This window comes from Spermophilus citellus, assembly GCF_964194105.1.
Source record: "Spermophilus citellus genome assembly, chromosome: 3".
Classification (NCBI taxonomy): Eukaryota; Metazoa; Chordata; class Mammalia; order Rodentia; family Sciuridae; genus Spermophilus; species Spermophilus citellus.
The window spans coordinates 87288264-87862636 of NC_138184.1; the positions used below are offsets into that span (position 1 = coordinate 87288264).

A 574373-nucleotide genomic window follows, 5' to 3' on the forward strand; every position below is an offset into this window, starting at 1 on the left:
GGGGGATATTATAAGGTAGAATTCATTTGGCAGGTGCAAAGTAGTGCTGTGTCTACTTGCAAACATGTTGCAAGAATTTTTTCAATATAACAAGTCAAATCATACTATGATATGATTTAACACCAATTTCGTGTTACATCACATACTTCACTGATTTCCATTTATCCTATTTACAGTGATACATTCTGAAATATTATAAGAAATAGTACAAAATATTTTGGTTTTATGTTTTGATTTTTTGTTTTTTTTTTAGTTGAAGTTACTTATGACGTTTTTATTTTTGAGATATAATTTACAATAACATGCAGGGTTTATTGTTTTGTTTTGTTTTTTTTACTAATGGAGATTGAACCCAAGGGCACTTAACCACTGAGCCACATCCCAGCCCCCTCTTTTAAAATTTTGAGACCAGGTCTCACTAAATTGCTGAGGCTGGCCTCAAACTTGCAATCTCCTGCCTCAGCCTCATGGTTGCTAGGATTATAGGTGTATGCCACAGCACCCAGTCAGTTTGATGAGTTGCTTTTTTTAAAAAGCTTTTTTTTTTTCAGTTGTAGATGGACATAATACCTTTATTTTATTTGTTTATTTTTATGTAGTACTGAGGATCAAACACAGTGCCCCCCATGTGCTAGACAAGTGCTGTATCATTGAACTACAATTCCAGCCCTGAGTTTGATTAATTTTGACCTTTGAATATACCTGTGTAATCACTACCCAGACACCAAGTCTCCCAGAGTCTTGATCTTGGATTTGCCAGATATTTGAACATACTGTCTCCTGATTTTTTTTTCACCTTATATTACATCACATTTTTTCCCTATTGCATTAAAAATTACTTGTAAGCATGTGTCCCCATTCGGATATAACTTATTTAGCCTTTTTCTTTCTTTTTTCTTTTTTTTTAATATTTATTTTTTAGTTCTCCGCGGACACAACATCTTTGTTGGTATGTGGTGCTGAGGATCGAACCCGGGCCGCACACATGCCAGGCGAGCGCGCTACCGCTTGAGCCACATCTCCAGCCCCTTTTTTCTTTTTTTGATACCATGGATTGAACCTAGGAGCCTTAACCATTGAGCCCCATCCGTTTTTTATATTTTATTTAGAGAAGGTCTCACTGAGTTGCTTAAGATCTCGCTAAGTTGCTGAGGCTGGCTCTGAACTTGTGATCCTCCTGTCTTGGCCTCCCAAACTGCTGGGATTACTGGCATGAGCTACTGTACCAAGCCCTTTTGAAAGTGGAGTTGGCAAACTTTTTATCTTTTGTGTGTGTGTGTTTGTTAAGGTAAGGTCAGAGTTTCTTGTGAATTGGAAGTTCAACTTAAAGCAAATCTTTCAAAGGATGTAAAAGGATTGGAAAAGATTGTAAGAATTGTGACACCACAGTCTGGGGTTGGTGGAAACATCCAGGTTGTTTCTTGACTTTTTTTTTTTAAATATTTATATTTGGGGCTGGGGATGTGGCTCAAGCGTTAGCGCGCTCGCCTGGCATGCGTGCGGCCCGGGTTCGATCCTCAGCACCACATACCAACAAAGATGTTGTGTCCGCCGAAAACTAAAAAATAAATATTAAAAATCTCTCTCTCTCTCTCTCTCTCTCTCTCCTCTCTCACTCTCTCTTTAAAAAAAAAAAAATAAATAAATAAATAAATATTTATATTTTAGTTGTAGTTGGATATAATATCTTTATTTTTTAAATTTATTTTTATGTGGTGCTGGAGAATGAATCCAGGGCCTCCTTGCACATGCTAGGCGAGTGCTCTACCACTGAGCCACAACCCCAGCCCTTGTTTTTGTTTATAGCTTGATGACTTATCTGTTATTTTTTTCTATTTATTGAGATAAAACACATAAAATTTACTATCTTAACCTTTTGAAGTGTATAGTTCAGAGACATTAAGTACATTCTCGTGCTTCTGTCTCTAGCACATTCTCAACATTCCATACTGAAAAATTCAGTCCCAATTAAACAATAACCCTCCATCCTTTTCTCCATGCAGCAGCAAATATTTTGTTAAAGGTTGCTATGGTCTGGATGTTTGTGCCCTCACAGAACTCAAATGTTGAAACCTAGCCCTCAGAGTGATTGTATCAGGAGATGGGGCCTTGGGGAGGAGACTGGTCATGAGTGGAGCCCTCAGGAACTGATTTGTGCCCTTATGAAAGAGACCCCAGAAAACAGCCTTGCTTCTTCCACTACATCAGGACAAAGAAGGTGCCATCTATGAACTAGGCAGTACCAAATATTGGACTTCCCAGCCTCCAGAACTCTGAACAATACATCTGTTGTTTATAAACTCCCCAATTTGGGATGGAGATTTTATATATATATATATATATATATATATATATATATATATATATATATATATGGAGAGAGAGAGAGAGAGAGAGAGAGTTGTTGTTGTAGATGGACAGAATGCCTTTATTTTATTTGTTTATTTTTATGTGGTGCTCATGCATGCTAGTCAAGCACTCTACCACTGAGCTAAATCCCCAGCCCCCAATTTGGGGTATTTTATGATAGCAGTCTGAACAAAAAACTAAGACAAAGGTCCAGAATAATTATTTTAGGCTTTGCAGGCCATATGGTCTCAGCCATTGTAGCACAAAAGCAATCACAGACAATATGCAAACAAATAGGCATGGCTGGGTGCCAATAAAACTTTATTTACATAAACAATCTGCCAGCAAGCAGGCTGCAGTTTTGCAACACGTTTCAAGGTTCCTTACAAATAATTTCTTCCATTTTCAAGCACAATTCTTTGTTCTGGTCCAGTTTTGCCCTGTTGCTCACTGAATAAAGCCCAGGTTCTTGTTCTAGAATTCACATGGACGTGTCCAGTGACACAAACTAAGGTAGCATTTCTTTTCTTCTTTTTGTTTGTTGTTGTACTGGGGAATGAACCCACGGACACTCTAACACTGAGCTATATCCCCAGCCCTTTTAAATTGTTTATTTAGAGACAAGATCTAAGAGCCTGAGGCTAGTCTTGAACTTGGAATCCTCCTGCCTCAACCTCCTGAGTCTCTGGGATTACAGATACTTACCACTGCACCTGGTTTAAGATGTCATTTCTTTCTTTCTTTCTTTTTTTTTAAATCTTTATTTATGTATTTTCATGTGGTGCTGAGGATCAAACCCAGGGCCTCACATGTGCAAGGCAGGCCCTCTACCACTGAGCCCCAGCCCTAGCCCCAGCCCCTTAAGATGTCATTTCTAAGAAACCAATATTCCAAGGCTCGGTGAACATAGATGCTCTCAGTGTAGAACTGGAAGTGACTTTGAAGGTCACTCCCCATGAGCCCTCTCCTGTCTATTGTCCCCTTGACTAGGCTTCAACCTCCCCAGCCTTGTGCACTTTCATGGAGTACAGACTTCATCTTCCTTCGCTCTGGATATGCTGGGTTGAACCATCCCATTGATATCCTTCCCAGAACTTCAGAATGGGACCTTATTTGGAAATAGGGTTGTTGCAGTTATAATTGTTGGAGGCCATACTGGAGTAGGGAGGACCCTTCATCCATTATGGCATCCTTTTGAGAATAGAAGTCAAACATAGGGAGAACCTGTGGTGCCAGAGGCAAAACTGGAGTGATGCATCTATACACCAAGTACAACAAGGATTGCTAGCACCACAAGGACCTTGCTTGGGGCTTTGGAACTATGAGCAAATAAATTTCTATCCTTTGAGGCCATCCAGTTGGCAGTTCATTGTTATGGAGCCCATGGAAACTAATCTTGTGATCTTCATGCTTCTGTTCCTTCTGACAGACGCTCTCTTCCCCTGGTCAACTCCTATTCATCCACTAAACCTGCTTCCTCCTCAGGCACGCCTTCCCAGGTTCCTGGACTAGTCTGGCTCACTGGCCTCATTTTTCCTCATCTACTAGTGATCATGCATCATTCTCAGCTCCACAGGCCCAGGATAGGAGATTCTCTGGCCCAGTCGGGGCCTCCTCTCCCAGGTGAATCACTAATTCCTGTGGAAATGAAAGTCTAGTTTGCAGCTGCCAGGTCTCCAGGTTCCTCTCTTAGCCGAGGCCCTCCTCTGAGCTCCAGATGCGCAGGTCTGCCCATCTGCTCACTTGAGGTTTCTGATGGGATGTATCACGTACTTCCCAAACTTCACATGATGGAAAGGAATTGTTTCATCTTTCCCCACAAAACCCCCTCCCCCAGCTCTGGTATTCTGCCTCAGAATAAGAACCATCCTTATCTGTCCAGTTGCTCAATCTATCTTCTCCCCCTCCACTGGTGCCACCTAACCCAAGCCACCATCTCGTCTCACCTGGACCACTGCCTTGGTGTCCTTGGTGGTCCTTCTGTTACTTCTTCCCATCTCCAGATCATTCTGTACATGGGATCTCGACCCAGCTTACCAAAGCTATAAAATCAATCAACAGTTTTCCAAGACCTTGAAAGTAAAATCCATAGTCTTGCTTCAGCCTGTAAGGTCATATGTGAACTGGCCCTGACCCTCTCTCTAACCCCATCCTCCACTCCCTCCCTCTCTCCTGGTGTATCAGTTTGCTCAGGCTGCTGTAACAAAGTAGCATAACCTGGGTAGCTCAGACAACAGAAATGAATTGCCTTTCAGTTCTGGAGACTAGAAGTGTGAGATTAAGGTTGGTAGGGTTAGCTCCTGCTGAGGACTATGAATGAGAATCTGTTCCAGGCATTTCTTCCCTTCTGGTGTTTGCCACCACTCTCTGGTGGTGTTTGGTTTGTGGCCACATTGCCCTGATTTCTGTCTCAATGTTCACATGGTGTCCCTTTGGGTGTGTATGTCTGTTTCCCCTTTTTATAAGGATACCAGTCACTTTGGGTTAGGGCCCATCCTAAGAACCTCATTTTAGCCGGGTACAGTGGCGCATGCCTGTGATCCCAGCATCTGGGGACGCTGAGACAGGAGGATCCCAAGTTCAAAGCCAGCTTCAGAAATGGTGAGGCACTAAGCAACTCAGTAAGACCCTCTCTCTAAATAAAATACAAATAAAATACAAAATAGGGTTCCCCCGCCCTATTTTGGCTCAGTAGCCGAGTGCCCTTGAATTCAATCCCTGGTACAAAAAACAAAACAAAAAAAGGAACCTCATTTTAACTCAATAGCCACTGTGAAAACCCTATCTCCAGTCACATCACATTTTGAGGTACTGTGGGATAGGATGATAACATATGAATTTTGTGGAAGTTCAAATGGTAACATCGGGTTTTGACTTTCCAAGCTCTTTCCTGTCTCAAGACCTTGCTGCATGTTCTTTTCTGCCTGGATAACCCTCCTGGCTCCTTTGGATGAACAGGGCCTTATCCTTATTTAGGTCTCAGCTTATATGTCATTTGAAAGTCAATAAGTCTTCATTGCTGGGTTTCTACAATGTATAGAACATTAGACTATAAATTCCTCCCCCCCACCTTTTTTTTATCCCCAAGATATAGGATCTTGCTGAGTTGCTCAGGCTGGCCAAGAACTTCTGGGTTCAAGCGATCCTTGTGTCTCAGCCTTCAAGTAGCTGGGACTGCAGCACACACCACTGAGCTAGGGATTGAACCTAGAGTGTTTAACCACTGAGCCATATCCGCAGCCTCTTTTGTATTTTATTTTGAGACAGGGTCTTGCTATGTTGCTAAGGCTGGCTTTGAACTTACGTTCCTCCTGCCTCAGTCTCCGGAGTCGCTGTGACTACAGAAGCATGCCCCATGCCTGGCTTCTACTATACATTCTTTTCTTTTCTTATTTTTGGTACCAGGGATTGAACTCAGGGGTACTTGACCACTGAGCCACATCCCCAGCCCTAGTGCCTCCCTTTAGCTGAGGCTGGCTTTGAACTCATCATCCTTCTGTCTCAGCCTCTACCATACATTCTTTTTTTTTTTTTTAATATTTAATATTTATTTATTTATTTTTAGTTCTCGGCGGACACAACATCTTTGTTGCTATGTGGTGCTGAGGATCGAACCCGGGCCGCACGCATGCCAGGCGAGCGCGCTACCGCTTGAGCCACATCCCCAGCTCTACCATACATTCTTAAAAAGTTAAAACCTGTATTAGTCAAGACTCATTCAGGTATGAGCAGAAATCCAACCTCAACTGGCAGAAGAGGAAGGGTGTCACTCGGCTCTCATAAAGGGATGTCCAGGGTGGAGCTGACTTCAGGGACAGTTGTCCTATATCTGCCTAACTCACTAACCCCCAGAGCTCCATGATTTTCCCTCTGTGGCCTTACTCTCCCCTTGGCAGGCAGGCCTTCTGCAGGTGGTCAGTGCAGAGAAGGGACATGTCTCCTCAACCCAGCTCACTGCCACCTTCTCCCTCTAGCCTCCACGTTCAATCCCAGGATAGTTGTGCTTAACCCAGTCTGACAAACCCATTTCTTCATCTGGGACAATCACTCTGGCCCTGACTGGCCAGATCTATGTCATGAATCAGAGCCAGTGTTATGGCCTTTAGGGCAACTGTGATGGGGCTGCGGGGCTCTCCAGAGAAGGAAGGCAGCTGCTCTCCAAACAAGGTATAATGGATGCTGGGCCAGGCAGAGGAAACAACTGACATCCCCAATAAACCCATCCCACTACAAACTGGATCTTTTTTTTTAAAGAATTTTTTTTTTTTTTTTTTTTTTTTTTTTTTTTTTAGAGAGAGTGAGAGAGGAGAGAGAGAGAGAGAGAGAGAGATTTTTTAATATTTATTTTTTAGTTCTCGGCGGACACAACATCTTTGTTGGTATGTGGTGCTGAGGATCGAACCCGGGCCGCACGCATGCCAGGCGAGCGCGCTTACCGCTTGAGCCACATCCCCAGCCCTTAAAGAATTTTTTAATATTTATTTTTTAGTTCTCGGCGGACACAACATCTTTGTTTGTATGTGGTGCTGAGGATCAAACCTGGGCCGCACGCATGCCAGGCGAGCGCGCTACCGCTTGAGCCACATCCCCAGCCCCTACAAACTGGATCTTAAAAGAGTCTTAGTAAGGGGTAGGGGTATAGCTCAGAGGTGGGGCACTTGCCTGGTAAGCACGAGGTCCTGGGTTCTGATCCCCAGCACAGGGGGGAAAAAAAGGTGAATGACAAGAACTTAGATTTCATTAACTGCTGTTGGATTCAGGAAATATTTTATGTACCCTACCAAATCCCTACTCCCAAAACTTCACAATGCAAACCAGTCACTAGAATTCAATATCACGAAGCTCCCTGCTCTAGGGACCCAAGAAAGGGTGCATTGAATCCTACCCTGTTGTAGAGGTCAAGGAAAAATATAAAAGAAAAAGGCGATTTATGCTGTTTTTAAGTTAGAGTAAAAAGACTGGCTGGCTGAAAGGAGTGGGGTGGGTCATCTGGCAGAGGGAACCACAAAAGCAAAGGCAGAGAGGAGGAAGTTCTTGGAGCACCCAAGAATGACCAGGGATTCCCGAATGTAGGTGCCATGTGTTGGAGTAGAGTGGTAATGCATTCATGTGGATTTAATCCACCGGCTTCATGACAATTAGTTACAATAGTCACAGGAAACTCATACAGGTAAGGTAGGGTGTGAGAAGGAAATAGGGTCGGGTTATGAAGATTGTGTTCCTCACCCCATATGTCCCATCCCATGCAGGGTAGGGAAGTGAGACACCTGTATGGGTGGCACAATTTGATGGGTGTCTTAGAGAACCCTGGTACAGCTGGGCACAGTAGCACACACTTGTAATTCCAGCAGCTCCAGAGGCTGAGGCAGGAAGAACCAAAGTTCAAAGCCAGCCTCAGCAATGATGAAACACTAAGCAACTCAGTGAGACCCTATCTCTAAATAAAATACAAAAAAAGGCTAGAATCGTGGCTCAGTGGTTAAGTTCAATCCCTGGTTTCAAAAAAAAAAAAAAAAAAAAAGCAAGAGAGAGAACCCTGGTGCAGTCAGGAGTAGGGAAGGTGGAGATAGGGTAAATGGGAACCAAAGGCCAGATGACCAGTGAGGCTTTGTTGAAGTAACTTGCCCATGGTCAGCTCGCTAGCAACGAGTAGGACTGGCATTCAACCCAGGGCAGTCTTACCTTGGGATGTCGTACTGGCCAAGAAGAGGATAAGGGATGAAATTCTGGACACTCAGGGTCTAAAGGTTCTGCAGGATGTCCAGGTGGGAGTGAACAGCAGGCAGGTGGGTCCAGGAGCTAAGACCAGAAAAGATATGGGGATTTATCACTGTAAAGTGTGGTCAAGGCAACATGTATCCAGGAACAGAGTGTAAGATGTTAGACGACAGGAGGGCTCAGGTGGGAGCTGGGGTGGGAGTAAAAGAGACAAAAGGCCACCTGAGATGTGGCTAGTATGTCATGAGATCAGTCTCATCTAGGTGACCTCAGGGACAGTTGTCCTGTGTGGCCTTATTCTCCCCTTGGCAGGCAGGCCTTCTCCAGGTGGTCAGTGGTTCAACATGGGGCAGAGAGACTAACCAGGATCGCAACAGAAGAAAGGCCCCTGCCTTAGGTCATTGGTGACCACTGCCAGAGCACTCCGAGTGAAGTGACAGGGCTGGACACCTTGTTACCTAGGACAAAAGAAGGCAAAAAAGTTGGGCAGCAGGGGCAGCAGTTGTAGACCAAGAGATTGGCAGCAGGAGGAAGGAGAATGGTTTGCAGGGGCTCAAGGGAGGCACAGCAGGTTTGGGCTTATTAATTGGTTGGGGGACACTTGACCATGTTCATAGGGACACAGAAATCCAGCAGAGATCAGTGCTGATTGCTTTCTCCTCCTTTCTCCTAAGTGCAGTTTTCCTTTGGGGAACTGCCTTTCCCTGTTTCTTGGTTTGCAGGGCCTCCTGCTCTGGAAATAATCATGGGTCACAGTCTTACCCAGTGACCATTAGCCTAGAACTTTTTTCCCTCTATTTTTTACTGGTGCATTGTAGTTACACATAATGGTGGGATTTGTTATTACATATTCATACATGCACACAATACAACAGATAATCTAGCCAGTATCATTCCCTAGTATGTCCCCTCTCCCCACCTCCCATCCCTTTCCTCTACTTTATTGATATCCCTTAGATTTTTATGAGATACCCCTCAACACACACCTTGCTTTTCCTTTTTTCTCTCTAGCTTTCATATATGAAAGAAAACAGGCAGCTTTTGACCTTATGAGTTTGCCTTATTTTTCTTAACATGATGTTCTCAAGTTCCATCCATTTTCCTGCCAATGATATAATTTCATTGTTTATTGCTGAATAAAACTCCATGATGTATATACATCACATTTTCTTTATCCATTCATCCACTGATGGACACCTAGGCTGGTTCCATAGTTTTAACCCTAGAACTCTGGCTCAAGCTCTGTCTCCTGGGATTGCCAAAGCAGTCAGAATGAAGGCCTGAAGCCATCTTCAGGACCTGTCTGTAGTGATGTCAATCCAGATGATAACAGAGCCAAGAGATAGAGAGAGACATTGTTTGAGCCCCACAGCATTCCTCAGCTTGTTTGTCCTTGGCTTTTGTTCCATTTGGGAAAAAAAAAAAAAAAAGAGCCCTGCCTCATGACATTTGTTACCTGGATTGCCAAATTGGTCAGGATGGAAGCCAGGGGTTACTGAGGGACATCTTTTTTGAAATGAGCCTTCCCCTCAATTCATCAGATTTGGAGCATGTAGCTGCTCCAGAACCAAGAATTAATAGAGAGAGTGGATTATCCTAGGATCAGCCTCTGCTGGGGCTGGGACTGGGCTTGGCTTCTCCTGAGGCTCAGGGCTGCGTGGGAGAAAGGGATGTCTGAATAAAGTGGGAGTTCCTGGAGAAAAGAAAACCGGATGCTGGCAAGGAACCCACAGTGAGGTGAACACTGGAGCAGCAACAGGCAGGGAAGAGGCTTCAAAGGAAGAGGAGCTAAATTTAACCCTTAATTAAATCCCAGATTTTTAGTAGTATATATAAAGAAGAAGAAGAAGAAGGAAAAGGAGGAGGAGGAGAATAATAATAATAATAATGGAGTTTCATTTCTGACTTCGAATGTTGTTTTGTCCCCTCTGCCCTAGAAATTTTTTTTTTTTTTTAAGAGAGAGGAGAGGGGGGGAGAGAGAGAGAGAGGGAGAGAGAGAATTTATTTATTTATTTTAGTTTTTTTCGGTGGACACAACATCTCTGTTTGTACGTGGTGGCCGCACGCATGCCAGGCGAGCGCTCTACCGCTTGAGCCACATCCCCAGCCCCTGCCCTAGAAATTTTGTAACTTGTGTCCTCCATAGAGGCACAATAATCCTTTTCATCATTGAGCCTTTGCAAAAGTGCCATTTCATAATGAAAGTCAAGGTCATAATAATTAAAGAAGGCTCTAACATGAAGCCAACATACAGGGTTTTTTAAAAATATTTTTATTTTTTAGTTGTAGTTGGACACAATACCTTTATATTATTATTTTTTTGTGGTGCTGAGGATCGAACCCACGGTCTCACACATGCTAGGCGAGCGCTCTACTGCTGAGCCACAACCTCAGCCCCAGTTGTTGTTTTAACTGAAATAAAATGCATATAACATACATAAAATTAACCACTTGTAAGTGAAAAATTCCACCACACTTAGTGCATTCACCATGTGGTGTAGCTGCCTCTATCTACTCTCTAAATATCTCATCATCTGAAAGGAAATGATGAGATGTACTACACTCCCTATCCTCCCCTCCTCCTGAGCCCCTGGCAACCATCAATCTGCTTTCTGGCTTTATGAATTTGCTGGTTCTAGATATTGTATATAAATGGAATCACACAAGATAAAACTTTTGGTGTTAGGCTTCTTTTACTTGGCATTATGTATGTGATGTTCATCCATGGTAGTATGTTATCAGTAATTTCTTCTATGGCTAAATAATAATCTTTTGCATGGGTAGACCATATTTTGTTTATCCATTCATCCATTAATGTCTATTATTTGGCTTATTTAACCTTTTGGCTATTGTGAATAGGGTTGCTATGAACATGTACTTACAGGTATTATTTTGAATGCCTGTTTTAAATTTGGGGGTTATATAACTAGGAGTTAAATTGTTGGATCACAAGGTAATTCTAGATTTAACATTTTTTTTTTGTACTAGGGACTGAACCCAGCCTTTTTTTTTTTTTTTTTTTTTTTTTTTTTTAATTTTGAGAAGGCCTTGCTAAATTGCATAGGGCCTCCCTAAATTGCTGAGGCTGGCTTTCAACTTAGGATCCTCTGGCTTCAGCCTCCTGAGCTGCTGGGATTACAGGCATGAGCCACCGCACCCAGCCCATCCCAGTCCTTTTTATTTTTTGTTGTGAGATTTATTTTGAGTCTGAGTTGCCTAGGGCCTTGCTAAATTGCTGAGGCTGGCTTTCAACTTGTTATCCTCCTGCCTCAGTCTCCTGAGTTGCTGGAATTATAGGTATGTGCCATGTATCTAGCTAATTCTGTATGTGTATAGTGCAGGACATCAAGCCAGGGCCTCCCACTTGCTAGGGAAGCACTCTACCACTGAGCTACACTCCCAGCCCTACATTTATTTTATTTTATTTTATTGTAGTTGTAGATGGACAACATGCCTTTATTTTATTTATTTTTATGTGGTGCTAAGGATAGAATCCAGTGCCTCACACATGCTAGGCAAGTGCTCTGCTACTTAGCTATAGCCCCAGCCACCTACATTTAACTTTTTGAGGAAATGCCAAACTATTTTCCACAAGGGCTACACCATTTTATATTTCCACCAGCAATGAAGGAAAGTTCCAATTTCTCCATATACTGGTAGACAGTGGAAATCCTTACTGACAATGTTGAGCCAGGTACCTAAATCGCTATCAGGAAGTAAAAAGAACTGTGATCTCACCAGGCATGGTGGCCTATGCCTGCAATCCCAATGATTCAGGTGGCTGAGGCAGGAGGGTCATGAGTTCAAGGCTAGCCTCAGACTTAGGGAAGCCCTAAGTAACTTAGTAAGACCCTATCTCAAAATTAAAAATAAAAAGGGCTGGGGATGTGGTAAAGTGGTAAAGTGCCCCTGGATTCAATCCTGGTACAAAAAGAAAAAAGAAAAAAAAGATTTATTATCTCCTTGTTTCAACTGAATAAAATAGAAAAAAAGGAAAATAGGCAAAGGCCAGCCTATTACATGTATTCATATTAATTTGAACATGATCAGAAGATTTTCATGGCAATGGACCTATACTTATCTCCATCTGTATTTATCTGCCTATCTCTAAATAATATGGGTATAAATAGACATCTATCTATAGGCATAAAGATAGATAGATATCAATACATTGATATATATTTCTGGGTCCATTGCCATTAAACTCTTTGTGCTATCTATATTTATAAAGGCAGGTAGACACAGATTTGACCTTGTCAGTCACTCCCCCTGTTCACCAGGAGTGCATTTAAAACACACACAAACTCACACACCCACACCCACACACCTCACATACACATCATGTAAAATTTGCTAATTTAAATATTCATTAATTTACTTAAAACATTTCTAAGTAAAAAGTAGCTGAGTATCAGACACTGTTATAGGCTTTGCAACTACAAACAATAAAGTTCCTGCCCTTGTGGTTCTTACAGGCAATAAACAAAGAAACTACCAAATACATACCTCATAGTGATAAATAGTATCAAGAAGATTGATGCAGCTGGGGGGTGGCTTAGTGGTAGAATGTGTGTTTAGCATGTATAAGGCTCTGAGATCAATCCCCAGCCTGAAGAGGAGGAGGAGGAGGAGGCAGAAGAAGAAAGAGGTTATGGGATATGGAGTGGTGAGGAGGATGCTATTGTATATAGTAGGGTACTCAGGGATGGCTGCCCAGTAAGAGGCATCTAAAATGAGGCCAAAGACCTGGCAGAAGTGAAGTAGTAAGTATGTGAATACCTGGGGAAAGGGCATTGTAGACAGAGGGAGAAGCAAGTGCAAAGGCCCCGAGTTCGAATTGTTCTAGGTATGTTGGAAAAGGGAATTGAGAAAACCAGGGTGTCTGAGGTGAAAGAAGCAAGGAGAAGAGTGGAGTAGGGAAGGGCCTGATATTCAGTTATGCATGGTAAGATGTGTGACATTTATTCTGACATGAGAGCCATTCAAAGGTTTTCAGGAGAGGAACCTGAAATGCTGACTTGTATTGAAAAGGATTGCTCTGCACACTGTTTAAAAAATAGACTTACTGGGGGGTAAGACTGGAAGCAGGGAGAGGTGTTAGGAGACAGTGGTGGCTTGGATTGGGCTGATGGTCATGGAGGTGAGCAGTAGCTCATTCTGGATATAGTTGAAGGTCAAGCCAATTGTACTTGCTGATAGTGTAGGTGGGAAGTGAGAGAGAGACCAGTGCAAGTCTAGGTGTTGTTTGATTGAGCAAATGGAAGACTGGGGAGGTTGAATGTTCTGAAGTAGGGGAAGCTGGAAAGACTATAGAGTTGAGCTCTGGTCACACAGTAATTTTGAGAGATCTGTTATCAATTTCAATGGAAGATGCCAACTAGGCAGCTGAGAGTCCACCAGGAGTCAGAGCTGGAGGAAATGATGGGGAGTTTTCAGGGAATGTGTGGTTCTGGAGGCCATGGGATTGAGAGGGAGACTATCCAGGGAATGTAGATGGAGTGCACACGAGGAGGGTGCTCACGCCAAGAGGTCAGGGAGAGGAGAAACTAGTAAGGGGACTAAGAAAGGAGATATGGCCAGGGAACCAGGTGCTGAAAGTATCTCTGGAGGAAGCAATGATCAACATGCACAGAGGCTGCTGATAAATCCAGCAAGATGACAACTGAGAATTGGCCACTGGATTTTTCAGTGGGGCAGCCACTACATGAAGTCATTTCCTTGAAGTGGTGGGGATCCAGGCGAGAATGGGCTTGGAGGAAGGGGAGATGGGGCAGAAAAGTTTCTGCTCTATGGAGGACATCATGGGAAAGGAAGTGGTGGTACAGAAGGTGGGGTGAACAGGAGACGGGATGATACCTGTAACAATGAGAGGTATATAGCATGTTGCTTGGCTAGAGAGAGTGACCCATTAGAGAAGAGGGGCACTAGGGGTGTCCTTTGGTAGAAGAGACACAATAGGATGTAGATAGTAAATAGGTCCTGTGAGCATAGTGAACATGTGTACAAACATCAACAACTTTCCGGCTGGGGATATGGCTCAAGGGGTAGTGCGCTCGCCTGGCATGCGTGCGGCCCAGGTTCGATCCTCAGCACCACATACAAACAAAACTGTTGTGTCCGCCAAAAACTAAAAAATTAAAAAAAAAAAAACACATCAACAACTTTCATATGAAGTCCATTTCTGTGAATCTGAACCCCTTAGGGCTTGATAAATAATCTAATCTAATCTCCTAATCTTTTGTTTGGCAGTGCTAGTGACTGAATGCAGGGTCTTGCACAGGATAAGCACATACTCTATCACCACCACTGAGATACAGCCCAGCCATCTTCTTTCCAAGGGCATCTGTTAGGAGTTTATTATTGATTGCTACCTTCCTATTGTGGTATTCAGAAAATTGATCATTTTAAACTTATTGTGGTTCTGGGGATTGAACCCAGACATTCTGCATGCTGGGGAAGTGCTCCACCATCTAAGCTTCCTCATCAGCCCAGACATAGTTAAATGTACAGTTCAGTGACAAGCACAATGTTGTGCAACTCATAATGGGTTGCATTATGACTATTTCCAAAACTCTGACATCACCCTAAACAGAAATTGTACCCATTAAACTCTATTTCCCCACTCTCCCCTTTCTCTGACCCCAGTAACCATCATTAAACTTTATGGCTATGGATTCAACTACTCTAAGGACCTCATATGAACAGAATCAGAATATTTGTCCTTTTGTGTCTGGCTTATTTCACTTAGCATGATGTCTGAAAGGCAAATCCATGATGTAGCATGTGTCAAAATTTTCTTCTTTTAAGGCTGTATAATATTGTATTATATCTATTCAATAATTCACACAATAGATAAACACAATGTGATTTTAATTGTTGTTTTTTAAAAAATTGTGCTTCTGGAGCTGGGGAGTTGGTAGAGTGCTTCCCTTGCATTCACAAGGCCATAGGTTCAAACCCCAGCACCACACACACACACACACACACAAAAAAAAAAAAAAAAAAAAAAAAAAAAAACAGAAAGAAAGAAAGAAAAAGAAAAAAAAAATGTGCTTCTGTGACCAAGGGCCCCATTCAGGCTACCCAAATGCTCTACTACTGAGCCACACCCAAGTCCTATTGCTAGCTTTTTTACTTAAAAAAAAAAAAAATTTAGTTAGCTGGGTGTGATGTGTGTGTCTGTAATCCCAGCAACTCCAGGGGCTGAGGCTGGAGGCTGGAGGATCACAAGTTCAAGGCCAGTCCATGCAACTTTTTTTTTTTTTTTTTTTTTGGTGGTGCTGGAGATTGAGCCCAGGACCTTCTGCATGCAAGGCAAGCACCCTACCAACTGTGCTATATCCCCAGCCCAGTCTGTGCAACTTTTGAAACCTGGTTTCAAAACAAAAAAATAAAAAGGTCCGGGGATGTAGTTCAGTGGTAGAGTACTTACTTAATATGAGCAAAGAAAGCTCCAAAAAAAAAGAAAGAAAAAGAAAAAAAGTCATACTTAGGAAATATCTTCTTTTCATTCATTTGCCTTATTTTCTCTCCTTCCTCTCTTCTAGACCTTCATTTTTTTTTTTTTTTTTTAAAGTTCAGGAGACTAAGCATTCTTTTTTTTTTTTTTTTTTTTTTTTTTTTTTTTTTTTTAAAGAGAGAGTGACAGAGGGGAGAGAGAGAGAGAGAGAGAGAGAGAGAGAATTTTTTTAATATTTATTTTTTAGTTCTCGGCGGACACAACATCTTTGTTGGTATGTGGTGCTGAGTGAGGATCGAACCCGGGCCGCACGCATCCCAGGCGAGCGCGCTACCGCTTGAGCCACATCCCCAGCCCTAGACCTTCATTTATTTGAATATTTTCAAGCACCTTATAAGATTCCCTCCCTCTTCAAATCTAGTATTGCTGAGCATTCTGCTAACCATTAATGCCCTTCAAGGAGTTGGGGAAAGGAAAGATTTAAGGTCAGCCTGAAATCAATGGTGTATTTGTAAAGTGGTGTAATAATATTGCCCCATAAAACGAGATCAAAGGGTATGCTCAGGACTCTGAGGAACAAAAGTGAAAACCATAGATTCACAGACCAGGCCAAAATCTGGATGAAAGTTCTCTATACCTTTTCATCTCTGTTTCCTAATCTTTTGTTTGGCAGTGCTAGTGACTGAACACAGGGTCTTGCACAGGATAAGCACATACTCTACCACCACCACTAAGATACAGCCCAGCCATCTTTTTTATCTTACCTTTACAAGCAGGGCATGGGCCATCCAGCATTTGCCCAGTTCTTTCATGTTCCTATAACCTCTGCAAGGTCCCTTGAGAATATCCAACAGTATGAAGAACAATGAGGAACAACTTTCCCAGGGTCATGCATTTGCATTTCTTTCGTTCTTTTTTTTTTTCTTTTTTTTTTAGTTGTAGATGGAAACAATAGCTTCATTTTATTTATCTATTTTCATGTGGTGCTGAGGATGGAACCCAGTGCCTCACATGTGCTAGGCAAGCACTCCACCAAGCTACAACTGCCGCCCCATGTATTTGCATTTCTGAACAACTAGCTCTGCAGAAACTTTTGCTCATACCATTTTCACCAGATGATTCTAGTAGCCTTGAATGAAATGACCAAAAGTTTTGAAGTCATCATATAGCTAAAAGGAGATTTCTCAGCTTTCTTCAGGATTTTGCAAGGCATCTTATTAAAAACTTTTTTTTTTTTGTACTGATATTCAACTTCTCCATCTCTAATTGTGATGATTATAGAAAAAGATGACTAATTCTTTACTCCCCGCACCCCGCTTTTTTTTTTTTTTTTGGTACCAGGAATTGAACCCAGAGTGCTTAAACTCTGAGCCACATCCCCAGCCTCTTTATATATTTTATTTAGAGACAGGGTCTTGCTGAGTTGCTTATGATCTTGCTAAAAGGCTGAGGCTGGCCTTGAACTCTTAATCCTCCTGCCCCAGGCTCCTGAGCCGCTGGGATTACAGATGTATTCCACCATGCCTGGCTCTTTACTCCCTTTAAAAAGTGATTTTGCAACTGTGACCCATCAAGGAGTAGAATCCTATTTTTCCTACTCCACAGTTCTGGGCTTGGTCATGTGTTTTGTTTTGGTTAATGTGACATTAGAAAAATTGACACAAGAAAAGACCTGTAATGTGCCTGTGCATGGGGCTTGCCTTTTCTTGCTGCTTTTGGGAACTGGCGGCCCACCATCATGTAAATAAGCCCAGGCTAGTCCACTGGATATTAGAGAACTATGTCTAGTCCTATGACCCCAGCTGACACAAGGCAAGTCTTCGAGGCCATAGCCTATTTGGACTATGAAAGAGACCAGAACAGGGGATTTGATCAGTTCATTCATTTGCAGAAAAAAGTCACTAATCACTTTGGAGATTCCAAGGATTTCAGGATTTGCATGCCAGGAAATCATGAAAAAGACTATATATATTTCATACTTATTACAAGCAGCATACCTGGCTGCTAACCATAATATGACATTTGCATTCCTTTCCTCTTGAAACAATGATTCTCCAGTGAGAATCAGCAGGTTGTTTTGAGGGTTAAACAACCAAGTTATTGTGTAGAAAGCACTCAGAATATAGTTGGCACATAGTGGATGCTTTATAAGAGGCTGCAGTTCTTATTATCATTCTCTATCCCTGGTCTTCCTTAGGGGAAAAGATATATTTTTGGTAATTGGGGTAAGACAGTGAATATTGTTACATCTGTATCTGATTCAGCTCCATAAAAAGAAGCCAGGTCCCTACTCTAGGATCACCATGTCACTATTAATTATATCGGTCTCCTCTGCGGTTCCATTGTAAGGCTCATGGTATTCTATAGCAAACAAACAAGATCCCTTGCTCATGGCCAGTTCAGCTGTCACTGGTGCTGCACACATCCATTTTAAATTGCTTCTTGCGTTCTCCAAATGGTACAAACTTCAAATCTTCATCTTTCCATAAATCTGTGGCCCTCAAACAACAGGATGTCCACAAAATTCACCCAGAAAAGGGAGTGAATAAAAACAAAAAGGGGAGAAGGAGAAAAAAACAAAAGGCTGATTTTCTTTAAATTTCTGGCTCTGCACAGCACAAGCATTTCCAATGAAAAATAAAGAATTCTTTCTTCTATGTCTATTTCAGCTGGCATCCAGCTTATGCCTTGTGAATAATTTCACTGCATCATTATTCCATCCCACAAGGTAAAACAAAACGAGCAACTTAACAACCAGAAGTGTGCTTATTTGGGGGGAATGGTTCATTTAAAGGCTTTTCAAATACTGTTGCTGTATTCTATTTTGCCATACCCCCTAAGATTTTTCAAAGCTATGAGAAACTTGTTACTTTGCACACAAGGTATATAAATAATGCCTCCCTGGAAGCCCCCACCCCATATACTTTCTTTTTATTGCTTTCAGCCTTTTGGGATTCCTGGAGTGTCTACAAATAGATTAGCCTCTAAGAATTCTGAAAAACCATGGTTAGAAAAATCCATTTGTTTAATTGGCCATGGTCCCATTTTGAAAATTCCATCTGCTCTTTTTTTTTTTTAATGAGGATTGGTCTTTACAAAAACTTGAAGAGGATGGAATTTTAGGGGTGCAAGTTAGTTTTGACTTGAATTAATTTTCATGCTTTTTGAAAGTGAAATCAAGAGCATTGACTGAATAATGTATCATCATACATTAAACACGATGGAATGAAGCAAGCTGAAAAGAAATGATTGCAGAAAAATGAATTGCTGGGAATATCAGGTCATGTGACATGTGCTATTGTAGTTAGTGACAGCAAATCACTCTTTGCATTTTGCCATGCATGTGACTCCATCCATTTAACATCTCAAAATCTAGAGACTTGATTAATCATTAAAGTGAAGAAAATTAACAGGCTAACAGAAAGAAAGGATGGAAAAGAGAAAGAAAATAAAATAACAGGCTAATAAAAGGGTCAGTGGCTTATTGAAGGGTCACTGAAAATCACATATCAAGTAAAGAATTCACAGTACTAAATTCCAACTCTGAAAGTCTTTCTCTATATGCTTTCTCACTTGAGACTTTTTTCCAATTTCTGAAATATTGATTGGTCATAGTTGTTATTAAGGTTTAAATGCCAGCAATACTTCTTAGTATCAGAACTCTTTTAGGACATTATTCCTCATTTTTTGATGATAACTCTTCAAAGACACTTGTTAGTTGTTTGTTTGTTTGTTTTTAAAGAGAGAGAGAGGGGCTGGGGATGTGGCTCAAGCAGTAGCGTGCTCACCTGGCATGCGTGCGGCCCGGGTTCGATCCTCAGCACCACATACCAACAAAGATGTTGTGTCCGCCGAGAACTAAAAAATAAATATTAAAAATTCTCTCTCTCTCTCTCTCACTCTCTCTCTTTAAAAAAAAGTATTAAAAGAGAGAGAGAGAGAGAGAATGAATTTTTTAGTATTTATTTTTCAGTTTTCTGTGGACACAACATCTTTATTTTTATTTTTATGTAGTGCTGAGGATCGAACCCAGTGCCCCGAGCATGCCAGGCCAGTGCATTACCGCTTGAGCCACATCCCCAGCCCTACTTGTTAGTTTTAATAGTTGCCTGAAAACCCATTTTAACTCTATGATATTAATTCCTGACTCCAGCATTTGTCCTTAAAGAACTATAAATGCAGTCAGCTACAATAGCTCTTGCCTGTACTCCCGGTGACTCAGGAGGATGAGACAGGAAGATTGCAAGTTTGAGGCTAGCCTTGGCAAATTAGCAAGACCCTGTCTCAAAATAAGAAATAAAAAGGGTCCGGTGCAGTGGCATGCCTATAATCCCAGTGGCTTGGGAGGCTGAGGCAGGAGGATTGCCAGTTCAAAGCCAGCCTCAGCAAAATGTGAGGCAATAAGCAACTCAGTAAGACCTGTCTCTAAATAAAATACAAAATAGGGCTGGGGATATGGCTCAGTGGTTGAATGGTCCTTAGTTCAATACCAGGTACCCCCCAAAATAAAAAAAAAAATCAAAAATACATGAAAACAGCTGGCAGTATAGCTCAGTGATAAAGCACCCCCATGTGGGTTCAATCCCTAATGTCCCCCCCCAACCCAACCCCAACCCAAACCTCTCTAAATATACTTAGAAATCAAAGGAAAAACACTTTTTATCGGTCACTGATTAGTAATCTATTGCTGCAAAATAAATTGCCCCACAATTTAGCAGCATAAAACAATATGAGGGTTATTGGCTTAACTGAGTGTCTGTAGCTCAAGGTCTCTAAGAAAGCTGAATAAAATGTCGGCCGGGGGGGTTGGGGTTGTAGCTCAGTGGTAGAGTGCTTGCCTAGCATGTGTGAGGCCCTGGGTTCGATCCCCAGCACCATGTAAAACTAAATAAACAAAATAAAGGTATTGTGTCCATCTACAACTAAAAGTCTTAAGGGAAAACAAAATGTAGGCCAGAGCTGTAATCAGATGGAGGCTTGAGTGGGGATGCTTGGTTTCTAGGCTCACTCACATGGCTGTTGGTAGTCAGCAGGTCCTCACTCTTGGTTGGAGACCTCAGTTCCCTGTGGGCCTTTCCATGGGTGAGCTCACAACTTGGCAGTTTGCTTTCCCTAAAGCAGGTGAGTTAAGGAAGGACAGTTGCCATAGTCTTTTTGTGCCTGAATTTTAGAAATGAAAGTCATAATTTCCCCAAGTTTTAGTTAGAAAGGAGTCATAATGTGTAGCTCTTATTTGAGTGGCAATTATTTCACAGGGTCTAAACACCAGCAGGCAAGGAGCATTTGGGACTATCTTAGATGATTGCCTCGACATTATTTATTTTAAGCTGCGTTACTCTGGCATTTTCCTCTCTCTTTTTTCTCCCTTTCTAAAAAACTTAACCTTTATTTATTTATTTTTTTTATGCAGTGCTGAGAATCAAACCCGGACCCTGACCTATGCTAAGCAAGCAGCCCTCTACCACTGAGCTATAATGTGAGCCTGACATTTTCTCTCTTTTTCCCTTGGTGTTGGGAATGAACCCAGGGCCTGTGTATGCTAATCAGAAGCTCTATCATTGAGCTACATACACCTCAGCCCACTCTGATATTTTAATGTAAAGCTAAAGTTGCCCCCCCCCCTTTTTTTTTAAGAGAGAGAATTTTTAAATATTTATTCTCTAGTTTTTGGTGGACACAACATTTTTATTTTATTTGTATGTGGTGCTGAGGATCGAACCCAGCGCTCCGCGCATGCCAGGCAAGCAGGTTACTGCTTGAGCCACCTCCCCAGCCCAAGCTAAAGCCCCTTGATACAAAGTTGCTGTTAAATAACTCTCAGCTATCTGGATTTGAGGTGAAGAGTTTGCAATAAAAGATATTCATTGGGGCTGGGATGGCTCAATGGTAGAGCACTTGCCTCACATGTGTAAGGTACAGGGTTCAATTCTCAGCACTGCGAGTATAAATAATAAAATACTATTATAAAATAAAGGTCTGTCAACAACAACAACATCAACAACAAAAAGATATTCATTGTTTTTAGTTGATGATCCTCTCTCCATGAAGAAGAAGGGAGTGTTTAAAATAGAGTTAACTGGGAGCTGGGCACTGTGGTGCATGCCTATAATCCCAGTGACCTGGGAGGATGAGGCAGGAGGATTACAAATTCAAAGCTAGTCTCAGCAACTTAGTGAGGCCCTGTCTCAAAATAAAAAATAAAAGGCCGGGGATGTGGTTCAGTGGTTAAGCACTTCAGTGTTCACTCCCCAATTAAAAGAAAAAAAAAAAAAAAGGTAAAAATAAGTAGTTTGCTCCAGCACTCAGTAATTCCATCTGTAGGAACCTATCCAAGAGAAATGAAAACGTCCACATGAAGACAGATATTCACAGCAGCTTTGAATAAATGCCCCAAAACTGAAACCATCAAAATGTCTGTCAACTGGGAAGCAGAGACACAAAATGAGTTGAATATATGCAGTAATAGAATACTATTCAGCAATGATAGGAATGACACATAAGACACGTTGTTATTAAAACTCAAAAACATGATGCTAAGTGAAAGGCAGCAGACACCAAAGACCATTTGTTGTAAGATTCCATTTTCATGAAATGTCTAGAATACGCAAATGTATATACATAGAGAAAGCAGATTAGTGGTTGCCTTGGGCTGAAGATGAAATCCAGGAGAAACTGCACATGGGTATGAAGGGTCTTTGGGGGTGATGATATGTTTTGAGATTAGTGGCAATGGTAGTAAGACTACAAATTTACTGAGCATCATTGAGTCATACACAAAATAGGTGAATTTCATGATATGTAAATCATGTCTCAATAAAACTTCAATTTTTTGCAATGATACTGGATTAAAACTTGAGCTTTCTCAGCCTTAAATGAAACCAAATTCAGCCATGTCAGCTTCAGGCCTTCATATTCAACTCTTTTTTTCTTCCCATCTACCTGGAATTTGGGCCTATGATTGAATTCTGGGAGTTTGGTTAAAGATATAACTGTTGGGGTTGTGGCTCAGAGGAAAGAGCACTTGTCTAGCATGCATGAGGCACTGGGTTCCATCATCAGTGTCACATAAAAATAATTGTATTGTTTCCATCTACAACAACAACAAAAATTTTTTTTTTAAAAAGATATGTTAAATCATCAAAAGTCAAAGAAGAGTGGTTGTATTTCTATTATGGCCCTTCTTTCCTTCGAGTTAAGGTGTGTGGGGGTGGGGGGGTTGTCTGTTGAATCCAGGGATGCTCTACCACCAAGCTATATCCCCAATCCTTTTTAAAAATTTGAGATAGGGCCTTACTAAATTGCTGAGGCTGACCTAGAACTTGCAATCCTCCTGCCTCAGACTCCCTTTGGGACAGGCATGTGCCACAGTACCTAGCTATTCCTTTGGCTTAATTTTTATTTTTTTCGCAGTACTGAGGACTGAACCCAGGGTCCTCTACCACTAAGCTACAATCCCCAGCCTTTTTTTCCAATTTTATTTTCAGACAGGGTCTTGCTAAGTTGCTCAGGCTGGCCTAGAACTTTCCATCCTCCTGCTTCAGCCCTGCAAGTTGTTGGGATTATAGATAGGCATTTGCTATGGTGCAGCCAACTCCTTTGAGTTAATTTTTAAAGGGACTTACAACTGTGGATTTAAAAGAATATCACATTTCCTCAATCTCTTTAACTGATCTTGGATTTCTTAATTTCCAAGTGTTTGCTAAGTACAAGGGCCATTTTTGCCTAGACTAGTAAATTAATGTAGTGTAATTTCAATTAGGCTATTGGAGACTCCTGGTTTAATCATTCTCCAAGTTTTCCTAGGTGTTTACCCTTCATGTGAACAATTTGAGCAGATTATGGGTAATTTCGGTGTTTATTTCTCCTATAATTTCCTTAAAAACTAATTGTAATGCTGGCCCAGCATCTTGGGAAGTTGAGGTGAAAGAATCACAAATTCAAAGCTCCCCTCAGCAATTAAGGGAAGCCCTAAGCAATTTGTTTCTTTTTTAAACAAGAACCACCACCAAAAAAAAGGGGGGGGGGCTGGGGATGTGGCTCGGTGGATAAGCCCCTCTGGGTTCAATCCATGGTGCCCAAACCAAACCAAATCAAACCAAAAACCCCAACCAGATGCACTGCTAACAAAACAACAAAAAAAGGTATTGATTGACTTGCTTCCAGTTTAATTGCAACATATTAAAAAAAAAAAAAAAGGACTACTGTGCTGGCTACTTTAGTTAAAATAAAACTTCTAAAGGGGTCAAGGTTTGAAGTTCACATTCTTGTGATGTCTGTTTTATTTCCACAAAAGGAAACCCCCATTATCCATAGCAAGACCCCATTATCCACAGTTCTATCAATCATGTACATTTCCTTTTGAGTCTCGTAAATAAGGAAAAAAGTTCAAGTGAGGGAAAACAGGTTCAAATCAAGGTCAGATATCCAAGAGTTTTCTGGTTATTGTGTTGCTGGGGTGGAAAAAGTGGGGAAAAGTTAATCGGATGGGGGTGTCAGCAGGAGGTGGCTTGATTCCAATTTTGGCAGCGAAAGAAAGTACGCGTGCTTCAAGACACTCGGTGACACAGGTGGGCCTACTGTGTGCCCGGCGCTGGGGGGTACAAAGAAAACTACAGGATGCCAAATTCCTTGAGTCTGGTAAAGTTCTAGGCGCTTTATGCATAGCAAGACATCGTCTCTGCCCGAAGACACTGGAAGTTCATTTGCTAGGTTGCATCAGGTGGGGGCAGACAAGGTCCTCTCCTAGAAGTCTGCGGACGCAGAAGGCACCTCATGCAGGAAGAAAGGCTCCCCTCACGTCCTCTAGGTTAGGTCGGCCCCGCAGGCGAAGACTGACACGCCCTCTCCAAAGGGCAGACCCGCCTCGACTAGGGCAGGGCCGGGCGCTGAGCCCTCACCCGGCCCCCGCGAGCGCAGCGCAGCGCCAGCTCCTCACGTGTCCCGCCTGGCCTGGGGCCTTCTCAAGTTCTGCTTCCGCTCGACCCTTCCGACTTCCGGTAAAGAGTCCCTAGCCCACACCTTCGTGCCCACCCGGCCCCAACACCTGGCGTCTCAGCGAGCCCGGCCCACAATGCGCTCCACGGCCGCATCTCCTCTGGGCCTCGCGGCGGCTACCGAGCCTCGCCGCCTCGCCGCAGCCAAGCGGCCCAGGTGGCGCGCGCTCCCGCGGGCGGCGCGGCACGGCGGGCGGGGCGGCGGCGCGAACCCGGACGCGTATCCCTCCGCCGCCCCTCCTCCGCGCGGCCCCGGCCCCCCTACCTACGCGCCCCGCTCGCCTCCCTCCGCCTCAGACTGTTTTGGTAGCAACGGCAACCGCGGCGGCGCGTCCCGGCCCGGCTCCTCTTCGGTCTCGGCGGGCTTCCCCGCCCCTTCGTCGTCCTCCTTTTCCCCTTCGCCAGTCCTGCCGCCCTCTCGGCCGCGCCACCCCGCGCCTCCTCGCTCGGCGCCCGCGCGTCCCCGCTGCGCTCCGGCGTCTCCTCGGCGCGCCCGGCTCCAGGTTGTCCCCGCCCGGCGTGCGAGCCGGTGTATGGGCCCCTCACCATGTCGCTGAAGCCCCAGCAACAGCAACAGCAGCCGCCCGCGGCCGCCAGTGCCCGCAAGCCCGGAGGCGGCGGCCTTCTCACGTCGCCCGCTGCTGCGCCGCCGTCCTCGTCCTCAGTCTCGGCGTCCTCGGCCGCGGCTTCCTCCTCCTCTTCCTCGGCTGCCGCGGCCGGCGCAGGCGGCGGGCGGCCTGGCCTGGGCAGGTGGGTGTCGGCGCCCCAGCCCCCTCTGCTCCGGGCCTGTAGGAGCCGGGGCCTTGCGTCCCCTCCCCCGCGGCCCACACCGCTGTCCCCGCCCCGTGACCGGCCGGCTTGGGGGATGGGCTGGGGACCCGCAGTCGGGGTGGGGTCCCCGCTCGGGTCTGCAGCCACGGGGCTGGGGTTGGGGAGCGCCGCGGGATTCTGCTGAGATTGTCAGGCCGCGTCCAGCCTTCTGCAGCATCCCCTCCCCCTCCCCGAACGGTCAAGATGGAGGGACGGGACCCCCTCCCTTCCCATTTAAGTGTTAGGAAGGGGTTCGCGGGTCTGGGCAATTGTCAGCGTCTGTTCCACCTCCCTGAAACCTTTCCTGCCCCGAATAGCGGGGGGATGCACGGGCAGCGACCCACCCCCATTTTAAAAATTAGCATCGGAGGGGTCTTTAGGTTTTGTTTCGTCTGCTGAAACATGCCTCCTCCCGGGTTAGGGAACATCGAGGGAGGGGGGAGTTAGGGCAGTGACTCCTGTCCCCGCTGAAGGGGCATCCCCGGGCTCCTCCGGAATCTTTGGGGCTGGTCTCTTGTCCTCAACCTTCCCCTTCCCTGTTCTGGAGAAAATGGAAGGACGGGGTGAGGTAGGTAAGCAGTGGCTTCCTGCATCCTCCTCCCTTTAAACCTAAGGTGGCGGCAGCTGGGGTCCAGAACTCTGCAACCGTGGGGCCCGGTGCAATCTCCCGCAGCGTTGCGCCCTCCCGCACCTGAGGAAGGGGTGGGGAGTGCCGGCCTCCCGCCTTCCCCCGCAAGGTCTCCGGCGCGCGCGGGCGGTGGCCGATCCGCATTGCTGTTCCGTGGCCGCGGAGGGGAAGGCGCCTTTGGGTAGTGGTGGGCGAGGGCCGAACTCGGGTGTTGGGGCTGGGACTGGTGGTGGTGACGGCAGCCTGGAGGCTACAAGCCGGGGACCCCGTGTTTATAATTTCTTGGGGGGAGGATTTGCAGCCTGGGACGTGATGGGGGTTCCTGAAGGTAGAAATGGGGAGTTTCTTTGGATTTTTGTCCCCTCTTCCCTACCCATGCTCCAGGTTTGTGATAGAAGCTGGAGGCTTGGTGTTGTCCCAGCTAACTGGATTTGACTCTTAAGGGTGTGTTTGTGCCGGTAGGCCTGTTGGTGGGGGGTGGTTGTCAGTTCGTATTTCACGAACTAAGAAAATGCTTAGTGTTCAAATGAAGCAAATGCCAATAGACTCTATTCCTTTGTGGCTGGTGTCCTTAACTTGGTGAGTGCCGCCAGAGCTCACCAAGGGCACACAAGTCCATTTCCTCTGTGCCCTGAGAGTCCATCCGTGTTGCAGGCACTACTGTGCCTCCCTCAGGCCTAGGCCTGGTTGGCAGGGCCACTGACCAGTGACCCTTCGCCAGGGCTTTCCAAGGTAGGATAAGGGGATTCTTCATTCACTGATTTTCTTTTTTTTAAAAAACACATTTTCAGCAGTGCCTTTCCAAAGAAGTTTCATTTACAGCAGAAGTTACCTATCAAGATGAATTGTAGCTGTTTTTTTAAGGAACTTTGCTGCTGAGGATAGTTTTTGACTTGTAACCCTCAACCTCCCAGTTTCCCCTGTCCCAAGCACTGCAAACACTACTTAGCCCAACTACTTAAATCAAGCGGCCATTTCACTAATTAGTCCATTCAGGGTTCTGTAATTTCAGTTTTCCCTTTTCAGTGTCATTTGGTAAAAAATTTTCATATGATTTTGATAGAAAAGTATGCATTCTGGTTTTTTTCTTCTTAGGTGTCAGGAAGAAATCTCTGGGGATCTAGTCAACCTAGTCCCGTAATTAAAAATTAAAAGGATAATTTTTTAAGTTTGATTGACTGTTTTGCTTAAATTTAGGTTATAACAAAAATCCAGACCCAGAGTAGATTGAGTGATCAAAGATATTTGGAATGTTTTAGTATCATTGATCTTTTTTTTTTTTTTGTTACTTGAATCTTCACAAAAATTAAAGGTTAATTTAGATTCTTGTTTTTAATTATTTTATGTCATTATTTTGATGAATGAAGTTTTGTCTAATGTATAGGATTCATAGAATCCACAGGAAGTTTTTTCTGTATAGTTCTTCAATGTAGAATTGTTTTAGATTTTTACCCACTTTATTGGGTTATTTGTAAATCAGTTACAACTTCTGATATCCTTACGTTAGTGTATATCAGTAATTATAAGATTCTGGGAGCAGGGGTGAAAAAAGAAAAAGTAACATTGGGTTTGATTTGAGATGGCAAAATATTCTTGAAAGTCCAAATTCACATCTGCCTTTTTTTTTTTTTGAGAGTTTTTAATATTTATTTTTCAGTTTTCGGTGGACACAACATCTTTATTTTATTTTTATGTGGTGCTGAGGATCGAACCCAGCACCCTGAGCGTGCCAGTTGAGCGCGTTACCACTTGAGCCACATCCCCAGCCCCCATCTGCCTTAATTAACATTTCATATCTGACTTTGTGAATAGATTTTTTATGACTTTGAAAATGATTTATTGTGTCTTTATCAAATACATTTGAAGGTAGCTATTTTTTCTTAGAAAAGAATAATGCAGCTAGACTCAAGTTTGAGCATGATTTTACTTTAATCCAATTCTTTTGCTTTTTTACCTTTTGTTTTTATGTAGTTGTAGTGATTATGTATACCTTGTGGTCAGCTTTTTTCCCTTTAGTGTTGTATTATAAAATATTTAAAGGTTTTTAGTCGAACAGAACAATCTGTTAAATGAAATTTCTACTTAACTATTTTTGGTTTTGGGTTTCCACTTTTTTTGCTTTTATAGATAGTGGTGCAATGAACATCTTTTTTTTTAAATTTATGTATTTTTTTCATTTTAGTAGATTTTTTTTTAAGAAAGAGTGAGAGAGAGAATTTTAATATTTATTTTTCAGTATTTGGCAGACACAACATCTTTGTATGTGGTGCTGAGGATCGAACCTGGGCCGCACGCATGCCAGGAGAGCGCTACCGCTTGAGCCACATCCCCAGCCCCCCAATGAACATCTTTATACTAATAGTTTTTTGCTTCAGTGTAATTATTTCCCTGGAGAAAGTTCCCAGGAGTGGTTTAACTAGGTCAAAGGGCTTCAAGATTTTTTATGGCTCTTGTTAGCTGTGCTGTATTATTCTTCAGAAGACTCACCAGTTTCTGAGGCCAAGAAGGTGGCTCTTCTATAGAATAGTTTTCTGTGTAGTTTGTCAAATACTGAGAGGGTTTTCAAGGGAGTAGTTGTGTGTACTGTTAAGTGTATACATTACATAAATTAAAAGCTTTTGTTAGTTACTTGGCTATTTGTTAGCTTTTTTAAAAATATTTTTTAGTTGGGCACTTGTCTTTATTTTTTATGTGGTGCTGAGGATGTACTAGGCGAGTGCTCTATTGAGCCACAACCCCAGCCCCTTATATTTAATTTTGAATTTTGTTCCTCTGATGACTTAATGAGATAATATATGTGAATATAATTTTGAAGAACTGTGCTTTATCTATTGTGATTTTTACTTAGTAATGAAATTGCTGAGGGGAATTGTTCTAAAGCCTTTTTGTTGTTGTTGTTAACCCCCTCTTTGATCCAAAAGGTTATTAGCTGCTAGTCTGTGACTCAGTTATTTTGGTGAATTTTATGTAATTTCATGGCACATTAGGAATTATCACTAGTTAATCCATCTCTCTTCCCGTTCTACATTTCCTTCCCTTCTTCCCTGTTTTTTAGATTAATAGGTTTACAATACAGTTACTCTAAATAATACATTCGAATTTCTTTGGGTACAGGATTCAGTGTGAATAAAAACTGTTTTGTGATGCTGGGGGATAGAACTAGGGCCGCCTCCCCAGATCCCTTTTTAAAAAAATGATTTTCTGCTTTGTGCTTTTGCTGCTGCTTTCTCTTCAAGCTTTCCAACTTAGAATTTGTGCTGCAATTGTTCATCATGCTTCCATTTAAATTGTTCATCATGCTTTGTCAGTGAGATATTCGTCTCAAATGTCTTTTAGAAGGGCCTAAAACTTCTATGTTAAACATAAACTTTTATACATCTGTGTACAAGGCAGGTTGTAGGTTATTTGGAAATATCCATGAATACAGCAAAGATAGTTGCTTTCCTGAAGTTTACATTCTAATAAGAGAAAAGACATTAAATTAGCAACCTATGTGTAGTATTAGAGAAGACTGAGATTAGAGGAAAGCAGATTAAGGGCAAAGGGAGTTTGGGAATGGTAATGGGTTGCAATTTTAAATGGATTAGTGGAAGCTTCATTGAAGCGAGTAACATTTGAACAAAGATTTGAAGATTTAACCATTTGTTTTTTGTGTAGATTAATGAGTCTTGGCTTCATTTGTAATTTATAAGGCTTAAACTGAATCATCCTTCAACTCATTTGATACTCATTTGGTTAGTACCAAATCTGGAGTTAGACCAAAAAAGTTAATTGACATAGGTCATTAGGAGTAAAGTGTAAATGGCTATTAATAAAAGAGTCTTTTTCTTTTGGGCTTTATCTAATTAGTTTTGTTTTCATTCCAAGTACCTGGAGAAAAATATACTTTTTTTTTTTTTTTTTAAGAGAGTGCAAGAGGAGAGAGAGAGAGAGAGAGAGAGAGAATTTTTTAATATTTATTATTTTTTTTTTTAGTTCTCGGCGGACACAACATCTTTGTTGGTATGTGGTGCTGAGGATCGAACCCGGGCCGCACGCATGCCAGGCGAGCGCGCTACCACTTGAGCCACATCCCCAGCCCGAAAAATATACTTTTTAACATAAGCTATCTGATGTAAGCTTTTGTCCTATGTGTCTCAAAAGAAAAAAAGTAATCCTGTAGTTGCATTCTGAAACATAGTGAAAACATTTATGGGATCTGTCACGGTGTTCTTATTTTGTTTGAATGTAAACTTGTATTTTCTGTGTTTCTCTAATTGGAGAGACAGTTTTAATCTTACACAGGGGATGTTAACTCATATCATAGCTATTTAATAGCCATATGTTTCGACTTAAAGGAAGATCTGATTTTTTTTGTCCTAAATAGTTACAGCTGTGTTAGAACTTTCTTTTTTTTTTTAATTTTTTTATTTATTTATTTTTTAATATTTTATTTTTTAGTTCTCGGCGGACACAACATCTTTGTTGGCATGTGGTGCAGAGGATCGAACCCGGGCCGCACGCATGCCAGGCGAGCGCGCTACCTCCTGAGCCACATTCCCAGCCCTGTGTTAGAACTTTCTTTCATTATAGTATAGAGAGGGGGTGTTTTACTTTGAAAAGAATTTTAAAGTTTTAGAAGATTTTTTTCCCTTGAATTATAATTTTCTATTTTGGCTAGTTAGTAAACGTATTTTCATATTATATAGAATTGAGCTTGAGTGAAATTGTTTTTGTAGCTATTTCAAATGATTGTGACAGTTTCATTGGAGATGTAAATGGAGTTTACTAGCAGGCCTACTTGCTGCTGCTCTTTTTAATTGAGAACACTTGGGCTTTTTTGAAGCATATCTGGGTCATCTATGCCTGTTACCATTCTAAGGTTTTTAAGAAGTCTCTACAGTTGTCTAAAGGTAGATCACTAAAGGTAGAATGCTATTCTTTTTTTTTTTTAGTTGGACACAATACCTTTATTTTATTATTTTTTTTTTTATGTGGTGCTGAGGATCGAACCCAGGGCCTCGAGTGTGCTAGGCGAGTGCTCTTCCGTTGAGCTACAACCCCAGCCCCAGAAAGCTATTCTTTTTTTTTTTCGGTTTGTTTCTGGGGATTGAACCTAGGGGCACTTTACCACTGAGTTATATATCCAGCACTGTATTTTTTAAAAATTTATTTTAAAAAATATTGTTTTAGTTGTAGATGAACACGGTACCTTTTTTAAAAAATATTTTTAGTTGTAGATGGACACGATACCTATGATACCTTTGTTCTTTTTATTTAGTTTCACATGGGGCTGGGGATCGAACAGAGGGCCTCACACATGCTAGGCAAGCACTCTACCACTGAGCTAAAACCCCAGCCCCGACATAATACCTTTGTTTATTTATTTATTTTTAATGTAGTGCTGAGGATCAATCCTACTGCCTCACACATGCTAAGCAGGCACTGTACCACTGAGCTACAGCCCCAGCCCCTGCCACTTTTTAAACAGGGTATCACGAAGTTACCAAGGCTTGCCTGGAACTTTAGGTTCTCCTGCTTTAGCTTTCTGAGTTGCTGGGATTAGATGTGGGCCACTGTGCCTGGCTTGAGTCTTTTTTAAGGAATTTTTTTTGTGGCTTAGGTGTTTAAGACTTCAAAAGTAGGGAATGTTTCTTAGAAAATTTACTCCCCAGTGAATATGAAGCTGGTATCCATCCAGTCTTTAGATTGTAGCATTTAGATCTAGAATTTATAATGTAGACACTTGAATCCATACCATTACTTATGATTGGAAATAGATTGAGCTTTAGATGTGGGAGTTTTTTTGTTGATTTGTTTTTGTTTTTTATTGGTGTGATGCTGGGGATTGAACACAGGGCCTCACCAGGCCAGGCAAGTGTTTACCACTGAGCCATATCAGTGGTAGAGGTATAGCTCAGGTCAGCTATGGTTGAGCTATATCTTTTTTTTTTTTTTTTTTTTTAAGTTGTTTGTAGACCTTTATTTTATTATATGTGGTGCTAAGAATCAAACCCAGTACCTCACAGTTGCTAGGCAAGTGTGCTACCACTAAGCCCCAGCCCCAGCCCTGGTTGAGCTATATCTTAGTGTGCTTTTTTTTTTGAGTTTGTCTTTTGATCCCAGGTCCTGGCACATACTAGCCAAGCCCTCTACCACTGAGGTACATACCCAGCCCTTCATAATGTGTTTTTGTTTTTGGTACCAGGGATTGAACCCAGGAGCGTGAAGCCACATCCTCAGCCCTTTATTATATTTTATTTTGAGACAGGGTCTTGCTAAGTTGCTTATGCTCTCTTTAAGTTGCTGAGGCTGGCTTTGAACTCAATCCTCCTACGTCAGCCTCCCGAGCTGCTGGTATTACAGGTGTCTCACTGCACCTGGCTTGTAATGTGTTTTGATATTCATAAAAAAGTTTTTTTCTATTAAAAAATAATTTTTTTCTGCTTTTTAAAGTAATATTCTACATAGAACATATTTTTACATGTGTATATATATATGTATATCTATATATATAAATTTGCTTTTTTGGGCACATAGACACATTTGTTTTTTGTGGGGATTGAATCCAGGGCACTTTACCATGGAGTCATATCCCCAGATATGACTTTATTATTTATTTATTTATTTTGAGATAGGGTCTTGCTAATTTGCCCAGCCTGGCCTTGAACTTGTGATCTTCCTGCCTCAGTCTCCCAAGTAGCTGGAATTACAGGCCTACATCACCATGCCTGGCTACTGTGTTCTTTTAACAATAGTTTTCTTATTCCTTTTTGACTCCGGTAGGATGTTCTCATCATTATTGCTCTATGCAAATAATTTAAAGTGGTAAGATTTTTATTCGTTCAGCAAACACTGATTGAATACTATTTATATTCCCAGTACTGTTCTGGTCACTTGGGAATACATGGTAAAGAAAGCAGACACAAATTCCTGCCCTTATGGATCTGGGATTATAACCTGTGCCATCATGCCTGGCAAAATGAGAATATTTGAGCAGGTGTGCAGAACAGATTTATTCTTGAAATTAAATGGAAAAACAGTCTTTGTGTGAGTACTGCCTCATTTATATTTGAAATTCTTTTATAATTTGAACGGGATTAGAAGTTTTAATCCTCCCTCTCAGGAATTTAGCTCAGGGTCTTTGCAACATGCTAGGCAGGTGCTTGAAGTATTCTTTGTAGAAAAAAAGTAAGTTACTACAGAGAAACAAAATCCTTGGAAAATAAAGTGACACATAATCATCTTCATCATCGTTTTTTTGGTACTTGGGGTTGAACCCAGGGTTGCTCATCCACTAAATATTTCCAGGCATTTTTTATAAAAGTTATTTTAAAAATTTTATATAGAAACCAGGGTCTTGCTCAGTTGCTTAGGACCCCACTAAGTTGCTGAGGCTGGCTTTGAACTTGCAGTCTTTCTCCTCAGCCTCCCAAGCTTCTGGAATTATAGGTATGGGTCCCCGTGCCTGGCCCTTTTGTTTCCCCTTGAGATAACCACTCTTAAAAATTTTGCATACGTGATTTCAGAATCTTTGTGGTCTTTGTGAACATACACATATACATTGAACAAAGTGAGATATGTACTAGATATCTTTAAAAAATTATTTTAGTTGTAGGTGGACAAAATACCTTTATTTTATTTATTTTTCTGTAGTACTAAGGATCCACTCCAGTGCCTCACACTTGCCAGGCAAAGCGCTCTACCACTGAGCCACAATCCCAGCCCATGTTTAAAATATTTTTAAAGTGATAGGATATTAGAGCATGAAGTGATAACAGAAACTCAAAATAAAAACAAATATCTCAACATTAAGAGATTAGGAAAACTTTTTTTTCCCCCAGTGGCAGAGCAGTAAGGGTTGTATTCAAAGAATAAAATGGACCACTGTTACATTTCCCCACTGTCAATTTCTATATTCCATTACCATGGAAAAATGGGTGATGACATCTCTAAGCTGTTTTCTGCTCAAAGAGGGTGAAGTAACCCAAAGTTCTTGTTTTCTATCATGTGGGGCGTGAACAGTTAAGGGTATGCAGCATTAGAGCAGTTCAGAGGTCCAAGAAATTAGGAAAACATGACTAAAGCACACTTTGTAGAACTTTATTAGATCCTCCACTTAACAAGCCATTCTGGGCATGGTGGCACACACCTGTAATCCCAGTGGCTGGGAAGGCTGAGGCTGAGGATCTCAAGCTTAAAGCCAGCCTTAGCAGCCTAGTGAGACCTTGTCTCCAAAAAAAAAGAAATGGGCTGCGGATGTGGCTCATTGATTGTGTGTGTCCCTGGGTTCAATCCCTGGAACAAAAAAAAAAAAAAGAAAAACACATACATTAAATAGGATCATATTTTTTATTTCAAAGAGTACACAGTTACAGGCAGCCCATGCCCTTTAGGATTGCTTTTGTAACTTTTTGAGTTTGATTTGCTAATGTAGGAGATCTAGTTCCTTATCTTTGTTAGTTTTTTAAAATGTTTTTATTAGTTATTGATGGACCTTTATTTATTTGTTTTATATGGGGTGCTTTAGTCGAATTTTCCTAATCTCTTGGACCTCTGAATTGCTCTGATGCAGCCCATTTGTTCTTTTTTTTAATTTTATTTAGAGACCTCTTCTCCCAGAATTGCCTAGGGCTTCACTAAGTTGCTGAGGCTGGCTTTGAGTTCATGATCTCCTGCCTCAGCTTCCTGAGCTGCTGGGATTTTAGGCTTGTGCAACCACATGGGCCTTATCTTTGTTCTTATATGTAATTCTGTACACATGTAGCATGAAATCAAATTTTAAAGTTCCTTGGTTTTATTATTTTTAATGACTTAGAATTGTTACAAATCTGGGTTATGAAAACTTATTACAAGTGTTTAAACCACAGTCTTTTATTGGCTGATAATTATTTGTGATTATACTTGTGAAAATTTTAAATTCCCTTTAAAGATTTTTACGTAGATTGCCTATAACTTAAGCCTTAAAGTTGAGTCACGTGGTTATAAAATAACAATTTTATGCTATGATTAATATCAAGCTGCATCTTGGGAATTAAATAATGTCATTCTATAATGGACTTTTTGTAGTAGTATGACCCTTGTCTGATATAATTTTATTTATTTATTTATTTTTGTGGTGCTGGGGATTGAACCCAGGGATTTGTGCATGCATGGCAAGCACTCTACCAACTGAGCTATATCCCTAAACCTTGATGTAATTTTAAATGAATGTGGCTTATTTGTGTTAAGTATACCAAAGGTTTAGAATGTTGTCCTGTTGAAGATATTCCTTGAGAGCTTTAACAGTGTTGCCAATGTTCAAATAATTTTTATTCCACTTCTCATATTGCCTTTTTAAAAAAGTATATTTATTGGGCTGGGGATGTGGCTCAAGCAGTAACGCGCTTGCCTGGCATGCTCGGGGCGCTGGGTTCAATCCTCAGCATACATAAAAATAAAATAAAGATGTTGTGTCCACTGAAAACTAAAAAATATTAAAAAAGTTCTCTCTTTTTATATATATGTAAAAAATATATATATATATTTTTTTAGTTGTAGTTGGACACAATATCTTTATTTTTATGTGGTGCCAAGGATAGAATCCAGGATCACTCATGTTCTAGGTGAATGCTCTACTGCTGAGCGGACAACCCCAGGTCCCTCATATTGCTTTTATAAATCATTTGTTAAAAAAATTTTTTGGGGGGGGGGCTGGGGATGTGGCTCAAGCGGTATCGCGCTCGCCTGGCATGCGTGCGGCCCAGGTTTGATCCTCAGCACCACATACAAACAAAGATGTTGTGTCCGCCGATAACTAAAAAATAAATATTAAAAATTCTCTCTCTCTCTCCTCTCTCACTCTCTCTTTAAAAAAAAAAATTTGGGGGGCTGGGGTTGTGGCTCAGCAGTAGAGTGCTCGCCTAGCACGTGCAAGGCCTTGGGTTCGATCCTCAACACCACATAAAAATAAATAATTAAAGATATTGTATTTAACTACAACTAAAAGAAAACTATTGCCAAGAATTTTTTTTATCTTCTTAATTTTTTTATTTTTTTAAAAATATTTATTTTTTAGTTTTCGGCAGACCCAACATCTTTGTATGTGGTGCTGAGGATCGAACCCGGGCCGCACACATGCGAGCGCACTACCACTTGAGCCACATCCCCAGCCCAAAGTTTTTAATTTTTGAGCTGGGGTTGTGGCTAGTGATGGAGCATTTGCCTAGCATGTGTGAGGCACTGGGTTTGATTCTCAGCACCACATATAAATAAAAAAAAGTCCATCAACAATTAATAAAATATTTAAAAAATAAATAAATAAAATAAAGATATTGTGTTCATCTACAACTAAAAAATTTAAAAAGCTTTAATTTAAAAGTTTAATAGTTTTTATCTTGATTATAATTTTAATTTTCTTTAAAGACTTTAAACCAAGTAGTACATTTTATTTGGGAGCTTGTAAGTGTTTATTGTGAACTTTGTGCAGTTAACTGTTTTCATCCCTAAAAACATTTGGAAATCAGGAATTAAATACCTAAGGTTTTCTGTGCTGAAATGTGCAGATTACAGAAAGGGGAATTCTTCAGGGTCTCTTTCAGAGCTTATTTGCTTTAACTTTATACATTCTTTTTTATGATTTGTAGATTGCTAATAAGTAAAAATGTAAAATTGTTGAAGTCAGACATTGGCAGCAATGAAAAATAACAGTGTGATAGAAAGCTAAGAGACCATAGAGTTACAGAAAACATTCAAGACAGGTACAGTGGTGTATGCCTGTAATAAGGAGGCTGAGAAAGGAGGATAACAAGTTCAGGGCCAGCCTTAGCAAGTTAGTGGGACCCTGTCTCAAAAAATGAAAAGGTGTGGTGATGTATCTTAGTGATAAAGCAACCCTGGGTTCAAGCCTCAGCTTAAAACAGAACAACCAGATACCAGAGCTTAAAAAGTTATAGTATCCTGAAAGACTTGACTGTGTCTAGGTTTATAGTTCTAGGCCTTAGACCCCAGAGGTATTACTGTTGTACAGCATAGTATAGTTAAATAATGTGTTCATAATGGTGATTTATAAATACAAGTTTAAATTGTTTTTCATATCTAAAGTATTTTTCAAACTGCAGGTCATGACCCTTGAGTAGGTTGTGAAATCACTTTAGTGGGTCATGACAAAGCATTTTTAGAAAAATTTAAAAATAGTAGAATGTATTATTAATGTATTAATAGTATATTATTAAGGGTAAGAATTGTTTTAAGAAAAATGCAGTGTAGTACATATGCATTTCTATTTTGAGAAGTGCATATGTACTACATTGCATTTTTTTGTTTGTTTATTATGGTACTGGGGATTGAACCCAGGGGTGTTAATCACTGAGCCACATTCCCAGACTTTTTTAAAACTTTTTTTTTTTTTTTTAAAGAGAGAGTGAGAGAGGAGAGAGAGTGAGAGAATTTTTTTTTTTTAATATTTATTTTCTAGTTCTCGGCAGACACAACATCTTTGTTTGTATGTGGTGCTGAGGATCGAACCCGGGCCGCACGCATACCAGGCGAGCGCGCTACCGCTTGAGCCACATCCCCAGCCCCTAAAAACTTTTTTGAGTCATGATCTCCTTAAGTTGCTTAGGTCCTTGCTAAGAGCGTTGGAGAAATGTTTTGAAGTTATGCCTAGGCTAGGATTATCATATTTAAAACATTTTTTTTTTGCAGTTGTGTATGGACAGAATATCTTTATTTTATTTATTTTTATGTGGTGCTGAGGATCAAACCTCACACATACGAGGCAAGTATTCTGCCACTGAGCTACAGCTCCAGCCCTAGGGTTATCATATTTAGCAAATAAAAATATAGGATGCTCAGTTAAATATGAAATTTCTAGGGGTCAGAGCTCTGTGGTAGAGTGCTTGCTTTGTGTGAGTGAGGGTCTGAGTATAATCTTTAACCTCAAAAGAAAAAAAAAATTGGGTGTGGTGACACAAACTTGTGATACCCAGGGATTTGAGAGGCTGAGGCAGAAGGATTTTAAGTTTGGAGACAGCCTTGACTATTTACTAAGAGCTTGTGTCAGGATTTTTAAAAAGGGCTGGGAATGTAGCTTAGTGGTATAGCACACTGCCTCAATACCCATTACCACCAAAAAAAAAAAAAAATATATATATATATATATGTGTGTGTGTATGTGTATGTATATATGCGTGTATATATTTGTGTATATATGTATATTTGTGTATATATATACACACATGTATATATGTCCATGTACAGATATATACCGTTTGTATATGTATGTATATGTTTCTGATAAACAGTGACTAATTTTTTTCTCAGTACTGGGGAATGAACACTGAGCTTTGCACATGCTAGGCAAGCAGTCTATACCAATGAGCTACATCTTAAACCTGTTATAGTTTTATTTTTTTGGTACTGGGAATTGAACCCAGAGGTACTTAACCACTGAGCCACATCCTCAACCCTTTTTTAATATTTTATTAGAGACAGGGTCTCGCTCAGTTGCTAAGTGCCTTGCTGAATTGCTGAGATAAGCTTTGAATTTGTGTTGCCAGTTTCCTAAACCGCTAATATTAGAGGTGTGGACCACTGCTTCTGGCTGGTCTCAGAATTTTTAATCCTTCTGTTTTAGCCTCCTGAATTGCTGAGATTATAGACTTGTGCCACTGCGTCTGGCCATTTTATTTTGAGACATGGTTTTGCTAAGTTGCTCAGGTTGGCCTCAAACTTGGAATTCTTATGCTTTAGCCTCTCTAGTAGCTGTGTGTGCTATCACACCTGGCTTTTATTTTCTCTCTCAAATGTTTTTAAAGATTTGGCCCCAAACTTCTTTGCAAAGTGTCTTTAACATAGAAAATTCTCATTTTTCTTCTGTTCTTAAAAACTTACGGATTGTATTATGGATGGCATTCAATATATAGTTTCTTGTGTTTATGTGCAGCAGCTCTTCTGCTTGGAAACTTTAAGATTAGGATTAATTGAGAAAGGAGCAAAGTTACACTCCAAAACATAGCCACCAACAGATGATTTTTTTGTTGTTAATGGTCAAATTCACAACCATTCCTGTTATCTTTAAAATGTGTGTTTACTGTGCTTGAATTTAGGTTATTGTTAAGCCTATCATATTCAAGAGCTGCAGTAGTGAGTACTGATAGTGAATCAGAAGACAACATTTAATTATGGTAGAAATCATAGATTTTTAAAAGTTTGTAAATGGGGGCCAGGGATATGGCTCAGTTAGTAGAGTGCTTGCCTTGCAGGCACAAGGCCCTGGCCAGGGTTCAATCCCCAGCAACACACACACACACTCACACACATGCAAAAGTTTGTAAACAGTAGTACAGTGGTGGCTTGGGACAGGACAAATTATTCTGAATAACAGGGACCAAAACTACCATGTTTGTTTAGTTAGTGATCAGTGGAAGATAGAACTGGTGGATGAAAAATGGGAAAAAACTTGGAAGTTTCTAGCTAAAGGTTTTAATTTGAAAGAACTGTAGTTAAAATACTATTGCTGAAGTTTGTCAATACCTACACACAAGCTGGGCATGGTGACGAATGCCTATAATCCTAGCAGCTCTGGAGGCTGAAGCAGGCAGGGGAATAGTGAGTCCAAAGCCAGCCAGTGACAAAGATGAGGTGTGTGGTGGCATGTGCCTATAATTCCAGTGACTTGGGAGACTGTGGCAGGAGGATCACAAATTTGAAGCCAGCCCATAGCAACTTAGCAAGGCCCTAAGCAACTTAGACCCTATCTCAAAATAAAACAATATAAAACTGACGAGTTGTGGAAAAATCCCTAGTACCAAAAAAAAAAAAAAAAAGAGAGAGAGAAGCAGCAGCGCTGGGATGTGGCTTAGTGATAAAACACCCCTGGGTTCCATCCCTAGATAAAAAAAAAAAGATTGGGCTGGGGATGTGGCTCAAGCAGCAGCGCACTCGCCTGGAATGCGTGCGACCTGGGTTCGATCCTCAGCACCACATACAAACAAAGATGTTGTGTCCGCCGAAAACTAAAAAATAAATATTAAAAAAATTTAAAAAAAAAGATTGTTAGATTGAATTTTGGAGAATGATATCTAATAGCATATTCATTTATTGGGTCTGTAGGCTTAAAAACCTGTCCATCTTGGGCCTAGGAACAAATGAATATGCAGAGGAGACTTTGTTTATGCACTATGATGTAGCTCAAATTGTTAAAGACACTTATTTTTTTCTCTGGAATGTTATATTTTATTTATTTATTTTTAAAAATATTTTGAGAGAGAGAATATTTCAATATTTATTTTTCAGTTTTTGGCAGACACAACATCTTTGTTTGTATGTGGTGCTAAGGATCAAACCCGGGCCGCACGCATGCCAGGTGAGCGCGCTACCACTTGAGCCACATCCCCAGCCCGGAATGTTATATTTTAGATGTACTGAATTCCAATTTAAATAAAGGAAAATTATCCCTTTTAAGTGCAATGTTCTTCTTTTTTTTTTTTAATGAGAGAGGAGGGGGGGGGGAGAGAATTTTTAATATTTTTTAGTTCGGCGGACACAACATCTTTGTTGGTATGTGGTGCTGAGGATCGAACCCAGGCCGCACGCATGCGAGGCGAGCGCGCTACCGCTTGAGCCACATCCCCAGCCCTTTTCTTTCTTTTTTTTTTGTACTAGGGATTTAACCCCTGGGTGCTTAACTGTTGAGCTATATCTTTAGCCCATTTTATTTTTTGAGACGGGCCTCACTGAGTTGCTAAGTCTGGCTTTGAATTTTCATTTCTCTTGCTTCAGCCTCCTGAGCTGCTGGGATTACAGGTGTGTGCCACCACAGCCAGCATGCATTTTTTTTTTTTTTTTAGTTGTAGATGGACATATAATATCTACTATATTTATTTTTATGTGGTGCTGAGGATTGAACCTAGTGCCTCACATATGTGAGGTAAGCACTTTACCTCTGAGCTCCAGCTCCAGCATGTGTTATTTATTTATCATTTTAGTAGATGGGCACAATATATAACTAGAAAATATTTTTTAGTTATACATGGATGCAGTATCTTTATTTTTTAGTTTTATGTGGTGCTGAGGATCGAACCCAGTACCTCACACTTGGGAGGCAAGCGCTCTACCGCTGAGCCACACCCCAGCTGCCAATACCTTTGTTTTATTTATTATGTGGTGCTGAGGATCAAACCCAGTGCCTCACATGGGCTGGGCGAGAACTGTGCCACTGAGTTATACCCCAGCCCCCCCAGTATGTTCTTGAGTTTTAACAAACATACATATTTATGTAATGACCATTGCAATTATCCTTCTCCTTTGTTTGTTTCCTCAATGAGTCTCCTTTCCTCAACCCTGGCATTTATTGATTTATTTCCCATTTCTTATACTGTAGTTTTGTCTTTTCTGGAATGTCATAGAATCCTACAGCCTACAGCCTTTTATGCTTGACTTCTCTTACAAGGCATACTGCTTATAGATTCATTTGTGTTATTGCATGTAACAGTAGTTTCTCCCCCCCCCCTTTTTTTTTTTAACTCACAGCCACATCCCCAGCCCTATTTTGTATTTATTTAGAAATGGGGTTTCACTGAGTTGCTTGGTGCCTCCCCATTGCTTTGAACTTGCAGATCTCCTGTCTCAGCCTCCCAATCCGCCAGGATTACAGGCGTGTGCCACTGTGCCCGGCCTCTCCTTTTTTGAGTAGTATTTCATTATAGGTATGTACCAGTTTGTTCATTAAGTGATAGACACTTGAGTTGTGAGTAGTTTTGCATTATTAGCAGATTTTGGCTCTTTTATAAATAAAGCTGCTGTGGATGTTTATGTACAGGTTTTGTGAGCTGTTTTATTTATTTTGACTAAGTATGTAGAAATGGGAATGCTAGGGTGTGTGGCAAGTGTTTAATTTTTGTTTAAGTGTTTAATTAAAGTAATTTCAGGGCGGGGCTGGGGTTGTTGCTCAGTGGTTGAGCCCTTGCCTCCTGTGCATGAGGCGCTGGGTTTGATCATCAGCATCACATAAAAAAATAAAGATTTTTTTTTTTAAAAAAGGAATGCTGGAATATTGCTCAGTAGTAGAGTGGTTGCTTAGCATGCAGAGGTCCTAGGTGTGATCCCCAGTATTGCCAAGAAAAAAATAGAGTGTACTATATTTGTATTCTCTTTAGCAGTATATGAGATTCTGTTTGTTCCAATTCCTTGTCAGCAATTTGTATGTTAGTCTTTAATTTTAGACATGCTAGTGGGAATGTAGTGGTATTGTGGTTTAATGTGCATTATCCTGATGTCTAATATTGATCAATCTTTTTATGTGCTTATTTGCCATTAAGGTCATAATTGAAATTGAGGGAAACATGGAGTTGATTCCTTTATGAATTCATGCTTCTAGGGCATATATATATATATATATAATAAATGTGATTATTACACAACTCTTGGATAATCTGCCCAAAGAGGTTAAATGATCTGTTAAAATTCATGTAGCTAGAAAGTGGTAGAGATGGAATGACATACTATTATTGTATTACGATGTCTAGAAAAGTATATGTGAGAAGAAAACAGGTGATGGAATTAAGGAATATTAGGATTATTCCCCCACCCTCCACCCTATTGAGGATTGAACCTAGGGCCTAGTGGCACGTGTTAGGCGTGTACTTTACCAATGAACTACATTCCCAGTGACCCCCTTCCTTTTATGAGGCAGTCTCTTGCTAAATTGCCCAGGCTGATCTCCAGCTTGGGATCCTCCTGCCTCATCCTCCCTAGTAGCTAGGATTACAGGTTTGGGTGACCATGTCCAGCAGGATCTGTTTCTTTAATTGAACAGAAACTTGAGGCATTAGATTCATTGGGTGAAAGAATGTACAAATCAGAGTGATGGAGATACTCACCGTTTTTTATTTTTATGTGGTGCTGAGGCTCGAATCCAGTGCCTTGCTTGCACGTGCTAGGTGAGTGCTCTACTGCTGAGCCACAACCCCAGCCCCCAAATCAGACTCTTAAGGATAAAAAGTGGAGAAAAAAATAGGGAATGTGTATTTGTGACATGTAGTGAATTTGAAGTCTGAAATGCTATAGGAAGTCTGCATCTGCATGTTTGTTTTTTTGGGAGTAGGGATTGAACTCAGGGATACTTTACCTCTGAGCCACATACTCAGCCCTTTTTATTTTTTATTTTATTTAATTTTTAATTTTTTGGGTACCAGGGATTGAACTCGGGAGCACTTAGCCACTGAGCCACATACTCAGCCCTATTTTGTATTAGAGACAGGGTCTCACTGAGTTGCTTAGCCCCTTGCTTTTGCTGAGGCTGGCTTTGAACTTGGCGATCCTCCTGTCTCAGCCTTCAGCCTCCCCAGCTGCTGGGATTACAGGAGTGAGCCACCATATCTGGCTCATCTGCATGTTTTTCAAACTCAGTCTTAATGGTCTAGTTCTTGAGGATTGAACCCAGGGCCTCACACACATACTTCTACGCAAGTGTTCTACCACCCAGCTCTTTTTTTTTTTAATGTATTATTTTTGAGTCGGGGTCTCTTAAGTTACCCATATTGGTTTCAAACTTGGTGATGCTCTAGCCTTAGCCTTCCAAGTAGCTGGAATTATAGGCATCCATAACAGTGACTGGCATATACAGCTTTATTTTCCTATACAAAACATGCATACATAGTATTTCTGAGCCACGTGATATTTGTAGCATTTTTTTAGAGAGAAAGTTTAGATATCTTGTATGAAAACAGTCTATGGAGAACTTTCTATTTAGGTGATGATTGTTACCATTTATTGTGTGTCTGTTAGGTTTCAGGAACTGTGCCAGGTAAATTAATTATATACATATCTTTTAATCCTTAGAATAGCTCAGCTTGTCAGGTTGGTCATGTCATATTCATTTTACAGATGAGGAAGTGGTGGTTCAGAGAAATTAAGGAACCTGCCCCTAAGGTCAAAGAGCTAGGAATAATGGAGCTGAGATTCAAAGGCTTTATTTTTTATTTGTAATAACTACTCCATGGCCTGTAATACAGGTCTGTGCAAAACGAAGTCAATATAAATCTCTGAAGAAAACAAGTCAGTTGTTATTGTTAAGTATAAAATGGCTTCATCGGCCTGGGGTTGTAGCTCAGTGATAGAGCGCTTGCCTATGAGCCACTGGGTTCCACTAGTTCGATCCTCAGCACCACATAAAAGTAAATGAAGCAAAGGTATTGTGTCCATCTACAACAAAACAAAACAAAGGCCTCATGACCCATGCCTGCCTTAGCCCTGGCAGGTTTGTTTGTTTGTTTGTTTGTTTTTGGTGGTGCTGGGGATTGAACCCAGGGCCTTGTGCATGCAAGGCAAGCACTCTACCAACTGAGCTATGTCCCCAGCCTGGCAGTTCTTATTGAGTTTGGATCAAAAGTTGTTTTATAATTCTTATTTTTTATTTTAAAAATTGGAAACTTAGGGCTAGGGCTATAGCTCTGTGGTAGAGCACTTGCCTCACATGTATAAGGCACTGGGTTCAATCCTCAGCATCACATAAAAAATAAAGAAATTGTGTATTCATCTATAACTGAAAACGTATTTAAAAAAAATTGGGGGGCTGGGGCTTAGCAGTAGTACACTTGCCTGGCATGTGTGAGGCACTGGGTTCGATTCTCAGCACCACATATAAATAAATAAAGGTCTATCAACAATTAAAAATTTTTTAAAAAATTGGAAACTTAGGGCTGGGGCTATAGCTCAGTGTAGAGTGCTTGCCTTACAGCTGTGAGGCCCTGGGTTTGATCCTCAGCACCGCATAAAAATAAAGATATTATGTTCATCTACAACTAAAAAATAATTTAAAATAATTTGGAAACTTATAAAATGATTATTTTTTTCTGCACCTGTCTATTCAGCAGGTCGACCATTGTAACTCTAAGAACCTAAACACTACTTGGAATGTTTCTATAGGAAAATGAGAGTTTAAAACTCACTGCAGGGCTGGGACCATTGCTTAATTGATAGATTGCTTGCTTAGGATATGTGAGGCACAGGGTTTGATCCTCAGCACCACATAAAAATAGAATAAGGTATTGTGTCCATCTTCTATAAAAAATATTAAACAAAAAAAAACAAACAAAACACTTCCCCACTCTTTGCCTGTCTTAGTTGCTTAGAGGCTGTACAACCTCCCTGGGAGGACATATTGAACAAGACTTTAGCAGCACTCCCAGTCTCTCCGGAAGGAGGGGGTAGAATAATTGTGGGAGTAATTCAGGGAAGTTCCTGGTTTTGCTGAAGTTTTTGCTTTGGCCAGACAATGTCAGGGGATCATACATTTTGTTGTTAATTACTACAGTACATTAATTTTGCCCACCAGCTTAGTCATCCCTATCTTTTTTTATTTGCTTTGTGATGTTGGGGTTAGAACTCAGGGCCTTCACATGTTAGGTGAGTGCTCTACTGCCAAGCTACATCCCTAACCTTAGGCTTTTTGCTATTAGACTTAAGCTCTCCATTTTTTTGGCTCACCCCTATCCTCAAAAATCACCTTGTTTGGGTAGTGGTTATGGCTCAGTGACAGAGTGCTTGCCTTGCACATGTGAGGCACTGGGTTCAATCCTCAGCACCATATAAAAATAAGTAAATAAAATAAAGATACTGTGTCCATGTATAATTAAAAAAATTTTTTTTTAAATCACCTTGTTCTCAAGCCTGAGGGTCTCTTCACCTTCAACACTTCTATTATCTAAACCAGGGTTGCCAACTTTTTCTGTAAATATTTTAGGCTTTGCAGCTTCCATGCAGACTTTTTTTTCCCTCCCCATATTCTTATTTGTATTAAAACATCCCTTTTAAATAAGTGTTTTTTTTTTTTTTTTTTTTTAAAGAGCTGGTTTGGTGGCACATACCTGTAATCCCAGCTACTCAGGACTGAGGCAGGAGGATTCCAAGTTAGAGGCCAGCTTGGTTAATTTTGCTACACCCTGTCTCAAAAAAGGGATGGAGATGTAGCACATTCGTAGAGTGCTTGCCTATCGTGGGAGCCATTGTGTTGAGTCCCCAGTATGACCAAAAAACCCCAAAACAAAACAAACATTTTGAACTCTGGACCACACAGGCTCATTGACATTTGCTGGCCCCTGAGAAAACCTCATTTTACCATTCTGGTCATGTTTCCTATTTATTTTTGATGTTGAGAGCTTCCTATGGAGAAATTCAAAGAAAGGAATGATGCTATACATTATTGTGGCTGCTGTCCACATATGGCTATTCAAATTTAAAATCAAGTCCATTGAAAGGTAACAATTTCAATTCCTCACTTCAATCATATTCAAGTGTTTACTGCCTTTTGTGCCTAGAGGCTATCATATTGGGTAGTGCAATATAGGATATATACCATTTTAGAAAGTTCTTGTAGCCTTTGTTGGAGCCTTAAGATCCCTTTTTACATGAGTTATGCAGTTTTTGGTATAATAGAGTTACATATAATTGTGCACAGCTTCATGACCAAGCCCCTTATCCTTTGCTTTGAGGAAAACTTCACATAGTTTTTTCCCCCTGTACTAGTATGTGCAAGGATTTGATGAAAATGATAATATTAGGTGACAATAGTTAAGGACTTAATAATGTGCCACATATTATGGAATATCATTTATGAGAAGATACAGTTTTATTTTATTTTTTTAGTGTTTGATGGACCTTTATTTTACTCATTTAGTTATATATGGTACTGGGAATCGAACCCAGTGCCTTACACATGCTAGGCAAGTGCTCTACCACTGAGCTACAGACCCAGACCTAGAAGGTACTCTTTCTATCCTCATTTTGTAAATGTTGAAGTTGAGAAAGAGCTGAAGTCATGGGGTTAAAGTCACAGAGCTGGGAAGTGATAGGGCCAGAATTTAAAACCAATGGCTTTGTGGATGATAGATTTTTTTGTTTGTTTTGTTTTTGTTTTATTTTGAAGCCATTTTATTTTCTAAATTGTGAGTACTGCTTAGAAAAAATAAGTTAAACATAAAAAAATATTTAACTTTTTTTACATAAATAAATGCCCAATCTTTGTCCTTAAAACAAGAAACTAGAAATTTTTCATGCAGAATAGAAGCTGCCATGAGATACTGTATAAAGATAAGAAATTAAATATTGCTTGTGAATTAGAAATTTTTTTAAAAAGAGTGTGAGAGAGAATTTTTTAATATTTATTTTTTAGTTTTCGGCGACACAATATCTTTGTATGTGGTGCTGAGGATCGAACTTGGGCCGCACACATGCCAGGCAGGCGCACTACCGCTTGAGCCACATCCCCAGCCCGAATTAGAAATTCTTTTTTTTTTTTTTTTTTTTTTTTTTTTTTTTTTTTTTTTAAAGAGAGAGTGAGAGAGGAGAGAGAGAGAGAGAATTTTTAATATTTATTTTTTAGTTCTCGGCGGACACAACATCTTTGTTGGTATGTGGTGCTGAGGATCGAACCCGGGCCGCACGCATGCCAGGCAAGCACGCTACAGCTTGAGTCACATCCCCAGCCCCCGAATTAGAAATTCTTAATGAAATTTAGGCTCACCAATAAAGACTAGATTTCTACGGAGCTCTAACATCATATCTCCATATAAAGTCTGCTGAGAAAGAAGCATTCAGGCATTTCCATTCTTCAGAGAAACCAATGGCCACATCCCTTAATGTCAATGGTTCCTGTGATTCTGTAGTCTTCTGGGCTTGTGGGTATAAGATCACTTGTTCAAAACCAGCCATCCTCAGCAACTTAGTGAGGCCCCTAAGAAACTTAGCAAAATCCTTTTTCTATATAAAATATGTGATAAAGGGCACAGGATGTGTCAACCCAGATTGAATCCTGGGTTCAATCATTTTCTGGCTTTTAGTATGCTTAGTGTTCTTCTATAGTTTTTTTTCAGCTCCTGTGTAGCACAGGAACCTGGGGCTCCAGATCTATGACAGGAAACATAGAAATGGATTCAAAGAATGGCAGGCTCCAGGAAAAAAAAAATGATAGATGTTTTGAAACAGTGATTCTACATGATTATATGACTGTATTAATCTGGCAGTTGTTTTATGAATTTAGAGTTGCCAGCCCACCTCATTTTGCTAAAAAAATAAATTATAGCTTTACTATATTTGGATTGTCATGGCCTACTCCCCAGTGGCCACCCCTCTTGACTCATCAGTGAGGAAATATTCAGTAAGTATTAGTTACAGAATTTTCCTTTCTAATACTACTAATAGTAATAATAATATAATAATAATTCTTCCTGAAATGGGAAGAGCAATGTCACTCACCTAAGTGATTAAATGTAACAGCTGGGATTCAATTTGTTCTTTTTTTTTTTTCTTAAGGCATTTTATTTTATTTTTTATATTTGTAGTTAATGGACCTTTACTTTTTATTCATGTGTGGTGCTGAGGGTTGAACCCAGTGTCTCACACATGCTAGGCAAGCACTCTGCCACTGAGCCACAACCCCAGCCCCTCAATTTGTTCTTAACTTATTTTTCTTTTCTTCCCTTTTCTCTTTTTCCCTCTCTTCTTTCTCCTTTTCCCCTCACTGCCACCTTCTTGAATTGAACCCAGTTTGAATTCAATACCACTGAGCTATATCCCCAGCCCTTTTTATTTTTAGAAATATTTTTCCTTTTAAAAATTTTTTTTTCTTTGTTGTTGATAGATCTTTATTTATACGTAATGCTGAGAATCGAACCCAGTGCCTCACACATGCCAGGCAAGTGCGCTACCAATTCGCCCCAGCCCTTTTTAATTTTTCATTTTAAGACAGGATGCAGGGCTGGGGATGTGGCTCAAGCGGTAGCGTGCTCGCCTGGCATGCGTGCGGCTGGGTTCGATCCTCAGCACCACATACCAACAAAGATGTTGTGTCCGCCGAGAACTAAAAAATAAATATTAAAAATTCTTTCTCTCTCTCTCTCTCTCCCCCTCCCTCCCTCCCTCTCCCCCCTATCTCACTCTCTCTGAAAAAAAAAAAAAAAGACAGGATCCAGATAAGTTGTATTATCTTGCTTTTCTGGATGGCTGTAGTTTTTCTTTAATATACAGAGAAATTGAATTAGCCAATACTTGTCATGATTCATATAAATTATAGAATAATTTAGAACTTAATTGTTCAGTAATTTAGAGTATAGGAAATATTCAGTAAATATTATAGAATTTCCCTTTTTTATAATAATAATCCCTAAAATGGGAAGAAAAATAAATATGACTCATCTAAGTGATTAGATATAACATTGCCAGCTCTGCAGGTTTGTATCCTCATATTCAACTCTCTGTAGATCAAAAATATTTGAAGCAGAATATAGTAGGTATTGTATACTTGTGGTCCCAGCTGTTTGGAAAGCTGAGGCAGGAGTATCATTTGAGACCAGGAGCTTAAGACCAGCCTGGGCAACTACAACAGCAACAACAACAACAACAACAAAATTATTATTTTTTAAGTTGTATTGCTGGGCGGGCAGGATGGCGCATACCTGTAGTCCCAGCGGCTTGGAGGCTGAGGCAGGAGAATTGAGTTCAGAGCCAGCCTCAGCAATTTAGTGAGACCCTGTCTCTAAATAAGATATTTTAAAAGGCTGGATATGTGGCTCAATAGTTAAGTGCCCCTGGGTTCAATTCCCGGTTCCCCCCCTCCCCCAAAAATGCATCTGTATTGAACATTTACAAAGTTTTTTTTTTTTTTTTATTGTTTTTCTTTCATTATTTCCTAAAAAGTACAGTATACAACTAGGTACATAGCATTTACATTGTATTCATTATTAAGTCCTGCACATAGGTGATCATTAAAATAGACTGGAGTGTCTGCCCTATGGAGTTTATATTCTGGAGGTGGATGGTGTTAGTGATAGGCGGGGTGAGGAAAAAGGTGAGCATATAACAACATAATTTCAGATAATAAGTACTGTGTTTTACTAAATATTAGTTCCTTAAGTATTAAAATGGCAATAAAATAGTTGTTAGGAAGCTATTTTATTTTATGTGGTGCTGAGGATCGAACCCAGCGCCCTGCACACGCCAGGCGAGCGCGTTACTGCTTGAGCCACATCCCCAGCCTAGGAAGCTATTTTAAATGTGTAGTCAGGGAAGGCATCTGTGAGCAGATAACTTTTTTTTTTTTTTAATATTTTTTACTTGTTGATGTACCTTTATTTTTTATTTATTTATATGTGGTGCTGAGGATTGAATCTAGTGCCTCATACACGCTAGGCAAGCACTCTGCCACTGAGCCACAACTCCAGCCCCTAGCAGGTAACTTTTAAGTTGAAACCTTAGTAACATGAAAATCAAGCCATGACTATATGGAAGGAAGAGCATTTTAACATCTTTCATGGAAAGAAGTTAGTGGTTTATAGTTCACTTACTATGCCAAAGATAGTTACATCTATACAGCTAGTCTGGTTTTACAACTCTGGATCAATGAAGTATTTTGATTGCATAAATGTATTATCAGGCTTGTTGAAGTAGTGCTAGAAACTATTGAAAGACATGTAGAGGTACAATGTTAAAAATGGTGATGAATGAGCAGAAAGGTGAAAAAAAAAATTCTGTAATTATGTTGTACTTTGTAATTACATTGGCAGTACCAGTAGAAAATTTTATGTCCTCCCAACCTGGCAAGTAAGTACTGGGGATTGAACCCACAGGGCTTTGTGCATGTTAAACAAGAGCTCTACCACTGAGCTGAATCTGCAGTCCTCCCCTTGTCTCTTTATTTTGAGACAGTCTCAAATTGCTAAAGTTGCCTTGAACTTGCTATCCTCTTGTTACAGTGTCCTGAGTAGCTAGGATTACTGTCTGTCTCATTCTTAGAATATTGAAACAGAAATGGAAGGAGATTTTATTCTTAGATTATTCAACATATTTCAGTTGTCAGGATGCCACTGGAGTGCTTGCATATACTTATTAGTTAGGCAGCAGTAGTGAACAAGACAAAATATTCATATGGAAATACTTTCCCTATCTCAACTTCTGAGGTCTAAGCTGTTTGAGGACAAAGCTGTATTCATCTTGCTTGTTCAATAAATATTTGTTAAATGTAAAGTTTAAAGAAGCTACATTTTTTGAGAGCTTCTGTGTGCCCATCTCTTTACATTTTACATAAAGTATAATTGATGAATAGTAATCTCCACATTTTAAAGTTTACAGTTTCATAAGTTTTGACCAAATGATTATATATACATATATTCATATCTCTTATTTTTTTTTTTGTTCTGATTTGATCCTCACAAAAGTGCTGACATTTTCTCCTTTCTGTTTAACAGATAAGCATACTGGAGATCAATGTGGTTAAGTAATCATTTTGAGTACACAGTGAGTCAGAATTTGAAGCAGAGTTGTGAAGTGGTAGAGTAGTTGTTTGTGTTTAGTAAGTTTAGTTTTGTTTTTAAGCATTGCACTCTGGAGAACTATTACATCCTGTGGGTTTTCTATGTTAGGGAAAATCTGAAATCTCATCTATAATTTATCCACAGGACCCTCATATTTATTTATTCTGCTATTGTAATTGATATTATTCTTAGCAAAAAAAAATAATTTTGATCAAACCCCAAATATCCATTTTTCTTTTGTTTGTGATTTGTTATCCATACATAAGACTCCATTGCTAAATCCAAGGTCCTGAAGTTTTACCCATTATTTTTAAGTTTTGTAGTTTTAGCTGTTACATTTAAATGATTGATGCATTTTGAGTTAATTTTCTATATATATGACATGAGGTTGGGATTCACCTTCATTCCTTTGCATGCAGTGATCCAGTTGTCCCAGCATTCTTAAGACTTTTCTTTCTCCATTGAGTTTTTCTGCCACTGTTAATCATTTGGTAGCAAATGCAAGAGTATTTCTGGAATTAATAAATTCGATAAAATCAGTTCTATTTTATCAAACTATATACTCTATTCTAGTATCACACAGTTTTGATTACCTCCCTAGATTTTTTGAAACATTCTGACATCGGGTCATTATTATTATTTTTAAAAATCTTTTCTGTTTGGGAGCTGGGGGTGGGAACCTAGGGCTTCCCACATGCAGTGCAAGCTCTTTACCATTGAGCTATATCCCAGCCCATATCATGTCATTTTTTAAGTAAATATTTCGATGTATCTCTAAAAGAATGAAAGCTAAGAAAAAATAACATTTATACATGTAAAAAAATTAACATTAATTAATTGAACACCTAGTCAGTTCAGATTTTCTTAATTATTTCTTAACTTTCCCCAACCTCCAAATAGAGTCTTGAACCCAGGGGCACTCTACCACTGAATTACATCTCCAGTCCTTTGTACTATTTGAGCTAGGTTATGCCTAGTTGTTGAGGGTGGCCTTGAACTTGTGATCCTCCCGCCTTAGCATCCTGAATCACTAGGATTACAGGTGTGCCCCAATTGCATCCAACTTCTTTTTTTTTCTTTTTTTTTTGTGTGTGTGTGTTTTGGGGGTTGGTAATGAGGATTGAATCCCCAGGGCCTTGTGAATGCTAGGCAAATCCTCTATCACTAGGCTACATCTGTAGCCCAAATGCTCGTTTTATTTACACACACACACACACACACACACACACACACACACACAATAGTTATGTATGGACTCAATGCCTTTATTTGTTTTTATGTGGTGCTAGGATTGAACTCAGTGCCTCACACTCGCGAGGCAAGTGCTATGAGCCATCATATTTTTTTATTTAACATTTTTAATCATTTAAGACTTTTTACATTTAGATCATTGGTCCATTTTGAGTTAGTTTTTGAATAGGATGTGAGGTAATAGTTTAGTTTCATTTATTTGCCATTAGCTGTATTTAATACATTCAGATATTGCACAACCATCACCGCTATCTAGTTTTAGAATGGTTTTTTATCAACTTTAAAGTTAGCATTTTAAAAATGCTATTATAAATGGTGTTATCTTATAGTTCTAATTTTTAGTTGCTTGTTGTTCTGACATAGATATAGAAACTTTTTCCTCATTTAACAGGGTCTAACTGTATTGCCCAGGCTGGCCTTGAACTTGTCATCTTCCTCTCTCATTCTCCTGAGTACTTGGAATTAAAGATGGTTGCCACCATGCCTGGCTTAGTTATAGGATTTTTGTATTATATCTAGGATCTTATATATCATGGTCTTAAAGTTCCATTATCATTTCTAGTAGCTTTTTTTCACTTAAAATTTTCTGCATAATTGATCATCGTATCTTTAAAAAAAGAAAACCTTTTTTTCTTTTACTTGTATACCTTTGTTTTTACTTATTTACTTTTATGTGGTCCTGAGGATCGAACCCAGGGCCTTGGAGGCACTAGGTGAGCCCTCTATTGCTCAGCCAAAAGCCCAGCCCATCATCTTTTTTTAAAAATTTTTTTCTTGGGGGGCTGGAGATGTGGCTCAAGTGGTAGTGCGCTCGCCTGGCATGCGTGCAGCCTGGGTTCGATCCTCAGCACCACATACAAACAAAGATGTTGTGTCCGCCGAAAACTAAAAAATAAATATTAAAAAAAAGTTTTTCTTATAGTTGGACACACTACCTTTGTTTAATTAATTAATTAATTTATTTTTATGTGGTGCTGAGGATCTACCTAGCACCTTGCACATGCTAGGCGAGTGCTCCATCACTGTGCCACAACCCCACATAATATATATATTTTTTTTTTCTAAAGAGAGAGTGAGAGAGGGAGAGACAGAGAGAATTTTAATATTTATTTTTTAATTTTCGGCGGACACAACATCTTTGTTTGTATGTGGTGCTGAGGATCGAACCCGGGCCGCACGCATGCCAGGCGAGCGCGCTACCGCTTGAGCCACATCCCCAGCCCCCATAATATATTTTTTAAAAGTGTTTTTCTTGGGCTGGGGATGTGGCTCAAGCGGTAGCGCGCTTGCCTGGCATGCGTGTGGCCCGGGTTCGATCCTCAGCACCACATACAAAACAAAGATGTTGTGTCCGCCGAAAACTAAAATAAATAAATAAATTTTTTAAAAAAAGTGTTTTTCTTCTTCCTGTCCAATCATTTTACCTTTTTATTTTTCTCAGCCTATTTGCAGTTTTTATTGTTTATTGTAAATGGGATTCAAATGAGGTTTACAAGTTGATATATCTCTTTTTTCCCATTTTCATTTATTTGCTAGGTACTTTCCCCCCCCCCTTTTTTTTTTAATAGTTGTTGATGAACCTTTATTTCTATGTGGTGCTAAGAATTGAACCCAATGTCTCACACATTCTAGGCAGGTGTTCTACCACCGAGCCACAACCCCAGCCCTGCTAGGTACATTTTGATTCATTGATCAGTGTAGAGTTTTGCTCTTGTGGAGCTTGCTCATAGTATTTTTCATCAAATTTACATTAGTGAAATAACTTGTTTTTTTTTTTTTTTTTCTCCAATATGTGGGTCAACCTCAAATTCCAATATAAAAGGTTGGTGGAGTTATTTTTCAAACAGTTTTTAAAATTTGTTCTTTTTAGTTATACATGATGTTAGAATGTATTTTGACTTATTATACATACATGGAGTTTAACTTTCCATTCTTGTGACTGTACATGATATGGAGTTTCTGGTGTGTGTTCATATACAAACACAGGAAAATTATGTCTGATTCATTCTCCTGTCTTTCCTATTCCCATTCCCCTTCAGTCCTCTTTGTCCAATCCAGTGAACTTGTATTCTTCCCTCCCCCCTTATTGTGTGTTAGCATGTTGCATATATTTTAAACAACCCTTTAATAATTTATCAATCCTCTGTACCATGAATAAACATATAACTAAATAACTAAAAATAGAAAATAACCATTCTTAGTCCAGATGTAAGAACAAAACAAGTTATAAGCTATAGAACTGACTCTTAAATTAAGAGCTTAATGACTGACTACTTTGAAAAGATTCTCTTCCAGTTTTTCTTTCCTGATACTTGACTGGGCTCATTAATACGTTAAGTACTTTATTGTGTGTCATTTATGAGGCATGGTTTTTGTGCTATTAGAAAGATAGATAAAATACTGCATGCCCAGCTTACTGGTTTAGGTTTTAATTTGTCTCAGAGCTCCTGGTCAGGGGTGTGAATAAATGTAAGAAGTTGAAGTTTTTGTTTTTCCTGTGGTACTGTGGTACTGGGGATTAAACCCAGTGCCGTGTACCTGCTAGGCAAGTACTTTATTACTGAGCTACACCCCAGTCAGGACTGTATTTCTTTAGTCCTACAGTGTGCCTTTAGATGTGGCTACCTCTACTTGTGGTACTGATCAAAATTTTCACAAAGATACTGCCTGATGTCCACATAGTTTTCTCAAATGTGTGACTATGATTTCTTGGAGGATGAATACACTTTAGCGCCCAGCTGAAGTATATTTGTATTTCTTAATATCAAGGACATTCTCTTTCAAGACCAGAATATAGTTGTCAAAATAAAGTAATTAGCCCTGTGCATAACTACTGTCATATTTCAGACTTTTTTCAAATTTTTTTTGGTGCAAAAAACCCCATATACATTGAATTATAATTTTTTTTGAAGTTGTAGTTGGACACAATACCTTTGTTTTATTTATTTATTTTATTTATTTTTTATTTTATTTTTTTAAAGAGAGAGTGAGGGGGGGGGGAGAGAGAGAGAGAGAATTTTTAATATTTATTTTTAGTTCTCGGCGGACACAACATCTTTGTTGGTATGTGGTGCTGAGGATCGAATCCGGGCCGCACGCATGCCAGACGAGCGCGCTACTGCTTGAGCCACATCCCCAGCCCCTGTTTTATTTATTTTTAATGTGGTGCTGAGGATTGAACCAAGGGCCTCGAGTAGGTGAGTGCTCTACCGCTCAGCCCCAGCCCCTACTTATAGTTCTTAATATAGCAAAATGTAAATGAAAATTGAAACATTGCTTATTATACATACAGTAGCTTTAAAATTATTTAATATGAAATATGAAGTGGAGTTTCTCCAGAAAAAAAATTTGTGTGACATTTGCCTTACCTCAGGGTTTATGTGCTAAAAGTTTTTTAAAAATCAGTAACCAGGCTTTTATGTTTAAATTGAAACGAATATGTAAGTATAAATGAATAACTTTCTCTTATGTAGTAGCAAAAAAGAGTCAATAATCCTCTCAAGCAAAAGACTATTTTATTTCCTCCGAACTTGGATACATCATAAACATAATCCACAAATGATATTGGAACAGGTAATAGGCATATGGGATTCATCATTCATTTCAAAGTGTGGTAGTTGCTGGCTCACCAGCAGTAATTCAGCTGTCTTGCCTGAACAATTATCTCCATCTGGAAGACATACCCTTTAGAAACATATTTTCTGTTAATTTCTGTAGGACTTCCTTTTGGTATAATATGAAAGTTCCTGTTAAGAGATGTTCCTGGTCTCAGCAAAACCTGAGTTATAAAATTGGCCCCAATGCTGAGTAATTTTCTTTTCAAAACCCAGCCATATATACCACCATTTCCTTTGTAGTGAGTTCCAGAGACGATATCAAAATTGCCTTTTTGCTTCATGGTGTGAGAAAGCAGTATCCATATTAATTCTGTAGTGTATAATATGTAATTCTGTAGTTTTCTGTGGCATGTTCCGGTCTATGGATATATGCAGGTTCTATACCAGTTCTTTTCCTCTTTTGATCTTAGAAGAATTTGTTTGGACTGATGATCTTTTTCAACTGTTTAGCAACATACTTTTTTTCTAGTCCAGGAACCAGTCCTCCAAGAGTGGTATAATGCATCTTCAGTTACATTTCTCTTTTGGTTCTATTTAATCTGAAATGATTCCTTAAGGTTTCTGTTTTATGGGTTTACACTTGAAATTCGGGTTTTTTTTTTAGAAGATCCCCCAGGGTTTGTCTGCTGTTTGCTCTCGATTAGTTTCAGGTATGCATTTTTGGCAGGAATAACACAGAAGTGATTGGTATGTTTTTTCTCATTATATCAGGAGGTACATGACGTATATTTATCTTATTGCTGGTGCTGTTAACTTTGATTACTTGGCTAGGGTGTGTCTGCTAGGTTCACTGTAAGATTATTTTTCACTTTGTCATTAGTATCTTGTTGGGGGTTTCTTTGTGTCTATACAAATATCCTGTTTCAGGGCTGGGATTGTGGCTTAGCAGTAATCGCTCACCTAACACTTGTGAAGCCCTGAGTTGGATCCTCAGCACCACATAAAAATAAAGGTCCATCAACTAAAAAGTATTTTTAATAAATAAAATATCCTGTTTCTTCTTTTTCTTACTATTTTAAACATCCACTGAGGATTTTTTGCCTGAAGTAGTTGTAAGAATTGTTGTTTACCAAATGGTGATTTCCCGTTCACCCAATTACATCATTCCTCCTTTTTTTTTAATTTTAATATTTTTTTAGTTGAGTTTTTACTTTATTTATCTGCGGTGCTGAGGATCAAACCCAGGGCCTCACACATGCCAGGCAAGCACTCTACTACTGAGCCATAACCCTAGCTTCCATCTATTTTTAACATTCTATCAATCTGACAACTAAAAATGATAGAGGAATGGGACTTTGGTTGTGGCTCAATGGTAGAGTGCTTGCCTGGCATGTGTGAGGCCCTGGGTTATTAGATCCTCAGCACCGCAGATAGATAAATGAATGAATGAATAATATAGGTAGAATTTGAGGCAAGCTTTGTAGGTCAGGGCTCTTGGTTTAGAATGGCCCAGGTCATTTCTGTGAAGAATTTATCTTCAGTAGCCCCAAAGATATGTGAAAGGGTACAGAGAGTCCAGGAAGACTGCCTTTTTTTTTTTTAAACCCAATGAATTGACATTTATTTCAGATAAAGAGGAACATCTTATAATGAAGAAACATTTTTTTGTTTTAAAGAATTTTGTCTGATATTAAAACGGCTGCTCTAGCTGTTTTGTGCTTGTTTCTGTCTTTCCATCTTTTTATTTTCAGTCTTTCTGTTTTTGAATCTGAAGTGTCTAGGCAGAGTATAGTGGGATCTTTTTAAATCTAGTTTGACAGTCTGCCTTTTGATTGGATTGTTGTTATTAATAGAATTGTATTTGACTGCTGTTTTACTTTTTCTTCCTTTCTTTATTCCTCCTTTGCCAGTTTCTTATGTACCAGTGAGTATTTTTTAATGTGGCATTTTCATTTCTTAAAACAAGATTTTTTAAAAAAAGTCACTTCCTTAATGGTCATTCTTGGGCTTATCGTGTACAGTCTTCCTATTGTATTCAAGGTGGATTGGCTCCAGAATGCCTTTCGGCATTGTTAAAAATCTGAGGATGCTCAAGTTCCTTATATAAAATGGCCTAGTATTTGCATGTAACATGTACACATGGTCCCATTTACTTTATTTTTTTATTTTTATTTTTATTTTTTTTTAAAGAGAGAGGAGAGAGAGAGAGAGAGAGAGAGAGAGAGAGAAAATTTTTAATATTTTTTAGTTCTCGGAGGACACAACATCTTTGTATGTGGTGCTGAGGATCGAACCCGGGTCGCACGCACGCCAGGCGAGCGCGCTACCGCTTGAGCCACATCCCCACCTGGTCCCATTTACTTTAAACTCATGTCTAGATTACTTGTAATACCTCATAAATGCAAAAGTCTGGTAAATGGGTGTTATACTGTATAATTTAATGATAAGAAAAACATTCAACATAGACACATTTTTTTCTTGAATATTTTTGATATACAATTTGTTACATCTGCAGCTTGGGACCCATGGATACAGATGACAAACTGTGTGTCTTAACCCACGTAACTTAAAATTTATACCTATTTCCAGTGAGATAAAGAAAAGTTACTCCTGTGTAACTCGCATTTCCTTTTTCCTGTTTTTGTGGTATCATTGTTGTAAGTATACCTACAAATGTTTGAAACCCAGTGATAAATTGTTATAATCATTGTTTTATATAAATCGGTGTCTTTTAAATAAGCTGAGAAGAAAGGAGAGCAAGTATATATTAATAGCTTTTGCTAAATGTACTCAGTGGCACATACCTGTGATCCCAACTACTCCCCAAAGGCTGAGGCAGGAGGATCACATGAGTTTAGCCTGGGCGACTTAGGGAGATCTTGTCTCAATAAAATTATGAAAAGGATTGGGAATATAACTCAGTGGCAGAGAGCTTGCCTAGCTTGGGTAAGGCCTTGTGCTCAATCCCCAGACCTGTTTTCTTTTTTAAAGAAGCTTTTGTTATGGTAAAAGTCTTATTTATTGTTTCTTGTGCTTTTCATTTGTTCCTATCTAGAGTTATTCATTAGTTATTCATACAACTTTGCTTTTATTCAGTTTTTTTTGTGTGTGTTATTGGCAATATGTTAGCTTTCTATTTTGTATAAACTGAGCAACACTTTGCATAATACTGTTTTATATGGTTGAATTTTAAGTCATTAATAGAAGAAAGAAAAATACATATACTATCTTGTAATTAAACAATTACTTTTCTTGGCTCTTGGGGTTCTTTGTGGATTAAAATTACTGTCTAGTTAATTTTTTTTAGCCTGAAGAACTTTTTTAGTGCTACTTGTAGTAAATACTCTCAAAACTTTTTGTTTATCTGAGAATAATTTTTTTTTCACCTTTACTTTAGAAAGAGCTTTGCAGGATTTAGAATCTTGGTTGACAGTTATTTTCTTTGGATACTTTGGATACATTGATCCCATCTCTGATTTTTATTGTTTCTAATTAGAAGTTGGTTGCTGCATGGTGCACGGGGACATGCCTGTAATCCCAGTGTCTTTGGAGGCTGAGGCAGGAGAATCATGAGTTCAAAGCCAGCCTCAGCAAGTTAGTGAGGCCCTAAGCAACTTAGTGAAACCCTGTATATTTAAAAAAAAAAAAAAAAAAAAAAAAGGCTAGGGTAGGGATGTGGCCCAGTACTTAAGAGCCCCTGGGTTCAATGGACCTTTATTTTATTCATTTATATTTGGTGGCTGAGCACTGAACCCAGTGTCTCCACATGCTAGGCAAGTGCTCTACTCTACAACTGAGCCACAACCCCAGCCCTTAAATATTTTTTTTTTAACTCATCTGCATTTATTACTGTTTAAAGCAGAATGTTGACTTGGGCACTACATATTTCCATTCACAAGCCTCACTGAGTTACTTTTTGAACAGCTTTGTAACACATCTAAGGGAGGTTTAAGCTTTGTTTCTTGAAATCCTTAAATATTTTTTAAAATACTTTTTAGTTGTAGATGGACACAATACCTTTATTTCATTTATTTATTTTTATGGGATCCTGAAGATCAAATCTTAGTGCCTCACACATGCTAGATAACTATAGCCCTAGCCCGGCTTTCACCATTTTTACGATACTGTACTTGATGTTTTTATTTTGGAGACAGAGTCTCAAACTTGAGATGCTTGAGTTGTCCCCAAGTAGCTGGGACTACAGGCATGAGCCACCTTATCGGTGGGTTTTTAAAATTCTACTTGAAGTTCATTGAGTTTTCTGCTGTGTAGGTTTAATGTTTTTCAGTAAATTTGGGATTTCCCATCCATTATTCCTTTTAGCATTCTCCTTTTTATTTTACTTTGCTGGTTTTCCTTTATGTGTGTTTGGACTCAGTGGTATCCCACATTTCTTTGGGGCTGTTCTCTTTTTTTTTTTTTTTTTTTTTTGTAGTACTGGAGCACTGGGGGTTGAACTTAGGGGCACTCCATAACCAACCTGTTTAAAAAAAAAAAAAAATATATATATATATATATATATATATAGTTGATGGACCTTTATTTCGTTCATTTATTTACATGTGGTGCTGAGAATCGAACCCAGTGCCTCACACATGCTTGGCAAGTGCTCTACCACTGAGCCACAACCTCAGATCCCATCCCCAACCCTTTTGGTACTTTATTTTGAGGTAGGGCCTCACTAAGTTGCTCAGGCTGGCCTCAACCTTGCAATCCTCTTGCCTTAGCCTCCCAAGATTACAGGCATGTGCCGCTCTGCCTGACAACTGATTGGGTTTATTTTTATTCACTCTTTTTCTCCCTGTCTTTGAATTTCATAATCTTTCTTTCTTTTCTTTTTTTTTGTACTAGGGATTTAATCCAGGGGTGCTTAACCACTGAGCCACATCCCCAGCCCTATTTTGTATTTTATTTAGAGATAGAGTCTCACTGAGTTGCTTAGCTCCTTGACTTTTTGCTGAGGCTGAATTCATGATTCTCCTGTCTCGGCCTCCCGCGTCACTGGGAGTACAGGCAAGCACTGCATGCCTGGCTCATAATATATCTTGATCTGCAAGTTTATTATCAGTTCAAGTATCTTTTGAGCTCCTCTGGTGAATTTTTTAAGTTGTTGTGCTTTTCAATTGTAGGATTTCCATTTGCTTCTTTTAAATCAATTTTCTTTATCAACAGTCTCTATTTGATGCAGTCTTGTAATTATACCTTTCTTTCCTGGATTTAATCAATATTTTTTTTAGTTTTTTTTTTCTTCTTGTTCGTTTTTCTTTTTTGTACTAGAAATTGAACTCAGGGGGCACTCTATCACTAAATTACATTCCCAGGCCTTTTTATTTTTATTTTGAGACAATTTTGCAAAATTGCTGAAGCTAGCCTCAAATTTGTAGTCTGCCTACCTCAGTCTACTGAGTTGCTGCGATTACAGTTGTATGCAACTTTGGCTGGCTCCTTTAGTTCCCTAACCTGTTGATAGTGACTATTTTTGTTTTTGTGTATTTAGTCTGACATCCAGTCACATAAAAGCAGTTTATATTGGTATTACCTTCTCCCCACCTCACCCCCAAGGGTTCGGGTCATGCTTTTCCATGTCTTGTAATTTTTTTGTTGAAAATAGATTATTACATTCATATATGTTCATGTCCATATGTGTTGTGTGCCCCCACCCCATCTTGCTCCCAGTACTGGGGATTGAACCCAGGGGCACCTTAGCAGAGATAAGTTTCCAGCCCTTTTTTAAAATTTTTAATTTGAAACAATGTCTTGCTAAATTGGTAGGGCCTCCCTGAGTTGCTGAGGCTGACCTTGAATTTGCAATCCTCCTGCTTCAGCCTCCCAAATTGCTGAGATTACAGGCATGGTAAACCTGGCCTGGCTAGTCTTGCCTCTCTTAATGATGGTGTTAATGATAGTGTAATTATACAAACCTAAGATGGAACATTAGTCACTAGGCAGTATAATTTGTGAGTCCACTATCTCTATGATGTCTGTGGTGCATGAATGTATTTATTTATTTTCATGTTTAATGGCTGTGATTGACTTTAGTTAGTCCTATCCCTTTCCTGCCCGCTGTACTGTCAGCCTCTGCTGCCCCTTCTGGGGATCAGCCTTGAATGTGCCCACAATCACTCCAGAATTGGTTTTGGCATGGATTTGTCTCTTCTTGATATCACCTAGCTGTTAAGCTACAGTAATTGTTAACTGATTATTATCTTGATCTTAATGATGACTTGGGCCATAAACTTCTTCACATTGATTTGATCAATTTTGAGCTCCTTTGAAGGGAGAGTTCCTAAAGTCAGTAATAAGATTGTTTTGATCTCTGGAGAAGTCTCAGCTGTCTTTCCTTCATTCTGGCCACAAAACTTAGCCAACTTAGTTGAATTTATCTTCAGTGAGTCTACCAGGCTTCACTTTTTTTGTGTGTGTGGTGAGGTACTGGTGATTGAACTCAGGGGCACTCAATAACTGAGCCATGTCCCCAGCCCTATTTTGTATTTTATTTAGAGACTCACTGGGTTACTTAGTACCTCACTTTTGCTGAGGCTGGCTTTGAATTTGGTGATCCTCCTGCCTCAGCCTTCCGAGGTTTCTCTCAAGTTGCTGGGATTACAGGCCTGTGCCATCATGCCCAGCAGCCTTCACTTTTTTTTTTTAAAAGCTTTATTTATATTCTATTATGTGGTGCTTTGGATTAAACACAGTGCCTCACACCGCTTGAGCCACATCCCCAGCCCAAAGTAGAATCTTATAACATTTCTTTTGTCTGTCCTATCTAATTTAGTCTGTCTTCAAGATTTCTGCATATTGTATGTAGAAGAACTTAATTTTTATGGCTGCATAATATACTGTTGTACATACATATCATATTGTTTATTCACTCATTCATTAGTAGACATTTGAATTGTCTCAAACTTTTTTTTTTGGCTATTGGGAATAATGCTGCTATGAACATGGGTGTATAATTCTATATTTGAGTCTCTGCTTTGAATTCTTTTGGGTGCATACTCAGAAGTAGAATTACTTGATCAAATGATCATTCTGTTTAATCTTTTGAGGAGCCACTGTACTTTGTTCTTATAAATGTATTGTCTTATTTTCTAACAGTACACAAGGATTCTGATTTCTCCACATCTTTGCCAACACTTGTTATTTCTTTCCTTCTTTTTTTTTTTTCTTTTCAAATGGTGGTACTGGGAATTGAACCTCAATTCTAAGCTTGCTAGGCAAATTCTCTATTGCTGAGCTACACCCCCAGGTTATGTTTGATTATTTATCTTTTTATTTTTTAAAGAGAATTTTTTTAATATTTATTTTTTAGTTTTTTGGTGGACACAATATCTTTTTTTATGTGGTGTGGAGGATCGAACCTAGCGCCCCGGGCATGCCAGGCGAGCGCATTACCGCTTGAGCCACCTCCCCAGCCCAATGTTTATTTTTAATAATAGCTATCATAGTGATTGTGAATAGTATTTATTTTTTAGTTCTCGGCGGACACAACATCTTTGTTTGTATGTGGTGCTGAGGATTGAACCCGGGCCGCACGCATGCCAGAAGAGCGTGCTACCGCTTGAGCCACATCTCCAGCCCCTAAGCATCTTTTTGTATGCTTATTGACTATCTGAATGACTTCTTTATAGAAATAGATAATATTGAAATTTTTCATCATTTTGAACTTTTTTATTGTTGAGTTTTAAAGTTTCTTTTTTTATTTTGTTAAAATATATTTTTAGTTGTAGCTGGCCACAATATCTTTATTTGTGTATTTTTACATGGTTTTGAGGATTGAAACCAATGCCTCACACTCGCTAGGCAAGTGCTCTACCACTGAGCTACAACCTCAGCCCAAGTTTTAAGGTTTTTTAAGAGACATGGTCTCAGTATGTTACCCAGGCTGGCACCATATTCCTGTACTTAAATAATCCTCCTGCCTCAGCTTCCTGAATAGCTGGAACTACAGGCGAGCACCACTGTTTCTAGCTTAAAAGTTCGTAATTTTTGTGAAGTACCATGCATCTATTTTTTCCTTATGATTCCAGTGCTTTTTGGTCTTACAGTTAAGAAATAATGTCAAATTTAAGGTCATGAAGATTTTCCCATTTTCTTCCTAAAAAATTGTAGTTTTAATTTTTACATTCAGATCTTTTATCCATTTGGAGTTAATTATTGTGTAATGGTATAAAGTGAGATTCAGCTTAATTCACTGTTTGTTTTGAAAAGACTCCTTTCTTCCACTTCCATTCTTTTTAATCCACTCTGCCATGGTGGGGGGATTGAACCCAGGGCCTTAATGTGTTAGGTGAGCACTAACTACTGGGCCATAGCCCTAATTATGTGTCTTTATAGATATACTTTCCTCTACATGTTTTTTCTTCTCTAAACATTTGTTACAAGAACTGCATCATTTTTTTAATGTGAGATTTACCATGTTGTGGATTCAACTATTGTATAACTTCGTAGTATTAATTGATCTATTCTTTGTTCTCATGTTTCCTGTGAACTGATAAATCAGTAAGCTTGGTGAGATCCAGCCTCATATGCATATTGCATTTCATCAGAGGCATTTCTTTTTTCTTTTTCTTAAGGGAGGTTGTACAAATGTAGAATGGTATGATGATCCCTTGCACACTTATTACCAACTTCAGCATTTACCAAGATGTGGTGATTTTGCTTAATTTATTACCCATCCACTTCCCCCCTTTTGTGTTATTTTCAAGCAAAATAAACTTTTTTATTTGTGTAAATTCCTTTCTCTTTCTGTTTTTAAATTTATTTATTTATTTTTTTTTTTGGTATTGGGGATTGAACCTAGGGGCACTATACAACTGAGTTTTATCCCCAGTTTATTTTTATTTATTTATTTATTTATTTATTTATTTATTTATTGTACTAGGGAATGAACCTAGGAGCAATTAACCACTAAGCCACACACCCTCAGCCCTTTTCTGTATTTTCTTTATAGAGACAGGGTCTTAACTTTGAGTTACTTAGTTGCTGAGGCTAGCTTTGATCTCCCCATCTCAGCCTCCCAAGCTGCTGGGATTACAGATGTGTGCCACCATGCCCAGCTTTTTAATTTTTTTAATATTTATTTTTTTATTTGTAGTTGGACACAATACATCTATTTTATTTTTATGTGGTGCTGAGGTTCGAACCCAGGGCCTCACACGCGATAGGCAAGCGCTCTACCACTGAGCCACAAACCCCCACCCCAGCTTTTTAATTTAATTTTGAGACAGGGTCTTGCTAAGTTGTAAACTTGTGATTGCTCCTACTTCAGCCTTCCAGGTCACTGGGATTATAGATTTGTGCCACTATACCTGGGTTTTCTTGTTTTTCATGCTAGGTATCAAATTTAGGGTCTCATACATGCTAGACAAGTGTTTTACCACTGAGCTACATCCCAGCCCCTAAATTTCTTTATATTTATTTGGTAGGCATTTTGAATCACTTAAATGTTATATTCAATAACTATTGAAAGAATAGACTCCTGGTTAGTGTTGTTTTGTGATACCTGATCTATCCAGTCATTTTTAGGACTAGAATGTGATCTTGACCTTTTTTTTTTTTTTAAGTTGTAGATGAACACAATATCTTTGTTTGTTTATTTTTATGTGGTGCTTGCTAGGCAAGTGCTCTGCCACTGAGCCACAACCCTAGCTCTTGACCTATTTTGAGATTTAGTACTTGTTGCAGGCTGAGCATCCCTATCAGAAAATGTGAAATCCAACATTCTGTAAGATCTGAAACTTTTTAGGTTCTGCCATGGTGTGGATAATTCCATACCTGACTTCATGTGATGGATTGCAGTCAAAATGCAGGTGCACTGAAAATATTATATAAAATTATCTTCAGCCCATGTGGGTAAGTTGTATGGAGCTGGGTGTGATGGACCACAGCTATAATTCCCACTACTTGGGAGTTGGAGTGAGGCAGGAGGATCCAAGTCAGCCTTGCCAACTTGGTGAGACCCTGTCTCAGAGTAAAATTTTAGAAAGGGCTGGAGAGGTATAACTCAGTGGTAGAGTGCTTACCTAGCATAGCATGAGTAAAACCTTGGACTCAATCCCAGTTTAAAAAAAAGAAAAGAAAAGATATATGAAACTGTAAATGAATATCTAAACTTGGGGCCCTTTCTCATTTCCTTAAATATGCAAATATTCCAGTATCTGAAAAAATCTGGAATTGGAAACACTACTGGTCACAGTATTTCAGATAATGGATATTCAACTGGTATGTAAAATAGGAGTTATTTTGGCCAGAAATACTGTTGAAGAAAATCAAAACTAAAAACATCTCAGTGGACCCAAAAACAGACCGTGGGTGGGGGGAACAGTTTCAGGGAACATTGCTTTGATATGGTAACATACCTCCTGGGTGTCTGTCAGACTTTGTGGATCAGTGAAGGTCAGTGGCAATCAGTGGTTTCTGTACCCTGTGCCACTTCATGCCTCTGTAAGTCTCTTATTGTTTTCCTCAGTGAACTATTTGTTCTACTAAGTAAACTGGTTTGTCAAACAATTGCTCTTTATTAGTCAAAGATGTAACTGTGTAATCAATTAAAAAGATAATGTGAGTTCTATAAATAAATATTATGTTTAGCCTCTTTGTAGGGGAGGCTACATGAGTTTAAGGACACTTTGACACTTCATGGCATTTGTTCAGGGTTTTGTAACTGGCTCTCAGCAACTACTGGGATAAGATAATCCTTCTAATAAGCAAAATTTAGCCATTTTAAGCTTTTCGGGTATGTACTACAAGTAAATAGGAGAGAAAACACTCAGTAAATTCAAATGATATTTGAAAAAGTATAGAACTTTAGTTAGGCTTAATGTGAGGTTGAAAGCGTGTAGTCACTTTTAAGTTTATTCCTTATAATGCAATTTCAGGGAGACAGCATAACCTAGAAATGGAAAGCCTGGGTGTAGTAAATGTAATTTAAGTATTAGCTCTACTGCTCAAGAACTGAATGGATTTGGTTGAGATATTTAACTGCTTTATAGTTTACTATAAAACAGGTGGTAAATTAGACATGTGGAATCAAATTTAGATTTAATCAAATTTGATTAGATTTTGATAAAGTTCATATTCTTTCCTCTTTGTGCTCTTCCATGACCCACTGCCTGTTTTGTATCTCTGGACTTCCCATAGTATCTAGTTCATAGGAAGTTCTACAAATGATAAATTATTAGTTATACTCCTTAGGTTTTAAGAATTTCTACGTTTGTACTTGCAAGAGGCAAAGAGTTATCAGAATGTTGTTTTTTTTTTAAAGAGAGAGAATTTTTAATATTTATTTTTTAGTTTTCAGTGGACACAACATCTTTGTTTGTATGTGGTGATGAGGATCGAACCCGGGCCGCACGCATGTCAGGCGAGCGCGCTACCGCTTGAGCCACATCCCCAGCCCGAGTTATCAGAATGTTAGAAGTGAAAGGAATTGGGCTGGGGTTGTGGCTCAGCCGCAGAGTGCTCGCCCAGCATGTATGAGGCCCTGGGTTCCATCCTTAGCACCACATAAAAATTAAATAAGTAAAATAAAGGTATTGTGTCCAATTATAACTAAAAAATAAATATTTAAAAAAAAAAAGGGCTGGGGATGTGGCTCAAGTGGTAGCGGCCTGGCATGCGTGCGGTCCAGGTTCGATCCTCAGCACCACATACAAAGATGTTGTATCCGCTGAAAACTAAAAAAAATATATATATTTAAAAAATTCTCTCTCTCTCTCTCTCTCTCTCTCTCTCTCTCTCAAAACAATAAATAAAATAAAAGGAATCTTAGATCATTTGGTCTTGACTATTATTTTCTAGGTGAAGAAACTGAGCAAGGTAATAAGAGTTGGAGACCAAGTCAGAACTGGTGTCAGAGTTAAGATCTGTGTTACTATACTGGGAAAGGCACCAGTCAGTCATATTGCTAGACTTTTTGGACCTAAATTGTTCTGTTCCCTGAATGTTTTAAATTTTGAGTGTTGATTATTTTATTAAAATGGGATTTCAGTTCTATTTGATCCAGAGTGACTAGAGTTTATAAATTATGTAACATTTCACTTTACTAATTTTTAAAGTAATTTTTAAAAATTATTTCTAAGAATCCTAATCTTTTCCATTAAAATAAGCTAGGTTGTAACAGTCAGTTATATCTGTGTCTTTGGGTTCCACATTTATTGATTCAAATAATGGTGTATCAAAAATATTTTGGGAGAAAAACTGCCACATGTATTTAATATGTAAAAAAGTTTTTTCTTGTCTTAAACAATACAGTATAACTACTATTTACATGACACATTGTATTTGGTATTTTAAGTAATCTAAAGATGTGTAGGTTCTATGCATACTACACCTTTTCACTTAAAGGACTTTAGCATCCTCAGATTTTCTATCTTGGGTCTTAGAACCAATCTCCCAGGGTACAAAGGGACAACAATGTTGTTTTATAATTAAATTTACTTGAAAATAGAGTTAATCTTACTGGAAACCTTGGCAACCAATTTTCCAAGGGAGGAAGTTGGAGGAGATACACTGGTTGCACAGATCACAACATGTTATTTAGAAGTAAAAGTGCTCTGGATGATTTAACTTAATAATATCATCCATTTTCAGAGGTGGGGGAAATTATGGTTACATAGTGTAACATATGTTACATATGTTGGTTAAATCAGGAATGGTACCTGTATTTGCTTCTGAGTAGCTCTTTATAGCAGTGATTGGTTACTTTTGGAGTAAAGATTAGTATTAACTCAGGTTTAATGTTTTTTCTTCCAATAGGCTCTTTATTTCGTTGATTAGATTTGATAAAGTTCACATTCTTTCCTCTTTGTACTCTTTACCTACTGCCTGTTTTGTATCTCTGGGCAAGTAGAGCATAGAGAGCCATCCTTAGGCAGGCTTTTAGACTAAATAGTAGGTGAACTGTCTCCCCAATTAGCTTGTTCTTTGAGTGGAATTTATAAGGTATTTTAAATTTGAGGATATACTTCAGTTTTTTCAGTCTGTTGTTTAATAAAAATATATATTTAATCTTTTCAGAGGTCGAAACAATAGCAAAGGACTGCCTCAGTCTACGGTGAGTAACTTTAATGTTTGCAAAAAATTATTGGCTAAAATATGATTTCTAAATATACATTAAAGGCCAAGGCAAAAAGCTTTTTTTCTTTATTCTTGGAAACCTTCCTAGGTTAATATAGTATAGTACAAAATTATTGGCTATATGTGTTGTGTTTTGCTGATAACTGTGTATAAAGTGTAAAAAATGCGTATAAATGATATTTTTGTTATCATAATAAGAATATTATTATTTTTTAAAAGAATTTAACCTTTATTTATTTTTATGTGGTGCTGAGGATTGAACATAGTGCCTCACATGTGCTAGGCAAGCACTCTGCCACTGAGCTACAGCCCCAGCCCTCATTTGTTCTTTTGTAAGTGACTAAAGGCAAATTGAAGCAATTAATCTCTAAAAGATAAGTAGAACACCAAGGTGAAGTTTGGAAAGTTCTTTGGTGTGTTAGTCTACTTTTTGTCACTGTCACCAAAATACCCAACAAGAACAACTTCGAGAATGAAAAGTCTATTTTGGCTCATAATTTCAGAGGTTTTGTCCTTGGTTGGATAACCAAATTGATATGGGCCTGGGGTGAAACACAGCATCATAGTAGAAGTATGAGGGAGGAAAGTTATTAAATTTCTGGCAACTGAGAAGCAGAGAGAAGAGGGGAAAGGGACTCAGGGAAGAACCACTCTTCCAGGGCATGCCTCCCAGTGACCCACATCCTCCAGCCACAACCCACTTACCTGCAGCTACCACCCAGTTAATCCATTCAAACTGGGATGGGCTGATTAGGCTGTCTTTCATAACAATCATTTCACCTCTGAACATTTTCATTTCCTGCATTGACACAGGTTTGGGAGATACCTCATATCCCCCATTTTAGTTGTAGATGGACACAATACCTTTATTTATTTATCTTTTTTTAAATTTTTAAATATTTATTTTTAGTTGTAGTTAGACACAATACCTTTATTTTATTTATTTATACGTAGCACTGAGGATCGAACCCAGGGCCTCACATGTACTAGGTGAGCGCTCTACTGCTGAGCCACAAACCCCAGCCTTATATATTTATCTTTTTTTTTTAATTTTTTTTTTTAGAGAATTTTAATTTTTTTTTTTTTTTTTAGTTTTCGGCGGACACAACATCTTTGTTTGTATGTGGTGCTGAGGATCGAACCCGGGCCGCTCGCATGGCAGGCGAGCGCGCTACCGCTTGAGCCACATCCCCAGCCCCCTTATATATTTATCTTTATGTGGCACTGAGGATCGAACACAGTGCCTCACCCATGCTAGATGAGTTTTCTACCACTGAACCACAACCCCAGCCCCAACATTCAAGCTTTTTATTTTGAATTAATGAGCTATATATTTTTTAAACTCCTTTCATTTTTCTCCTTTGGAAAGGGCCTTCTGATCTTACCTTTAGGAAGCCAGTGGAATTTACATGGAACTGAAAAGCACAAGTTCCGTTTGATAAATAAGTTATCACTAATTTTGAGTCACCCTGCCTTTATTAGACAGATTGACTTCATAAGGATCAGGAGGGCACAACTTACGTTATTATGTATTATGGGGTGGTGTGGTTGACCAGATGTTTAAACACTTGCATTGATAGATTCAGATGTGAGAGAGAAAGTAACTGGGGGGTTCTCCTCATTCCATTAATTTGTTATTTATTAAGAGTTATTTACCCTTTTTAGGATATAGATAGGAGTGGTTTTGTTTCGTTTTTTTGTTTTTTTTTTTTTTTTTTTTTTTTTTTTGTTGGCTGGTTTGATTTTTGTGGGCCTGTACATGCTAGGCAAGTGCTCTACCACTGAACTATACAAATGCATATAATTCTCTAACTGCCAGTGCAGTTGGACAGTAAAACAGTTCCATCACCCATCAAAATCCTTCATGCCACTTTGTTGAGAACCTTCATTCCCCAATCATTGATTTGCCTTCTGTCCTCATGATTTTATTTTTCCTCTTTTAGAGAGGTTTAGTATTGCTTTTTTTGTATCATGTATAAATCATGTTGTTAATTGCTATGCCTAACTTTACTGTTAAAAACCCTAACTTCTTTAAGGAAGCAGAAGATTGTAGTAAACCAAATATTAATACATGTGAGGAGCTGTGAGGAGTTACCAGCAATCTAAAGAGTTTGTAACAAAATGTTCACTATGATGTATATGGAAGTATAAATACTAATTTATAATATTGTTTTTAAATATTTCAGATTTCTTTTGATGGAATCTATGCAAATATGAGGATGGTTCATATACTTACATCAGTTGTTGTAAGTTATCAGATTGTTGGGAATAGATTGCTTTGGGTGTAGAATAAAGTAATTTCATGAAGTTAAAATGTAGATAAATGATTGTCAAAGTACATTTGTTGGTTCATATTTGATCAAGATGATTTAGGAAAAAAATACATTAGAACTCTTTATGTAGTCTATTGTAACTGTAAACACATTTTTGTTAGCACTGTATAAAATAATATTTGTAGTTAATTATCTGTTGTGTATTATTTTATCTGATATAGGTGGGATCAGATGTATTTAACTTGAATATTTATAAATTTATACTGTAAACTGTGAGTCTCCTGAAGAATTTTGAGATTCCAATGTATTGTTAATGTTCTGAAATTTTTATTGTTAGTGAATAGCTAGTATTGAATGAAGCCTAATGAATTATGAAACAAAATGAAGACACATATCTCTGATGATGGTAGTACTGTTTCTTTGAAAAATTAATTGTCTGTTTTTAGGGATCCAAATGTGAGGTACAAGTGAAAAATGGAGGTATTTATGAAGGAGTTTTTAAAACATACAGTCCTAAGGTAATTATTTCTTTTTTTATTAATGTAAATCAACTATTATGTGTTTGTATTACTTCCTGAGCATTGTCTATTGAATTCTGATTAGCAAATTTGTAGTTACGAAGTGAGCGTATTTATCATGATTAGCTTCATATGGTAGTTCTTAAAAAGAAAAACATTTTCATGCTCAGTGTATTTTGATTTGGCTGTAAAGTTTCAAATACCAATTATTTTAATGACCAGAGTGCTCAAAAGACCAACTTATAGATTTAAGGGTATTTTTTTCTACAGTTCAAAGGATTGAACTAATGGCTTTGTGCATGCTAGGCAAGCGCTGTACCACTGAGCTACGTACCCAGCCCTTTTTATTTTGAGGCAAAGTTTCATTAAATTGTCTAGGGCGACCTCCAACTTGCCATCCTCATCCCTCAGCCTAAGTTGCTGTGATTACAGGTGTGTGCTACCACATCTGACTAGATTTGATGGAAAAGACAATAGACTACATATTTTAAAAAAGGCATGATTCTTTTCTTTTTTAAAAAAATCTATTTTTATCTATCTATCAATCTATCTATTTTTATGTGGATCTGTACATGCTAGGCAAGTGCTCTACCACTGAGCTATACCCACAGCCCTCCAAAATGCATATAATTCTGTAACTGCCAGTGCAGTTGGACAGTAAAACAGTTCCATCACCCAGGATTGAACCCAGGTCCTCAAGCACATGAGACAAGCACTCTACCACTGAGCTACAACCACAGCCAATGATTATTTTCTTAAAGTAATTATTTTTGCCAAAGACATAAAAGAAATAGCACTTTCAAGAATTTAAGGGACTTCTATCAAATTTTTTAAATATTTACTCATGTTTTTCATTTTAGTGCGATTTGGTACTTGATGCTGCACATGAGAAAAGTACAGAATCCAGTTCGGGGCCAAAACGTGAAGAAATAATGGAGAGTATTTTGTTCAAGTGTTCAGACTTTGTTGTGGTACAGTTTAAAGATATGGACTCCAGTTATGCAAGAAGAGGTGGGCTTTGGTTTTCTAAATATGCTTCCCGGTTTATTAGATTTATTCCAACAATGATCTCCATAGTGATCATATAGACATTTTTTTCAAAACAAAATATATGCTGTCTAGTATATGACTAAGATGGGTTGTTTTTTTTTTTTCTTTTAAGAACAATGGAACTTTGAATCCATTTTTGTTGGAAAAATGCTCAAAACTTTGGAGAACAATTATGTGGGTATTTCAGTAGCAAATATTGAGTTTATGTTCTGTAAAAAATTAATTTGGAAAGTATTTTCTGCAGTTTCAAAGTCAAAAATGCTACTGATATTCAGTTGAAAATTCTTATTCCATTTGGCCAATGATGCTTTAATTTATAAGTAGACCTATAAATCTGCAAGGAAATCAAAACATAGGGATATAGAAGAAAGGCAGAGATCTGTGGATAGAAAATAATCATTTAATGAAGATGAAAAAAGGTAAGGTAGAAGATTCCTGTTTTAAAAATTTAAGATATTATGTACTTATTAAAATTTAGTTTATTTCAGCGTTTATTGAGGAGGAACATGCGGGAGTCGCTGCCCTTCATTTGGAGAGCATTCTCTGCAGTGCTGAGTGTTCATTAACATGGTGAATGGCACTTATAAGCAATTTTGGACTTGGTTCTGAAATTCTTTAATTAAAATAGTCAAATGTAAAATTCTTCAGCAGATTGTAATTCATTACAATTTGATTTTCATGATTCAGTCTATACCAAACACTTTTTTTTTGTTGTTGTTGAGCTGATTTTTCTACACTGAAACTATAAAGCACAGGAAGTTAAAACCTTTCTTTTAACAAGGTTCTCACCTATTAGCTTGCTTTTTCAGAGGCTAGCAACAGTAGGCACTTTGTAACTGCTTTGAAATGCTGATGGAAAGTGCAGTGTTCCATTTTTTAATCTTCTCAAATGTTTGTGTCCCTTAGTGGGGGCTGGGGAGGGTTGTGGGGGGCTGGTACTGGGAATTGAACTTGAAGGCACTTAACCACTGAGCCACATCCCCAGCCCTATTTTATATTTGTTTAGAGACAGGGTCTCACTGAGTTGCTTAGTGCCTCCCTGAATTGCTGAGGCTGGCTTTGAACTTTCGATCCTCCTGCCTCAGCCTTCCAAGCTGCTGGTGTTACAGGTGTGTGCCACTGTGCCAACTCCTGGTTCTTTTTCAGTTTAATTTGAGACAGGATGATCAGGCTTGCGCTACTGTGTGTGACTGTAGAGGGACACTTTTGAAAGTGTTCAGTATGCTCTTAAAAAGGTAGATATATTTTGCTATGTGCTAAAATGATTATTTTCTTTATAAAATGATTGTTCAACTGAATATCAGTATTATATTTTCAGGTATTTTATTTCAAAACTGTGGTGGTTTAGTGAATTGTATAGTTGTGTCCATCTAGTACATAGCATCCTGAAATAGTGTTGTTATGTCTTTAAGTTTTCACATCTTTTAAGCCAGGTTCTCAGGACTACTCTGGCAGAAGTTGCTCACTATAAAATAAAATTTCTAATCTGTATACTATCAGCATGTAGACATCCCTTTTAGAGTTATTAATGGGATAGTTCAATAATGGAAAACATGAAGGCACTTAGTTCTACTTTTAGATTTACCTTATTTTATATTAGAGACTTAGATTTCCAGCCTCCTGGAATAAAGCAAGGTAGGATTTAACCAATGCTTGTTAATGCTGTATCACAAAGTTTTTAAGTGTCCAGTTTTCACCTATAAAGATTCTAAGTTAATTATTAACTTGGGTGAGGTGTTGGGCATATGATTATGAAGTGCATTTGGGGATATGAACCATAGGATTATGAGATTATAGTATTAGTCTATTCTGTGGGTCTTGGGGACTTTTGTTCTTTTTTTTAATTGCCTTTCAGTGCCTTTTCTGTCTCAGAAAGGAGGATTATCTTCAGTAGTCTTTGCTGCTATCATGCAATACTACTATTCTACATCTTTTTTTTAATTTTTAAAAAGTTATTTTTAGATATTCATGACAATGGAATGACATTATACATACATGGAAGTATAACTTATTCTAATTAGGACTTTTCTACATCTTAAATGGACAGATGGATTGAATTTTTTAAGGATTAATAGAAATTAGTTGGGCATGGTGGTACATGCCTATATAATTCTAGGTAGTTCGTAGTTTGAGGCAGGAGGACCTCAAGTTACGGTCTCAAAAAAAAAAGTAGGGGGTTTGAGATGTAGCTCAGTGGTTCAGTGCCAATGGGTTCAGTGTTCACTACTACCTCCACCCCCACTCTCACACAAATAATAATAAAAAATAATAGAAGTTAATGAGTGCTAAAACCCCAAAATAGTAAGCTTACCATTATGTACAACTATAATGCATCAATATAAAGTGTGGAAAAATAAATATTTGTAGCTTCCTAAAAGAAGAGGGAAATGTATTTCCTTTCTGTGCTTTGTCTTACAATTCTCTTCTGTAACAATACTGTCAAAATCTTAACGTCAATATTTGTGTGCGTATTCTGTGTGTTAGACCCTGTGTCAAATACTTTATATGTATTTCTTAATTTAATCATCACAACTTATTTCTTAAGTGGATATGATTAGTATCCACAGGTTGTAGGTGAGGAAACAGACATTCTTAAATAATCTAGCCAAGTGAGGATACAAATCCCCCCCCCCCCCTCTCTCTCTCTCTCTCTCTCTCTCTCTCTCTCTCTCTCCTTGGGATTGAACTTGGGCACTCAAAAACATGCTCCCAGCACCCTTGTGCTCTTTTATTCATGTTGTTTTTTATTTAATTATGCTGACTCAGTTATATTGTAGTTCTCTTGCTTCTCCTTTCTTGTTCTTCCTACTGCTTCATTTCCTTGTTAGTGTTCTTAGCCTACATAATAGCAAACAGATCTACTTATCAGTAAATAACGTTTTGTTGTAACACAGCTAAGTTCATTCGATGGCTGCTTTTATACCATGGGGATAGAGTTGGGTCATTGAAAAAGACTATAGGACTTGCAAAGCCAAAAAATTTTTACTTTGTCTTTTACAGAAGATTTTGTCAATCCTTGGCCTAGATCATTTTTCCTGCTGCATTGGGGCTATTAGGGCTGATGAAAATTATATGTTATATGGTATTGGTGAAATAATAAAACATGCTTTTTCCCTAAATTCATGGTTCTAAACTCATATTTATAATATTTATATACTACATGATGTTGATAATACTATATATATTTCTTATACTATGTAGTCTCATTGGATCTTTGGATTCCCTATTTATGACTATCTTAATTGGATTTAGTCCAGAGTGCTTTTTTTTTTTTTTAAGGTGCTGAGGATTGAACCCAGTGCCTCACCCATACTAGATAAGCTCTCCATTGCTGAGTTATATGCTATACCCTTACCCCTAAAAGAATCACTTTTACTTACCAGACTGTCACATTTAGTGAAAAATCAATATAATAAGAAAATTGGTTAATGGAAATTATATATTAACCCATCTACAAATTTGTCTTCCTCCTTGTTTTCATTATTTTCTTTTCTCTGGTTTTAATAACAAGAATGTTTAATCTCAACATTGTCATTATTCCCTTTATTTTGTTCCTTTTTTTACCTTGATTTTTTTTTTTTTTTTGTATGTCCTGTTACTGGATTCTTGAATCTCTTTTTTTCTGCTTACTTCTTCTCTTCAGACTAGAAACCTACTGAAGCCTCTTTCATCCTAAAAAAGGATTCATCTTAATCCTACACGCTGAGGTTTGAGGAACCTCTAAGAGCTAGGTCCTTTAGACTTCTTTTCAGTCTTCACTACTGTGCTTGATACTATGGACTGCAATTTCTTTCTGAGGCTACTTTTTTGTAATTTCTAGTGTTCATTGATCATTCCTTTCCTGCCTCATTCCTGTGCTTCTTTTCCTTCATACTGTTCTTGAATGTGTTTTGTGTTCCCAGTGTTTTCATTCTTTGCCCACATGACACTCATTTATATGTGCTGTCATGATTTTATGCCATATGGAAGATCCTTCCTCAGCATCTCTGTATGATGGCCCATATGCCAGGTATGTTATAATTTTGTTTCTCTCATACTTTGTTTCTTGTGTTTGAATATTTATTTATTTGTTTGTTTGTTTGTTTGGGGCACTGGGGCACTTAACCACTGAGCCATATCCCCATCCCTTTTTATATTTTACTTTGAGGCAGGGTCTTGTTAAGTTGCTTAGGGCCTTGCTAAATTGCTGAAGCTGGCTTTGAAATCGTGAGCCTCCTGTCTCAGCCTCCCGCCTCAGCCTCTCGAGCCCTTGGTATTACAGGTGTGAGCTGCTGCACCTGGCAACCATGTTTACTTTTTAATTCTGATGGCCTCGTATAATATTTTGTCATGTCGTATGGTCTCACTATAAATGTCCTTGAATAAATTAAATTTGGGGTCGTAGGACTGGGGTTGTGGCTCAGTAGTAGAGCAATTACCTAGCATGTGTGAGGCATTGGGTTCAATTGTCAACACCACATATAAATAAATAAATATAATTTTTTAAAAAATTGGGGGTCCTGATTTTTTTATCTCCCCCTTTTGTGGTGCTGAGGTCCAACTCAGGGCCTCAGTCATGACGGGCAAATGCTCTACCATTGAATCTCTCTCAGCCCTCTTAACATGTTTTTTAAAATTTTTATTCTTTTTAGTTGTAGATGGACACAGTGCCTTTATTTATTTATTTATTTTTATATGGTGTTGAGGATCAAACCCAGTGCCTCACACATGCTAGGCAAGTACTCTACCTCTGAGCTACAGCCGCAGCCTCTCTTAACATGTTTTTAAAAAAGAAGCACTATTTTATGTAAGGAATGAGAAAGCTCTAAGCAGTCATAAATATAGCTGTCTAACAAATACTTATTGAATTTTGGAGGATGTTTATTGTTATACAGAAATTTATTTTGGTGTTGGGTACAGTGGCACTTGCCTTTTCATGCCAGTGACTCAGGAGGTGGAGGCAGGAGCATTGCTAGTTCGAGTTCTGCCTCAGCAATTTAGCAAGAACCTGAGCATCTCAGCAAGATTCTTTCTCAAAAAAATAAAATGGTGTATGGGCTGGGGTTGTGGCTCATTGGCAGAGTGCTTGCCTAGCATGTGTGAAGGTTCAATTCTCAGCATCACATATCAATAAATAAAATAAAGGTTCATTGATAATTAAAAAAAATATATATATATATATGTTTTAAGCACCCCTGGGTTCAATCCTCAGTACCAAAAAAACAAAAAAACCCCCAAACACTATATTGGATCTCTTAAGAGAACCTTGTAAGACTGGATAACTTTACCTTTAATAAAACACACACACACCCCTTTAATTTCATAGTGTTCATGGTTCCCTGAGGGAGTCTGTGTACTCCTTGTTAAAAAGCTCTGCTCTAGCATTTTCATAGTTGCAGATACCCAAGTTGAAAGAATTCAAGAAAAATAGAATGCTGGACTTAGTGGCATTGAATTCCAAATACATCCAGAGATGTGAAGAGTTGAATGGATTGTAGCAGTAGTTGGACAAAGTTGAAGGAAATTGAAGTGTGAACGTATAATTTAAAGTGAAAGGGGCTGTGGCTATGGCTCAGTGGTAGAGCGCTTGCCTAGCATGTATGAGGCACTGGGTTTGATCCTCAGCAACATATAAAAAATAAAGGTATTCTGTCCATCTTCAACCGCAAAGGAAAAAAAAAACACATTTTTTTTGTAAGTGAAAAATAAATTTCTACCAATTGTTTTATTCTGGTGCTTTACTTTCTTTCTTTTTTTTTTTTTTTCTTTTTTGGGGTAGTGCTGAAGATTGAACCAAGGGCCTTGCACATGCTATATTCCCAGCCTTAGTGTTTCATTCTTGTATTTTTGTTGTGATTGACTTTTTTTTGGTACTGGGGATTGAGTCCAGGGGCACTTAACTATTGAGTCAAATCCCTAGCCCTTTTTATTTTTTGAGACAGGGACTCACTAAGTTAAGGGCCTTGCTGAGTTGCTAAGGCTGGCTTTGAACTTGGGATCCTCTTGCCTTAGCCTCCTGAACCACCGAAATTAAAGGCCTGCATCACTTTGCCCAGCTACTGTTGTGGTTTTTTTTGACTTGATAAGGCAATAACAGAAGGATCTCTTCTGTAGTGTATGGCATTAGAAATGCCATGTCAGTAATCTAAGGACGAGGCAAATCCCAGAGCAGATTTTAGCCTGGGGAGTTTGGATTCTGAGGAATCCAAACATGTTCTACATTCACTAATGGATGGTGCTCTACTAGGGTGGGCAGGCCATAATGCTACAACTGAGGAGGCACATTATTGAAACTAAAAGTGCCTAGGCCCCACAGAGGGACAGGAAGTACTAAAGTTGGTCAGGCAGTCACCTCTTAAGTTACGCAATGGTCAGGATAGGCATCCTGTCTTTTGAGGTTGTCTGTGGTAGATAGGCCCAAAGGGATGTGATGAATTTATAGGTAGCCTGTGGCAAGGAATGAGAGTTGGCTTGGGAGTTGCCATTCTAGTAAGCAAGCTTTAAATAAATTTCAGTGATAAAATATTCTTCTGTTAAAATTGAATTGTAGGGCTGGGAATATATCTCAGATGGTAGAGTCTTGCCTCACATGCATAAGGCCCTGGATTCAGTCCCCAGCATCATATGTACAATTTTAGAGCATATAGAAATTTTCTGCTGTTTTTCAAATCGGAGCAGTGAATCCAAACAAGACAAAAAGCAAAGAAAAACCTATGTCATACAGTAGAGATTTATTTGGAAACACAGTGTAAAAATACTGCTTAGTATCAGTAAGAGTAAGGTGGCCTGGTCTAAGACATATGGAAGCTACTGATTTTCATAACAGTCATAATCAGCTAAACAACAATAAAGAAAAATATTCACAGTAGGAACAGAATTTAAGGTGGAAAATCTTGAATAGTATAAAATGGGATGTCAGGATGTGACTCAGTGGTGGAGCATTTGTGATACCCTGGGTTTGACCCTTAGCACTGAGAAAATAAAAAGCATTATGTAAGTTGCCCTGCTTAAAGAGAGAAACATGCTATGCTTTGAATGGAAATATTTTATTACTATGAAGTTGTTGGTTCTTCTCAGAATAATCTCTAAAGATAGTAGCTCCATTTTTGTAGAAATTGACAGTGTGATTCTAAAGTTTATGGGGTTATAGGTATTAACAAGAATTTTGGAGGTTTTTTTTTTTCTTACAGGATTCAGGACGAAATACTAATTAGATATGTGCAAAGTAGTATATATTCCATTCATTTTAGAAGACATGCTACAGATTGGCAAAAATAGAATAAAAGCTTTACAAATAACTGGTGATCATGCAGAAAAGTAATATACTGCAGTAGTAAGCAAAGTAGTGTAGTTTCAAAGCAGTGGAATATGATTTTTTAATCTGTCAACTTGATGGATGGTAAAAGTGAGAAAGATTAATCTACCTGGTGATAGTACAGGAATTAGAAAATGCACTTACACCCTGAACTCCTTAGTAGGTGAATAATTCAGATGAGTCCAGTTTTCAGTAGACAGGTTTTATTTATTTATTTTTTTCTCTTTCCTTACACAGTCTCAGTGGAGTCTTAGAAATAGCAAATATATTAGAACTAGTAACAAAACTGAGTAATGAAGGAATGTGGGTTAATTGTCTTAATTTTAATTTTGGTTCTAACTGCGAATGTAATTAATATCCTTTTTATCCAGATTTCAGTTCTGGCAAAGAGTATTAAATGAGCATGTGTACCTGAACAGTTGTGATTTTATGTTAGAAATGAAATGTCTGAATCTTGTTTTCTATATTTGCTAGGGAAATAGAAGTGTATTTGTACAGCTGTAAGAATTGGAACTCATGTCTAATTTTACTTTCCTTAACCTGTTCTGGAACACTTTTTTTCCCCCCAAATATTTTCACTTGTAGATGGACATAGTACCTTTATTTGATTGATTTATATGTGGTGCTAAGGATCGAACCCACTCCCTCACACATACTAGGCAAGCGCTCTACCACTGAGCTATAACCCCAGTCCTGTGGAACACTTTTGACCGAAAGTTTGAGAGTAAATTGTAAAAGAGTAATGTGGTTGGCTAGCACTATTGACATTTTAGGTTCTGTATCCTATTCTTTGACTCCTAAATATTTCTGAATTTACTTTTTTGTCCTATTTCTCCCTCCCCTTAAATTTAAATACCTGGGATTGAACCCAGGGCCCAGGGTACATTCTGCCACTGATCTGCATCCCCAGCCCCCCCCCCCTTTTTTTTTAAGTTTTACTTTTTAGTTGTTGATAGACCTTTATTTTATTTATTTATATTCAGTGCTGAGAATTGAACCCAGTGCCTCACACATGCCAAGCAAGTCCACTATTGGTCAGCCCTAGCCCCAGCCCCATGTTTTATTTATTTATTTATTTATTTATTTATTTATTTATTTTTAGAGAGAGAGAATTTTTTTTTTAATATTTATTTTTTAGTTTTCGGCGGACACAATATCTTTGTTTGTATGTGGTGCTGAGGATCGAACCCGGGCCGCATGCATGCCAGGCGAGCGCGCTACCTGGGGAAAATAGAGCTACTGCTTTTTTATTAGGTAGAATGTTTGTCCCTCAAAGATTTAAAAATTTTTACCTTACTTTATCATAGTATTTTGAAATTTAATCATTTACATAGGAAGACGATTATCTTTCTCTGTTATTCGTGCCTTTTGGTGCAAATTGGTACTTCCTAAAGAGAACTACTGTCTGGAAGCACTTGGATGGAAGGATGCTGGGGATGAAACCCAAGGCCTTGAGCATGTTGTTAGGCAGCCCACTTTACTGTATCCTTAGACCCTAAGCATTTTTTAAGGTTCCAATCAAATATCCTAGCATCTGAAAAGTTAGTTTGGTCCTTTACTTTGGGGATCCTGTGCCTTTTGTTTACTGCATAGTATATTGATCGAGGTTTTTGACCTGTTTCCTAGTCAGATTCTAGGCTTTTCCCTTTGGCTCCATAAGAGAAGCAGAGACACTTTAAAATGGCATATTGTGTTTTTAAAGAGAATAGCATTTTGGGGATGCTTTTCCATATCAATTGATTCTTTCCTGACTTTGGTCAAATGGCTATCTAGGTCAGATCTGAGAAAGGAGTAAAACAGAAAGATTCTGTTGGTTTGGTTTGATTTGATTCTGACTAGAAAACAATAAGTTTTTTTGAAATATATCAGTTGCTTCTTGCGGTGTCAGGAGACTGAGGCAAGAGGATTGCAAGTTCAAGGCCAGCCTCAGCAACTTGGTGAGACCCTGTCTTAGAGTAAAAAATTAAAAGGTCTAGGAGTGTAGCTCAGTGGTAAAGAGTTCCTGGGTTCAATCTCCAGTAACAAAAAAACCCCAAAAACCCGGCAGTTGATATTTAGGCTGGCATAATAACATGATATACTGGCTACCTCCTACAGAGGCTTGTTGCTCAGGAAGGTGCTTTTTCAGGGGACTCTGTTACTTTTCCTTAGCAGGTTACCTTCTCTTTCTGCTTGTTAGAACATGATTTGGGGAATGATGAATGTGGATTTAAAACAACAACAACAACAAAGCACTTTTAATTTTGCTAAACTTTGAGTGAAATTTAGCATTTCTTTCCATTATAAATGTAGGCAACAAACCAATAGTAGTATTGGTGCCTGCAACTGAAAAGCTTCTTATCACTTGATCCTGTGGACATCTCAGATTTATTTATGTTCATCACCTTTAAAAAATTATAGTAGTCATCAGATTATCTCTTGTTAGATCTTATTATTTAGTGCCTTAATAAGGAAGTATACATATTACTGTGCCACAAAATTTGTTTTAGATTTTGATAATTGCATTTTATTATAATTGGTCTCTATTGATTTTCTGTCTCTTATGCATTTAAATACATTCTGAATATGGTTCCATAGGTTTCCCCAAAATGCCAAAGGGATCCCTGGATTTAAAAAAAGGATAAGAATCCCTAATCCAAAAACTCCCTGGGCCCCAGCTCCCTGCAGTCCTCTTGTCATGATAGTTCTACTTCTGCCTCTACTTGTGGTAGTGCTTTTACTTGTGCCTTTTCTGGTTCCTTATCCCCAACTTGTTTCTTTATGCTGTTCTTTAATATTATCTATATAACATAGTTTATGCTCTTACTGTAATAATGTAGTTAGAACAGACGTATATGTAATTAAAAAAAAAAAATCCTCTAACACATAGTCCCTCATCTCTGGGGAAGTCTGTGGACTTGTATACTATGCAGAAAATTTTTGCATACATTTGTTCCGGAATACTGGGCTCAGTTGTCCTCCTGCCTCAGTTTCTCAAGTAGCTGGAATTGGAAAGACGTGTGCCACTGCACTTGGCTTACAGACCCCACTCCCTGTGGTGCTTGCGATCAAACACAGACCCTAATGCATGCTAGGCAAGAACTCTGATGATGTATGATGAGAAAATGTTTTTAAAGGTTGTAGAAAAAAATCCCACAGTAATAATTGATTAAAATAAAATTTAAATGTTTTCTTATCTAGAATTTCAGTGTTTGAGGAAAGCAAATTTAATTGAGATGAAATGGGTAGTAAAGGACTTTGAAGCTCTTTCTGGAATAACATTTGTGATTTCTAATGTTAATGATTGTTTCATCTAATTTATGTCATTTTTATAGTTGTATATATGTAAATTTATATTAAACACTTCAAAATCATTTTACTTATTTGTCTACACTTGAGGAACAGGGGGAGTGGTACAGGGGATTGGGATTGAATTGAGAGGAGCATTACCAGTGAGCTTTATCTCCAGCCCTTAATTTTCTTTTTGAAATAGATTCTCACTAAGTTGCTGAGGCTGGCCTTGAACTTGTGGTCTGCCAGCCGCAACCTTCTGAGTCTCTGGATTCGAGCCCTTTAAAAAATTCTGAGACAAGCTTGAATGATCTTTCAGCAGCATAATTATATGAGCAGTAAAAGAGGAAAGGTTCAAGACATGGAATGGGGGATACCCAAGAAAGGTAGCGTAGTGGTTTAGTCATGTCTTCTTGACTACCACCAGATGGCATCTCTGTCCCAGAATGGCTAGGTTCTGTCTAAAATCAGAGTGGAGCCAGGGTGTTGAGAGCCTGCCCACTGTGGGGGTACCATTGGGGAGGGGGATTGTAATCTTACACCTTTCCTCACCCTCTAGTGTAGAGGCTTTTGGAAATTGGAAGTTTCTAAGTCAGGGAATAAAGTACAGAAAGAACTAAATCCTTGTCTTTTGTCTCATTTGATAATTTTTATTGTTTTTCCTTTTTTTTTTTCTATACCTATAGTTCCTTCAGAAACAGGTAACATTTTTATAACATTCACTTTGTATTTTTGCATCTTGCTCTTATAATGCTTTTGTTTCTTGCCATAGAGAATAATGGAAATTTAATAGACTGACTTATAGCATGGATATAGTTTGCATGCAAATTCCCACAACTTATGATTAGAATATAGCCAATTGGTTTTTTTGAACTTTGCAGTAATCTGGTTTCAACATTGTGTTATTTAATATCATCAGTGTTTTTAAAAAACTAAAGAAAAAGCTGTTAACAAATGTCTAGTATTTTATTTTATAATTGTAAAATAAATCAGAGTTTGCACTAGTGGATATTGGTAACAGTGTAGAATGGAACACCAAGGCCTTTCTTCCTTCTAGCTCATGATACTGTGTTGGCCTTAAATAAGATACTTAACAACCAGAGTTTCTCTAGCAACTGCCACTGTCTCATTTTGTGCTGATGCTCCACTCTGGCCCATTTTTCCCTAAACCTTTCACTTATCTTTTAAAAAGGACCTACTTCGGGGGAAATTTTTAAAACCAAGGAACATATCCTTTATAGAATTATACTTTCATATTTTCCCTTCCCCCATTTCTAAGTTGTAGCATAATAGTAGTTGATTTCTTTATAAGATTGGTATTGTAAACAGAAGATTTTAAGATAAAAATGTAGAATTGAAAAAAACAAGTCACCTAATAATGGCCTCTTTTTTTTTTTTTTTTTTTTGGCAGGGGGTACTGGGGATTGAACCCAGGGTCGCTTAACCACTGAGCCACATCCCCAGCCCTTTTTTTGTTTATTTTTTTTTTTTTTTGTAATTTTTTTGGTAAATTTTTAATTTTTGGACAAGGTCTCACTGAGTTGCCGAGGCTGACTTTGAAGTCAGGGTCCTCTTGCCTCAGCCTCCCGAGCCACTGAAATTACAGGCCTGTGCTATCTCACCTAATGATGGCCTCTTGATACAACCTAAATTGTGGTCAACAGAGTAAAGCCTGGTTCATTAAGGTTTTAGACACTTGCTCCCATCCACATTGGCTCCCATCTGAGGACTGTATCCATGGGGAGCTCTCTACCAATGAGTGTTTTTTATTTTGAGATAAGGTCTTGCCAAGTTGCACAGGCCAGCCTTGAAGTTGCCATTCTCCTGTTCCTTCTGTATTTGTAAGTGTTGCCACCATGCTTGCCTGTCTGGGGATCCTTTCTTGATGTTGTTTAGAATCATATCATAAAAGTAGAATTAAACTATTCATTTTGTTTTGTGTGCTTGGATCTTTTCATTTGAAAACAGCTTTGCTCTGCTCAGTCCACAGTTTTTTTTAAATACTTCCCTCTCTCTTCCTTCCCCACCCCCCACACAGCAATCAGAAAAAGTCTATTTTGGTTTCATAAAACTCTAGCTGCTTTGAGCTTTAATTTCTGGAATTAAAAGCATTATCTTTTTATGCTGTTTCTAACTAAATAAATGCTTTATTCACTCGAACATAAACTTTTAAAAAACTAGTGTGGTTAAAGCATTAACAGGGTCCTATATACATTAATAGTCATGTTAACTGGTTTTACATTTTCCTATAGTCTAGTATTGTTTGTATTCTTGTGAAAATTAAAGAAATTTCAGGGTACTAATGAAGGTTATTATTTGCTGTTTCCTTGAAATATTTAATATTCTTGAAGATACACATGGGCAAATTTATTTTTACAAGGAATTCATACAACTTTAAGATGATGTAGTATAGGGCTTGATTCAGGCTAGTGTCAAATAAGGTTAGGTTTTTAGAGCCATGCCATCTCTGGCTTCCAACTGAAGATGGGGTGTTGGGAAAATAGTGTTTCCAAAGTGTAGTTGTTTTCCAGTGAATGTTTTGTCCAGTCCCCATCTGAGACCGGCTACTCTGGGGATCTCCCTCTGCACATTTTTGGCTTCAGTAATTGCTAGCAGCAATGACAATGCTGCTATGAAGATGGCAGCAAAGCCCATAGGTGCAATGATGATTTTAATCCCTGGTGTGTATGTACACACTCCTTTTCTTACCCATCCTTAGTTTGGAATGAGAGTTAGCTAATCTTGGAATGCCCTGCCTCAGTTGGCTTGCTCAATTTTTTAAATTTTGGCATCACCTTGATCATTAGGAAAAGACTATTATAGAAGCATTACCAAATCAAAAATCACTCTGGAATTGTTTCTTTAGAGGGAAAATTGGGTGCATTAGGCTGTTAAAGCATCCCCTCCTCTTCGGGAGAACTTTTAGTAAGGGTGAGGGCACAATGACTGGGGGCCTATTCTTTCCTGCAGAGCCACATCAGAATTATTACTGGTAGCTTGTGGTAGGTCCCACCTTATAGGTCTAAGTATTTAAATGCAAATGTATGTCTACAAAGCATTTCCTACCACTATTTAGCTTTTTAAGTTGGGCCCACTGTCAACTTTTTAACTTTTGCCAGACTGTAGTATGGTCAGCTGAACATATGGATGACACGCTGCTCTCACAAGGTAGTATTCCTCAGAAACACTAGCAGAGTATAATAGAAGAGGACACAAGTGAGAATACTTTAAAAGGAAGTGCAGGTAGGCCTGTCTGAATTTTCTGGAGACAGGTAACAGTATACAGCCTGAGCTTTATAATAAAGTGGTATCAGGAAAAGTGAATTCTAGGAAAGGAGGAGCCACTTAGAATAGTTAAATTTACTGTTGGCAAGAGTATGTTTGGATACCAACCTCTGCGTATACATGTGGATTTAGAAAATTAAAAAAAAAATGTCTATATGTATTTGACTGCAAGTACTCTGAAGGTATATTAGTTAGTAGCCATTAAACAAGAGATCTTAGTTTAAATAGATGGTGGGAATTTTATGTGTCACTTGAATTATCCTTAATATAATTTAAGGAATTATGTGAGTATATTAAAATGTTTCTTGGTTTAAAATTGAAGAAAATGCCTTTATTAAAAATCATTTGTGGTATTTACTGAATTGTTTGAAAGCACACTGACTGTTTAATGAATGTTATTTCTTTATCAGAAATTCACTTCCAAAATTTTTTTTAAAATCCTACATCTTTGTTCATAATTGATGCATATTAGTGTAGCCTGTTATCCAGTTGTATGATCTTTCAACCCAAACTATTCTTTACAGATGCTTTTACTGACTCTGCTATCAGTGCTAAAGTGAATGGTGAACACAAAGAGAAGGACCTGGAGCCCTGGGATGCAGGTGAACTCTCAACCAGCGAGGAACTGGAGGCTTTGGAAAACGATGTAGTAAGTAATATCTTTATTTGGTTATCAGACTGTGGTCAGTGTGGTATTCATTCATTCATCCTATCACTTATTTTTAATTTACATATGTTTTTATTATTGTAAAGAATATATTTGGAGCAGCTGTTGTTATGTAAATAGAGATTTTGTCCCAGGCAATAAATAAAGAATAAGGAAAAATGTTTATTTACCACCACTACTACTACTGCTACTATTACTACTACTACTTTTTCTTCTTGTACTACTACTATTTCTACTATTACTACTTCTACTTTACAGTGCTGGGGATTGAACCTAGTGACCCACGCATGCAAGGCGAGTGCTTTACCACTGAGCAATATCCTCAGCCTGTTTATTAATTTATTTGTGAGGGCTAAGCAGGGTATAATCTATTCTTGTGTTCATTTATTATTTCCTTATAATTAAAAGATAATAAGCAACTTACAGATTTAAAGTGGAAACCATGAGAAATGCCAGTGTGTTTTGCTTTGAACACCCTGCAGAATAAGGCAACATAAGGAGATGGTATCTTCATTGTCTGTTGACATTACCTAGAGATGAGGTGGAAGCTGAACATTTTAAGCTTCTTGTCTGAGGAAGAGAAAAGGTACTCATTATTAAGATAAATAATTAGGTTACATTATAATTAAAGTATTAAGTAAAATTTTTGGTCTTAAATTGGGATCATTCTCTGGCCATGTACTGAGGTACACTCCTATAATCATGGTTACTTGGCAGATTGAGGCAAGGAAGATTGCTGAATCAAGGCCAGCGTGGACAACATAGTGAGACCCTGTCTCAATATAATAAAAAGGGGCTGGGCTGTACCTCAGTGGTAGAGCACCCCTGGATCCAATCTCCAGTGCCACCACTGCGCGAGCGTGTGCACCCACACACCAAGATCATTCTCCATAAAAAAAGCCTATTTCTAAGATGCTTCTTGCAACATGTTATTTTTGCTTTTCTCTAGTACACCATCTACAAATCAAATGCTTAGCAGACTCTTATCTTTAGGATAAAAAGATTATAGAGATTATAGAGATAGAAAGTGTTGGCGAATGTTTTAAGACATAATAACTTAGTAATTATAACTAGGGCCTTTTAGTTATAAAGCCAGAAATTCACTAATATATTGTTAATTAATTTTCAAACTGGGGTGGGGGGAACACTGCCAATGACCTACATCCCCAGCCCTTTTTCATTTATTTGTTTTTTTTTGAAACAGGGTCTCATAAATTGCTGAAGCTAAATTTAAACTTTGCAATCCTTGCACCTCAGCTTCTTAAGTCTCTGGGATTACAGGCATATGCCACCATGCCCAGCTTAGTTTTCAAACTTTAAAGATTCATATATCTGAATATATCAGTTTTCAAGTAGGCATTACCTGACTTGTGTGGGGAATATGTGATGTGGATAATACATGCAAATAATTATATATGGGGATGTTTTTAGAAGTGTTCATCGAAAGGGTGGAGTATGTGGCTCAGTGGTAGACTGCTAGCTTGTGTGAGGCCCTGGGTTAAATCCCCACCTCCAAAAACAAAAGCAGTATTCATCCATCAGTAGAACAAATGAAATAGATTTATGTTGCTGCCACTCAGTATAAATATTATATATATTTTAAATGGTGTTGTGGTAGCCAAGATTAAAAGATAAAGCAAGTTGCAGAACAGTTAGATCCAATTTGAATTTTAAAGAAGAGCTGATCATATATGTATATAGAAGTCTGGAATTATACTTCAGAAATTGTTAGTAGTAGTTATCTATGCACCCTCGGATTGGAAGATACTTTTCACTGAATGTCTTTCTGTGTGGTGTGGATTTTTTTGTAGAATTTATATTAATTTGTATTTAAATAGTTATAAAGTCTCCATTGGTAATTGTGATTTCTGGATTTCTGGTACATACTTTAAGCCAAAGGAGTTACTTTCATGGTATAGTTACTTTGTTGTCTTATCAGGATTAACGTAGGAGGACCCAGGGTTGATTGGTGGATTTTAAGGCAAGCTTCAGTGTTGAAATTGGGATCAGTGTTCTTTTTCTTTTCTTTTAATTTTGTTTTTGGGTACCAGAACCTGAACTCAAGGGGCACTCGATCACTGAGCCACATCCCTAGCCCTATTTTGTATTTTATTAGAGACAGGGTCTCACTGATTTGCTTAGTGCTTCGATAAATTGCTGAGGCTGGCTTTGAACTTTCGATCCTCCTGCCTCTGCCTCCCAAGCCACTGGGATTATAGGTGTGTGTCACTGCGCCCAGCAGTGTTTCTTGGTTAAAGCTGGGTCTCTGGTTTTGACCAGTCTAGCTTTAAAAGAAGACTTGAAGGATTAAATAGATAAGTGATTAACCAGGCATTAGTATTATCAGTGAGTATTCTTATAGCATTTGCCCCAGTTGGTTGATTCTTACAGTTTAAATAATACAACCTAGCTTCTAAGAATAGTAGTTTCCTGTAGTTCCTTTATGGAACTGAAGAGTTATCTACACAGAAGTTGTAAGTTAGGGCATCTAGACTCAGAATCGCTCTTTTTGAGATCGAACATCTGCTAATGGCAAAACCAGTTCTTAAACCCAGATCTTATGATTTTTGTCTTCTGATGGCCTCATATCACACTTCCTTTGAGCATTCGAATATAGAAGGGGAGGATGGCTGGGGTCTAGTACTGTGGTCCCACTTTAAAGTCATCATGAAGTGGGGAAAACTTTGTCATCTTCCTTCTTTTCCCCCATCACTGGAAATATTTTTGTCTGTCAAAAAGACCTTTTTTCCTTCACATACTTATGATTCATGATCTCAGGAAGTTTCTGGTAAATCTAAGTGTTTCTGTCTTACAGAAAGGTAGCTGTTAAGAGGGTAAGGAAAGGACAGAACCGTGATCAGAAAGCTCTGATTTTATGAAGTAACTAGTATATTCTAAACTTTTTGAATATCATCTCAAATGATTCTATAGTTACTTACCTGTTTGAGGGGCTGATGTGGAAGAAAAATTTTTCCTTAAAATATTTTGAGAGGAAAGTTTTGCTTATTTTTTGATTTGCTAGATTTAACTAGGATAGTATTACTGTAAATGTTTTAAAACTGAATTAAAGAAGATAAATATTTTATTACTGTAAAAAATGAGCTTCATTTTCTTCTAGTCTAATGGATGGGATCCCAATGATATGTTTCGATATAATGAAGAAAATTATGGAGTAGTGTCTACATATGATAGCAGTTTATCTTCATATACGTAAGTTTAAAGAGTTTGCTTTTATTTTAGTACATTTACTTGTCTTTGATGTTCATAAAATTGTGTGGAATAAATGTTGAATTTTAAGTTAAACAAATGTGTCAAAGAATTGTTCTACCTAGATCTATAAATTTCTATTAAAACAGACAATAAATGTAGTTTCCCAATACCTACTTATTTTTATGTTTAAAATAAATTTGTTTTCAAGTTGTAAAATACTGCATTGAAAGGGTAGAGGTTTGATGAATAGTTCTTGAAATACTGAATGTTCTTCCCTATAAAAAGGTAACAGGAAAAAAATTCAGATTTTTGATTTAAAAATTAACAAGCACCATACTTTTACAGTTTTCTAGTATACCAGATTAAACTTTCTGAATAGTTGATTATGACAGGTATATAAACTATTCCTTTAAAATCACTTTGCTTTTCTTTTCCTTATGTTTTAGGGTACCCTTAGAAAGGGATAACTCAGAAGAATTTTTAAAACGGGAAGCAAGGGCAAACCAGTTAGCAGAAGAAATTGAATCAAGTGCTCAGTACAAAGCTCGGGTGGCCCTGGAAAATGATGATAGAAGCGAGGAAGAAAAATATACAGCAGTTCAGAGAAATTCCAGTGAACGTGAGGGGCACAGCATAAACACTAGGTATTTAAAGGAAATCATGATGCAGTATTTTGGATACACAACTCAAGGTCTGTGTGAGAAGGTGTATTATTATATTTCCTTTTTTTTTTTTTTTAATGAGCTTAGGTTGAGAATGCAAGTGGAATTGGTATAACAGATTTTGTTAGAGAAAAGGTTATGGTAATCTCGGAAAATGTATTTTGAGAGTCAGCTCTGTGGAACCAAAGTGTTGAGTATATGATGAAGAGCAAGCCAAGGTCTTAGAGAGCTTGCTAAAGAGTAATTAATAGGACAATATGATTCACTAGATTAAAGGTGTGTTTAGAGTATTAGGAACATCCAAGGTGAAGAGGAGCTAGAATTAATTGTGTTTTAAGAAAGCCTCACTGAGGAGACTTTTTGTGATAGGATAATAGAGTCTGTTTACCACTCAGAGAGGAGTATGAGAAAAGATTTCTCACCTGGTGAAAAGACACATGCACGCAGAAACACAGCCCTGTGAGACAACCAGCCAGCTCAGGAAAGGGCTAGTTGTTTCCTGTGTCAATGATCCATGTTGTGAGTGTAGTGGTGGCGGGTGGTGACAGGAACTGAGATAGTGAAAGGACTTTGTGTACAAGCGAAAGAGCATCTTGAAAGCAGGTGCTGGTGTGAACAAATCCCAAGGAGAACAGCTGTGACAACTTGGTAACCAACTAGACCAAAGTTTGTGATATAAAGCTTAGAAAAATCAAGGGGGATTTATTGAGATTTTATTTGATTAACTAACTGAGTTGATGGTTGTACTGATAATGAAGATAGGAAAGATGAAGCAAGTTTGAAGGGAGAAACAACTTTATTCATGCAGTTTGTTGAATTTGAGGGGCTTGTGTGTCTATTTATTCAGGAGCACCCACTGCATACCTGGTAGATTCCTATTGTCAAGGCACTCACAGCTTAGGTGGTACATTTGGATAAGTTCATTGAGATGTGTGGAGTCTGGAACTGGCACTGTGGATTTGAGATTGATCAGCATTGCTGATACTGAAGGAACACACACACAAAACACACACACACACACACAAAAAAAACACACACAAAGAACAAGCAGACTATGTAGATCTCAGAGAAAGTAAAGTTGAAAAGCCAAGGACCCCCAAAAAAGCTTTAAGTCAGCCACAGAGAGATTAAATAGGGTGAAAATGACCATATGTCTATTAAACTTTGGGCTTGGAGGAGAATCTGAGGGAAGGATGAGGCTAGAAGCTAGACTCAGGGTAAGATGGAAGAACAGGGAATTGAAGTGGTTTGGTTTAGTGTTGAACATTTTTATAACAAATATTCCCTTTACCTAAATTACTTTTTAGACATGTTTCAGGATAAAATGATTTAGAGGATCTCTCATTTTCAGGGAAAATAAATATATTCCTCCTGGACAAAGAAATAGAGAAGTCATATCCTGGGGAAGTGGGAGACAGAATTCACCGCGTATGGGCCAGCCTGGATCGGGCGCCATGCCATCAAGATCCACTTCTCACACTTCAGATTTCAACCCGAATTCTGGTTCAGACCAAAGAGTAGTTAATGGAGGCAAGTATTTTGGCCAAATTTATCAATGTCATTCATCAAATATATAGTTTTCATACAAACTAAAAATGAGTTTACACAATTGATAGGAATGTGCATACTAATAATGATTTTTGTGGAGTAGTTTTTTGCTTCAGAATTACTTAAAACTTGATTTTGTGAATATTAGATTAGAAACATTATATATAAGTCTTTGGCATATATAGTATTCAGTATGACAAAACATTCATCATATACTAAGATAAAGTTCTAAGTTTGCTTCTGACATTCACTTGGGGAAAAAAAAATCCCATATGTAAAGAAATTGGAAACTTTGGGTAGGTTCTCAATTTTAAAAACACTGGATAATAAAATTATTTATAGTTTATATGGAAAATCCTAATATATATTCAATATACTTAGTGGTTAATAAAGAAAGGAGTTGTAATTTGTAATACAAGACATGACTAAGAGTCATGTGAAGAAATTAATGAGAAAAATACAATAAAAACAACTCTTAAGTCCTTAAGGGTAGATGTTACAGTTTAGCATCTTAAATAAAAGAAACCTGAGTCTTTAGCAGGAAGGTATTTTTTTTCACTATTCTAAATCTAGATTGAAGATAGCTCATAGATTATAGATGATTTATAGAATTCTGAGGATTCAGCATACCTGTAAATGGTATGGGAATAAGGTAATTAGTAACAACAGTAGTCTTACTAAGGGAGTAGAGTGGACATTCAATTTTAGGCATTTGAATTTATAAAATTAGATCAAAATTAGAGAACACTAAGTTTCCAATTTCATTTTCTTTTTATTAAGTCTTTTTTCCAGAATTCCTCTCCAGATGAACACAGTCTTGAGTATTTTCTATATTTAGTGTTGGGGATGAAAATTTCTTTGCTCATTGAGTAAAGATTTTTAGTTGTTCATAAACAGAATTTTCAAAGTAAAAAGACCTGAAGGGGGCTGGGAAATGTATAATACTCAAGTGCGTGGAGCCCTCTGGAGAGGAGACCTGGAACTATTTTCTAAGGGTAAGGTAAGTGCTCTGCAATGGTAAATGTCAGTGTATTTTGGCCTGTGCATATCTATCAGGATCAATTTATTTGGTGATGACTGCTTTGTAGTTGCACTATTTATTAAGCAGTCTCTTAGATAAGTATTTTAACGGCATAAGTTATTTGGAAGGTTCCCCCTTTTCTAGTTTAATGAGATATGGAGACTTATTTTGAAAGAGCAAATTTGATACCTTTATTATTCTTGTGATTCTACAAAATAGAATTAATATTTTATTTCTACTTAAATATGGGACTTGATTTCTAATGAGACTTCAAACTGAACGTTAGATTCAGATATAAACTTAATGAAAATCATAGATGATTGTAAGAAACCAGCTCTGTAAATGGGATATAATAGCTGGTGTTTATTTTTACTGTTTCTGAGCTAAAACTAATATAGTAAGCAATCTTATTCCTGACTAAGAATTATTGTGTTTTATTGTGTGAAGTTATCTATTGTATGTATATTCCTTTTAACAGTTGTTTAAAGAGAAACAGTAATAGAAGCAGAATTACTAGACAAAGTCTTAACTGTCTTCTTCAATAGTATGTGTAGATCCTAATTAACCCTTTGGGAACGTGTATTCATTTAAACAGACTTAATTTTAAGGAGGTTAAAATAAAATGTGAATTTATGTCAGTTAAGTTATGCTAAAACTTATCAAAAACAAATAACTGTCCTCAAAGGGTTAAAATGTACAAGAAATCATTTTTGTCATTTTACTTTTTTTTCTGTTTACTTTTTTCCCTCATTTTTTTCTTTAGTTTTTATACTTTCCTTCATATCATTTGTTCTGTCAGGTGTTCCCTGGCCATCGCCTTGCCCATCTCCTTCCTCTCGCCCACCTTCTCGCTACCAGTCAGGTCCCAACTCTCTTCCACCTCGGGCAGCCACCCCTACACGGCCGCCCTCCAGGCCCCCCTCGCGGCCATCCAGACCCCCGTCTCACCCCTCTGCTCATGGTTCTCCAGCTCCTGTCTCTACTATGCCTAAACGCATGTCTTCAGAAGGTACAATACCACAATTTGTTCATGTTTTTGTTTGTCTTTGTTTAACTCCTATGTGAGTTTATAATTACAAAATAGTTTCCTCTTCATTATTTAATAACCTATAATTTCCGTGTTTTAACTTTAGTTTATTAAAACTATTCTATTAACCTTTTGTTCAGTAGAAATTTGATAAATGCTCTGTGAAGCTATGAACAATCCTGCATTGTAAGAAAGGGGGTTTAATCTGCCTAGTAATTATGCTTCTGCACAGCTCCAGAAAGATCTGCCCAGGGCCTCTTTCTCCTGATTGATACTGGATGTAGTGGTTAATAGTGAACAGTGAACTTTCTCCACTTAGTCTTGGACTTAACTGAATAACCTGTCATTTTATAATAGCTCCTTGGCCAAAATGCCAGTGAACCTTCCTATTGGCCATAGGCAGGAATTGTGTTTTAGGGATCCTTTTTTAGCATGACATTCCTTGTAGCTTCCTTTGTCTGTGGACCCTCAGATTATAATACAGACTGTGTTTTTCTTAGAGCACCTGAAGAATTCTAAACTTAACTGAGTAATTTTTAAAATTAGTTTTGCAGTATTATACTGTACAAGGCTATTTTTAAGTGAGAAGAGGCCTTGATATCAATGAAATTATTGATAAAACACAGGTATGAATTGGAATCTTTAGGGATTTTTTTTGTTCTTGTCAAAAATAAGAAAATCCTGTAATTCTTATTTAGTATTCGATGCTAAACCCACTACAGTTACATATCAGATATTTGCATATGTTGTAGAAGGGTAACATTCTAATTTAAAAATCAGTGCATAAATTTAAAGTCCTGCTTTCTAAATGATAATGTCCTTTTGATATTCAGAATATTTGTGTTAAAATTTTAATCAGACTTGTTCATTAAAATCACAAATTGATATTGCTATGTTGGGACTAATAAACTTTTCTATGTAAATTGCTTCTCTGGAGAAACTGTGGTGACTGTTTTTAAATAAATTGTTGTCACCCTAGTAGGGAGATCATTAGACCTTGACCAAAACAGCTCACATTCAACAGCCAGTTTCACAGATTTTCAAGCTGACATGCTTTCTCAAAAGTACTTCTAATAGTGGAGTTAAGTTCTGTTGAAGTATGCATTGCAGTCCATTGTTTTAATAGAAGTTTATATAATGAGAAAGTATTAGATAAAATATTATCATTGATGAGTTGTGAATGTCATTATTACATTAAGATGTAAGAACTGTTTATGGAATAGCTTTTCATATAGAAATGTACCTTCTGCATTTTTCAGGGATGCTGTATAATCTCCAGTGGAAAGTTTATATCATTGGCATTCTTTTAAAGATCATATTCATGTTTTAATACCTATTGGGGACACACATTAATTTGATGTTTTAAAGAGTTTGACAGCTAGGTTTGATTAAGAGGTCTTGACTTTGACCCTAAGAATGTATTTTGTGAATGTTCTCATTGTCAGACTTGTGATGAGAGCAGCTCTACCCATTAGTTTTCACCTGATGGTTTGGTCTAATGTGCATTAGACAGCTTTAGAAAGACAAATCCCTAATGGGGTGGCAGAACCAGTGATGTAGAATTTTAACAATTCACATAGTGAAATTTCTTCCCCAAGTGTCACCTATTCTGGACGTTCAAGTCATGCTTTGTAGAATTTTCAGCTCATATAGCCTGCTAACTGCTTATAGGTAAGGACTTTTTAAAGCCATTAGTTATAAAATTGATGATCATGGCAGAAGAGTTAAGATAAACTAACATTTTTGAGAAATATAAGAAGGGTATATACATGTATTTCAGAGTACAGGGGGATCTGGGGATGGCTAATCTTAAAAAAAAATTTTGGGGGGGGAGGGGACTGGACACAGCTCAATAGTAGAGTGCTTGTTGACATGTATGAGGCCCTGGGTTTGATATATACAGACCACCAAAAAAAAAAATTTAAAATACTTTTTTTCTAATTTTGGAAGTAGTATATGTAAAAATTATTTCATTGTGTAACTGTACCTTCAGTTAACATTTTATTATAGTTCTTTATTTTTATATGCCTCCAACTGATGGACTTAGAGTAAATAGATTGCTAAAATTCTCTTATTAGTTATGACATCTTATTGTTTGATTTCTTACCACCAACTTCATCTCTCTCTTAGAAAATAAAGGGAAATGGCATTTATTTATAAACTCTGGCATTTTACAGAATACTTCTTTAGTAGTATGACCAATAATAAATATGTTATGGGTCTTCCCCCACCCACAACCTTTTATTTTTTAATCAAGGAAGAACTATTGAGTGAGTGAGTGAGGAGAGAGAGAGGTGGGGGGGAGGGAGGGAGGGAGAGTGAGTGTGAGTGTGTGTGTGTGTGTGTGTGTGTGTGTGTGTTTAGCAGAAATGTAGTACTGATGGACATTGCATATGATATTTATGTCATGTTCACTGTTCCTTTCTTAGGGCCTCCAAGGATGTCCCCAAAGGCCCAGCGACACCCTCGAAATCACAGAGTTTCTGCTGGGAGGGGCTCTATATCTAGTGGCCTAGAATTTGTATCCCACAATCCACCAAGTGAAGCAGCTACTCCTCCAGTGGCAAGGACTAGTCCTGCAGGGGGAACATGGTCATCAGTGGTCAGTGGTGGTAGGTATCACTTGGCTTAGGACATTGACAGTGTTCTTTTTGTAATTATGTAAGGTATAAAAAGGGTGGAGGTAAATCTCTGTTTGAGGAAGTGTGTGTGTATGGATGTGAGAGTGTGTGCGTGTGTATATACATATAAAGTATATATAGTATAAATAGTGAACTAGCCAGGATTTGGGAAAACTACATTTTGTTTTTCTGGGATCATTATCATAAAGTTAGAATAAATCATGCAAGCATCCAAATTTTAGTTTTCTCAATGAGTAAAATCATTCTTGTCTAGTATGCTTTATGGGTTTGTGATATAATTCCTATGAGGTTCATAAATATGAACATAGTTGGTAGCTAGCAAGTGCCACTCTAATATAAGGCAAATACAGTTCATAGCACTATTTTGAAGGGACTGTATTTCCCATCTTTTTGGCATATTTGTTTGTTGATTTGTTCTACACACATTTATTGGGGCTTACATAGAGTGTGTTTCTATAGCATCTGTCCATGGCACTAATTCCCAACTTTATTTCCTTTATTAGGAATGTCAAACACAAATGAAAGACCAAACTTTTACCTGTGACTAGCCTGAGGAATATGTTGATAGCAGCCATCTAAGTGTAAAAAAATTAAACTTTTGACAGAAGTTAAAAAGTAGGCTACCTTGTTGATCAATCCTTAATGTTTTGCCCCCATAACGACTATAGAGTTAGAGCATTTAATGATGGCTTTTGGAAGTGGGGGAGGGGTGGTGCTGGGGATTGAACCCAGGGCCTTGTGCATTGGAAGCAAGCACTTTACCAACTAAGCTAAATCCCCAGCCCCGGCTTTTCTTTTTTGTTCTTTATCCTTACAATAAATAGTCTTGAAACTTAAAAACAAAACACCCAGCACTATTAAATATCTATGTTCAGTTGATAATACTCTCTGATCAGTTTCATACAATGTGCACTCATACAGTTGTACTATGAATTCCTTCAATTAATTTAAGATAATAAGAAAACATTTTAAAAATCATCTTCAGCTTAATATTAATACTTTGGCATTACTCAGATGGTTTGGAAATGAATTTTGAGAGGACTATCATTTAGAGGCAAGAGCATAAAAACAGTTGTTAGATATACACCCAGACTGGGGCTGGAGTTGGGGCTGTAGCTCAATGGTACAGCACTTGCCTAGCATGCATGAGGCACTGGGTTCAATCCTCAGCTTCACATAAAAATAAACAAATAAAATAAAGGCATTCTGTCCATCTACAACTACAAAAAATAAAAATAAAAAAAGAAACGATATATACCCAGACTAACATTATAAGTTTGTTTATTTATAAAAATTAGAAAAAATGACAATTGTTGAATGTTTCCTTTCATAATCCTTGTTTCTTCAATAAAAGAAAAATGAAAGTGAGGTAAATTGAAGCATTTTTTTCAAAACCTAGGAAATCATAATGTCAACCCCACATTTGTACTATTTTCTTGTGTTATCTAACCCTTTTGGCTAAATTGGGTCCTGATTTCCTTAGTTATTGCCCAGTGGATTTTGATATTTCAAGAAAGAGCACACGGGATGCGCTACAAAGTGCTGGGTGGTGTTTCAGTGTATCAAAGAGGCAAGAATAGGCCTCTTGGGTATATCCCACATTTTTAAAAGTACAAAATATTGCAATCCATCTTTCTTAGAAAAAAAGAAAAAAACCCCAGCAAGTTGCATTTATCTTGCCATAGGAATCTAATATCTAACTTGACTCAAAAAAGTTAATATGTTTAGTTAGGGAGGAAACCACAGTTGTACTTAGGTATTAGTAATGGCTTTCTTTCTTTAGACATTTGTGTTTTCAGTAGCCACCACTATTCCTGAGACTAGAAAAGAAAACAGGGTGGTTGGGAAAGAGTGGGAACTGAGTGACTGTTCTACCTAGATCTCAAAACAAGCCTTTTTGAGGAAATGTCAGATGAGCTGAGAACATAATGAATAACTTTTTCCTTGTTTCTAGTTCCAAGATTATCTCCCAAAACTCACAGACCCAGGTCTCCCAGACAGAACAGTATTGGAAATACTCCCAGTGGGCCAGTGCTTGCTTCTCCCCAAGCTGGTATCATTCCAGCTGAAGCTGTTGCCATGCCTATTCCAGCTGCATCTCCTACACCTGCCAGTCCTGCATCCAACAGAGCTGTGACCCCATCGATGGAAGGTATGTGGGGTGAGGTGGGGGGGCTTCCAAGGTTAACAGAAAAATTCTGTGTTGTCATAGCTATGTGTCTTGAATACACATTTAAAATTTTAAGTAAATTAAGTTTGTTGTTTACATATTACCACTAGTTTCTTGTATGTTATTCTTTAATATCTAGTGTCCTGAAGGCTAACATTCCTTGGGTGCTGAATACCTATCTAAATATAATTAGTGTTGTTTCACATGATGTCTGCAAGGAACTAAAACCTCTGTTCAGGTGAAACTATTTTTTCCAAAAACATTTCTAATTTCTGAATTCTTTTTGAAAAATTGTTTTCTAGCTAAAGATTCCAGGCTTCAAGATCAGAGGCAGAACTCTCCAGCAGGGAATAAAGAAAATGTTAAGCCCAATGAAACATCACCTAACTTTTCAAAAGCTGAAAACAAAGGTTAGAGTTTTAAGTTTTTAAACATAATTGTGGAAATAGGGAAGAGCATGTCTAATTCATGCCCAGTAGAGTACTTATGTTTGTATACTTCTTGGTATTGCATACACATGAATGCTTACTTTGGTAAATGCCAGAATTAATATTTGAAATTGTTTTTCTTTTGATGACAGATCTTATTTTCATTTCTGACATCACATATGAAAAGAACTTAAAGTTAGAGTTGAAAAATAAATTGTATTTTAATAGTTCTTGATTTTACAGGTATATCACCAGTTGTTTCTGAACATAGAAAACAAATTGATGATTTAAAGAAGTTTAAGAATGATTTTAGGGTAAGTGTCATTGACTAATGAATTATAATTTGAAAAAATAAATAATAAACATTGCCACTTTTATATCATCAGTTTACAAAAAATGCATTGTGTAACCACTCAGAAACATTATACCATGTATATAGGTAAGCAGGCTGGGACTCGGCCATAGAGCATTTGTCTAACACGCGTGGGGCAATAGGTTTGATCCTTCGCACCACATAAAAATAAAATAATGGTTATTGTGTCCATCTACAACTAAAAAACAAATATTGACAACAAAAACAAAAAAAAAGGTAAGCAGTCTTAAAGTTATCTTACTTATCCTTAAGTGGAATAATCTAAAATATGAGATTGGATAATAACAATATAGGCATCAGTGTTTTGAATCCATCAAAACATAGCTTATTATTTGATGTTCATTTGATTATCATGGTTAGTGGGATTAGATTTTAGCAGAGCAAAGGTCAAATTCTTAATGATCTGCTGTGGACAGTGGATCCTGGTGTTCTATGGTAGTTGAAGATTTCTACTTTGTGAACAAATGTATTAATTATGGCGTATGTCTTTTTCTGTTTGTTTACAGTTGTGGAGGTCAGATCTAGTTTCTTATCCATGCTAGGCAGATGCTGTACCACTGAGCTGCATTCCCATCCTGATATCTTTCTATAATACCATTTCTCTATATTGAGACAGGATTTCCTGAACATACCCTGAACTCTTTGATGACTTATTTCATTCTTGTGCACAGTTATAGTGTAGATATCAAGGTAGATTTTTGAGACCAACTCAAGACATCTTGAAACTTTGCTTCCTAGAGGGGGGAAAAATGTAATTGTTAGTCTTTAAAAAAAAAAAAAATTATAGAATTAAAACACAAATGAGTCAGAGGCATGGTGACAGCCTTTTCCCAGCATGAATTCTAACTTTCTAAATTTTTGTGATGTTTTGTTTAGGTTTTATTCGTATTGGCAACATCTAAAGTATTACATATTATTTCATACTTCAGCATATCTTTTCAACTGTTATAACAAGCTATTAATAGTTGTTAATTTAAATTTTGTTAAGCAATGGTTAACACCTATAATACAAATAATAACAAATGGGTGACTATGTGCCAATACTATACTGTCTTGATTATAGTTAATATATTTTAAAGGTAGTGCTTGTTCATTAAATAGACACATTTTGGCCATCAGATTATGAGATATATATGTATGTATATATTTTTGATATTACAGAATATATAAGATATTACAGAAAGTCCAAAACTTTCTATAAACCTTCATTAATGCTTGACTTTTAAATTACTGGTAGGCGTACCATTAAAAGTCTTTCTCTTTTGCACTTTGACTTACTGGGTTTTGGAGTCTGAATAATCATAGGTGTTATTAAATCTCTTAATAACAACTCCCGACCCATAAGTGAATGCTAGAAAGCAATGAAATAGATTTAAAAGAGATTTGAGGGTGAGCTTTATAATTGTTAGAGTAAAATGTTATTAGATTATGCTTATTATTTCCTTTGTACTACACATTGTTTTAAGTTCACATGTAAGAACTTTATTGTCCTAACATCCCTTTGAAGCGAGTTCTTTTTTTTTTTTTTTTATTTTTTTCTCGTACTGGCGAATTGAACCCAGGGGCACTTAACCACTGAGCCACATCCCCAACCTTTTATATATATGAATGAATATAATACCCTTATTTTATTTATATATCTTTATGTGGTGCTGAAGATTGAACCCAGTGCCCCATTTGTGTTAGGCAAGAGCTCTACCACTGAGCCATCACCCCAGCCCTACAGCCCTCTTATTTCTTATTTTGAGACAGGGTCTCATTTGGTTTTCAAGGCTGGCTTTGAACTTATTTTTTTATTATCTACAGTATGAATATTAGGAAATTGAGGCAAAGAAATTAATTTGCCCAGAGTCACGTGTCTAGTATATGACACCAACCGGCCATCTGATGTTTAAGCTTGTAGTAATGCTTAAACAGCTACTAATGCATAGTATATGCTACACTGTTCAATGAATGAATCATCAGAGCCTGCCATCTGATGTTTAAGCTTCTAGTAATGCTTAAACAGCTACTAATGCATAGTATATGCTACACTGTTCAATTAATGAATCATCAGAGCTGTGCCCGTGACAAGCACGTGGCCTTAAACTGAATTTGTTTTAGTCTTTCATTGAAGCAGAAATTAGAATACTCTGATTGCTTGTTTTTAATACCTCTCCCTCTCTTTTTCCTGGAGAGCTCTCTGCAGGATCTAGAATAGCTGTGTATAGGATGCTCATAGTTTTATTTGTGTAAGAGTATTAGTGTATTGGGGCTGGGGTTGTGGCTCAGAGGAAGAGTATAAGCCTAGCATGCGTGAGGCACTGGGTTCTATCCTCAGAATCACATAAAAATAAAACAAAGATATTGTGTCCACCTACAACTAAAAAATAAATGTTAAAAAAAAATGTTACTGTATTGATCTGTTCAGGATCAGTAGCGTGGGCATTTGAGGTAAATAGACCTGGGTTTGAATCTTGACCCCCATATGCCATATGTATAACATTGGGGCATATTATCTAAATGAGATACTGCCAGTGAAGTGTTTAGCATAGAGCCTGGCACATAGTATTCACTTCATGCATGTTAATTCTTATTACCAAAATATAGGTGATATGCTAGCAACATTTTCTTCATCTCTCAGGCCCATACCTGAGGGTAGAATGTTTTGAGTATTCTGATGGTTGTGTTGTGTAGACATTTCTTTTATTGTTGCCTTATAACAACGTTATTCTGAAAATTGGGGGAGAATTTTATTCAAAACAGTTCATGCCCACTTCATTTGTACTTTGGGGGAGAAAATAGGTTACTAGAATTACTTAAAATATTTAAGTATAATTATTTTCTTTTTTTAGTTACAGCCAAGTTCTACTTCTGAATCTATGGATCAACTACTAAACAAAAATAGAGATGGAGAAAAATCAAGAGATGTGATCAAAGACAAAATTGAACCAAGTGCTAAGGATTCTTTCATTGAAAATAGCAGCAGCAACTGCACCAGTGGCAGCAGCAAGCCAAACAGTCCCAGTATCTCCCCTTCAATACTTAGTAACACTGAGCACAAGAGGGGACCTGAGGTTACATCCCAAGGGGTGCAGACTTCTAGCCCAGCATGTAAACAAGAGAAGGATGATAAAGAGGAGAAGAAAGATGCAGCTGAGTGAGTAAACCAGGAATTTGGTACTTCCTGTTAGTCAAATTACTTTATGCGCTAGCCTCAGACTCTAACCACCACTGATTTTGTGTTTTGGGTTCCACACAACCACATTATAAATGAACTTTTGATATACAACTCATTAATTTGGGGGACCGATTATTCTTGAGTTAAAAATTTCTGTTAAAGCCACGATTATTCCCAACATATGTCATGTAAAAGTTACTGAATACTATAGAATTGGTATATTAAACATTATTTTCAAGGATATTTTATAAGGGTTACTATCTTTTCAGCTCCAGTATTTTAATTGTCTTTGAGAAAATCAGTCATAAATTACTTTTAAAAACATAATCTGCCTTTGTAACCAGCCACAACAGCATGTGTGTCTGTAATCCCACTGAGTCAGGAGGCTGAGACAAAAGGATATAAGTTTATGGCCAGTCTCAGCAACTCAGTGAAACCTGGTTTCAAAGTAAAAAATAAAAAGGGTTGAGCATGTAGCTCAGTGTCAAAGCATCCTGGGGTTCAATCCCTATAAAAAATAATAGCAGTAGTAATAATGATAATAACGCTTATGGTCAGTTTGGATAAAGGGATATGTAATGTGTGTGTGTATTTTAACAAAGAAGATTAATAGTCTCCTAGTGAGAATTGTTTAAATCTGATTTATGTTCAGCAGTTTTTTAAAAAAAATATTGTCAGAGACATGTGGAAGATTTAGAGAAACATAAATTCCTTGCAGATTTCATTGGCCTGTATATTTTTTTTGGTTTAGGCAAGTTAGGAAATCAACATTGAATCCCAATGCAAAGGAGTTCAACCCTCGCTCCTTTTCTCAGGTAAGTTTATTAATTTCTTTGAGGTTAACCTAGTCTCAGAAAATAATTAACTTATTATGATTTATTACAATTAATATGATTAGTGGTAGTCTTTCTCCCATAGCAGCCATCTAAGTTCCATATAGCATGCGAAAACAACTTTTTTTCTTCTAATGGTTACTAATATGAATTTTTTTTTTAGTATTAACAAAAGGAAATTTTAAAAAAATTTAAAATCACTTTCTCTGGATTCTTACAAAATTAGTACTGCTATGTATTATGATATTCACAAAAATTTACTTTAGCTTTCTACAAAAGCATTTTTTTTCTTTTGTTTCAAACAGTTGTTTTCTGTGTGTTATGTGTTTTTTTTGCTTTTGCTTTTGTAGTGCTGGTGATAGAACCCAGGGCCTTCCACACAGTAGGCAAGTTTTTTGCCACTGAGTTACATCTCCATCCCCAATTTTGTTTGTTTTGCAGTGTTGGGAGTCAAACAGAGGGCTTTCGTGTATGCTAGACTGGTTTTTATTTTTGTTTTGTTTTTTTTTATCCTCCTGATAAAAATAATAGTTAAGTGTGGATGAAAATTATAGTAATTAGGACAAGCATTCTCAAATTGTGATAATAGTTGAGTTTTCAACTTGAAATAGTTAAATTTTATTTTTGCTTCTATAGCCAAAGCCTTCTACAACCCCAACTTCTCCTCGACCTCAAGCACAACCTAGCCCATCTATGGTGGGTCACCAACAGCCAACTCCAGTTTATACTCAGCCTGTTTGTTTTGCACCAAATATGATGTATCCAGTCCCAGTGAGCCCAGGTGTGCAAGTAAGTCATAGCATTTGATGTTCACGTGGCTATGCTACTTGTTTGTTTTTAACACAAGCAGTCTTTAGATTTGTAGTGACCTGAGGCATGGTGGCATACAGAAGTACTTGAAAGAGGGAGGAAGCATGAGTTGTTTGGTGTGTTGTTAGTGTAAGGACCTGAATCAGAGACTGTTTTCTGGTGAGAAAAATGGTTTAGATTTTCTGGTGAGAAAAATGGCTTAGATTAGTTTGGAATTTATCCTATTAGCTTGTGGATATGTTTTCATTTTTAAATGACTCATAAGAGAATCAGTAAACTTTATCTCTAGCAAGATAAAACCAAGAGTGGTAGAATACATTCTTATCATAGGAGCCTAATGATTTTTTTTTTTAATTCCTCAAGCCTTTATACCCAATACCTATGACGCCCATGCCAGTGAATCAAGCCAAGACATATAGAGCAGGTAAAGGTGAGAATAATTGTGTCTGTGTTTGCTTGTAGTCTGCATGCTGCATGAATTAAGTGATTTAGTTTATAATGAATATTCAGAGTTCAGCTTAGACTTTTGATTGGACTGTGCATTGACCTTTGATGGCCAGTGTTAAAGTATTCAGATGAATTATTATGAAAAAGGAAATGGTAAGTGCAACCTGAAATCTCAAATGTAAATTTGAAAAAGGTTTGCTAGAATTAGACTGCTGACCATATTTTAAATTGACATTTAATTCCCCCAAAGTCCAGAATTTCTTTTGAAGCAAAGTGCACCTCACATCAAAAACCAATATCAGAATCCTATTAGAGGTATGTTTCCTCATCTTTAAAATGAGTGATATAATCTGGTTGTATACACTAGTATTTTAGACTTGTTATTATCTGTTGCAGAATTATCACAATTCTTAGCTGCCTTAAACTACAAACATCATTTCACCCAGTTTCTGAAGATTAGGATTCCAGTAACAGGTTAGCTGGATGGTTCTGCCTTGGGGTCTCGTGGAAGTTACAGAAATGATGGTTAGGTTAAGTAGGTCTGCCGTTGTCTAAAGTAACCCTCAACTGGAGCTAAAGGATCTGCATCCATATTCATAGTTGTTTGCATTAGGTTTCTTGTTACATGTACTTTTCTATAGCATTGGACATGTCAGCTGGCTTCTCCTACAGTGAGTGTTCAGGGAAAAACAGTCCTGAACTGCAACTGAAACAGTTTCTTGACAGTGACAATAACATCAGCTCTGCTATCTGCTGTTGGTCACACACAGCAATCTTGGTGCAGTATATGTAGCAGGAGGAAAGAGAGGGGGGGTGCTGAATACCAAGTCTCAGATCACTGGGAACTGTCCTGGAGTATATATTTTCCTTTATATCTGTTTTACTAAAAAATATTTTTAGACTAAAGATTTGTTATCCCTATTACTTCCAACTACTGTCTTCTAAAGTTGCTAAGTGATCATGTCAACAGCTTGATGGGTAAATAATTAAATCCAATTGAATTTGGTTTTTACTATCTTTGTTTTGGTAGTACTGGGGACATAGGTACCACTGATGTTTATCCCCATCCCTTTATATTTTTTATTTTGGATAGAGTCTGTCTAAACTTGGGAGGTTGGCCTCCAACTTGTAATCTTTCTGCCCCAGTTTCTGGAATAGCTGAGGATACAGTGTATAACCACACACCTGGCTGAGTCTGTTTATTTTACTGAAATATAAATTTGGATGGATCCAAGTCCTTTGTCATATATATTTTTCATTGTATATTCTCACAGTCCAATTTAATGTTTCTTTAAGTATCTTTGAAAGAGCAGTAGTTTTAAATTTTGGAGTCCATCTTATCAGTTTTTTTCTTGTACAGTTATCAGTTTTTTTCTTGTACAGTTAAATTTATTTCCTGTATTCACATAAGCTGAACTTGCAAAAATTTCTTCCTATGAGTTTTTTTTTTTTTTTTTTAAAGTCATCGAAGTGGGGCTGGGGTTGTGGCTCCGTGGTAGAGTGCTCGCCTAGCATGCATGAGGCACTGAGTTTGATCCTCAGCACCACGTAAAAATGAAATAAAAGATATTATGTGTCCACCTACAACTAAAAAATATATGTATATTAAAAAATTTAAAAAGTCATTGAAGTATATTATTAAGCTTGTTCTAAGTGGCTTTCTTTAAAAAAAAAAAAAAAAAAACTTTTAAACCAGTTTGATTCTGTAATTTTTTTTTTTTTTTTTTTTTTTTTTTTTTTTTTGGTAGTGTGGGGGATTGACCCTAGAGGAGCTCTGCCACTGTGCTACATCCCCAGCCCTGATTACTTTTTGAGACAGGATCTCAAGTTGGCCAGGCTGTCCTGGAACTTCCATCCTCTTGCTTCAACCTCTGAAGTAGCTCATGCACCACTGAATCTGGCTTTGTGTTTACATAAATTTTGACAAATGTATTTATTTATGTAATAGTGTCATCAATCAAAATGTTCAAACATTGTTCCTCATGCCCCTTTTCCGTCAAACCATACTTACTTCCCTTGAGCTCTGGGTAACTATTGATCTGCTTGCTTTTACTGTAGATTAGGTTTGTCCCTTCTAGATTGTTTTAAAAAAATGGAGCTATGTCGTGTATAGTTTTGGAGAGTCTGGCTTAAATAGCATAGCAATTTGAGATTATTTCATGTAATCACTTAATGTCTGTCTGTTCCTTTTTGTTCTTGAATAGCATTGCATTTTATGATTATGCCACAATTTACCCATTAGCAATTAGTAGGCATTTGTGTGATTGTCAGCTTTTGCTATTTTGAAGAAAACTGTTATGCACATTTGTGTGCATTTTTGTGTCCACTTCTCTTGGTCAAATACCTAGAATTGAAATTGTCAAGGTATGGTTAAATACCTATTTCAATTAACTAGCAATTAACAAAACAAAACAAAAATTTTTTCCAAAGTAGTTGTATCTTGTTACATTTGAGTGATCAAATTTGTTTTGCTCTACATCTTTGCCAGTACTCAGTATTGTCCATCTCTAATTTTAACCAGCCTGTTGGGTATGTTACAGATTCTCATTGTGATTTTTAACATGCATTTCCCTGATTATGACTGATGATGAGCTTCTTTTCATGTGATTTTTGGATATTTATCAGCTTTTTAAAAAATTAATTGTTAAAATCTTTTATCCTTATAAAATTTTGAGTTTTCTTACGAATTTTAAGTAACTTTTTATTTTTACATTTTTTATTAATATAGTTGTACATCATTATGGGATTTGTTACATATTTGTACACACACACAGTATAACAGTTTGATTTGGTCAATATCACTCCCCAGAACTTCTCCCTTTCCTCTTGCCCCTATTAACATTACTTTTATATTCTAGTTACAGGTCCTTATTGAATATAGGTATTGTGAATATTTTCTCCCAGTCTATGGTTTGCACTTGACTAGTTTTTTTTTTTTTTTTTGAAGAACCAGTCTTACTAATTTTGATGAGGTCCCTTTATCAAGTTTTTTCCTAAAGCTTCTGCTTTTTGTGCAAATGCTCCATCAACTGAGCTCTATACCCAGCCCCATATGGTTGATTTTTGTGTAGGAGATGAAATAAAGGTGGAGTTGTTGTTGTTCTTCTTCTTTATTTTTTTAGTTGTAGATGGACAAATTCCTTTATTTTTATAATTTTTTTTTTTTTTTAAATGTGGTGCTGGAGATCCAACCCAGTGCATGCTAGGCAAACGCTCTACCACTGAGCCACAACCTTAGCCCGAGTTCTCCTTTTCCCTGTATTTAGATCCAGCCTGTTTTTCTTGTCTGATCTCTTTGGCATCTTTCAGTTGACCCATCTGTGTGTGGTTCTCATTTGTGAACTGTTTTGTCACTGTATTTTTTAATTTATTTATTTTAAAAAATATTTCTTAGTTGTCAATGGATCTTTTATTTTATTTATTTATATGCGGTGCTGAGGATCGAACCCAGGGCTTCACACATGCCAGGCAAGTTTTCTACCCCTGAGCCAAAGCTCCAGCCCCCTGTTTTGTCACTTTGATCTTTATATCTACCCTCATGCTATACACACTTTACTGTTATTTTATAATAAATCTAAAAATCAGTTCATGTAAGTTCCTCATATTTATTCTTCTTTGTCAAAATTGTTTTGATAATTTTACATACATTCTTTGCATTTCCATTAAGTTTTTGTGGTCAGTTTGGGATTATGCATTGAATTATTTTAATGTGGATTCTTCACTGATTGTATAATATAATTTTCAATTTATGATAAATAATTATATCTCTCCATTTACTTAGGTCTTCAGTTTGCTACTGTTTGTAGTTTTCATTATATCAATTTTGTACATGCTTTCTTTCTTTTTTTTTTTTAAAGAGAGAGGTGAGAGAGAGAGAGAATTTTTAATATTTATTTTTTAGTTTTTTTTGGCGGACACAACATCTTTGTGGTGCTGAGGATCGAACCCGGGCCGCACGCACGCCAGGCGAGCGCGCTACCGCTTGAGCCACATCCCCATGTACATGCTTTCTTAAATTTACTTTTATATATTTTTATGCCATTTTGAATGATGTTTTTTAAATCTTTGTTTTTTAGACATAGAGAAGCATTTGGCATTTAAATCTTGACTTTATGTCTTGCCACATTGTAATATTAATAATGCTTTTTAGACTTTCACAATTATTCAGTTGCTGTGTCTGTTTCTTATACTGTACTAGAGAGGTTTCTAGGATACTAACAAATACTATCATCTTGCCATGTTCCCATTCTCAGGAGTAAAACATTGTCTTTCATTGTTAAGCAAGGGTTGGATGTGGATCTATTCCTAATTTGCAGTTTTTCAAGTTTTGTTTGTGGGTTTGGGTTTTTTTTTTTTTTTTTTTTAAATACTGGGGTTGTGGCTCAGCAGCAGAGCGTTCGCCTAGCACATGGGAGGCCCTGGGTTCGATTCTCAACACCACATAAAAATAAATAAAATAAAGGTATTGTCAACTACAACTAAAACATAAATATTTAAAAAAAATACTGGGGATTTAATCCAGGGGCATTTAACCACTGAGCCACATCCCCAGCCCTTTTATATTTTCTTTTGAGACAGAGTCTTGCCGAGATGCTTAGGACCTCCCTAAGTTGCCAAGACTGCCTTTGAACTCCTGATCCTCCTGCTTCAGCCTCCTGATCTTTGGGGATTATAAGTGCCTGGCTGGTTTTTTTGTTTGTTTGTTTGTTTGTTTTTTTTTTTTTTGTGGGCGTGTGTATTTTAAAAATTTTTTTGTGGTTGTAAATGGACAGATTGCTTTTATATTATTTATTTTTATATGGTGCTAAGGATCGAACTGAGTGCCTCACATGGGCTAGGTAGGCAAGTGCTGTACCTCTGAGCCACAACCCCAGCCATATATATATATATATATATATATATATATATATATATATTTTTTTTTTTTTTTTTTTTTTTTTAAGAAAATTTTAAGACATTAACAGCTTCTGGGTAGTCATGTCTCATTCATACCCCTGTCATTTGTACCCTGGCTTCACTGGAATATTCTGAAGCAATGCTAGGCATGGTGTCATCTATTAGTATTCTGTAGGAGTTACTAGACTCTCTTCTGTTAAGTCATAGTTAAATCTGGATTGTTTGATGGCTGATGGATGTTCTTTAAGTAGGAGTCATGTAACATTGTCTTTCTTTTTTGTAATAGTAGGAGTAAACAGTGAGTTTTTACAATCCTCATCTATCCAGGATAACATTTTCCATAACTCTTTCCTGTTTGTTTTAGCAGTAATTGGTGATCATTGTGTAGACCTAGATGCATTATTTCATTAATGATTGCAAAATGGTGACATTGTCTTCTTTTAATCCCTTTTTCAATTAGGTGGAATATTTCTATAAAGAAAATCTTTAGCCAGTGTGGTAAGGCCAGCCTTAGCAACTGAGCAAGATCCTGTCTCAAAATAAAAAGGGCTAAGATGATGGGCTGGGGTTGTGGCTCAGTGGTTGAGTGCTTGCCTGGCACATGTGAGGCACTGAGTTTGATCCTCAGCACTACATAGAAATAAATAAAATAAAGGTATTGTGTCCCTCTATAATTAAAAAAAAAAAATTAAAGGGCTGGGATATTGCTCAGTGGTAGAGCACCCTTGGGTTCTATCCCCAGTACCAAAAAAAAAAAAAAAAAAAAAAACCACCAAAATAAAAACTTTACCTCACTAAACTATTTGGTTACCTTGAGGCATAGCTTAAGCTTTTAAGTTTAAGTCAACTTAAAATGCTTATCATTTCTCTTTTTAAGGCCATCTTCAATATAATGAGTTGATTTATTATTATCCTCAGAAGGTGAAAATTAAGTTTTTTATTGTTATTTATTTGGGGTATTATATAGTATCAACTGATGAATTTTAATTTAGGATTTACCATTTTTATTAGAATGACTGTAAAGTTATTAGTTAACTTTGAAGAAAATTGATATCTTCATGCTGTTGAGAATCCAAGAACAAATTGTTATCTTCAGGAGCATTTTAACATTTCTTCTTAAGGTTTTGTGCATTTCTTCAGTTTATGCCTCGGATATAAACTTTTTTGTTAAGATAAACTAAGATATTCTCTACCATTGCATCTTCTAAGTTGTTATGAAAGTCTGTATGTTAATTTTATATCCTGCTAGTTTACTAAATTATAATCATTTGAGGAGTTAGATAGGGTGTTTTTAGTATCTTTGAAATAATAGGCAAAGGCAAGGACTTGGTTCTAAAATATACTATGGATTGTATAAGTGTATCTTTCCTACAGGGTAGTATCGTCTTTATATAAACCATCTCTTTACCCTCTTGCTATAAACTGCAGAGTTGCCTTTTACACCTGTGAGACAGGTTGAGAGGTGTTTGAAAATATACCAAAGTCAAGGACTTAATTAACATAAAGCAGAATTTCTTAGCCCTGACACTGTTAATATTTATTTATATGAGGGGGAGAGAGTATCCTGTGAACTATAGGTTAAAGTGTGTCCACCTGAACCCTGATTTAAGTTAAGAATAACATAAATTCAGTTTAGGAAGGGGAATAAAAACAAAACAAAACCACTGTAACAAAGATTATAGGAGTTTTTAACTTTGAAGACAATAATACGTTTGAATAGCTAGCTTTTTGACTGGAGGCAATAATCAGATAACAAAAGCAGTAGTAAACTGGTTAATTTATTGAGCTTAACTGGACAAACTTCCATTTGATCAAAATAATTGAGTTTGATTGAAGTAATTATTTGTGTTCCTTCTGCCAAAATTAAGGTTTTTTTCTTTTTTTCTATTTTTTTTTTTAAGAGTGAGGAGAGAGAGAGAGAGAGAATTTTTTTTTTTAAAGAAAGAGTGAGAGGAGAGAGAGAGAGAGAGAGAGAGAGAATTTTTTAATATTTATTTTTTTAGTTCTCGGCAGACACAACATCTTTGTTGGTATGTGGCGCTGAGGATCGAACCCGGGCCGCAGGCATCCCAGGCGAGCGCGCCACCACTTGAGCCACATCCCCAGCCCCAAGAGAGAGAGAATTTTTAATATTTATTTTTAGTTCTCGGCGGACACAACATCTCCATCTGTATGTGGTGCTGAGGATTGAACCCGGGCCGCATGCATGCGAGGCGAGCGCGCTACCGCTTGAGCCACATCCCCAGCCCAAGCTTTTTTTCTTTTTTTAAAAAAAAAAAGAAGAAGGTGCCTTTTCAGAATGAACCGTCAAGATTAATTCAGGAAAATATTTTACTCCATTGCTTGCTTCTGCTTTCAAGTTCACTTTCCCAAGTAGATAAAATCTCAGCAACATTCATTAAATGTTTAACCAAAAGTTTTTTAATTGATTTAGTTTTTTTAAATACATGACAGTGGAATGCATTATAATTCTTATTACACATATAGAGCACAATTTTTTATATCCTTGTATATAAAGATCTATCTATATATATATATATACACACACACACACACACACACATATATATATATATATATGTTTATACCAATTCTTCATACATGTACTTTGGTTTTTGTTTTGGGTTTTTTTTTTTTATTACAATTCTTTTTATACATATATACGAAAACTTTTCATACCTCTGTTTATAAAGTAGGTTGACACCCAATTCATGTCTTCATACATGTACTTTGGATAATGATGTCCATCACATTCCACTATCCTTGCTAATCCCCTTCCGCCTCCCTTTCCCTCCCTCCCATGTTCCCCCTCCCTACCCCACTATGAGTCAGCCTCCTTATATCAGAGAAAACATTTGTTTGTTTTGGGTTTGGCTAATTTCACTTAGCATTATCTTCTCCAGCGCCATCCATTTACCTGCAAATGCCATGATTTTATTCTCTTTTATTGCTGAGTAAAATTCCATTGTGTATATATACCACATTTTTTTTTATCCATTCATCCACTGAAAGGCATCTAGGTTGGCTCCACAGTTTAGCTGTTGTAAATTGTGCTGCTATGAACATTGATGTGGCTGTGTCACTGTAGTATGCTGTTTTTAAATCCTTTGGGTATAGTCTGAGGAGAGGGATAGCTGGATCAAATGGTGGTTCCATTCCCAGATTTCCAAGGAATCTCCATATTGCTTTCCATATTGGCTGCACCATTTTGTAGTCCAACCAGCAATGTATGCATGTACCTTTTCCCCCACATCCTTGCCAACACTTATTATGAAGACAAAATTTTTAAATAATCAAAACAAAATTAAAATTTTTTTGGAGAAATTGAAGATACTTGTGTAATTCTGATGATTTTATGAACGTGTTGCATACCTTAAAAGCAGTGGTCATAAAGTTTCTTCCCTTGAATGGCTTGGTTAATGTCATACCAGAACTAGATCTCAGGCAAGCATAGGTGCTATGTAGACATGGAAGGAAAAGGCACACAGGATGCAGCTAGCACTTGTGTGAACTAGAAAGAACTCAACAAAGAGATGCCAGTTGAACTAACTTGTTTGTTTACCTTTATTTTATTTATTTATTATGTGGTTCTGAGGATGCAACCCAGGGCCTTGCACGTGCTAGGCAAGCATTCTACCGCTAAGCAACAACCCCAGCCCTGATCTGAGTTCTTAACTAAAGCTTTACTTGGGCTAAAGGGAAAGGAAATCTGTATGGAACAATATAAGACACAAAGGGATTTTTTTTTAAATAGAGCCGTCATTTAATTGTGCTGCATGATACTGGGTTTGAAAGAGAGGGAGAAATTGAGAATTCAGTGATGGGTGTTGACTCTCTTTTGGCTCTTTTGTCATACTTTTATTTTTAAATGAACCTAGCAAGGTGGCTTAATTTTGGTATGTCAGACAGTATGGGACTCATGAGCAGACACACGCCTCCAGGTCTTGTGGTAGATATAAACACGTTACCTGAGACTTGGTGTGAAGCAAAAGGCATTGATACTGCTGTGTCTGTTATAGGAGGTAGGTCCTGTCTGATGGTGGTCATAGAGGATCTCACTGAGGATGATATTTTCAGACTGACCCCTGAAGGATGAGTCACAGACATTCCCAGCTGCAAGTTAGGGACTGGTGTTTATGAGACTGAGGAATAGCATGTGCAATAGGAAAACAGCCCAGAGTGAGTGAAGTGGTGGTAAGAGTGGTGTGAGATAGTGCTGGAGAGGTGGGCAAGAGAGTCCAATCGTGCTGAGCCCTGTAGACGATGTGAGTATATGTAGTATGTTAATGTAGCCGTTTTACTAAGGAGGAGGTACTGTTTTCCTTTAATGAGGATTTTTTTCCCCCACAGTACCAAATATGCCCCAACAGCGGCAAGACCAGCATCATCAGAGCACCATGATGCACCCAGCCTCTGCAGCAGGTCCACCCATTGTAGCCACCCCACCAGCTTACTCCACTCAGTATGTTGCCTATAGTCCTCAGCAGTTTCCAAATCAGCCACTAGTTCAGCATGTGCCACATTATCAGTCTCAGGTAAGGTTGTATGGCCTCTTAATTTAATTTCTATTTTTAAATTTTAACTTTTAATATGGTCAAGTGATTTTCCTTTATATTGTTTTGCTTTTTGTTATGGTAGAATAGATAAATAAGAACTTGAGGCCTTTTTAATATATGTTCAATCATTACTGATCAGGGTAAGTTCTAAAGGAAATAGCCAAAAAGGCTATAGGATTTTCAGTTGCTTCTGGAAACCTAGGAATCATCGAGTTAAAAATTAACTAAAATCTGCTTGGCTCTTTTGATATTTTAATGTTTTTTGTTTCTTTGTTTGAACACAGCATCCTCATGTTTATAGTCCTGTAATACAGGGTAACGCGAGAATGATGGCACCACCAGCACATGCCCAGCCTAGTTTAGTATCTTCTTCCGCAACCCAGTATGGGGCTCACGAGCAGACACACGCGATGTACGGTAGGAAGCACTTTGTCTTTTTCACTGTGTGTGACTATTCTTAATTTGTTTTAAAGCTCTGTAAAGGCATTCTCTGTTTAAAAATAAACTGGCCTCATGACATTGAAGGTCAAGAAGAAAAAGATTAATCCTTTTCTTCCCCTGTATTAAGTCTTGGCAAAGAGTTTTTACTTCTGTACTTGGCAATTGTTCTGTCTTCCCATGTCTCTCCTCTTTGAACTACAATGTAATGATACTACTAACAGCAAAACAATTTTGAGAAGAAAATTTCTTCTTTATCTTCCTTGTCAGTGTTATCATTTGGTATAGCTTGCCCAAGGCATGCAAGAAAATGTGCATAAAAGCTTAAAAGTACTGCTGAAAACATCCTTCTCTTCTCATTTTTGTGTCACTGGCATTAAATATTTTTATTGCTATTGCTGTAATGGTACTATGTTTCTGCATCATGTTTTATTGTAAGCAGTCAAAATTGTATAGTATTAGATCTCTTTTAGGTTATTGACACTTTACAGTCAGTATAAACTGATAAATGAGAAGTATTTTTATAAAATTAAACAGTATTTATTATATAAGAATAATTTTTTAAAACCAGCTATCTTAGTTTTATGGCCTGAGAACTTTGTCTGTGTCAATTTAGCAACTGTCTAAAGCACTAAAACATTTTTCAGTGTTGAGAATTTTAAATAAAGTTTCCACTTGTATGTATGAGAATTAATGGATTGCCTTATAGTATGTTTTTCAAAATACACCTTGAATTACTGCCACCTTAATTAAGCTGTTAGTTGTGTTCTGAATGTTTAGGAATGTTTCTGAGAATTCCTGTGTTATCATGCCCCCCTTAGCATTTCAAAAAATTTTAAGTACTTAGATTTATTACGTACAACTATGTGAGATTTTATTTTTTATTTTTAAACATATTTAAAATTTGTGAATGCCCAAGAATGTGAACTTTTTTTTTAACTTTGATGTCTTGAATGGATAAGTCTAAGCAAAATTGAATTTAGAGATTTCTGGCAAACACCGTCTTCTTGAGATGGCTTTTCATACCTTCTCTTTCATCCTTTTTTAAAAGAAATGACAGTCATGCTATTGTGTAGGCTAATGAGCCAAGTGTTTGCTTCCTTCTGGAGGCTAGCTCCTTCAACATGGAGTTGGGCATTTACTTCTATCAAACACATAAGTCTGGTCTTAAATTTCCTACAACATCACTGGAAGATTTTTATTGTGGATTAGGAATTTTAAATAAAAAACTATGTAATCATTATATTGTGGAAAACATTTGTTTTAAGAAGCCTGTCTAATTTATTTGAAAGATATAGTGATAGACTGATTTTGTTATTTTGGTTGTGGTCTCCTGTCACTTGACTTGTGTTTGTTTTAACCAGGACTAAATACATGTATGAAAAGTCATTGTTGATTTATCATGCTGGTTTTAATTCACATTTATATACATTTAAGCAATTTTCCAATTTGCTAAAGGCTTAGGTAAAAAGTTCATTATGATTGTACATTTCTGATGAACATACCATAAAAAGTACAGAAAAAAAAATTCTTTCCTGTTATTTTCTGTCATATTCCCCTTGGAATAAGATCTGATTTTTTAAAAAAATATTTATTCTTAAGTTTTAGGTAGACACAATATCTTTATTTTACATTTATGTGGTGCTGAGGATCGAACCCAATGCCTCATTCATGCTAGGTGAGCGCTCTACCACTAAGCCACAACCCCAGCCCCAAGATCTGAAATTTTGAGCCAAAATTCCCCATTGCTTTTAGAGAACAGCTACTTTTGTACCCACATTTTGGTAGTGCTATGATGTTGAACAGAATCTTTCCAATGTGTTGTCTCCCTGCCAAGATAAACTTCATCTTTAGATGGATGTTCACTGGCTTGAAGTAGTCTGTATGGTAAATACTATATTTGAGGCATTAATGATTTTTATAACTACCATCCAAGAACATTTCCCTTGGAAAAGCAATTGACCTTGTACCCAGAAGTTCATTCAAGTATGGTTAAGTAGGAAATATTGCCAAAAACAAAACCACTAGAGGTAACTTCTAGTGGAAGCTGAAATGAAGTAGTTATCAAAGCTAGTTCTTTCAGGGCAGGAGAAGATTGCTCAACCAAATCTGAACTATTTGTTTATAATTTATGCAGGTTGTATTTAATTGATTCATGCTATGAGGAGACAGAGTAGTGGCAAGGCTATGTATTGGTATGATTGTTTCTAGTTAAACAGGTTCTTTGTTGGGTACTTCCAAGTCTTAAAAAGAACACTAGAAAATTAATTACTTTGTTTTTTCATTCAGAAGCCCCATAAGTTAATCTGCTAAAGCAAGTTCTTCGGTACATTGTCAGTAATTTATTTGAATTATTTTAGATCCTTTAAAGCCTAATTTTGCCAAATATGAACAGTTTTAAGTACGTGGCTTTAAACTAAAACAAATATTGTTGCATAGAAAAGCTAATTTTGTACTTCTCTCCCTGAACAGTGTATATTTTATATTTCTGAAGGAACTAAATTATCTGAATTATTTTTATTTTTAAGCTATGTCCTATATAGATTTAAATTTTTTTTTCATTGCAATCATAAGACTGTGCACTCAGATGTTGGTGACAATTTTTTGTTCACTAATGGTTATAGTCGAAGCAAAAGGGTTTGAGAATGTAGCTGATCATGAATTGACTGTAGGATGTTTTTAAATTTTGATATATTATAAATATGCTAACATTACTGAATACTTAAATTCTTAGGAGATGAATACATTCTAAAACATTGACCTTGTGCTTTTGTGTGTGTGTGTGTGTGTGTGTATTTAGTTGTAGATGACACAGTACCTTTATTTATTTTCTTTATATGTGATGCTGAGAATCAAACCCAGGCCTCACACATGCCAGCGAGTGCTATACCACTGAGCCACAACCCCAGCCCAAACTTGTATGCTTTCTAGCTATCTCATTAAGGACTTTTGTTACATCCCTCATCTCTTTGACTTTAGTCTTTGATCATTGCCTCTACCCTCCTCAGGAGTTTCCTCCCATCCAATCTTCTAATTCATCTCAGTTTGGCTCATAAAACCACTGGCTTTACCTTTCAGAAACAGTAACAGTAAAGCTTTAATCTTTTGGATTGTTTTGGTAGTTTTATGCAGATAAGTTAAAAAATACATATATATGCGCACTCGCGCGCACACACACACACACAGTTAACAAAAATAAATAAAAATACTATTATCCTTCTGCCTGACAACTATTTGTTATTTTGGATATGCATCCTTCCAGATGTACTTAGACACATACAGACATAGCACACCCTTTATGTGGACATATTTTAATGAGAAATAATAACAGTTTCATGTTGTGTCATTTCTAAATTTTTGAATCCACCACCAGATGCCTATAATTACATTTCTATTTTACAAAATTGTGTGTCTTTTGAATTTGCCAAATATTGTTTTATTTGGGTATTTTATTTATATCAAGGTTGTTCAGAGAGATGCCATGCTCTTTTCATCAGATAATGGTTTTATATCAGATAATCATTTTATTCCTTTCATTGAAGCAAGTCAGCATTTGGAACTTGACATCTCAGTTCAGAAGAAAAGTGTCTTCCGGTTCAATCCACTTTTAAAATTCTGTAGCAGTGTCAAAAAGTGCTCTCATTTCTTATAAAATAAAAATGAATTGTGCATGAATACAAAAAGATTACTAACTGTGTTAACCTTTCCAGAAATTTAGTAAAATGCACACCTTAAAAGGCTAATTTACCTTTCTATTTCCCAAATTCAGCATGCCCCAAATTACCATACAACAAGGAGACAAGCCCTTCTTTCTACTTTGCCAGTGAGTTGGGTTTTTTATACTAATTTTAATTGTACAGTAAAACACTTTTTAAAGAATACATGTTAAGGGAGCAGACTTGTTGAACATTATTTTCCTTGTGCCAGACAAAATCATTAAAGGTATGATATCTGTAAATAATTCAGAGTTTTGAAAAAGGAAACCAGCTTAAGAGAGCTGGAGTTAATGAAAAATTGAGTCGTTTGAGAAATTTTTGCATACCAAGCAAACATGTTACTGTTTGGGAAATGCCTAATATTTTCCTTGTTCAAGCAAAACTTAAAACCCTTGGTTTTTGTTTGTCATTTCTTAGTATCCTTATGAAGAAATTTATTCTTACCAGGATTTTTTTTTTTTTTTGTATGTTTGTGTTTTGAGATCCTGGAGACTAAACCCAGAGCCTCGAGCCTTATGCATACTAGGCACTAAGTCATGTCCTGTGCCCCTTACCAAAGTTTAGAATTGTATAGGGTTGGTGAAAAACGAGGGGAGAAGCATTTCTGTCCTTTGAATCTTTGTATGATTGGAGGTTTAAAATATTCAGGTAGCAGATACATTCATGTGTGTCTGGAGCTTCACTCAAAAGGAAACCAAGATCTTGCAGCGGGTGCCTCTTGTGCTCAGGTCTCCTCTCCCACAGTGCAAAGGGAAGCAGTGGCTCCTGCGTGAAGAAAGTCTGGCAGGGCTCTCTTTCAGAAATGAACTTGTGAGGTGGGTTTTCCACTATTTGTAGGACAACTTTTTTATAATAAGGCAGGTCATGGACTTGGGTATTTGAATAGGGAGGGTACTAATTAATAAAAATTCTTGAGAAATGTATGCCATTAGAGTATGTCCTTTGAGTGAAATACCATATTCTAGAGGATATAAGGATTAACATTCTTATGTTAGGGAATACATTTTGAATTATTTTGGAATGACTCAATGTCTGACCCTACTAAATGCCCGACTTAGCATTTCAAAAGCATTTTTGACCTTAAATTTTCATTAATTGTGCCATGACTTGGTATCCAAAAATAAGTTGATCAAAGAAGTAATTATTTGGTGCTAGGAAATGTTAACAAATTTAATCCTTTAATAGATGCTCTTTAAAAAGGAGTCTTGCTGTATATATATACTATTAAAAGGAAAATATGTCTGTGATTATAGTGTATAAAAGGTAGTGCCAGTGATTAATTTTATTGCATACTCAAGTTGAGGTCTCAAATGTAGTTATCCTCACCATCTTACTGTCTCTGTTAGTAGTCCGGAGTAATTTTCCTGGTAAGTAGCTAAGAGGTCCTTAATCATCACACCTAAGCATTAATTGCCTTAGTGCAACTTCCCCTAAAAGGGAATGGAAGTTCTTTTTTAAAAAACTAACCATTAAGCTGCTACTTATAATTTAATTTGCTAATTAATCTTCTCCATTCTGAGCCATTTTGTCATAGTTTGGTCAAATTGCCTTTTATTCCCCTCAAGAGTTTTCAGTTTTTGTTCATATCCATTTTTCTGAATTTACATCATTTTAAATTTGGAATCCTTTGTTTTGTTTCATTTTTAAAGTTTTGAAGTGCTGGTGATCTGTCACAACTTGTACATCCAAGGACAAAATGATGAAACCTAGTTACAAATTGAACACACAGTTTGTTTTAAGGATCATGGTTTATTTTGGAATGTGGTTAATATTACAAGAATTAAACCAATAGCATATTTAGAATTTTAAATATTTATGCCAAAGAATATGTTGAATGGAAAAGTTATGAACCAAGTGTAGCCCAAAGAAGCAATAGTTCTTTGACTATCTGGACACAGTCCAGAAAATTCCGTGAAGGCTACTGAAGTTTTTATAAATAGACGTTTAACTAATTAATAGCTAAATTTCAATTTGAAAAAATAATTTTTTTTTTTTAGAGAATTTATTTATTTATTTTTTATTTTAGTTCTCGGCGGACACAACATCTTTGTTTGTATGTGGTGCTGAGGATCGAACCCGGGCCGCACGCATGCCAGGCGAGCGTGCTACCGCTTGAGCCACATCCCCAGCCCCCTGAAAAAATAATTTTTAACTTCCCTGGAATCTTAGTTTAAACAGCAGGTATTGCCTGGTGCAGTGGCACACACCTGTAATTCCACCAGCTCTGGAGGCTAAGGCAGGAAGATCATGAGTTCAAAGCCAGCTTCAGCAATGGCAAGGCACTAAGCAACTCAGTGAGACCCTGTCTCTAAAATAGGGCTGGGGATGTGGCTCCATGGTTGAGTGCCTCTGAATTCAATCCCTGGTAAAACCAACCCCTGTGCCACCCCCATCCAAATTAGCAGGTGTAACAAAAGCAGTTAAATAATACACTGAGCTAGAACCCTTTGTTCTCCATTTCTTCTTTTCCCTAATTCTGCATTTTTTCCTTGTTTATCCTATCTCGGTTTCTTTACCTTATCTATCCCTCTTCTTTTAACTGTGTTTTTCCTATCTCTTAAGTTTATCTCCTTCCCCCCTTGTAACTGGCCTTTTAAATAACCAAACCATAATTTTGTTATTATTATTGAATTAAAATGTAAGTTTCACATTTTTTCCTAGTTACTCATTTTTCTGAAAGAATTCCTGGCTATGGGGTCTTTTGAGCTCAAAGATGAACAAAGGAAAATATTTCTAACAAGACCTCTTTGAAAATGTATTTGTAGTTTATAATGGATATATTTCATCTCCTTAGATAATGCCTGTAGCTTGCTAGTATTTAGGTAGGGAGAGAATGGGTTTTGTTGCTTTAAACAAAGCCCATGTAGATTTACTTGCTTTGGTTCCTTGTAGTATTTGTGCTATGCATGCAAATTAGCTATGGATTAGAATACTCCACTGTACAGCCTGAGAATATTGGTAAATGTATGTATAATTTTAAAAATATGAATAGTAAAAGGGCATGGTTTCAGTATCCTGTAGTCCCAGCTACTTGACAGCCCCAGGCAAGAGGATAGATCACTTGAGCCCAGGAGTTCAGGGATAATCTGGGCAGCATAGCAAACTCCCAACTTCTTCTTCTTTTTTTTTTTTTTTTTTTTTTTTTTTAGTTGAACATGGACACAGTACCTTTGCTTTACATTTTTATTTATTTTACATGGTGCTGAGGATCAAATCCAGTGCCTTACATGTGCAAAGCAAGCGCTGTACCTCTGAGCCCCAACCTCAGCCCCAGCAAACTCCCCACTTCTAAGAAAGTAAATGAGTCTGGGAATGTAGCTCAGTGATAGAAAATGTCCTCATTTAGCATGCATGAGGCCCTGGGCTCAATCCCCACACTACAAAAATAAATGAATGAATGCATAGTAAAAATATTGTATCTTTTTCTTTCCAAATAATTTCAGAATTTTTACATTTTTCCAGTTGATGAATAATTTAATTATGAGAATGGGGAGGCACAATTATTCTCTTTGTGATGACTGTATTTTATGTATAAAAATAATATAGCACTTGGCTGGAATTTGTTTTCTTTTTTTTTGGCAGTACTAGAGATTGAGCCCAGGTCCCTATACCACCGAGCTCTTTACATTTTTTTATTTTGAGACTGAGTGTTGTTAAGTTGCGGTGGCTACCTTGAACTTGTGATCCTCTGCCTTAGCTTCTGAAGCTCCCCTAACTGGGATTGTGGTGTACACCACTGCCTGGTTTAGAGTTTATTTTTGTAGTGCTGGAGATCAAACTCATTGTCTTGCACACTCAGGAGGCCAGAGCAGGAGGATTACAAATTCAAGACCAGCCTCAGCAACTCTGTGAAACTGTCTCAAAAGCGGTGGGGATGTAGCTTAGTGGCAAAGTGCCCCTGAGTTCAATCCCCAGTACCCAAAGCAAACAATGTGTTACCACAGTTTTCTTGTTTAACTGTTCTACTGTACGTTGACTCTTACAGTCTGGAAGTTTTTCCCAGGATCTATACAAAATTGCTTTGTTCAGTCTCAACTGGATATTAAAGAATACCCCCCCAGTGGTGGCATGGCAGGATATGCACAAGTGATCGCAGCAGTGCAGTTTGCCTTTCCCATCCCTCTTCTAAGAGATACATTTGCAGTTGGAAGGGAAACTATTTGGTCTGAAATATTGGTGACCCTCAACTTTAGCCATCAAACATTATAAGACTGCTACATGTACCTAACCCTCTGCATACCATTGACATGGAACACATCCAGAGTTGTCCCTGCTGTGACTCTTGGCAACCTTGGGTGCCTGATCCCTAAAGTGTGCTTGCTTTTCCCCCATCAACCCCACAATGTGTCTGTGTTTGCTAACACATTACATGAAGAACATGTGGAACAACTTTGGCATCATTTCTGTGTGCAGACTTGACTTCTGAGGGATAGAAGGATTCATTTCTTGGGAGAGGGCTGGGAGTTAGGTGCTGCTAGAGCTGTGGCTTGAGAGTATTCTGTTCTCTCTGCACTGCTGCAGGAAGGTTAAATTTGTATTCGGGTACTCTTCAGAGTTAGTAGAAGCAGTGGACATCTTACTGGGCTTTGATTCTCTAGTCGCTAGTTTAGGAAGTCATAGACAATCATTGTACCTGATTTCCCTATTTTGTACCAAGGTAGAGCCCATGCTGAGATTCATGAAGAATTGGTTTGTAGGTTCTTATCTTTAATGATCACATTTTAACATAAATAAGTCTATCATTTTTTACATAGTTTCATCTTGTTTTATAAAGCAGAGGTGGGAAATTCTTAGTAGAACCTTAGGGAACAAACTGAGTGGAGGAGTGACTCCTGTGATTTGGCCTCGATAGTAGAGCCTTGACCTTGCCACATACCTGACACATCTCCTCTCCCAGCCCTACTACACTGTGTGCCCACAGAACATTGTGCCAACTCCAGGGCAGTAGCATGGTGAGGTTAGCCAGATGATGGCCTTTAGCAAGAAAGTGAGTGTGAATCTGTAACTTCACGCCCATGAGTTTAATTGCTTGAATTGTTCCTGCCTAGGCTTTTAAGTCACGTCTCCAGAAAACAAGTGACTATTTTTAGGAGTAAATTCAAACTAGCCAGATTTTAATGTGTACAAATCAGATGCTAGTCTGATTGTTAAGCAAAACTTTAAATTTATTTCAAATGGCTATAGAGATTGTGAACAGCATACGTTAGGCATTATAATATTAAGAAAGCTCAGTTGATAAGTATACGAGGAGCAGTGACGGTCATTGAACATGTCCGTTGGACACGGTCCTTTTTCTTTCACTTTAGTTTCCACGGGCTCCCTTGCTCAGCAGTATGCGCACCCTAACACTACCCTGCACCCACATACTCCACATCCTCAGCCTTCAGCTACCCCCACTGGACAGCAACAAAGCCAACATGGTGGAAGTCATCCTGCACCCAGTCCTGTTCAGGTAAGGAGAAACTTGGGCCTGCATGGAGCTGCCTCCTTGTTGTGGCTACTGAGCACTGTCTTCAGAGTCAGGCAAAGTGCAAGGCACCACAGGCTCAGAACACACAGCACAGCCACCAGCATTCAGCTACTCACCTATGGAGTCGGGGTGGGGGTTAAAAAGGGAGATTTAAGGGCTGGGGTTGTGGCTCAGCAGTAGAGCACTCGCCTAGCACGTGTGAGGCCTTGGGTTTGAGCCTCAGCACCACAAAAATAAATAAAATTAAGGTATTGTGTCCAACTACAACTAAAAGATATTTTTAAAAAATTAAAAAATAAAAAGGAGATTTAAGGTATATGATGAGACTAAGATGATTAGATAAGCTTTGAAAAATCTAACTTCATGTGAAGTTCATAATTTATCATAAATTCATATTTGCTTGGGACTTCAATCCTAAAGTTTATGTGATGAAATTTTTCCCTTATTAGCTTCTTTAGTCATATTTATGAATGCAAGTAGTTAGGAGTCTCTTTGACAGAGACAATCTGTCAGTTCCCTCTGCTTGATGTAACTCCCAATCTGAGAGTCAGGCTTTAAGAATGTCTCTGGGCAGGAGGCACCACACATCCTCACTGTTCTGCCCCTGGATTTTGCTGTGCTCTCATCTCACGTGTGCCTAGGAGAGCCCATTTTCAGGTGCAAAGCACTGTTTGTGTGGTCCTTAATCTCACGTTTTCCCCATTGCTTTGCAGCACCATCAGCACCAGGCCGCCCAGGCTCTCCATCTGGCCAGTCCACAGCAGCAGTCAGCCATTTACCACGCGGGGCTCGCACCAACCCCACCTTCCATGACACCTGCCTCCAATACGCAGTCGCCACAGAATAGTTTCCCAACAGCACAACAGACCGTCTTTACAATCCATCCTTCTCACGTTCAGCCGGCATATACCAATCCACCCCACATGGCCCATGTACCTCAGGTAATCCAGCATTAGCCTACTTCCTGTGAAGATGGAGTAGGGTGTAGAGGTGCTCAAATAAGCAGCAAAGAGCCAGGTGCTCTCAAAGCTAGGAAACCCTGTGTGTGGTGCCATTTGCCTGTCTCCTTTCCCTGCTCAGTACACGTGATCTGGCCCTCAGTTAAATGTCGGTGTGATTTTGTAACGGGATCAGTGAAGTTGCTTACTTACTGGTCAGTCCCTTAACGTTTCCCAGCTGAGACCTTAAAAGTATCTTTCTTTGACTCTGGAATGTACCCAGTCCTTTCCTCCCTGTGTCTGCTTTGCTACGTCTCTTTAGCTTCACTCCTATATATACATGTGTGTGTGTGTGCATATATATACACACCCCTCCACACATACACACAGAAGCCTGGCAGGGTTGGAAGGCCTTCACGGATTCTCAGCTGAGTCAGCTTGAATGCTAATCAGAAGTCTTTCCAGTTGTTTTTCCTGGTTATCCCTCCATCTGTTTCGACCATGTGTTGTACTTCTTGAGAGAACTTGGCCTTGTACTTTGGTGCAGTGTAAGTAGAAGTTGGAAACACCCAGGTGCCCTGGAAGCATTTTGGAGCACCTCCAGTATAAGCTTCCAAAGGTTGAAAGGTGTGGTTGCCGTCTGCATCAGCTGCTGACAGAGGTCCAGTGCAGGCCTGTGCCAAGTTGGATTGTCATGAGGAGAAGGAACTGCACTGAAGTTGGGCTCTAGTGCTGTCCTGGAAGGCCCTCCCTGGAGCTGTTGAGGGTGACCTGGCTGTATTAGGTGTCTTTGCTGTTAGTTTATAACAAAACTCTCTTAGATGGGCTTAGCGAGACCCTATCTCACTGAATTCCATTTCCTGTCAAATAGTGTGCCAGTGAGGCTCTGGCAAGGTGTGGGCTAGAGTTTGGACACAGTTGGAGCTCTCTCAGAATGTACCTTGTAACCAGTGGTCCACAGTGCAGGAGAGTTGACTTCCTCACCCTGTAGAGTTCAGGTTCTGTAGTGTAGTGCACTGCAGTTTATTTGTTCCTGCTAATGGGGAGGGAGCGGTTTGTTCAGTGTGGGTCAGAGTGCTTTGGTGGAATCAGCTTCATGAGAACTGGGATCTTGTAGGTGCCTAGCAGAAGATGGTGGCTAAATAAGTATGTGAATTCAAATATAAGTTGGGGTTCCAGAAAACCTTACTTGTTGCTTTTGTGCAGAAAGAGTAAAAAGGTTAATGCAGTGAAGCCCAAATATGCCATGGGCCTATTTGAATGTGAGTTAAATTGCATTTCATTTGAGGATTATGGTCTAGAACAGTGTGGAGTCTGTGAGACAGGAAACGAGGGCTCTTCCTGGCCCTGCTAACCCCTTGCAGAGCTGGGTTCCGGCTATTTGGGCTTAAAATCTCCTTTCCAACTTGAACTTGCTATCACTTGGTACAGAGACACTGGACTGGCCCAGATAGCTTCAGATGACTCCTTCCCATAGCACTGGAGCCATTACCTGCAGCCGCCGGAGCCACCTCCTCCTCCTCCTCTCGCTCCATCAGCATACCTTTTAGAGAGTAAAGAGAGCCCAAGAATTCCTTCTCCCTGCCTGGTGAACAGGCCACAGCAGAGGGGGGGCCACGTGAAGAGAGGGCTAGGATAACCCCTACGATGGCTTCTGACAATCCTGCTTATCAGGTAGCAATCTGCTTTCCTGTTTGAAAGGAATGCTCTCTGTAAAATGACTTCAGGCCTCACAAGGAAGCCTGATTCTGAAGCACCATTGTGTCTCATGTAATATAGTAAGTTGAGGAAGCTACCCTTGCTCAGGTCAGGCCTGCTCTTTTGTGAAGACCTTGCTCCCCCACACAGATTCAGTGATGAGAAACACTGGCAATCAGGTCGTTGCAGCCCTGGCATTTACTCAGGCTTACATGGTGCCTACTCCCTCGGCCCTGCAGGATATATCAAAAGGTGAACCAGGGATTGTCCCCAGAGGAGGAAAAAGAAAGGGGGCCCTGAGGCCCACCCTTGTCCTTTCCTGAGTGTCCCAGACTAGTGAGAGGAACAGTTGACATGTTGTTTAAGCCGGAGATGTTGCCTGTATGCGTAAAAGAGCTCTCTGTTTCAGGCTCATGTACAGTCAGGAATGGTTCCTTCTCATCCAACTGCCCATGCGCCAATGATGCTAATGACGACACAGCCACCCGGCGGTCCCCAGGCCGCCCTCGCTCAAAGTGCACTACAGCCCATTCCAGTCTCGACAACAGCGCATTTCCCCTATATGACGCACCCTTCAGGTGAGGCGTGTGTGTGCAGGGGCCGCCGGGGCACCCCAAGCATTCTGCTCTCACAGGTTGAATGGCAGGCAGGGCCAGCGCTTCTAGCCCCGTACTCAAGAATAGCAAGACCCGTCTAAGTGTGCACAGGAGGGACTGTGATGATCAGTCAAGGTCAGGGCCTGAGGCTTCCAGGAGCCGAGTCTGTGTGTGTTCTGATGGTATACAGGATTTGGCTTGACGAGAAGCAGCAGCAGCAGCAGCAGCAGCAGCAGCAGCATTCCGGATAGCTGACGCATGCCTAGGACTCAGTTGGCCTTCCTTGTTATGATAGGCTGGACAGGGCAGTGTGTTCCTTCCTGAGTCCCAACAGGCTGACATGTGGGGGGTTATTACCATGGCAGAGTTTGATTGTAGCGTGGAGACCACTGATGAGCAAGTGCTGTGTGCGGAGTGGTTTGAGTGTAGCAGCAGCGCCAGCCTACGCCCCGGCCGGGGAGGATACCCGCGATTGTGCTCTGGTGCTGGATGGCTGCCATGGCGATATTTCAGTCTCACCTGTCACTCTGAAAGCAATACTGTGCTTGGCTAAGATTTGGGGAGGGGTACATTAAGGCCTTTTCTCCTGCCCCTGCACAGCAGGTCTTCTGGGAGTTTTATCTGAAGTGGTTTTACGTCTGACTGGTTTGTTTCTACCCACCCACCACCCACCCCCTATCCCTCCCCACCTTGGTACAGATGGGAGGGGGCAAGTGAATAAATTCTGAGTCCTATTCAGCTAGTACAAGGATAGTTCACAGGAAAGTGCTGCAGAGGCACTAGGCTAATATTCAGTGTTGCCAGTGTTCTGTTTAAATATTCACTTTTCTTTCTTACAGTACAAGCCCACCACCAACAGCAGTTGTAAGGCTGCCCTGGAGGAACCGAAAGGCCAAATTCCCTCCTCCCTTCTTCTGCTTCTACCAACTGGAAGCACAGAAAACTAGAATTTCATTTATTTTGTTTTTAAAAAAATATGTTGATTTCTTGTAACATCCAATAGGAATGCTAACAGTTCACTTGCAGTGGAAGATATTTGGACCGAGTAGAGGCATTTAGGAACTTGTGGGCTGTTCCATAATTCCATATGCTATTTCCAAGTCCCGCAAGTACCCCAGCTCTGCTTGCCAAAACTGGAAGTTATTTATTTTTTAATGGCCCTCAAAAAAGTCATGAACACATCAGCTAGCAAAAGAAGTAACAAGAGTGATTCTTGCTGCTATTACTGCTAAAAAAGGAAAAAAAAAATCAAGACTTGGAACACCCTTTTACTAAACTTGACAAAGGTTCAGTAAACTCTTACCGTCAAACTGACGGATTATTATTTATAAATCAAGTTTGATGAGGTGATCACTGTCTACAGTGGTTCAACTTTTAAGTTAAGGGAAAAACTTTTACTTTGTAGATAATATAAAATAAAAACTTAAAAAAAATTAAAAAATAAAAAAAGTTTTAAAAACTGATACCAAGTTAGTGTGTGTTTGTCTAAGCTACTTCGTGTACTGTAGAAGACTGGCTATCGAGGCAGGTGGGCTGCTTGCTACTTTAACTTCCTGGAAGGTCGTGGCTGTGAATGACTTTTCTTCTTCACCTTTAGTTCTGGTTCAAGGTATCTCTAGAAAATGACAAGACTGAGATATTCTCTTTGGTGGATTAGCAGTTTGCTTCAGAAGGAGGAAGGCTGGCCAGAGTTGGGCAGCACTGAAAGTCCACAGCCTCAAGCTGGCGCCGATTCTGTAAGCTTTCTTTTTCATATCTCCAGAAACAAAATGTATTAGTCAGAAGCTATTCCAATTTAGACATCTGTTTTACCAGTAGAGGGCAGGAGACAAAAAAAAAAACTGCAATAAAATCAAGCATGATAGTGCCCACCTATAGTCCCAGAAACTTGGGAGGCTGAGGCAGGAGAATCAGAAATTTGAAGCCAGCCTGGGCAACTTAGACCGTGTCTGCAAAAATAAAAAAGGCTGGAGTTGTAGTGCAGAAGTATTTGTTAGTTTGTGGGAGGAAAAGGGGAAAAGCAAGTATTAATAGAGAATATAGTCTTAATAGCGTTCTGACATTGTGGCAACAAATGAAGATTCTGAAAAATTTTTAATTCACATATAGCAACTTGTACATTATAGCAAAATTTGCATTATTCAAGAATAAGTTACTTGTACAGTACATAAATAATACATAAAAGATTTTCCAAATTCCTTCTGCTTATAACGATACAAGATGAATCCACTCTGTGTTATCACTATGTGCTGTTTATTCCAACGAAACTCTGGATGTCTGATGTGTGTTCTTGTTAAAAGGCAGTGGATAATATACTTTGAAGATGTTAGTGCTAATATGACATTTGCAATAGACTTAGCCCTGAATAAAAAGCATGAAGGAATCTCAGGGAAGAGAAGTTCAAGGCCTTGATTTAAGTTAAGAAACTGTTATGTAAAAATAGTGTTCTCTGGCCCAAGATTTTAATGATTGCTATTCCTTTTTCCTACACGGTCCAGAAATGATCAAAGGCAGAAGATTTATACCAGATAAAGCCATATGGATTGCTGGTCTAAAATTCAAGGCAGGTTAGTTGACTTAATTCTTTGGTGCTGGTGACTGTTAGTTTGTAAAAATTCAGTAGTCAGAAGGAAGTGGTGGTGTTGGGAGCTGTCGAGTGATACTTACGGTCCATAAGTAGGGCTAACTGGACAAATCCTGCCACTTAGTGTCCAGTTTGGTGCCCAGAGCCTTGCTTTTAGTTGCTGGCACGGCCTCACCTTGCCAGTGAGGATTGGCAGAAGGGAAATGTGGACTGTGGTAGACTAGCTGCAGCCAGCAGGGTGCCTGCCCCTCACTGGTGAGAGTATCTACCCTGGGGACAAACTGTTCCTCTGCTTTAGCAGAAAGGTAACATCTTAGTGTCACTTTTTCCAGGGCCATGGAGGGACTTTTTGTCAGAATGTATGTGAGCCATCCTGGTAACCTTGACACAGGTAGTATTCTGGGGACTTCCAATTGTCTGTCACAAAATTTTGGCAACCTGTAGTTTAGACCTGCTAAGTTTGCAGTACCTGGTGTGCCTTGTGGCACTACTTGAGATGTGTATATTGAGCAACTGCTGAGAAGTGAATGCCTCTAGTTGGAAGATGTTTGAATTTATGCCTGGAAGGAGGGCATTCACTTGGTTCACTATCCACCTGTTCCCTTCCCTATGCACATAGGAGAAAATCTGGATCAGTGACCAATCAGAATTGCCTTTCTTAGAAAAGAAATTCCAGAATGTTGCTTACTTCTTCAGTGCACACTTAGCTTTTTTTTCTTCTTCAAGATAAGCCTGCTTATAGAAAATAAAGACCCACATCCTTAAAAATGGACCATGGGCTGGGTGTGGTGGTGCTTAGCCTGTGATCCCAGTAACTTGGAAGGCTAAGGCAGGAGGATTGCAAATCCAAGACCAGCCTCAGCAACTTAGTGGGGCCCTTTCTCAAAATAAAAGGGCCAGGAATGTAGCTCCATGATGAAGAGCCCCTGGGTTCAATCCCAAATAAACAAGAAAAATGGACCACAGCTCTACTGTATGATCCATGAACACACCAGGAGAGTGAGTGGTACAGAGGTGGCTGCTTCTCCAACCCCCCAAGAATACCCAGAAGTGAAAGTTTCATCTCTTGGAGTAACTAGCAGGAACAGACCAATCCTTTCCACCAGATAAGGAAGGCAGTACTGTTTGTTTGGGGCCGAGGTTTCATGTCACTTCTGAAGCTGGGAATGTTAAGCTGTGCTAAACTCCTGTTTCCTGGAAGCCTCTGTGGTAAGCTTGGTGGCTGTACTGAATGGTCTGCTAGCATGCAGGAGCAGCTGACAGCACTGTCACTGCCCCCTCTGTTTTTGAGCCTACATGTGGAAGGTTCTGGACAGAGCCCGTCCCATATGAATTGTTTCACTTGTGAAGGGCAAGTATAGATGGAGGTCTGACCTCCCTGACAGACTGTGCCCAAGTGTGCTGGGACAGAATGCTGGCTATGAGCTATGGCACCAGATTCCTAGCTTCCATTTTGGCTCAAAAAGGAGCCTAAAGCCTACTTAGGGGATAATTTAGTAAGTCACTGGGGGCCTCTGAGCTAGCCTTTTGGTTGAAGATTGGCTACAAAGGGTTCAGGAGCCCTTCTTGCCTGTCCCTCCCCCAAACACCCTATCCCCAGTTAACTGAAATCTCTGTGAAGCTGCTGTAAACCGGAATCCAGTTTATTTATAAGGCACCAGGGTAGAACTGTTCCCTGCCACCCTACTTCAGGAATGGCCTGAACTTCCCTGAAAGGGTGACACACTGCCCTCTGTACATTTAGGAAGGACAGTAGCTACTCAGCAGCTGTCCTGAGGACACCAGGCTGGCTCTGAACATGAGCACGTCAAGCAGGGCTTGCATAGCTGTCCCTGACTGCAGAAACAGCCTGGGTGCTAGTTGAAACAGTGCAATGAAGTAAGCAATGGTTTAGTTTTGAAACCTGAATCCTTTAACAAAATCTGAGGTAAAATGTTTAAAATCGTTTTTGACTTTTAGCTTGTCTCTCTGACAGAGCTTTTGTCCTAAAGCTGAGAGTAGAAGCAGGAGTAGGAGTGGTCACCTGTGGCGTGGACCTGCCACGGGACTGCTTTTACAATGTGAAAATTCAGGGCTTGTTAGTGTTTTGGGCTTCCTGGTGACAACCCCCTCCCCCCAGTAGAAAGTCTGTCAGCTCTGACAGTGTCAGTGAAAAGGAACAAGGTTCCACTACCAGCTCCAGCCCTCACCCCAGCTCCTCTGAGTGACGGGCCTGGTCTCAGGGACCCAGGGCAAGAGCTAGCAGCATCTGTGGACAAGAACTACACCTGTAAACAATAAGAAGTAAGCCAGGTGATGGACGGAACTCACATGGAGGCCCTTTAACAGGCCTAATAGAAGGGACACGTCCAAACTGGAAAGAGCAGTTGACAGTGTCCCTTAAATCTCTCTCTGGAAGGAAGGAAAGATCATTACATTCACAAGGCCACATTTCTGCTTGTGCTCCTGGGGCAGTTGCGGAGGCCTGGATCCCTCCCTGTCCATCAGAGAAGTGTGTACTGGTTGTCTATGGCCCGCAGGTGGCTCCGTGAGGATGAGTCCATCTCGTAATCTGAGTCCCGGGCTCGACTCACAGGCTCCTGCTCCAGGTGTCGCAGGCTGTTGGCCAGTTCCTCGGGTGAAGGCACCAGGTGGAAGATCTGCTCTGGGGGTGACGATCGGCCTGGGAGACTCTCTGGGCCAGACCCCCTGGGACAACCAGAAGAGCTGAGGTGGGGAAGGCCCAGCTCCGAGTCCCAGCAAGGGAGGGAGAAAGGGAAGAGGACAATGTTGCTGGAACCTAGGATAAGGACCAAGAGACCATGCTGTCAGAACACAGAACCACCTCTCTGCACTGCACGGTGTGCAGCCAGCTTTCACCCCCTCTGTAGCTCCCCACGCCAGCCACCCGCTTCAGCGAGGGTCCTTAGTTGTCACACCTGGTGGCTGGGAGACAACTACCACGTAGCTGGACAGCCGGACGTCGCAGGCAGCACCACATTCCAGTGGGATAGGTGAGCGCTGGAAATGATGCAGCATGTCCACCACTGAGGGAAAGTGCAGGTGTTGCACTCGGCACTGGCCTCGCTCCGTGAGGGACAGGCGCAGGTGCTGCAGGACAGGGAAGGCAGGCTCACACCGGCTCACTCCAGGGACAGCGTTGGCACAGTCCCCACCTGCCCTGTTCCATACCTTGGCTCTGCCCTGGAAGTTGAACGTGAGCACGTACTCCCCACGCCGCGACTCGCTCTGCCGCACCAGGAACACGCCGTGGGCATCAGGACCCTGCCGCTGCACCAGCTGGGCCGCCTGCACTCTGGAGATGGGGCCATGGAACCAGGGGTAGCAGGACAGGAAGTGATCTGTTTTCTGGCAGACTGGGTCCAGCAGTCCCCCAGGAGAAGCACCTGACATAGAAGACGGTTTAGTGGTGACTGAGTGGGTGCCACACGTTCAGCGTACCAAGAGGAGGGAAGCACCTGACCCTACTTACCTTGGCTTAAGGAATCTCTGCTTCCCCTCCGGGAGCTGGACACGCTGCGCTCTGGGACGGTGGGAATGTGCAGTTCTGCATCTGTGCTCTCCAGCCTGCCAGAGAAGAGGCCATGCTTAAGGACCCGGTGGGTCTGGGTGGGCAGGTGGACTGTGCAGGGGCGGGCCTCACCCTCGGCCTGCGCTCTCCCAGAGCTCAGCCATCCACGAGTTCAGCTGTTGCTCGTCTCCCACCTCAAAGATGATGTCTGTCCGGTCCTTCACCTGGCAGAGCAGAAAGGGACAGCTATGTAGGTCTGAGAAGTATCTTATCACCCCCTTGGTGTGGAAGCCCCGTCACTCACCCGCAGCACAAAGGTGTAGAGGTTGTCTGGCATCTCAAGGCGTGTGCATCGCCGGACCTCCTGGATGCTGGAGCAGGCTGTTTGGAGCTTGGGCTTTGAACTCTAGGACAGCAAGAGGGGGCGATCAAGCCTTCTCCCTGAGGTCCCCACTCCCCTACGTCTGTCTGCTGCTCCCTGGAGGGTTTGTGGAGTGCTTACTGCTAGCACCACCTTCCACTGAGATGCTAAGAATGCTGTGCTGAGGCCTCCCTGCCTGGACCTATGGACACCGCAGCTCAGACACTTGACTGAGCTGACACCCTTGTCCTGGTGGTACACAGAGCTCTGCCCACCATCCTCATCACACAACACCTCAGTGGGGAGAACTTAGCATAACCACCCCAGATTAAAATCAGCTGTGGAGCCACACTCTCTCCCAGGACTGTCAGGTGGCCTCTTACACTCAGTGTGGTGGCTCTAGCCAGCCACTTTGGGGGTTTTCTCAGAAGGGAGATCCCCTCCCCACCTCTTGTGATAAGGCTGATCCTGAGGAAGGTCAGAGGTTAGGAGGAGCCAGAGAGGAGGTGGGTAATGGACAAGGCAGCTGACAGGTTTTCCCTCCATCAGTGGCTTGTTCCCTAGGGGCCAAGAGACAACCAGGTGCTCCTGGAAAAGACCACAGCCCCTGCCAAGCAGCAGAGGAGGGTAGGGGTGGCAAGGAGGCAGGCTCAAAAACAACTTCCTGGTGCCAGGGGAGCCACCTCCACCCAAAAGGTGCTGGAAGAATCCACCCGAGTGGGCTGGCCACCTGCCTGCCGCTTTAGGGGGTGCTGATAGAAAGTGGGGAGCAGGGCCACCCAGGTTTAGGTACGGGGGGGGGGGGCGGGAGGAAGAGCAGTGACCCTAGGGCTTACTGCTGTGAGGGAGGGAGAGTGGCTAGAAGCCACACAACTAGCAATCCCAGGCCCACAGGACCACCATCACTGGGGCTTCTTCACCCCATTCCCACAGCAGGCCACTCCCCACACTCCCCTTTTCCTTCCTGCTCCAGCTGTAAGGCATTGATGCACACTTCTGAATTGGCACTGTCTGCACACATCCCTCCTTTCTGCTCCCCCCACCTTCAGGGTCGCTGGAGGAAGTAGGCCAGGTCTTCCTTTCAGTTCCTCAATCTCCTGTAAGCACTGAGACTAAACAGCAGAGCTGCTGGTTTCATTCTGACGGGGCCTCCCTTCCAGCTCCGCCCCAGGGGCTGAGGGACTGCTGAGCAGGCAAGCCAGGGGAAAGAGGTTCCCCCTCCTTGCCTACGGTGGCCCTGCCCGCTGGCTGGTTCTCCCCCAGCTCCCACACAGCTGTGTGTGTGTCTGTCTCTCGTACGTGTGCATGCACACCCCAATGAGAACTCAGGCCAGTGTGCCAGCACCAAGCTGCCTGTTCTATATAGTATGTGACACCACGGGCTGGACCCAGGGCACTGGCCCCTGTGTGTGGACTGGCAGCAGCCCATCTGCGCTACAGAAGTAATGGGCAAGCCCAGGCTACCTATGTTCCATCTGCAGGCAGCACCATTTCAGGCATTTGCGGGGTGAGCAGCAGAGTGGCACCCACCACATCTTGCCTTCTGGGGAGCACTTTTGCTCAGACCCACATCCAGAAAGCTGATCTCTGGCCAATCCAGTGGGAATGACCCATTTCTTTGCTGTGACTGCTGGGAAGCTCAACGTGAAAGACCAGCTCTGGCACTGATCCAACAGTGGAGCTTGCATTTCTGCAGCTACTTTTCTCCTGGACTTCATAGTTATCTTGCCCTCTAGTTTTTAGGGTCCAGCCCTGACCCTGCCACTTCTTGTATAAGGGCAAGAGACTCAGCCTCCTCCAGGCTGTGATTGTGTTAGCTGTGCAGCCATCTATGGAGCTAGGATTGCAGCTCCATGAACACTTTGCAAAGCCCTGGGTTCCATCCCCAGCAACACATGCAAAAAAAAAAGAAAAGAAAAAAGAAAATGGGGGTGGGGGCTGACTCCTCATGAGCGTTGTCAGATTTCCAGGCTGGAGGGTTGAGCCCATGTATAACTAGTGTACAGATAGATATGAGAACGGATTTTACTCAAGCTCTGGGTTTGTCCCAGAGGGATAGTAAGAAAGGCAGGTGCACAGCTATGGACCAAAGGTCCCTCTTCCTCCCACGGTGGCTCTGGGGCCCCCAGCCTGCCTGCAGGAAACACTGACACTGGAGGCAGACCCTTCATCACCTGCTAGGCCTCGAAGCTATCTTGAGAAATGATTCCTGTGCATCGAGGAACAGGGCCGGCACAGAGCTGCCTTGGCACCTTCCAGAAGCTTCTACCACACTAGCTGCATTCTATTCTTCCATGTTCCATAGCCACCACAACTGGGGTCTGTCAAGCACTTGGCAGCCAGCAGGAACTGCTGCCCACATAAGTCATGAGGGGGCTGGCGCAACAAGGTTAGAAGGCTACACAAGCTACAGGTGGCTGAATGTACACAGATGTGGACCTTTTGGAGAAGCAGGTCTGCTAGTCCCCCCTCTACAGGAAGCTAGGAAGAAAGGAATGGGGGGGACGGCACCTATCCATGCCCAAGTGGCCCAGACAACCCTGTGCTGAGCAAGGGCAGGCAGGGCCCTCACAATATTTCACCAGCCTCCGAAGGCCAGGCCCTATATAGCATGTGACATCCAAACTGGCCCACTGGGGTCCCCAGGCCACACCAGTCCTCTGGAAGTCTCATTTCCCCTAGGGCTGCTGAATCCTCCTTTGGGACACGAAGCAGAACAGCCCCAGAATCACTGCACCATCCTTGCTCTCCCACTCACCACCTCTGAGAACCTGGGCATGGAGCCAATCGGTGCCTCAACTTCCTTCAGTAACATGGACAGCAAGCAGGTCCTACTGACCCAGGACTAGAGGCAGGCTCAGTAGTCTTGGATTAAGCCTGAAAAGGCTCAAAGACAATTCCAGATCCAGTGTCATGGATGGCTGATAAATGAGCACTGCCATGTGAAGTCCTTAATCCAGTCTTACTGGTTGGAATAAAAAAGCAACCCATTTTGTATTGAAGTTTTTCTCCGAGCTTCCTAGCAGCTAAGACAACTCCAAGAGTTGGTGGTTAAAGACTGAGAAGTCTTACAGCAGAACTCATGCATTCCCAGGACTTTGTCCTCTTTTTTGTAGACTTTATTTTCACCCATACCAAGATACCAGGGGGTCAAGGTGAAGAAACTTCCTAAACAAGGTTCCTTAGCCAGTCTCTGGTGAATAGCATGGAAATTGAGCCTAAGAGGTAAAGGCCACCCAGAATCCTGCTCAGAAACCCCTAGATCTGCACACCACACAGCATCCTCCTTGCCTCAAGGTCTGAGTCAACCAGTCCTGGGCTTGAGTCCCTGATCTGCCTTCTGGAGGGGACAGACACCCCTCCTTGCCTTGTCCCCAGTTCAGCAATAGGGTAACAATGCCTCTGCCCTCCCATGAGAATCTGGCCATACTGTGTGTGCACAAGAGCCCTAAGGGGACTGGCCTTGGCCAAGAGACACACTGGGCTGCAAGAACGATGCAGAGAGGCTCCGCACAGGAGCAGCTGCATCAGAGCACCTCTGCCCGGCACGCCCAGGTTCAGGAGGCCTCCCTCCACCTTCCACCATTGGGTCAGGCAAAGTAAGTGGCTGTGTTGGCTGAATTTCTACCAAGTGGACAAAGTGGAGGAAAAGCAAGGCCCAGAGGCTGGCAAGCACAGGCCATGGGAGGACGGAGCCATTATGGGACTGCGCGCCAGTGACTTCCAGAACATTTAGAGTCACAGGCCACCAACATGTTTAAAATTTTCTAAGAGGAGGTTAACAGAGGACTAAGGAGCAGGCATGTCCCAGAGGAAAGGAATCCTTGATATCAATTAGCCAGATTCATGAGGGAGAAAACTCCCTGTCCTGGGCCATCTTGTGTCTGGAGATATGTGTGGGAGCTCATGTGATCCTCACTGAGCCTACATCACAAGTGAGACAGAGGCTCAGAGAGCGTGCTGCGACCTGGCCACCTCTGGAAGTGAGAGGAGGCACAGCAGGGAAGCTGGACATGTCCTCCCCAAGCACCAGGGAGCCCCAGGAGACTTGGAGGAGGGGAAGGTCTGGTAGGCTAATCCCTTGACACAGAATGGGTGGGTGTGGACCAGAGACCAAGCAAGGGGGATTCATCCTTGGAATGCCAAAGCATCTTGGGTGCTAGGGATCAGTGGGGCCGGCTCGCCCAGGTGAGGGCTACAGCTGAGTGATGGGGACAACTTCCAGCCACTATGGGCAGGCTGAGGAGAGGGGCAGGATGGGACTTACTGCGCTCCCCCCTAAGGCCAAGGCAGAGGCACTGAGAGGAAAGGCTTAGGTGCCACTGTTGCCCTGTAGCAGTGGACAGCAGGCGGAGACAGGGAGGAGCCAGGACTCTGGCCTCATGTGCCCAGCCCCACAGGACATTACCTGGCCACCTGGTGGTAGAGACTGCTTGTGTGAGGCTCATCTCAGCAGAGAAAACCTCCATCCCACAGGGAGGCCCCCCCACACACACACACCTAGGCATGGCAAGTGCCCTGCTATCAGGCAGGCCAGTTTCCTGATGACACAGCTGCCTTCTGCTGACTGGGAGTCCCTCTAGGTGGGGAAGCCATGTTCCCAGCCAGGCCCCAGGGAGGTGCAGGAAGCTTGCCCGTGCATGTGGGCAGCAGGGGTGAGGTGGGGCTGTGGGGGTAGCTCACCTCTCCTGTTCCCTGCTCCTTTTGGGATGAGCTGAAGGCTGTGAGCCATTCCAGAAGCTGACACAGTATTGGCCAAGGGCCACGGGCTGCTTTGCCTTGTCCCCAGCCAGGACCCCAAGCCTGGTCCCAGCCTCACAGGCTCTTCAGGTGCCTGCTGCAGCCATGTTTTGCTCTAGTGACCTGAGCAAGTCCTTGCTCCTTTCTTTTTTTTTGCAGTACTGGGGATTGGACCCAGGGCCTTACATGCGAGGCGAGCACTCTGCCAACTGAGCTATACAACTTTTCTTGCTCCTTTCTGGATGGCAGCACACCCTCCTGGGCGCCTATTGTGAGTCAGCTGCTCCCTCAGTACAGGCTGCATCCATAGGAGTCCCCAAGGCTACACCTCCAGCCTCCCCTCCCATGTAGGAGCAGGGAACAGCATCTCCTTTCCTAGAAAGGCCCAGTGCCAGACAGAGAGGCCCTATGCAGCCAGAAAGGGCAGAGCCGGATGCCGCAAGATGCTCCTAAATCCCCCTGCTTGTGGGATTCCCCCCTCTCCCTGCAGGTGGCACCCATCTCACACTAAGTGACCAAGTAAAGGGATGGTGGCAGGATACACATCCCACCCCCTCCCCAGTGAGACCTGTGTGGAGTAATTATTAGCTCAAGACACTTGGATCAGGGCACATGGGGGGTGACCCAGATGGGAGCTGCAGGTGTGTCTAAAGCCCCACCCCCTGAGCAAACTCCCCTCAGTCCCATGAGGGTCCCTCCATATCAGAAAGAATCTACACAGTACAGGAACATAAAGCCCCCTCAGGCAAATCACCCCACACAGTAACATGGACAGGGACACAAAGCCCCTCTCAAAAGCTGGAGCAGATTCCTGAGAAAGCCCCCAGACACAGAGCCAGTCTGCGTCCCTCCTAGATGGGGTGTCCTGGCCAATTCCCATGCCACCTGTAGGAAGGGGCACAGCTCCTGTCTCAGGTCAACATAGTGGGACCACTCCTGGAAACCCCATGCTTTCCCTCCCTGGGCAGAAGGAACAGGGGAGCCTGGTGCCTTGGCCTGCTGGTTGTCACACAGGGAGAAGTGGAGGGTGCTCCTCAGGCTAGGCCAAGGACATAGGACCCCTGGAACATGCAAAGGGCTGTGAGCCTTCTTACTATGCCTCAGTCAGTCCCCCACCAGTGTCCCCAGAACGGCAGGACAGTCCTGAGTACAGCCAGTGAAACTCCCGCTGGCCAGCGTTGCCAACCACAAACCATCTGCCATGGGCCCCACCTTGGATGACCACATCCTGTACCCGCTATGGCCAGGCCAAGTAACTGGGCTGCACCTTCGCTCATGAGCAGCTGTAGGCCTCTCCAGGTCCAGGCATTCCGGGCTACCAGCTGCCAAGCAGGGCTTGATCCCACAGCCATATCATGTTTAGGCCCCAGGTGGGTATCAGGGCCCAAGGGAGCCATACTGTCCAACCAGATACAGCATGACCAGCTGAGGGAAGCCCTGCCCCAGGACGCACCTCCACATCTGCTCAGTACCAGCAAGGGTGGAAAAGCTGTGGTTAAGCAACAACAGATGACCCATCACCAGCCTAGGAGGGGAGAGTACCAAGAGGAAGGGACTGTCACCACCAGTATGCCCAGAAGCCCGCGGCCCCTGGTGGCTGCCTTCGAAGAATGATGATTCAGAAAGAGAGGTGAAAGCGAGAGCCCCTGGAGCCAGGGTAGGGGGAAATGGGGGGAAGCTCCGCTGTGCGACTCCCCCAAGCCCTGCAGAGTGGCAGGAAAGCCCACATTCTCTCCCCGCCCTCCAGCTCCAGTTTACTAAGCACTTACTACGGTGTGCAGGCCTTGACACAGCATTCCTGACACCACAAAACTGTGGGAATCACACCAGCCACTATGAATGAAGACCTGTTGGATTAAGAAAGGAAAAAGGAGCTCTGGGTATGGTGGCACATGCCTGTGATCTCAGTGGCTCGGGAGGCTGAGGCAGTAGGATCACAAGTTCAAAGCCAGCCTCAGCAACTTAGCAAGGCCCAAACGAGACCCCATCTCAAAATAAAAAATGGGCTGGGAATGTGTCTCAGTGGCTAGGTACCCCCTGGGTTCGATTCCTGGTAGCAAAAAAGGAAAAAGACTGGAATAAAACTTAAAAGAATTACTCATCTGATCCCTTGGTAGGGAGGGCATTTCCAAGCAGAAAAAGCAGAGAATGAAACCATAAAGATCAATGTCTGCATTTTCACTACCTTAACAAACCTCAATAGGCCAAGGAACTCGGGGACAAAATTGAAAAGTGAAATGAGAAATTAGGAAATGTTTGTAACCATGACAGAACTAGCTAATAATACCCATGACATGTGAAAGAGTACTTGCAAACCAGCAAGAAAAGGGCAGGCTGTGCAGAAGAGCAAGCAAAAGCAAATGACCTGGTAAGGTGTGAAAAGTGCATGTGACCAAGAAGCCCAAGAGAAGCGTCCAAAGTCCACGGGGACAGAAAGTAGATCAGAGGCTACCAGAGACTGTGGGAGAGGGGATTGATTGAACTGACTACTGGCAGGCAAGGGAATTCTTTCTAGGGTCGGGGAAGTGCTCTAGAGGATTAGTGGTGGTGGTTGTATAATTCTATAAATAAAAAGTAAAAAAAAAAAAAATTATACACTTGAAGCAAATACAGTTTATGATATGGGAATTAGAGCTCAATTTTTTTTAAAGGGGAGGGATGATCAGTCACTTATAATCCGAACAAGGTAAGTACTTTTCACTGAGAAGTTGGTCAAGTTATTAAAAATAAAACCCAGTGGCCAGGCACAGTGGCACATGCCTGTAATCCCAGCAGCTCGGGAGGCGGAGGCAGGAGGATCATGAGTTCAAAGCCAGCCTCAACAATCTAGTGAGGCGCTTAAGCTAACTCAGTGAGACCTTGTCTCTAAGAAAATACAAAATAGGGGTGGGGAATGTGGCTCAGTGGTCGAGTGTCCCTGAATTCATCCCTGGTACCCAAAAATAAATATATAAGTAAAACGCAGTGCTGCACAGATGGTGATTAGGTGGGTATGACCTTTCTGGAAACGACTTGAAAAAGACTCATCAGAAGCATTAGAAATGGCTAATGACAGGCTGGGGTGCAGCCTGTACCCACAGGACCCTGGGTTTGATGCTGGCACTACGCGCTGCACACAGAGCCTTCCTAAGCACATGAGGAGGTGCTCAACTTCATCAGCCCCGGGATGCACGTCAAACCACAAGGAAACCTGCACTGCTCTCGCCCATGACCCCTCCAGTACAGGCTGAGGCAGGAGGGTCACCGGTTCCAAGCCAGCTGAAAAAGAATTTTTTTTGTCCAAAAAGAAAATACTGATACCCCCCCCCCTCACACACACACACACACACACACACATACACACGAATCTTGGAAAACACAGTACTTAGTAAACTAGGCCAGATGCAGAAGACCACATATATTGCAATTCCATTTACATGGGACACCTAAAGTAGACAAATCTACAGAGGAAAAGCAGGCAGTGGTTCCAGGGCCTGGGAGAGGGAGGATTGGGGGTGGGGTAAAAGGTTTCTTTCTGAAATGATGAAAATGTTCTAAAATTAGAATACGATGGGGGTTGAACCCCTCTAAATGAGGGATCTTGTGGTGTGTGAATGCTCATAAAGCTGTGACTGGAGAGCATCACACTTGTCCGGGGCCTCCCCTGCCAGGAATGTCACATCAGAGAAGGGATCCAAGATTCCTGTGCAGAATGTTCAGGGCGTCTGCATCCGGCAGAAATGTCTGAAATGGGTCCTGACAACAAGGGAAGGGAGAAACCCCTCCTGGCCCTTCTCTGCCAGCTCATCACTGGGGCAGCCAATGTTTTAAAAAGACCTGGGAATGCAAAAGAGGTTCCTGTGGGGGGAGAGGGGAGCACCAGGTGATGGCAGCAGGAGGGGGCGGGGTGGGGCGGGGCCTGGGCTCCACTGGCCCCAAGGCAGTGCAGCCAGGGGGAGAGTGAGCCCTAAGGAATCACCACTGGGGCAGAGGTGACAATAACAGAGTACAAGGACATCTGCCTAAATGGCAGTGCCGGGTCTCTTGGGCAGTGGGATGGCAGGGTACTTTTATAATTTCATCTGAGTTTTGTTAACTGAAAAACCAGACAGACGTGGAGGCCCGGGTAGGTCAGTTTCCTAAATGACACACAGCTTTTGGAGGGGACAACACAGGCCCCAGTTCTAAAGGGTTCCCTAGAAAAACATCTCTTCTGCCCAGTCCCCACGTGGACTTCAAACACCATCAGGTCTAGCTGGGACACCTGGGCAAGGGCCATGTACACTGTAACAGGGTCCAGGCAGCAGCCCTGTAGGTGAGTCCCCAGGCCAAGTGGCCCCCATCCACGGGTCCCAGGGGCAGACCCAGTGCTCAGCAGCTCCTGTGGCCTCCTTCCCAGCTTGGAGAGGAGGTCAGAAAGAGGGTGCAGGGGCCCCAGAAAGGAAGCTGAGACGGCCCCTCCTGCTTTGGGGGAGGAAGCCCTGCTCCCCGCCCGCAAGGGCCTCAGTGCGGAGACCTTTGGTTTCCTTTTCCATTGACAGGGTGGGCGGGGGATTTCCACAGCGCCTGCCCGGGCTGCCAGCAGTGCCTGGAGGGGAGGACGCCCAGGCCTTCAATGCAGTGAGCCCCTTCTTCCACCCCTCAGGTGGGAGCACATCATGCCACGCCATCCCATAGTCACTCAGCAAGGAAAGCACTGACATCCCATTTTTCCATAATGAGAAACTGAGGTTCAGAGAGGCCAAATTCTCAACCTAGTGCCACACAGCAAGGGCACAAGAGCCAAGATCTGAACTCAGCAATGTCTATTGTCCTCTGCAGCTATCCCACCACCCAGCCCACAGCCTCACCTCCCCAAATACACAGATACAAAACCAACTTCCAGGAAACTGGCAACAGCAAAGCCCACGGAGCTGGGTGGGAGCGGGAACCAGCCAAGGAGGCAGGATGGTGATGATAATCCCCCTGGCTAACACCCTCCCTGTAGACTTGGGCACCTTCTAGTCTGCAGATTCATAGAATTTGAGCTGAAAGGAAGCGCCTCGATACCATCTACCCGCAGTTTCAGTGCGGCTGGGGTTTCTTCTAAACGGCAAAGCACTCTTCCAAAAACGATTTTGCACAGAACCCCAATGGGGGCAGCTGGGCTGCTGTGCGCATCTTAGGCCATGGGAGCCCTGCCCACCTCCTCCCTCCCTCCCTCCCACCAGTCCTGGAAAGCCTGGATCAAGCCCCTGGTCACCCACTTCAGAGTTCTGAGAGGAGCAGGCACCTGCTTGGGTCACACAGCAGCCCAAGGCAGGGAGAGGGTAGGATCCCTTCTTTCCCCTGGGGACCTTCTGCCTCTGGCCTACTCCAGGGAGGTGGGACTGGGGAGCACTGGCCTCTTAAGCCCCCGTCGGTGCAGTGGTGTATGTGGGTGCTATGCAGACTCACCCAGCCCAAAACTGGGGCGAGAGGGGCACTTTCTTCACCTGTATTGGGGGCCTTAACACAAACCCAGCCCTTGGTGCCTTGGTGAGCCCGTGTGGAACCCCTTTTCTGGCTCCTGTGTGGTCTTAAACAAGTCTCCACCTCTCTGGGCCTCAAGTTTCCTGTCTGTGAGATGGTGGGTGGGTCCCTGCTCCCAAGGTCTGTGGTGAGGATTCCGTGGATGTGTCAAATATAGTGTCTGTAACATGGAAAACAAAGAGCTGCTGTGGTCATTGTCACCAAGCCCCGAGGGTGTTGGTGCTCCAGGCCCCCGCAGGGCAGCAGCTTGGCTAATTCTGCAGTGGGGCCTTTCTTCTGATTTTGCTTGGGGACCCAAGCAGAGAGGGCACTGTGTTGTCTTTCCCAAGGGCCGCAGCGTGGACGGGGCAGAAACAGGACTGGAACCCAGGCCTGAGCACCACAGGCAGCCCCTGCCCACAGCTTCCTGCAGCCTGGCCTCCTCGGCCCCCTGTGCTCCCGCCTTGGAGAGGAAATGGCCAGGCCCCTGCGGTGGACCGCCCTTCCTTCTGCTTCCTCTCTCCCACAGGCGACGCAGGGTGGCAGAGGCACCTCCCTGGCTCCACCCAGGCCCTGGCCTGTCTGCTCCTCTGGCCTTGGAGCCTTAGTTTCCTCATCCCTGGGGCAGGTGCGCCAGGAACTGGAGCAGGGGCAAACTGTCTGGAGGCCGACGCTGGCCCTCTGGTGCGTTTTGCTGGCTTTGCTGCACAGGCTTCAGGGTACAAGGGCCATCCCACCTGGCTCTGCCCCTTCTGGCCCAACAGGCCACCAAAGAGCCCAGAATCAGAGAGACCGAGCCCTGGCCCCAAGATAGCAGGCCCAAGCTGCTCAACGCCACCAGGCAGGGCTTTCTCCCCCAGGACAACAAGCCTGCAGGCAGGAACCATGACGGCTCCTTGCTGCAGCCCAGTGAGGCCCCATGTCCTGCCCAAGGAAGCTGGCACACAAGGAGCAGCGGGGGATGGCTCTGAGCCACACTGGCCCCAAGGCTGCCTCCTCTTAGGAGTTCCCCAGGCCCACTGTGCAGGTGAAGGTCTAGGAGCCGCCACCTCCTTCCAGGAGGGACACTAAGAGACACATAGAGTGTGCTGGGCCCACCAGGTCCTGGGCATTCCTGATGAGGGCCCCTCTTCCCATTTGTCAACTGGTGGCCGAGGACATGGCCACAGGAGTTTTTCCTGCTCTGAGAGCCCAAAACAGGGAACCCGGCCAGGAAGGGCCCTTGTGAGGGCCCTCAGCTGCCCAGGTTCCAGCCTCCCTCGGCCACTCACAAGCTGCAGGCCCTCGAGCAGACCCTACTCAGCCAGAGGGTCCCCATCTGTGAATGGGTGCCACAGGGCTGCCAAAAAGACTACCTGAAGCAGGTGAGCAAGGGCCTCGTGGATAAGGCGCCCGCTAACACTGGCTGAGCAGGCATTCCTAAGAGGAGCTGGGCTCTGTCACTGTCCTCCTAGACACATAAGGAAGACTGAGACTCGGCCTCCAGGGCCATCCCGCCTGGCAGGCTCCGAGACCACCATGGCCAACCCAGGCCTGAGCATATGAGGGGACTGAGGCCCAATACACCATTCTGCTCCATCTGAAATGGGCCCCTGGCTCCCAGGGAGGACATGCACCAAGGCCAGCACCCCAGCCCAGTAGCCTGATCTAGCCCAGTGGCCTGATCCAGCCCCTACCCTGCAGTGGCTCAGGCCAGGCCAACAGGGACCCTCCCACAGATGCCAGGTCCACTGCATATAAGAGGAGCCAGACACCTGGATTCCTTTTTTTTTTTTTTTAAATTTTTAACATTTATTTATTAGTCTTCGGCGGTCACAACATCTTTCTTTGTATGTGGTGCTGAGGATCTAACCCGAGCCGCACGCATGCCAGGCGAGCGTGCTACCCCTTGAGCCACATCCCCAGCCCCGGGACACCTGGATTCTTGTGTGGAATCTCTGCGTTTCATCTTCTTAAATACTTGCGCATATATACACCTTAAATATAAGGTGTCCCCCAAAGCTCCTGTCAATGCAGGGATATTCTGGGTGGTAACTGTAGGCAAGTGGGGCGTGGCTGGAGGAGGTGGGTCTCTGGATTGTGCCCTGGAAGGATCCATCTTCCCTGCAGATCCCTCCCCTCTCTGCTTCCTGGCTGCCATGAGCTGAGCAGCTTCCCCATGCTGGGCCCTCCGCCATGAAGTGCTGCCTCACCATGGGCCCAGAGCGATGGAGTCGGCTGTCTATGGACAGAGACCTCTGAAACCATAAGTCCCAAATAACTTGTCATATACTTTGGTCATGGTGAAACCAAACTGACTAAAACACCAACTGACCCAATTCCCTATTTTCCTTTTAATACCAAGTGAGGTGGCACCTTTAGCTGCCCTGGCAGGAGTTGTCCTGCCTCTCTGTCGGTCAGAGCTGGTTCAACAGGGAGCTGGGGATAAGGGTGCCTCAGGGTGCAGATCTCCTTAGCTGCAAGACCTAGAGCTCACTTCTCTTTGTGCCTCTCAGCCTCAGTTTCCTCATCTGTTCGATGGGTCAGTGAGCTCTGCCGCATGGGAGGGTCCTGGTGTCTGGGGCAGTGCTGATGCACACTGGGCACAGTCAAGGTCACAAGCACACACTGCCTGTCCTGGTCCATCCCAGGCCCAGACCTGCCAGAGAAGGAGGGACTGCAGGATCAGGGGGCATGGAAACTCGAGGGTCTTCCAGGAGAAGAATCAGGCCACACTTTCTCTGGCCAGCCTGGTGCCAAGAGGCCACAGGTTACTCTGGAGAGTCCCTCTGGGCCACTGCCACCACTAAGTAGCCCTGGAAAGTGTCTTAGCCCTGGTTGTACCCACACCCTTAGCATAAAACCTAGAATCCTCATCATGACCAAGAAGGCCTACCCTTCTCCAGTGTCATCCTTTCTTGCTCCATATACTCCAACCCCTGGGTGCCCGATTATTCCTGAACTTACCAAGCTCGTGTCCACCCCAGGACCTTTGCATTTGCCATTTCCCCGCCTAGGACTTTATCTGCATCTCTCAGAGAAGGCTTTGCTGACCATCCCTCAGCAGAAGCCACCCCCTGCCCAGAACCTGAACTCAGCAGGAGAAACTGCCCAGCTTTTGCCCACCTACAGGGACACACTGAAACCAGAGGAAGTCTGAGACTTCTCTGCCTGTTTTCTGACTTTGGGAAATAGCCACAACCCTCCTCCAAGCCCCTGAGCAGGGCTGTAGCCCTCCGATGCACATACCCACATACCTCACAGTGACCCTGAGGGGCTGTTGTTGCCACCTCTACTTCAGACTGAGACTCCGAGTGGAGTCAGGGTCAGCTGGCCAGAGGCAGAGCTGGGACCCTCTGGGGGAGGCTGCCTCAGGAGCCTCTGCCAGGCGAAGTCCGAGACACAGGTGGGCAGCACCCTCTCACAGTCCTGGTGCTCCAGGCCCTTCCTGCTCCGAGCAGCAGGGGCCTCCACCAGGGTGGCATCTGTTCCCTCCCCCACAGGACACGGTGTAAATGAGTTCAGGTGCAAATACAAAGGTAAGCACTCAGCCCCCCACCACCACCACCAGCTGGATGCCAACCCCCACCTCCTACACAGTGCTGCTTCCATGGCCAACACTATGGTCAGAGGTCAAGGCTGACCAACTGGCAGGCGCAGGCAAGGCTTGTGGTCTTGGCAACCTTGGCCCAGAGACCAAAGCTCTGAATCCCTGGGGAACACTCGGGAATGTCCGACTGCTCCATACACAGCCGGAAGCTGTGGGAAGCTGCTAACTGGGCAGCTGTGCTAGAGAAGAGCCAGGGAGGCCTCGCCAGGGCTTCTCGCCTCACAGGTGACACCCACCAACCTATCTGGGACACAGGCCCAGGTGGCTTGGGCAAGACGACAACGACCAGTCGACCTCCCATGCCCTGGCTGCTCTAGTGAGGCAGAACCCTGGGTAATGTGACGAGGCCCACCTTCAGCTACTCTGATGGCCCAAAGTAGCTCTGGAAATGAAGCGGTGCTCTCAGCCCCAGGTCATCACCACAACAAACCACAGCACAACACAACGAGGACATAGCCCTGAGCACCGCCCAGTCCAGGGGCTCAGGCTCACTCCCAGCCCTGCGTGGGGACCAGCCTGAGGCCCGGGGCTGGGGAGGAAGTCGATTCATGCAGGCCGGTCCCTCCGACTCAGGCAGCTGGCGTCCAGATGGCTTATGTTAAACCGAAGCTGCTTTCCAGAGGGAAGTGGATGGGGAACGGGACCCCACCACAGACAGACAGGTACAACCAGGTCTGGGGCCCAGTCCTTGCCTTCTGTGGCCTCAAGCTTCATTATGAACAACAAGAAAACAGTTTTTACCCGCCCTGCCTTTTCCTGAAGCCTCCAGTGGTGTCTGGAAGACAATTTTCCACCCACAGAGCTGCCCTGCTCCCCTCTACCACACTGGCTCTTTCCTAGTTCTTCCTTCCAAACACACTCAACACTTTCTTGCCTCAGGGACTTTGCCCAGGTTTTTACTTCTGCCTGGATCTGAGCTCAGTCTACAGTCACATCTCAAGACACCAAACAAGTAGAGCACGGAGGCACATGCCTGTGATCTCAGCGACTCAGGAGGCTGAAGCAGGAGGATCACAAGTCTGAGGCCAGCCTCAGCAAGTTAGTGAGATCCTCTTAAAAAAAAAAAAAGACTCTTGGGCTGGGGATGTGGCTCAAGCGGTAGCACGCTCGCCTGGCATGTGTGCGGCCCGGGTTCGATCCTCAGCACCACATACCAACAAAGATGTTGTGTCCGCCGAGAACTAAAAAATAAAGATTAAAAAATTCTCTCTCTCTGTCTCTCACTCTCTTTAAAAAAAAAAAGACTCTTGATAAAACTTTGGCAATTAAGACAATGTGGTGTTGGCCTAGGACAGACACATAAGCAATGGGACAAAATACAGCCTGGAAGCACATCTCCAGAGATGGACACTGCATTAGGACAGGGGGCACTGCAGTCCAACAGGAGAGGAAACCACAGGAGCACATTTCGCGGGAAGGAGCAGCCAGGTGTTCATAGGTGAGAGAGGACAAGGGTGGCCCCACCACACACAAAACCCAGTCCAGACAGCTCCCAGTCCAATATGGGAGGCCCAAAAACAAGGTCTCCAGAAGAAAAGGCAAGAAAATGTCTTCAGGACCCCAGAGGGCAAAGATTTCTTAAGCAGGACACAAAAAGCACTAACCATAAAGGAAACAGTTGATAAACCAGAGTTCACTAAAATTAAGAACTTCCGCTGGTGAAATGGCAGCCTGCGATGCTTGGGATGCAATCTCCAGCATACACACAATATAGAAATAAAAATGCAAAATCCTTACAAATCAGTAAGTAAAGGAAACACAGACAATGAAAACCAGAGTCCCTTCATAAAAGACTAAATTCAATGGCCCACAAACATGGATGGTCTTCAGGGAATGCAAATTAAATCCACGTTAAGACTTGGTTCCCCTGGAGAATGGCAACTGAGGGCTCCAACTACAAGTGCTGACCAGGCCCACAACCAGGGACACTCCTCTAAGACTGCCAGAATGCTGCAGCGCAGCTGCAACAAGAAACTGCCAGACTTTCCCCAAAGTTAAGCAAGCACTGAGTACACGGACCCCCAGGAGAAATCACAGCAGACATCCCTCCAAGGAACTGCAGGCAGTGCTCAGCTCCCTGCAGTGGCACTGCGGCTGTGGGGTGCAAGTGCTAGTATGGAGGAGGCACAGGGGGCCTGTGCTGGGCTCCTTGGGTTGCACACTCAGACACACTCAGGGAGCCTCAGCACAAGTGGGCTATACCACAATTATTTAAACAGGTCACCGCACATGTGAGGGCCCTCCAAACTGGGCCCCTCTGTACCCCCCCCCCCCCCGAAACTTCGCTGCTTTTCCTTTAGAACACAATTTACTGTTTGTAATTCTGGGCTTTTTCTTCCCGTAGCACCCAGCACCACTTGTTCCCACAGATCCAGAATGCATCTGGCAAAGAACGGCTATCAGTCCACCAGTCAACCCAGGCCCTCAGGACTGCACTCACCCTACACGTAGGAGTTCAGTTGGGTCCAAGGAAAAGGACAAATTTTTAATACTGGGAAGAAAAATAAGACATGGACAAGCACAGGGGGTGCTAAGGAATCAGTGCTGAAACCTCTTGAAATAATACACCTATTTGTCACTATCAGCTCAGTCAGAATTTTCAAGGACTTTGGGCCGAATTGCCACCACCCCACACGTGAACCACAAAAGGTATCCCTGACACCCAACGGAATCCTTGACCTGAACACCAAAAATGTCAAACGGCCAGGCGGCGCCTAAGGAGGGACAGTAGCTAAACCTCATGTGGCATCTGGCACCATCCTGCACAAAGAGGCAAACGCCGCCAGGGCTGGCCCCTGACTTAGGATAAACATATATGTCAACACAGGTGCCAGCATGGCACTTCCCCTGCGTCCTTCCCGCTAACCCAAAACGACAGAAGCCTGAAATGCCAGCCCATCAGGGGCAGGAGAACCGCAAGTTCCAGGCCAGCCCGCGCAATCTAGCTAGACCCCGACTCAAAATTAAACGGGCTGGGGATGCAGTGGGAGACAGAGCACTTGCCTAGCACGCAGGAGGCCTGGTTCAGTCCGCAGCGTCGCCAAAAAGCGAATCAAAGGAGATGACAGGCTGGCTGGGACTTACCTTGGGCGGGTCGAAGAGCTCCAGCACGCGGTCTGGGCCGCCGTCAGGGCCCTCGGCGCGGCGCAGCGCCAGCCTCCCGCGCTGCCAGCGCGCGCCACTGTCCATGGACGCCTCGTCCGCCAGGCTGTAGCGCAGCGCCGCCTCCTTGAGGGCCTCAGGCGGCGGCTCCCGGGCCAAGCTCCAGGGCAGCAGCTTCCTGGCCAGGCCGGGCCTGGCGGGGGCCTCGGCCAGCTCCCCGGCCAGTTCCCCGGCCGCGGCGGCAGGCAGCTCCCCGGCCGACCGGCGGCGGAAGATGAGGCGCAGGCTGCGGCGCAGGTGCTGGAGGGAGCAGGAGCCGGGCGGCCGCGGCGGAGCCAGCTCCTCCGAGCTGCGGGCCTTGGGCAGCGCGGGGACGGCAGGGCCGGGGCCCGGCTCCGCCGCGGGCGCCTCGACCTTGGTGGGGGACCCGCGGCCCGTCTCGCGGTAGTCGCGCCTGGGCGCCCGGGCCTCGCGCGCCTCGCGCACCTCGCGGCAGAAGTATCGCTGGAAGAGGTCGGTGAACTGCAGCGACACGAGCTCGGCGCGCAGCGGCGCCTGGTGCGGGTGCTCGCGGGCGAAGAGCCAGTACTGGCGGGCCAGCTCACGGGCGGCGGCCACCGCGTGCAGCTCGCAGAACTCGCTCCAGCCCCGGGGGGACGGGGTCGCCGCTGCAGGCAGGGAGGCGGAGGAGGCCAAGGGCGTGGAGGAGGTCGAGGAAGGCTGCAGAGTGGGCCCGTTCATGGTGGAGACCGAGGTGGGGCGGCCAGGCTGAAAGACACGGAGGTGGGCAGTGAGAACTGGGCCTGCAGGTTAGTCACAGATGCAGGGCTCCCGCTGTGTTCCCAGGGTACACTACAAGACCTCCAGTGTATTCCTGAACCTGGGGACACTAACTCGACCCTGTAACAGCTCTGGTTGGTGAGTGACAGGAGTGCAGCATATATGGCATGGACACAACAAACAAATGACTAATGTCCAGACTGGACAGTTAGTTCCACATCCTGGGAGATTTCCTCACACAGACGCGTGCACATATGAAATTTATGAATTATTTATTTCTGGCATTTTCCATTTAATATTTTTGTATTCTGGTTGACCACAAGTAACTAAGACCCCGCCCCCCACACACACACACAAATGAAACCTTGGATAAGCAGGACTGCTATATTTCAAACCACCAACAGGAGACAAATTATTCACCCCACACAACATCAAAAATTAGCACACTTATAATTCCTGCCACTCAGGGGATGCTGAGACAAGAAGACTGCAAGTTTGAGTCCAGTCTCCTCAATTTACCAAGATTCAGTCTTGAAATTTAAAAAAGGGCTGGGTATGTAGCTCAATGGTAGATGTCCCATTGGTTCAATCCCCAGAGCAGAAAAGAAAGAAACAAACAAACAAACAAAAATTAAGCAGGAGCCAGGTGGGGTGATGCACACCTGTAATCCCAGCTACTTAAGAGACTGAGGCAAGAGGATCACAAGTTAGAGGCCAGCCTGGGAAACTTAGTGAGACCCTGTGTCTAAAATAAAATTAGATTAAAATTTTAAATTACCAATAATACCCAGCGTTGCAACAGGCACTTTCCTACAATGTTCCATCAGGTGATCTGACTTTTTTTTTCTTCATACCTTTATTTTGCTTATTTTTATGTGGTACTGAAGATCAAACCCAGTGCCTCACACATTGCTAGGCGAGTGCTCTGCCAGCCCAGGTGGGTTACAAGACAATCTGCCAAGAGCAACGTCAGACCCATCATTCCACTTTCACTTAAGAGACATACACAGAGAGGCATGTACAGGACAATTCCCTGTGAGGCATCTCCTGCCACCATGTTTTTAAAGGTGAAAAAAATAGACAGAACCAAATGCCCACCAGCCAGAAACTGTGGTACAACTGCAGGCTGGAATATTCCACAGCAGCTTGAAAGGATGAGGAAGATCTATTCTACCACCTCCCAGAGAGCTGTAAGGCACACCATTAAGCAAAAAAGGCAAACCAGGTGGCGCACGCCTGCAATCCCAGTGGCTTGGAAGGCTGAGGCAGGAGGATCATAAGTTCAAAGCCAGCCTCAGCAACTTAGTGAGGCCCTAAGCAATTCAGCAAGACATTCTTTCTAAATAAAATATCAAAAAAGGCCTGGGTTGGGGGCTGGGGCTGTAGCTCAGTGGCAAAAACACTTGCTTAGCATGTATGAGGCACTGGGTTCGATCCTTAGTACCACATAAAAATAAACAAATAAAAGCATTCTGTCCATCTACAATTACAAAAAAATTTTTTTCTTAAGTCCTGGGGAGATATCTCAGTGGTTAAGCATCCCTAAGTTCAATCCCCAGTACCAAAAAAAGGCCAACCACAGAACACAAACTGTACATTCTATTTATATAAACAGTTCCATAAAATCAAACTACATATGTACATAAACATATTTAAATGGTGAGCCAGGCCCAGCATGGTGGTGTGTGCCTATAATCCCAGCTACTCAGGAAGCTGAAGCAAGAAGATCACGTTTGAGGTCAGCCTCAGCAAAATAAAAAAAGAACTGGGTGGGGGCTGGGGCTATAGCTCAGGGGCAGAGTGCTTGCCTAGCATATGTGAGGCACTGGATTCGATTCTTAGTACCACATAAAAATAAATAAATAAAAAGCATTCTGTCCATCTACAACTACAAAAGAAAAAATTTTTAATGTAGCTCAGTGATAAAGAACCCCTGGGTTCAATCCCCAGTATGGGGAGGTGGGGGTGGGTAGGTGAGCAAGAAGGGCATGGCAGAAGCAAACCCGTCCTGAAATGGTATCCTCTGGGAAAGAGCCCAATTTGGGGTGCCGGATTGGGGTCCCAGGGTAATAACCAAGGAAAAGTTACTGCCTCTCTAGAATATGGTCAAGAAGATGAATTCTGGAGCCTGGGTTCAAATCCCAATGCTGCCACTTACTGGTTAGATAACCCTGATTAATTCATCATACTTCCTTCTGCCTTGGTTTCCCACCTTACCTACCTTATGAGTGTAATAAAGATTGAGTCAATAAATATAAAGATCTTAGAACCTAGGAAGAGCTTAGTAAGAACTGGCTGCTGTTATCCTATTTAAATGTTATAATAATAGTGCACTGATGTCTACACAAATACATATTAAACAACAAATAAAAAGGAATACATTCACAAGATTCACAGGGTGCAAAGGCCTCTCTTGCTCTGCCAGGCCCTCTCAGGACAGGCAGACCCTTGCCTGCTCCCCAGTGGGGGCTTCAACTCCCATGGTCAAGGGTCCCCCCTTAAGTACAAGATAATCAAAATGGCATTATGTCTCCCGCTGTCCTCGGTGCTGAACAATTCATGCTTTAGCAGTTACCTATCAGGGTCTCCTTTCTCCCTCCCAAGCCTGGCTAGGCCTGGGCCTTACCCCTGCTGGGGACCATACATCTATGCTTGTTCTTCAGGATGGAGAATAAGAAATGCCTTCTCTGCTCTGGCACAAAGTCAGAAACAGAATCCCTGATAAGCAGGAATAGTGGATGGTGCCATCCTATACCACTCCCTGACAGGGCAGGGGTGGCAGTCAGGAAGGAGAACAGGTGGGAGAGCTCTGAGGACAAATGGGGCCTCTGTCCACTTCCTCATTCACTCCCCCAATATTACTGAAGCCTGCTGTGTGCCAGGCAGTGCGCTGGGCCCTGGGGACATATGGAGAACAAGAAAAAAACCCTGCCCACCTGAGGCTCACTTGACAAAGGGAGCCAGTGTTGGTGGTGTGGCCTGTGATACCTGACTGGACCTCTCCAAACCTTGGTTTCCTCATCTGCCACGCAGGTCACACAAACATCCACCTCAAGTGACATTTGTTAGGAATTGTTGAGAGGGTCTCAAGTTGGAGGTCAGAACTCAGAATGGAGTTCTTCCGGCCATACTCTGCTTCATGTGCACCTTCTCCCTGTGTTGCCCCATCACACTGGGCACACCTGCAGGGTAGCAGTAATGATAGGGCCACCCCCACCATCTCCGAGCCTCCCTGGTGACACTGTAGTTGGTGGCAGGATACCCCAGTTGGCACAGTGAACTGCACTTGCTGGGAGGGTGCTCTGCACACAGCAGATACTCTGCACAGTGAGCAGTCGGGAAAGGCAGGCAGGCAGGTCGTGCATGGTGATGACTGCCTATAGCCCCCTGTGACTCAGGAGGCTGAAGCAAGAGGATCACAAGTTTGAGTCCAGTCTGTACAACTTAGCAAGATCTTGTCTCAAAAACAGAAGGGGTTGGTGTGTAGCTCAGAGGTAGAGCACCCTGGGTTCAGTCCTCAGCACCACCAAAAAAAGGTAAAAGAGTTGGCAGGCAGAAAGGAAGTGGGCCACATCTGCCCTGGGCCACCTCCTTCTGCCTTTTGCTGAAGGGCATCTATCCCTGGGCAGCCCTATAGTTCCACACACTCAGGCTGTGACACAGGTAAGGCAGGCGCTGCTCTCTTGACTCTCAGGAGCCCAGAGAGCTCTGATTCCAGCCCCACCCAGCCCAAGTGGCCTACCAGCCACACTGGCCACCTCTGAGCAGTGGTGCTAGTTGTTCCCTGTCCTGTCCACTCTCTGTCTGCTTCCAGTGGAACACAAAGAAGCCTGCCAGATGTGTCAAGACCTAGACTTGTCCTCTAGCACACGGGTCACATGCTATCCCACAGCAGCCAAGGCAACTTCATCAGTGATGATCCCTGTCAGCATGTGGGCTCCTTGAGGCTACACTACCTGCTTGAGAGCCAGCTCCTAGCATACAGCAGAAGCTCAATGAATGTTTATGGCATGAACAAACAAAAGAAATGGTTGGACTTGGAACCTCTCTGGCTCTTTTGACAGACGCATGCAGCCAGCATCAACTAATGGCCACCTCCCCTGGGCCTCTGTACATACCTGCTCCTTTGTCTGGAATACCTGTCCCTGTCCACTGCCATACATCAGAATCTTGAAACCCAGCTGCAGGAGTCTCCCACGCCCTGTCACTATCCAGGCCAGGGTGGGGAACGCTTATTACACCTGTTCCCAGGTCTTCCTGTGAAGGACATCTACTGTGTTCTTGCCATACTCTGGGCTTTGTGTTTTTTTTGTTTGTTTGTTTTTTAAAAACATTCTACCCAGCATGGTGGCACACGCCGGTAATCCCAGCAGCTCAGGAAGCTGAGGCAGGATGATCGCAAATTCAAAGCCAGGCTCAGCAAAGGTGAGGCACTAAGCAACTTAGTGAGACCCTGTCTCTAAATAAAATACAAAATTTATGGTAGAGACTGGGTATGTGTCTCAGTGGGCAAATGTCCCCGAGTTCAATCCCCGGTACCCTCCCCCTATAAAAACAAAGAGCATTCAACCTCTACATCTGAGCTACATCCCCGGCACTTTTTATTTTGAGACAGGGTCTTGCTACTTTGCCCAGGCTGGCCTGAAACTTGCCCTCCTCCTGCCTCAGGCTCAAGAGTCACCCAGGCACTTGGCCACCAGTAGGCGTTGTTCTAATCCTTATGTGAAGCATCAGCTCTCACAAGCTCAGGACAGCGCAAGGAGGTAGGTCCAATTATGGCTCCCATTTTACAGACAGAGAAAGTGAAGCACAGAGGAGTCCCCCTGGGGCTGCTGATTGATGGAAAATGCCCACCAAAGGCACCCCCAAAGCCCCTGACTGACGCCCAAATGCACATCAAGAAGCTTCTCTTCCCAGAGAATGTTTACTGAATGAATGAGCGAGCCCCAGAGGAGGGGACACAAAGGTCTCATTCAGCTCTACTGAAATCAGGGCTCATCAGCAACTCTGCCCAGGTCCCAAAGCCACCAAATGGTTCTGGAAAGAGTCACAGGGCAAAAACAAGAAAACAAAAATGACCACAATAAATGACACTAAGCCAGACTGTATGTGTTCTGCTCTGTGTGGGACACTCTGCACATATCTGCTCCTTAATTCCCACTGAAAGGGGCAGGGCCAGCACTGCGCCCACTTCATAGCTGGGAATGTTGAGGTGTGGGGACAGCAGTTTGCCCAGTCACAGGGCCAGCAGGTAAGTGCAGGACCGGGCATAGGTCACTGCTCACTCGCCAGCAAGCACCATGCTTACTGTCAACCCCCACCATGGGCGTGCCCCCACAAGCTGGGAGATTGTCCCCTCCTGCCAGCTTCCCAGGGCCCATGCAGAGCTAGTGCCCCAGCAATGCCAGTGCATGAATTAACACCTTCCCAGGCCAGACAAGGCAGGCTGGCATTTGACAGCTCTGGAGTCCTTATCACAACTCATAGGGACGCTAGAAAAGGTGGTGGGACTTGGAGAAAACCATCGAGAGCCCACCCAAGTGGCCCCAGGCTGCCAACCAAATCCGGGTTCACATCTTGCCCCTGCTCCTTCCTCACCACAAGATGCAAAAGAGGGGCCTTCCCTCTCAAAGCCTCAGAGTCCCCTCAAGTGTGACAGGATGATGTTCCTTTCCTGGTGTCTGCTAGGAGCATTCTGAGAGCTGATAAATGTAGGTACTTGCTGTAGGCCTCAGAAACAGCAGGTGCCACTATTTCATTATTATTATGGTTAGAAAAGAAAAGCACTGGCCCAGAGAGTCAGCCCTCCCTGCCCGAGAGTCACTGGAGAGCCTGCAGGGGTGTCACAGGAGCCTGAACAAAAGGCCTTCTCAGGGGACAAGGGCTGCTCAGGCGGCTCCAGGCAGGAAATCATCAGCCAGTGTAGTCAGCTGCAGCCCAAGCCAGCAAGGGGACTGCCCAGGAGGTATGCTTGCCAGGGGGGCAGCCTGGCAGCAGGAAGGTGGTCCCTGCCTGCACCTGGGCCCAAGAGGGAGCATATTTGTTGAATGCTTTATTATGTGCCAGGCACCGATGAAGAGCAACTGATTAGACTGTGACAATCCTCACTCAGGCTGAGAAGCTCGGTGCAAGAAGCAATTATTAATCTTCACAGGAGACCCAGAAGACCTTCGGCTTAGACTACTCTAGTGTGTGAGACTCTGGGGACACTGCTATCCTGCTACCAGAGTTTCTGTGAGCATGGGCAGCTGAAGGAATGAACAACCTTTCACTAGAAGGGACTTCTGCATGGGGAGGGGTCTGTGTCAACCTGCTCAGCCTGGAATTCTGGGGCAGACACTTCCCAGCTATGGGGGCATCCAGGATTTCTCCAAATCCCACAGCATGATAAGGGACAAAGACAACTCAGATTAGGAAGAACTCAGCCTGGTACCTCCTGGCACCCCACTCTTCACAGCAAACACAAGGAGACAGCTAGGCCACACCTACAAGCAGGGAGTAGAGGTCCTACATCTTGGGATACCAACTCCAGAGTCATTCTGTGTCTGCCAGGGTGACCTGACAAGGGCCCTGAAGATTTGGCCAGGCCTGGTACTCCCGAGTTCAAGCACATCCATCCTGAGGGGTCTTCAAGCCTCTGCCAAGTGGAGGAAAATCCTCGGGTCCTGGTCAGCTGGGAATCCTGGCTTTGTGCTGTGGGCACCTCTAACCCACGATCCAGCAGCCTCCCCCTGCCCTTGGCCTGAAGAGCACCTCGACTCAGGAAAATGCACCTCCTCTCTAATGACCAGCCCACCCACACAGAAAGCCTTTACCTACCTGTGGAAATGTCACCTGCCAGGCCTTTGGGGGGTGGGGCTGGGAGCTAAATTGTGAAGTTAAAACTGGCCAGTCCGAGCAGGGCGCAGTGGTGCAGACCTATAATTCCATCTACTCTGGAGGCTAAGGCAGGATGATCACAAGTTCGAAGCCAGCCTGGGCAATTTAGGGAGACCCTGTCTCCTGTCTGAAAAAAATAAAAAGGGCTGGGGTGTTTGGCTCAGTGGAAACAGCACTTGCCTAGCATGTGTGAGGCACTGGGTTCAATTCTCAGCACTGCATATAAATAAATAAATAAATACATAAACAAAATAAAGGCTCATCAACAACTAATAAAAAAGTATTAAGAAAAATGGCCGGGTGTGACTCAGTTGTAGAGTACCCCTAGTTTGATCCCCAGCACTGCGGAATAAATAGAGAGCCAGTCAAGAGCCCTTGCTACTGCCCCAGCTCTTAGATATTTGGGCAGGAAGTCTCACTCTCAGAGGGGGACACCTCCTTCTAGGAGGCCCTCAGGTTGACCCTAGGCCTCGAGAACATCTATCTTTCCCACTGCAGCACCAACTACCCAAGGAGGCTCAGAGAGCTGAAGGACTCAACACACCACTCCCTCAGCATTCAAGGAGACAGCCGGAGAAGCCCCCAGGAAGCAGGGGCTTTGCCCACCCTGTGGAGGTTGAGATGGGTTCTGCCTTAGACCATGGGGCAGCCAGCTGGCCCCTGATGTCCTCTCCGGGGTCACCTAGTTCCCTGGCGACATTTATCAGGCCGGCACAGTCTGCCAGAACAGGAAATGTCCTCTGGCTTCCTCTGCCACCCCCAGCCTGCCACCCCAGCCAGCCACCGCCCTGCCTCGGCCTTAGAGAGGTGGGGAAAGTCAGGGCCATTCCCCAAGGATGTGTAGTACCCTCTAAAGTCCACCTCCCACTCCCACCCCTCACAAGACGTGGATTCTTCCTGTAACTGCCCTGGGGTTGAGGGCAGGGGAGACCCTGACTAGGGTAAACCCGCAGCAATCCCCCCTCCACTTAGCATGCGGCTCAGGAAGCCAGGAGGGCATTCAGGCCTCTGTTCCTGTGCACCTCTCCCCACACACATTGCCCTCTCTGGGCCTCTCCTCCATGAGAGGACACCACAAGGCAAGGTCTGAAGGAATAGACTCCATGTGAAAGGCTTTTGTGTCCCCCACTCCAGCCAGTAGATCCTGTTCTTCCCTGGCCTCCTGCATCCAGGCCCTGTCAGGCGCCCGAGTCTGGCTTGTTAGCAGGGCACAGACTTCCTCCCTCCCAGGCCTCTCTGGGGACATTCAGTCAGCTCCCCACCCCTCCCACAGCCATTGGAGGGGGGGCACATCCGGGAGGGCCCCCAGGGGCTCCAGGCCTGGCTCCCTTGCAAGGAAGCCTGCAGCCAGGCCACCACCCCCCCTTGACGACCCCTGACAGGGTAGCGTGGGAGGAAAAATCTTCCAGCCATCTGCTCAGCTGCTGGGTTTCCGGCCAGGGCAGAGCTGCCCAGGGCCTCCAGGAGGACCTGCTTCCCTGGAGAAGTGTCCCTTGCCCCTGCTGCAGGGAAGGACACCCAGCCTAGAGGTGGCCAGTGAGACCCAGAGCCCTAACAGGAACATTGGCTGCATAGGCCACGGGGCCCAAGTAAGGGATGCCTGGCTGTGACCAAGGATCTCCTCCCTGACCTGGGGACCTGTATAGTCCCCAAGGGACCTCAAGCCACTGGAAACTGGGGTGCAGGGCTACAGGGTCCAATTAGGCCTGACTCAACAAGTGACCCCAGCTGAGTCACTTCCCTTGGGCAGCCTGCCCACCTCAGTTTCTTCAGGGAGAGGGGATAGAGGAAACAGGGTCTGGCTGGGAGCGTGTGGCCACACAGCCCCACTGGACACTGAGGACCCTTCTGTCAGATGGATGCTGCTTCCTACCTGATCCAGCCAAAGATGCTCAACACTGGGAGAGGCCCTGGGGACCCTCTTCCCAGGAAGCCTGGCAATTAAATGCCCGCCCCCACATTATTAACAGCAGTAGCTTGCACTTATTGAGCACTGACTGCATGCAAAACAATTGTCAGATAGTCATTAGGACCCCATTTTACAGACGAGACCTGTAGCTTAAAGAGACTGACAACCCAGGTCACACTGCCAGCGTAACCACAGCCAACACAGTTCCGTGTCCCTATTCCACGCCAGGCTTATACACTTCCCACAGCCATCTGAGTGACCAAGACCCTCGGCCTCCACTGGGCAGATCCCAGCAGAAGTCAGATAATTCACCATGGCCTCAGAGTTAGAAGTTAGCAGAGACCACCTTGCTCCACAGCCCATCTGCTACAGGGAGAAGTGGGGGACGGAACGGAAAGGTCTTCATTTAATATTTACTGTTGGTCATCGAGTGCCAGGCCCAGAACTGAGCACTTTATATGCCTCCTCTCATCAAGCTCCATAGCTATTAAAAATCTTTCACAGAAACTGACTTAATTGTCTCAGAAAGATGAAGTGACCCACACAAGGATTCCCAGCAATGGGAGAGCCTCAGGAAAACCCCATAAGGGTGTGGGGGATATATAAACTGGTCCCTAAAGACCTGTTCAGCAAAGGGAATAGTGTTGGCCCAGATTAGGGGTAGTTCCCTGCCAGGTTCCCAGGATCCCCTTCACTGAGCCCTTCATGGCTGGATAGGACACCCTATCTTCCCTCACCAGGGGTAGGTCGCCCTGAGCTTGAGAGCTAAGAGGTCCCTCCAAGTGTCTGCGGCTCTGCCCCCAATAATGTTCCACCCTGGAAGTGGAGAAACTCTGGGATGGCACAGCTGGACCTAGGCACCTGAAGGTCACCACAGACTGAGGGCTGCTGGAATAGCTCTATAGGATCTGATTAGAAAGGTCTGTTTCTCATAGAAGGAGGTTCAAGCCCAGGGTTGAGAGGCTTGGGGGCAGGTGGATAAGGAAGAAAATCAAACAGAGCTAACCTCCCCAACAAAGAACAAACCGTCCTTAGTCTGCTCCTGACAATGCCACGCTAAACTCTCTATGAAGTTACTCATTTATGCTTCCGGTGACCCTAAGGAGTAGGTTCTCTTACCACACCCATTTGGCAGATGAGAAAACTGAGGCCACAGACGGTAAGCAAGACCTCTTAGCCAGGAAGTGCTATCATCTCATCTTGCCCAAGTCTTCAAAATTCTTCTCCCAAGACTGGAGGAACTCCAGGGCAGTGCAGGAGATGCAGCTGACAGGGAACGTTTCACACCAGTAACAATAACACTGCTGAAGGTAATGACAAAATCAACAACCCGCCCGAATGTAATTGAACCTTTCTCTGTGCCAGGCAGCAGGTGCCTTTCACACACCGGTTCATTAAAACTTTTCTGCAAACCTGTTATTACCCCGTTTTATACAAGAAGAAACCGAGGTGGACAGGGTTACTTGCCCATACCTCAGCTTGGAAAGAGGCAGAGGGGGAACGAAAGTTCAGCCTCCAGGACGTTCCTCTGCCACCACTGAGCCCTGAAGGTCCTCAGACCTGAGTTGCTGATACTTCAGGCCGGCCCCTTCCCAGCTGGCTGCTTGTGTGCCCCACAGGGACTCACACAAGTTGTAGGAATGTTCACCCTTTGGCTCAGAAGAATTTTCCCTCCCAGAGGGGGGCTGTGGGAAAAGGCTCAGAAAAAGTGCCGTAAAAACTCTTCCAACTTCCCTGATGGGCCTCAGTTGGTCTCTCATCCCCTGAGTCCAGTCTGCCCAGGTGGCCTCTGTCTGCTCTTTCCCCATTATGTCCCCAGGCCCTGCAGGTTCCCAGGAAACTGTGAAGCTACTTCTATTCTGGCCACCAGGTCAGTGATGGGAAATCCAAACACAACTTGCACCCACATCCCCAGAGACACACATGCCCACTTCCCTGGCAAGGGCCCCAAGGCCAACTGTAAATGAAAGGCTGGTTGGCCCAGTTGCCCCAGCAAAGCCTGGCAGCTGCTGGGTATCTGAGGATGTGTTTTTCTGGCAAGGGTCTGTGGTTCAGATCTCAGTCCTCCTGTCATCAAACCTGGACTTTGGCCCTGCAGATGTGTCAGGCCCTCTGCTCCAAAGCCCCCGCCTGCCCCCACCAGCCACCCAAAATTTCACTTCCTCCCATCAGCCCAGCCTAGCCATGCCCCTCCCTGGAGTCCCCCAGCTGCAAGCAATGACCTCCTCACCTACATCATTGTGGCCCGGGAATGGGGAAGAGAAACAGGAGAATGAGGAAATTAGGAAGGAAAAAAAAAAAAAAAAGAAGTGGGACAGGCAGGCAGACCCCCTCCCCAGTTCCTTAAATACAGTCCCCCTCCAAGAAAAAGCTTTCTGGCCAGGGGAAAGGAAGGAGGGGTTTTCTGCACCAGGGACTTTCAAAAGTCCCCTGAAATACCCTCGGGCAACGCTGATCTATAAGCCCAACATCCTCTCAGTTTTGGTGGGGTGATTCCCAGTTTAGAGAATCCCATGCTCTGGGATCCCCAAACCCACTGAACCCTTAGTTTAGTGGTGCGTGGGAGCCTGGCCAAACCCACCTGGGCAGTGCTAAGAGTGACAGCGGGTCTCCTGAACTGGACTGCTGCCTTCTTAGTGCATGGCCTGAGGTCAAAATGGGGAGGGGCTCGCCCATCCTCACTGTCTCGTTGGACCCACTTTCACTTCACAGTTGGCGCGGCGACCGCGCAACCCTCTCCTCAGGCACCAGCTGGGGCCGATCCCCCGACCAGCTTTGGGGAGGCCGGAGGCGTCGGCTGCGCGCTCTCGGCGCCCTCGGCACCCAGCTGCCGCTCCGAGCCCAGCACGTGTGTGGGTGGGGGTGTCTGCCGGGGCGCGTCGCCGGGGCCGGGAACGCGCCCTCCGACTCCTCCGTCGAGTTAGCGGCAGGACGGTTTGTGGGGCCGCCGCGGGCGTGCGCAGAAGCCGGGCAGCCCTGGGCGCGGGCCTCCTGATCCCCGCCGAGCCCTGCCGGCCTCGGGGAGCGCACGGCGCGCTTACCTGAGAGAGACGGGTTTCGGGCCCGGCCTGCCCATGGCGTCGCGCGCCCCCGGCCCCCCGAAGTCCCGAGGGGGTGGGCGGGCCCACGCCCCGGGCGCGTCCGCTCCCGCGCGCCGGCTCCGCGCTCGCGGCTCTCAGGAGCGGGGCTCAGGCAGGAAACCCTGGTTCGGAAAATGGCCAGCGCCTCATCATTTCCGCCGCCAGCGCTTGACGGTTGCGTGAGGATGCGCCCCCGGACCGCCACCGGGGAAACTTTGCTGCCGCCGCCGTGGCCTCCGCGGGCCGCGACAGTCCAGGCGGGCGGCCGGGCGGAGGCGGTGGACCGAGCCCATGCCGCCCCGCGCCGTTATGTAAAAAGGAACCCGCTGCTAGCGCCGAGCCCGCGGGGGAGGGCGGCCTCGGGGCGGGGCTACGGGGAGCCCCGCCCCTGCCCTCCGCGAGCGACCGTGGGGCTCGGCAGGGGGCGGGACCTGGCCTGGCCCCACCCACCGATTCCGCTCCTCCGTGGCCCGCCGGGTCCTGGGGTCTCCAGACGCGGCCCGAGCAGAGGCGCGGCCTCCTCGAGCCACGCCCACACCCGGGCCACCGGATTATTGTCGCGCAACTTAAAGAAAAGACTGCCGGAGGGGCGGCCCCACCCACCTGACGCCTGCTAGATACCGACTGCCTAAGCGTGGCGGGGGCGGGGCCAGGTGGGACAGGGGCGGGGCGGAGCCGCCCGGCCTGGGGGGGACGCGCCCCTAGTGACTCCCTCCCTCTGGGCCTTATCGGCGTCCGCCGGACCGACAGTGCAATAGCGATCGCAGCTTTCATCATCACCCGGGGAGGGGGCCCAGCCCTGCCCGGCCCGGACTATCCGCGACTCTGCCGAGCCCGCCCGCCAACCTTCCCTATTCGGGTTCTGTCCCTATTCTCAGCTCTGCTTTCGCCGTGGCCCGAGCCTGAGCCCGAGCCCGAGCTGACCAGCCTCTACCCGGCCACCTGTTCCCCTCTCCAGAAGGGGTGTATCTTTCTCCAAGAAGCCCTCCCGGACTGCTGGCGTCGCTGCGCTCTGTGCCTCCAGCTCTGCACGCCACCGGGCCACTTACCTTTTTCCTATGGCTTCATGGGATTGTAATGGACAGTGGGGTGTCCCTTGCTGTGTTGTGGAGCATACTCAGCCAGCCTTTTCCCCCCCGGACACGTGGGAGGGAGGGCAGAGAGGAATGTCTGCTCTTCTCCCCCTCCCCCAACAGGAAACAAACCGCCCACGCCCCCAGCTTGGAGGGGCCACTTAAACCCTTCCCAGAAAGCAGGCTCCTCCCGGGCTACTGTCTCCCCCTTACTGCAAATGACTTGACTTCCCATTCCTTAATTTCCTCATCTGAATGAAGTGGAAATAGTAAGTGTCCCCAGCCCACTGGGTTGTTGGGAGAATTAAATGAGTGAATGCATTAAAGCAGTTAGCTCAGGGCTTGGCTCATGCTAATTAAGGAGGTGCTCCTTAAGTCCTCCCCTTGCAGCTGCAGGAAGGGGTTCCCCAGAAAGTGGGGATTTCCAGACTCAACAGATGGGCGGAAGGGAGCTGGTCTGCGGAAGGATTCCTAGAGTCCACTGCCCTTGAAGAAAAAACAAAAACATACTTTCCACAAATAGGTATTGAATACCTGCTATATGCCAAGCACGGTGTCTAGGGACACAGCAGAGAATAAACAAATGTCCCTTCCCTCATGGAACTCGCATTCTGGTGAGGGTACGCATTAAAAGGGTAACTTATGAAGAAGGCAATAACAGTTACAGGATGGAGGGGGTGGAGACTGTCTTTGGGAGCTTGGGAAGGACATCTCTGAGAAGCTAATGTTTTACCGACAAGAAGGATCCAGACATGATAAAGTGGAGGGAAGGGTATTCCCGATAAAGGAACAGCAGGTACAAAGGTCCTGAGGTAGGAATATGTTTAGTGAGTTGGAGGAAATTAAAAAGGCAGTAGAGAGATCTGCCCTGCCCTATGGTTAGAGTGGAGAGGAAGGTCCTTTACAAGGTGTCTTCAAGGGCTTGGCGGGGAGTCTGGCAATTATTTCGAGGGCAGGGGGAGCCAAGAAAGGTTTTAAGCGAAAGAACCTGTTGTTGAATTTTGGATTCAAGTTGCCAAGTGTGGAGCTGACACCCCCATTAAGAAGTGTCCTTGTGACGTTCGCACATCTGACATTGTGCGACAAGGGGGGAAGATATCAAGAAAGTCTAAACTGGCACCCCGTTATTAACTCTCCGTTACTCTTGGGGAGACCGAGGCCGAGGGCAGCACCCCAGGCCAGGTGGCACAGATGCAGCAGCCAGGTACTCAGCTTCTGCCAACTGGCTGAGAAACCTGCCAGCCACAAGCACTTTCCCTCTCGCTGCCCAGACAGCAGCTCTGCTGACTTAAACGGGGACTTGCGGTTCTTCCCCTTTTTAATCACAGTTCAAGCCTCCCTGCCTGCCAGATTTCTCTGAGGCCCGACCCGGCTTCCTTCCTCGCTTCTCGCTCAGCGGCCCCACGAGAGCCCAGGCTCTTCTTCGGTGTTCTCCTTGGTCCCAAGACTTCTCACTTTGGGTTTTTCCTTAGAAAGGCAAAAGGGCTTCTAGAGCAGGTCGTGGCCGGCGGGTCCCTCGGTTCCCACGACGCCCCGGAGGCTCCGGAAACCAGCGGGTCCGAACGCCCTTCCTTCCTACGGTGCAGAGCCTGGAGGGCGGGCACCGCACCGACGCCTGCCGAGCTCAGCCCGGCTCCGGATCAGCCCAGCCACCAGAGCCACGCCGTTCACAGGCACAGCCACGGCTGACATCAACAAAGGTCAACAGGCTGCGGATCAATAAGAAGTGAGCTAATGAACAATCAATATAACAATGGTCAGCCGGTCTAACTAATAGCAATAGTTACTGTGAGCTATTAGGGGATTAAGAGTGAAGATAAATAAAAATCAGATATTTGTAATAATCAAATCATGATCAACAGGTCTAGGATTATAAATATTAATAACAACACAGGGGTGGGGACCCAGCTCAATGGTGGAGCACTTTCTTAGCATGCCCCAGGCTCTGGGTTTGATCCCCAGCACTGCAAAATTTAATAACAATAATATTAATCCATTAATGTTTAACAGCAATGAATATAATTTTGTATTTAATAAAATGATAGGATGATAATATAGCAGTAGAAGTTTCCTCAAAGTGTAGCCAGTGTCACTGAAGCACCGAACTTGTAACATTAAAATGTAAACGGTCACATGTAGCTAGGGCTAGTATACTCGGCAGCTGTGGACAGTTTAGAAATGTTAACTCAATCATCTCAGCAGCCTGGGGTAGGAGTGTTACTGTTGTTGTTAATGTTATTATGGCCCCATGTCATGATGAGAAACCAGAGTACTGAAAGGTTAAGTCACTCAGGAGCAGAGCCTCCCTCCACCTCAGGGACAGCACACCCTGGCGCGAGGGGGCCCATAATTAAGAATGAAGGCTCGGGGCTCAGCAGTAAAGCGCTCGCCTGGCACATTCGAGGCCCTGGGTTTGAGCCTCAGCACCACATAAATAAATAAAATAAAGATATTGTGTTCAGCTACAACTAAAAAATAAATATTAAAAAAAAGCATGAAGGCTCTGGGGTCATGCAGACAGGTTTAGAAGTCTCTTTTCTGCATCTTGCTACCTGTGTGGACACTTAGACTCTTCGGGCCCTAGTTTCCTCATTTGTAAAATGGGGACAGTCACAGGGCTGACCCCACTGGGTGTGGGGGAGAATCTAATGAGAAAGTGTATATTAATCCCAGGCACAACGGTGCAGCCTGTAAGCCCAGCAACTGGGGGAGGCGGGCGCCTGAGGCGGTAGGAACCCTTCAGCAACTAAGTGAGGCCCTGACTCAAAATAAAAAATAAAAGGACTAGGGGTGTGGCCCAGTGGTGGAGTACCCCTGGGTTCAATTCCTATTACCAGAAAAAAAGAAAGTACATCAAGAGCTTGGGAGGAGGGAGGAGAATTTGCACACAGCATGTGATCAATCAAAGTTGATTTCAATCTATAATTGGGGGACTGGGGTTGTGGCTCAGTGGTAGAGCATTCACCTCACATGTGTGAGGCACTGGGTTCGAGTCCCAGCACCACATATAAAAAAATAAAAATAAAAATCCATCAACAACTAAAAAAATTAAAAATAAATAAATCTCCAATTGAGTGTGAGGTGTGCGAGGGTCATGTGTCCTCAGGGGCAGCCACAGAGACCAGGCCTGTGAGCAACAGATCCTCACCCCTGCTTTACAAATGAAGGTCAAGAATGTTACCCAAGGTCACCCAGTGAGTGGAGGCCTGGCCCACATCTGTCCCAGTGCCTCTCCAGGTCTGGACTGCAGGTTGGTGTGTGTGTGTGGGGGGGTGCTGGACTGCCCTGGAGCCGGGCAGAGGAGAGTGCTTACTTTTTTCCATGCCTGGGATTCTGTCCTGGCTCTGCCACTTGACCTCCAGCAAGACTCCTGCTCTCTGGGCCTCACTGTTCTGTAAAATAATAGTAAGCAGGAGAGGAGAAAAGGCACTGTGTTGGACTTCTGTCCTCAGCAGGTGTTCAGTGACTGCAGTGCAGACTGTCATCAGGGGACAACTTGGCACACTGGGCTCTCACTGTTCCCCAAACTCACCTTTGTGATCCCACTTCAAGGCCTGGCATTGGCTGTCCCCTCTGCCCAGATGCTGTTCCACCTGATGCTCCCAGCCCTCAATTCATTCACTCCCAGAGGCCCCTGAGCAGGGAACCTCTGGCAGCTGCTCCCCACTGCTGCTCATCTGTCCTCTGACCTTTCCTCTTCCTTCTTCGCCCCTGCTGCTCCCTGACTTGCCACTGTAATTGCTCACTTAATCTGTTTACTGAATTTCTCTTTCCCCCTCCCCAATAGGAGGTCAGTTTTGCAAGGGATTCTTGTCTGTGTCACTCACTCTTGTATTCCCAACACCGAGCACAGTTCTTGCCACACAGTAGGTGCACATGATAGTTTAAACATATGTCCCCCTCATGCTGGGCATGGAGGCTGAGGCAGGAGGACTACAAGTTTGAGGACAGCCTGGGCAACTTAGTGAGACCCTGTCTCAAATAAAAAAATAAAAAAGGCTGGTGGGCCGGGCACAGTGGTGCCTGCCTGTAATCCCAGCAGCTGGGGAGGCTGAGGCAGGAGGATTGCAAACTCAAAGCCAGCCTCAGCACAAGCAAGATGCTAAGCAACTCAGTGAGACCCCGCCTCTAAATAAAATACAAAATAGGGCTGGGGATGTGGCTCAGTGGTTGACTGCCCCAGTACTAAAAAAAAAAAAAAAAAAAAAAAAAAGAAGGCTGGGGACAAATTAAAAAACTCAGTGGTAAAGTGCTCTTGACTCCAATCCTGAAGAAGAATCTGGTCTAGATTGCGGGTCTGATTGTCAAGACACAGCTCTCAATCAGCTACTCTGCCCCAGCCACAATAACGAAGACCCCCCCCCAAAAAAGGTGGAGCCCAACTCCCCACACTGGAGTGTGGGCAGCACTTAATGACTTGCTGCTGTCCCAGCAGTGGGATGAGTGACTTCTGAGACTAGGTCATCAGAGGTCCCACAGCTGCTCCTGGTTCTCTTTTGAACCATCCACTCTGGGAGAAGCCAGCTAATCCTGTAGTGTGGACACTCCATCAGCTAGGACAGATCTTCATGCAAAGAAACTGAGGCTAATGAGGGGCCATCTTGAAAGTGGGTCATCTAGGCCCAGCCAAGCTCCATTCAGATAAGGGCAATACCAAGTCCTTCCCCATTTTTCCTGCAGTGCTGGGAATTTTTTTTTTTTTTTTTTTTGTACCAGGGATTAAACTCAGGGGCACTCGACCACTGAGCCACATCCCCAGCCCTATTTTGCATTTTATTTAGAGACAGGGTCTCACTGAGTTGCTTATCACCTCCCTTTTTTTTTCATTTTTGCTGAGGCTGGCTTTGAACTCGTGATCCTCCTGTCTCAGCCTCCCCACCACACCCTGCAGTGCGGGGGACTTATTCCAGGGTCTTATACATACAAGACAGGTGCCCTACCACTGAGTTACATCCCCAGCCCTTTTTTATTTTTTGTTTTGAGACAGGTGACTTCCTAAATTGCTCAGACTGGCCTGGAAATTGCCTTAGTCTCCCAAGTAGCTGGGATTACAGGCATGCACCATTGCACCCAGATAGTCCCAGCGTCCCTCCCCCCCAACACTTTTTAGACTACAACTTCATAAAAGACCCTAAGCCATGACCTGAATCGTACTGCACCCAAATTCCTAAAACCATCCTAGGTAATAAAGTTTTGCTTGTTTTAAACCACTGAGTTTGGGAGGAATTTGTTATGCAGCAATTGATAACAGAGCTCAAGCTGACTCTGGGGTGTTCGCCACCCATCAGGGTTCAAGGGATTTGGGAGGGTTCAGGAAAGGGTACCTCTGGCCTTGGCTAACACAGGTCTGCTATGGGCTAGAAGAGAATTATGTAACTAGGTCCTTCCTCTTTCTGCCAGCGCTGTCAGAACTCCCAAGCCAGATTCCTGGGCGCAGGGCCTAATCTGCTGAGCTCAGGTGCCTGACATCTACTCCCTCTGCTTCCTTCCCAGTGGCTTGGGTTCCCTTTTCTGTCCTCCCAGTGCCTTAGACTCTAAAAATGCCACAAGCTGTTGCTCAAGACAAGGACGAATGACTGTCTTTACCACGTGGATTCTGCCATGTGAGCAGGCACCGAGCTGGGACCATCACACGTATTCTCTCCTTTCACCCCAAAAGAAGGGTTTGTCATTAATCTCCCCATTTTTCGGATGAGGAAACCGAGGCACAGAGCAGCCACATAGCTGGTCTAGAGTGCAGGTCTGTCCGATTGCCAAGACACAGCTCTCAACCAGCTCCTCTGCCCCGGCGACGGTAAGGAAGACAGGAAGAAGGGAATTAATATTTCCTGAGGCCTATGCTCCAGCCATTGCTTTGAAGGCTCTTTATGGGTTAACCACTTATTTCGCCCAACACCCTATACAAGGAGAGAATGTTGCTTCCCTCCCTTTGGCAGAGGAGGAAACTGAGGCACAGAGAGGTGAAGCGACCTGCCCAAGGCACACAGCTGGCCACCGGCCCAGCAGAGATTTACCCCCAGGCTCCCAGTTCCGACCCTGACCGAAGCCAGCGGCCCCGCCGCCCGCCCCAGCCCGGTCTGGGAAGCTGCGAGCCGCCCCCTCTTCCGCCAGCCCCGGGAATCTGGTTTCTGGGGGAAGTGACTCAGGGGCCTGAGGCCCCGCAGATAATTATTCACTTCCAATCCCGGTAATTAAAGGCCCTAATAGCTCCGCAAAGGACGCACAACCCAATGACTTGGGCGGACCCCACCCTGCCCGGAGCCAAGGCCCGGCGCACGAGCTTCCTGGGTCGCTGCTGGGCCGCAACTCGGGACCCGACGCGCGGCGCGCACGGCTGGCGCGGGCTCTGGCGCCCCCTGGCGGCGGCGTGGCGTTGCGCTCAGGCGGCCTCCTGGGCACCCCAAAGCCCCGCAGCGCTGCACTGGAAGGAGCCTCTGCTCCCACCCCAACTCCCCCACGTTTTCAGAGGCTTCCCAGACTCCAGCTGGGGGCCTCCAATCCGCTGGGGATGGGCACCGAGGCGGAGAACACGGGCTCCGGGCGTGGACTCATGCCTGGCTTCTCTCTTCAGTGTTGGGTCACCTTGGGCAAGGGACAGGGACTCTCTGAGCTTCAGTCTCTTCATCTGTAAAATGGGGATTCTCACTGATTTTTTACAGTCAGAGGATGGTAGTGAAAATTAAGTAAAGTAACTCATGTAGAAGTCCCTATTACAGGGTCCTTGCTTCCAAGATGACAAAATATAAAAATAAAGTAGGCGGGCGTGGTAGCACACGCCTGTAATCCCAGCAATTGAGGAGGTTGAAGCAGGAGGATTTCAACTCGGAGACCAGCCTCAGCGACTTAGCAAAACGCCGTCTCAAAATAAGAAATAAAAGGGACTGAGGATATAGCTCATGACCCCTGGGTTTAATCCCTAGTGCCATAAATACATAATTAATTAATATTGATTTTTTTGTGTGTGGTACTGGGGATTGAACCCAGGGCTTGTGCATGCGAAGCAAGCACTCTACCAACTGAGCTATATCCCCAGCCCCAATTAATACTGATTTTAAAAATAAAATAAAAAATTCAAAAGTAAAAGAAACAAAAAATGTTCATCATCGCTAGCAATTAGAGAAATGCAAATCAAAACGATTCTAAGATTTCATCTCACTCCACTCAGAATGGCAATTATCAAGAATACAAGTAATAATAAATGTTGGCAAGGATGTGGGGGAAAAGGCACATTCATACATTGCTGGTGGGATTGCACAATCAATGCAACCAATCTGGAAAGCAGTATGGAAATTCCTCAGAAAACTTGGAATGGAACCCCATCTGACCCAGCTACCCCACTCCTTGGTCTATACCCAAAGGACTTAAAATCAGCATACTACAGGGACACAGCCTCATCAATGTTTACGGCAGCTAAATTCTCAATAGCCAAACTGTGGAACCAACCTAGATGCCCTTCAATAGATGAATGGATAAACAAATTGTGGTACATATATACAATGGAATATTACTCAACCTTAAAGAAAATGAAATTATGGCATTTGCAGGTAAATGGATGGAACTAGAGAATATCACGCTAAGTGAGATAAGCCAATCCCCAAAAACAAAGGCTGAAAGTTTTCTCTGATAAGTGGATACTGATCTATAGTGGGGGTGGGGAGGAATGAAGGAACTTTGGCTCATGCAGAGGGGAATGGGGGGGAGGGGCGGTGGGGATGGGAAGGACATTACCACCCTATATACAAGCGTGACTGCACTACCCCAGTGTGATTCGGCACCATGTGCAGCCAGAGGAATGAGCAGTTGTGCTCCATTTGGGCAGTGTGTCACAATGCATCCTACTGTCCTGCAGAACTAATTAGAACAACAACAACAACAAAGAATAAAGTTAACCTCAACTATGGAAAAAAAAGAACAAGAAACAATGGCATTTCCAAAAAGGGCCCTGGCTACAGGAAGTCTGTTTGCTGCCCAAACTGTGCTCAGGGTGCACCCAAGAACAAGGCCATTAAGAAGTCCTCTGAGGGCTGGGGATGTGGCTCAGGCGGTAGCGCACTCACCTGGCATGCGTGCGGCCCAGGTTCGATCCTCAGCACCACGTACAAAGATGTTGTGTCCGCCGAAAACTGAAAAATAAATATTAAAACTGTCTCTCTCTAAAAAAAAAAAAAATATATATATATATATATATATATATATATATATATAAAGAAGTCCTCTGACCCTTCAGAGTGCCTGCCGCCATCAGGGCCATTTCTGAAGTGTCTGTCTCCAAGGCTCAGGTACCTCCTGCGCTCTGAGCTCTGAGTGCAGTGTCCTGCTCTGCCAGGGGCTCGGGATCCATCTGAGAAGGTTAAGGACCCAACACTCCACCAGGCGTAGACCTTCCAGTGCTCCCCAGCACCTCCATCAAAGCCCAAGGAAGGAGTTGGGTTTCTGGAGGACTTGGGAGGCTGAGGCAGGAGGATCCCAAGTTCAAAGCCAGCCTCAGCAACTTAGTGAGACCTTGTCTCAAAATAAAAATGAAAAAGGGCTGGGGATGTGGCTCAATGGTAAAGCACCCTTGGGTTTGGTTTGATTCCCAGTACCCCCCCCAAAAAAAAAGCTAATGTATAGATGCAAAAGAACTGGAAATGGGCAAACAGACACTTCTACATTGAAGTTCACAGCCAGTATTCACAATAAGCAGATGGTACTCAAATGTCGCTCAATGATGTCACTCAAATGAATGAAGAAGTACAAAGTAGCACATGGTCCAATGGAATATTATTCAGCTGTGAAAAGGAATGGAGCACAGACAGGCTGCAACATGCATGGACCCTGACAATATGCTAAGTGATGCCGATGTACACAAGGACCACGTGTTATGTACAGAAGAGGGAAATTCACAAAGCAAGCCAGTGGATGCCAGGGGCTGGGGCAGAGGTCATAGGAGGCACGGCCTTTTGCTGGGGAGTGAATACTGGGGAGCGAACCCAGGGGTGCTCTTCCACTGAGCTATCTCCCCAGCCCTTTCTATTACTTCTTAAGAGTTTGTTCTGATTAGTTATACAGGACCCTGGAATGCATGTTGACACACTGTACACAAGGGGAGTACCACTGCTCATTCCTCTGGCTGTTATATGCTGAGTCACTCCAGTAGTGGATACAGGGCAATACTGTTCTTCACATTCCACGGTCCTTCCCATCCCCACCGCCCCACCCTTCCTCTCACAACCCTCTGCACAATCCAGAGTTCCTTCCTTCTCCCCCCACCCCCACTATCAGCATCCACTTATCAGAGGAGAAGCATCTTAGGGCTGGGCTGGGGCTCAGAGGAGGAGCACTCGCCCAGCATGCCAGAGGCCCTGGATTCGATCCTCAGCACCTCGTAAAAATAAAATAAGGATATTGTGTCCACCTATAACTAAATATATATATATATATATAAAAGAAAAAACCATTTCAGCCTTTGGTTTGGGGGGATCTGATTCTGTTTTGAGGCAGGGTCTTGTTAAGTGACCGAGGCTGACCTCAAACTTTCGACCCTCCTGCTTCTACCTCCCAAGCATCTGGGATGGCAAGTGAGCCCCTCTGGAAGCCCCCGCCCGCCCGCCGGTGCACCCCAACCTGGAAGAGCCTGGCATGGTCCACTCGTGTCTGCAGGTCACCCAAGGTGGCTCCACAGGCCTCCATCACCACGTTCTGAGGCCAGCTGAGCCCTGCGTCTTGGTGCCTGGAACACAAACGGGGTGAACAAGGGAGACTTCGACGGGGCCTGGGCTGCAGAAAGGAGCGGAGCAGCCGGCAGGGAAGGCCCACTGCACTCAGAGACAGCAGCAGGCAAGCAGGGCCTCGGGGGAGTGCAGCCTGCAGACATAACGGAAGGGTGACAGGGTGACAGGGCGACAGGGCAGGAGCAATCTTGAGGGCAAAAAAAGCTGCTGGTGAAGGAGGCTGCGGTGTCCTCTGTGGGGCTTTGGGGAGCACTGATCTCCCCGATGGAAAAGGATTATCTCTAGCACTCAGGCCCCTGAGTCACTTCCCTTCAGAAATCTAGTCCAGCTCCCCTGGGCCAGGCTGGGGGGGCACGAGCAGAGGCCACTGGCTCAGTCCTGCACCAGCAACAGGGCCCTCGGAGAGCCTCTGAGCTCTGCCACGAACCTGGCTGTGTGACCTCGGGCAAGTCACTTCACCTCTCTGAGGCAGCAGGGTCCATAGGGCCAAAAGGGAAGTACTTGGCAACACTGCTTTGTTGAACACCTACTGCCTGCTGGGCCCAGCTCTGGGATACATGAAAGATATACTGGGAGAACATAAAAGATATACTGGGAGACAGAATGATAGTTGAATCCTAAAACAGAGTGACCGGTTAGGAAGGGCAGCCACAAAGCTCACTGAATCTTTCCAACTTACTCTCCCCCGACCTCCTTACCATCTCTGTTTCCCAGATGCAGAAACTGAGGATCAGAGAGGTCAAGTTGCCTTCCCACATCACACAGCAACTCAGACGCTGAGCCAGAATTCAAACCCAGGCCCAGCTTACCAAAGCCTTTAGTAAGTTTTAAAATTAAAACAATTTTTAAATTAAAAAACCTGGAGTTAGGCATGGTGACGCATGTCTGTAATCCCAGATGCTTAGAAGGCTGAGACAGGAGGATTGCAAGTTCAAGGCCAGCCTTGGCAATTTAGCAAGACTCTATTTTAAAATAAAAAAAAGTACTAGGGATGTAGCTCGATGGTGGAGCCCTTGCCTTGTATGCTCAAGGCCCTGTGTCCCTTCCCCAGCATTAAAAAAGAATCTCCCCAAGGTGCCCTGTGTTTTCATTTTCTTTACCCCAAACACCACACTTCCCAGATGATGACTTGGCTGAGTGTTTGTGTTCCTCTGAGATGAACTGCCACTCAAACCTCGTGAGCAGAAAGTAACGGCCCCTCTCTTCCAGCAGTTCTGAGACTGTAGATCATGACCCAAAGGGGCAGCGAGGTGTAGGTAGCCTCGCACTTGCTCACCTGTGACTGCAGGCAGGCCGCAACCCCTCTGTGTCTGGGCTCCTCATTTCTTTTTTGCAGCGCTGGGTGTGGGACCCGGGCTTCGTGCCTGCCGGGCAGACGCTCTACCACATTCCTGATTCTCAGTGTGCAAAACACAGGAAATGCTCAGTGAACGTTAAATGTCATTTCTGAAAACTCCCATGAGACCTTATGACATTGGGAACCAAGGCACAGCGATATGAGGGGCTTGCTGAAGGTCACACAGCTTGCAGAAGGCAGGGCAGGGACCAGAACTCCCTTGTGTACACTAAGCCCATTGATTCCGAGTGCAAAGCCCACACTGGGGTCGTTGGAGTCACTTCAGGGGTCTGAGGCGTCCTGGCCCTGACCTTCTGCGAGCCTGGGTGTGATCAGGGACCCGCCTGCCAGTCCCACTGCCCTCCGGGTCCTGACCGGAATAGCAGGAAGGACCAACCCACCTGATCTGCGCAGGGCAGTGCCAGTGCCCCCCCCCCCCCCCCCCCCGTGGGTGGCCTGGGCTGGGAGCCACAGCTGCTGAGCGGCTGGGAACAGGGGCCTGGGCATCCAATGTCCCCATACCTGTGAGGCCACTGGCCAGTCACCTGCCCTCTCTGAGCCTGGGATGGAGCGGTCAGCATGAGGCTCCGGGTAAAAGAGGCGCAGCCCACCGAACCCAGAGGTGTGAGCTGCTTATGAGGACACAGCATCTGGGAATCTGGGGGTCGCAAGGTTTGCGGGGGAGGAGAAGCCCCGCAGATGAGGAGGGTGAAGGGAGGGCCGGGAATGCCACCCCCTAAAGCAGGATCCCCTGAGGCAGTAGCCAGGGTGAGGCCTCCCAGGTGTCTGGTCTTCAGCAATCCCAGCCTCGGTGGGGCCGCACTCTCCCCCGTGCACACCAGAAGGGGCCCTGGACTGGGGGACTCTGGCCCTTCCTGCCCCTCCCTCCCCAGGGCCCAGCCCCAGTGTGGCCTGGGCAGCTGGCACGTGGTGGACGACTTCCGTTCCCTCTGGGTGGCTGGTGCAGCCCGCTGCTGAGGGTGGGGGGGGCAGCTACTGTTGAAGGAAACTCTGAGCAAGAGGGACCACAGGAGGGCCAGGAGGTGAGATCCGGACACAAAGTCAGCCTCAGGTGTCGCAGTCCCTGAGCAGCTACCTGGTGCTGGGCATGGTGACACCCACAGAGCAGGGCGCAAGGCAGACCAGAGCCCCTGCCTGCAGGGGGGTGGGGGTGGACCTGCCCACAGGGAGGGGCACAGCATCACCAAACTCTGACACCAGCTGAATCACTGTCTCCCCCGACTTTTACTGGCTGCACCGTCTCATCTCCTTTGAGGGGTCCTTACTCTCCCCCGACCTCCTGATAATAGCTCACAGGCTTCCCTGATCTCTCTGCTCTCCCCTCCTCTCTGTTCCAGCTACATAGGCCTCCTGGATGTGCTTTCAACCTCTGAGCTTTTGCATTTTCTGTTCCCTCTGACAGGAATGCTTTTCCCTTCAGCTGTCTTTCAGGTCTTTACCTAAAAGCCCGTTTCCCTGGCTCCTCCCTGTAAAATGGCTGCCCTGTACCCCTTCACTTTTCATGAACGGCCCATATTTTCTTGCTCGGTTTTATTTTTCTTTTGGGCTCCTAACTTCATCTCATGTACTATGTGAATGATGTTGACTTATTTTCTCCCTCCATTCAAAGAGGGCAGGAGACTGGCCTGTTTTTTTTTTTTTTTTTTGGTTGTTTGTTTGTTTTAAGTAACTTAAGGAGGCAACATTCCCAAAATATACAATTAACTATTTTTTAAAATGTAGAGATATATAATAGCTTTAATTAATTAATTTTTATGTGGTGCTGAGGATCGAACCCAGGGCCTCACATTTGCAAGGTGAGCGCTCTACCACTGAGCCCTAGCCCCAGCCCCACAATTACCTATTTTGAAGTGAACATTTCGGTGTATTCACAGGGCTGTGGAGCCACCATCTCTGTCTAGTTCCAAAACTTTCCATTGCTCCAAAGTAGCAGCTGTTCCTGCGCCCCTTTCTCCCAGCTGCCGGCAAAATAAAATCCATCGGTGTGGATTTTTATCTGTTCTGGACAGTTCCCACAAATGGAATCATACACTATGTGTCTCCCATGGCTGGTTTCTTTCACCTGGCACCAGGTTTTAGAGATTCCTCCCCATCGTATGTACCATGAATCAGAACTGTGTTCTTGTTCATGGCTGAGTAATATTCTACAGCACCAATGCGCCCATTGTCTACCCATTCATCCCTTGAGGGACATTTGGTCTGCTTCCACTTTTACATGCATGTAATTATCTTTTTAACTTGTTTCTCTGGTGCCTTAGACAAAGTAGTGCTTATTAAATACCAGTTGGAAGAATGACTGATTTGAGGGAAGGCAGGCACTCAGCTCAGTGTGGAAGAGGGTTAGCGGGTCTTATGCTTTCACAGAAAGGGCAGTGGCTGGGCAAGGCCTTCAAGGATGAGGAGCGCCAGGTAAGGGAGGATGTGAGAAGAAATCTTCCTGCAAAGACATGGGAAGAGTCTGCAGCGGGTGCATTCTGGGAAGGGAGAGAAGACGGGTGGAAAATGAGTGCAAACCGCAGGGCAGGCCTGTGGGGCAGGGCCCTGGACAGGCAGGACCTTGCTGCCCATGGCCAGGAGTCTGGATTTGCTACTGAGGCCACGGGGCGCAGGGAGAGGCCTCGGTGGGAGAGGGCCATGGAGTGGTGAGTCCCAGGGGGCCCACTGGGGTGTGAGAAGAGGGGTGTCCAAGTGGCAGAAGGGAGATCCAAAAGGACATTACTGCTGCCCACTGGCAAGAGATGACAGTGGCCTGGCATGGGGAAGTAGAGACCGTGAAGGGAAGTGACGGGTCCTAGCCGTGGCATGGCGGTGAAACCCCAGGGATTTGGGGATGGCGGCCGCAGCCTAGTTCTGGTTTCCAAATTCCCCTTTCCAGTGTTTCTGACTCACCGTCCCTCCTCCAGTCCTCTGCGGCAATCCGCCACCAAGACACCTCACTATCCACCGTAGTTCAGAGGTGGGGACACTGGGAAGTCCTCTATGGATGGAGGACGGATACAATGCAGTTTATCCAGAGAGTGGGTTTTCCTCAGCTGTAAAGGAATGGCGCCACGGACGCAGGCCATGGACACAGGCCACGGACACAGGCCACAGACGCAGGCCATGGATACAGGCCACAGCAGGGAGGGAAAGAAGCCAGTCATGAGTGGCCACACTTGCAAGAGTGTCTAGGAGGGACAACTCCACAGGGAGAGAAAACAGGTGGGTGGTGGCCAGGGACTGGGGACAAGGAGAGCCAGGAGTGACCACTAACAGGTGCAGGTCCTTCTGAGGTGATAAAAACATTTTGGGACTAGACAGAGGTGGTGGTTTTATAACATTATGAATGTGTTAAATTCTATTGAATTGTTCACTTTTTTGGGGGGGGGTTCTGAAACAGGGTCTTGCTAAATTTCTGAGGCTGCCTCAAACTTGTGATCCTCCTGCCTCAGCCTCCAAGTATCTGGGATTACAGGTATGCACTACGGTGCCTGGCAAATGGTAAATTTTTGTCAGGTGAACTGCACCCCTCCCAGCCCCCAGGTCTTCCCAGAAAGATGCTGCGCTCTTTGTGATTCCTACTTCCTTCACCGCCAACCCTGGCTTTGCACCAGAGGCTGTGAGAGCTGCACTCACAGATGTGGGGGCAATACCCCCATCAAGACCCAGACTGTTATTGTCCTTTCCTGGTGAGAGTCAAGATTTGGGGAAACTCCAAAGGCAAGGAAAGCCCTTGCTTTTTTTTTTTTTTTTTTTTTTGTTGTCCAGGAAATTCTGTCCATGTCATGCACAGTTGTACCCAGGGGCTCCACTGATGGCAGCAGGGGCTGTCCCTCTCAACACCTGTGGCTGGCCCTGCTCCCAGGGAGGCAAGTTTGACTCCTCCCATTTCACAAAGTCTCAGGTCAGAACCTCATTGGCCGGGCCTGGGTCACATGTCCACACCTGAACCAATTATCAGGGCTAGAGCCATGGACTACTCTGAGTGCTCAGGAGAAAGGGTACATATGCCTCCTGCGAAACTCTGTGTGTGTGTCTCCCTAACCAGCACAACACAGAGGACCTGTCTCTCCTGAGCAGAGCAAAGCCCAGAGCAACTGGGTGAATTCCCAGAATCACAGAGCCAAGAGTCCCTGATCAACTCCAGGCTCCATTCCTCCTGCCCAGGGGTCAGAGGCTGCAGGACCTTTTCTTTGGGATGTCAACCATAAGTTGAGCCGAGTCAGGCCTGAGTGTGTTGGGCACACACAAGATGGGACACGTGTGCTAACAGCATATGGGGGGAGGTGAGGGCTTGGGGCAGAGGAGAGGGTGTGGAAGCCGGGCAGGGACCTCCCTGTGGGAGCAAGTCCATATTGAGGGCTGGGGGGCATTCCACCTTCCTATAGGAAGGAAGGTTGGGACTCCACAGGCTGGGGATGAAACCCAGGGCTAAGACCGTGCTCCGTGGCTCAACTCCACTGCCAGCCCCCTCCCTAGAAGTTTTACAGTTTGGCTTTTGTATTGCTAGTCCATTTGGAGTTGATTTTTGTTGTATGGTGTGAAGTAAAGACCAAGGTTTACTTTTCTACATGACATCTAGTTGTTTTGGCTCAATGTAATTAAAAAAAAAAAACTAACCTAGATTTTTCCCTTCAAGACTTCTCCATTTTTCCTATTATTGAGACCCAAAATATGGAGCCATTCTTAAGTTTTAGGGGCTGGGGATGGAACCCAGGGCCTCATGCATGCTAGGCAGGTGCTCCACCACCGAGCCATGTTCCCAGCCCTGGAGTCATCCTTGATTCCTTTTTGGTTTGTCTCTCTCACTCCCCAAATCCAAGCCATCAGCTGATCTTGCATATATTTAAAAATACACCCAGAATTTCAGCCTTTCTCTGAATCTCACTGCCCCACTCTGTTCTAAGCCACCATCATGACTTGTTAGGATCACTACAGTTGCTTCTTTCCTGGGTCCTGGCCCCTTCTCTTGTTCCCTACAGCCCCTCCTCCCCAGGGGTTGTGCTAAACTTCAGACAGATCACATTCCTCCTCTGCTCAAAACTTTTGCATGGCTCCTGGTTCTTCTCAAAGTAAAAGCAAAATATCTTTCCCATGATCCACAGGCCCTATGCAATCTGGTTTTGCAATCATATTTGACCTCATTTCCTCTACTTGCTCAGGGGCTTCATCCTGTGGTCTCATCATACTTCAAATATGTCCAGGGTGGTCCCATCTCAGCCTTTGCACTCCCTATTCCCCCTGCCTGGGACACTCTTCCTACAACACTACAGGGCTCCCTCCTCTTTCCTCTCTCTTCTTCAAGCCTTCCTTGACCATTTGTCTAAAAGTCACACTTCACACTCTTGGTCTTTCTACCCCATTGCCTTTTGAGGCTGGCCTTGAACTTGCCAAGGCTGGCTTGAACTTGCAGTTCTCCCCAGCAATTGCTGGCTCTTGTGGCATACACTTTACATACCATGTTTATCTTTGTTTAACAGATGTAGAAATGGAAACCTAGAGAAGTGAAGTGATTTCTCTAAGGTCACTCCACGATTCTGTGGCTAAGTGAGACTTGAACTCTGCCCACTTCTAGAATTTTCTTCACTTAAGGGAAGGGGTTGTATTGCTAGGCATCCTATATATCAGGATAGTCCTGAATAGACTATCCTATCCAAGATACTTGAAATGGCTTGTATTCCGTTGTTTTCTAATAAACCACAAATTTTCGGGAATTATTTTTCCATTTCAGCTTGGAGTTAAATTGGATCCATCTAGCAACCCTTGCCAGTAGGAAGCTCAGACTCCAAGTCTTGGACTTCAGCGAATGCCTCCTCCCCCGGACCCCAATGTTATTATTATTATTTTTTTTTCCAGGCGAATCTGCGGCCTGTCCTTACCTTTGGAACTGCATTGAGTTTTCCAGGTTCAAATCCTCAGGTTTCTGGGACCTGAGGACCCTGGGGACTCCTGAACCAGTCGCGTTTCCTTTAAGAGTGGTTTCAGGAACGTGCTCGTAGGGGCGTGGCGAATCCGGGGGCGTGCCGGGCCGGGGCTGGCCAATCGCGGGGCGGGAGGGACGCGGGGGCGGGCCCTGCGCGGGCGGGCGGGGGAGGTTAAAGGGGCGCGCCCGCGGGTCTCCGACTGGCCCGTCGCCCCGCCCGCTTGCGTCCGAGTGACACTCTCCCGCGGCTGCGCCGGCCGCACCGCCCAGGAGACAAAGCGCCGCTGTGGCCGGTCGCTGCCACGGAGCGGGTCCTGGGCCATGGCCGGCCGCCTCTCGGCCCCGCTCCTCCCGTCCCGCCACCGCCCTAGGCCTGCGCAGCGAGGTAAGGCCGGCCTGGCGGGGACCCCTGCAGGAGACCAGCGAGGGGACGCGGGGCTGTGGCCAGCCGCGGTGGGCCTCGGGTGCCCTGCTGCGGATCTTGCCACTTGAGATTCCGTTCCGGTGATAATTCCCTGGCTGCCCGGCGAACTGAGCTGATGACCCCCATCCCCATAAAGGACGTGGGCCCCTGGGGAGAGCTCAGCGGACAGCCCTCCAGTTGGCGTCCCTCTTGCGGTTGACCTCTCCATCTGGGGCTCTGGCTGTCCTTTAAGGAACTCAGAAGCTCCCGCACACAACACACAAAGGGACAGAGGGCAACTAGGAGCGGGGCCACACCTGGATTGCCAGTCCCTGCAAGGGCAAGGGTCTGTGTCAACCCGGGATGCAGGTTCTGGTGACCTTGTAGCCCCAACTGGGCAGGGGCTCTCTGCACATGTTTTTCAGCCTGTGCCTGCCACACCCTCTCCCCTACGCCCACTGCTGGGGAACATTCAGGGCATCTGGACTCAACCCCAGGACTTGTGGTTTGGGCTTCTTTCCTTAAATGAGTGCCAACATGCCATCCATGCCTCCGTTTCCCCAGAGGCCTGGTTCTGGTGCCAGCTGTCCCCTTGGAGACCTGAGGCTAATTATTTGTCCTTTTGACAGCTTCTTCCCTGAATAAGCAATACCTATCAAACATTTTGCAAAATAACTCTTTAGAATTCTTTGATTTAGCCTTTCCCAGTGGGATGAATGTTTATGTTTCATTTTGTAGAAGAGGTTGTGAAAACCTCAACTCACAGTAGATAATATTTTTTAATTTCTCTTCCAGAGTTTATCATCTGTTTTCCCCTTATATCAGTTCACTGAACCTTTCTGCAGTCCTAACAAGTGAGGAAACTGAGGCTCAAAACGGTGAAGTCATTCAAGGTCCTCCAGCCTGGGCTGGCAGAGGCAGGAACTTGGCCTCCTCTGGCTTCCTGTCTGGCCACAGGCTATGGAATCAGCAAAGGTGCACAGAGCCGGACTCTGAACTTGTTGGAAAGCAGTGTGGGAAATAATCCAGGCTGGGGACCAGGCGCTCCCTCCAGCTTCCGGCCCTTCCCTTTCTTGCTAGGCTGCTAGAGGCAGGGGCCATGGCAATCAGTCCCCTATTTGTGCTATTTGCTGGGAGCCGTGTCCTTTGGGACAGCTCCTCATCCTGTGTCTCAGTTTCCACATCCATGCATGTATGGGGGGGGGGGGGAACGCAGATTGCTTGCAGGGAGAGGTTTAAGAATGCTTCATTCATTCTGTAGGTACCTGAGCATCAACTACCTGTCAGGGACTGGAATTCGGACAAAAAATCCCTGTCCTCCTGGAGCAGGCAAAAATGACCCAGGTAATTTCAGGTTGGCATACAGGAGGGTGATTAGCAGTCTGCGTGCATGGGGTGGCCAGGGACTGCATCCCCAGGGGGTAGTGGAGCTGAGGCTGTGGAGTTGTCGTGAGGTGGGAATGTGCCTGGTGCATTTGAGGAACAGAAAGGAGGCTGGGGTGGCTGGAGCTGAGGGAGCAAGGGGGAAAGAGGTAGGAAAGGGAACTTGGAAGTCACGGGGAAGACTGAGTCGTGTGTGTGTGTGTGTGTGTGTGTGTGTGTGTATATGTGTGTGTTTGTGTGTGTGTATATGTGTGTGTATGTGTGTGTGTCACTGGGGATGGAACCCAGGGGCACTTTACCACTGGGATACACTCTCATACTCCCAGCCCTTTTTATTTTTTCTAAGTTGCCCTAGCTGCTTCAGCCTCCTAAGTCACTGGGATTATCTGTGCGCACCACTGCACCCAGTGGGAGGGTTAAATTTTATGAGAGAAGTGTGGAGCCATGGGAGAGCCAAGAGCAGAGGAGGGAAGGGATATGACTTTGTTTTGTTTATTTATTTGCTTGTTTTGTGTGCTGAGATTGAACTCTGGCTGCTTTACTACTGAGCCACATCCCCAGCACTTTTTATAATTTTGAGACAGGGCCTCACTAAGTTGTCTAGAGCCTTGCTAAGTTGCTGAGGCTAGCCTCAAATTTGTGGTCCTCCTGCCTCAGCCTCCCAAACCACTGAGATTACAGGCGTGCACCATTGCACCAACCAAGACTTCATTTCAATAGGATCCCTCCATAGGGAGTTGATTTCAGTGGGCCCAGAAGAGGGGTCTGGGGAGGAGATTTGGATCCTACCCTGAGATCCATGGATAGGGAGGAGGCAAGGAAGGAGGCAGGGAGACTAGTGAAGAGATTACTGTAGCCATCCCAGCTAGGACAGATAGGGGCCTAAAATGGGGGGCTGGGTAAACATTTTAGGCCACTAATTTGAAATATGTTGAAGGGTTTAGCTGGCCTTAGTGATCAGATGTGGTGGTGAGAGGGACATTAAGAGCTGTTTACTCAGATTGGGCATATGAGAGGGAGCATTTGGGGAGGCCCAGGAGAATGTCAAATGTTGTCACTGCAGAGTGCCCAACACTGTGCCACGGGCATTCCACATGGTCACTGTCTTCCTCATCACGGTTACTCTGATTTAGGTGCTGCTATGATCCCCTTTTACAGATGCAGAAACAAAGGCCCAAGGAGGCTAACAGCTTGCCTGGGGTCACCCAGCCTGGATACTGCAGAGCTGACGTGTGAACCGACTGACCTGTGACTAGCTGACCAGAGGGCGGGGCGGCAAGCAGCGGCCTAAGAGGTAGGAGGGAAATGGGCAACTGTGTGTGGCGAGGTTCCTGTGAGATAAGGGACCAGGGTCTACTTGGGAGTTGTTTTGGGGAGGTGTGCGGATGAGTGGGCCCTATTTTGCAGGGACTGAAACTGAGGCTTGGAGAGGGACAGCTCAGGTTTGAAGTTACATAGCTCAAGGAAGGAGAATGGCGACTGAACAGGGGCCGCGGCCTTGCCACGGGTCAGGACAAGCTGATAGAGCCTCCTGCCCAGGTGGGTGGCATGAGGCAGCAGGAAAATGAGGACTTGGTTGGAGCAACTGTCCCCTCCGCCCTGGGTCAGGTGGCCCTACTGTGGTGCTCTGAGGAGAGCCACCACCCAGACCTCATTCCTCTAGGACTCAAGAAAGGCACCACCTAGGCAGGAACATTAATCAAGGACCCACTACACCCCAGAGACATTACAAACCTACCCTCCTATGCAGGGTGAGGCTGTGAAGAGGGAGCACGGGGTGCACACAGCCAGGGGAAGGCATGGCCACACTGGGAACCCATGTGCCACCTCCCAGTAAGTCCTACCTGGCCAGTGTTACCCAATCATGTATTTGAGAGAAGATGGATGGAAACACTGTGGCCAAGTACAGCCAGTTAGATTCCTCTTCTTTTTTGCTACCGGGGATTGAACCCAGAGGTGCTCAACTACTGAGCCACATCCCCAGCCCTATTTTGTATTTTATTTAGAGACAGGGTCTCAGAGTTGCTTAGTGCCTCACCGTTGCTGAGACTGGTTTTGAACTTATGATCCTCCAGCCTCAGCCTCCTGCGCTGCTGGGATTACAGGCATGCGCCACAGCACCTGGCTAAATTCCTTTTTGCTGAATAGTACACAGTGCTTTCTGCCCCTTCCTCCCTGTAAGTCTGGGTTAGGCCCTGAGCCCACATCGTCATCTATTCTGTTTCCCAACAACTACTTCTGATTGCATCTTCCTTCTCTCCCCCTTCTGCCTGCTGCCCCGTCAGCCTTTGGGTTGTCCTGCAAGCACATCAGCAGGTTACCACCACAGGGGGCCTTGCACTTGCTGTTCCTGCTGCCTGGCATGCCCTTCCTCCAAAGCTCTGGCTCTCCCCTCACCTCCAAGCCTCTGCTCACATGTCATCTTAGGATGGCTTCCTTTGAGTACCCTATTCTTGTTTCCAACACTCCTGAACCCCTTCCCAGTCTTAGTGATTGAACCTTGGGATGTTTTACAACTGAACCCTTTTTATTTATTTTTGAGACAGGGTCTTGCTAAATTGCCAAGACTGGCCTTGGACTTGCCATCCTCTTGCTTCAGCCTCTTGTTGCTGGGATTATAGGTTTGCAGCACTGTGCCTTGCTTATTATTTTTTCCATATCATGTTAAGACTGTGATATTTACAGTCTTAATTCTTTTTTTTTTTTTTTGGTATGAGGGATTGGAACCAGGGGTGTTTAACTACTGAGCCACATCCCTGGCCCTTTTATATTTTATTTTGAGACAGGGTCCCACTGAATTGCCTGAGCTTTGAACTCTGGAGCCTCCTGCCTCAGCTTCCCAAGCCGCTGGGATTACAGGCACACGGCTGCAGTGTTAACCTTCGATCTGTTGGTTAATTATTCATCTCCTTCCACCAGCATGTTGGTACCACAAGGGCAGGGACCCTGTCAATCTTGTTTATTGTTGTGGCCCTTGTGCACAAAAGGTGCTTAATATTTGATGGACAAAGTAAGTCCCTGCAACACTGTCCAGGGTGGTGGAAACAGCCTGGCCTGAAATGAAACCTGGGTTTGACTTTCAGCTCTGCCCAGTTTGCCTTGTGATTAAATTCTGTGCCTCTTTCCTCATTTGTCAAATGGGAGTACGGCCAGTCCCCACCACCCAAGGTTTGCTGTGTGATTAAATAAGTGAGTATGTTAAGTAGGACATTTAGGGATGCAGATCGACAGGGGCTGTGAGACCCAGGCAGAGTCCCGCCTGCTCCGGGGAGGCCGCGTCCACTCTGAGCCTCAGTTTCCTCACCTGTGGCATGGCCGGGTTGGTGCGGAGAGGGGGGCTGTGAGGCGCTGGGAAGGCGAATAACTGGCCATCCCGGTGCGGGACAGCCCGCGCTGCCCCCAGGCCTGGCCGGTCACCATGAAGCTGAACGAGCGCAGCCTGGCCTTCTACGCCACGTGCGACGCGCCGGTGGACAACGCGGGCTTCCTGTACAAGAAGGGCGGGCGCCACGCGGCCTACCACCGCCGCTGGTTCGTGCTGCGCGGCAACATGCTCTTCTACTTCGAGGAGCCGGGCAGCCGCGAGCCCGTGGGCGTCATCATCCTGGAGGGCTGCACGGTGGAGCTGGTGGAGGCCGCTGAGGAGTTCGCCTTCGCCGTGCGCTTCGCGGGCGCGCGGGCGCGCACCTACGTGCTGGCGGCCGAGAGCCAAGCGGCCATGGAGGGCTGGGTGAAGGCGCTGTCGCGGGCCAGCTTCGACTACCTGCGGCTCGTGGTGCGCGAGCTGGAGCAGCAGCTGGCGGCCATGCGCGCGGCGGGCGGCGCGGCCCCGCCCCGCAGGCCCAGCGCGCTCCCGCCGCGGGAGAACGGCTGCGCCTGCGCCGTGTGGAGCGCCGAGACCCCCGCCGCCCCTGCCGCGCAGCCGGGCCCGGAGCGGCCCCCGCTGCCTCCGCGCCGCAGGGCCTCGGCGCCGCACGGTCCCCTGGACTCGGCCCCCTTCATCCGGCTGCACGAGTGGTACGGGCAGGAGGTGAGGGCACTGCGCAACCAGTGGCTCAGCAGCAGGGCCCGGCCCTGAGGTCTCGGACCCAAGTCCCAGCCGAGCTAGAGACGCTGGGCCTGTCCCTGGGTCCTTAAGACTGTGCCCTACCGCCCGTCCTGTCGCTAAGAGGAGCCAGGTCCAGGGGCTGCCCTAGGGGTCTGAGGGGTTGGCTCTTGCAGGCAACTTGCCTCCCGGCTTGGCCGGACACGTGGCTCTGTCCCCAGGGCGCCTTCCCTGGCGGAAGGAGGGCTTGGGCGCAGCGCCGCTCCTGGCTGGACCTTTTGCTGTAGCACCTGCCAGAGAAGCTGCCCTGCCTGGGCCGTCCGCTGGCAGGTGCGGATTTTAGTGCGAGACCTTAGGGTGAGCTCATCTGGTCCCAGAGCTCCTGGAGGCCATGCTCCTTGCGGGCTGCAGCCTCGGGCCCCCTCATGCTGTCCTTGACTGCGTTCCTCAGTCACCTCCCCAGCCAGCTCTTTCCCCAGGCCTGGGTGGGACCTCTCTGCTGGCTGCCTGACCTCTAGCCCTGGGCTGGGCAGCTCTTTCCAGTAGGTTCCTGGCGGGGGGTTGGGGGGGCACTTCACTGCTGACTCACTCGGGCAAGGGCTAGGTACTGACCCCGTGGGCAACAGCAGCTGCAGAGCTGTGCTTGGCCTCCAGCCCCTGTATCCCCGATTTCCCAGGACTCCTGTGCTTGGAGGCCAGCTGCTGACTGGCTCTCCTCCTCACTCACCGCAGTGCCCATTCTTCATCCAGGAAGAACCCTGGGGCCGGGACACCCCTGGCTCCACCTGGGTCATGTTTACAGTCCTCAGCTCCCTGCACCAGGGAGCCCTGAGGACACCTCACCTCCACCTTTATTCCCCAAAGGCTGCTCCTTGGTGACCTACAGACTCAGCCCCTACTCCTTCCTCTTCTGTCTTTGGAGAGCCTGGGGCTGGGGAAATATTGGGAGGGTCTGCAATCAAGGCCTCCCCAGCTCCCTGCTGGCTCAGTGGGCTGGGGCTTGTCTGGGGCTGTGAATTTTATTTTTAAATATTTAGGATGTTCTTTTTTGTTTGTTTTTCTGGCAGTGGATCTTGGTGTTTGCCCTGCTTTTGTTCCTGTTGGGTGGCAGGAAGAAAGCCACTTCAGCTTGGGTGGCACAGTTCCCAGGGAGGGGTGGCCTCAGCTGCAGAGGCACAGGTGGCTCTGAGATGCCGAGGTGCTGGACAGGGGATCTCATCTGTCCTTTGCCCTCTCTGGCAAGCTCTGCTGTCCCCTGGCCACGTGCCTCTGGAGTCTTGGTATGGTCCCTCATTCCTCTCCGAGTACTGAGCAGTATGGGTGATGGTGGCTCCTGTCCACAGGCTCTGGGGCTCAGGAAGACCTGGCCAGGCCCAGCTGGTGGGTGCAGGTTTACAAATTCTAAAGGTACAGTGGCCCCAGTCTCCTGGGGGCAAGGGATGCTCCTCTCCTCCCAAAGCACACCATGCAGTCCAGCTGCCTCCAGGGTTGAGTTTGGGGAGAAATGTGAGCCTGGGAGGGAGATATAAGGGCTCAAATAAAGAAGTCTGTTGAGGATTGGCTGATTGTGTCCTTTTTCCCCCAACAGATTTGCCTGGCAGAGCCAGAGCAGGCCCTACAAGGGAGGTGACCAATGTGTGGCTCCTTGTGGCTGATGCCAGACATATTCTCACAACCTCTCAGGGAAGCTATCAAATGCTGGCCATTTGATAGATGAGGAAACTGAGGCTCAGAGAGGTTACGGTATTCCCCAAGGCCACACAGCTGGGATTCTGTGGTAGGCAGTGACTTCAGGAGGACTAGGAGGGAAAATGGAACACAAAGTTCCTTTGCAGAAGGGAGAGAAGGCAGCGGGAAGGAAGAGGATTTGAAAGTCAACTGTGGGCCCAGGGCCTGAGGGTTGGGAGGGACACTGTCAGGGATGGCAAATGGAAGTCATAACCTGGGTCTTGTCATTCATCACTTCTTGGTGGCTGCCAGGGGCCCTGGAGTAAAGAGCAGTTTTGCACCCATCCAAGCTCAGAGGGAAGGGCCTGTGATGGATTAGTAATGTCTGTTGTGTGTGCCCCGCGGTGGTGCTGCCTCTCAGGCTGCTTGTCTTTGGGGGCTAATGGGGTTTCACAGACGAGAACTAGCATGATGTAGGGGGCCGTAGGTCTGCCCTACTTGAACTCAGCACTAGGGTCACAGGTCTGCCTCGGCAGCCTGGAAAAATGCGCACTCAGGAAAATGTGGCTTAGGATGAGCAACTTACAGTCCTCGTGTTCAAGAAATTAAAAATACTAAGGTCAGGAGGTCGTGCCACCAAACATTCCAGCGCATGCTGAGTCATTAGTCCCATTGCTGGAGGGACCTCAGCCAAGTGGGGCTGGGGAAGTGGCTCCCCACACAGACTGAGTCAGGGCACTGCCTGTGGCATTTGTGACCACAGTGCCCACCGCAGGGGATGGGCACAGAATGGGGGAAATAGCAGGAGAGAGCCAACTGTAAGGGGGAGGTTGCAGAAGTGCCCTCACCTGCCAGAACCTTGCCACCAAGCTGCCTGAGGGTGTTGGGAGCAGAGCCCGTCAGTGCCAAAAAGTGCGTCACCTGCTAAGGGACCAGGCTTCCTCTGGACGGGGGAGATGTTCAGGGCACAAGTCTAAGGGGGACACTGTACATGGCGGAAGGAATATTCTGAGAAGCCACTGGAGTGAGGGTGAGACCCTCAAAGGGAGCATGCAGGCAAGAGGTCAGGGCAGGCTGCCCAACATCCATCCACCCTGAATGGCTGGTTACGCTGCTGCTGTTGGACCTGCAGGGATTGGCTAAACCTTAGCTGCCAAAGGCCATGTGAGCGGAAGGGTCTTCTTAAAAGAGAACATAGAGAGTTGCCCTCTGGTGGGGAGTTGATGTTGGTGACGTCTGGGGCTGTGGCAGTCACCTTGCTGTCACAAAGTAGGCCACTCTAAAGAAAATGCCCATGTGAGATTGAAAATGGCCTTGAACAGCTGCATCAGTGGACCCAGGAACCTGCCCTTCCTCTAGACATCTTGTTATTTGAGGTAATAGATGTTCTTGTGTAGAGCCATGAGTGGGATTTTTTGTTGTTGTTGTCTGTTGCCTGAGCTTCCTAATAGATAAGCCAGAGACTTCTGAGGCGGGCAGTTCTGGGTAACCAGCTGTAGAGTGCTCTTGGCTTGGCAAGGTCAGTGCTCAAGTGGGGCTCTCTCAACAGTGAGGGGGGCCGCTGCTTCTCATCCTTTCCCTGGAAGCCTTCCATCTCTGTTCTCCCAAAAGAACGGACCCAAAAGAGAGGTTTCCTCCCCATGTGGCTCTGCACCTCGTAAGATTCTGAACAGGGCTTTGTCCCTGCTCTGTAGTTAGATCAGATGCCAACTGCCCACTCCCTCGGCCCTACCCTACCCCCTCCCCTTACCTAACACATACTTGGTGAGTGTGTGCCTGCTCCCTGTCCCAACAGCTCCATCTCAGCATCCCAAATGGAATGAAACCCTCCATGGTGGTAAAATAACACACTAAGTCCAGCAGAGGGTTTTTTTTTTTTTTTTTTTTTTTTTTTTTTGCATTTTCTGATGAAGTCTTTTTAAAAGATGGGCCATAAGAAACTATGTGCAAATCATTTTGCAATCTGGTTAAGGAGTGACGTGCAGAATATGTAGAAACCCCAGAACCCAACAGCATTGACAGTCACAACAAAACTACCTGATAAAACAATGGGCAAAGGGCTTGATTAGACATTTCTCCAAAAAAGGTGCACAAATGGCCAGTGAGCACCTGAAAAGATGCGCCGCGTCACTAATCAACAGGAATGTGCAGACCAGGACCACAGGAGCCCACCTTGCACCTCTCAGGATGACTGCTAGGAAGAAAGACGGCGGGTGTGGGCAGGGCGTGGAGAAGTGGGAACCCTCGTGTAGTGTCTGTGGGGATGTGAAATGGAGCAGCTTCTGTGGAAAAGCCTGGTGGTTCCTCAAACTGTTAAAAATAGTCACCAGCAATTCCACTTCTGGGTAGATGCCATAAGAATTGAGAGCAGGGGCTTAGAGAGTGTTCATAGCAGCCTATTCACCATGGCCACAAAGCGGAAGCGTCCCCAGTGTCCACCCACAGATGAATGGGTAGACCATGTGGTCTAGATGAATAGCGGACTACCATTCATTCTGAAGAAGTAAGTGGGGAGCCAGGTGCAGTGACTCAGACTAGATTCCAGTGACTCAGGAAGCTGAGGCAGGAGAGTGGTAAGCTGCAGGCCTGCTGGGGCAACTTAGCAAGACACTGTCTCAAAATAGCAAGGATGCAGCTCAGTGGGTTCAATCTCCAGTGCCACGATAAATACATAAAACCATGGCCAAGGAAGTGTTTCTTTTTCCGAGCTTCCAAAGGGGTTGCCCGATCCTGCCAGGCAGTTGGGCTGCCCCTGTTGGGTTTACCTGCACATGGAGTATGGATGCCAGTCTCGTCAGGCCAGTTCTCAAAGTAATTGGTTGATCTCTCTTCATGGTCCAGGGACAGCTGTCTGCTAGCGGGGTAGAGTAGTCATAGAGAGGCCAGTCATGCCCCCCCACTTCTTCCTTCCCTCCTGGTTACAGCTCCTTGGGCAAGCATTGGTCCCAAGACACAGGCTGAGCCAATCAGGGTCTTGAGAGTTTTGAGTTGGGGAATAGAAAATAAGGTACCTGAAGGCACTTGACTGAAGACCTGATGGGCCAGGAAGTCCTGATGTCAGAGAGAGAAGACAACCAGACCTGTTAGAGAACTGGACAGATCAAAGTGGACTTCACACAGGCCCCTGCCTGGGGTCCCCCCATCAACTATGTGCAGTTTCTTTCAACCCAGTGGCTCCTGCCTGCGACAAGACACTCAAGGAATATTTACTCTCGACTCCTCATTTTCTCGTTTTGTCAGTGTCCTTCACGGGCAGCACACCTAGAGATCCAATGCAACCCAGTGCCCTGGCCTTGCTTCCTCTGACTGATGCCCTATCAGTGGCTCCACCTTTAGACCGCATTTGAGCCAGCTGGGGCACTGAGGGCTGGGTATCGCTGGTTGCTAACAGCTAATCTCAAGGATCACACTTCCCAACACTGCCATTACCCTGTGCTGCTCCTTCCTGCCCTCGGGTAGACACATGGAGAAGAAAGAGAGAGTGGGGGACTCTGGGGTCTGTAAAAGAGCAAGACACACCCCTCCTACAGGCACCCAGCTCCGGGCCCCCTTCTCTCTGGAGAAGTCTCCTCTACTTCTGTCCCCCTTTTGTTTGGTACTGGGGATGCTCAACCACTGAGCCACATCCCCAGCTCTTTTTTGTATTTTATTTAGAGCCAGGGCCTCACTGAGTTACTTAGCGCCTCATTAAGTTGCTGAGGTTGGCTTTGAACTCGCAACCCTCCTGCCTTGGCCTCTTGAGCTGCTGGGATCACAGGTGTGCTATCCCTCTCTTAAGTAAAACTTGCCTCCTCCTCTTGCTTCCCCACTCTCCCACACCAAATCTTAGGCAGCCTGTGGGGCTAACAGGATGCTGGGGACAGGATAATAGGACTTCCAAATTTAGGTCACAGGGTACCCTGTAGTTTCCACCTTGGTATTCTGAAAAGTCACCTGCCGCATGGAGAGGCCCAGCTGGAAAGGGACTGAGGCCCACCTGCCTGGTGGCCGTGGGAGTGCACCATCTTGGAAGCAGGGGGCCAGCCCCAGTGCTGCCTTGGTTAACTGCAGCCCTCGCTGATGGCTTAAGTGAAACCTGAGAGTCCGCCAGCCAGAATCATCCAGTCAGGCCAGCCCCAGATTCCTGGCCCACAGAAGCTGTGGAACACAAATGTTTCTTGCTTTAAGCCATGAGGTTGTGACATTGTTTATTGTACAGTAAGGACAGCTGTAACCAGAGAAGATGCTGCTATGACCATGCCATTGCACGGATGAGGAAACCCAGGCTCACTGAAGGGCCCTGGGGTGCCCCATGGTGGAGGTAAACCCAGGGCAGACTCAGCTCAAAGCCAGTGCTTTCATTGCTACACCTCAGGGCACTGGCCCGAGGCCATTAAAGTCAAGGGGGACCTGGAGTAAGGAGTCACCTTGGCCAAGGTCACCCAGCTGCCTTTCTGGGCAGTCCCCTGCCTGAGCCCCTGCCCCAGTGCTCTTACATTGGAGGGTGGATTTAGCATGGGGCAGGCAGCCCAGTTTCCATAGCAATGCAAGCTGTACCTTGACTGTGGAGCCAGGCTTTCAAGTGACCCCCTAGCTCAGCGGCCAGGGCCCTGAGGCCAGGTCTGGCTTTGTTCATTTACCTGGGATGTGCAGCTGCTGCCAAATGTGTGTGTGTGGGGGGGCTCAACCAGGAGACAAGGCAGACAGGGGTGGGGAAGCAAGCAGCGTGGAGGCCTATGTGGAAGGACCCTGCCGCTATCCTCTGGCCTGCCATCTCCCAGCAGGTGGAACCTCCTAATTTCCTAAGAGTACAAGTATGCCCACCCGAATGCCAGGCCTCACTCCCTCCATGGCTCCCCAGTACCCTTGGGAGAAAGGTGTATTTCCCACCAGGCCCCACGGTGCTTCTTCATAAGGATGCCTTGTTTCTTCCTCCCATGCCTCTGCCCTGTATTCCAGCCTCCTTAGGACTTCGCCCCTTCTTGCCTCTGTCCCGTTTCCTGCTGGTGTTCCCTCCTCCTGGGCCTCACTACTGTTCTCAGTTCCTGAACTTCCCCATCAAAGCCCTGAGCACACAGCAGGCACTCAATAAATACTCAGCAGGTGAGTGAACAGTTGCCACACTGCCCTTAGCTCAGCTCTCTACTCTCCTCTGCCCCTGAATCATGCTCTCAGCCATTTTTATTTTGAAATAGGGGTGGCTAAGTTGCCCAGGGAGTCTGGAACTTGTGATCCTCCTGCCTCAGCCTCCCCTGAGTCTCTGGGATTCAGGACACCATGCCCTGCCTTCTTCCTGACTTTCCAGTTTCTCAAGAGCTGAGAACTCAGGACTCAAGGAAACACTCCTTGGGAGTTCAGATTTTACAACCATTTTGAACCTTTGCAACTGCTTTGTGGGGACAGTGTCGTTGCTATCACCCCCTTTGCAGCTGGGGAAGTAAGGGATTGGGGCATGCACAGTTTTGAGAGGTGCAGCTCTGAAGAGGGCCTGGGCCCACCCCAAATGTCACCCCTTCATGGGAGCTCTGATGGGTCTCGGCCCTCAGCCCCTTCTTCTCCCAGCTCCACGCCCCATGATGGGTTGTCAGGGCATCTCGAGGGTTGGAGTTACAGTTCTACTAGCTGGGGTGGGGAAACTTGGTCACTTAATTCCCACTGTGGGGACAGGAGGAAGAAGTGGGGTGAGTGAAAGGTTTTCAGGCGGCGGGTGTGAGGGGCAGCTTGCCTGGGGATGCCATGTGGCTTTGGCTCATGGGTGAGTCATGTTTAGTGCCACTTCAGGGCTCTCTCAACATTACTGGTCACACACAAAACCCATTCTGCAGCCTGTCTGTGGACAGAAGGAACCTGCCCACTGATAGTGTCAGCTGCTGGACTCCCACTCCACACGTCTTACGTGCTGAGGCTCATTCCTCAGAATGACCCTGAGTCAGTTGCTGTGAGTTGCCCATTTTACAGGTGAGGAAACCTGAGGCTCTGGTTACACACCGGGGAAGAGTCTGAGGCTGTTTACCCCCAGTTAGTCCCTCTTGGCATCTTATTGGGAGGCTGAGGCACTGACCGCCCCACACTTCCCTGAAGTGGAAACTGCTTACCAGCTGGCTGGTCTGAAGCCACAGATGCGGGGACAGGGTACGACCTTGACTCCTGTACCAGGCCCCAGAGACTAAGCAACCAGTTTCCATTCTGCTGCACAAGTGGAAAAAATCGGGGCTGGGGACATAGCTCAGTTGGTAGAGTGCTTCCCTCGCATGCATCAGGTCCTAGGTTCAATCCCCAGCACCACACACACACACACACACACACACACACACACACAAACAACACAAAACAAGTGGGAAAAATCCTTCCCTCTTTCTTCAGGGCAGTTGGAGCCCAAAGCACAGTCGTCAACCCAGATGCCACAGGGCCCAGGTGGAGATAAGTCAAGGGCCTTGCGCTGTCTAGGGAGGGCCGCTCCTCACCTTAGAATGTGGCCTAGTGTGGCCGATACCAGGGTTTTCGAGAGAAGCTGGACTTGTCTGTCTCCTCAGGATGCTCTACACCTGTGGAGTAACTTCCTGGGTGTGGCCAAGGTTCAGGCTGGGAAATGGGGTCACCCCTGCTGAAGCAACACCCTCTGAGAGCTGGCCTGACACCCGGCTTTCTGAAGGATCTGGGAACACATCTTGTCTATATGGGAAGATGATGGACGAGCTGCTATTCATGTCTCCTAAGTAACATGCCCCTGGATTTTAATGTTGGCACCCAACTCAAAAACTAGTTTTTAAAAATAGAGTTTTGCAAAATACCTCTGAGGACCTGTTCAGACCCCCAGTTTGCTCCCCCAGCTCCAGAACAAAGAAGCGGGACATCCAGAATTATTATACAATTCTGTATTTAGCGACTTGTTTACAGAATGTGTTCCTTTTTTTTAAAATTTTAAACAAAGTTCATCAATCTCTCATAGAAACAGTTTTGTGGGGTTTTGTGGGTGTTGTTTTACCGTTGCAGGACGTGAACCAGACAGAGCTGTTCACGGGTCTGCCAGCTTTGAGTACGACAGGATTTCTGTGTTCAGAAGACTAAGTGCTTAATCAAATCCCGTCACACTAAAGCCAATGTGAGTTCTCTAAGGATCAGAGTCCTGGATTTCAACATTGCGTTGGTTCCGAGAGTAAAAAGTGGTGTGTTTCCCCAGTGTCTAGTGCAACAGGGCGGTGGTGGCTACTCGATGTTTCATTTGTCCCAGATTGGAGTACTCTGAAAACTGGTCTCTGTTTCCTATTGTCAAAATATAAAAATACCTTCATCTGGATAAAAATGTATACAGTGGAAAACTCTTCAGTGCATAGCCTGGGTGTGCGGAGGGCGAGGCCCTCCTCCGGGGTTTTGTCGACGTTGACTGGTGTGGGACTGCAGCCTGGGCTGGGTGCACTAGAGTTGGGATTTCTGAGACGGTCTTCAGTTGTCCCTTTCTGGTCGCTGGGTTTTGCCTGTGGTTTCAAAATACTCACCACATGTGTCTGCCATCTCTCCCCTTGGCACTGACTTGGCACCAGTTACAGTCACTTTTTTGTTACCATTCCGGGGAGTCACCCAATTTAGCCTTCCCACAGTTTGGAAAATGTAAAGAAGTAAAATGGAGAGCTTAACCACCACCTTGGAGGCTGCTCCATTCTGATGGGGAGCTCTCTCCCTAGACACACGACGAAATGTGCAGGAAAGGCTCCCCCGAGTTGGGGCTGAGTCTTGGCTCCCAGTAGTCATGCGCTGGAAAGAAGGGTGGCCTTGGAGACTGGGGTACGTGGACATGCTGTTCTGAACTCAGCCTTCCAGATGCAGCACCGGGGTCAGCTTGAGAAGGTGATGATCAGGTCCGCAGGGGTCTCTAGTGGGTGAATCTGCTTTGGCACTGGCTGCTGAGCTTCACTGTGCGTGGGATAACCGCACTGTCCCTCTGAGAGCACGAGGAGGGAGGATGCAGCCAGTCTTCTCTGGAATGCCCAGTGGGGAAACTTGCTGGGTGTGGCCATGATTCAGGCTGGGAATAGGGGTCACTCTGGCTAAAGCACCATCTCAGAGCACCTGCCCCGACACCCAGCTTTCTGAAGGATCTGGAAACACATCTTTTCTACAGATGGGCATGATGGGTTCCTAACCAGGGAGTATAACAGTTTGCTTTGTACCATGCCACCTCTAGTCTAGGACGCTGGGCCACGGCCCACATCTCTATGACATTTACAACAGCACGGGACACTCTGTGTTATCAAGGTTGCAGAACAGACCACCAGAATGGAACACATCCTCAACGGCATCGAGGTGTTCGTTTAGAGTCTTTTGGACTTTCTCCCTTCAGCACGGCTTCTGGACAGGCAATGGCAGCGTGCTGTGTCTCACAGACAGGCATGGGGAAAACCGTGGTTCAAAGGTTATTTAAATTTGGTCAGTCTTATAGTGTTTACTGATGGCTTTGAACAATTGTCTTCTTTTAATCTCATCTAGTGGCAAAAAAACGACACAACTTCCATGTATACTTCGCAACAGTTGTGACAGCATCCTGATTTCATAACTCTCTGTAATATCAAAACAGCATCGGCTGGGAATAAATTCCAAAGGATCCTTTATTAAAATATCTAAAAGAGGTCTATAAATATTTCTTTATTTTTCTAAAAGAGTTTGGAGTTTTCAGGTGAAAATGTGGTGCCGTTTTGCTTCTGCCTCCTGTAGAGGGGCCAGGGTCGGGGAAAAGGGCAGGTCACCCAAGCTTCCTGCTGTGGGAAATGCCAAAAGGAAGAGGCCACGGCATTTGCTCCACCTGCCCACCTGCAACTTCAGAGAACCAGGATTACAACAAAAAACATAAGTGGCATAACTCTGCTGTCCACATTTGGGTGGTCGCGTGCCTCCCCCTGACCCAACCCCATCTAGGACAGCGAGTGAGAAAAGGAAGGGGGCCCAGGGTATGCCCCTCACCCTGCCTTCAGAATTCCCACTCCAGGGCCTCCTCCCGGTTAGCAGCCCTCTCTAGCCGATAGATGATGCTGTTCAAGTTGGCCATCTTCTCATGCCGCCGCTGCAAATTGGGGTTCACCTTGGCGTTGGGGTGCAAGGCCCCAGCTGTGTCGGCAGTGGGGCTGGCACTCGGCACTTTGGCAGGGGGGGCACCAGGTGGAGATGGGGAGATGGGGGCTGAGGAGGAGGGGACAGGTGACACAGACATCATGAGGCCTGGTGAGGAGGCAGCTGAGGGCGAGTTCAGTGACACCTCCAGGCTGCAGCGCGAGGACTCCGAGGCTGACTTAAAACTCAGAGGGTCCGAGTGAAGCCTCCCCCCAGCCTCACTCTCCTCGGGGGGATGTAGTGAGGTGCAGTCTGAGGTGTTTCCGCCTGAAAGAAGGGGCTCTGGGGCCACTCTTGGGAGTCCATCATTACTCAGAGGGTCAAGATGCTCCTCTTTGGGGGGTCCTTGGCCTTTGTCTGGCTCCCCTGGGTCCTGGGGCTGGCCGCCCACTTCCTCCTCAGTGTCCTCTTCGCTCTGCTCCTGCTTGATCCTCACTTGGGACCTGTCCGGGGCGGTCAGGGGCATGATGCGCTCCTCAGAGCCCTCCTGAAGCTCCAGTTCCTTCACAGTGGGCTTCTGGTCCCCAGCTTCGGAGTCAGGGCTTGGCAGGGCAGGGTCCGGCTGGGAGTGGCCTGGTGGTAGGACACCAGGACCCCCACTTGGGTCGAGGTCTGGTTCGTCCTGGGTTCCCTCCACCAACATCTCCCGGCGCATCCGGGACCTGGGGTAGAGAGAGTGGTGAGCCTGGGGCTGGACCAGGGACCCAGGATCCTTGGACTCAGCTGCATGAGGAGTATTTTGGACCTACCCACTGCCCAGGAGGACTCCCAAATCTAAAGCAGGAACTCCCTGGTAATTTTCTCAATACATTCTGTGGTACATCTTTCCCAGAATTCACTGCAGTGCATGATATGTGATTGTGAATACCTGCTGGCCTGGAAGATGCTAGGGGCAAGGATTTTCTAGTTCTCTGCAGTGCCTGGTACAGAGTAGGTGCTCAACAAACATTTATCAAATGAAATAGTGTCTTCTTCTGCGGCAATAACCTTGGAGAGTCATTTCTTTTAAGAGAAGAATCCCTTCTGTTCCTTGGTACAGACCCCTATACTTCCTTCAAAATAAGGAAGTTTGAATGCCTCCTCTTCTCTAAAGTATTCCCCAGGAAGAATCCCCTTTCCCTAAGACCTTTATTCCTCCTCATCCTACAGCATTTATTGGGTCATAGTGAAGTGACCTAGTTCATGATCATAAACTCCCGAGAGCAGGATGGCTTCAACCTGACTCCAGATGCTGGCTCACTGTGCAAGCTTTGTTAGTACCGTGGGCATGGTCATGCTGGGCAACGATGGAATGCTCAGTCTCGTGGCAATCAGAGGTGAGAAGATGTCCCCACATCACTCAGGGAGGGAAGGAGGGGGAGAAGGCTGTAAGGACCTTGTCATGCACTGTTTGGCAGGCTCTGGTGTGAGTCAGATAATGAGCAATACTTAACATGTTCATACCCAAAGTTATTTCATTTGATCATGATCAAGAGTTGTGGGGTAGGTATTAGGTTCCTCGTCTGTAAAGTAAGGATGAGACTCAGAGAGGTAAAGTGACTTGCCAAGGCCACACAGCCAAGTTAGGCCTTGGGCTCAGATCTGTGCAATGCCTAAGTCCAGGCTGGGACTGAACACCTGAGACCCCCACTCCCCAGGCTCCTCTTCCTCCTTCTTCCTAGGGGAGCAAGAGATCTCTCCACCAGTGACATGAATGGGTAGGCTCTGCTCTCTGGCACCACATGGGCACTGAGGATGCTCCCTGCTTAGGGCCCCTGTAATACTGCCACAAGCCCACTCCTAGGGGCTCTGCTTGGGCTCAAGAAGACCCCCTGCAGTCTCCATGGAGCCAGCTTGGGACTGGCTCCCAGAAGTCCAGTCTGCTAGAGGTCAGTGACTCCCAACACCAGGGGCCACAGAAGAGGAAACCCCATCCCAAGGACCCCAAGCAGGCAGACCCAAGGAGGGACCAGGGGAATTCTTTCAGCCTCAGGAGTGGGAGGGACCCAGAGCTTTGTCAGGGCTCCTGCCTGAATCCAGTGGGTTGTGAGAGTGTCTTGGGTGTGTGCCCCAGGTCCCGTTCCCTGTGCCTTCTTGGAGGCAGACACAGAGCAAGCTGGGTGGAGTAATAATGGCAGCGACAGCAACGCCATCAGTACCTACCACTGACTATGCCCCAGGTATGCTCTGTGCACGTGTTGGTTTGTCAGTCTCTGAGGAAGCTAAGAGGTGGATGCTGTCCCTGTTGTATAGGTCAGAAGACTGAGGCTTAGGGAAGGCAAGTGATTGCCCAGGGTCCCACGGTTGAAGGGACAGAGCTGGGCTCTACTCCAGGCACGTCTAGGCCCACAGTGGCCCTGCATGGGGAGAGCCCACCCCACCTGGGTCTGCCCAGAGCCCCCACCTGTAGTTGTGGAACCAGTTGATGACGGTGTTGGTCTTCAGGTTGAGCTGGAGGGACAGCAGCTCGATGGTCTGCTGGGAGGGGTAGGGCTCCAGCTGGTAAGCCTTCCTCAGCGCCTCCTTCTCCTCGGGTGCCAGCACCACGCGGGGCTTCTTGACCTGCAGGAGGCTCAGGTCCTGGGGCTGCAGGCAGGGGCTGGGGCACTCGGAGCGCGTGGCTGGAGACTCGCTGTCCGAGCCAGTACTGATGAGGCCATAGCGGCGTTTCAGGTAGGCTGGGCCAGGGGAGGGAGGGAGGCTGAGGGGTCCATCAACACCGCCATCAGCCCCCCAGGGACAGCAGGGAACAGTCATCCCCGCTCAGAGTTCTTCTTGTTGTGAATTTCCACCTCCTCCCAACTCCTCTGCTAAGAGGCTGGCCTGAGAGTGCCAGACCCAAGCCACTGGCTTCTGAAGTTAGGTCACCTGCATATAGGGCTCAGCAGGGTGCCTTGCACTCAGGAAGCCTCCCAACAGCGCCCTCTACGGCCTCACTGAGTTTCAGAGCAGAGTCTAAACGAACCCCCTTACTGCCGGGCACATTTTGACCCCAAATGGTAAAAACACCAATAAAAAGGTGGGGGGGTGCTGCTATAGTTTGCGTCTGGGATGCTCCCTAAAGGCCTGTGTTTTAGAGGCTCAGCCCCAGGTGGGCGCTATGGGAAGTGATGGGATCTTTTATGGTGGGAGGTCTTCAGCTCACTGGGAAGTGCTCTCTAAGGGGTCTGTGGGACTCGGGTCTATTCCTCCTCTTTTCTGCTGGGTCAGTTCTGTCCTTTATTGTAGAGTCTGGGTAGGGCAAAGGGCGCTCCATCTGCACAGCATGCAGCAGAGGCAGAGGATGGGAGTGTTTGGGGACCTCTGCCTGAGGCTGCAAGCACTCTGGGGCAGCTGTGGGTGGGGGTTTTCACGGGAGATGCAGATGCTGCCACCCATTTCTTAGAACACTGTACCGTCCTCTGGGACTGCCATTTCATGTGGTTTCCCAGCAGCGAGAGCCTGGGCATATTTAGGTGGCAGCCAGGCAGGTTCCAAAGGGAAACAGGCCAGACCCCATGCTGGACCCGTCCCCTGCCCAGCTCTTACCTTTCTTCTCTAGCTTCTTCATGTCCCTTAGCTTCTCCACATTGTGGGGGTCACTGAGCCACAGCTGCATGCGGACAAAGGGCTCCCTCCCCTTCAGGCTCAGCTTGTGCCAGGGTTTGGGCCGGGACAACAGGTCAGACACAGAGCCCTGGGTCAGGCCCAGGATGCTCTCCCCAAACAGCCGCTGCCCTGGGGACAGGGGAGGAGGCAGCCTGTTACCAGAGGCTGGGCAGAGAGACCTGCTCCCAGGCTGGAGACACAGGCCAAGCCCAGCACTGTCTCCACTCTCTCAGGAAGGAGAGCCCGAGACATGGGGGACCTTCCTGCAAAGTACACACCCTCTGGTCCAGCAATTCCACCCTGGGATTTACCCCTGGGCTCTCCTGCCTGCAGTGGAAGGGCGCACCCTGGTTGTCTTGTATCTGAGGTGCTGAGGTTGAGCCAGGGCCTGTGCAAGTAAGCTCACAATCTATCCCTGCACTCCACCTGCGGCCCCGGGTTATTTATCTTTTTTTTTTTTTTTTTTTAAGTACCAGGATTGACCCCATGGGCACTTAACCGCTGAGCCACATCCCCAGCCCTTTTTATATTTTGTTTAGACACAAAGTCTCACTAAGTTGTTTAGGGTCTCGTAAAGGTGCTGAGGCTGGCTTTGAACTTGCGATCCTCCCGCCTCAGCCTCCCGAGTGGCTGGGATTATATGTGTGTGCCACTATGCCAGATGTTTATTATTTTTAACTTATTTTTTAAAACTCATTGTTTTTTAAACTCATTTTAAAGCAATGAGTAAGTCTTATTTTCACAATAGGAAGTGTAGTGAGAAACTCGGGGCTCAGACATTCCTCAGGGAGGCGTATAACTTGCATCTAAGGCTCAGTGGAGCGTGTAAGCCAGGAAAGGAAAGATGCCCAGAACAGATTTCCCCGTCTTATGCCCCCGGGGTGCAAGTTTGGGCCCTGGATGAGGACAGTGTTAGAGCTTCACTGCAACTTGGTTCTTTGAACCCCCAGAGGGAAGTTTTTTGGAGTGTGGGCTGAGGATTCCAGGGGATTCAGACCTTCCTTCACCTGCTACAGGGACATAGGCCAGTCAAGATGCCTTGAGTGGGGTCCTGCATGCCTGGGCTGACTGGTACCTCCAGCTGGCCCAAGGCAGTAGGTTCTCACCATGGGCACTCTTCCTTGAGGCCACCCAGGACAGGAGGCAGCAACCCTGGTTCCGGCTGCCCATACCTAGGTTGTTGTCTGTGAGGACCTCCTTGACTCTTTTGGTGATGGAGTAAGTGTCCAGCTCTGGGGACATAGCCACAATCTCCTGGATGCCTCCCGTGGCCTGGCTGCCAGAGTGCATCTTCCCACCCAGCGAGGAGCCAGAGCGGCTGTCTGGCTGCTGGTTCTCCTTGCTGCTCTCCAGTGACAGGCTCAAGGACTCTTGGGAACTCTTCTCAGGCTCCATGGGGCTTGGGGGTGGTGAAGGTGAGGACTGCAGCTCGGGAGGACTGGCTGTGGGCCACAAAGAGACAGAGAGGTGGTCACTGCCATCTGGCATGGACACATACATTCTGGGCAGGCTGGGGCTTGGCAACAATCCGTTCTTGTACGGCCCAGTCGTGTCCCTGAAGGGCCCTCTATAGGAGGCTCACCAGGTCTCCCAGCATCTCCCCACAGTGCTTATTAAGTACAAAGAGAGAAGAGCCGCCTCCCAGTAGCAGTTATGGGAAGACCCCCAAACCAAGTCACCAGAAGCAGCAGCCACGGTGCCCCCACCCAGCACACTGTGAGGGACACAGCATCACTGCTGGGAGGCTCCACCACGGGCAGGGCCTCAACCTATCTCCAGGAGACACTCGACCCAGGTGGTCGCAAGGTGCCTGGCCTCCAGCTTTTAGCAAAGTCACACTGCCAAAGGAAGAGGCAGAACTGTCCAGAGTGGAACACAGCAACTAAATACTAGTGACTGAACCTGATGCTGGCAAGGGGAAATGATGTGTGTGTGTGTGTGTGTGTGTGTGTGTAATTGATAATTTATACTTTTATAAATGTTATAAATTGATAATTTATATATGACACACATATAAATGATATTATTAGAACAAGTGATAAAACTTGATTGTAGGTGGTAGGTGAGGTACCATGAATCATGATAAAGTTTCATTTTTTTCCCTCTCAGTACCATGGATTGAACCCTGGGGGTGCTTTACTACTGAGCTATATCCACAGACCTTTTAAAATTCTGAGACAGGATCTTGCTAAGTTGACAAGACTGGCCTGTCACTTGTGATCCTCTTGCCTCAGTCTCCCCAGACACTGGGGATTATGTGCCATTGATACCCAGTGGAAAGTTTCATTTCTGTATTTCTGGGAAATTCAGTTGGCTTCTAATATCTTCAGGTTTGGCATCTGTGGATTAACCAACCACTGTTCAAAATTATTTTTTTGAAAATTGTGTCTAGGGGCTGGAGATACAGCTCAGTTGGTAGAGTGCTTACCTTGCATGCATAAGGCCCTGGGTTCAATCCCAGCACCACACACACAGACACACACACACACACACACACACACACACAAATAAATAAAGTGGCTTGTCACTAATTTACTAAAAAAATTTAAAAGAAAATACAATTCCATAACTATTTGCCCAGCGTTTGCATTGTTCCAGGTACTGCGAGTCACCCAGGGATGATCTAAAGCACAGAAGAGGCTGTGCATGGGTGCATACAAACACTTCAGCATTTTATATGTGGGACTTGGGCATCTCTGCATGTTGGCATCCCTGGAACCAACTCTCAGTGCAACTTGGGGACAATGACACTTGCTCAAGTATCGGTGAAGAGATTCAATGTTGCCAATGGATTCCTCAAATGAAGAGAAGGTACAAACACAGCGTGTGATTAGGGGCTGACAGTGGTGGAGCACACAGGGAGTGGGCGGTTCTGCCTGGTTCTTCTGTAAATTAGAAACTATGTCAAACCAAGGATTAAACCACAACAAAAGGAAGTGGGTAGTGATCTACAAGATCAGCCACCAGAGTGTAGCCAAATAAAACTGGGGAAGCCCTGCAGCATTTGTAGATAACACAGGGCTGGAGCCGTGGCTCAGGGGAGCCCTGCTCAGCAGGCCTAAGGCCTGGGTTCCCTCTAGCACCGCACATGCACACAGTGATACATAATGAAAAGATGTCCACAGCACACGTGGGCATGCGAAGCGCTAGTTTTGTGTGTGTGTGGTGCTGGGGCGGAACCTGGGACCTTGTGCATGCTAAGGAAGCTCTCTACCACTGAGTCACACCCCTGCCCTCCCTTCTTTTTAAAAAAGCGGTAGTTCTGCTCAAGCTTTGCTCCCCACCTGCTCCTGGCGCCTGCCCTGCCCAGTGTGGGGGCTGTCTGTGTGTGCTCAGGGGCTGTGGCTGCAGGGCACAGTCATGGTAGGATGCAGAGGGAAGTATGGAGGCCCTGTAGCTGGGGGGCCACTAGCACCCCTTGATAAAACACAGTTACCTGGAACTTGGGCTTTTGCCACTCGACATTCTGTTTCTGGTCTGTATCCCTGTTGATATGAACTTAAGCTATGGTTTTGTCCTATTGACTGATCCCCACTTATAGGTGGGGAGATTGAGGCTGAGCCAGGCCCTGGGATTGTCTCTACCTTGTCCTGGTCTCAGTGGGCAGGGCAGCTGTCCATTCTATAGCCACATGCCCTTATCCCAGCGCAGGTCTGGGTGGGCCCCTCATGGGGCCCCAGCAGACCAGCCCTCCTGCTGTTAGCAGGAGGGAGCTTCTCCCCACTCCTGGGCTGCCTTGGGGCCACTCTCAGCCTGGCTTCCTTACCTTCCAGGCTCAGACTCTCCCTTGCACACTCTCAAGAGGGAGTGATGTGAGGGGCCAAAACCTTGTGCCGAGACCCCTGGGGCTGTGTGCTGGGTCTTCCAGGAAAAGAGCTGATTCTGGACCAGTAGGTGGGTGGGGCTAGGCGAGAAAAATATTTCCTCTACTTGTTCCAGCACCCAGCACCCCCAGAGGTGTAAACAAGGGGCTCTGTGCCTCAGATGTGGGCCAAGAAGCATCACCCTGGTGGGGGAAAGCTGAGGGGGACCGGGAGACAGCCAGAAGCATGCGCGATATCCAGGGGCGCAGTCGTGGTGGGATGCAGAGGGAAGTATGGAGGCCCTGTAGCTGGGGGGCCACCAGCACCCCTCGAGAGGGTCCTGCCTATACTCACCTTGGGAGGCGCTGGGCTGCTGGCCCACGGCCTGGCTGAGCTGGTCCGAGAGCCACAGCTGCATGCGGATGAAGGGCTCCCGCCCCTTCTGGGTCAGCTTGCTCCAGGGCTTCGGCCGGGACAGCATGTCACTCACACTGCCCTGCGATAGGCCCAGCACCTGCGGTGGGCAAGGCAGGCAGGGCAGGTCAGCAGGCCCCTGGACACTGCCATTCCATGCTGTCCCCCTGAGGTCATGGGTGTCAGGCTACTCTCATTTGTTCTTCATCTCCAGGGGCCTGCTGGGCACCTGTGCTGTGACCCCTCTTTCCTGAGAAAACTTCAACCTGGCCTCGAGTGCCCCCTCCACTGGGAAGCCTCCTTGTGTCTCCCACTTAGGTCCCGTCACCCTCCTCTGAGCCTGCTGGTACTGCAGGGACACATCGACCAGGACACTGAGACCCCTTCACTGGCTGGGCTACGGGAGGTGCAGAGGCCTGGGGGAGGGGGTAAGTGGATTCTCGCAGCCTGGGAAGGAAGTGTTTCACTGCCCACAGCAGCGCTGTGGCTCCCTCCCACGAGCCCAGGGACAGCTGGACCCTGGAGAGAGAGCAATGTTGTGGAGGTGGGAGAGTCTGCCCCATTGGAATCCTTGCAGGGTGCATCCTGGGGGCTGAGGCCTGAGTGGCTCTCCCTTCCCAGGGCCCATGGCCTCCCCGGGGCCCACGACCTCCCCAACCCCTGTGGCCTTCACCTTCTCCCCAAAGATCCTCTGGCAGATCCCATTCTTGGCCAGCTTCTCCTTGACCTGGCGCGTCAGCTCCAGAGTGTCCACCTCGCGGTACATGTAGAGCTCGTACTGCTCGGGGGTCAGGGGTGGCACGGTGGGCTTCAGGGTGCGGGGCACATAGGCTGGGTAGTAGGCCAGCCGCCCGCTGCTGCCCACCTCGGGGGCTCCCCCTTCTGCCTTCAGTTCGCCCACCCTGGGGGACTCATCCTCGCCCCCAGCTGCCTCGTCCTCAGGGGCAGCGGGCGCCTCGTCTCCACGGGGCCAGGCACGCCCGTTGGGTTGGCCAGAATAGCTGGAGGAGGAGGAGGACAGGGAGGGCGAGACAGAGGCATAGGGGCGGCTGAGCAGGCCGCGGTCCGAGGCCCAGTGGTGATCGAAGTAGCCGGCATCGCCAATCTCTGATTTGACTTTCCGGATGATGCTTTGCACAAAGGCTGCGGGGGACAGGACCGTGAGGGACGTCTGTGTGGCACTGCTGCTGGTCCCCCCGCTGCCACCTCCAGTGCTGTCCTCCTGCTTGATGTAGGCTGGGCCCCCATTCTGGCTCATGGCTGCCAGCGAGGGCCGCTCTGGGGGAGAAGGAGGCACCGAGCGGCCCCGGGGTCCTGCCTCCATTTCCAGCAGGGCCTGCTGCTGGGCCTGCATCTCACGGCGAGCCTGTTCCAGAATGTTCTTGATGGCGTCTTCCGAGGTGCTGGTGGAGGCTGTGCCATTGGTGATGTTCAATGGGGCCGCTGAGTTCTTGGGTTCACCTGTGGGGAGGACGACAGGGCAGCCAGGGGCCTCTCATCAGGGCTCAGCTTGAAGGCAAGGATGTTCAAAGCATCAGTATTTATACCACAAAAAAGCGGAGTCAACCTCTGTGTTCAGCAGATGGGGATTGGTTAAGTAAGTTAGGTCCCTCTGTATGGCAGGACATAAGGCTGCCATTAAAAATCAGGTTGAGGGACTGGGGCTGGGGCTGTGGCTCAGGGTGGAGGGCTTGCCTAGCATGTGTGAGGCACTGAGTTCAATCCTCAGTACTACCTAAAAATGAATAAAATAAAGGTCCATTGACAACTAAAAAATTTTTTTAAGAAGTCAGGTTGATAGCTGGGAAATGGCTCAGTGGTAGGTTCCATATCCAACACAACAAAACAAAAAGTCCTGGTGACTGATTTTTAGCCTATGTGGGAGAAGTATTCACAAGGATAATATAACACAAGAAAGATCTGTCTTTCACACGCTATGATCCACCTAAGCAAACGTTCAAAGACAAGGAAGACACTGTAGCACATAAGATGCTTCTTTGATTATTGTATAGCAAAACAGTGGCACAAATCCAAATGCCCATGGATTGGAGAATGGATAATAATGGCACAGTCCGACAGTGAACTACTCTACAGCCGTGACAAAGGAAACCACCCTGCAAAGCCACATGTGGATCTTTTATTTTTTGGTGGTGCTGGGAACTATACCCAGGGCCTGGCACATGCTAGGTAAGTGCTCTTCCCCTGAGCTACACACTCAGCCCTTATTTCACTTTGAGACAGTTTTGCTAACTTGCCTAGAACCTGCAGTCCTCCTGCCTCAGCCTCCTGTGCCTGAGACCTGTGCCACCACACCTGGCCCATACATGAATCTTTGTTTTTTGGTACCAGGGATTGAACTCAGGGACACTTGACCACTGAGCTACATCTCCAGCCCTTTTTTTGTATTTTATTTAGAGACAGAGTCTCACTGAGTTGCTTAGCACCTCGCTCCTGCTGAAGCTGGCTTTGAAATGGCGATCCCCCTACCTCAGCCTCCTGAGCTGCTGGGATTGTAGGTGTGCGCCACCAAGCCCAGCCATGCGTGACTCTTAATAACATAGTATTGGGCAAAAATAGCAAGTCCCAGAAGATGAAGATGACACAGTATAATGTGCCTTCTATGTGTGTTTATTGACTTATGCAGTCCTGGGGACTGAACCCAGGGGTACTCCACTACTGAGTCACTGAGCTACATCCCTAGCCCCTTTTATTTTTTAATTTTGAGAAGGGGTCTTACTATGTTGCCTAGGCTGGCTTTGAACTGGGGATATTCTCCGGCCTCAGCCTCCCGAGTTGCTGGGTTACAGATGTGTGCCATAACATGCCTTCTATAAAGCTCCCAAGCAAGCAAAATAAACAGTATGCAATTCAGTAAACAATCTTTTTAACAAATGACAAACTTAAAGGAGCGACAAAAAAAATTTAGGATAAAGGATCTCAGAGTGCAGGCAGCAGGGTGTAAAATGCCAGAAGATGGGAGACACTGGGGATTTTCTATACCTTGGGTAGGTTCACAGGCTCCCAGAGGATGGTTCTATGATATGAGTGAGCGAGAGAATGCATGTGTGAATAAATGAGTGAGTGAATGAGTGAGTGAGTGAGTAGGTGAATGGGTGGGTGAGTGAGTGAGTAGGTGAATGGGTGGGTGAGTGAGTGGGTGAGTTAGTGAGTGAATGAGTAAGTGGGTGAGTTAATGGGTGAGTTAATGAGTGGGTGAGTGAGTGGGTGGGTGAGTTAGTGGGTGAGTTAATGAGTGGGTGAGTAGTGGGTGGGTGAGTTAATGAGTGGGTGAGTGAATAAGTGGGTGAGTTAATGAGTGGGTGAGTGAGAGGGTGAGTTAGTGAATGAGTGAGTGGGTGAGTTAGTGGGTGAATTAATGAGTGGGTGAGTGAGTGGGTGAGTTAATGAGTGAGTGAGTGGGTGAGTGAGTGGGTGAATGAGTGAGTGGGTGAATTAATGAGTGGGTGAGTGAGTGGGTGAGTTAATGAGTGGGTGAGTGAGTGGGTGAGTGAGTGGGTGAGTGAGTGGGTGAATGAGTGGGTTGGTTAGTGAGTAGGTAAGTGAGTGGGTGAGTTAGTGAGTGGGTGAGGTAGTGAGTGGGTGAGTGAGTGGGTGAGTGAGTAGGTGAGTGAGTGGGTGAGTGAGTGGGTAAGTGGGTAGGTGAATGAGTGAGTGAGTGGGTGAATGGGTGAGTGAGTGGGTGGGTGAATGGGTGAGTGAGTGGGTGGGTGAATGAGTGAGTGAATGGGTGGGTGAGTGGGTGAGAGGGTGAGTTAGTGAGTGAGTGGGTGAGTGAGTGGGTGAATGAGTGAATGAGTAGGTGAGTGAATGAGTGAGTGGGTGAGTAGGTGAGTTAGTGAGTGGGTGAGTAGGTGAGTGAGTGAGTGAGTGGGTGGGTGAGTGAGTGGGTGAATGGGTGGGTGAGTGGGTGAGTGACTGCGTGGGTGAGTGAGTAGGTGAGTGAGTGAGTGAGTGAGTGAGTGGGTGAGTAGGTGAGTGAGTGAATGGGTGGGTGAGTGGGTGAGTGAGTGCGTGGGTGAGTGAGTGACTGAATGAGTGGGTGAGTTAGTGGGTGAGTGAATGGGTGAATGAGTGAGTGAGTGAGTGAGTGGGTGAGTGGGTGAATGAGTGGGTGAGTGGATGAGAGTGGGTGAATGAATGGGTGAGTTAATGGGTGAGTTAGTGAGTGAGTGGGTGGGTGGGTGAGTGAGTGGGTGAGTGAGTGGTGAGTTACTGAGTGGGTGGGTGAGTGGGTGAGTGAGTGGGTGAGTGAGTGACTGAATGAGTGAGTTGGTGAGTGGGTGAGTTAGTGAATGAGTGAGTGGGTGAGTAGGTGAGTGAGTGGGTGAGTGGGTGAGTGAGTGACTGAATGAGTGAGTGGGTGAGTTAGTGGGTGAGTGAATGGGTGAATGAGTGAGTGAGTAAGTGGGTGAGTAGGTGAGTGAGTGAGTGGGTGAGTGGGTGAATGAGTGGGTGAGTGAGTGGATGAGAGTGGGTGAATGAATGGGTGAGTTAATGGGTGAGTTAATGGGTGAGTTAGTGAGTGGGTGGGTGAGTGAGTGGGTGAGTGAGTGGGTGAGTGAGTGGGTGAGTGGGTGAGTGAGTGACTGAATGAGTGAGTTGGTGAGTGGGTGAGTTAGTGAGTGGATGAGTGGGTGAATGAGTGACTGAATGAGTGAGTGAGTGAGTTAGTGGGTGAGTTAGTGAGTGGGTGAATGAGTGAATGAGTGAGTGGGTGAGTTAGTGGGTGAGTTAGCGGGTAAGTGAGTGGGTGGGTGGGTGGGTGAGTAAGTGGGTGCATATACAAATACACATTCAGGGGAAGGCCTCTCTGGGAGCTTCCATGAGAGTTTGTCATACACCAGGGACAGACTGATCTGTGACTTAACCCTGAGGGTGACAGTTAACCAGCAGACAGATAGGTGCATCCTCTGCTCTCGGGCAGCCTCTCCTGTGCTGGGCCCTCCACCCCTGCCTGGGCTGGGGCAGCGCGACCTTTCTCTATCCTCTCTCTGTGCAGGCTCCATCCTGAGGGATCCCCACAGACCCATTCAAATAATTTTTATTTCTTTTCCAATTTAAAAAGTAATCCAGCAATAAAGTATCAGTCTTATTATTTATTCATAGAAAGGAGCACAGCACGGAGCCCTGCTCCACCCTGGAGAAACCTTGAAAGCATGATGTGACGTGAGAGACGCTGGACACAGAGGGCCACCTGTTGGATGAGTTAACCTACACGGTGTGTCCCTGATGGGCAAATCCACTCGCGCAGAGTGCAGACCAGGGCTGCAGAGGGCCCTGAGGGTGGGACAGCATCCACTGTCTAATGGGCGTGAGGTGTCCTTTGGGGTGATGAGTGTCTGTAATTAGGTGGAGATGATCACTGCATAGCACGACAAATGTACTAAATGTTACTGAATCACGAACTTTAAATTGTTTTTTTTTTTTTTAAGAGAGAGTGAGAGAGGAGAGAGAGAGAGAGAGAGAGAGAGAGAGAGAGAGAGAGAGAGAATTTTTTTTAACATTTATTTTTTAGTTCTCGGGGGACACAACATCTTTGTTGGTATGTGGTGCTGAGGATTGAACCCGGGCCGCACGCATGCCAGGCGAGCGCGCTACCGCTTGAGCCACATCCCCAGCCTTTAAATTGTTTTTATGGTATGTAATTTTTACCTCAATTTTAAAAAAGGTCACAAAAAGCATAGAACGTAGGGAGAAAAACATGCTCTTTATTTCTTCTGAGTCTGATTTCCATGCTAAGGGCACTGGAGGATCATCCTTGCTAGGTGGGATAGAGCCTGGCTTGTCTCTACTCAGCATCAAAATGAATGATTTTTCTTATCATTAACAGTTTTTCCCAGGGCTGGGGTTACAGCTCAGTGGTAGAGCGCTTGCCTAGCATGTGCGAGGGACTGGGTTCAATTCTCAGCACCGCATATAAAAAAGTAAAATAAATGTCCGTTGACAAAAAAAAAAAAAATTCTTCCAGTGATTCTGGAGGCTAAAGATCCCAAGCTCAAGACCAGCCTAGGCAACTTAGTGAGACCCTAGCTCAGAATTAAAAATTAAAAGGGCTGGGAGTATAGTTCAAGGGTAGAGAGCCCCTGGGTTCAATGCCCAGAACCACAGGGAAAAAAATTTTTCTGTCTTTAATGGCTGCATGTGCCACTGATGGGATATTATCTGCATTACCACAGGATCCCCCACTGCTGGGCACTTAGGTTGTTTCCAGTTTGCCACTCTAGTAAAGAAGGACTTTCCTTTGGTTCCCTGAAGTACAAACCCTGGGCTGACAGGCAGCCACGGTCCTTTCCTCGGTGCAGAGGCTGGTGTACTTTCTGCTTTGCACCTGCTTGTCAGGGGCTTGGTGGCGACCTTGGGAATTTTCTTCTGAGTCCTGTGTAGACCCTGAATGTAAAGCCCCCGGCTGGCCCACTAGGGCAGACTTTTCCTCTGCTGTGAGGCTGCCTTTTACATTTCCCCAGAGCCTCATGCACACAGGCAGGTGCTCGCTGCTGAGCTTCACCCCAGCCCGACATGAGCTTGCTTCTCGGCAGTTCTCCTCGCTCCGCTGACAAGTCTCACCCAGGTCCTAACCTAGGTCTAACGCTGGATGCGTTTACTGCTTGCTTCCCTGTCTTGCATCTCTTGATACCGAAGCTGACACAGAAGAAACCGCAGTGTACAGAGAAGGAAATGCATAGTGTAGGGGCTCAGGGGATCCTAGGGTGGGGCAGCACAGGTTCCCCCAGCTCAAGCCCTTCTCCCTTTGTTTCTCCAGGAAGGGGGAGGGGGCAGGACCTGGGGAAACTCCTTTGCTCTCAGCCACAGGTGGCTTGGAAATTGGGATGCCTGCTCTGAGGAGCCACCAGGGGGCAGCTGACCCTGCAAAATGAAGAGCAGAGCAATCCTGGTTCAAGTAGCTGCGGTCCACCCTGCACTGAGCTCCAGGATCAAATGGGGGTGGGGGTGGGGGTGTAAACTGGTCCCTGGTTGCACAAAGCCCCCAGACCAGTGGAAGGGACAGCCATACCAGAAGCACAGAATTGCAACGAGAGATGTAATAATTAAAATGAGAGACTGTGAGAGGGACCTGGGTGAGACCATGACCGTGAGAGGTGTGGGGGGCCCAGGGGGAGTCTGAAGATGTAGGACCTGGAGTCTTGCTGAGGGGCCGGGATTTGATATCCAGGGCAGCAGGGAGCCGTGGAGAGACCTGAGCACTGACATGACCACATACGTGCTCTAAAAAGATCCCTCTGGTCTGGGAGGTTCAGACCCCTTGGAACCCCCTGGGGAACAGCCCACTGCTCAAGGCAGCCCTGGAGGCCTCCCCAAGGCTGGCCGAGCCTACTCACCCCCTTTCTGGGACTCGATCTCCTTCTTGGCCTGCTCCAGGATGCTCTTGATGGCGTCGTCCGAGCCTGTCTCAGGCGTGCGGATTCGTGGGGTGATGCTACCTGGGGGAGGCGAAAGGCATCTGTGGTAGGGTTTGCATGGGAGTCTGGGGCCCAGGAGCAGGGGCTGGGCTGCCCTGCGGGCGCAGGGCTGTCACATGGTCTGTGTGGTGAAACGTGGATGTTCAGCTGCTCTGGCTTGAAACATGATGAACAAAGCACACATGGCGACAATGGTGACGACAACCACCGCAGCTGGCGCTAGGAGCAGTCACCAGGTGCCAGGTTCAGTGGTTAGTGTTTTATGCCCCTAAAATTCCCAGGACTTTCCAAGAGGCTGACGGCTGGGGAACCGAGGCCCAGGGCAGTTGGGGGAACTGAGTGGCCAGCCAGTGGCTGTGGCTGAGCCAGGATCCAAACCTGGTGTCTGTGAGGTAGAGCCAGGTTCTGCACATCAAGGAACCTAAAAATCCACTCTGGCAAGGATGGCGTCTACCCAGGGCATCTCACAGATGGGTAAACTGAGGGTTGGAGGGGTCCCCACCAGGACAGACCCCAGGACGGAGGGCGTGAGGGTGTTTTCTGTTTTAACAGAGGGCTAAACTGAGGCACAGAGAGGTGAAATCACCTGCCTCGGGTCACATAGCAGGGAGGCAGAGAGCGGGCTTTTGGACCAGCCCTGTGCCTGGGCCTGGCCGAGATGTGCGGGCTGTGCTCACCTCGCTGCCGCACCTGGATTGTCCTCAGGGCCAACACATTCTGTTCATCTGACAGAAACTGCTTCATCTTGAGGAAGGGCTCCTTGCCCTTCACTGTGAGCTTGCGCCAGGGCTTGGGCCGGGCCAGGATCTCGCTGACGGAGCCCTGGGATAGCCCTAGCACATAGTGGCCGAACACTCGCTGCCCGATGTTGTGCTTGAGCAGCTGCTCCTTCACCTGGAAGGCTATCTCCGCTGTGTCCAGCTGTTCCTCCTCTGCCCCGGTGCCTGCCACACTGCCCCCGCCACCATCAGCAGGCTCGAGGCTCCCCGGGGGCTCAGGGGCAGGAGCTGGGGTGGCCGGGGCCGTGGGGGGCTTGGTGTTATAGAAGCTTGGAGGGAACACCAGCAAGCCACCTGCCTCTCCCTTGAAGGCGGCCGGGGGCATCATGTGCTTGGAGAGCAATGTGTCCCCAGCCAGTCTCTCCCCTGAGGCCAGGCTGGGGAATGGGGACAGCGAGAAAGTCCGCGGGCCATCAGGTCCCAGGCTGGGGCCCAGCAGGGCCTGCCCAGGGCTGGGGGACATCGGGTCTTCAGGTCCTGGTGGAGGTGGCAGCTGCTGAGGGGTGGGGTAGGATGGCTCTGTGCCCAGAGAGTCCTTGATGGAGTCGTCCTCTGAAGGGTCCTCCTCTAGAATACCAAGAGCAATAGATAGAGGGACAGAGATGGTGACGGGGAGGGAGAGAGGGAGCAAAGTAGCGAGGCAGGGAGGGGAGCGGACAGAGAGAACAGGAGCCAGACAGAAGGGAGCTACATGCGGGGCGGGGCAGGAGGCAGAGCCAGGAGAGGAACGCAGCAGCTCCGGGAGCAGGAGGACGGGGAGCAGGAGGACGGGAGCAGGAGGGCAGGAGCAGGAGGGCGGGGAGCATCCCTCCTCCCTTACCAGGGCTGGTCAGAAGACCAGGCTTTTCTAGAAGGAACTTCTGTGCTGGGAAGAAGGCCTCCTTTGCTATGAGTAGTGAGTCATCAGGTTTGGCCAGGCCCTGAGGAGACAGGAAGCAGGCCTGAGAGGGCACGTTGGCTGGAGGGCCCATAGGCAGCCTCCTTTGAAGACGGGAACCTGGCAGGGACATTTACCTGGGGGAGGCTGCAGGTGCTGGAGGCCAGCTTCATGGCTTTCAGGATGCTGCAGAGAAAATGCAGAGGCCTGAGGTCAGCCAGGTCCCCGGGCTGCAGGCAAAGTCTTGTAAGGGGCACCAGCCTGCTCATCTCCCCTGATGGAGAGCCACGCCCATCCCCCTCTCCCACCTGCAGGGCCCTCTGTGTCTGGGGGCTCTGCACTATGGCTCCAATCAACCAGGGACAGAAAATATTTGAGCTGGTAAAACTGCTCAATGGTAGAATGCTTGCCTAGCATATGCAAGGCCTGGGCTCAATCCCCAGCACTGCTTAAAAAAAAAAGAAAAGAAAAGAAAGAAAATATTTGAAATAAAATTCCAGAAAGTTCTAAAAACCAAAACTTAAAATTCACACTGAATCCACTCCAGTGCAGTGATGAATCAGAAGTGCATTAGGTATCATGGGAAACCTGGAGGTGATCTGAAGTTCACGTGAGGATGTGTGCTGATTCTAGCAAACACCGTGCCATTTCATATGGGTTGTGTAAGGCACTGTGGGTGGCCCCAGAACCCATCCCCAGGGATGCTGAGGGGCAAGTGTCTGTTGTTGACCTGTTGCAATCACAGATCGGAAGCAGCAGGCTTGCCGGCAGGTGAGGGTGTCCCTGGAAGTGGCTGCAGCAGCTGACCCCACGTTGGAGGGATGCACTTATCTAGCTGTCAACCCCTGGTTACCACACCCAGGACAAGACAGCCACTTTGCAGGTGGCCATGATGTTAAAGGATCGGGGCAGCCAAGATTTGACATGCCTGGTGTCCACGGGGAGGCGACAGGAGCCCAGCATGGGCAGGTGGAAGGAGGGAGGTGAGAACCTGGCCCTGTCCCACTCTGCACTGTACCTCAGCTCTGTTTTGATCTCTTCATAGTCAGACTGTGCCTGGAGCTTTTCTTCTAGCTTCTGGAAGTAAAACGAAGAGGGTGAGCCTGGCCGGTGCTCAGGGGCTGCCTTCTGCCTGGGCACCTGCCGGTCTCCCACCAAGACCTGCCTCTATGGCCTCGGACTTGGCTGTGAGCTGCTGCTCCAGGTCCGCAATCTGGTTGGCGGAGGCCTCCTCCAGCTCCTGCAGAGAGTTGCGGAGGTGCTGTGCGTCCTTCAGCAGCCGCAGGATCTCCCTGTCCTTGGAGGCCAGGGCAGCCTCCAGCCGAGGCCCCGAGCACAGGGCGAAGCTCACCTTCTCCTGGGGGAAAAGGGGGCGTTGAGGGCCGAGGGGTGTGGGATGGGGGGCCATAGGGCTGGCCTCCTGGCCCAGGAACCCCAACAGGGTGGAAAGTTCCACTTGTCAGTTCAGGAGTACTGTGGGGTATGTGAATCATGCTGCGTGTGCTATGCTCCCCTTAAAACAGTGATTAAAAAGGAACGACCACAATAGGCTGTGGCTGTGCAGTGGCCACTGGGTGCTGTGGTGGAAGGACCGGCTCAGATAAAGGTTTGGGTTTCTGAACTCAGAATTCTTCCCTAGAGCAATGATCTTGCCCCAGGTGACAAGGGACCTCAGGGTTAGACTGGAGACCTTGTAGCCACCTATGGGTGGCTCCTTCCTCCTAATTTGCTCATAGCCCAAGACCAGTGGCTTCTCTTGATTTTAGGAATTGGTCCCTTTGTCCCAGAGGAAGTTGGAGGGGTTGCTGTTTGAGGGACATGAAGTCAGGCTGGTTTCTGGCTCCGCGACAAAGACGTCTAAGAAGCATTTAAGGAAAAAGAAAAACCCACACAGACACACACACACACACACACAAACAAATACACTGCTACCAACCCAGCTTTCTTCCATGGAGATAAATGCCAATTAAAACAGGAAGCGGATGCCATTAATACATTAAATTAATTAGCATCGAGCGCCACCGTTGTGCTCAGAAAAGCTCACCTCCCAAACCAGCCGAGCTCCCCGTGGCTGATTAGCACAGGCATTTGCTGGGTTCCACGGGGGCTAATTAAGAACCATTGGCAAATTCCTCTCTGAGGCATCCTTGTGAGCTCTCGCTCTTGATCCTTTCCTCACCTTCCTCCTCTCTCCCATGCACTCCCTGTGTATTGTGAAGCCACCTGGGCACAGGGACACAGACATGGCTGACACCACACAGTCCCAGTACACAGACACATGTGCCTCCCTGAATTCTCACGCTGACACACACACTCACAAAAATACACAAGCAGCAAGGAGACAGAGACACTGGGACACAGCACCATGACACACAGAGACTCGTGTGTGCTCCAGGAGGCCACATGGTCTCATGAGCCAAATGGACCAAAGATACACTGATCACAGTATTAAGAGCATTAAATATTCACTGAGCATATACTATGAGCCAAGCACCATTTGGAGGCAGTTCACAAACAATTCTTTCAACAACTCTATAAGGTAAATGTCACTTGTATAGATAAAGGAACTAAGGTGCAGTCAGATTAAGGACATGGTCACTTGTCCAAAGGTCACAAGCATACACATATAGTAACACATGTTCGTAGAGACATATTCCAATTTTTTCTTTTTTAGGCAATGACTGCATCTTTTTTTCCCCCTTTATTTTATTTATTTATTTTTATAAGGTGCTGAGGATCGAGCTAGGCAAACTCGCTACCGCTGAGCCACAACCCCAGCCCAACGTATTCCAATATTCAAACAGAAAGAGAGGCATAACGCTTGTGCCTGTGTATCAGGTTAACGGGTCGAGGCTGCAATTCACCCTGGAGCAGACCATATCCCATATCCATAAGGAATGTGAGTCTAACCCTTTGCTATGCGCTTGACATCAGGCGCCAACGGCTTTCTGGGGAGCGGGAGGGATGGAGACTGCCAATACATGATAGGAAGGCAGAATAGGATGGCTCTGAAGAAAATCCTTTGGCAAGAAATGATTCCAGAACGCCAAAGGGCACTAACCAGTAGTAAAGAGAAAGATGAGTGGATTAGCCAGGCTCAACACAGGACGTCAGGTTGAAACTGGCCCTTCACACATGTGGTTGGGGCGGGAACCCCCACTGGAATCATCCTGCGCCAGCTGCTTTGGGAATAATGGCTGACAAGGAGCCCTGCGCCTCAGATCAGGCATGGCCTCTCTATAGTTCTGCTAGTGCCTGGAAGCCAGCCAGAGCATCCTAGTCTTACACCATGTGGTGCAAACCACGCGTCCAACAGTGACACCTGGTGGCAGCCACCGAAGCTGCACTGCTGCGCTTTGCTCAAACTCACCCTTTTGGCAGTTGGCCATGGGAATGACCTTCTGTGGCCTGAGAAAGCTCCTGGCATTCTTGGACAAGTGGGGGTGAAGGAGGCTGCCAAAGGAAGGTACTAGACTTCCTTTAAACAAGGGCATGTGGAGGCTCGAGCTTGAAAGGTCACAAGAACTGTGGCTACATTATCACCCTCAGCTGGTGAAGGGGTTGTGGTAATTACGTTCAACTATGCACTGACCTTGGCAATTAGGACACGGTGCCCGCTGTACACACAGAGACCCACATACATCCCTGCTCAAGGTTTCACAACGAAGCACAAACCCACAATGTGTCACCTACCTAGTATTTCCACTCTTTCCCTCTGCTTCCCCCCACACTTCCCAGACCCCATCCTTACCCCACTGGGTCCCTGCGGGGAGCAGCAGGCCAGGCGGATAGAGCTGTTGACAGAGGCCAGCTGTTCCCGGAGACTCTCCACTTCCCGCTGGGCGGCTTCAGCGCGCTGGGGAGGGGGAGGGACACAGGTGGTCAGGAGGTGAGCAGGTGCGTCAGACCCTACTCTGCCCCTCTGACACCCCCCTGCCACATCCCAGGTGGCAGTTGCCTGCTTTCTTGGTCCTGGACCCAATCCTGGAGCTGGAAGGCCTGTCGCAGGGCTCAGGGCTGGGAACAAAGAGAGCAGCCCCATGTTTTTTAAAGAGTTGGAGGACAGGATCTGTGTGGCTCCCTTGAGGAGGCTCAGTCTGTGCTGGGGTGCATGGGACCCCAAGAGAACATTCCCCTCTATGAGGGCAGGAGGGAGGGGTTAGTGAGGGCACTAGAAAGCCCCCATTTCTAGTCACTCTGTCTGCCTCTCGAAGCTTCTGGCCCGGCTGCGTGGAAGGCAAGCCTTCCCTGCTCTCACAGCACCTGATGTGGGACAAGTCCCAAAGGTGGGTCCCCAGCTCACAAGCCACTGCAGGCCCCTGGACAAGTCACTATCCCTTCCTAGGACTCAGTCCCCCTTTTATGAAATGGGGAAAACATCAGAAGGGTCCTGAGCAATTACAGTCAGAACCCAGCGGTTAGCTAAACTGGCCTATGGTAGAGCCAACTCTTCAAAAGTTTCTGAGTCTGGAAGGAAGCATCTAAATGTTAGCAATACGGTCTTACAGTCTTGGAGAGAAATCTGAGCTCAGCTTCTCACTTCAGGACTTTGTGATTATGTGACCTTGGGCAAGAGGCTTCCTCTTCCCAGCGTGGTCACTCTATCTGTAAGATGGCGATTGTAAAGGCAGCTATTTCACAGGGTGGCTTCACAAATTAAGTGATTTTTGTAAAATGCACTCATCATTAGGCATCTTAGCTTGGTGCCGTGCAGGTGTGTCCATGATTGGTTCATTTCACTGGCATTCATCAGGGTGTATTACTTGAGCCATTACTTGAAAGTTAAAAGAGCTGTTGTTTTCTTATTTTTATTTTGTGGTGCTAAAGCTGGAGTCCAGGTCTCATGCATGCCAGGCGAGCGCTCTACTACTGAGCCACACCGCAGCCCTATGGTTACATTTATAACTTCAGCTGATGTAGCAGGTCATAGTGATTATGTTTAACTACGGTTGACCTTGACAGTTAGAATGCTGTGCCCACTTTATGCACACAGAGACCCATGTATAGCATATTCACGGTTTAATTTATTTGTAATTTATTTATTGGCACCCTGTCTTGTGGCAGAAAGGATTCAAGATAGTTCTGTTTGGGGGAAGAAGTTCTGGGTACATGGGGCAGTAGCGAAAGTGTGTTTACGTTTCTGCACAGTCGGGGTGTTCTGAGAAGATGTGAATGAACTCAGGATCCGGGCTACAAGGCGAACCCTGGGCTGCGGGTGGCGCTTCGTGGTACAGTTCGTGCCTGGCATGCTCCAGGCTCTGGGTTTGTTCCCTAGCACTGCAAAAGAAAGAAAAGAGCCTGGGAACAAACTGTGGGCTGGTTAGCTAGCAGGACCTGAGGGAAGTTTTCCTCCCTGGAGGACTGTGCTTGCGCTTCAAGTGGGGAGACTGAGGTGGCCCCTGGAGAGATGTGCACACACTCCAAGGGCCTCGCCCTGTGTCCATGGCACTTGGGAGATAGATGGATTCTTCTTCTCCCATTAGCAGAAGGTCCCTCTCCTACATAACCTTGCAGATTGGCAGTTAGGAGGTCGTCGCCTATGGTAGAGACCCTGGTACACAAAGGACGACATCTGCTTCTGGTTTGGTCTCTGCAGGGTTCACTGGCTTGGCTGTTATTTAGTGAATGACACTAGGTACCTGCTCTGTTTTCAGAATCCCTGCAGCCATGCTCAGGATGATATTAAAGATAGATATTAAAACTTAATATGGTGATGTTTATTTTCTTCTCCGTGTATTTCTATAATGAGCAGATTTTAGTTAAATACTCAGGAAAAAAAAAGGAGACATTATTAAACTGTTTCTATTCAAACTACTGTTAAGAGCTCTTTTAAAAAACCTATCTGGCTTGGCCTGTGGTGTCCATTTGGAATCCCAGCTCCTTGGGAGGTAGGATCACAGAGTTAGGGCCAGCATGGGCAACTGAGACACTGTCTCAAAAAAAAAAAAAAAAAAAAAAAAAAGGCTGGGGATATAGCCAGTGGTAGAGCACTTGCCTAACATGGACCCTGGGGTCCATCCCAATACCACAAAATAAATAAAATAAAATAAAAAACTGATTGGCAAAGATGCAAAAGTTTGAGGACACGCAGCGCTGGTGAGGTTCTCAGGAAGCAGGCATCCTTGTGTACTGGTGGAGGGAGCAGCAGTTTGGCTACATCTGCAATCACAGATGCACACACCCTTTGCCCAGCAAATCCACTTGGAGAACTCCACCCTACATATTGGGTCGTGCGTCTGTACACTTCTGTACAAGCTCATTCACTACAGTATCGATTGTGAGGGAAAAGACTGGAAATACCATAAATGCTTATCAGTAGGGGCCTGGTTAGGCTGGGGTCAGCCGAGCAGAGCCTGCTGCATGGGCTTATTAATAAAGTTTTATTGGAACGCAGCCATGCTCCTCCACAGGTACATCATCTATGCTTTCAGGCTGCAATGGCAAAGCTGACTACCTGTGATGGAGACAGCATGAACTGCAAAGCTGAAAATGTGAGCCCTCTGTCCCTAGGTTGGTGATGGTGTGTCCACTCAATGTGAACTGGGTACGGAGGTGTCAACCAGAGGAGGGACTAAGTTAGACGTGGAAGGATCCCAGCAGACCTCAGGGAAAGTAAGGTGCACATAGGGTTTTGCTTTTGCTTTAAAAAGAAGTCAGAAATGGATACATTCACGGGCGTGTGCATGGTCTGGGCATCGCTGGAAGAAGACCCTGGTAACTGGCAGAGCTGCTGCAGGGGAGGGCAACTAGAATTTCCTGATAGCCCCTCGTGTAACTTCACTGGGGAATTACACATTCAAAAAATCAAACTAAATATGTACGTGGGCTGGGCTGGGGCTGGGGCTCTGCGGTAGCGCACTTGCCTAGCATGTATGAGGCCCTGAGTTCACGTCTCAGCACCACGTATAAATAAATAAATAAAAAATAAAGGTCCATCAACAACTTTAAAAAAATAAAAAAAAGCTGAATATGTATGTGGGCTATAAAAATACGGCTCATTTAATGGTCATTTCAGGGAAGCCATTGTGGTCACCACCACCATTGTCACCTGGCCCTGTCTTTGGGCTTCCTGCCCCTCCTAGGGAACACTGCCCCTGTCAGGGCCAGACGGTAGGGATTCATGGAGTCCCAGCACCATGAGGGGCCCAGTTGGAAATCATGTCCTTGGGAGCAGGGAGGGTGGGCCAGGTTGGGCCTGCATATTTTGGTAGTTTCCTGTAGGGACAGGGACTTGGGATCAACCTTCCTATCGCGTGTCCTCCACAGGAGGGAGCACCCCTGCCCTATGCCTGAAGAGCCACACTCTGGGCCTTTGCTCTGCCCTCTGCCTGATGTCTCTCCTCAAGGAGACGGCACATGGACTCAAAGCCCAGCTCCAGTGTCCCCCACCAAGATGCCCCCCTCAATCACCTCAGGAAAATGATGGCTTGCCTGTGGCAGTGCTGCCCTGCAAACCTCGGGCTGAGCGGGCATCTTCACACCTGCACTGGCCCTAGCCCTCAGAGGCATGTGACCCCCGGTTCCCCACTCCCTGCCAGGCCTGGCACCCCCACCACAGCAGGAGCCGCCAGCACCCCTCACCTGGTTAGCTTTCTCCAGGTTCGTCATGATCAGGCCGACCTCATCTGCCCTGAGACACAAAGGTGAGGCCCTGAGGGGGGGGTTCTGGCAGCTGCCAAGCCCCCCATCCTGACAGCCCAGCCTCTGCTTGAACCTGAGTCTTGCAATGGGGGCTGAGGAGGCCACCTTCCCCACAGAGCTCAGGCTGGGAAGAAAAGAACCCAGGCTGTGGGGAAGTGGAATAGGGCCTGAGCACCACACCCTCCCAGCCTCCCCAGGGCTCCACTCTCTGGAGAGACCCTGCCAGGCCTTGAGCCTGTGTCTCTCTAGAGCTCCCAAGTGTGGGAGAGGCCTCCTCCACTGCCTCAGGGCATCCTTCAGTGGTGGACTAGGGGGTAGCCTAGCATGGGTGTAGGTGACCCCAGGGGGCTGGGGAGCATCTGGTGACTTATAAGGCCACACGGGCCACACGGGCCTGAGCATCTTCCCGGGGCTCTTCAAGGGCAGCTCCTCACCCTGAAGGCCTCCTCCCTAGCAAGCCCTCCCTGAGCCCTCTCCATACCCTCCCTGCCCATGGCCAGTACTTCCCTTCATAGCATTTACCACGTGCTAATAATGATGCTGGGCATACATTAAGTGCTCAATAATGTCTGGGAGCAAATAGGTCATCACTGTTTCAGTTGCTGTCTGCCTCCTTTCTGACTGAGGGGAGGGGCACGTTGTCTAATGTGTCCCCGGGACCCTCTAGGTGAGCAGCAGCGACTCAATAAATGTTTATGGAACGAGTGACTAAAAACGTTCCAGCCCAGAGCAGATTAGATGATGTCACCTGGACTGTAGGGCTGGAGAGTGGGAACGGGGTGAAGGGGAGACCCCTGCTCGGCAGCCCCACAGATCAGGCACAGGATGTCATTTATGGTGTGTGGCACACAGACAGCACCTGGATGGCAGGAGCAGCAGTATGAGATGGAAAGGGGCCCCGGGCAGAGGATCAGAGAGGAGGGTCAGACGAGGGAGCACATCAGGGATGTTCAGAGGGAGCCGGTGCGTCTGGAGTGCCGGGGAGGAGGGACGTCTCCGGCAACAGAGGGAGGAGGCGTGTTGCAGGCAACAGGGGGTACCATCAGGGGGGACGGGGAGGAGGCCTGTCTGGAGGGTCAGGGGAGGAGGCACATCTCGCGGGAGAGAGGGAGGAGGTACATCTCAGGGGGTGGGGGTAGAGGCCTGTGTGGAGGGTCCGGGGAGGCCTGACCCAGCTGGCCGCTCACTTACTTGGACGCGGCCTCCTCGTCGTACTTCCGACGCAGCTCTAGCAGCTCCGTCTGCGTGGCCTTTAACGCTGGGAGAAGTAAAAGGGCAACTGAGGCCTGACCCCAGAGCAGGATGGGGCAGCCCTCCAAGGAGGGGGACCCACCCTGGGTGTAGGAAGGCAGAGTGAGGCAGTGACGGGGACCTTTCTCTTGGTTAGAACTGGTGCCAGGTAGTGTGTGCCCTGTCCCCAGAGGGGCTCTGGACTGGGGCGAGGGGTGTGGGGCTGGGCAGGGCAGGGCAGGTGGGAGGCCTTGGGTGGGAAGCTCAGGGACCCTGGTGGGAGTGGGGGCAGTGGTGCCATCCGCCCCGGAGGCTGGGGTACAAGCCCCTAGCACCCTCCAGGACCACCCTGAGGCTCTGACTGGCATGCAGGGGACAGGGAGGCACAATGAAGCTGACAGGGTTCTGGGTATTGCAGGGTTGGTCCCTGTGGATTCTGATTTCTGACTGTGGTAGGAAAACTGAAGGCCGGGCGGGTAGCCATGCCTGGCAGGTGTGGCCCGTGTGGCCCGTGTGGTTGCCTCTTTGGACAAGGCTTGGCTTCGCCAGTGCCCAGACCTCAGCCCTCCCCACTGCTGTCCCCTGGCCCCTACAGGCACTGTCAGCCCCCCACCTGACTCTGCCTCAGATTCTCCTTCCACAGCAACATGGGGCGGGCGGGAGGGGAGACCCCTTGGGGCTCGCTCTGCCTCCCTTGGTTCTAGAAGCCCTGTGAGCAGAGCTCGCTGTCCCCGCCCCCGGGAGCCTGGAGTGAGGGTGGCACGGGGCACGTACCTGAATGTAGGACCTTGATCTTCTCCTCTGCCTCCCCCAGTCTGGCTGCCAGCGTGACCTGAACTTCTTGAAGGCCCCTGTGGGGAGACAGGCTGCTCACGCTGGCCCCGTGCTGGGCTCACCCTGGCTCCCTGTCCGTCACCTGCCCCCTGTAACCTGCACCTCTATCTTCAGGGAGTGCAGAGATGTGGCACTCAGGGTTTGCTGTCTTGCTGGTGGGGTGGCCCCCATCATGGCTGGCTCTGCTAAGTCCCTATCAGCATTTCAGGGTGCCAACCTGTATAGCACCAAGTGGCCTGGCCTGTGAGGCGGGGTTTCTGGCAGGGCCAGCCTAGAGGGTTCTGTGCAGTGTGGGCCTTCCTAGCGTGTGTGCCCTCCATGTCACTGTCCAGGGCAGGCACGGGCCCTGGTATGGCAGGAGTATGGTGTTCAGTGAATCTAGTTCAAGAGTATCCAAGCCTCTCCTAGGAGGACTGGAAGGTTACACAGAGCTGGGGCCTGAGGCTGCCTGGCTCAGTGACTACAGGAAGGAGTCCTTCAGTCCAACCATATCTCCCTTGGCCACTCTCCTCCAGTCTCACATATCTTGCTGCTCAGTCATGGCCAGCGGCCTTCTACCTCAGGGCCTTTGCACTGGCTGTTTCCACTGTAACGTCCCCCCCTCGTATCTGCAGGACTTGCTTACCTAGGGCTTTGCTCACCTGCTCGGTGAGGTCTCTCCAATTTAAAATCCTAGTGCCACCTCAGCTCCCTCCCTGGCTTAGTTTTTCTTCCTAACTTATTGTTATTGAACCCACCATTGATCTGTCGCCTCACTCAATGAAAGCGCACTCCAGGAGGGCAGGGGACTGGGTCTGATTTGTCCCTTAGTGTCCCCAGGGTGGGTCCATAAATATGGGTGATCAATGATAAGGGAGGAAAAAGTGAATGAACGCAGGGATGAATACAGTGACTGCCACAAAATATCCAAGAAGGGCCACAGGCCTGGGTAATGCCCAGGGCACCAACTGCAGGTAACTGTCTATGCTGTGCACCGTGCCTGGGCCCTGTACCTATGGACACATCTAATTTCATTCCCATAGCCAACCAGGAGCAAATGCCACTGGCTAGGGCACTGTCCCCAGGTGTCTGCCAACTGCACACTAACTCAGGTCTCTCTGTGCAGACACTCAATAGACTGAGGTCTACGATGAACTGAGTTACAAAAAGGAGAATGACCTTCACACAGTGGGTGAGCCTCATCTAATCAGTTGAAGGCGTTTTTTTTCCCCTCCCCCCAATGTTTGTTGTTTTTTGTAAACAGGGTCTTGCTCTGTTGCCCAGGCTGGTCTCACAGTCTTGGGCTCAGGAGATCCCCCTGAATAGCTGAGCTGAGAGTCTTGCTCCACCAAGTCTGGCTCTATTGAACCTTAAGAGTGAACTGAGAAAGAAAGGGTTCTGCCTCAAGATGGCAGTACCTCTGTGGCTCGGGTCCCTCCGGCCACCTGCTCTGCTCATCTCAGACTTGCCAGCCCCGCAACTGCAGGAGCTGAGTCCTCAAAACACACTCCATTAAAGAAAAATCCAGCTATTTCTGTTTCTCTGGAGACGCTAATGCACCACTTTTCAGATGGTAAAACTGAGGCTCTGGCGAGTGCCGTCAACTCCCCAGGGCTGCCACTGAGCCCCTGTGGCGAGGCTCAGATCAGACCCAGGCCTCCTGGGGTCTGAGCCCCCGCCCTGTCACCTGCACTCCCTGGGGTGGGCACCTCCCTGCTCCCTGCCAACCCAGGGAGCCCAGCTGTCCCTCGGCCCTCACTTCTGTTTCTCGGCCTCATTTCTCTGCAGCAAGGCTTCTGTCAGGAGGGCTTTCCCAGCGATGCCGGGCAGGCGGCTCCCCTCGGTCAGCGTGGGCGCAGCTGGGGACGTCCCCTCTTTCTGCTCTGTAGGGAGAAAGGGAGACACAGCCGTTGCCAAGAGAGCAGCGTGAGGCAGGGGTTCCCACAGCCTGGACCCACCGACCACAGCGCGTGTGCCCGGCTCCCGAACCTGGGCTCTGGGGAGGCTCTGCCCATGCCTGCCGCGATCTGGTGGGCCGTGCCTTGGATGGCACCCAGGCTCGCCCTCGCCCGCTCACACCTCCTCCTCCTCATTAGTTTTTTTTTCAATTGTGGTAAACACACATGCACATGCGCACCATTCCAACGGGAGCTTTAGCACATCCACAGTATCGCACACCCTCAACCCAGGGAGGCCTGGTCAGCTAAACGGCCCTCCATCCTGCCGCCAGCTCCTGGCTCCACCCTGCCACACTGGCTGTGGAGACACGCCCTCTGGACATTTCCCATCATGGAAACACATCAGCTGACCTTCTGCATTTGGTTTCTTAGATGCTGAGTTCACCAGGCACTTCACTCCTGCTATGGCGTGAAGTGACCCCCAAGGGCTCAGGTAGGAGGTATTAAGAGGGTGATGAGGATTATACAGGGTCACAGAGTGCAGCCCCTATGACTGAACACTGTGGCTTCATGGGAAAAGGGAAAGAGCACATGTGTGTGCTCCCTGTCTCTGCCACATGATGCTTGGCACCGCCTTGGGCCTACCACCAAGAAGGCCATCACCAGATGTAGCTCCTTGACTTTGATTCAGAATCATGAGCCAAAATAAACCTCTTTTCTTTATAAAGTTCCCAGCCTCAGGTATTTCATTAGAGTAACATAAGACAGACTGATACAGTTCCTTTCAGTGTGACTGCCACAAAACTGTCCAAGAAGGGCCACTTCCACAGAAGGCATTCCACTCTGTGACTATGCTAGTTTATCCGTCCGTGTGTCGGTCCCACTTCTGGCTACTGTGTTGCTATGTATATGTGTGTCCTCATTTTTGCCAAAGCATCTCTTTTTGATTTTTTTTAGCGTACATCCCTTGGAGTAGAACTGCAGGGTCATGTGGTAAGTCTATTTAACTCATGTCCTCACTTTCAACAACTCTACTGTGGTGTGTGCACCTAGAGGCTCTACTGTCAGCCCTGCTGCAGTCTTGGCTTTTACAAGAAAGGCGTCAAGGCGCTCCTGCAGCCCTGAGGGCCCATCAGTGCTGCCCAGCATCCTGCCGTGTGGCTGGTCTCTGGCTACCAGACACTTGCCCCACTCTGGTTTTGCACCATTACAAAGCCTATGGCCAGTATCCCTCCTGAGTGCGTCCCTTGGGCACAGAGTGGTCTCTCCAAGGAAACACCACATGGAGTAAATATATGGGGTCGCAGCGTGGCCCAGCCTGTAGTGAAGCGCAGCTGTCCCAATCCACACTAGGAGCAGCTGCTCAGGGTCCGATGCCCTGTGACCTTGGGGAGCTGGCCTGGCCAACATGAGGTCCTCTGCTCCCCTTGCTTCCTCTTTGGTGAACGCCTGCTCACACCTTCAGGTGCTTTGTGCTGGAGGCCAGGGCTCCCTGATAGTGGGTCAGGGACAGTGGCGTGCCTGGCTTAGCCTTGGGGCTATTTCCTTCCCAGCAACCTGTGCCTGCACACTGGAGGCCAGCACCCCTCTGCCTTTCTGAGGGAGGAGCGAGTCCCACTCCCAGCCTCTGCTCTGACCCTCGTGGTCCAAGGTGGCTTCCAGTCTCGCTCTGACCCCTATGGCTGGCTCCCTCGTTCTCAACAAGCCCCGAGCCTCCAGGGTCAAGGCACCACGCACTCCCTGCTCGGGCAGCAGAGGCCAGCCTGGAAGTGCTGTGGGCAGAAGCTCTGGGCTGGGGGCTCAGAGGCAGAAAGGAAAATAGGATGCTGCCCAGAACCTGTTGAGGACTCAGCAAGTTTTTGGTTTTGCTCTTGGTACTGGAGTACCAGGACCAGAACTAGGGCTGCTCGGCCCCTGAGCTGCATCCCAGCCCTTTGCATTGTTCGTTTTGAGGCAGGGTCTTGCATTCCTCCTGCCTCAGCCTCCTGAGGTGCGTGGGCCCCTTGCTGCTCAGGAAGAATTAAGGCTGTGGCTCATCCAGGCGCAGTGGCCTCCACACCTGCCCCTGGATTCCTGGACACACAGCCTGACTACACTTCCCAGCCTCCTCTGCAGCTGGGTGTGACCACAGAGGTTCTGGCCAATGGGAGGGTAGAAGGGGGGCCTGCTGTCCAGAGTCACACCCCGACACCTGTGTGACCTCCACATTCTTCCCCTGCCTGTTGGCAGATGGTCAACATCACCAACAGGACATCACATGTATAAGGTGGTGGGATCTCTGCCATCTGGATCCCTGAGGGGCAGCATGTCACAAGCCCACAACCTTCAGTAGACTGAGGCCTAAGACCCGGGTCCGTCTGCTTCAGCAGAAGTGCCATCTCCACCCACCTGCCATCCACACGATGAAGCCCAGTCCCAAGCCCACCAGCCCCTGCTGCAGCCCATGGTGTTACGGGACCCAGGAAGGCCTTAGCAGTACCTTTGGGGCCAAGGAGCTCGGGGTGCCTCTTCCAAGAAGCGTGGAGGTCCCGCCGGGGCTGCCTGCTGGGGTCCAAACTGGGGGGCTGCAGTCTGTCGTCCAGGCTACGCGCCACCTCCAATGTAGGCACAGGGTCTGCAGAGACAGGGAAGAGGTCGAGGTGGGATGCCTAGGCCGAGGCTGTGGGGCCTGGGAGGGCCTTCTACAGAGAGCTGGGTGGGGACCATCCACAGGAGCCACTGTAGTCACACTCTGGGTGGCCAGGGAGAGCCAAGTGAACGCCCTTTACATGACAGGCTTCTCCAGGCCCCTGGCAGGTGTGCCTGCCCACTTCCCGGTGAGCATGTCCTGCCCGCTGGGAACAACAACAGTCATATTGTCTCTGCATTGTTTTGATCAGTGATGCCACTGTGTCACTGAGTGTGGCTCTGGGGAGGTTGAGAGTGTGTCCAGCCGGCCTCTCCACCTCTCTGACCCCTGGGGTGGAACCTGCCACATGGCCTCAGGCCCTCCAACTTCTCCTGGCTCTACCCTCCCGGAGACATTCTTGCGGCCTCATGGCTGTGACTCCTCACTGGACTCGGCCACGTGCACCAGGGATGCATTAGCAGCCGTCCCGGGAACAGCACGCACACCCGGATGAGAGTCTCCCAGCTTCTCGACGGCTCCCAGCTGAGGAGGCTGCGGGCTTCTGCCTGGCTAGCTTCCCTCCACCTCCCCTTCACCTGTGGAGAGTTTCCTTTTCCTTTCACCCCAGAGCCCAGCCCATGTCCTCCAGGACATTCCCAACCGCGCCCCCAGGGCAGGTACCAGTGGCCATAGAATGACTCCTGAGGTTGGTGGCACCCTGCAGATTACATAGCCCAGCCGCAGGCATGGGGGCCGTGGTCCCCAGAGCACCCTCTGGAGGCTGGCTTGGAGTCAACCCGTCTTTACAGAGGAGGGAACTGAGGCCCAGAGAAGCCAGGGTGCTCGCTAAAGGGTGGAGGTGACGCCGGACTGTCTCTTGCTGAGGCCACGGAGACTTTCTGTCCTGGGGCCCAGGATCTAGTCCAGTTCTTTCTAGTTCTCTGGAGCCCTCTCTTCTTGGTTCCTCTCCTAGCACCCTCTGCCAGCATCTACTCGGCCAATGTTCTCTGGTGAGAGGACAGACTTTGGAGCCAGATGTGCCTGGACCCGGTCTAATCCATACTTGCTTCTTGGGATGGCTATGTAATCTTGGCAAGCAACTCTACCTCTCTGTGCTTCACCATAAAAGTGGCAACCTCCTGGGGTTGTCATGAGGATCAGGCAAAATGATCAACATGGTGCCGGACACCCTGTCAGCTCAGACAACCTCATGCTTACCCTCAGCCTTGGGGCTATTTCCTTCCCAGCAACCTGCTCACAACATTTCACCCCTGAAGACATATTAAGACTCAAATGCCACCTCTTCCAGGGAGCCCTCCTGGACCAGTCAGTCTTCCCACATGTGCTCCCCAGCTGCCTGCAGCTCTCCGTGGTAGAGCCCAGTGCTGTCCAAGTATATCTGCAAGTCCACCCAATTAACATGCACTGGGCTGCAAACTTCACAGGGGAGGTGAGGGCTACACTGGTCCTTGTTCTACCCCCCACTGGTCTGTAGTACCTAGGATGCAACCTGATGCACAGTCCTACCCAATACATTTTTACAGGAGATGACAGGAGGCCATGTCTGCACAGAGGCCTTCAGGCCTGGCTGGAACAAGGTGGCCTCTCATTTTCTCCTACTGCCTGTTTGTTTAGGTGGAGAGAGGCTGGACAATGGGCGTTTGTGCCGTGGTGAGCAGGTGCAAGGGCGCACCACGTTGGCTTTCCTCTGTCAGCAGCCCCCACGCCTTGTCATTAGGCAGCGCCCGCTCAGCAGGGTATGCCATTATGTCTCCCAGGGCTGATGTAATTATACATTGACATAATTAACCCAGCAAGCGCATTAGGCAGGCCAGCTAAAAATTCATCTATAATTATTTGTTGTGTGCATGCTAATGAGTCCATCTGTACCGCCTTTGTACAACACGAACAAATTAATTTACAAGTCTGGATTTTTTAATAAGTTCAAGGAATTGCTTCCTATTGTGTCCTGGATTTTGAGAAAGGAAGAAAAAGGCGACAGCACTCGCCAGGGTCAGGGAAGTTAGGTAAACACGGAGGGAGCAGATCTGGCGGCCTCTATAGACTGGCACTGGGCCCAAGGACGGGGGAAGTTCTCCAGTGGCCAGGCCAGATGATTCCTCTGGGAATGAGGACATTTGCCGCCACCTCCTCTCCAGGGTTAGACCCAGGTTCTGTTCCACCCTGAGGACGTGGGACCTGCGTACTGGTGGCTGGCTTTGGTGGCCCCCAGAGGCCAGCAGAAGAGCCCAGGCCTCCACACAGGCTCAGGGGGCTTCGGGGCTCTGCCCTCCCGCCTTCGCTTGCTGGGGCAGTGGTAAACGCGCTGGTTAAGCTCCAGGATCTGAAGTTCGGCTCTGGGTCGAGTCCCATGAGGACCTGAGCCCATTTCTCCACCTGTGGGGGACACTGTGCAGCATCTGTTTGCCTGGAGGTACCCCTGGGCAGATCCAGACACACTGATGAGAGAGTGAGACCCGAGGGAGGGTGTCATCGGAGGGTGGGTGTCAGTGCCGTCTCCAGCTGGCCGTGTCTCTCTAGGTGGCCAGGGACTCTCCGAGCCTCTCTTTCCTCAAGGAGGCTGCCCCTGAGGGCTGTTACGGAGCGGAGCTGGCTGACCGCTGCTGGCCTGCGGGCTCAGGGCGGGCTGGGAGCCAGCTGTGCTCTGTGGAGACCGGGCACCAGGCACGGCCTCAGTGTTGGCACAGGAAATGTGCCCAGGAAACCCAGAATTCAATTATCTTGATTTGAACTCATTCCACTCTGGACCCAAAGATCTCAGCTTAGAAAACCACCCCGGGGAGGGAACAGTCAGCTCAATTCCTCCACCGTCTCCTGCAGCCCAGGACACAGCTGGGAATGGGGGTGGTGCAGGGAGAGGCAAGCCTTTGGCCTCTTCCTCTACTCCTGGCTCCCTGTGGCCAAAGTCCAGCTTCAAATGAATCCTAATGACCACAGCCCTGTACACTCCATCATCACTATGGCAGTATGAGGACATCGCAGTCCCCTTTTACAGATGGAGAAACTGAGGCACAGGGGTCAAGGCTGGGACCCAGGCTGGCTAGCCCCCAGCAGGACTCATCAGAGCTCTCGGGGAACCCGTGAAGCATTTTGGGCCTCAGTGGAGTCTCAGGGTTGGTCTGTGTCACTCCAGTCCTCCGGGGGGCAGGCTGGGATCCTTGGGGTTTGCCTGTCAGACCTTCTCATCTCTCCCTGGTGGGCTGGTGTGCCTGTGATGCATTCTCAGCTTCTAGTGGGGCTGTCAATCAAGGCGCTCCACCTTCCCCCAAGGAGGGTCACCTGCTTCAGGCTGCCAATTGAACACTGCCCTGGGAATCTGGACCCCTTCACCCGGTTACTCGCTGCTCTGGCCCTGTGTGAGCCGGGGGCCCCACCTAACGAGTCCCTTTCCTGTGCACTAGAGTTTCCAGAGCTGGCTTCTCCACACCACACGAGGAACCCTGAGCGACATAGGAGCTCGGTGATTTGACAAGGGTATCTAAGAACTGGGTAAAGGGAAGGAGGAACGAATGCTTACAACATTTCGCCCCTGAAGACTCAGTTTTCCTGTCTGTAAAATGGAGTCCCAAGCAGCATCCACCAAGGTCACTGTAGGCATTCAGTGGTCAGAGTCCTGCACAGCAGTCAACCCAGCCCTCGCTCTCATCAGCGGTCAGCAAAGGGCAAACCTCAGTGAGGCCCAGGGGGCTCGCTCACCCAGCCCTGCTGGGCACCGCCTGGCTTTGTATCTTGGCTTCTGCTAACAACAGATTTGCAGGACAGAATTAGAAGCTGCTGGATATTTGGGAGGGAGAGAGTACAGGACAGCAGCCTCAGGAGGAGGGGGCTGACTAGATCTCAGCAATGGGCCTTGGAAGACCCCTGGAAGCTGCCAGAGGGTCCTCAGAGGCCCAAAGAATAAGGCAAAGACACCAGGCCCTGGGTTTCATCTGTGTCTATGCCAGTCGGAGCGACTTACAGAAGGAAGGGGAGGCAGGGAAGGACTTCACTGTGGGTCTCCAGAGGTTAGACTCTCAGTAGGAAGGAAACGAGGATGTCCTGGTGGCAGGCACAGACTCAGCAAAGGCAGGAAGTCATGGCAATGTTAACAGCCTAACTCTCAGAGTAGGCTGCATACAGTTGGGAAGGCTGTGCACAGCACAAGGATATACATGGGAGTGGCAATCGAATCACATATTTACATATTTGGTACAAAACTCTTTGGGGAGATGGTAATGACCTGCTCTGAGGCAGGGGTACTATGCTGTGTCACCAGGTAGCATGTGGCCAAGGGACTTGGAACAGCTCCTCCTGTACTATAACCATGGCTACTCCAGGCTCTGTGCCAGGGCACGCCTGTGCTTTCTCCTTCACCCCAAACAGCACAGTAAAGTACGTGCCGCTATTGTCCCCATTTCCCAGACAAGGAAATAAAGGCTCAGAAAAGAGGTATCAGGTGCCCAAAGTCACCCAGCTTAGGCAGAGGTGGGGTTCGAACCCAGGACTGTGGACTCTTCACCGGAGGTCAGGTGGCCTCTGGGCAGGGCAGGCAGGGCCCTGACTTCTTCCTGTAGACCCGAGTGTAGGGCCAAGGGCCGTCCTTGGCCCTGCTGCTGGCTTGCTATGTGGCCTTGGACAATGTGCTGACCTCCCTGGGCTCCCCTATCCAAATTCCTATGCAAATATGTCCGAGGCTCGCACTCAGCACTGGGCCACTGGACAGCGGCTCGCCCTGCAGGTAAGCGCCTCTGCACCGGCCAATCCTGTTCAGCGGGGTGATGGTCAAACACCAGGCTCCACCCAAGAGGTGTGAACACCGTGAACCCTCAGGTGGCCAAAGCAACCCTGGGAAATAAGGGGAGGGGAAGGGGGCGAAGGTCGAGTTCTAGTGGTGACATCAATCCATGCTATTGCTTCCCGCCTGAAGCCTGTCTGTAAATGGGGACAGGCAGGTCCTCCCCCTGTGGAGGGGCTGGGGACAGAAAATTGGGAACCGCAGGTGGGCAGAGCCCACGGGGCCCTCTGAGCCCACCCATGCAGGGGCTTGCTCAGCGACTTGTACCTGAGGGGAGGAGACCTGCCCTTGCGCAGCGGCCTCCTGGGGGTGACAGGCTCCTTCACAAGTGTGCTTAATAGACCCGAGAGGACCCCTCCACCCCACATGTCCCAGGTCAGCTTCCTCCCTGTGCACCAGGCCCGGGAACTGAAGAGCCCAGGTGAGGGCGCGGCTCGTGCGGACGGCTGGTGGCTGGAGGGAGCCTGCGCTGAAGGCTGTGGCTTCTCAGGGTACAATCCTGAGTGTAGCTGGGTGAGACCAGGGGACGGGTGGGCAGGTAGGTCCCAAGGGCCCTCCAGGGTAACAGGGCTGGGAACAGGACTGACCCTGAGGGTGCCAGGCAAGAGGCGGCTGCAGGGGTCCAGGGAGCAGCTCCATGGTGGCTCAGGTCAGGAGCTAGGCAGGAAGCTCTGGTGGCTGTGGGGACTGGGCTGAAACGTCCCCAGTCTGTGCTCATCTGGAAACTCAGAATGTGACCTTGTGTGCAGACAGGGTCTTTGCAGTGGAAATGCGGTCAAGACTGGCTCATACGGAAGCAGAGTGGGCCCTGATTCAATGACAGATGTCCTCAAAAGCAGAGGGACCCACTGAGGCCCAGAGAGAGGCCCAGTGAAGATGGAGGCAGAAACAATGCAGCCAGAGGTCAAGGGCCCGGAGGCTGCGGGAGCCGCCTGAGGCGGGAGTGGGGGCCAGCCAGCCTGGGGGCCTGCCCACCCCATTTGGATTTGGGGCTTCTGGATTCCAGATCTGAGAGGAGTTTGTGCTGTCACCAGGCTGTGACACTGTGGCAGTGGGATTTCCTCTCATTTGCTCTTCCATCTCCACAGCCCTGAACCTTCCCTGACACACAGCAGGCACTTGGGAAATGTTTGACAACTGGAGAAACCATGTCTGGTACCTAGTAGGTGCTCAATAAAAATGACTCCATGACTGCATTGGACTACTAGCTCTCTACAGCAGCCGTAACAAATGACCACAACCTCTGTGGCTTAAAACAACACACATTCATTATCTCAGTCTGGAAGTTAGAAGTTCAGAATGGGTCTCATTGGGCTGAAAGTCAAGCATCAACAGGACTCTCGCTCACAGGTCCAGGAGGATCTGTTCCTTGCCTCTCCTGGTGTCTAGAGATCAACAGTGTTGTCATCTTGTGGCCACTTCCCTCATCATGAAAGCCAGAGGAGCCATCCCCGACCCTTACCTGCTTCTAACCCTCTCTTGCCTGAAGTGTGAAGTGCACCCAGGGCTTTAAGGGTAGGAGGTGGTGTTTTCAAGAGGGATATTATATTACTGCGACTCCCACAGACACCCTCTGTGGAAACCCCTGAGACCCTCTGGCACTGATTCCATCATTTATCCCCTTTTGGGATAGTCCATACTCATTGGGCACCTGCTATGTGAAGGACCAGTGTGTGCCTGGGGGAAGGGGAAGACTTGGAGGAAAACAAGCTGCCCCCAGACCCAAGGCTGTGGGGTTCTCTGAGAAATCTCTCCCTTCAGCTTAAGGACTTTTTTCCCTTTCTCTCTTTCAATTTGTGTCCATAAGAGCAGCCAGTGACGTTTAGCTGAAGCACTGGATAATACTGATAAAGCACTCGGGGAGCCCAGGGTCTGCCAGCCGCCCTGGCAGGAGCCTTCTGCCGCAGGCTTTGGCGGAATGCTCCAGCTGTCTGCATGCTAAGAGTGTTGCTCTCCAACCCAGCTCCCCGCCGGGCAGCTCAGGGACGGCTCAGGGCCCCGTGGGTTCCTCCCAGAAGAAATGAGTCACTGCAAGACCAAGTCAAGTCTGGGAACCCTGCTCTCATGTGCTGGGAAGTAACAAGCAGAAAACATCCGGATAAGAAGATGTTGTCATTGCTGTGCACTTTTCAAAGCAGAGACCCGACTTGGTGACAGCTCAGTTCCTCGGCACTGAAGAGAAGGAAAAGCAAGAGGGTCAGAGTCCAGGACCTGCTGCCTCCTCTTAGGGAACAGGCTTGGCTCATGGATGGAGATGAAAATGGGTACAGCAAGAAGGAAGTAGGTTTGACTTGAGTGAGGACTTCCTTCAGGTCACGGCTTGGATTTTGTCCCCCAGAAAGATAGGTTGAAGACCTTCCTGCTGGTACTTGTAAACGTGACCTTGGAGGATATGATCATGTTAAGATGAGGTTGTTAGAGTAGCCCCTAGTCCTTTCACGACTCATGTCCTTACAAGAGGTGGGAAAGGTGAGAGAGAGAGAGAGAGAGAGAGAGAGAGAGAGAGAGAGAGAGAGAAGGCCTTGCTGTGATGGACAGGATGCCAGGGTCACTGGCCTTGCCAGGTGCTGGACCATGAGTGAGCCTGGCCCTGCACCACCCTTTATCACCTCGTGACCCATGTCGAACCTAGAACAGGGAGTAGCAAATGAGAGGAAATCCCACTGCCACAGTGTCACAGCCTGTCTGTGGCTGACCTTCTGGAGGGGAAGGTGGACACGTAAGGCCAAGGCAGAGACCCCCTGCCAAGGTGGAGGGTGGGCTGGCCATGTGGTGGAAAAGGCCTGTAAAGGCAGCCATCTGGCTGCGAAGGAAGTGAGGAAACTGCTCTAGGCACAGGAAGATCAGGCTGAGGATAGGGGCTGCCGCCTGCCCATCTCCCCAGGGCACAAATGCACTGGTCCTCATGACCACTGACCACTTTTGTGGATAAGGACATGGGGCTGAGAGAGGCTGGTGATACCCAGGGGAGTCCTGATCCAGTGTCCCCTCCCCTCTCTGTGCCTGGTCTGGGTGCAGGTGGTTGGGGTCAAGCTCGAGTTTCTGGTTTTCACCCCCAAAACTGCAGCAACCATCCACCCTGGAGCAGGCAGGGGCATGGGGCACATAGGACACCCACCCATTCTCTTGAGCCAGAGGCTCCGAAGAACGTGGCCTAGTCCTCCCCAAGAGGAGCCAGGCGCTCTGCGTGTATCTCACTGTTCATTCAAACAGCCACAGGAGATGCCATCACCCCTGTTTTCCAGTTGAGAAAACTGAGGCCCAGGAGAGGAAAGCCACTTGCTCAGGGTCCCTTGGTCAGAAGACAAAGGTAGTGCTAGATCGGAAGCCGGGCCCCCCAGCCAGTGCCCACCACTTCCACACATCTGTGGATCCCCCAGGGGGCCCTGTGTGACTTTTGTCCTCCTGTGACGTGACTCAAAAACCGTAAGGCCTATTTTAAAGTACTGCCGGTTGAGCACCCCAATCTGAAAATCCAGAACCTGAAGTTTGACGTCTCCAAAAGCTGAAACCTTTCCAGCACTGACACGTTGCCCCACTGGCAAATTCCACCCCAGGAAAATAGTGTCCTGCATAAAAATCACTAAAAACATCATAGGAAATTCAGGCCACGTGTGTAAGGAGTACATGGAACACAAACGGACCTTGTCTTCTGACCCAGGTCCCGTCCCTATACTCTCGTTATATGTGTGCGGCTATTTCAAAACTTGAAGAAATTGGAAATCCCAACACTGTGGCCCCGAGCATTTTGGATAAGGAATACCCTGCCTGTGGTTTGTTTCCTGGAATCCCAGGAAAATTGGGATTCCCTGTCATAAATAGGCATTTCAGCCATACAGGTGAACGCACGCAAAGCTGGGTATGGTGGTGGGTGTCTGTGGCCCCAGCTACTCGGAGGCTGAGGCAGGAAGAGTGTTTGAACCCCAAGTTCAAGGCCAGCTGAGCAGCACAGAAACCCAAATAACCCAACAACAAGAAAAGACCACAAAACTAAAAACCAAAGAGGGAAAGCGATGCTGTTACAGTCCAGTTAGGCCTTGGGGGGGGGGCAGCTGCCGTCCCTGGGCTGAGGGGGAGACCTGCGGGTGTCCTGGGGTTGCTGCTAATGCTCCAGTACCCAGCAGCAGAAGCCTTCCCTGCAGGGCAGAAAGGTGACACCCATCATGGCCTGCAGCCTGCAGTGTGTTCAGAGTCGCAGCCTTTGCCCGGGTACCCTTTGATGTTAGGTGAAAAGCTGGTGCCGTCCGGTTTCTGACTTCCACAGTGGCCCACGTCTCCCTCTAGTGTCTGGCCCTGCTCAGCATGTCCTCCAGAAGCCTTCCGGCCAGCTGTGCAGAGCCGCCCCAGCCGCAAGGGAAACGAGTAGGCAGGATCCCCCCACCCTGTCCCCCACCTGCCATCCACATGCAGGAAGAGAGAACGGCCCAGTGGCCACGTCCTAGCCGGGTTTATAAAACCCTGACCCATGGCACCCCGACCCAGTGTCCGAATATCACCAGGCCCCTGACGAGTGGAAACAGACCAGGCAGACAGGCGAGTCCTGTGGCACCGGGCAGGGACACTGTGGTGAGTGCAGGACCTTTGTCTCACAGCCCTCCTGTTCTTTATGCACTAACTGCCTAAGAAAATGACTTATTCGTCGTGGCTGCATTGGATCTGACCCCTCGCAGACACGGCGGGAGGGTTTACGTATTTTCAGGCCTCACCGGCTTTGTAGAGACCACAAGCCTCGCCAACGTTCCGGGCCGCCACTAGTGGAAGCTGTCAGAGTCCTCCAGAACCCCGCAGAGGGGGAGCTGGGGTGCGGGGAGAGCAGCTCAACCCTCCCACTCTGTCCATCTGAAGGAAAGTGGCATTCGGAGCTTTTTTAGGAAAGCTGGAGCCGAAGGCTGTCCGAGAGGCTGCTTAGAAACACATATATGCAGAAGTATGCGTGTGTCCCTCCAAAATATCTCAGACAGAAGCCTGTTCCCATCTGGGCTTGTGCTCTGGCGCCCGCGTGGGTGGCAGCGAGACTAACTTTGATCCTATAGTCTTAACTTTTCAGTAGCAAATGGGGTGCAGAGCCCTATGCGCAGCTGTGAGCCATGCACCTGCCATACCCTTCTTCCTGCCTGGGGGTCTCCTGGTCTGGGCAGGGACAGAGGGGCTGGGGAAGAGGGGCTTTCTTTTGGCACTGGGTGTTCTGGAGGTCATAGTAACACCTCCACCAATAGCGAGCTCTGGTCACTGTCCACTGAGCTTCCCCTGCGGGAAGCTCCCCTCTCCTCCCTCAAAAACTCCACCTGGGCACTGGGAACTCTCGACTCTTCCAGAGGAGAAAGAAGAGGCTCAGAGAGATGGCGCCAGGGGCCAGCAGAGCTGGGACTCAAGCCCACTCACATTATAATAAAAATGGAGCCCCACACTGAGCAGCAGGAACCAGGGACTCATCTCCTCCTTGTGCCCCTGGCTGAGCGGAATGCCTGGCGACCAGCAGGTGCTTGGCACTTGCTGAATGAACTGCACAGACGTGCTGGGTTCACAGGGCGCCCTGGCCCTGTTCCCTGGTCCTGTAACTGCGGAAGGTCTTACCTGTGTGAGGAATCGGGCTTGGGAAGGTCAAGTGTGACTCGTGGGAAGAAGCCATGTGGCCAAGCAGGGACTGGCCTGGCTCTGTGGAGAGGGCCATCAGTCTAGCGTCCTGCTCTCCTTCCTCTACCCCCACCCCCCGTCTGGAGCTCTTTGCTTCCCCTCAGCAAAAGTGGTCCAGTCTGGCTCTGGAGTCCTGGGCCAGGAGCACAGGGGTCCCTGGTGAGTGAAGGGCCATATTGCTCTTCCTCGGGCCGCTCACGGCACTCCAGCTAGGTCCCCTCCCAGCCTAGACCCTCCCAGGCTTCGATCCCCTGCAGCTTTCTTGTCCAACCTCCTTTGATTTTGTCTATTTATTTAGGTGCCAGGATGGAACCCAGGGGTGCTTTGCCACTAGGCTACACCCCCAACCCTTTTTATTTTTGAGATAGGGTCTCACCAAGTTGTTCAGTCTGGCGATCCTCCTGCCTCAGATTCCAGAGTTGCCAGGATCACAGGCGTGGCCACCAGGCCTGGCTACCCTTGATCTTAAACTAGCCCTGGCACTGGCAGTCCTGGAGCCTAAACTGAGACCCCACACGTCTCCACTGAGACCCTCTGGGTGGCACGGTGCACGGGCAGGATGGGGAGCCACCTCCAGGGTATGTGGGGATCAGAGCTTGTGTCTGTAGGGTGGAGTAAGCTGCCTGCCCCACAGAGCACCCTTGAAGTGCCCCTGAAGAGCGGCGCCTCAGTCTTGAAGCCAAGTTCAAAGGCCCCCTCTCTGAGGCGCCTCCACCAGCCACCCCTCCTTGGAGCTCGTTTCCTGCTGTGGGTCCTGGTCCTCCACCTTCGGGCCACACTGTCCTTGTTAGCCCTGAGTTCCCAGGCGGGCAGCTTGAACCCCAGCCTGAGTTTCCCCAGTGGCTCAGAGGTTGTAGCAGGCGAGGGCTGGTCCTCCCTCTGACAGGGAACAGTCTTTGCCGAGCCCCTGCTGCGCCAGCACCAAAGTGGCTGCTTCCACGGACTCCACTTTCTAACCTTGAGCCACCAGCGCAGGCCAGCTTTGGCAGGGCTGTGAGGGAGGGTGCTTCCGTCAGCCGAAAGCATGGGCATTGCCCTCCGAAGTTAACTGCCACCTTTAGGCAAACCTGACATCATTAAGATTTTCATTTTTTATGCATTAAAACTCTTTATGTTACCCTTAGGTGTCCCCGTGACCCGGACAGGACTGAGCAGAGGCTGAGTGTGGAGGGGGAGGTCAGGCAGCAGGGACCAGAGTTTCTAATTATACTAAAATCTCTATTTCCTCTGGCTGTGAAGGCAACCTCTCCACTAGATGGTGCTAGAATTAGTAATTTGGGACAAAAACGAAACTCAGCACTTAACCTCCCTCCCTATTTTTATACAAATAATTTTAGATGGCTCAAACTTAATCTTTTGAAAATATTAAGATAAAAAGTACCCAAATACCTCTAACTTTGAGGTGAAAAGGTTTTTAAAAATAGGACACAGAAGCCATAACGGAAAGGTTTGGTAAGATTTCCTACCTTCTGTAAATCCTTCTTGAATGTCTGTTACATACAATATACAATAGACATTATAAACAAAGTTAAAAAACAAAAGGTATTCAGGACTAGGGAAGAAGATGTGAAAGGTATACCAGTACAAAGGTTAATACCCCTAATATACAAAGAGTGTCTATAAACCAATAAGAAAACGAAATCGGAAAGAAAAGTGGACTAACAATATACAAACAAGCAATTTACAAAAGAATAAACATTTGGTTCATAACAGAGGAAAAGATACCTAGTGGGCTAGTCAATAAAGGAACACAATGTAAATCAGCAAGGGGAAAGAACAATTGTATTCTTTCTGACTACCTGGATTTGCTCATGACTACAACAGATTTTCCTTTCCAAGTTTTTGTCCTCATCCTCAGAATTACAACAGTACAGTACCAATAAACTATGCCCTTGTGAGCTCCCCAAAAGCCCAGCACTGGGGAGGGGCTCAGTAAATTTTAATAGCCCCACGAGAGACCGTTAGACACAATAAACCAAAGATCTCCAGGATCCGTAATCTCACAGGGAAATACAGTTGTTCATGCTGCGTCAAGGATGCAGGATATAAAGTGATACAAGGAGGATCAGTGACCATTTTGAAAGGTACACGGGAAAAAGATCAGGGAGAAAGAAACCCAACAAATTGCTTTTCCAGGAGATTATTTTCCCTCCTTCAATTTTCATATATCTTCTGAGGGTGACAGTGTGCCTGGGCTGCTTTTGAAACTGGGGAGAAAATTTTACACCCCCAAACACTGTACAGCACTTTCCTATTCTACAAATACTGTCATCTACACTGCACACCCAGCGACCTTGACAGTTGACGAAATGGCAGATGCTCATAATTCTTAGACCCTGATATCAATGGGCTGCGGATTGTTCAACCCTGCTAAATGTTTTTGCTCAGAATCCAATGTGGATGAATGAGTAGTTTCTACTCTCTCCCCTCTTCTAAAGACACGGGAACCAGAGCTCAGAGAGGTTAAGGCCTCTGGCCAAAGTTACACAGCTCAAAACACCAAGCTACAAGTCCCACCCAGGCGTGTCCTATGCTCAGCCCGAGCCTTAACCACTCTGCAGACCAGCCTTGCCCCTGAAGGAGGGAGCAGGGCAAGAAGCACCTGCCAGGAGTCACAAAGTCCTAAATCAGATTTTTAAAAACCGGAGAAAAGCAGAAGAAAGCACCGTGGGCCACTCACCTCTGTGCCCCTCTCCCGGTGTGCGGGGTGTGTCTGCCTGCCCTGTCGCCCACGCGTCCCCTGTTTTGTTTCCTCCTTTTCTTTTTCCTTCCCTTTTAACTAATCACTCAGTTAACAAGTCAGCTCTCTGAAGCGCGGGTCGCACACGATAAAGAAATCAAGCGTCACCAATACAGAAGTCAGAGGGGTTTAAATCAAATCTTCCTCCACAACAATGACATTAATTATGCTTTTAACACGTTTTACTGCTTTTTTTCTCACTTCACGCCACATCTGTGTGAACAATATCCAAAAGATTTACGGTTTTCTTTCGTAATTACAGACATACAGGCTGCACACTTATCAAAATACTTGCTGAGCAATCAGGCTCTATCACAGGCTCTGCCAAAGATTTGTGCTGGCAGCAGTCATTCAAAACAAAAATGTTGAATCAGGACTTGTGTGCGGCTTGGGGGAGGGGGAGCATTTCGACAAATAATTCGCCTGTCAAGACGTATAAAAACAGGAGTGTGCGCCCGGCTCCTTTTCCAGGGTGGGATTTTTATGGAGGGGGCCGGGCGCTGCGGTGGGGGGCAGCGGGCGGGAAGCTCAGAGCGCCAAAAACGCATCTGACATTTGGTTCTTGTGTCTGAGGATAAAATTTAATGAGAACAAAAATATGTCTTCCTAATTCCCCTAAGAAACCATTAAAACATTTTGTTATTCTTAAATGTCTCGAAAATGAATTAGAGCCCCTGAAGGGGCTGTTTGTATGGTACGTCTCCATCAGTTAAGGCTGCTCATTCTGCAGCTCCGTGACAGTGGGGACGTCCCCCACCGCCCCTCCAATTCTGGGGAGGAGAGCTGAGAATCAGAGGCACATGGAGTCAGCACTGGGCTCTGAGTGACCTCTGCGTCCCCAGGCTGTGGGGAGGGGGCGAGAGAGTGCACGGGCCTTCTGGAAAGCTCCTCACAGTCTTGGGGACTTGGGGCCCTTGGCTGGTCCTGTGTCTGTGCTAATAGCCGGGTACCCAGAGAGGCGAGTGTCCCACAGTGAGCCCTGGAGAAGCAGCTTTGTGGGGTGATGGCCCTCGCCCACTGGTCCCCGCCTGTCTGCTCCTCTGCTCCCAAGCTCCAGCCCCCTAACACACCCGAGTTTGCGACTGCAGCTTATCTGAGTGATCATCTGGCTACTTCTGCCACCAGAAAGCAAGCTTCTGAGGGCCGGGTCCACGCCTGTGTCTGTGGGTTCCCAGCTATGTTCCCCATGTTCAGCAAATGCTGGGCATACAGCAGACACTCAGTAAATGCTTGCAATCAGCAGACACTCAGTAAATGCCTGCAATCCTCCTGTTGTTTGATGACCACAGAACTCTAGTTGAAAAAGCACCTCTTTGCCCCAATAACTCTTCCTTCCCTCCCACTGCCTAGTCTTCTAATTCATTCAATAATCATTAGGTGCCTTTGGTGTACTGCACTCTATATATAGGTTTAATATGGCCTAATCTGGGTATATAGGTTTAGTATGGCCTGATCCCGGGCTTGGAGTACTCCCGGTCTCCTAGACAAGCCAGACATACATGATAATAACGTGAGTAGCATAGTATGCACCAACTGTGTGCCATGCACCTTGAAGCTTCCTGACAACCACATGAGGCAGGTTGGCATATTTAGTCCCAGTGTGTGCAAGGGGAGTCGGAGGCTCTGGAAGGAGGATGGATCCATCTGCAGGCAGGCATGGGCGAGGGAGGTGTGTGGGGCCTGCAGCACTTGAAGCTGGGTCTGGCCCTAGGGTGGATGGACTGGCCCGCCTCAGCGCAGCTCCTGGAGTGGGTAAGGCACTGTAGGGCCCATGGGCGAGTTCTGGGTGGGGGCCCTCTGGCTCTTGCATCACCTTTCAATGTCACTTGTCAACAAGACTGTCGGACCCAAAGGATTGAAAGGGGTGGGACATAAGGTGCATTTTTCCAGATCCCACCTATGGGAGTGGGGAAATCAGTACAAAGGCGGCAGTTGGTACTGCTGGCTACGTGGGTGTTGTGTCCCCACTGTGGGTAATGAGCTGGGCTGCAGACACACGCCACGTCCCCTCAGGGAACACAAAGCCCATGGCACTGCGAGTGCAGATCTGGGTAGAGCCGGGGACCTGGCAACAGATGCCTGAGCAGGGGGCTCAATAGGCCCCAAAAGATGCATCTGTTGTCCTGAGCCCCAAACCCGCAATTGTGACTTCATCTGATGGTGTCTTTGCAGATGTAACTGAGGATGTCGCCGTGAAACCGTCTGGATCATCCAGATGGGCCCTGAGTACAACGACAAGCGTCCTTACAAGAGAAAGCGGAGAGCCGAGACAGAGAAGCAGAGAGGCCACGTGGCACCAGAGGCAAAGGCTGGAGTGATGAGGTCACAAGCCAAGGGATGCCAGGGGCCACCAGAAGCTGGGGAGGCAGGAAGGATCCCCTACAGCCTCAGAACAAGCGAGGCCCTGCCGACATGGCCCTGGCCTCCTCCTTGAGAGAAATACCTGCCACCACTATGGTTATGGCACCAGAGCAGCTGTGAGAACCCAACGTGGACTTGCACGCTGCTGCAGGTTGCAGCATGGGACAGGCTCTGTTAGTATTTGTTGATTGTGCCGAGCCCTGAGTCCTGCCTCTCTGTGCCATGAGAAAGGGACCCACATGAGCCTGTCCACATGCAGAGTTGGAAGGTGTAGCTCCTCTATCAGGACACAACTGCAACATGCTCACAGATCTCCCACAGAGCTGCCTAGAAGACAGAGTGATGCAGTGGGCCCGAGAAGACCCAATCCTAACTAGCTCACAAGAGAGGCCAAGACTGCTGGTCTGTGGGCCACGCTTTGAGTAGCCACATGCTGGAGGACTTCCCTCTTTGTCCAGCCTGGGAGCTCCTGGTGGGCAAGGCTCCGCAACCCTGCTGAATGGGTCTCCTGGTGCTGTGGTAATAAAGCACCACCAAGCACCGGGAGTGGGGTGTATGAAAACAGAAATTGATTCTCCTACTTTTGGGGGCTACAAGCTCAAAGTCAAGATGTTGGCAGGGCTGTGCTCCTGGCTGCTGTGGCCTGTGGCTCTCCTTGTCTTGCGGCTGCATCCTCCCATTTCTCTCTGCCTCTGTCCCCACAGGCCTTCTTGAGCGAGGGTCCTTGTGTCCTGCCTCTACTGATAAGAACCTCAGTTGATGGTTTTAGGACTCCCCTAAATCCAGGATGATCTTATTTTGAGATGCTTAACCAATTACATTTGCAAAGACCTTATTTTCAACACGGCCCCACCTCCCTCCACCACTGCCCAGTACTCCCCCTATTTTTCAGCCCACTATAATTGCCCAAGACAGACCAACAGGGACTTTCCACCCCAAATGCAAAGACCCCACAAATGACCTCGACATCCAACAGGACAGCTCTGTCCTCTCACAGCCTGGGCCTTACGGTCACACAGCTGAGGCAGGATCTCGTTTTCCTCCTCATGGACCCCGACCCCAAATCCTAACAGTGCTGATTCCTGCAGCGGCATGGACGCCTAAAAGGGCAGGGGCTGGGGGGCCGGCACTGCTGAGCAAAGCAAGCAGCCGTTCTGGGCTTCTATTTCTGTGTCAGTAGAAGGGAATGTGGCGAGGAAAGAGGACTTCACATCCCTGGACATACGTCTATGTCCAAAATGTGCAGCTGAGTTCTCCAAACTGATCCCTCTGTCACCAGACCAAGAAACAGCACCCAGCCCGCAGAGGCCCTGCCAGGGACATCGCCTCCCCAAGGACAGCCACTATCTGGCTTTCCAACAGCACAAGTTGATTTTTTTCCCAATTGAGGTAACATTCACCTGACACAGAAGTTGTCATTTCAACTTGAACCCTTCAGTGGCATCTGCATGATCACCAAGTCCTGTGACCCCACCTGCCTTTAGTTCCAGAACATTCTTATCTTCCCCAGAAGGAAAGTCCATAGCATGCATTGGTGGCTCCCCATTGCCCTGCCCATCTGCCCCTGGCAACCGCCAAACTGCTTCTATCTCTGGACGTGGCTTTCCTGGACATTCTCTGATAATGGCATCACACAACTCGTGGCCTCCTGTGCCTGGCTCTCTCACTCAGCATCAGGCTGTAGCGCGTCAGAGGTCACTCCTCTTCACGGCTAGATAATGTTCCACCGTGTGGACAGACACCTTTTCAAAACCCATTTATCCGTTGACGGACACGGGGCTATTCTCCCTTCTGGCCACCGTGAGCAGTGTGGACAGAGTTCACGTTGCCTGCGTGTGTGTTTTCTCTAAATGAAACCATTCAGTCTGTGCTCTTGGGGTCTGTCTGTCCTTCAGCATCAAGGTTTTGAGGTGGCCGTGACATTCTGGGGAAAGGTTGAGCCTCCCGCGGTCCCTCCTGGCAGAGAGGGTTGGTGCCTTCTGTTTTCTGTAGCCCAGGGTGGGGGGTTCTAATGTGCAGACACCTAGCTCCCCAGGAAGGCCCCCCAGAGGGCCTGTCCCCAGATCCCACCGCCAGGAGACACGGTGCCATGTCCTCATGACAGTTACTCTGTAATTATTCAATTACGGAGACCAAGTGTTTCTTACCTGGTGCTTCAACTAATTGCTTGTAAACACTCAGAAAAGCCGCCTCTGCCTCCTGGCTTCTCTTACTAAGGGCCACCACCTTTGGAAACAAAAGAAAGAGTTACATGTAACCATGGTACCTGGGTCTGGAAGAAATGTGGTCATTTTCTATCTGGACAAACATGGGAGGGGGTAGACAAGATGAAGACTCCAAGTGTGGCTCTGAAGTTAGGAAATCTGGGTTCTGGCCCAGCCAGTGTGACTTTGAGCAAGTCATTGCCCCTCTCTGATCCTCAGTTTACTGGTCTGTAAAATGAGGAGCAAATAATAGGACCTAACTCCTAGGTTAGGTGAAGCTGCCTAAGAGCACTGAACATAGGTTATTCACAGTCATTACTCATATTTTTGTTATAAAAGAGCAATACCAGAAGTTCAAATACAACATATGTTTTTGGGAAAAATTGGGACATACCTTGGAAATATTTCTAACTATTGAAAATTAGAGAGAAACTGTTAAAATTCTTGAAAGATAGATGAATGGTGTCCAGCACACTGAAAGTGCTCAATCATTGCTGACCGAATGGATAACGGAGAGTGGGCAATCCCAGGAAGAGCCCCGTCCACACCATCATTCTCTTGCTCTGGGATTTCTCTCCTTCAAGGAGACTTCATGAGATGTTTTGGGCAAGACAGATGTTATCCTGAAAAGTGTGGACACATGACTCTTGAATGGCCTGGTGGCCACTGACCTAGGGTTTGGCACCATCTCATATCTTCTCCTTAAAGTGTGCTCTGAGCACACAGGAGGTGTTCAACTTTATTTACTATGGTACCAGAGATTGAACTCAGGGGCACTCAACCACTGAGCCACATCCCCAGCCCTATTTTGTATTTTATTAGAGTCAGGGTCTCACTGAATGGCTTAAGATCTCACTAAGTTGCTGAGGCTGGCTTTGAACTCGTGATCCTCCTGCCGAACCCTCCACAGCTGCTGGGATTACATAATTTATTGAACAAGGGAATCAAGTGTGTTGCCTCCAACTCTAGGTCCTAACCATGACATCATCCTGGGTCTCCCAATGGTAGGGGACCATTCATTGAGAAAAGTGACTGACCAAGGACAGGCCCTGGAGCTGGGCGGCCCAGGTCCAAATCCCAGTTTCTCTGTTGACTCGCTGTGTGTCCTGGGACAGAAAAGTCACTTAAGACCCTGTGCCTCTATCTCTCCATTTGTAAAATGGGGGCGACAATACAATAATCTTCCACAAAGGGGTGCTGAGAGCATCACATGACCTAAAACACATGAAGTCCCGTGGAGCACTCCTGGCACCCATGAGGCCCCTTGACATTATTTTCAGTTGTGTCTAAGACCTTCCTTCTCGCCAGGAACAGTGCCCGGTTCTGCCTAGTGCCACATGCTGACCTGAGCTGTGCTGTGCTCTGGTGCCTTACAGAGGCCACCAGAGGAAGGCTCCGCCCCACAGCAGTGCACTCTGGGAAGAAGAATTTGAACTATGGTGATTCAGTGTGGCTACTAAACACTTGAAACATGGTGTATCCAAATCAAGATGTATGTTGTATCCTACACACAGGATGTTGAAGTTACAGTAAAAACAAATAATAGCTCAACATTTAAAAATTTTTTTAAAAAAATTTGCCATACAGGGGGATTGGACTCAGGTGTCCTCCCCTACTGAACTATAACTTGGGGCCCTTTTCTTATTTTTGAGACAGTGTCTTGCCAAGTTGCTGAGGCTGGCCTCAAGCTTGTAATCCTCTTGCCTCAGCCTCCTAGTTGCTGGGATTATTGGTGTGTGCCACTGCGCCGGGCCCTCAATGTTGTTTTAAATACTGATTATATATTGAAGTGCTAACAGGTAATCACTTTCTCCTTTTAAAAAATATGGCTTCTAGAAAATACAAAATTGCATCTGTCACATTGTATTTCTATTGGTTTGCAGATTTTACAAGGCCCATGTAGAAGTAGTTAATTAAGACGGGGAGAGAGAAATATGGCTGATGCTGAACAAGTGATTAAAAGAGACCAGTTACCAAAGTTCTCTCCCACTGCTCCTCCCTGACTTTCCAGAGTGAGAGACAGCTCCGCACTCCCTAAGAGATGCTTCCTGAGGGCCTGCCATGCGCCCAGCACTCTGGGCTGGACCAGCCATGGAAGATGCAGGCTTGGGCCCCTCTCCATGGCCGACATTAAGGCAAATTCCCCAGACGACTCATTAATTACAAGTGCTACATGCTTGGAAGGAGAAATGCATGGGTGCCTGCAGAGGGTGTGGGTCGGGGGAGGCTGACCCACTTTGATGTGGAACATAAGGAATCATCTCCCCAGAAGGGAAAGGGCAAAAAGAATGTTCTAGAATCGAGGCAAAGGGAAAAATCACAAATGCAGGCAGATTTTTGTTCTTGCTGAGATGGGACAAGAAGCAGTTCTGGCCCTGGGGTCTCACCACTGCGGGGGGGACTCAGCTACGAGGAACCACACAATGTGGGAGGAGGTGTAAGCGTGTGCTGGGGTCTCCTGGCAGCTGGCGGGGCAAGGAATACAGAGGCTGGGGGCACTCTTGGGGGCTAACAATGGCACTTTGCGTGTACCACGCACCAGGTGTGCTTTCTGTTCTTGATCTTCTATCTGTGTGGACACACCAACCGTGAACTGAGGCTCCCATTATCCCCAGTGTATGGATGAGGAAACCAAGGCTCAGTGACAGTAAGTTTCTTGCCCCAAGGTCACCCAGTTAACAAATGGCAAGTCCAGGATTTACACCAGCTCTTGGGGATTTGAATTGCTGTTCTGAATTTAGACACCAGCCCCCTCGGCCAGGGGTGGCTGAGGCACTAGGGCCTGGACCTCACTGCCTCACAGGTCCTCGAGGCTGCGGGAGGTTAGAGGCTGCTGGGTGGCAGACCTGGAGCCCACAGAAACTACAAGAAATGAAAGCAGCTCCTCTCTGATCCCTGGAGGCTTAGCAGATTAGTGGGCAGAAAGCCGAAGGCCCCCCCCTCACAGTGGCGGATAGGGGTTGGGGAAGGCACAGGCCGTTCCCTCGACTTCTAAAATGGAACTCTTGAGCGCTGGAGGAGTCCAGGCCCTGCCCACTGCCCCTGCTACTTTCCCTGCGTAGTGTAGAATGTGGGTTTATCTCTGTGACTGTCTCCTTATGACGCCCATGTTCCCATGAGAGCTAAGTGTCCGATACTGCAGCCACATGCTACTGATCACCTGAGATGCAAATCTTCCAAACTGAGGTGAGCTGTAAGCCTAAAACACACACACACACACACACACACACACACACACACGTGAAAGATCCCAGTGATCATTTTATATTGATCACACATTGGAATGACAATATTATGGACAGATTAGACTAAATAAAAGATATTATTAAAACTAAATTCACCTGCTTCTTACTTTAAAAAACGTAGCTACTAGAAAAATTTAAATTACCTAGGTGGCTGGCTATGTACCTGGGTAATTGGGAATTGAACCTAGGGCTGCTCTCGTTGACACACATGCCCAGTTCTTTTCACCTTTCATTTTGAGTCAGGGTCTCACTAAGTTGCCCAGACTGGACTTGAACTTGCACTCCTGCCCTAGCCTCCTGAGTTGCTTATAGTTTATTTCTACTGGACAATGAATACATAGGCCAAGGGTTGGCAAACTCAAATCTGGTCCTTCATCTATTTGTGTAAATAAAGTTTTATTGGAAAACAGTCATGGCCATTCATTTCTGTATTTACTACGGCTGCTTTTATGCTCCGGGCAGAGTTCTGGACTGTAACAGAGACCCCGTGACCTGCAAAGCTTAAAATATTGACTCTCTGGCCCCTTACAGAGATATGCTTGCTAACCTGTACTTCAGAACTGCATCTATAGCTGGATGATGTTTTCAAAAGCAGAGATCAAGAGGCAGCCGGAATGGAATGGCCCTCGGTTAGAGTCAGTGCATCCCGCCGTTAAGTGTGGCTCTCCAGGACTCTATTTGGCTGTCCTGCTTCACTTGATCTTGTTTAAGGATAACGACTCTGGCCATTTCTAGAAGACAGGGCCATTAAATTCTGGATTCTAGAGAGTGACCCAGATTCAGGCTAATGTTACTAAGCATCACGTGGCCTCAGTCTGTTGGTCCATCAAGTGGGTAGAATAATCCCCACCTGGATAAGAAGTGGGGATTATTTTTCTTTGTGCAGAAAGACCCCCAGTTCTGCCATGGAACCTGGTGGAAAGCTTCCTAGTGTCTGTCACTCCTCTAACCACGCAGGATGGTTTTTCAAGGGCTGCCACTCCATGCTGCACCCACGTGCCCAGGACAGGGCTGCCTCATGGCACAGAAGGGCAGAGTGTCTGGAATGACAGAGTTGGCTTGTGAAAGATCCTGAAGGACATCTGGGGGAGGGGGAGGAGGCAGTGGCAGGGGCCAGCCTCAGAAGGTCACCATCAGGAACAGCAGAGCATCTGCGTGGCACTGACCCAGCCCCTGTGCCGTGTGGGTGGCGTGTGTGTGGTCCCTGAGTAGGGACAGGGCAGGTGCAGAGGTGATGAAGCCGGAGAGACACAGCCTGCCCTAGCTGCCAGGCTTTCGTCTCTCAGGAGCTTAAACAACAGCATATTCAGGGGCCCACAGGCTGAGCTTCTGTGAGAAGGTGCTGCACGTGTCAAGGTGGCAGCTTGCGGCATGAAGTCTGGAGATCACAGACCTCTCTGCGCTCAGCTCTCTATCCCTAGAATCCCTCCTCACCTCTCAGATGGGGAACTGCTGCTGCCCCATTCCACAGAGGACAAAGCAGAGGCTCAGGGAGGCTTGGTGGCCGAGATGAGGGAACCAGTTAGCTGCAGAGGTACCAGTGCCCAGATGCCCCTCGTTCCAGGCCCTGGACTTACACCCACAGTGCTTCTCCAAGTGTGTCAGTCCTGTGGCACGAACAGGGGCCTGCGGTGGAGAATGCACATCCCTGTGGGCAGGCACCAAACAGCAGTACCCTGGATGCTCTGGTCCAACCAGAAAAACTCCTCTTCAGCTCGGTTTAACCCAGCGTTTGCCCAAATATATTTGGCCCCAGCATTCTTCAGGGAATGACTCTGGAAACTAGGGTTTCATGGAGCACACTTTGAGAACAGCTTGCCAGCTATGACTGGGTTGGGGCTGGCAGGGAGGGGCTGGAGGTTCTGGAATGGGGTGGGGTTTGGGATGGCGGGAATTCTGGAAGACACTGAAGACTGATGAGCAATGGAAAGGAGGCAGCCTGAGGGTCTCGGATCGGCACCTCTGAGCGCGCCGCTAGGAGGCCTGGGAATGAGCTCTGGGAGGATAGGGATCAGCTCAGGACGTTAACACCTCCTGAAGGCTTCTTCCCCGGGGGCTGCCAGGGGGTAAGCAGAGAGCAAGGGGCAGCCCAGTTGGAGAGAGGACAGGGTGGCTCAGGGGAGAGGCTCATGTTAACGCAGGAGGCGCTGGGAGTTAGGCCCTGGGAGTGAAGGGCCGGGACTGCAGCTGCTGTGCGGAGAGATCGGTTCTGACCATCAAGATTCCAGAGGTGGGGTGGGGGTGGGGAGAGGGAAATTTCAGGGAAGCTCTCAAAACAGGCTGCATTATAAGGTCCTGAGCTCCCTGCGGGAGCTCAAGCACATGCCCACCTTCCGTGAGGCTGCAGAGGAAGTGGGGAGCCCTGCACCCCAGGGAGGTCTGCTAGACCTCCCGGAAGGTCCTCGCTTACCAGAGAACATGTGGAGCCCCCTTCTGTGCGGTAACATTCTGACTTCCTTCCTCCAGGGGACGGGGACCATGGCTCCTGCTTGGCCTGGGTCTCATCATCATCAATGATGATGAGGCAAGCACTGGTGCTGTGCCAGGCGTGGTGCCAACCACTGCGCAAGTTAAGGGAGGAGGGGCTCTGCTGGCCCGTCTCAGGCACAAGGACACCAGGGCGGGAAGGGTAAAGGCCACCTGCACTACGCCTGGTGGGCGGGGCCTTGTGAGGGGTCAGAGTAACCCAAAGAGTGGGGACCTGCAGGGCAGGTGGGCTGGGCTGGGAGGGATGTGTTTGCCAGCAGCTGGGTCCCGGGCGAGTGCTGACGCTCTCTGGGCCATAAATCTTTGATGTGGCTGAGCAAATGAAAATTACAATTTAATATCAGGGCTTAAATAAGAAATAAGAGTTTGACTTTTGTTTTCCATTGCTGTTTTTCGTTGATCTGGGCTCTTGAGGCTCCTGCCAAAATGGGGCGGGAGCCTGGAGCCTCTCCTGGCCTTCTAAGACCTGGGGGTCCTGGGAGGCCCCATTCCAGAGAGGGATGGGGGGAACTGAATTCTTGTATTTGGCGCCCTGTTCTGAATTTTTAGGTGTAAATCACTAATTTACTCTGAATTCTGGGCACAAATCATTCATTCACTTGGACCCTCAGGTAAGTCACTGATTCAGAGCCTGAGCTCTCAGACCTGCCCTCCTCCAGGGCTGCGGGTCCATTGGCTTCTTCCAGACTCCTCCCACTATCTTGCCCAGCAAGAGTCCTGGGCACAGTCAGGGGCATGGTCATGACCATACCCCAGGCAGAGCCTGCTGATCGGTTGCCCACTCCCTCCCCCGGGGCTAAACACATCTGGATCCTGAGAGGTGTCTGAAGACAGTGGTGCCCCAACTCTGCCAGCATTGCTATGGGGCGTGCTCATGCTCAGCCGGTATCATAGGCATCCTGATCTCTGAACACCGCAGCGGGCACCATCCAATGAAGAAGGGCAGACCTGTGCCATCTTTTTTTTTTTTTTTTTGGTACTGGGAACTGAACCCAGGGGGTGCTTTGCCACTGAGCTACATTCCCAGCCCCTACTTTTTTCTTTTAAACAGGGTCTTGCTAAGTTGCTGAGGCTGGCCTTGAACTTGCAATACTCCTGCCTCAGCCTCCTGAGTTGCTGGAATTGCAGGTGTGCGCCACTGTGCCTGTTTGCAATGCTGATGGCTTTTCGTGTGGACACTGTTTCAGTTCTCCAACCAGCCTGTGAGCTTCTAGAGGGCAGAGTCTGGCACTTAAAAAACTGAGAGGGAACAATGCATGAAAAACGTAAAAACAATGCAGATGTCCAATCAACACAAGAGATATCCACAGAGTTATCTCCTAGGAATGGGGCTGTTTAGATACTGGGCATTCAGCACCAAGTAAGGCTGACCCAAGCACCTAGCCTGGTGGAACTGACGTGTCTAAAAGCATACATGGGCAATAAAACAACCCATGATGTAGAACATGGAAAAATGGCCAAGTGCAAGGGGGCGGGGGATGAAACAGGAAAGGGACAAGAGTCCAGGGCAGTGCATGCGCTGCATATAGGGCCAGGAAAGGCCTTGGGAAAAGAGGACACCTGAGCTGACTCATAGAAGGGGATGGAATGAATCCATGGGGAGATGTTGGAGAAGAGTACTGCAGGCAGAGAGAACAGCATGTGCAAAGGCCCTGGGTTCAGGCGAGTGATGCTGGCAGTGCAGAGCAGGGTGGTTGTGGCTGCGGTGGAGAGAAGTGCTTGGATTCTAGATCTGTTTTGAAGACCCTGTCACAGGATTTGTTCTGGGGGAGCACAGAGCAGATATGGGTGCATGAGAGGAAGACGGGAGTCAAGGTCAACTTCACAGTTCGAGGCATGAACAACTAGACAATCTCCAATGGCCACTGCTATGATCTTCTCCTTCAGAGTTCAGGATAGCCTGGGCATAAGGGACATTTAGTCAATCCTGAATAAATGACAGACCCAGAAATGACCAGAAGGAATCCAAGAGGCACCCTGGGGTCATCCTTCCGCCCTGCGAGCTTCCCTCCCTGAGCCTAGAGGACAGTGAAAGACAGTCTCTGAGCAACCCAAATGAGGCTGACACCTTGACCACTCTCTGCAGACCTATTGCAAGCTCCCAGAGGAATGAACCATAGAGGGTGGGCTCTGCCTGGAGGTCCCCAGCCCTCTTCCCAGGGAAGCCCATGGCAAGGTGGGAAATACCTGCAAAACTGAACCTGGAAGTGAAGGGACCTGAGTTCCTGTCTCACCAGTGCCCACAGCCTGTCCCCAGGGGCAAGCCACGCCCCCTGCTGAGCCTAATTCCCCATCTGTACAGTGGAAGTGCAGGGCTACAGACCTGGGGCCCCTCCTAACTCTGCTTTGCGTTGACTCTAATTACCCAGGCAGACACGTTCCTCCCTCCCGCACACGGACCCCTCCCTACAGGGATTTTCATGAAGCTGGTAGAGACCCAGGGACCCCTCCCTACAGGGATTTTCATGAAGCTGGTAGAGACCCAGGGAGCCCACTCTAGGCTCTGCCACGGGCAATGGGCAGGGAGAGGACCCCTGTGCAGTTTTATTCTAATATTTGTAATTACTCCCAGGCTAAAAACAAGGCACAGAGCACAGTGTTTTCAAATGTCGGCACTAAGAACACTTTTATCCCACATAATGCAGGCCCCAGAATGCGTCTGTCAGGCTCCCCGAGACACCCCGAGCAGCTCCATGCAGGGCCAGCTTTCACGGCTCAGAAGCAGCGCAAAAATGAAATGTCCCGCGCGCTCGGGCTGCCAGGCCTGCTATTAGCAATGGTGTAATCATCAATTACGGCCAATCACAAACTACTGATTTTATAATTATCAAATGAAACTCTAACTTCTCACCTCCGCTCAGCGGCAACTAATATAATCTCTCAGTTCGAAAAGGAAGCTATTTTTTTTTCCTTTCCTTTTTTTCTCCCCGTTTGCCTCGTCTCCCTCTCTCTTCCTGGGAAAAAACATTCTCCAGGCCTCCACGTAAGACGGCATTGAAATTGCTTGTCACTCAAAACAAAGGCGAACCACTCATGTGTAATTCACCAGCCACCTGAGCAGCCCGCCTGTTTCCCTCCAAGCATCCACGCACCGAAGCACAGAGATCATTTTTCTATTGTTAAAATTGTATAAGCTGAGGCTTTTTTTAGCAGTGAATACACAATTTCACTTCTCTTCGGAGGGCTCCCAGCATAAAAGGGACAGGAGGCTTTCTTTAGTGCCTTACAAATAAATTTTGCTTGGGGGTAATGAGGAAAAAAATCAACCACGGGCACATATAATGAGCTGGAAAGCTATCAATTATTCGGCCAGGCTGGACTGGAGACAGGGCGGAGGCGTCATGTTTCCTGCCAAGTCCGGGTGTGGCCGAGGATGAGGCTGCACGCGGAGACACGGTCCTGAGCTCTGGGAAGCCTCTGCAACCTGTTTTCCTTTGGGGAGCTGCCCACACCACGGATGTGGCTCTGGGCCAGCTGGCAGGTGGCCGTCTGGCCACGCAACCCAACAGCCAGGTGCGGGTGCCCTGGTCCTGATGAGAACTGCAGCTGAAGGTGGTCCTGTTGTGTGGACTCTCTGGTTGCCTTGTCCCAGAGGGACAAGCCACGGACACATGCCACAGAGGCCCTATGCACTGCCACCAGGCAATTTTCCCTTGGCTCAGGCCTCAAGGCCAGTCCCCCGAAGTTCAGTTTTTCTGCATAACATTGTAATCATAATACCTTTCAATTTTAATCTAAAGCTTTTTATAGGGCATAAGGACCCTTCACAGGAATTAGCACATCTGAGCTGCCAAACATCGCCAGGGCAGCCCCAGGCAGGAAGGTGGCTTTTGTGTTAGCGGCCCAGAGAGGCTGAGACAGTGGCTCCAAGTCACACAGGAGAGGTGGAGGCAAGAACCCCATGGGGGTGGACTCAGAACCAGTCTGTGACTGGGGTGGGGGGTGCTGGAATCTGTGTGACCCCTCCCACCCCAAGTGGGCAAGTGCCTTCCCTTCTAGGCACACTAGAACAGTCTGGAGTTCACCCCTAGAGTCCCCTTCCCTCAGGGAGTGAGCTGTGCATTCCTGAATAGGAGAGAAGGGAGTGGGCACCTGTCAAAAGATGCTCATCAGCACAGCGCCCTTCTCTGCAGCAGCCCTGAGACGGTGGAGCCATTCTGCGGGACACTGTGACAGAGTATACAGTGTACACAACATGGTGCTTCCTCAAGAACTGCTGTTTTGGCTGATAATGACCATCAATATAGGCCCGTCAGCTGTTGCAAACACTAGAAGTTCACAGCGAGGAGGTGAGGGGCAGGGATGCAGAGGGTGTGGGCCCGCTCTGCACCTTCAGCGCAACTTCTGAATCTAAAACTGCTCTAAAACAGAGGTCTAGTAATCAGAAGACAACAGTGAACACATAGAACAGTGCCTGCACAGAGTGAATGCTTTCTAAGTGCCTAGTGCGTGAAACAGATTAATTTGAACAACAGCTGTATGAGGTCTGCGCCGCCATCATCTCCCCCATCTTACAAATAGAGAAAACAAGACTTCAGAGAGGTGAACTAACCTGTGCAAAGTCACACAGCAAATGGTAGAGTTGGGAGTCTGTGCTCTTCGCGTGAGGAATAATGAGATGGTACGTTATCATCAGCCCACTCCTGTGCTCAGCTGTGTGCCAGTGTGCACACGGCTATGTCCTACCTTGTTCGTGAGGGTCATGTGGCACATGAGACGGGTCATGAAAGATGGGCCTAGGGCCAGATGTACCCCAGAACCATATTTTTTGAATCCTATAGTGTTTTAAAAATATTGGAGCTGTCAAAATTCATCAAGTCATACATTTAAGATCTGTGCATTTTGCTGTATGTAAATGATACCTCCATAAAGTTCTGCGAACATGAAAATATGTGCATATATATTGAGCCAGTATTTAAAAACCAGAAGAGTTCCAAATTGCTGGCTTCTTTTGGGAAATGAGAGGATCTGGCCACCCTGGGCCCGCTTCCACTGACAACGGCCACCTGGAGCCGGCTGGCAGCCGTCTGTCAGGACAGGCCGGGGCCTGCAGCTCTCCTGGAGGCCCCACGCCTGTGCCCATTCCACGGGCACCAGCATTCTCCCTGGCTTAGGCTGACAGCCTTTCTCCCTGCTGCGTCCCCTGAGCTTTCCTTGAGGCCACCAGCACCCAGTAGAAAGTGATTCAAAATCGGATGACATTAAATGGGTGGTGGCGGAACCCCATTCCCTCCACTTTGGCTTCCTGGCTCCAGGTGCTCCCCATGCGGAGGGCCAGGCCTGCCCCTCAGTCCAACCTGGGCTTGGAGGAAAAGGGCCACCAAGCATCCAGATGACTGTGCCCTGTGGGGCCCGGCCTTCTCTGTCCTGACACAGGCAGAGGGGCAAGGGGGTTCTGGTGAGACAAGGCCTCAAAGAGAGGTGGGTGAAAGGAGGGTCGGGCCTCATGCAGTTGGCACCTCTGAAGGCCTGGGGATCCAAGGAAGGGCTGGGAAGAACATGGTTCTGGAGTTGGGGCTGGGTGATGAGGTCTGAAGCCAGGTCTCTAGGTGTGACCATCCAGCAGCCTCAGAGCCTTGATTGTCACTTTTGGGCTCAGTGACATCCAAAAGCAGCTGTGGGATAAGTTCAGGTAGGCGAAACAGTAGGCAGAGCCCAGCCAGTATCACCAGTGACCACTGTTGGGTGAAACCGTGTCTTTGCTTGACCTCTCGTGCCTCAGTTTCCCTACCTGGAGAGCAGGGACACCAAAGCCCAGATGTGCATGAAGAGGTGCCATGTCCCTACGACATAGGGGGTGAGGTCGGCCAACACAAGATAGTCCCCAGAATTTTGAGTCCAAGGATTACCATGGTGTGTTAGGGGTGGGCACCACCCAGGGGGAGGTGAGAGGTAGAACCTGCTGGAACCCAAGGGCTGGAGCCAAATGGCCAGACTGTGGTCAAGAGGGTCGGTGATGCCGAGGACCACTCCGGCCTGAGACTCGGGTCTATCCAAGTCCACAGGCCAGCCCATGGCACTTGCTTGCTGCCCCTGCCGACTTGGTGACTGTGACCCAGCCTGAGCTTCTGCTGCCCTGAGCTCTCCCAGCCCTGAGCCGTGGTGGGGCTTTGTCCCTGGGAGGCCGGAAGAATCCCAGGTGGCAGGAGTCTCTCCTCTCCAAGTGAATCTGGCAAGTACTCCAAAATGCCAGCCCAGAAGAGCAAAGCTAAAAGAATGTGTGTGCCCTTTGAAGAAAGACGGCCACCCAAATGCCACACAAGTGCCACCCCATCCAGGCTTTTAAATATAGCAGCGTCCTTTCCGGAGGTCCCTGCAGAGGTGGCTGGAGACGGCCCTACGGAGCCTCAGCTGGCGTGCAGGCGCAGTATGCCTTGGAGATCTTGGAGTGCAGCCCCCAGGGCAAGGGCGGGAGCCTGGGGTTCTGGACAAATCCCCAAGGGAGGGGATTTTTGCTCAGGTTGAAAGCAACATTTAGAAATTTAGGAGATTTCCCACTCACACGAAACCAAGATTTCCAGAGGAAACTGGAAGATGTGGCCACCGTGGGCTCACAGCACAAGAACTCCAGTGACAATACCAGCAACTTGGGGAAGATGATGTCACCAGAGGGTGGGCAACAATCCAAATGCTCTCCACACAGGACGCCTAGCAGTCCCGAAGCCACTTCTGGTGAACAGCCAAGCTCCCAATTCTCCCTCTTTTCATGGTGGATTTCAAGCTACCGAGGTCACTGACAGTTGGATTTCCCTGTAGGAGCCTCTCCCACAAACCAGCTTCAACTCAACTTCCCAGATGAGAAAACCGAGGCACAGAGAGGTCAAAAGACTAGCTCACGATCACACAGCAAGGGAAGGATCAGGAAACAGGCAGTCTGGTTCTGAAATTTGTGCTCCTGGTCTCCATCATGTACAGAGACTGCTGTCCTCAGCCTGCGCAGGGTGGAGGCCACTCCTTTAGGTGGCACATGGGGTCCTCCTGAGGTCTCCTTGTGCATTGTGTTGGGCCTCTATGGTGATCTGGGGATGCACCCTTGCTTTAGGGATGAAGCACCCCACTTTGGGGAATGCCTTCAGATACCCAGACACCAACAGAAGGGGCCGGGGTGCAGCAGACCCGGCTCCTTTCCTCCATCTGGACTCTTGTCTTCTGCCCCTGCAGAACGTCCGCAGACCTGAGCTCAAAAGCCCCTACTCTACCTCACATCCCCTTGCTGGGAGCACTGATGCCATCAGTTTAAAGGACGGACTTTTCACCCGCTTCTCTCCTCCTGCGTCCTGCACAATGAACCTAGAGACGAGGCTTATGGGGAAAGCTCGAGCCGTTCACTGTGGGTGGAAGCCCCTGTGACTGAGCTCTGCTGGGGCAGCTTTCCGGGCAGCAGGGAGGGGCACCTGGGGGCAGACACCAGTTTTTGCTGCTTCTCAAAGACCCACAATGATCGTCATTGCTCCCAGCTGAGAGCCCAGGATGGCAGTGAGTGCCAGAGAGAACAGTTGGAGGGAAAAGTGGAAATAATCAAGGGTGAGCAGAGTCGTGTGAGTGAGTTAATTACCTCGCACAGCTACGGAGTCTCCTGGCTTCCGCTTCCATTATTAATGAGAAGTGTTAACTAGCAGAGGACAGGGGCTGAGGCTTCCTGATGTGCTGGGGAAGGGGGCTTGGGTCTCCCCAGGTGGCCATGCCCAGCCGGTCCTCCAGCAGGCAAGTCTTTGCCCCAGCTGACCCCTGCCCTGCCTGGGAATTGATAGGGTGGCACACTGGGCACCTCCCCATGGACCACCCAGTGCCAGCAATGGGGATATTTGCTAAAAGCATTGAATCTGAATCTGCCCCTGTCCCTCCATCCAACTGCCCCCACACAGCCAGCACAGGGGACGGAGGAACAAGATCAGCAGCACCCCTGGGGACGCCATCAGCAAAACCTCAGTGCAAGGTGAGGCGACCTGCACTAGCCCCACAGCTGGGGTGGAGCAAGGAGCTGACCCCCTACTCAAGAGCCCTGCACTTGCCTGCTACCCTGTGAGAAGCTGGACAAAGCGCGGCAGGGCTTTCCAGAGGGTGGGACAAGCCACCAAGAGAACTGTCCAGGACCATGGGGGCACTTCCACCACCAGGGGCAGGATCCTCCCCTCCCTCTCCCTAGGCTGGCTCCCTTCTTCCCTACATGTCCTGGTGGAAGGTGCCACCAAACCATCCCTCAAGCTTATGCGGCCAGTGTAGCCTCACATCACGCACAACCACAAGAATGGACGCCATCCTCCACGGATGTATGAAACATCAAAACCCACCCTCCTGTCAGGTATGACTAAAGATGACGCACCAAAGACAGTCCCCGAGCTTGTACCCTGATGGAGGGAAGTCAACCTGTTCCAAGTTCACCCGCAGGAGGAATGCCTCTGGCTTAGCTTGAGACCAGTGACAGTTCTGGTCCCTTCAGCTGGGTCAGGGGAAGATGCCCAGTTACTGTCACCACTGTGCAGACCGTGTGGGAACACACACAGCAGACAGGTGAGACGACAATGACCAATTTGTCCCGTTTACCTGGGACCTTCCTGGTCATGGACATTTTTGAGTCCCAAGAATCCCCTTGGTCCAGGGCCAAACTGTGACAGTTGATCACCCCACTTAAGAGACATATCAACCCATCACAAGGGTAGACCTTGTCTGAGTTCTGATATGATCACAAGACTTTTTAAAAAGATGAGGAGCTCATTAGGGGCTTGAAACTCCGCCTGGACGCTTGCCATTAAGAGATCACTGTTAGACTGTCCGGGGTGATACCTAGCACCGTGGCTGTGTTTCAGAAGAGACTCCTTACTTTTATTTTTCCAAGAGACAGACACTAAGGTATTCATTTGCAGGTGGGATCACACAGTGACTTGGGTTTGCTACATGACAATGCAGGGGTGTGAGGAAATGGACACATGAGGACAAGGACTGGAAACAGGGTTCCTGCAGCGCTCTCTTATTTTCTTTACATTTATGGGTTGGGATTTTTCCAGAGTAAAGAGAGGAAAGAAGGCAGGAAGAAAAGGAGGGAAGGAAGATCAGAGGAAGAGACACATGACCTGAGTCAAATTTGGCCACTTGCAATTCCCACGTCTGATCCAGGGCAGGGGCTGGCAACCTTCTTCTGTGAAGAGCCAGAGAGTAAATATCTCCAGCCTCCCAGGCCACATGGTCTCTGTCACAGCCGCTCAACTCTGCCGTGGCCGTGTGTGGCAGCAGGAGACGCTGAGTGCACGTGGCTGTGTATTTACAGACAGGCGGTGGGCTATGGGATTGCCAACCCCTGCTTGAGGTTATCTCCTGGGCTCGGCTCTGCCACTTCTTCCTGTGTGCCTTAAGAAAGTCACTGAATCTTTCTCAGTTTCCTCTTCTGTGAAATGGGATTAAGAACGGTGCTGACTAGGCTAGGGTTAACTGAGGTGATGAGTGACTGGAGGCTGCCCCGTGTCAAAGTGAGCAGTTCCCAACTAACGGCAGGACACACTGCTATCAACCTGTCGACCCTGCCTCAATACTTTGTTCACCACCTTGAACCGCATCTGGCACGTAGCATAAGTCCAATAAACCTACTGAAGTGATGGATGATTGTATCTGTGTCCTGCAAGCAAAAAAGCATGATGGGAAAACATGGTCTCCTCACGACTCCTAAAATACCACTCCCCACCTTGCTGTGCAGATGAGGGAACTTCAGAACAGGGATGTGGAAGTCCCACCACGAGGCACTGGCTCATGAGACAAACTTCCTAAGGGTTGTGTAGCTCAAGGTTGAGTTCCCTGAAGGGTCCAGGGAAGCTGACCAGTCCAAGTTCTAGTGGCCAGATGTCACTGCTCCAAATGTCCCCTAAGCGGGTTGGATGAACCATGCAGTTGGGCTAATGTGGAAAGTCTTCATCCAGCCTTGGCTGCCATCTTGTTTGGAGCCACTGTTGCTGGGCTCCTTGGTTTGGCTCCCCTTTCACAGCGAAAGAGTGTGTGTGTGTGTGTGTGTGTGTGTGTGTGTGTGTGAAGTTGTGGTGTAGGCAATCATGTGGAAGAGTACATTATGGTTTGCTATGTGGTGTCCCCCAAAAGTTCACGACTGAGACATTACAGAAACATTCAGAGGTGAAATGACTGGACTGAGAGGGCTTAACTGAACGTGGATGAACCCACAGATGTGGGTCACTGGGTGGTGGCTGTAGGCAGGGAGTGTGGCTGGAGGAAGTGAGTCACTGAAGGTGTGCCTCTGGGTGTGAATTTTATCCCTGGTGAGCAGAACTCTGTTTCCCGGCCGCCATGTCCTGAACTGCTTCCCTCTGCCACGCCATTCCGCCATGATGGTGGGCTTCACCTTCAACTTCCCAGAGCCCTGCAGTTGCCAGACCACAACGGAACCTCTGACGCTGTGAGTCAAAATAAACGTTTCCCCCTTGAAATTGTTCTTGTCAGCTATTTTGGTTACAGTGAGGAAAAGCTGACTAAGGACAGAACAAGGCGACATTGGAAACCAGCTCCACTGGCAGAACCTGAAGCAACTTCCTCCTCCTCTTTTTTTTTTTTTTTTTTTTTTTTGTGGTGCCGGGATCAAACCCAGGGCTTGTGCGTGCTTAGCACGTGCCCTGCCCCTGAGTGCTCTCCCCAGTCCTATTGGGTTCCTCCTGAGACCGAGTTACCACACCCTGGAGGCATCTCCACCTGAACACTAACTAGGCCTGGTAGCGCCTGCACCCCTTTGGAGCCTTCCAGACCCGAGACAGACACCTGTCTGCCGCCCGCTGGCCGAGAATCACTCAAACGTCCCTCCCGGGAGCCAGATGCCAATGCGTCCAGGAAAGGAGCAGGCGAGCCGCGCACGAAGCCGGGAGCCTGGGATCTGCGTCCAATTTTCAAGAAGCTTCTATGCCAGGTGGACAAAATTGATGAGGCTGACGGGGCTGCGCGTCTGTGACCGTCCCTCTTCCCCTGGGAGCAGCCGGGCTACGCGCTCACGCCAGGCACCTTCCTGATGCCTGACTGGACGGGGCCATACTGTCCTCCAGCTAAACAGCGACAACGGGGAGGGCCTGGGGGTGGACGACCTGAAAACCGAGGCGGCCTTCTTGGGGGTCACCTTCCTCTGGCCTAGGGAGAGCCACCTGAGGGACCTCGCCTGCCTGTCACGCCAGCCAGAGGAGCCTGGGTTCCAATCCCAGTTCCGCCCGTCACCTCGCCTGTCCATTTCTTCGCCCGTGGGGTGGCCCAACTCCAGCACGCGCCCCTCTCAGGGCTGCCATGGAGGAAACAGCCCAGGAACCAGCGCCTGCCCAGCTGAGGGCGACAGGACTGGTGCTGTGGTGGTTCTCTGGGAGCTCAATGGTAGGCCTTTGTTTCCCGCACCCCCAGATTTCTCGTAAGATTGACCCCCAGCCGCCCTGCTACTCCGCCTCCCACTCACAAGCCCCCAGGATGTGCCTGGAGGGTGCTGGGGTCTCCCCAGGGCCACCAAGGGCAGGGACAGAACCCAGGGGAGAGAGAACCCTGGTGGAGGCCGCATCTGTCCCCCGGGCCTGGGCCCCCTGGCAGTGGCCGCTCCCAGCCTGCTGACTGCCCAAAGCAACGGGCGAAGAGACGAAGAGAAAGATCGCCCTCCCCTAAGAGCCAGGTGGAGGGAAGGAGATGAAAGACTTCCACCAGGCGGCGGGTCAAAGAGAGCAGCCACTTCCGCTGATAAACTGCTTCCACGCTGTCCCCATGGCCAGGCAGGAAGTCCTCGCAGGACTGGGGCTAGGGAGGGGTCCACCCGCGACTGCCGAGCAGCGCCGTATCATTAATTTCGTTTTGTTTCCCGCTAAGGCGTCCACCCGGCTCAAGGTGAGAGGACGCGACTGGCTGCAGCTTCTCAGATTGATAGATTACACTCCTGCACCGGGTCCGTTTCATGCTTGGTGACTCCGCAGCAAAGCAATTATCACTGTGGAATGCATAATGGCCTAATTAATAACTAATGTCAGGTTGGCCTCTGAGCCATGATTATACCTTAGCAAGCCAACTTTTTTTTTCTTTTAAACATTTGGAGAGAAAAATATTATTATAATTGACTGGTTAAACTGTCAAAGTGTCCCTACCCTGTGGACACAGGGTGTAGCAGGAAGCAGGACAGGCCCAGAATAAGGAGAGGCATCCTGCCTCCACCCAGCTGTGTGACCTTCTCATGATGAACCATCTCTGCACCTGGTGGCACTTGTGAACAGAGCCACTTGTCTGACCTGAATAGGGTTTGCCTGTGTGTGTATCGCATATATGCACGTACATGTATGTAAAACCCAGGGTGGAGGACTTCTTGTTCACTGCTATATCCCCAGGCTTGGCACACAGTAGATACTTAATAATGACTAAGAGCCCAGGTTCTGGTGCCAGACTGCCTGGGTTCAAATCTTGTCTCTGCCACTTAGAACCATCTGTGTGACCTTGGGCAAGTTACCTAACCTCTCTGGGCCTCATTTCTCATTTGTTAAATGTCGACAATAACACTATCTGACCTTTTAGGCTGGTCATGGGGAATGACGACTTGGTATCCACAAAGCACTGAGGATGCTGCTGGAGCACAGCAACAGCCTGAGCAGTATTTGCCAATATTATTATGTGTCAACATTCATTTAATAAATATTTATTCAGCACCTATTGTGTCAGGCGCCACGAGGGACTGGGGAATACAATAGTCTACAATAGTCTTCCCTGCCTTTGTGAAGGGAGGGAGGAACATTATTTGAATAATCCGGCAAACAGTCAAATAACTACAAACTGGGCTGAGCCCTGCCAAGGGTCCAGTAAGCGTCCTACCATTGAGGACTGATGAAATCTGGGAGGTCACAAAGACTTTCCATGGGAACTGACTTTTGATCAGGGCTCTGGAGCTCTGGGTTAAGGTTCCTGGCAATCCTGCCTCCTGGGGCATGTCTGGCAAGGTCTGGAGACAATATTTGCTGTCACTGAGGGGTCTGCTGGAGTCTGGTAGGTAGAGACCAGCTGGCAGAGAGGCTGGTGAAGAGGCTGAGAAGCCTGCATTTAGCAGGAAGTGGAGATCAGCAGAAGGAGGAGCAGGTGCAAAGGCCCTGAGGTACGGATGGGTTGGGGAGCAAACTTCCAAGAAAGGGTGTAAATTGGGAGGGCAGTGGGCAGGGAGGGTAGGATGGCAGAGGGCCTTGGAGAGGCAGTCAGGGGTCTGGATTTCATTCTAGCACTGCTTCGAGTTACTGAAAGGTTTTAATTAGAGCAGCATCTGAGCGCTGTCAGCCTTGAGGGAGCTCCTGGGGGCGGCTGGCTAGAGCGCTGGGTAAATCAACCTGGATTGTTTCCCAGAGGGGCCGACTCTGCGGCGCTGGGGCTGTTTTCAAGAGAGGCAGGATGTCCACAGCCTACGATGCCCGTGCAGGGATCATGGCTCGGTGGAGAGCAGAGGCCTGTGATTCAGGAGGCAAAGGCGAGGATATGGGCCGTGAAGTCTCTCAGCCAGGACACGTCTGCAGGGAGCCGTGAAGGATGTGTGGGGATGTGCCAGGGGCCTTAGGGGAGGAACAGCATTCTGAGGGAAGGGACCAGAGTGTGCAAAAAAAGGCTCAGAAGCCTGGCACCACAGCTCTGTCCAGGATGCGGGTCACGCTGACAGCTAATGACACAATGACCCTTCCTCAGCTTGGATGCTGGGAAGCTTTTTCTTTTAGGAGCCCAAGGGTTTTAGACAGATATTTTGCAATCATTTTAGAATACGGAAGCACAGACTAATTCAGTAACTCAAAGTGGCTAGTGAGGCTGCAGACTGAGAGCCGGCACCCAGGCGCCATGCCACATCTAGACCTCAAGAGATTCTTCTGGGTCTTCATCTTGAACCAAGGCCAGTCAGGCTGTGGCTCTAGTCCAGGGGCCTCTTTGAGGCTCAAGCCAAATTGTCCACCTGGCAGGCGGATCTGCCTGTGTAAACTGAGGCCCCTGGCAGCCCCAAGCTGACAGCCTTGTGCCACCTCTCACTCATCTCTGTGACAGACATGGTCATCTTAGGGGTGACGATGACAGCTAATTCGTGTGGAGCTCCCAAGCGAGCCTGGTGTGTACGGAGCGCACAGGCCTCTCTGGCTGCTGTGGTCACTGATGTTACCATCCTGCCTGCAGGTACAGTGCCACCCCTCTTGGTGCCCACGAAGCAGACATGGCTGGCGGTAACCAGGAGCAGCTTGTGGCTGGGCACCTACTGTGTGCCAGGCATAACCTCAGAGCCCCCAACAACAGCCTGCCATAGAGGGATGAGTGTCATCCCTGTTTTCCAGGCTGTGGGCCTTAGGTTCAGGGAGGGGAGGGGCCCTGAGGTCAGAGGCAGAACTGGGTGCGCCAGGCCCCCCCCCCCCGTGGCTCCTGGAGGGCTCCCAGGCTAGACCCCAAGGCCTCCCTAGGGCCAGACCTTATGCTCTGCTACCCTTGGAGTCTGAGGCCCCCCAAACGCTTCCAAGCCAGGCCTTCCTCCCTGCTAGGCCACCCTAAGTGCTCAGGTGCCAAGGTGTTGACCAGCTGAGGCCTCAGCCCCTGCCACAGGCAGCCACCAGGAACAGTGAGGAACTCATTTTAAGCTTCCCGTGTGCTGAGCACTGTCCCCATGTCACCCTCAGGATTAACCTATACCTGGGTCTCACTCCCCTGACGAGGAAAGGGAGGTGTGGGCAGGACTTGGCCAAGATCATCCAGCCAAGGGTCAAACTGGGGCTCGAATCCAGGTCTGTCTGAGCTCTGTGGCTTCACCCTGTCCCCCCACTCCATCCCCTGCCCATCTCTCCCTGATCTCAACTAATCTCACCTTCTCCAGGAAGCCCTCCTTGGTAGGCCCAGGACAGTTTGCTTCCACTGCACATCTCTTTTACCTAGTGGAACTTGAGTGGGCTCCCAGTGGAGGCTTGGCCTCCTTACTGGATAGGTCTTGTATTTTTCCCTGGCTGGCCTGGCACAGAAGTGGACACACAGTAGGCATTGCAACATCTGAACCCGGTTGGAACACGATCCTACTCCTGGTTGCTGCCCCCTGGACCTGGCAAACCCCTTGGGTTCATTCCTGTTTGTCCAAACGTGCTGCCAAGTGCAAGGTGTTCCTGGTGAGATGTTTGTTCCTGGGGAGCCACAGTGCAGCGGAGAGGGTTACGGGGTTACCTGACCCGGGTTTGCTTCCCCCTCGTGGGCACACATTGCACACACCCTTGGCAATTCCAAGGCACGGCTTTGTTACAGAGTTCTAGTCCAGGGGATATGGAAGAAAATGATGTGGCCACTTTGAGGACTGGCCCTTGAGAAGGTGGCCCTCGGATCCACCCTGTTTGCCAATTAAGTGAAGGGGACTCTGGGGAGGCAGGGAGGGGCAGAGCCAGAACCGGGAGACGCTGGATCTCCAAGTGACTATGTGGAGCCGAGCCCGAGCCCCACACGCATCCTGTCACTAGCTTGACTGCTGCGCCCTGCTGTACTTGAGGTTGCCGGGGCAGGAACAGCCCAGGCTGATGCATTCAGAGGCACCGGGTTCAGATCCCAGTCCCCCTTCTCAGCTATGAAATACTGGGGTCTCAACCTCTCTGTATGTTTCCGCTTGGTAAGAGAAACATAGTCTCCGCAATACCCCGGCCATCAGATTACCAGTGCTGAGTGGGACACCCAGGAGGTGCTCAGGAGAGGCACTCCCAGCTGTGGGGCTTGGGGCAGCCCTCTGATGGGTTATGGGATACAGGATCTGGCCGATCCTGATCTCTACTGGTCTCCGCTATCCTTCAGTTTGGGAAACTGTATAAACACATGTTAACATGTGTTAGTATTTTGTGCTTATGCTGAGATGACTTCATTCTAGGGCAGGAGTTTATAATCCTCAGGGAGGAAATAAGAACCTTGCCTGTTGCAGGGTGGTCTCCAGGGCCAGGAAGGGGGATGGAGAGCGTATAAGGATGGCCTTTGAGGGTGGGTGGCCCTCATGCCGGGAGGATCCTGGCCTGAAGTGCTGCTGCATTTGGCAGAGCAGATCTGGGGACACTAGGAGCTGAGGCACAGGGAGTGGCCCTGGGCTCTGTAAGCCCCACTGGCCTTGGCATGCCGTTCGGCCTTCCTGTGGCTACACTGTCCCTACTCTTGCTTCATTTGGGTTACTTTCTCCAGGAGGCCCTCCCTGGCCCCCCGGGATGCCTTCACAGCCCCATGGAGCTCCCTGGCACAGCTCTGCGGCCGGCAGTGTCTTTGTGTCCCCTTGCTGGGGCGGGAGAGATGGAAAGGAAGGATGATGTCCATCTCCCCATAGGCACCAGCTCTGGGAGGGGCTGTCCTCTGGGTTCCTGTGCCCGCAACCTGCCTGCATTCAGGAGCGGCTCTGCACACACCTGCTGAGCAGGTGGATGGATGGATGGATGGATGGAGGTGGCGATTCAGTCTCTCCTGGAGCACCCCTAATAGCAGAGGCCTGCAAACATTCTGGCAAGAGGCCAGACCATAAATCCTCTCGGCTTTGGGGCCACACAGGTCCTGCTATAAGACCTCCAAAGTGGTGGGGAGACAGCCTTGGAAGATGTGTACGCAGGGCTGAGCTGGGGCTCCGTGGTAAAGCTCTTGCCTATGTATGTGGGAGGCACAGGGTTTGATCCTCAGCACCACAGATATATATTAAACATAAAGGAACCATAGTTGGGTGTGGTGGCTCAAACCTGTAATCCCAGGTACTCAGGAGCTGAGGCAGGAGGCTCACAGGTCTGAGGCCAGCCTGAGCCACTTGGCAAGACCCTGTGTCAAAATAAAATGCCCAGGGCTGGGTGAGCTCCGTGGCAGACCACTTGCCTAGCACCTGCTAAGTCCCAGGTTTAATCCCCAGTACTTCGAAAAATAAAGATGTATTAAAGGAAGAGGAACGTGGATGAAACCGAGGTCATTATGCTGAGTGAAATAAGACAGTCACAGGTTGGCCACCGCTGGCTTCCATGCAGAGTGGAAGTGAAATGGGGGCTCCCGGGCCAGGGAGGGGAATGTGGCACCGGCGATGACAGCATTTGGAGTTTCAGTTTTGCAAGATGCAGAGGGCCCTGGAGATGATGAGGGTGACGGAGGCACAGCAATGTGAACATGTCAATGCTTCAGAGCTATAGCTCACACGTGGTTAAGGTGGCCAACTTTAGACATTAGAATCACCCACGAAGTCTGAAAATGCCTGACACCCAAGCCTCACGCCAGACCAAGAACACCGGCCACTCTGGCCTGTTGGAAGCCTCTGCAGCTGGGCAATGACCGGCTCCGCACACTCACGCCCCCAGGATAATGAGGTGGATGATACAAGAACCCCTTTCACAGAACAGGAGCCTGAGCCCAGAGGAGAAGTGACCTGATTTGGGCTCTTCTCTACCCATGTGGCCCAAAAGTCTAGCTACAGACACCTGCTCCTAACTACCACGCCACACTGCCCTCCAATACTTTGTGTGCATGACTGTGTGCACGTCCCTCGCTGTCCCCCAATCTCTCCAGGACAGGGCCATGACTGTCTTATTTTCTGCTGTATCCCTAGGACCCATCAAAGGCTCTGCACATAGCAGGAGCTTAAGAAATGTTGTCAGAAAGAAGGAATGGGAGGGCGGGTTTAGGCTTTCCCAGGCTCACGCCCAGGCCTTGTGACACAGTCATAACCACGACTGTCCTTGGCACTGTGCGAGTGTGTGTCTGTCTGTCTCTCCTGTGGGGCTGTGAGCGCCCTGAGGACAGGAAATGTAACCACAGGTGATCACTACCATGCTGGCATACAGCAGGTACCAAATATATGTTGCTGAACCAAGGTCTCGGTGGGAACAAGAAGGAAGCAGGGAGTGTGTGTCTGGGGAGCCACTGGAGAGGGACGCCATGTCCCTGCTGGGCCCCCGCTGACTGCCCTGCTGACTTCCTAACAGGACCAAGCTGGTGGGAGCCAGAGGGGGTGTGAGGAGGAAGCCAGCCTGAGCCTGGGCCACAGGGTTACCGCCCACAAGGAGGGAAGAGGGGAGTGTCCAGAAGACACCAGGAGACACACTGAGCAACCAACCCCACCCTTCTCACTGGCATCTGACAGACAGGGAGATAGGTTCACCTGGCCAGGGGCACAGACGCCATTCACACCCAGGTGTGCGTGACTCTGGGCTTGTGTCCCTTCTACCCCACCCGGTGCCGGGCTCACTAGGACTCTGCTCCCTGTCGTGCCACACCTGGCACAGAGCAGGCGCTCAGCATCACCCACTGAGCGGATGATGGCATGGCTCCAACCCTGCTAGAGTCACGGGCTGCCGTGGCCACAGTGTCCAGCCGGCCCCGCCCTGCCCAGGAGACAGCAGTGAGCGCTGGGAGTCGCAGACCACAGAGCCCAGGATGGACGTGCGCCCACGGCCTTGTCTCCCACCGATGGCCCGCTCGCTGGGCCTGCCATAATGCAGTCCATTAAAAGGCTTGTAAATTTTCATACCCGAAAGTCTGCCCCGGCGAAAGTCTGCCCCGGCGTCAGCGCTGACTAATTGTTGTTAAATGTGCGGGATACGGTAGTGCCACGCGGCTGGAGCGATCACTCTTCCCGGCCGGCCATTCCTCTGCAGGCGGAAAGCTTACAACACTCGCACAAGGCCAAAAAGCAATTCGTGTCAAAAAGATCAATAATATAAAAATAAAGCATGAGAATTCTAGTTAAAGGGAATGTCATATAAATATGTGGTTCACGTCCATGATTCCAAGATTAAAAAAAATCAATCAATATCGTTCTTTAGATGATGTTATTTCTAATGAGAAATACCCGGAACAACTGCAAATAACTGCTTAACTGGGGGAAAAGCATTAATAATTTACTTTATAAGGCATATGATATGAAGGGAGAGGACGGCTGCTGGCTCTTGGTTTGGTTGTAACAGTGTGTGACAGGTCCGGTGACGCGGGGGCGGGTCTCAGCATTCAATCCCGGAGGAGGCTCAGGCTCTGGTGACTTCCACCCAAGCTGCAGCCAGGCTCTGCAGGACAAGTCATGGTTATGGGCAGCCCAGGAGACGCACACCAGTCACGTCACTGTGTCATCCAAGAGGAGGGGGCATGGGGGCCAGGGACGTGCCTCAGAGCACAAGGCCCTGGGTTCCACCCCCAGCACTGGGAAGAAAAAAAAAAGGAGGGCGCGGGCAGACGCTTGAGCTGGGGCCCAGGGAGGAGAAGCTCCTCGTTGGGTCAACTTGGCTGCAAGCAGCGCCCTGTTCGCCTTACCACGTGATGAGGCCCGGGCTGCTGTGCATACCCCGGTAGGTGTCATCTCCCCGTGCGCAGTGGGCCTCCCTGGGGATCCTGTTCACCCAGACGCAGTGTCGGGTGCCGCCCTGGCTGAGGGATGAGGTCCCCTCCAGCCCTGCAGCGGCCAGCATGAGAACCTCCAGTCTGGCGTCCAAGCCAGAGCACACGTCCTCAGCCCCTCCTGCACCCCAGGCCCCCGAACAGCCTGCCAGGGGCGCCCCTGGTTGAGGACGAGGGGGCTCGTGACTTGTCGTGGTCCGCATGTCCCAGGCCCTTCCCTGCAGACCTCGCCCAGCCAGACAGTCTGCCTGCCCCCCACCTCCACTGGACGGAGTTGGGCTCCTGCCCACGTCCACCTGCCAGATCCTGGCAGCCGATCAGACCTGCTAGACCAACGGGTGACAGAACAGGCAAACACCAGGGTGCCATCAGTGCCACCTTCTGAAGGGCATAATGGAGCCTGGAGTTGCCACCTGTTGTCCCTTACTAAGCAGCTGTGCCTGGAACCAGGGCAGCCACTGCCCTAGAGAAGGGTCCAGAAGGGTTTGGGTCACAAGCCCACCGTGGGCCTCTTACATGGTGCTGGTGGTGTCTCTGTGGGGAGGCTCTGTGGTCACCCCTGATGAGGAAGCTGAGGCCTAGAGAGGAGATGACCGTGTCCATCTGGTGCCAGGCCTGAGCCTGAGGCAGGGAGAGAACCAGAGGGACGTGGGCCCCAGAGGAGGGAGACCCCTTAGGGGAGGCTCAAGGCTACTGCCCTCTGCCATCAGGCCCATCTGCCTCGCCCTCTGCCAGCAGCCTGAGCCTGGCTCGTCCTCCTCAGGCGGTGGCACTTGCTGCCCCCTTGCCTGGACAGTCTTCCCTTTACCGACCCCACCTGGTGAACGGGCAGGGAAGCCCTCCCTGACAGCCCCACCTCCCATCCAGCTCAGAGCCCGTCAATCACTGGTGTCCCTTAACCCCTGCTCACCCAGAAATCCTGGGGCCTAATTTTGTCCTTGTGCATTTGTCTAAAGGTCACAGGCACCAGATCACTTGGGACTTTGGGGCACGACTAGATAAAGTGGGAGCCATGATAGATCAGAGCAGAGGGATGGGCTCTGGCTTAGCTGTGACGGGGCCACTCTGGTTGCTAATCAGGAGCATAAGCCCCCTCCGGAGAACCAGCCTGCTCACGGCTCCACCCAGAGCCAGGACCTGGAGGGTCACAGGTACCTCCTTCCCAGCCCTGCTGCTCCAGAGATACCCAGGGCTTCCTGCTCTTCCCTCCCAGGCAGTAGTGTGTGTCAAAGTGGGGTCCCAACCCAGGACAAGAGCCCAGGACATCTCTTCTTGCAGCCAGGCCACCTGAGCAGGGAGTGGAGGGCATCCTCAAACCAAGATCACTTCCACCTGAGCCCCCCACCCTACAGGACACACCCTTGGTTGCCACCCAAGTCCCTCCTCTCTGCACCTGCCTGGGGCTCTCCCACAGAGGGGTCTCCTCTTGCACCTGCCTTTGATCTCGTCACTCTCTCTTCCCTCAACTGGCTGTTCTCCAGCATTCACAGCACTGGTATGGCCATCCCTTTATAAGTGGGGTTCCCTCACATGGTCCTAACCAGCTGGCAGGGCTGGGGGAGAAATGGCTCTAAAAGCTGACCAGTGCCCACCCCCTCCCCGGGAGGATGAGTAACAGACAGGTATCAGCTCTGGAACCAGATGGGCTGGGGCTTCCATCCCAGCTCATTTGCTCCCTAGCTGTGTGACCCTGGGCAAACTAGTTGACCTCTCTGGGCCTCTACTCATGCCTTTAAATGGAAATAGTAATAATGCCCACTTCACAGGGGCAGTGGAAGGACTCAATGAGGTGATGCCTGAAAAGCCCAAGAATAAAGCCCACCACGGGGAAAGCACCCTGGAGGCGGGAGTCATCCTTCCTAGTGGACGAGAGGAAATGGCCACGGCACTGTGGTTCCTCCTGTGAGCACAGCAATGCTGGGGCTCCTGCTCTCACCCATTTCCCAGGCTCCAGGCAACTGGTAACTCAGGTGGGGACACCAGCTGGTGACATCTGTTGAGCACTCAGCAGTGCCTCTTATCCTTGCCTCTTCTCTTCAACAGAGGAGGGGACATGACAGTGTCATCCCCGTCATGGTCATGAAAAAGGCTGAGAGGGACAGCCACCTGCTCAAGCCCACACAGCTCTTCCCCGGCAGAGCAGAGGGTGGGAGCCACAGACCAGCCACGGCCGCTTCAGCCAGCACAGGAGCAGACTCCACCAGGGTCAGCACGTCAGCTGAGGACCGAGCCACTTGCTCATCACACACTTCCACCCAGGCTGAAGCCATCAGCTGGCCACTGTGCCTTGTGCTCACCAACCCACCCAGGAGATGGGAGACGCCATCTCTCGCTCCTCTCCGTCCCGATGCTGCCCCTGCCCCTGGGTCAGTGGGGCCTCTGCCCTCATCGCCCTTTAGCCTCCAGGGGGCTCGGACCACCCATCCCATAAGACATGGGGGGGGCCCCGGGAGCCACAGAACCTTGGTGCTCCTCACCCGGGTCCGGGGGGCAAGGCCAGGCCTGAGCGGAGCCTGGGTAGTGATGGCTCCCTGGTGGCACTGTCACTGACCCTCTGAGAAGCCTGTAGTCCATCACAAGGACGAGGACTAAGGCCTAGCTTTGGAGAGCGTCCTGGCAAGGCTAAAACCTGCCAAAAGGTGGAGGGAGGCCCGGGGGAGGTGGAGGGAGGGCCGGGGGAGGAGGAGGGGGAGGCTGCCCGCTGCAGATCAGGGCCTGCTGATCTATGGGGTGACCAGCACCCCCGTCGGAGCCTCTCCAAACAACCAGTTATGGTTTCTCACAGTTCTGCAGATGGGGCTCAGCTCCGCAGTTGTCCTCGGGTAGCCAGGTGGTGACAGTTCCACAGGAGGGCGTTCCGTGTGGCTCCTGGCCTTTCTCCTCCTCAGGTCGTGGGCTGGGCGCTATCTCAGCCCGGCACGCAGCCCGTCTGCCATGTGCCACTGGTCAGAGGAGGCCCAGGCCAGAGGACTAAGGCCCTGACTCGAGGCCTCGATGGGGAGTTCAAGCAAACACCCAGACGTGCACAGGACGGGGACGCCACTGCACCCACCGTGGGGCTGAAGTGAGAAGGTGAGTTTGGCGACAGGACTGCTGGACACAGGCTCAGCCACAGGGACTCAGCCCCAGAGATGGCCCCTGAGGGCAGGGGCAGGTCTCGCTGTCTGTGGAGGCTGCATAGGCCTCCCGGTGGTGCTGCACATGTGGAACACCTGGCAGTGGGCCCAGGAGAAGGGCCCATCTTCTCTGGGAAGTCCTGGGGTATCGCCGACCCTCCTGCTGTCCACCACGTCAACGGAGCCCAGGGACCATCAGGCTGTGACACAGAATGCTGCCTCCCAGGAAATGCTCATCAAGTGGTAATGACTGCAGGATGCTGGTGGCCTTGGCCCCTCCTGGGGAGCGCTCTTGCTCCATCCCCTATAATCCCAGACGTGAGCTCTCTCAGGCTCAGGGGGGCCTGGGAGGACATTCTTGGCTCTGGCCAACCAGGCAAACCAGGTTTGGAAAGCTCATGGCTACTCATCTCTGACTCTCAGGCAACCCTAGCAGCTGCCTCTACTTACAGGTGAAAAAACAATGGCTCAGAGACACAAAGCAACCTGCCAAGGTCACTCCAGATCATCACTGGGTGGGACTCAGACAGCAGGCTCACTCCTACTCTCCCACCTGCCCAGGGGTCAGAGGCCAGGTCAGCCTAGATGCTGTGTTTCCTTCAGGCACAGGTGAATATCTCTGTTCCAGTCCAACCAACGTGTTTTCCATCAAGGAGGCGGCAGAGAAAAATTTCCTGGCAGAGACCTGGGGTCTCCCCAGACAAGACCGGTTCACATGCTCCATGGAAGTCTCACCTCAGATTTAGCATAACAAAACTTTTAATTTAGATGTTTTCATCTCTCTCTCCAAGTAAAAATAAGTTTAAAATAATGACTGTAATAAATGAAGGTAATTAATTGTAGTTTGTTCCTTTACTGTCTAGTCAGCTTAATTTTACCTTTTCAACTAATAATGAGAAAATAATTTTTGTGCTCGGAGGGTTAATGATATGTAACTGCGAGAACTGCTAATTGCATGTTGCAATCCATCCATCAACAGCCCCATCTGTGCGACTTGATTATGTTTGCTAAATTATTGCTTTGAATTATCTTTCATAAAGCAACTTTTGTAATTAGCGGGGCTTTCGTCTTGCTCTTTTCTCTGTGCGCAAGGATATTCAAACTTTGGCCATTTCAAGCTGTCTCCATTAAGCCACCTTCTCTGGCTGTCTTTGTTTCCCTGAGCAGGGGAAATCACAATTGTCCTTTAAGCAATCAAGGCAGAAAGACCTTCCCTGATTCACAGCAGGGAGAATTCACTTCCTCTCCACCCCCTCCCTGGCCGAAAGGGGGAGAGAAAGAGAGACCGGGAGAGGGAGAGAGGGGGAGAGGGGAGAGGGAGGGAGGGAGAGACCCACACACTACAAGCATGTGAGATGAAAGGTGCCTAGATCCTGCATATGCCAGGGCTGTGGCTTGAAGTTCAGAGATGAACTTGATCCTAGTGCCCTTAAACCAGAGGTTGTGTCAGGGATGGAGGTGGGATGATGGGCCACGGTGGCTTTTGTGGGCTGGTTTATGGGACTCCAGACAGTGCTTGCCCCAGGGCATACTACCGGGAGGTGACTGATGCCCATGTGGGAACCCACAGCTCCCACCCAGGCCCCGGTGCAGCGGGTGCAGGGCGAGGGAGAAGCACCTAGCTGGGCCTCATTAAAAATGTTAACATGAACATCATACTTGGATTAGAAACAGCCAGGCGCGCGCAGCCTGCTCTGAGCCGGGAAGAGGCTGGTTATTAACACCTTTCTTTCTCTGGTGGCCTTTCCTCCCCTGGGCATGGGGCAGGCGCAATGGCTTAGTCAATACATCATGAGGAGAGCCGGAGTTTCGGGAATAAAATTCCAGACAAATGTAGTCTTTTTGGTACATTAAAGGGACGATGGAAAGCCCTCTTAAGGAAATTAACAGAGTTCTTTGAAGATGCCCAGCTATTAAAATAGTGTCTGCGCGACAGGCCACGTGGGTTTTGGAAACAAGCGTCTGCTTTGTCTTCCCCTTCAGCTCCACTGGGACTTTCCCACACCAGTATTTATTGAGCACCACTTGTGTACTGTACTCTCTGCTGGCTGCCTGGGAGCTGCTCAGTTCTTCGAATCCTTATCAGGCCACATTTGCCAGAGGAGGAAAGCTGAAGTTCAGAGAGGTTATGGAACATCCCTGAGGCCACACAGCTAGTTTAAGGAGCAAGGCTGAGAGTCAAAGCAGGCCTGTCTGAGGCTGATTGGCACCTGTGCTTCACAGTCTGCTTGTGGGTCTTCTGAACATGGCCTGTCTTCCTGTCCAACTCTTTCTACTATTTAAAAGGTGACCTAAGTTATGCTTGCATCCTATGAGGACAGAAAGTCATCTTCTTTTGGGTAAAAAGCCTTAAACGGCTAGTAAGGGAAGAGGCAGCACCAACCCAATTATAGCAGGGGCCCAATCAACCTGGCTTGGAGGTCAGTGATAACTGCCCCAGATTTTAACCTCCAAGGCAGCATTCTATGGCACTATTTTGGTATTAACTTTGTTCTTCCTCAATCACAACACTATGAAACAAGTAAATCCTTACCCATTCTACAAATGAGGAAATGGAGGCACAGAGAGGTTAAACAACTCACCTAAGGTCACACAGCTAGTAAGTGGCAGAGGTGGGATTCAAACCTGGGCTGTTCTTCACTCTCTCAAAACTTTCCAGTGACAGATGTGATATTAACCCCTTTCTGTTCATTATAGCTCAGTCCATCCCTAAGATCTATAGAGGCTATTCCCATCTTACAGATAGGGCACCTGAGGCTCAAAAAAGGGAACTGCTGAGAATGTGACAGTGGCTTCAAGACAGCTCAATACCTGTCTTTGGGCTGGTGGCAGGATTGGCTCCCTCCCTGCTGAGTCTCCTTCTGGGACCAGGAGTTGGTAGCTAGGAACCTCTGTCTTTTGAAAAACACAAAGTCAGGAAGCACACCCCTGACATCATTTCTTCTTTTTGTTTTTGTCTTCTTTCCCTCCTGCCCAGGCACCTCACAACCAAATGAATCAATACTGGATGACCCTATAAATAAATAAGCACATCAGCCCGCCTGGTAATGAAACCAAGAGCTGAGAACATGCGAACCAGCGACACCTGACTAAATCCAGCCACCGCTTACTTTCACGTGGCCTTGGGTGCTTACGTGGTGCTGCAGGTGGCACCTGGTGGACGACAGAATTAACATGCACCCCTCAGGCGAACTCAGAGAACGTCAACCCTGGCCCTGCCAGCAAGTCTTAGAGGAGCCCCGTGGAGATGGGATGCAGTAGGCACGGCCCCTGTGGCTCCCTGGCCACAACGTTAAGAAACAAGGAGAAATGAGGAGGTTCAAGCTCATGGGTTAGGGTTCAGGAAGTCCAGAGGAATGATCGGCTGAGGACAGCTCAGTTGCTGTTCAAGAACTCGGCCTGATGGGTTGGCAGGAAATAATGTGAGCACAGCGGACTCCATCCTCCAAGAGTGGCCGGCAGAAAGACTTTCTGAGCAGGCTGGCGACTGACTGCACTTCTCTGCAAGGCTGCCTTGGGGAACGGAAGCACAGTAGAGTGCCCCAGGGCGCACAGGTCTCCCAGGACAGACCCGATTTAAAAGTGGGAAACCACACCTGGAAGGCAAAGGATTTGCTCAAGATCACAGATTTCATATATCGCAGAACCAGGGAAGCTGGGCAGTCCAGAAAGATGGAGGCCTGGAATTCCAGGAACCAGAGCAGATCCCGTGCTCCTCACATCCCTTGGGATGGGACACTGTTGGGGGTGGGGCAGAGCACCCGTGGTCAGGTAAAAAGACAACTCTCCAGAACCTGCAGAGGCTGCTGGCTTCTTGGGCAGCTCTAGCAAGGGCAGGAGGGGAGCAGGTGTACTTCTCTGTCATCCTTGGCCTTAGGTCTTACCTCGGCTTGGAAGCTTTTCAATACAGGAGCCACCATCTCTCTGATTTCCTGAAAGAGAGCAATGAAGAGTTCACCATCGTACCAGTGGGCAGGCCGGCCCTGTTGTCAGGGTTGGTGTTCCCAGAGGTTCTTATTCTGTAGGTCTTTTCAGAGCCTTTAATATAAGGCACATTGGGAATTTCTAGATGAGGGGGAGAGAAGTGGCATTTCCATAGGCATCTGATCACGACATGGTCTTTGTGCAGACTATCTTATCTGCATAATTGGCAGGTTACCACAGGACACTCCGCAGTGGGGGCTGGAGGTGGCACCGCTTCTCCACTTGGGCCCAGTCATCTAGTCCCTTCAAAAACCCTCATCCTTCAAGGAACCCCTCAGAGGCTGCCTCTTCAGGTTGCCATTCCCCAGGCTCCCCATCCCATGAAGACTGCACTCTGCCTCTTGGAATGTCCCTTCCTGGCCACTCCTCCTTCCTCATGGGAATGTGCAGTTTCTGGGATCTCAGTTGGGTCCCCAGAGTCCCTGCAGCTCCCAGCTTAGAGGCAGGGCTATGGGAATGTCGGTGGACACTCTGGAAGTGACCTGTCTTGGCAGGGTGGTGGTGGGGGCCCTCTGGCCACTAGGTGCCTCCTATTTCCTTATCTGAATTTCTTGACTTTTTAAGTGATGTTGAGTTTCCCAGCACCAAAGGCTCCCCTGGAGGACTCCTGTGGCTCTTCTCCCCAGAGTACAAGAAGGAAGCTTTTGGCACCTCTAAATTCCAGCCCTGAAGCCTCTGGTTTCCTCTGAGGTCCACAGGGGATCCTGCACCCCCGTCACAGCTACAGGAAGGTCTGGTGGGAGGAGGAGCTGAGGGAGCTGGAGGGGGTGACAGAGGCAGGAGAGGAGGAGAGGAGGAGAGGGCAGAACACCCGTGGTCAGGTAAAGAGACAACTCTTAATTGAGAAATGGGTTGTGTTGCTTCCATCCCAGACAAGGGGCCTCTCAGGGGTCCTGGTGCTCCTCCTCTGATTGTTGTCCCCTGGCTTCTCCAAGCTGCTGATCCATTGATGTTAGCTGGACATGAGCAGCACCCATGAGCCCAAGGGATCTGATCACAGGGAGCCTCAGACACACAGTTAAGTGACAGAAGGTCATGGTCAGGAACCCGATGGCCACCGAGGCCAGGCAGGAAGTGGCAGGAGCACATGGCACTATCTAACAGGGTGCAGAGCCTCAGCTCTGGCTCCCAGCTGGGACACATATAGCCTCCGGGCTGCAAGATCGACCAAACAGTCTCAAAGACACTGGGAGGCCAATTTGTAGGTGAAATCTGAGATGCTAAACATCGGCAACTTCTCGTAAACTTTGAAAGACTTCATAGACCAAATAAAACACAAGCGGGCAGGAGACTCCTGGGCCGCTTCAGGACTGTTAGCAGCACAAGGGGACTCTAAAGCCACAGTCCTGGCCCCGGGATCCACAGAAGGGGACACAGAGGTCCAAGAGGGGTTGGCCTCTCAAGGTTACATAACAAGTGGATGGCACGGCAGGAAACGGAAGGCAGGTCCCCACAGGATCTTCTCACCACCCACTCAATTCAGGGCAGGGGAGTCACAGCCGAGAGCTGTCGGAAGCAGAATCTGAGGGGGCTTTGGGCCAAGGCCGATGCTTTCTGGAAGCCCCCTGCCTAGTCTGCTTAACGGGGGGAGCCAGGCAGAGGCACGAGCAGCAGGTGAGCTGGCACCAGCCAGATGATGCTCTTAAATAAGCCTTGGCACGACTCTTCCATCAGGAGAGAGGAGTTCCAAAAATGAGAATTTTCAGAGCCGTGACTATAATAGGAGTGGAAACTTATTCCTAATTACATAATTGCATAATTATGCAGTATTAAAATTATGTAAGTCAAACTCAGAGGCTTAAAACCTGGCCTGGATTTCTCTCATCACCTGGGGGCGCCCACACGGACAGCGGGGCAGGGGAGTGGTGAGGAAGGGAAGTACCCTGCAATGGGGAGAAGAGGACAAGGCAGAGGGTCTGAGTGGACAAGAGGGAGAGGGAGAGACAGCATGTGCACAAGAAAAAGTGAAGGTCTGGGGTTGATTCAGCTCTCCTTCTCAGAGACAGCAGAGTTGGATCATTCTCAATCTGGGGAGAAGATCATTTTAAAGACCAAAATGTGTCGTTCAAAAGGGAAAGGAGGGCACCTTGGCATCCCTCGGGCTTCTCAGTTCCCAGAGTCAAACCAAAGGCCTGACTTGGCCTTTCTGGGGCCGTGGCTTGGGGACACTCTTAGAACCAAGACCCGTGTCTTCTTGTCCAGCCTCTCTCAGGCCTCCAACCTGAGATCCCTGCTAGACTTGCTCATGGACAAGTTCTATCTAAATCCCAGACCCCTTTCTTGCCTTGAAGAACCAACAACACTGAGGACCTGAGTAAGATGATTCTACAGCCAAGAGGCCAGACGGAATGCAGCCTCCGCCCACTGCCCATGTAGCCTCCTCTGGCTAGGCCCCGCCTCCATCAGCAGGACAGCAACAGGAGTCCCTGGGGGTTCAGGTATCCTAGATGATGCCACACCCTGGCCTAGCCTGGACCCAGCACTCGTGGGCAGGTAAGAGTGCTCGAATGTTAAGCTTCTGCTGACCAGAGGGGGATACTGTTGGCCCTCGGTTGGGTCTGGCTTGGTGACTGCTTCTGTAAAAGCTCTGATGTGCCACATCCCTGCCAGTGTTAGAGTCAGGGGCCTTATTTTTCCTATTTGTGTTTGTTCCCATCATTTTTTTGGTTTAATTTGAGAAGCAACAGGGGGGCCTGACAGAGGGAGGACGAGAATTCTCACATTCACCCTTGCAAAGAACAGACTCATGTCTATGCTAGTCCGTTCCTTGGTGGAGGGATGTGGCTTCCATTGCTGGGGACCACTCTTTCTCAGGGTCACCCCATGGCGGCTGAGCTAAAGAATCCTGGTGGCTGTCACTGCAGGGAGCAGGTGGGGAAGGACGGGTGCATATATAGGTGGTGGAGGCAGAGCTCCAGAGATGGCAGGGGGGTCCAGAGCTGCCATCTCCCCAACACCAACAGAAAAGCAAAATAAATCCAAGAACTCGGGCCAAACTGTCTTTGCTGCCAAGGTCGAGCCCTTGACGTGGGTATGGAGGTGGAGGATGTTTCCTGCAGTCCTGGAAAATGACAGCTTCAAGGGAGACACAGTTGGCCCTGACTTTAGACAGCGCTGCTGAGCACCATGGTATCCAGAATCATGGAAAGGCTGGGGGCTGTAATTTTTCTTGGTGGCTAATTAGCTTCTTTTCTTGTTAGTCACTTATGTCTACAGTTTTCAAAATACAGTTTGAACAGAGAAAAATCTGCATTCCCACTGAGTTAATTCTATAACAGCAAATATACTGTACCTCAGGTACATTTTTCTTAAATTCCCGGCGGAGTTCAATTAAATGTTTATGAGAATGTTCACTCTCTTCCTGCCGCGCAGACAGCTCGGAAGCGACGGAATTAAGCTCCTTCTGGAACAATAAAAAAATAAAAAATAAAATAAAAATTTAAAAAAAGAGAGAAAGAATAGGATGCCCCCCTTTTCTCTTTTTAATCATTGTACAAAACAGCATTCCCGAACAAGTTTTTGTAACTTACAAAACTGAAGTAAAGACAAGATGTTGACTCCTGGCACAAATGAATAATTTACAAAACTGGTATGCAACCAAAAAAAATCATATATATATATAATACACACACACACACACATATATAACATCATGCATAGAACCCAGGACCACTTTCTTTTTCTCATTGTAAATTGGGCCAGATCAATAATCTCCCGTCAAGTCGGATGGAGCTGTTCCCCCATCTCTTCCCACCCTCCTGCCCCACCTCTTATATTTCCAAAGGAGCAATGGCATAAGCTTGTCAGTAACTGTAGAAAACATCTCCAAACCGTGTCAAAATAGTAAAGTGCGGCATATTGTATGGGCACATTATAGTGTGTGAGAGTGCCGTCGACAGCTTTCATATATCAGAGGTGGGAACGGTTCCAACTATGACTTACTTACACTTAAAGGTTCATAAATACGCCTCTAAAGATATAGATGGCTTTTTAATTTCAGTAGATTTTGGAAAAAAATGAAGGCGCCAATAAGAAGTGTGCTGACCTTTTGTGTACCCTCCAGTAAATCATTTAAGGTTCACCACGAGTATAAGACATAATTCATCCAAGGCTCCTGGATTCAGCAGAGAGGGATGGGGGTGCCTCGCCTGCTGTGGGCCACGAAGGTGCCAGACAGGGTTTTATTGGACGTACCAGTGAGGGACAAGAGGGAGGGAGGGTAGGGAAGACGCCGCGGCTCATGCTTGTCACAGACGATGTCTGCGGCTGTACATGTATATTTGATCGCCTTCTCAAAGCTTTCTTCACTGTAACGGTGGCAGTTTCACGGGGGAGCACAATTCACCAGGAGTTGTCATGGATTTCATTTGCATAATTCGAGAAATGCTCTGTTTATGTGGTCTGCTGCTTTCTGGCACCAGCCTGAGATGGGCTTTTTTTCTGGACCATAACTCGAGAAGCATTTCTGTATATATCACCCGATTATATTTGCAGCAATCAAGCCCCATAATTTCCTAAATCCGGTGGTGCAATAAATTTCTGCAATCAGATTTATTAAAAACACACACGCAGATGCGGGAGTGTATTTCCAGGGTGAACTCTTTAATCTAACATATGTATGATGAGGCCCGGCACCGCGTTGAAAGACCCCATTTGTCATCGCTAATACACATTCATCTTGCACACACAATGAAACACTTTTACCATTAGATAATGAAATAAAAGTACTATTAACCCGCTGCAAATCCTTTTCCCTCTAAGAGACGAAATGCATGGTAATTGTCTTATATCATGTTTGAGAGTTGGAGGATCTGCTCCATGGCAGCTCACCAGAGCTTCATAAACCTGGTATTCCAGCCTGGGGCAACAGTCTCTGGCCCAAAGAGCCTTTGAAGAAATCCAGGGAGGAATTTCTGTTCCAAGGAAATGTCTAGCCCCATGGGAATCGTGAGGCTAGACAGGAAAGCCAGGGCAGAAAGCAGCTGTTGGGTCGGAGGCTGGGGCCAGCGCTCTCCAAGGTGCTGAGCCAGGGCCTGCAGGAACACAGGGCACACGTGGGTGGTGACTTTTGGCCCAGAACCTTGGGAAAGTCTGAGCCAGGTGAGACAAGGTGTCATGGGGCGGCGGCGGCGGGGGGGGGGGGGGGCTACTTCTGGCTTGTCATCATTTAAAACTAATCATAGTTTTCCTATAAAGAAAGCACAGCTGACCACAACCAAAATATCAAGTGACTGGGGAGATCTATGTTTGTAACAAGAGATCAAGGTTGACAAAACCCAACAGTTGGTGCAGCCAGGTGGATGGAATCTCACTTGGCAGGAAAGAAAGGACTGGAACACCATGGTCAATTTGAGTGGCAGCAGAGCATTCACAGAGGTTTTCCTTGGGTTTCTCTCATTTCTTTTAGAGACAAAGATGTTATTTTTACACTGCTTCTGGAGAAGCAACTGGACCTGGGGTTACCTCGCTTGGTTTTGGAATCTCATGGTCCAAAACCAGCTTCTTATCTCGAGGACACTGCACCTCTCCATATCCCAGCAGCCTGCAGAACTGGTCGGGGATGGACTGAGAGTCCTCATCACAGACGTCAAACCTGGAAATCTCAGGGCAGGTAAGTCCAAGATCCGCTCTACCCAGTCATCGTGCCCGGCTCCTTCTGCCTGTGCCTTCAGGGCTGCTGGGGATGCAGCTCTGATAGGCAGGTGTCTGCCATGCCCAAGCCAGGCAGAGGAACACTGGCACCCCTGCCCTGGCCTTTGAGTAAATGATTCACGATGGACATATTCTCCCCCAACTTTGCCTAATCTATATTCACCCTTCAATCTTGAATTCTCGCCACATTCCCATGGTGAACAAAACCAACACCAATAATAATAATCATGGTAAATAATCATCATCATCATCACAACTACTACTTATCGAGCACTTATACGTACCAGGCACCACACTAGGAGAACAGACGCCATTTCATGTGACACACATGTTAACATACCTGAAAGCCAATTCAAGCGGGGGCTTGGAAACACGTGACAGCCAATTCTAACAACTGAGGTGAGGATGACCTGCGTGGAGGATCATCAAGGCAGATTTTGAAGGCTTGCTCTTCTGCTGCACTTCTCCATTCGCTGGAGGCACTAGGGACCTTGTTTTAAACGATGTGATATAAATGTGCAAGTGTCACGCACAGTTGCAAGTGTCCAGTAAATGCTGGCATATAGCAATCTTAGAGATGTCAAGAGCTTGCCAAACACCCCACTAGATCAGTGATTTCAAGAGTTCTGGGCGTTACAGGTCAGAGCCCCCTCCCCCGTACAAAAAAAAAAAAAAAAACCTAAGCAAACAAAAAACCCAAAACAAAAATGGAAGTCGGACAGAAGGTTGCCATGTCTTACTATACCAAGAGAAGCCACGCAGAGCGACTCCAGTCCACCCTAAGAAGACACAGATATCTGAACATCAACAAAGCAAGAGGGCCAGCGACAGGATTGACAAGAGTCTTTTAAAATAAACACACTTAAAATAAAAAAAGCTCATGGCACTATATTTATTTAAACAAAAGCAGAAAAAAAAAATTCTATTATAAACACAAACCAGCCCTGGTCTGTCGAGTTTTAGAGACATGAGAGCGGACAGCCACATGGCCAGCCAGCAGGGCCTCTCCTAGCAGCACTTGATCCTCTCCCAGCTGCCCCGCCCCCCAGCCCAAGGGGAGCGTGATTAACACAGCCCCAGACTTTGGGCCGGGCCCAGGCTGGGAGGAGACTCATCTGATTAACTGGCCATCAGCAGCAGACAGACAGCCCGGAGCCCGGCGCAGACCATTCAAATAATGATCATCATAAACAGCCCATTTGCAACTAAAAAGAAATAATTTTAATGAGCTTGAAGCAGATGATAGATGCAGCTGAGGCTCAGGCCAATGTGCAGAGAGAGGGAGGAAGCTGGAATCAGGCCACACCCAGGACCAAGTGTGCAGGAAGAGGCAGGGGCCGGGAGGAAGGCGCTCTGTGGCTGCATGGGCAGCCCGAGGTCCCACAGGGTCTGGCAGGAACCCTCGGAACACAGGGGCCATAGGACCCTGGTTCCCAAACTTGGACGCACAACCCTCTGCATACATTTTGCCATGGTTTTCTACCTGAATAACTATCCACTTTAATATTTATCTTCAAATTGAGTCCTAGTGTTTTCTTTTTAAGATATGCGTAACTTTGAGTTCAATGTCAAGTTTGATGAATTTTTACACCCATGTGACTGCTGCTCGGCTCAAGATGGAACACTGGGAACGCTCAGGTTCCCTGTGTTCCTAACAGTAACCAGTGTTTGATCCCAGCATCACAGTTAAGGTTCACCTGTTCTTGACCTTTGTATAATGACACCTCATCCCGGACCTAAATAGCTGTATTTGAAGAGAAAACTGTGTCACTGTGAAATCCTGTGGCATAAACTGATGGTGGCCATTAAGACAAGAGGAGAATGCAAACGAAGCATTGCTGTCTTTGTAAAAGGTTGGCGGAGGTGACCTGACCAGCAACTCAGCCTCCGTTTCTGCATCTGTGAAGTGGGGATGGCAGTTTGAGTGGGTGGGGTGCCTAGCAGGTGGTGTCCAGGGTCTTCAGAGTGACAGCCACCTCCAATGGAATGCTGATCTCTCAAGGCGGGGGACTTGGTCTTACTCAGTTTCTAGTTCAATGTCTGGTGATGACAGACGTTCAGAAGCACTTGTGGTGAATGCTGGTGGGAATAAATGTGAGGTGCTCCTTGCAGCAGAAGTGGGATGGGACTATGGGATAGCCAAGTGTCCACCTGCACCTCAGGTCAGTGTCACTCAGGGCTGTGCAGGGTTTGGGGTGTGTCCAGGGCAAGGCGCGGCTCTAGGTGTGGTGGGTCAGGCTCAAGTGTTGCCTGCAGAGGGTCCCGAAGGGTGGCTCTGGGAGGGCCTGGGGGACGACCTGGGGTGGAGGGCACATGCTGGCCTGAGACGAGCAAGGAGACAGACAAGACGGATGGCTCTGCAGCCGCCGAGATGGATAGCTGAGCTGGGCTGAGAGACAGCCGGGGTTACCACAGCCATCCATCACTCAGCGCTGTATGTAAATTCCCAAAGCCAAGATGTATTGGGCCAATTATCTGAGGCCGGGGCAGGGGCGGTGCTTTTCAGAGGGTTCCCAGCCAAGCTGGCCGCACTGCTCTCCAGCAGTGGGTGACGGACAGTTCACACCCATTGAGGGGACACATCCCGACCTCAAGGCTTGGGTGTGTGCTGGGACACCTTTTTAGCACACTTCCAGGGAGGGTTACCCACACACCTGTCCCGCACCAGGCCCACGCTGACTGACCCATGCAAGTTACTTAGCTCTCCCAGCAGTCCTGGGAGCATGGTGGACTCTCCAGAAGCTTCTGTTGAGGGAGCAAATGAGCTGCCCTATGCAGGTGCCATGTGACACCTGATACCCACAGCCACTCATCCAGTCACCGGCTGGGGCGTGGGGAATGGAATCAGGGCCTGCGCTCATGCCATTTGGAGCAGCTCTTCAGACACTGACAGGGGAGCCTTCCCTAACTTCTCGATCCCGAGGGAGGGCTCATGTGGCCTGAAGACCTAGGAGGGTGGCTGGGCCTGGTCCATCTGTCTATCCACCATCCGCCCCCTCACTCAACAATGGTTTCTCAGGTGCCCGCAGCGTTGCCAAGGACGAGACAGACCCAGGGCTTCCTTCAGGGAGCAGAGACTAACACTGCAGCCACTCAGGCCCTCCGAGCCGCTCCCATGCCCCCATGTTCAGAAAACCCCAGTGCCAATGCGGGCAGAGCAGGATGCCTGAAGTGGCTGCCTAGCTCTCCACAGGCTGCGGCTTCCGGCTTCGACACCATAAGGTAGGGTCATCTCGCCTCCACTGGGGGTGCCAGCAGGATGAGAGGCCAGTGGCCTACAGGGGTGGGCTGCGGGAGGGCCTGGGCACTATCAGGAGCTCTGGGACTACTACCAGCCCTTAGACCCCAGGGTCCATGGGGGCAGCTGTCCACTCTGCTCTGGATGTCAGGCTGACACACATCAGCAGATCATGTCAGCCTCAACCAACAACTTCTAAGCCTCTCTACTGCTGCTACCCTGGGCCAGGTCCTGATATTGCTCCCTTGGGGACCACAGGAACCTGCTTTCTGGGCTCCTGTTTTGGCCATCACCCTCCCACAGTCCCTTTGCCACCTGGCAGCCACAGAGATCTTGTTAAACCTGTCACATCCTGCCCCTTCTCTGCTTAAAACCCTCCCCTGGCTCCCACCTGCCTTAGAGTCAAGAGCCCACAAGTCATCTCTGCTTACTTCCCTTGCACGGGGTCCTGGCTGGTTCTTGAAGACATCAAGCACATTACTGCCCCTGGGCCTTTGCGCTGGCTCTCCCCTCTGCCTGAAATGCACCCCCTCAGAATTCCACATGGGTCTTCCCACCTTCGAGTCTCAGCTCTTACAACCCGGCCTCCAAAAAGCCTGTCCCATCCTCCTATTTAAAAGAGTGCACACCCCCTCTCTACTTTACCTGGCCCCTTTTTCTGCTTACTTTTCTCCCTAGCAATCGTCACTGACAGTTATGTAGTCACTCCTCCATTTGTTTATGGTCTCTCTCTACTGCCCCCTCCCCCAGTGTCAACCCAACGAGGATCACTGTGTATCCTTAATGTCCAGTGTATACTAGGTGCTCAATACTTGCTGAATGCATGAACAGATGAAGGACGGAGCAGTCAACCCTGGGTCTCCACCCACTCCCTCAGCAGTTGCTCCTCTTGGTGCCAGATTCCCTGCAGGTGGGATCCTGAGGTGGCTGTCCTTCCCCTCCCCAGTGCTGGGGATTGAACCCAGGGGGGCTTTACCATCTCACTCTTTTTATTTTCGTTGTTTCTTTACAGACAGGTTCTCATTAAATTGCTGAGGGTCTCACAAGGTTGCTGAGGCTGGCTCCGAACTTGTAATCCTCCTGCCTCAGCCTCCTGAGTCCCTGGGGTTACAGGAGTGTGCCACCACATCCAGCAAGGTGGCTGTTCGTGAGACAGAACACGAATCAAATGCCTAGCTCTCCTGCAGCAAGCCCTGAGAACAGGGGCGTCCCAGATCGCTTCCTCCTGCCCTTGATTGCTGCTTTATATTTTGGGGTTCTCAGAATTTAATGCCCCACAGCACCAAGAAAACTAAATAGTCCCTACTTTGAGGGTGCCAGGTAGGGACGGGGACACCTTCAGGTCCCCTCTTAGGGCTAGTGTGTTTGGGGCAGTTAGAAGTTGGCCCACAGCTCCCTGCCTTCCTCTGTCAAGTACTGATCCACTCAGCAGCTGCCCACTGAGCCTCTGCTATATGCCAGGCACCTGCTAGGACGAGTGTGACCCCTCACCCAGTACAGGACTAGGCACTTATTAAATGATGGCACCTCATCTTCCCAGAGGTCTGTGGTCCTAACAACACCTTCTGTGGCCAGGGAAAAAGTCTCCCAGAATCATGTCACAGCCCCAAGTGCACCGACAGGAGGATGTGGAGCGGGGTCGTGAGCTTGCCTGGCTGGGTGCCACTCCACCAGGTTGGGGAGGCTGGCCTCCCATTTGCAATCCTCCTGCCTCAGTCTCCCCGTTCTGTGGGATCACACTATCAGCGCCATCCCACCTGGAACTAGGAACCATTATTTTAGTTGTTGATTGACCTTTATTTATTTACTTATATGTCTAACCCAGGGCCTTGCAGTGCTAGGCAAGCGCTCTACCACAGAGCCACAACCCCAGCCCGCTAGGAACCATTTTAAAGGAAAATATTCAGTGGGGCTGCTAAGGACGAAGAGAGAACCAGGGGGCAGATGAAGCGCCTTCCCATTCCGCTGTTGTCCCTGACCCCCAAGGACACCCTAGGGCCCACCTGAAGCTGGCTGCAGACAATCACACATGTGGCCTGATTATTCTCCTCAAGGTCAGGAGTCATTTCCCAGCACCCAGGAGGGGTCACCTGAGTCCCTTAGACTCTGCTCTTCAGATCACCCATGGTAAGACCCCGTCCCGGCCTCCCCTCACACCTCCGTAAGGTGGCATCCAGTGGGTGGTGCCCGTGCAGAGCACAGCCAGGACCCCCTGAAGCTGCCCAGGGTCCCGTGTACTTCTTGCAGGGGTGGGAGAGGCCAGCATAAAGACGACCTTTTCTTTCTGCAGTGCTGGGGATGGAACCAAGCAAACCCCACCATGGGGAGTTACACCCCCACCACGAAGTTACACCCCCACTCTGGCTTCTTCAAGAAAAACTCATCCTTCTTTACCTACCTCAATTTTATTAAAACGTTTATCATCAACATTAACATGAAATTTTCACCCAGTCGACTTTAATTACTGAAACTACACAAGACCCCAAGAGCCAGTGTGCCCCACTGCTTTGGCACACTGGATACAACCATGGATGGGGTGTCCCTGCAGGGCAATTCAAAGGTGAGGCCTGGACTCACCACAAGAGGGGGCGTCGCTGCCCTCCCTGACCCACAGAAAGCCACATCCAGGATCAACGGCCAGAGTCTCCCTCTAAACACCTTCCCTCCCCAGATGCCAGGAGGCTTCCATACCAGAAGGCTGGCCCAGCCCCAGCCACCAGGAACATGCCCTGTGTCCATCACGGAGACTAAGAACTAAAGGCTACACCCAGCATCCGAGAGCAGCCCACAGGAGACCCTTCTCCTCGAGCACGGGGACACACAGATGTGTACAGACAGACACATACACAGACGTAAATACACATGGGCACACAGACTCCCAGAGACACAAACACATCCACGCAGACAGCATGAGACATAGGAACACGCACAGAAACACATACAAGAAAAAGATACATATACAGACATGTAAATGCACCCAGGAGCACACACACAGAGATATATATACACACAAGACAGAAATACATGGGACAAAAATACATGGGCCGGGGCTGGGTGATGGGGCCTGCCTACCATGTGCAAGGCCATGGTTCCAGCCCAGCGTACGTGCGCGCGGGGACACACACACACACACACACACACACACACACACACATACACACACACAAGAAATACACAAACAGACACTGGCACATGGACACAGAGGTACGCACGGTCAAACCCAGACACAGATGCCCTGGAGTCTGGACAGGCCGGGTCCTTACTGCACCAACTGACTGACAGACACCTGAGCGTGGCCCAGGCCTGCCTGATGACCGGGCCCCCTCCTCCTCCTGCCTGCTCACCTACTTCCTTCCTCCAGAGCCCAGAGGACACGGCAGCTTCGCCTTCTGGCACTGGACCCAGACGAAAGATTAGAAGCGCAGGCTGGGGTCAAATCCCGCCTCTGGTACTCTTGAGCTGGGAGATCCTCATGCCTGAGCCTCAGTTTCCTGATCTGCAAAATGGGGATAATGCTTTGTGGGTGTCATTTTAGCTGGACAATGAAGGCTGGACGTCAGGCTGAGCCTCCCAGGAGTCAGGCGGAGAAGGGTGCAGGGCGCTGGGAGTCCAGCAGCAGGGCAGGCCTGGGCCTGGATCTCGCGGGCCACGCCTGCTAGCTCTGACCCCGGGGCTAGTTGTTATACCTCTCTGAGCCTCAGTCTCCCCACCTGTACTGCGAGGACAGTAGTAATACCAAGCAAACCCCAGCCACTCTCTTAAGTACTGCTAACTGTCTAGAAATAACAACCGCCCCACTGCCGCCTTTGTCCAAGCTGCCACCACCCGCCGCCCAGGCTATTTCCGGGGCCTCCTCCTTCTCTTGGCGCCCAGCTTGAGTGGCAGACGGGAGTGAGCTGCTCAGACGTGAATCAGCTCATCTTTCCCTGGCTTGAAACTCTTCTGTGATGTATTTGCTTAGGTCTTAGATTAAATCAGACTCCTCCCTGGGACCCACCAGGTCTGGCCATTGCTCACAGCTCCAGCCTTACTGAAGACCCCTCTCCCCAACCCCATGTACCCCAGTCACCACTATTCCTGAGCCTCCCCAGAGGCCGCCTCTTTCCCACCCCAGGACATTTGAACACGCAGCTCCCCTGCCTGCAGGCCCTCTCTGGCCCCACAACTCTGCACCTCCTCTGTGGGGGACCTCCCTGCTCTGGATCCACCCCCAGCTCTGAAGCAGACTCACCCTGCTCCTTCCTCTTTACCACAGAGCATCCATCACCATTTTCAAAAGCCCAGAAGCTCCAGGAAAGCATGACTTTCAGTGGCTTTGTTCACCTCTGGCTCCAGGCCTGGGTGATGCTCAATAGGCATTCTGAATAAATGTCTGCCTCACTGCATTTCTTTACATATTGAAGGAGAATAATGAATACGAAAAGACTCTGATAACTAGAAGACGCCTCACACAAATAAAAGAAAAATAACAATTATGTAAAAACAGAAAAGGGGTCCAGAGGTAGAAAGAAAGCGCAAGAGAGGTGGAATGAAAAAGGGAGGGGAACTTGGGATGAACGAGATGGAGCCAATGTATCCCCCCAAACAGGCCTGGAGCGGGCAGTGTGGCCCAGATGTTAGCAAAGCCTGGTGCTCAGGGCCTGGGAGCAGCACCAGCCCGTGAGGCCAGGCCCTTTGGGACCCATCTTCCTCAGGCAAACCTCGCCTTTGGGTCCCGGCCCCAACAAAGAGCACACTCCACGCCCGACTGGGGCTCTTGCCATGAAGAAGCCCTGGAGCCGCCTCTGCTCCACACAAGGCAGTCCATGGTGGGCACCTGAGGACAGCGCCATCCTCTCCCCAGCACCGGTCTGAGGAACTAGAAGCCCTTCCCTTCCCCAAGGCCAGTCACCACTGGAGATGCTGCTCCAGCTTCCCTTGCCTTCTGTGTAAAGCTGGACTTGAGAGGCGCTCTGACCTCTTACCTGGTCGGAGGCCTTAGGGCGCCCGCCCCCATCCCAGACAGGGTCCTGCTGCTCCCATTCCGGAGGCCAGATTGCTGCCTCAGGCCTTGCTGGGTTTCCTGAGGCCACCAGCAGCACCAGCTCAGACCCTTTGTCCAGCTGCTTTTCTACATGGCTTTCCTGTGTCACCAGCCAGAGCGCAGCAATGGACAGCTCGCCCCCAGGACTCTGGGTCTTAAGGCTGGTGGCTCCAATATCCAGTAAAACTATGACCAAGTACACGCACCACGCTTCTGCTCTTGTTCTCCTGTCCCTGGTTATGGGGGTGGCTGAGACCCTTCATGACAGTCAGGAGGGGGATCGTCCCATTTCTGCCCCTCACAGCAACCCAGGGCTAGAGAATACATGTCATTGTCCTCAGTCTCAACGCAGTCTTTCAAGAGTGAGGTTTTTACTTCTGGTTTTTCAGATGAGGAAACTGAGGCTCAGAGGAGACAGGTCTCTTTTCCTGGATCATAGACTTAGTAAGACTTGAACCTGGGTCCCCTAGTTCCAGGGGCCACATGTGCTCTTCCCATGACTCCATGGCATGACCCTCCCTGAAGCAGAGTCCAGACTCCAACTTCCCCGGCACATGGAGCTCCGTGGCCCAGAGCCCACATTTGTCCCACTGGTCTGATTTGACAGTGGAACTCTGACCCATCTGCAGAGACACTTGCAGGTGCAGAACATGCCCAGCACTGACCTTGAGCTTCCATAATGGCACTGTCCAGTAAAGCTGCCAGGAGCCTCCTGTGGTCAATGACATTTAGGACATCTAAGTGAGCCCATGCGAGCTGGGGAGTGGGGCACCCCTAGAGCCCTAGCTCCTAGGGAGGCTGAGGCAGGAGATCGCTGGAGCTCAGGAGCTCAAGACCCAATTGGGCAACAGTGAGACTGTGTCTCAAAGAAAGAACAAACCAACTTACATGAAATCAGTCCCTCGGCCACACGAGCCACAGTACAGTGTTGGTGGCAGCCTGTTGGACAGTTCAGATATGCACTGCTGACTGCTCAAGTTCCACAGAACACCACTGCCTTGGGACATCTAGGGACGTGTGGCTTTGTCCCGTGCCTGCTCACATGCTGTTCATCTCTTTAAGTCCCCGCGGCTCCCACAATGCCCATCCCAGCCCTGACTGAACCAGGGATCACAGACGCACACTCAGATCTCCAGGGAGACACTGCTGAGCACATGGAGGGGATCTGGGGTGGGGGGCGGGGAAGGGCACAGCCCCTGGGGAACCAGTGTGGCGGTTTTTCTTCACAAGATAACACAAATCTGCCTCAGCACCAGGCCATTCTACTTCTCTGCCCAAGAGAAAGGAGACATGTTTGCACAGAGGTCTGCACAGGAATGCTCGCAGCAGCACCGTTCACGACGGCCCAGGAGTGGAAACAACCCGAATGTCCACCTGCAGAAGAAGACAAAGTGTGGCCAACACACGCACTGGAATAGTATGTAGCACTACAAAGCACAAAACACGCGTCCCTGTGGCCACACGGGTGAGCCTTGGAGGCATGATGCCCAGAGAAGAAACTGGCTCAGAAGCCACAGGCTGCAGGGTCCATCTGCATGAGATGACCGGAAACGGCAAATCCATAGAGACAGGAAGGAGATCCGTGGCTGCCAGGGGCTGGGAGTGGGTTTGGAAAAGAACTGTAGTAGACTGACAAAAAGATCTTTTGGGGTGATGGAGACACCCCAAAAGTGGACTGTGATGATGGTTTCCTTAAACACCCTAACCACACTGGCACTGTCCATGTACAGCAGGTGAATTTCGCATGAATTACACCTTAATAACACTGTTCAGAACTACTCAAAAAGAAATCGGGAGTTAGGGCAAGCGACTCTCAGCGCCCACTCCTTCTCAGGCTTGTGCAAGATTTCTTTCCAGAGCTCTCGTCGTGCACTGCACCATCAGGACAATAGTCCATAATGCTGGGCGTCCATCTGCCACTAGCATCTCCATATCACAAATGGCAAATCTGGGGGTTCAGAGAAGGTACTTCCCCAGCTTAAGGACACACAGCATGGTGGAACCAGGGTTCAAACCTGTGCTGTCTGTCTGCTCTGCCCCTCTCAGTCCACAGGATGCTACATTTCTCCCAGTGCTACGGGTGGGAGCCTGAAGAACAAATTCCACTCTACATCCTTGAAACCCCAAGCTAGCAGCTGGTGCCTGGTGATGCCCCACTGACCAGGACTCACCAGTCAGTTTTAGATGATTTCTATTCTAAAGCGATGTTTTATTATTTCTTCTTCTTCTCCCCCCCCCCCAGAGGTTTATAAACTCTGTCTTTTCCATATCAGGTTGAAATTTAGAATACAGGTTGTCAGCCAACAAGCCAGGCATTTTTCTAAAAATAACCCAAATTGGTTAAGCCATTTTTAAGCAATGGAACAGTCAGGGGAGAGGAGAGAGGATTTTAAAGGTGGTTTCAGATGATTTTTTTTGGAACAGCTTTTAACAAAATATGAAATAGGCCTTGTCCACACGAGATGAACTGGACCCATGGCCACTGGTCCTGCTGGTGTGGTGTGGGGCACAGGTGGCTTTCTCTGGAGCTCAGGGATGGGCGTTTGGATGTCCTTGCATGTGGGTCTCCAGAACTGCTATAGAGGAGAGGGGACCCCTGGACAGCGGGGAGATGGGAGAAGGAAGCTGGAGGAGAACAGGTCTGTCTTCTAATGGGTGCTGCGTGGTAGAAGAGAGGGGAACTGGGGTCCCCAAGAAGACATAACTCAGGCACAACTTGCCACCCTTCCCCAGTCAAGACCATCTTGGCACTGAGGGTCCTTGTGACATGGGCCTGCTACATTGAGACTCATGGGAATGATACTTGTCCAGATACACTTTAAGCGCCCTCTATGTGACAGGCTCTGGGCCCATCAGGTCCCCCTCCAGCTGACCTCGAGCCAGGGACCAGCAGGTATGTCATGGGCTGGCGGGCTGGGGCGGGCTGGGCAGTGGGAGACAGGGCCCCACCTGCAGGGACTGTACTGCTCAGCTTTGGCTGATTGACAACACACAGGACTCTGTGTGTGTGTGGGGGGTGCTGTCTGAGTCTTCAGAAAAGCCCCCAATCCAGACGATTTCTGTGAAAATCTCCCAAATTTTAATCATTGGCAACTGATTCAGAGAAAAATCTAACAATGCAATTTGTGCCAAACAAAACAGATTTATTGGGGGATTTGGACCCTGGCCTGCCAGTTTGCAAACTTGGGTCTAGCCTGTTAATTATGTGGGGCGGAGAGAACAGCAACATTGATGGCGTGTTTCTACAGTGCTTACTGTGTGCAGGGCCCTCTCCCGAAAGAACCCCACCGAGGTGGGCCCCGTTATTGCCCCCTTTGTACAGATGAGCACAATGGAGCACAGAGAGGTTGTGTCACTGGCCTAAAGTCACTGAACTGAGGTGGGAGAGCTAGCTGCAAGTCAGGGAGTGTGGCTCCAGGGACTTGCTTTAACCACAAGGGCACTTGCAAGACAGGCAGCCACGGGTCCTCGGGGATTAGAGGCCCCTGGGGAAGAGGGGCCCTTGACACTGTCCAGATTCATCCCCTCTTGTCTTTTATGAACCTGTCACCTAGAGAAGTTGTGGAGAAGCCCAAGGTGGAGAGTGGTGCCCAGAATGTAGGTTTCTCTTGCTTCTGCTCCATTCTAGGACTGCTCCTGGCCCAGCTGGCCCAAGAGGGTCTTTAGGAGAATCTGTGCTGCTTCTCAGATGGGTGCGTGACTGCCTGCGCCCTCTGCCGTGTGCCTTCTGCCCTCTGCCTGCAGGAACAGCTTCCCTGACATTCCTCGACCTTGACACCTTATTGAGAGGCAGAGGCCAAGCCAAGAGGCCTTGGTTATGTCTTCTTAGAGTCCCCCAGCCCCTCTATCCACTTCTGCCTCTAGCCAGTGTGAGGTCCCTGGCCAGGCCGGCGGCCACCCCCACGCCTCCTACCCATCCCAAACAAGGAGCCTGTTGACAGCGGAGCCCTCATTACCATTTCCATCCTGAGAACCCAGCAGATGTGCAGCCGTTACAATAGCCTAGCTGAGGAGAAAATAGAAAGAAATTTTGGAATTTGTTCTCCAAAGATATTCAAATTAGTTAATCAAGGGGCTTATTATTGCTGCTTCTCTCCCCTCAACAGCTATCCACGGGGATAATTGATCAGCTGCTAATAACTGATTACACTTCACCAGTGTTTTCTTATGCCCATGACCAGTGTGTTTAAAGACATTTTGTAAAGTTCTAATTATTTCAAATTGTTCTGCTGTAGAAAACACCTTGGAACAGTCAGCCGTGGGCTGTGCTGGTGACGTGTGTGCTGGGTCAAAGGCCCCTCAGAGGTACTGTCCAGCTCTGCAGTGTGGCTGGGGGGCAGGGTCTGAATGAATAATCCCAGGTCTCTACTCTCCTGGAACCCTCACACAGTCTCCTGGGTGCAGCTTCCAAACCACCACCCCACAAAGACAGGCTGGGTCCAACCCGCTTCACACACACCACACGTGTCCTTTCCCATTTAGCAAACAGAGTGGTTTGCCTGATTGTTTTCAACACTTAAAAATGTTCGAAGACCCCCAAAGAGCATTGTTTATGATTATTTCAATTGCTGTATACCATGTTCACAATCAAAACTGAGAAAATTTTAAAGCACAATGAAACAAGCATATACTCCAGAAGGATACGTTCCATAAGCCAGAATGGCATTTCTGAAAACTTCCATTGTGCGTTCACAAGAGAATGAGAAGGGGAAATAGCAGCTTAGTCTTTTATTTTTAACATATTTTTTTTTTAGTTGTCAATAGATATTTTATTTATTTATTTATTTATATACACATGGCGCTGAGGCTGGAACCCAGGGCCTCATGTGTGCCAGGCAAGCGCTCCACTGCTGAGCCACAGTCCAGCCCACAGCTTCGTCTTCTTATGAAAATAGTTAGTTTTTGGGGATACCCGGGGGACCAGCCCTGCCCGAGAGCTGCCGACTTAACTGGCACTTCTTGGGCCCTGCTGTGTCAGACCCCATATGGGCTGTGACATGTTCTCCTCAGGGTTCTTGGTGGGGGAAGGAGCAGTCAGTAGCCCAAGGCCCGGCCGCGCGGGCTGGGTTCGAGGAGGGGCAGGAGAGCCAGGCTCTGCGCACAGCCAGGAGGGCTCAAGTCCTCCCAGCCACATTCCTGCCATGGAACCCGAACCTGGGCTTCACACAGATGACTATCTGTCACCAGGGTGTTTGTGGGCTTGGAGGGACCAAATGACGTGAGGACGTCAGTGGAGAGTCCCCATGCGTTTATTGCACACAGGAGGTGCTCAATAAACACCTATCATCTGCATCGTGAGACCAGCCATGCCCCTGTGCCTAAGCCGAGATGTCGGAGAGGTGTCCCAAAGAGGGTAAGGGGCACTGGCCTTGGGTCATGAATGAAGAGGGATGTCCCCATTAAGAGAGACAGGAAGCAGTCCTGGCTACAGGAACAGCAGGTCCAAAGCCCCAGTGCGGAAAGCAGGATGGGATCCCCGTGGTGTGAGTGGAGACAGAGAGAACTGGGCATCCTCAGAGAAACATGCCACAACCATCACAGCAGACAGCCGAGTGACGCCCACGTGGGTCAGACTCTCAGCACTTCACATGTTTCTCTCATGAACACTTCCAACAGCTCTAGGTCGAGAACCATGTTTCTCAGGTGAAACTAAGGCTCGGGCAGGTCAGCTCTTGCCCACGGCTACAGAGGGTGCTGCTGTCAACAACACCCAAGGCCAGCTGTGGGGGCTGCAGGACTCCCCTCCACTGTCTGTCCTCAAAGACAGCACTGAGAAGTGTCCCCTGGGACATTGGGGCCCTCTTGGTGCGTGGGGTGAGCAAGAAGGAAGGCTGGGCCCAGAGGGCTCTAGAGACCCTCACAACCCTGCTGGCTGCGCATGAAGCGGGTCAGGAGGGACTGGGAGGGGTGCAAGGAGGACCTGGCAAGCTGTCAGGTCGTGGCAGGACTCCACACGGTCAGCAGATAGAGAGCTGGGGGCACGTGGCTCTGGGGCAGCGGGCACAGCCATGGAAGTTCTCAGTCCTATCAAGAACTAACCCCTGTTCTAGGAGACGCACACGGGGCCAGTTCCCCACTGCCTCTCCTGCTCTTACCCTCACAGCTGCGGGCTGGGACCACCGCCTCTGGTCTGCCTTTGTAGATCTGCTGAGCTGGACGTCCAGGGAAAATGAACTCACGGAGTAGTCAGAATCATCAAGAGATGGGAAGGTGACACAGGACAGGAAGGTAAATGGACACATGGGCTGGAGCAGCTTGGATCATGGGCATGAGGGTGGGGAATTCAGGGAGAAGCACCATTAGGAGGGTCAGGCACAGGACACGGGGTGTTTAAGTGGGGAGAAGCCAGAAGATGACCTGGTAATAGGCTGCAAGATGGTTTTGACAGCAGGCTAGACTCACTTGTCCCCCTCCACACACCCTGAGCAGGAATTGAATAAAAAAGAACAGAAAAAGTAAGAGTGCAAGGCAATGGGATGATATGAACAGTCACTCCAAACCTTTAAGAAGGGACATGCACTGTATCTGATCAAGAAATCCTAAAATTTCCAGAAATCAAGAAATCCTAAAATTCAATAAGAAAAAGAGACAGCTTAAGAGAAAAATGAGCACCAGATCAGGCCAGGGTCCCACGAAAGAGAGGACCCCTGCAGACAAGGAGCTTATTAAAAAATGCAGCCTCATGGCCATCAGGGAACTAGGGAAATGCAAAGTTAAGCCACCACAAGATGCTACTACATGCCCAATAGAATGGCCACAGCGGAGGGCAGAGAGTACCAAGTGTTGGCGAGGACCAGGAGCAGCTGGAAGCTGGCTGGAAGGGGTGTCTACTGGAATCTGGGAAAACTGCACTTGGTGTCTGTGAAAGCAAACGCATGCCTTGCTGCCAGATAGTAATGCCTCCCTGGGCGCACACACACCCTGCAGAAATACGTCAGTCAGAACAGCGCACCATTACGTCAAGCAGAGTTGTGGGTCAGTCACCCGAGAACTTGCTGAGAAACGCAAAAGCTCAGGTACCGCCCAGATCTCCTGCACTGGGACTGTATTTTAACAAGTTCTCGACATGATTCGTACATACACTGGTCTGGAAGCTCGTGGAAGCACTCTGCGTAAGAGCCCAGCCTGGAAACAACCCAAATGGCCATTAACATAGATGGATAAATAACTGAGATGTGTTCACCCCTCTTCGAGCAGCCTCAGGCGTGAATGAACTACAAGAAGCAATATTGACGGATCCTACAGATGCGGGGCTGAGCTGGAGCCAGATGCAAAAGGGCAGCTCCGCAAGACTCCATGCACGGGAGGCAGGCGCGGGCAAAACGCAGCTGTGCAGCCGGAAGTCAGGCTTGTGGTTCTGTTTGGGGCCTGGATTGGATGAGTACCAGGCACATGTCTGATACCCAGACGTTGTTTCTTGATCTTGGTGTTGGTTCACTGTAGTCACTGGCTGAGCTGTGGCCTCGGAGCTGCGCACTTTCTGGGGCATGGAGGGAGGGCCCCTGGCTCTTTCCTTTTGTTTACAAATGGAGTCCATGCCATCACTTGCCCACCTGGACTGGGCAGCGGTCTCTTCAGTTTTCCTGCGGCAACTCCTTCCCAGGGGCCATTTCTGCCACACACCCAAAGACATTTTCACAATAGCCCATCAGATCCCACCACCCCAGGCCGTCAGCTTGGCCCTGACAGAGGGTAACGTCTTGCTGCTCTGGAGGCTGGAAGCCAAGTCCTCTCCAGGGCCAGCAAGAGAGTGTGGTCTGGACCCACCTCCCTCTGTGGCTCCTGTCCTGCCATCTGCAGGGCAGCCACTCTGCCAGGACCCCTGTACCTGCTGTCCCCCTGCCTCCGCCCCTCCTCTCCTAGTTTTCCAGGGACTCCCCCGGGCTGTCCTTGGCCTTCATGCCACAGGGCCCCATTCCCATCTCCTCTGGGCCCCAGGGGCTTCCCTTGTAGCACTCTGCAGGGTGTTAAGATGATACCTCCCTGCTCAATGCCAGTAGCAGCGTCCATGTCTGTCTTTTGTGTCCCCAGCCTATGATAGCACCTGGCACACAGGGAGCCTGTCTCCTTGGGCGGTCCCTGCCCCGGCTCTCCTGACCTCCTCACCCCTCTCCATCTCCTCCCTTCTCCATCTCTCACCTGCTCTTCATTTCCAAGCTGCGGCACTGTGGGCTGGTGTCATGTTAATGGAGGTGACACCCATTCAGAAAAGTGCTTGCAGCTGTTGTCCCATAAGTGCTTACTGAAGGAACAAGGCAAGAGGTGGCCTCAAGACCTGAAAGACGTCCTTGAAAGTATCCTGAACACCCTGACACTTGGCTGCTGTTGGTTAAGTGACTGTGCCGGAGCCTGCGCGGCCCACTTTAGGTTTTGAAAATCAAGGGAAAGTGAGCCGGCAAGGCCAGCTGCAAGCCACGGTGACTCAGGGACAACCTCTCATCCAAGGCTGGGCTTGCAGGTGCCCAGAAGCCATGTCTGCTCAGGGCTTCATCCCAGCCCCTTGTGGACTGAAGCCACCTCTGCCATAGGAAGCAGGGGCCACCTGGGCTTCCTAAAGGAACTGAAAATGGCTCTCAGAGGCCCAGCTGCCCCCTAGGGAACGGCCAGCTGGCCTGGAGGGCCAGAGCCAACTTAGCAACAAATTAGTTTTCTTTCTCAGCCTCAGGCTTCGCCCCTCTTGAGGGCACTCTCAGGGGTCCACAACCCTGCTGCCACAGGGCCAGCGGGCTGACGTGAAGGGTGGTGGGATCTGATGGGCGATCGTGAAAGCGTCTTTGGGTATGTGGCAGAAATGGCCCCTGGGGTTCCTGAGGACCAGAGGAGAGATGATTTGAGCACCAGGAAGGATGGTGACCCAGTGGACTGAGGTCCACCAGGGATGAAGGTCCAGGAGTTCACACCCATCCCAAAGAACACCTTCACTGGTCGCTATGGAGCAGCTGCCCTTGTAGCCCACACCGGGCAGTGAGCTGATAGAAAGGGGAAAGGACTGGACGTCACCATGTGGCACCCCTCACAGGCTGGTGGAGGGACCACATGGCTCCCTTCACCAAACACGCACTGAGCGCCGAGTCTGTGCCGGGCACTCTTCCAAGCACCTTCTGCAGCTTAATTTGATCACTCCTCACATCAACCCTATCAAGTGATTTCATTATTCCCACTCTACACACAAGAAAGCTAGCTTTAGCACAGAGAGGTTAAATTATTTGCCTAAGGGTACACAGCAAACAAGGAGCGCTGCCTGGTTCTGTATCCCCGTGTTCAGCCACACCTGTACCACCCCTTCAATCAACCCCCAAGACAGCCACTGTTGTAGTGGGGAGTTCTGGAACCAGGGAGGTGTGTGCCTAAGTCTTGGCCTGTGGTGCTAGCAAGAGGCAGGTAGATGTGACTCTAGCCTTTGTAAGTGCAGCCAAAAAGGCTCAGCAGAGAGTGTGATTTGCACCAACCCTGCCCTGGGACAGACACCAGGACACCTGTGAGGGACGTCAACAGGGAGGAAGCAGGCTGGTGGGCCAGTCCGCAGGCCCCAAGGGGGCAGCACAAGCTGCTTCCAACCAGAGCCCTGTATGACAGAGCCCACCGGAAGACTCTGACTGGCTCGCTGACCTTGGCTGACCCGCCAGCCTGTCCTGTGCAGATAGGACCAACTGGGCACCATCACCTAGGTGGCCTTCTTTTAGGGGGGCTCAAAGGTGCTCCAACCCCCACCCAGATCTCCACTCCAAGAGCAACGGGAGCCACCATGAAGCTTTTAAGTGTAGACACAAGGAGAGGGAAAAACCAGAGAGGGAAGGGGTCAGCAGTGCTGGGGACCGGGGAAACAGGACTTTGGGGGAAAGACCTAAAAAGGGTTGGGGAATAAAGCCCGTGGCTATGGGGGGCAGGCATGGAAAGAGCAAAGCCCTGAGGCAGTTGGGAGCAAAGAAAGAATGGGTCCCAAGGCAGGGTTCACAGAATAGAGCCAGCTGCTGTGTGACAGATCCTGAGGCATGAACACCAAGGAGCAGGGAGCACAAGTAAGGTTTTGAAGAGCAGAACCTGGGTGAATGCCTGCATAGCCAGGCTCCGAGCCCAGCATGGTCTCAGCATGTTCATGAACATCACATCACCGTGTGGACGCCTCTAAGCGACCTTCTCAGGTTTACACTATCTGCAGAGGAAGCAGAGGCTCATGGTGGCCAGATCCTACAAAGTCACACAGCAGGCAGGTGGTGGCCTGGAAGGCAGACCCAGAAACTCTGGCTCCAAGCTCTGTCCTCCCACCCTTATCCCATTCAGCGGGCAGCTCATTTCCAGCAGTCTCCCTTCTCCAGGGGGGAGCTTGGGGCTGGAATACACAGCCCACTGTCCCACCAGCTACCGGACCTTTGCACATGCCTTCTAGTCTCTGGAATGTGCCCTCCTGGACTATGCCTCAGGACTAATTCAACTCTGGTGTCATAGTTTCTAGGAAACCCCTGTCTCTGCTCAGGCTTTGAGACAAGGGTCTAGGGGAGGGCAACAGAGGGGAGGAGAAAGAGGAGAACCACTCAGAGCAAAAGAGATGCAAAGGGCAAATAAAGAAAAGTTCAGAGAGAGGGTGAGGAAGGGGGAGGGGAGGACAGGAGAGAGGAGACGAGGAGTCAGCAGGGGCCAGGTGGGCGCCGTGGAGCCCTTGCCATGGCCCCCCTGGCCAAGCTGGGGCCTGAGCCTCATCACAGGGGCTGCGACCACCTGGGGAGGATCCACCGCTGGACCCTCCAGGCAAACGTGGGTCCCTTTAGGGACCCGGGAGCTGCTTTTGCCCTCGGTAACAACAACCACTTAACCACGGCAGGGAGAGCAAGTCAAGGCCAATGTGAGACTCCGGCCACTGCCCCATGTCCCCATTTTACAGGGGACAGAACAGAGGATGGAGAGTTGCTATTGCTTAGCTAAGGTCAGTCGGCCAGTGAGTAACAGCCAACATCTGCTTCTACATTCAACTCCAAGAATCCAAGTTTTGTCCATCGTATTGGGTGTTCAAAAATCTTTACACTGATAAAGTGTGCACGCGGCTGGTGAGTACTGCCATGGCAAGTCACAGGAGTCAACACCAAGTTTCTTTCTCCAGAGGGCCCCAGTCTTTCATCCTCCCAGGGGCATTCCATTCACACTCGAGCAAGCGCGTGCATGTGTTCTCCCTTTCTCTGGTTCTACTAGAGAGCGATGTTTACCATGTTCTCAGAGTGCCATGTTTATGAGGTTTATCTTTCCCACTCCTTTTATCAGTACATAGAGAACATCTCCTTGTTTTTATGGTTTCAGAGTTGTCTGTGTTGATGCACCTTATTTTATGTATCTAGAGCCCTTCCTGGATGGTTAGGTGGTTTCCAATCCCCTACTTATGGACACCCAGGTTATTTCCTAGTCCCCCATCCTGGACACTCAGGTTATTCCAAATCCCCCACGGGCAGATCATCTACAATCCCTCACTCATAGCCACTGGTTTCTGCCAGGCTTGACTCTTACTATTGATGCTGCCCCAATGCATCAAGCCATTCATTTTGGTGACCATATGTGGGTGGATTAAAAGGTAAGTTCTCAGACCAGGCAGGGCCAGTCACAGGACAGGTACATCCATCAGTGTGGCAGATGCTACCAGCTTGCTCCCCAAAGGGACTCTACTGTGGTTGCTCCCACCAACCCTGTGAGGGACAGCCTCTCCCCACAGCCACACAGAGACCACCTGTCTTATAGACAGGTTGGGACACCAAGAATGAGAAAAGGGAGGAAAGATATGATAACCCAAGGGTGTCCAGAGTGAGTGACCATGGGTGACAAGAAAGATGTCCACTGGCCAATCCCTTCTCTATGACTTCAGGAAGATCACCCGACACTTGTTTGCCCTGGCCTAGAATTCTCCTTGAGCCACATGAGCCCGTTAGTCACAACTGTCCACCAGGGGGTGCTGGGTGCCTCAACTGCCCCAGACTGAGGATCACTCTGAGCCAGTCCCTGTGACCTGTTGAGGTCCTTCACAGTCACCTAGGCAGGGAAAGCCCAGACAGGTCCAATCAGTTGCTCAAAGTCACAAGAAGCTATGAATGTAATGACCCCAGGATTCGAGCCAGGGTTAGCCTGACCAGGTTGTGGAGCCCAGCCCAAGTCTGTCTAGCATCCAGCCATCTGATGGAGAACTGGCTTTCCTCCTCCCTGTGGCAGACCCTTCATATGCACCCCGAGATGGCCCTGTCTGGAAGCCTCCTGGTGGCATCAAACTAGCTGCTCTCCCTGAGGGGATCAGGGCCTGGGCACAGTTCTACACCCACCAGGACAAAGCTGGAGCTCCCCCCGCAGCCCCCAAAGCCTGAATCAGGTCTGGCTGGAGAAGGCCCGGCCTGCAGTCCCTAGCTAAGGAGGGGCCCAGCTGGGTCCCCACTGCAGGCTCATGCACCGTGCCTGCATTCCTAGAGCCTTCTCCACCAGGGCCAAATGCCTAGACTGTACTTGACTTCCAGATTCCCCACTTCCTTGCTGTGTGACCTTGGGCATGCCACTCCACGCTTCTGAGAATTGCTTTCTGTATCTAACGAACAGGCAGAATTATCACAGCCTCTAAGGAAACCTGACGGTACGAGGAGGGAGGTGAGCGCAGCGGCTGGCCGCAAGCACATAGCAGGTGTTGTTCTGATTGTTACTGAACAAGCCTGACCTCTGCCTGGCCCTGGGGAGCGTGGAGTCTTCTCCACCAGTCCCCTGCAGTGACCTTTGGGGTTATTTGAACGTCTGGCCTCAGGCTGGCCCTGGGACCACCGTCTCCGGCCCACCCAAAGACGACCTTGCCCACATTCGCCGAGGTGATTGATGCCGTTCTGAGCTCAGTCAATTTCTGCAGGGCCCATTCGTCTGACCCCAAAGTCAGAGCTGCTACTCCCTCCTCCTCCATTCCCAACTACGAACATTCTAAAGTTAGCCTGCGGTTGCCAATTCCGAGCGGAGCCAGCTTCTGGGAACCAGGAGGCCTTGGCATTGTCACCTGAGCCTTCTTCTCCTTCCAACTGTGTAATGAATTGTCAGTCTCGGCCACCCCACGATGGTCTCGAGTTTACAGCTGTTCTGCCGTCAAGGACGCTGGGGCTAATGGCTCTGAGAAGACAGATCAACTGGAGAGCGTCAGGATGATGAATGGGCTCGCCCAGCGCCAGGGTACTGGCGGCCCGGCCGCATGTAACAGGGAATGCCTAATTTGTTCATACCCAAGATCACCTGGAGCTGCTCTTCAGGTATGATTTAGTGCGGAAGGGGTCCCAAGTGTGGTCTCTCTTTGGAGGAATTCATTATTTTAAGTGGCGCCAACCTTTGAGCTCTGATAGCTTCAGAGACGCTTCTGGGCTCCGAAGACGGGGGCATATCCCTAGTCAGGTGCCGCCCAGTGAGAGAGGAACAGGAAGGCTAAACACATCAGAAATGTCTGGAGGGCTCTGGAGATGGATCTCGACCCCTGAGCCTGCCCTGAAACATTTCTGCATCAAGCCTCCCCCCCTCGCCTGCTTCTAAGCAGATGTCGCCCACGCCTCCGTGGGACTCCCCCCAGATCAGGCGCCCCCCCACCCCCCGTCAGAGATAATCCAGTGAGCGGTGGGCCACTGGCGCCCCACTGGATCCCCAGGACTTCTCCTGCCAACCAAATATTTCATCCAGCTGTAGATATCATGAGGAAACAGCAAACAAAGAGAAAGATTTAATAACTGGAAATAAGAGTAAGGATGCGGAGAGTTTAATTTTTTTTTGTATTGCATCTAATTGCAATCAGCGGCAGACATCTGAGTCAGTGACAGCCTCGCAAAATTGCTGCTGAGAACAGAATCTTTGTCTAAAAATAATCAGACATTCTGTGCACCACTGTTTGTTATAACGGTAATCGATGCTGGAGGCTTTGAATTCCATCAATTTATAGATCTGCGCAGGCCTGCCCGGTGATGGGGCTGGCGCACGGAGGCCCTCGCCAGCTCAGGCAGCGCTGGGGCCCGGTGTGTGATTAAGATAAGCCCCGATTCCTTTCATACATTCCTTATCAGGGTCTGATTCTCCAGCAGGCAGAGATGTTCACAACAGTTAAAGATTAGTGCAGCTTCTCAGACGCCAAATTTGAGGGTATTGATCAATAAATCAAATCAGGCCAATCAATCGCCCAATCAGGAGAGTCTAGCCAGTGCATTATTACCGGCGCCTTGAAGCCAAAGCTTTTCATGGGTTTCATCAAAACAGCCTCACCTTGGCTCCCCGCCAGCTGCTGGCTTGTCTAATAGACTCCACAGCCGAGAGGGGCCTCCTGCCCAGCGGAAGAGCAATAAATTTCTCATCAAACAGCCGATGGAGAAACAAGATGAACATCTGTTTTGCTGCAATGAAACTCCTGTGTTCTTCAGAATGTGCAAACCGCCTCTGACAGACCACCCCAAAGGCGGCTTCCCTGGCACGCGGTGGCCCCACGGAATATTCCACTGGTTATTTCAATCAGGTAATTTAAGGAGACTTTTGCATTCTTCTCTCTGCAGCTGCCGGAGCTCTGCAAAGACTATTCCGGCACAGTCGATAATAAATGCCATCCTGGGACCCTGTACTATGAAGGCAATTTTATGATACCCATTATGTGGCAATGTAACTTCATTAAAAGCTGTTTATTCCCTCTAAGCATTTTAAGCACTTTCCCTCACCCATACAGGAGGAGCCGGGAGGCTATTTTTACAGAAAGGGTTCTAGGCTGTATCTCTTCCCTCAATAACGCCAGGGAGTCTTGCCCACTGGCCTGCTCACTTTGAGGAAGGGCGGTGGTGCTGGGTGGCCAGATGAGGACTAGGTGTCCCTGGGACCCGGGCACGGGACCACCTCAGTGGCAGGGGCTGAGAGGTCCAGGAAAGGAGAGGATCAGAGGCCTCTATCCTAACAGATGCCCACAGGCCCTTTGTTCTGGGTCCTATGCACCGGGGATAAAGAAGGTTCCAGAATAAGACAGTGGGAATATGCTAGCCAAAGCCAGCATTTTCCAAACTGGGATTCCCTGGGACTTTTGTTTTTGCTTTTTAATGCTGACATTAATCCAAAGGAATGAGCACTTGGGGTGTTGTGAAGGCCTCAGGGAGGGCTGGCAGCTGCAAGACCATTCTGTAGCCCAAGATCTGCAGGCCCCACATCCAGGCCTCCTCAGCGGAGGGGTGCAGACTAGAGCGCTGGGAGAAATGGCCTGCAGGGGCTTCAGGATTCACCTCACCCCCTTAGAAAGGGCTGCTGGTGAGAGCAATAGGGAGGGGTGACGAGGTGGCATCCTGGTCTCCTTGAAGCCACCAGGGAAGGTGGGAAACTTCTACAGGGAGGGTCAGCAGGCACAGTCAGGGTGACAAGGGCTCCCAAGACCCTTCATTTGGATGAGCTCACCGTCCAAGGTTGGGGAGGACTCTGCCCCAGAGGGACATGCATAGCTGAGCAGGCTGTGTGGGGCCAGGGGATACATGGGCACAGGTTTCTGCCCAGGGTACACTGGGCACAGGAGAGGGTGTGCTGGAGGGGATGGCCAGCCAGGCACATCTTGCACGGTGGGATGAAGCTCATAGTACCTGCTGGTCAATGTGTGCGATGGGAACGGAAGGGGAGGGTAGGACAGCAGCAGTGAGGACCAATGGTCTGCCGGGCACTGCCAGCTCACCACGGTGCAGTCGGGCAATTACCACCCCACTCCTGCAGATCAGAGTGTAAAGGTGTAAAGCAGAGGCCCTAAGTTGTAAAGCCAACCCTCCCAGGGTCACTGGGAAAGTGGACAGAGCTGGTGGAATCCCCCTGTTCTGTGCTCCTCGTGTCTGTCATATGAGTTAGCTGATACTGCTCCACAGTGGTCTTATCATTACCCCCATTGTATAGGTGAGGCTCACGGGGGAGAGTGGTTTATGCAGGTCAGTGAAGGGTGCAACTGGTAGTGGAGCCCACTCTGAAATCTTTGACCCCTTTAGGGACGTTTTCCTGGCCTCTAGGGGCATTGCAGGGTGGGCAGAGAAGCCATTAAAATGAAAACTGCTCCTTCTAACCCTCTTCCTTGGGCACTCCAGCTCTGAAAATACCCAGGGGCCCTGGCAGCCTGCACTCAGTCCCCCTCCACCACCCTTTCCCTGCACTGACCTTATTCTTGTTTGTCCTGCCCTGCCTCAGGGTGTGGACTCATCCCAGCCCGGTGATGCCCACAGTCCTCTGACTCGGCTCTAAGAAGCTGGGGCTTAGGAAGGCCCCTGGGCCCCGCCCTGTGTTAACGTCTGAGCCTAGGAGGCTGGTCTTTGTTTCAGATGAACAGCCCACAAGTGCCCGTCTCCCTGGGCCCACGCCCGACTCATCGGCTTCTGTGTACCCAGCCCTTAGACAATGTGGGGGACATAGGAGGTACTTAAGAAATATCAAAGCAGGGAATCCTGCCCCCCCAGTGTCCCCCAAAGCTAGATGGTCCACAGCAGGTGCCCTGTGGCCTTCCCTCCCCCAACCCAGCTGAGTCCCTCCCAAATTCAGTCCTAGTTCTAAGACACGCTTTGTGACTTAACTGTGGGGAGGGGCAGCTAAAGAAGAAGAAAGGAAGGAAAGAAGGAAAGAGTAAAAGAAGAGAGGGTAGTGAGTCCACCCTCATGGAGCCTGCGAAGCTGGCACAGACAAACCTGGCCAGAGGGCCAGGCTTGGCGACCCCAGAGCAAGTTACAATCCTGCCCGACCACAGGCTGTCTGCCCCAAATACAGATATGTCCCAGGGTCTCTCATACAGAGAGGCCACAGTATATTAGATTTATCGTACACTCCAGCCAAGATGTGCTGCCGAGATTTCGGGGCAAGATTTATTACACTGGCTGGTTTTTAAAATGAAAGCGAAAAGAGGATATTCTGACAAAACCGAGGGCTGTTAATGGGGTGAGAATCACATAAAATGGATCGTCTTCGAATCCTTCCTCTGTATGCACAGACAGACCTTTGCAGAAAATCCCGGGGTTTCTGGGAAAAGATGCTGGGCTCAAGGTTTTCACACTGACCTGTGGGATGACCTTGACTGAATTACTTTTGTCTCTTTGATGTGCGTTTCTTGTTTTCAAGCAACAATAACAACAACAAAAAAAACCCAGCTATAATTTATTGCTTGCCTACTGCATGCTAGGCACTTTGCAAGGAGTGATACTTTGGTTTTTAATGTTTTATTTAAAAATTAACTGATACATAAAAACCATAAAAGATAGCACATATCAATGGGATACCACAGGGGGATTCTTTGAATTATGGCAACAACCCAGCGAGACAATAGCTATTTTCATCCCATTATAGGACTGAGGAAACTGAGACTCAGGAAGATGGTCACTCTGACAGCCAATGACTAAGCCAGCCAGCACAGACCTGGGACTGGCCCCAGTCAAAAAGCTCCCATGGCCATGGCATTCCACCCTGGGAGGTGAGCTCTGCCTGTCCAGATATACTCAAAAGGGACCATTTCTGTGCCCCAAAGCAAATTCCTACAAGAAAGCCCCAGACACCCCAGTCCTGGTGGTGTCTGCCTTGTACAGAGAGAGCTGCAGGAAAATGGCAATTTGATTTAGTTTTCCCTGACATTTGTTCTGACTTCTCAGGACCTTAGAGGTTTAGCTGGTGTTGGCCACACGTGAGCTATCCTAGCAACAAGGCACCAATGCCATCTTGGAAGCCAGGCCCTAGGGCTGTGGGCATGCCAGAGTGACAGGGAGGAGAGAGGACCATGTCTGGTTGGAGGAGCCCAGCATGGGGAAGACTCAAGCTCTAAGACAGTGGTTCTCAGTGTGGGGGGACTGTTTTTCCAGGGTCAGTTAGCAATGTCTAGGGACACCCCCCCAACCCAGCGCTGGGGATGGAAACCAGGGTCTCTCACACAGGGCGAGGCAAACCTCTCCAATGAGTCATACCCCCAGTCTTCTAGCAATACTCTGGATTCTGGTATCTGGCAGGTAAAAGCCAGAGCCATTGCCAAGAATCTAATGCAAGACAGCCCCACAGCACAGACACATCAGGTCTAAGATGCCAGCAGGGTGCAAGGTTAGAACCCCCAGGTTTACAAAGACTGTGGGCAGGGACCCTGGGGCAGAGGCCTGGAGGGTGGAGAGGAGCTCAGTGCTGCGTGGGAAGAGGAAGTCACCACAAACAGGTTTCAGGACGACCTAAGAAACACAGTCCTAGGGACCAAAAGCAAATCCCCTGTCTCCAAAGCCATCCCAATAGCAAATGGTCAATTGACTTCTGGGGACAGGAAAATTGAGCCTGGAACAGGGAGGGGGCTAGACACAATGACTTTTCTTTTCTGATACCAACTCCCCAGGACAAGAACAATGATAGTTATGATACCTTCTAGAACCTTCCTTAAATGGATCCTCTCATTTAGTCCTAACAATAGCTCTATGAAAAGGGCACTGTGGAAACAGGAAAATGAAGCTCAAGAAGGTAAAATCACTCGCCTGAGGTCAAGGAGCTGGGGAGTACGGAGGCCAGGATTTGGACCTCAGTCTGCCTGATTCCAAAGTTCAATAGAGACTCTGCAAATGTAATTGATCCTCCTTGTCCTCTTACAGCCCCACCCCCACATTAATTTAAAATTAAACTGAGGGGGGAGGGTGGGGAAGGGCCTGCCACTGCCACCTGCCACCGTTTCAACTGAGAGTCCCAGTTAGGAAATCTGGACCCTGCGCTAGAAAGCCAAGTTCACCAGTTCAGCCCTCTCCCATGTCAAGGACACACACAAAAAAACATGCTGAGCAAGTTGCCCAGCCCCCTGCTTCTTCTTCTTATTATTATTATTATTTAAACAAAAACACTGCAACCAGCAGTGAAAAGACATTGTCCCAAGCACACACTTTAATTGATGTCCCCAACCATTCAGGAACATGTATGAAAGAAAAACATCACTTTATTAATAGGCCCTCACACTAATTAGCACAGTGCACTATCGGGGAGGCCGGCCCTACCTTCTGCAAACGTTACAAGTGGGGACAAAAAAACTTTTGTCACGAACCCAACATGATATCGCCACGTGACCAAGCCCGTCACAAAGAGACGGGAAAAGCACTTGGCACAAGAGGCCGCTGGGAGCCTTGGGTGTTGTTCTCTAAATTGATGACGTAACACAACCATTTCCCAGAGAGAAGAAAGCCCCCAACTTAAGTGCCGGTTGCTTCTGCACATAAATCCGTGTTTCTTGCCGCTCCAAAGAAGCCTGGTGACGGCGAAGCTCCATGGAAAAGTGTGGGGGAGGGGGAGGGCCGGGGGGGGGGACCTTAAATGTTTAATATTCAATAAATGTGTCAATTTTACATACGGAGGCAAATGGGTCTTTATTGAGGAATTGGTAAATTTCCTCGGAGAAAAGTAAGTGCATTTTAGCCTTCAAGGAGTCCCAGATGAATAGAAATGGAATGTGATTTGTGATAAAACTCAGCTGCTCTATAAAAGACGTTAAATAAATGTTGCTGCTTCACCAGGGATATACAAAATTGATTGCATTATAGACTGATTCTAGGATGCCGCATCCCCATACGGCCCTCATCAGCTCCATGCAAGTGCCAGGAGGAGACGGGGAGGGCTCAGACTGCCTGGCGCTCCTCTTCCTCTTGCAGTGGCAGGGTTTTTATAATCACAACCTCCCCCATGCTTTAATTTGGGTTGAACTACAGGAAACTGCTGCTGTGTGACCACTCGGACCTCCCCCAAGTGGTGATTTTTTTCTTTCTGAGGGACTGGCCGCCATCCTGGGGTAGCTCCTGACAGCACTTAAATGGGGTCGTGGTCTGTAGTTTACAGGTGGAGGCGTCCGAATTCCTTTTGCTCAGCAGGGCCCAGCCAGATGGGGGTCTTGCCTTTCCTTCAGCCTGGCTGGCTGAGCTTGGGAGTATCCCTGACCTTTCTGACCCTGAGTTTTCCCTCCTCCATAAAACAGATCCAATGCCACCTTTCCCCATAGGATATCTTGAGGGGGGGGGGAATCAACTGAGGCGGCAGATGGGACCTTAAATGGTAAACTGTCAGGGCTTCCCTCCAGGCAACCACTGGAATGGTTCTGTGCAGCCAGGTAGGGGTGCAGTGGGCATTAGGACTCGGCCCAGTGACGGGACTCCCTCGGGAGAAATTGGGTTTCTGGGATTGAAGGGTGATCCTCACTGACCATGGGAAGTGGGAGTCTCCACTCAAACACTCAGACTGTCCCATGTCCCAGTCACTGCTGACTCCTTCCGGATGTCTGCAGTGGCCTCCCTATGGGGCTCCATGGCTCGGTACAACTCTCTGCCATCCCATGCCCCCAGGGAAGCCGCCTTAGAGGAAAGGAAGACACAAAGCAGAGGCTTTAATTCCCTAGTGCAAACTTTCCCAGACACCCCCACTGTCCAGCTCAGCCTGCCAGACCTTGGGCTCTAGGCCCTGCTTGCTTCTCCAACACACCTAGACCACTGTCCCTTACTTTGTGGTCACCATTCTGACCCTTCATTGTCCTGGAAACCTCGAAGCTTCTACTTGCCCTGGGGCCTTTGCATGTAGTTTCTGCTCGGTGGGTGCCCTCATCTCCCAGTCCTTCACCCACTTCAGGGGTCCCAAAGTGTCATCTGTGGGCCAGCAGTGTGGTATCCTGGGATCTTCCTGGACATACTGATTCTCAGAGCAGTTCCAGACCTAGTGAATGGGGAACTTTGGGGTGGGGCCCCTGGCAATTTTTCAAAGGAAACCTCCCGGTGAATAATGCATACTCAAGTGTGAGGACCAATGGCCTTGCTAGTCCTGCCTCCCAGGCAAGTTCCAGCTTAGATTCTGCTCCAGGAGACCAACATCTTATGGTGAGGTCAGGTTCCTACTGTCCCCCTCCTCATTTTTAGGATGCACAGTGGTGACTCTGATGTAAGTACTTGTTTCATGGCAGTGTTTCTTCAGAGCTAGAATACAAGCTCCAGGAAAACTTCTGGGAAAGCAGGTCCCCCTGTGCTCCTAGCACCTACTGTACCTGGCAGAGGAGGAACCCAGGAACCATGTCCAGTGAACATATGTCCTGGAAGAATGGCAGACGTTCACAAAGGAAGTGCCCTGGGCACCCTATTCTCCATTCACCAACCCATAGACTGTCCCTGTCCTCACATGGTTTTCATCTGACTTTCAAAGTATCACCTCGGTCAAGTCAGGAACTAATCACAGCATCATGAAAAAAAAAAAAAGGAACCAGCCGGGATGAGCTGCCCTGCACTGGACGAGCTGCTCAGGGCTGAGCCTGAACTTGCTCTAGAACAGCAGACATAGGCTCCTCCCCGCCCCAGCACTGACTGGCTGTGCAGACAGTTTCCAAATAAAAACCTGGAGACCCCAAAAAACTGCAGGTGGGAAATCCGCCCAACAGCTTGGAAGACTCCCACCCTGCAGCTGCCCAAATATTCCTACTGAGAGACTGAGGCCCAGAGTTTATTGGAGCTTCTCGGTGCTCCAGGGCAGTGTGCTCAGCTCTTCTTGGAGCTGAAGCTGGAAGGGAAATCATTTCTTTTCCTATAACTCGGAGCAATTATATTCTCTTAACGCCGACATCTGGCTTGTTGCTGCTCTCCTTGCGTTTTCCAAACGGTATCAGTTCTGGGAAGATCAATTATTACTGAAAAGTCGAGAAGCGCTCACCGGTTATTTGCATTGATTTGGGTTGACGAGACACAGGCTCCTTTTGAACTGCGCTGACCACGGAGGGGGTGGGAGGTGGCAAGGATCCGGGGCAGCTCGGGGTTTGGAACCTCCACTCCAACGCAGGGAGTGCTAAAAGTAGAAAGCTGCCCAGGACGGAGACACTGAGCCACCTTCCTCTACCCCCAAACAAAGCCATTTCCATAAAGACAAATGGGTAGCCAGTGTCGGCCAGCGCCGCGAGCAGCCTCGACGATATAATTGGCCTGTTACTGCATCATCTTTAATCAATAGGATCCGGAGTTTCCACGGCTCGAACGGCCCAAATCTCCCTGGCAGCCAAGAAACAGCGGGTTGTTAAAAGGCCCAATAGTTGTGCCTCACTAATGGGTGGCTTGTTCCCTCAACCCTGCTGATTTTTTAAATAAACCTAAATTCCAATAATTGTTTAATGTTTATTTTTATTTAGTTCTGGTTCAGATGTTTTGCGTCTCTCTGACAGAAATTGATATCTGGCTCCTGGTGAGCTTTATTAAAACACACACACGCGCGCGCACGCGCGCGCACAGACTCAGGCATCTGCCGCGCACACACCCCTTGGGAAGTGGTTTACATTTCAGGCCCGGCTGGAGTGTGGGACCCATACATCTGGGGTTGGGATGTTACCAGGGCACCTCTGCCAAGCTCTGCTTTCTCCCTGTCTCCTTCCCAGGGCAGTGGAAAGGGACCCTGCTGGCCTTCCACCAGGAGCCCTGTGCTTAACTCAGGCAGTAACAAAGGACACCAGGCCTCTAAATTACACCTGACACCTTCAGCAACTCGGATGCCACCGTGCCCATAACAGGAATGACCATCTTTCCCATGCCTCACCCTGCAAATGGCCATCCTCCAGAAACCCACAAGTCCCTGGGCCATGGATGAACAACAGGGACCCAGGGCCCAGGTTTCCCTGCATACCTTGGAAATCAGGATGGAGAAACACTCTCATCCTCTACACAAAACCTGTTTCAGAGGAGCTGAGGCGGGTCTGGGGATCAAAGTGAGGCTTTTGGTGCTTTCCTGGTTCTAGGCTCACCTGCCTCTGGAGCTCACGCTGCTCTGCACAGAGTATGGACAGGGCCCAACTTGGGAGGTTCATCCCAAGCCGAGGAGCGTTGGCAGAGGTCTGCATGTTCATTTGCTGAATCACTGCAAACCCAGGGTCTGAAGGTTGAGCTTGACAAGGTCAAGACACGTGCAAAAGTCCAACAAGACTTCTCTTCCACACTCTGCCACCTGTCTGTCAAACGAGCTGCCCCAACACCTCTATCTTCATCACCCCCAAGAGGACTCAGCCGCCCACACCTCACCTTCAAGGTGGACACTAACCCCTCCTGCTAACTGGGTACTGGAACCTTTAGGACTCCATCTGCTTCTCCTTCACCGACTCCGAGTCCCAAACCCCTGGACCAGAGTCACGGGTCCCTGACACAGCCCATGCCAGGTACTCCGGATCTCTCATGCTTCCTAGGAGACTCCTGAAGGACTCTTGTGGCCTCCAGCTCCTCCCCGTCCTGCTCCATCCAACCCCTACACCTCAGCCTTCCTAGCATCCTTGGCCTGAGGCTGCAGGGAGAACCTGTCATTTTTCACCTCTCCACAAGCCAAACATAAGGGGAAATGATGTCAAAATCCTTCTTTCTTCTGGGGAAAGGGAGGACTGGAATCAGCCAGAAGTCTCCACAGTGGGTAGAGTGGAATGTGGCAAACCCCAGGTCTTGCTGTGTGTCCTGGATACTCACCTACCCCTGGGGTCCTGGAGTAGCATTCATGATACTACTTCACTCTCTCATTCATGATACTATTCTGAAAGGCTCAGGCTGATGCTTGGGTATAGTCCCTTACCACTGCAGGGGAAGTTACCTCAAATTCTACTCCCTCTCCCCACTGGGGCACCTAAGGAGTTCCACCCACACCAAGGGTTCACCTCTGTCCACAGCAATCGGCTGGGTGGTCTCTAGTGAGCCTCTGCTTTCCCCGTAGGGCCTATAGTCATTTTGTGCCACCACAGGCCTGAGGGCCCACCAGGTCCTGCCTCCAGCCACACTAGCAGCACCGCATCTCTGGGTGTAATTGACTCTAATAATTGTCCCGATACATATGGCGCATACTCAGGCGCATACTCAGGGCTTATTATCAGCTAATGAGTAAATAATATTCTCTTCTAAATCCAAAAGCACTATTAGATACCAGAGGGGGACTAATGGGCATTTTAAGACCCCTTTAATCACATATTAACGTGACGGAAGCAGGCTGCGGAGCCCATATGCCAACCGCCCGCCACCCAAGCACGCCTTCCCTTCTCAACAAAGAACACGGGGGCATGAGGGATATTGAGAACACCTCTGTCCTCAGCCAGGCCAGCCCAGCGGGGGGCAGAATGTCCTTGACTTGTTCAGCCATCTCTAAGCTAAATGGGTGCTCTTGTTCTCACCCATGATTTTATGGAGTGTGATGTGAAATGGGGTGCGTTTGTAATGAATCCCGTAAACCAGGGCCTTACAGCAACAGGAAATGAGCCCTCCACAGCCCTGGAGGCCACAAGTCTAAAATCAAGGTGTGGGCTGGCAGGGTCACGCTTCTTCTGCTCCTGGTGGCCTGGCAGTCCTTGCCGCTGCTCGGCCGGCAGCTCTATCATATCTTCTCTGCCTGTTGCCACATGCCACTGCATTGAGAGTCCACCCTACACCAGTGTGACCGTATGTTAACTAATTACCTGAAAGACCCATTCCCCAAGGTCCTATTCTGAGGTTCTGGGTGGATATGCATTTGGGGAAGACGTGATTCAACCCAGTACAGGGCAAAGGGGAGACACTGGCCTGACTCTGCATGACGGCCCATGGAGCTCCCTCCACTCTGCACCCCACCCAAGCCTTCTGGAGAAGGGCCAGCACCAACCCCATCCCTCCCCTGGCCCATCGAGTCATGTTAGCAACCGAGCTGCTCATCAGCCATTTCCATCGACTCCCATCAGCATCTGTGCCCCTGAGACAGCGCAGGAGTCCTCCTGGGTTAGCAGCCCTCGTGTCACATTAGCAGAACCAACTGCTGATACCGCAGGATCCCAGCGTGGAACGTCTGATGGGGACCTGCTAACGCAGTGTGACTGCCCTGTGCGGGTGCAGAACACAGGCTGTGGAGTACTGCCAGGGCACACAGAGACCAGCGTTCCCACCAGCACAGCACACGGGCCACCATGACCACCAACGAGCCTCGGTGTGGAGGCAGCTCACTTCGGGGGGCACCTCTCCTGCTTCCAGAGACCCCGCTCCCAGTTCCCATGAGGGACAATCTGGCTCTTCTCCAGCAGCCCTGGAGTTAGTGGGGAAATGGTGGCAGGCAGAGCAAGGGGTCTGTCACACCGTCCACACCTGGTCCTCTGTGGCTGGGCCTTGACCAGTGTGACGAGCAGGGCTGGGGTGCCAGAGCTGGGGTGCCAAGGCTGGTTCATGAAGTGTGCTGGACCCAGCAGGCCAGGGTGGGTGAGGGGCTAATGGGCCTCGTGGCTGTGCCTTCAAGGTCACTGGAAAGTGGCAGGGACAGGGACAGCACAGAACTGAAGGGCAGTCGCAGAGTGTTTAAGGAGCACCTCACTCAAGTCGGCCTGGGCTCTGGACTGGCTGGAGGTCGTGACCTGGCCAGGTGATCTTGGGCATTGACTTGATCTCTCTGTGCCTCAGTTTCCTCCACTGCAAACAGGGGTAAAACAGAGTCGGCCTCCTGGGGCTGCTGGGAGAGCAGGTGAGGCCGGAGGAGAGGAAACTAGGACAGTGCACAGTACTCGGCACATGGGGACTTTGCATTAAGACACAACATTAGCGGTGCCTGCACATCCTGAGTGTCAGGCCTCTCTGCCATCAGGTAGGGGCAGTCACCCCTCCTTGCCTTTCAAGTTCATAAACACGTTCTCGTGAGCTCTGGGCCAGGCACTGCAGGAAAGAAGAATCTGGCCATGACAGTCTTCCTGCTCAAGAAGCACAGGTCTGCTTAGGGAGGCCATAGCCAGAACCAGGAGGCAGAGGCCACATCACGAGAGGCTTCCATGCCAAACCAAGGAGTCTGAACTTTGTCTTGCAGGAAATGGGGAACAGTAGAAGCACAGGGCCCCAAGAATTCCATGAGGGAGCAGAGGCTTGTGGGAACAGGAGATGCTGCTCCCCTGGCTGCCGAGCCACCTGTCTTTACTGGCTCCACAAGTGCTGGCAGAAAGAGCAGCTCAGGGACAGCAGGAGACAGAGACAGGTGAAGGAACAAGCCCTGTCTGGCTTCTCTGGGCCGTGCTTGTTCCCGCACTCTGCGACTCTCTGCCAATCTGTCGGGGACACAGACAGAGTCCCCGCCTGGCCCACCGTGCTGCATCCCAGCCATCCTCTAGGGCTGCAGAATGATCCCCACCATCATCACCGCCACTGCGACCGCCACACGGCTCCAAGCCTCAGACAGGAGGCTGCTGCCAAGAGGCAAGTGGACAAGACTCCTTCCAACAGAGATGTCCCCTCGCCATCAGAATGAGGCCAGCACATGTCCACCAGGCAGATGACGCCACCAGGACTCCTGGGCTCTGCCCATTGTCCACAGCTCTCTCCAAAGCCTCTCACAAAGCTGGAACACCTGTCCCTACGCATTTAACCCAGGGACCCACCTGAGGGGGCACAGCCTCTCCTGTTGAGATGCAAGGGCCTGAGGCCTGGCCCCACATCCAGCAACTGTGACCCAGGGCAGGTCACCGCACTGCTCTGGACCCCATCTGTCTCCACATAAAGGGACTCAGAACAGCTTTCCCCTCACAGTGTCACTAGGGGAACTGAGTATGAACATGCCTGGCACAGAGCTGGGGCCACCAACGTTCACTGCAGGACCTTGTCCATCCAGAACGCAGCTGATGACCTCAGCTATCCAAAAAGAGGCTGAGAACCTGAGGGTCAACAGAGAAGACCTCCACACAGTTGAAATAAATGTCTCAGAGAGCATGGACAGTCCATGGCTGAAAGCCAGGCTGCAAGACACTACAGCATGGTACAGTGGCAATCGTGACCACCAACCCCCAGCACTGGACACGGCAGTTCAAATGCTTCTTGTCACTTAACCAGGGCTGTGCACCATTTCTGTGGTGAAAACTCCCGCTGTGGTCAATTTTGAGACCCCACTGTGATGTCACTACCCACAGAGCCAGCTCTGATCACTGCTGAATTAACCCTCCCCACGTCCCTATGAGTCAGTGCCATTTAAATCCCCTGTTTATAGGCAAGAACAGTGAGGTTCAGAGACACTATTTTCTTGCCCAGGGTCACAGAGCAAGCAAGCAGCAGCAGCACCAGGATTCCAGTCCAGGTCTCTGTGGATTTAAAAGTCCATGCTCTCTGCACTTGGCACAAATCCCCTATTATCACAAAAACACTGACCCTGGAAGACAAGTGGCTGTAGGTGTGTCCCCTCCTTCCCAAACTCTCACGTCTCACTCACTTCAGTCTGACCACTGTCTGGAGGCTACTGAACCATCAGGGCCACAAGTCTGGTTCTGCAGACCTTCCCACATATCTTTTCCTAGGAGGTAGAAAGATGCACCTCTTCCCCAGCCAGCCAGCCACCATGTCTCCTAAGAAAAGAGCTGACATGCCCATATCCACCATGTCCTCACCCCATAAGGAGCCATCTATGACACAATGACCCCGTCAGCAGCATTTATAAAGTAGTGTAAGCAGAAAAAGGGCAACTGTTGCTCATATGACTGAACAGTGCATGGGTAGCTTCAGGCATAGCTGGATCCAGAAGTTCAAACAATATAGGATTTGATTCTCTCTCCTGGCTCTACTTCCCTTGGAGCTGCCCTCCTTTTCTCTCACCATAAATGCCTCTCCAACTTTAACACAAATAACAAAGCCACAAACACCTCAGAGGTTGCTCCAATCTGCATGGTTTCCTGCCGCTCATTCTCTATTACTGTCTTTGGCTGGGTACTCAACCATAACTGTGTGCCCCCTCGATACCAGGCCAGGGTGGTGCTTGGAATCTGGATGGACCCTGTCATTGCCTCAGGGAGCCGTGAGTCCCTTTGCTCAGCAGGGGAACCCTGAGCCAGACTGTGAGCTCGGTATCCAGGTAGTAACAGCAGCAGCAGCTGCTTAGACAGCACGATCCTTTCAATCTACCCTGTGCTGAAGGTGCAGCCACCAAACCCATAAAGGTCATGGAAAAGCCGCGGGCTCAAGGCCTACAACCTGGAAAGGAAGAGAAACTGAACTCCCTCAGGAAGAGTCAGTGTGACCTGTGGTCACACAGGGGACAGAGGGGCTGCCCATACAGCACATCATAAACTTGAATCCCTGCGGGCAGCGTGGAGGTGAGGGAGGGGAGCAGAGAGCAGCGTGGGGCAGAGAGGAGGCTGATCCTGCACTCAGGTGTAAGTAGCAGCGACTCCAGGTGGCCTGAGCTGTAGGGTGAGCGGGACCAGTGCCAGAGCTCGGCCCAGAGTGTGCAGTTGGACTGGCCTGGCTCTGAACCCTGTCTGTACCACCCTGTGGTACAACTGCCACTCTGCTGGGCGGCAGAGTCCTCATCTGTACAATGGGGCTAATTGTAGGACTTGTCTCTAGGAGCTGCTGAGAGGATCGGTTCAGTTGATGGGGGGTCAGGGTTGACACACAGGAAAGAGGTCAGCATTGGCACTTAGGGCACATGGAGATTTTGGTGGGGTAGTGAGTCCTTATTTTCTGAGCTAAGGGTGATGGGAAGCCTGGGAAGCCATCTGGGCCCCCCGGGGAGGTGACTCAGTGTTTCGGGAGCCAGCCTTATACATGCTTTGCTGTTGTGACCTGGGTTCCCTGGGAGCTGGGTCGGCAGAGGTGACATCCTGCTAATGTTGTCTGTACACATTTATGTCTACAAATATAAATGGCTGGGGCCCGAGATGGAGTGGTCATGCTTCAACATCCTCCAGAAGGTTCCACACTCTGCTTGGGGCGTAGGCTGGCCAGGCCCCCAGACCAGGGAAAGGCTTGTGCCCCATCTGAGGCTGAGCCAGTCTCACCTCTGGCCCGCAGGACTGGGCTCTGCGGCATACTGGGTAGACCCCATGTCCCCTCCCGGAGGCCACACGCACCTCAGGTTCCCCAGGCCGGGAGGGAGCTCGGCTTCCCCCACGCACTCTCCCCTTTCTCTGGGTGGCTTCTCCGCCTCAGGAAGCAGCCCTGGCACCGACCAGCTGCTCAGGCCAGGAGCCTCGGAGACACCTCCGCTCATCCTGTTCTACTACGTGACACCAGCTACCAGTGAGCCCCAGCAGTGCCACTTTCAAGGCCAAGCTCAAGCCATCCTTGGCTGCCTCCCAGCCTCTTCCAGAGCCCTGACATGCCTGCCGTTGACCCCACTCCACAGGAATCCCTCAAAAACACAGTCACCACATCGTCATTCCTCTGTGTACATCTCCAACAGTTTCCGAGGTCCCTCTGTGTGGCAAGAGGGCCCAATGGCCATGTGCCACCATGTGGGCTTCAGTAACAAGAACTGAGACACAGAGGAAGACTCTAACATGTGTCATACACGTACACAGGCACACACACCCACACTCCACACACATACATCTACCCTTGTCCGAGCAGACCCTGGCACACGCACACGCTTGTACACACAGACACGTGCCTCTGTGCGAGGCTGATGCCTCTGGGTCATTTAATGATCCCTCCCCGCTGCTCGACCACAGCCCACTCACTATTCTCTTGGTAGAATCACAGGCCTGCATCTGTCCTGCCAGCTCCTCTGAGGCTGTCCATGCCAGGACAGAGGCCATTCTCTTCAATGAGTATTGAAGCAAAGAATGTACCTCTAACCCTTCTTTCTTTAAAAGGGGGCTATGCTTGCTTGCCTGCATGCTTGTCTGCGGGCCAGAGCATTCTGCTTCTCCACCTAGGATGGGGCTACGTCCCAAAAAGCACACTGCAGGCTGAGAACATCATGGGTGGAAAACGCGTTTCATACCCGTCACCTGTGGGACCTCCTATTTAATGGCAGTCCCCTGCAGTGAAAGCTGCTCCCCCGAGTGATCGTGGGGCTCACTGGGGGCTGTGTCTGCTGCCGCTGCCCAGCTCCACAACAGGATCAGAGCACAGATTGCTAGCCTAGGAAAAGACCCAATGTCAAAATTCAAAGTACGCTTTCACAGGCTGGGGTTGGGGCTCAGGGGTAGAGCGCTCGCCTTGCATGAAGCACTGGGTTCAATCCTCAGCACCACGTAAAAATAAAATAAAGGCACTATGTCCATCTACAACTTAAAAAAAAATTTTTTTTAAAGTACGGTTTCACTTGCATCCCACGGCACTACCATTGATCGGGTCAGAACCTGTAGGCGGAGTGATGGTCAGTTGGGGTGTCTTGGTTCATGGCTGGGAACAGTAAGGGGACAGGAGGCTTCTCAGCCGGCACGCGCCTTGAACGTCTGTCATGGTTTTTTGAATCACATGTACACTGCTTATGGAATAATGCATCTTTGAGAAATTCATATTTTAAAATGGCCTAGCCCAGATGTTCTCCAATCTGGCCCAGCATCAGAATCCTCGGGAAGTGTTTCTAAAATCCTGGCAGAGATGCTAGCTCAGGCTCCCTGGCAGGGGCTGTCAACACCCTGGGTGGGGCCAGGGGTCCCGATACCAGACAGGCTGGAGGTGGGGGTCTGCACAACCCCTCCCTGGGTCTCCTGTGAGGCACATTTCCTGCACCACTCTGTCTTCCTGGCCAGCCTGTCAATGAAGGAACTTCTACTGTTCAGGGTTGAATGTCACTCTTAAATGCCCAGAGGCAGGATGCTGGCTGGGACAACCAAGGGTGTGGCACTGAGACCATTTGACAGTTGTTTTTTCTGGACTCTTTGAGGACTAGAAGCTGTGTTAACCGGGTCAAAACCACAAAGGCTGTCCTTGGGCTCTCTGTTTTTAATAGAAAGATACTGCATCCATGGCCCTGTTCAATAATCTCACAAATGTTCTCACATCCTAAAGATGTGAAAGAAAACAAAGAGAGTGTGTTATAGTTCCTGGTCCCCTAGACTGTGGTCTTCTCACATCCTCGTGTGGGGACCCCAGGCTTTCAAAACAGCTCTTTCCCCAGAAGTCCAGCTTCCTACCCAGTCCCAGGCTGCCTTTCCATTGCCCACCAGGACAACGGCTGCCTCCAGGTATCTGACCACGGCGGATCTTAGAGGAGATGGGGTCATGCAAACCACAGCCACAAAAACCAAAGGTTCTTCCAGCTGATCATCTGCCTCTGGCTGGGTCCTTCCTGTGTGTGGGAAAGAGGGAAGGAGACTGTCCCTGACCTTATTTTCACCTGAAATAATTGAAAACTGCTTTTCTATTACCAGTACCACTGATGGCCGCATGCCTTGCCTCTTCTCTTTGAAACTTCCTGATCACATCTGCGTAGAATCATGATCCTTTGCACATCTCTCCAGGGATCTGGTCTATTTTCTATGTCTTCTGAGGATTCCCTGCACCTAGCTGATCACTGGGCAATCTCAGTTGAGACGGTGTGGCATTCCACCCTCTGACCTACCTTTGCTCACTGCCTCTGCAAACAGCCAGTGACTATTCTTCTTCAAATGCACCTTGCGGAATATCTGTAGTTGCTGCTGTGTAACACTGAGTAACCTGCACTTCCCCAACTCCCTCCCATCAACCTACGAATGACCTATAAGCAGGGAGGGCAAACATGTGGCATGCACATGGCTACTGCCTCTTCTTGTGCCCACACAGACATTACTAACGGATGGCCCACACCTGTGCTGCAATCAAACCCTCCAATGAGTCAATTCCTAGCCATCACCCATCCTCCATCATTCCATGCTGCAATAACCTCATATCTGGCCTTTTAACTTGTTTTCCTTCTGTCAATTCTCTATACACAGCCAGAGTGGCTTTAATTCTTTAAACAGAAGCCAGATCCTAGCATTCCCTGATGGGAAACCCTCTAATGGCTTCCTCTATCTCCTCGCACTGCCCTGTGCTCGATCCCCACAAGAGCTGGCCTGCTGGTATCCCTGTCACGCTCTAGGGTCTGAGCTGCTCTAGGGGAGGTTTTAGCTCCTGGCTAGAGGCTGTGCCCCAGTGGCAACAGCTGTGCGTGGCATACAGTAGGTGCTTCACAATGTATACAGGTTGAATGAGACTCTTTCGCTGAACCAGAATGCAACCTGAATCTTTCCCAATGCTGTGCCCCAAGAAGCTACCGCTGAATCTCAGAGTCAGCCACAAAATGCAACCTACTTTCCAAGTCTGTCCTAATCCTAGGCGGTCCCTCCACCTCCCGTGACTTGGGAACGAGGCAACGTATAATTAAACCATTGCAGCCCTTTCGCCCAGCTTATTTTCTTTCACTATAGTCACACAACTTTTGAATCCTCTACTCGCTGTGGTGGAAGTGGTTTGTCGAGGTTGAAGTTGGGCATCTGTGGCAGGGGCCTTGGGGAGTCTGTCTGTGAGGAAGTCTCCCTGTGTTTGGACCAGTGCAGCCAGGAGGCTGTCCCTGCAGAGAGGCTCAGGAAAGTCAGCTCTGGGTGTGGATGCTCTGGAATATCCGTCACGACTGGCTGAGTCAGCCACGATGGCTGGCAACAGGTTCCAGAAAAATCTAACATTCTGGCACATTCAGAAATCCCAAAACTGGAGGAGCTGTTGGGAGGCAGAGCGAAAATGTTTTGCAACAAGGGGTCCAGGGGAGGGTGAGCCCTGGGCTCGCTGTCTGGTTTCCTTGGCTGGGGACATCAGGGAGCAGAAGGGGGACCATCCCTGGTGCTTCTGCCAGGTGTCTTAGGGGACAGGGGCGAGGGCAGAAGGAAAAGGAGAGGGAGCACGAGAAGAGTAATTAGTGCTATTAATTACATCTCAAGCACAGCTCTGTTTCTGCCCCGGGATTAAAGAAACATTCATTTGGAACAACTATTAAGGTCTTAAATTCACTGCTTCACAAATCAGGGCAGTAGAATGAAAATTTTTCCTCTGTGGGGACCAGGAGGCAGAGTGTAGAATTTTCCATCCAGGTTGCTGTAGACCAGCTGAAAAAGCCCTGCTTGGGAGCAGGGTGGAGACGGTTTACCTGTTTCTGTTGTGGCTTTTTTTTTTTTTTTAAAGCTGTTTCAGGCGGGGATGTGTTCCAAATGTATAATCTAATGTGCTATAAAAGTCACTAATGTGATTATACTTTTATATCATATTAGAGAAAATGAATACTAATTCAATACCAAATGCTAATTTGGTAGAACCACAAATTGCTGAGAGGCCACAAAAACATTTGCTGGGCTGAACTTTCTGGCTGGTGCCTGAGAGCGTGAGGTGGTGTTTGCAGGAGCTGGTGGATCCGGCGTAGCAAAGTGGCGGCCAGAGTAGACCGGGTGCGCCACCCTGTCTGTGGCAGACAGATGCGGGGCAATCCCAAGCCCCCAGCACATACATCCCTGTCACCTCAGGAGGATTTCTCAATGCTCAGAGGAAATTTTCAAGTCAAAAATGCAAATCCATTTGGATTTTTAAGCTAAGCATGTCGCTGATGATGTCGGCAGATGGGAGACAGGCTGCTTCTAAATCTGAGTCAAGGTTGGGAACAGCTTCTCAGAAGGAAGATTGCTAAAAATCATGGCCCAGGAGGATATTAACAGCCAACATTTACCGAACATTGACTCTGGGGCGGGCACTGTTCTAAACTCTTTCCTGGCATTCACTTATTCCACCCTCAAGACCACTTTAGGAAATAGGAACCTCTTCTGTGCCCATTTGACAGATAAGGAAAATGAAGGTTCAGATGGGTAAAATGATTTGTCCAAGGTCACACAGTCAATGAGGAACATAGCCAGAGTGCAAGGCCTGGAGATGTGGCTCCAGAGCTGCCTTCTTTAACATTCAACTTAATTGCCATGAGGTAAGCATGGGGCCCATGGGTCAGATGAATACATCACACTTACACTGTCTCAAGTTAACCTCAAGACAAGCTGGTGGTAGATTTGCTCTTATTCCCATTGTACAGATGAACTAACTGAGGTTTAGAAAAGTTAATACAACCTGCAAAATGGCACACAGCACATAGGAAACAACAGAGCTGAGACCCAAACCCAAACTGGCTGGCCCCAAAGCCAGGGCTCATCACCACCATGCCATATAACCTCCCAAGTACTCAAAACCAAGGTCGCTATCCCCACAGTAAGTCCCCAAACTTTTTCCTCCCCTAAGCTCATATTCAGAATCCTTCTCACTGAGGCCTCTCTGTGAGACGCCAGCTTCCTGCTCTCCCACGCCATCTCATGGGCACCATGCCTGGTGCCTACCTCAGCCAGCCACATTCAGAAACGGCAGGCCAGAGTTACAACGCCACAGCTCGCCTTCATAAATAATACTTTGCAATTTCCTCATCTGGGGGCATGGATAATTTATTCTTCTGTGTCAAGGTTACAATGATCAAAAAGGTGGCCCGGATGGCCTTCCTCGAGAGTGGGGATAAGAAAGGAGGCTCTGATTACACAGAGGCGCCGGGCTGCAGGCGGATCCCTGGGCCTGGGCTTCTGCTTGGAGACTGCTCAGGGATCAGATGGCCGAAATGTCTCAACTCGGATTCGAAGGTCCTGCTCCAGAAGGGTCAGGTGCGGCCAGCATCACTTACAGACAGTCCCAGAGCTGCTATCTCGCTTTCTTGTCCCCTTTACTGAGAGCTGCTATCTACCTGCAGCAGTCACACACACTTGCTCTAGCAGGATGCTACTGGCTTCGCCCTGAGCCCCCAAGTCTATACACCGAGACCCTGACTCCAAATGTGATCTTCTCTGGAGACAGGGTCTTAATAGAGGCAATCAAGTTCATGCGAGGTCACTAGGGTGGAGCTAATCCATCATAACTGGTGTCCTTACAAAAGGGAACATCTGGACACAGGATCATGGGGGGGGGGGATGCTTTGTGATCATGACGAGGGCCAGCTGCACGCCAAGAAGAGGCCTCAGAAGGAAACACCTTGAGCTGGGACCTGTAGCCTCTAGAACTGTGAGAAGACACATTCTTGTTGTAAACCAGTCCATCGCTGGCACTTTGTCACAGCAACCCTGGCAAATGGAGGCACTAGGGGCATTTTTTTGAAAAATATTTATTTTCTTAGTAGTAATTGGACACAATACCTTTATTTTATTTATTTATTTATTTTTATGTGGTGCTGAGGATTGAATCCTGGGCCTCGCATGTGCTAGGTGAGCGCTCTGCCGCTGAGCCGCAGCCCCAGCCCCACTAGGGGCACTTTTTACAAAGCTGGGTGGAAGGTGTCATCCAGTGGGTCCTACTGGGGTGAGGTGGGTAGAATCTAAGCCATCTGGGCTTCGTCAGACGCTTACTTATGGCCTATCTGTCCCACAAGCATGGAAACTTGGCAGGGCAGCCAGAGCTGTCTTGATCTCACACCGTATGCCCTGAACAGTGCCTGGTTCATCATACAGAGCTAGATAAACAACAGGGCTGTTAACAAGGGAAAGCCAGGCAGGGCGAGATTTGCTTGCACACGCTGCGATTCAGAGGCTGTACCTTGAACCTGGGAGGAGGACAGGTAGTGATGCTTCTAGAAACAGTAGCCATGGGCCTCCCCTGCAGGAATGCCAGGAGCCTGGATTGCTTCCTGAGATCAGAGAAGAAAAGTCCCTGGGGGACACCTGTTCCAGCTCCATCCGCCCCATCTTTTGAGGCTCCACAGGTCTTCCTTAGTCTCCCCACTTACAAGCCCCAGGCTGCACTGTTCTGTCTTTTTTATTTCTGTTCCAAGAAGGTTCCCCTTACATTGCTGGGGATAGTGCAAGAAACAGGGCTTAGTCATGCCATCCAGCCATGCCATCCAGCCATGCCATGACCACCAGGCCGGGAGCTGATGCCACCTTCCTTACTCCTCCCACGTATGAGGCGATGCAGGACCATTCCAGCCGGTCAAGGTACTGCAAGTTTCACTGCCTCTAACATACATCTATCCTGTGGGCCCCGAGCAAATGTTTTTCTGCCTTAACAGCAGTTACACCCAGTAACAGACATCGCAAATAGGCGGCGCTCGAGCAGGCTATGCCCACAGTGTGGCCTGTGTGGTGTGTTTTAATTTTTCTTTAAAAGCAAGTGATTTTTGCACACAAATCTGAATGCCTAGCCTCTTGTGGGAAAATGATAATTCTTTACTGAGATGGGGCTGGAACTGTGGAGCCACTGTCCCCTTCTGGGGACACACCCTCAGTTTGCCTCATGGCCTGACCTCTGGATGTCTGTCCACTGCAGAGGTATGAAATTGAAGTTCCTGCTAGATCTTTGAGTCAGAGCTCCTGGGGCCTCTTCCAAAGCTGACAACTGAGCAATTCTGGCCAATCTCCCCAGAGGTGCTCCTCGTCCACCAACCGCCTCCCAGAGTAGATCCCCAATAAATAATCAATGAATGATTGAAGAGATGGCAGCACAGAGTCCAGTCCTCAGTCATGGCCTGGAAACAGCCAGTAAGATGCCAGGACCTAACCCACCACAGGAGACAGGCCCGACGAGCTGTCAGCAGCCTGGTGGCGAGCAGCTGGCTCTGCCTGCCCTCCTAGGAAGGCCAATACACCAGGCCTCTCTCTGGCTGGCCATCAGCATCGGGTCCAATGACAGACACAGCCTATCCTCCTCACCCATGTCCCTGCCACCCTCCCATCTCAGGAGGAAGGAGCCCAGCCACTGTGCTCCTCCCCAGCTTCGTGCCCGCCACACATCCAGGAGGGTGCCCAGTTTTCCCCGCCCTCCCAAATCCAGACGGAACTGCGAATTCTCCCTGTCAGTGCTGTATATCACTTTGAGATATATACCATATTAGCAGAAAGAACTGAATTATATTGCATTCATGATGCAATTAAACACTTCACTAGGAATCAATGTAAAACTGATGAGGCCTGAAAGTAGTGCATATGGCTTAGAACATTATAAAACATTACCTTCACTCAAATCCTTTTCAGTAGCAATTTAAATCTTCTTACAGTTACTGCTGCCAATGGTAAACCATCTACTGATTCATAACAGCGCATGGTAACGAATGAATTTTTTTAAAAATTTATTCAACTACTAAATTACCCATGAAACCGGAATAGCTGACAGGAATAATCTGAATTATTATTAGCTCTGCAAGTATTCTGCATTAGCCAATTTAAAACCACGGTTCTCAGGCAGGAACCAGTTAGTACAGCCGGAGTGTTAAATGACGGCAATAGTTCTTCATTTTACTGCTGCTTACATTTAAAGGTCAAGAGATAAAAATTACATATGACTCCAAACATGGGAAGGGTGTTTATCTTTTTCTATGAGCCAGGTCAGTTGTAAACTTTAAAAAACATTGGAGATGTAACTGTACAAACTCTCAGAAATCAGAAACTGGGGCAGGGGGTTTTTCTCCTTCCCCACATTGCTGCAAAAAAAAAAAAAAAAAAAAAAAAAAGAAAGAAAGAAAGAAAAAGAAAAAAGAAAGAAAGAAAAAGAAAAGAAAAGCGACAAGACCCCTCACCTTGTGACCCAGAAGCTTGCTCCCTAAAACATGCTAATTCCTGTTTTCCTGCCTGGCCTCCATGCACACTTAGGCCTTTCCCCCAGCACTCTGGAAGCTCTGCAAGGATCTCAAAGCCACAGGAGAAAGTCACAGATGTGGGTGCTCGGTCCCCACCCACATCACTTTATCCACCCTTGGCCCCCTGTGTGGGGCAGAAGGGAGACAGAAGCTCCCAGACTCCTGCGCCCTCCCCAGCTGCCTTCCTGTCCATGTTTCTTGTCCCTTGGATTTTTTTTCCCCCCTGCAAAAGCCCAAGGGAAAAACCAAAACGAGAGAAATGCATAAAGCAGCAGGTTTCTTCGGGAGCCCAGCGTTATCAATGCATGATTGAGCAAGGACCATAAACACCAGCCTCGTTTCTTTGCATGTGCGTGTGGAGTTTTGCAGAAGGAAGAACCAGGCAAGTTCAAGGCGTGACTTTTTTTTTTTTCCTTTTTTTGGAGGAAGGTTTTTTTAAAGCCACAAAGTTAATGTATGCTCATTATAAAAAATTCAAATGACAAAGAAGAACACAAAGAGTCGACAGCCCTGCTCTGCCACTCTGCATTCAGCTCTCAAGTAATAACTAAACACCTACTATGTACTGGGGCCCTGGGGATGCAGCACTGAGCTGAACCCCTGGAATCCTATGGGGTAAGCCCTGCCAGGCTTTCCTCTGTGTGCCAACCACGTGTACGTGCATAGACAGACCTTTTCATAAACAGGGTTACATTCTACTACTCACTTTATTCACGGAACAGAGTGTCCTGAACATCTCTAACTGAAAGGCTCCAAGTTCACCAGGCATGTGCAGGCTGCATGTCCCTTAGACCTGGGTGGAGCCTCTTCTTGCAACTACAGACCATCTTGCCAATGAGCCTGTTTGGGCTGCGGGTGCTGCAGCAGCCTGCAGCCAAGAAGGGATGCTCCACATGCCTCGCAGTTCTCAGGTTCAGAAGTGCGAGAGCTGATGCACCCCAGGGAAGAAACCCTTCCCAGAGACAAAAGGAAGCCTGCACGGCCCCCTCTTCCTTCAAGTTATCTCTGGTACACAAGGGGATCTCCGTAGATTGATGTGGCTTTAAATCTTGAGCAGACTGGGGCTAATGAGCAGCTGCTGCTCGGTGGGAGAGCGCTTGCCTGGCATGTGCAGGGCCCTGGGCTCAGTCCCCAGTGCCCAACAGCACCACCACTACCAGCCACTGCCCAGCAGCCTCTGCATCACTAGCAGGCCCTGGCTCAACCAGCGGTGTTCAAGCATGGGTGATTTTGCCCCTGGGGGACAAGTAGCAATGTCTGGTGACATTTTGTGTCCAACAAGTTACAACAGAATAATGCTGCTGGCGGCATCAAGTGGGGTGGGCGGTGATGCTGTTAAACACCCCTCACAGTACAGACTGCCCCACACCCAAGGACGAAGAACCACCCAGCCCACATGTCACCAGCCTCGAGGCTGGACCCCCTGCTTCAATCAAAGTCTAGGGCAGTTTGAGGGTGGCTGAGAACAGGTTTGGGCCCCAGCTGCCCAGTATCCAAGGCCCAGTTTGGCTGGCTGCAAGCTGTGCCTTGGGACTAATGCTTTAACCTCTCGGAGCCTCGGTGTGTTAGGCACCCTAGGCACATGGCCTTGTGCAGGTTAGGCAGGTGCTCCACCACTGAGCTACACCCTCAGCCCTTTTCAGTTTTATTTTGAAACACAGTCTCTAACGCCTCCATAGTCGCTGGGACCATGGCTTTGCGCCATCGCACCTAGCATCCAGAATCCACATGTCCTCACTGGATGGTCCCTCTGTGGGTATGGGTTTCCTGATCTAACCTTAAAAAGACACATTTTGGATGAGGACCTACCCCACTGACCTCATTTTAACATAATTACCTCTTTGAGGTTCCCCTGCGGTTCCATTCTGAGGTTCTGAGGGTCAAGACCTCAACACATGAATTTGGGGGACATGACTCAGCCCATGACACCACCTTCTATCAGCTCCCTTCAGCTACGAGTTCTGGACAACGAACTCCCTGAATTAGGAGCTGCCAGGGAGTTCCTCTGGGAGCCCCTCCCTCTCCCTCTGCCGGCTTGGCCTTCTCTTCCTTATCCCTTGGCCTGTGGAGAGAAGCCCTGGGGAGAAGCCATCTTGAGCTATGGAGATGAAAGCTAAGGAGAGAGGTGGAAGGACAGGAGTTGCTTCCCTCTGACTCTGTCACATGAGAAAAACAGGCGCCCATGATGTCCTTCAGTTGCTGAGCGGATGAAGACAGTGCGGCACACCCACACAATGGAATATTATTTCAGAAGGAAAGAAGTGGGTTAGCAAGCTGGGGAAGACACAGAGGGGCCTGGGTCTCCTAAGTGAAGAAGCCAGCTGAAAAGGCTCCATCAGCTATGGTTTAAAGGTGACACCCTAAAAGTTCAAGTGCTGGATACTTGATACCCAGTTTCATGCTGATGGCATTTGGAGATGGAGCCTTGGGAGTTAGACAAGGTCACAAGGGAGACAGACCAGGCTAGCACATCCGCTCCATCCTGCCACGTTCTGATGCAGCAAGAAGGCCCCCACCGGTGGCTGCCAACCTTTGTAAATTATCTACTCTCGGGAACTTTTTGGTAGCAATAGAAAACAGATTAACATGCCAATCATAGGACATCCTGGAAAAGGTTAAGCTATGGGGACAGTACAGCAATCAGTGGTCAGCAGGGCTTAGGAGGAGGGAGAGGAGGATGAACAAGCAGAGCGTGGAGAGTTCAGCAGCAGTGAGACTACTCCATACGATGATACTTCCATCTGTCCAAACCCACAGAGAGCTCACCACCAAAGCAAATCCTAAGGCAGCCGACGAACTCTGGGGGGGCAATGACACCTCCTGCTGGTGGTAGGGACAAGGGCTGTGAGCGGGGCAGTGCATGTAGGACCTCGACTTTCCGCTCAGTCTTATGAAACACCCACTGCTCTAAATATGAAGCTTATTTTGTTTTTAAGAGTCTTTTTTTTTTTTTTTAAAGAAATGAACCTGCATGAGTTTATGGCACCATTTTGCTGAGCTCCCACTTATTTGCAGCCAAACACATTCCCAACAGGAGCAGAACCTCCACGGGCACCTGGGACACTGGCTGGGCCCCCAGCATGGAGCCAGTTTGGACACAGTGAGGGGGGACGTGGGGGAGGGTAAACGCTGGGGTTCGAGACTTCTTGGGAGGGCTGGAATGCAAACTGGCAAGGTTGAAGAGTGAGGCCAAGCTGCTGCTAAGGCCTCTCCTGTGGCCATCTTCCCTGCCAGGTTCCAGGGAAGACCCTGTCCTGCTATCCCAGGGGCAAGAAGGTGGAACAGGCAAAGAACTCTTCCCCCTGGGAAAGGGAGACAGCCCAGCAGCAGTCACTGGCGGCCCTGGCCCAGGTCACCTGGATGGAGTTCCGGGTCAGGGCTCCCCAGCTCCAGCCTGGGAAGGGGATTGGGCATGGAGGGTAGGAAAGTCCCTCCTTCACTCATCTTGTGAACACACAGGAGCTTCAAGCTGGGTGGTGGGATGCCCAGGGAATATGTGGCCTGTAAGTGCTTTCAGCCAAGCAAGGGAAGGAAGAGGCTTGGCCTCTCCAGCTCTCTGCCAAGGAGCTGAGGGCCCAGGAGGCGCCTTGCTCAGCGTGGGGGCTGGGGAAGCTTGCGGGGGTGGGGGGTGGGGGGGGTGACATTTGCATTGGGAGTTAACCAGCCAAGAGGTGGGAAAGGTCAGTCTCAGGAGGAGTGTGGATGGAGGCCTGGCAGGGACAAAACAGCTGCTCAGAACCACTGGAGAGAAGCAGGTGTTACCTATGGCTCCAGAAGAGGCAGGGAGGGCATCTGGGGCCTGAAATGGTGGGAGGGGCAGAGGAGGCTGCTAGCTAAGCCTCTGGGGCCAGGAGAAGCTGCTGAAGCAGTCCCGAGTGCTTGTTAGGCACCTTCTGTGTCCTGCCCGCTGTCCTGAGCGTCACTAGGGAGGTGAGGAGATGGAGCTATTTATTAGAGCTCAGTCAGGGCCTTCTGCGACCTCAAGATCTCACAGAGGGAATCCTGACACAGCACACACATAGGCCTGAGCGAGGTGACAGCTCAGGAAGGCTTCTTGGAGGCAGTGGCTGGGCCAGAGCAGAGCCTTTAAGTGCCAAGTCCATTTGAGGAAACAGATGCCTCGGGGCTGCCACATGGTGCCAAGAACATGGAGAGAGGTGTTAAGGCAATGGCTACCCAGAGGAGGAGCCAGGGAGGCGCTAACAGGGTGGGAAAATGAGCCCCCTACAAGTACAGCCCAGGCGGCCCACACCAAGCAGGCCAGGAAGGCAGCGGCAGACAGCTGCTTAGCACGTGCACACATAGATGGAGAAAGCGCTGGGCGCCAAGACCTCCAGAAAAAGAAGTGAGCTCCAACTTGGAAAGGAGGCACTGTCTCTTTAAGTGAGCCTAACACTGTATCATCCTTTCTCTTCCTATTTTGGGTTTTATTAGCAAAGCAGTACAATGTTTATACTAGTGGGTATTACATTTGCCAGAACAATTACAGTATGACAAATGGTACATCAATGTAATCCATCAACCTCGCCAAGACAGGAATCCTTTACTCGGGACTGCCATTAATTCTGTGCTCCTGTCTCTGGGGTCCGGGGCCCTCGTCGCCATGGCAACGCGGACGACGCCTGGTATGAATGCCAGGGCTCCAGGAGAGATGGGTACCTCCTTGATGCACTGGAATTTAACCTCTGACACCAGCGCGTTAGTCTAGCCAGAGCAAGAAATTATAGAGTTTGGGGCTGGAGACCAGCAAAGCACTGGGGGGACGGGGGCTCCTTCCCCGCTTCATCCGGGTGCAACGCCTGAGGAGCAGGGAGGGGCTGCGTGGCCTTCAGGTCACTGTTGGTGGATACTAGACCCAGAGCCAGGAACAAATTCAGGCAGGGATATGTCAAGTCTAGGGGCACCGGCAGCTTTTAAAGAATGGGGACAGGAGAATCGGAGCACAAAGTAAGAAGACGGGGAGCCTTGGGAAGGGGAGAAGGGGAAGCGCCATTGTTTAACCTGCACAGAAAGCCTCAGGATCCCAAAAAGCAAGCAGCTTTCTAGGCACATGGAGAAAAGGTGATCAGATGCACCAAGACCTCAGGTCTCTTTTGATTGGAGAGCTCCAGTCCCCAATGACTGATATATAATTTCTTGACCCAGGGCTCATTCTACCTCCCAAACTGCAGCTCCTCAAGCAGCGGAATCCTGGCGGCTACACACGCCTCAGACAAGACTGCAGTCATCAGCTGCAAATTTGCCAGGAGTTTCAGGGTTCCTCGATTCATCCCAACCAGCAAATTAGGAGCCGGGAGCAGCTTTATAAAATATGAAACGGTTGCTGTCAGTTTTTCCATCAGTTCTACATATTTTGCTGTTAACAAAAGGAACCGATAACCACTTCTCATAAGGAAAAACAAGAATAAAATCAAAGGCCTCTAATGGAGACAATCTCCAAAGTGCAGCAACACAAGCCCATTTCTTCTCCTCCTCTTTTTTTTTTTTTCCTTCCCTGACAAATCAATCTGGCTATGGTCCAAGGATACAGGCAGACAGACGGAGCTACCTCACCTGTTTTATTAAGCCATTACCAGAATCATTTTATTCCCATTTATAATGTTCAATACATGGTCTGAAGACTCTTCTAATATAGTAATTAGATGGAACACTAGATAGATGGATTAAATCGGGACGATATTTTATGCCATTGTACGATGCTTTACAATATTCTGCCTGGTTTCTGAGATACAAGATGCGAATGCATGTGTGTAAATATGTCCTTTTTATTCGAATGGCAGGGCTGCACCTTGCATGTGACTCATCTCAGCACGATCCTTCACATTTGGAAACCTCATGGAAATTTGTGAGTCCATGATAGGACTTGCCAGGAGATCTGGACACTGCAGTAACACCTGCTGGGAGCTTTTGAAGATCCAGACCTGGAGCTGAGACCTGGACATTCACTGGGGCCACATACCCTGGACTCAGCGGCACAGGCTTTGAAACAGCCCAGAAGCGAGGTTAAGTCCTGGTTCTGTTACTGGCTTGGTGTGTGACTCGGAGACAGTTACCCCTCTGAGCCTCAGTGTCCCCCACCAGTAACATGGGATTAACAGTGGTGCTATCTCATGGGGCTATTCTTAGATGCTTAGATCCTTAGATGCCCAGCATGGAGCTGGGCAGAAGTGAGTGCCACAAACGCGAGTCATTTTTATTACCACCTCACTTAGCCAAGAAGAGGGCATTACACCCATCTTACAGAAGGGGAAACGGAGCTTTGGGGAAGGTCTACCCAGGTCACTGACAGGTATCTGTGGGAGGCACAGTCATCTGTGTTCAGAGTGCCCTCCCCACCTAAACAATAAGAAAAGATCATCTCCTTTGAAGAGCAGGAGAAACACCTCTACCAAGGAGCATGTGTGTGTGTGCACGTGCACGCGCAGGGGGGTGCTGGGCTAGGCCCAAGCCCCTAATTTGTATCTAACAGATGGAATTACCCTATAAACCTCAATCCCAAGGACCCAAGAAATCAAGGTTTGGTGGTCAACAAAGAAAATCTCCCTTCGTGTTCCACCTTCTCTCAACATGAGATGACACTACAAGAAGCATTAGAAATGGGTCCCATGGTGTCACCTGAGGCTCCCCACTCATTCTCAGGCAGAATAATGGAGACACAAGAAAGTTAAACCTGGAACATCACAAGGAGACATGATGCCACTTCAGAAGGGTAAACTGAAGCTCAGAGACATGATATCATTGGTCAGAGGTCTCACAGCTTCCAAAGTCACATGAGGACCCTCTGCTACCTTGGAGCCTCAACCACAGTCTGATGAGGACTTACAGCTTTTCCCAGGCTGATCACACAAGAAACCCCAACCAAACCTCCTGTTCCCCCAACTCAACCACACCGGCCCAACAGCACAAGGCTATAACTAGAGGCTGTGCCTTCACTTCACATGAATGGGAACATCTCCCAGGGGAGTGAGCTACTGTGTGAGGGGTCATGCCTGGCCAGGAGGCAGAGGCTGGCTGCCTCTGAACGCCATCTTTGCTGGGGGCTGGGGAAATAAGAATTACCCTCCATGTTACATTCCTACATCAAAAGGGGGTTCTCCCCAGGTGCAAAGTCCTGGGTTCAGTCCCAGCACCACAAAAAAAAACTAAAACAAAAACACAAGTGGCAGCGGGGAGGCCTCCTCTCCCAGACACAGAAAGAAAACAGAAGCAGGAGGCAAAAGTCCCCAGACACTGTCACTGCCAGGGCCACCGGTGGTACTGATGGAAGGTGAGGCTGTCTCCTTGTCAGAGGCCCCAATAGCCCCAACCTGCTCTCCCTGTTCCCTCACCAGGAACTGGCCCTGGATAACTTCTGGAAGCCTGCCCAAGTAGTCTCCGGCTCGCCCTCGGTCTTCCTCTACTTTAGCAGCACAACTGACATAGGAGGTCTGGACCCTGGAAAAGATGTCTTTAAGGAGCAGAGTGAGGAACAGAAGCTGAGCTGGACCAGAACAGGGAGGAGAATGAAGGGAGAAGTTACTAGAAATGTTAAACACTGACATTTGCACTGCGAGTTGGACCCCATAATCACCTCACTGGTCCTCCCAACTTTAACATCCCTATTTTATAGACAAGGATGTTTGGGGGCTCAGAGAGGTTAAGTGATTTTCCCAAGGTCAAACAGCTGGTTCAGTGCAGAGTTGAGATTCAAACCCAGGTCTGTTTGATATTCACATATGGAACCTTAAGGTTTGGTGGTCAACAAAGAATGACCCTTTGGCAGAGTGAAGGTAGGATCTACCACATTGACAAAGGCAGCTTCCTGGGGGGAAACCATTCTTCTGAAATCTTACCCTTTCCCAAATGACCCTGGAAAACTCAGCTCTGCAGCAGGGATGAAAGAGCCTGTGGCAAGCACATGACCACCCATCTGTCCATCCACTGCAGAGAGGTCTCTCCTGCGGAGATACGGAAGCCTTCCAAGGAGGTGAAGCACTCAGCAGGTCTGAAGGAGGCTGCGCCAGAGACCCCATGGCCTTCCAGAGCCCTTGGAGAGCAGGAGTTCTGCCCAGCGAAGCCCTGGAGGGGCAATCCTGGGAAAACCCTTGCCACTACTGCTTCTGAGCACAGAAGGTTCCCTCCCGCAAGACCCTTGCCCTCCCTCCCACACCGCTCTTCCTCTTGCTCCAGGGGAACAGCCCAGCCAGGGAGGCAGCCCCACCCGTCTCTGAAGAGAGCCTCCAGCTACTCAGTCAGATGTCCCCTGTCCACCAGAGCTACCTGCAGAGCAAGCGGCCACTGAGAGGCTTTGGTACCAGAGGGTTCGGGGAGGCAGATATGCCCTCAGGAGGAAGCTGCAGGAAGCCAGGGAGTAGCTGGGCATGGCTGCCGCCCCTGACTCAGATGGTCCCAGGGAGAGCTGGGGAAGGGGGCAGTCCAGTGTCCTTACTCCTCCCTGGAGCAGTCACTTGGGGCCAGGGCTGCTCCAGTAAGGGCTGGGACAGACACCCTGAGGTTCCCCAGATAAGGGTTCAGTCAACTCAAAGCAGGTGGGGGACAGAGCACTGCTCTGGGTCACCAAAAATGGCCCCAGAAATGCCACAACTTTCCTCCTAGCAGGGAAAGGTGACGGGCACAGGGTTTCCTTGAATCACTCAAACTCAAATGGCAGCAGTTCATCTCTGAGGGAGACCCTGGGGGCTGCTGTGAGGAAACCAAGGCTCAGAAAGGGTAAGCGGCCTGGCAGAGGCCACACAGCATTCCACTGTTTCGCCCAGGTGAGCTGTGGTGCTCAGTAACAACCAGGGGCTGCAGGCAGCCTCTCTGCTCTTCTCCTGGGTTCCCAACATCCCCTCTCCCACCCACAGAGCTGCCCCTCCCCTTGCTGGCTCCCCAGAGCCCCAGTGCTGGATGGGAACAGTGACACCTTGTCAAACAGGCATTTGATAAATGCAAATCTCTCTTAATTTGAATTTAATTATCAATGAAGTAAGCGAATCCCAGATCGCTTCTCCCCATCAGAAACTGGCAGATACATCTGTGCGTGGAGCGAGACTGGCATCTGCTGGTCCTCATGCCAAGCCCCTCCCGGTGGCCAGCTTGGCAGTGGCCAATGCTCTGGGGGAGAGGATGAGGGGAGGGGTGCAGAGGTCCTGACAGCTGGAGCCCCTTCCTCTGCAGTAGCCTGCCCAGAGAGGTGAAGACACTTGCCTATGGCCCCACAGCAGGGCTGGAGCCAAGTGACCTGATTGTGTTGTGGCCAGAGCTAATTCCACTGCCCTGGGGCCACCATCAAGGACCAGGAAATAGTAGCTGAATACTAGGGACCAGGGAGTAGTATTCAGCTACTTACTATTCATTCCTCCCTCATGCTCATCTCTAAGCAAATCCTGTTGAGGGTACTAATAACCAATTATTGGGCACTTACAGTATGCCGAGTGCTCTATTGCCCCTTTGTTCATATCAGCTCACTCCACTGAGCAAAACTGCCCCTGCAGCAAGTGCCAGGAAATCCTGACTGTAGAGGCGGAACTAAGGCTCCGCAAGGTGGGGTTTCTGCCCAGGTCTCCTGGTGTGTAAGCACAGAGCCTGGGCACTCACCCAGTCCCCAGGAGGGACCTGACATACACTGAGAGGTCTCCAGGGAGGAGGGAACGAGGATCTTGGCAGCAGGGCCCAAGTCATGGGCCAGAGGTCAGAGTGTGGGCTCTGGGAAGCTCACCATGGAGTCCAGGGGCTCTCAGACATCCTCTCGGGAAGGCCTGACCCCAGGAACTCAAAGGGCAGAATCTACACTTCAAAAATTACACAGCATTAACAAATAATAAAAATACACTGTCACCAGCACTTAGCAGAAACGAGCTCACAGTAGGCTCCCCATTTTACAGATGTAGAAACATAGGTGGCTAGAATCTTAAAAGTGCTACAATTTTAAGTCAGATGAAGAAAAGAAAGACAAACATACAATGTTTCTATATATAAACTAGGAAATCTGGATAAGTCAAAAATAATGACAGCCGGGTGACTTGCAGGTGACCTTGGGCAAGTCTCACAACTTCTCCGAGCCTTCCACACTCCACTTGCACCTTCACGGGGGTCATAGTATGAAAAAAAGGAGAGGATGAGATGATGCAGGCAAGTAGCTGAGCACTGTTTCTGGCACGTGATGAGGGCTTCATGAGCATTTCAGTCATTTTGTTGTTGGACACAGGACCTCTTGGCTTGGCCACACATGCGGCTTCCCCTTGAGGCTGTTCAACCTTGACCCCCACTAGGAGGCCTTGCCAATCATCAGTGGCTGGCCATCCCAATAGCCCAGCCCCAGAGCTGAGGCCCTGCACTACTCCAGGCCCCCGTCTCAGGAAAGGGCAGCTCCACTCTCCACTGCCCCGAGAGCTCAGGCCAAATTCCAGGCCCCTTTCCCTCTCTCCTCCCCATTCAAGTCCTGTGGGCTCAACCCTGAATTCAGCTAGAATCAGGTCCCTCCTCAGCGGTCCCCAGATTCCTCAACCCTCTGTCCCTCCTGTGGAGGAGGAGTTGACTCAGAAGTCACCAACCTCATTCTCTGCCTGCCCTCCCCGTCTCCCAGCCCCCTCTGGGCATCGCCACAGTCTTCCCCTGGCCCCACGTGTACAGGCTCCCTGGCTCCTTCTGAGCTGGCCAGGCAGGGGCTGGGGAAGAGCACAGGACTTTTGACACTGTGAGGCGCACAGTTTAGTGGCATTTAGTGTACTGACAGTGCTGTCCAACCACCTCATTTATGTGGCTGCAGAACATGCTCGTCACCCCAAAAGGAAATGCCTAAACCCAGCAGCACTCTTCCCCGTTCCCCTCCTGCCCCCGTGATCGCCACTCTGCCTTCAGTCCCTGGATCCGCCTCTTCTGGACATTCCATGTACAAGGACCCAGAGAGCAGCTTCTCCTGCCCAGAATGACGCTTCCACACCTGGTCCCTGTGTAGCCTGGGCTAGGACCTCTCACTTTTCATGGCTGAATAATACTCTCTTGCTTGAACAGACAGCGTGTGCATGTGTCCCCTGTCCATCAGCTGGCAGACACTTGGGTTGTGCCTAACTTCCAGCTACCCTAGAGTGCTGCTATGAACATCCACCTATGTGTTATTAACACTTGTTCTCAATTCTACTGGGCACATTCCTAGGAGCTGAATTGCTGGGTCCATGGTAACTATGTTTAACTTATTGAGAAATCTTTAGATTGGACCTTGTAGTGGCTGTGCCACATTACTTCTTGCCCCTGCAGCTCCCTCTGCAGGGAACGTTCTTTCCCCAGATATTCTCCTGTCTTATGCAAATCCTTCCAGGGCCTAATGCCACCTTCTCAGTAAAACCTCACTTAAATGGATATTTGCTCCACCTTTCCTCCCCAGCTTTTCCTTCAAGAACTTATCACTGTGCACCAACCTCATGGTCACTTTTCTATTAGTTGTGATTCTCTCTTTAGAATATAGTTTCTAGTGGGCCTTTTTTGTCTTGCCACTGAACCCCCAAAGCCCAACACATAGTAGGTGCTCAATAAACAGCTCCCCGAGCAGTCTATGTAGTACATGATCAAACACAGCTACTCCTCTGCTCAGAGCCCTGAACAGCTCCCCTGGCATTCAGGGAACCTGCCCTGCCCTGGCTCTCTAGGTACAACCTTGTCACATCCCCACATGCATCCTGTGTTCAGGTGACACTAAACATATGGGAACGCCCACACATAGAAGGACCATATCGTCCTTCTGCATGGACTTCTTTCTCACCCCATTTTCCTGGCACACTCTTCTTTATCCTTCGTAACAGAGCTCAAGTGTCACCTCCTCCGGGGGCATTCCCTGATTTCCCAGGCATAATTTGGCTGTGCCTGAGTATCTCTTTCACTCTGTCTCGGCCTGCATTGCTCTGGGTACACAGCTGGTTCAACTACACCGTGGTGGTGTGTGCACTGAGAGACAGATAAACACAGTACCTATATGCCCTTTTAATTATGTCTCGCTCAAGAGCTTTAATACAGATTTTGGTAACAGAAGTAGCTCTGGAGGAACAGAATTTTAAGGATGTGTTTTCTGAATTGCTTTTAGGATTTCTGAGGTTGGCTCTCTAATCTAAGATGCTAGTGACTATTTCCAGTAATGAAGAGAGTAAGGACACCGTGCAACCGACAGGTACAAGACACCTCCACTGGACGCCAGTCAACCACTCATGAGGAACGAGGACCTGGGTGATTGTGTATGTGATATTTTTGAACACTTTGGGCAAACTAACAAATATGAAATTGGCTATTTGCTCCTAGTGTTTCTGAACAAAATTTGGGGCGGGGGTAGAGAATGAGCTCAGCAGTGTGAACTCCCCACTCAAATGCCACAGAAATGATGTGGCAGCTTCCACGTGAGCCCTGGAGACCTTTCTCTCCTGTGGTCCCAGGGCTGAGGGTGCTGACAATCAAACCCAGAATCTCATCCTGCCACTGGCTGAATCAGAACAAAAGGCCGAACCATCAGCCTTGAAGGGCGTTTGCTATTCAAGTGAGGGAACTGGTTGGGAAGGAACAGGACTCTGAAAACTGGGATGGGGACGTGTGGGAAGAAGACCCTCATGAAGCTGGGCATACTGGGCCCATAGACTCTGATGAGTCCTCTTTGCTAGTAAAGACGTCTCCCCAGCCCCTGTGGGATGGCCTCTGCACCTTCTACTGCGGGGCTCGAGTGTGTTGCCTGAGGAAACCAGCTGGCATCCCCCGAGAAAGCTGCTCTGCAGGACAATGCTCAGGCTCCTCAGGACCCACCTCCACCCCTACTCATTGCTTCTAGACCTGTGACTAGACTCAAGTCCCAGCAGGCCCCTAAAGATGAGGCACAAAGTGTGACCATGAGGAGGTGTGCTAGTCTTCCAAAGGACTACTTGTGTTTTCTAATTTAAACAGAGATCCAGGGCACATGCACAGGGATGGATAGTAACGGGGTGGGATAATGGTGGAGGGCATGAGGCTGGCAAGGGCTGGACTTGTCGATATGGACGGCCTAAGCAGAGATTCTGCATGTGATGTTGTACCTGGGGAGTTAGCACAGCTTCGAGAGTTTGCTTGGTTGGTTGGCTGAACCAGGGGCCAAAAGGTGACCCACAGTGGAAATGCCAGACCCACCTTGGTCCACTCCAGAGGAAGGAATTCAAAGTCTTTGGCAGATGGGAATATTAGAATGGACTGTCACTTCTGACCTCTCACCCACCCTGGGAGGGTCCAGAAAAAGCCACTCAGCAATATTGTGAGAAGTCAATTTGAGAAGGAGCCTTGACCTGCCCGAAAACTCTGGGAAGCTGATTCTCTACAAGCTAGGCCTTCCTGTGGGGACAGAGGGCATTGACTGGGAAACCCAAATACAAAGGAAGTAACTGGGCACCAGTGTGGCAGGGCCAACTGCTGGCATGCCACCATCAGAGGTGAGGTGTGTGTGGTCACCACGGTGCACAGCTGAGCCGGAGGGGCAATGGGAATGTGACTGGTGGGGTTGGCTGAGTGGCCGTGGTGCTCCTGGAAGTGACAGGAAGCCTACCACATTCTTACTTGATCTGTATAAGAAGAAAAATTCTAAATCAAGTGAAGAAAAGTCCAACCTGCATCATAAAAACAGCCCCAGCCCCACCATCAATTCACAGACTCAGACAGTTTACAGACATCGACAGACAGGGTGCTGGCTCCCTGCGGGAAAGGCCTGGGCACACTGTGGGGAGCTGGCACTGTTACCACTGCCTCCAACTTCCTCAGAGGGACCAATGGCCTTTTCCTAGGGTGACTGTGCACCAGGGGAAAGGAAACAATCAGAATTTGGGGGCCCTACTGTGCATACTCTCTGAAGTGACACTGATTCCCAAATGTCCCTGGGAGCCCCCAGTCAAGACCAAGGACTTATTGCAGGTCAGGCAATCAATGGAGTTTCACTCAGGCGTACCACACAGTGGACTCAGTGCACCCGAATCCACCCCGCTGTCACTTCCCCCGTTCCTGAATGTGTAAGTGGAACAGACACACTGAGCAGCTGCAAAAGCCCCACTTGGCTCCCCAACCTGTGGAACAAGAGCCATTACGGTGGGAAAGGCCCAGTGGAAATGATCAGAACTGCCTCTGCCTAGGAAAGTCCTGAACCAGAAGCAATCCCATACTCCTGCAGGGACCATAGAGGTCAGTGCCACCACTGAGGACAGGGGAGGCAGGGGTAGTGATCACAACACATCCCATTTGGCCCATGCAGAAGACACACGGGCCTCAGGGAATGACAACGGATCGTCTGAAGTTTAACAGGGGACCCAGCTGAACCTGCTGTACCCGATGTGGTCTCGCTGCTCGTGCGGACTGACATGGCCCCCCGGGAATCTGGCATGCAGCTACTGACTGGTCTGGAAAATGCCCTTTCCTCCATGCCTGTCCGTAAGCTCTGCGGTCACTGGCAAGACCAGCAACACACCTTCACTGTCCCTCCCCAGGGGCACTGGACTCTCTAGTCCTATGCCACAATGTGGTTGGTAGGGCTCTCGATCACCATTCCCTTCCATGAGAGATCACACAGGTCCTGACACTGATGACATTATAATGACTGGTCCTAGTGAGCAAGCTGCAGCAGCCACTCTGGGGTTATTGGGACAAAGTGCTGGTCCAAGTGGGATGAGAATCTGACTAAAATTCAGAGGCTTCTTCCTCAGCAAGATTTCCAGAGGCCTGTGGTACACAGCATGTTAAGATTTTCCTTCTAAGGTGAAGGATCAGATGCTACCTCTGGTGCCTCCTACAACCACAACACAGCTTTGACACCTAACAGGCTTCTCTGGACTTTGGAAACCACAAATCCCACCTTTAGGTGTGCTATTCTCTCTCGAGTACCCAATGACCCCAAAGCTGCTAGTTTTCAGTGGCCAGAGTAGGAGAAGACTCTGCAACAGGCCCAGGTGGCCATGGAAGCTGCTCTGCCACTCGGGCCATGTGACCCAGCAGCCCCAGTGGTGCCAGAGGTGGCAGTGGCAGACTGGGAGTTGTTGGGAGCACCTGACAGGCCCTCAGGATTCTGGAGCGAGGCCTGCTATCCTCTGCAGACAACTACTCTTTTTGAGACAGCTCTTGGCCTGCTATTGGGCCTTAGTAGTAGAGTCTGAACACCATAGGGTCATCAAGTTACCATGTGACCTGAGTTACCCATCATGAGCCAGGGGTTGTCTGACCTGCTCAGCCATAGTTGGGTCTGCCCAGCAGCATCCATCATCAAATGGATATGGTCATGACCAGGCCACAGCAGACCTGAAGGCACACATGAGAAGGTGGCCTAGATGCCTGTGCTCCCTACTCCTGCTGGCTGCCTCCTTTCTCCCAGCCTGCACCTGTGGCCTCCTGGGGAGCTCCTTACAATGAGCTGACAGAGGAGAAAGCCCAGGGCTGGTTTGCAGATGGTTCTGCATGATGTGCAGGCCCCACCCAAAGTGAACTCTGGGCACTGCAGCACCTCTCTGGACGGCCATGGTAAGGGATAAGGGAACCTCTTCCCAGTGGACAGAACCTCCAGCAGGACCCAGAGATGTTTACTTTGCTTAGAGGAAGAAACAGCCAGTTGTGTGGTTATATATGGATTCATGGGCTGTGGTCAACAGTTTGGTGGGTCAGGAACTTAAAGAATATGGCTGGAAAATTGATGACAAGGAAATCTGGGGCATAGATACAGGGAATGAGCAAAAATAGCAAAGGTATTTGTGTCCCATGTGAATGACCACCACAGGATAAGCTCAGCAGTGGGGGACTTTAACCCTCCAGTGGATGGGATGAACCGTTCAAGTACACAGAAGCCAACCTCTCCCTGCAACCACCCAGCATCAAAACAAAGTGGCCACGGAGGTGATGCCTGAGCCAGGCAACACAGACTTCCACTTACTGTGGTGACCTGGCTACTGCCACTGCTGAGTGTCCAATATGGTGCCACTCCCCAGGGTGACCAGCCAGCGACCTGGGGCAGGCTGATGACTCTGGATCTCTTCTATCATGAAAGTTGCAGTGCTCTGTCCTCACTGGAATGGGCACTTCCTCAGGACGTGGATCTGCCTTCCTGGCAGGTGGTGCTTCCCCCAAAGCCACCATCCCTGGATTCACAGAGATCTTATCATGACCTTCTATATGGCGCAACCTCTGACCATGGAACTCATTTCACAGCCACAGAAGTGTGGCAATGGTGATGTTGGAATGCAGTTACGGGCCACCTAGCTGCACTACCTTACAGAACTGGGCAGGTCCCCCAGGAAGCTGTGTGTGTTCTGACTCAGCATCCAGTGCATAAGGCGTTTCTCCCACATTCAGGATTCCCGGGCCCAGGAATCACCGGAAGGGGGGAGTGACCCCACTCACAACGAACTCCAGGGACCCACCTGCAAAATGTTTGCTTCCTCTTCCCGCCATCTGAAGCCCTGGTGGCCTGGAGATCTCAGCTCCAGAGGGGGACCGTGCACCAAAAGAAGCAGCACTGAGACACTGAAGTGGAAGTTAAGATGCTTGCAAAGCCACAGGGCTCCCGGTGGGAGACAGGGCTGCTGCTCCCCCATGCAAGTGAGGAAGGAAAGGCTGGAACACAGGAGATCCCTTAAGGCACCTCTTCATACTATGACCAGCCCCATGATTAAGTTCAATGGGAAACTACAACGGCCCAATCCAGGCAGGACCACAAATGGCCCAGACTCTTCAGGAATGAGGGTGTGGGTCACCCACCAGGTAAAGAAACATGACCTGCTAAGGCACTTGCCCAAAGCTGAGAGCATTCCAGAGGGCAATGGAAGAACGTAGTGACAAATACCAGCTGTGATCACACAGCCAGTTACAGAAATGAGAGCTCTAATTGGTAGGGGTACTTCTTCCTTGTGTTACAAATATATTTGTGAATGCATAAACATTAAAAAGCAAATATCTCTGTTTTCTTTCCTCTCATTCTCTCATTACGTATCCTAAGAATATTGATTTTATATGATTTAAGTATTGCTAATTTTGCATCATACTATTAAAGTTGTGGAGGGGAGGATCACCACCACTCAAGGACTTTGCCTCCTCTTTTGGGCGAGGGTTTGGTGTGTGTGTGTGTGTGTGTGTGTGTGTGTGTGTGTGTGTGGCTGTACTTGGGACAGTTGTATCCTGATATGCAGGGTTAGGACCCCATGACTGTCCTCATTTGGAGATTAAACATGGTTTATTTAGAGGCCTACAAGTGCTAAGGTGCCAAAGGTTGAATTTTATGAGGGGCCCCAGAAAGTTGGTCAAACACCATTCTGTGTCTGTGAGATTGCCTCTGGATGGGCAGACTCAGTAAGCGCCTGGTCCTCCCTAATATGGGCAGCCTCTTGGTGAAGGCCCTAACACAACCAAAAAAGACGACCCTCTCCCAGCAAGAGCGGCTTCTCCTACCAGCATGCTTGAGCTGTGACAGTGGCTTTCCTTATCTTTGGACTTGAACTGAAATCCTGGCTCTTCTGGGTCTCAAGCCTGCCAGCTTTTAGACCAGAACCACACACTTATCTCTCCTAGGTCTGCAGTCTCCCCACTCATATCTTGGGGCTTCTCAGCTTCCATAACCACACAAACCAGTTCCTTTCCAGAATTCTCTCTTCCCCTTTACATATATACTCTCACACCACCTGACAATGGGGATGTGTTCTGAGAAATGAGTCGATAGGTGAGTTCATATGTGCCAATATCAGAGTGCAGCTCCTAGCCTACAGACATCACAGTCTACTGCTGTCCCGGTGCTGTAGGTAATCATAAAGCAACAGCAAGTATTTTGCATCTAAACATTTTTTTGTGTGTGTGTGCCAGGGATTGAACTCAGGGGCACTGAACCACTGAGCCACATCCCCAGCCCTATTTCATATTTTATTTAGAAATAGGGTCTCACTGAGTTGCTCAGGGCCTCGCTTTTTTTGCTGAGGCTGGCTTTGAACTCACAATCCTCTTGTCTCAGTCTCCTAAGCCACTGGGATTATAGGCGTGCGCCACCACATCTAAACATCACAGACAGCCACGTTGTCTTCTGGGCTGTTGCTGGCTGAGCATCATATGTGGCGTGTGACTGCATACATACCTTGCTGGTTCTGTTTCTCTGGAGCACCCTAAGACAATTCATAATCTCATAGCTCATTTGGCCTGGGTTCATTTGTTCTGTTTAGTTTCTGCTCTATCTTAAGTATCAGAGATTTTACACAAAGATCTAAATTTTCCAGTTTCTTTTAAAAAACAGGAAGATCTGACCACAGTGCTTGCATTCCTGCCTGACCAGTCAGAGCCACTAGCCTGGGCATTTAATTAGCCACAGTCTCCACCATTCCCTAAAGCCTTGCTTCTGCTCTGTCTCCTTCATTAATCTTACTCTCTGGGCACTTATGGGAATTTCAGTTTGCAGTTTCCGTTTCACATGTCCCTTCCCCTTCTAGCCTGTAAGGCCTAAATGTAGGAACCATGAATGTGTTCCCCAACATACTCCCAGCATCTGGTATAACATCTGCCACAAAGCTAGTGCTCAAAATATATTTAATGAATGAATGAATGAATGAATTTTCTGCACCCAAGAAAAAATAAAAGCTAGAAGTGCCCCCAAGACATGGCCACACAAGCTTCCTTCCAAAACAATCCAGGACAACTTGAGGGGTCCTAGATGGTTCATGGTACAGTGGTTAAGACTGTCAGCCCTCAGCAGTCTGGTGCTTCCTTCAAAAGTTAAGCAGAGAATTAAGACACAACCCAGCAATGCCACATTTAGATATACACCCCCAGAACTAAAAACAGGTGTTCCAACAGATCCTTGTACCTGCATGTCCACAGCAGCACCATTCTGAACAGCCTAAGGAAAGAAACAATGCAAATGCCAGCAGCAAATGAATGGATAAATCAATGTGATACATCCATGCAATGGAATATTAATCAGCCATGAGAAGGAGCGAGGTACCGACACAGGCTACAACATTCATGAGCCTTGAAAACGTGATGTCAAGGAAAGCAGCCAGACATGAAAGGTCAGATGGTGCACGATTCTGTTTATGGGAAATGTTTAAAACAGGTAAATCCGTAAAGACAGAAATTAGGTTGGTGGTTCCCAGGGGACGGGGGGTGGCATATAGGGAGTTGCCACTAATGGGCATGAGGTTTCCTTTTTGGGAAATTTAATGGGCAGGAAATAAACATGTTTGGGAACTAGGTAGAGTTAACGGTAGCAGTTCACTGTAAACGCCCTAAATACCACTTTGAAATAGTCGATTTTATGTTTTGTGAATTTCACCTCAATTGTTAAGAAAAATGTCGAAGTTGGGGCCACACTCATGGGTTCAAATCCCAGCTCTGCCATTTGCTAGCAGAGAGAACTCCCCCACTGAGCCCATTTCCTGATCTGTACAATGGGACTAATGGGACTTCTCTGGGGGCTGTGAGGGCCAAGTAAGCCCACATACAGAAAGCACCAAGGGCTGGCACCTGGAAGCCAGTCGTGTCACCTCTTGGGGTTGACTTGTGTTTTTCAGAGCACGCTCATTCCTTCAGGACTGGGTCAATCAGAGGCATGCAAGGGGCCCCACTGGCCTGTCCGGGTCTCCCAGATCCCATGGCTGCATCTGACATCTAAGTATAGGATCAAACATTTCCTGCCCATTAAATGAGAGCAAAAGCTGTCCATCTAGGAAGAAATAAAAACTGCAAATATCAAAGCCAATGAGTAACCTTCCTGGACTTCTGTTACAACTTCCTTTCTTTAATAATTACTGTTTAAAAGCAACAGCCCGGGGTGGGGTAGGGCTGGGGGTGGGTCCCCCATTCCATTTAAAGTCCACTGCATGCACCAACTTGTGTCCCCATAGCAAGTATCTGCAGCCACGAAGCACTGGCCAGCGGCTGTTTGCTCTCCGGACGTTATTTATTGCTCGTGTAAATTGGCAGGATCTCCCCGGGTGCATAACTTTTTTCCCTGACTTGTTTCTTCCCAGAAGATCCCAGACTGGGGGGCCAGCCTAGCAGACGCCAACAGAACAATCTTCTTTCAACAGCATTAATTATCTGTATGGCTTTCCATAACAACAAAAGAAAACGTCTTGACCCCACTGCCTGCCAATATTTAAGGCACTCGGAGAGGGAAATCCTTTTATCTCTGCGTCTCCCAGAGCAGTTGGGTTTGATGAAACATCCTTCCCACCCCCCTCCCTTTTTATATCCCGAACTTTCTGGCCTGATTAATTCTCCCCATCTCTGCAAAGGGCTGTGTATACTCTTGAGTGTTGACTTGATTTTCTCCTATAAAAACATCCTTGCAAGAAATTAAAACAGCTTAGCCCCTCCTTGTTGCAGATGCTACTTGTAAAGACTCTTATTCCTCCATAATGAAAGGTGGGGTGGGGGCCAATTAAAAGATGGGCAGTGGTGGGCAGTGGGGGGGGGAGCGGCGAAAATGGAATATGAGTTGAGAAGATTTCTTTATTTTAAATTAAAGTTAAGGATTAAAGCCATCAGGCTTTCAAGAGTTATCGTGAAAGGCTTTTTTAGCAGTCCCAAGTGGACGGGCCTGTAATCTTCTTTTTAAATGGCTGTATTTAGACCACAGAACACTCAGCCAGTGGAGCCAGGAACTCCAGCAGGGAGTGTAGCTGGACAAGGACAGAGTCTTGGTGCAAGCTGTGGACGCAGGACTTGCTCTCCAGAGAGGGCTGCACTTTTTAGGCACAGGAACGCCTATAGCACCTCTAGCACCTACAACGCCCCCAATGCCTACAGCACCTATATTTTAGGTATCACTGGAAGGGGTTCTTGGCCAGAGTCAGGCTCAGGAAATTTAAGAGCCTGGGAAGGCAAGTCTTTACCCCAAATGCCACTCCATTCAAAAACTATCAGGTTCATACCCTTAAGAACACCTCCTGTGGGGTTGGGGTTGTAGTTCAGTGGTAGAGTGTTTGCCTTGCATGTGTGAGGCACTGGGTTCCATCCTCAGCAACACATATAAATAAATAAAGGTACTGTGTCCATCTACAACTAAAACAAAATTAAAAAAAAAAAAGAATACCTCCTGTGAAGACATCCGTGGCTTACAATGAATGGTCATTTTTCAATTGGAAAAATTAAAGTCATGCTTCTCTTACCAGATTGAAGAAAAAAAAAAAAAGCAAGGTGTTTGTAGGAAATAGGTTTACTTCATTGTCTGACTCCCAGTTTAAAGCTCCGTAATGTTTAGTGAACCTAAAATTTTACTGGGTTCATTGTAACCTGGAAGGGGATGTATGAAGATTATCCAAGCAGGGTCTGATACTATACTTTAAATCAACATGGTAAACTGATTATATCCCAACATGTAAGATACAAAGTTGAGGGGTTTGTTTTTTAGTAATAACTTAACAAGATTAGTTTATATCTGAAATAAACCACTAAGGTTGGTGCAGTCTAAGGGCAGGACATTTAGGCATCTGGCAAGCCACAGGCAGGGACCCATTAGCAGGAATTCAGTGGAAACCAGAATACCCTGGGCTTCTGAGACCGTGGGACCTCCTAGGCTACTCTCAGTGTGGTTTGGTTTTTGTTCATTACTGGAGGCACACGTAAGAATTCTAAAATCAAAAGTGACCATGACCCAACTTGCGGGGCAACATAATCCTCTGGTAGGAAGGGAACACATGTTTCCTGCATTTATCTCAAATTGCAAATCAGAGCAGGCCCAACATTTCCTCTAAGCTCACCTCCAGAGCCTGGTGACTTTAGAGGGTTTAAATTGGACCAAATCCTCGGTGTGCAGTTGTCCTCCTCCTTCCTCACCAGGACTCTGGAGAGAAGATGTCAAAAGACAATGAGACCAAATGTCCTTCACATGCGGGGCAGCTCCATCTGCCTTCAGCTGCAGGAGCCCACCTGGATTCCCCATGGCCCCCTCCTTCTCCACAGCCAAGCTCCTGGGAGCAGGCCTGGGACCCAAAACAGTTAGGAATGTTTCCATGGATTTTGATGTCCACTGAAGACACTGAACCCTTGCTGTCTGTGGCTTTTAAGAGAAAGGAGACCTGATTTAACCTACAGTATTTCCACGGCCTCTAGAACCCATCAGGACAATTACATCTAAATACGCTCCCTTTGTCATTCATTCTTTCATTTATCTGACACATTGACTGAGCACCTACTGCCCGCCCTACCATGCGCATAGCATCAGTGCATAGGGAATGTATCAGAGATGGAGGGAGGGGCCATCCTCTTGGAATGTGCAGAAACACAGTCCACGAGCAACCATGAGCTGGACCTTGGGTGTGGATTCGCCACCATTCTTTTTGTGTACTTTTGAAATTCTGTTATAAAGTTTTTTAAAAAAATAGTAAATATTATTTTATTAATTTATTCATCCAACTAATATTCGTTAAGTGAGGCCCTGTGTCAGGCACCATTCCAGGAGAACCAAACGGAGGGACCCTCTCCTTTGAAGAACTTCCAGTCTTTCAGTGTTCAAGTCAATCTTTTTGCTGAGAAGCTAAATGAGAACAGCTGAAACTGTTTAAAGAGTTTGGGATTGAGAGGGTCCTCAACAGGCCCATCCAGTCTGTGAGCTCAATGGGAATATTCAAGGCATTCAGGTGCAGATTTTAAGAACAACTCTGGGCAGGCAGAGGCCACTGTTTAAAGGGAAAAAACAGATGAGGGTTGGCCAACTATGGTCCACGGGCCAAATCCAGCTCACCCTGTTTTGTTAAGAAACTGAGTTTTTCGGGCTGGGGATGTGGCTCAAGCGGTAGCACGCTCGCCTGCCATGTGCGGGGCGCTGGGTTTGATCCTGAGCACCACATAAAAATAAAATAAAGATGTTGTGTCCACCAAAAAAAACTAAAAACTAAATATTGAAAAAAATTTCTCTTAAAAAAAAAAAGAAACTGAGTTTTATTAAAACTCAGTCATGCTCAATCCTCTACTTGTTATCCAGGCCTACTTTTGCAAAGTCATAATAGACTTGCATAGCTGTGACAGCACATACTGTAAAAAAAATGTCTATAGTAGTGTCCTCTTATCTGTGGTTTAGCCCTCCATGGTTCAGTTAACTGTGATCAACTGCAGTCCAGAAATATTACATAGAAATTCCATAAATAATTCATTTTAAATTGTGATTATAAGTAGTACAATGAAATCTCATGCAGTCCTGCTCTATCTCAAGAAGTGAATGTCACATCTCTTCCAGTGTATCCAAGCTGTATACATTACCTACCCATTAGTAACTTACTAGCCATCTCAGTTATTAGATCAACCATCAGAGAATGAGTGTTGTGTTCAAGTAATATACAGTAGCCCAAAAATATGTCACAATGCCTGTCATTCATCTCACTTTAGCTCATCACAATGGCACTGTGTTATCTCAAACCATTACACAAGACAGGTAAGTACAGTAAAGATATTTTGAGAAAGAAAGATCACATGCATTTAACTTTTATTAAAACATATTGTTGTAACTATTCTATTACTAGTTATTGTGGGTAATCTCTTGCCATGCCCAATTTATAAATTAAATTTTTACCATAAGAATGTATGTGTAGGAAAAAATATATGGTACATAAAGGGTTTAATACTATCTGAGGTTTAGGCATTCACTGGGGGTCTTGGAATGTATCCCCTGAGGATAAGGAAGGATTCATGTATTTATACTAAGTTTATGTGATTTAATTTTTAATAGAGTCTATGTTTAACAGCTAGTTTGAAAAGTCCTGGGAATTTAAAATTTGGCTCTCATGTAAGCTACTTGCATAAACTGGTACAAATACAATCACTTCAGGGACTCAGGAGGCCAAAAGTTCTGAGTCCCCTGCCCAGGAAAAAGCTGGGTAGGAAATATTGGATATCACTAATAAAAGCTCAAAGGGAGGTCTCCCAGTCTTTATATGGGAAAGATGATAAGGCTTACTGTTTCCTGACTGTGAAACCTTAGGCATATTGGTTTGCTTCTCTGGGCTTCAGATTTCTCATAGATTAATGAGTTTATTATAATATGTGTTCTGCAGACAAGACAGCCCAGCTTCAAATATTTCCTAACAGTGTGACCTCGGTCAAGGAATTTTATATCTCTGAAGTTTTTGTACCTATAAAATGAAAATAATCATAACATGTACCTGGTGGGGTTATTATGAGGTAAAAAGTGCTCTTCTAGGTAAATAGCATGTGGTAAATTATCAGTAAGTGTTTCTACTCATTACTTTACAGGCTTGTTGTAAGATCAGATGAACTACTTGTTTATTGGTTCTTAGGGCAATCGATGCTTCTGCCAAATATTCCTGGCTATCTTTCTTCAGGGCACAAGGTAGAGTTGCACTTCCTAGCTTCTCCTGGTTGAGTAAGGCCATGTGTTGCTTCCAGGATGGTGCATTTCATTGTTGGTACAAGACCCTCTGAAGGTCTCCATCTTTCCAGTAGGGTGAATGGCACATCAGAGCTGATGGCTACTCCATTAGCCAGTGAGGAGTGGAGTCCACTGCCCATGAATGATGGACGTGTAGCCAGCCAGTGGATATACAAGAAATATGCCTTTGTTGTGTTAAGCCACTGGAATTTGGAGGCCTTCATTACTGCAGCATAATGTAGCCTATGCTGACTGATCACTGCTAAATGAATGGCATTCATTACTACTAGCAATATCATCACATTCTCCAAAACCACAAATGTTGTCCAAAAACTCTGTCTTCTCAATCTAATCTATACATCTAAGAGGAAAATGTCAACGCGTACTGACCCATTGGCAAGGTGCAGGGCCCTGGGCATGGTATTCACTGTCCACTTGAATCCTACCCTTGCTAGCTCTGTAACCTCGGGCCAGTCATGTTAGTTTCCTGAGCCTAAGTCTGCTGAACTGTGATAGAGGAATAACGATGGTGACTACATTTCCCTTGCTTTTCCAGGTGATTCTGCAGCTAAAAAGAGACAGAGCACTGTATGAAACATAAGCTACTATGGTGGAAGAAAATTATGATCTTAGCTTGTAATAAAGTTAGATTTTTTTCCATTGTTCTTAATGCAAGCCCTCAAAGAATTCCAGTTGGGACTTTGTTTTATTTATATAAATTTAGAAATCCATTTCAGAGGAAACAGCATCTCTCAACCCCTCCTTCAGGATGCCGACACGGGACTCCATGTTCTTGAATACCTTTTCTTGCCTCACTTTAGATCCCCAACACTCTACAGCACACACTGACAACTTGTCCCAACAATCTTACTCCCCAGAAAGTTCTTCCCAAAACCTTCTTTACAAATGCTTACCCTAGGGATTTCATTAACACTGGGACCTATTTATTAACCTAGGATCAAAATGTGAAATTAAATCTATATATCCAAGTAGTATCCACAATCCAATTAGTTAATAACACAATGCCCCAAACTGCCAACTCCTCAGGAGAGAGTATTTTAATTCCATCACTTTGCCACCACTTGTTGATGTTTTGCAGGTCTCAGCATTTCCTGATGATGAGCACAACCTGATTCAATCAAGATTCTGCCACTGTTTTTTATAATGTTCTGACTGATGCTGTGAAAACAACACCTTTTTTTCCTCCAAATAAATTAAACCTCTGTATTGAGCTCATTATCTAAAAATTTTCTGTAAAAATTATTATTATTATTATTATTATTATTATTACACACATCTACCTGTCAAATAAATACGAGCTCTCAATGTATAATGCAGGTCAGCAGGAACTAAAGGTTAGGCAGAAGGCCAAGAAAGGGGGTTGGAGGATGTGGCCTCAGTTTTTCCATCTGAAAACAGAGACCGGGGTGAATGTCAAACTGTGAATGATAACAGTCAGATATATGCCAAAAGAACAGAAAGGAATTCATTCATTTGTAAATCTTTATTGAAAGCTTACTGTGTGCTAGTCTGTGAACAAGGCAGACCTGGTCCCTACCCTTATGGAACTTATGGTCATCCAATCCAGTGCTAGAGACAAACACAAAACAGATAATCACGCAAGTAATTATTAACATTGTTATTGGTGTCTTCTAATAACATTGTTATTAGAAGGAAAGAAACAGCACCAGAGGGCATAACAGGAACTACATCACCTAGTCAGGGGGCAAGGAAGACCTCCTTGAGGAGATAACACTAAAACCAGGAACCTGAAAGAACAGCAAGTTGGGGGGAAAGAGCACAGGGAAGGAAATGGAGACATACCATGTTCATGGATTGAAAGACTCAGTATCATTAAGAAATTCTGGGGCTGGGATTGTGGCTCAGCGGAAGAGCGCTCGCCTAACATGGGCGGGACCTGGGTTCAATCCTCAGCATCACATAAAAATAAAGGCATTGTGTTGTGTACATCTACACCTAAAAAATAAATATTAAAAAAAAGAAAAGAAATCCTGTCCCCCCACAAAGTGATTTATAGATGCAATGAAATCCCAGGAGGTTTCTATTGTCTGCTTTTTGGAAAATTGAAAAGTCAATTCTAAAATTTATATGGAAATGCAAAGGAAACAGGATATCCAAAGAAATCTTGAAGAAGAAAACAAAAAGTTGGAGATTTTACTCTGATTTCAAAACCTACTATGATGATATAATAATCTATAAAGGGAAGTTATGCTATAGAGAAAGACATAATTGATCAATGAAGAAGATTAAGAGCCCCAAAACAGATCCACACAAATTCTCATTTGACTTCTGAATAAAGAAACTAAACAATAGGAAAAAAAACAATCTTTAATAAATGGTACTAGATATCCATTTAAAAAAAAAAAAGATCCCCAAGCCCTTATGTCACACAAAAATTGAGACAGATTCTAGACCTAAACAGAAATGCTATAATAACAAAGCTTCTAAAAGAAAACATAGGAGAATATCTTCATGATTTGGGGGCAAGCAAAGATTTCTTCACAGGGTGGAGGGTATGTGCAAAGGCCCTGGAAGAGAAAAGATTTGGATTTTTACATGTAAAATGCTACAGCCTGTGTGGAACAGAAGTCGGAAAGTTTCTGAAAAAGTGAAAGATGCTCATCAAATCACCCAGCAATCCCACTCCTAGGTATTTACTCTAAAGAGATTAAAAAATATGGTCATACACAACCCTGCATGCAAATGTTTATAACAGCTTTATTCCTATCTATCAGACTGCAAACAACTCAAATACCTTTGAAAAGATGAATAAACAGACGGTGATACACTCACACAACAGCATACCAGTCAGAAATAAAGAGGAATGCACTATGTATACATGACAGAACACGCATGAAGCTTTGTGCTCAGGGAAAGAAGCAAGATTCAAAAGATTATTCCATTTATAGAATGTTGGGAAAAGTCAAAGCTGTAGGGACACAGGACATACCAGTGGTGGCAGACAGGAGGGGTAGGGAGAAGGGTCAAACACACAGAAGTGGCATAGAGGAAGTTGGGGGAGTGCTGGAATTGTTCTGTGTTCTGATTGTACATCAAGCTCATAGTACACCAAGACAAGCAGAAATGCTACAGTATGTAAGTTAAAAATCCATCTCCACCAGGCATCTCACCCCCACTCAGCCACTGCCACCACCTGTTGGAGAGACGCAAGCTCCTAAGCACATGCTCAGGCCTCAAAGCCCTTCCTGCCTAGAACTCTCTCCCCCGCCACACTCCTGGCCCCCCTCCACCACTCCAGCTGGCAGGAACCACAGGGCTCCACAGCCCAACACCTTTATGCCTCAGGACCTTTGTCCATGCTGTCCCTGATCAGATGCCCTTAATTCCCTCCCTCCTTGGCAAGCTCCTATTTGTTCCTTCAAATGTGTCTCAAATGTCACCTCCTCAGGTGGTCATCCAAGCGACAAGCACTGAGGCTGTGCAGATGCTGAACGCAGCCAGGTTGAGCAGACTAACACTGTCTACCACCCCAAGGACACGGTGGCCAAGCTGCATCTTTGATCAAGGTGTTTGCATTCCAAAGACATCATTGTGGTGAAGAAATGAGAAGCAAGGGACCCGCACCCAACCGAAAAACACACACCTCCTCCATGAGGCTTATTCTAACCTGAAGAAGCAGTGAACTGAAAGCTCTCAAGAGACGGAAGTGAAAGAAAGAGGGGTCCCTTAAAGAGGGGACAGACCTCCAAGTCCTGCTCTGGCCTTCCTAGTACCTGCCCTTTTAGGTCCCCCAAGGCACAGTTTATCCAAAGTTTCCCCTAGGTCACCTCCATAAGAAAGAAGCAATCCCTCCCCGCGGCCAGGTGGATTACAGCAGCAGTGAAGCCCCAGAACTGCTTCAGCGAGGTTTCTCAGGCCGTGGCTCTGCCCGTCAGAAATAAAAAGCAGGGCTTCAGCGCCGTGCAATTAATGCAGCAAACATTGATTTCTGCACTGTAAGAAGCTGGTTCATTAATTCCAGATGCTCCCACCAGTCAAAGCCAGCCTCGGCCTCTTTGCAATATGAAGCAAATGAGAATAGTGAATTTTAAAATTCCTTTCTGCAGCAACCTTTATTACCAAACAGAGCATAAAACCCACCTACACAGACAGCTTAATTCTTCCTAAATAATTAACAGCACCTGCTCACCTCTCCATTTACAGGGGCAAAACTCACTGCACTCCTCAACCCTTCTTGGGAGAAGAGGTTGCGGCCGCCTTCCTTGCCCCCACCTGATTTGCTTAGGGGGACACCCTCCCAGGCCGGGCATTATGATTTGGCTGGATTAGATTTCTCTCAATTACCTTTGGAAGGTAAAGACCCAATGGGGGGCTTCCTGAGAAACACATCTGGGGCTTCTCAAGAGCAAAAATGGAAGGGGAAGCCTTCTGTGGGTTTAAACCTTCATTTTTCTAATTTCTTCAAATTTTTGTTAGGGGAGTAAGTGCGGAAAGCAAGGCTCCAACTTGAATTCAAGTCCAGGAAGGCCCAGGAGCAGGCCAGGTGTGTTGTGGGTATTCCTAGGATTCAGAGCGCCTTGCTACCTTAAGCATGGTTCTCTTTAGGCTGCATGAGCGTCTCCTGGGAGTGTGTTAGAAATGCAGACTCTCAGGCCCCACCCAGGTCCTCCTGAATCAGAATCTGCATTTTAATGAGATCCTCAGTGGTCCATGCACACATCAAAGTTGAGAAGTGCAGGTGAAGAAGGGCTGACTAAAGGAGGTGACCAAGGGACCTCCTTGCTGGTTCCACCGGGAGCAGAGGAAGGAGCCTCCACTTGCCTGCCCCATGCTGTGAGCGCAGCCCTGCAGCCCAAGAACCACCACAGCCCTGAGATTAAGCACCCTCCAACCAGCCACCAGCCACTGGTCCAGCAAGGACATCAGAATGGTTCAGAACACCTCAAACCACAAAGCCCTTGGTGATACCTGGACCAAGAGATCAGCACCACCTAGAACTGACCACAAGAGCAGAGTCTCAAGACCCCAGGCCTCAATTCCTAGGGGTCCAGGAGGTTCTTGCATGCTCAGGTTTGAGATTACAGTAAGTAATCTCCTGACTGAGATCACTTACCAAAAGGATCCCACCGGGTGGAAGGCTGGCCTCTGATGGGCCTCATTTTGCTCTGACGCCCTCCAATTCCAAGTAAGTGCCGCAGTGGGGAGACCCACCTTGCTTTCTAGATGAACAGGAAGTTGGGATGGATGAAAGGGATGGATGAAAGGGATGGATGAAAGGGAAGAAACGGTTCCGACAAGGGGTCATTAATCTGGGGGCAGGGTCGGGCAAAAGGCGCCTGGGATCCAAGTTGAATGGACTGCCCCAAACCAATGGCGCGTTTCTTTGGCGAGAGGCAGCTCCTGGGCATGCCATCCTTTGCCCCCCTTCCCAATTCCCAAGAACAGTCTCTTTATCCAAGAGGAAGCCGGGGATAAAACACTCAGTCTTCTGACCATGTGGGTCCCCTTGTGTCTCCCCAGCCTCCTCAGTTATCCCCAGAACGCAACGAAGATTTCATGCACCAAATACCATGCGGCTCCAATTGTCATTTCAGGATTCACACTGTTTTAATGAATGCCAAAACTGTTTTTTCACTTGATAGAGCCTGACAAGACCAACAATCACAGATTAGAGAGAAACTTCTTGCTTTTCAACAAAGGTTAATAAATAGTGACAGCATTAAGTCTATTCTGATTAACTATGCTGAAAGATATTATTGCTGTTTGTAACATGAAATCATTATTGGATTAAGCACAGCATATAAAAATGAAATGTGAGTTTTAATCTCAAATGTAGAACGCAGCTGCTGGGATGGAGGCGGGGGTGACATGCAGAGGCCCGTATTAATTTTTAAGTTGCTCTGGCAAAGGAGTACTATATGTCATTTTTCTGGTCTGGCTCTGATGGGGAAAAGAGGTATCTTAGTGATATCTCTCATTACTCCCACCCAGGGACAGACCAAGAAGTAAACAACCCTGACAAGCCCCCAGGCTCAATCCTGGCACAACACGAAGCACAGCAGGTGTCTTTGACCTCAAAAACTTCCCCCAAGAAAATGCCAACCCCAAGCCAGGAGCTGGAGAGGGGACACCCCCCCACACACACACACACATTACCTAAGGAAGAATCAGAGAGAATGCGTGAGTGAAGGGTCCTAGTGGGGTCACTGACCCGGGACCTGCTAGAGAGTAGACCCAAGTTAAAGCCACTGCTTTGCCCTCTTCCCCACCATCCAATCCACTGAGGACTACTGAAAACGGCCCAGCTGCATGGGTCAGATATTTTGTACATGCGCCCACTGAGCACACAGAGCGTGGTCTCCAAGGCTAGGGTGGAAAACGTCCACAGTGAGCCCAAGGCAACTTGTCCTCCCAGGAAGCACTCCAGGACCCTGGGGGAAACAAGGGTGCTCAGGAGCTGAACTGGGAAGCCCCTGGATGCTAAAGATGTGTTTTTGAAACCTTCCTTGGCCACCTTTGAGGATGCTGGAGAAACAACTTACTCTTTTGGAAAATTCCATCTAAAGGGAAAGAAGGAAGCAAGTACCTACCCTTTCCTGCACACACTTTCCTTCAAGGTAAGCAAATAACTGCTATGGGGTGGCTTCTCAGTAGAGAGGTCTCCCAGCTAAGAGTGAGGGGAGGGAGAGAGAATCAACTTCTCCGTGTCTAGCAGTCCTGAACAAACGGACCCAGACCATGACTATCAGTGGGCACGAAACCCAGTGGATGGAAAGCCGATGGGGAACTTGACAGTGGAGGGATGAGGCTGGCAGCTCTGAAGCCACTGATCAATCTCAGCATCACAGAAGAGGAGACAGCGGACCTTGTGCAGCTCCTGATGGAAGGGCTCTCGGCCACCGGCCATGTGGTCTGGCCAGAAGTATCAAACTGGCATCTCATCAAGCTTCCGGGGCTACCACCAGTTCCAAGGAGACCCAGGGGATGGAAGGGAGCACTGAATGATACCATGGGGATGTGACGTGCTCAGTCAACAACAGTGGAGGGAAACGCTATGGGACGAGGGGTCTGGCTGCTTGGGCTAGAAAAAAATGCAAGAAAAAGAGGAAGAGAAAGAGGTGGAGGTGGGAGGGGAGAGGGAGCGAGATGGAGCAGAGATAGGGACGGGGCAGAGAAGGGGACACAACAGATAATGGACCTGTGCATCCATACTGATATAACGACTGCATAATTAATGGGACAGACAGGAAGGCTCTTTAACTAATAAATGTAGAAGTACTTGGAAACAGAAAATCGCCATTTGGCCAACCGCACATAAGACCCGTGGCACACAAGACACTTCCAAGGATGCTAAAATTAGTGGGCAAGAAATGATGAGAAATGGTATTACATTGTCTCCAAATGTTTCCCTACCAGACACTCATTAATTAAAACAGGGAAAACAGGAACTTCTCAGTGGGGAAGCCAGCGGACATCACCTTGAGCAAGCGGCCAGTTTTCATCAACAGCCACAGGATGGGCAACCTCAGTGCACAGCCTCACCCCTGCAGTGCTTCTGCCCAGATCGCACAGTTGGCACTCCATCGCGAGCGAGCTTCCTACATCCCCCACAGAAAGACCTTCCACAAAACAGCCAGTTTGCACGCACAGGGTCAAGTGGTGAAAGACCAGGACTGAAGAGCTGCACTCACACTGATGGAGACTCAGGGCCCTGACCACGCGATGCAGCGGCAAGATCCAGAAACGCACACTGCGTCCAAGAAGGTCACTCCTGGGACAAGGGGCAAAATCTGAGTTAGAGCAGAGTTGAGTGAATGATGGTGTTGCGCCCTGGCCGGTTTCCCGGATTTTGTCATTGCTCCATGGTCAGGCTGGATATTAACATTCAGGGAACCCAGGGAGTTCTCCATCGTGTTTTTGTGACTTTCTGTAAATCTTTTTGTAAGGGTCTCAAAATGAAAGGTTAAAAAAAAAAGTTAGACTTTTAAATGAAGTACACGTGAAGCCTCCCCTAACTGCTCTCTTTATGTATTTGCTTTTCATCATATGAACTGTACCTTCTCACACTGGAGCTGACCAGGTCCATCCCACACCTGTCCCCTCCCTACACCTTCAGACCCCCACCTGAGGAATGGGCATTCAGCTACAGGGCAGACACCCCAGCACCCCCAAGCCCCTGAGCCAAGGACAGAAGGTCGGAGTAACTGTGGTGCAGTGGTGGCATCCGACCCTGCCCCTTAGCTGCAACAACTCCCGGAGGCAACAAAAAGATTTAGCTGGGAACACAGAGAAAAGAATTGTAAGTGACGCCTACATGACAACTTTGCCGGATTAGATTAGGTAGAAAATCCTGAGGAAGGACAGTCGTGTCCCAGTGGGTGCTGAGAAGGTTTCTGAAAAGGAGAAACTGGCCTGGGCTCTGCTGGACCCATGCCAGGTAGGTGGGCTGCATGAGGGGCCTGCGGGCCAGGCCCCAAGCAGGAAAGTCACCAGGGGTTTTGCCAGATCTTGAGCATGATTCAGGGGGGACAGAACCACTATACATTTGTGAGCACCTGTCAACAGGGCAGAGGTGCAGATTCAATGAAATGTGAGTCACCACTTAACCTGATGCCTGCTGGCATCGACCAAGGGCGGTGGCCTTGCAGACCACCACTGCAGCTGCCCATGGATCACGACACCCGAGCTGCTGACCAGCATGCCCCACACTCCATTCTGCCACACCCTCACCCCTCCCTGTCCCTCTGCCCTCTCCAGGCCACACTGGACAACAGTTGATCCCCACCTCACCAGTGACTTTCGGTCCTCTTTGTCTTTCTGCCTATGAAGCCCTGGGACAGGAATGTGTTTTCTGCCCACCCCTTTTCTGGCACAGGGTGCTGAACTGATTGATGTCATGGCCTTCCTTCAGGAAGGGGTCCAGGATTGCCCGAGTCAAAATCCTTCACCCTTCCTCGGCTCCACTGGCACTGCGCTCCTGTGTCCCCAGTAATGAAGACCCATCATCAGTATTCAAATCAGCACTGCACCAGAGCACCCGTCACCCCATTCAGCCACGCTCTGGGTCCCCTGAAAAGCCCACGCAGCATGAGTACTGCTTACCCACTGTGCAGACAAGGAAGCCGAGTCCCAAGAGGTGAATCCACTGGCACAAGGCCACTATCGTAGAGGATAGGGGAAGGCTTCTGCCTCGTGCCAGGACAAGCAGCGAAGGAGGCAGGAATCCACACTTCCCGCCTCCTGGGCTGAGCTCCTGCCTGAGGGAGAGTCAGATGCACCCCAGCACACATGCCAGGAGCTGTGGCTTCCACAGCAGCCCCTCCTGAGCTTCAAAACACCTCACCTTCACCAGTCACCTCGTCCTCAGCTTCTCCCCAGGAGGGAAGAAATCGATAATCGTTGCCTATCAACTTGATTATCAAATCAACGGCATTGGGCCCCCAAGGCCACAGGTGGTCCTTCTAAACCCCAAGACCCCATCTCAATACAGTTAAAAGAACATTTCCTTTTAATCACCCCAAATATTTCTGAGGAGGTGGGGATAAATAAAATTGCTTGGGGAGAAAGCCAGGAGATGGGTCTTGCACACGACCTGTACCCCAGTGGGGCCCCAGGTCTACTCTGGGGGCAGCAGTGAGGCCTGCTCACTGGCTGGATTAGCCACAGCTCAGGACCACTGCTTAGGGGAATCATGTCTCAGGATGCAGTAGCAAAAACCTAGACAGTGTCATGGCTTCAGGCCCAGCAACCAAGACTGCATCCTAGTCATCCTCCGCATGGGCCACTGTCCCCTCCCCACCCAGTCCTTTCTTCAAAAGAAGAATCCAATAGTCTCTGAGGGCTTTAGTGGCCACAAGTCCAAGTGTGGTCCTCAGCGGGTCAGCCAAGGACAAGAGCAAGGGCTGCCCTGGGAGTCACGGTGAGTGGGTGGGGATCCTCTGATCTCCAGTGTCCCTGACCTCAGGGGGGGTCTCCAGGGCTTACTGGGCTGCTCTTTGCTCCTGTTCGATAGGAATGGAGTATAACACCCCTTCATACCTGATTCTGCAAACAGCCAGGATCCCGTGAGTACTTGCACTGTTCCAGGTTCTTTTCTTAAATATATTATATGAAATATCTCATTTTTCAGATGAGGAACCAGGGATCAGAAAGGTGAAGCAGCTTGCTCCATGTCACACAGCCAGAAAAGCAAAAAGCTGGGATTTGAACTCAGGGAAGCTGTATGAGACGGCCTGTCCAAGTCTTTAGGACCCATTTATAAATGACAGGGTTCAGCAAAACGATTTCTGGGCTTCCCTTAACTCTGCCTGTCCATGAGCCTCCCATGAGCCATCCTGGGATTTGGCTTCTAAATGAAATCCTTCTCACTGGCCCAATCCATCAACAAGCACTCACGGGGCACCTGTCACGCTTCTTACACTATGAATGGGAAGGGAGATGAAGAAAGCAAAAATGACGTTCTGGCCTGCCAGGCACCCCAGCCTACCTGACACCAACACAGCCCAGCTGGGACACAGCAGAATTAGGAACAAGGCAAAAAAAAAAAAAAAAAAAAAAAAAGACAGCTGTGCCAAGGGAGATAGAGGAGGGGGCAGGAAGGACAGCGCCCATAAGCACAGAGGACAAGAGTGGCAAGAAGTAGGAGGGAGCAGCTGGGCCAGCTGAGGAGCCCAAGCAGGACTAGAGAGCAGGCAGGTCTGGGACAGTGAGAAGGAAGGAAGGACACTGCAGGTGCTCAGAACAGCTCAGGCGAGTGCACAGACCCATGTGGGTCCAATCTGGGAATCCTGGGACATTTCCTAGAGCTACTGGGAAAGTTGATTTCCTGCCCGAGGAGTTGGCAAGCTGGTGAAACAGCTGTCAGGGGAGAACCCTGGCTGAGAACAAAGCCCACCCACACAGGCAGCTAAGCCAGGAGATGAACAGGATGAGCAAACATCCTTCGAGTAGCTGGATACAGCCATGCCTGAAGTCATTACCTGGAACTTTCAGGGCACATGAGCCAATAAAAACCCTTTTTGGTTTAAGCGGGTCCTAGGTGAGTTTCTCTCACATGAAAGTTGACTCCTACTCCTTATAGTAGAGAACACCCCCAGAATCCCCCTCACTGAGACACTCCTGGAGACGTCCACTCAAGATTCATTCATCAACCAGCTCTATTGCTTCACTTGATCCCACGGGGCATCTCCTTGCATCCAGGTACTAAGATCCCTCCACAGCAGAGCATGACTGCTGTGGTCACCTCCACCGCCTTGACCCCTTGCTGGTCTGCCAGTCGTATGTGTACCCATGTCTGTTTCCTGCTAACTTCTCTATCTCCAACCCTCGCCATCGCAGCCCACCGACTGCCTCCAGGACAGGTTCCTGCACCCACGGTTCTGCAGGGGGAGGGAGAAGAGAGATCCTTGCATGGAAAGCTGCCAGGTTCGCCTGATCCCAGCACTCCCTTGGGCCCAGTGGGCCTAGGGGCACTTTTCCACCCACCCGTCCACGCACTTGCTGGGACTACTGGACACCTGACCTTTGGCCCAAAGCACCAGATTGAGTCTGATTCCAGGATGAGCTCCTTGGTGAGATGGAAGAGGCTCCGCCCTGACAAGCCCATAGGGTGATAGGAGTGCCCCCTCTATGAGGAAACTTAGCAACTCGTCTGCTGCTGATAATGGAAACACGTCCCTTCCCATAGACACCACGGCATCAATTTCAAATATTATTAAACTGGCAAGAAATGTTCCCTTGCAAAAATATAAACTAATAATAATAATGATCACTTCTTTAAAAAAATCACTAGCTCTGCCAGCTTCCAGGCTAAATATTTTAGCTATACAATCTTGTTGAATCTTTGCTACAATTTTATATGGGAGTGGGGTAAAGAGAAGCTCAAAGTCACCCAGCAACTGAAGGAACCAGGATTTCTACACAGATTTGGAAGATACCAAAATGTCTCCATGGAGAACCTTCTCTCTGTAAAATGGGAGTAGGCTAGATCTACTGTGAGGAGTTCCACAGGGACTACAGGAGGCCACGCATTGTGCTCAGCTCACAGCTGGACGGATGCTGGGTGTCTCACCCGCAGCCTGAGTCTTACTCATCACTAATGTGCCCTGGCAGGGTCCAAGGAAGGCAGTGCGGGGCGCAGGGTAGCGCCAGGCTCTGGGGAAACACCTCACCGCCCTCGCCCTGCTGTCTGCTGAGGACGCTCAGACATCAGTCGGTCTCAGAAGTCAGTCGGCCTCAGACGAGTGCACACACCAGCCGGGTGTGCTGGCCCGATGCATCTTGGAGGGGAGATGCCAGATGGCTCCCCTGACTCCTGGCTGCCGCCCAGAGCGACTAAACCCAATGCTGCGCCCACTTGCCAGATCACTGCAGGAGAGACGAGCATGGCGCTAGGGTGGCCCAGCCACATAGGGCACCCACCCAGCACCCGTGCCACACCACCCGGTCCACCCAGCCAGGTGCCTGGCTTACGGCTGCAGGAATGAGCTCCACGTTGTGTCTCTAGGGAGGATACCGTGCGCTGGTAGGATGTTCTAATCTGGGTTCTGCGCCCAGAGATGACAATAGCAGCTAAGGCTCCGTGGCACTCTCCGAACCTCTTACACTAGGTGTGGAATTCAGCCCTCACAGTACCACCAAGCAGTAGGTACTACCATTAGCCTCGTTTTACAGGTAAGGCAACTGAGGCACAGATAAAACAACCTGTTGAGATTACATGCAGATAAGACACAACCTAGGCCACCTGGCCCATGCAAATCTGCAATATTCAAGACAGACCCTGAGGTTATAAGTGAGAAACAGCCCTGACCCTGGCACTGTCATGATTCCGTTTTACAGGTGAGAAACCTGAGGCTCAGAGACATTGAGCAATATCCTCAAGGCCACACAGCACTCAATGGCAGGCTCTGGACCTGCAGTTGGCACTGGATTGATCATATCGCATTTTGTACAGCACCTGGTTTCTACTGTGTGATATCTGACTCCTGCACCCCAGCCACCCAATTCTGCAGAAGGTGATACTTCGATAAAACAAATCCCAAAGGTATGATGAACTAGACAGAGATAGAGATTCAAAAGATTCCCCTGGCTCTGTGGAGAAGAGCACTCCCTGAAGGGGACGGTTTTCTGCCTTGGAAAAGGAACTTTGGCAGATCACACCCTGCAGGTGGCCAGGCTCAGGGCCACCGCAGTGTGGTTGTGATGGGGGGAAATCCCCAACAATCTGCAGGGCTGCAGCCAGCATCCCACCCCCAGCTAGGGGAAAGCTCCCTTGAAGGATCACATCTGTCACCCAGGAGTCCCACTGGCGAGCAATGGGCATATCTTGGGAAAGCACATTCTGTGTCAAAGTCATTTCCTATTTGGAAAGCATACCCCCAGTAGGACACCCACTGTCTTATCAGCCAGGCCACGGAAGGCAAAGCCCCACCAGGCCTTGCTGGTTGGAGTGGTAGGGGTTAAATTTGCCCATCACCCTCGGAGGGAGCCACCAGGCCAGAGCTAGGGCTACAGGAGGAGTGCAGCCTTCTTCCCTGTGTGTTGATCTAGTGCCAACGAGGCTGGAGACAGCCAGCTGCCCCAGGGGCTCTGCTGGGGCTCCCAAAGCCAGGGCACCACGTGCACTCACACACAGCACTCACATGTGCTTACAGACCTTCTCACGCGTGTGCACGCTCACCCAGCACTGCCCACCCCCAGCAAGCTCTCACACCACGCAGACACTCACGCTCCCAGACACCCTCCCCCACGCATGTTCATGGTTAAACACACGCTCACATGTTCAAACACACGTATGTATGTGCACTCCCAAATACACACCATTGACATGCACACGTGGTGTGGACACCTGCAACCACACAGACCCACAGTCACACACCCAAGATGCACACTCACACACAGAAAAAGATATATAGGGTCCCAGACCACCACCCAGCCACACCCGGGGCACATTCCAAGGACAAGCACAGAGAGGCAAGACAACCCGCGAACACACACACAGCCAAGATCCAGGCCTGTCTCACATATGGATGACCCTCAAAGCCACGATGCACACAGGGAACCACATGGAGAGCCACACACACACAGACACAGACACATACATGAATTCTCAGCCTGGGCACTCACCCTGGGCAGCTCCTGCCCTCTCCCACTGACAGAGGCCCCTGGGAGCGTGCGGTGCAGCCCGGCCCAGCAGCCAGAGCCGCTGCGAGGGCCGTCAGCAGCGCCGCGGCACATAAAAAGTGAATGTGCAAAAATAAAAGCGAAAGGCTGCGATACAGCCGTCCCCTTCCCACAGGACTCCGCGCTGACGCAGGTTCTGCTCTGCAATAAACATTTTCATTCTAATTTTAAAGACATTAGCATCACCTCCTTGGCTCTGGATCTAGCCAGACGGCACCTCGCCTCCTGCACTGTCCACTGGTTGTGCTGAGAGGGGACACAGGGTCCACCCTGAACCACGGCCGTGGTCTGGGGACCCACGAGCCACCAGGTCTGATTGTACACCACCCCTGTGGGCCCTGAGTTTAGCCCCTGATTAAATAGTTGGGTGGTCAGAGGGCCTAGGAGCCCCAAATCTGGCAGGGACACCTCCAAGATTCCCCCAAGGATTCTGTCTCACCCAAGGGATCCAATTCTGTTTCCACCAGGAGCGCCATGGAGGGGAAGGCAGCTTCCAGGGGGCAGGGTGTGCACTGGGCTCCTCTGCCACCCCATGAGCACCCTGCCTGCAAACCTGGCTCGCCTCACGCCTCCCACAGGGCCCACCTGGTGTCCAGGCTCGGCAGGGCTCCAGGGAGAAGAAAGCACATAATGGTCTGTGAAAGCCAAGCACACCGTTTACAGAGCCGGGAGGCCCAGGCCCCAGAAGGCTGCCCTGCTCCATCCTCGGCTCTTGCCTGGCCTACGCATCCTGGGGACCCTGGGTTCTGTGATCAATGATCTCCAAAGTCCTCCTCTGAGCCTTTGCACAAGCTGTCCCTCCTGTCTCTCCGCCATGTCTGTGCCTGACTGCCCTTCAGTTCTGAGTTTCCAAGTCACTTCCCTTCATATAGCTGGAGGTCTGGATCCCATGCCACATGGGGCCCCCAGTTCCTGCAGGTACTGAGCTGTATGTCATGTTTGGCCTCCTCCAGGAAGTGCCTCAGCCCTCCAGACCCGCTGAGCACCTCTCCTCCTGGCTCCTGGCTCAACACAGCTCCTCCCAGGCCGGTTCTGTCCTGGCCTGTCTCTGCCTGGAGGCTCCCCAATGACAGCCTGTGGTGTTCCCTGTGTCGGCACAGCAGCCCATTAGATGGTTGTTGAATGACTGGATAAATGAACAACCAGCACACGCTGGCCAAGGCCAAATCCCCTAGCATGGCTCAGGGTCTTCTTCCTCAGGACTTGCACAGAGCAGAGCGATCAGGAGAGGGAGGGAAGCCCTGGCTAGAGACAGAGAGGTGACAAAGGCTCCCTGGTCCTACAGGCTCAGCTCTGGGGCAAAGGTGACAGGCCCCCTCTGGTCGTTCCCAACCACTACCACGTCACTCCATTGCTAATTAGGGCTCTACGGTCCTGAGCGCAAAAATATGGGGTGGAAAAAAGAAATGTCAGCAGATGGCTCACGGCAGCCTCCGCATCTTCCCTCCAGGGACTGTTGAGTCTCCCTTGAAATGTCCCTACACCAGCCTTATACAGTGTGGCCTGGCCAACTGCAGTGGCTCCTCCCTTCTCCCCTCACCACCACCCCCCTCCCCGAAGCGCTCCTCTGCACACGGCCTCAGAGCTCTCCGCAACACACAAGTGCCCCCACCACTCCTCTCCCCAGCTCAGACCCTCAGTGGGTCCCTATGGTTCTTGGAATTAAGCCCTCAAATCCCCACCCTGAGCCTCGGGAGGAAAGTCCAGACTGTACCCAATAGTCCAGGAGGTCTCGCCTGACCAGATGCCCACGAACCACTCCTCACTCACCCTCCCAATTCAGAGGCCCACAACTCCCTGGAGCCCGGGTTCCCATCCTCTGTACCAAGCCACCCGCATCCCCTGCCTGGTAAACTCAGGCCTCAAGACTTGCTGCAACAGGCCCTCTGTGGCTCCTTCCCAGCTCCTGGCTCTGACCACCTGCTGAGCGTGGCTCCCATGGCTACAGAAAAATGCCATTTTGTGCTATAACGGGTGGCCTTCTTCCCCAGTGACCCCCTGAGAGCAGGAGCTGTCTTATTTATCTAAGGGCTCCCCAGATCCGGCCCAGAGTAGACACATGAATATGCATTAGTTATTGCTGCTGTGATTAATATAATTTTTAAGCTCCCTCTACTGCTGGTGCTTTGCTCTCGGCTTCTAGATTAGTTTGTTTTTCATAAATAAAGCCAAAAAGAAAGACCCAGGCTCCTTTGCTCCCTCCCAGGCTCCCCAGGCTGTAGTCTAGAGGGAAGAACTGGAGAACTAGCAGGTGAGCAATGGGGGAAGCTGTCCCCAAAATGAAACCAGAGGCAAGGGGAGATGACAAGGCACATCAGCCCAGGACAGAAGCTGAGATCCAAGACCTTTAGGCCCAGCCCAAAGCAAAGTGGGCCACTACTGCAAGGCCACAGCTGGTGGGCTCAGGCGACACTCAGGACTGAGGATCCCGTATCACCTTCCTGGGCACATTAGAAGTCAGGACTCATGGTTAACATGAGAAGAAAACAGGAAGGAAAGTGCCGGATGCTGCCTGATGGATGGGCAAGACCCCCAACTTTTAGGATTTTTTGCACTTAGATCAGAGACCATGTGAGGCCAAGCTCTCCTCTGCCCGCAACTTCCAGCCAGGGTGCCTGGCCAGTTCTATCTCCAGTCAGAAGCCCACCTGGTGGGAAAGCAGCCCTGTTCTCTGGAGGGAAAGTGGGCTGGTCAATGGGGACTTCAGTACCAGAAAGAAGGAACAGGTGACAGGAGTACCAAGAGGCCTTGGGCAAGTTAAACTCGTTTTCCTCCTACAGAAAATGGGTAGGAAGTGCCTAAGATTCCACAGGGGCATGCCCAGCAGGGGGACGCCCCCCTCTCCACTCTGCCCCATGCACAGACAGGGGCCATTTTGATGATAATCTGAGTAAACCAACTGGCTTCTGGGAAAGGAGCCCTGGCGGATGAGAGAGACCAAGATCCAATTGTCCCTCACCGCCCGCCCGTCAGGAAGGGCTGCATCTTGGCCCCTCAACATGGCTGGGAATAAGAACCAGACTCTGGTAACAACAATGTCGAGTGGGGCAACTCCTGTCTCTACTTGCTGAAGGGGCTTGGTGGCACCTTGCCTCTGGCTCTCATTCACCCGTGAGCCCCTCCAAGCCCAGCAGGCAGGCCTAGCCAAGCCCCTGGCGCTCTCTCCTGCCCCTCACTGACAGCTCGGCTGGGCCTGGTGCCCTTGCTGGAGGAGGCTCAGACTGACGGAGGCCAGAGCTCAGGGACCGCTCATGGGGCGATCTCTGAGCACGATGGTAAGTTGCTCCCATTTTCAAGGGCTCACTCTAGGCCAGCTCCAGACCCAGAATTGCCTACTGCAGTGCCAGTGTGTCCCCCAATTATGGCTTTGAGACACTGAAGTGGGTGACAGCGCCCACAGAAGGCAAAGATGGACAGAGGCTGTGAATTTCCCTTGGGTGGCAGAGAGTAAAGTGGGGACGTAGTAACAGCACGATCACAGCAACCATCTTCTCAGCGAGAGCAGCTATAGCTCATGGACGCCAGCTGGTGCCTGACCTTGCATGAGTCCCTGCCCAGGGCCCTCTCATTGCTCCTTGTCACAGACCCAAGGAAGGTAGTGTTGCTGTGCTTACTCTACAAAGGAGGAAACCGAGCCTTCAAGTGACAAAGTCATCTCCCCCTTCACTCCATTTTATAGACCAAGAAACAAAACTCAGAGAGGGCAGCTCACTCACCGGAGGACACAGGGCAACAGACCGCGACTTGATTCCAGGTTTATCTGAACTTCGTGCTCCTCAGCATACCCGTTCCCTCCCCAGGAAGACCCACAGCCTGTCATTCAAGAACAGTGACGGAGTCCATAAGAAATTCCAGGGTCTATTCCGTGCTGGCACAACTGAGGTGAGGGCGATGAGCCCTGGGGCCCTTGTGGCCAACCTTTTGAAGACAGAGTGCCAAGCCTCATCGCCCTCGAAGTGGCGGGCACCACACAGGGTCTGGGGAGGGTCCCATCATCCAGGAAGCCCTTCTTTTCTCAGAGACCAAGAGTGGCCTCACAGGCAGTGCCACCAGCAGCCGGCACTGGTGCAAGCAGGTCTCGGGGAAGCCACACACCCCTGATCGCTGTCCCCGCTACCCCTCTGAGCTCCAGCAACAGCAGCACTTACCTACCTGGAGGGGAGGCCAGCTCCCAGTCCCTGCAAACTCCTCCTGACCTTTGGCCATGACAAGGTGGCAGGGGCTGCTCAGGCCGGGCCCAGCCGCGGCCCCCGCCTCTCCACCCGGCTCTCAGAGTTATCGATTATGCCTCTGGAATGGCCAGGATAATCCTGCTCAGCTTCAAATACCTGATTCTCAGGAATCCCTTGACCAGGAGGTCACAGAGCTGCCTTTAGAGCTTGAGGGAGATGCAGCGGGAGATGCAGCCGGTCCGCGGTTCACACCGCACTGCGCCCTGGCCATCAGGCTGCCCGGCTACTGCTGGAGTCCACCAGGAGATACTTATTTAAACAGCCTCTCAAGGCTTCTGAGGAAAGTGCAGTTATGCATTTTCCCTTCTTGCTGGCGAGAACGACTATAGATAAACATCAATTCGCTCCTGCGGATCACAGTCACAGTAAATAAATTTTTCAGGAAGCTTGAGATCTGCACAAAGGCTCCGCCAAGCTCCCATTTCACACAACATCAATGTTTGGCCTCCAAGAAATAAAAGCTCTAAGGTGGCCATCGCCAGGGCAAAATTATCAATTGTCAAATCACTTTTAAAAGGGAGAGAAAACAATCACTTCAGGGAGATGGTTCCTCCTGTGGCTTAAAAAATAAAAGGTGGGCAGATGATTACTTCACCCACAAGCTAACTACCGGGACTCACCCCTAAGCATGGTGTCTGTCCCCCAAATTTCTGGCCTGAGACCCACTGCCCCCAGGAACTGGTGCAGGCACAGCCTAAAGCAGCCACTTCCGGCTGAGTTCAGTGACTTCAATATCTCAGGCGCTGAGTTATTTTTACTTTCTCAAAGTGGGTTTTTTTTTTCACTACTTTTAGAAGTGGCAGACGAGGCTTGTCTATTATAAAATATTTGTTGCAAACACACACACACACACACACTCTCTCTCTCTCTCATTTGCTCACCACCCCACACACAGTTCCTGTCTGTGTAAAAATCTCAAGTCACCACGGAGTAAGGGACAGGAAAGGGGAAAGCCGAGTCCTGCTCCTGGCAGGAATGGGCTTTAGGTGGCTCTGAGTCTCCGGCTCAGTGCAATTCTGATGAGCAGGGGTTGGGGCAGCTCTGAGCTGGAAATCTTGAGAACATATCAACTTACAGGTGGGGAGACTGAGGCCTGGGAGAGCCCAAGGAAGGGAGAAGTGGACTCGGATGTAACTGCATCTAAATCAGTTCTGACTCTGGCTGTACAGACGAGGGCAGGCAATGTCAACCTGCCTGAGCCTCAGTTTCTCGATCTGTAAAGTGGGATTGAGATAGGAATTTGGGAATAGAGGGAGACATACTAAGTGTCACAGAAGTACCCATTAACCACTGAAATGCCGGAAACACCCATGAACCACTGCAGCTCCTGGGCGACAGTTGTTTCAACAAGAGGGCAAAGCACAGCACAGGAAAATTGCATGAGATCGCGTCGCTCCCCCGACCCCAGACCCTCGCAGCCGTCCCGCTATAGATACAAGCACCCCTACCAATGGGCTGCCATCTCTCCCGCTGGAGATGGCCCGCATTCTCCTTTGAATATGTACCTACTTTCCTAAATAAACCTGTCTATGCCTTTGACTGGGGTGGGCTGAAATTCCGTTCTATCAGGTATGCCAAGAACCCACTGTCCTGAGTCAAGTCCCCTTTCTCTCTGGAAACTCCCTAGACCCTTCTTTGGAGATACACCTTCTCCCGTGGCAGGATGGCCATGGTCTCCTCCTCGCAGGATCCCTCCATTCATATCTGCCGGCTTTGTTCTTCAGGGCCCAGGCCCACGTAGGCAATGGTTGGCAGGACTAGGAGCTGAGAGGAAGGAGCACTGTTCTCGGAGTCAGCAGATCCTCGGCCCCATGACTGCAAATCACAGTTCCTCCCCAGATAGTGAGGCCATGGATGAGTCGGCCTCCGGCATTAAAATCCACAGTGGTGTCTTTGTGACCTTCACAGGGGAGACACTGTTATCATCCCCACTTATACAGAGGAACACAGAGACTCTGGAAGAAGTGAGCAGGCAGGACCCAGGGACAGGAGCAGCCGTGGACTCACCACGGGCTCCACTCCCCCCCACCCCCACATGCCCTGCGTGTAGCAAGACGCACTCTCCATTTCTCAGTCAGTGCCACACTTAAGAGGGAAGGTGAAGGCTTCTTCCTGCCTGAGCTGGGGTCTCATCCCCACGCCCCTGCTCCTTGCCTACACGGCTCCAAGTGCAACAGACGGCTTTGCCCACAACATCTTCTAAAGGTGCTTGTGCTGAATTGTAGTCCCCGAAATTCACATCCAGAACCTCAGAATGTGGTCTTCTTTGGAACAAGGATCTTTGCAGATTTAATCAGCTAAATGAAAATGAGGTCATATGGGGCCAGGGTGGACCCAAATCCAGTGACTCTCTCTTCACAAGAGAAACAGATGCAGAGCACGGGGTTGGGGTGCAGCAAGGGAGTGAGGTAGCTCCAGGCCAAGGCTGGCTGACTGTTCCTCCAGCCTCAAAGGGAGCACGGCCCTGAGCACACCTGGACTTCAACCTTCTGGCCTCTGGAACCAGGATGGGACAAGTTTCTGTTTTAAGCTCCCAGGCTGTGGTACTTGATAACAGCAGCCCTTGGAAATGAACACCTCAATCTTCTGTAAAAAGGGCCCAGAATCTGGGCAAAAGGATTACCTGGGCTTTTGGGAGGTTCCAGGCAGGATGGGATAAAAAGTCCAAATTGCCATCAGCTGGGCCACGGGGATAAGTGTCCAATCCCAGGCCTCGGCAGCCCTGAGCACTTCTCCATGGGCTTGGGGTCTGCACAAAGAGGAGTAAAGGCTGCTGGTGACACCTGTCCTTGGCCAGCGTGACCCCAGCTGTCTCCTCTGGGTCTTTGTTGAGTCAGGACATCCACTGTGACTGCTTTGGGGTTGTGACTCTTATTTCCCTCCCCAGCAGAAACATGGAGGTCCACTTCCTGGGGGCACTTATTGCCAGCTGCCTCCCACCAAGGCCTTCCTCTTACTAGGCAGTATGTCCACTGCCCAGCCCCTGACTGGTGGGCTCTTAACCTCCTAGGCAGATCTGCATAGAATCTGGGAGGGGCTGAAGGCCCTAGCTCAAGGCCCTCTTAGCTAGGACCTGGTGCAGCCTGCCACAAACTACAGGCCATGGGCTACGACACCTTGAGATATAGGAGGCTGTGCAGGGAGCCAGGCACACAGGAGGTGCTCCATAAGTGCTGCTCAGTGGATGCTGAGGACATGTTCTGGGACAGCAGTGTTTCTCCTGAGATAAGCAGAAGGGAGAGGGCCCCACACCAGATCCAGAGTAGAGAATCAGCGTGTCTACTGAGCCGATGAGGGCAGGGCATATCTGAAAATGCACTGGACAGAGCAGGGGAGTCTGTGTCTCTAATACCAGGACCTCATCCCCCCCCCCCCCCCCGGGGTTCCTCATCGCCTCAGGGTGAGGTCTGGGGGTCCTGTTTCCTGGGAGGGTCTGAATATCATTAGACCCTCACTGAGGTCAAAGTTGCCTAGAGATGGGGGGTTGGAAATGACCCATTTGATGGATGAGGCTGAGGAGCAGAGAGGCCAAGGGATCTCCCCTTTCTGGCCAGCCCAGAACCCAAGACAGAAATCCTGCTCACCCCAGATAATCCCACACCCAACCCCTCCAAGAGCTCTGTCAGTTCTAAAAATTGCCCTGGGTCGGCCCATTTCTACTGAAGTCCAGTTCTACAACTTGGCCCCCGGGCGGCTTGCCAACAGCCTCCTCCCTGGCCTCATTGCCCCCACTCACAGCTCACCTCTGCCCCCTCCACTCCACCAGGCAGGAGAGGTGCCCTTCTTACATGTACTCACCTGCATGGCTTCCTGTATACCTCAAAATGAACTCCACACTGTCACCAGTCCCGAGCCCCCAGCCTACACTGGGCTGTTTTAACAGAAGAAAAGACAAGAGCCAGAGTGCCCGGGTTTTGCTTTGTGCCTGTTTAGTGCTCAAGCATTAAGGACCTGGTGACTGTTCCCTAGAAGCACCTGCATCCTCTGAACTCCGCACCTGTGCACTGGCTGCTCCCCTTTCCCTGCAATGCCCTTCCCTCTCCCTCCTCCTTCAGGGCTCAGTCATCCTTTGGCTCTCAGCCCAGGTGAAGCTTCTCTCAGGAGGCCTCCTCCTGGGGGAGCCGCACTGGGCAGGGCGACTTGGGCAGGGGCTTTGCTCCTCTCCATACACTGCTCAACCCTGGGCCTCGTCAGACTGGCCAGAGCTCCAGACTTTAGATCTCAGATTCCGCAGGAGGTTTTTTCCTCATAGTGTTTCCAAGTATGTTTAAAAAAAAAAAAAAAAAAAAAAAATATATATATATATATATATATATTTTTTTTTTTAGTTATACATTGACACAATATCTTTATTTTGTTTGTTTATTTTTATGTGGTGCTGAGGATCGAACCCAGGGTCTCTCAAGTGCGAGGCGAGCGCTCTACCGCTGAGCCACAACCCCAGGCCCTCCAAGTATGTTTTGTTGTGCACTCTCCATTATTATTCTCATTTCTCAGATGAGGAAAGTAAGATCTGAAGAGAAGCTGGACGCCCAAGGCCTTGGCCTGGTGACGGGTGGAGCAAAGCTGGGATCCCAGTGCAGCAGGACTCTGGCTCCAGAGCCTGTGCCCAGTGAGCTGTGATCATGACCCCCAGGTCGCACCCCTACCCTAACACCCCCGGTTCCTTGTCCCTTTGCCTCAGTTCCCCCTCCTGTAAAGCAGGCAGAGCCACCTCTGACATCACACGCCAATGCCCTGGACGAAGGCAGAAGGGGCGGAATGGAGAGGGGTAGTGACTCAGGACAGGAAGCCCGGGGCAACTCGGGGCCCACTCCCTCCCCTGCAGAGCTGTTAGCCACTGGAGAAGAGGCTGCCCTGCCTTATGGTAAGGTGTCACAAGATCATGTGCGTGACAGGTAAGCTTTGTGACTGCTCAGCATCCAAACCACCTGACTAGAGGAAGGAACCCAGGGTTAGGACCCGATGCTCCAGCCCAAGTCCCATTTCCACCACTTGGCAGCAGGCCATCCCTCAGCCTCTCTGAGCCACTTCCTTATCTGTAAAATGGGGACACCACATGTGCCCACCTCACACAGTGCTCTAAGGACTGGAATCAATGGATCCCATGGAGAGGCTCCTCCTGCTGGGCCTCCCACATGGAACGCAGCACTCTCAGCCCTGCCCCTTCCCTGTAACTGAACTTTTGGAGGTAACTGTAGAGGCATGTTCAGTTTAAACCATCGTTCCCCTGGTGCTACAGAACAATGTCAGAGCTGGGATGCTGACATTAACACAGTCAAGACACAGCATTTCCATCCCCACAGGGTCCCTCATGGTGGCCTCTAATAATCACACCCATGTCCCTGCTGCCCATCCCTCAGTCTCCTCTGGGCTCCTGACTCGTCTTCTCAGGGCTGCGGTACAGAGGGAGCGGCCTCCTTCCAGCCCTTCCCGGGGCTGTGCACTGACAGCCGCTCCTTTCTCAGGCTGAGCAGGGTCCCTGGCGTGGACATGCTACAGCCTCACCACCAGCATGGTGGAGAACAGCTGGGTTCTTTCCACCTTTAGGCTCTCATGAATAGAGCTGGGAACGTCTGTGCACAGGGCTTTGCGTAAACCCAAGTTTTGAGTCCCAGGCAGGATTAAGTTCCCCTCACTCCTAAACCCCTCCGAGCAGGCAATTCCATTGTTCAGCAAGTCCCCAACTGGGCACCTGCGACACATAGTGCTGCTCCAGACCCAGGGATGCCCTCTTGGCCAATTCCAAACTGAGGAACTGGCAAAGGACTTGGGCAAAGACCACTCCCCTGTGACACATACGCAAGAGGAGGGGGCTCCCTGGCTAGTGAGCAAATGAGTGGTGTCTTCCAGGAGCCAGGCCAAGGGCTAAGCACTCAGGTGTGTATCGCATTCTAGGTAACTATGCGTCACCTCAACCTGTCAGCAGGCCAGGAAACCCCAAAGGCAACTTCAGGCATTATCTTTAGGAAGTTCCTGTGATAGGAGAAAAATCCTACAATGTTCCCAATCTCACAGGCTTTAGAAGTGGTCACTGATAGCTCCAACACCAACAGGTCACTCTGCTCATCTGCTCCCCGTGTCCAATATCGTCCTAGGGTTTTTAGACGCAGTGACACTTGTGATCCTCATCAACTGTAAACTGCTCTCCGAGAAGCAGAAACTAAGGTTCTATGAGGCTAAGCCACTGTCATAGAGTACACGGCTGGGAAGGGCAGAGCCAGGACTTGAACCTTCTCTGACGGAGGGGATTTGATGGCCTGAAATGGAGCCCTCTTCCTCTCTTGCTCCATACCCAGGTCTCTAGGTCCAGTGAGCTGCTCACACAGCCACCGCATACTCCATCAAAGCCCTGGGCAGCGACTGTTGCTAACACACATCAGACAGCTCCTCCACCAATTGTGAAAGACCTACACACTGGTCACCTCAATCAATACGTTCTAAGCTCTCTTCCCGGGGGAAAAAAAGGGAAATAATCAGACATTCCCTGATTACTTATGGAATGTGTTCTGAATCCTGTGGCAACATCAGGAAGCCAGTGGGGATGGCTTCTGTTTTCATCCCCTCAATCTCGATGCTCCCCTCCTGGAGGTACCTCCAGCCACACGCCCCCAGCACCAGTGGGTGAGGTACTGTCCCTGACAGCGACATACTCTTCATCCTAGGTCCTGAACTCCTGAACTGCACTGCTCTTGTGACAATGATGCATGGGAATATTTAACCTCTGACATGGCTATGTCTTCAGCAGAAACAGAAGGCATCCCCTCTCGCTGACAGGGTTGAGAAGCTGGTGGGGTCAGTTACTGTGGCCGTTACCAGAGAGGCCTAAGCTTACCTCCAGTTCACCAGGAGGGACCAGGAATCTTGCTGCGGAAACCAGGCCCACAGGCAGAGCCTCCGGCTCCTCTGGCCACATCTGTTCCTGACGCCTGATCTCACACCATCCACAGCATCTCCCAAACCAAGTTTTTGGGCTCGGAAAAGGTCTCTGTCAGCACCCACGGGTATGACTGTGAGGCACCAAGCACCCACTCCACTTAGGCCCTGCAGGAAGGCGAGGCGACAGCAGGGCAAGAAGGTCTCTCAGCTCTTACACTTAATGGGAAAGAGACAGACAAGACCTCAAATAAACTAGCCAACACCCCAGCACAAACTGAGACAGATACTAGGGAGGGAACCCATGTGCTGATCTAAGGAAGGAGGGCGAGCTTTAGCAAAAACGATCAGAAACAGTCTCTCTGGGAGACAAAGGAACCAGCCAGGGAAGGAGCAATCTGGGCAGCAGAAACAGCACGTGGCAAGGTCCTAAGGCAGAACAAACCTAGAGTATTTCAGAAACCAAAAGCAAGCACGGAGTTTCTTCAGCTTTATCTCCTTCCACTTTCTACTCAGTCCCATCCCCACAGGCTTCCATGATGTTCCCCCAAAATTTGAACCACATTCCCACCAGGGAATGCCTGAACACCTTTCCCTACCCTCCCTGGGTTTCCACATGGCCTGCTCCAGATGTGTGCTGGTGGATGGTTAGCAACGGGTTAGGTGGGGTGGCAGGGCCTGTAATCCCAGCTATTCCGGAGGCCAAGGCAGGAGGATCACAAGTTCAAGTCAGCCTTGGCAACTTAGCAGCAAGACCCTGACTCAAAGAAAGGAATCAAAAGGGCTGGGGCACAGCTCAGTGGAAGAGCACTCACCTGGCATGTGCAAGGCCCTGGGTTCAATCCTCAGTACCCCCTACAAAAGGGGTTAATGATAGGCTCCCCAGGGAGGAAGCCCAGGTTTGTGGTATTACCAGGTTCCCTCGTGTGAGCATTTCCAACATGGCTGATTCCAAGCTCCCTGACTTCACAAGTGAGGAGCAGAGAGGGGGCACACAACCAGCTCCCACAAGCTGGCGTGAGTCCAGCCCTATGTAGATTGGAGGGTGCCCTCCCCCCAGGCCTCAGAGCAACTGCTAAGGTCCGGGCTGGGGCTGCAGCTCAGTGGCAGAGCACTAGCCTAGTATGTGTGAGGCACTGGGTTTGATCCTTAGCAACATATAAAAATAAATAAAGGCATGCTGTCCCTCTACGACTACAAAAGAATTAAAAAACAAAACAAAACTATGTCCCCGTCCCACCTGCTGCACTCTCTTTGGCCATGCTGACTGCTACTGTGTTCAGTGCACATCTGTCTGTCTCTCCATTGCCCTTCCGGGGACAGGAGGTTCGGCTCAGGACAGGAGACCTCCCAGGCCTCACCAGGGCCCAGATACCCAAGCACACAGCAGATGCTTGAGAGATACAGGAACACTAAGAAAGCTGTGTGGATGGGCTGCAGTGACTTGTGGGAGGACGGGAGAAGACAAGGCTAAGGAGAAGATTTGTCCGCGAGGGTTCCTGTGCTGGAAGCGTGGCCCTGGGGTACTGGTGTGGAGGTGGGGAGCTGAAGAGGGAAGATAGCGAGCACGGGTGGGTCGCTGAGCACCGCTAGGTAGCTCTCCAAGGCCAAGAGCGAGTGTGGCCCTGGATCCCTCTGCCTCCCATGGCCCATGTGACCTCTTCACACATGGTCCCCACTACCGTGATGCCATCCCATGAGGCCCTCATCAGACTTGGGCTTTCAGTCTCACAACCCATGAGCTAAATGCACCTCTTTTCTTTACACATTATCCCACCTTAGGTTTATTGTTATAATTACAGAAAACAAACTAAGACAGGAGGGTCATGGGGGCCAGTAGCCAAGGCCTTGGGGACCCTGAAGAGGCTTTGGCGTTTCCTCCTGCCAAGGCAGAAACTCTAAAAACTCATGGAGTTTTCTGAACAAGTGAGCAGAGAGACTGATTCATGTGTAAAAAGATGCCTTGGGACTCTCGGTAGGGAGGTTGGAGGGGTGGATGAAGGCAGAAGCCCAAAAAGGTCTCCTACAGTCACCCAAGTGGCCGGGAAAGGAAAGGATGGAGAGACATACCCAAGAGGCATTCAGGAGGACAGTCATCAGGCCTTGGGGGTGATCTGGGGAGCATGGGGAAACTCGCTGAGCCCCAAGTTCTTCCTAGTACCCTGCACCCAACAGGGACCTCTCCAGAGCAGGATACCAGGAGTCCAGAGCGACAGACAGGCACTGTGGGCCATCTGCTAACTGCCCGCCACGTGGCTCCTCATTATACAGTGCAGCCGCCGCTGTCAAGCCTTCACAGTCCCTCTCACGCCGTTTGCTTTTAAAATAGAAGTTTCCTGTGAAACTGCAAATAATTCATCGCTGAGTCCTTAAAACGTTCACAGGTATTTAAAATGCTATATAATCAAGTTCACAAAAATATAAAGTGTAAGCGTTAAAATACTTTAATGTTCTAATTAAAACAGACCCTTCTGCCCCTGCCTCTGACTCCTGTTTACTATTTCCGTAAGAGCTAGTGGCCTACTCTGGAATGCTTTTTTTTTCTTTCTTTTTTAGATTGTCCTTAAAAGGTGAGTAGGGGAGAAAAAGTTCAGTTTGCTCTCTCCAGCACTGCACTGAGGCACTGAAAAGTCACACTCTCAAAATGTCCACAGGTTGCCAGCTACCTTGGCTGGGGACCTCCGAGGGGCCCTCCACCTGCTGCCCTGGAAACACAGCTGGTGCCAGGCAGCACCAGGAGGAAGGAGCTCAGGAGATCTTCATGATCTAAGAATCTCCTGCCCCAGCCACTCCAGGCCTGCTCTGCCAGGCCCCGCTGCTATGGGCCAGAAGGAGATCCTGTTTGCTCATAAATTCTAGAAGGATGGGTCAAGTCTCCATCTCTGCAAGGGTTCTCCACTCGCCCTTCCCACTGCAAACTCCTACTCAACCCAGTTCTCAGCACAAAGCCTGCCTCCTCCAGGAAGCCTTCCCTACCAATACTCCACTGTTTCCAGAGGAATCACACTGCTGTCTACTCTCCCTATTCTCTGGGCCAAGGGTGGCTTGTGACTCTGCTCCTACCAAAAGGACCCTGAATGAGCAAATCCTCTGGGTCAAAAATGAGCCTCCCTGTTGACAGCAGCCTCTAACACACTGCCCAGCCCCTTGTCCAGGCCTCTCTGCCAGCCCAGGGCTCCCAGTGTATTACTCCCCCAACCCCCAGCACATGCGACCCCTTTACTGACTGGGCCTCATGTGCCCTCTGCCTTGGCCGCCACACGCTCACCCCCACCAGGCTGCAGCATCAGGGAGAGCAGTTCTGCAGCCACCGGGCCACTGTGTGCACACAGCAGGTGCCGCCAAATGGCCCAGGACAGAGTCCCAACTCCCTGCCTGACTACGTCCTGCTTCCTAAGTGTATCACTTCCAGCTCGCTCATCCATTCAGTGAGCTCTATCACAGACCCACTTTGTGTCAAGTCTTTGAGACACCCCAAGACACACCAACCCTGGGGTCTCCAACCCCCTCACCCAAAGGTTCCTCTTCTGTTCCCACCTGTCCCTGGCCCATGGTCCCCCAGTCCTCCATCCTCAGATTCTGGCCCCAAGAAGGGCAGGCTCCAGCATCTCCCAGCAAGGTCTCCCCGACCTCCCAACCCAGCCCAGGCTCCTCATCATGCGAGTCCCTTGACCTGCGCCTCCCCCAGTCCTGGGCCACATCACTGCGCACTGGCTGCCTTCCAGCCAGCTGCCTTGCTCCCACTCCACCTGACACAGAGGGTCTCAGCTGCGGCCAATCAGCTCCCAGGGGAAATGGCAACATCTGGACACATCTTTATTGTCACACTTGAGGAGGAGGCAACTGCCGTCTGGCAGGTAACAGCCAGGGATGCTGCTGAACACCCTACAGTGCATAGGACAGTCCCTACCACAAAAAGGCCCCCACTGTTAACAGAGTAGAAGATGTGACCTCATGACAGAATCTGCACACCCTACCCATGCTCCAGTGCCCACCACTGCCCCCCGTGGCCCACCAAGCTAACCAGAACCCCTCCTCTGGAACTTCGGTCTCTCTGCTTCTTTCTCCCTGCCTGGCCTCCATCCTGCCCCTCCACAACCCAGCCAAGCTGGCCTGCTCAGTGCTGCCGGGGCCTGGCCTCGGCCCCTGCTGAACTCTGTCCTTAGAACATCTGCCTGCTCTGACTCTGGGCCTTCGAGGTGTCAAGGCTTTCAAATGCCCCAAATCTCTCCCAACTCCTGGCTGACCTACCCACCGTCTCTCCTCTGCCCCCAAACCCTGGGCTCCGACTTCGGGGGCCACCTGCCTTCCTGCCTGATTGTGCTTCTCTCAGGCTCTTTGGGGAGCGTGACCTCACTCATGCCTGCGCCCAAAGTGCCCTGCACGGTGCTGCACACAGTGGGTGCCCCAGAGACCCGCAATTTGTGTAATCCCTCTTCCTACTAAAGCTTCAAATCCAGCACTTCCAGAATGTGCACCAGGCCAGGGGTCAGCCTTTCTTTTGAACCACCTGAGGATGTGTCATGATTTTCCCCTTCCTTCCGTTTCCCCTTGATCTCAGCTCAAGGAAGAAGGCCAAGTTGCCCTTGTCCACAATAAGAAGCTACCAGCCATCACCAAAGACACCCCAACCTTCCCAGGGACACTCCTGACCCTTTGTGGCAGATGGATTTCAAATGACAAACTAATACATTCCCAATGCTGAAAACCTAGAATCCTCCTTAAGACAGCCGAGCACAGGCAGAGTGACAGTGTCCACCACCCAAAGAAAGAGCAAGGCAGACTGCGTCCTGTGCTCAGGGGAGGGGCCGGGCACTGATGCGCCACCCCCTGGGAGTGAGGTGCTGCCACCTCAAGGCAGGAGAGGTGGCCTCAGCACTGCTGGTTTTGGGGAAAAGCTCCCAGGCACAGAGATGGTCATCTGGAGTTGGAAGGCCACTGGCAGACACTAGAAATGTCAAGGGACAGTGACAACACCTGCTTCCTTCTTCTTGCCCCGCCTCGGGCTAGATAGCACTACTCGGCACCACCTCTCCTGTGTCCTGCAGCTACCCCTTACTTTCATTTTGAGGTCCCTCACAACTGCCATGAACACTGTCATGCTTTTGGGCCAGCTAGCCTGGACCCTCTCCCGAGGGTGTCAACCCCTCCTACAGGAACCAAGGGTGGGGGAGCCAGTGTCTTCCCTTGCAAGTCAGAGTCCTGGGGGCTCAGAAGCCAGGCCTCAGCCAGCGAACAAAGCTCTCCCTGGCAAAGGAGGCTCAGCTTTTGTAACTTACAGAAGTTACAACCGTACATACTACTGGGCAGTGGTTCTTCTCCAAAGGCAACGTGCCGGGGCTGATTCCCAGGGACCTAGGTATCAATTGGTCTGTCCCTCTTACAGGCACAAGGAACTTCTCTTATTTTTTTTTTAGACCAGTCCTGGGCTTTGCACATGCTAGGCTAGCAAGCACTCCACCATGGGCTACATCCCCCAAACCTTTTCTTTTTAATTCTTTCTTTTGAGACAAGGTCTCACTAAGTTGCCTAGCTTGCCCTCAAAGTTGTGATACTTCTGCCTCAGCCTTCTAGGTAGCTGGGATTATAGGCAGGCATCACCATGTCAGGCCGGAATGTAGTTCAGTGGTAGAGCACAAGGCTCTGGGTTCAATCCCAAGCACTTCAAAATAAACAAATAATAAATAAAATCAAACAAACTTTGGAAGGATCTGACACACACCTTGAGAAAGCTGAAACTCCAGGGCGTGTCCTTGGCTGGGCACTCTGGGTAGATGACAGCTGGAGGTGAAGGAGAGGATTGGTGTCCTGCAGTAAGTAGTCCATGAGGACCAATGACCAGGTATGAGGACTCCCACTCCACTTAGCAGAAGCACCATACCCTGGGGAGGGCCCTGATCACTCTCTTGGCATTCTCAGTCCTAACGGCTCCTATCTGTTCAAGAATCGCTGCGTCAGACATCACTCAATATTCCCAACTCCATGGAGCTGTTATCAGCAGCAACTCCCTGTGATAGCTGAGGACACTGGGGCCCAGGAAAGCTCACCTGCGGTGATATCAGCACTAATAACAACTCAGAGGTGCTGAGCACTTACTCTGTACCAGGCACCGTTCTGAATGCCTTCCATTATATTGACCTTTCATTAAGCCTTTCAACAGAATTTATTGAGAATCTACTATGTGCCAGGTGCCATTTTAGGTGGAAGAACACAGCAGTAAGCAGGCAAGACCAAAATCCCTGCCCTCTAGGAGGTGGAGTTTTAATGGGAGAAATCAATGAAAAAGAGAAATGAGTAAAATATGTGTTCAATCACATTAAGTGTTAAGGAAGAAAAAATACAACGGAAGGGAAGTGAGGAGTGTGCCTGTGTGTGCACGTGTGCACGCAATGAGGGTGTAGTTCGTGGCCAGGGAAGGCCTTCCTGAGAAGGTGATCTGATAAGAAAAGAGGCAGCAACAAGTGCAAAGGCCCTGAGGTGGGAGAGCGCTCAGGCTTCAAGGACAAGAAGACCAGATATGACTATCATTTTCCAGACATGCAATGGAAGCCCAGGGAACAAAGCTCGGGTCACAAAGCAGGCAAGTGGACATGTCAGGACCAGTACCCAGGCCTTGCAACACGAGATCAGATCTGAGATCTCTTCATGAGTGATCACCATGTGTCTCATGTGGATAAAGATGCTTGTGAGAGCCCGTTTGTCACGTAGACCATGGTGAAATGAGGTGTCCTCCCACCCAGTACCAAAGCCACACTCAGAATATCCCACATGGACACCCACAGGCTTGTAGACACCTGCACAAACATTTCTGTCCCCTGACAGAGCAGGTAAGGGAAGCATTGCTGGGGAACGTGCAGCTAGGAGGGTAATAAATAAAGCCACCCGATCAATGGTTCTGGGAGCAGAGCACTGGGAGGGAGGAGCTGCTCCTCGTGCAGGCAAAATCCAGCTCCTCCAGGTCCCACCACGTCCACAACCGGGACCAGCAGCAATGGAAGCCAAACCCAGGGGGCAAGAGAGAGGCCAGCAGGAGCCCTGGGTACAGCTGTGTGATCACAGGCACGTCGCTGCCGCTCTCTGAGTCTTATCTATAAAACCTAGAAGGTGAGGCCAGTCCTTGCCCTAGATGCCACCACAGGTTCATGTGGTGTGTGTCACAGTGTGTCACAAATGATGTGGACAATTTCAGTTAGATAACACGTGCCTGTGGCAAAAATTCAGTACAAATGAGAACGTCCATCTCTCACCCACCCAAGACCTCCTTCCCAGGGGCAACCACTGCTGGAAGTTTCTTATGACTACTTCTGGAAAGTTCTATACTAAAAGTTGTTCTGACTCGCTGGTATGTGAAAATCTGTCTGAGGTTACCAGCTTGTAGAAGGTGTGCTGAGATGTGAAGTCCCCGCATCTCTCTGACTCAACAGCCCAAGACTGTGCCTGCCACCAGCTCCCAGCTCTTTAGTTTGAGGAAAAAGTCAAGGGTATGGTCCACAGACAGGCGACATTCTGCCACAATCGTCCCTCCATTCCCATGGGACCAGGCCACAGCAGGCTTATGCCAGAGGTCTCACCTGGCAGGGCTAGCCCCAAATGCTGTCCCCTCTTCCTCAGCCACTTGGCCCTAGACCAGAGCTACTGAATCCACCCCTTTGCTTCCCTCCACACTGTCCTGGGCCACAGCCCTCATCATCACTGGCTGGATGGCCACAGCAGGCCCCTCCGTGGTCTCCCAGCCCCCACCCTCTCCTGACTGGTCCTTTTCATGCAAGACTCAAACAAGCTGCTCTGCTGTCCATGCCTCTTCGTGGCTCCCAGGGCACGGGAGAGGAAACCCAGACTTGCCTACCCTCCCAACCTCCCTGCCTCCTGGCCTCCACTGTCCTCCAGCCTACCAGCTGCAGGCCCTGCCCTGGCTGTCCCCCAGCCTCCCCCCTCCCCACTTCTCCTCCCTCCTTGACCCCAGTGGACAGAGGTGCTCTCGTGGCACGCCCCCATCCTTCCTCCCCACACTGCCCTTCCCTCACAGCCTGGATCCCCGCTGCCAGAATGGAAGCTCTAGGAGGGCAGGAACCCTGTCTCTCAGTGACAGTCTCCTCCCTACTCCTCTCACAGTGCCTGGCACCAGCATGGGCTCAGGGTTTGCTGAATGAATAAATAACGGGACCAGGAGCAACACCCCTCCACTACCATTAATGGTCCACAGATGCAATTTGCTCATGACTGATTTCCATACCATTGCTCTGAAACGCGCAGAGGACAGGGCTGAAAACCCCAGCGAGCCCTGGTGCCCACAGGCCACGGCCACCCCCAGCACAGCCTGGGATCCTTTTGTCTCCTCCCTCCCTCTCTTGCTGTTACATTAAGCAAAATTTCTTCATTGGCAAATAAATGCTCTTTCCATCAATAACCACGATGACTAAATCAAACCTTTAGCTGCTGTTCTTATCTCTTAAACAGACCCATGGATTTCCCAACTAATCAGAAGGGGGAATCAAACGCTGCCATTGGAGGTGGGAGATAACCTAGTCAATTTCTTCCGGGAGGAGGGAGCTGGGCGGGAATTTGCGTATGGCCCCCAAAAAACAAACACTCTTATAAATAAAGCCAGCCTCCACCCCATCTCCACAATGCATCTCTTATTGAGTGAGTCAGGTGTTTGGCTGATTAAAAATTGATCCATTTCAAAATCTAATCAACAGAATAGGATTCTTTCATACGTTATCGAGAGAGCTGCTGACATCGAAAACCAAACCTGTTATTAACCCATGAACTCCAGTGACCCGCTCCCCGCCGCTCCCGGGGACCGTAAATTATTCAGTGGTCCAAGACTGGGGCTGGCGAGCCTGATGGATTTAGACCGGGGCGGCAGTCCAGGGGTTCGGGTCGATGGTGTGGCCCCGCCAGTCCCCGGAGGCTGGGGTTCAGGACACTCAGGGTCTGTGTGTCATGACTGTGAATACATTACCCACGTCCACTGGGGCCTCGCCTGGCTGTGCCTTTGACGGGAAGCCTCTCTCGGCTCCCCGAGCAGGGCAAGCAGGCTGGCTCAGGCCTTGGAGGACAGAGGGGATGGGGAAAGAGATTTCTAATTCCCAAGTTAATAAATTATTTCCCTTGAACTCCAGAAAAGGAACGAATAAATAAAGACCAGGGGGCACGGCAGCATTTTGCAAACAAGAACAGGCAATGTGGTCAGCACAAATATTTCACCTCCTCCTGCGAGGAGCGGCTCTGTTGCAATGGGACCGCTGAAAACAGAAACCCGCTGCAGTCTGTGCGTCTAGTGGGACCCAGTGGGGGCGACAGGCCTTCTCCACAACGTCCAGACTCTCTGACCTTGAATTAAAGACTCGTTAAAAGTCATATTTTATAACAACAAGGGCAGAGTAAAGAAAGATGGTCTCGGGCTGGGGATGTGGCTCAAGCGCTAGCGCGCTCGCCTGGCATGCGTGCGGCCCGGGTTCAATCCTCAGAACCACATACCAACAAAGATGTTGTGTCCGCCGAGAACTAAAAAATAAATATTAAAAATGCTCTTTAAAAAAAAAAAAAAAAAAAAAGAAAGATGGTCTCTCTTGCTCTCTCCCTATCCTTTTTTAAAGGACACACCCACCCATAGTGAAGTTTCTGTCCTGCTAAGCGAGCAAAAAACCCAGAGGCAGCAAGGCCAGCCCTGGCACTGTGATCTGGGGCCTGTGCTCAGCTGGCCTGATTAGAAAGGACTGGGGAGGGGACATGGAGAGTGCAGGCAGGGCTGGCAGCAGCCTGGAAACCAGGAGGAGGCCGGGCAGTCTGCTGAGTGACAGAAGAGAGGAGGGGGAGCCACCAGGCTGAGCGACCCTGGGCTCCTCAGAGCAGCTCCGGGAGAACCAAGGCTTTGTGAGCCGAGTGGGTGGCAGAATCTGGATCCGAGTCCAGTCTACCTCCTGACCTGCCAGCCTGGGACTTGGCCGCCTTCAGCCTTGGTTTGCTCACCCATCAAATGGGAGCAATGTAACAGCTGGGCTCAGTCATCTCGACGTCGCGGGGGGGCACCAGGGAGTTACCTGAATGCTCAACCAAGAGCACCTCTTGCTGCAGGTGTTGACCTTCCTGCTATTACTCTGCCAGGTGCGCAGTGGTCCTTGGAGGAGTCCTCGATAAAGTTAGCCTCCGATTAGCATCCTGCTCAACTGCACATGCTCCCACTGAGTGCCTGACTTTTTTAACAATAATGATTCCAATTTGATGCTCCAGGACACGAGATGCTAGTGGGGACCCCAGAACGTATATACATATATGGTTGTGTTTGAAATCCAAAGTCCTGGGTTCAAAGCCCAGCTCTGCCACTTACTAGCTGTGTGACTCTGAAAAGTGAATCCCCCTCTCTGAGCTTTTTCAACTTAAAAATGGGATAAGAATACTAACTTTGTGGAATCCACTTAGCTCAGTGCTGGGCACAGGTTAAGCCCTGAACTAATGTTGGCTATCACCACTCTCATCATTATTATTCAGACTCAGCCTCCTGCCTGGTCCAATGGATACTATTTGGATCATTTGCCAGTAAGAGTTAAATCTGCAGGGGGGCCTCTTGCTGAGTGACCCTGGGCAAGACACTTGGCCTCTCCAAGTCCTGGGTTCCTCCCAAATAAGGGCAAATAATGAGGCCTTTGAACTCCGTCTGGCTTGTTCTCAATTCTATTCACTCAGTTTAGAAAGATGCCTGGCCTACAGTAAATAAATAAATAAAGCATTACAAATAAGTATACTGGTCTAATGGGCTCTCCTCCACAAAATGTCAGCGCCCAACACAGGCTGCTGGAGGCAAACAGACGTAGAGGAGAGCGAACATCCCCTTCCCACAACCCCACGCTGCTCCAACTCCAGGATGACCCCCACGAGGCTAGGGGCGGCCCGGGCCCACCTCAACCTAAGCTGCCTGCAGAGCATCCCAAGAGCAGAAGGAGCTGACCCCATGCAGCAGACCCTCTGGGCCAGCAGGAGTCTGCTCTTCAATAACACTGGGTCTCTAAGTCTGAAGCCCTTTGACCCCTCCTCAAAGCAGAATCCTCCTCCGAAGGCCCCTTGACCTGATCATATTGATCCATCTAAGCTGTCATGCTGTGGGCTACTCTGCACAGATGGGGTTGCCCTGTCCGGCTGGCTGCGGCCTGGTGGCTCCAGGAGTGCCACTGGAGTGAGACAGTAAAATCAGAGCTGCCCCCTGAAGCAGGTGCTCCTGTGGGCAGGGCTCAGGTGGACTACTGTGGGTTCTTCTGTCTACTGCCCCCCCCCACCTGGATGGCCAGGCCTGGTCCAGAGAAAGCCAGTGGGGTCTGAAGAACGACCCTAAATCCCTGGGGCACTGGCCAGGCAGGGACAGGATGAAGGGGGCCATTCTGGGAGCACAAGGACCTGGCCTCTAGCCTGGCCCAACCTTACCTGGCCTGTCCGTGGGTCTCATCAGGAGGCCTCAGGCCTGGGCCCGAGGAGCACCTTGTCCTAGAAAGCAGAAGCCAGACCTAGCCAGCCCCTGAACGGCCCAGCCAGGCTCTCCAAGCTTCAGGCTGCTGCCGACTGTTTACTGCTGTGCTTTCCTCGTGACGGGCTTCCAAGAACTGCAATCAATGCAGCAGGTTCCGTGCCCACACCCCACCTTTCCCTTGATGCCAAAGTTCAGATGCCTCTTCCTGAAAGGCTAGGGCAGATGCTAAGCTGCCCCTCAATCCCTGGGCCATGCTGAAGGTCTGGGGCAGCAGGGTCCCAGTAAAGAATAGGCAAGTGCCCTGTTCCCCCACAGCGCACCCCAACCTCATGGCTCGCCGGGGGGATTCACTCCTAAGTTTGGCTTGGGATCACCTGGAGCCTTAGAGAAAACCTCAGTCTAAGCCCAGCCTCTGGGACTGGGTTTCAAGACACCTGGGGTGGGGCCAGAATTCGGCACTTTAACAAGCCCCCAGGTGACTCATATAAGAAGCCAAGTTTGGGAAACAGTTTGTGTAGGTGAAGACTCAGCTTCCAGGAAGCCAATTAGTAGCTTTCAGAAGAGACAGAATTCAAAGAATTGCTAGATAAAACACAAGAGGCACAGATTTGATATGATAAACAAATACATAATTCTGCCTCATATAAACAATGCATATATTATTTTTTAGTATAAGTACATCCCAAATATTGTATGGGGCATACTTATACCAACAATTGTTCATCTAAAATTCAAATGTAACTGGGTATCTCCTCCCTCCCTTCCTTCATTCCTTCCTAAATTTGGCAGCTCAAACTGAAAGCCATTTACGACCTTGCATCAAAAGATTACTGAAATAAACCAGAGCTCTTCCACAGGAAGGAATATTATACAGCCACTAAATTGGATCATAATAGCATAATACTGGTCAAGTGCCAGTTCCACATGCCTCACAGATATCAACTCATGTAGTCCTCCAAATAATTGAGGCGGGCAGTGTTAGAGTCCCTGTTTTACAGACGAGGAAACTGAGGTTTAGAGAGGTGAAGCCACTTAGCCAAAGTCACATCTCTAGAAAAAGGCAGAGCCAGGTATTAAACTAAGGAAGTCAGATCCCTGAGACAAGGGGACATAAGACCTTATTGCTCTCTAATCAAAGAAGAATGATAAAATATATGAGACCAAGGGGCAAGATTGTGGCTCAGTGGTAGAGCACTTGCCTAGGATGCGTGAGGCACTGGGTTCAATTCCCAGCACCACATAAATAAATAAATAAACAAACAAACAAATAAAATAAAGGTACTGTATCCATCTACAACTAAAAAAGGGGGGGAAAGAAAAATATATATGAGATTAGATCGTGCATCTAGTGTGAAGTGGAATGATATTTTAAGCCCAATAGATTCCACACTTAGGTAAATTAACACCAGTGCATTAAAGATGACTTGAAGGTCACACATGGCTGGCAGAGATGGTCTGACCACTTTGGAATGCTCCTATACTAAAGCTCCACACATGCCCCGCCCCCCACCAACCCAGCAAGTTCATGCCTTAATACACACAGTGGTTGTCAGCCAGGGGCAACTCTACCCATCTGCTAGGGAACACTGGCAGCCCCTGGAGACACTGCTGGTTGTCACAATTTGGGGGATGATACTGGCAACCAGAGGGTAAAGACCAGGAGAAGTGCTAAACATCCTACACTGCAAGGGCACACAATTACCTAGCCCCAATGCCAGTGTGCTGTGATTGAAAAACTTGACTCATGCCCAAGAAAACTGTGTGTTCCTGTGTCTTAAGAGACACTCACACACCAACGTTCCAATCAGCTCAGTTGGTAGGAGCCCCAGACTGGAAGCCACCCAGTGACATCCCCAGGAATGGCTGAGCAACTGTGTTCACCAGACAACAGGATGCTGGGCAGCTGGAGAGCCAATGAGCTGCAGTGCCACGTGGCACCAGTGAGTCCCTAGAGCACTGTGCTGATCAGACACCTCGCGACACGCTGGCTGGTTCCCAGCAGGAAACACTGGTCTAAGCTGTCGGAAGTTGTCATGCAGGTCCCCCTGGGGGTGGGTGGCCAACAGGATGGAAATGACGCAGAGGGGCTTCTGAGTTCCCAGGGATGTTCAGTTGGTGACAATTAACCAAGCAGAACACACATATTCTGTGTCCTTTTCTGCATGCTTGTTACATGTTGACAAAGTCCACCGCGAGGTCAGCACGCTGGTTTCATACAAGAGGTTCGTAGCATAGAAGTTAACTAGTGACATCAAAATAAACACAAAGGCTCAATTACCTTTTTCTTTGACCAGGTCCGAGACGGCCCTCCCTCTAGCTCTCACATCGAACCACCCAGTGGGGCAGCAAGGCTTACTCAGGACTAGCAGGAGAGAAAGAGAGAGAGAGAGAGAGAGAGAGAGAGAGAGAGAGAGAGAGAGAGAGAGAACGCCAGGGAGTGGCCTTTTATTGGGGAACAAGAAATTCACGGGAAAATTCCATCCAACGAAGGTCGAGGGGGGCAGCATTCCAAGGTCAGGGTCAGTGATTGGTCTCAGGGTCAATGGTCAGTCACACCCCCACACGGACAGGCTCTCGCACCTGGAGAGGGTGGGGATAGCTCCGACACAGTTTGGCCAGAACACCTCACACCCAATCAGGGAGGTGCCCAATCACGTGCGAGAATGGCTCCCCACAACAAAGTTCTAATGAAACTGTGATATTTATCTCAGAAGTGGGTTTTTATTTTCTTCTTTTTGTCTGGTCTTCTATAACTGCCTCACTGAACATGACTTGCTTTTCTTCATGAATGAGTAGAGTAATAGCAAATGCAGTTATTCATTCATCAAAAATTTGCTGGCCCCAGTGCAGGACACAGAAGGGCGGAATGTCCTTGCCCTCAAGGAGCCTGCAGTTGTGATAGGTTAGGGAAAGGACATGAAGACAACCAGGATCTACACTGGAGCAGGCATAAGGTCACAGTCAGCCCGCAGTTGGGTGTCTCCACTTCCCATCCCAGTGTTTAAATTGATTTGATCTAGCTGGGGCAAGGCCAGGTCTCCCCAGTTACCTGGCACCACCCGCCCCCCAGCCCCGCAAGCTTCCTGCTGGTTTACCTAGTGCTAAATCCACCATTAATGTCCCTGCCTGTCCCTGTGCTCCTGGGGTTTCCCCCAAAATAGATATCATAGTAAGTACTGTGCTGTGAGAGAGAGATGAATGGGGTCATAAAAACATAGAGGAACTCACCTGTATGGGGTGGGAGTCCCCAGGGGGAGGGGCATGAGCTCTTGACATGAACACAAACATGGGGATAGACACTACTACATAAACAAAGCAAGATAACTCTAACAAAATATGTACATGACCTATATGAAGAACACCATAAACTAATGAATAAATCAAAGAACTAAAAAGATGGAGAGACAGTCCATGTTCATGGACAGGTAGACTCAATATTGTCAAGATGTCAGTTCTTCCCAACTTGATATATAGACTCGATGCAATTCCAATTGAAATCCAAGCTAGCTATTTTGTGCATATTGACAAACTCATTCTGAAGTTTATATGGAAAAACAAAAGACCTAGAACAGCCAACAAAATATTAAAAGAGAAGAACAAAGTCAAGGACTGACAGTACCAGACTTTAAGACTTATTATAAAGCCAGGGTAATGAAGACAGTGTGGTATTGGAGAAAGAACAGAAAAATACATTATGGAACAGAATAGAGAGCCCAGAAATAGACTCACATAAATATAATCAACTGATCTCTGTCAAAAGAGCAAAGGCAATACAGTGGAGCAAAGACATCTCTCTGTCTTTTCCACAGATGGTGCTGGAACAAATGGACATCCAAATGTAAAAATATCAATACAGACACATCCTTACACCCTTCACAAAAAAAAATCAACAAAATGGATATAGACCTAAGTGTATGAAGCATAACTTTTATAAAACTCCTAGAAGATAACAGAAGAAAGACTAGATAACCTTGGACATGGTGATGACATTTTAGATACCATCAAATACATGATCAATGAAAGAGATACTTGATAAGCTTGACTTCATTAAATTAAAACCTTCTCTGTAAAAGACAACATCAAGAGAATAAGATAAACCACAGAATGGGAGAAAATACTGGCAAAAGACACATCGTATCAAAGACTTCTATCCAAAATATACAAAGAACCCTCAAAATGCAACAACAAGAAAACAAACAATCGAATTTAAAAAATAGTTCAAAGACTATAACAGATAAGTCACCAAAGAAGATATGCATCATAAGCAGACAAGCATAGGAAAAAATGCTCTGCATCATGTCATCAGGAAAATGCAAATTAAAATGACAATGAGATACCACTATATGCCTATAAGTTAGAATGGACGAAATCCAGAATGTTGACAACACTGACCACTGGAGAGGATACGGAAGGACTAGAACTCTCAATCACTGCTGGTGGGAATGCACTTTGGAAGGCGGTCTGTCGGTCTCTTACAAAATGAAACATGCTCTTACCATATGATCCAGTATCACAATCGTTCGTATTTACCCAAGGAGCTGAAAACTTATGTCCACACAAAACCTGCACACAGATATTTATAGCAGCTTTATTCATAACTGCCAAATTTGGAAGCAACCAAGATGCCCTTCAGAAGGTGATCGGCAAAAGAAACTGGTACCTCCAGACAATGGGATGTTACTGGGTGCTTTTAATAAATGAGCTATGAGCCTTGATAAAACATGAAGAAACCCTAAACGCTCAGCACGAGGTGAACACAGCCAATCTGAAAAGGCCCCTTACTGTATGACTGCAACTGGACAGCAGTCCAGTGAGGCGCAGCCCAGAGCCACCATGCTGTCAGGCATGCCCAGGGCACTGGGTTTGATCCCCAGCACAAAGGAAAACAAAACACCCAACCACGAGGCATTCTGGAAAACATGAAACTTTGGAGAGGGTCAAAGGATAAGTGGGTGGCACCAAGGGGTGGGAGGACATGAATAAGCAGAACACAGGGGGTTTCCAAGGGAGGGAGACCACTCTGTGCGACTCTGTCCTGGCAGGCATGTATCATTAGGAACTTGTCCAAACTCACAGAATGCACAACACCAAGGGAACCCTCATGTGGACTATGAACTTGGGGTGATGACCACGTGTCAGGGTAGGTTCGTTAACTTCAACAGACATGCCAGTCTACACAGGGTTAACAACAGTTCTTAATCTTGTGGCCCTAAGAGATTTTCTGAAGCCCCCAAGGGCTGCAGTGTGAGAGACTCCCTCAATGCAGGTTCACTCAAGTGGTCTATTCCCATCCCTCCCTGGGTACCTGAGACTCCAGCAAGGTTGCTGCGGGCAGCTAACAGACAAGCTCCATGTGAGACCAGAAGGCAGCAGGCATCACTCAGGGGTGGGTGCCTAGGCCTCAGGCAGGGGAAGGCAGGCGTTCCCCATGAAGCCATCATCCCCTCCCCTCCAGTCTGTGTGGAGGGCACCAGGAGAGGCCATGCTGGGCCTTGGAACATGGCCCATGCTCAGGGTCCTTCAGGGACTGAAGCCCCTGAAGATTTGTCTAGAAGCACACCTAGGGATGGTGACCTTGTTTTTGGTCTGGGCTGAACTGTGCAGGCCTCCACCAAATTCCTATGTCAAAGTCCTGGCACCCAATACTACAGAATTTGACTATATTTGGAGACAGAGGTGTTTAAGGTAAAAATGAGATCATTACAGTAGGCCCTGATCCAATCTGACTAATGTCCTCATAAGAAAAGGAGATCAGGAAACCAACCCAGGCAGAGGGAAGACAGCCTCTGCTCACCAGGAGATGCTCAGGTAGAACCATGCCTGCCCGTGTCCTCATCTCCGACTCACTGCACCCAGAACTGTGAGAAAACCATTTCCTGTTGTTTAAGTTACACACACACACACGCACACACCCCAGGGCTTTCTTTGTGGTCTACCTTGGGGTAGAAGGCTTGCTGGCCAAGAGCCTCACAGAAGTGACGCCTGACAGACGAACAGGAGCCCATAGGATAGACCAAGCCTGGACAGTTGCTACGAGCAGGGGGACGCCCTGCGGGGCAGGAGGCAGTGCCGCCCTCTGGAAGCTGCACTAATCTCAGCACTGGTGAGGGAGGTTAGCGGGGTGAATCTGGAGAGGCACGCGGCAGCTGCGATTTACTAAGCACTTTCTATGTGTGAGGCACAGGCTAAGCACCTACCTATTTGTCAAGAACCTATATATCTTTGCTAAACGCAACAACTCCATTCCATGGGTGGGAAAACTGAGGCTCAGAGAAGTGACATGATTGGCTCAGTGAGAATGGCAGAGCTGGAATTTGAACCCAGACCAAGTCTGACTCCAGAGCTATATTCTCAGCCCTGAGATCTGCCTTCCTCTCCCATGGGGAGCTGTGGGACATTGCTAGCGCCCTGTCTGGGAGGGTCTTCCTGGAGCTGCCAGGCCCAGGCCTGGCACAGGCACAACAGTCACAGTTGAACTGTGAGAACAGAGCAGGTGAGCTACAAAGCCACCGCTGCAGGGCCCTGCTGGGACAGGAGCAAACGCCAGCTGCTCCAGCCAGCCTCGCCTTTCATCTCTGCAGAATGTGGATGCTGTTCCTGCGTCCCTGGAGAGCCTAAAGTTTGGGCTGAAGGCTTTCTGGAAAAAAGCTCACTGCTGCAGGCGTCTCCACAGTCACCCTGGGTGACGCCTGACACTTCACCGCAGCACTCGCTGACAAGCGTCTTCAAAGGACAGAAATCGGCCGGCTTGCTGGCTTTTATGCGGATGTCACTCATCCACAGGAAGCACATTTCCCGAGCATTGTGAGAGTTATTTTGGTTCGAGGAAGCCAACCCCAGTGCAAATCCAAGAAAGGAATAAAAGGAAGAGGGGGAAAGAGCAACTCTGGCAAAATTAGAAAAAAGTGGCATTTAGATAAACTGTTCATGGAACCATCTTCTTCAAGACGATCTTTTTTGAAATCAAAACTAAAGGGGGGAGAGCTGTGCTGCACATCAGGTGTGGCAGGCTGAGGGAGACCTGGGAGACTGCAGGCATCTGTGGGGAAAACCCGGGGCTGGGGTTGTGGCTCAGCGCTAGAGCACTTCCTAGCATGTGCGAGGCTCTGGGTTCGATCCTCGGCACCACATAAAAAAATATAAAATAAAGGTATTGTGTCCAACTACAACTGAAAAATAAATATTAAAAAAAAAAGTGGGAGAAAACCAGGCCCAGTGAACCAGACAGACTTTTCTGAAAAGAATGACACCCAGAGAATGGAACCCACCCACCAAGCCAAAGCTCTGCAAGGGACCAGTGTCCTGGCATTTCATGTGACCCTCCTTTGTCCTGTAGTCTTCAATATCATTCTTCCAACAACAGGGCAGGCCAGGTGGCAGATTGGACATATGTCTTATACAACTTTGTAGAAATTTGGCCAGAAAGAATGGAGTGGTCAAGAGTTCCCAAACCTTCCACTGGGGTCATGTTTGGGGGGCATTTGATTATAGATAATAGAAACAATCTGAAGAGCTTAAACAAGCACAGTAGCCTCCGGGAGGACTCCCACGGGGTTCTTTCTTTCTCAACCTCTCCCTGCAGGCTGGTTTCACTGTGTCCCTCATGAACCTGTCTGTAACCCTGGTCTAGGCAGCTCCAGGCTTTCTTCCTTCCACCACCTTAGCTAGAGAAAAAACAGAGACTTCCCTACTCTGCCCCAACTAAAAAATCCCAGGAAATTCTCTGATTGGCCCAGCTTGAGTCATGTGACTTCCCTTTAGACCAATCTCTGTTGTGATGGGGATGCAGGCCTAGAATCACCTGCTCCCTGTCTCCTTGGGTTGAGTCACATGACTGACCCAAGGCACAGAAAGTATGAAGGCTACTACAGGAATGGGGGTTGCAGGGCAGATACCAAAAGGTGCACCTACTTTATGGCCTCCTGCCCACAGCCTGAGTTTGCTGTTTCATGAAAACCCAAGGCTGCCCACCTCTGCAGCCTGACTTCTCCAAGCCCACTGTAATGGGAGGCAGGGTCATTCCAGTCACAAGCTCAGTGGATCTAGAGCTTGCCAAATGCCCTGTGTCAATGATCTCCTTGGATCCTTACAATGACCCTCTGTCACCCCATCTTATAGGTGGAGGAGTTGATGCTCAGAGAGGTACAGGGGCTTGTGAAGATCACATAGCTTGTAAGACGCAGAGCTGGGTGTGAGACATGATTCCAAGTGGAATTCAAATCCAGTGCTCTTAACCTAACCCTTAACTCCATTATAGCCCCCTAAGATAAACCCTTAAGGGAGACAAATTCCCCTAGAATGGAAGAGACTGGGATAGAGTAAGATCTCTAGGTACAAAGACCATGGGGTGGCATGCTCTACTATAGACACTTATTAACTTGGATAGCGTGAAGACCCTCACCCAGAGGGTGCTCAACAAATACTGTGGAACTGGGCTCAAGCTCTGTGCAAAGGTAATGGGAGAGAGACCCCTAAGACGTGTTCCTTTTCTAATCCCTGTGACAAAGTGGTCTCTGACCTCTGGGCAAGTGACCAGTATCAGGTCCCCAAAGAAGCCAGGGGATTGTCAGACATACTAAAGAAGGATTCTAAGGGAGAAACTCAACTTTTCATTCAGTGAGAGGGCCTCTGTATCTGGTAACATGTAGGCTAACATAACTTGAAGTGCTTGTGCTACAAAACACCCAGAAAAACTGGACCAAGTAGACCAGTGTCCCTTATATATGTAGGTCAACTCATAAGAAAGCGAGAGAAATCTACAGCCAAAATGGACAAGGAAACTCAAAATCAGAGCGCCAAGTGGGAGAACTGATACTTCTGTGCCCTCCGCAAAGAAGCGGGGGATGGGTGTCCATCTTGGCAGTAAACCTGAGCCTGCTGTCCACTGGTGCTGGACAAAGACCTAGCGTGGTCAGTCTCAGCCCTAACTTGAGGTCAGAAAACCAGGAAGAAGCCTTGGTTGAGAATTTGTCACCATGGGTCTATACTCCCAGGGGCCTGGACTTCACATGGGGTGTACCACCACTGGAGTTCTCAGACTCAAGTGAGCATCAGAATCACCCAGACAGCATGTTAAATAGATTGGTGGGTCCCAGTCCCACCCTGAGTCCTGACTCAGTAGATCTGGATGGAAGCTCCAGAATTCACATATCGAAGAATTTCCAGGTAATGCTGATGCTGCTGGTCCATGGACCACACTTTGATATTACTGTTCTCAGCCAAGAAATTAACCTTAAAAATCATTCTTGCTTGATAATGCAGTTTGGGTATTAAACAAAAGCAAATACAAAATCTCTAGGACAGGGGTGAAAAAACATGACCTTTGGGCTAAATTGTTATCTGCCCGTGGGTCAGATCTGGCCACCCTCCTTGGTTTATGTATTGTTTATGGCTGCTTCTGCACACAGCAGAGTTGACGAGTTATGTAAGAGGCTGTACGTAGACTGCAGTGCCAAAAATATTTACTATCCAGCTGACTTCTGGCACTCAGATCAACCCAGGTCACACAAAATTCACAGGAACCCAATCCTACCTAAAATGACCTCTCAATCCAAAATTACAAAACACGCGGGGTACTGGTCCACCTTGTGCGAGAATCAATAAACAACAGTAGGATCAGAACCAAGAATTCCATGAAATTAAATGATTATAATCAGACTCTAAAAGCAAATGCAAGGCCCCATCCACACCCAACATCTCCTGGGTCTTGAATCAAGAGGAATGACAATGATATTTCCTGAGTGCCTACAGTGTGCCAGGCACCAGGCCCAATGTTTTATATAGGCCGAGCTCTTTCCTTTCTAGGCAAAGACCTTGACGTCAGGTGAAGACAGAGGATCAAATGGGTCTTCACTTGCCTAACTAGACATAGCATATCTGTACTAGAGTCAGGACGAAACCCAGGCCTTGAGCTAAAACCAAGTTCTAGGATTTTCCAAATCTTATGCCTCCTTCCACCTCACAGCAAAGTGTTCCACAGTGGAAATTAGCTCCCAGCTTGGGACACGTGGCTAGATTTGGGGAATCCTGCAATCCCCTGAAGTCATATGCAAAGTACTGTCTCTATCACAGTTCTGAAGAGAGGTCCAGGGCTTCCACCGGCACTTCAAAGAGCCCCTGAGAGCTCAGAGCCCACCAAGCCTTCTCCTATTCTACCCCTGAATCTTGCTCCCAGCCACTGTTTCCCCCACAGGGCGCTGTTTCAATGTACTAAGCGTGTGATTGTTGAAATGCAACAACAACCCTACAGGGAAGATCTGTCACCGTCCCACTTTATAGATGAGAAACCTGAGGCCACAGAGGCATCAGGAAACTTGCCTGGGTACCCACATTTAGCCAATGGCAGAACAGGGGCCTGGAGCTGAGCCCTCAAACAGGCACCCTTCCCATGGGAGCCATCGCCTCAGTCCATAGAGTCCCCAGCCCTCCCATTCAGATTAACCCGCATGTCCACACAAGCTCGGAAAGCCCTAGGCCTTTTCCATCTGCTCCCTGAGCCTGGAAATATGAGGTGCCTTCTACCCTGATCTTGGGGTGACACCCCTTTCCTGATGCCAACCTCCACATTCAACAGAATGTTTCTGTGGCAGCCAGACCTGAGTTGAACCGGTCTCAGAAAGTATGTGTTCGTGTCCCCAGCACCTCACCTGGAGCCGACCCAGACACCAACTACCTGCTTGGCTGGTTCCTCTCTCGTCGTCGACAGCATAAACACACATTTACTCAATTTTTCAGAATGAGCAATATTTACTCAACAGCCCAGAATGGCTCATGTGGAACCATTAAACCCCACTGCCTCAGCCTGCAGTTCAGAGTGCGATCATGAATCAGTATTTTGGAGCGATGACGATGCTAATAAGAACGTGTGAGGCAGGCAATGTCACTGTGCGGGGGTGGCCGACAAAGCCCCCGGACTCCCCGCTCCCACCCTCTCGTTGGGGAGCTTCACCAGGCCACACGCCAGCCTGCCTGAGACCCTCCAGCCCCCTTGAGACCCTCCAGCCCCTGAGGCACACCACACTGGGGTACCTGGAATGCAAAGCCGATGAGGAGCAGAGCCCCCCCAACCCCGTCTTGCAGAGCTCAGGCCCCACTGTGCCAGCCTTCACCAGAGCTGCAGGGGCACCCGACGGCGTCCCCATCCCAGCAGCCCCCGAGCTTTAGCACAGCCTTCCTCACTCACACATGCACAAATATTGGAGAAGAAAATACTTGTTCCCTCGGGCTGCGCGCCTGGAGCAATGTTAGATTGTGGGGGGGAGTTGTTTTCTTCTTCCCCCCCCCCCTTTTTTTGGATCTTTCTCTTTTTCACAAGCCCCTAGGTAAATAATAAATGGCAGAAAAGCATACTTGAACATGGCGAGGCCCACCCCCACCTCTTCCCATCTGCCCAGGGAAAGCACTTCATTCCTGTCCCTATGCTGGCCTGCTGCATCCCATAAACTGGTGAATCTCCTGAAGGTCCTCAGGGTCCAGACCTGCAGTCCTGAGCCACAGGACAGCAGTGGAAGGAGCCGAGCTTCCCTCTCCAACCCCAGGCTTGGAGTCCTCAAACCCCCTAATGTTTCTCCTCTTCTATTCTCCCAACCTCCACAACCACTATCTCCCTCTGTCCAGGATAAAGACCTCGAAAGACCTGGTACAAGCCCCATTTGTGTGGGCCCTGTACACCCTTCCTATGATCCAGCCACACTTGCTGCATTTCACCTCCTGGAACCAGAGGTATTTTCTCCCATCTCAGGTCCTTTGCACATGCTTTCTCTGCGTGCACTGTCATGACCTCACATAATTTGGCTAACTCAAAGTCCTTCCCTGACTTCCAAACAAAATCTGGTACCTGTTATACAAGCTCCTCATTCCCACTTCATTTTCCTTGTTGCCCTTAGCAGAGTGTACAATTTCAAATATGTGATGATTTGATTAATGTCAGTATCTTAAGGGATTTTACTTCTAAAAACCATGGAGACCAAAAGCACAATGAGGGCAGAGAGCATGTCCATTTTGATCCCCAGGCATCCCCAGCACATGGCCCAGGCATGGGCACCTAGCAGATGCTGGGTAAAACTTGTTGAGTGGATCACTGATGGGCAGGCTGAGTGCACGCACTGGCTCGAGCCTCCCTGCCTGCTCTGTGTCCTCGATGCCATCTTCCTGTTTGCTGAGCTGGGTCCACAGCTTCTGGGGCCTTTTATACTGACAGTGTTCTATCCATGAAGTGCCACCTTCATATCACAAGCTCCAGATAAATATTTCATCACAATTAAAATGCTCATGGACCCTCCACTGAGGGCCTGCGCGCTCCCTTTGGTTCTGAGCGCAGGTGTTGAGTGTGAATCTGAGTGTGTCTACGTGGGTACACACGCACACACCTGTATCCATGTGGGAGCCCCCAAGGAACACCCACACTAGCGTCAGCAGAGACAAGCACCTCCATCCACGTTCGTTCACAGGTAAAGCAAGGACACATGGTGCTGGGAAGACAGGCCTGCCGGGCCACTTGAGGTGACCACCCGGTCGAGCTTACTGTGTGTTTGCCCAGGGCTAAATGCATCAGGCAAGTTTGCCTGCCCTTGAGCAAGGTCAAGAGGATGCCCATTCCACAGACAAGGAAGCCGAGGTCCAGGGGCACTGTGTGCCTGACGCTGACGCCAGGCTCTGGGCCAGCTCTCCACCCTGAGAGCAGGACCAATATGTGGAAGGAGAATGCAGTGCTGTTTAAAAGCAAAACCCCAGGAGAGGCCTGGGGCAGGGCCAGCGACCCCTTCGCCTAGTGGAACATTAGGTGGGTGGATGCCTGTTCAGAGACATTGTAAAGGGCCAAAGCGGAAGTCAGTAGGCGAGTGAGGCACACGAGGCAGAGGGAACCCAGGAATGCTCTGGCTAGTAAGGGCAAGTTCCTCCCTTGGTGACGCAACTTTGATAACACAAAATGAGTTTTTAAAATCCCTTCTTTCCCTAGCAGTTGTGAGATTCCCTGAAAATCCTTCCATGGCCTGTCTCCCTCCCCACCTCAAATCCCCAAGAGAAAAAGGAAGCAAAGGAAACACGGGCATGGGGACCTGGTGTGTGTGTGTGTGTGTGTGTGTGTGTGTGTGTGTGTGTGTGTATTGGAGGGGGGTATGTATGTGTGTGTGAGCGCAAAAGCTCACCTGTGGGCAGGCACCTGAGGATGCTCTGGGCCTGCAGGTGGCCAAGTAGCAGCTCACCAACCAAGGAGTGGCCTTCTTACGGCTACGCGGTAGGGAAGTCTCCCACAGCTGGTCCAGGGAAAGGGTCAGCAGGGCAGGCCAGAGGTCCTATTGTCCCAGCATCCTGAAGCTGGGGAGGAGCAGGTGTCACTGCTCCCTCCCTCCTAAATCCTTACTTCCCTTTGGGAGGAAAGGTAACTTCCTCTTCACCCTGGTGCCTGGTTACCTAGAGGATTAAGCTGAGCTGACATGAGGAAGGAAGAGGGGGCTCATCTCCCCTCTTTCTGCTTCTCAGGGCAGCCCCAACAGTTGAACTTTCCTTGGCCCTTGGAGAAGTGGCCCTGTCTCCTCCTCATGAGACAACAGAACCTTCTGGAGCTGCAGGCTAAGTGGGGCAGCACCTAGGGGAAGTGGATTCTATCCCTCTCAGCATTCTCAAACCAAATAAGAACCCCATCTTCTGCTGGAGGTCCAATAAGCTCAGGAGCTGAGATCCTTGCTCCCAAAAACTGGGAGTAGAAGCAGGGTGCCACTGACATCTAAGATGTGCCAAGCTCCATGCTTGAGACTAGCGCCAACACAGAAGACACAAAAGCTGCACACAGGATCTTAAAATAAAAAGGGCAGGCAAGCAAACTGGGGTGTAATTAAAGGGAGCCCCTTATCCAGCCAGAAGGCTCAGGAGGCTCCCAAAGGATGAGTGATAAAGACAGGTGGCATATATGAAGGCTGGGAGGTAAGAGGGCATGAGATATGGGGCTGGATAGCAGTCTGAGTCTAGATGGGGACTTGGGGAGAAGGAGGTCCAGTGAGATGAGATGGTACAGGCGGGCAAGGGAGTAGGAGGCCATCAGGACGATCCGCTAACAATGGCAAGGCCTGGACTTCATCCTATGAGCAATGGGGAGCCAATGAAGGCCTTCAAGTTGAGGGGAGGGCATGGTGGCCTGATTTAGACTTTCAATAAACATCTCTCAGGGCAGTGCGGAGGGTCCTAGCCTTGTGGCTTTAACTCGGCATCAAGGAGGGGCATTGCCTTGTGATCTAATTTGAGACACTGTCACCTCCTGCCAATTTCCAAGGGACCCCTTCTGCATGGAGTCCTCTGGCCTGACCATCCAAGGTCAGGGCTCAGCAGCCAGAGTCTGGCACAAAGGCCTCCTCTGGTTCATTCCTGCCAAGACCTGAGACCCCCAGCCCTTTGGTGACACCCCTCTCAAGTTACCCCCTTCTTCCTCCACTATCTAAGGGGCTTTGCCTTTAGGAAAACCCCAGTACCTCCCATGGCCCTAGAGGCCCTGCAGGACCTGGGTCCGGCCTCCCTGTCCTACTTAATTACCCTCCCCACCTCTAGGATATAGAGAGGACACAGGAAAGTAGAAAGAGGTTGAAAGTCACTTGCCCCATTTTGTAGAGGGAGAAACTAAGGCAAAAGTGGGGCTACTGGAAGACAGTGGCCTTGCTCCCTCACTGTGAGGGCCCGGCTGCCTCTGCCTAGGCCCCCTTCTTTAGGGGCCCCTGACCTAACACAGAGGGCACGCACCACCCAGCACACTCAGCGGAAGTGCAAAGCTGCAGAGGTCCCCTCAGGCCCCACCCCTCCGCTGCCCTCCATCTTCTCTAGTGCCGGAGTTCTGAGAACGGTAGTCTCTGTCTCTCTGCCTCTGCCTGCATCTGTGTGTCTCTGTCTCTGACTCCATCTCTCTTGTCTCTCCTGTTCTCTCCCTTCCTCCCCAGCCAGGGAGAAGGGGGTAAAAATTTCCCAAGATCCCCAATTTAAAGTCAGATCTTTCTCTCTCCCTTTCCTCACTACCTAATAATCACACTTGTGTGAAGTTGATGCTCTACATAACGAAAAGCGAGGCCTCCTTGGAGAGGGTACAATCAGACAATTTTTAAGATCATGGAGCATTAGACCATTCCCAACTGGGTTTACTAATCAAACAGCCAAATCCTTCATAACCAGCCAATCCCTACAGGGCAATTAAATCCTTCCCCTTTAAAACACTTGCCACACTGTCTGGGGACAGAAAGAAAAATTTGCAAAATTCATTTGATAAATTAGCCAGGGAAAAGAAAGGAGTGAATCAAGCTTTGTTCTTTTCATTTTTTTTAATTATGGAATTCACAATGCCTGAATAATGTTTAATAAGAACTATGAAAATTCCTAACAGTATTACAACACAACACAAAAGAATTAACCTGGTTACCGTGAAAAATTGCATATTTAATTAAGAACAGAGAGTTCAAAACTATCCAGAGATTTCAAAAGTGCTGTTGCCTGAGGGGCCAAATTACATGCTTCCAGGGCTGCTAACGGAGTTAGTGCGTTCAGTCATTACCCAGGCGTCCCCATTAAGTGACTCTGGGCAGATGACATCAAATTCATTTCAAAAGCACCAGGAATTGAAGCATTCACTTGGGTAGTTTAAGGGAAAGCAACTACCCTGCTGGTACAAATCAGACCCCTTGTTGATAAAGGCAATAATTAAAGAATAATGTTAATTAGCTGCTTTTATTTGAAGAAAAGTAAGTAGTTGGAGGGCTTCCAGGCTGCTGAGGTGGGAGTCACTCTTTCTGGAAGAAGGGGAGGCTGTGGGTAGGAGTGGGAGCGTGGGGCGGCAGGAGGGGGAGAGGTGGAGGAAGCTGGGACAGAGCGTGAGGTAGGGCCACTAAGGAGGGTGCTGAGGCCTAGGTCCCCTATTGAAAGGGGCCTGGTCACACCAAGACCCTTGGAAAGCAAAGCTTGGAAAGCAAAGAAAGATGGTGCTGCTGGCATCTGGGAATTGTCATCAGCAGGCTCACTGCCATCATGGTGGACACTGGCAAAGCCAGATCTGCCCCCTGCACCATTTCTGGCCAAACCCACTCACTCCACACAAATCTGTCACTCACTACTCAGGCACTTCCTGTCACATTCACACACACACACACACACACATACACACACACACACACACACACACACACATCCGACAACCTGTCACTCACTACTCAGGCACTTCCTATCATACTCTCTTCACAACCTGTCACATTTAGCACTTAGTCACCACCTCCACCCTTGCTGGACAGGGCTATCTTTTCAAAAAAGGTGGCCACCATGACATCTCTCACCATCTAGGCTCTTCTTGTAATGTGACCTTGACACTCTTCCATCAAGAGGCAGGTCTAGGCTGGGTCTGGGGCTCAGCAGTGGAGCACTTGCCTAGCATATGTGAGGCCCTGGGTTCCATCCTCAGCACCACACAAAAACAAGTAAATAAAATAAAGGTATTGTGTCCAACTACACCTAAAAAAAATTTTTTTTAATTAAAAAAAAAAAAAAGCAGCAGCAGCACGTCTAGGCCACCTTCTCTTGGACCCGGGACACACTCGGCTACTGCCTTGGCCAGCACAGTGGACAGACGTGAGCTAGTACCTGCCCAAGGCCAGGTTACTCCTGGGCTCTCCTCCGTCTGCCCTGCTTGCTGGGGACCCACCCCCACACTATAAGGAGGCTCCAGGGGCTGCACACAGACACCACGGGGAGCGGAGGCTCAGCCAACAGCCAGCACCACCTGCCAGGTGAATCACCTTTTTACACCTTTTCAGCAGAAGGCCAGGCATCTTGGAGCAGCGACAAGCTGATGCAGTTAAGCTCCATCCTTGTTTCTGCCTCGTGGCATCTGCAAGTCACAGTCATCATGCCCACAAGGACGGGATGGGGGTGGCTTGTTGTACAGCAGATGACTAATGCATTCATGGAGATGCACCCTCGCACACCCTAGGACTGCCTCCTCCCCAATACCCCACTCTCCTCACAGACTGCTCCAGAGGCCCAGCAGGACAAATACTACCAGCTACAAGAACTTCTTGCCAAGAGAGCTGTGACTGGCCTCCACCACGTGCCCTGGCTCTCCACAGCCCATGAGTCCTCCTAGGGTCTGCCAAGTGGGGACGGAACAAGGGTGTGGCAAAGCACACTAGCTGACCATGGAGGAGAAACCCCAGAGACAAACCCTTCTCTTGGACCCGGGACACACTCGGAGATGCACCATCGCACACCAGCTCAGCAGCTGGCCCAGGGCCCAAGGCTCAGATCCACCGCCTCCTGGTGAAATGGCTTGGTTTCCTGAGGCCGCAAGTCAGGAAGCAGACTCGGTCCAGTCCGGCTCAGCTGCCAGCTGGGCCAGCCCACCAAGGACACCACCCTGGGCATACAAGATGGACACTGAGGTGGTGGGTCAGCTCAAGGGCTGAGGGACTGTCCTCTGCCTTTGGTGGCCAAGCAAAAAGTAGGAGCTGGGTCTGGGGTTTCTCTCCTGCCTCTCCAGGGAGGCGGAAGACCTCATCAGCCTCACCCACCACAAGACGCCACGCTGCTCTGCGCTACCCTGCTCAGAGAAAAATTTCTTTCCAGAGATGAATTTCACTAAGTAGGCCATGGGCTGTGGGACCAATCCCCTTGCTTGTGGAGGCTGCAGAGGATGTCCTCTGAGGGACAGAGAGGCTTCTAGGCTGCTGGCCTGCGGGACCAGGGTCCAGCAACCCCAGGAGGTAAAAGACAGGAAATGGGCCTGGCTCCTGCTATGGTAACCAGCTGTGCCCTTGGCTCCCAGGATCTGCTGCTTGACCACTGCCCACTCCCAGGAATCCTGGTCCCCACCCATACTCTTGCCAGCTCTGTCCCCTACAAGCAACCTACCCTCACATAAGACCTCTAAGAGGCCAACTTGTACATATGGTAGCTTCTGGGGAGGAGAGGGAGAGCTGGACATACAGTAGCGCTTCCTACACACATGGTATCTACTTCAGGTGTGAACAGAAAAAGGCAAAAAAGCCTGTATACACAGTCTACAGTCAGATTACCTGGCTCTGCTGTGTGTCTTTGAGCAAGTCATTTAACCTCTCTGTGCCCTGGCTTCCTCCTCTAAAAACAAAGGACAGTACCAGTGCTTATACCACAGCATTATTATGGGAACAAAGTCATTTAAATGATGGTATTTATGAAGCATTAAGTTATGCCAAATACATAGTCATAGCTAGGTAGGAGATGTGCAAAGTGGGAAACCCACACCCTGTTCCTGGCCCAGTAGGTGCAGGCCCAGGGACATCAGCTCTCCTGCTGAGTTTTAAAACATGACCTCTAATCAGGCCTCCAGGCCTCATGGTCACCACACCACACAATGCAGCTCTGACCTGGAGTGAGGAGCTCGCTATCTTATGGGGAAGACCAACGAGGAACCAGGGAATCACTTGATGGCATGGGAAGCACCCCAGGGTCAAGGAAGGGGGTGGAGCCTGCAAAGAGCAAGGGAGCACTGCCCCAGGAAGTGGAGGCGCACACATAATGGCTAGATGTGTCAGGAGTGCAGTGGTCCAAGCACAGAGGCTGAAGGGCATCAGGACAGACAGCGGAGGCTGGAGATTAAGGAAGCAGCTGGAAGACCCCTAGAAGCCAGGAAGGGCTGAATCCCAGCTCACTAGAGAAATGCTGTGTGTCCGTGGGAAGCCTCTGAATGTCACTGGGTACCTGCAGGTGAGCATCATGGAGCCTTCACCAGAGCACAAGTGCAACTCTTGGACCGCCTCCAAAGAGGCCACGTGGAAAGGGTCCCAAGAAGGACGAGCATCTCTTAGTCATTCCATCCTTGCTGCATCTGAAATCTTCTCTCCTGCAGCTCTGGTAAGAGGTCTCGGGGAGCAAATATGAAAGCAGATGACCAGAAAACATCTGTGGAGCCCCTGGTGTATGCCAGGCATGCCACTGAGATGATTTCATGTCTCCCCCATTAAGACTCCATTTCACAGATGAGAAAACTGAGGCATGAGGGGACAGTTTCCTGGTTGTCATATGCAGCTAGAGAGAGCAGAGTTCATCTGTCTGGCAAGAGCTCACCCCGCCCACCCGTATCAGGAGCTTTCCCCCTAAGAGATCAAGGCTGGAGAGGCGGCAGGTGCGGTGGCCAATTCTGCAGTAGCAGCACCTGCCGGCTGGCCCCACATTACCCGGTGTCACCTCTACTGCAGTGAGATCAATACTCAGGGGGCTGGGCTTAGCTTTGGGGAAATCATTAAATGCTACACAAACTAGTCAAAAAATAATTGCATAGCAAGGAGACATCAAAAGGATCTTTGCCTGGGAGCAGGAGCAAGCGTGCATGCGCACACTTAAGACACGCCACACTGCACATGTGGCAAAGACACACACACATGTGCATGCACACAGATATTCACTTGTGGATACAGACACAACCATACAAGCAAAACACACTCAGAAAAACAGACATACCTACAGAAACACTAATACAGACACGAACATGCAAACACACAAACACATTCCAAGATATGTGCACATGAAGATGCAGACACACAAAGTCACACTTACTCACATCCACCCTTTTATTCATTTGACTGAATTTTTGAGGCCTACATGTGCTTACCCCTCTGCTGCTCAGTTCTGGGAACAAGCTGCTCCGTGCCCTCACAGAGATTAGAGTCCACAGAGAGAAGGAGGCAGCATCAGCGACAGAGATGTGTCTGACAGCCACTGTGATATGTGCTGCAGAGGTGGGGTCCACAGAGCACAGGGGTTGTACAAGCAAGCTCCCAAGATGGAAGAGGAGTTGATGGGGCTGGGAAGATGGGGATGGGAAGTGTCACGAGGTCAGGGAATGTGGAGGGCAGAGAGAATGTGACTTAAGAACAAGATCAAGAACAGAGGGCACAAAGGAGTTGATTATACAAATTCAAGTCTGAACCAAATTCTGATGAATATAGTGAACCCTAGCGCAACTACTAAGAAAACCTCAAAACTAGTAAAAACAATTCATTAGTAAAATTTCAATGCTACATGAGAAAATATTCACCAATGCAAAAGAAAACAGAAAATAAGAAGAAAAAAAGACAGACATATAGAAAACAAAAAGTAAAATGCAGACATAAATCTTACTATGTCAATAGTACATTAAATGTGAATGGATTAAACAATCTACTCAAAGTGCAGAGGTTTTTTAGACTGGATAGAAAAACATGGTCCAACTGCATGTTGTCTATAGGAGACACTTTAGATTCAAAGACACAAATAGATTGAAAAGTAAAAGACTCCAAAAAGATACATCACGTCAACACAACGACAGGAAAGAGGAAGTAGCTATGCCAATATCAGGCAAAATGAACATTAAATTTTTTTAATGTTACTAGGATGAGGGGCATTTCATAATGAAAAAAGGGTCAATCCATGAAGAAAACATAACAGTTATAAGCCTATATACACCTAATAAAAGGATATGGCATGAAAACTGACCAAAATGAGGAGCAAAATAGTCAATTCAATAATGCACACTTCAATATCCTGCTTTCAACAGAGAATTGAACTAGCCATAAGATTAGTAATACAGTAAGCCAGAAACAGAGGGCAATGAGCAGTCTGCTGAGCCTGGAAGGTTACAATGGGGACTTTGCCTCAAAAGCAATCTGAAGCCATGAGAAATGGTACTTGGCAGGATTTTAAGTAATCTCACCAGCCGCTGTGTGTCAGCAGAGTCAGGAAGGCCAGAGGCAGTCCAGGAAGACACAATGGTAAACTGAAATCCATTGCTGGGGGCATGGGCCTAGTGCCAATGGTGGGAAAGAAGGTAAGGGGTAGGACACAGGGGGTCTGTAGGAGGGTTAAAAAAAAAAAAAACAGGATTTAGTGACAAATTGTATGTGAGGGGCATGGGGGAGAGGGACAGTCTGGGCAGCTCCCAGGTTTCTGTCCTGTAGACCTGGATGGACCTAAGATGGAGACCAGGTGAGGTCAGTTATAATTGGAGACATCTTTAACACAGGCATTCAAAAAATGTCAACAAAGTGATTTTTTTCTTAAAAAGAAGAAATGTCAAGAAAGCCGTCAAGCTGACAGGTCTGGAATCCAGAGGTAGAGAATGGAGAGTCGGGGTAGTAGTGGTCATGTGAATAGAGAGAAGGCCACATAGGGGACCAAGGGAACAGAATGAGAAAACATGGACCTCAGACATATTTAGAGGCCAGCCTAAAGGGAATGGGCCTGAGAAAACACCAAGAAGTGGTGGCAGGAGGTAAAATGAAGAGAACACAGTCAGAGGCCTGTGGGTGCTCCGTGGGGAGAGCGGTGAGTGGAGGTGCAGAAGGAGACAGTGTGAGCAGACATTCTAGCAATGTGGCTGAGCATGGAGGAAAGAGGGTCTCTCCATCCACTTTCTTGGGAAAGGAAGTGCAAGACTCTTCCCTTTGTACACACTCTGTGGAATGGGAGGTGATCCAATAGAACATGTGGGACCCTTCTAACAGGTTCTGAGTACCACGTGGAGGTCAGATGCTGCCATCTGTGCTGCACAGGGACACTAGGGACATAGGGACACCCTCGTCCAATAGTAGCCTAGAGACCAGCCATGCTCACCTCCCTGTCCACAGAGGCCCTGCCCCAAAAATCTCTCCCAAGTACCTTGATGAATTCTAATCTGCTACAGGACACAGCCTGGTTCTTCATGGATCTTTCCAGGGACCTAGGGAACAGTGGTTCCCATGGGATCTTCTTGGAGGCAGACCCCTCTGAGACCACCCACCCACTGAGAGCATCAATTTCTCTCCAGCCCAGAGCCCTCTGCAGCAGACCTCTACCTATTTCACAGGCCTATAGGGTAGGTGGGTGGGTGGGTGGATGGGTGGGTAGACAGATGAGTGGATGGGTGGATGGGTGGGTGGATGAATGGGTGGATGGGTAGAGTGATGACAGTATGGATAGATACACAATGGATAGGGTTAGTCAGTAGGAATGGGAAAGTAAACAGCTGGATGAATTACTGAGTGGTTGGAGACAGATGGATGAGTGAGCAGATTTATGAATGAACAGATGAGAGAATGTTGGTGGATGACGGGTAGTGGGTGGACAGATGGTAAGGAGGTACTCACCAGCCTCTGCTAGACTTCCAGTCTATGGTGATCAAGGATTGGACAAAACTGAAGGTAAGGAAGGTTGTCTATTCTGTACTCTAGCCCACATGCCCCTGTAATTCCTCAGGCAGACATCCCATATCATCTCCACATACGGAAGTCAGGACGTGGCCTCCAGCACAAGGCACCCCATGTAGCCTGGGTCAAACACTCATACCATCTTGGTCATCTCATCTTTTCATGGCCCTTCCTAACAAGTGGTACCTGGGAACACACTAGAAACCAGGCCCCCTGTGACCAGGGAGCAAAGGTCTCTTCTCAGATCATGACCCAATCCCCGCTCAACCCCTTGTATGGGCTCTGCACACCTTTCCCCCACTGCACATCCACCATGAAAGACCTCCAAGCCACTGCACAGGAGAGCCAGCCATACCCCTCCAAGGACCTGCAGCCTCCACCCTGCTCAAGGCTCAGGTGCATCTCCATGACATTTTTCAAGCTCCCAGCCCAAATGCTGCTAGTCCTCTATACACTTAGAGGAGTGCCACTGCCACTTCTAAGACCCCTCTCTGAGCAGAGATCACAATATCCAGTTTGTCACAGAAGCTCCTTTCCCTAGTCTCCAATGCTCCCTCCCTCCCTCCCTTCAATGTTCCCACCCAGGCTGAACCTAATGAGACCCAAACATAAACTGGATCTCACTTCCTCCCTGCTTCCAACCTCAATAACGTCCTATTTCCCTTAGACAGCACCTGAATCCACCCGCTACTGTGGTCTTCAAGGGCCTGACCCACAGGGACCCGCCTTCCACTCGGGATTTGTCCCCTCCCCTCCCCTCTGAACCCCACACTCTGGCCTCCCTCCAGCGCCTTGCTGTACAGGCTGAGTCCCATGTCAAGGCTACAGGCTGCTTTGTGGCCATGAATTCTTTTGCCTGAACTTTGCTAACGGACTCCTCATCATTCAAGTCTCAAAGTCAGAATGTCACCAACCCAGGGTAGCTAAACACCATGAATAACAGGTGCCCCTCCATCTAGATTTCAGCACCCTGATCATTTCTTTCTTCCATTCTTTCCATTTCTGCAATTACACATTTATTTGTTTCATTTGCCCCTCTACACCAGCACCTGGCACTGTATTGGGCACAAAGTACAATGTTTGATAAAACATTTGCTATTTGCTGGATGTATGTCAAATTCAAGCAAAGACTCCAGCCATTCTGTCTGGGTTTGAGTCCTGTGTGACCTTCGTCAAGTGAATGGGCCTCCCTGGACCTCAGTTTTTTCGTCTGTCAAATGCAGCAACACTAGTGCTCACCCCAAAGGGCTGTAAAGATTAACTGAGAACATGGAGTACTGACAGAGCAAGGGGTACAGAAAAGTGAGGAGGCATCCCAGCCCAGGGGCCACTTCCAGATACAACCCTGCCCTAAATCCTTGTTGTCTGAAACCATGCCATGAATGAAAAGTTCTGCTGTGAACAGAAAGCGCTCATGACACCAGATACAAAGTCCAGAGTGAAGCTGATGTTGACCATAGGAGGTGGCAGGGGCTGGAGTCAGTGGTTTAAAAAAATCTAAAAAACTTTTTTAATAAAGCCTACAAGTCTATCTCCTTCCTTCTTTATCAACGACACGATTTATTGACCGGAGAGGCCATATTGACTAAATAAATCTTGATAATGACCACGGCAGCAATCAATACCTGCTTATTATCAGCCCAGGCCGAGAATTCCATCTTGCGGAATGTGGGCTGACGACAGGGGCACCATGAAGCTTGGGTCCAGGGGGTGCCCAGGATGAATGGGCAGGTGCCCAGGACAGCTGGGACTGCAGGGTGGGTGGTGCTCATTTTCCAGGTCAAAAACGGAATCATTATGGAGTTGTTAATAAATCTCCTCCCGCCTCACGTTGCTCAGGTTTTGGGGCAGGATACATTTCCATGAGCTGATAGTGGCAGATTGTTTTAGGGGCTTTTCAAAAAAAAGAAATTAAAGAATACAAGCATAGTGACTGCAGATGGGGACCTCTTATGAGAGGCACCTCTGGCACTAGTGGGGCAAGAGCAGGGATAGGGTAGCCAATAGTTCTGGGTCCTGCATTTAAGCCCAGGGGCCACTGCCTGTTGGCAATGTGACCCTGGAGCCCAGGCCTCAGCCTACCCAGCTGTAAAATGGGGTAGCAGAAGCTCTCCTTTCACATGGCTGCTGGGAAAACTAAGGAGATAATGTCAGGAGAGGGCTTTTTAGTCTGTCTGGCCCAGCATAAAGATGCAAGAACTACTGGTTAAAGAAACTGAGGCTCCCAGGCTTTTCTAAAAGCCCACCAAAGGCTTGCAGTGGAGAGGCCTAACCTCTAGACAGGAGCTTGTTTCTTATTTATTGAGTTAGTACTGCAGATTGAACCTGGGACACTTTACCACTGAGCTACAACCTGAGCCTTTCTTATTTTGAGATAGGATCTTTCTAAGTTGCTGAGGCTGGCCTCAAACTTGCAATCCTCCTGCCTCAGCCTCCCCATCACTAGGATGACAGGCGAGTGCCACTGTGCTCAGCTGGAGCTTCTCCATCAGGGACCAGTTCACTTGGCTGCTGGCCGCTGGCTCTCAGTAGACCAGCCTGGGTAACTCTGGCGCTTGGTGACACAGGCCCAGATTTAAGAGTCCTGTGCCCCTGGGGTACCGTGGGGGAATCTGCACCCAGCTGAAGTCCAGGGGAGTTTCCTTCATCTGATCCTAGCAGCCAGCCACAACAAGCCTCCAGGTTCCACCCAGATCTGGCAACCTCTGATTAACCAGAGAGGCCCCAGAGGTGAATGACAAAGAGTAATGATATCATAATAATGGTAATAATTAATGATAACAACACTAAGGGTGATAATTGCTGTCTGTGTTTGCTGGGGAATGAGGATGCTCCAACCATGTGCTAAGGACCTTTCCTCACAGTGTCCCTATGAGGTAGGGGCTGTTTACTTCTCATTTTGCAGACGAGGAGGCTTAGAAAAGTCAAGGAGATTGCCCAAGCTCTCCTGGTAAGGAAGCAGCAAGACCAGGGTCCTGTGAGGTCTGACTGCTCCGGGCCCACATTCATTTCAGGTGCTTCTCCTAAGGAGACTGAAATTCAACCAGAAAGGCCTTCACATTTTGATGATAATAATGATGACTGTTCATAAAGATAAGAAGCAATGATTAATCACAGTCACTATTTAGGAAAGGCTTACAGCTCACCCAGCCCTAGGCTGTGTCTAGTTGTTTCTCTTTATTTCTTACAACCTTGAAGAAAAGTATTTCTGTCTCCAAAAATTATAAAATAGAAGCTTTAGAGGCAAGGGCCTTGGTTTGCCTGCTCTGGGCAGAACTTGGCACAGCAGGAGCAGAATAACATTTAGTAAGAGTGAGTGGGTAACCTGCCATGGCAGCCCAGCTCCATTTTAGGCAGAAACACTGAATGCCCTCAACCTAGGAGGAAGACAGACTTAAGTCCTGGACTCCCACCAGATTACAAGTGAGAGCTCCAGGGATGCTCAGCAGGGAAGCCCCTCACCCCTGGGTCATTGTCCCAAGACCCCACCCCTTCCAGATGCCCAAGGGGCTCATCGGCAGGCCTGGGAATAAGGCATTGTCCAAAACATTACCTGGTCCAAAAACATTTGAGCTGTCTGAGACCGAGGCCACCAAACCATCACTAATGGCCCGCAGCCTGCCGGCAATTAATTAATGGATGTATTAATTAGGATGAAAGCCACCTCCCAGGCTGGAATTGGGGTCACCAGTTTCGAAAGCGAGACTGACAGAGCTAAAGATAAAACCTTGCTCACCGCAGGCCTGAGGCCCATGTCCTACTCCCAGGCAGGGGTGAGCAAATTTCAAGAGCCAGGGAGTGGTGAAGCAGTGGGGGCTGGGAGGAGGGGACACATGTGGCTGCACCCCAAGTGCAGGGGCAGCTGGTACCACACACTCTTCCTGTGGCATTCAACCACTCCATCATGCAAATGTTTATTGAGGGAGGGAGGCAGAGAGCAAGCAAATACATTAACAGACATCATGGCATCAATTGAAACAAGGGAAGGAGTCGAATCATTTTGGGAAAAAAAAGAGGTGTGGGACCTCCATGAAGAGGAGAAACTTAAGCAGAGGCAACAGGCTGAGGGGGAGAACTGTGGAGACATCACGCAAAGGGTCCTAGATGGAGAGGCCAATAAGTGCCAAGGTCCTGCGGTTAGAACAGGCTTGGTGTGTTTAACGAGAAGTAAAGCTGCCCAAGTGGCTTGAACAAGCAGGGGGATAGTGGCAGGAGAAAAGAGGGAAAAATACAGGGGGAAACTGGTGGGAAGGGGGTTCTGAACACATAGGACCTATGGGCCAAGTAGGGACAGGTCACCAGGAAAAGTGTTCCCCTCTTCAGAGTGGTCACTCCCAGCATCCCAACAGGACATGCCAGGGACCTCAACTGAGCATCTCCCAGGTTCTGGGAACAAAGGCAACAGAATCTCACTCCACTGTCAGTGGAGGGTGTGGTCCACCAAGAAGCAGACAAAAAGGGGGGATTATGTGGCAAAGAAATGTACCAGTCAAGACCAGCACCTTCCAGGGGGCATGGGGTGAAGGACAAAGAGAGGGCAGCAGGAGGCTGGTGGCTCCTGGACTGCCACAGATCTAGCAGGTGAGTCACAACTGTTCCAGGAGCTTCAGAATCCCTGGGTACTCAGCCATGGGCTTGGTTTCCAGGCAGGGAGTGAGGGCCAGTCACACTCCCTTTAGTCAGAGATCTGCAGGGCACCCTCTCATGGCCACCGTCAGGAGATACCATTACCACACCCGAGTTCCAGATGAGAAAATCAAGCCTAAGGAAGGGAAAATGACTTGCCCAAGCACACACAGCTAGGAAGGGGAAGGACCAGGATTTGAACCTGGCAGCCCTATGCACAGTCAGGAGATGGGATGAGAGCATTTTCCAATGGATCAGGAAGTGGACAAAAACCTTGTTAAGGGAATAGCCGCGCGGACGGGGCACACGGACTGGGTACACAAGCGGGTGCGGTGGTGAAGGGTTTTGTCGCTTTCGGAAGTTTCTTCAAACAATCACTATGTCAACCAACACAGATGTTTCTCTTTCTTCATATGATGAAGATCAGGGATCTAAATTTATCCGAAAAGCTAAAGAAGCACCATTTGTGCCTATTGGAATGGCAGGTTTTGCAGCAATTGTTGCATATGGATTATACAAATTAAAGAACAGGGGAAATACTAAAATGTCCATTCACCTGATTCACATGCGTGTGGTAGCCCAAGGCTTTGTTGTAGGAGCGATGACTCTGGGTATGGGCTATTCCCTGTATAAGGAATTCTGGGCAAAACCTAAACCTTAGAAGAAGAGATGCTGTCTTGGTCTTGTTGGAAGTGCTTGTTTTTGTTATGTTAAAGTTATATGTTTATGTCAAAAAATAAATCCCTTGAGTGGGTTCAGGCTGTAACACAGTTAAAAAAAAAAAAAAAAAAAAAAACCTTGTTAAAAAAGTAAAAACTATACCCAGGCTTTTTCTGGGGTCTGACAATTTACAAAGCACCCATTAAGAGATGGTTCACCAGGAGTCAGGTGCACAGTGTCTTATTTTACCCCCCTCCTTACTCCCAGGTGATAGATGGCAAGAAGGAGGAGGGGGCCCAACAGCCTGCTGGGCATCTGAGGCCTGCCTCTTTGCTTCTTTCAGGTGCTGCACAGGGAATTCTGCCCATCTGAGGGGCCTCACACATGCCACTCCCTGACCACATCTTTGAGATTTCTGCTGAGGGGACACTTCTTCCAAGAAACCTCTCTCTGGTCCCAGACTTGGGGACCCTCTGCCATCTTTGTCTCAGAATGCATTTCCAATGTCTGATCACACACCCTCTATCCAATGACATGTGTCTACCCTTCCCACTGTCCCTGGGCTCACTGTGAGCTGCCATCTTGAGTTCCCTGAAGTATCTCCCCTATATAGTTACTAGTTATATTACTTATTACATTTGTTATTAGTCTTATAATTATTAATCAAAGTAAGTTCTACCTTAAGTGGTGAATATATATATCTGGAAACAAAGGTAACAGTAATTATTATTCACTTTAACATCCTATAACACTTCTATATGCTGCTCCAGGTCTCAGCACTCCATATGTATTAACTCACTCCTCACAAGGATGCTTCAGGAGACGGCTACTACCATCATCCCCATTTTACATACAAGAAAAGTGAGGCTCAGAGAGGTTAAGTGAGTCATCCCAGGTCATGCAGCTGGTAAATGGCAGAGTTGTGACCTGAATATAGGCCACCTGGCTCCAGAGTCCACATTAAACGTCTTTGTAGGTGGAGAGGTACAGGGCTGACCCCTGCAGCCCACACCACACCTCCTCACAAACCTGGGCCCACAGAAGCTCCTAATGGACAACAGGCACCCAGGGAAGGTGTCTCCAGCAGTGTGGCCTTTGAGTGACAGCTCCACTAAGGGAAATCTGGCCCCCGCTGGGCAGCCCTGATGACCCCTGTGGTCTCCCCACCCACAGCACCCCACCCAAACAGTCAGCTGGACACATTGATCGATCATAATGGTTCCGGGGGAGCCATTCGGCCCGTCCAGTTTGAGCGATGGCGGCTTGCAGTCTTAAGCACTGTTGGGCTCCGGGCGTCTCGGGCAGACAACCAGCTCAGGCCAAAGAGGCCAAAGGATTGATTTTTTTTTTTCTTTCTTTCTTTTTAATGACAAATGTGTATTTGAGAACTGCTGTTTCCTTTGGCTGAACTCAAGGACAGCAAAGCGTGGGGGGCTGGGAAGGGCCCCAGCAGGTAGCCCTTGGCCTACTTTTGGAGGGTGACTAAGTTACTGGGAAGAAGCAGAGACAGTGGACTCTGTACCCCACTAACCACCCCTCTTCATGGGACTGTCAGGGGTCTTTTGGTTTTTCTGGAAACACAGGCTCTTCTGACTCCAGGCACTAGGGAAAGGCAACCAGTGACCTTGACCCTTCTTGGGATCCTTTCCACTGCTCTGAGCCTCTGTTGTGCCCTATGCTTGGAATGCCCTTCCTAGGTCTCCACATCCCTTTTCAGTGAGACCTGCGCAGTGTACCAGAATTCCTTATCTGTAAGTGACACTGGACATCTGGGTTTCTTAAGTAAAATCTCCCATGTTTTAAATGCTGACAACTTTCACAAGAATGTTTCTAAATATTGCACTAATCCAAACACATATGCATAGCCCCAGACTCAGCTCCCTGTCTGCAACTTGGTGGTCAGAGCTCCAAAAATATGAGACATTACAAGTAACATAGTAATAGGTTAGCATAGTAAATCCCCAAGAGAGAAGAGAAAACCTGCCTAGAAATCTCTTCAACAGCCTGAAAGGCCAGCAAGTTCCAGCAACCACTGTTTATCTGCCTTTCTCACCCCTCTCTCACACTCTAAAAATATCAGCAAGAAGAAATAAGGCACCTACAAAGCATTAACTGTGTGCCTCACGCTGTGCTAGACATGTCCATATTCAAAGCATTTTAATTTTCTTGAACAACTAGAAGGTAGAGACTATTACTAATCCCACTTAACAACAAAGAAAGAAAGGCACAGAAAGATTAAGGGACTCATCCAAGGTCACACAGCTGGTAGGCAATGGAACCAGGAACTGAAGTCAGCCGCAGCCCCTTCCCATCCTGGCTGTGTGTGCTTCCCTCTTGAGGGAAAGGGTAAAGAACTAGTTTGGGAACTGAGTTTGAAAATCAAAAACTTTAGCCATGCCATAGTCTGTATGGTGTCCATCACCTAGGCCAGTAGACCAGACTGATTACAGCAAATTACAGCCCTCGGGCCAGCTCTAGGGCCCTCTGCCCAGTTTTTGTAAATAAAGTTTTATTGGCACACAGCCATGCGCATTCATTCTTATTGGCCACGGCGGCTTTCATACTATAAGAGCTGAGAAGAGCAGCTGCAGCAGAGACATGTGGCCCACAAAGCCTGAAGTATATTATTATGTGAGTCTTTACAGAAAAAAGCTGCCATGTGTACCTAATGGCAGGCCAACATCGCCTGGTGTGTTCAGAGACACCACACCCCAGAAGGTTCTGAAGTCAAAACTCTCAGAGAAACTGCAGGGCCCTTAGAGTCCAGTGCACATTTGCATAGTGAAGGGGGAAAGAGTTGTGGAAACTCCCTTAACCTTCTTGAGGCTCAGTGGTCTCCACTGTGGGGCTAAAACTGAAAGTAATGAAGGAGCTAGCTCCACACAGATCTCGAGTCCCAGGCACAGGGAAGTGCAAGTGCAAATGTCCTGAAGTGGGAATGTGCTCGATGTAATGAGGGACAAAAAGGACTTCCTGGCTGGAACAGTGAGTAAAGGCAGCATGACTGCAGTGGAGAGATAATGGGGCAGATCTCAAGGGATAATCAGAAGAAAGGAACTTTAAGTATGATAAGAATATATTGTCCATATTTCTACAAAACACTAAAACGATTTTTGACAAGGGCTAATGGGGGCTTAGAAAGCAAGTATCTCCACCCTAGATATAACTGCTTATCTAAAAAAGAAGTGACTTAAAAGGCCAATATCCCCCTTTCCTAACAACCATGTGGGACTGGGGGAAGTCTCAAGGAGACAGCACGCTTTACTGGTGCACCAAGCATGGTGCCCTTCATCGTTATCACAACCTGGTGGGCAGACAAGACATACCCGAGACTTGGATATTGGACAATTCACTCCAGAGTGCCAGAAGCCATTCAGGCTCCTGGTTCTTCTCTCCCCCTGCCAATCCCCGCCACCTTCCCTTCATCATCCATATAAGCCACTGTCACAAATAAAGAGCATCAGCTCCCTTCCTGAGGGCAAAGGTGAACAGACCCCAATCCCAAGGCCAGGATTAAAGGCAGATCAAGGCCATTCCCTTCCCACACTCCACCTATGCCAGTACTGGCCTCTGGATGAGAGGACCACGAAGCAGCTAGAAAACAAGCCCTTAGACCGCAGCCTAGAGAACCACAGATTCTGGGCAGCCCCATCTACCATCAACCAGGTCCAAATTTAGCACCAGCTAAGGTGCTCGTGTTTGAAATCCCATCTGCCAGAAGAAAGGTTACCATGACAGAATGTCAAGTTCGAAGACAGAATTCTCTTTTTAAAAGGAGAGTTTTTTAAAAGGGGGAGGGAGAAAGAGGGGAAAAAAAACATCAGAAATGCAGCTCCCTCTAGTCAAAACAGCCCCGTGTTCACTGAAATAAGCTACTGAGATACTCATGTGCTTCTTCAGGTTCGTCTGTAGTTTCTCAATTTTCTCTAGTGAATTCAGGTATTAATAAAAGAAATTTCAACAACCCCAAAAGGAAAGCTGGTGTGGGATGAGACGCTGCTCAGATTTTCCCCTTGGCCTCCCACAGAGAGCCCATCTTTGGGAAGCAATTTCTGCCAAGTTGAAAAACCAGAATTTTGGGATGCCCAGAAAAGACTGCTGGGTACTTAAATAAAGATTTAAACCTGTTTCTAGCTCCTGCAGAAAAAGCCCACAGGGTGTGGCATGAAGAACCAGAGAGGCAGATGGAATGGGTCACTCCCTGGGTGGACTTAAAATAAGTGTCCAGGAATCTGAACAACTTGTCTGTTCTTATTCCCAGAGATGCTGCGGAAGGCCTGCCTCCCATCAGTCCTTCCTCTCCCTGTCTCCCCCGACCCTGGCAGCCACCAGCCTCATGGGCCTGGGCCAGGCCGGGTCCTGCCGTCTCAGGCTCCTGCTTCTCAGACTCCTGCCCCAGCAGCAATTCTATTACTTCAAAGTTTTCAAAGTTATGATTCCGCCAACAGGGCTGATAGCTTATTTACTGCTGTCATCTATAGAAAGAGGAATTTTGACACATTGTTAAATGATAGCACATTTAGATAAGTCAAGCTGTCAGAGGCTCTAATGGATGTCTAAACTCTCTGTGGCTGATATGTAAAATTTATGCACTTCAGAATATCATAAGGTTATAATATTTTAATCACATCCACGCTCTTTTCTAAACTTTGAGCAGGGAAAAACATTCCATCAAGCACCATCTCACTTCCCTGCCTCAAGAGAGTGTGCCCTCCTGGAAGTTTCTGCAAACCCCTTGGACAGGTGCAGCTTCTCTTGCTCGTCCTGTGGGTCTTGCTCCTAACTGCAGGCACCACAAGCAGAATTTACCTTTTCCTCCAAAACTTGGGCTGTGTGGTCCCAGCAGCCAAGCTCTATCCACCTACAAAAATGCAGATGCACAGCTGGACCGCATGTCCTCATCTGGACCGCATGTCCTCATCTGGACAGGGGACCCCAAACTCTTATTAGCTTAAGGAACCCTCTCCTAAGGAGAAGGAAAAGAGGGTCTGCAAGACTGAACCCAGAGTGTCATATTTTATTTAAAAAAAAAAAAAGTGGCAAAGGAAAGCAGAAAAAGAAAATCATAAAGGTATGAATCCGGTTATGACGATTATACACAGAAAAGCCATAAAAAAATACTGCATTAGTAATGTTCACCATAAAGCAATCTTATAACCAAATGAAATATGCCCAGCATTATCTTTGGATGGAAGTTTATTTCTTCTCGTTTCCTGAGCTGTTAGAAGCAAAGGGGGCTAAAACAGAGAAAGACAAGGCGGAGGCAGTTTCAAGGGTACCAAAGCGGGCCTACGGGGCAGATCATCACCTTTACCACAAGCTCATAAGACCCTAAGGCTGTTGACTGACCGCCCTCAGATGGAAACATCCCTGCTGTGCTCAGCTGCCCTAGAAGGAGGAATAACTGGACCACTTCCATATTTGAAAAATATGTGCTTCCAGAGGGCTGCATGCTGGCCTGGCCTAAGGTCACCTTTCTTGCCAAGATGGGTGGCACTGAGCATCACAGTCTGGCTTGGGGACAAAGGACCACCTTTGCTGCCTCAGCCACTTTACTTTCAGCAACCAGGCTGCAAGAAACCGTCCAAGCTGAACGACCAAAAATGAAAACCACACACCTTTTCCCAGGCAGCCAGGCCCAAGATAAGTGGGCCCAAATCTCTCAGCCTGTACAGGGCCCTGGGTGGGAACCAGTCCCTCCTACCTGCATTATGAGCCAGCAGAAGTTTGGGTTATTTCCCCTATAAGAAAAAAAGCAGGGAGGGAAAAATGAAAATACAAATGTGTAGGAGTCATTAGCATTATGTATCAGAGAGGATCCCAGGCAAAAGTGCTGAGGCTCATAATCCTTTTCCAACAAAAATGCCACCTGGGAGAGCACCCGGGAGCTGCACCAATGGGCAAGGGGACAACAGAACATTTCAGGATGGGGGTGGGGAGTAGGCAGATGTGCAGGCCTGAATGTTTGCATGCCACGGCTGCCACATTTATTTCTCTGTTCTCTAGAAGTGTGCAGCCTTTCAAACTCCCTGGGGGATACCCCTTCCACTTAATATCGATGTAAATGAGCTACCCCCCCTCACCAGAAGCCTTCATATTTTTTGGCAGACAGAAAACCATTGTTATTTGTAATGAATACTTCCTTCATGTAGACCCCTGCAGGGGGAGAGGTCTTGCCACCCTGTGTCTCCATCACCTGCACAAGCCTCCCCACAACCCCCATCTCCATCCTTTCCAGTTCAAATCAGCTTTACCATCTCAGCATCTTCTAAAACCCTAACAAAGGGTTCCCAGATGCGAGGGAGTCCAGCTGGAATCAAGATTTGGGTGACCTCAATGGCTCCACAAAAGACCCCTGAGCAAAGAATGAAGAGAATGAGGTTCAAGCACCCCAGCTCAGAAATAAGCTCCCTAAGTGCCGCACCCACCCCTCAGTAGAGAGCCCCTGCCTCTCCCCCACCACAGCCCCAGTTCTCTGGATTGAAAACGAGTTATCTAATGAAAATTGTGTTAACTGACATTCTGGCCAACCGGGAGCAAATACCAGTGCTGTAAATCTCACCGCGGAAATTTTTTCCAGCCCAGAATAACAATAGGACCCTGCAAAGGGCTTTCGCCAGCCCTTCTGGTTCCTCTCCTCTTGTCTGCCACGTTCTTGTCATTCCTTATGTTACAGAACATCAATCATAAATAAAGACGCTGTCCCCCAGCCGTGCCCGGGTCTCATTTACAAACATTAGCAGGGAATGCGATTACCATTGGCCTTCGTGCCAAGCCCAATGTGGCTGCCCAACACTCTCCCTCTCTCTTCCTTCCTCTATCCATCCCTCCCCCAACCCCCAGTCTTCTAGAAAGGCCACTTTGGTATCCTTTAAACCAGCAAGCACAGCTCACAGCCCTGCCTATCTCATCCGGCCACCAAACTGCAGCCCCAACTCGAGCAGTGAGGACCTGGAATTGCAAGGCACTCGCAGTTATTAACTGCATGCCTGAGTGCCCCGATTTTCTCTCCAGCTCAAGGCTTTGGGGGAGGAGGGGAGCCAGGAGTTGGGGGTTAGGAAGGAGGGAGACTGGGAAGCGGCCAGGAGGAGGGGGATGCTGGAGCCACTTATCAGAAGAAACTTAAGGAGATCTGCAGGCGGATTAAAAAAAAAAAAAAGTGGGTCCCTTTTTATCTCCAGACTGATGCTCTTGCATCTTCTACGAATGTCACGGCCAAGGCAGGACATTCTAATCACACACACACCCCTCCCCGCCCCCTTATCCGCACCATTTCCCCGCCCCTTATTCTCCTGCACTGGCCACGACTTTGAGACTCCAAGGCTTGGGGGCTTGTCAGGGACGTTCTGGGCACTCCCGGAAAAGAACAGAAGCTGGAGCTGTGCCTCCAAGGTGGGGTACTGGTATGCCCCCAGACCCTAGAGGATCCTGGAGGGCTGGCAGAAAACACCCCAAATCTGGGGGAGCCACACAGACTTACAGGAAGGAGAACAGGGTTACTGGGGTTCTGGAGGGAGTAGTCCTAGGAAAGGAAAGGTAAAAAGAGAGGAGGAGAAAGAAAGAAAGAAAAAAGAAGAGGCTGGAGAACGGAGAAAAGAGGGGAGCGGCGGGGAGGAGAAGCAGCAGGCAGAAAAGGGCGAGGGAATCTCCCATTTAAAAGTTCCCATGGGCCCAAGAGCCAGGAGTCACCTGCTCTGCACCGCTCCTGGCTTTGCACCGCCCGGGAGGCAGGAGCGCAAACTTGCGCACGCCTGGGCCCAACACCGCCCGTTCGTACCTAGACTTGGGAAGGGGACAGAAGCGGGGAAAGGCAAGAAGCAAAGACGAACCCCGAGAGCCCGGCCCGAGAAGAGGTCTGCGGCGCAGGCTGCCAGTCCGGTGGCGGCGGTGGTGGTCCCCGGTTGGCGGCGCGTCCGGGCTGCGCAGCCAGGAGGGCGGCCGCGGCGGTGGAGGTGCCGGCGGGCGGCGGGGCGTGAAGCCGCCTCCTCGCCAACCAGGCTGCCTCCTCCTCTCCTCCTCCTCCTCCTCCTCCTCCTCCCTGCCCGCCAGCTCCCTCCCTCCCTCACCGAGCCCCAGCCGGGCGCGGACAGGCACACGGAGCGCTCCGCGGCCTCCCCCAGCGCCGCGAAGTTGGGAGGCGCGCAAAGTGCGGCGCTCTGGGGGCGGCTGGGGGTCCCGCCAGCAGCCCCCAGCCGGGGCCGCAGCACCCGCCTCGTTCGGCCGTTCGGCCGCCGGCTCGCTCCCTCGGCCGCGGGCTCACTAGCGCTTCTCCATGGTCGCGGCGGCTAATCGATGATTGAACCGAACAAAGAGCAGCGGCGAGATCAATTCCTAATACCTATCGATGGGCAGCGGGCAGCCGAGCCCTAGCGAGCCCCGGCAGCCGCCGCCCGCCGCCCCGGGGCGCCCGCCCGCTAGCCCGGGGACCTCCCCAATGCGCCCAGGGCGCGCCCGGGTTCCCCACAGCCGCGCGGCCGGCGTTGCCCGCACTAACCTGGAGTCGCCGTAGATCAAATCGCTTCCAATATTGAAACATCGATCCCACATTGGCGGCCATCTTGGGGGCTATTCGAGACGCGCACACACAAGAGTTTGGCTTTTCTCAATGGCTGCACTCAATATCCGGGCTGGACTCCCCCCTGCCTCGGGGCCGCCGGCGGCCGCCCGGGCCCCGCGTGCCGCCGCCCCGGGCCCCTCGGGCAACCCCCGGCCTCCTGCCACCCACTGCCCCTCGGCGTCGCCGCTGCCGCCACCGCCGTCGCTGGGCCCCTGAGCCGTGCGCCCCCCCCCCCGACCCCCGGAGGGCGCGGGCGGAGCGCGCCGGGCGGGGAGCTCGGTGCCCGCCCCAGGGAGGCAGCCGGGGATGGGGTGGAAGGGGAGGGGTGGGGGAGAGGCAGCCTCTCCGAGAGGCGCCGGCGCCGCCGCTGCCCTGCCTGCAGCCGGCTCCCGGCCCGCGGAGCGCTCGCTGCATCCCCCCCCCCCAAGTCCGGGGTCCGTGTGCCGCGCGATTGCACTTGACTTTGGCTTTTTGCAAACTTATCAATACTGACGTAACGTGCTGATCAATGCGAAGGGAAGTTTGGGGAGGGGGGCTGAGGAAGGGGGAACAGGCGTGCGGGGCACCTACTCCCCCCTGCACCTGCCCGCCTGCTCTCAGCATTGCATACTTAAAAAAAAAAGTTAATAGTTTGCAAGGCATTTTTTTTCCTTTTGCAATGGGAGCACAGACAACACGTGCCTTGGGCTGCTCCTCCGCCAGCTAAGCTTAGGATCCAAGGGGTCGCAGTTTGAACTTGGGGTTAAGTAGACGCTCCAGCGGGCTGGCGGGTGGGAGCCGCCCGGGGGCGCCACTGAGTCATGGGAAATGTTACCGCCTCCCGCAAGCATTATGTGGTTATTATTATTGGGGGGGATGTTTTCCATAGCTGGGCGAAGGGGAGAGTCAGGTCCTTTACAACAGGGATTCCTATCATTGTTATTACTTAGGGGATCTGCAGTCCAATTATAAGAGCTCCTCACAACTCTGCAATGGGAGGCCCTTTTACAGTAGTGATTATTATTGGAGGAGGTTCTTAGCCAACCCTCTGGAGGGCCTTGTCCCCTGGCGTGCTGTCGATCATTACTGTTATGATCTTGTTGAGGGGCCCTAGCCCTGCTGTGAGGGCTGTGAATCCTTAATGGTTATGGAGGTTGTGCTATTGTTATCGTTATTATTATCCTAGCCTAGTTGGGGACTCTAGGTCCTTTGCAACATGGAGTCCCTTTATTAAAACTGTCTTGGGGGGGGGGGGTCTTTAGACCTCTAGGGAAAGGTTCTGGTTCTCCTGCAATTCCTCCGACTCTAAAACAACAGGAGTGACCAGGTTTCTTGTTTTGCATTTTCCCCTCCCTTTTTGCTTCCTTGCAAGCCAGAGATTCCTAGTTCCCTCCCAGAATCTCACCTCCAAGGAGAAGCTGATACTCTCACCTCCCTCCATCACCAAATCATTTAAAAATTTCCCCTGACCTTGGGGTCATCTTCCTTTCATTAAACGCCCCTTCCTCAACTACTCCACCACCTCTACCCAAAAAGGGGGGCATTTTTTCCTTTTGCTCTGATCAAAACATTTGGTTTTATGGACAGCAAATGGAAATTATATTCTCTTTTTATGACCCAGCTTGGACTTCTGACATCACTCTTGGTCTGGGACAATAGATCAATACAGCAGGTTATAAAAAAGATAAAGTTTAGAAGAGTTGTAAAGGAGAGAGAATCATGATGGATATTTTTGATGATTTTCCAATATTTGTGTCTAGCAGCACGTGCTTCAAGGCAATTAAAGTTTTTAATGTAATGTAAATAATTGTTTCATAAATGCTTTAGAAGAAGGTGTGATCTTTCTGAGCAATCATTGAGCTGTTTAAAAAATGTACTGTGATTTAAACAAGGTATGGTATTTCTGTTGCCATCCCCATACATTTTCTTCGAGGTCTGGGCAAATATATTAATGCAGGAGTTGAAAGACTCATAAGACCAAATGTACAGGGCTCACCAAGATGTAATGAATTAGGCCTAGTTAGCAATTCCGAGTGGCCTGTTTCCCTGCCAGATTAAATTGCACGTGATGCGTGGTTTATCTCAGCTCTTGATAACTCCACGTTTAAATTACAGCTCTCATTCTGCAAAATGAATTTAGGGAAATTTCATAACTATTGCATTGCAATTTTTTTAAATGGCTATATTTTCCCGTGAGCATCTGTAAAGCTTACAGCTTCCCTGTCTTTGAGTCTGTTTTTAAAAGACCTGTAATAAAACATCTAGAATGAGTATGAAACCCTTCCAAGCAATGTTTAACAAACCAAGCTTTTTATTATAAGTTTGGGTTGTATTGTTTAGTTTAAAGTATTGGGGACTGAACCCAGGGGTGCTCTGTCACTATATCCCCAGCCCTTTTTATTTCTTATTCTGAGACAGGGTCTCACTAAGTTGCCCAGGCTGGCCTTGAACCTGGAATCCTCTTGCATCAGCCTCCTGAGTAGCTAGGATTACAGGTGTGTACCACCATGGCTGGAAAATAAAAGATTATTTAACATTTATGTCTGACTTTGCAGCAACAGGACATAATGACATCATGTACCTCCTGATATGATATACCTAGAAGGACATGCCACTTCTGTGATATTCTCAACAAAAGCGCATAATCCGAATCTAAATGTGGAGAAATAAGACAACCCCAAATGGAGGGAACATTCTACAAAATAAACAGCCTGTTCCCTTCAAAAATGTCAATGTCACATTAAGCACACAGAAAGACTGAGGAACTATTTCAGATTAAAGGAAGCTAAAGAGATTTAACAAGTGATTAAAACCCATGAGTGGGGGTTTTTTCAACAAAGTGCATTAATTAGAGCCAAGGGCAAACTTAGAATAAAGCAAATAGATTAGATAACAGTATTGTATCAATTTTAATTTCCTGATTTTGATCATTGTACTATGGCTACGTAACAAAATATCCTTGTTTTCAGAAAACACACTAACGTACTTAGGAATAAAGGGACAGACCACCATGGATGTGATTAACTCATACACTACAGATGAAAATAATATCTACCTATCTATATAGAAAAAGTGATACACAAATTTTGCAAAATGTTAACATTTGCAGATTCTAGGTGAAGAGTAACAGCTATTCTTTATACTTTCCTTGCAACATTCCTGGGAATCTGAAATTATGTCAAAATTAAAAGTTAAAAAGAAAATATAAATCTAGATCTGATTTTGTTTCAGCTATTAAGGACCAGTGGTCCTCCAAATAAAAATTCTGCATGGAACTTTCCTACTTTCCTGACTGAGGTAGCCTGCACCTTTGACCAAGAAGGAAATTGCCACAGCAAACATGCTTACCACAGAGCAGCGAGAAAATCCAATAATTCAGATTGTTTTAAGTCCGTGATATTTTTAAATGACTTAATGCAGTGAGTCTCTGAAGAATTCCAACAATTTTAATGGTAGAAACTTGCAGTCCCACTGAGGAATGGGTTGCTACATAAATACTGAATGATCGTGTCTTTCTGTCTGAGCTGAAACATATTAGCTTTGCTTAGTGGCTTATTGCTTTATTCACAAAATAAATTTCAGCCGTCTCTCCCCACCATATTCCAAGCGCATCGTGAGCCTGTGCCTTATTAGATGTGGGGGCTTATATTCCAAAGGCATCTGTAACAGTCTCAGACTCAGCAATAATGAATTAAGCAGTTAAGTGTTTACCCCCTAATAGAGTTAGCTGGGGAAATGATACTATTATGGGTGGTCCTTAATGAAAGATAGTAAGCCAGGAAATGCAGACTTTTTCAACAGACAATGGCCTTGGATTTGAGAACTAAAAGCACTAAAATTTTAAATTTCTTGTGGAAAGCCACTTTTCAGGTTCTAAGCACATTCTCTGCCACAAACACATATATATCAGATTAAAAAAAAAAAAAACCCTTAAACAGGTTCCTGATTCCTAACTCTGAACGACCCACAATTCAAGATGAGAATTATGAAATTATGATGGAAAAGAAGTCACCATCTTTTGCAGAGGGCAGTTGGGCAGTCTATCCTGAAAGCAGAAGCAGCCAGAGAGCTAGGATCCTTCAGGAAATTCATAAACTGTGCAAGAATCCCAGGGAAGATAATGGCAGGTCCTTAGCCACAAACATAATGATATGCGAAATCCCCAGCATCAAAGCTGAAACAAAAGAAAACGTCCTTCGGTGGCTCTGCATTGCCCACCGCAGCTGCCAGGCAGGGAGAAAGACAACTTAGAGACTCCAATTGCATCTGGAAGAACCAACAACCTAGCAGAGAGTAAGGGATATAGGATGTCTGGTGGACACCTGCAAGGTGTCCTCCAGGAGGCTAGCCCACAATCAGGTCCATGGTCCAGGGCTGACAGGCTACAAGCAATGGACTGGCATTTCCTTATACAAGATACTGAAAACCACTACCATTATTAAGCACCTACCGGTTGTTGGATGCTCTATAAATAAATCATTAGCATTACATAGTGGGTAGGAGCTGTGGCTATGAGTCAGATTGTCTGGGTGTGAATTCCAACTCTGCCTCTTACAAGCTTTGTGACCTTAGGCAATTTATTTTACCTCTCAGTGCCTTGTTTTTTATTGTTGTTGTTGTTTGTTTGTATGTATGTGTGTAACTGGTGCTAATGATCAAACAAAGTGATCCTCATCACTTTGATAAGATACTGTAAATGTAGTTTCTGCTAGCTTTCATTACTGCTGCCCTTGCCATGGACAGGACTGGGGTCAGTTTTCCCACAGTGCAGATGGAAAGACAGGTCCTGAAAGAAATGGCTGGTTTGTGGTCAAAGGGCCAGAAACAGGACCATATCTAGGTTCATTCACAGACAGGTGGGGCTCTTTGCACTTGAGGCTGCTCTGCCTCTGCTGGGGAGAATAGGCTGAAAAGCAGAGTTTCAGAAAGCCAGGCCTACAGCCTTAACCATGTGCCAACTCTCAATTACCACTCAAATTGCACAGGAACAACACAAGAGGGACAGGCTCTCTTGGCCTGATTCCCCTCTAATGTCTGGGACTAATTAAAGGGATAGTTGTGTATTCCCTGTGCTGATTATACTCCCTGCTCCACCCACCCACCCCTCTACCTGCTGACCCAGTGGCCCTTGCTCTCTGGCTCTATCTTGGATTTGCTCAAGGGAGCCCTGTCAGGCACTCAGAGAAAGGAGAGGAAGGCTACTCTCGGGCAGTCTGTGCAATGACTGCGTAAGTCACCCCACTACCACCACCCTTGCTGTGCTGCTGCTCCCCTGCCTTGGCTGGGTCCTGGACCAGCTCCCTCTCCCTCCCTTCAGGTCTGGCTGCACCTGGTGCCTCAATATCCCCCTACCCACCTGTTTAGAGTGGTGCTATTAATAATTACTCAGGGGGCGGGGTTGTGGCTCAGTGGTAGAGCGCTTGCCTAGCATGTGTGAGGCCCTGGGTTCGATCCTCAGCACCATGTAAAGATAAATAAATAAAGGTATTGTGTCCATCTACAACTAAAAAAAAAATTTAAATAGTTACTCAGAGGCGAATTGTCTTTAAATGCAAGTGTTTGAGACTAATCATCAAATATAAACAATTAATGAAAAAAGTGTTGGGTGTGCAGGAGCACTGCAACTAGCATTCAGTACACACTAATTAAACACTACAAGCAAATCATACAATCCTAGGGCAACCATGAGCCCCAAGATACCTCCAATGCCATATGACTTCTTAGTCAAAGAGCAGATGTTGACCTTGTCTGGTGGTTCTCTCCAGCCAATGGCTGGATGTCAGGGAATGGTAGAGTCAGTCCAGGGATGGATAGCAAGGTGGCCAGTCTCACCAATGTCCTTGGAGCAAAACTCTTCAGTGTGGCGGGACCAGCAATTTAAATACAATGTTAAGTTGGTGGTATACATTGGTGATTGGTTATTCCCAGTGACAATGTTCATTGGTTATGTCCAGTGAGGTGATGTAATTGAAGCTAGGCATGTTCTTTGCACACATCCCTGGAGCTGTGCTCCCTGTCAATTGTAACCAGTCATTGTGAAGCATGTCTATTGCTAGTGCCCCTTACAGCTCTTTATCAATTGCAAGCATACATGACTAAGCAGTCCAATGGCTGCTGTTCCTTATGGCCAGCAACTTAGTGAATCCCAGCATGTCACAGCATGTCTATGGCAGATGCTCCTAACACTGCCTCGCCAGAGTAGTGCCACCTCAAACTCAGGGGAATAAGTTCCAAGACCCCCAGTGGATGCCAGTGGAAACCCCAGATGGTACCAACTATACATACTGTTTTTTTCCTATATATAAATGCTTTGATAAAACTTAATTTATTAATTAGGCACAGTAAGAGTAACAAGAATAACTAATCAGGGCTGGGGATGTGGCTCAAGCAGTAGCGCGCTCGCCTGGCATGCGTGTGGCCCGGGTTCGATCCTCAGCACCACATACCAACAAAGATATTGTGTCCGCCGAGAACTAAAAAATAAATATTAAAAATTCTCTCTCTCTCTCTCTCTCTCTCTCTCTCTCTCTCTCCCCCCTCTCTCACTCTCTCTTTAAAAAATAAATAAATAAATAAATAAATAAAAAGAAATATCACACTAAAAAAAATAACTAATCATAAATAGAATAATTATAACAATACTCTGTAATAAAAGTTATATAAATCCAGTCTCTCTAGAATTTTCCGTTAATATTTTCAGACCTCAGTTGACCACAGATTACTGAAATTGTACAACGTGACACTGAGGACAAGTGGGTGTCCTGTAATTGCTTTATTAAAAAGTCCTATCCGAGTGGGCCTGCTGGAACCCCAACTACCACACCTCCCTCAGAATACTATTAAATTGTTAAGATGTGTTGTTTATTTAAATGCATTGAGGCACATATTTACATGTGTCTTAGAACAATATTATAGAATATTCCCATCTTTGCTTTAAATGTGGTTCTAGGAAAAAAATCAAGAAAAACTAGATATCAAGTGGTTCAGACTTAGTTTTGGAAAATGGGCTTAGAGGCCTCTTACAAGTTCCACTTTGTGTGTGTGTGGGGGGGGGGGTGCTGGAGATGGAACCCAGGACCTTGTACCTGCTAGGCAAGTGCTCTACCACTGAACTACATCTACCACTCAGCTACACCCCCAGCCCTTAATTTTTTATGAGCATAAGTTAACTTTTATCATCAGAAATTGTACGGTTGGGGGCTGGGGAGATGCCTGGCATGCGTGGGGCACTGGGTTCGATCCTCAGACCACATAAAAATAAAATAAAGATGTTGTGTCCACCGAAAACTAAAAAATAAATATTAAAAAATTCTCTTTCTCTCTCTCTCTCTCTCTCTTAAAAAAAAAAAAAAAGAAAAAAGAAAGAAAGAAATTGTCTGGTTGGAATAGAAGGGTCTACTTCCTCCTGGGACCCTGACAGATATCTCACTCACTGGACATATCTATAAAAGAAGATCTGACATAAATGGAGAGATTCCATGTTCAAGGGCCAGAGGACTTAACAGGTTGATGTTAGCACTTCTCAGACTAGTCCATAAATTTAAGGCCATTCCAATCAGACTCCCAGTGAGAATTTTCATGGAACTTGATAAGCCCATCTTAAAATGCTTATGAAGAAATAAGGGTCAAGCACAGTTCAGGGAAATCTGAAGGATAATAAGAACTTTTCTATCAGATATGAAGACTTGTTATAAAGCTATACAAACAAAGAGAGTGAGGCAGAAGAACAAATAGACCCACGGACAAAAATGAAAAGCTCAGAAGAAGAACAGATTTGCACAAATAGATGACAGCAACATGAGAGAGGAAATGATGGATTTCATTTCCAATATGATGCTGGGCAAACTGGGTATCCACGTGGGAAAAATACAATCAGATCCCTGACTCACACCGTACATGGGACCAGCTCCAGGAGCAGAGGCCTGTACACCAGAGTTAAGGAGATTCAGCCTGCTCCTTTCCCAACACTACCCAGCACTTCAACTGAAAACCTGGATAAAGTTGCCTCCTCGATACCATGTCTTTTTGTTTTTTAGGCATCCTAATAGCTCTAGTCCTCTAATAGACCAGGATTCTTTCCAGAACTGGATATACACCAGAACCAGGACTAAAATTTTCTTTGACTATCCCCAGAATAAGACGCCATTTGGCATTTGGCAGCTTCCAGAAGATTTAGAAACATTAGCTAGTTAAGTTTCTAGAAGCCTGCTACACACTGGCGTGGGCTCTTCTTCAAGCATACAAAGGCCTACCCCAAAGCAGGAATCTGCCTCCCAGTTCTACATCCCTATTTCAGCAGCTTAGAGTCTAAATCACACAGTGGCAGAGGTCCTCAGAAACAGCCACCAGGGAACCTATTTGGCTCTGTCTCACCCGGATCCCACCATCTGACCTGAGCAGCATCTGTCCCCCACTGTCCCCCAGGGCAGCCTCTTCTGTGCTGTGAGAGGACCTGAGCCCTGGACCCACTCACCCAAAGAAAACCCCATGCTCCAGACCCCAAAGACTCCATGGAGAGCATAGCCCATCCCTGCAGGTTCTCTAGGGGCAAGGCACAAAGGCCTCCTCCTTGACATCCCTTTTGATTCTTTCTCCAAAGTTCCCTTCATCAGAGTGGCTGTTCCAGTCTCCATTTTTAAACTTTTCCCTTACAACTGCTCATTCCATCTTCTCTAGTGCATCACTCACTCTGGGTTTTTCTCCATCTTCCCAGCTCCTTCTCCCTCCTCCTTTGTTCTCCTCTTCCTCCCTCTTTTTTTTTTTTTTAATCTAAGGTGCTCATTTAATCTAGTCAGCAAAATAGGCCATGAGCCAATGTGATTTGCAAGCCGAGTGAAAAAATGTGCAGCCTTTGGTCTTGGGCTCAGGCATGAGGGAAGGGAATGAAGAGGACATTAGACAAATCAGAGCCAGTGGGGTGGGAGGTAGAGGAGAAATGTGTCTACCACCTGCAGCCCGCCCAAGTCACCACACTGTCAGGCTTCTTGGATCTTCTGGTTTCCCAGTTCTTGGTTTCCACAAACCCAAAGATAAGCCACTTGGCCTCATAGGACAGAAAAACAAGGACAAATGCCCACATTTATGACATGCTTTCCATGAGCCCAGCTAGCTCCAGCTACCACCTAATTTACTCCTCACAGCACTTGGAGGTGTTGCCATTTTCCCCCTTTCATGACTGAAGAAATGGGAACTCAGACAAGGTGAGTGATTTGCCAAAGATCACCCTCCTGTGAGGCACAGAGCTGGGAGTCAAATCCTGCTGTTTGATTCCAACTCAAGTCTTTGACCTCTGACGCCATCCCTCTCCTTTCCTCAAGTGCCTTCAACTCCTCATGGAATATCCAACTTGCTTCCCGGCTGATGAGGGGCTAGGGGGTACACAGGGCCCACTGCCTCTTGCACTCAGTCTCCAGCCATTCTGATTGAAACCTTAGGGACCAGGATGAAGGTTCCAGAAGCTCTCCTTTGAAATTTGGGTCTCTACCCCTCCAACTCCAGGAATCTTTGAGGACTAAAGAACTTAGCAGGCAGGGAACAGAGAGCCCTCCCCATTCAATGCATTCCTTAACCCAAGAAGCAAATTTATTCCTCTTGCCATGACCTCTCCTGCTCTACATGCATTGCACCCATCAGATGTTCCAGGGGTCAGGGATTCCAAGAGGCCCTCTGTTCCATTCCCTTGCCTCCAAACAGTCTATGAAGAAGACTCTAAGATGAGTTTCAGGCCCAAGGTCAGGGTCTAAGCTACTACCATGTGCTCATGCTCTTTTTATGCAACTCCACAGATATACATTTGCACATGTGCACATATGTGCACAAGATATATGTTTCTGTCTACACTTGCTCACATCTACATTCATGACACATGTGCCTATATTCCCTCTGCACACACTCGCACGGATATAGGTTTGCACACGCATGCACACACAGACATGTATCTCTCCACCCATTTACACACAAGCCAAAAACTTTGTTTGCTCACATGCATTTGCACAGCCCATAGGTGCACGTGGATGAGCACACTATGTGAATATGTGAGGATACGAACCTCACATATTCACATGTACCTTCACTGAGTGGGGCACTACCACCACTCCAGGGGCTTCCTGAAACATGGCTTTTGGCAAAAGCCCCACCTGGTGGTCATTTAGTGTTATGCCAACCCCACACCAAGCCCTGGTGACCCTGGGACAAGGGTAAGGCTTTTAGGTGGCCTCCAAGCTGGCCCATGAAAACTAAGTGGGCCCAAAGTAGACTACAGGGAACTGCCTCTCTTTAGGGCTCCTTTCTCTCCTCCTATTCGTTCTCCAGGAAGCAATTTCCTTTGCCATAGGGATGGGGAAAGAAGATCAAAAGGAAAGGCAGGGATTTTAATCATTTCTCTGCCACTAGCTGCCTTTTCCTCTTAGACCTCATCTGCTTAGTTGTAACTGGGGCAAAATTCTCAAACAGGCATTTAGAACACATGACATCGTGGGCACAAAGCAATTGCTATGTGTATCAGCAGCCTGCCAACAGGGGACCACAGTCAGACCCAGGGTCAATTGAGAATGCCAATCCTGGTTCCACCCCTTGCTAAATGTGTGACCCTGGGCAAGTCATTCCTCCTCCTTGAACCCATTTCATCAACTTTCCAGGGGGCCAAACAAATCCCCAATAGGACAGTGGGAAGAAACAATCCACATTACAGAGGCAAAGACTGTCACTGTTTCTCTCAAACCCAAAACCCAGTCCAGCAATGACAAGCAAGGCTGCAGTTAGAGGGACCTGGAATGAAATCTGATTCAAATCCTGGCTATGCCACATCTTAGAGGTGACCTTGGACAAGTCACCACACATCCCTGAACCTCAGTTTTCCCATCTGCACTCGGGGTCCTTCTTATTGCTATAGTGAGAATTAAATGTTTGTGAAGAATATGGTACCAGTTGAGTACCCCTGAATGCAGCTACTGTGCTCAGCACTGACGCTAAGGGAAATAAGTGATTCTTGGATGTGGAGGGATTGGAAACTGACCCTTAGAAGCCTAATAATTGTAATTTAATCACTCTGTATCAGACACTAAGCTCTTATTCATTAACTTCACAACGACCTTGTAAGGTGTAATTCCAACTTAACAGATAAAAACACTGAGGCACAGAATTGATGTAACTTTCCCGGAGTGATCTGGAATCCAGACAGCTAATTCCAGAGCCCTCTGGATTTTCCCTTTCCCTATTCCCACTAAGCAATCCTACCAGCTCTGACCTCCCAGTCTCCTCCAACTCTGAAAGCTTCCTAGGGGCCAAAGTCAGGTTTTAGAGGCCAAGTCCTCCACCACGAGAGTCCCTGACAGGCCCACTCTTCCTCCTCATCCCTAGGGAGCCAAGTGGCCACATACACATAACATGTATCCCAGAGGGCTATGGAATTAAGATAATCTCAGGGAGGCAATAAACATAATGGAAATTACACTAATTAAAGAGCATCTGCTAATCATGGGCGCCTGTGTCAGAGAACCTGCATCTGCTGGATGTTGCTAAGTGGCAGGAAGGTAGAGGGAACCTGGCTGGCAAGGCCTCACCCCACTGTTGAAGCAATGCTGCAGAATGGAGGGACAGATGGTGGCCCAGACAAGAGACGAATGTAAAAGGGAGATCAGGCGTGGGAAACTGTGTGCTCCACACTTTGTTTAAAAGTCATTCACTGGGAAAGGGCTATCCAGTGTTCCACCCACAGCGGAGTCAATTTCTGCTATGGCATGGAGTAGTGCAGGAGCCTTGACTGGGGAGTCCTACGGTGCTTGGGTTTGAATCCTGAATCTGCAGTGAGCTGGTTGTGTGTTCTAAGTCCAGTTGCTTAACATCACTGGACGTCAGCTTTCTCCTTTAGAGAATGGGAAGAATAATGCCTACCTGTGGTACATGGTGCCACTGGCCCCCATTCTTTACCCTTCTTTCCTCTGTTCATGCCCAGTGCCATGTGATATTGGAGTGACCCTTCCACCACGGGTGAGGCATGTTTTCCTGCCTCTTTTTTTTTAAAAAAAAAATGTTTTTGTAGTTGTAGATGGACAGCATGTCTTTATTTTATTTATTTTTATGTGGTGCTAAGGATTGAACCCTGTGCCTCACACGTGCTAGGCTCGCCACAAGCTACAGCCCCAGCCCCTTTCCTACTTCTTGAGTTTGGTGGTGTGACCAACAAAATGAGGCATTAAGTTTGGCTTCCAGATCTCTGAGCCTGGGTCTCCAGATACGTGTATTTCCATCTGCCTTTGTGTACCAGTGCCTTCACCATGGAAACAATGTGCCTGGGCTTAGCCCCCTTCAGGAGGAGGATGCAAGACATAAACGTCAGGAGAAGCCTGGGTCATGAAAGCCTTTTCGCCCAGGGTCACCTGCAAAGGACTGCTCTGTAAGTGAGAACCCAATATCTCTTAGCTGGGTGCACTAGCATGCTTCTGTCATCCCAGCTACTGAGGAGGCTGAGGTTGGAAGATCACCTAGTGTTCAGTGCCAGCCTAGGCAACATAGCAAGATCTCATCTCAAAGCAAAAGAAAACTCAAAATCTCCTGTGTTGAGCCATTCTGCATCAGGGCCTATGTGTTACTGCAGTAAATGGATCTTATGCAGTCTCCCTGGCAATTGACCCTGCACCCCTTCCTAAGCCAATCCTGTGGTTTCCCCAACCTTGATTTACCCCAATAGACACACAGCCTGGACACCAAGGGACTTTTATGTCTTCAGCCAGTATGACACCTTGTCCTAAGACAGTGGGCTCCCGGTCCACAGGCTCTGGTTCCCAGTGAGTCCTCCCTTGGGCCTTCCAACTACCCTGACAGGACTTTCCTTAGTCCAGGGGTGCTGTTCCCTATTGCTCTGGCCTCTACCCTGGCTTTGGGCTTTGGGGCACTACTAGGTCTTGCACACAGCTAGCCAGAGTCATGAGGCTTTGTGGCTTTGGACAATTCCCTTGCATCTAGCTCCTTCAAGACCTCATTTTTTTTCCATCTGTGAAAGACAATGCTATTCCCTGCTGGATCCAAGTTTGGTGGTACAAAAATTCCTAGCAGAAAAGTGTGGATCATCCAGAATATTAGGTGTCATGAGATTTGTCTTTCCACCCTGATGTTAAGGGGCATTACTGGGATAAACTCAGAAAAACCCTGATGCCTTTACCCCAGCCTCCCCTAGACCTCTTCTTGTCTCTCCTCTGTTAAAGTCTTAAATGCCTATTTAGCAAACTGGTACTTTAAAAGAAACAAAGACTTAAACATCCCCAGATTAGCCCTGTAAAAATGTCCCTTTCTAAGCTTCACCTAACAGTTTTAGACAGGTATTTAAAAGAAGAAACTCAAATGACCAATAAGTAGATGAAAAGCTGTTCAGTTTCATTAGCAATGAGAAAAAAAATTCAAAATGAGGTACCTTTTTATACTCACTAGGCTGGCCAAAATCATAAACCTCATAACAACAAGTGTTGCCAAGGATGTGGAGTAAATGAAACCTCATGTACTGAGGGCTGTAACAAGAACCACCTCTGGTTAAAACTGAAACCACCACCCTAGAAAACAATCCAGCATAACCTAGTGATGTAGAAGACATGCACACTGTCTACGCCTAGGAACCTACTAGAATAGATTTGTAGTGGGAACTTTCATCTGAGGAAAGGATGTAAGGACAGAATATGAGGACAGGATGTAAGTGATGTGTATCTTTAAATAATTTGTTTATAAAAGACTGTTCAAAATAGTTTTAAATAAATCAAAGAATCATGCAAATGCCAAACAGTAGGCTAGATAAATAAATTGTACTGTATTCACACAGAAGAATTCTGTAAGTGGGAAAAATAAATGACTCAGAGCTCCACATATCAACACAAAAGATTCTCACACAGAACGCAAAGTAGAAGCTGTACACACCTGTAATCTCAGCTACTATTAAGGTTGAGGCAGGAGGATCACAAGTTCAAGGCCACAAATAGTATGAAAGTGCTTATGTGAACTTCAAAGTTTATACTGTTTAGGGATGCATTAATATTTTCATAAAGTGTAAATTCATAGGGATGCTAAACACCAAATTCAGGAAAGGGATTATATGGTTGGGCTGGGGGCAGGGCTAAGCCTGGGGAGGGGCAGGGCTAAGCTTGGGGAGGGACAGGGGACAGGTGGAGGCTTTAGCTGGTAATCTTTTATTTCTTAAGCTGGGTGATAGATATACAAGGGTTATTCTTTATATCTTCTCATATCTGAAATAAATCAAAATACATTTCAAAATGCTGAAGTGAAACAGGAGGGTTATTTGGTCTCATGGGAAAGAAAAGGGCCTCTAAGGGTCCCTGGGAACTTTTGTTTTTCTGGACCTCAATTTCCTTACAGGGAACCAGTGAGGGTGGGGTGGGGTGGGGTCTGACATGACATCAGGAGTACACTTGGTGTGTAGTGAATACACAGTCACTGTTGGAGCTGACTGCAGCTTATGTAGGTCAGTTCCAATTTTCGTGTGTCAGTTTTCTTATAGCAACTAAAATGTCAGTGTTGAGGAGGGCAAGGAGCAGCAGCCACCCTGGTGTTTGCTCATCTCCTGGTCAGCACACCCTTCGTGGCTTTAGAGATTCCTCCCACCCATCTCCATCTATGAGACCAAGGTCCTGGAAACATGGAACAGGCTTTAGACATGGGATTCTCATACCCTTCCACACATATCCCAGTCCATCTGGAGGATGCTGAGGCTTTCCCACAAGCCCAATGCAAGATGCCAGTGTGTCTGTACAACTATGCACACAAAGCATGGACAACCACAAGCTTACGAGGCCTTCCTCTAGTCAGTCAGCAAGTTGGTGATCAAAACCCACTCTGTGCTTGATGTAGGAGATACAGCCTTGAGAATATCCTCAGAGTTACTGTCCTTAGGGAGACCAGAGTCCAAAGGACTTGCAGCTCACTCCCAGAAGCCAATCAGAACATTGCACAAAATTACCTGGAACCAAGTGCTGATATACAGAATTTCAGTTAACTTGTTTAAAACATGAGAAGGAAGAAGCAGAAGGGAGAGAAGGGAAGGGAAGGAAGGACAGAGGGGAAAAAGAAGGGACAGCATTTGTGGACAGTTAAGGCAGGAGAAGAGATGCTGCTATGGACAGAGTTACAAGGGAAGTTCCATGGAGAAAGCAGGATTTGTCCTGGCTTCCTCTCTCACTCAGTCAAGAGGGGCCAGGATGGGCCATATTAATGCCCTCCAAGCCACAGTGGCTTAACATAACAAGTGCCTGTTTCTGGTTCCTACTATGTGTCCACAGGGCATCTAGCTGAGGCTCTGTCCCTTCATCCTCACTCAGGCATCCAGGACAACAGAGCCCCCATCACTGGGGCTCATGGTGAGATCAATGGAGGTACAATAAGTAGTACATTATTTTGCAAAAGCTTGATCTGGAAAAGACACACAACTCTTTGGTTCACATTCCGTTGGCTAAAGCAGGTTCTTTTGGGCTGCCCATCCTCAAAGAAGTGAGAACAATTCCACCATGTGCCCAAAGGAGAACTGAGCAGGATGTCAACCTTGGCATCTCCCAAATCCTCTCTGGTCTGTGCTGGAAGCTCTGAGGGTGCTGGGGGTAGAGGCTGCTACTTTGGGTGCATTTTGGAGGGACTCTTTCATGAGTTGGGGGGGGGGAGGGCGATGTAAACACAAGATCCACAAGGTTTGTTCTTTCTTTTTTAATATTTATTTTTTAGTTGTAGTTGGACACAATACTTTTATTTTATTTATTTATTTTTATGGGGTGCTGAGGATTGAACCCAGAGCCTCGCACATGCTAGGCGAGCGCTCCACCACTGAGCCACAGCCCAGCCCAAGGTCTGTTCTTACACAGATGGAAAGGCACATTCTTAGGTAGAGAAATTATTAGGATGCCAACAAATCTGTGGCCTCTTCTGGGAATCCCAGAGATGAGGCAAGAGAGTCCCCGTCCTCTACAAAAAAGGGTCAAGAGAAGTGACATCCAGTAGAAGGAGCAGGCCTCAGCTCAGCATGGTAGGGCCATCTAGGACCAGGAGAAAGGGCTGCCAGGGGACTCCTTGGGAAAGATAGGTCAGAGAGACTTCACATGTACAGTCAGGGACTCCTAATTACCAGATCTGTGTGTATCAGATGCAGACCTTGGCTCATAGGGTAGGTGTGTAAGAAATAGTGGGTCTCTAATGTTCTGCAAAGCCACTCGGTTTCTACTTCAAATACCATTCCCACCTCAACAGAACAATGGACGACTTCAGGATCATCATCTGAAGTTCTCACTTCTTCCGGCCAGTTCTCTCGATCTTTCTGATCACTTCACAGCACAAGCCTAAGTTAGGTGCTAGAGAGTCTGTACCACCCCATCCCTTGAAAATTTCTCCTCTAAACAAAGAGAGAGAGAAAAAGCAGATTTCGGCTTCAGTTCCTCAGGCATGCAATAATTTACTTTACTCTGAACATACTTAACTTTTCTCCATCTACTTTCTATATACATCAAATACCAATTTTCCACTTAGGTGATGGGAAGTTTCCTTATACAAATAGATTTAAATAAAAAGTGACCCAGGGCAGAGAAATAAATGAAGTAAATAATAACACACAGAGTACAAGCATATGGCAAAAACTGTGACTATTGACAGGATCAAAGGCTTGTGTTGTTAATGGGCTGGATGCTGACCTTGGCCATACCTGCTTATATAAACTTGGGTAAGCCACTGAACTTGGCTGAGTCTCAGTTTCTTTATCTGTGAAATGGAGATGACAATCATCATCATTATCAAACTTCATAACCCACTTTATCCAAACCCCTTGGAACCAGGTGTATTCTGGAATTCACAATTTTTCAGGTTTTTAGGATAGTGTATACTTACATTATGTGTAGGGTCTGGAAAGTAGCCTACAATCAAGCACAATATTTCTGTAGCAAATGTGTGACTCTTCACATAAAGCAGGCTTTTTTTCTTTTTTAAGTCTACATTGCACCTGGTCTGATTTTTTTAGCTAAAGAAGTTTGCCACAAACTTAAAAATAAAACCTCTCATATTCCAGAGCTGTGGGCCTCCCCCAGCTTCAAGGGAAGCTGAGTGGATGATGAAGAACTAAGGCTAAAGAAGTTGTGCAGCCTCAGCACGGCCAGCAAAGTGAGGTCCAGCAAGCTCCCACGGCACTGGCCAGGAGGAGCAGGGAGAAGCCCAGAGAGAGCCTAGAGGAAGAGTTACAGCAAGAGACACCATTTGAGTGGACATAGTACTAGGCAGAGAGCTTCAGTGTGGTGAGATTTTAAGGACTTCCCAAAGTTCTGAGGAATATGCTTCCCGTGACCCTGCCTCTCCTCCTCTTCCTTCGCCCCACCTTTTCCTTAGTCCCCCTCTTCCTCCTCCATCTTCATTCTGCAGCAGGGAGTCCTATCCAACTATTTTTAGTACCCTTAATAGAAGAGCCCAGGATAAGGACTCAAATGCAAGTCCTTGCTGTGAGGAGACAAAGTAGAATGCCAGGAGGAGAAAGAAGCCCCTTTAACAATGACTTATTAAGCTTGTCACTACTATGGGCAACTGGAGTGTCACCCACCAGGACTCCAGGAGCCACCTATGCTGGGAAGTGGGGGAGCTGGGATATTAACACACCCACTGGTCATTGCCAAGGGCTGCTGCTGGGGCCTTGAATTCCTGGGGAGGTATGATGGGCAAGGCAGATAACAGCAGCCGTGAAAGGCCCTGGCAATGACATGTAGGTCACACAGTTGGCAGTCAGAGGACAAGCACTAGAATGAGAAGGTTGGAGGTGGGGGTGGCAAAGCACTGAGAGGTATGTTATATCAGCCCAACAGCCATGCCTCCCATTTCCTTGCTAGCATAGCCTTCATTTTTTAAAAATATATCCCTGCTTCAAATCATGACTCAGGGGAGACTAAAAGAACATTCTCCCCAGTTCAGAGCTAATCTCTGCTTGATCTAAAGTCCAAGCTAACCATGACACTCACACACCCTCACTGATGACTAGACTAGAAGCAGACATGTGATCTAGGTCTAGCTAAAGATCTGAGGGAGACCTGCTGAGGGGCTACTAGGGAAGGCTTCCTAGGGACGTTTCTGTGTCAAGACGTGACACTTGGCTGGGGCAACCATCTTGGAGACATGATGATAAAGGCTACATAGAGGACAGCAGCGTATAGAGTTGATGTCACATAGACACTAGTCACACCAAACTTGGCCTACTTCTGTTTCTTGGGTAAAACAGTCACGTGCTACAGAACAACATTTTAGTCAACAACTGTATGAATATGGTGCTCCACGATTATACTGTTGAGTGATATCATTGCCATCTTTGTGTGTGTGAGTAGGCTCTCTAATATTCAGACAATGATGAAAACCCCTAATGATGCATTTCTCAGAATATGTCCATGGGCTGGGGATGTGGCTCAAGCGGTAGCGCGCTCGCCTGGCATGCGTGCAGCCCGGGTTCGATCCTCAACACCACATACAAACAAAGATGTTGTGTCCGCCGAAAACTAAAAAATGAAATATTAAAAATTCTCTCTCTAAAAAAAAAAAGAAAAAAAAAGAAAGAAATGCACATCCATATAAAGAAAATACATGGTTAGTCTGAGTTGGAAGAACAAGCTACTCAAGAAAGATATTATTTTGGATATTAAAGGTGTACATCTGGAAGGTAAAAAAATGGGGGGTAGTTTTAAGTTATAAGATCCCATAAAAGCAAGGTTGGGTTTTAAAGACTAACACAATATGGATGACATGATTGGCTGGCAGGCGAGGGTTGGTGTGGGCTGGATCACCAGGACGGTTTCATTAAAGTTGAGTTGGAGGTCATTACAACTTTCTGGTTCCATTTCTGTATTTTCAGTCACAGGCAAAGGATTCAACTCAAGCCCAGAACCCTTAAATTCCTTCCTGGGATCATAGACAGTTCTTGCATCAGGAAAGAAATGTGGGCTGGGTGGGTTGGGAAGATTGTGGGGAGAGACACAGCCTTAGCAGAGTTCTGGGCTTGTCTGGCCTTCAACGTGTGATTTTGAGAGTTGGAAGCGAGAAGATTCTAACTCAGAATGGCACGCGGGTGTGAAGTCGGCTGCCTTGCCAGCTATTTGCCTGTATTTAAAACACATATGGGTGATATTTTTAAATATCTTTGCTGTGTGATTGAAAAACATTGCAGTTGCTACTTCGTGGACGTGGTTCTTTATGCAAACCCCGGGATGGAATGATGAGTGTATGTTGTACCTACGGGCTCTGCTGGAGAGCCCGCAGGGACAGAGAGGCATGGCCTGTACCAAGGTGGAGCAGGGGCTGGGGCCGGCTACTCATTCAACATTTAACTTGGGTGTGGAGGCAACTGGCAAAAGCCCTTTGGGTTTGTTTGAGTTCCAACCCAGCCTACTCTCCCTCCTTGGGATTTGGGGGGTGGGGTCCTCCCCCACCCCAGGCAGTAGCTAACCAGATCATTCCAACCCCTTGGCCCCATGGTTGCCAGAGAAAGCTCAGGAGCCAGCCAGGCCAATGAGATTCACCCACAGTGCTTTCAGGAACGACTGGCACAGAGGTGCTTCCTTCCTGCTGAATTTCCAGCTGCTACCTGAAACCGCAGGAGACCCTCTTTGTCACCACTTGGGGAAAGCCTACCGAGAATAAAGCCAATCTGGTCAGAAAGAGAGCCTGACAGATGGGCAGCATCCTGGATCCACCCATTCCTGAGACCTCCTCTTGGGACTCCCTCCCTCCCTTCGGAAAATCGTGATAACACATATAACACATAAAACTTGCCATTTCCATAATTTTTCACGTACAATTCAGCGGTGTCAAGTGCATTCATAACATTGTGCAGCCATCATCACTATTTCCCTGACTTTCATTGACCCTAACAGAAACCCTGTGCCCACGAGGTACCAACTTCCCCTGCTACCCCGGGCTCTTAAGTCGTTAACAAGCACCGTCTGCACGCGGGGAAAGCGCCCTTCTCCAAGCGGGCGCACAGCTGCAACCCAGCGGCGCCGCCAGGTCAGCCAGGCCCACACCTGCCCCTGCCTCTCCTCGTCCTTCCGCGGCGGCAGGGTTGGCACGGCCTTACGAGGGGCACTGCGTACTCACCCCACGGCTCTAGAGGCGGCCTCCGCGGAGGCTCCGCGTCCCTCTCAGTTCTCCGGGCCTCGGGTCACCCAAGTCTTCCTGCAGGTCCCTGGTCTTGACAATTTAATCCTAAATGTCGCCCGAGCTCTCGGTTTGGGGCCTTGGGCAGCCGCCCAGCTCCACCTCGCTTCGCCTCAGGCCAGGAACCAGAACCCCAAATAAACCTTCCCGCCTTTCAGCAATCGACTCAGGCACTTTGTCACAGCAAGGTAAAGCTGACTAGTGCAGGGAGCCGCCTACCCGACAGGAGACTCCTCCCAGAGCCCCGCCCAGCAGACTTCCGCTCCTCCCTCATTGGCCAGCACTGGGTCACGTGTTATGAGATGGTCCAACTTCCGGGGCGGGCTCAACTTCCCTCAAGGCAAGCAGTTTGGTGGCGAAGCCCCTGGGAAATTGAAACCGTGGCCGAAGAAGAGGGTGAAGGCTGCTAGGAGGCTGCAGGGCTGCCTCTTGGGGTGTCCTACGATTTATTTAGAAAGGTGACCTGTCATCCCAAACTCACGAGGCCCAGGTGAAACTACAGAGGGGAGAAGTTCTAGCCAGCATGTTGGAAACAGTGGTTCTGGTTGTAACTGTCAGGAACACAACTCAAGTCAGCCTAAGCCCAAAGAAACTTATTGGCTTAACTGGAAACTTTAATAGTGTGATTGGACTTCAGGCACAGCTGGATCAAGAGCCTCTGAAGTTGAATTTTAGATTTTATCAGTCTCCTCTTCTGGGATCCGATTTCTTCCTTTTTGGTTTCATTCTCAGGGTGGTCAAAGTTGGCTGTCAGAGCCCAGACTTCCATCCTCCTCACTGAAAACCCCAAGGGAAAAAAATCCTCCTCCCAAAATTCCCATCATATATTCCAGAGAAGATTCTCATTAGTCCAGATTAGAGGATATGCCTTCTGAACCAATTCTGATGACTCCTAGATCAGGCCCCACTTCACTGCCCAATTCTATAGTTGGGCAGGGTAGTAATGAGGGGCAAAACTACAAGGACATAAACTGATCAGAGAAAACCAAGAGGCCATTTTAAGAAAGACAAAATCGTACTTGTTTCTTATAGTCTTAATTTTACTGGTGGAGAAACTTGTCCCTGAGGGGGTAAGACACTTGCCCCACGTCTCACAGCAGTGGATCCAAAGCAATGAACTCCAGCTCTTGAGCACTCAGCTGCTCCACCACTGGCAGCCAGAGCCAAGAGGGCAGTGGGCCTCAGTGTCCCTGGGTTGCCCTCTCCAAACTCCCTTGCTCTCCGACCCTCCTATCCAAGCATGCTCACGCACATTTCCTAATTGAGTTTAGTCCACTTTGCACCCGAAGCACAAAATTTTAGGGTGTTGATATGGATTGAAAGTATCACTCCCAAATATACATGTTGCATCCCTAATCCCAAATGTGATGGCGTTTGGAGATGGGGTCATGAGGGTAGGGCTGTCGTGATGGGATTAGTGCCCTGGTAAAAAGAGAAATCAGACCTGATTGTTTTTTGTCTTTCTCTCCCATGTGAAGAAATAGCAAGAAGGTAGCCCTGTGCAAGCCAGGAAGGGGGCCTCCCTGCCTCTGATTTCAGGCCTCCAGCCTGCAGAACTGCAAGGAGATGAATTCCTGTTGGTTAAGGCACCTGCCTGTGGGATCCTGCTGTGGCCGGCTGGACTGACCAACTCAGGGATCCACAGCCGCCTCGTGCTCAGCACCATGTAGGGGTGTAATGTTCACCGGCTGGGTCTTAGCCCACCAAGAGCTTGGAACCTAGAAACAGTATTAAAATATTAATAGCAGATTCCTTCTAACTTTTCTGTAATTTTTGAGATCACTTTAATGGAAGAAAAATAGTTTTCCAACTCAACCAATAACCTCCAGGCACTTTCTTCCTCTCTCCATCTGTTTCTGTAGACAGAACAGCACGTAGACCGCAGAACCCTGGATTCCTCTTTCCCTACTTATTTCTGGGCATGGCAAGAAAAAAAAAATGACAGCTATAAAGAGAGACAGCAGATGCTCTTAAGTGCCCTGTGTTCAAAGCTTCCCATGTATAATCTCATTTAATCTTTAAGCCAGCCCATGAGGCATCCCTTGCTAGTCCATTTTCCAAATGAGGCAGGCTGCTCAGAGAGGCAAAGTGATTTTCCCAAGGTCACAGAGCTGGGAAGCAGAGCTGGGATTAGAACCTAGGTCTCTCTGGCTTTAATGTCCAAACCTTTGGCTCCCATTGACACCCCTTGGATCATCAGCATTAGGAATGAATTCATAACCCAGTCACTCATCCAAAGAGGAAAGATTATGATGATCTAAATTTTCCAATCCCCCACTGGAGCCAACTGGAAGACCTTGGGTGAACGCTCAAGGAGAGGGCTGTCCTCCATCCCAGTCACACGCATTTGGACTCTCCCCAGCTCCAACAACAGCAATCCTGTGAGGGTGGTCTTCCCCCAACTCTGATTTTCCAGAGGAGGAAAACTAAGACTCCTCAGAGCTACAGCAATGGGTGACCTAGTGGGTGAAGCCAGGAAATCTCACTACTGAAAACTTCAGAGGGAGGAACTAATTTCCCAAAGGCTGAGGTCACAGAGTCTATATCCAGAGACAGGACCAAGGTGGAAGTTTAGAGCCAAAGTGTCCTCTCTAGAAGGAAGATGCTGGTGTCGGTGGAGAGCTCTGGGGGGAGGTTGTGTCCCTGAGCAGCCCTGAGCAGTGGGGGTGGTGGAGCCAGCTTTAAAGGACCCTCATGGGAAGTGCAACAACAGCATAGGGTCTGCGAGAGGTGCACATGGGGTCTTGAGTGACAGGCTGGAGGGACACACGCTCTGCCTGTCCGTCTGAGCTCAGTGAAAGAAACCCTGATGGACATGCAACACAATAGGCCGGTAAGTTCTACCCTAAAGTTCTACCCTAAAGAGTCATGTGTCTCTGGTTTTTGATCTGAAAGGGAAAAAAATTCTATCACCAGTTTGGTGAAGCAGAAGAAAGGTGTGGTTAAATAGTTACTCATCGTTCGACTTTGTGTTCACAAAGGTGATACCCACTTCTTATGAAAATTCAAGCCATGCATGTGTAGTGGTGTATCAGGAATGCTTCCAGCTGCAAGTTACAGTGAACTGTACCAACCTTGACTTCAAAGACAAGGGTGTGTATTAAAGAGCAAGAGGCCTGAAGGTAGGAGATTCTGAGCTTTATTTAGAAACTCAAGACTGTTAACAAGGTTGTAGACTCCTTTGCTCTTTCTGCTCTGCTACACAGTGTTTTGGTAAAACCTCCCCTCATGGTCACAAGATGGTTGCCACAACCCCAGACATCAAATCTTCACATCAGAGTCTCCTGCAGCAAGGAAAGGGGTATAGAATGTGGCTATAGAGAACCTTCTTTTATTGAAGAGAAGAATCTTTTCCAGAAGTACCCTTCCTCAGCAAGGTGAGAAGGATCTGTGTCCAAATCCTAGCTCTCCTACTTAATCTCTCTGAGCCTCAATTTCCTCTTTCTGGAAATGGGGATAATATCTTCCTTGTTGGTGCTGGATTGAGCCCTTGGCATATAACTCAGGAGATGTACTGATTGCTGCCTTTGCCACTAGATTCCTCTTCCCTACCTTCCTTCAGCTCACTCTGTGCTGTCCCAGGGCTGCCACGTGGCTGATCTCCCTTGTCCTTTGGCTTCTGGTGGATTTGGCCCATGGAAGGCATCAAGAGATGAGACGAGGGGAGGAGAGAGGGGTCAGGTGTTTCTCCCTGACCGCCTCCCTGTGGGGCTGCCAGGCAGGCCGGGCGGCTCTGCTGCTGGCCGCAGCTTCTCTCTGCCAACTGCTCCCTCTGGGTCCCAGTGGTGTCCAGGTAGGAGCAGCTCCCAGGGCTACTTGCCCCATTTCCTTGTCTAAACCTGCCCTCACCTTAATAAGTAGCCTCTTTATTAAGTTCTTCTCTAAATACCAGTTGAGGTGTGTCTTGTGTTTTTCTGCCAAGAGCCTGACCCATGCAAAACCTTAGCTTTTATTTTTTTCGAAGGAAATGATTTGCAAACTTTGGTATCTGATTAGCAGTGAGAAGGGAGTGTGCGACATCTAATGAAGAATACCCGTCCACTTGGTCAAGAGGTCGGGCCATTCCCGTGTTTGATTGAGTTGGCTGTGATAATCGGGAATTCATTCTCAGTCCCTGGGCTTCTGGCCATATCCTGAGGCACAGTGTCTTTTACGTGATAATGATTTTGAAAGAGAGAGAGAGAGACAGAGAGAGAGAGAAAGAGACAGGATTTCACATTTCCATGCCCCCATGTCACAGCTGTGTATTCTTGACATCCTTCAGTTAAATAGAAAATGCTGGGTTTTGAAACTGTATTGATTTCAGTGGGCATATATTATTTTACTGTAAGTACCAATGTCTGTTGTACTTAATATACAATGGATTAATTTAAAATGCATTAGTTTAATAAAAATGCATAAAATAGAATAGAATTGCATTAGCTTCAATAAAAAATTCAATTTCATAAATATTATCTCATGTTAAAATGCATTGATTTCCAGGAAAATATATCGGTCAAAGGTAATTTACATTGGTTTGAATGGAAATACACCCGGGCTCATACATATGCATTAGTGTAGGCAGACGCAGCCCAGGGTGTGAAAGACCAGTTAGCTGACGTGAGTTCCCACCCTCTGTCCGCGTCATAGATGTTTCATTCCCTTACTGAAGGAAACCCTCCCACCAGGGCCTCAGTGTGGACCAAGTCACTTGAAGGAAGGCAGGTGGGTGAGCCCGAGTGGCGTCCTGGTCATCCTCAGGTGGGCGGGCCCACTCAGCAGCAGCCAGATTGCCTGGTGGCAGTGGGAGCATCCTCTGTGAAAGTGATCTGATGACAGCATCCACTGGGGCCCTCAGCACATCCCCAGGGACAGACAAAGGACAACCCCTCCACCCAACAAAAACCAGACTGACACATTTTTATGGCTGCAGGACTTTTCAGAGCCTTTAGTGGAACAGGAGTGGGCAGCGTCCCCTCAGTTGCTGAGCCGGTAAGGGTGGACAACAGGAGGGGGAGAACTAGAGAAGGACAAACTGCACCAAGTACGTGCCGTTTCCCAATCTGCCCTTTCTCTGCTGATGTGGCAGTTGCCTTTGCTCTCCCCTAATGGACATCTTCCAGAACTCTCTATAGTGGAAAAAATAATAATAACAAGATTAGCAGGAAGAGTAAGTAAAACAAACTCCCGACCTTCTCCAGAACTGCCAAATGCCGACATCTTACCCCATCTCCCCCTCCCTGCCTCCCACACCCTGAATCACTGTGCACCTCGTGCTGTCCCCCTCGTGCTGTCCCCAACGGTTCAGGGTGCAGCTCCAAAGCACGAGGTCACTGTCAGGTCCACCCACGGCATCACTGGCACATTTAGGAGATGCAACATGGACATGGTTCTTTGGTCTGGGTTTTCCAGCTCTGTCTTTACATGTGCCCAGCTGTCTTTGATAGCAATGAATTTTCCCAGCCCAGGATCCAATCTAAGATCACGCATGAGCCCGACGCGTCTCCTTGGTGTCCTTTCATGGGGAATGGTGCTCAGCCTTTCTTTTGCTTTTCTCAACCTTGACATTTTTATGAGTCCACTTCGGAGGGCAGCCATCACTTTGGGTTGTCCCAGTGCTTCCTGGGATTACACTTGGACCATATGCGGAGACAGGATGGGGCCGTCCTGAGGCTGTGTCCTTCTCAGTGCTTCAAACCAGGGGGCACCTAATGTCAGTTTGTCCCATTTTTGGTGTTATAAACCTGGCCCCTTGGATGGGGTGACATTGCCACATTTCTCCACTGTGATTTTTCTCCTCCTTTGTAAGGAATAAAAAATCAGTGGGGGAGTTAACAATAAAGACTGTGCCGAGTTGAACATTGAATGTTTTAAAAAATTTAATATTTATATATTTATTTTTAGGTCACATTCTATTTCTGCAAAGAAAAACTGGTGTTTCATTTATAGTAGCAACATAAAGTTTCTTCTCCAATACATATATTTACAGTTTTTTAAAAAAAGGAAAACTGAGTCCATTTGAAGAAAAGTATAAAATAAGTGATAATCATGCGTATGGTTTGTGCATAAGGAAAAATAGTAAGAAGGGTGGTGGCTGAGTGGCTTATCTTAGGGACATAGGACAGAGTAAACTGGTGTCCCACCAAATGCAGCAAAAGCCTCTAGAAGGAGATGGACCTGAGCTTGGGGGGTGGGGAGGGGAATCTCCGGGGTCTTCAGAGCTTTAAGGTGTCTTCTGTGGGGTCTGGCTGTAATAGTCAGTTTTCCATTACTATAATGAAGTACCTGAGGCTGGGTAACTTTACAAAGAAGAGAGACTTGTTTAGCTCACAGTTCTGGAGGTTCAGAGTATGGCATCACAGAGCTCTGTGGTTCCAAGACACCACAAATGCTCACCCAGGGACTGGCTGTACTCTTCGTTCAACAGAATGCTTGGAGCATTGTTTTAGTCAGTTTTTTCACTGCTGTGATCAAAAGGCTTGATGAAAACACTTTTCAAGAAGGAAAAGTTTATTTGGGGTTTATGGTTTCGGAGGTCTCGGCCCACAGATGGCCAACTCCATTCCCTGGGGGCCTGAGGTGAGGCAGAACATCATGGAGGAAGTGTGTGAAGGAGGAAAGCAGCTCAGACATGGTACCAGGAAGCAGAGAGAGACAAAATATATACCCCAAAGTCATGCCCAATGACCCACAGCCCCCCTCCTCCAGCAACAGCCTCCAAAACCCCCACAGTTATCACCCAGTTAATCCCCATCAGGAGATTAATGCATTGATTAGGTTAAGACTCTCATAACCAATCTCATAACCCTCTAAACCTTCTTGCATTGTCTCAAACATGAGCTTTTGGGGACGTCTCATATCTAAACCATTACAGGCATTGATGGTGTGTGGGGCTCTGAGGCAACAGCACATAAAGTTTGTTGAATGACTTACAGACCCGTCCCCATGTTGTGTGTTCACCTGACCATCTCACTGTATGTGCTATTCCCGTGGACACCTGCTAAAGTGGCACTTTCTGGAAGACCTTCAGATCCTCCCAGGAGTGGACCAGGGAAGGTTCTAGGCCCTGACCCTCCACGTGTGACCCCCTCTTCAGTTCCAGCTATCCAGCAGCCTGCCTGCTCTCTCCTGCCCCTCTCCTGATGTACTGCTTTTTTGTGGCTTTACATTTCATCTCTCAAGAGCAGCCTTGCTTCTCTGATCTGCCACTGGTCGCACCAACTCCCTGGGCTAAAAATACCCCTGACATTTTTGAAGGCCTGTTAAGGCCAGCGCTGCTCTCCTGATGGGAGTGAGTTTCTCTGCAAATAGAAGCAGGTGGTGACAGTCGCAGGCGGAGGGCACTTACTACAGTCACAGCTCGATCCCACTCAGGGGCCAGCCTGCCTGCTTTCCCCACTGCCTGCCTCGACCCCCGGCTCCTAGAGACCAGCTGGGATGCACAGATCACATCAGATGCCTACACCAAAGCCCTAACAACGACGTGACTGGAGCACTTGGGGTGCTTGGGGACACCACTAAGGTTGAATGAGGTCCTAAGAAACGAAATTCCATGCTTTAACCCACCTAGTTAGAAGAGTGCTGTTATGGGAGGCCAACCAAAGCCATGCCCGGAGGGTCTGGTTCTCCTCCACGTCCTCCCACAGGTGCACACTAGATGTGTGTCCAGTGAGGCACAGTAGCCATGGACAGGGAGTCTGCAGCCAGGCGGCTCTGGCTGTACCACTGAGTGACCTCAGTCTGCCTCCATTTTCTCATCTGTGAAACGGAAATGACTAAAGGGCTCAGTTCCTCAGGTTGCTGGAAGGACCAAACGAATCACTATAGGTGTAGCTTAAGTGCCTGGCAACCGTTTTGACACCATGGGGAAGGACTTCCCTGGGAATTAAGACCATAGAGAAAAATAGACCAGAAAAAGAGAAAACTTAAATTCCTGGCGCTGGAAACGCTGCCCATAATGCTAATACTGATAAAAACAATGGCTAAGTCACCTCTGTGCTTACCACGGCCCCACCCCAGCTGCTACACCTGTAGGTAATCATTTGGTCCTCCCAACAACGTAAGCATTGTATCCCTCTACACAATGATTGGTTCTGGATGTCCATGTGACTCATGACCTGGCCAATCAGAGCGTTTTATCCCCTTAGACACACCCATTGGTGTCAGAGCTTGCCATCCTTCTGGCTACAGGGATTGGTTCTGGGATTGGCACATGACCCAAGACTGGCGAATAAGAGCCGCCAGTGTCTCCGGTCCCAGAGATTGGTCCAGAGAAGGTCAGGGCTCAAGATCCAGGGATCAAGGCCAAGCTGTAGGAAGCCACGCAAGGATTTTGGCAGGAAATTTGAGGAAGGGAAGGACGGCTCTCTTTATAGAGTGGGATTTTCAAGAGACACTCTGATTGGCCAGGCCTGTGGTTGCCACGCCCATGTTGAGGAGAACTTCACCCAAGCTCTTGGACTGAGTTGAGGGAGGGGTGGACAGCGCTGTCCCCAGATGCAGGGAAGAAGGAAGGGCAGGTGCCACAGCAAAGCCCTGTGTCCCTCCTCCCTGGAGGAAGACCCTTCTCAAGGCTGTGCTGGGGGCCGGGGGGGTGGTCTTCGTCCCTCTGCACAGCACCGTTGAAGGATGCATCTTAGATCCCTGCCATCTCAAAAACCCTTGGGCCGGGCTGGGGCTGGGGCTGAGTGGCAGAGCGCTTGCCTAGCCCTTGTGAGGCAGTGTGTTTGATCCCCAGCACCACATGAAAATAAATAAAGGCATGCTGTCCCTCTGCAACTAAAAAAAAAGAAAGAAAAAGAAAACGTGGGCCTTTTCCTCCCACCCTCAGGGACTGTCCCTGACAAGCCTCTGATTTGTCCAAAGTTATCCTGTCCCTAGAGTCAGATTTTTCTTTTTCCCCCCTCCATTAAGGTCTCTGCCCTCATCTCACCCTCTCTGGCCACACAGCACAGTTCCCTGAACCCCCATCCTCTACCCACGTGGGCCTTCGCTCTCCTTCCCCAGGGTGAGCAACTGTCCACTTGACAAGCCAAGCTGTACCCCGCAGGAGGGTCTCCTGAGCACGGAGAAAAAGTTGCATCATAACTTAGAATGGGTGGGGGCTCTGGGGCATTAGGATCAGTTCCAAAAGAAAAACTGAGACCTCCAGTGAAAGTCTCCTCCCTTCTCCACCCAGGCGAGCCATTGTCTTATTTGATTAGGATTAACAGATTTTCCAAAGATAACCCATTTTGGTTTTACGATTCTATCCCTCCAGGCAGTGTTTACAAAATGTATTTGCAAGAGCGGAGAATGGGAGCCAGCAGCCAGGAGGGGGCCGTGCCCCGCACACATGGTCTGTCATAAATATAATATTAGGATGAGGGCTGAAATTAATGGGAATCATTTCCCAATAAATATAGTCAGTTAGTGAGGTGTTCCAGGATAGCGGATGGGAGATATATTTTGGTAAAATATGCTTTTTTTATTGGTAGGGGACTGGGGGTGGGGGCGCATGGAAGGCATAAATCTGCATGGGAGAAGTGTCGTTTATGATTATTCAATTCCACAGTAGCGCTAAAAGCCTAAAGTAGATTCATATTTACAGTTCCTGGAAGTACCTGGGCTTTGTATATTGAGGGAAGAATTAGCGTCAAGGCCTCCTTGTGGGCATCACCGACTTTTGTCTGTGGACACGGAGAGTTGAGAAGACCTTGTACCAGAATGTTCTGGGGCCGGGGAGGTGGAGGGTGGGCTGGACTAACATCATCTGGATTCTGTCATGGAGCTAAGGAGACTGCAGGAAGCAGTCACATGGGAAGGGATTGATGGAAAGCTGTTCCTGCCTGGACCCCACGCACCAGGTATCAGGAATGTCAGGGGTGGCAAGATTAGAGCTACTGAGCTGGAAATAGATGTGGAGCTTCAGCTGCAGAGAGAGCTGAAGCTGGTTAGCTAAAGCAGCTGTGAAGAGTCGTGTGCACCTGTTGCCAAGGACCCAGGCTAAGCCTGGACGTCCCTGCCTCGTCCCACCTGTCTGTGTGCTCTGAAGTCCACAGATAGAGGAAGGGATCCCGATCTTGTCGCTTGCCCTTAACTTCCCTGTATAGGCATTAATTTAATTTTAAAGTTACCTTTACTGGGCTTTGTTTCTCCCTCTGCAATCAGAATTGATGTTGGTTCACAATCCATCTGTCCAAAGTCTGAAGTCCCCAACACTCTGAGAATGGGTTTTGTGGGTAACATGTTTGGTGGCAAAATCTGATATGAACAGCCATGAAACTCTATTTCTTCTTCATCCCACTTTGTGGGATTGTTTATTATATCTTTGGCTGCAGAAATTAATGTGTTTGAGTCGGGCTGTCCCAGACCTCACTGGGAGGGTTAGATGAGGCACATGGACCAATATCTTTCCAAAAGTGAAGCAGATTTGGATCCTAGAACATGTCTTCCGAAGCTTTCAGGTAAGGAATGGCAGATCTGAACTGGCTACTTGTAATAAGAACGTACAATGATGTAAGGATGAAGGGAATGCCTTGGGGGACCAAAAATTCACCCTAAACAAAAAGTAGGCAAAGCATATAAATGTTCACACACTTACACACACACTCACTCACACACTAAACAGGGAAAGAATTAACGTGCACTGGTAACTGAGGGTGGCCAGGGCTGGGCATGCATTTTGGTGGCACAGTGCTTGCCTCGCATGATTGAGGCCCTGGGTTCCATCCCCAGCACCACAAAGAAGGAAAAAAGATGGCAGATGGAGACTACAATAAACTTAATCTTTATCAAATTAAAAAGTGGGAGAACATCTGTTGTTGGTGAGGATGTGGGGGAAAAGCAGTCCCATTCACAGAGAAGATGGGGATAAATCAACCAATTTTTTTTGGAAGACACTTTGGCAATATCCATCCACATCAGCCCAGTGATTCCGCTTCTGGGAATTTATCTTTTGTGCTTTGTGTTACTATAATGATATGCCTAAGATAATTAATTTATAAAGAGAAAAGGTTATTTCACTCATAGTCTTGGAGTTTCAGTCCATAATCAATTGGCCCTGTTGTTTTGGGCCTGGGATGAGCACAGCAAGGCAGGAACATGAGGCAAAGCGAAGCTGCTTGCCTCAGGAGCCGGGAGGTTGACTCATTCAACTCACCTGGTACAAAGAAATGTTCAAGGACGTTAGTTGCACCATAGTTTATAATAGCAAAAAACTGGAAACCAACTGAGTGCTTAGCATCTGCATTACAAAGTTGGTAAATGCACTTGGAGCACACAGGTAGCAAGATATTGTGAAATAATGAAGAGGAAGAAAGCAGACCCCACAAACTGACATGCAAGATGCCCACAATATGGTGTTCAGCACACAGAGAGGGCTATGTAAGTCTACAATCCGGTTTTTATTTTCCAAAAGTACTTTCATTGTACATTATGTTTGTGTTATGTAAAGAGCCAATTGTAGAAGATCATACTCCAAACGGTGGCTGTACTGCTGCTATAAGATGCTTGGTTACCAGGGAGAGTTTCTGCAGATTTGATACATTTGTGTAACATTTAAAAGTTTTCACATTAATCCTATATCATTTTGTAATTTAAATAAGTTACCAGCAACCAGGGAAAGGGAGCAGAAAGTTCCCTTAATTCTGCTGTCTTTCCCAGAGATTGGTTTTGTTAAAACTTTGGCGTGCTTCTAGAATGTTCTCCAGGAATCCATCATATTTACACACACACACACACACACACACACACACATACACACACATTTCTTTTCTATCGACACGATGCTTTTGTGCTGCTCAGCCTCCTTTGTAATTTTTTTCCATTTCCAACACAATGTCCAGGCCGTCTTCCCAGGTCACTGCCTGTAGCTATCCCTCCCTGGCTGGCTTCTCTGTGGACCCTCATACTCTGCGAAGCCATTCACCCTCTGATGAGCATCTGGGCTGGCTCTGGCTTTGGGGGCCTTGTGTTTTGAAAATTTTTTGTCAACCCTACTGAATGTATTAAGTAATAATTAATTCAAGTTCCCATTTTTTATTCATCAAAGATGTACAAACTGCAGACCACAGCTCCTGGAGCCCAGAGAATCCTGGCCAGGAGCAGAGAGGTGAGCAGCACCAGCCCCTGCCCTCCAGGGGAGAAGGACACGTCCTAGAGGAACGTGAGGTAGTATTCCAGAAAGAAAGTCAGCTTCTGGACAGGCAAGAACCAACCTGGGGAGGCAGAGCAGAGCTGACCAGAGGCTGCGGGCAGGAGGACAGAGTGACACATACCAGGTTTGGGGTGTCCCTGGGGATGATGAAAAAAATGTTTAACTTTATGTTACGTAAACTTCATCTCATTAAAACAAAAAAGCCCAGCTGGAGGCACCAAAGGGCTCCCCACCAGGGGAAGGGAAGAGTTGCTCTTGGAACCTCGGTTTCCTCCTCTGTCCACCAAGCATGAGAAATTTCCTCCTCACAGAGTTGCCGGAAGAATTAAATCCAGTAATAGTCACATCGGGTGATTAAATCAGGTGAGATTCCTAACAGATCGGGGAGGGGCAGGTGTTGATGTTATTATTGCAGGCCAGGGGACGGTGTTCAAGGCACAGGGGACAGCAGTGGCAAGGGCGGGGAGACAGGCAGCGGGGAGGTGAGAGTCTCGAATGGCAAGGGCTTGCTGGGCTGGAGATGCCCTGTGTGCCACAGGGAGGGAGGGTAGGGAAACGGAAAGAGCTGGAGGAATTCAGGAATTCTCAGGTCGCCTCTGACCCTGGCATTGATTGCAAAGGATAAACATGTAGTTTTCACGTCATGTTTCTTACCAGACAAGGAAAGCAAATATTCTGCGGGGAACTTGAATGAATGTGATGTTTTTAAGGAACCGTAACGGGAATGAGGTTTCAGGTCAGTTGCAAATGTCTCATTGCTCAAAATAACCTTTGGCAAGTACACATGAACTATCTCTCATCTTGTCTTTTAAGAAAATTGATTTTACATTGTAGTTTCTACAATAAACCAAGGATTTTTAAAAAATACACATTGATGACTATTTAGTTGTTATAAAAGAAGTCGACGTGGTTTGGCTTCCCCATCAGCACCTAACCTAGTAAAGGATAGTGGTGGTAGAGCTTTTGGTATTAGTGTCCGGTGAAGGACATAGACAATGTGAATCCTGCCCCATCAGATATTTGGGAAGCTGATTTGATTGGTGGTATATTTTTCCAGGACGGGAGCTACAGGATGGGATTCAAGAATGGTGTGCACCAGGAGCTCTTGGAGAGTGTCCTCCAGGACACAAAATTGGTGGGTTGGTAGTACATGTTCCATGAGAAAGGGGTTCCTTGGTCAAAGCATAGGAAATAGCGGGGTCACCAAATTTCCCAGATTTATTTCAGGTAGGAGTTGTCAGAGCCTTTAACACCTTAAGGATCTCTTGATTTCCCCCCCAAAAAAGCAGAGCAGTCAATGTTCCCCAAATTGATTTGCACAAGGGACTCTTCTTTCGCCTCCTAGATAATCTAAAGAGCTGGGGTTCCAGATCCCACTTTGAGAATCACTGGGTTAAATCCTTATTACAGAGGAGAGCACAGCCTGTCTTGACTGGCCTTAACATTCCAATCAAAACACACCCGGTGTGGGTTCTGGGGAGGCAGCCTCGAAAAAATATGGCCCCTGCTTTCAAGAGGAACTTGGTCAAACAAGGAAGAATACAGAATAATGATAGCAGTCATCATTTATTGAGCACTTACTGTATGCCAAGCATAGTGTTACAGGTGTGTTTAAACAAGCTCATTTGATCAGTGTTGTGACTCTGATTCTATAGGTGGAGGCATGAGGTTCAGAGACAGTGAGTAACTTGGCCAAGGACACACAGCAAAGATTAGGGCTTTGAGTCAGATTCCGTGGTTTTCAAGGCCATCGGCTTTACCCATGTGCTTAAGGATTCCCTGGTCAAAGGAGAAATGCAAACAGGTTAAGCCATTTAGCCACCAAATTGGGAGGGACATAGCAGTGTCCCCAAGACACTGCCTCAAGTTTGTGGACAAGGTGTTCAGCCTAAACAGGGGCTCTGGAGTGAGAATGACCAGGCTGGCTGAGAACAGAGACTGCACTGAGTTCTGTATATAAATATCTGTGAAGAAGGGAGCAGTGGTCATGGGTCACCTGGCAAGAGGAGAGCTGGGAAAGGAAACTCAGGGTCACAGGAAGGAGGAGGCCAGGAGACCCAGTGAGAGGAATGTTGGCTGGAGAAGCAGAAGCAGCCTCTTCTTCTCTGGATCTTGCTCCAATGTGCTGTGCCACCTGGTGCACTTCACCTAACCTCTCTGGTTTATACAGGTCTCAGCATTTCACACCACCCTTGTACTAATATTATAAGGATGAATCTGCTTTCTCCAAAAGGGAATCTCTCTCAAGGCCCGAGAGAAGTTCCATTCACCTCCTTGTTCCTGATGCGTGGTCATACCTGGCCTACTTCAGGCACTCCATAAATGTTTGTTGATTGAATGAGTGAATGAGTGGAAAAGCAGCTATAAACGGAAGAGGTTGGTGTGACTGACTTAAAGTGACACCAGAGCAGCGGTCTCCAGGATGAATCTGCCCAGCTTTCCACTAACACACCTAAGAAGGCAGAAGAATCAAAAAACTCAGTGCTGACACCCAAGACTGGCAGGCGCCCGTTGCCAGAATCTGGGAGGAATTTCCATAAATACAAGGCAGATGGATCGGGGTTGTGATAAACAATCAGAAGCCTATTCAAGTTTTATCTTCCAAAACAGGGCAGCCCTCCAGATCAAAAGGAGATGGGAAAACACTCAGCCCCTTCCCCACTTGCACACCTAGACAGAGCCTGTGCCAATCAGAAGACTGGGTGGGGGAGGGGGACTGAGCCTCTGTGGGGCGGGTGATGCCACCACCCCCAGCCCAGCACAGTGTGATCCAAGAATGTCTGGCGGACACTAACTCTAGTTGCTCTACAAACAAACCAGCCTTCCCTCTCCTGGTTTGGATTCTAAAGTGGTGGTGGGAATGGATCAGTAATTTGGTGGGCGATGAGAAGTTCTGCAGGGGACACACACACACACACACACACACACACACACACACACACACGGGATCTGAAGGCCGACCAGCTTAAGCAAAGATGAACAAACAAGAGCGAATCAATGGAGGGTACAGAAAAATAACTACAGAACGCAAGGAAGAACCTACGTCTGAAGAAAAGGTCCTGTCCTCCGGAAGAAAAAAAAAAATTTACAAGTTACTTTAGGTACTAAATGGAATGTTTAAGGGTATAATTTCAATCAAAAAAATAAAAGAGCAGAAATTTCTAAGGACAGTGTAGACAGAGATTTAAAAAAAAACAAAAGGAGAATGGAAATTGTAGCAACAGATTTCAAATCCCCAGTGGAGGCAGTTAAAGTGCAAAACTCATCTTGTAGAAAATCAAAATCAGCATGGCACAGTGGCCCACTCCTGCAATCCCAGCTATTTGGGAGGCTGAGACAGGAGAAAGGCAAATTTAAAGCCAACCTGAGCACCTGAGAGAGGCCAGGTCTCAAAATAAAAGTTCCAAAAGGGCTGAGAATATAGCTCAGGGGTCAAGCTCTTGCCTAGCATGCACAAGGCCCTGGGTTCAATCCTCAGTACTGGAAAAAAGTCAAAATCAGTCACGCGGAAGGCAAACTTGAGAAACTTTTATAGAATAGAGAAGAGAAGGAGAAAATGGTAACCGTTCATGAGCAGGAAGATTGCTTATGAGGAAGGTAACCGGCAGAAGGAAAGTGGATGTTCCCAAGGGATGCAGGAAAGGAGTAAAACAAAATAAGAAGCAAGGATAGACATTTCAGGAAGCATTCTGGGTCAGAAAAAAAAAAAAAATGGCCCAAGTACACAGGAAAAAGGACTTGTCACATTTCAGGAAAAATCAGTGAGAAGAGGCACAGGCTTTGCTGGCCACCTTTTCTAACAAACTGCATCAATTTATGCCTCCCTCCCATGGCTGTATGGATGCCCTGGGTGCAGCTGGGTGTCCCTGCTCAGGGTCACTCATGGGTTTGCAGGGAGCCAGTGGCAGGGGTGAAGCCATTTGAAGGCTGCTTCCCTTTCTGGAAGGGGTGGCTGGACCAGCCGGGAGCAGGCTGGGTATCTCTCTCCATGCTGCCGTCTTGAGATTCCTCGTGGCATGGCAGTCTCACCAACCAAGGCCTTTGGGCTTCTCCCAAACCAAGCCTATCTCCAGGATGGATGCTCTCAGAGGCCCTGGCACAACCTTCAAGGCTTCTGAACTGGCCCCAGAAGTCGCACCGTCCTTCCATTTCACCAACAGTTCCAACCAAGGGAGTGGAGGAAGAGGTTCTTCCCAGTCAGAGAGAGGCTCTCGTGGAAAAAACCCAGAAGGAATTCCTTGTGAAGCCCAGGGTTTACCTGAGCAAAACAAAAATCAGATTTCTTATAGGCAACTCCAAATATTAGATTTCCTCAGAATTGTGGAAGCTAAAGTAGCAACTGGGACATTTTATGCTCAGTCAAAGCATGACTTGTGTATGAAGCAGGCTCAGATAATTAAAGGCTCAGCGAATGTAATACTCACACGAACTTTTGAAAAAGCTACCTGAGGAGATGCTCCGGTCAACCAAGAAGTGAATCCAAACCAAAGGATACCTGGACTGGAACGGCGGTGAACCGAGTGTTCAGTTCCTCAGTGGTATTTCCAGGAGTAGCAAAGCTGCCAAGATGCGCTGATGATCACACAAGGAATAAATGGTGCTAGGAAATTCCGAGGTAGAATCTGCAGAATTGCCTCAACGGCTCTCATTTGTGCCAAGAGGCAGCCTCATCCTGTCAGGCATCAGATGCACGTCTAGAGGTGAAGACCGGATTATCCAGAGGAGAACAAGTGCATGAGGATCCTCTAACAGGGGTCCCTGGCCCCAACGCCCTTGGGGGTCAGTGGGTGTCATCACTGGGGAGATGGGTCCAGTGTAAGCTGGGGAGCTGAGGGGAACTGGGGAAATGGGCCCCTGGGTGTCTGTTTTACAGATCAGGAAACAGAAGCTCAAAGAGGGGAGTGGTCTGCCGCAGGTGTCCTGGCACATTCGGGAAGCTTTCTCAGAGGAAGCCCACGGGGGTGCCGGCCCTCTGGGGAGGCAGGAAAGGTCTGTGTATTTGAGGAGCAGATGTGGGAGCAGCCGTTGGCCCAGGGCTCCTGGCCCTGCTGTGCACTGTAGTGCTGGGTTCAGACCAGGAGAGACCCCTGTCCCTGTGCCCGGCTGCCCAGTCCTCGCTCCTCGCTCCCTCTGTGACTGTCCCTCACTTTCTTCTCTCCTTTCCCACCTGCCTTCCCACTGCTCTCTGTGTCTCCCTCTCCTTTTGTCTGCCACTCAACAAGCTCTTAGTAGGCACCTACTGCATGCACATCCCCAGGCCCACCCCTGAGTGTGACGTAGCGCACCCATGGATGTGTATCAGATCAGCTGTCTTCCATTGCTCCTTCCAGATGTGCGGAAACAGGGCTCTACGTGAAGAAACGCAATTTCTTTCTCTCCTCTCTTTCTCTCCTTCTTTCACTCTTTCTTTCTCCCCATGCTGGGGACTGAATCCAGAGCCTCACACATGCCAGGACCACCGAGTCCCACCCCCCAGCCCAAGCAATAAGATGAATTTCTGCAAGGCCAAGGGCAACTGCCCTCCAGACACTGTCACACGAAATTAGCTAGAAAACTAACGCGGTCCTTGAACCTTGTCCCTCCTCGGTAATTTCTACTCTGAGATGCTGTCACTTACATCTAAGGAGAGCTGGAGTGCAGGATGGGAGGGACACATGGCTCTGGCAGCCTGCATCTGAGCCAGCTCTGGCCAGCCAGAGGCACGGCCTGCCCAGCCCTGGCCACAGCTCCTGCTCAGCCAAATTGCAGCCAAATCCCAGGCTCCGCTTCCTTCCTCTCTTGAGGCCATGTGACTTGGGGATCTCAGGAGGAAAACACTCCACTCAGGTTCTACCCTTTACCTCCTTTGGAAAATTCCCCATGTGCTGTCTTCCCTGGGATCAATCAAGCCCCTACTCTGTTCTGCCCAGCACTGCACCACTCTGCCCTGAGGAGGACTTTGAGTGTCCTGAATTCATTAGGTCTTCCATGTCCTTTCTTACTGAAAAACATTGTTTTGAGCAAAAGAAACCAGACAATGAAGGGTAAGGGCAGGAAAAGGAATGAAAATATGATGCCCCCTGGTAAGGAGGGTGGGGACTGGTGGGCAGGGGCCATGAGAGAGCCTCTAGGATGTTGAACATGTTCTGCAACATCTTGACCTGGGTGGTGGTTACATAGGAGTAGACATCTGTGCTTATCTAAGTCTGTTTTCTGGTACTATAACAAAATATCCAGGCTTGATCATTTATAAAGAAAAGAGGTTTATTGAACTGATGGTTCTGGAGGTCCAAGCGCACAGCGCCGGCATCTGCTCAGCTTCTGGTGAGGGCTTCATGCTGCATTGCATCATGGAGGGAAGGGGAGCAGGGAACAGTTGCCTGGGGAGGGAACATGGGTGGGAGAGAGACTGAGAGAAGGTGCCAGGCTCAGTTTATAGCAACTCAGTGTCACAGAATCAGTCTGTTCCCATGGGCTAACCCATTCTGGAGAGATAAGTAGTAATCCCTGCTGGGGTGATGTCCCCTTTAGCCACCACTCACAAATCATTACACTTGAATTCCGAGGGACAAACCACATTCAAACCCTTGCAGCACTCTTTGCGAGAATCAGTGTGAGAAACTCTTAAGGACGAAGGCGGGAAGGTGAAGACTGAGCTCAGAACAATTAGTCTAATCCAGTGGGAGCACCAGGAAGAGCTAGGCTGGGTCAGATCATGGAGGCTCGAATACCAAACCACAACTTGTCTTGGTGGACAATGGGGAGCCACTGAAGGTTCTTGAGCAGAAGAGGAGCATGAGCAAGCCCAGGCTTCCCAGAGAGGATAAGGCAGTGTGGCCAAGAAGAGGCAAAGCCAGGAGACTGGGAAGCCAGATGAGAGGACTTCAGCAGTCAAAGCAAGACATAAAAAGCCTGAGTTAGTTAAAGACCAAGAGAAGAGGTGACAGAGGCCATAAATAATGTGACCAATGGCTGTTGAGAGCAAGGACAACAGAGAAATAGACAAAATAGAGGAAGTGGCTGGGAGTGTGCACCCTGGGCTAAGGCCCTGAATCCTAGCCCTCCCCAGAAACTAGCTGCCAACAGTAGGCAGGTCTTTTCACCTTAGCATGAGCAGTCTAAAGAAAGGAGGGGAGCTTTGCAAACGTGGGAGGTTCCACCCTCCTAGTAACAAGAACACCTGCTGCGTAGGATGGAAGGAGCCCTACAAGGTACTCTCGCAATAGCCGGGGACAGGTGGTCCTCAAGGAACGGGACTTAGGAAAATTATTTTCATCATCATTCAGGGGATAAAAACTAAAAGGCAGTCCATCGGAGGGCCAAGCTAGGGGCAAGGACAAGCTCAGCTTTCTTTTTAGCAGAGGATTTAAGAACCAGTGCAAGGCCCAGCATGTTCCTTTCCCTCTGCCACCAGACCAGTGATGCCCCAGACAGACTTCTCCACTGGCCTGCATCACAATAAGAACAGCACATGAAACAGAACCACAGCCTACCTGTGACCAATACAGAACCCGAGTGGGAAATCAGCCTGTGTGTTATGAGCCATGAAGATTCAGGGGATGTTTGTTACTGCAGCATAACCCAGACTCTCCTGACTGTTACTGGGGGGCGGGCACATGAATTGCCTAGTGACCCCGATGTGATATAAACAAAGTTAAAGTAGAAAATGCCCACATTCTCCTCCAGAAAGTCTTGGGAAGACCCGGCTGCAATCTCTTCCATCACAACAGCAATCATAGCATCAGTCTGTTAGCACACGCCAAGGGGGATAATTTGGGTGGAGTGGGAAGATGCTCTGTACCCAGTATTTTACTGTTAAGGGCAAATTTGCAGAGATTTGGAAAATTGGGTGCTGTGTGGAGTAAACAGACTGAGCAAGTTTTCAGCTACAACACAGCTGAGCTCCAGGGAATGGGGTTTGATAGTTAGTGTCAGCATAATGAATTAAGGGGGAAAAAAAACCCACTCCAGAATGTCTGTGAAACACTGTCAAGTTAAAAATTGTGCCTGCAGGGGATTTTTTTCCCCTAAAAACAATTTCCCTAGCCACTAAGGCTAATAATATCTCATTTTGTTAACTGGGAAAGGTCTTTTTAAAAATACAGTAGAATGCCATTTCCCAGCTTAAACCCTTTCTATGAATTCCTGTTGCCCTGAAGGGTAAGTCGAAACTCTTCAAAGACCAAGGTCCTGCTCACCTGTGGGGCTTCATGTCTGACTATCTTCCTGTCCAACAATCCCACCGCTCAAGGACTGAAAAGTCCGAAGAGAATCCACGTCCATCTTGTCTCTGAGCCTTCTCGGTTGTTGATTCCTCCATCTGGAACACTCTTCGGACCACTGCAAATGGAGTCAGTTCTGGCATAGGGCACCAGGAAAGCACAGGGCCCAAGTGAATACGGGGAGAATCACCATGTGTTTTAGAGTCCCCGGGTACTGATTTTGCTTTTGACAGTGTTTCTTTGAAGCCCTGTGAAAATCTCCTCTGTGCTTAGGTCTAAGTAAGAGGTCTAGACCTGGCCTGGTTTCTGGCACTGTCCCTGGCCAATTTTCTTTACTCTTGAAGTTTTAGCAAAAATGCAACTTCCCCCAGGAACCCTCCTGCACCCCAGGTCAAGGTTAATGGCCTTCCTCCAGGTTACCAGAGGACCCCCCCACACACAGTTCCTCCAAGGATCACAGTTGGTTTTCCCTCCTTTAAATGATCTGGATCTCCAAGTGCAATACAAGTGAGAACTGCAGGGTGAACCTCGTTCCTTGCTGCATTTCCAACAGCTAGCTCAGTAACTGACACATAAGCACTTCACCAAAGGATGGAACTGCTGGCTGCATTTCTACAGCATGGTGGGGGTCCCGGCACATGATCCGGAGTCAGTCAATGTGGCGATCTCGTTTGGCAGTTAGCATTGGTTTGGTCACCAAGTGGGTTGCTCAATTCAAAGAGAAGGTCCGAGTTTTTGAAGCCAGCATTCAGTTCAGAACACGATTTTGAATTTCCCGTGGTTAAATAATTTGTGACATAAAGTTAGACATTTCCATCATTGTTGAAGTACACAGTTCAGTGGCGTTGAGTACAACCACAATTTTGTGCAACCATTGTTAATTACCCAGGTAGAAACTGTAATAAGCAACAATTCCTCCCTCTCTTCCCTCCCTCCAGCTCCTAGTAAACTCTAATTTTTCTTTCTTTCTTTTTTCTTTTTTTTTTTTTTTTTTTTTTTTGCGGGGGACAGGTATTGAAGATTGAACCCAAAGAGGCTTTACCACTGAGTCAATTCCCAGCCCTTTTTATTTTGAGACAGGCTCTCACTAAATTGCTTAGGGCCTCGCTAAGTTGCTGACGCCGGCCTCGAGCTTGCAATCCTCCTGCCTCAGCCTCCTGAGTCACTGGGATTATAGGTGTGAGCTTCATTTCCTTTCTGTCTCTAGGGATTTCTGCCTTCTTACATTTCATCTAAATGGCTTTACACACTAAGTGACTTTTGTGACTGGCTTCTTTCACTCAGCATCGTGTTCTCAAGGCCCACTCATGCTGTAGTATGTGTCAGTGCTTCCTTCCTTTTTGATGTTCAGGTAATATTCCACTGTCTGGATAGACACATTTTGCTTTTCCTTCATCTGTTGATAGACACTTGGGTGAACCACCTTTTGGATATGGTGAAGCTGAAGTGGAACTTGGTGTCCCTATGCCTGCTCGAGTCCCTGAGTCCCTGTTGGTGCATGCCAGGAGTACAGTTGCTAGATGGGGTGGGAATTCTGCTCACAACCCTCTACGTTCACCCTCTTAGTATCAATAATGGTGTGGAGAGAGCCCTGGCTCTGTGCCAGGCCCTGTGCTGGTCCCTTTGTCTGGATCAGCTCCTTGGAGCCTCTGGCAACTCACTATGGAATGTGCATTCATTACCCTCGTTTTCCAGATGGAAGAACTAGGGCCTAATGAGGTGTTGCAACCTGCCCCAGATGACCCACCCGGGAAGTGGGGGAGCAGGAACGTGGACTCTGGGGTCTTCACTCCTAAAAGCAGCGTGAGGGAGGCCTGATGCCTTTTCCTGAGTGTGCTGCTCACACCACGATTGTCAAAATGAAGTGAAGATTCTTGCTTGTTAATCCCAGATCACCGGAAGGTTTAATGCTGTTTTGACTTAAACAACACCATTTGACTATTTTAGATGAGGCAGGATGAAGCTGGCATTTTCTGATAAGATGATCACTGTTCTTACCAAAAATCAAAACGAAAACTAAGCAAAGAGAAGAAAATGTTAACAAACAAAACAAAACCAGAAAACCCCACGAAACCCTATTCTTGCAATCCTTCTTTGATGCATATGCAAATATATGGTGATTCTCTGATTAAATTTTGGGATCATACAGAATATATCATTTTCTTTGAACATTTTTCTCATTTAATATTTCATGACTCTATTCCATGTTAATAAATATATTACTCCAATTTAATGGCATGGCAATTTCTTATTCATTCATTTACTTAGCAAATACTGAGTGCATAAAATTGTGCCTGAGAATGTGTTGAACTGACCCTCTGTAATCATATCTAGGGTCCTCCCAATTTTTTACTAAGATGCAGAAGAGTATTTTTAAATGTCCACATAGCTAAATCCTGTTCACACAACTCAATTCTTTTCTGGAAATAAAGCCCTAGAAATAGAATTAGCTGGTCCAAATTAAAAAAAAAAAATCTTTTTCAGACCTTTGAAAGTCTCTTAGCCAGGCATACCTGGTTGTCAGGGACAGACACCTACTTAAGCCAGCTCAAAGTCACAGGTGGATTTGTTTCAAAAGGATCTGGGTCTTAGGCAGAGTGACAGCAGAGTGTTTTCAGCAGGGCTGTTCAGTGCTCCATCTGTCCCTGCTTCAGCTGTATCCAAGTTCTTAGCAAAGAGAACCACCGGTGTAGCCTCGGCCTGAGAACCTGGTCCTGGGGGCCGGGAGGGGGGGGTCCTCAGTCTGATCAGGTCAGCCTGGTAGGAGCCAGAGACCCATCTGGAACCTATACTGCCTATATCTAACATGGCTCTTCATAGCCATTTGAGAATAAAAATGCGTCTAAAGAGAAAAAACAGCTTCCTTTCCTTTTGCAAAAGGCTCACCATTCTCAGAGGACAGATGATCAGGCATCTTTTGGCCATAAGTGACAGAAAGCCAATTCCAACTGGCCTCGGCACAAGGATATTTGGGGGCTCCTAGAGCTGGGAAAGTTCAAGAGTGGATCTGTCATTTAATGTGGCTACATCCCCGAGGTCTACCATGTCACCAGCACCCTTTCCTCCCTCTCCCCTCTCTCAGCCCTGCTTTCTTCTGCAGTGGGGTTGTTTATAGGCCACCCCTCTCTGGGTAAGTTATGACAGCTGCCAGCACCTCCTGGCAAGTGCCCTTCCTAGCTGATATCCCAGGGGTCACTCCTATTGGGCCAACATCATTGTCGCCATGGCCATGGAGAAGTGTAGTATGATTGATGGGGCTTCAGTCCTGGACCTGCTCAGGGCTGGACTAGAAGATCAACCCCAGCTGAGCCACAGGGTCAGAGAGTTGGAGAGGGTGACTCCTAGAAGGAAAATCAGCGAGCTTTTGCCAAAAGAAAGGGAACAAATGCTGGGCAGAGACGGCCAACAAGGGTCCCTGCAGAGATATGCAGTTTCCGTACTCCTTATCCAGAATGATTGGGACTGGAGAGTTTCAGATCCTGGAATATTTTCATATACATAATGAGATATCTTGGGGATGAAACCCAGGTCATGATGTGAAATTCACTTATGTTTCATACATATCTATTCACATAGCTGACACCATACCGTATTTTTGGTAATTTTGTGCATAAGACAAAGTCTATGTCCATTGAACCATCGTGACATCATGTCAGCACTCAAAAGTTTTGGATTTTGAAGCATTTCAGATTTGGGATTAGAGATGTTCATTGTGTAGCTGGTATTTTGTTGCTGTTGTTGTTTTCCAGTAAAGGGGATGGATCAGTGGAAGTCTTTCTAATTTTTCTTCCCCCAAGTGACAAATAGATTTTTCAGGTTTGTTGAAAGAAGTTCCATTGTCCCGTAGAATTTTCTGGAATGATGGAAGGGCTCCACATTGGTGCTCTCTAGTATACAAATCTGCTATTGGGTATTGGAAATGTGGCTTGTGAGACCAAGAAACTGAATTTTTCTTTTAATTAACTTAAAGAGCCACAGGCTGGTGGCTACCATGTGGGACAACTCAGGACCCAAGCCTACATGTTTCTGTTAATGCTGTCTACACATCTGGGATCCCCAAAGCATCCACACTCTGGTAAAATAAAGTCTCTCGCTGGTAGGAAAACTCTCCGAATTGCAGGCACTTTTGCCAGGAGAACAAGGGGAGGTGTGTGCTGTGTCCGCGGGGCCAGCAATGAATGTGGCGTCTTGTAATGAAATAACTGAAACATCATTGTGCGGGCGGAATCAAGGGTCTTCCCTCCTTATCTCCAAAGCACCCGTGTTTTACATGAAAAAGCGTTTCTAATTAATAGGCCAGCCCCTCTTGAGTTTGATAAAAACAGAGGAGAAAAGGATTTGATTAACCCGCGATCTTTTCAATTTGGCGTGTTCTGCATGAGTGAAGTGTGTTTTCTGCAACCGAGCCAAGCCGGGCTCGTCCTGGCTCCCCGCGATAACATTCTTCCCTTTGTGCAGCCCTGATTCACCCTGCGCCTTCCAGGAGAGGTTGGGAGGATGAGATGCTCAGAGGTAATCGCCAGCGAGGCCCACAAGGGTAATCTGGATTCTCGTACAGACAGTGTGGCCCACCCCGGGAAGGAGAAATGACAAAGGCTTCCATTGTCCCTAAATAAGATAGTTTGTTCAGCCGGAGACCCAGGGCGGGAGGTCTGGCCAGAGCAGAGATGGGAGGAACCATCTGGAAGGGTGAATGGCAATACTCAAAATCAAAAGGTCGGGGACTGAGATGGGACAGAAGGGGGACAGTCAGCCGTAGCAACGTCCAGTGGGAAGACTTGGTGTCTGCTGGCTCTCTCAGCTGTCTGTGGCCCAAGCAGCCCTTGTTGCCTGAGGTCACGGTGTTCAATGTGTTTGTTGATTGCATTTTTTCTCTTGGTTAATGCAGAAATTGGAAATTTCTTTCCTCTTCTCCCTGCTTACAGAGGAACAAGCCAGGTTGCAGATGATCCTCTCTGGATGCATGTGGCGGTTTTAAAATATGACTGCAAATTCTTTGGCGGCTTGTCCATCAGGAAGTGTGGGGGGTCTCTGTGCTGTCCTCTTGAACCAGTGTGATAATCACCATGATGGAGAGAGGCCAGGTGGTGGAGCTTCAGCCAGGGACCCCCTGCATAGCCCAGCCTTCCAGGCAGCTGCAGAAAGGCACCAGACATGGGAGTGGACCCTCCAGACAGACCACCCCGAGAAATCTCTGCACCACATGGAACAGAAGACTCACCCAGCTAAGCCCTGCCTATGCGACCAACCCATGCAGAAAGCCACACCATGCAACCCAGGGGTCCCTGTATCCAGCCACTAAGGTCTGCGGTTGTTTCTCACACAAGAAGATTCCTGGGACAACAGGAGGACAATGTAGACAGGGTCTTGCTTATCAGTAGACTCCTGACCCTGTTCACAAAAGCTGGGCCAGGGAAGACGTTGACTAAAGTGACTTCATGGGAATGAGACCCACTTCCTCCTGCTCGGAGTTCAAGAAGTTTTGATCTTCTCATGTTAGATCAGTGGACAAAATCTTCCAGGTTCCTTGGCTGGGAGATAGATTGGGGCTGCCAATGGCACAACTCCAGAGCTCAGTGTGAATGTCCCCACCAACCCCACCTGGAATTGTGCATCTGGTGGCTCTGGACAATGTCACCGATTGCCTGGACTGGAATCTTGGTGAAAACTATTGATCTGTGTGACCCAGAGAGAGTCACCAAGCTACAAAGAGCCTCTGTTTTCTTGGCCAATGACAATCACCATATTGATGCTGCACAGAGTTACTCTGAGGGCTGAACAAGAGAAATGACATGAGGGTCATCTACTGCTTCTTTTTTTACCTGGCGTTTGAAGTCCCTTTCTGCATTCTGGCAATTCCTGGTGTTATCAGTCATGCAAAATGGGCAGGCAGAGCCCTCGACCCTCTTTTGGAGTTGGAAACCGGCATTTGCTCTCCCAGGAGTAGTTATGTCATAGGTCATATGATCTGGGCTGTCCCAATCAGGTCCTCAGGCCCTGGGCTAAGAACTGGGAGCTGAGAGACAAACCAGCCCAAGGAAGAATCCCATCAGGTTCTCAGAAAGGGAAGCCATGTCCAGCTTCCAAGGGCAGATGGGGGGCAGCCAACAATGTAGGGTCAGTGGTACTGGCCGCCTGTGGTCAGTGGTCATAGTGAAACCCTCCCTGGCCTGGCTCTGGGTGACTTTGGCTGTCTGCCCCCTCCCTGATGCTCAGACCCTCCTCCCTGATGGTGGCTTCTGTTTGCCTCTGAGACCCTGACTCAGCATCCATACTGCAGCGTCCACACTGCACCAGGACAGGGAAAGGCCTCAGGAAAGGTTCAGGGACAGTTGTCCCCTTTCTTGATATAAATCCACCCTCACAACCTGCTAAGACATGGCCAATGGAGAGGGTTCTGGTGGAGACACCGGACAGCAAGTTTTAGCCAATATAATGTTAAACCTCGAGTGGATCCTTGTGCTGGTCGGCTTTCCAACGCTGTGACCAAAACACCTGACGGAACCACTTAGAGGAGGACAAGTTCATCTCGAGCTCAAGGTTGTGAGAGTTTCAGTCCACAGTGGGCCGACTCCATCGCTCTGGGCTTGGAGTGAGGCGGAGCATCAGGACAGAAGGTGTGTGTGTGGGGGGACTGCTCCACCATGGAGGTGGGGAGGCCGGGAGAGGGGAGGAGCCACAGGAAGGTGCATCCTTCCAAGGCACAGCCCAGAGACCCTCCTCCAGCCTTGCCACGCCTGCCCACAGCCACCACCCTGTTGGCCCATTCAGACTGGGATGCACTGAGTGAGTCAGAGCTCTCACTATCCAATCGCCCTGCCTCTGAACATTCCTGCCGTGATACAGGAGCTTAGGGGGACTCCTCATAGCCAAACCATAAATGTCACCATAGTTACTTTTTACCTAAACTGAGTTCAGGCAGCAAATGGATCTGTTATGGTTTGAACTGTGTCCAATGATGTGGGAATCCTAAACCTTGGTACTTCTAAATGTGGCCTTCTCCAGAAATAGGGTCTTCATAGATGGGATCAAATTAAAATGAGGTCATTTCACCCAATATGTGGGCATTTTACCAAGAGGCTTTTAGCCAATGTGACTGGTGTCCTCATCAAAAGGTACCTCATGGACAGAGACAGATGCGCAGAGAAAATGCCATGTAAAAGCAGAAGCAGGGACAAGGGTGACACCTCTACACACCCGGAAATGCTGAGGAGGGCTGGCAACACCAGCAGCCAGGAAAGAGGGAGGAACCATTCTTGAGCCTCAGAAGGAACAGCCCCGCAGAGACCTCCGCCCCTGGTTCCCAGCCTTCCAGACCCTGAGACAATACGCTGCTGACCACGAAGCCCCTCAGTTTGTGGCACCATGTTACAACAGCCCTAGCAAACTGACACGGCACCCTTCAGTGTTGTTGAGGGATTGGGGGGTCTTTTAACCAGAATGTTATTACGAGAATAATTCCAAAAATGTAGAAAGAGTTGTGAAGATTCCCGAGCCCACCTTCTCCATTCTATAATTAACATTGGTGCTAAGTGTGTTTTATGTGATAATCAATCTCTTCATCATTCAATGCATATCTATCTCTCTCTCTCTTCCTCTCTCTCTCTCTCTCTCTCTCTCTCTCTCCCTCTCTCTCTCTCTCCCCCTCTCTCTCTCCAGTTCAAAATGAGTTGTAGAGCCAGGCATGGTGGCACACGTCTGTAATCCCAGTGATTCAGGAGGCTGAGGTCTATCACCAAACCCAGGAAGTTCCCTGGGGCCCTTCCCTGTGAACACCCACCCTACTCTCCTGGGCCAGCACCCACTACTATCCTGATTTTTCTCACCATAGGTTGGTTTAGCTTACTCCACAGCTCTGTAGAGAAGGAGATGAGGCAGAATCTACTCTTTTGTGTCTGTTAGTCCATATCTCATCACCAAAATACCTGATAAGAACAACTTAGAGAGGAAAAAGCGTATTTGGGGCCCATGGTTTCAGAGGTCTCAGTCCACAGATGGCTGACCACATTGCCCTGGGCCCGAGGTGGGGCTCACATCATAGGGAAGGGCCCAGCCAGGAAAGCTGCTCCCCTCCTGGCAGCCAGGAAGTAGAGAGGGCAAGGGAAGAGGGGCCGCAGGGGAGATGTGCCCTTCCAGGGCGTGACCCAGTGACCCGCCTCCTCCAGCCACAGCCCACGGCCTACAGTTCCCACCCCGTGGGTCCATTCAAATGAGGGTGCTGACTGGGTCGCAGCTCTCACAGTCCAGTCACCTCACCTCTGAACATTCCTGCCCTGACACAGGAGCTCTTGGGAGACACCTCATATCTAAACCGTAACAGTGTCCTTCGCCTAGTATAATGTATTTTATTCTTTTTTTCTTTGGAGAAAATCATAACACTTGATCCAAAATGCCAGTTCACCACGGGTGACTAATAAGCACAGCCATAAATAGCCATGTGGGTTCCACTTGCCTGGTGCCAGGCTCCGTGTCAGGGAAACGGCGTTGGCTGAAGCTCACCCCTGTCCTCAAGTAGGTCACAGTCATGATGACCAGAGGGAAAGGAAAGAGTCAAAACCAAAAGTACAATTCTGAGAAATAAAGATAAGAACAGGAGCATAAAGCAAAGAGGTGGAGTTTCTCAAACACGATGCCAGTGGGATCACTGCTTGATATTGTCCTTTAAACTGATTCCTTTTAGTTTCCTGAGCTCCTACTGAAGTCACAAGTTTTTGGACAGGCAAGCAAAGTCCCTAACTAAAAATGCCTTCTCAGACTCCCAAGTGGTGAGGAGGGGCCTGAGAACATACTTTTCTCCATACATTGTGAGAAGAAGTCTAATAATGGAGAAGATCCTGAGAGTGTTTTGTTTTTCTGATTTAAAAATTGATGATGTTGATGATTCTAGTGGTTGTCCGTGGGCATCCTTATCTGATACAGCCTTTTCCCTTCTTCCTTTCCATTCCCCCTGCCTGGAATGATGACGCAATGCCTGGAGGTAGAGCAACCTAGTGGAGAGCATGAGGATAAAAGCCTCCTGTTAAGGATGAAAGCAGGAAGCTACAAAGAGCCTTGGTATTTGACAGCATCCTTGGAGATCTGCATTAACCTCAGACTGCTGATATCTGAAAGTTTTGTTACCTGAGAAAATTAAACTTGTCAAATTTAACAACTTGCTTATCCTACAATTGTTTTTCAATTGGTTGGGGCCAAATACATCCCTCTCAATTATATTTTTTTTTGATGGGTTGCCTTTTTTTTTCAAGTTTTATTCAAATACATATATAATTGCTCAAATAAAATTGCTTGTGGGTACTATCCAAAATTAACTCATGATAACCCAGCAGAGTGGGACACTTTTGGAAATTCTGTCCTGCAAAAGTTCTTTCTTTGGCTGAGCCTATGAGCAGTCACCGTGATTTCTCTCCATCTTCCTTTTATTGGATCTTCAGGACAGTCCCATGAAGCCGACGAGGCACAGATCACTGTCCAATTGCTAGAAATGAGGGCGTAGTCGGGCTGAGAGGTGTTAAGTGACTCATCAAAGATCTTACAGCTGGTAAGTTTATAAGCATCTACTATGTGTTAGGCAGTGGGTTCACCATGAGGAACACAGTTCCTGTCCCCACAGAGTTACAGAGAGCCAGAAAACTAAACATGTGATGGCCACGGAGTAGCTTCCAAGCCAGCACAGGGAGAAACTGAGATTCTAAGGATGCACAGAAGAGGGTCTCTGTCTTACTGTTGGTTCCTAATACAGACCTGGAGGCAAGAACCTGAGAGCACATGGATGTGGGGAGGTGTCCTCGGGTGAGTGAGGAAGTTAGGCAGGTTTTATGCTGTGGGGGGCTGGGGCTCGACCCTCCGGGGACCTTCTGGGGAATGTGCTGGACACACACAGTGGCCTCAGGAGGGTGAGCAGCTGGGAGTTTACCCACCACCTCTCTATCCTGTTTGCTCCTAGTGACCTCAACGGATTGGGACTCGAGCCTGTCCCACACCAGGTCGCAGCAAGCTCTGGCATCTTAAAAAATAAATAAAATAAAAAAGCTTTCAGCCATGGTTGGTACCAAAACTGTGCAGGTGGCCCCAACCTGGGGAGCAGGTCCCTGATCTAGCTCAGAAGGGTCAGGAAAAGGTTCAGAAGGAAGCGCTGCTAGATCTTGTCACCACCCTGCTCCAATCTGACAAGGGACAACAGGACCATCTGTAGGAAAGCCTGAGCCCCCCACCCCCACCCCAAGCCTAGCCTCGCTGTGCTGACACCTGACCCTGGCTCATCCGCAGGGCTGCTCCCGGTCGGTCGCCCCAGAGTGCGGGGGTGAGGCCCAGGGCGGAGGCCGGGGAGCACCCCTCCCTTCCAGGAGCCTCCTCAGGCGGGGCCTCCTGGGAGCCCTCAGGGAACCGCCTGGGCCGGGCTTCTGTCCTCGCTGACAGGCCGAATGTTCTCCCCCAAATTATTTCTGAGTTCTCCTGGCAGCGGCCCTGCCTCCCCCGGCCCCCTCCCCGCTCCCGTTGGCAGATCTGTGTTATAAAATAAGAGGCTCGGGCTCGCGTCTGTCTGACAACTGAAGAATGAGCAGCGGCGCAGATGCAGCGCCTCGCGAGCGGTGAATTATACATGGCCATCTGCAGCCGGAGCCGGCCAGGAGTCCCACCCCCGCCCCGCGCTCCATATGGACTCATATGGTTTTAGTGTCGGAGCCATGCTGTCGCCGTCCAGCGATCCGTCATGTGGCACACGTGGGGTGCGGGCGCCCAGATCAATGCTGCTCAGGTCTAGGAGTTCTGAGCCCGGCAGGCTGGGCTTCTCAGAGGGACCCGGGCTGTGTCACTTGCAGAAATCTTTACAGAGTTCCGAAATCTCTCTTCTATGGCTGGGAAGGCAGACCTCACACCCTATAAAAGCCTGATTTACATATAAAATGTTAAAAGTCATGAGGTTTCAGTGTGAGGCAGAGGGATTTTAATGATTCTTCTGGGGTGGGGGCTTGGTGCCCAACACTTTCTCCTTGAGATTTTCCTCGTTCCCTTCACCTCTGGGAGCCCTGGATTCCACATCTGCAGAGCAGGGACAGCAATGACCCCTGTGAAGGAGGGAAGGTCGCATGGCCCCAGGTGTATACCTCACTGGGGTGCCAGAGGCTGATACAGGGGAGCACAGAACCACAGTTTTTATCTAATATGCATCGTGTACCCACTGCCTGACACATAGTAGGTGCTTATAAACATACCAGCTCTAAGTTTCTTCCACCATCTGCTTTTGGCTGATTTTCCATGGTTGGCAGTGCTCTGAAGTTCCTTCTCAAAGTAAAAGTATTGAACGGAACAGGAAGTCAAGTCAAAGACAAATAAGTAGCACGGATGGAAGTTTCAAAGAACTGTGAAGAGGAGCTCGAAGACTGAGGCTTGAGAAGCACCAAGATGTTACCAGAGGCCTGGCACAGAGTAGGTGCTTGGGTCTAGACTGAGCTGACTCCAGGACCACATGGAAACACAGGACAGGGAAAACACCAGAGGCATGTGAGCTCATGGGGCGGACACTCCGGCACCTGACAACAGGTGAGACACACAGTAGGTGCTGCCCGTGGCTCTCTAGGGAAGCCTGAGGCTCAGAGGAGATGGCCTGAGAGGAGCAAGGCCCCGGCAAGCCCCAGCCCTGGAGCCATTACTTCTTCTTCTTCTTTTTAGTTGTCGATGGGAATGAAACCTTTATTTTATTTATTTGTGGAGTGCTGAAGATCGAACCCAGTGCCCCACGCATGTGAGATAGGCATTCTATCGCTGAGCCCCAGCCCCAGCCCCAGCCCTGGAGCCATTGCTTCTAATCCCCTCTCTGGGTCTGGAGAGCTTCCCACCTCCACGCCTGACCCCTCTTGACAGCTGTCATCACACCCAGCCCTCAGGAGGAAGAGGGAACCCCGGGCAGAGTCCTGAAGGATGAGTGCTTTCAGCTACTCGGGACAGGTCATCTTTCCTCTGGGATTGGGGACATAGTCTTTCCTGTAGTGGAGAGCCCAAGGGGGTACCAAACCTAGGTGGCTTCTAGAGGGCTAGATAGGGAAGTAAATGAACAAAATTGGCAGCTGTGAAACAAGGACCTTGGGGATGGCTCCTCCCTGGAAGGGACTCGGGCCCCACCCAAGGTGACAGATTCACTGAGTGCTTTCACAGGTCACATGAGATCCCATGTGTGAGAGTGTGGCACTGTACTGGCACCCAGATGGGGATCCAGAAATTGTAGCCATGATTATTATTGTCAGTCTCAAAGGAAGCCCTAAAACTGCAGATGGCCAAATGCAGAAAAGTCCAATGTTCTGTTGATTTCCACACTGCAGCCCACAAAGGCATGCGGAGAGAAGAGCTAGTGCCAGAAAGAAGGGACACCTCAGTGTGTAGAGGTGAGTTCAGTTTCTATTCCTTCTCTTAGAAATTCCATAGTCTTCTCCAGCTTAAAATAGAGATTTTTTTTAAAGATTTAAAAAAATTTTTTTTTTAATTTTAAAATATCCTCTTTTGGGCTGGGATTGTGGCTCAGCGGTAGAGCACTCGCCTAGCACATGTGAGGCTCTGGGTTCAATCCTCAGCACCACATAAAAATAAATAAATAAAATAAATGTGTGTGTCCAACTACAACTAAAATTTTATATATATAATAAAGAAGAAAATGGAGTATTGTTATGAGCTGAAAAATTAAATTGATGAATTACTCAATGTACTTAAGTATATTATGAGATTTATGGTAATAAAAAACAGGCTGGGATGAGTTATTAATAAGAACACAAAAAGATTTTTTTAAAAAAGAGGCAACTGCTAACTCTAAGAAAAACAAAATATCGTAGTCAGGGTACAAAAAATAGCCCAGTTGTAAATAATATAAAGAATCATAATATAAATATTGAATATTAATTAAATATTTAATGGACTTTTTCAGAACAATTTTAGAATTACAGAAAAATTGATAGTACAAACAGTTCGGAAAGCCCCCGTGTGCTCCATACCATCCCCCATCATTGGCGTCTCACATTGATACGGTCACTGTGTTGCCGTCCATGGATCAACACTGATACATTATCATCAATTGCAGCCCATGGTGAATTCAGATCTCCTCAGTTTTCCCCACCATCTTTTCCTGTTCTAGGATCCAATTCAGGAAATCTACACTGAACTTCATTATCATGTCTCCTTAGGTTGCTGGTGGCTATCACACTTTCTCAAGCTTTTCTTGTTTCTGACGACCTTGACAGTCTTGAGCTGCCTGGCTGAATGTTTTGTAGACTGTCCTCAAGTGAGGTCTGTCTGAGGCTCTGCTCACAGGTGGCCCGGGCTGTGGGCACTGTAAGGAAGCCCCAGAGGTGAAGTGCTATTTGCGTCCATCCTGTCAGGGCATGTGTTGTCAATGTGTTTTGTCACTGTTGATTTTGACCTTGAATACCTAAGGTAGTGTTTGTTGATTGAACATTTTTTAAGTATAAAATACAAATGAAATATTTAAACAGCATTAAGCTATACCTGGAATGTGGTGGGGAAGTTAGTAGCTGTGGGTGGCATGTGTAAGAGGTGGGAGCAGTGATGAGGGAAGGTGGCCCTTACCTTCTAGAATTAAGACAGTAGTTACCTGAATGGAACCCCCCCACACACACACACATAATAAGTAACACCATACACATATTGGTTAGGGAGGAACAAAAACAGAGGAAAGGGAACACTTAAGAGTGGAAAGTGACTGTATCAGGAAAGCATGAATTCAGGGTAAGAAGAGGTGGGATAGGGACCACAGCCGTGCTGTTGCCTGTCCTGCTCAACACGCATCCCAACTTCCTTTTCCTTGACTTGCTACTATGGAGGTTAAAAAGGAAAAACTCTCACCTTTCCAGACTTCCTATCACTTTGCAGTCGATGATAGTCACAGGACACCGTCGGGCCAATAACATAATGGGAAACCTGCTGGGGATTTCTGGGAAAGTAATTACTAACTTCTCCTGTTAGGAACCCAAAGGGAGAGTCACAGCAGCCATCTTGTTGCCATGAGGGAAAGATCAAGAAAATTAAAGAAAATTCTCACCTGCTGCTGCTGAGCCACTTAACCAACAGCTCACCTCTGGACCTCCAGTTGAGAATCAGAGCAGATACATTCCAATCAACTCTGACAGTTTATGTATCAGCGATTGGATTTTCTGTTACTTGTAGCCATGTGTAATCATAGCTGATCTAAGGACTGACTTTTAAAGTCAGTGTATCTACAACGTTGATAAATATTAACATAGGTGAGTCGAGTGTGTGGACCAGGCCTCAGGGGCCCTCTGGGCACCCAGGGATCTCCTGGTGCCTGGTGGAGGCTCAGCTTCCTTGGCAGTTCTGGTGCAGCTCCTGGGCCACGTTCCCCTCCACAGTCTGCAATTAGGGGAGGCTGGGTGGCCTTCCTGGCCTCTATGATGATCCCCATTACCTTCCTGCACTTTCTGTCTTGACATTTATAGATTTTATCTAATGCTTTAAATGAAGATAATCATGAAGTCCAATTAACGCAGTGAATTTTTCAGGACAAACACAAGGCAAAGCTGGAGGATGGACCAAGTCTGAATGCCTCTCCACTGCTTGCTCTCCTCCTTGGGTCAAAGGCACTGCACAAAGGCCTCAAAAACCCTCCCTGATTCCCCCTCTGCCCTAACTCTATATCTTTAAATAATAATGCAACAAAACATCAAGAGCCAGAACTCTGCACAGCACCTTGACACTTCCCTCCTCTGCTCTGTCCTCCAGTCCTGTCTTTGACCTCCTCGGGATCTCTCAAGGCCCTCTCCTCTTTCTCTCCTCTCCTGCCCCCAAGCCTAGGCAGCTATCAGTAAGCTGATGTCCTCCTCTGCTCTAAGCCGTCCATCGCTCCAGCTCAATCAGCGTAAAAGATAATGGCCCACAAGGCCACCTAGGAGCTGGTAGGCCATCAAGTGACCTCTCCAACCTCCATCCCCTCACTCCTTCCCTCACCTTCTCCATTCCAGCCACAGATGTGCCGAGTCTTCTCCTACCTCAGAATCTTTCCAGGGAGTGACCTCCTACCTGTCCAGGTCCACATACTTTGCTACCATCGCCTACTCATCCCTTGGGGCTAACTCAGTCGTCACCTCCTCCTGGAAGTCTTCCGTGACTCCTGCTGTTACATGATAAAACTCCCTAAGGTCAGTGTCCAACATTCCCCATCATAGCCCCAACATCGAACAGTTCCTGACACACAGTAGGTGCTTAATGGATGCTTGTTGAATAAATGAATGCTGGTGGAAGAAAATAAGTGAATGCTGCCAACAAATGTGCTGGGGGGAGAGGCCTCCAGCCGAGATAGCCGATTCATGCTTTGTTAGACCTGCGTTGGGCCAGCAACAGTAAATCCAGCCAACACAGAGGTTAGCAAACTATGGCCCACTGGGAATTTGACATGTTGCCCATTTTTTTTAAATAAAGTTTTGTTGGAACACAGTCACACCCATTTGTTAGCATATTGTCTATGGGTGCTTTCATAATACAAATGCAGAGTGAGTAGTCTCACTGAGACCATCTGGCTTCAAAACTTAAAATATCTACTATGTGGCCCTTTTTAGAAAACACTTGCTAAACCCTGTCCTAAATGAGTAGGGGGTTGATAGTTCTCATATAACAAGAAGTCTGGAGGAGGTGGCTCCCAGGCTTAGTGCTAAGGTTTAACAATACTGAAAGCACTAGTCCAGTGTCTCTGTTATTCCCTTTGCCTTCCTGTGTTAGCAAAATAGGTGCCACAGCTCCAGATATCACATCCTCATACAACTGCATTCAGAAGAAGCAATTGGAAGCTTGGAGGAAAGAGAGTCTCCTATAATATGCTCTCCTCTTATCAGAGGAGAAAAACTTCCCCCAGAAGGCCCCAGAAATTGCTTCTTGAACCTTGCTGTCCACCATGGATTGCATGCCCACATTGAAGGCCAGTTGATGAGTTCACCTTCCTTTAATACCTGAATAACTTTAGGATCTTGCCAGCAAGGAAGGGAGAGAGGTGTCTTGTTAGTGGGCAACCACAGTGGCTGCCCCGACATTGCCTCCTACTACCTTTCCTTATCAGTGGTACCTGACTCTTTCTTAGGAAGGGAATTGCTTTTGGTCTGGAAAAATATATTGCCAAGAACTGAATCAAATGTGGACTTCTTCCCTGGTAAAGGTACCAAATAGCACTACAGGAAGAATAAATAATGTGTTCTATATAATAGAGGAAAAGGAATTTGAACTTCAAGGACAAATTGGAGATAAAAAAGGGGGTGGGGGAGACTGCACCAGCAAGTAGGATATCATTAGTAGAAAGTCGCTGTCCAAGTCAACTCCTTCCTTTACAAAATCCCATATAAAGTCTATTAAATTCACAGTATCTACTAGAAAGTTGTGATTCAAGCAGCAGAAAATAATAATAAACTATACTAGCTTATGCATAGATAAAAGCAGAATAAAACTCTAAAAGCACAACTGAACAGTCTTATGAGGGGACAGAATAGCCAAGAATGAGGAGGCAGATTTATCCAGGGCTGAAAAGATGAGATTTGATTCCTGTTTCCTCCATTTCCTCCTTAGTGGTTCACTTCCCGGGCAGTGTCCCTTTGCAGCGGACAGCTGTCCACAGCACCTTCCTTTTAGGAATCCAGCAGGACAAAAGTGTCTTTTCCCGGCATTATGTACAAAACACCAGGCTTTACTCTGATTGGATCCAAGCCTGGGTCACATGATCCTGTTGGACCAGTCACAGTGGCCAAGGAATGCGGAGTCTCCTGATTGGCTTAGACTTCAGCCACTCCCAGAAGCCCTTGAGCCCTTGGGGAGGGTTGGACCGGGTTACTGGGAGCAGTGCGGTGCAAGCTGGGAATGTAGAAATCCTCTGGGTGTCTCTAGGCCCTGAGAGACGGAGGTGGCCTTTTAAGACAGAGTCCAGAGCCAGTGGAGAACTGGGCCCCTGGCATTTGGTGGGCTGTGGAACTGGTGGAGTCAACACTGCAGTCCAGGCCTTGGGTCAAAGACAAACTCCCTCTCCCCTGTGCAGGCATTTGGATCATATGTGGGATCCGTGGTAAACTGAGGTGGCCTCCCTCTTCCCAGTTTCAAGAATCCCATCCTTTATTATTCCATAAACCATTTCAACTATTTATCTTTATTCCAGATTGTCAGGAAGGTATTATTCTTCCCACTTTATAGGAGATGAGCCTGCCTGAGCCACTGGGTTTGATACCTAAATCCCTGGAGAAAGCGTCAGGAAAGATGAAATAGGACACTGGAGGGTTTTTGGTTTGTTTTGTAGTTAGGCATAAGGAAAAATTTTTTCATAAATGAGAGGTTTCCATACCATGTTAGACTGTATTTTCCAAAGTGGCCACAAGCCCTCTCTCTTATTTTCAAATGCACTTGTGGAACTCGGCCAATCCCCTGTTGAGAGGAGGAGTCCCTGTCCCCCAACTTGAGTTTGGGGTTGCCTGGGCCCATAGAGCAAAGTGGATGTGGATTCTGTCCACAGGTGACTTCCAAGGCCAGGTCTTCCGTGCCCTTTTCTCCTTGTGAGCGAGAACAATCACTCTTAAGGTCTTCTGCCTCCAGGTAAGCAGTCTGAGCACCCAAGACCACCATGCCAGGAGGAAGCCCGAGCTATGCAGAGACCCCAAGCCCAGTCCTGAGAGGCTGTGAAAGGGATGCCTGGGCAGCCTCAGCGCCCTCTGCTGGTCGGGCACCTGCTCCACTGAATGCGCATCTGAGACGGCTCAGGGCCTTGGAGATACTCAATCTGTAGAGCCCAGAGGAGGAGGTCAGTGCACACCTAAGCTCCAGATTACTGGGAACTGGAGGAAAGAGGGTCTTTGTTACGTGGTAGCAGAAAATCTGTTATCTGTGGTAACATGGAAAACAGGAACTGTATTCTGGTATAAGAGAAGATCTGAAGTATCATCTGGTTCTTTCTTGCCACCTGTGATAAAATGTAAAAGGAGGGAAGTGAACTAAAATAAAGGAGCCAGGAACTGCTGGGCTTGGAAATAGAACTGTTTCCCATCCCCAGTCTCTCTAGATACCCATTTTTTTCCTCTTACAACTGAGAATAGTCTTCAGGCTTTTATTACCTGATTTCAAGACTTATTCTAAAATGACAGTTATCAAGACTGTGGTATTGGTGAAAGGATAGACACATAGATCAATGGGGTAGAATAGAGAGTCCAGAAATAGACCCACTCATACATGGTCAATTGATTTTCAACCAAGGTGCAAAAGCAATTCAACAGAGAAAGGATATTCTTTTCAATAAGTAGCCCTAGAACAACTGGGCATCCATATGCAAAAAGAACAAAAACAAAACAAAACAAAAGGTCATCCCTGGCTCTCCATAGGAAATTGACTTGAACTGGATCATTGACCTAGTATAAACTCTGAAACTCCAGGTGACATAGAAGAAAGTCTTTGTGACTTGGGTTTGGCAAGGATTTCTTATACAGAACACAAGAACACATGGTACAAAAGGAAAAAGACAGATAAATGGGACTTCATAAAAATTTAGAACTTCTACTCTTTCAAATACATGGTTAAGAAAATGAAATAAGAGGGGCTGGGGATATGGCTCAGTGGTGGAGCGCTTGCCTGGCATGTGTGAGGCCCTGGGTTCAAGCCTCAGCACCACATAAAAATAAAGAAATAAAATAAAGATATTTTTTAAAGAAAATGAAATAAGAAACTACATGCCAGGAGAAAATATTTGCAAAACACATGGTTTATGAAAGACCAGTTTCCAGTATAAATAGATTTAAAAAAACTCTCAAAAAATTACCTCTCAAAATTCAATTTTAAAAAGAAACTCTATTTTATCATAAAACAAGCAATCTAATTCAAAATCGGCAAGAGACTATCTGTTCTCCACTGAATTGACTTTGCGCCTTTGACTAAAATCGGTTATTCATGTATGCATGCATCCGTTTACGGACTCTCTATTCTGCTCTATTGATCTATTTGCCTATCTTTACACCAACACCACACTATCTTGAAGAGAGTCGTTTTATAATAAGTCTTGAAATCAGGTGGTGTCAGGTCTCTGGGGCTCGCCATCATCCTAAATACTTCCCCATCACCTTAGTTTCCATATGAATTTTAGAATCAGCTCACCAAAAAAAAAAAAAAAAAAAAAAAAAAAAAAAAAAAAAAAAAAAAAGAAAAGAAAGAAAAGAAAAGAAAAGAAATCCTCCTGGGACTTCTATCAGGATGGCAGTTGACCCCTTGTTCCTTATGGAGGCACTTGACACCTGACAGTGTTGTGTCTTCCACCCCATGGACAGGACATGCCTTTCTGTTCATTTGGAGCCTCTTTAACTTGCCTCAGCTGAGTTTTGTAGTTTTGATCCTGTAAGTCTTTCATCACATCTTTTGACAGATGCATCCCTAAACATTTCTTATGTTTGATGATCTTGTAAATGGAATTGTGTTTTAAAATTCTAATTTCCAGTTGTTCACCACCTGTATGATGAGCTTGCAGCCTGTAGCTTTGCTAACTTCACTTCCTGGTTCTAAGAACATTTTTTTTTTTTTTTTTTGTCCATTAGGTTTACTAATAGATGATCATGTCACTTGCTCATTTCACTTCTTTTTTTTTAAATTTTTTTTTTGTAGTTTTATATGGACAGCATGCCTTTATTTTATTTGTTTATTTTTATGTGGTGCTAAGGATGGAACCTAGTGCCTCGAACATGCTAGGCAGGCACTCTGCCACTGAGCCCCAGCCCCAACCCGCCACTTCTTCTTTTCTAATCCCTTTTCTTTTCATGCAATACACACTGACTTGAAAGGGTAAAAGCAGACATGCCATACCTCAATCCATATACAAAGTTAGGTTAAAATGCGCCCTTTGTCTAAATGTAAAAAAAAAATTAAAAATATGTAACGATTCCTGGAGAAAGAAAAAATTTTGTGACCTTGGGTGAGGCAAAGACTTCTTACAGCAGCAAAAGATGAGCTATTAGAAAAATTGAAAAACTACCTTACATCAAAATTAACACCTTCTGCTCTTTGAACACTGCTGTCAGCTCAGAATCATATCCAGGAAACAACAGGGTTCTAATCAAGGAACTGGCAACACCTGCCAATGCCTGCCCAGCTAGATTTCAAAATTGCTGTGGAGCAGTGGTTGGAGAAAGCCTCCCCTTTCCTTCCTCTTTGGATGGAGGTGGCTGGAGCAACCACCGTCTGCTTGTCCCACCACTGTGTGCCCAGCACGTGGGAGCCAGATGCCCTGGCTCTTCATAGGTCTTCAGGAAGAAAATCACTCAAGGAGCTGTCCCCAAGGAATCATCCCGGAGGGTCCTTGGGTGCATCTGGTCCTTGATTCTGAGCCCAATCCTGCCGCAGTCTGGCTGGGCACAAATCACGAGCCACTGAAGCAGGAACAAACTTTATTTCTGAACTCCACCAGCACACTCCACACATGCTCCCCGGGAACTCTCCCGAACGCCACCTACGTGGCTCCTCCAGGAACCACCAACCGGAAAACCCCTCCTCCAGCACTTCCCCAATCAATGGGAACTCTTCAGGAATCCCCACGAGAGCTCAACCAGAACTCAACGGGAACTCCTCGAGAACTCATCATCTTAATGGCTCGCTAGCGTCACCTCTCAACCGCTACTTCTGGCAAAAATGCCATGCGTCATCCCGACTCGGCTATGGCCCTCAACACAATCCTGTAATGGGATGGCTTTTCGGGGGGCTGTAGGTGTATTTTACCTATGAGATGGATGCAAACTGTTGTGGCCAAACAGCAGATTCAGTATATTACATTTTCTGGAAATGTCTGCAACAGTATTTCCCATCAAATATGCTCTTCTGGAATTCTGCAACTTCTCCATCAAGAGGTAGAAGCTCTGCCCCATTCCATTCCTTTGAACTTGGGTTGGGCTTTATGACTCCCTGACCAATGGAGTACAGAAAAAGTGACACTATGCAATTTCTGGGGCCAGGTCACAAAAATATCATATACTTTTCCCTTAATCTCTGAAGATACTCACTCTTGAAACCCAGCCACTATGCTGTGAGGGAGCCCAACAACCTTTGCAGAGAGGATCACAAGAAAAGTCCTCAGTGCAGATCCCCAGCTAAGCTTCCAGCAAGAGTGGGCACAAGCACCAGCCCCATGAGTGAGCCACCCAAGAAGTGAGCCTCCTAGCCATACTCCAGCTGCCTCCGCCGAAGCCCCATGGGTCACAGACAAGCTGACCCCACTGTGTCCTGTGAAAATTCCTGATTCACAGGCAAATATAAATGTTTATTATTTTTTCACTCCATAGAGTTATGGGGTATGTTGTTACACAGTCATGAATAAACAGAACCCTTATCTAGATGTCTTTTAAAATAGTGTATAGTCTGTAGAAATGACCCCAGAGCCAAAGCAATCAGAGAAAGATTGATAGATGCATCCTTTAAAATGTAAAGCCTCCGTGTGCCAAAGATTCATAGACAACATTAAAAGTTAAAGACAGCCACTTCTGAGTGTATACTTAAGAGCACTGGAAGCAGGGACTCCTGCAGATATTGCATAACCATGTTCACATCAGCCCTATCACCACAGCCAAAGGGGGAAACAAATCAAGTGTCATGGATAGAGGAATGGATGGACCCAATGTGGTGTCTGAGTGCAGTGAAATATGATTCAGTCTTAAAAAGGACAGAAATTCTGACACTTGCTACAAGGTAGATGAACCCTGAAGCCACAATGCAGAGGGAGATAAGCCAGACACACCAAAGGCCACTATTGTGTAAGTTATCAGATGCAGAAAGTGGAATAGAGGTGACCAGGGGCTGGGGAGAAGCAACCAGGAAGTCAGTGTTTGATGGGACAGAGTTTCAGCTGGGGGTGACAAAAGGGCTCCCGAGGTGGGTGGTGGTGATGGTTTTGCACAATGGAGAGAATGTGCTTTAGACCCCGGGGACTGTACACTTTAAAATGATCAAAAGGGTAAGTTTCATGATATGTATATTTTACCACAATCAAAAGTAAAATAATTTAAAGACAAATTAAAAACTGAAAAAAATATTTGCATATCTTTGCAAAAATAACCGCAATATATTGCCAGCTCTTTAAAACAACGAGCAAATATAGGAACACGCAATGCAAAATGAGAAATAGGATGATGAGGAGGAGAAATAAAAATGGCTAAAAAGCAATTTGGAAGTATATTCAGTGTCTTAGCAGTTTTGCGAGGTGCAGGATAATATCATATATAGCTGGTGAGGGTGTAAATTAGCATCTTTTTGAAAGGCAGTTTTGTTGCATGCATCAAATCTGTTTTAAAAAGTTCTGTGACCCACTGGGTGTGGTGGTGCATGCCTGTAATCCCAGCCACTCAGGAGGCTGAGGCAGGAGGATGGCAAGTTTCAGGCCATTTAGCAAGACCCTGACCAACTTAGAGAGATCCTGTTTCACAAAGGGCTGGGGATGTAGTTCAGTAGCGAAGCATCCCTGGGTACAGTCCCCAGTACTGAAAAAGAAAAGTTCCACCATCCTACAATTGTACTACTAGGAATTAATTGTAAAGAAATCATCAGATAAGATCCGGGGGTGGCTTATAATCAGATGAAAAGCTGAACCGACCTAGATGTCCACCAAGAGAGGTTTGTAAATAAATGTGGGAACAGCTCAGAACTTCTGTGCAACCTTTAGAAGGGGCGACATTCTGCTCTATTTGTAGACATGCCGAGGTGTGCACGACATATTTTAAGTGAAAAAGATGCAGATTAGGAAGCACCATGCACAACGTGGGGGCCGGGAGTGTGCGTGTCTGAATACATTAGGAATCTGGAAGCAATGTTAAGCTAGCTGGGCCCAATTCTGGGTGGTGGACTCTTGATAATTTATTTTCTTCCCTATATGTGTCTGCATTAATTTTTTTTTTAATATTTATTTCTTAGTTCTCGGCGGACACAACATCTTTGTTGGTATGTGGTGCTGAGGATCGAACCCGGGCCGCACGCATGCCAGACGAGCGCGCTACCGCTTGAGCCACATCCCCAGCCCTGCATTAATTTTTTTTCTATGAGCATACATTACTTCTATCAAAATTTTAGAAAGACCTCTTTTTTTCCACAACTACCGAAAAGCACAGCTGTGGTCCTAATGAAGAGTGAAGAATCCCACTTTTATTCTTATTTGGGGGTCTCAAGGCCCATCACAAAATTATCTGCTGAGGGCTTGGCAGACTCTGACAATGGCCCAGTCCAAGTCGCCCTGCCTGGGAGTCTCCTCATCAGAGAGGACACGGAGAGGAAGCTGTTGAAGCTTCTAGGCCTGCTCAGCCTGGTCCTATTGCCAAGGGGCCTCCAGCGACATATGTCAGGGAGATGTCCCCTGCATCATTGTTTATAACAGCAAATCAACCAAGCTGTGTCCATCCACAGGGAATCAAGCAAATAACTCACGTGTTTTATGCACAATGGAAATTTGTTAACAGCAATTACAAAGAGCCAAGCAGCCCCCTTGTCCCTGTAGGGAACAATCTCTCAGATGTGTTGTCAAGTGAAGAAAGCTAGGAACAGAAAACGTGTTCTGGGTGAGCCCACTTGATGTTCTTTCTCAATGTAGAACATGAGCTTAATCTAATTTTTTAAATTATTATGACAGTATTCTTTGGGGGCGAGTTCATATAACATGAATGTGCAGCAGGGGCTGGACCATGTCTAAAAGCTGGACACACAGAATAGAATATGGCAGCTTCTGGTGACACAGGGGGCCCTCTTTTTCTGCTTTACATACTTCTCTTGCGTGTTTTTTTTTTTTCCAACTGATACAGATGTGTTGGGTTTTCATAACAATCTAATATTGCTTTCATGAGGAAAAAATAATATAAAAAGCTAGGCATGCCCAATGTAGAAAAATTTAATATAGAAATGAATAAAGAAGAAAATTAAAATAAAAATTACCCATCCGGCCAGTCCCTGGAGACAAATGCTGCCAATTTCGTAGGATGCTGGTTTCTCTCCAGAAAAAGTGATTTGCCACCAAGGACACATTCTCAGGCCATAGCAGGTCTCCCTGAAGACCTTCCAGAGGCTGGTTCGAGAAACATCCGGGCCTCACAGGCTTGGAAAGTGCGCAACCTTAGGTCCAGTGTCTCTGCTTCTAAAAGTGCATCCCAGGAAGCCGCTGGAGGGGCTGGCCTGTGGCTCAGGTAGAGGCTTGTCTAGCAAGTATCAGGTCCTAGGTTTCACTGGGGGCTGCGGGGGGGGGGGGGCAATTAGACACTAGGACACATAAGAATGTTCTGAGAATGGTGGCCTCATGTCTAATTTGGAAAAAACAGGAAACATCCTAAATGCCTATTAATGGGGGTTCTGGATCAAATATGGGACATCTATACAGTTGGACATTCTACAGCTGTTCCAATAATGACGTGGATCAATGTTTATTGACATGGAATGATTATCTTGTTATCTTATTAAGCAAATAAGTGATTATGTAACCGTGTGTATGGCATGACACACTTTGAAGGCAGGCAGGCATATATTTGTTGTGTGTATGCGTAAAACCTGGGTCTTTGACTTATGTTTATCATCTGTGACCTGCTACCTGGTCCCCAGCCACAGGACCAGCTCCAGGAGAGCCTGGATTTGTCTCTTTTGTTCCTTGGGGGCTTTGGTAAATAGTAGGCGCCTAATTTTTGAGTCCTGAATTAACGAATGAGCTACAAACCAGCAAATGGTTTTCCTTTACAAAGACTTCATTCCATCGTCACCCTTCCGATATCCAAAAGTGGTATGGGTGAGATGGGGCTGGCAGGCCTGGCAGGGACAGGTGGGACAAAAGATGGCCCTCGCCCTTTCCAGATTTCTGCTCCCTCCGTTCTGCGCTGAGGTGCAGTCTCCCTGAGCCCTAAAGTAGCATCGCCCCCTGCTGGGGAGTTTGGAGAACTTCAGGACAGAAGCTCAGCAGTTGCCACCCCAACTCCCCCCACCCTCTTACCTCTAAGCAATTAGACTGGACATTTGGGAAGGACCGAAGTGGAAAGGTCATGGGGATGCTTGTTCCTGTGTTTTCTTCCAGGAAGCCAGATGTGGGGGCGTTTTCAGGCTGAAAGAGGAGCGAAGGAGGAAATGGAGCTCACTCTGAGCTGCGGGGTCTGCAGGCGGTCTCGCTCTAGCTGCGGATGGATTTTTCCTGTTGAGAGATTTGACCTTCATAGAAATCAGCTGCAAGTCGAAACCAATTCCCCAGGGATTTTTTTTTTTTTTAACTTCTGTTTTTTGTTTTAACTTCTGGTTTCTTTCACATCATTTATCCGATCCTCCCCACAAAACTAGAATTTGAAACGCAGTTTTTACCCAGACTCTTAAACAAATGTGCAAATTCAGTTGCAGATCATTTGTAGATTCAGCAATTTTACTGAGCATTTACTATGTGCCCCGCATAGATCTAGGTGCTGGGATACAACAGGGAAAAGACACAAAAATCTCAGCCAGCATTGGAGCTGTTGTTCTAGTGGGGAACACAGGTAGGGGCCTAGCAAGGGCATGAATGCAAAACTTTAATTCGAAACTGGTAAGTGCTCAGAAAGAAAGGAACAGAATATTACAAAAAAGTAACAGAACAGACTTCAATCAGGGGAGTCCATTTAATCCAAATTCTTTAAGCCTGGGACAATCCAGTGGGGAGGAAGTACAGTGAGAGAGAAGCTGGAAGTTTTGAAGCTTTTCGTTTTAGTGAATTGTCTCCCCAGAGAGAAGTGATATGTCCATTAGAACCTAGGGGGCTAAAATCAAGAGTCCCAGTTCCAGTTCTGAGTCTGCCCACTTCCTTGATTTGTCCCATAGTTATTCTGAGGATTTACAATAGCCTAGTATAGTGGCTGTTTATGAAGTAATTATTCAATACATGGTAATTATTACTTTAAGGTTTCTGAGAAGTTCTGCAACTGAAGAATCTTTTGAACTAGACTCACTCTGTGGCTATGGGAACTTCGTTGCAGAACATTTTGTGTTTTTTTCATATATAAATTTGGGAAATATTGTTTTAGCTGGGCAGTGTGGGGGGGAGTCGAGCAGACATTATTTGTCACCTACCCCAAATCCATCTGCCATCTTTTTTTCTTGCTAACAGAATTCTGATTCTGTTCAGGATTTGGCCAGAGTTTTTGGTCTCAAAGAAGATAGACCAGGCTTAGTGTGGGCGTGGGTACCTTACATTGTTATGGCCAGTAATGTGAATGGAGAGCCTCCCAGGGGCTTCACCAAGAAGATAGTTTCCTCCCAGATAAGAAGTAGATGTGTATGTAAAGAAACATTCTCCCTCCCGGCCACCCTGCCTCCTGCGTCCAACATGGAGGTGTGAAGCTGTGGCATTTGGATCTGTGGCCACCATCTTGGGAGCGTGAAGAAAATCTCAGTAAAATCACAGAAAGAGTAGGAGGATCCCCGATGGTGTTCAGCGACTGAGCAGCCCTGGGACTGCCTATTCCCAAACTCCTTGTTATAAGAGAACAACAACCCCCTGCAGGTGTGGGATTCTGCCTGTGGTTTTCTGACACCTGCAGCCCAACCCACTTCTCACTGACCAGGGTCTCAGCTCTCTGCTCAGAATTGAAGTCAGCCTGGTTTTCTCAACTTCTCTGAATGCGCCCTAGTTCACCTTGAGGACAGCCTCTGGGCATCGTGCCCATGGCCTGCCCTGGGGCCAGTTCCCATTGGAACCATGACTCACCTCAGAGGCCCTAGTTGGCCGCACACCTTCAGTCCACAGCAGGTTCCTAATCCCCCCTCTTTGTCTTTCTCTCTGTCCTATCTATTTCTGTCCTTTGTGAAATGCCCTGGCCCCCAACTAGGATGCAGAGGTATTAGCACACCCTCCCCCTGATCCCTCAGGCTCCTGTTCCCTTGTTCAGAGTCACACAGGAGAATAAGGCCCACTTAGTTTTTTTTCTGTGTGGCTTTTCTTGGGGAAATAGAACTGCTCCATTGTTCCATTTGCTTCAACCCAGAAATCCTCTCCTATTCTCCTCAACACACATGGGCCAAGAACTTGCTTTCTGTCTCAGGTCTCGGAGGACACCTGCAAAGGAAGAATGACAGACACGTGGCCTAGGTGGCACTACCCCTGAACCCAGCACCATGGCAGACATTGCTAATCGATAGCAGCACTCCTCTCATTGAGGAGTTGGAGTTGGCAGAAGAGTGAGCAGATTTCCTTGACCTCTGTGACAGGGTTGGGGTGAGAGATAAAGAGGGAAGCCCATACTCCAGAAGGTTCCCTTGAGCCATCACCTTGTGGCTCTCTTGGCCAGTCTGAGGGGGCCAGGCTGGCTTGCAGAGCCTTGGGGAGTCTGTGGTACCTATGACAGGGGTGTTGACAACAGCCCCAAGGATGGCCTAGGACCTTATCCAGGTCCTGGACTCATCCTGGACCATCATGTCTGGAGTCATTGCTCAGGAAAGACACCAGGGATGTGGTTGACATCCTCTAAGGCAAGGAGAGTCCCGCCATGGGGAGTGGCCATCCCTGATGTTGGCAGTGGCGGGGGGTGTCGAGCACACCAGGACGGGAGAAGCCCTGGTGTGGACGGGGCTGCAGGCCAGGCAGGTGGAGGCTCTCTCCCTCGGGGAGCCAGCAGCCATTGCAAGTGCAGGCAGTGGCTTTTACAAAGGTCCCCCTGGCAATGGACTGCAGAGGGTCAACAGTGGCAATTCTTGGGGTCACCAAGGTGAGCTGGCATAGGGGCCCGGACAGGAGTGGCTGCGCACTGACTGCAGGCCTGAGCTCAGGGACAATTCAAGATTCCACATGAATTCAAGGGAGGACGCTTGAACCTCCAACTCGGATTGCACACCCCATGGTCCTCACTCCTTGGGGCTTGGGTTCTGACCCAACCGATTTTGTAGTTGAAAAGAGAAAGGTTCACCCAGAAAAAGCCACTAACCATCCCCACTCAAGCCCCAAGTGGCAGGGGTGGCATCTCCCCCACCGGCCTGTCTTCACACACATCCCCTTGCCCACAGCTCTGGCCAGGGGACGCAGAGTAGGTGGGCTCCTGCACCCCTGGCCTCCCCCAGCCTCCTCACTGGCAGACACCCACTCTCCCGTCCCAGGAGCCGTTCTCTAGGTCAGTGGCTCCCAAACCACATTAGTCTACTCCCCAGGGACAGTTGGCAAGGTCTGGAGACATTTCTGGCTGTCACAGATTGGGAGGGGGCTTGCTCTTGGCAGCTACTGGGCGGAGAACAAGGACACCCTGGACATTCTGTGACACACAGGACACCCCCGCCTCCTGCCAGAACCAAGAAGGAGCTGGTCCCACACGTCCCCAGGGCGAGGCTGTGGCCACCACTCCTGAGTGGTACAAGGGCGGGAGGGGCCTGCCCAGCCCTGCACGGCTGGGTGTTGCTGAAGAAGCACTTGAAGGTCCTTCACCCGAGGACCCCAGGTCAGCGGCCTGAGCAGCCAGCAGCGCAGCCTTTATATAGCTCCAGACCCGGCATGAGGACCAGCCGGCTGTCACCATGCCACGTTCTTCAGCAGAGGGGCTCAGGCTGCCGGCCACAGCTGTCTCTGGAATCCGGGCCTCGTGGAGGGTAACAATGGCCAGGAATGCCACTAAGACAGCTGGGCGCGGGCATCTGAAGGGCAGCAGTAAAAACGATATTGTCTGGGAGCCTCTGCCCACTGCAGGCAGGCAGGTGACCCAGGACTAAAAATACGAGAGAAGAAAAAGCCAGTAGCAGTCCACTGGCAGCCAGAGGTGGATCTTGCTCTGGGTGAGGGGTGGGTGAGAGCTGGGGCTGGGTCCCTGGGCCCCAAGGGACACCAGAGTGAGGATGGTGGTGGTGGTAGGGACTGAGTTCGAATCCCAGCGCTGCCCGGTGCTGGCAGTGGGGCTGTGTGACTGTGACTGCTCTGCTGGGAGCCTTCTTCATCTGCAAAATGGGTCTAGTGTCAGCGCCTGCCTTAACTTAGTGCTTCTGTGAAAATTAAATAAGCCAGGCTCAGCCCCGAGCGCGGTGCCTGACCCAAGTGCTTCCGGCTAGAGGGGCGAGGATGGTTTCTTTGGGGACCTGTTTGGTGAGTTCACTGTGCAGTGGCTGTGTGGTCGCCGTGGGGACAGGCCTGCTTTCCTCAGACCTTGGCACTCACCCCAAGGACCGGCTCAAGCTGTAATATCCCCTGTAGGACTCAGTACATGTCCCCTGGAACTCAGCTAGCCCTGAGCCCCTGTCCCTAGGAGCTCTGCAGCAGGGGCCTGCAGCAGGGAGGAGGCTAGGAAGGCCATGACCACACGCAATAACCGCCACACGCCTCCTATCACACAGCATGGACGCAGTGCCTGGCACTGTGCAGCCACTGACACTCCCTGCGTGAGTGACCACGGGGACCATGCTGTGAACAGTGCCGGGCAGAGTAAGTGGGTCTGCTGGGACATCGGTCTTCCAAGGCTAGGGCTGCTGCGACTGAGGAATCTGAGGTTTAAGGTAGGTAAGGAATTTGTCCAGGTTCTTGCCACCAAGGAAGTGAAAGAGCTGACCTAGAACCCAGCTGTCAATCACCATGCCACTCTAGCAGATCAGGGTCAAGTGTAAGATTTTAACTTTCAGGCCAAGGAAGAGACTTCCTCCTGGGGCAGTAGGGAGCCATGGAAGGTTCCGGAGTCATCGTCAGAGGGGGCATCAGAGTGGGGCATGCAGGAAGGACTAGGGGTGGAAAGGCAGGAAAGGGCAGACCCCAAACTGGGAGCTCCCACCCTGGGGGGGCAACAGATTTGCAAGACATTGTAGGGGCCTCCGGTGAGACAGAATTGAGATGCCGGAGGACTTTGGTTTGGGAATGGAAACCTAAGAGAGGGGCAAAGTCATTGTAATAAAAGAACTTGGGAGAAGAGAGAAAAAATGAATTAGTATCTGAACATGTTATTTCCTCTACCCGCAGCCCCTTGGTGAGGGTCCCAGCCAGTGCCCTGGAGTAAGAGCGGACGTTCACTGAACATGGCCATGCCCAGAGGATTCTAGAACTTCAAAGGTATTAATCAGCTCACTCTGGTTCTTTGAGGCAAGGCCCACTGGGTGTCCACTTTGCAAATGAGGAAGCCTCGGTTCGGAGGCCGAAGTTGCCCACCCACTCTGCACCCAGGCCGCCCGGTGCCCACCAACCGCCCCCAGCCCATCTCTGCTGGTCATGCCCGTCTGGCTGGCAGGAGAGGCTGCCCTCCCCACTGGTGCTGTCCCTGACGGCCAGGGGCCCTGACATGAGGAGATAGGCTATCACTTGGTGACAGAGTCGTCACCCAGCAGCTTTGGGCTGGCAGGGCCTGGTATGCCTTTGTTCTTTGGGAGACGGCTGACTTCACCACTGTCCTTAAAGGGACACGGGCCAGGCATGTTGCCTCCAGTGGCTGCCGAGTCCCTGTGCCTGGCTGTCTCAAAAGCAGTGTGGTCCCAGGTAACACTCCTCTCTTTAGCTCTGCTGGATGCTCATCAGCCACATGGAGAAGGGTCCCTTTTCCCTGAGAGTGTGGAATGTAATGACGACATTCTGGGAACTAACGTGGAAAAAGTACCTGCAAAGGGCATGAATTAAAATATGCCCCCAGCACGGCCTTAAAACCTTCAGAGGCCCCAGGGCTCAAAAAGGGGGGCTCCCACCCACCAGCACTGAAGGAAAGCCAGCCTCAGCAATAGTGAGGCACTAAGCAACTCGGTGAGACCCTATTTCTAAATAAGATACAAAATAGGGCTGGGGATGTGGCTTGGTGGTTGAGTGTCCCTGATTCGATCCCAAATACTGAAAAAAAAAATCTATTGCTCTTAGCACCTTTTCAGCTGTTGCTTGAGCGCATATCAAGTGAGCTAGCTTCACAGCCCCCACTTGGCCCTGTGGCTGCCACCAGGGAGGGGAGCCAGGAACTGCCAGGAAGGTGGCCAAGGCCCATCCAGGGGTGGAAAGACCCAGGGGCAGGTGGTATGTGTGCATTTGTGCTCAGGTGTGTGATGTGACACTGTTGGAGTGAGATGGTGTCTGTGTACGTGGTGTGACACCATCAGTGTGAAAAGAAGTCTCACAATGTGAGGCCACTCTGTGCCTACTTGTGTACACAGATATGTGTGTGTGTGTGTGTGTGTGAGAGAGAGAGAGAGAGAGAGAGAGAGGTCTAGAAGGCCAAGTCCAACGTGCTATCCTGGATTAGATCCTGGAACAGAAAAAGGACAAGAGGGGAGGCCGATGTCAGGCCCAGGGTAACGGAGAATTCTGTGGCTTCTCTGTAAATTCAGACATCAAAACTTCATTCACAGCTGGCCGGGACTCAGCTGACATGGCTTGTTCAATAACAAAGCCCTGAGCTACAGGAAAGGAGCATCAAAACTAAACGCTCCTCCTGTCCCCATGCTAGCAGGGGACCAGGACTTCCAGCCTGCGGTAGGAACCCTCAGTTCTCCCTGTCGCGGCCTCTTGAGTTTTCCCTGGGGCTGTGTTCCCCCTGCCCTCAGGTCTGTCCCATGCTCTCCTGACCCTGGGGTACGTGGATGCTGCCAGGATTGACCCTGGCCTGGGTTTTCTGACTTTCTCCAGCGTGCAGCTCAGGGCCTTTCCATCCACGACCTCACCCTCTGTGAAGAGTGTGTCCCCGAGTCCCTGCTCATCTTAGGCTTCTGCATCTGGGGTGTTCGTCGTTGGCATCTTGTCATGATTTTTCTCAGCTTTCAACAGACACAAACCCGCCCTCTAACTCACCCACTTAATTTTTAGTGTAGAAAGCAGAACTTGAAGTTCCAAGATGTTTTCATAGGCTGGTTGGTTTTGATTTTCTTTTTTCTTTTTTTTTCATTTTACTTTCTGGAATTATCCAACTCTTGGGCTTTTAAAGATAATGACATTAACGCGCTGCTGCCTTCTCTCACAATGTGAGGCCACTCTGTGCCTCTCCCCGGACTTAGCCCACTCTGTGTTGCTCTAACACGACGCCGGAATCGAGTAATTTATAAAGAGACGTGAGCCTTACACTGCTGGAGGCATCTCCTCGTCTCTTCCTTTAAATTTGCCAATGAATAATTTTTGCAAATTATCATTCAGTAAAAGTGACCTTTCGGGGTTGTGGCTCAGTGAGTGGCAGAGCGCTCCCCTAGCACATTCGAGGTCCCGGACTCGATCCACAGGACCACATAAATATAAATAAAATAAAGGTATTGTGTCCAACTACACCTAAAAAATAAATATTAAAACATTGACCTTTTTTGGGTGGGTGGGGCTTGGGGTTGGTTCTTGTTTTTGTTGGAGCGAGTGTGTGTGCACGCACATCCATGCCTTTCTATACACTCGATCTTTGTCATCGTAGTTGACATTGCTCACTGTTGACCTGTTTCCCATTCCTCTTAGCACTGATGCCCAGGTCCTAAGCCCTGAGAATGTGACCCTCCATGGCACAGGACTTTGCAGATATGATGGATGAGGCCAGGACCTGAAAGTGGGGGTCATCCTGGATTACCCAGGTGGGCCCGACGCAGTCACAGGGGTCCTTAGGAGAGGGAGGGAAGAGGGCCAGCCACAGAGAGGTTGGCTTCCGAGGCTAGAATGATGCAGACCACGAGCCAGGGAATGTGGGGGTTTCTGGGAGCTGGAGAAGACAAGGGAAGGACTCCCCACTGGAGCCACAGAGGGGGCGCCGCCCACAGGCCCTTTTCTATTTGTGACCCCCAGTGCCACAAGATAGCAGATATGTGCTGTATGAAGCCACCACGTCTGGCGACATTTTCACTACAGCAATCGGTCACAATACACTTGGTTTGTTTTCTGATTGTTCTAGAAGTTCCTGTTCTGGTGGCTCAGGCCAGGGTTCTCTCTGGCTTCTGAGAGCCTCAGTGTTTTTTGGGGGGGGCTCAGCTGGACTCCGGAATGGTTGCAGGAATCTTGTTGGCTTTCGGAGTCCCACAGGCAGCCAGCAGGCAGGGGTCCAGCCGTGAGGGCCTGTGGTCAAGAGGGGAGGTGCTCAGGCCACGCCAGCCCGGAGGGCAGGGATGCCCCCCGCTGCCCACTTTGCTCCTTCCTCCCCCCTGTGGACCCCAAGCACAGCAGACATGTGGCCCGGTGCCCTGGTCAGGCTGCGGTGTTCCCAGAATCCCCTGAGGCAACCCCACTTATCCTAGCTGCAGCCTCAATGGGGCCATGTGGTCTTCATGTTCCAGTTGGACACAGAGGTCCGAGAGATCCAGCGCCCTATCGAGGATTCCGCACCTCCCACTCTCCAGCCAGAGCTCTGCTCTAAGCACCTCTCCACAGGTCCCGTAAGGTAAAATGCCTCCCAAGACAGCCCCGCTGGACAGAGCCCTCAGGGACACACCCAGACACCTGCCCGCCTCAATGGGCCCAAGCCCATCCTCACCCATGTCCAGGGCTCCCCACCTCTCCATCCCTGTGGCTGCAACAACCATTTTTCTTGGCCATTTATAGCTCCTGTGTTTTCACCCAGAGCTTTAACGAAAATCCATGGTGTGTCTATGAGCTAGGGAGACATCCATTCTGGTGCTGGCAGAGAAAAGCTCCTCTGGGTGTGCATGTGTGTGTGTGTGTGTGTGTGTGTGTGTGTGTGTGTTTGTGTATGTGTTGGCGTGTGTGAGTGGAGCCCATGTATGTGCCTCTGCAAGTGCACATAGAAGGCCTCACTGAGAAGGGGATGTCTGAGTACAGATGGGAAGGAGGGGAGGGACAGAGCATTGCAGATGACTGTCGGGAAGGTGTGCCAGGTAGAGGAGGCGGCACAAGCAAAGCCCCTGAGGTGGGACCAGGGCTAACCATGACACAGAGTGTTAGAGAGACTTCCTCTCTCTGCCTTTTTCTCTTCCCAAATTGACAAGCACAAGTGTCGCTTGCCCAAGCGCCACGGAAAGCATGCAGCATCTCTCCCATGACCCAGCCGCTGTCTCTTTAACCTTGAATGCATTTTTGGGTCTCACGTGTCACCCCGTGGCAGTGGCCGCCAGTGAGCTGCCCTGACTTCAGAAGAACGGCATGGGGTGGGGGGGCCTTAGGTGGCGTCCGCTCACCTATCACTGCCAAAAGTGGTCATGGGGTTATTTTTAAACACAGGGAGGAAGTATTTATTGTTCCCAGGCTGGGAAGAGCTGGGCAGTGCGTGGGATTCTACTTGGGAAGTAGCCCTGTGTCCGTCCACCATGGTGAGTACCTCAGATTTCCAGGGGATGATGCTGGGGGCAGGGAGGGCAGGAAGGGGATGCCACTAGCTTCAAGCTGAGGACCAAAGCTGAGAGGGGGAGAGCTCCCACAGACTGTAGCCCCCCATGGAAAGAGCACTGTGCGCCCTGCACGCTCAGAGGGACCCCAGTCAGTGCCCTGAGTGGCCATAGCTGACAGCAGCTCCCAGGAACTCACAGAAACAAAATAAAAGAGTTGGCTTTTTTTATGTCTCGTCTGCTGACCTCTCGAGGAATCAATATCTCCTGGGGCTTGCAAAATGGGATCGAGCGCTCTTAAGGATCAAATTGTAATTCTTTTCTCTGGTTCAGGCAGCTGGGGAAAAGAATCTTTTTGTTTTCACCTTTTGAACTTGCAGACTTAAAACCTTCCCTCCCGTATTGTTGGGCAAGTGTTCCCGTACCAGGAGAGGCAGCCCCCAACTCAGGGCACGGTGGGTCAGTGGTTAGGGGCACAGACTCTTGAGTCAGACTGTCCAAGTTCAACTCAAGCTCTGCCTTTTTGTGGCTGTGCCATCTTGGGCAAGTGACCTAACTCCTCTGAACCTTAGTTGCCTCCCCTGTGAAACAGGGATGGTAATAATAGCATCTACTTGACAGAGCAGTTGGGAGAATTAAATGAACTGGTGCATGTGTCGTGTTTAAGCAGTTGCTGTTATTTAAAGTCAGACAGAAGTGGGATTGGGGGGGCAGTTAATTCCTTCTTCTCCGCACTGTTGACATGGTACATGGATGGGACATTTAGGGAGGCGATTTCACTGCCATTTGGATCAAGGGAAAGTTGTGGGGCAGGGAGCAGATGGGTTGTAACGCCCTGGAAGGGCGTCATTTCGTCTTGGCTCTCCTGATGGCTTGGTGAGCCTGACTTTTTCCTTCCCTCCAATCGATTCTCCTCATGTGCTGTCCTGAGGATGGGTGCCACCTGGCTGATCTGCAGGTGTGGCCTCTGTCCCCAGACCAGAGACGCACCTGCCGGGCTCCCAGCTTGCAGAGGAGCGGCCACAAGAGCCACGGTCTCTTGCAATAGGCCAGAAACTACACCCAGGCCTCTCTCTGTCCAGCAGCACCACGAGATGAGTGGGGCCCCTTGTCATGGCAGCCACTGAGCAGGCCCAGCCCTCACCCAGGGTGGCCGGGTTTTCTAATTCCCAGCCTCTGCCTCCTCTAATCGATACTCTTCTCCCCAGTCGCCTAAGAAAGCCAAGAAGAGGGCAGAGGGGGCCAACTCCAACGTGTTCTCCATGTTTGAACAGACGCAGATCCAGGAGTTTAAGGAGGTGGGTGAGCTGGCCAGGCAAGGCCCTGGGTGGAAATCCCAGCCAGAGTCAGGCCCTCCTGCCTTCCCTGCTCCCAGCAGGGACCTCTCTGTCCTCTGAACATCCAGGTTCAGTGGGAATGTGTGTGGGAACCTTTTAAGGAGGTCATCTTTAACAACTTCTGCTGATCATCCAGCTAAAATGTATTCCTGGTTGAAAAACTATTTTTTAGAAAAGCACCTTCAATTCTACCACCTGGAAATAATCAGTCCCTGAGTCAGGACATAGCCTTGGAGTCATCTTTGTGACGTGTGTATCTACTGATCAAAGATGCACCCCCATAAGTGCCTACATTTTTTTTCCTTTGAGCACTTCAGTGTCAGCATTTTCCTGTATCTAGTTAAATGACTTCTTGGTGCATTTGTTTGGAATGTTTTATTATCATAAAGATCACCTCATTGCTCCTATCTCTGACGATTTCCTGGGGGGTGAATTCCCAGCAGCAGAACCCCCGGGTGCAAGGAACTTAAAGAGGGAGGGGGAGGCGGGAGGGGAGGGGGAAGGAGGGGCAGGAGGGAGAGGGAGGAGAGAGGGGGAGGAGGGAGGGAGAGGAGGGGGAGAGAAAGCCAGCAGAGCTGCTGGGGCAAACCCCAGTCCAGAATCCTATACTACGAATCCCTGTCCCCACGGCCCCAAGAAGGAACTGCCTTTCCCCCACATTTCCATCAATATTGGGTCATTAGGTAGCAAGAGTCAACTTTTTTTCCAACCTGAGAGGGAAAAGCAGCATGTTCTGAGCTTTAAAACCTACAGTCTTTGCAAAATTTGTCCCTTTTAGTTATGTGCACCACCAGGGTGCGTGCACCCTGACATTATCACAAAAGCAGGGAACCCAGCCCAGCCGCTTCAACTCTGTCCAGCACCCCCCACCCCTCTTAATCCGTTTAGTTTCTTTTCTTTTTTAATCAGTGTCCCATGTGCCACACCCTCGATGCACATACCCAGCTTCAGTTGGATCCTCCCTCCTCAGTTCCCTTGTCTCCTCCACTGACCTTCCCTCTGTTTTGATGAAATTCCCTGTTTCTTTTTATATACCCCCACCCCCACCCCACCCCCCAGTCTATGTACAGTCTGATGACGGAGCACCAACTCTGTTGGACATGTGGTCCCACGGTGGGGACTACTAAGCAAACCTCAGGACAATCGGGCAGGATGCAGCTACTGCCCACGGGCTGAGAAGGACAGACTGCATTAATGTCCAGCAGCAGTGAGGGCTCGCACTGGGCCATCCACACCCCCACCTGGCCCTGGGGAGGGAACATGCTGAGAGACCAGGTTGGGGCTCGCAGACAGGAGCATTCAGATTTGCTGGCAGGCCTGTCCCATGGGCCACCAGGAAAAGAAGGATGCAGTGCCACCATCCAGGGGCAAGGCCACCCCCAGCTCCGTCTCCCCACCTTGCCCCACTCTGGGCTGAGGTCAGCTGCTGGGAGGGGGGGCGGGCACAGCAGGTGCAAATACTTCCAGAAACCAGCTGTAGCAAAGCACTCAAAAAGCGTACCCGAAGCCCCATTTGTGACATGCCTGAGCGATTACAGAGCTCTGGGCGTCTCCCTGGGACCAGCTGGGGAGGTGACCGGCCTACCCTGCTTTACGGATGGCCCGGGCATAGGAGTGGGGAGACCACATGAGACTCTAGGATTTCACCTAAAAAAAAAAAACAGCAGTTTCATGGAGGTGTAGTTCACATATCATGACGTTGGCCTCTTTAGGTGAAGGGTGCCATTCGTGTTTTTTTTTTTTTTTTGAGAGAGAGAGAGAGAGAGAGAGAGACAGAATTTTTTAATATTTATTTTTTAGTTTTCAGTCGACACAACATCTTTATTTTATTTTTATGTGGTGCTGAGGATCGAACCCAGCGCCCTTCCTATGCCAGGCGAGCGCACTACAGCTTGAGCCACATCCCCAACCCTCATTTGTGGTTTTTATTAAGGTCAGGAGGTTTCCACGGTCACTGCTCTCCAATGGCAGGACACTCCCATCACCCTCAAAAGAACCTCCGTCCTGTGAGCAGCCCCTCCCACCGCCTCCCCCAGCCCCGCAAGCGCGTCCACCTGCCCCCTGTCGCTGTGCCTGGGCTGAGTGCAGAAGATCCCAGAAGCCTGGGTGCCCCCACCCTTGGCCCAGCCTCCTGGACTGACCAGCCGGTCCCCTCCTTTCCACAGGCCTTCACCATCATGGACCAGAACAGGGACGGCTTCATCGACAAGAACGATCTGAGGGACACTTTTGCCGCCCTTGGTATGTCACCTGCCGGCCACTGGCAGGTCCCCTGTCCCATAGCCCCGGGGTTGGAGGGGAGACCCTCAGAAAAAGCCAACAGCTTGTCCTTTCCCAAAGAAAGACGGCGCCACAACTGACCTTCAGAGAACTTCAGAGGAGGAGACAGACACTTTCCCGCACCTTTCAGTTTTCTTAGGAGCAGCTCCGCGCGGCCAGCTCTCGCTAGAAAGCAGACATTCTGCAAAACATACGGGAGAGGACGACCGTCCCCCGAAAGGCCACATTCCGCGTTAACCTTTCAGTTTCTCTCTTCGGAGTCTTTCTAGGCATATCTGTTGTTTTTCTCAAATAACTGGGATCGTTCTATTCTGGACTCAGCTTTATTTAACATCTCGAGGGTGTGATCGGGAGAGCACGGAGCTTCTTTCAAAATATACATGTCCAATCTGCTACCCCCACCCACCGCCACCGATCCCTATCCTCAGAACTCGGGGTCACCGCGAATAGCTACCCTAGCTTTTTATATCTAAAACAGAGACGGTGGCCAGGGGCAGCTTGTTCTTATTTGCATAGGGGGTTATAAAGGCATCAGCAGGACCAAGAGCAGGTGTGTCAGAATCTCCGGGACCCACTGAGATCCTGTCTCAAAAAAATCAGGACAGAAAGGGCTGGGGATGCGGCTCAGGGGTAAAGCACCCCTGGTTTCAGTCCCCAGAACCAGCCCATCCCCCCATGGGCTGTGGGGGTGCGCCTGGCTTTCCGGCCCACGGGGAGCATCTCCCCAGGGAACTCTGGCCCCGTCCTCCCCATTTCTGACTGTCCCTAGAGGAGATTCCTTGAGGCACAATGACAAATGTCAGCCACTGTCCCTCTGCCAGCACTGAGGCCCCGTGTCCCCACTGCAGGGCGTGTGAACGTGAAGAACGAGGAAATCGATGAAATGATCAAGGAGGCTCCGGGGCCCATTAACTTCACCGTGTTCCTGACAATGTTTGGGGAGAAACTCAAGGGTAGGCCTGTGCACATGCTCCTGTGTGTGTGTGTGTGTGTGTGTGTGTGCACGCGCGCACACATGCATGTGCACATGTGTGTGCCTCTTAGCATGTCTTCGGTTCTTGGGTGTCAATTTAAGCACTAGATGGACAGGGCTGGGAGAAAGTGGGCAGCTCCCAAGGACGCACCAGGGAACTGGAGGGAAAACAGGATAGAAATGTTAGCCGTCGTCCCTCCAAGGCTCATGCTAAGCACTTGGGTGCCTTACCTCAATGAGCAGCACCTAGGATGTAAGTTTCACTCTTTTCCCCCATCTGTGGGTGGGGAACCTAGGCTCAGAGACAGAAAGTCACTTGCCTGAGGCCACACAGCCAGCAGGGTTCAGAGTCTTTCTGAAACCTAGATCAAACTTGACCTGCAGTTAGCTCAGACACACCTGGCCTCTCAGCCCTCTTTCAAAACCCCAGGCTCAGTGCCCAGAGGAAGGAAGGGTCTCCTCCCAGCTAGGCACACGGGCTTTCTCTGGCCCCTCCATCTCAGAAGGGACTTGGGCCTTGCGTCCTGGGTGCCACGGTCCCCAGCCGCCTGCAGCACCTGTGGGCCCTGTTCTCCATTTCAGGGGCGGACCCCGAGGAGACCATCCTCAACGCGTTCAAGGTGTTCGACCCGGAAGGCAAAGGGGTGCTGAAGGCCGACTAGTGAGTGGCTTCCCCCAGGGGCGGGTGGCGCCTGTTCTCCTTGCCCCCACCTGGCACCTACACCTCTGTCCTCTCTCTGCAGCGTGCGGGAGATGCTGACCACACAGGCAGAGAGGTTCTCCAAGGAGGAGGTAGGGTCCCTTCAGACACTCCCTCCTATCCAGTGCCTGGTCCTCCCAGGGGCTCTGTCTCCGCTGAATCACCCGTCCCAGAGAGGGAGGGAGGGAGCCCTGGCCGCATTCATTCCCTCAGTCACTCTGCGAGGATCATGATCATTGTCATTTTATAGATGAGGAAACTGAGGCCTGGGGAAGTAAGTCACTTGTCTAAAATGACAGTGCTAATGGTGAATGCCAGAGCGGGGACCCACACCCAGGCCTGTCTGACTCCAGGTCCTGCCTTCCCCACATGCACTGAGACACAGTGAGAGCGCCCATTTACTGTGCCATGAAGGGCCACCATGGACTGTCGTGCAACCTGAGCATTGATCAACACCCCCCCACAGCACCTTCTTTCCTACAGGCATCCTAGATCAGGCTGTTGTTGCACACATTTCCCAGCAGGTGGCAGTAGTGAGTCCAGAAGAAGGGACACTAGCTAATTTGCCAAAAGGTCCTTAAGGAGCAACTGTCATGTGAACATTAATAAGGAGCCCTAAGGAGTCCATTTAAAGTAGCCACCTTGAGGCCTCTGGGGCCCGTGTCCATCCAGTTCCCCATTTTGTTCAAAATTCTATTTACATTTTACCTACAAAACTCAAGCGATGCAAAGAGCGTCCTTCACCTCCCATTGGATGGGAGACCTGGGACAAGCTCCTTAACCTTTGTGCCTCAGTTTCCTCATCCGTAAGGTGGAAACAAGAGTGGAACGAACCTCGAGGTCTTCTGTGAGGCTCAAACAGGCAGAAAGGAAAGCTCGGTTCTGTGACTGGGTGGCACCAGCATCAGCTGTATCAAGTGAACCAGTGACGCTTGCTAAGTGGGAAATCTACGTGTTTAGGCCAGATCTAGATTCCTAGTTTCCTTTGAGGAGTCTGGCTTCTTGCCCGCGCGGCCACCCTCAACCAGCCCAGCTGCGCACCCCCACTTAGCCACAGACCCCGCCAGGCGTAGGCTCCCTCATGTGACCCACCTGGCCCCTGAAGGGTCGCTGATCCCTGAACGTCCCAGCAGCTCGTCCACTTGAGGGGCTGGGGTCAGCACCTGGGGAGGGAGGAAGGTGTGGAGCTGAGATTCAGGGTCAGCGAGGGTCTCTGCCTGGGACCTCCCTACTGTGAGTCTGGCTTGGGCACAAGGCTGAGCCTTCACCCTCACACCAGGCCCCGGTGAGCTGCCCTAGAGCAGGCATGACCTCGGGAGAGGGGGCTCTGCACAGCGGCAGCTGGACCCCAAGCCCCAGCCTCAGGGGAGACCAGGATGGCCATCCCACACCCGCGCGTCCAGGGGCCTCTGCATCCGTGCCACAAGCCCCTCACCCAGCTCTAGCCCCTCTGTCTTGTTCAGCATCTTGCTGGTGTTTGCAGATCGACCAGATGTTCACGGCCTTCCCCCCTGACGTGACGGGCAACCTGGACTACAAGAACCTGGTGCACATCATCACCCATGGGGAGGAGAAGGACTGAAGCAGGCTGGCCACCTGGGCTCCCGGTCTCCTTCCCAGTCAGCCTCTACCCTGTCTGGCCTCCACCCTGCCCCGCCTCCATCTCCGTCTGGGTACTTACAGATGACCACGTGGCCACACAGCCTGCAGCTGGAAATCCATCCCGAGGCCAAGTTCAAATAAACAGGAGCTTATGAGCTGGTCATGACGTTCCTCAGACAGAAGCGCCTTGGGAAAGGAGGGCCCTTTGCTGATCTGCACAAAGGCGGCAGATGAGCTAGTGCTGACCCTTTTGTCCTTATCTTGAATCTTAGTGACTCTTTATTTGAGATAGACCTTTGCATTCACTTAGGACTGTCCCAATCAAGGGCCTATTAACTGGATACCACAGCCCTTGCTTCCCAACAGCTCAAGTGTTCATAGAGCCTGGCTTCATGACACCCTTCCTTTGGGAACACCATGGGGATCGTCTCCCAGAGGCTGCGATGGGCCCCGTGAGAGTGAAGAGGGCTAAGAACATGGCTCACCAGGCAAAAATTGTGCCTGTTAACCATAAGAGGGCCATTTCAGGTCAGATAAAGTACAAGTTGTACTTCTCTCCTAGCAAATTGGGGGAGGGGGACTGATCTCTGCTCCTGTCTGGGGCCCAGGCCTGGGCTTGAGTTGACTCATGTTGAAGCACTCAGGTCTATTATGGCTGCAAGAATCCAAACTTAAGAATCAACTGGGTTCACAAAACCAGTAAGTCCAAGGACTTCAGGCACAGCTGCCTCCAGGAACTCAAACAATGCACCCAACCCTGTGGCGGCCTCCCCACAGCTCTTTCTTGTAGGTTGCTCTGCTCTCAGTGATGGCAAAATGGCTCTCAGCAGCTCCCAGTTCTTCTACCCACTCGGCAAACCTCTGTCTTCCCAGCCTCACACAAGTATCGAATAGGTCTTCCTGGGGTCTCTCTGGGGTACCTGATCCAACCCTGAGCTAACTGCTGGGATTGGCCAGTGCAGTGCTCTGATTGGCAGGCCTGGGTCACCTGATCAGTCCCCTGCCCTCGTGGCTTGAGGATGGGGTTCCCCAGGGACCACAGAGGAGAAGGGAAGGGGGTTCCCAGGGAATCCCCAATAATTGGGACAAGGCCGGGGTGAATGGTGACAAAGCAGCAAAGATCCCCGCTTGTGAGACAGTGGAGCTGGGGACACGTGCAGGGAACAAAGGGTTCCAGAGGCTGGAGGAGCCAGGTGGGACTGTCCCTGCAGCCCCTGATGTCACCCTGGATGCTGGGAGCTGGGGCCACATCCAGTGCTGGGGGCGGGGGGGCAGGACCCAGGGCATTCAGGGCCTGTGTTAGCCCACACCCTGCCACAGTGTGTCCCCCATGACCTCCCAGTCCTTCCAGAGACCCTGTGCTGGGCCCCTGCAGGGACAGGCAGCCCCCGTGGCTCAGCTCACCCAGGAAGGCAGAGGGTGGCTCAGGCAGGACACCCGGGATGGGGCTGTGAAGTGACAGCTGACCGGGGAGAGGGGCAGAGAGGTGTGCACACGGGCGCACAGCCCCCGACATGGGCAGGGAGCCCCGGGAATGGAGACGCACGGGCGCCTCTGGCCACCTGCTTGAAGGTCCACGGCAACGCTGACCCCCCGCCCCCGTCCCTCTCCTGCGGCGGCCCTGGGACCCGGCCTTCTCACCCCCACCTGCCGGGGCCCAGTGCCCGCTCCCTCAGCAGCCGAGAAGGAGAAGGCACCGAGGCACCGAGGCACGGAGGCACTGAGGTTAGGAACAAAACCTTTATTCTTTCGGTTGGTCGCGCCGGCCTCGGGTTTCTCTGGGTGAGGCTGTGGGCCCGCCAACTTCCTTCTGGGCATAATTGTCCAGCACCAGCTGCCTCAGGCTGCCATGGTCCAGGGGCTGCTCCACTGCAGAGGGGGAACACTTATGAGCAGGTGGCTCTGCCCTGCTCACAGGCACCTGAGGCAAGGAGACCCGAGCCTGGCCAGGTCCCTCTACAACACTGGGGGGTGGGGCGTGAGAATCCTCAGGGCTGGGAAGGGGACCACTGGCAGAGGTTGCTTCCAGGGATGTCCAGACAATCACTGTATCTCCTCCCGGATAAGAATGTCAAGGGTGTTTGGTTAATATCAAGGAGACAAGGCTGTGATGTGCAGTTGTTCAGAATATGCACTGCACAAAGAGGCCAGGGGTGAGTGGAGGGGCTGAAAGTCAACTCCTATTTGATTGCCAAGTCATGCCTATTCAGCAGGGCACCTTTCCCAAATTAACCTGCCCACAAGTGGCACCCCTTCTAATCCACACCCATGGTGCAGCCACAGTCCCTTGGACAGAAGAGAAGACCTCGTCTGTGAGTCCCTGACAGTACACTGAAGCGGAGGGATGGAAAGACCAGCTTCAGCAACTCAGCCGGCCCCTGTCTCAAAATGTGTAAAGGGCTGGAGGAGGAGCTCAGTGGTAGAGCGCCCCTGGGTCCAAACCCCCCCCCCCCCCCCCCGCACCAAACAGACAGACAGAATTGTTAAACTTAGATGCAAAGCGCTCCACAACCCACCACCAGAGACACTCCACACTCCCGAGGTGGCCCGCCAGCTTATGTATCCACTTGACTTTGATGACCTAGAGGCCTCCCTCCTCCTCCCTCCTCCCCCCTCCTTATACCTCCCTCCCTCCTTCCCCCTCCTCCCTCCTCCTCCCTCCTCCTCCCTCCCTCCTCCCTCCTCCTCCCTCCCTCCTCCCCCCTCCTCCCTCCCTCCTTCCCCCTCCTTCCCCCTCCTCCCTCCCTCATCCTCCCCCTCCTCTCCCTCCTCCCCCTCCTCCCTCCTCCTCCCTCCCTCCTTCCCCCTCCTCCCTCCTCCTCCCTCCCTCCTTCCCCCTCCTCCCTCCCTCATCCTCCCCCTCCTCTCCCTCCTCCCCCTCCTCCCTCCTCCTCCCTCCCTCCTCCCTCCCTCATCCTCCCCCTCCTCCCCCTCCTCCCTCCTCCTCCTCCCTCTCCCCCCTGTTATATGTAATTGTCCAGCACCACCCAGCCATCCAGGGGAAGTGCCTTCTCTGACCTCAGTGTTACCAAACTGCCCTCCAAAGGCTAGTGGGGCCGATGGGAGGCCCTGCCTAGGGAGAAGGCCCGGCTCTGCTGTCCCCAGAAACCATGTGGAGGGGCTACAGGCAGATGGCCCCCAGCAGGAGACAGTCCCCAGGGCACCGGCCAGGACGCCCCACCCAGAGGGGCAGGCACTCACTGTCCTCTATCTTGTCGCTGAAGGGGTCAGTCCCCAGCACGGGCGGGGTGACCTGGAGGGGTTCTGGGAGCTTCACCAGGGCAGAGCCGCCCCAGAAAGGGTTGAGGAAGGGCGGAGCCGGCTCCGTGTCCATGTCCACTTTCTGCATTCGCATGTAGGCCTCCAGCAGCAGCAGGTCGTTGGTCTTCTTCTCGATGAGGGCTGCGAGAGAGCGGGGGGCGTGGGATGGGGTGGCTGCGGGGACCTGCCCGCGAGAGCCCCCCAGGACCCGCTTTCTCTGGGTCACACCCTGCGGTCCCCCTTGAGAAGCAAAAACAGAACCTCTGACTCATGAAGCAAGATGGACATACAGCCAGACCTGGACACCTGGGGTGCAGATCTCAGGAGGGACACTAGGAAAAGAACATCCTGAAGGCTCCTCGGGGGCCATAGTGAAAGGAGGGTTGAGACGTGGGTTAGACTGAGAATTGGGAACCGGGAAAGGGGAAGAGCCCAGCCTTAAACTCTCTTCCCCAATCTGCACTCTGTGCTGGTCGCCCGGCCCTTGCTCATGCAGTTCCTTCTGCCTGAGATGCTGTTCCCTACAGCCCTCCCTGAGCAACGGCCTGGCGGCCTGGCGTTTGAAGAGTTCTGGGAGCAGTCCCTCCTTCTGAGTGCATGGAGGAACCAGCCAGGGGAGGGTGGATTCCAGGGGCCTCGCCATCCAGGGGAAGTGCCTTCTCTGATCTCAGTAACTCCTGGATTTGGATCATTTAAAAAACAACAACAAAATGCACACACCCCAAACTGATTCTATCTAAAAATCAGACCAGAAATACTTGCAGCTGAACTGTGCTACTGGCTCTCAGGAACCTCATAGCCTCGGATAGAAAAAGCTTTCTCTACTCACAAACGGGGAATGTCAAATCACAGCACTCCCAGGAGCAGGGGTGACAGGGTAGCTTCACATGGGACAGTGCAGGGAGGTCTCACGGGAGAAAAGGACGCACACTGAGGTCTGAGAATGAGGAGGAACTGGGCACATGGACCAGTGTTCCAGAAACAGCCTGGGCAAAGGCCCTGAGGCAGGAACTGAGATGTGGTGGTGAGGTGGCCAGCATCTTGGAACTTGGATCTCAAGGATCTCACCACCAGGACCTGGTTAGAGTGGCCCACCCTGGACGGTTAGTACATGTGGTTGATCATGTGGTTTCTGAACAGATGTTTCTCTCTGTGCTGCTTTCACCTTGAACCCTTTCACTGAGATCAACTGTAGCCATAAGTACTACTATGTGCTATGCCTGTAAATCCTTCTAACCCACCATTAACCAGATTCTATGAAGAATCTCAGGGTCAACTCTAGGAGCAATGAAGCCATTCACTCCAAGTGGACTCCATCGGGATAGGTGTGCCCTCCCTCTGCACCCTGAGCTCAGGGCCTGCCTAGAAACGCAGGCAACAGTCACCAGGCATTTGCTACACTAGGCACCGTTCTGAGCACTTTATTTCCTCCTTTTCAATTGCTGTGCCTTTTATTTCTTTTTCTTGCCTTATTGCATCATCTAGGACCTCATTCTGACATTGAGTAAGAATCTGGGATTGTGGCTCAGCAGTAGAGCGCTCGCCTAGCACGGGTGGGACCTGGGTTTGATTCTCAGCACCACATAAAAATAAAGGCATTGTGTTGTGTCCATCTACAAAAATAAATTTTAAAAAATTTAAAAAAGAATAGAGAGCAAAAGCCCTTGCTTTGCTCCTGATCTTAGAAGAAAGATATTCAGCTTTTTATCATTAAGTATGAGGTTAGCTGTGGGTTTTTTGGTTTGTTTGTTTGTTTGTTTGTGGATGCCTTTATCAAGTTAAGAAAGCTCCCTGTAGCTCTAACTGGTTGGGAGTGTTTATCATGAAAGGATACTGAATTTTAGTACATGCTTTTTTGCATCTATTGCAATGACTCTGAAGTTTATTTATTCCTCCCAATAGCTTTATGAAGTAACTCTAGGGTTTAACCCTGCATTTTTTTTCAGTATTTAAGAACAGAAAGCACAGAGATGTTCAAAAACTTGCCTAGAAGAATACAGGTAACAATAAATGTTGGTGAGGATGTGGGGGAAAGGCACACTCATACTGCTGGTGGGACTGCAAATTGGCGCAACCACTCTGGAAAGCAGTCTGAAGATTCCTCAGAAAACTTGGAATGGAACCACCATTTGACCCAGTTATCCCACTCCTCAGCATATACCCAAAGGACTTAAAATCAGCATACTATAGTGATGTGGCCACGTCAATATTTACAGCAGCACAATTAACAATAGCTAAGCTATGGAGCCAACCTAGGTACCCTTCAACAGATGAATAGATTAAAAAAAATGTGGCATACATCCACAATGGAATATTACTCAGCCATAAAGAAGAATGAAATTATAGCATTTGCGGGTAAATGGACAAAACTGGAGACAATCATGCTAAGTGAAATAAACCAATCCCAAAAAACCAAAGGCCCAATGTTCTCTCTGATATGCAGATGGCTAATCCACAATAAGCGGGTGGGGAGAATAAAAGTTCATTGGATTAGGTAAAGGGGAATGAAGGGAAGGGAGTGGGGATGGGAATAGGAAAGACAGAGGGATGAATCGGACATGACTTTCCCATGCTCCTAGAGGAACACACAACTAGGGAGACTCCACACATGTACAGCCACAGAATGGGAAGTTATAACATGTATGTATGCTATGTCCAAAGACACTCCACTGTCCTGTCCGACTAGGAAGACCATATTAAAAAAAAGAAAAAGGAAAAGAGCCCTAAAAAACAAACAAACAAAACAAAAAATTGAAACCACCTTGTCGGGGACCACATAGCTAGTCAGGGCGTAACCGGGATTTGAACCCACGCAGCCTGGTTCTGGTGCCTGGGCTTCACCCCCAGGCTCACCACCTCTTCAGGAATGAGTTCTCAAGCCTGATCACGGGGAAAGCACTGGAAAAGCTCCCTAAGCGCTGGACTGCCCCAGGGCGACTCACAGAAATACTGGGACAGGTTGGCGTCGGTGACTTTCCCGGTCTCCCCCAACTGCACCAGTATCTTGGAGGCGTCGCAGTTGATCTTCTTGAACAGATTCTCCACTGAGGTCTTTAGATGCTCCAGGGTCTTTCTGAGCTCACGGTTTTTGTCCTCGTACCTGTTGGCCTCCTCTGTGGTCTTCCTCAGCTTCTCCTGGGGGCGGACACCAGTTCCCCCGGGTCAGCCCGCTGGACGGGACTCTCCAGGGGAGGGGGCTGGGGACCCTCGGGGGTCCGGATCTCCAGCCACTGGCTTCACCCCTCAGAGGGGGGCAGGACCAGTTAAATGGCCCCAGTCGTGCATTTAGAAGAGAGGCACCACGCTGTGCGGGGCCCACCGCCTCATTCCCCTTAAGGTGAGTCCTCACCTGGGCTTTCTGAAAAGGAAGGAGCGCGGCGCAGGACACAGCTCTGTGTGTCACCTGATCGCATGGAATCAGGCCTCACCAGCAGTGTCCACAGGTGTTCTCTGTTTTCCTTTTCTGTTCCTCCCATCCTAGGAGCTGCAGGTGCTGGCTGCCATCCCATAAACAGTTCTCACCATCCATGGTCTAGAACACCTGCACCAGCCCAGTGGTTTCCAAAGCGGGGTCCCCAGACGGGCAGGGTCAGGTCACCGGGGATCATGGGCGTGGTGCAAGTTCTGGGGCCCACCCAGACATGCAGGATCGGGCTGAGGCAGGCATCTGAGCCTCCAGGTGACACTGGTCACAGAGAAGTTTGAGACTCTCTGGGAGCCCACTGTATCTCAGCCTGGGTGACACACTGGGGGTCAACAGGAGTTTTACAATATTTGCAACCTGCGCTCCACCCTCTGGGGGTCAGATCTCACTGGCTCCAGTTGTGACCAGTTGTGACCAGTTGTGACCGGGGCAGCAGGGAACTTTGAGGACTCCAGGGATTCTGACCTGCGGCTGGAAATGAGAATGGCTGCATCCCATCCTGCCTCCCGCTCCCTGAGTTCTTGGACTGCAAAGCAGGCCTGGGCCCTAGGAGAACCACGGAGGGCCACACGGGGCTTGGGAGGTCACAGGCACAAGTCATGGTTTTACAAGTCTCCCCAGCCATGAGCAGCAGGTAGGACAATTGCCCCATTTTACAGATGAGAAACCTGAGGCTCAGAGAGGTTAGGTCACTGTTCCAAGGTCGCACAGCTAGTAAGTAACTGTTCTGAGAGCCTTCCCAGGATCCTAGTGAGGGAGTAGGCTCACCCCTTCTCCCAGAGGGGCAGAAACTGGTGAAAGGAAGGGTAGGAAAACCTGGGAACCTACTGCTATTAAGACAGATTCTCCAGCTTAGATATTTGCACTGGAAAAGGAGTCCCCAAGTCAAGCTAAAACCTAAGGAACAAAGAGCTAATGCAGGGACCACGGGCAGAGAGGGGCTGGCAGCCTCTCCACTGCCCCCCACCCCCGGCAATGCCTGTTTCCACCCCAAAGAAGAGTCTGGACTCTGGGTGGCCCCAAGCGAGGATGTGGAACCGCAGGCAAGTATTCTTCGTTGGGGTGGGAGTCCTCCTAAGACCTGGACCCTGCCTGGGGGTCTGCAGTGCCCCTTCCCCCTGAGCTACGGCTCTGAGCCCAAGCACCTCGGTGGCAGCACGTGCTCTGCTGCCCTCCAGTGGTCAGTCAGAGGATAGCACCTTCATCCATGTGGACCCTGTGCCCCGGGGACCCTGACACAAGCCACAAAGGGGGAATGGGAGGTGCCCCAGGAGAACGGTTCCTGGGCCAGGAACTCTGGATTAGAGGACGACGTTGGTCAGACCTCCTGAGAAGTTCAAGGTTTTGACCAGTATTTGCAATCCATTCTCCCCTTATGCCTTAATGACAAGACCTGACTGACTGTGGGGTGGCAATGAGGGCCCCTAAGTTATATTCCAAACCTGTTTTGCAACATGGATGGTCAATGAGATGTAAATACAGAAATCATTTAGCTGAATCTTCTGGAAAATAACTTAAGCTGGTTGACAGATAGCAAGACCCCCTCCCCCACCCTTTATGTTTGTTTACTCCCCAGTTTCTCCCTGCCTGGAATGTATATGTGATGGCTGGACCTATAGAAGCTATGATGCAACCACAAGGAGCTGCTGGGATTACAGGTATGCTCCAATCAGGAGTTAAATGACCTGGCACATTTGGAATGTAAGCCACGCACACACTCAGGATGGCCAACTAGAAAGCTAGAAGGAGCCTGGGCCATGGATGACATCATGATGGAACCCTACCAGCCCTGAAGTGCCAATCTTCCGATGTATTTAACCAGGAAACTTCTGTCTTGCTTAGGCCACTGTTATCTTGGGTCCTTTTATTGGCTGCCAAGTACAACTTAAATGTCATAACACATCCCAGCTCCTCGAGGTTGGTCAAGTGATTTTACCTCTGTGAACCTCAGTTTCCTCATCTGTAAGTTGGAGAGATCAACAGCATCCACTTCCAAGCACTGAGTCCAGTGCCTGGCACATAGTACCTGCTCAGGAAACGTGTCTGGATGTCACCCAGGCCAGCCTCAGGTCATGGGGCTAACAGCTTCCTGCTCCAGGTACCAGCTGACGGGCTGCCTGACCCACAGACAACAGAGACCCCCCCATCCCATGCTCTGCACCCAGCTCACCTCGAGCTCCTTCAGGACAGAGCCGCTGTCGTCGTGGGAAGACTGCTGCTGGGATCGCAGGTGGGTGATCTCATCCTGCCCGGGGAGAAAATCCACTGTGATGAAACGGGGTGCTCCCCTCCCCTACCACACCTCAGAAGAAGCTGTGCCTCCAGAGGCCTAAGAGGTGTTTTTGTTTGTTTGTTTTGTACCAGGGATTGAACCCAGGGCACTTGACCACTGAGCCACCTCCTCAGCCCTTGTTATTTTTTGAGACAGGATCTTGCTGAGTTGCTGAGGCTGGCCTTGAACTTGTGATCCTCCTGCCTCAGCCTCCCATCCGAGCTGCTGGGATTACAGGCGTGCTCCACCACACCTGGTCCCAATCGGGAGTTAAATGACCTGTTCAAGAGTCTTAGAACCTCAGAGCCGCTCCTAGGCTTCGGAGGTTCTGAGGTTTCTTAATGAAGAGCAGAATGATGGCATGGGAGGGTGTGAGGCGTCCATTCTGGAGAGTCCCTAGGGGACCGTCACCAGCATCTTCTGTGAATAGTGGGGACCTTCTACCTGCAGTAATACGGACTGTGGTCATCACATGTGGGTATTAGAATGTGGCTAGTGCCACTGAGGAACTGGTTTTTCAATTTTATTTAATTGCAATGAATTTAAACTTAAATAGCTACATGTGGCTAGTGGCTACTGCATTGGTCTGGGCAGCTCCGGAGCAGGAGTTCTCAGACTCTAGCAAGAATCCCCTGGAGGCTTGTGAAAACACAGATCACAGGTCCCCAGAGTTTCTGAATCCAAGAATGTGCCTTTCTAACAAGGTCCCAGCTTCAGAGACCACGGGGAAGCCGGGTCTTCAAGTGGTGTATGCCTGTAATCCTGGCAACTTTGGAGGCTGAGACAGGAGGATGACAAGTTGGAGGCCAGCCTGGGCAGTTTAGCAAGATCCTGTTTCAAAATAAAAAGGGCTGGGGATGTGACTCGGTGGTAGAGTGCCCAGGTTCAATCCCAGTACAAAAAAAAAAAACTGGAGTCCTCACATCTTTTGCTATGGCTTGTCCTTGTCCCACTGGGTCTAGAGAGACGCTCCCTCCTGCAGAGTGGAAACTCAGGCCTCACCTGCCCACTCTCCCTTCACCGCGCTCGGCCCGCAGAGCACATGCAGTGCCGCACTTGACCACCAGGGGGCAGCGGCGATGCGCCGAGCCCGAGAGGCCTGGCGGGCTTGGGCGGGCCAGTAGCGAGCCTGGCGCAGACGGACGGGGGAAGAACTGGGCTTCGCGGGGGGAATAAGGGCCAGAGTGGTCAGATCTGATTTTCCAAGAGAAACAGGAAATGCGATTTGCATGTGGAATATACTGATTTTTCAAATGTTGGAAACTAATAAATTAGCAAATTAGCAAGTGGAGGAGCAAAAAAGAAGGCAGGCTGCATTTGGCCAGTCTGCAGCCTGGGACCCGCCCTGCAGCGGGGAAATAAGGGCCAGAAATATCGTAAATAGTAAATATTTTATGCTTTGCATCTCTCTGGATTATAAAGTATGCCATGGATTATAAGCGTCCCTACTGGAGGTAGAGGGGACCTGAACCCATTAAATGTACGTCTTAAGTGAGACACAAATGCCAGTTTCAGAGAAGTTAGATCGTAGGGGGAGTGTGGGGGACACACAGCGATGCTTGCTAGGCTGGTGTGACCTCGCGGCCCTTTTCACTGTAGAGAATGTCTGGAACATCCCAGGGAGGCTGCCCTAGGGAGGGCTGCTGTGGGAACAGGTGGTCCCAGACCCAGGCAAACAAGAGCTGTCCCGACCTGGATCTCCTGGGTCTTCTTGTTCATCATCTCTATGTCGTTGTTGAGCTCCATGATGTAAGTAAACCGGGCAAAGTTCTTGTCCTCCTTGGCCAGGAATTCCTCAATGAGCTGGCTCAGGTTCCCATCCTCCACCCGCTTCATCAGCCGGAGGTGGGCCACCTGGTAGCTCTCAAAACTCTCTCCCTTGCCATTCTTCCTGTGCCTTTTTGTCTTGAGAGCTAGAGAAGAAACATTGACAATGAGGAGCCCTTCTGCTCCGGGTCAGGCAGATAGCATGTGCTCCACAGCATGGTGGCCCTGTCCCGGGAGGGCGGGCGCTGGGTTTTTCCAAAAGATGGGTCAGAAGCTCCACTATTTCCACTTCACCAAGACCTAATTCAGTATTCACTAAGTGCCAGACACTGGGCGAGGCTCTGCTGACACAAAACCCTGGCCCCAGGGAGCTTTTCAAGGAGGAGTCAGACAAAGAGAGGAAAGAAAACAAGATATACAAGTAAACAGAAGAAGAAATCCGCTTATTACCATTGCGGCTGGAATAAGGCACGTCAGGCACGGAGATGGGGGTCCTGTGTTAGGTGGGTAGCCAGGGAAGGCCTCTCTGTAGAGCTGACGGTTGAGAAGAATGAAGGTCAAGTCAGTGGCCAAGTTAGTCTGGGGACAGAAGATTCTTAGGAGGGCTCAGAGCTTGGTGAGTTCAAGGAATGAGAACCTTCAAGGAAGTTCTTCTCTGAGTCTCACTCTCACTAGCCTAGAATCACAGAATCCCTGAACCTAGACTTATCTCTCTGATTTGGCCTCCACATGGCAATCAGAAGGTTCTTTCTAGATCTTTCTGGGCACATGACATGATGTGGCTTACATGATGTAGTTCCTCATGGTCCTTGGGGTCAAGCTGAAGTTTCTCAGAATCATTTATGATCTGGTCTCCTCCAGGGCCTCCTGTGACGGGTTCCCTCGTGTCACCTCCTCCAACAGGCCCACCCTGACCACCATAGATAAAGCAGTCCTGGGTCACTGTCTGTCAATTACCCTCTTTTATTTTCTTTGTGCTCTTGGGTTTCTGAGAACCAAAGGATCAACTTTAAAAAGAAGTTTAAGAATCAGCTTAACTTCTGTGTTTTATTTCTATTTTTTTCAAATTGAGGGGTACCAGGGATTGAGCTCAGGGGCACTTGACCACAGAGCTACATCCCCAGCCCATTTTTGTATTTATTTAGAGACAGACTGAGTTGCTTAGGGCCTCGCTGTTGCTGAGTCTGGGTTTGAACCCGCGATCCTTCTGCCTCAGCCTCCGGAGCTGCTGGATTACAGGGTGGGCCACCGTGCCCGGCTTCTGTGTTTTCTCACTTGTTGGATCCCCTGAAGGGTCAACTCTGTGAGGACAGGATCTCTGTCTTATTCCACTGTGTCCTTTCTGCCTCTCCAGCTCCTGGCATGTGGTCAGTTGGTCCCTCAGTGTCCCTGGAGGACTGACTCCAGGACCCCTCTGCACTCCAGCCCAGCCGTCCCACCCCCAGCCTTGCCTTGGCTGTTCTTGCTATCTGGATGCCTGGTGCCTGCACCACTAGTCTTGTGTCCTTTAGGTCGCAGGCTGTCCCCTCTCCTGGGACCTTCGTTGGCCGCCGCCATCCCGTGTCTGTCTTTCCTCCCAAGGGTCTGCCCAGTGCGAAGTGTTTGGGTCCTTTGTATGTGTGTTTTCCAGGGCTCTGTACCCAGAATGTAAGCCGCACGACATCAGGGCTGTTATGGTTTGGATGTGATGTGTCCCCCAGAAGCCCAGACGTGAGACAAGGCAGGAAGGTTGAGAGGCGAAGTGACTGGCTTATGAGGGCCTCAACCTAAATGGTACACTGACCCCGAGAGAGTAATAGCTGTGGGCAGGTGGGTGTGGCTGGAGGAGGTGGGTCATGGGTGTGATCTGGGGGTATATATCATCCTGGGTGACATCCTGCTTCCTGTCCCAGTTGCCCTCCTCCGCCACCCTCTCCCGCCATCCTCTCCCGCCATGATGTGAGCCTCACCTTGGGCCCAGAGCAATGGGGTGGGCCATCCATGGACTGAGACCTCTGAAACTGTGATCCCCAAATAAACTTTTCCTCCTCCAATTTTTCTTGCCAGATCATTTGGTCACAGTGACAAAATAATTAAAAGCTGACTAACAAAGGGTGAACACAGTTGTGGTCACTGCTCCCCTCTGGTCTCCAGCATGGTGCCCGTTTCAGGCTGTGGTCAGGAAGTCTACTAAAGATTAGAAATGGATCAGGTGGGTGGATAGATGGATGAGGGGTCTGGAGATCACAAAGAACATGACCCTGACAAATCACTCTGAGGGCAAAGGGCACAGGAGGGACAGGACTAAGAATGAGGAGAGTAGTGGTGGGGGCGGACACGTCTGGGAGGGAGCCCTGGACCTGCCACTCACATTGCATGGACCTCGGGGGGTCAGTGACAGAGCCCACTTCTCATGCTGTCATGGGGTCATGTGGAACTCACAGGTGCCAAGCACCTAGGAGAGGAGCTTGCACAAGCTGGTGGCTCCGTAGACGGACGGACTGGCTCCAAGACCCCTGGATGATTGGCAGGTGAATAGAGGGGTGATGGACAGGTGAACACATTGGCGCGTGACTGACTGGGTGGGTGACTGACTGGGTGGCTGGGTGAGTGGGTGGACACTGGCTGGGTGGTTGGACACAGGCCCAAAAGGTGAAAAAGCTGTGGGTCGTTATCTTAGAGGAAGACATGGGCTCCTCAGAAGCTCTTCCAGCAATGGTGCCGAGTGACTGACCAGGAATAGGCAGGAAAAAAAACAGGGAAGAATGAATCCAAGGGCCTGGGGTGCAGCTCAGCAGGTCCTAGGCCCTGGATCCCCTCCCAGCACCAGAGAAAATGAAAACCAACATAGCGGAGGGGAGGGGGCCCTCTGGGAAGGGTGTGGCCCAGCCGGCCTCCCTCCCACGGCTCCCCATGGTCCTTGGGGTCAAGCTGAAGTTTCTCAGCGTCATTTATGATCTGGTCTCCTCCGGGGCCTCCTGTGCTGTCGGCTGGCATCCCAGGACTCAGGGTGAACGGGTCCCCGTGCTTGCCCTAAGTGGTTAGGGGGCTCACTGCGCTGCACTGCCATGCCTGCCCTTGGGAGCACACGACTGTGCTGTGTGCTAGGCACAGGAGCCTAGGTGACGGGTCCCCAGGGACACAGTCTGTGTGTGCGCCCCTCATAAATGACGTGTGCCAGGTATGGGAGGGGTCATTGCTCTGTGTGGCTCTCCGTGAAGTGTGCGCCTCTGGTCTCCACTCCTCGGGCCCTTGCCTCCTGTCGATTTTGTCCCTTTTACTGTGATACATCACCGCCTTGACTGTGACCCTGTGCGGAGTCCCTCGGGCCCTCTTGGTGAGTCATCAAACCTGGCCTGGTCTAGGACACCCTGACACATAAATACTGCTTGGGACATATTTATCCTAAAAATCTGGCCATTGTTTCTCTGAAATTTGAATTTAACTAGGCATCTTTTTTTTAAATTCTTTTTTAGTTGTAGATGGATCCAGTCTCTTTATTTATCTTTATGTGGTGCTGAGGATGGAACCCAGGGCCTCACCCATGTGAGGCAAGCGCTCTACCGCTGAGCCCCAGCCCAGCCCTATTATTTTTTTGTGCTAAATTTGGCGACCCTACCACAAGGAGACTGGGGAGTGCAGGGTGGGGTGGGGGGGTGGGGGAGTGGTGGGGGGGGTGTGGGGGGGTGGTGTACCTTCTTCCTTTTTCGCGTCCTCCTCCTTCAGCTTGAGGTGCAGGAAGGACTTGAGCTTGCCCTGGTGGTTGTAGAAGGACTTGAGCTTGGCCTCGTGGTCGTAGAGCCGCTCCAGCTCCTGGATCTCCAGGTTGTACTCAGAGATGTCCTTCTGCTGGCGGTCCTTCAAGGCAGCCATGCGGGCCATGGCCTGCATGCTGCGAGGATGCAGGGGCTGAGGTCCCCAGGCGCCTCACTCGCCTCACTCTCTTCCCTTCTCCCTGTGGCCCCGGGGGCTTCCTGTCTGGCCAGCAGCCACCAGGTCTCCTACTGACCAAGGACTTTAGGAGTGGAACAGCCTAACTTACTGGAACAACTGGAGCTGCAAGCTCTAGGCCATGCACAGGAAGTGTGTTTTCCCATTGTCATCTGTCTCATCATCATCCTCACTACCAGCACCACTGTCATTATCATAATCATCACCAGCATCATCACCACCATCACCATCATCACCATCACCACCATCATCACTGTCACAGCCATCACCACCATCACCATCACCACCACCATTATCACCATCACCATCATATCACCACCATCACCACCACCATTACCATTACCACCATCACCACCATCATCACATCACCAAATCTTCACCATCACCACCATCATTACCAAATCATCACCATCACCACCATCATCACCATCACCATCACCACCACCATCATCACCAGCACCACTATCACCAGCACCATCAACACCATAATTACCACATCACCATCAATATCACCACTATCACCATCATCACCATCACCACCATTATTATCACCATCACCATCACCACCACCATCATCACTATCATCACCATCACCATCCATCACTATATCATCACCATCACCATCACCACATCACCATATCATCACCATCACCACCATTCACCACCACCATCACCACCACAATTACCATATCACCATCAACATCACCACCATCACCATCAACACCATATCATTACCATCAACAATGTCACAACCATCACCACTCTCATCATCATCATCACCATCACCACAACACCATCACCATCATCGCCATCACCATCATCACCATCAACATCATCATCATCAACATCACTACCGTCATCATCACAATCACCACATCACAATTAACATCACCACCTCCACCATCAGCACTGTCATCACCACCACCACCATCACCACATCATCATCAATATCACCACTGTCATCATCACCACATCACCACCACCACTACCTGTCAGTCACCGTGACCCAGGTGCTCCTTCATCTTATTGACCCTCTTTCCCACCTAAAGAAATCCTACAATGATGTGAAGCGATGGAGCAAAGATTCAAGTCCAGATTCCTCTCACTCCAACACCTGCTCTCTCCACAGCCCAACTGCAGGCCACAGAGAGGTGATGGAGACGGTCCCTCAGGACCAAAGACAGGGGCTCCCGAGGGGACAGTATCGAATAGAGGTCTGCGTATTAACTCCAGCACGCCAGCCACTTACCTGGATTTCAGGTAAGTATTTTAGTGTCTCTAAGCCTCCTTGTCCTGGTCTGTAAAAGGGGGACCTAGGGCCGCTGTGAGGGCTAAAGTCACACACAGCCTCTGGCCTCAGCTGCAGAGTCATTGGTTTATGGTCTAAGGTCCCCCAACACACCGCAGTGGGCACCTCCCCAGCACACCTCTGTTCATAGGCCTGAGAAGACTGCTCAATGGCCAAGTTCATGGTTTTCTTCTGCGACAACAGGCTCTGGCACAGCTTCTGGTAGATGTTGTCATAAGTGGCCTTCTCAAACCGCAGGTTCTCAATCTCCTGACGGAGCTTGGCGTTGGTAGTCAGCATCTTATCAAAGTGCTCAGTGACCTGTTGGAAGGGCTGTGTTTCAAAACAGGGCTGCTCTCTGGGCTGTAAGACAAGCGTCCAGAAGGCAGATGGAAGGTGGGAAGGTCCCACACGCTGCCTCACATCCCAGGACACGGAACAACCATTGGGGAGCACTGGGTGACGGTGGAGTGGGCCACCAACTGGCTAAATGGCCTTTGCTGGATTCTTTTCTCTGGATTTCAGATTCCTAAATGACTTTTAGACCTAATTTCCAGTTTGGGGTCATTACATGAGAGACAGGAACAAGTTAAATGACACCATCAGAAATAACTGGCCAAGCTGGCCATGGTGGCACATGCCTGAAATCCTGGTGACTCTGGAGGCAGGTGTAGGAGGATCGCAAGTTTGAGGCCAGACTCAGCAACTTAACAAGACCCTGGTGCTTACAGCTAGATGATTCTCTGTGGCAAGGGCTGGGCTGGGCTTCTTAGCATGTTAAATATTACTACCACCCACCCCCAATCCAGCTGTGACAAGCTAAAGTGTGTCCCTCAGAAGGCAATGTCCCTCTAGGGGCAAAATCATTCTTGATTAAGAGCCACTATTTTAAATTTAAAGAAACTTAAAAGACCTAACAATTGTATGAACCTTGCTTGAACCAACTTTTAAAAGACATTTTTTGGTTCAACTAGAGAAATTTTAGTAGGGATGGGGTGTTGGGTCACGTGAAGGAAATACTCATTTTGTAAGATATGATATTGGTATTGTGATCATGAAAGCAAATGTTTAATTGTAAGAGGTGAAACTGAAGAAATCAGGGCTAAAATGTCATGATACCTATAATTTACTTTAAAATACTCCAGGGTGAAAAACGGTAAAGCCATTAAAGCAAATCGTTAACAATTATTAGATCAAAGTGATAGGTATGTGGGGGTTCATTATTTTAGTCCCTCTAATTTTTTTGTACATAAATCTTCATAAATTTGTCTTAGTTTTTTTAAAGAGTTTTTTTTTAAGTGATGTGGGTTACACTATGGGAATATGGGTTGGTGCAGTCACTATGGGAAACTTTATGGAAGTTTCTAAAGAAATTAAAAGTAGAATGACCCTACGACCCTCTTCTGGTATGAGGCCAAAGGAAATGTGATTGGCAGCTGGGAGCAGGCAGCCTTGCTCACTGTAGCTGGGGCACAGCAACACCTAGTGTCCATGACGCATGAACAGATCAAGGAACTTGCACACACGCATGCATGCACACACATACACACGATCAATATTCAGTCTTAAAAAAAAAATTCTACCATTTGCCACAGTATGAGTGGATCTGGAAGACATTACGCTATGTGAAATAAGCCAATCACAGAAAGACAAATGCTGTGTGATCTCACTTATGTGCAGAGTTGGCCACAGAACAGAAGTCACGTGACAGAGAGAAAGACAGTGGTTACAGGGAGGGGTGGGGAGCTTCAAGTCAGAGGATGCGAGGGAGCAGACGTGTCAGATGAACAAGTTAGAGTCACAATGTGAGGATGATGGGTAATAAAGTCCTATTGTGTTTGGAATCCCTGGGAAGTGAGTAGATTGTAGCTACTGTCACCACAAAAACACACACAACCATATGACATGATGGATATGTTAATTTCCTTTGCTACAGTCACCACTTTACTCTCCACATGTATTCCAGAACATCACCAACTATGCCTTAAATATACATGATAAAGCTTATTTTTAAAAATAATTTTTTAAGTTTTTTTTAAGGTGATGTGAGCCAGGCATGGTGATGCAGATCTCTAATCCCAGCGACTTTGGAGGCTGAGGCAGGAGGATTGCAAGTTTGAGGCCAGTGTCAGCAACTCAGTGAGGCCCCTAAGCAACAGTGAAACCCTGACTCGAAAAAAAATATAAAAAGGGTTAGAGTGAATTTCTCTCATAGACACAGAAAAAGAAACAACTACAAAAGAGATTCCTGACAGTAAGGGCTTTGCTCCATCAGAGGTTTTCAAAGCACATTATGAGAGATGTTAGGTTTCTGCAGGGTCAAGGCGGGCTTAATTGAGGTAGCCAGCCATAAAATTTAAGGGAGCTCTCGTGGTCAAGGGTCAACACAGCATCTCCCCAAGCCTGAGCGTGAGCACCTCCTTAAATTTTAAACCCTGGTCTCTTGGCAGGTTTCCCTGTGGGGGTCTCCAGCTGCCACTCAGGGGAGAGGGGACCAGGGAACAGAGGTTCTTACTCTACAAGAACTCGATTGTGCAATAAAAGATGTGACCTACTGGGAGGCTCTCAGGCTCTCTGGAGTAGGTGGAGGAGATTTCAGGGTCATGGGTATTCTGGGATCCGGAAGTCATCTTTAGAGATGGCCCCTAATCCACTCGAATGCATAGCCAGTCCTGTCCGGTGTGAGGGGAAGAGGGGACCAGTTTGGGATACAAAATCCTATCTCTCCAAGACATAAGAGGGGACCTCGCCACAGAGTGCCTGGGTAACGCCTGGTGGTCAGAGTTTGGGGGAAGCTAAGAGTTTTGCACAGTGAGGCAAGGATCTGTCCCCCTCTGGATGCAGGAGCTGCTGGGCTGTGAAGTGTTCCCACCCAGCCTTCCTCCCCTTCTCCTGATCCTCCTGGGGGAACCACCTCTCCTCACTCTGCTGCCACACAGTTTAGACTGGGCTGTCCCGGCTCTCTGCTACCACTCTGGGGGAGAGAAAGCCAGCCAAGAAGAGTCACAGGCCTCAGGTCCCTGTGTTCCATTCTTCTAACCACAGTGTTTGGCTCAAGGGTGGGCACATGATCCAAGCTGATCCAATGGCTGATCCCCTGGGACAGGCATATTAAACCCTTAGGAAAGAGATGCTCCCTTTCTGCTGGCGTTTGATCATGTCTGGGGCTACCCAAGGATGACGTTTACCCAGGGGAGAGATGAACAGAGAAGATGTCCAAAGGACATGTTTGGAGCACCTGCATCCAGCTATGCCTGAAGGCCCCACTTCTATCTCTGAGTTTTTCAGTTCTTGGACCAACACTTTCCTTTTTGTCATTGTTCTTTGGGGTTTTTTTGTTTGTTTGTTTGTTTAAAAGTCAGTTAGCAATTTAAAAAATCCTACTTAATACAAAAGTCATTGTGAAATGAGGATGATCATGAAAGGCCTAATAGCTAAGAGGATGACGTCATTCAACAGCACAACAGTAAGTCACTGGCTATGACAAGAAGCAAGGTCTCACTGCCACGGTGGAGGAATCTAATTCTGCTTGCTGAAGAGGGTAGGCATCCCCGGGACGGTGGGGGCGGGGGTGGGGCGGGTGGAGGACAGCAGCACATGCTAAGGTAGATGGGACAGAGTGCAGAGAGGGTGGATGGCAAACTCTAGACTGCTTCCTGCTCTGTGTGCCCATCACTGGTTCACCATCTCCTGGGTCCACAGGGAAATGGGTGTGGTCTGCCAATGGTTCAGAGGACGCCCTTCTTCACCAAGAGCAAAGGGGGTGGGGGGAGAGGGGAGCACCCCACATACCCGATTCAGCCGGCTCTCCAAAATGTGTATCTGTTTCTGCAGTTTCTGTGGGTTGTTGGCCTTCTGCATTTTTGTGAAGATCTGTTTTTGGCTTGAGATTTTTTTTTCCATCTGAACAATCTGCAAGAGACGGAGCACGAGAGCAGGCAGCTGTGTTAGCATCTGTAGGGGTATAGATTCCACAGTGGGCTCGCTGAAGAGGGCTAACGCAGAGACAGAAATACCCTTTCTTGTCCTGTCAATTCTTCTCTTTTGGATGTCTGCTCAGTTCAGCTTAATCTTAGTTTGGGGTAAAATGAGGCAATTTACAATGTGGGATCTCGGGCTGGGGCTGGGGCTCAGTGGAAGCGCACTTGCCTGGCATGTGTGAGGCACTGGGTTCGATTCTCAGCACAACATAAAAATAAAGGTCTGTCAACAACTAGAGTGTGGGATCTCACCTGTGCATGGAAATTCCACTCACCTGTGGGTATGAACTCTGCCTCCCTAAGCCATGGTCTCTAGCAAAAATGAGTGTACCCCAAGGGGCCATCTGGGACCTTGAGCAGGTGTTGTTTGGCTCTTGCAGAGCAAGGGTACTTTGGGCATTTAATGGGTTGGTCACAAAATGTCACACATGTCATGACATGTGAGACAGCATCAGGCATTCAAGATGTGTCTCCCATCCCTTCCATCCCTTGGGACTTCCCAATGCCATCTGGACACTACAGAGATAAAAAAAAATGCCTTTATTTCACTTATTTATTTTTATATGGTGCTGAGGATTGAACCCATGTAAGAGTAAAAGGAGTACAATTTATTCAAGAACAGAGCTCTCGAAGGGTGAGAGCAAGTTGCCGGCAAACTATCTTTTCTATGTTAATACACTGTATTTTTCATTCAGTTCTAATAAACACTGACTGATCCAGGAACAAAGTGACTTTATAAATCAGAAGAAAGGGCTGGGGATGTGGTTTAAGTGGTAGCCCGCTGGCCTGGCATGCGTGAGGCACTGGGTTCAACCCTCAGCACCACATAAAAATAAATAAAGATACTATGTCCACCTAAAACAAAAAAAAATTTTTTTTAAATAAAATAAATCAAAAGAAAGCAGTTGGACTGAGGCCACAGCTCAGTGGCAGAGTGTTTGCATGTGGGAGACAATGGGTTAGATTTCAGCAAAAAAAAAAAAAAAAGAAAGAAAGAAAAGTGGGGGGTGCAGGAGATGTAGCTCAGGTGGTAGAGTGCTTGCCTTGCATGCACAAGGCCCTGGGTTTAATCCCCTGTGCTACACACACAAAATAAATTGTTCTGGAACTTTACCAAGAGTTGATCACCATGAAAACAGCAGCCCTTGGCCAAATCCAGCCCATGTTTGTTCTTATTAATAAAGTTTTATTGGGACACATCCACAGTCATTCACTTACATATTGTTAAGGCTGCTGCCTTCAGGCTACTCAGGTGGAGTGAGGTTGTTTCAACAGGGACTGTAGCTTACAAAGCTGAAGTATTGACTGTTTGGGCCTCTACAAAATGAGTTTCCTGGCCCTGTTCCCGATATACCACACTAGAATATTCAAATATGGAAATAAATTTAATTGTAGTGTAAATAGCTTTTCTTTTATTTCTTCTTTACACTATAATTAGGGCATCACAATGATTTAAAAGAATAAGGAAGCGGAACTTCGTATCATCTGTGAATTGCAACAGGGTATTTATTGGTTGTTGAAAAGGGGTCTTGGCAAAGGATGTTGAATGAAAGGAGCCAGACATGGAGACATACTTTGAAAGTGGCCATTTACATGCTGTTCTATACGCAGGCAGAACAAATCCATGATGCTGGGGATTAGGACAAGGGTTCCTCGGGGGTAGTTAGTGGAAGGGGACCAGCGGAGTTTTCTGGGCTCTGGAATTATCTCTGTCCTGACATTGGTGAGGGTTACAGGGATGTCTAGCTACGTGAAAATTCATCGAGTTGTACCCATAAGACACCTGACCTTAACTGTGTGTAATTAACTCAATGGAGGGACAGAAGGAGGGAAGCAGAAAGAAAGGAAAAGAAACAGGTATGGGAACAGCAGGTGTGAGACCCACTATCCTAAAGGGCTCTACAATGGCCTTTGGTTTTTAATATATATATTTTAGTTATACATGGACACAATATCTTTGTTTGTTTGTTTGTTTGTTTACGTGCAGTGCTGAGAATCGAACCCAGTGCCTCACACATGTGAGGCAAGCGCTCTGCCACTGAGCCCCACCCCAGCCCTATGACGGCCTTTTATTTGAGAGTCCCCGTCCCCCCTTGAGAGTTCAGTATTCATAGATTCAGTCTCTGGCTGGAAACAGAGGCAAGGCCCTGGTTTTAGGAAGGTCAAGTTCCTTGGTGAAGCCAGAGAAAGCAGTTTCGGTGGAGGGGACGTTGCTCCAAACACTGGGGACAGAAGTGGAGACAGCCCCAGCCCTAGAAAGGGAAGCAGAGAAAGTAGAAAAATCTCCCTGAAACTTCTAGAAAGGGGGAATGTGGGCGGTCACCTGCAATCCCAGGAGGGTTACGTTTTGTGTTTTGCTTGGTTTTTAGTTTATTTGAAGGAGGGGAAGAGAGGGACCCCTTGGAGAAAGAGAGGTAGGTGGAGAGCTAGGGGGGCAGTTGCTCTGAGGCAAGGTTTTTTGGAGAGAGGGGCTAGGGAGACCTTGCTCCGGAGACCTGGCCCTGTAGACCAGGTCACCTCCTCCTCTGAAGCAAGCAGATATGGCCCAGGGTGGAGGGACGCAGGGGGAGGCACGGGGAAGGCCTGGATGCCACAATCTTGACATCATCCACCTCTGCCCAGGGGACTTCTTGTTAAGCATAAAAAGAAAAAGAAAAAAGAAAACCCAAATAACTTAAATGCCCTGTGTTGCCCTGAATGGAATCCTGGGAGTGAAAAAGGACATGAATGGAAACACCAGTGAAATCCCAATAAATATGGTAGTCAGGTTCACAGTCATGTGCCAGGGTGAATTTCCTGGTCCTGATGAATGTCCTAAAGTAACCTAAGATGATCACTTTCTGGGCAGCAGCATGAAGGGCCTGTAGGAAGCCTCTATGTTAGCTTTTTAACTAACAATTTTTAACTAATAATTCTGTGGATTTATAATTATTCCAAAATACAAAGTTTACTTTTAAAAAAACAATAGATAAATAAATACCCCTTGACTGGAGCCCCTTGGTTAGGTATTATGTTACCTGCAGCCCAAAGCATGCCTAACAGACACACTGTCCACTTTCTCCAATAGGACAATGAGCTGACTCTGATTTCAGATAAGTAAAATACACCCCATCCCAGCTGGCAGGGGAGAATTTTGATGTCTCTATCCTTCAGCCCCAGAGCCCTACAAATGCCCCCTCCCTCGGGGTCACTGTCCCTTAAACCTCACTCCATAGATGTTCAAATGTGTCATTTCCACCCTCTGCTAGAAATGGGCACAGCCAGCTGCAGTGTGCTTGGTCTACACCCAGACAAAGATCCTCATTCTCCACCCACCCGTCAGCCCCACTGAGAAGGAGTAGCTTGACCAGAGTCCCAGGAGTCCCCAGGCTAGCCTGAAAATGTCCTCTGAAGAAAAGTGCCCTTCGAGACAGGCGAGGACCAGGTCCTAACTGAATCAGGGGCACTTTGTCTTCTGGGGTTTGGGCTGTGACTAAGGGGTGAGGCTTTCTGGGGAGAACCTGGTGTGTAAAGAAAGCAAGGAAATAAGGGGTCACCACCATTTAGTCATCCCTTCAGAGTGAGAAGTTTGTCTAGAGGCAGCTGCTGGAATTCACCTTGGAGGACGGTCTGAAGCCCAGCTCCTGTTCTGGGTTTGAGGGGTCCTCGGTGAAGGAGGCTTTGGTGCCTCAGGGTGAGTGACAGAGCTTGTCACCCACACTTTAGTCTGCCTCTGGCTGGGGTCAGAGACCCCTGAGCCAAGATTAGGCTGCTGAATTCTGGAAGCAGTTGTGTCAGGGGTACTGTGTCAGCACCCCTGAGTTTCAATGCCCTTCATTTGTCCCCACACCTTCGTGAAGTCTCTAGGGCACAGTCTCAGCTGTCACTTTGAGACACAGAAAGATAAATCTATTGCCTGCAGTCGCAAGCTATGGCCAGGTGGCTGGCATGAAATAGCAATGTGAGCCAACTAAAAGACAACACATCCTGGGTTTCAGGGGGGAAAAAACAATAACACAGAGTAGTTGCACACCTGTAATCCCAGCCACTCAGGAGGCCGAGGCAGGAGGATCGAAAGTTAAAGGCCAGCCTCAGCAACTTAACCAGGCCCTAAGCAACTTAGACCCTGTCTCAAAATAAAAAGGGCTGGGGATGTGGTTCAGTGGTAGAGCAACTCTGGGTTCAGTCAGTCTCATCCCCCTCAAAATAAAACAGGCTGGCAGAGTGCTGAATTGTGCATCTGGAATACTTCCCCAAAGACCTGTGTGTTAAAGGCTTGTTCCCCCAGAGAGGTGCTATTAGTAGCTGTGCCACCTTTAAGAGGTCTGCAGGTCAAGGGTGCGTGTCCTGAGGGGGCGTGTCCCTTCCTCTCCTTTTGCTCCCTGGTTCACCACCAGGGAGTGCTGCCTCCACACCCTGACATCGCTGCTCTGAAGGGATGCTGCCCTCTTCACTGGTCACCCTAGAGCCACCAGCCTCTGCTCCTCCTGATTAAGTTCGCCATCCTGGCCCCTTTGGTATCTCTAAGGCCGGAGCGGCTCTGGCGATGCTGGGAGGAGCCAGGAGCCTTGGGCTGAGCCGTTGGAGGAATGGATTCCCCATCCTGGCGCTGCCTTCCAACACACTTGCTACATCCTCCCGAGGCCAGGCAGAGTCCTGTGAGGCTCCAGCGACCTCCTGCAAGGACGAAGCTCTGTCCAGGGGTGGAGGACACAGGAAGGAATTCTGGAGCCTGCCCGTCCTGGGATGAGACGCAGCCAAGAGGCTCTGCACGGGGCCCTGACGCCACGATCTTTTGAGGATCCCACAGTAGGTTGTCCTCGCCTAGTGCTTCTCAAGACCCGTGTCCCATCTTTTCTTCAATTTCCCTCTTCACTTTTTGCCTCCTTCCTCATCCACCCATCCATGCTTATTAAACACCTGTTCCCGTGCCAGACAAGAGAAGGGCGGCAAGCAAGGCGGATGGTCCCCGCCCTCAGAGAATGACAAGCCAGTCTTGGAAGTGAGCCTGGGAGGGCAATGAGCAAGGTGCTCCCGGCAGGCTCAGTAGGGCCCTCTAGTGGGGAAAGATGAAATAGTGCCTGAGCTGGGACCTTAGGGATGAATAGGAGGTCACCAAGCACAGAGGATGGGAAGGGCACCTGGGCAGAGGAACAGCATCTGCAAAGGCCTGATGAGAAGGAGAGCACTGTGGACTCAAAGGACATGAGGACCGAACACCCAGGTGCGGGCAGGGGATGGGGAGGCAGGAGGGCCGCGGTGCAGCAAGGCCCAAGCCCACTAGAGCATTTGGCCTGACGGCAGAAGATCACTGTCTGAGGCAGAGAAAAGATGTAATGAGATCTTTTGGATTCATTCAACCAGTTAATATTTATTGAGAACTTGCCGTGTGCCAGACAGACAGGTGTGGGAGTGGGCATTACCACGGGGACAGAGAGGACATAGTCCTACCCTCATGGATCAGACAGACTGATGAGACAGACATTAAGCCACCCCGTCTCAAGGCAGAATTGCAACTGTGAGAAGAGCTTAGGAGGGAGGTGCCGTGGGTGCCTTTGAAGAGGGTAAGGGGCTGTGCAGCTTAAAATCTACTCCCTACCATATTCCATGCCAGAGGCTGAGCTGCAAGGATCCAAGATAGCTCCCTAAGTAAGGATTGGAGGGTTAAACAGAGAGGAGTCAGGTCTTCCCTTCCTCAGGCTTGCTCCAGGTCCCACCCCACATGCCCCCTTTAGCTGTCCTGCAGACTCTCAATGTGCTCGCTCACACCCTTGAAAACAGCCCCGCCTAAACCCTGGCCCAATGCCTGCTACTGAGGGTCCTGCCTGCTCCCAGACAGCAGCCTAACCCGTAGAAGAAGATACACTGTACCCTGGAGAAAGGACACACAGAAGGCCCCCCAAGAGGACAATTGGGGTGGTGATGGGGGAGCATGTGCAAAGACCCTGAGGTGAGCCAGAAAGGTGGGCAGGGACTGGACCATGCAGGGCACTTCAATGCATAGTCAGGGACGTGATCGTTAATGCCACCCAGTAAATCTTAACTCTTTGCCATGGGAGGGTCGCACTTCCTGGACACCTGTGTGGATGGGTAGAATCACATGACTATCTTGAGCCAACAAGGCTCCAGGGCCAGTGTGAGGCCCTCCAGAACTCTCCTCTTCCCTGACGTAATACCTGGCAGTGTTCCAAATGGGTGCTGCCTGCCCCTGGCCACTCATGGTACATATGCAGGAAGAGGCCTTCACTGTTTGAAGGCACGGAGCCTGGGGAAGGGTGGCGTTCGCTGCTGCAGCCTGACCCCACTGCCCCTGGTTGATGCCCCAAGGATGGGATTGTGGTGCCTTGGGATTAAGCCCAGAAACTAGGAGCCCCGAGGACACAAGGGTGGCAGCATTTAGGGGAAGTCAGGAGAAGGACAAAGAGTCAGTCTGCCTAAGGCATCCTGGGAATGCCCCCTCCCCTCCTGCTCTGGGTGACCTTTGAGTCGCACCTTCTCGTCCAGCTCCACCAGCAACTCTTTCGTGGACTTAATCATGGCCTCGTAATCTTCCTTGGCCTGCAACAGGAAACGCAGCTCAAGGTAGTTTTTCTGATTCAGATCCAAGTTCTTCGAGGACTTCAGGAGACTCAAAACCAGGGTGATCTCATTCTGCTCTGCTTGCAGGGCCTGGATTTCCTTGCTGTTGGGAAAGCAGCCTGCGGTTAACCTGGAACCTCAGGAATTACCTTCAAGAAACATTCTAGACACTGTAGCTTGGGAGATATGTTTCCCACCTGGGTGGCCAAAGTCTCCCCTCCAGGTCTAGAGCCCTGATTGCCTGAGATCCAGTTTCTCTCCTTGGAGGGCCAGTGATTGACTAAGCTGACATGGTCTCTTCCTCTCCTTTCCTCTGTCTATGCTGAAGGAGGGCTGGAGCGGGGATGCAACTCAACAATGGGAAACCACACCAAGGCCGGGTTTTTGTGTTTTGCAGAACTACTGCCTCAATGTCCTTTGAGAGCCTGGGGAAATGCAGAATCTCAGGCCCCAACCTGGGACCTAGTGGATCAGATGCTCCTTGAGTGTTCTGCAGGCACATAGAAGTGTTGGAAGCAGGGCTCAGAATGCTAAAGAATGTTCTAGGGAAAGGCTTGGCAAACCTCGTTCTATAAAAGGCCAAAGAGTGAATATTTTAGGCTTTGGGAGCCATGGGTCTCTCTTGAAAGCTCTGAATCCTCCCTACAGTGTAAAAGTGGCCATAGGCAATGCATAATCTAATAGGTATGGCTGTGTTCCAATAAAACTTTATTTACAGAGAGAGACAGCCAGCCAGATCTGAACCCTGGGCCATGGCCTGCCAACCACCGTCCTGTAGGACATTCTTTAAGGATGGGAATGTCCTCTATCTGCACCATCCAGGAACACCCATGGAGGCACATGTGGCCAGTGCACATGGGAAATGTGACTCGAGCAACCAAAGAACTCTGTTTTCGATTCATTTAATCAGTTGCAACTTCAATAGCCACACATAGCTGGTGACCAGAGGACCTAGTCTTCTCAGCCTGCAACTGGACTTTCTCCCCTTCTTCATCCCCTCCTGGAAGGGGGTCTTCGTTAAGGTGGAGAGAAAAGAAAGACCGCTCCACCTGAATCAGGCGTTTGGTACGGTGGTTAAAGCTAAAGGAAGGTTTGTCTGTTGTAGACAGCGCTCGGACTGGGTAAGAGAGTGAGGTGCCCCTAGATTTTAAAAGCGCTCCCTCTCAGGGTGGTTTAAGTGAGGGGTGGGCATTTGGAAAAAGTGCCTGAGGGCCCTGCCCTCAGTCTGGCTCTATTTATAGGTGCTAACTGTAAAGAAACTAGACTCCCCACTCCTCCACCCCTCCCTTCAGTTCTACCAAAGTGAAACCAGATCAAATGGGGTGAAGTAGCCACACCAGGAAGGAAGCATCTCTTGATGCCCACCAGGTGCCCACTGGGAGTCAGATGGCCAGGCACAGAAGTGCAGGTTGTGGGCAGCACCACCCTGGAGAATGCCCACAAAGCATCACAGATGTGTTGATTACACTTTTCTAGGAGACACTTTTCTTGTTCTAATAAAATCCCTATGTAATGACCATTTTTCCAACAGATGGCAGTAAAGTGTCTTGGGAAAGGTTGCCTTTTAAAAATTCACAGGGATGTCCCATGTGGACCAGCCCCGGCCCTGATTTAAGTGAATCCAAGGGAAATCTAAGGAACCGTTTTCTCCATCCTTTGAACTTCACGCATCATCCAACTGTGAGATTTTCTAACAGTGAGCTTTCTGTAAACACTACGGATGTAGCTAAGGCATTAGATTCCTGAGGAGGGAATCTCAGAATTTCTGCTTCTGTTTGTTTATTCAACTCTAGGGAACACCTTTCTGTTGCCCAAAGAAATACACACACCGTTGTTTCTAGGGCAACCTAGTTTCATATATTCTATCATGAAGTTCCCCTAAGGACGCACAAATAGGGAAGGCCAAGGGTTTGCACAGCCCAAAGAACTCCCCCAGGCCGGGCAGGGATAGCCACGCCCACTTCTCCTCCCATGGCCCCTCCCCACTCAGCTGATTGGACCAGGAGTAGACACCTGACCCAAGCGGAGCCAATCACACTTCCCCTCTCTCGTGGGCCTTTGGGACGGATTCCAGACTGTGGCCCTGGGTCACTGGCAAACTCAAGAGTTGGGGACAATCATTTTCTTCCAGCCAAGGATGAAATTCGGAGAGAGGACAGGAAAGAGAGACAGAGGCACCAGAAAGCCTCCTCTCGGGCCTTCCCTGAGGGTGGGCGCCCTGCTCCCCGGGGTCCCCGCCGCGCCCTGGACGCTGACAACACCCGCTTCCTGCTGAGGCCGCGTCCAGCGGGTTTCCCCTGGAAGTGGAGCCTTTCGACGAAGGTCTGGGTTCAGGAGAAGGTGAGCCCGCGAAGCCCAACCCCGCTGCCCTCCAAGGTCACTCACTGCTGGCTGGAGAGCTTCAACTGGCTGCGGAAGTTGAAGGACTTGCGACTTTCCACCATTTTTCGGAACTGCAGCCTCAGCTGCCGAAGCTCGGCCTCCGCCAGCTGCTCCTTGGTCTTCTCGGAAAGTTCCGGAGGAGTTACCGAGGTTTTTCTTCTGTGCTTCTTCAACTGGTTGAGATGGTGCGGAGAGTGAGGGGTAAGGTGACCAGAAATGCCCGCACTGGGGCTCAAGGGAGGATGGCTGCCTGCACAGGGCTGGCCATGGCTGCCCACCCAGGACGAGGTGAATGCTCGTCTGCTACATGGAAAACCGGCCCTGGGTTGCCAGGATGGCAAGATGGCTCCTGTCAACACTGCGTACTCAAGAGGTTCCTTGCTATGTTGGGAAGAGGGTATTCTTGGGGACCCTGGGTTCAAGTCCTAGCTCTGCCACCTTTTGTGACCTTGGGAGAAAGTCACTGGCTGTCTCTGAGCTTCCAGGGTCCCATCTAAAAAATGACAAAGAGCTAATACTTGTGAAGTGAGTGTACAGCAGAGTGCCCAACTGTCCCCAGGAGCTGCAGTTACCTACCACCGGCATCTTGAAGGAATTGAACTTTTCCTCTGCTCAGACACTGGACCCACGGAGGTCAAAGCCAGTGAGCGCACCTCTTTGTCTCAGCAGTGTCCTGTTCACAGTGATAAAAGGAAGAGAACTTGTGAGCCACCCTGCTGGCGGTGCAGGACCAAGTGACACCTCCTCCCTTCCCCACTCTCCACAGTCCCGTCCCCCGCCCACAGCTTGGCACGTGAGAAGGAGGCAGATGGCTGCCCGGGTGTGAGAAGAGCCCCCCCCCCCCCTTTAAAGCAATGTTTGCCCGGAACTTGTTCCACTCAGAATGTATTATTAGGAGCTGGGCAGATGGTTCTGGCATGTCACTTACCCTTCTGCTCCTTGTGTTCCTAAAGAAAAGGGGGCAAAGTGGCACTGGGGTGGTGTGTCCCCTTATGGGGTCAAAACAAAATGTGCCCTAGCTACAACTGTGGGTGGACCCCCACCCCTTTAGAGCAGGAGCCAGTGGCACTGAGTGACATATTTATCAGGTCATCACTTGAACCTCACCTGGCCTACTCAGAGGAGGGGGCAACACTGACTCTCTAAGCCCTATGGGCTGTGAGACTCCCTGAGTCCCCAATTCCAGACTCAGGAGCTAGGTTCCTAAAGCAGAAATTCTAGCTTTTCCTCCCATAGAGGAGGGGTTCTGAAATGTAGGGGATTAAAAAAGCACTGGTTGTGTGGTTCACCAGATCTCAGCTGAAATTCCTCCACAACCACTAACGAGCTTTGGGTAAGTCCTTTCAGTTCTGCAGAACTTCTGTTTCATCATCTGGATAATGGGGAAAATTCTAGAAGCCACCTTGCAGGCCATTATGTGTAAGGCACTGTTCCTGGCACATAATACATGTTCAGTAAATGGGTTGTTCCATATGGTGAAGTGTGGTGGTGATTGTCTCCTGGGGTTTGCAGGGTTCAGCATTCCCTGTCTCCTGGTGAGGCCCTAAATTGCCTGTGAAAAGCCACACCCTCCCTCTCCCCTGCCCCTCAGGGGATCATTGCTTCCCACCAGTTTTAGGATTGGAACTATGACTCTATATCGACCAATCAGAATGCCAGATCCCTGCCCGATCTGCATAAGCCTAGCCATCTGGCCTAGTATTGGCTCAAGGGTGGTCAGGTGACTCCTGCTCCGCTAAGCAGAGTGTGTAGTGGAATTGAAGCTGGAACACTCAGAAGGGAGAGACTTGGCTTCTTCCCATACCTGAGCCTAGGAGAATGAGGTTAGGGATGACTGAGAGCCATCTTGCCTCTGCTGGGACATGAGAATAAAGCTAATATGGAAAGAGACTGAATCTTGAAAACATCATTTAAGCCTCTGGATTTAGCCAAGCCTGAAGATGCCTCTGGGTTATGTCAATTACATGAATCAATGTTTTCCATTAAAGCAATCTGAGTTTTCTATCACTTGCCTCTGAGTGGTGAATCAGCCTTCAGGATGCTGTGGATAGGGGCTGGGGTTGTGGCTCAGTGGTAGAGCACTTGCCTAGCATTTGTGAGCACTGGGTTCGAGTCTCAGCACCTCATGTGAATAAATAAAGGGCCATCAACAACTAAAAAAAAAAATTTTAAAAAAAGATGTTGTGGATAGGCTGGCGCGGTGGCACATGCCTGTAATCCCAGCCACTCAGGAGACTTAGGCAGGAGGATCACAAGTTTAAAGGCAACCGTGAGGCCCTGTCTCAAAATAAAAAATAAAAAGGTCTGGGAATGTGGCTCAGTGGCTAGGCAGCCCTGGGTTCAATCCCTGGTACCTAAATAAATAAATAATGATAAAAATAGAAAAAAAATAATTCTGTGAATGAAGCCCAGGATAAAGTAGAGGAAAGTCTCAACAAGGGAGAGGATTTTTAATTTGGATTTAGAAGAACGGACAGGAGCTCACCCAAGCAGAGAGGAAAAGTGCAGAGGGAATTCTGGGCCTAGAGAGCAGCCCAGGCAAAGATGGAGATACAAGCGAATAAAAGGAGTGTTCAGAAGATGATCGGTTCTGGAGTACAGATGGCCACAGCCAGTGGGGAGTGACAGGATGACAGGCAAAAGATCAACCTGGAAACCCACTGTTCCTGGATGGCTGAACAGCCACCTCCCTGTCACTCAGAGTGGCCACCTGAGGTGGCTTCCAGCTACAGCTTATACTTTCTAGCTACTTGTACATCCAGGCGCAGATATGTGATTAATTCTCACCAATAGGATGGAAGCAGTCAACTCCTGGGCCATAACATAAAGAAATGCATGTGATTCTTCCATTCTCTCTTCCCCAATAGGAGTTTATGGGAGACTGAGCCACAAGACAGATTCCCAAATCAAATTATGGAAGAAGTCACCTGCCAACCATGAACACCCTCATTGGACTTCATTTGAATGAGAAAATAACTTCTGTGCACCATGCCAATGAAATGTGAAGATTTATTTGTTACAGCAGCTGGAATGACTTAGCTAGCTAGAGTTAATATCTTTCTTCCTAACATAACTTTAATGTTGTCCCCCCCTCCTCAGTGTATCAGAGGATGAACTGTGATTGGTTTCCAATAATCATGGTAACTCCACCTCTCTTTATCAATGATTGGTTTAAAGATGGGCATGTGACCCAGCTCTGGCCAATGAGACATAAAGAGAAGTCTATCCCTATTCCTTTGTGACAAAACAGAACTTTGTCCATGTTTCCCTCTCTTTCTTCTTTTTGGAAATTAGGGGGAAGGCACGATGGTCAGTGATCTGGCAACCATGCAGTGACCATGAGAAGAAATATCATTGTAACGCTGAGGAGCACAAAGAAAATTTTGGTTCTTATTAACAAGCTTTGCTATGCCCCTTGTTGGAACTGCCTTCCTCCAGGCTGCTTGTTAAGTAAAATAATAAGTGTCACTATTGTGAAGGCACCCTCATTGCGTAACTTGTTCATTACAGCCTAAAGCATTCCTGACTTACATGATCAGCTGCCTTGAAAATGACTTTCAGTCTGATAGGTAATGGGACAGTAGTGGATGGCAATGCAGGTTCTAGAAGGCTTGGGAGCTAACTGAATTTTGGTAAATCATCATTAAAGGAAAATATCTAATGTGGGGACATTCCCACAGGCAGGAAGGCAAGGTAAGGGCAATGGCTCCATGTCTCTACTGCCTCTGGTTGAGCCCTGGAAGGGGGCGAAAGCTGCAGCCGGATTTCCCTCACTGATAAGATTTGGGCAAAGGAAACCTTTCATTCTAATGGGACCCCTTTCAACTCTGGGATTCTGTGCAGCTCAATTTCACCTTGTCCAGGGGCTCTCCTACGTCCCAGGGCTCTTTGGATCCTAAGTGGTTCTGGGATGCACTGGTTGCAGAGCGGGACTGGGTGCACCTGCCTTTCACGGGCAGTGTGCTTTTGCCTCACTGGGCTCAGTTTCCTCATCTGTAGATGGGAGTACCCACACCCACGTGGGGTAGTGTTGAAGCCCTTAGCACAGCCTGCTCACATGACAGATGAATGGTGCTTGTCTGACAGGATTATCCAGTGCCTGTTCCTGAGATCACTGGCTGTGCTGGGTATTATTCCCTGGGAGCTAGAGCTCTCTTTGCTGAGACATACATGCATACCTAGAGCCAGGCTACCCCAGACTACTGGCTTCTCTTCAGCTTCCAGAGGCCAGAACAATCCTCCCTGTGGGGAGCCATTCTGACGTGTGATTGGGTGACTCCCGTTAAGGGCCTGAGGTGCTCTGGCTGTGTCGGAGCTTTCCCGACCCTTTCCTGATGAGAGAGCCCATCCGTGTGGGGGTGTGTGTGACCACTGACCCCGGAGACCCAATCACTGACCCTGACCTTGGAGTGCAGCCCCCCCTCAACCTTCATTGGATGGAATTCTCCCCTGAATCTCTTGTTCCCCAAATAAAAGGCTACTCCCAGGCGTGTTTGCTCTCTCTCTCTCCTGCTAGCCCAGAGTAATCCTCGCTGCCCTGCTGGGCGGCTGGAGGCGGGAACCAGGGAGGTGAGCCCTCTCGGACCTAGCAATATAAATAAGGTAACTGGTTTGTGTGTTTTATTTCGATCTCTTCTAACTAACTTTATGCCTAGAACCTCATTAATGAAACCACTGCGCAGGCCGCGTGGTAGACCTCCCCTTCTGGGGATAGGATTGCTCCCTGGGGATAGGTCCTCCCTCAGCCTCATAGCTGGGCCTTTGGAGGATGCCCCAGGTGTCCTGGTCCCTGTCTTACCACCCTCTCATTCAGAGTTCTCAAACTCACAGTTCAAGAATCCAATCCAACCAACCTTCAAGAGTTTCAGAACATGAATGGGTGGCGCCTTCTCTCCTGGCCACAAGCCCCACTCTTCGCTGCTGCCTAAATGTGCCCTGCACTTCCCACATGTCCTGTAATTGCTATTCCTGGGAGGAACCAAAGCCGGCCCACTTCTGGGGAGCAGAAAGTGCCAAGAAGTCAGAGCCTGGTCAGGCCACATCAGGCCATAGTCCCCTGGCGAGCACCTGGTGAGCTCTTGGCAAATACCAGGTTTGAATGGATGGCATCCCCTCCAGGCTAGGTGAGGCAAGGTAGGCCGGCCCCTCCTCTGCTTCCAAATTCTAACAATCTGACTTTAAAGGATAAGCCAGGCCTGTGGAGGGTCCTGCAGGGACCCTGTCAGGCTCCTGTGTGGATTAGACTGAGCCGCGGCTGCGCAACTCAGGAATTGAACCTGCGCCTCAGGGACCAGCTAAACCGGGGTGCAGAAAGACACACCATTAAAATAATAATAATGAGGATCATTATGGAAGGAAAATGGAAACGCGTCGGACGTTTTAGGAGTTCTTTACACACTGCAATTTACCTACGTCTGGTGGGGAACAGGCGGCTTTCCAGGCTCAGGGCCCCTAGGTCCGCACCGGTGGCGGGCGGCCGCAGTGCTGCTTTCGCCCGGCAGGCGGCGCTGCGGCGCGGCGGGGCGGGGCACTCACCGGCCGCGGGTCCCGCGACGCGAGCGCTTGCTGCACAGCGGCGCTGCGCCTCCAGGCCCCGCCCGGAGTGCGGGCGCCTCGGCCCGGAGCGCGCGCCCTTGTGACGCGCACAGTCGGCATTCTCCCTGGAAGGCTCTGCGGGGCGCGCCACCCGGCCCGACCTGCAGCTGCAGCGAGAGAGAGGGACCGGGAACACGCTCCTCCGCGACCTGAGGCGACCCCTTGCCAGGCGAGTCATGCCCAGACGGGCCCTCCTGGCCCGGAGTGTCCTCGTGCAACCACCAGCGCTCTTCTCAGTCCTAGGCCACTCTTACTGAGGATCCCGGTCCCCGGCCACGCGACTTTCGCGGTCGTCTTATCCACGCGCTCTCAGCGACCCTGCCAGGTACCAACTTCACGCGCAGTTAACCCAGCCCTGATCCCGCTACTCTGCAAGAAAATTAAAAATCGATTATAAAGAAAGAACTTCACCAATGATTGGGCGTCTGCCGGTTGTTTTCCTTGGGGACCACCCCTCTCCTGCCCCTTGTTGACCATGACACAGGAAACCCCGGTCAAGGGTGACTCAAGGTCAAGGGCGACTAATCCTGAGCATTTCACTGTGCTAACAGTTTGAAAGTTTAAAGATGAACGCTTTTCATACAATTGGCCCCAAAACACTTCCTCTGGGGCTAAATTCAATAATGACAGCGCTGTCAGGTATTAATGGAGGATCCCGGTTTCCTAGGGCACTTTTGGGTCCGTGTGACTTCCACTTCACCTACCAGCCCCCTGAGTGAATTGTAACTGGGCCATACTAAGGGTTTCCACTCTCTTGTCCCTAAACTCCTAGGACAGGATGCATTTTGGTTTCAGAAATGTCATACAGCACACATCAGGTGCCCCTGATGTTGCTGGCAGCCATGTTGTCACCATGAGGGATGTTAGTTAGTGTGACAGTGTGGGTATAGGGTTTTGGATCAAGCACACAAATGATTCTGCAAGGAGACCTAAGAATACTCACACCAAGTGGGATAAATAAAGATCACCAACAGCCCCCTTTCAGGCTATGCCTCTAAATGAGGATACAAGGTGTCATGGACACATGTTACCATCATTTTATAAATGAGAAGACTGAAGCTTGGAGAAAACAGCATGGCAGTTAGTGGAGCAGCAGGATTTGAACCCAGGGTCGCCTGTCTCTAAAGCCCCTTGCTTTACTCACCACCACGCTGGGTGAGCTGCAGCCCCTAGGTGAGCGGCCCTCTGAAGGCTGGTCTCTGGTGCATGCAGAGCAGCTCCGACCCCCAGTTGCCTGCGTGTGTATTTCAAGTGTCAACGCCTGAAAGATGATGAAGTTCAGTTAGGTTCAGGAACTGTTAAAAATAGGCCTTCCTCAGAGGAATTCATGCTCCGTGACTTCATGGGTTCAGATCTCAGCCCCCCTGCTGGGGAGAGTACAAGGCTTTTTAAATGAGAACATGCCAGAATCCATTCTGCTAAAGGGATCTTTAGCTCCATCAGCGGGGCCTGGAGCAGAATGAGATGCCAGCTTGCCAGAGCGGTGCGCCAATGGCGAGAAACGTTGGCAAGAGTGGAAGCCTCAGAATGGAAGGGGAAATTAGCCAGGCTGCAGAGGGCCAGGCAGAGGCATCTGGGCGCAGACCAGAAAACCGACGCCTCTCTGGCTACCAGGACCAGGAACCCATGCAAAACAACTCGAGATGATGCTTTCAATCTCCCCAGCCCCTCTTCTCCCTTCTTCCTTTCCTAGCACACTCGGATTTGTTCAGGTCACTGTCCCCCTCCCATGGAACCTGTGTGCCCAGGAGCTGATTCCAGACCACAGCTCCAGCCCCAACTCCATTGGCCAACAGCCATTCCATCTCCTTGCTCATGATTGGACCAAAGACCTAAGCGTAAGCCAGTCAGGGCATGGTATTCTTCGGGAGACTGCAACTGGTCCAGGGAGATGCACATAACTGAAGGTGGCCTAATTCAACAAGAAAGGTTGGTCCAGGATTGGAGGGAGATGCTTTTCTGGCTCCATGGAAGTCTGTGACTGCTCTTGTTGCTGGCAGCCCTCTTGTAACCATGAGGGAAGCCAGTGAGTGATCGAAGCCAACATATAATGGAGGAATGTGCTTAGAGAGAATTACAGAACAATGTATTTAGAATCCTGATCATACCAGGCCTCAGACCACATATCTCTGCACTTCTTGTTATGAGAATTACTAAGTTTTCTTCTCGGTTAAGACAGAATGGATTATGTTTTCTTCTTCTTGCAGCCAAAACCATGGTGAAGTTTATGGATTCTAGGGTTCTATCCGGTAAGCAGGAGCAGGTTCCCATGAGCGGCAAGAACCAAGAACTAGAAAACTGAAACCAAAGCAGCTCCTCCCTCAAATTCTCTCCACCTGGCCTCTTTTTAAAAAGATTATCTTCTCTGCCTTCCCCTCTCCCTCCCAGCTTTCTCCTTATGAGTTCCATTCTGGAGCCCAGTTTATAAAAAAAAAAAAAAAAAAAATCAATACTTTAATCATGACTTCCCAGGAAAGAGAATACAATTGTCCCAGCCTAGATTTTACATTGGCCCAATCATGTGGGGCCAGCAGCCATGGTCAGGTGGCACAAATGCCGCCCTCCTCCAGGAATTTGAAAATAATTTTCAGAAAAGATGGCATGGGTGGATGAGCACTGTGTAGAAGAGAGGACACTGGAGTCCTCCCTCAGTTGGTGATGTGCTGTGTGCCCCTAGAAAATTGGTAAAACTCTCTGAGCCCCAATTTTTCAAGTCTGCCAGGACCAAGTTGGGAACTTTAAAGCCTACAAAGATGGCGAAATATGTCATCCCATCTACTGAGGTAGGTGGAAGGAATAAAAAGGCAGAATGGAGCCAGGTGCAGTGTTGCACACCTGTCATCCCAGTGGCTCGGAGGCTGAGGCAGGGGGATCTCAAGCTCAAAGCCAGCCTCAGCAACAGCGAAGCACTAAGCAACTCAGTGAGACCCTGTCTCTAAGTAAAATACAAAATAGGGCTGGGGATGTGGCTCAGGGGTCAAGTGGTCAATCCCCTCCACCCCCCCCCAAAAAAAAAGAAAAAAAAAGAACACAGACAAAAGGAAGGATGAGGAGACTGTAAATTTAATCCAAAGGCCTGGTCCTCATACCCTCACTCTCCAGATCAGTTTTTCTTCCAGGACTGTCACTCCCCAAGCCAGTTCCTCTCCTCATCCTGTCACCCCTAGATTTCTGGAAACCTGCAAATCTTCACTCAAAATCTTAAAGCTACTGAAAATTTACCACTCATCCTGGGTTGAGGTCCCTCTCCTGGGGAAATCTTTGGAGCTCCTTGGTGATACTATGTCATTCCAAATAAAAGCCACACTGATCTATTTTATTTATTACATAAATAAGTGTCAGGCAGTCTGACTGGATTCTGACTTCTGCCATCTTGTTGGTTAATGAGATGACCAATCATTTTAAACAGATAAAGACAGAAAACAAGCTCCAGCGTCCCACTTCGCAGGGCCCTCCTGAAGGGGCCACCCTCCAAGTTCCTGGCCGTGATGTCACTCAGTCCTCCCTCCTGCTGCGGCTGATTGGATGACAGGAGGAGGTCTCACCAGGTTGGACCAATCAGAGCTTCTTTCCCTGGAAATGGAATTGGACACAGAACAGCCCCCAGGGCAGCAAAGGACTGAGGAGCAGGTGGTGAGGTGTCTCGCACTGGGGCTGAGAGACTGTGGGGTCAGGGCCAGGGTCACCATTTCCCACCCAGTGCCACCAGACCTCTGCATCCTGGGATTCAACCAACTGTGGATGGAGAACATTCTAGAAAAGAACGTTCCTGCCTGTACTGAGTGTGCACAGGCTTTTTCTTACCATCATTCCCTAAACAAGGCAGTGTGACCCCTGTATTAGGTCTTAGGATTAATCAAGAGGATTGCGAGGGCACATGCACACGTACAGTTTCCTGGGAAGGACTTGAGCATCACGGATTTTGCTATTTGATGGAGGAGGGGTGCCTCGAATCCATCCCTCAAGGAACACTGAGGGGCGACGGAATGCCCCACTGTGGCTACAAGGGCTGACCATGCTCAAAACTCTTCCCTGGTGTCTTCCTTGCTAATAGTGCCCTGAGTCACGTTCAGGCTGAGTGGAGGACCCTGAATCACATAGATCTCAGGTCCCAAAGAGGCCAGCAGAGATCCTGAGGGTCAAAGAGACAAGAGAGGAATTCCGTCCATAGGTCTGGGGACAGCGGCACTGGCCAAACGTCTAGTGCTCAGAGTCCAGGGCATAAACTGAAGGGCCTGGGGATTTGAGTTCTGATCCTGCCACACAGTCACCAAACCCCCCAGGTAATCCACGGACTGGCTACCCAGTTGCCTTCAGTAGGCTGCATGTCCACCTCGCCCAGCACAGAGGATTCTGTGGCTTATGACCAAGAACTGTCAGGCCCAGAGGCGGGAATTCTCAGCCCTTAGTTTCAGATCCTTCCCCAGGAGGATCTAGACCTGGGCCCCTCTTGGCCTCTCTCCCAGTGAAAGCTCAAGTCACCCTTTTTAACCTTGGTGACAGACTTCCCAGATGAGCACGGAGAAGGGTCGTGCATCCTTCAGAAAGTGTTTTGGGAGCTATAAAAAATGTTTACCCCGTTCCACTCAGAACACCTAAATCTGGAGATTCTTCCTAGATAAGGCAAAGGGTATACAGAGATGTCCTTGCAACGTGATCTCTCGTGCGGCAAGGGGGAAAGTACAGCCAAGGACATGGACACGTGGAATGCAAAGGCCAGACCCCTAACAGCTCGTGCTGAAGATGCCCTTTATGTACCAGCACCAAATCGGGGAAAACTCATGTTTTTAGAAGTCAGAATCTAAGTTTCCTGGGAGAGGAGGGTGGAGAAGGGAGACAGGAAACCAGGCCTCCCAGGGAGGGCGAAGCCTCCGTGTCTTAGCCGGGTTGCATGGATCAAGTTCACCTGTGACCATCCTGTCCCAGTGCATGTCACACTTGAATTAAAAAGTTTCCCGGGGCTGGGGATGTGGCTCAAGCGGTAGCGCGCTCACCTCGCATGCGTGCGGCCCGGGTTCGATCCTCAGCACCACATACCAACAAAGATGTTGTGTCCGCCGAGAACTAAAAAATAAATATTAAAAATTCTCACTCTCTCTCTCTCTCTCTCTCACTCCCTCTCCTCTCTCACTCTCTCTAAAAAAAAAAAAAAAGTTTCCCGAAGAGACGTACGAGACGACAATTTTCAGACTGAAGGGTGGCACCTCACTGTGGACTCCCCAGCCTTCTGGCTTCCAGCCCGGTTTGGCTGATGGGAGGGCCCACAGGAGACCCGAGCATGCAGCGGGGTGGACGTGGCTTTCCAAGTCCCTCTTTGCTTTGGTCTCATGCTTCTGCAGGTCGTCACGACGTCCACAGCTTCCTGCCACATGACCCTCTCCCCATGCCACCCCTCCCTGGCCTTCAGTCACCCAGGCCCTTCTGCAGCCTCCTGTATGGGGCAATGGTGGCCCTCAGTGCCCTGACCTCCCGGCTCCATTCCCCGAGCCCTGCCCACGCTGAGAGAAGGCCCTTCTTTAACGTCTCTTGACCAGTGGCCTCAGGTTCCATTTCCTGCTGGGCTCCCTGACCATCACAGCCCTTCCTCACCTTCCCTTGTGACAGCAAGTGACCTTCTTGGGCTCCACGCTGCAGACACTCTGCCCCGAGGACAGCGCTAGGAGCCAGCCCGGGCACGGGGCCAGCATTAATTTCAATTTAGCACCAGGAGCCAAGCCAGCTGTTCCCGTCTGTGGGAAAATGTCGAGAACTGGGCCTCCCCCCGCCCATTTGTGCCATCATCTTCTGCCTGTCACCCCCTCCCAGGTGGGGGTCAGGAAGGGCCCACAGGCTGGGCGAGGGCAGCGGGCAAGGGAGACCCTGGGTGCATCGTCAATCCAAGGATGCCAGGAACCAACAGACACTTGACCGGAGGTGGCATCGAATCCTGGTGTCCTGCTCCATGTCCTTGACCCTAACCAGTCCCATGCACCAGCACATCCCTGCTGTGGACACAGAATTGGGCCCCTGTGCCACCTGCCCTGCATGGAGACAGGCTCCTGGAAGGTCCTCTTCCTAGCCACCTGCACGTGCGCTGAGGTGCAGGGCCAGCTCCTGTCCTGTGCCCAGGGACACACTCTGAGCCGCCCTGTGCACTTCGAGCTCCACAGGGCTGGGTTGAGGTGACCTGAACCTGGACCCTGGCTGCTTCCTTTCCTCCTTGACGGTTTCCTCCGGGGGCTTTTTCTGAGCGAATCTCTTGTATCTGCAGCTGTGGCTTACGATCTCCTTCAGGGCTTCTAAGACAGCTCCCTAAGAAGGGCTGACTCGGGTGGCACGCAGGCTGCCCTTCTTTTGCCATTACCCCACTTCCTGTCTGAACTGTGGGTGTGATGGCTGGAGCTCTGGCTAACCATGATGTACACAAGGCCTTCTGTGTGAGAAAAACATAGAGCCCTAACTCTCGGAGCCTCTCCTCCTGATTGTAGATGTAGCGGCCTTCGTAACTATTCAGGAGTTAGGCCAAGAGAGCTCTGTGGCCTTTCTCACTGCAGGGAATTTCTCCCTTGAATATCTTCCTCCCTGGGCCATAAACCCTTTGTGCCCCTATAACTTCCTGCTCCACAGCAACCTTAAATATCTCTCCTCCATAATATAATGATGGTAATAATTTTTTTAAAAAAGTAACGTTTGTTGAACAATTACTATGTTCCAGGCACTGTCTCAGTGCCTTCACACAACAATTCACTTAAACCTCAGGGTGGGCATTCACACCCCCATTTTACAGATGAGGTGACTGAGTCCTTACTTCTCATTCTCCTGGACCCCTGATAGGTCAGACTCCACCAGGTTTGTCTCCTCATCCTCTGGGCCAGGGAGCCCTGGGGGAGAAGGGAGGGCTCCCTCCAGACTAAAATGTCCCACCTAGGTGGTTTCCTCAATACAAAAGCCATTTTCACCCTGACACAGATTCTTCCATATGTCTTAGGCCACCAGTTCAAATCAGAGGCAAACTGGAAACACACCATCTAGTCCTTGTTTTGTTTTTAAAAAGTGAAGCATTGAAGTTGTTTCTCTTGATAAATGAGATGTTCCCAGCCCTCCGTGGTCATGGCTCTGAGGGAAGGGGCCACTTCTCCACCCTGTGGGCCTTCTGGAGTGCACCTGGGGGTGCCTAACTCATTTCCACGGGGTCTCCCACCTGTAGGGTGCTGTGCCGGTTGCAGTGGTAGAGGTTTCAGCCTCAGGACCAGGCTCTGGAGTCAGGAAGGCTGTGAGGGCTTGGGCAAGACACTTAACCTCTCTGGGCCACACCGACCCCATCAGCAAGGGGACCCGCGCTAGCTGCTTGCCTCTCCCCAGCTGCTCTGCTGCAGCCCAGGGTGCCCGGTCCAGGGTGTGGGTTTTTCTGATCTAAGCAGAGCCTCCAGGAAAACGAGGCACAAAGAGGAGTCTGTAGGGGCTCCCCTGGAAAAGGAGGGGACCCCGAGCAGAGAACTGCCCGCCTTCACTTCCTGGTGGCAGGTGATCTCCAAAGATGGCCACCAAGACCAGCCCTGGGCTTCACGACCCCACAGAAGGACTCAGTAACGTCCGTCCGAGGGGCAGCCAGCCTTGGCCCTGGCTTATCAAGGTGACAGGACACAGATTAAAGGCAGCAAAGGTCGAAGTCACAGGGGTCAGAGTCTAGGAGAGACCAAGAGTGAGCCTAGCTGCCCCCTAGACACTGCTTTATCCTCACAGTGACGATGTGTGACAACAGGAAGTTCTGCCAATCAGGAAGACACGCCCAAGCCGTGGAGTCGGGGTCTCTCTTGGGGGTCAGTCACATAGGCATGGTTGACAACCACGTGTCCAATCTTAGTTACTCAGTCTTCAACCCTCCAAGGTCAAGTTCAAGCATAGCCCACAGACACATGGCCACCACCAGGCATCATCAGGTAAACCACTGGGTGTGGCCCAGTGACAAAGGCACTCAAGAGGTGGGACATTTTGAGGGCTTAGAAGTTATCTCGCAGGGGTCAAGCAAGGGCCAGCTCCTTCTCAGGAACAAGAAGGGTTTGGACAACATCCACTTGATGAGTTAAACTTTAACCACAGCCTGCAGCTCTACATACCAAGAGGTGGACTCATCTCCTCCCTTGATTGAAGTGGCCTTGTGACTTGCTTTGACCAAGGAGTGATGAGGTAGCTGCAGGTCTAGGTCTTAAGGAGGACTGGCCAGTCACAGTGAAAGGTAGCTGACTACCTTGAGACCACCAGCTGTGAGGAAGCCCAGGCTAAACAGGGGACGACACCCAGGTGCATCAAGGGCCTAGACAGGCAATGGAACCTTCTGGAGCCTTCCAGCCTAGCGCAGCTGCCAGCTGCATGCAATTCAAGGAACAGTTGCAGCCAGTGCCACGTGGAACAGAAAAGCCACGTAGCTGCACTCACATCAACGCAAAGAAAGGCAAAATAATAACTGTGGTACTTTTCAGCCACAGAATTAACTGTGGTACTTTTCAGCCACAGAATTGCGGCACAGTTGGCTCCACAGCAACAGACTACTGAAACACTGTAATCTTTTGTTGGGACCCTTTTTTTGTCTATGGTGTTGATGTCTGGAGCCATGGCAGCCTTCTTGGCACTACATAGAGTAGTGTGTAGTCTCAAGCTTACAATGTGCTGAGCAGAGAAAAGCAAAAGAGGGTAAAGATCTGGGACCTGGATGGTGCCATGAGTTGACACAGGGAACCTGGAAACTTCCATCTCAAGACTTCTTATTTCTTAAGCCTCTGTTAACTCCTCCTTCTGCCCCTGGTGGCCAATCCTCCCTCCAGCGGATACAGCAGATTGATTTCAAATATGGAGAAGATGATACTGGAAGGACACTGTGCCCACTATGTCTTTTTGTTCAAATGCTTTCACACCCTGGAGACTTGGGGCCACTGGAAAGGACTGCCCCCAGGATTAGCTTATTCCTAGAGAAAACAGACAGCTCACCTGTAAGTGTATCTTTCAGTTGCAAACCAACCAGTCCAGAGCTCCTGCCCCCCAAGGACCCCTGCCACGGGCCCTCATGCTCCAGCCCCCTGGCCCCTGCCCCAGACAGCCCAGCGCCTGTGCCAGAGAACTCTGCAGTACCCATGCCCCATATCCTGCTGGAAGCTCACAGACCAGCCAATCCGAAGCCTCCTTGGCCTGCTGCCCTGCCTCGCCCACCTGTTCCTTCCTGTGGAAGCCACAAGAAGGCTCGGTGACACCTCCCCCACCCGCTGCCTCCTGACTCCCCTCCCCAGGCTCCTCTGCGTGGCCCTGCTTGGCGTGCCGAGCCCTGTTTCTGGGAACCGGCAGGTGTAAAGTCCTTCCTCCACCACAGTCACTGTGCCTGAGTCATGTCATATCCGATGAAAGAAATCACAACAGGCACTGACCGCAGAGCCCGGTGCCTAGGGCCCCCAGGCAGCTGCTGCCATTATTATTGTACCAAAATACAGAAGAGCCTCTCGGGCTTGTGTCCTAGTTGGGGAACTGATGTCTGAGACTCAGATGGCTATCGCCATGAGCACAGCCAGGTGTCCGCCATAGGTTGAGGTGTCCCCTCTGGAAGAGCTCAAATGGAGGGGACTAGGACCTTCCACCTTCTCTCCCCAGGCCTGGAGAGCTCGTGGGCAGAATCCTGAGCCAGGCTGGTCTTGAGCCCGGTGCAGGGTGGAAGTAGCTCTGACCAAGTCTAGAGGTGGACAGTGGGCCATGGAATCCTGGACAGGTCTCGGGGTTGCCGAGTTCCAGACTGGGCCACGTGGCACAACCCCTGCTGCCCTGAGAGCGAGGTGGGGTTTGCCAGGTCAAGGGCTGAGCTGCTTAAGTACTGGCTTTTCCTCACTCTTGGGTTTCTGGAATAAGAGGAGAAAGACACAATCACAGAATGCGGCTGTAAGGAAACGGATTTTCCGAATCTGACGCCTCAGTGCAAATTTCTGCTCTGCCTCACACAGCTTGGTAGTCAAGAGGGTCAGGGGTCCTCTCTGAGCGTCTGTTTCTTTTCTAAAAACCAAGGGTAAGAGCTGCCTACCACACGGGTTCTCTGAAAACGGGTGCTTAGGCCAGCACAAAGCAAATGCTCAATAACTTGCTGGATCTTATTGTCCGGGAAAATCTAATCAGGGACCTCATTAGGGTTGACTGTTAAGAAGAGAGCAGATACCACTTCTGGATCTTTCCAAAGACACCGGTCCTTCTGTTGGTCAGCAGTGTTCACGGCCCATTCCTTATTGAACTCAGGAGTGGTCGAGGGACCGACTTTGGTTGAGGAAACGTGGACAGAGGACACTATCACTTCTTGAAAGAAGAGCTAAGAACCAGTTTGCGTGAGCAGAGCCCTTCCTGCCCCGTGGTGACGCAGTTTCCAGGTCCCAGGTGGCCTTCACCCTGGTCCCAGAGGCACCCGCGGCTCCGCGGGGGCCTGGAGCACACCAGTCAATGGTTCTGGCAGGAAAACGGAAACCACATCAGTCATCTTAACAGAATAACTTAATAGAGTCAACGCACGTGGTGGGGACAGGGGAGGCCGAGGAGAGTCGCAGGCTGCCCAGGGACGCTGAGGGTCTGGCACTCACCCAGCCCTCGGCAACCACAGGAGGGGCTCCGTCCCTGTCCCATTTTTTTTTTATTGGTTGTTCACAACATTACAAAGCTCTTGACATATCATATTTCATACATTAGATTGAAGTGGGTTATGAACTCCCAATTTTACCCCAAATACAGATTGCAGAATCACGTCGGTTACACGTCCCTGTCCCATTTTATAGACAAGGAGGCCCAGGCACGAGGGGGAGGGTCGCATCTCTAACAGGGAGGCCCTGACGGTGCTCCAGGGTGAGAGCGAGGATGCTGATCCTGTAACCAAAGGGCCTGACAGGAGCCCGAGGGACAATGGAGGTGGCCATTGCTGGTGTCCCGGAGGACCCAGCCACCTTCATCACCGGCTTCCAATGACACAGGAAATTCCCCGATTCAGCAAATCGCAGGTGCACCCTTCAAGGCACAGGGAGGGGGCTCCTGGAAGGTCTCAGCCAAGGGACAGGCAGAGGGGGCTCCCTCTCCGACCTGCCCATCCCCCCCACACTCCATGGGAAAGGCCGCAGGACGTTTCCCAGGTCTCAGGGGAGACCCAGGCCTCGAGCAGGAGGGGGACTTAGCTCCCGCCCACAGAGCAGGCCTCTGAGGCGAGGCCAGCGCCCTGCCCTGGACCCTGCCTTCTCCACTTGCCTAGTCCTGGCCCACCCCCCCCCAGCAGTTCCTGGGGTAGCAAGCTGTGCCCTTGAGCAAGCCACCAAGCTTCCTCTGAGCCAGTTTCCTCATCCATACGACGGAGATGACGAGACCCCTCAGCCACAAGACAGGTTCACGGTGGTACAGATATAAGGAGCAAAGCCAGGGTCCAAACCCAGTGACCATCAGCGGGTGCCAGGTCTTCCTGCCGCCTCTGAGCAGGATGGACTCCCCAGTTCACCTCAGTCCCTCCCCAGTATTCTCTTTCCATTCCTCCCAGTCCCCCTGGGCTCTGTGTTTCACACCCCCACATTCCAGGGGCTCCACCACATGGCAGTTTTCCCAAGGAGCCGATTGAGGATGTCTGAGCCACACAGGCAGAGGGCTGGGGACTTAGCATGAAGTCCCTGAGTTCAGCCCTCAGGTTCTGGATCCCAGGCTCTCTTAAAGAGCCGTGCTCTCCTCAGACAGATTTAGATTAATCTCCTTATCCAGTAGCTCAGGATCAGGCGGGCCATCGGGTCACCTGCTTCAGCCTGGCCAGACCGGATTACCCGCTGTGACCCCGAAATTCCCTCATGCACACCTGCTCCTGAGATCTTTGCTGGTGATGAATCACAGCAGGGCATTTGGGGACCATGTGTTTCACCTTCTGGGAACATCCCCACTCAGGCGCAGAGGCCACCCAAGGTCAGGCTTCACTAGACCTCCGGAGCCTCCAATCTGTGCCCCAGCCTCCGAGGCCCCACCTGCCCTGAATCTGGGTCATTTTAAAGTTCCATTTAATTCCATTTAATGTCCCTGAAAATAAAAGATGATCAAATTAAGGGTCATCAAATTAAAGAATTTGAAAGCTACCAGAATGTTCTGAATTATCTGGCTTGGGGCTGTCTGAAGAATGTCTGCTGGCTTTTCCCGCCTGCCTTCCCCCGTACAAGCACCCAGGTCCCAATTTCCCACAAGAGGGGCTCCCTCCTCTGGAGGTTGGGGTGCTGTCTGCGACTCTGCTTGGCCAGGCCCAGCTGCTTCTTCCACCCGCAGTTCGGCTCCTGTTGGGGAGTCCCCCTCGGATTCTGGAACAGTCTTCCTCCTGCTCTTGCCTGCCTAGGCGCTTCCCGGTCCCTGCTGGTTCCCTTTCTCCCGCCCACAGGATTTGTGACAAGCGTCAGTCACCCAGCATCTGCTGAGAGCTGAGCATCCTTCTCTCCCAAATGTGCCTCCCACCCCCCTTTACCTCTCTGCCTTGGCCCAAGACTCATCTGCCCCTGTTCCACTGAAAGCGTGGGGTCACCCTCTCTCTCTGAGGGTTTTCTTCTCAGCTTCAGAGCGGGGGAGATTCTCCCGGTACCCTTCTTCCCTACAGCCCCGATTTGCACCGTGCAGAGATGTGGTGGCGGCGCTCATTTTCTGCACATCCCTGCAGGGAAACCTGGCAGGGAGCTCCCAGGCTCCACAGTCTCCCGCCCTCAGCTCACGGGGGCTGAGCCAGTCCAGATTTGGTGAACTATGGTTTGCAGGAGGGCATGGTAAAAACAGGCCAGGGGTGTGGAGTCAGGCAGACCTGAACTCAAATCCGGCTCCTGCCATGTGCTAGCTGTGTGACTTGGGCAAGTGACTTGTCCTCTCTGGGCCTCTGCCTGACGCAGGTTGCCAACTTCAGGAAATGCCAGTCATAGTGATGCACCAGGGGACGCCTCATATGCAGACTACGGAGTCCTGCAAGGTAATAGAGCACAGTTGTCAGGGTTCAATGTGGCAAGAGCAGGCACTTGGCCATCATCCCAATAACCTCAGCATTTTACAGAAGAGGAAACCGAGGTTCAGAGAGGTTAAATAATGTGCCCCAGGACAAGCATTGGATAAATGATTGAGTCAGGGTTTTAATTCAAAATTTCTTTGAATCCACAGAGACTGTGTTCTCTCTAGCCTATTACTCAATCTCCAGAGAATTCAGTTGGGTGGAAGTTATGCCTGCAGATAGCCAACACTCTGCCCTTGGGCCATATCTCAAAAGGCTTTCTCTGAAGTACAGTTGTCTCCCCTTCCCTCCTTTGCCTTGGAGGCAAGGCAACCATTTACTTCCCCACGGCTGATCCCACAGCAGACATTACTAATTGATCCTTGATCTCTTGCCTCCAGATCCAAGATGCAGCCCTCCAGGTAGACATCAGTGAAGGATCCAGGCAATACAAGCCACATTTATTGACCCTTCTCAAAATTGTAATCTCTTTGTGATCAGGGGGTGTCAATCAGCTCTGCCCACTCCCTGGCTCAAAACTGTAAAAGGTTTTCAGACCTTAAGGACTCAGGAAACCTGTGGATGGGTGAACTTGGCATTCCTCCTCATAGCTGCATGACTTTGTGTTGAGAGCCACAGCCGAGTCAGAATGGCCCCTGGCATTTTGCCAGAAGTAATGGTTGAGAGGTGAGCCATTAAGATGATGCTGGATTGATTCAATTGTATATTAGACCTTTACTGTCCGGTATAGGGGGGCTCTTGCTGCCTGGGTACCCGCTACTTTGGAGTTCCCGGTGGGATTCGGAGAGTGAGTGCGTGGACAGCGCGGGGGAGGGGGGGAGTTCCGGTTGGTGTGAGGTGGGTGGCTGGAGGAGCCTTGTGGATGGTGTTCGGGAGAGTTCCCAGGGAGTGTGCGAGGAGTGCTGTTGGAGTTCAGGCAATAAAGTTTCCTGTTTGTACATACAAGTGCTTTGTGGCGGCTCAGTGATTTGTGCCCAGCTAGACTGCGGCAACTTTGGGCAAATCCCAGCATCTTTCTAATATCAAAGAGAAATGGATGCTCAGAAAAAACGAAGGGACTGGCCCAAGGCCACAACTAGTACTAGAGGGAACAAAATTATGTCAAGAGATAAGAAGATGTCCTTCACAGGGTAACTGGAGGCCCATGTCACATTCTCAGCACTGTCTGACACATGCTCAAGATGGACAGACTTGGAGCTGGGGCTGGGGCTCAGGGGTAGAGCGCTTGCCTGGCATGTGTGAGGCACTGGGTTCGATTCTCAGCACCGCATATAAATAAATAAAGTCCATTGACAACTAAGAAAATATTAAAAAACAAAGATGGTATGAGGAGCACAGTCCCTGCCCCAACCTTGCACAAGACCCCCTCGTATTCCTTGGGGATTTCTGGCCAGAATCCAGAGGGCCCCAGAAAGGCCAGGTTATTGGCTCACACCCTTGAGAATGCACCCTCTGAAATATCGGGGCAGAATAGCTGAGTCCTTTCTAGTGTTATGCTCGAATTCGGGACCCCCAAAGACCACCAGAGACCCAAGATCGATGCAAGCAGCAAAGAGGTGTTTATTGCAAGCTAGCTCGGTCCTCCACGCACACACACAGCAACTGGTGACGCTGAGAGGCCCCGAGCCCAGGGTTTGCAGCAGTTTTATACATTCTTTGGAGAGGGCAGGGACTTCACATACATCATAGCCTCTTTTAGCAAATCATCACACACCGCGGGAAAATCAAATAACAACTCTAAAACATGATTAGCACATTCACTGGCGGGAACAAGTTGGGTAGGGGTGATTGGTCAGTACAAAAGGGGTATTCGTTTGAACTGATTGGTTTAAGCCAAGAGGGGTGTACGTGCTGAACTACATGGTTTCCCAACTTGTTATCAACCACCATAAACCACTGGGAGGGTCATCTGGCATCCCAGGTATTTCCCTGTCTCATGCTGATTGTTGGCTGCTAGGGGGCTGCTATGGATCCCCACCTAGCCTGACTGAGTCAGGGACACCTGGCGCAGCAGATCTCTCCTGTTATTTGTAGAAAAACAACTTAGCAGGGTGGGAATGTGCTTAGGAGTGCTCTGTGGGTTTTTCCAAGGACAAAGGTCATGTGCCTTCCTTGGACAGGCTTTGCTCTGAGGTAGAGGCTGGTTTTTCACTAGAACTTAGGCTCGATTCAGAAGCCATGAAATATTAATGCTCTTGAGACCCAGTCAAGAGCACAGGACAGAATGACCTTCCCAGAGGACCCCTCTGACATTCAAAGCTGCCTTCTCCTTGTGACCCAAAGCAAGTTGGTGGATGACATGCTCCCCAAAGAAGTGTCCCCAGCCTGTTGTGTGAGCCTGGGCTGGCACACGGGCCGCAGGGAAGGCCAGGACCCAGGAGGCGAGACCCCAGCTCTGACACAGATAACTGCTACCTGGGACCAAACTAGCCATGCAGGCGTGTCCCCCTGATGGCTGCCCGCTGTTTCTGTCTCTTCCCTCCATTCGTTCCTTCCTTCCATAACCTACTGATCGGAAATATGGACCCTAGAATCATGGGTTCAAATCCCAGCTGCACCAGTTACCAGCTGTGTGACCTTAGGCAAGTCATATATGCTGTCTGAGCCTCCGTCCTCTTCTATAAAATATGGAGAATAGAAGTCCGACCTCTCCGGGCTGTGGTGGAAACGAGCAACGGCATAGAAAGAGCGCCCGGCACTGCTGTCAGAGGGGCCTGGGCTTAGACCCCAGCTCCCCTCTTCTGTCTGCATGACAAGTCCAACAACTCCCGCGAGCCCAGTTTCCTCGCTGGCAAAGGGATGTGGTACCAGTCACCTAGGCAAGGGGCTTGGGCACCACGTGGGGTTCTGGAATGTAACTCAGCAGGGTGACTAGAAGGCAAGTGTCACTTTGATGAACCAACCTCCTGCTTCTCTTTCACGGTCCCCTAAAGCTGAGTCTTCCCCTTAAGGTGGACTCCCCTGCCCCAGTCCAGCCCAGGGACATGCTAATCCTTCCCCTCCCCACTCAGACCAGGCCCCGTCCCCCACCCTCCACCTTCCTGCAGTTGCTCTTGAAGTCCCTGCAGCCAAGACTCAGAGGATATGGTTTCTGGACTCAGGCAGAATCTGTACCCACAGTGCAAAGCAACCTACTCTACCCCCACCCAGATGCCTGGGCAGCAGCTTGAGGCCAAGGATAAGCATCAGCATCCCTGGGGCATCTCCGGGGCCAAGCTGCCACCAGAGTTGGGACAGGAGAGAGCCAAGGCCCATATGCCGCTTCCTAGGTCTCGTCCCAGTGAGAGTCAGGACATGGTGGGGCAAGTCCATAGGATCAAGAGTAGATGCAAAGTCATCAGGCCAGGCTCTACAGTTTAACAGCTGTGCAGCCTCTGGCAAGATCTGAACCTCTCAGATTCTCGTCTTCTCATAATGCAGGGACCAGATCTAACTGCTGACCACACGTGATGATGTACCTGAAAATGCCTGGCATACAGCAGGTGCTCAGAGAAACTTGACACCCCAGAGCTTCTCACCAATCAGTGAAACAGAGAACAAACTTAGCCTGCCCATATAGTCCCCCAACCTGATCCCCCAATTTTGTTCTTGCAAACCAGTGACCTGCTAGTCCAGGTTTCTTAACCTCAGCACTTGTTATGTCCCCCAAAAGCTCATGGCTTGGTCCCCAGAGCAGCTGTAATCAGAGGTGAGGTCTTGGCCAGGTGACTGGATCACAAGGGCTCCTCCTCATTGATAGATTAATTCATTGATAAATTCATAACACAATGAGTTACAGGGCGGGGCTCCGGTTTGGGGCTATCATGAATAATGCTACCATGAGCGTTCATTTATAAGTTTTTGTGTGGCTTCTTAGAGGCTTTTGGGTGGGAATTCCTTGTTGGGCGACTGTCCTGTGCATTGAGGGGGACTTAGCAGCATGGCCTTCACCTGCTTGATGTCAGGAACACATGCCCTCCACCCCACCCCTCACTAGGGACCCTCCCAAAGGGTCTCTGGACATGCTCAGTGCAGGGCAATGTCACACTGATTAAGCATTGCCACACCCCTGGTCCTCAGGGGTCTGGAGGGCCACTTTGAGGAAAGGAATGCTCTTAGGTGGCCCAGGGTAGGAGAAGACCGCAGTGCCCCTTCCCAGCCCCCGGCCCTGGGAATCCGTGTTGACATTTTCAAAGCTCTCAGAGAGTCCACTACAGTGACAGGGCTGAAAACTGTGAAACACTGTGGGACTCAACCTTTCTGGAGGTGATTGGACCAAAAAACCCTTTGTTCCTCTTCATAGGACACTGGTGACAGCCACCCTGGGAAACACTTCCCTGACCCCTCTGACCACACAGGACTCCTGCCAGCTTCTTGCACCCTCGCACACTCCAGCCACAGAAACCCTGTTCATCCTGTGTCCCCAGTGTCACCAGGACTGTCCCCGACAACCACTCCCCCAGCTTACTGGCTAGCAAAACCCTGGTTTCTCTGGGCTCAGTGCGACCACCTCCGAGACACAAACCATGATTGGTTGAAGCCAAACGTGCGTGCCAACCCCATTTCACTTCGCCCACGACTGTGTTGGCGATGTGACCCTAAAGGCCAACAAACTAAAGGTGGGAACTGGTAGAAAATCTTTTTCTGCCCTTAGAAAGAGCTGGACTTCTATAAAGAGCTTCTTTCGGGCCTTTGGTGGGCTCTTAGCCACCAAGTCCCAGGTTTACGCCTGGAAGTGAGGACGGGATTCCCCGGCACCTGGGGAATGGTTACGCAGGAGCATGTGATGTCAAGCTCAGAAACCGAGACAAGGGTCAGACACAGGAGAGAACCCAGGTCCTTGATGGCATCACTGGGCTCCCTGTGAACCCCCAACGCTTTGGTCTGTGAGATAATGAACTCTATGTAGTCAGAGTCTGCCTCCAAAAGCCCCTTGATCCAGCTGGATTGTGCTGAATTAAAAAAAAAAAAAAAAAAAAAAAAGAGGCTTAAAACAATACGCACTCCTTATTTCCCGTGGAGGATGTTCAAGTTCACAGCCGGCAGTTGGCTGAACGACCAGGCATCTCATCACCCAACAGGCTAGCCCAGGCTCACTCACGTGGTGCAGGATTCCGGCAGTGAGGAGTGACTAATATCTAACACTGCAGCAGCTCACATAGCCAAGTTCATGATCAAGGAGGAACTGCGCAGTCCCATGGCCACAGGTGGGCGTCCAAGGAAGGAGGGGTTCCTGGTCCCTTTGCAACTCCACCGTGCTCCTGACCAGAGGGCTCCAGCACTTAGCACAAAGCTTCCTCCCCGACTGGCGGCTCTCAGTGCAGTAGAGAGCACACTCCCTCAGCCTCCACGGCCTGGGCACCTCTGGCCTCAATTCCCCACCCGTGGCCTCTCTTCCTGCCTAGCCTCCACATCAGACCAGCCTTGTGCAGAAGATCTGTTGGGGATGAAGTGGAATTTGGCTCCAGATTTCCCCACACCAAGATGTCATTTGTCCTTCCAAGAAGAGCTCTTGACATTCTCTCTGGCAGAAGGGAGTGTGTCTGGCAGAGCTCTGACCCTAGGCCATTTTGTCATCCATGCCAAGTTCAAAGCTCTCAGGGTTCCACGGTCAGCGTGGACACAGGTGGCCGCCCAGCATGCCTCTTCTGGGAAGGGGCTCATTCAGGCCACGTGCAGTTGTTCTGTGACTCCAGGTCTGTGTCTTGCTGCTACAGTGTTGGGACAAGTGAAAATCTCTCTGGCCCACGATCGCCAGGCCAAAGGCACCTCTGTTCAGGGCCCCACCTATAGATCCCGATGGCGCCTTGGCCTTCCAGACACCAGGATAATGAAGGGAGAAAGCAGCAGACAACCTTAGAGAAAGCTCTTCAGAACTGCCATGGCCCCTTCCCCTCCTTCCCTCAGCTACAGATGAGTCCCACGGCCACATGCCACACCGACACTCAGGGAGCCCAGGACATTCTGGGCAGCCGTGTCCCTGCTACAGATTGGATCCTTTTATTGTAAAAGAGGGGAGAAAGGACGTCAGGGGACAGGAAGCAGTTCTTCAGGCCTCAATTTCCTCTTCTGTGAGCTGGGCATAACAAGAGCTCTGCCTCATAAGGTCCTTGTGAGAATTAATTGAGTTAATGAGTATGGAGAGGGCAGCCGGCAGGTGACAGAGGCTGGCAGTTATTATGATGACTGGTAATACAGCTGGCCGCAAATTAGCAGGAGGAAAAAATAAGTCACTGGTGTCTGTGCCAAGCAGGGCGTGTCCAGGTCCAATCAGGCTCATGGATTTGGTAAACATGGGCTCCTCCCTAATGACGGGGAGCTGCCTGTCTCCCAAAGAGCAGTCAAAGGTAAATTAGAGTCTCCCTTTTGCATCCAGGGTCCAGAAATGCAGCCAGAGTCCTCAGGGACAGTTTGTGCTCCAAAGGAAACTGAACATGGTCCTCAAATTAATGCCCACAATCCCTTGTTATTAAACTTGCTTTCAGGGGCCCAAGAGAAGCAGAGACCTAGAGCCAGATCAGGGTCTGAAGATGGTAAAAGAGGGTAGGAGAGGAGTGGCCTCTGTCAACAGAGGGGACCCCAGGGAAGAACTAAGCGGGAGTTAGCGCTTGGACTCTGAACTCTTAAAGGAAATCCTTATATCAGGGGCAGACAAAGTTTTATCTTGGGACAAGAAAAAAGTTTCTACTACCTTTTCTGATCTCAAGAAGTAGAATTGTGGGGGCTGGAGGTGTGGCTCAAGCGCGCTCGCCTGGCATGCGTGTGGCCCGGGTTCGATCCTCAGCACCACATACCAACAAAGATGTTGTGTCCGCCGAGAACTAAAAAATAAATATTAAAAAAAAATTCTCTCTCTCTCTCTCTCCTCTCTCACTCTCTCTTTAAAAAAAAAAAAAAAGAAGTAGAATTGTGACAGGCGCAAAGGCACACACCTATAATCCCAGCAATTCAGGAGGCTGAGGCAGGAGGATCACAAGTTTGAGGCCACTCTTAGCAACTTAGCAAGACCCTTTCTCAAAATAAAAATATAAAAAGCACTGGGATGTAGCTCGGGGTAAAGTGTCCATGTTCCAAAGGAAAAAAAAAAAAGAAAGAACAATTTGTCTTGCAGCCCAACAAACTAGAATGAATCAAACAGATCCAGGAGTGGGGTGCCCTGAATTCCACGGGGGGCTTCTAATGACTTAGTGAGCACCAGGTCTTGTTAGAAATGCAGGTGGCCCCGTGAGTCACTAATGGCTAACATGAGCAAGGGGCACATTAGGGTTTATCATACTATTCTCTAGTTTTTTACATGTTTAAAACTATGTATAATAAAAGATTTTCAACTTACAAAACCAAAACTTTAATGCATGTGGCATAGCCTAGCCCCGTGAAGGTCCCCTTCTGTATCCAGGGTAGAACTCACTTATTTCAACATACTCAGAGGGGGAAAAAAAACCACCTCTACAGGATACTAGCTTTATCAAAGTGCTTTTATAAACAGTAGCAGATATAATCTTATACGTGAGTATCTTTATTACACCCATTTTACAGACGAGGAAACCGAAGCACAGAGAGTTAAAGTAATTTGCCAGTAAGAGGAAAGACTAGGATTTGAACCCAGGCAGCCAGACTCAGAAACTAGACCCCACCATCCTCTCTCTCCTCTGCCTCTTAGAATTCTAGAAACAATCTCCATTGCGTTTTTTTTTTTTTTAAAGAGAGAGTGAAAGAGGAGAGAGAGAGAGAGAGAGAGAGAATTTTTTAATATCTATTTTCCAGTTCTCGGCGGACACAACATCTTTGTTGGTATGTGGTGCTGAGGATCGAACCCGGGCCGCACGCATGCCAGGCGAGCGCGCTACCGCTTGAGCCACATCCCCAGCCCTCCATTGCGTTTCAGGATAACTCCTTTTAGATTTTTAAAAATGATCTACCCTTCACATTTGTTTATATTTGCATAAAGACAGAGGAGACATTCAGCCCAGGGTGACCTGGGGAGGGAGGTGGGTAACTAGGAGATAGAGAATGTAGGGAAACTTCACCGGAACCCCTCCAGACGTGTGTGTGTGTGTGTGTGTGTGTGTGTGTGTGTGTGTGTGTGTGTGTATTAACTATGTGAACACATCTCCCTCTCATTTTTGTTGTCATGGGAAATTGACACATAAAGTGATGAGGTCCCCTTATGCGGTCCAGGATGGTCTTGAACTTCTGGGCTCACGTGGTCCTCCAGCCTCAGCCTCCTGAGTAGCCGGGACTACAGGTGTGCCACCACGCCCAGCTAAGAGCTCACGTTCTGGTGGGAAGTCAAATATTCATAAAATGACATGAGCTGTGGAAGGGCACTGAGTGGCAAAGTCCTGGGAGCGGGTGGCTTCATAACTGGGGGTCTGGCCTAGATACGGAGGGCTTCCTGGCGAAGAGGGCCATCTGAGCTGGGCTGAGGCATCAGAGCCTGAGGCGTCTCTGGGCAGGTAGGAGCAGGCAGCCTCGAGGGCCCCTGTTAGATGGGCTGGAGCTGGGGCTGGGGCTGGGAGTGGAGGGGGCAGGACGAGGCAGGTCTGGGGGTTACAGAACGTGTCAGTCTGTCCTGGCCATAGGGAGAAGCGAGGGGGCAACAGTCCAGCAGAGACAAGCTCAGATGACCTGGTGGGAGCCCACTAGTGAGGGAGGAGTGAAGTCCCCACAGTGCTCAGGTCCCTCAACCCTGGGTTGTCCCTTAGATAATGAGATCAAGAGGCAGGATCATAAAATGCTGCTCCAAACACTGAAACGCGCGCTTCCCTAACCTTCATGGAACCCTGGCGTGAGTAAGGCGAGGAGCCCTGCTTCACTGAGTGGTGAGTTGCAGTGCCCAGTGGTTAGGCAATTTGAAGGCGGCAAGGTTTGGAACTGGCCGAGCAGGGATAGGAGCGGGTGACCTTGGGCACGTGTCAGGGCAAACATCTCACTAGTCCTGCCCACAAGGCCAAAAACATCCCAGAGAGTTCTGGTCCTGCCCTTGCACTTCGTGAATTCCCACTCAGACCACTTAAATAAGTGCTGCAAAGGGTAGTAGCCCAAATCTGGGTCCTGGAGTCTTACTGTCCCCCAGCTGTGTGACCTTGAACAAGGTGCTTGAGCTCTCTGTTCCTCAATTTCATCATCTGTAGAATGGAATGGTGGGTGGACCTACCTCCCAGGATTGCTGTGAGGAGCTGACACAGGCAAAGGGCTTAGCACAACCCTCAGCTGGCAGCAAGCAGCCAGGGAAGGAGCTGTGGGCACGAGGGTGGCCCTGGCTCTGCCATGCCCTTCCCCTCTGGGCTTGTCTGTGTCCTGCTCATCTTCCTGTGATCCAGTCAGAAGCTCCTCTTCACCCACATCCTCCTGCCTCCTCCAGAAATGAGTGAGCTGGAGGATCTAGTGAATGGACGGTTGGCAAAGGTGCGGCAGGCATGGGACACTGGCAAGGGACACTGGCAAGGGACAAAGCCATAATCCAGGGATGGGAGCAACAGTAGGGAGCCCTTACTCCCCCACCCCGGCCCCACAGCAGGAAAGGAGGGGAGCTCTAGAGCCCAACGGAGCAGCTGTTGCGGGCTGCACAGACCTGGCTGGACTGAGCTTCACAGAAGGTGGGGTGTCCCCGGAAAGAGCCCAACATCAGGACCTCCCTGACACCTCCCTCCCACCCAGTGGTCAGCGCCCTGACCCCTAGCAGAGGGTGAGGGAGCTTCCAGATGCCGAGTCCCTCCTGGTGCAGAGCAGGTCTGGAGAGGCCACCACAAACACCCAGTACCGGCCATCACTGATGAAGGACAAAGCCAGAATTCAAACTCAAGCCACCATGAACCCAGATGGGTGCTGGTGGCAAGGTCTAAAATCACCCAACAGATCTGGGGCACACGCCCCACACTGACAGGTCCCAGACTCAGCTATGCGGGTACTGAGTCAAATCGCAGGCTCCTCAGCCTCCATTCCTTCCAGAGCTTTCCTGACCTCATTTGTATCGCTCATTTGAGATGGGTTCTGTCACAGCTAGGCTGACGTAGGCTTTGCAGTCACACAAGCTTAGGTTCAAATGCCAGCTGGGCTTCCTGAGCCTCAGTCACCTCATCTGCACGATGGACCGGATGCTGTCTCCTGCTCACAGCTAGGATGCCCCATTCAGCATAGGGAAGACCCGGTGGCTGTTTTCATCCCTGTGCAGCCTCAACCACTCCCTCCCCCCACTCACCTCCCAGCCCGGCAGCAGCCAGCTCCAGCTCAGACCTCCCAGAGCCCTCCCTCCTTCCAGAGGATCAAAGTCAGGGAAATCAAAAGCCCAGCAGGATTCCCCAAGACTCAGCCAGCTTAGCAACCCAGGCAATTAAAGAAATCTCACAGATTTGAGTTCCGAGCAAATCGGATGGTAAAATAAATAGGTAAATCCCCAACTTGAAACCCCTCTGCGGCACTAAATCTGGTGCCCCCACGAAACTGTTTTTTGTTTTTTTTTTTTAAAGTCCTTTGGGCACTGGAGTTATTGAGAGGGAAGCAATCTGCAAGGTCAGCTGAGACCTTGAATATATGGTTCCGAGACAAATTAAAAAAAAAAAAAAAGGGCTTCTACCCAAAGGACCCACTGTATGACTATTCCAAGGCAGGGAGGGACAGTTTGAGGAATGTACTAGGTACCCTGGACTAGATCACAGTACTGCCTTGATGCTAACTATCCTGCAGTGGATAATTCTGCTGTAGTTATGTAAGAGAATCTTCCTGTTCTTAGGAGGCAAGCTTAGGTAAAAAAGACATCACATTTGTAACTTCTCAAATGATTCTGAAAAAAAAAAATACGCCTGCTTATATATGGGAAGAGAAATGATAGAACGGGTGTGATAAAAATCAGGGGACGTGTGAATCCTTTGAACTATTATGGCAAGTTTTCTGTAACAGTGAAATGATTTGGGGAATTTTTTTAATGCAGATTCCAGGGTCAGCCCCTGCAGAACCCAACACATTGGACTTTGGGGGCAGCCCCAAGGCTGCATTGGCCCACCCCAGGAGATTTCGACCCTCAGGAAATCTGTCATTCTAAGCTCTGCAGAAACTGGGATGCTGTCCCACACAGACAGCAACAAGCCCCCACCTCTGGTGTTTCTATCCTTTTCCTGCCACAGCAGTCAAGGAGCCCCGAATGGAGGGGTTTGCAAACCAACAGCAAGAGGGGTTCCTCCAGGTTTTTGCCAAGAGCGGAGATTGCTCCAAGTGTCCAGCCTCCAGCCCACTTAGAGTTACGTGACTTAGAATGTAATTTGCTGAAGACAATCTGCTAGGGAAGGAGGCAAAGAAGGTCAAGGGGACCCCGGAGCAGCAGAGGGCTTCTAGGTGTGTTTCATCAGAGGTAAGGCTGATATTGCTTGGCTTTAATCCTCCTTAGTCATTTTCATTTGGGGACATTGGCACCAGCTGCCATTTCTTAATGCATGGGAGGCACCAACAGCTCTGCCTGGCATTAGTCTTATGTGCCAAAAGTTGTCTTACCAAGAGGGGTGGCTTCTAACAGGTGGAACAGCCAGGAAATGTGACTTCCCCGCACAGGCCATTTGGAAAACAACTCAGGCTAACTAGACTCTCCCAAAAGGCACTTGCAAAACCATCTGACCAGGACCCACCAAAAGAGAGTAGTCTGTATCACAACAGAGACCACACCACACCACACACACACCATTCCTTTTCAAGGAGGGTCCTGTCGCCCCAGCTCCGTGGGGACTGCCATCCTCAGAGTCTGCAGCTGTTGGCCCCTTGGCCTTGCCCACCTCAGCTGCACAGGATGGGTTGAGGGCGGACACCAAGGTGTGGCAAACTGGGCCAACTCCAGGCGGTTCCAGAGAGCCATTTGAACTTCCAGGTTCCCCTCAGGGGTTGGTTAGGCGGTTTCTGGACCTGAACCTGGGTCAGCTTCTCTGGCTGCCTCTGCTTCCTCCCCAGAACTAGCCTCCCGTAGCCCCGCCCCAGGAGCTGACCTCGAGGGCTCTCTCCTCATTAACCTCCTGAGATCCTGCCCAAGTTCTAAATTGCGTCTCAGGCGCTGCTTCCTGAGGAGCCCAGCCTGGGGCGTGCGTAAGTAAATCACGAGTTTTGCACACTTATCTTCTCTGTGTGTCATGCACCCTCGCATCGTCTACACCATTTCATTTTTTAAAATGTTGATTGAGGGGCTGGAGCTAGAGCTCAGTTGGTAGAGTGCTTGCCTTGCATGCACAAGGCCCTGGGTTCTAATCCCCAACACCACAAGGAAAAAAATACAATAAAATGTTGATTGTGACCCACTTGGGTGAACTCATGGGCCACTCAGCCACAGATCTGAAAAACACCAGCCCAACTGTGCCCAAGAAGCCTGAAGAATCGTCAGCGTGCCCTTTGGGCTGCTTTTGGCTGCAAGTAAGATACCTGACTAAACCTGAATTGAATAATAGGGGCTTGTTTATCTGCATAATTGCAAATTTGGCAATAGGGGATCTCAGTTCATGACTCAACACGTTCCTCAGAACCAAAATCCTTCCCCTAGTTCTTCTCCGACATTCCCAACATGTTGGCCACAAGCCCTCATTGCGAAAACACAGCTGTCTCTGCAGCTGCCAGGCAGCATAGGACCACCTCCAAAGGAAGTGGGGGTGGGGATGTCTCTTCACAGATTTCTTTCAATTGAGAGGTGGGGAAGGGATTCTGCAGGAGTCCCAGGAACAACTTCCACTTACATCTCATCCATCACCACTGGGTCATCGTTCCTGTCTAAACCAATCACTGCCGTCCAATGCCCAAGTTTCCGCTAGCAAAAGCAAGAGGTGAATGAGTGGTGGCAGAGTTCGCCATAGTCTGCTTCAGATGTCCCATTCAGCTCTTATTTTTATCAAGGGCTCCATGTCAAAGACCCTGAGGTCGGGGCTAAGTCATCCCTCCAAGGCAGATTCACAGCGATCCTACCATCACTGGTCATCCCAGAGACCCAGGATGGCCACCACTGGTCCATCACAGCCAGCTTTCACCAAGCAGGAATGTGGCTGCAGAACACAGTACTCCACACAGCCACTGCCAGGCATTCCAATCAGAACCTCAGATAAGATCTAGTTCCTGCTCTGGTCTCCAGACCTGAACAAAGCAAGCCTTCCCTAAAGTGGCTTTTGCTCAGTACTTAGAGAACACTCCCTGATTCATGCTATCTGCTCTCCCTTCTCACTTGGGATCTTTATAACCATCCTGTCTAAATCCCACCTGTCTCTTAGAGACGTCCGACTCCAGCCTGACTCCTCTAGGAAGCCTCTCCTGGGCATCCCAACCCTACCTAAAATTATTCATGGAACACATTGATGGAGCTTCCGGTCACTCCAAGTGGGAGTTCCAGACATCATGCTCCCTGGTGCTGTGAAGAGGAACATCCCTGAGAAGCATTCTTGCTAATCTAGTCCAGCCTTTAGCTGAAATCCCACACTATCCTTTCTGAGGTGTCCATCTGGCCACATGTCAGCCCCACTTGGTGGCGGTGGGTCGGCGCAGGGGGGCTGCACCAGGGCACTATGGTTGGCAGGATGGTCCCCAGGATTCCATCCCTGGTGTATACATCCAGCATCAGTTCTGCCCCTGGAGGGTGGCAGGATTTGTGAACTTAACAGGATATCTCTCCATGATTAGGATATTTTATAAAACAGAAGAAATCTTGCAGATGTAATGAGGGTTCCTAAGTCAAATCTGAGTCGAATCAAAAGAAAATACCCTAAGCTGCCTGACCTGTGAGAACTGTGAGACTAAACGGGTGCCGTCTTTAGTGGCCACGTTTATGGCCATCTGTCGTACTCAGCAGGAAACTGAGCATGTGAACATCAGGAGCCAGGAATCCCCCGGGGGCCCCCTTGCAGACTGGCCACCCAAACTTAGTATTTATCTGCCCTTGATTTTTCTGCCTCTTCTTGGCTCCATTTCCCACGCACTCCCTTCTCACACTTCATTCATTCACTCACCTACTCTCACTCATTCATTCATCCACCCCACAAGCCCTGAGCCTTTACTCTATTCACGTCCAGGGCTGGTTACTGGGGACACAGAAGTGACTCGTGTGTTCCCCAACCTCCAGGAGCTCATGTCTGGAGGAGGGAGCACTCCATGGTATCCCGTAGCTCCCTTCAGACCAATCCCGGTATAACCCATATGTGGTCTTGACTCCAGAACTTTCCAAGGACTGGTTTCAGCACATTGCTCCACCTGAACCACAATCCTAACTCCCAAAGCGTTGACTGCAGCAGATTTTGCTGAAGTTTCCAAGTGGAGACCCAAGTGGCATCACACCACACGTCATCCATCCAATCCAACATTCTCAACTTTCGTATTACACTTCTTCTCTGTCCCTGAGCTGTGTTATTCCGGATATCTTCTCCCGGACTGGCTCGCTCCCCTGACAATGTCCTCATTACCCTGAGAGTTCTTTCTGGTTTTTGCATTCTACCCGGCACCAAACCAAGGGGGGTGTAGACAGGTGAGCCCTGGGCCTCCTCCCCGGTTCTCTGGGCAATCCCTTCCTAGCTCTTGTGACCTTGAATGAGACACCTGCTGTCCCAGTTTTGTGGCCTGCATTCTGGCAAAAGCCCTCAAGGAAGAACAGCATCTCTGAGTACCCCAGCCAAGCCTTGGAAGTCCTTGAAGAAAGGTGTTATGTAACCCAGCACCACAGCCAGATAATGACCCGCTGAGTGCCTTTAGTAGGAGGACACTGGGGCAGAAAGGCAGAGGCCCTGGGGTCAGTGTCTAAGACAGAGTTTCTAGAACATCACAGCCCCTCCAGCCACAGGCCCTGACCCCCCTGGGCATGGCCGTGAGGCTGAGCTGCTGGATGTCCCAGGTTGTCATGCTGGATGACATGTACATGTGTCTCTCCCTTCTCTGGAGGAGGGGACTATATCTATGGTTCAGATCTGGACTGTCCCCTAAAGATGCATGTTGTTGAAGTTTTGGGAAGAGATGAGATCTCGAGGGCTCAGAGCTCATGGATGGATTAATCCCTGATGTGTTCCTAGCTGATGGCTATGGGAGGAGACGGGAACTTCAGGAGGACATGCCTTTGACGGGGCCCCAGCCCCTTGTGCCCCCTGCCACTGGCCACCGTGAGGTGAGCCAATCAGTTCCACTGTGCACCCCACCATGATACTCTGCCTCACCACAAGCCACAACAATGAGGCCACCATGGCCTGAAACCATGACCCAAAATCTTTCCTCAAGTTGATTTTCTCAGGTGTTTTGTCACAGTAACAGAGAACACAGGGACTGTCCTTTCTCCTCACACAATCTCTTCCAGCCTTATGGCCTTACCATCGATGACCCGCAAGTCTCCAGATGACTGAGATGCGCACATGCCCACCTTGTCCTCCTTGCTCCCCACTCCTGGTCTCCATGAATGGCTCTGTCACCTCTGCTCATTGCTCAAGTCAGGCATGACCCTTGACTCTTTTCTTGCTCCCAAGACTTGATCAGCTCTCCTGTCAAAATGCTTCCCCAATCTGTCTTCTCATTTCCACAGCCCCCCACCTCCGTGCTGCAGTCTGGCTGGGCACAAGATCACGAGCCACTCACAGCTTTGTAGATTCAAACAGCAATTCTTTATTCCCGAACTCACACTGGCCTCTACACACACGTTCTGGGGAAATCCAAGTTCTGCCGCACAATTCACGTCCCAAATACTTTCTCAATTCCACGAGAACTCAACGGGAACTCAGGCAGCAGGATACGCCCTATTCCCAGCAGCAATAACCTTAAACCTGGAACTGCCTTAAATCCAGATTGTCCTAAACCGGGAACGTCCTAAACCGGGAACGTCCTAAACCCAAATTATCCTAAACCGGGATACTTCCTAAAACCTGCAGGATACACCCTAAACCTGGATCCACCCTCGTCCTTGAGCAGGATCACCTTTCTCAAACACACATGCAATGTCACAGCGAATTTCCAAGGCAAGTCCATTTAACATGGGGTACGCTGGCAAGGAAATTTCGATGCGTCATTCCTACTTGGCAATGGCCCTCAGCACCTCCGTCCAGGTCACCCTGTCGCAGCCTCCTCACTGTGGCCCCTGCTTCTCCTTTTTGCATGCTACTGACTATTTTCCACACGGCGACCTGAGAGAACATCATTTCTCTCCTTGAGCCCTACCAGTTCTTATGTGACCGATATGCCTGCTTGCTCTGGCCCTTGCCCGCCATCTTGGACTCTGTAGCTACCACTCTCCCCTGCTGTTCTGCTCTAGTCATGCTGGTGTTTGCTTCCTAAACACACCAATCTTGATCCGACATCAGGATCCTTGCATGTACTCTTCCTTCTGCTTGGAATCCTCTCACTCCTACCTGTTTGTGAAACTGGTTCCTTCTTGCCATTTAGCTCTCATCCAAAGTTCACCTCATTGGACACCAACCCTATCTAACATTGGGCCACCTACCCTCACTCTTACCCAGCCCTGCTCTACTTTACCTTATTAGATTCCCTACATAGATCCCTGCACTCTCATGACCTCATTTTTGTTTGCTTTTTGCTTATTTGTTTAGATTGTCTTCTGTGTTGGAATCTCAACTCTAAGAAGGCATCTGGTTTGCTGTTCTGTGCCTCGTGCCTAGACAAGTACCTGAAACACAGGACTTGCATGGGAAATATCTTGCAAATTTACTCATTCGTTCATTTTCAGCACATCTCCTGAGGCTTACTGCTTCATGGCCCAGGAAGCCCAGGGTAGAAGATGCACCAAGACATCTGGTATCAGCAGGCTCAAAGTCAGGCTCCACCATTATCCAGGTCTGCCCTCCCAGCTCTGAGCCTGTTTTCCCATCCATAAAATGGAAACAACAATACCTACCTGGCAGACTTGTTATAAGAATTAAACATTAACGTGAACAAAGGTCCCAGACAGCCTGGCACACAGTAGGTACTTGTGGATCCTGTGGCCAAGGATGTCTGGAAAATGCCTGGAAATGTGGGCACAGGCCTGGCACAGTGACAGCTGTGGAACAGCTGGGGACTGCGTGGGTGGAAGATCAAGAACGGATGTGGGGCAGGGAGGGGGGAGACCCTGAGGCCAGCTGGTGACCCACTTGGTCACAGGAACAAGGAAGAGAAGGATCATAAACAAGCCAGGGCAGATTCTTGAAAGAAGAAAGGATGGGAAGAGCCTCGGGGGTTGGGGCCACGGGTACATTCCAGTGGCATATAAATGGCAGAGCAGGAACATGCGGGCCTCCCAGTCAGGCCAGGGGTCACCTCCAACCCCTAGAGCCCCACCTCCCAGATGGCCCACCTACGAGCCCACTGGCCAGGGACAGAGAGGAATCTGGCCAGGACTAAAAGACAGCAGATGTCGGGAATTCTGTGCAGTAGCAAAAAGAACGAGATGCCCTTTAGCCCCCCACCCCCAGAAGATGTGTTGTTATTAGGAAAGACACGTGTTGGGGGGGTAGGAAGAATACATACATGTGTCTGTGTGTGCACACCCCTAGCTCTGGAAGGGTGTGGGAGAAGAGGGATCAGCAAGGGCCTCCCCAGAGTGGA

General features: G+C 48.6%; 7 protein-coding genes and 2 long non-coding RNA genes across 20 annotated transcripts; 5 read left to right on the top strand and 4 right to left on the bottom strand.

Annotated features, from left to right (window-relative positions):
- Positions 1-23692: 23692 nt before the first annotated feature.
- Positions 23693-131647, top strand: ATXN2 (ataxin 2). 7 transcript variants are annotated; one of them, XM_081283386.1, is made up of 27 exons: positions 23694-25270; positions 69058-69094; positions 71304-71363; positions 71837-71908; positions 72769-72919; positions 84209-84223; positions 87332-87456; positions 90593-90684; positions 91131-91328; positions 92698-92876; positions 94715-94924; positions 97372-97554; positions 99539-99736; positions 100057-100164; positions 100426-100496; positions 103390-103694; positions 104467-104530; positions 105185-105337; positions 105722-105788; positions 115052-115236; positions 115542-115674; positions 119465-119518; positions 124718-124863; positions 125595-125822; positions 127927-128095; positions 128953-129849; positions 130612-131647. In XM_081283386.1, the coding sequence occupies exons 1-26, from the start codon at positions 25068-25070 to the stop codon at positions 128979-128981; spliced, it is 3435 nt and encodes a 1144-aa protein (XP_081139512.1). In that variant the 5' UTR covers positions 23694-25067; the 3' UTR covers positions 128982-129849; positions 130612-131647. The 7 variants fall into 7 exon arrangements, with proteins under 7 accessions (XP_081139515.1, XP_081139516.1, XP_081139512.1 ...); XM_081283389.1 differs by lacking the exon at positions 119465-119518 and having other exon boundaries at positions 23693-25270; XM_081283387.1 differs by lacking the exon at positions 84209-84223.
- SH2B3 (SH2B adaptor protein 3) lies at positions 130193-164462 on the bottom strand. Its single transcript, XM_081283406.1, has 8 exons — positions 164079-164462; positions 151452-152237; positions 134513-134614; positions 134341-134432; positions 134170-134264; positions 133869-134083; positions 133616-133787; positions 130193-133476 (listed from the first exon to the last, which is right to left on the bottom strand). The coding sequence occupies exons 2-8, from the start codon at positions 152208-152210 to the stop codon at positions 133181-133183; spliced, it is 1731 nt and encodes a 576-aa protein (XP_081139532.1). The 5' UTR covers positions 152211-152237; positions 164079-164462; the 3' UTR covers positions 130193-133180.
- A 1486-nt stretch (positions 164463-165948) lies between these two features.
- On the bottom strand, positions 165949-182232 carry LOC308645639. 3 transcript variants are annotated; one of them, XR_014021249.1, is made up of 4 exons: positions 182119-182232; positions 174797-174902; positions 168504-168582; positions 165949-166899 (listed from the first exon to the last, which is right to left on the bottom strand). It is a non-coding gene; the product is annotated as an uncharacterized lncRNA (long non-coding RNA). The 3 variants fall into 3 exon arrangements; XR_014021250.1 differs by lacking the exon at positions 182119-182232 and adding an exon at positions 176180-176375; XR_014021251.1 differs by lacking the exons at positions 174797-174902; positions 182119-182232 and adding an exon at positions 170777-170970.
- Positions 182233-182326: 94 nt separating this feature from the next.
- On the top strand, positions 182327-189547 carry PHETA1 (PH domain containing endocytic trafficking adaptor 1). Of its 3 annotated transcripts, XM_081287914.1 has the most exons (6): positions 182327-182547; positions 183361-183540; positions 183827-183909; positions 185107-185242; positions 187336-187978; positions 189061-189547. In XM_081287914.1, exons 5-6 carry the CDS (start codon positions 187367-187369, stop codon positions 189520-189522), a joined length of 1074 nt encoding a protein of 357 aa, XP_081144040.1. In that variant the 5' UTR covers positions 182327-182547; positions 183361-183540; positions 183827-183909; positions 185107-185242; positions 187336-187366; the 3' UTR covers positions 189523-189547. The 3 variants fall into 3 exon arrangements, with proteins under 3 accessions (XP_081144040.1, XP_081144039.1, XP_081144041.1); XM_081287913.1 differs by lacking the exon at positions 183361-183540; XM_081287915.1 differs by lacking the exon at positions 183361-183540 and having other exon boundaries at positions 182334-182547; positions 187336-189203.
- A 2990-nt stretch (positions 189548-192537) lies between these two features.
- Positions 192538-428209, bottom strand: CUX2 (cut like homeobox 2). Its single transcript, XM_081287918.1, has 22 exons — positions 427853-428209; positions 282984-283094; positions 279592-279639; positions 247489-247567; positions 229683-229817; positions 227065-227188; positions 225267-225343; positions 224454-224520; positions 223203-223251; positions 219373-219477; positions 216787-216978; positions 216640-216698; positions 215759-215807; positions 215565-215664; positions 214643-215311; positions 213885-213986; positions 207200-207987; positions 206467-206626; positions 203482-203751; positions 202250-202438; positions 201126-201399; positions 192538-199404 (listed from the first exon to the last, which is right to left on the bottom strand). The coding sequence occupies exons 1-22, from the start codon at positions 427913-427915 to the stop codon at positions 198603-198605; spliced, it is 4512 nt and encodes a 1503-aa protein (XP_081144044.1). The 5' UTR covers positions 427916-428209; the 3' UTR covers positions 192538-198602.
- On the top strand, positions 418990-419464 carry LOC308645637 (HIG1 domain family member 1A, mitochondrial-like). Its single transcript, XM_081287917.1, has one exon. The coding sequence runs from the start codon at positions 419078-419080 to the stop codon at positions 419357-419359; it is 282 nt and encodes a 93-aa protein (XP_081144043.1). The 5' UTR covers positions 418990-419077; the 3' UTR covers positions 419360-419464.
- Positions 428210-496972: 68763 nt separating the features above from the next.
- On the top strand, positions 496973-500674 carry LOC308644880. Of its 2 annotated transcripts, XR_014021102.1 has the most exons (5): positions 496973-497110; positions 497663-497821; positions 498276-498365; positions 499637-499760; positions 499914-499931. It is a non-coding gene; the product is annotated as an uncharacterized lncRNA (long non-coding RNA). The 2 variants fall into 2 exon arrangements; XR_014021101.1 differs by having other exon boundaries at positions 499637-500674.
- Positions 500675-502443: 1769 nt separating this feature from the next.
- Positions 502444-509581, top strand: MYL2 (myosin light chain 2). Its single transcript, XM_081286649.1, has 7 exons — positions 502444-502513; positions 503737-503826; positions 506031-506106; positions 506994-507098; positions 507701-507779; positions 507862-507910; positions 509302-509581. The coding sequence occupies exons 1-7, from the start codon at positions 502511-502513 to the stop codon at positions 509398-509400; spliced, it is 501 nt and encodes a 166-aa protein (XP_081142775.1). The 5' UTR covers positions 502444-502510; the 3' UTR covers positions 509401-509581.
- Positions 509582-510974: 1393 nt separating this feature from the next.
- Positions 510975-544238, bottom strand: CCDC63 (coiled-coil domain containing 63). The gene is made up of 12 exons (XM_081286648.1): positions 543818-544238; positions 538859-538955; positions 538286-538455; positions 535814-536003; positions 529155-529274; positions 525502-525683; positions 523819-524015; positions 520070-520290; positions 518276-518350; positions 515624-515816; positions 512622-512822; positions 510975-511289 (listed from the first exon to the last, which is right to left on the bottom strand). Exons 2-12 carry the CDS (start codon positions 538865-538867, stop codon positions 511162-511164), a joined length of 1686 nt encoding a protein of 561 aa, XP_081142774.1. The 5' UTR covers positions 538868-538955; positions 543818-544238; the 3' UTR covers positions 510975-511161.
- Between the last annotated feature and the right edge of the window lie 30135 nt (positions 544239-574373).

Excerpts from the sequence above, each read along its gene's own strand:
- CCDC63 (XM_081286648.1), bottom strand. Across the intron at positions 515,817-518,275 it reads CTGTCCTGAAGGAGCTCGAG|GAGAAGCTGAGGAAGACCAC; the intron begins GTGAGCTGGGTG and ends GTCCGCCCCCAG. Across the intron at positions 511,290-512,621 it reads CAGCGACAAGATAGAGGACA|TGGAGCAGCCCCTGGACCAT; the intron begins GTGAGTGCCTGC and ends CCCCCTCTGCAG.
- ATXN2 (XM_081283386.1), top strand. The coding sequence starts at position 25,068 with ATGTCGCTGAAGCCCCAGCAACAGCAACAGCAGCCGCCCGCGGCCGCC. Across the intron at positions 91,329-92,697 it reads GGGCACAGCATAAACACTAG|GGAAAATAAATATATTCCTC; the intron begins GTATTTAAAGGA and ends TCTCATTTTCAG. Across the intron at positions 104,531-105,184 it reads ACCCTCGCTCCTTTTCTCAG|CCAAAGCCTTCTACAACCCC; the intron begins GTAAGTTTATTA and ends TTGCTTCTATAG.
- MYL2 (XM_081286649.1), top strand. Across the intron at positions 506,107-506,993 it reads GGACACTTTTGCCGCCCTTG|GGCGTGTGAACGTGAAGAAC; the intron begins GTATGTCACCTG and ends TCCCCACTGCAG. Across the intron at positions 507,780-507,861 it reads GGGGTGCTGAAGGCCGACTA|CGTGCGGGAGATGCTGACCA; the intron begins GTGAGTGGCTTC and ends CTCTCTCTGCAG.
- LOC308645637 (XM_081287917.1), top strand. The coding sequence starts at position 419,078 with ATGTCAACCAACACAGATGTTTCTCTTTCTTCATATGATGAAGATCAG.
- SH2B3 (XM_081283406.1), bottom strand. The coding sequence starts at position 152,210 with ATGAACGGGCCCACTCTGCAGCCTTCCTCGACCTCCTCCACGCCCTTG. Across the intron at positions 134,084-134,169 it reads CAGAGATTCCTTAAGCCAAG|GTGCTTCTCCTGGGGGACTG; the intron begins GTAAGTAGGGTC and ends CTTCTATGTCAG. Across the intron at positions 133,788-133,868 it reads ACTTCCAGGGCAGAGCCAAG|CACCTGCGCCTGTCCCTCAC; the intron begins GTATGGAACAGG and ends CCTGTCCTGCAG.
- CUX2 (XM_081287918.1), bottom strand. The coding sequence starts at position 427,915 with ATGGCCGCCAATGTGGGATCGATGTTTCAATATTGGAAGCGATTTGAT. Across the intron at positions 202,439-203,481 it reads CCTCACAGACAACAACCTAG|GGCAGCGGCTGTTTGGGGAG; the intron begins GTATGGGCAGCC and ends CCCTGTCCCCAG. Across the intron at positions 199,405-201,125 it reads AACTGGTTCCACAACTACAG|GTCCCGGATGCGCCGGGAGA; the intron begins GTGGGGGCTCTG and ends TCTCTACCCCAG.
- PHETA1 (XM_081287914.1), top strand. The coding sequence starts at position 187,367 with ATGAAGCTGAACGAGCGCAGCCTGGCCTTCTACGCCACGTGCGACGCG. Across the intron at positions 187,979-189,060 it reads ACGAGTGGTACGGGCAGGAG|TGGATCTTGGTGTTTGCCCT; the intron begins GTGAGGGCACTG and ends TTTTTCTGGCAG.